At 36.4% G+C, this 505,514-nt stretch overlaps 88 protein-coding genes, 6 long non-coding RNA genes, 9 other non-coding genes and 6 pseudogenes across 169 annotated transcripts; 58 read left to right on the top strand and 51 right to left on the bottom strand.

The window, feature by feature from the left end:
• Nucleotides 1-1,947: 1,947 nt before the first annotated feature.
• On the bottom strand, nucleotides 1,948-6,572 carry DDB2 (damaged DNA binding 2). Its single transcript, XM_023656092.2, has 11 exons — nucleotides 6,268-6,572; nucleotides 6,058-6,148; nucleotides 5,428-5,555; nucleotides 4,626-4,748; nucleotides 4,397-4,485; nucleotides 4,141-4,261; nucleotides 3,820-3,911; nucleotides 3,590-3,719; nucleotides 3,073-3,321; nucleotides 2,740-2,936; nucleotides 1,948-2,516 (listed from the first exon to the last, which is right to left on the bottom strand). The coding sequence occupies exons 1-11, from the start codon at nucleotides 6,496-6,498 to the stop codon at nucleotides 2,279-2,281; spliced, it is 1,689 nt and encodes a 562-aa protein (XP_023511860.2). The 5' UTR covers nucleotides 6,499-6,572; the 3' UTR covers nucleotides 1,948-2,278.
• Nucleotides 6,573-8,839: 2,267 nt separating this feature from the next.
• CPT4 (Undecaprenyl pyrophosphate synthetase family protein) lies at nucleotides 8,840-10,746 on the top strand. The gene is made up of 3 exons (XM_023656407.2): nucleotides 8,840-9,355; nucleotides 9,987-10,054; nucleotides 10,133-10,746. Exons 1-3 carry the CDS (start codon nucleotides 8,975-8,977, stop codon nucleotides 10,578-10,580), a joined length of 897 nt encoding a protein of 298 aa, XP_023512175.2. The 5' UTR covers nucleotides 8,840-8,974; the 3' UTR covers nucleotides 10,581-10,746.
• Nucleotides 10,747-11,112: 366 nt separating this feature from the next.
• Nucleotides 11,113-14,732, top strand: LOC111777366 (RNA recognition motif (RRM)-containing protein). Its single transcript, XM_023656918.2, has 4 exons — nucleotides 11,113-11,482; nucleotides 12,880-12,989; nucleotides 13,076-13,263; nucleotides 13,715-14,732. The coding sequence occupies exons 1-4, from the start codon at nucleotides 11,310-11,312 to the stop codon at nucleotides 14,420-14,422; spliced, it is 1,179 nt and encodes a 392-aa protein (XP_023512686.2). The 5' UTR covers nucleotides 11,113-11,309; the 3' UTR covers nucleotides 14,423-14,732.
• Nucleotides 14,733-15,566: 834 nt separating this feature from the next.
• On the bottom strand, nucleotides 15,567-16,470 carry LOC111777367 (pleckstrin homology domain-containing protein 1). Its single transcript, XM_023656919.2, has one exon. It carries the CDS (start codon nucleotides 16,334-16,336, stop codon nucleotides 15,902-15,904), a length of 435 nt encoding a protein of 144 aa, XP_023512687.1. The 5' UTR covers nucleotides 16,337-16,470; the 3' UTR covers nucleotides 15,567-15,901.
• Nucleotides 16,471-17,286: 816 nt separating this feature from the next.
• LOC111776937 (DNA replication factor CDC6B) lies at nucleotides 17,287-21,509 on the bottom strand. The gene is made up of 16 exons (XM_087118373.1): nucleotides 21,123-21,509; nucleotides 20,750-20,852; nucleotides 20,429-20,649; nucleotides 20,223-20,297; nucleotides 20,038-20,147; nucleotides 19,863-19,969; nucleotides 19,708-19,767; nucleotides 19,507-19,580; nucleotides 19,351-19,401; nucleotides 18,846-18,895; nucleotides 18,402-18,513; nucleotides 18,188-18,277; nucleotides 17,914-17,976; nucleotides 17,729-17,824; nucleotides 17,544-17,633; nucleotides 17,287-17,459 (listed from the first exon to the last, which is right to left on the bottom strand). The coding sequence occupies exons 1-16, from the start codon at nucleotides 21,345-21,347 to the stop codon at nucleotides 17,421-17,423; spliced, it is 1,566 nt and encodes a 521-aa protein (XP_086974499.1). The 5' UTR covers nucleotides 21,348-21,509; the 3' UTR covers nucleotides 17,287-17,420.
• Nucleotides 21,510-24,151: 2,642 nt separating this feature from the next.
• LOC111776896 (uncharacterized) lies at nucleotides 24,152-26,811 on the top strand. Its single transcript, XM_023656299.2, has 3 exons — nucleotides 24,152-24,350; nucleotides 24,544-26,163; nucleotides 26,259-26,811. The coding sequence occupies exons 2-3, from the start codon at nucleotides 24,713-24,715 to the stop codon at nucleotides 26,482-26,484; spliced, it is 1,677 nt and encodes a 558-aa protein (XP_023512067.2). The 5' UTR covers nucleotides 24,152-24,350; nucleotides 24,544-24,712; the 3' UTR covers nucleotides 26,485-26,811.
• A 601-nt stretch (nucleotides 26,812-27,412) lies between these two features.
• On the bottom strand, nucleotides 27,413-28,817 carry LOC111776888 (uncharacterized). The gene has a single exon (XM_023656286.2). It carries the CDS (start codon nucleotides 28,599-28,601, stop codon nucleotides 27,510-27,512), a length of 1,092 nt encoding a protein of 363 aa, XP_023512054.2. The 5' UTR covers nucleotides 28,602-28,817; the 3' UTR covers nucleotides 27,413-27,509.
• A 2,453-nt stretch (nucleotides 28,818-31,270) lies between these two features.
• On the top strand, nucleotides 31,271-31,850 carry LOC147789110 (uncharacterized). The gene has a single exon (XM_087118763.1). It carries the CDS (start codon nucleotides 31,415-31,417, stop codon nucleotides 31,691-31,693), a length of 279 nt encoding a protein of 92 aa, XP_086974889.1. The 5' UTR covers nucleotides 31,271-31,414; the 3' UTR covers nucleotides 31,694-31,850.
• Nucleotides 31,851-34,719: 2,869 nt separating this feature from the next.
• LOC111777056 (josephin-like protein) lies at nucleotides 34,720-36,060 on the bottom strand. The gene is made up of 2 exons (XM_087118762.1): nucleotides 35,646-36,060; nucleotides 34,720-35,393 (listed from the first exon to the last, which is right to left on the bottom strand). Exons 1-2 carry the CDS (start codon nucleotides 35,730-35,732, stop codon nucleotides 34,923-34,925), a joined length of 558 nt encoding a protein of 185 aa, XP_086974888.1. The 5' UTR covers nucleotides 35,733-36,060; the 3' UTR covers nucleotides 34,720-34,922.
• A 337-nt stretch (nucleotides 36,061-36,397) lies between these two features.
• LOC111776909 (large ribosomal subunit protein uL4c) lies at nucleotides 36,398-38,729 on the top strand. Its single transcript, XM_023656319.2, has 2 exons — nucleotides 36,398-37,299; nucleotides 38,432-38,729. The coding sequence occupies exons 1-2, from the start codon at nucleotides 36,477-36,479 to the stop codon at nucleotides 38,467-38,469; spliced, it is 861 nt and encodes a 286-aa protein (XP_023512087.2). The 5' UTR covers nucleotides 36,398-36,476; the 3' UTR covers nucleotides 38,470-38,729.
• Nucleotides 38,730-41,238: 2,509 nt separating this feature from the next.
• LOC111777546 (Homeodomain-like transcriptional regulator) lies at nucleotides 41,239-43,555 on the bottom strand. Of its 2 annotated transcripts, XM_023657196.2 has the most exons (3): nucleotides 42,517-43,555; nucleotides 41,974-42,425; nucleotides 41,239-41,671 (listed from the first exon to the last, which is right to left on the bottom strand). In XM_023657196.2, exons 1-3 carry the CDS (start codon nucleotides 42,930-42,932, stop codon nucleotides 41,643-41,645), a joined length of 897 nt encoding a protein of 298 aa, XP_023512964.2. In that variant the 5' UTR covers nucleotides 42,933-43,555; the 3' UTR covers nucleotides 41,239-41,642. The 2 variants fall into 2 exon arrangements, with proteins under 2 accessions (XP_023512964.2, XP_023512963.2); XM_023657195.2 differs by having other exon boundaries at nucleotides 41,239-42,425.
• A 7,085-nt stretch (nucleotides 43,556-50,640) lies between these two features.
• On the top strand, nucleotides 50,641-53,309 carry LOC111777882 (protein NRT1/ PTR FAMILY 8.1). The gene is made up of 5 exons (XM_023657613.2): nucleotides 50,641-51,056; nucleotides 51,148-51,294; nucleotides 51,372-51,589; nucleotides 51,693-52,243; nucleotides 52,342-53,309. Exons 2-5 carry the CDS (start codon nucleotides 51,186-51,188, stop codon nucleotides 53,174-53,176), a joined length of 1,713 nt encoding a protein of 570 aa, XP_023513381.1. The 5' UTR covers nucleotides 50,641-51,056; nucleotides 51,148-51,185; the 3' UTR covers nucleotides 53,177-53,309.
• A 443-nt stretch (nucleotides 53,310-53,752) lies between these two features.
• On the bottom strand, nucleotides 53,753-55,712 carry LOC111777389 (protein OCTOPUS-like). Its single transcript, XM_023656955.2, has one exon. The coding sequence runs from the start codon at nucleotides 55,595-55,597 to the stop codon at nucleotides 53,894-53,896; it is 1,704 nt and encodes a 567-aa protein (XP_023512723.1). The 5' UTR covers nucleotides 55,598-55,712; the 3' UTR covers nucleotides 53,753-53,893.
• A 499-nt stretch (nucleotides 55,713-56,211) lies between these two features.
• On the top strand, nucleotides 56,212-57,421 carry LOC111777390 (uncharacterized). Its single transcript, XM_023656956.2, has 3 exons — nucleotides 56,212-56,566; nucleotides 56,877-57,017; nucleotides 57,126-57,421. The coding sequence occupies exons 1-3, from the start codon at nucleotides 56,351-56,353 to the stop codon at nucleotides 57,276-57,278; spliced, it is 510 nt and encodes a 169-aa protein (XP_023512724.1). The 5' UTR covers nucleotides 56,212-56,350; the 3' UTR covers nucleotides 57,279-57,421.
• Nucleotides 57,422-59,986: 2,565 nt separating this feature from the next.
• CRCK1 (calmodulin-binding receptor-like cytoplasmic kinase 1) lies at nucleotides 59,987-64,686 on the top strand. The gene is made up of 7 exons (XM_023657569.2): nucleotides 59,987-60,147; nucleotides 60,301-60,607; nucleotides 60,688-60,935; nucleotides 61,133-61,301; nucleotides 61,395-61,484; nucleotides 62,200-62,498; nucleotides 64,187-64,686. The coding sequence occupies exons 2-7, from the start codon at nucleotides 60,361-60,363 to the stop codon at nucleotides 64,514-64,516; spliced, it is 1,383 nt and encodes a 460-aa protein (XP_023513337.1). The 5' UTR covers nucleotides 59,987-60,147; nucleotides 60,301-60,360; the 3' UTR covers nucleotides 64,517-64,686.
• A 1,084-nt stretch (nucleotides 64,687-65,770) lies between these two features.
• On the top strand, nucleotides 65,771-74,450 carry PHS2 (alpha-glucan phosphorylase 2). The gene is made up of 16 exons (XM_023656828.2): nucleotides 65,771-66,115; nucleotides 66,270-66,504; nucleotides 67,134-67,313; nucleotides 67,834-68,010; nucleotides 68,097-68,182; nucleotides 68,366-68,555; nucleotides 68,630-68,722; nucleotides 69,820-70,004; nucleotides 70,090-70,207; nucleotides 70,307-70,435; nucleotides 70,621-70,839; nucleotides 70,918-71,121; nucleotides 71,579-71,737; nucleotides 72,273-72,536; nucleotides 73,320-73,510; nucleotides 74,124-74,450. Exons 2-16 carry the CDS (start codon nucleotides 66,295-66,297, stop codon nucleotides 74,248-74,250), a joined length of 2,532 nt encoding a protein of 843 aa, XP_023512596.1. The 5' UTR covers nucleotides 65,771-66,115; nucleotides 66,270-66,294; the 3' UTR covers nucleotides 74,251-74,450.
• A 7,481-nt stretch (nucleotides 74,451-81,931) lies between these two features.
• Nucleotides 81,932-85,685, top strand: GIL1 (glucose-6-phosphate isomerase, putative (DUF641)). Its single transcript, XM_023656673.2, has 4 exons — nucleotides 81,932-82,072; nucleotides 82,262-82,411; nucleotides 83,606-84,327; nucleotides 84,628-85,685. The coding sequence occupies exons 1-4, from the start codon at nucleotides 82,026-82,028 to the stop codon at nucleotides 85,392-85,394; spliced, it is 1,686 nt and encodes a 561-aa protein (XP_023512441.2). The 5' UTR covers nucleotides 81,932-82,025; the 3' UTR covers nucleotides 85,395-85,685.
• A 55-nt stretch (nucleotides 85,686-85,740) lies between these two features.
• Nucleotides 85,741-90,050, bottom strand: LOC111777196 (mitochondrial uncoupling protein 2). Of its 3 annotated transcripts, XM_023656675.1 has the most exons (9): nucleotides 89,458-90,048; nucleotides 89,143-89,361; nucleotides 88,973-89,051; nucleotides 88,677-88,810; nucleotides 87,800-87,898; nucleotides 87,600-87,704; nucleotides 86,860-86,934; nucleotides 86,504-86,590; nucleotides 85,741-86,073 (listed from the first exon to the last, which is right to left on the bottom strand). In XM_023656675.1, the coding sequence occupies exons 1-9, from the start codon at nucleotides 89,536-89,538 to the stop codon at nucleotides 86,050-86,052; spliced, it is 903 nt and encodes a 300-aa protein (XP_023512443.1). In that variant the 5' UTR covers nucleotides 89,539-90,048; the 3' UTR covers nucleotides 85,741-86,049. The 3 variants fall into 3 exon arrangements, with proteins under 3 accessions (XP_023512443.1, XP_086974711.1, XP_086974710.1); XM_087118585.1 differs by lacking the exons at nucleotides 85,741-86,073; nucleotides 86,504-86,590 and having other exon boundaries at nucleotides 86,889-87,028; nucleotides 89,458-90,049; XM_087118584.1 differs by lacking the exons at nucleotides 85,741-86,073; nucleotides 86,504-86,590; nucleotides 86,860-86,934 and adding an exon at nucleotides 87,035-87,380 and having other exon boundaries at nucleotides 89,458-90,050.
• Nucleotides 90,051-90,904: 854 nt separating this feature from the next.
• Nucleotides 90,905-92,673, top strand: LOC111776764 (DNA sliding clamp PCNA). The gene is made up of 4 exons (XM_023656114.2): nucleotides 90,905-91,299; nucleotides 91,840-91,992; nucleotides 92,086-92,183; nucleotides 92,288-92,673. Exons 1-4 carry the CDS (start codon nucleotides 90,981-90,983, stop codon nucleotides 92,510-92,512), a joined length of 795 nt encoding a protein of 264 aa, XP_023511882.1. The 5' UTR covers nucleotides 90,905-90,980; the 3' UTR covers nucleotides 92,513-92,673.
• Nucleotides 92,674-93,907: 1,234 nt separating this feature from the next.
• Nucleotides 93,908-95,900, top strand: LOC111777055 (uncharacterized; annotated as a pseudogene). The gene is made up of 3 exons (XR_015412099.1): nucleotides 93,908-94,237; nucleotides 94,465-94,507; nucleotides 95,515-95,900. The product of XR_015412099.1 is annotated as an uncharacterized LOC111777055 (transcript).
• An 898-nt stretch (nucleotides 95,901-96,798) lies between these two features.
• On the bottom strand, nucleotides 96,799-100,698 carry BSK5 (kinase with tetratricopeptide repeat domain-containing protein). 3 transcript variants are annotated; one of them, XM_023657499.2, is made up of 11 exons: nucleotides 100,544-100,698; nucleotides 100,206-100,383; nucleotides 99,903-100,108; nucleotides 99,626-99,761; nucleotides 99,072-99,205; nucleotides 98,872-98,977; nucleotides 98,545-98,630; nucleotides 98,130-98,318; nucleotides 97,854-98,015; nucleotides 97,393-97,506; nucleotides 96,799-97,218 (listed from the first exon to the last, which is right to left on the bottom strand). In XM_023657499.2, exons 2-11 carry the CDS (start codon nucleotides 100,285-100,287, stop codon nucleotides 96,976-96,978), a joined length of 1,458 nt encoding a protein of 485 aa, XP_023513267.1. In that variant the 5' UTR covers nucleotides 100,288-100,383; nucleotides 100,544-100,698; the 3' UTR covers nucleotides 96,799-96,975. The 3 variants fall into 3 exon arrangements, with proteins under 3 accessions (XP_023513267.1, XP_023513268.1, XP_086974592.1); XM_023657500.2 differs by having other exon boundaries at nucleotides 100,206-100,363; nucleotides 100,544-100,697; XM_087118466.1 differs by lacking the exon at nucleotides 100,544-100,698 and having other exon boundaries at nucleotides 99,903-100,127; nucleotides 100,206-100,460.
• A 3,535-nt stretch (nucleotides 100,699-104,233) lies between these two features.
• LOC111777495 (uncharacterized) lies at nucleotides 104,234-108,533 on the bottom strand. The gene is made up of 3 exons (XM_023657134.2): nucleotides 108,083-108,533; nucleotides 104,931-107,389; nucleotides 104,234-104,831 (listed from the first exon to the last, which is right to left on the bottom strand). Exons 2-3 carry the CDS (start codon nucleotides 107,298-107,300, stop codon nucleotides 104,535-104,537), a joined length of 2,667 nt encoding a protein of 888 aa, XP_023512902.1. The 5' UTR covers nucleotides 107,301-107,389; nucleotides 108,083-108,533; the 3' UTR covers nucleotides 104,234-104,534.
• Nucleotides 108,534-114,251: 5,718 nt separating this feature from the next.
• LOC111776936 (ras-related protein Rab11C) lies at nucleotides 114,252-116,879 on the top strand. The gene is made up of 3 exons (XM_023656355.2): nucleotides 114,252-114,428; nucleotides 114,557-114,753; nucleotides 116,136-116,879. The coding sequence occupies exons 2-3, from the start codon at nucleotides 114,589-114,591 to the stop codon at nucleotides 116,625-116,627; spliced, it is 657 nt and encodes a 218-aa protein (XP_023512123.1). The 5' UTR covers nucleotides 114,252-114,428; nucleotides 114,557-114,588; the 3' UTR covers nucleotides 116,628-116,879.
• A 701-nt stretch (nucleotides 116,880-117,580) lies between these two features.
• TRNAV-CAC (transfer RNA valine (anticodon CAC)) lies at nucleotides 117,581-117,654 on the bottom strand. The gene has a single exon. It is a non-coding gene; the product is annotated as a tRNA-Val (tRNA).
• A 4,103-nt stretch (nucleotides 117,655-121,757) lies between these two features.
• On the top strand, nucleotides 121,758-127,431 carry LOC111777368 (transcription initiation factor IIA large subunit). Of its 3 annotated transcripts, XM_023656920.2 has the most exons (12): nucleotides 121,758-122,149; nucleotides 122,381-122,551; nucleotides 122,632-122,814; nucleotides 123,092-123,140; nucleotides 123,219-123,277; nucleotides 123,456-123,581; nucleotides 125,180-125,365; nucleotides 126,150-126,213; nucleotides 126,639-126,805; nucleotides 126,965-127,048; nucleotides 127,134-127,183; nucleotides 127,301-127,431. In XM_023656920.2, exons 1-11 carry the CDS (start codon nucleotides 122,033-122,035, stop codon nucleotides 127,155-127,157), a joined length of 1,230 nt encoding a protein of 409 aa, XP_023512688.1. In that variant the 5' UTR covers nucleotides 121,758-122,032; the 3' UTR covers nucleotides 127,158-127,183; nucleotides 127,301-127,431. The 3 variants fall into 3 exon arrangements, with proteins under 3 accessions (XP_023512688.1, XP_086974430.1, XP_023512689.1); XM_087118304.1 differs by having other exon boundaries at nucleotides 127,134-127,431; XM_023656921.2 differs by having other exon boundaries at nucleotides 121,760-122,149; nucleotides 125,213-125,365; nucleotides 127,134-127,431.
• Nucleotides 127,432-129,014: 1,583 nt separating this feature from the next.
• LOC111777440 (uncharacterized) lies at nucleotides 129,015-129,829 on the bottom strand. Its single transcript, XM_023657048.2, has one exon. The coding sequence runs from the start codon at nucleotides 129,724-129,726 to the stop codon at nucleotides 129,307-129,309; it is 420 nt and encodes a 139-aa protein (XP_023512816.1). The 5' UTR covers nucleotides 129,727-129,829; the 3' UTR covers nucleotides 129,015-129,306.
• A 1,959-nt stretch (nucleotides 129,830-131,788) lies between these two features.
• On the top strand, nucleotides 131,789-135,956 carry LOC111777437 (ribulose bisphosphate carboxylase/oxygenase activase, chloroplastic). Of its 5 annotated transcripts, XM_023657038.2 has the most exons (14): nucleotides 131,796-132,186; nucleotides 132,310-132,617; nucleotides 132,695-132,800; nucleotides 132,893-132,978; nucleotides 133,500-133,972; nucleotides 134,060-134,341; nucleotides 134,429-134,482; nucleotides 134,592-134,678; nucleotides 134,768-134,821; nucleotides 134,912-134,965; nucleotides 135,057-135,110; nucleotides 135,198-135,251; nucleotides 135,333-135,479; nucleotides 135,719-135,956. In XM_023657038.2, the coding sequence occupies exons 1-13, from the start codon at nucleotides 132,142-132,144 to the stop codon at nucleotides 135,458-135,460; spliced, it is 1,785 nt and encodes a 594-aa protein (XP_023512806.1). In that variant the 5' UTR covers nucleotides 131,796-132,141; the 3' UTR covers nucleotides 135,461-135,479; nucleotides 135,719-135,956. The 5 variants fall into 5 exon arrangements, with proteins under 5 accessions (XP_023512812.1, XP_023512809.1, XP_023512808.1 ...); XM_023657044.2 differs by lacking the exon at nucleotides 135,719-135,956 and having other exon boundaries at nucleotides 131,789-132,186; nucleotides 134,915-134,965; nucleotides 135,060-135,110; nucleotides 135,333-135,614; XM_023657041.2 differs by lacking the exon at nucleotides 135,719-135,956 and having other exon boundaries at nucleotides 131,793-132,186; nucleotides 135,060-135,110; nucleotides 135,333-135,614.
• LOC111777436 (pentatricopeptide repeat-containing protein At1g11290, chloroplastic-like) lies at nucleotides 135,528-138,588 on the bottom strand. The gene has a single exon (XM_023657035.2). It carries the CDS (start codon nucleotides 138,493-138,495, stop codon nucleotides 136,624-136,626), a length of 1,872 nt encoding a protein of 623 aa, XP_023512803.1. The 5' UTR covers nucleotides 138,496-138,588; the 3' UTR covers nucleotides 135,528-136,623.
• Nucleotides 138,589-138,983: 395 nt separating this feature from the next.
• Nucleotides 138,984-141,177, top strand: LOC111776719 (Tetratricopeptide repeat (TPR)-like superfamily protein). The gene has a single exon (XM_023656043.2). It carries the CDS (start codon nucleotides 139,442-139,444, stop codon nucleotides 141,083-141,085), a length of 1,644 nt encoding a protein of 547 aa, XP_023511811.1. The 5' UTR covers nucleotides 138,984-139,441; the 3' UTR covers nucleotides 141,086-141,177.
• Nucleotides 141,178-141,314: 137 nt separating this feature from the next.
• LOC111776720 (transcription factor BOA) lies at nucleotides 141,315-142,491 on the bottom strand. 2 transcript variants are annotated; one of them, XM_023656045.2, is made up of 2 exons: nucleotides 142,241-142,491; nucleotides 141,315-142,139 (listed from the first exon to the last, which is right to left on the bottom strand). In XM_023656045.2, exons 1-2 carry the CDS (start codon nucleotides 142,241-142,243, stop codon nucleotides 141,408-141,410), a joined length of 735 nt encoding a protein of 244 aa, XP_023511813.2. In that variant the 5' UTR covers nucleotides 142,244-142,491; the 3' UTR covers nucleotides 141,315-141,407. The 2 variants fall into 2 exon arrangements, with proteins under 2 accessions (XP_023511813.2, XP_023511812.2); XM_023656044.2 differs by having other exon boundaries at nucleotides 141,315-142,491.
• Nucleotides 142,492-144,035: 1,544 nt separating this feature from the next.
• Nucleotides 144,036-150,004, bottom strand: LOC111776793 (pumilio homolog 2). Of its 2 annotated transcripts, XM_023656160.2 has the most exons (9): nucleotides 148,808-150,003; nucleotides 146,883-148,306; nucleotides 146,639-146,780; nucleotides 146,454-146,561; nucleotides 145,639-145,851; nucleotides 145,443-145,553; nucleotides 145,001-145,195; nucleotides 144,668-144,842; nucleotides 144,036-144,569 (listed from the first exon to the last, which is right to left on the bottom strand). In XM_023656160.2, exons 1-9 carry the CDS (start codon nucleotides 149,411-149,413, stop codon nucleotides 144,520-144,522), a joined length of 3,024 nt encoding a protein of 1,007 aa, XP_023511928.2. In that variant the 5' UTR covers nucleotides 149,414-150,003; the 3' UTR covers nucleotides 144,036-144,519. The 2 variants fall into 2 exon arrangements, with proteins under 2 accessions (XP_023511928.2, XP_086974633.1); XM_087118507.1 differs by lacking the exons at nucleotides 145,443-145,553; nucleotides 145,639-145,851 and having other exon boundaries at nucleotides 148,808-150,004.
• A 1,708-nt stretch (nucleotides 150,005-151,712) lies between these two features.
• On the top strand, nucleotides 151,713-153,305 carry LOC111777054 (E3 ubiquitin-protein ligase RDUF2 pseudogene; annotated as a pseudogene).
• A 2,134-nt stretch (nucleotides 153,306-155,439) lies between these two features.
• Nucleotides 155,440-156,183, bottom strand: LOC111776862 (uncharacterized). The gene has a single exon (XM_023656260.2). It carries the CDS (start codon nucleotides 156,034-156,036, stop codon nucleotides 155,680-155,682), a length of 357 nt encoding a protein of 118 aa, XP_023512028.2. The 5' UTR covers nucleotides 156,037-156,183; the 3' UTR covers nucleotides 155,440-155,679.
• Nucleotides 156,184-158,542: 2,359 nt separating this feature from the next.
• On the top strand, nucleotides 158,543-158,644 carry LOC111777916 (U6 spliceosomal RNA). Its single transcript, XR_015412641.1, has one exon. It is a non-coding gene; the product is annotated as a U6 spliceosomal RNA (small nuclear RNA).
• A 2,999-nt stretch (nucleotides 158,645-161,643) lies between these two features.
• On the top strand, nucleotides 161,644-166,463 carry LOC111776799 (ATP-dependent zinc metalloprotease FTSH 10, mitochondrial). The gene is made up of 8 exons (XM_023656171.2): nucleotides 161,644-162,047; nucleotides 162,128-162,371; nucleotides 162,550-162,621; nucleotides 162,986-163,119; nucleotides 163,439-163,918; nucleotides 164,031-164,798; nucleotides 165,140-165,367; nucleotides 165,838-166,463. The coding sequence occupies exons 1-8, from the start codon at nucleotides 161,997-161,999 to the stop codon at nucleotides 166,318-166,320; spliced, it is 2,460 nt and encodes an 819-aa protein (XP_023511939.2). The 5' UTR covers nucleotides 161,644-161,996; the 3' UTR covers nucleotides 166,321-166,463.
• Nucleotides 166,464-168,256: 1,793 nt separating this feature from the next.
• On the top strand, nucleotides 168,257-176,205 carry LOC111776852 (uncharacterized). 3 transcript variants are annotated; one of them, XM_087118614.1, is made up of 5 exons: nucleotides 168,257-168,435; nucleotides 168,648-168,748; nucleotides 169,239-169,320; nucleotides 169,419-169,504; nucleotides 175,569-176,205. In XM_087118614.1, exons 1-5 carry the CDS (start codon nucleotides 168,394-168,396, stop codon nucleotides 175,753-175,755), a joined length of 498 nt encoding a protein of 165 aa, XP_086974740.1. In that variant the 5' UTR covers nucleotides 168,257-168,393; the 3' UTR covers nucleotides 175,756-176,205. The 3 variants fall into 3 exon arrangements, with proteins under 3 accessions (XP_086974740.1, XP_023512011.2, XP_023512013.2); XM_023656243.2 differs by lacking the exon at nucleotides 175,569-176,205 and adding an exon at nucleotides 170,057-170,663 and having other exon boundaries at nucleotides 168,260-168,435; XM_023656245.2 differs by lacking the exon at nucleotides 175,569-176,205 and adding an exon at nucleotides 170,078-170,663 and having other exon boundaries at nucleotides 168,264-168,435.
• On the bottom strand, nucleotides 171,003-173,999 carry LOC111776801 (scarecrow-like protein 34). Its single transcript, XM_023656175.2, has one exon. It carries the CDS (start codon nucleotides 173,628-173,630, stop codon nucleotides 171,426-171,428), a length of 2,205 nt encoding a protein of 734 aa, XP_023511943.2. The 5' UTR covers nucleotides 173,631-173,999; the 3' UTR covers nucleotides 171,003-171,425.
• Nucleotides 176,206-177,099: 894 nt separating the features above from the next.
• LOC111776872 (uncharacterized) lies at nucleotides 177,100-181,115 on the bottom strand. The gene is made up of 4 exons (XR_002812309.2): nucleotides 180,960-181,115; nucleotides 180,526-180,849; nucleotides 180,193-180,264; nucleotides 177,100-179,575 (listed from the first exon to the last, which is right to left on the bottom strand). It is a non-coding gene; the product is annotated as an uncharacterized LOC111776872 (long non-coding RNA).
• A 201-nt stretch (nucleotides 181,116-181,316) lies between these two features.
• On the top strand, nucleotides 181,317-183,631 carry LOC111776861 (uncharacterized). 3 transcript variants are annotated; one of them, XR_002812304.2, is made up of 6 exons: nucleotides 181,317-181,746; nucleotides 182,107-182,210; nucleotides 182,369-182,498; nucleotides 182,651-182,726; nucleotides 183,084-183,152; nucleotides 183,529-183,631. XR_002812304.2 is itself a non-coding variant. In XM_023656259.2 (5 exons), the coding sequence occupies exons 1-4, from the start codon at nucleotides 181,630-181,632 to the stop codon at nucleotides 182,687-182,689; spliced, it is 390 nt and encodes a 129-aa protein (XP_023512027.1). In that variant the 5' UTR covers nucleotides 181,317-181,629; the 3' UTR covers nucleotides 182,690-182,726; nucleotides 183,084-183,319. The 3 variants fall into 3 exon arrangements, 2 of the variants coding, with proteins under 2 accessions (XP_023512027.1, XP_023512026.1); XM_023656259.2 differs by lacking the exon at nucleotides 183,529-183,631 and having other exon boundaries at nucleotides 183,084-183,319; XM_023656258.2 differs by lacking the exon at nucleotides 183,529-183,631 and having other exon boundaries at nucleotides 182,651-183,319.
• A 3,399-nt stretch (nucleotides 183,632-187,030) lies between these two features.
• LOC111776841 (expansin-A4) lies at nucleotides 187,031-188,286 on the top strand. Its single transcript, XM_023656229.2, has 3 exons — nucleotides 187,031-187,228; nucleotides 187,294-187,612; nucleotides 187,682-188,286. The coding sequence occupies exons 1-3, from the start codon at nucleotides 187,081-187,083 to the stop codon at nucleotides 187,989-187,991; spliced, it is 777 nt and encodes a 258-aa protein (XP_023511997.2). The 5' UTR covers nucleotides 187,031-187,080; the 3' UTR covers nucleotides 187,992-188,286.
• Nucleotides 188,287-188,737: 451 nt separating this feature from the next.
• TRNAK-UUU (transfer RNA lysine (anticodon UUU)) lies at nucleotides 188,738-188,810 on the bottom strand. The gene has a single exon. It is a non-coding gene; the product is annotated as a tRNA-Lys (tRNA).
• Nucleotides 188,811-189,404: 594 nt separating this feature from the next.
• On the top strand, nucleotides 189,405-189,876 carry LOC147789109 (flowering-promoting factor 1 pseudogene; annotated as a pseudogene).
• Nucleotides 189,877-193,835: 3,959 nt separating this feature from the next.
• LOC111776824 (Protein kinase superfamily protein) lies at nucleotides 193,836-196,426 on the top strand. 2 transcript variants are annotated; one of them, XM_023656206.2, is made up of 4 exons: nucleotides 193,836-194,614; nucleotides 194,880-195,140; nucleotides 195,224-195,346; nucleotides 195,597-196,426. In XM_023656206.2, the coding sequence occupies exons 1-4, from the start codon at nucleotides 194,228-194,230 to the stop codon at nucleotides 196,170-196,172; spliced, it is 1,347 nt and encodes a 448-aa protein (XP_023511974.2). In that variant the 5' UTR covers nucleotides 193,836-194,227; the 3' UTR covers nucleotides 196,173-196,426. The 2 variants fall into 2 exon arrangements, with proteins under 2 accessions (XP_023511974.2, XP_086974790.1); XM_087118664.1 differs by having other exon boundaries at nucleotides 194,472-194,614; nucleotides 194,873-195,140.
• A 4-nt stretch (nucleotides 196,427-196,430) lies between these two features.
• Nucleotides 196,431-199,424, bottom strand: LOC111776828 (putative serine/threonine-protein kinase PBL9). The gene is made up of 7 exons (XM_023656210.2): nucleotides 199,194-199,424; nucleotides 198,934-199,027; nucleotides 197,853-198,178; nucleotides 197,609-197,744; nucleotides 197,373-197,515; nucleotides 197,163-197,286; nucleotides 196,431-197,081 (listed from the first exon to the last, which is right to left on the bottom strand). The coding sequence occupies exons 2-7, from the start codon at nucleotides 198,983-198,985 to the stop codon at nucleotides 196,648-196,650; spliced, it is 1,215 nt and encodes a 404-aa protein (XP_023511978.2). The 5' UTR covers nucleotides 198,986-199,027; nucleotides 199,194-199,424; the 3' UTR covers nucleotides 196,431-196,647.
• A 439-nt stretch (nucleotides 199,425-199,863) lies between these two features.
• On the bottom strand, nucleotides 199,864-203,135 carry LOC111776812 (Tetratricopeptide repeat (TPR)-like superfamily protein). The gene is made up of 2 exons (XM_023656191.2): nucleotides 202,701-203,135; nucleotides 199,864-202,197 (listed from the first exon to the last, which is right to left on the bottom strand). The coding sequence occupies exons 1-2, from the start codon at nucleotides 203,028-203,030 to the stop codon at nucleotides 200,944-200,946; spliced, it is 1,584 nt and encodes a 527-aa protein (XP_023511959.1). The 5' UTR covers nucleotides 203,031-203,135; the 3' UTR covers nucleotides 199,864-200,943.
• A 314-nt stretch (nucleotides 203,136-203,449) lies between these two features.
• On the bottom strand, nucleotides 203,450-207,401 carry LOC111776827 (putative serine/threonine-protein kinase PBL9). 2 transcript variants are annotated; one of them, XM_023656208.2, is made up of 7 exons: nucleotides 206,728-207,401; nucleotides 206,516-206,609; nucleotides 205,699-206,054; nucleotides 205,408-205,543; nucleotides 205,184-205,326; nucleotides 204,318-204,441; nucleotides 203,450-204,102 (listed from the first exon to the last, which is right to left on the bottom strand). In XM_023656208.2, exons 2-7 carry the CDS (start codon nucleotides 206,565-206,567, stop codon nucleotides 203,666-203,668), a joined length of 1,248 nt encoding a protein of 415 aa, XP_023511976.1. In that variant the 5' UTR covers nucleotides 206,568-206,609; nucleotides 206,728-207,401; the 3' UTR covers nucleotides 203,450-203,665. The 2 variants fall into 2 exon arrangements, with proteins under 2 accessions (XP_023511976.1, XP_023511977.1); XM_023656209.2 differs by having other exon boundaries at nucleotides 205,699-206,033; nucleotides 206,728-207,399.
• A 647-nt stretch (nucleotides 207,402-208,048) lies between these two features.
• LOC111776843 (triosephosphate isomerase, cytosolic) lies at nucleotides 208,049-211,024 on the bottom strand. The gene is made up of 9 exons (XM_023656231.2): nucleotides 210,812-211,024; nucleotides 210,348-210,423; nucleotides 210,126-210,249; nucleotides 209,776-209,860; nucleotides 209,522-209,654; nucleotides 209,270-209,364; nucleotides 209,114-209,192; nucleotides 208,382-208,464; nucleotides 208,049-208,276 (listed from the first exon to the last, which is right to left on the bottom strand). The coding sequence occupies exons 1-9, from the start codon at nucleotides 210,848-210,850 to the stop codon at nucleotides 208,226-208,228; spliced, it is 765 nt and encodes a 254-aa protein (XP_023511999.1). The 5' UTR covers nucleotides 210,851-211,024; the 3' UTR covers nucleotides 208,049-208,225.
• A 413-nt stretch (nucleotides 211,025-211,437) lies between these two features.
• Nucleotides 211,438-214,447, top strand: CXIP4 (CAX interacting protein 4). 2 transcript variants are annotated; one of them, XM_023656221.2, is made up of 3 exons: nucleotides 211,438-211,597; nucleotides 212,853-213,891; nucleotides 214,125-214,447. In XM_023656221.2, the coding sequence occupies exon 2, from the start codon at nucleotides 212,907-212,909 to the stop codon at nucleotides 213,861-213,863; it is 957 nt and encodes a 318-aa protein (XP_023511989.2). In that variant the 5' UTR covers nucleotides 211,438-211,597; nucleotides 212,853-212,906; the 3' UTR covers nucleotides 213,864-213,891; nucleotides 214,125-214,447. The 2 variants fall into 2 exon arrangements, with proteins under 2 accessions (XP_023511989.2, XP_023511990.2); XM_023656222.2 differs by having other exon boundaries at nucleotides 211,442-211,597; nucleotides 212,886-213,891.
• A 146-nt stretch (nucleotides 214,448-214,593) lies between these two features.
• Nucleotides 214,594-219,626, bottom strand: LOC111776795 (uncharacterized). Of its 9 annotated transcripts, none has more exons than XM_087118586.1 (7): nucleotides 219,326-219,626; nucleotides 218,786-219,030; nucleotides 218,422-218,502; nucleotides 217,641-218,006; nucleotides 217,460-217,545; nucleotides 215,705-217,364; nucleotides 214,594-215,474 (listed from the first exon to the last, which is right to left on the bottom strand). In XM_087118586.1, the coding sequence occupies exons 4-7, from the start codon at nucleotides 217,792-217,794 to the stop codon at nucleotides 214,807-214,809; spliced, it is 2,568 nt and encodes an 855-aa protein (XP_086974712.1). In that variant the 5' UTR covers nucleotides 217,795-218,006; nucleotides 218,422-218,502; nucleotides 218,786-219,030; nucleotides 219,326-219,626; the 3' UTR covers nucleotides 214,594-214,806. The 9 variants fall into 9 exon arrangements, with proteins under 9 accessions (XP_086974712.1, XP_086974713.1, XP_086974714.1 ...); XM_087118587.1 differs by having other exon boundaries at nucleotides 218,786-218,890; XM_087118588.1 differs by lacking the exon at nucleotides 219,326-219,626 and having other exon boundaries at nucleotides 217,641-217,823; nucleotides 217,910-218,006; nucleotides 218,786-219,293.
• A 3,352-nt stretch (nucleotides 219,627-222,978) lies between these two features.
• PLL5 (pol-like 5) lies at nucleotides 222,979-226,119 on the top strand. The gene is made up of 4 exons (XM_023656177.2): nucleotides 222,979-224,709; nucleotides 225,197-225,310; nucleotides 225,472-225,736; nucleotides 225,823-226,119. The coding sequence occupies exons 1-4, from the start codon at nucleotides 223,165-223,167 to the stop codon at nucleotides 225,936-225,938; spliced, it is 2,040 nt and encodes a 679-aa protein (XP_023511945.2). The 5' UTR covers nucleotides 222,979-223,164; the 3' UTR covers nucleotides 225,939-226,119.
• Nucleotides 226,120-227,019: 900 nt separating this feature from the next.
• Nucleotides 227,020-229,726, bottom strand: LOC111776830 (actin-97). Its single transcript, XM_023656214.2, has 5 exons — nucleotides 229,601-229,726; nucleotides 228,852-228,924; nucleotides 228,340-228,733; nucleotides 227,413-228,026; nucleotides 227,020-227,319 (listed from the first exon to the last, which is right to left on the bottom strand). The coding sequence occupies exons 2-5, from the start codon at nucleotides 228,909-228,911 to the stop codon at nucleotides 227,254-227,256; spliced, it is 1,134 nt and encodes a 377-aa protein (XP_023511982.1). The 5' UTR covers nucleotides 228,912-228,924; nucleotides 229,601-229,726; the 3' UTR covers nucleotides 227,020-227,253.
• A 2,971-nt stretch (nucleotides 229,727-232,697) lies between these two features.
• LOC111776869 (uncharacterized) lies at nucleotides 232,698-234,955 on the top strand. The gene is made up of 3 exons (XM_087118695.1): nucleotides 232,698-233,010; nucleotides 233,167-233,316; nucleotides 234,339-234,955. Exons 1-3 carry the CDS (start codon nucleotides 232,999-233,001, stop codon nucleotides 234,789-234,791), a joined length of 615 nt encoding a protein of 204 aa, XP_086974821.1. The 5' UTR covers nucleotides 232,698-232,998; the 3' UTR covers nucleotides 234,792-234,955.
• Nucleotides 234,956-236,493: 1,538 nt separating this feature from the next.
• LOC111776823 (putative E3 ubiquitin-protein ligase XBAT31) lies at nucleotides 236,494-239,742 on the bottom strand. 2 transcript variants are annotated; one of them, XM_087118666.1, is made up of 9 exons: nucleotides 239,606-239,742; nucleotides 239,193-239,483; nucleotides 239,026-239,085; nucleotides 238,868-238,939; nucleotides 238,674-238,795; nucleotides 238,458-238,598; nucleotides 238,279-238,386; nucleotides 237,934-238,189; nucleotides 236,494-237,088 (listed from the first exon to the last, which is right to left on the bottom strand). In XM_087118666.1, the coding sequence occupies exons 2-9, from the start codon at nucleotides 239,370-239,372 to the stop codon at nucleotides 236,681-236,683; spliced, it is 1,347 nt and encodes a 448-aa protein (XP_086974792.1). In that variant the 5' UTR covers nucleotides 239,373-239,483; nucleotides 239,606-239,742; the 3' UTR covers nucleotides 236,494-236,680. The 2 variants fall into 2 exon arrangements, with proteins under 2 accessions (XP_086974792.1, XP_023511973.2); XM_023656205.2 differs by lacking the exon at nucleotides 239,606-239,742 and having other exon boundaries at nucleotides 239,193-239,559.
• Nucleotides 239,743-240,656: 914 nt separating this feature from the next.
• LOC147789108 (uncharacterized) lies at nucleotides 240,657-243,724 on the bottom strand. The gene is made up of 4 exons (XR_015412172.1): nucleotides 243,243-243,724; nucleotides 243,028-243,088; nucleotides 242,321-242,371; nucleotides 240,657-242,238 (listed from the first exon to the last, which is right to left on the bottom strand). It is a non-coding gene; the product is annotated as an uncharacterized LOC147789108 (long non-coding RNA).
• A 2,147-nt stretch (nucleotides 243,725-245,871) lies between these two features.
• Nucleotides 245,872-250,335, top strand: LOC111776804 (U-box domain-containing protein 13). The gene is made up of 5 exons (XM_023656181.2): nucleotides 245,872-246,390; nucleotides 247,130-247,246; nucleotides 247,599-248,054; nucleotides 248,615-249,749; nucleotides 250,096-250,335. The coding sequence occupies exons 1-4, from the start codon at nucleotides 246,118-246,120 to the stop codon at nucleotides 249,743-249,745; spliced, it is 1,977 nt and encodes a 658-aa protein (XP_023511949.2). The 5' UTR covers nucleotides 245,872-246,117; the 3' UTR covers nucleotides 249,746-249,749; nucleotides 250,096-250,335.
• Nucleotides 250,336-252,305: 1,970 nt separating this feature from the next.
• On the bottom strand, nucleotides 252,306-254,320 carry OBP2 (Dof-type zinc finger DNA-binding family protein). Its single transcript, XM_023656223.2, has 3 exons — nucleotides 254,008-254,320; nucleotides 253,425-253,803; nucleotides 252,306-253,001 (listed from the first exon to the last, which is right to left on the bottom strand). The coding sequence occupies exons 1-3, from the start codon at nucleotides 254,056-254,058 to the stop codon at nucleotides 252,472-252,474; spliced, it is 960 nt and encodes a 319-aa protein (XP_023511991.2). The 5' UTR covers nucleotides 254,059-254,320; the 3' UTR covers nucleotides 252,306-252,471.
• Nucleotides 254,321-257,737: 3,417 nt separating this feature from the next.
• Nucleotides 257,738-259,313, bottom strand: LOC111777053 (uncharacterized). The gene is made up of 2 exons (XM_087118782.1): nucleotides 258,093-259,313; nucleotides 257,738-257,987 (listed from the first exon to the last, which is right to left on the bottom strand). The coding sequence occupies exons 1-2, from the start codon at nucleotides 258,978-258,980 to the stop codon at nucleotides 257,976-257,978; spliced, it is 900 nt and encodes a 299-aa protein (XP_086974908.1). The 5' UTR covers nucleotides 258,981-259,313; the 3' UTR covers nucleotides 257,738-257,975.
• Nucleotides 259,314-259,832: 519 nt separating this feature from the next.
• On the top strand, nucleotides 259,833-262,084 carry LOC111776815 (uncharacterized). The gene has a single exon (XM_023656194.2). The coding sequence runs from the start codon at nucleotides 260,409-260,411 to the stop codon at nucleotides 261,918-261,920; it is 1,512 nt and encodes a 503-aa protein (XP_023511962.2). The 5' UTR covers nucleotides 259,833-260,408; the 3' UTR covers nucleotides 261,921-262,084.
• A 929-nt stretch (nucleotides 262,085-263,013) lies between these two features.
• DSI-1VOC (dessication-induced 1VOC superfamily protein) lies at nucleotides 263,014-263,729 on the bottom strand. Its single transcript, XM_023656257.2, has 3 exons — nucleotides 263,561-263,729; nucleotides 263,316-263,478; nucleotides 263,014-263,211 (listed from the first exon to the last, which is right to left on the bottom strand). Exons 1-3 carry the CDS (start codon nucleotides 263,683-263,685, stop codon nucleotides 263,074-263,076), a joined length of 426 nt encoding a protein of 141 aa, XP_023512025.1. The 5' UTR covers nucleotides 263,686-263,729; the 3' UTR covers nucleotides 263,014-263,073.
• Nucleotides 263,730-264,315: 586 nt separating this feature from the next.
• On the top strand, nucleotides 264,316-269,268 carry LOC111776818 (sec14 cytosolic factor). 2 transcript variants are annotated; one of them, XM_023656196.2, is made up of 7 exons: nucleotides 264,316-264,472; nucleotides 264,843-265,424; nucleotides 266,068-266,222; nucleotides 267,279-267,374; nucleotides 267,704-267,960; nucleotides 268,331-268,560; nucleotides 268,675-269,268. In XM_023656196.2, exons 2-7 carry the CDS (start codon nucleotides 265,071-265,073, stop codon nucleotides 269,053-269,055), a joined length of 1,473 nt encoding a protein of 490 aa, XP_023511964.2. In that variant the 5' UTR covers nucleotides 264,316-264,472; nucleotides 264,843-265,070; the 3' UTR covers nucleotides 269,056-269,268. The 2 variants fall into 2 exon arrangements, with proteins under 2 accessions (XP_023511964.2, XP_023511965.2); XM_023656197.2 differs by lacking the exons at nucleotides 264,316-264,472; nucleotides 264,843-265,424 and adding an exon at nucleotides 265,431-265,568.
• Nucleotides 269,269-270,371: 1,103 nt separating this feature from the next.
• Nucleotides 270,372-270,889, top strand: LOC111776866 (histone H4). Its single transcript, XM_023656263.2, has one exon. The coding sequence runs from the start codon at nucleotides 270,440-270,442 to the stop codon at nucleotides 270,749-270,751; it is 312 nt and encodes a 103-aa protein (XP_023512031.1). The 5' UTR covers nucleotides 270,372-270,439; the 3' UTR covers nucleotides 270,752-270,889.
• A 2,563-nt stretch (nucleotides 270,890-273,452) lies between these two features.
• LOC111776865 (histone H4) lies at nucleotides 273,453-274,104 on the top strand. The gene has a single exon (XM_023656262.2). It carries the CDS (start codon nucleotides 273,527-273,529, stop codon nucleotides 273,836-273,838), a length of 312 nt encoding a protein of 103 aa, XP_023512030.1. The 5' UTR covers nucleotides 273,453-273,526; the 3' UTR covers nucleotides 273,839-274,104.
• A 3,347-nt stretch (nucleotides 274,105-277,451) lies between these two features.
• On the top strand, nucleotides 277,452-278,004 carry LOC111776864 (histone H4). Its single transcript, XM_023656261.2, has one exon. The coding sequence runs from the start codon at nucleotides 277,520-277,522 to the stop codon at nucleotides 277,829-277,831; it is 312 nt and encodes a 103-aa protein (XP_023512029.1). The 5' UTR covers nucleotides 277,452-277,519; the 3' UTR covers nucleotides 277,832-278,004.
• A 2,540-nt stretch (nucleotides 278,005-280,544) lies between these two features.
• On the bottom strand, nucleotides 280,545-281,243 carry LOC111776868 (histone H2B). Its single transcript, XM_087118801.1, has one exon. It carries the CDS (start codon nucleotides 281,158-281,160, stop codon nucleotides 280,702-280,704), a length of 459 nt encoding a protein of 152 aa, XP_086974927.1. The 5' UTR covers nucleotides 281,161-281,243; the 3' UTR covers nucleotides 280,545-280,701.
• Nucleotides 281,244-281,646: 403 nt separating this feature from the next.
• LOC147789107 (uncharacterized) lies at nucleotides 281,647-284,097 on the bottom strand. The gene is made up of 2 exons (XM_087118802.1): nucleotides 283,739-284,097; nucleotides 281,647-282,539 (listed from the first exon to the last, which is right to left on the bottom strand). The coding sequence occupies exon 2, from the start codon at nucleotides 282,362-282,364 to the stop codon at nucleotides 281,999-282,001; it is 366 nt and encodes a 121-aa protein (XP_086974928.1). The 5' UTR covers nucleotides 282,365-282,539; nucleotides 283,739-284,097; the 3' UTR covers nucleotides 281,647-281,998.
• Nucleotides 284,098-284,249: 152 nt separating this feature from the next.
• Nucleotides 284,250-285,008, bottom strand: LOC147789106 (histone H2B-like). The gene has a single exon (XM_087118800.1). It carries the CDS (start codon nucleotides 284,915-284,917, stop codon nucleotides 284,456-284,458), a length of 462 nt encoding a protein of 153 aa, XP_086974926.1. The 5' UTR covers nucleotides 284,918-285,008; the 3' UTR covers nucleotides 284,250-284,455.
• Nucleotides 285,009-286,339: 1,331 nt separating this feature from the next.
• On the top strand, nucleotides 286,340-289,889 carry LOC111776794 (Pentatricopeptide repeat (PPR) superfamily protein). Its single transcript, XM_023656161.2, has one exon. It carries the CDS (start codon nucleotides 286,452-286,454, stop codon nucleotides 289,161-289,163), a length of 2,712 nt encoding a protein of 903 aa, XP_023511929.2. The 5' UTR covers nucleotides 286,340-286,451; the 3' UTR covers nucleotides 289,164-289,889.
• An 806-nt stretch (nucleotides 289,890-290,695) lies between these two features.
• LOC111776858 (histone H2A) lies at nucleotides 290,696-291,494 on the top strand. The gene is made up of 2 exons (XM_023656255.2): nucleotides 290,696-291,009; nucleotides 291,094-291,494. The coding sequence occupies exons 1-2, from the start codon at nucleotides 290,803-290,805 to the stop codon at nucleotides 291,334-291,336; spliced, it is 450 nt and encodes a 149-aa protein (XP_023512023.1). The 5' UTR covers nucleotides 290,696-290,802; the 3' UTR covers nucleotides 291,337-291,494.
• Nucleotides 291,495-291,974: 480 nt separating this feature from the next.
• LOC111776850 (ras-related protein RABE1c) lies at nucleotides 291,975-294,840 on the top strand. The gene is made up of 9 exons (XM_023656241.2): nucleotides 291,975-292,145; nucleotides 292,281-292,406; nucleotides 292,782-292,854; nucleotides 292,965-293,065; nucleotides 293,543-293,608; nucleotides 293,899-293,996; nucleotides 294,092-294,154; nucleotides 294,242-294,334; nucleotides 294,455-294,840. Exons 2-9 carry the CDS (start codon nucleotides 292,334-292,336, stop codon nucleotides 294,536-294,538), a joined length of 651 nt encoding a protein of 216 aa, XP_023512009.1. The 5' UTR covers nucleotides 291,975-292,145; nucleotides 292,281-292,333; the 3' UTR covers nucleotides 294,539-294,840.
• Nucleotides 294,841-295,278: 438 nt separating this feature from the next.
• Nucleotides 295,279-298,536, bottom strand: LOC111776821 (uncharacterized). The gene is made up of 6 exons (XM_023656203.2): nucleotides 298,355-298,536; nucleotides 297,990-298,148; nucleotides 296,276-297,346; nucleotides 296,128-296,193; nucleotides 295,838-296,036; nucleotides 295,279-295,737 (listed from the first exon to the last, which is right to left on the bottom strand). Exons 2-6 carry the CDS (start codon nucleotides 297,990-297,992, stop codon nucleotides 295,673-295,675), a joined length of 1,404 nt encoding a protein of 467 aa, XP_023511971.2. The 5' UTR covers nucleotides 297,993-298,148; nucleotides 298,355-298,536; the 3' UTR covers nucleotides 295,279-295,672.
• A 1,194-nt stretch (nucleotides 298,537-299,730) lies between these two features.
• On the bottom strand, nucleotides 299,731-300,509 carry LOC111776856 (zinc finger protein ZAT11). Its single transcript, XM_023656251.2, has one exon. The coding sequence runs from the start codon at nucleotides 300,326-300,328 to the stop codon at nucleotides 299,855-299,857; it is 474 nt and encodes a 157-aa protein (XP_023512019.2). The 5' UTR covers nucleotides 300,329-300,509; the 3' UTR covers nucleotides 299,731-299,854.
• A 2,884-nt stretch (nucleotides 300,510-303,393) lies between these two features.
• LOC111776839 (transcription factor MYB59) lies at nucleotides 303,394-305,362 on the top strand. The gene is made up of 3 exons (XM_023656227.2): nucleotides 303,394-304,222; nucleotides 304,346-304,475; nucleotides 304,636-305,362. Exons 1-3 carry the CDS (start codon nucleotides 304,072-304,074, stop codon nucleotides 305,177-305,179), a joined length of 825 nt encoding a protein of 274 aa, XP_023511995.2. The 5' UTR covers nucleotides 303,394-304,071; the 3' UTR covers nucleotides 305,180-305,362.
• Nucleotides 305,363-306,976: 1,614 nt separating this feature from the next.
• Nucleotides 306,977-307,893, top strand: LOC147789105 (uncharacterized). The gene is made up of 2 exons (XR_015412144.1): nucleotides 306,977-307,282; nucleotides 307,463-307,893. It is a non-coding gene; the product is annotated as an uncharacterized LOC147789105 (long non-coding RNA).
• Nucleotides 307,894-312,944: 5,051 nt separating this feature from the next.
• Nucleotides 312,945-315,576, top strand: LOC111776837 (uncharacterized). The gene is made up of 2 exons (XM_023656225.2): nucleotides 312,945-313,536; nucleotides 314,604-315,576. The coding sequence occupies exons 1-2, from the start codon at nucleotides 313,459-313,461 to the stop codon at nucleotides 315,465-315,467; spliced, it is 942 nt and encodes a 313-aa protein (XP_023511993.2). The 5' UTR covers nucleotides 312,945-313,458; the 3' UTR covers nucleotides 315,468-315,576.
• Nucleotides 315,577-315,789: 213 nt separating this feature from the next.
• Nucleotides 315,790-316,809, top strand: LOC111777051 (RING-H2 finger protein ATL16-like). The gene has a single exon (XM_023656493.2). The coding sequence runs from the start codon at nucleotides 315,849-315,851 to the stop codon at nucleotides 316,488-316,490; it is 642 nt and encodes a 213-aa protein (XP_023512261.2). The 5' UTR covers nucleotides 315,790-315,848; the 3' UTR covers nucleotides 316,491-316,809.
• A 176-nt stretch (nucleotides 316,810-316,985) lies between these two features.
• TRNAH-GUG (transfer RNA histidin (anticodon GUG)) lies at nucleotides 316,986-317,057 on the top strand. Its single transcript has one exon. It is a non-coding gene; the product is annotated as a tRNA-His (tRNA).
• A 97-nt stretch (nucleotides 317,058-317,154) lies between these two features.
• Nucleotides 317,155-317,226, top strand: TRNAH-GUG (transfer RNA histidin (anticodon GUG)). The gene has a single exon. It is a non-coding gene; the product is annotated as a tRNA-His (tRNA).
• A 102-nt stretch (nucleotides 317,227-317,328) lies between these two features.
• TRNAH-GUG (transfer RNA histidin (anticodon GUG)) lies at nucleotides 317,329-317,400 on the top strand. Its single transcript has one exon. It is a non-coding gene; the product is annotated as a tRNA-His (tRNA).
• A 3,920-nt stretch (nucleotides 317,401-321,320) lies between these two features.
• Nucleotides 321,321-322,494, bottom strand: LOC111776847 (uncharacterized). The gene is made up of 3 exons (XM_023656237.2): nucleotides 321,981-322,494; nucleotides 321,822-321,897; nucleotides 321,321-321,744 (listed from the first exon to the last, which is right to left on the bottom strand). Exons 1-3 carry the CDS (start codon nucleotides 322,434-322,436, stop codon nucleotides 321,554-321,556), a joined length of 723 nt encoding a protein of 240 aa, XP_023512005.2. The 5' UTR covers nucleotides 322,437-322,494; the 3' UTR covers nucleotides 321,321-321,553.
• Nucleotides 322,495-324,445: 1,951 nt separating this feature from the next.
• On the top strand, nucleotides 324,446-324,519 carry TRNAR-UCG (transfer RNA arginine (anticodon UCG)). Its single transcript has one exon. It is a non-coding gene; the product is annotated as a tRNA-Arg (tRNA).
• Nucleotides 324,520-325,312: 793 nt separating this feature from the next.
• LOC111776805 (exocyst complex component EXO70H1 pseudogene) lies at nucleotides 325,313-327,979 on the top strand (annotated as a pseudogene).
• A 2,800-nt stretch (nucleotides 327,980-330,779) lies between these two features.
• TRNAR-UCG (transfer RNA arginine (anticodon UCG)) lies at nucleotides 330,780-330,853 on the top strand. Its single transcript has one exon. It is a non-coding gene; the product is annotated as a tRNA-Arg (tRNA).
• Nucleotides 330,854-331,476: 623 nt separating this feature from the next.
• On the top strand, nucleotides 331,477-333,660 carry LOC111776806 (exocyst complex component EXO70H1 pseudogene; annotated as a pseudogene).
• Nucleotides 333,661-336,999: 3,339 nt separating this feature from the next.
• On the top strand, nucleotides 337,000-338,862 carry LOC111776813 (3-ketoacyl-CoA synthase 12). The gene has a single exon (XM_023656192.2). The coding sequence runs from the start codon at nucleotides 337,239-337,241 to the stop codon at nucleotides 338,622-338,624; it is 1,386 nt and encodes a 461-aa protein (XP_023511960.2). The 5' UTR covers nucleotides 337,000-337,238; the 3' UTR covers nucleotides 338,625-338,862.
• Nucleotides 338,863-340,345: 1,483 nt separating this feature from the next.
• LOC111776871 (uncharacterized) lies at nucleotides 340,346-345,966 on the top strand. 3 transcript variants are annotated; one of them, XR_015412064.1, is made up of 6 exons: nucleotides 340,346-340,657; nucleotides 341,343-341,429; nucleotides 342,655-342,785; nucleotides 343,039-343,182; nucleotides 343,592-343,729; nucleotides 345,444-345,966. It is a non-coding gene; the product is annotated as an uncharacterized LOC111776871 (long non-coding RNA). The 3 variants fall into 3 exon arrangements; XR_002812305.2 differs by lacking the exon at nucleotides 341,343-341,429; XR_002812308.2 differs by lacking the exons at nucleotides 340,346-340,657; nucleotides 341,343-341,429 and adding an exon at nucleotides 341,440-342,465.
• A 4,863-nt stretch (nucleotides 345,967-350,829) lies between these two features.
• LOC111776809 (ankyrin repeat-containing protein At5g02620) lies at nucleotides 350,830-353,611 on the top strand. 2 transcript variants are annotated; one of them, XM_023656188.2, is made up of 4 exons: nucleotides 350,830-351,169; nucleotides 351,413-351,747; nucleotides 351,854-352,263; nucleotides 352,684-353,611. In XM_023656188.2, the coding sequence occupies exons 2-4, from the start codon at nucleotides 351,456-351,458 to the stop codon at nucleotides 353,563-353,565; spliced, it is 1,584 nt and encodes a 527-aa protein (XP_023511956.2). In that variant the 5' UTR covers nucleotides 350,830-351,169; nucleotides 351,413-351,455; the 3' UTR covers nucleotides 353,566-353,611. The 2 variants fall into 2 exon arrangements, with proteins under 2 accessions (XP_023511956.2, XP_086974698.1); XM_087118572.1 differs by having other exon boundaries at nucleotides 350,830-351,747.
• A 645-nt stretch (nucleotides 353,612-354,256) lies between these two features.
• LOC111776803 (putative NOT transcription complex subunit VIP2) lies at nucleotides 354,257-360,575 on the bottom strand. 3 transcript variants are annotated; one of them, XM_023656180.2, is made up of 14 exons: nucleotides 360,416-360,575; nucleotides 359,348-359,548; nucleotides 358,721-358,829; nucleotides 358,469-358,650; nucleotides 357,616-357,997; nucleotides 356,807-357,016; nucleotides 356,611-356,706; nucleotides 356,176-356,261; nucleotides 355,906-356,091; nucleotides 355,214-355,636; nucleotides 355,070-355,122; nucleotides 354,931-354,972; nucleotides 354,659-354,803; nucleotides 354,257-354,557 (listed from the first exon to the last, which is right to left on the bottom strand). In XM_023656180.2, the coding sequence occupies exons 4-14, from the start codon at nucleotides 358,643-358,645 to the stop codon at nucleotides 354,498-354,500; spliced, it is 1,860 nt and encodes a 619-aa protein (XP_023511948.1). In that variant the 5' UTR covers nucleotides 358,646-358,650; nucleotides 358,721-358,829; nucleotides 359,348-359,548; nucleotides 360,416-360,575; the 3' UTR covers nucleotides 354,257-354,497. The 3 variants fall into 3 exon arrangements, with proteins under 3 accessions (XP_023511948.1, XP_023511946.1, XP_023511947.1); XM_023656178.2 differs by having other exon boundaries at nucleotides 359,405-359,548; XM_023656179.2 differs by having other exon boundaries at nucleotides 358,469-358,638; nucleotides 359,405-359,548.
• Nucleotides 358,721-358,801, top strand: LOC111777938 (small nucleolar RNA snoR35). The gene has a single exon (XR_002812461.1). It is a non-coding gene; the product is annotated as a small nucleolar RNA snoR35 (small nucleolar RNA).
• A 5,123-nt stretch (nucleotides 360,576-365,698) lies between the features above and the next one.
• Nucleotides 365,699-369,513, top strand: LOC111776796 (receptor-like protein kinase HERK 1). The gene is made up of 2 exons (XM_023656168.2): nucleotides 365,699-369,164; nucleotides 369,245-369,513. The coding sequence occupies exon 1, from the start codon at nucleotides 366,339-366,341 to the stop codon at nucleotides 368,847-368,849; it is 2,511 nt and encodes an 836-aa protein (XP_023511936.2). The 5' UTR covers nucleotides 365,699-366,338; the 3' UTR covers nucleotides 368,850-369,164; nucleotides 369,245-369,513.
• Nucleotides 369,514-370,634: 1,121 nt separating this feature from the next.
• On the top strand, nucleotides 370,635-378,537 carry LOC111776811 (protein GAMETOPHYTE DEFECTIVE 1). 7 transcript variants are annotated; one of them, XR_015412155.1, is made up of 8 exons: nucleotides 370,635-371,179; nucleotides 371,391-371,468; nucleotides 371,587-371,667; nucleotides 371,834-371,988; nucleotides 372,084-372,958; nucleotides 373,307-373,477; nucleotides 374,605-375,184; nucleotides 377,848-378,537. XR_015412155.1 is itself a non-coding variant. In XM_023656189.2 (6 exons), the coding sequence occupies exons 1-5, from the start codon at nucleotides 370,736-370,738 to the stop codon at nucleotides 372,931-372,933; spliced, it is 1,608 nt and encodes a 535-aa protein (XP_023511957.2). In that variant the 5' UTR covers nucleotides 370,635-370,735; the 3' UTR covers nucleotides 372,934-372,958; nucleotides 373,307-373,609. The 7 variants fall into 7 exon arrangements, 2 of the variants coding, with proteins under 2 accessions (XP_023511957.2, XP_086974758.1); XR_015412156.1 differs by having other exon boundaries at nucleotides 376,250-378,537; XR_015412157.1 differs by lacking the exon at nucleotides 377,848-378,537 and having other exon boundaries at nucleotides 374,605-374,756; nucleotides 375,024-375,241.
• Nucleotides 373,536-374,717, bottom strand: LOC147789104 (uncharacterized). The gene is made up of 2 exons (XR_015412159.1): nucleotides 373,904-374,717; nucleotides 373,536-373,856 (listed from the first exon to the last, which is right to left on the bottom strand). It is a non-coding gene; the product is annotated as an uncharacterized LOC147789104 (long non-coding RNA).
• LOC111776840 (uncharacterized) lies at nucleotides 375,960-378,192 on the bottom strand. Its single transcript, XM_023656228.2, has 3 exons — nucleotides 377,854-378,192; nucleotides 377,398-377,571; nucleotides 375,960-376,322 (listed from the first exon to the last, which is right to left on the bottom strand). The coding sequence occupies exons 1-3, from the start codon at nucleotides 378,190-378,192 to the stop codon at nucleotides 376,119-376,121; spliced, it is 717 nt and encodes a 238-aa protein (XP_023511996.2). The 3' UTR covers nucleotides 375,960-376,118.
• A 2,540-nt stretch (nucleotides 378,538-381,077) lies between the features above and the next one.
• LOC111776788 (uncharacterized) lies at nucleotides 381,078-386,627 on the bottom strand. Of its 2 annotated transcripts, XM_023656152.2 has the most exons (3): nucleotides 386,294-386,627; nucleotides 381,830-386,115; nucleotides 381,078-381,390 (listed from the first exon to the last, which is right to left on the bottom strand). In XM_023656152.2, exon 2 carries the CDS (start codon nucleotides 385,997-385,999, stop codon nucleotides 381,842-381,844), a length of 4,158 nt encoding a protein of 1,385 aa, XP_023511920.2. In that variant the 5' UTR covers nucleotides 386,000-386,115; nucleotides 386,294-386,627; the 3' UTR covers nucleotides 381,078-381,390; nucleotides 381,830-381,841. The 2 variants fall into 2 exon arrangements, with proteins under 2 accessions (XP_023511920.2, XP_086974801.1); XM_087118675.1 differs by lacking the exon at nucleotides 386,294-386,627 and having other exon boundaries at nucleotides 381,830-386,138.
• Nucleotides 386,628-391,221: 4,594 nt separating this feature from the next.
• On the top strand, nucleotides 391,222-396,800 carry LOC111776797 (putative respiratory burst oxidase homolog protein H). Its single transcript, XM_023656169.2, has 13 exons — nucleotides 391,222-391,769; nucleotides 391,878-392,043; nucleotides 392,116-392,278; nucleotides 392,372-393,172; nucleotides 393,901-393,996; nucleotides 394,085-394,200; nucleotides 394,302-394,404; nucleotides 394,557-394,645; nucleotides 395,316-395,481; nucleotides 395,556-395,669; nucleotides 395,761-395,892; nucleotides 395,990-396,068; nucleotides 396,564-396,800. The coding sequence occupies exons 1-13, from the start codon at nucleotides 391,421-391,423 to the stop codon at nucleotides 396,674-396,676; spliced, it is 2,487 nt and encodes an 828-aa protein (XP_023511937.2). The 5' UTR covers nucleotides 391,222-391,420; the 3' UTR covers nucleotides 396,677-396,800.
• Nucleotides 396,801-396,949: 149 nt separating this feature from the next.
• LOC111776867 (putative respiratory burst oxidase homolog protein H) lies at nucleotides 396,950-403,521 on the top strand. 4 transcript variants are annotated; one of them, XM_023656265.2, is made up of 13 exons: nucleotides 396,950-397,349; nucleotides 397,435-397,600; nucleotides 397,678-397,840; nucleotides 398,644-399,411; nucleotides 400,231-400,326; nucleotides 400,415-400,533; nucleotides 400,621-400,723; nucleotides 401,619-401,692; nucleotides 401,780-401,945; nucleotides 402,205-402,315; nucleotides 402,596-402,715; nucleotides 403,134-403,212; nucleotides 403,325-403,521. In XM_023656265.2, exons 1-13 carry the CDS (start codon nucleotides 397,136-397,138, stop codon nucleotides 403,426-403,428), a joined length of 2,283 nt encoding a protein of 760 aa, XP_023512033.2. In that variant the 5' UTR covers nucleotides 396,950-397,135; the 3' UTR covers nucleotides 403,429-403,521. The 4 variants fall into 4 exon arrangements, 3 of the variants coding, with proteins under 3 accessions (XP_023512033.2, XP_086974749.1, XP_086974750.1); XM_087118623.1 differs by having other exon boundaries at nucleotides 402,590-402,715; XM_087118624.1 differs by having other exon boundaries at nucleotides 402,590-402,715; nucleotides 403,115-403,212.
• A 1,559-nt stretch (nucleotides 403,522-405,080) lies between these two features.
• On the bottom strand, nucleotides 405,081-406,479 carry LOC111776857 (uncharacterized). The gene is made up of 2 exons (XM_023656254.2): nucleotides 405,924-406,479; nucleotides 405,081-405,410 (listed from the first exon to the last, which is right to left on the bottom strand). The coding sequence occupies exons 1-2, from the start codon at nucleotides 406,290-406,292 to the stop codon at nucleotides 405,222-405,224; spliced, it is 558 nt and encodes a 185-aa protein (XP_023512022.2). The 5' UTR covers nucleotides 406,293-406,479; the 3' UTR covers nucleotides 405,081-405,221.
• A 4,912-nt stretch (nucleotides 406,480-411,391) lies between these two features.
• On the bottom strand, nucleotides 411,392-413,793 carry LOC111776833 (uncharacterized). 4 transcript variants are annotated; one of them, XM_023656218.2, is made up of 4 exons: nucleotides 412,619-413,793; nucleotides 412,381-412,429; nucleotides 411,884-411,994; nucleotides 411,392-411,787 (listed from the first exon to the last, which is right to left on the bottom strand). In XM_023656218.2, the coding sequence occupies exon 1, from the start codon at nucleotides 413,733-413,735 to the stop codon at nucleotides 412,674-412,676; it is 1,062 nt and encodes a 353-aa protein (XP_023511986.1). In that variant the 5' UTR covers nucleotides 413,736-413,793; the 3' UTR covers nucleotides 411,392-411,787; nucleotides 411,884-411,994; nucleotides 412,381-412,429; nucleotides 412,619-412,673. The 4 variants fall into 4 exon arrangements, with proteins under 4 accessions (XP_023511986.1, XP_023511988.1, XP_023511987.1 ...); XM_023656220.2 differs by having other exon boundaries at nucleotides 411,392-411,994; XM_023656219.2 differs by lacking the exon at nucleotides 411,884-411,994.
• Nucleotides 411,400-412,335, top strand: LOC111776838 (chitinase 2 pseudogene; annotated as a pseudogene).
• Nucleotides 413,794-414,449: 656 nt separating the features above from the next.
• On the bottom strand, nucleotides 414,450-424,995 carry LOC111776792 (phototropin-1). The gene is made up of 23 exons (XM_023656159.2): nucleotides 424,857-424,995; nucleotides 423,600-424,310; nucleotides 423,244-423,426; nucleotides 421,367-421,458; nucleotides 420,961-421,264; nucleotides 419,756-419,969; nucleotides 419,600-419,670; nucleotides 419,418-419,524; nucleotides 419,283-419,332; nucleotides 419,051-419,155; nucleotides 418,167-418,226; nucleotides 417,997-418,086; nucleotides 417,789-417,865; nucleotides 417,589-417,673; nucleotides 417,422-417,502; nucleotides 417,089-417,192; nucleotides 416,966-417,015; nucleotides 416,378-416,484; nucleotides 416,166-416,288; nucleotides 415,955-416,006; nucleotides 415,750-415,862; nucleotides 414,911-415,051; nucleotides 414,450-414,805 (listed from the first exon to the last, which is right to left on the bottom strand). Exons 2-23 carry the CDS (start codon nucleotides 424,301-424,303, stop codon nucleotides 414,695-414,697), a joined length of 3,024 nt encoding a protein of 1,007 aa, XP_023511927.2. The 5' UTR covers nucleotides 424,304-424,310; nucleotides 424,857-424,995; the 3' UTR covers nucleotides 414,450-414,694.
• A 115-nt stretch (nucleotides 424,996-425,110) lies between these two features.
• On the bottom strand, nucleotides 425,111-429,080 carry LOC111776853 (uncharacterized). Of its 2 annotated transcripts, none has more exons than XM_023656247.2 (3): nucleotides 428,774-429,080; nucleotides 428,296-428,469; nucleotides 425,111-425,425 (listed from the first exon to the last, which is right to left on the bottom strand). In XM_023656247.2, exons 1-3 carry the CDS (start codon nucleotides 429,045-429,047, stop codon nucleotides 425,340-425,342), a joined length of 534 nt encoding a protein of 177 aa, XP_023512015.1. In that variant the 5' UTR covers nucleotides 429,048-429,080; the 3' UTR covers nucleotides 425,111-425,339. The 2 variants fall into 2 exon arrangements, with proteins under 2 accessions (XP_023512015.1, XP_023512016.1); XM_023656248.2 differs by lacking the exon at nucleotides 425,111-425,425 and adding an exon at nucleotides 425,777-426,079.
• A 491-nt stretch (nucleotides 429,081-429,571) lies between these two features.
• LOC111776832 (putative serine/threonine-protein kinase PBL5) lies at nucleotides 429,572-432,409 on the bottom strand. Its single transcript, XM_087118389.1, has 5 exons — nucleotides 432,260-432,409; nucleotides 431,617-431,861; nucleotides 431,301-431,490; nucleotides 430,285-430,676; nucleotides 429,572-429,928 (listed from the first exon to the last, which is right to left on the bottom strand). The coding sequence occupies exons 1-5, from the start codon at nucleotides 432,324-432,326 to the stop codon at nucleotides 429,719-429,721; spliced, it is 1,104 nt and encodes a 367-aa protein (XP_086974515.1). The 5' UTR covers nucleotides 432,327-432,409; the 3' UTR covers nucleotides 429,572-429,718.
• Nucleotides 432,410-434,477: 2,068 nt separating this feature from the next.
• On the top strand, nucleotides 434,478-441,683 carry LOC111776789 (uncharacterized). Of its 3 annotated transcripts, none has more exons than XM_023656153.2 (11): nucleotides 434,478-434,828; nucleotides 435,272-435,421; nucleotides 435,523-435,740; nucleotides 435,925-436,013; nucleotides 436,142-436,329; nucleotides 436,494-436,621; nucleotides 436,717-436,968; nucleotides 437,070-439,372; nucleotides 439,466-439,574; nucleotides 440,248-440,328; nucleotides 441,416-441,683. In XM_023656153.2, the coding sequence occupies exons 1-11, from the start codon at nucleotides 434,627-434,629 to the stop codon at nucleotides 441,497-441,499; spliced, it is 3,804 nt and encodes a 1,267-aa protein (XP_023511921.2). In that variant the 5' UTR covers nucleotides 434,478-434,626; the 3' UTR covers nucleotides 441,500-441,683. The 3 variants fall into 3 exon arrangements, with proteins under 3 accessions (XP_023511921.2, XP_086974654.1, XP_086974655.1); XM_087118528.1 differs by having other exon boundaries at nucleotides 436,142-436,350; XM_087118529.1 differs by lacking the exons at nucleotides 434,478-434,828; nucleotides 435,272-435,421 and having other exon boundaries at nucleotides 435,739-435,757; nucleotides 436,142-436,350.
• A 1,199-nt stretch (nucleotides 441,684-442,882) lies between these two features.
• LOC111776873 (uncharacterized) lies at nucleotides 442,883-444,767 on the bottom strand. Of its 2 annotated transcripts, none has more exons than XR_002812310.2 (4): nucleotides 444,581-444,767; nucleotides 444,291-444,488; nucleotides 444,086-444,161; nucleotides 442,883-443,244 (listed from the first exon to the last, which is right to left on the bottom strand). It is a non-coding gene; the product is annotated as an uncharacterized LOC111776873 (long non-coding RNA). The 2 variants fall into 2 exon arrangements; XR_002812311.2 differs by having other exon boundaries at nucleotides 444,086-444,158.
• Nucleotides 444,768-445,859: 1,092 nt separating this feature from the next.
• LOC111776845 (L-ascorbate peroxidase, cytosolic) lies at nucleotides 445,860-448,585 on the bottom strand. Of its 4 annotated transcripts, none has more exons than XM_023656232.2 (10): nucleotides 448,448-448,584; nucleotides 448,206-448,334; nucleotides 447,948-448,122; nucleotides 447,737-447,802; nucleotides 447,039-447,087; nucleotides 446,671-446,753; nucleotides 446,496-446,575; nucleotides 446,301-446,403; nucleotides 446,161-446,219; nucleotides 445,860-446,079 (listed from the first exon to the last, which is right to left on the bottom strand). In XM_023656232.2, the coding sequence occupies exons 2-10, from the start codon at nucleotides 448,322-448,324 to the stop codon at nucleotides 446,064-446,066; spliced, it is 750 nt and encodes a 249-aa protein (XP_023512000.1). In that variant the 5' UTR covers nucleotides 448,325-448,334; nucleotides 448,448-448,584; the 3' UTR covers nucleotides 445,860-446,063. The 4 variants fall into 4 exon arrangements, with proteins under 4 accessions (XP_023512000.1, XP_023512001.1, XP_086974657.1 ...); XM_023656233.2 differs by having other exon boundaries at nucleotides 448,206-448,341; nucleotides 448,448-448,509; XM_087118531.1 differs by lacking the exon at nucleotides 448,448-448,584 and having other exon boundaries at nucleotides 448,206-448,341.
• Nucleotides 448,586-455,305: 6,720 nt separating this feature from the next.
• Nucleotides 455,306-464,755, top strand: LOC111776791 (uncharacterized). Of its 5 annotated transcripts, none has more exons than XM_023656157.2 (14): nucleotides 455,306-455,469; nucleotides 456,423-456,521; nucleotides 456,898-457,025; nucleotides 457,585-457,738; nucleotides 457,845-457,954; nucleotides 458,270-458,353; nucleotides 458,447-458,495; nucleotides 458,601-458,692; nucleotides 460,076-460,205; nucleotides 460,393-460,472; nucleotides 460,555-462,215; nucleotides 462,601-462,714; nucleotides 462,801-463,547; nucleotides 463,815-464,755. In XM_023656157.2, exons 2-13 carry the CDS (start codon nucleotides 456,429-456,431, stop codon nucleotides 463,367-463,369), a joined length of 3,264 nt encoding a protein of 1,087 aa, XP_023511925.1. In that variant the 5' UTR covers nucleotides 455,306-455,469; nucleotides 456,423-456,428; the 3' UTR covers nucleotides 463,370-463,547; nucleotides 463,815-464,755. The 5 variants fall into 5 exon arrangements, with proteins under 5 accessions (XP_023511925.1, XP_023511924.1, XP_023511923.1 ...); XM_023656156.2 differs by having other exon boundaries at nucleotides 455,307-455,469; nucleotides 460,070-460,205; nucleotides 462,604-462,714; XM_023656155.2 differs by having other exon boundaries at nucleotides 455,307-455,469; nucleotides 460,070-460,205.
• A 4,143-nt stretch (nucleotides 464,756-468,898) lies between these two features.
• LOC111776819 (ethylene-responsive transcription factor RAP2-7) lies at nucleotides 468,899-473,156 on the bottom strand. Of its 5 annotated transcripts, XM_023656199.2 has the most exons (11): nucleotides 471,964-473,151; nucleotides 471,735-471,760; nucleotides 471,542-471,572; nucleotides 471,362-471,449; nucleotides 471,122-471,267; nucleotides 470,854-470,898; nucleotides 470,643-470,743; nucleotides 470,403-470,530; nucleotides 470,108-470,224; nucleotides 469,644-469,931; nucleotides 468,899-469,056 (listed from the first exon to the last, which is right to left on the bottom strand). In XM_023656199.2, the coding sequence occupies exons 1-10, from the start codon at nucleotides 472,485-472,487 to the stop codon at nucleotides 469,668-469,670; spliced, it is 1,470 nt and encodes a 489-aa protein (XP_023511967.2). In that variant the 5' UTR covers nucleotides 472,488-473,151; the 3' UTR covers nucleotides 468,899-469,056; nucleotides 469,644-469,667. The 5 variants fall into 5 exon arrangements, 4 of the variants coding, with proteins under 4 accessions (XP_023511967.2, XP_086974919.1, XP_023511966.2 ...); XM_087118793.1 differs by lacking the exon at nucleotides 470,854-470,898 and having other exon boundaries at nucleotides 471,964-473,150; XM_023656198.2 differs by lacking the exon at nucleotides 468,899-469,056 and having other exon boundaries at nucleotides 469,467-469,931; nucleotides 471,964-473,152.
• A 6,300-nt stretch (nucleotides 473,157-479,456) lies between these two features.
• On the bottom strand, nucleotides 479,457-485,949 carry RAD51B (DNA repair (Rad51) family protein). Of its 2 annotated transcripts, XM_087118795.1 has the most exons (16): nucleotides 485,681-485,948; nucleotides 485,289-485,402; nucleotides 485,070-485,222; nucleotides 484,815-484,918; nucleotides 484,270-484,333; nucleotides 484,132-484,187; nucleotides 483,906-483,986; nucleotides 483,421-483,480; nucleotides 483,225-483,316; nucleotides 483,038-483,157; nucleotides 482,651-482,794; nucleotides 482,189-482,321; nucleotides 481,369-482,051; nucleotides 481,157-481,279; nucleotides 479,831-479,905; nucleotides 479,457-479,607 (listed from the first exon to the last, which is right to left on the bottom strand). In XM_087118795.1, exons 1-12 carry the CDS (start codon nucleotides 485,762-485,764, stop codon nucleotides 482,278-482,280), a joined length of 1,116 nt encoding a protein of 371 aa, XP_086974921.1. In that variant the 5' UTR covers nucleotides 485,765-485,948; the 3' UTR covers nucleotides 479,457-479,607; nucleotides 479,831-479,905; nucleotides 481,157-481,279; nucleotides 481,369-482,051; nucleotides 482,189-482,277. The 2 variants fall into 2 exon arrangements, with proteins under 2 accessions (XP_086974921.1, XP_086974922.1); XM_087118796.1 differs by lacking the exon at nucleotides 482,651-482,794 and having other exon boundaries at nucleotides 485,681-485,949.
• Nucleotides 485,950-486,639: 690 nt separating this feature from the next.
• On the bottom strand, nucleotides 486,640-491,177 carry LOC111776820 (Transducin/WD40 repeat-like superfamily protein). Of its 2 annotated transcripts, none has more exons than XM_023656202.2 (5): nucleotides 491,017-491,177; nucleotides 490,565-490,816; nucleotides 489,467-489,610; nucleotides 488,691-489,383; nucleotides 486,640-487,201 (listed from the first exon to the last, which is right to left on the bottom strand). In XM_023656202.2, the coding sequence occupies exons 1-5, from the start codon at nucleotides 491,143-491,145 to the stop codon at nucleotides 486,953-486,955; spliced, it is 1,467 nt and encodes a 488-aa protein (XP_023511970.2). In that variant the 5' UTR covers nucleotides 491,146-491,177; the 3' UTR covers nucleotides 486,640-486,952. The 2 variants fall into 2 exon arrangements, 1 of the variants encoding a protein (XP_023511970.2); XR_015412206.1 differs by having other exon boundaries at nucleotides 487,062-487,201; nucleotides 487,295-489,383.
• A 974-nt stretch (nucleotides 491,178-492,151) lies between these two features.
• On the bottom strand, nucleotides 492,152-501,803 carry LOC111776798 (V-type proton ATPase subunit a1). The gene is made up of 18 exons (XM_023656170.2): nucleotides 501,442-501,803; nucleotides 500,688-500,732; nucleotides 500,237-500,359; nucleotides 498,840-498,947; nucleotides 498,537-498,650; nucleotides 498,294-498,467; nucleotides 497,727-497,864; nucleotides 497,284-497,391; nucleotides 496,988-497,095; nucleotides 496,691-496,839; nucleotides 495,521-495,674; nucleotides 494,549-494,709; nucleotides 494,222-494,428; nucleotides 493,919-494,102; nucleotides 493,749-493,832; nucleotides 493,389-493,582; nucleotides 493,205-493,264; nucleotides 492,152-492,906 (listed from the first exon to the last, which is right to left on the bottom strand). Exons 1-18 carry the CDS (start codon nucleotides 501,583-501,585, stop codon nucleotides 492,702-492,704), a joined length of 2,460 nt encoding a protein of 819 aa, XP_023511938.2. The 5' UTR covers nucleotides 501,586-501,803; the 3' UTR covers nucleotides 492,152-492,701.
• Between the last annotated feature and the right edge of the window lie 3,711 nt (nucleotides 501,804-505,514).

The following is a 505,514-nucleotide window of genomic DNA, read 5'->3' as shown; positions in this document are numbered from 1 at the left end:
GTGCATTTTTCCCGATGAGTACAAACGGGGGCGGGAAAAAGTGATAAAAATCCCTATAATAGCTCAAACATACCATTAGCTTTGGCCCGGTACGTATCGCAACCAGTCTCGTGGTTTTAAAACGCGTGTGCTAGAGAGAGGTTTTTGTTCCCTTCTCCAACGGATATGAGATCTCATAATCTACTTTCTTTGGAGTCCAACGTCCTCGTTGGCACACAGTCTAGTGTCAAGCTCTGATACCATTTGTAATAGCCCAAAAATTGTGTTTTTAGACCGTCAAAGCTATTAAGACGATTTGCTTTTAGAAAAAATCTCATTAAAATATAGGCGTATGGGTTAAAGTACTCGTAAATTATTTCCATACTACTATTTAATTTATATGGTAATTGAATATCTAAAATCACCATTAATTAAAAAATGGCAGTGTTGGACCATTTTTGGATTTATTTTGGAAGACTTTAAAATATCTTAATTAACCTTGAGTAATTTTGGTGAGTGATTTGGAGATAATTTACTTTTAAAATTACTATTATTTTAAATATTCTATTATTTCACTTTAATTCTCTAAAAAATTATGTGAAATTAAAAAAAAAATTCTTCTAATTTGCTTTTAAAATTATGGAATAAAAAATAATTATGACGATGAAATCCACCGACTAATTAGGCCAATCCCATAAATTTTTTGAAAAATATAATAAATAAGAATAATAATAATAACCCATAAGCCAATAATTTATTTATTTTTTCTAAGTAAAGATAATCTTTTTATGAACATGGGTTGCTACCATACCCAATAATATGTCATAAAAAAGAAAAGAAATAAGTAAATGATTTTTTAAATTTTCTTTATTTTGGAGGAATTTAATGAGAAGCATTGCATGTTAACGTATTTATAACTATCGATGATTTCTATGAACAAAATGATATATCTATTTAATTTACACGACAAAAAATCTAAGCGTGATTAAATCTGGTTAAAGGAGAGGTTTTATTCGAGGTTTGAAATATAAATTATAGTTTTCACGGTCATTTACGTTTCTGTCCTTAGTCCGCCTTCCCATGTATATATTTGGAAATAGTAGAAGAAGTATGAATTTCGAAATTTTCTAAGCGATTACGTATTCAGTTACGTAACAATAATTTCCCTGAAAAAGAAAAAATAAAAAAAAGGGAGAAAATCGAGGGGTATTATTGGAAAGTAACGATGTATGTAAGCTTCATTTAAGAGACGTACGTGGTCACATGCACGCAAGAACCCATCTGTCAAACAAGTAACCTCTGAAACAAACCTTCCATCTATGTATATATTATTAAAATTATTTCCTAAAATCGGTATTTATATATTCACATTCTTTTTTATTTTTGGTAAGCCATGTAATCAAAATTTGTAGGAATTTGTGTATATTTTGGTTATTTATAGTATTTTTTTTTTCCTTCGAAGGGTCGGGTTGTATGAATGGAGGTTCGAGGCAAAGAATACAGATGTGCAAATGCTCGAGTAACAGCTATCTAACAATGTAATGTTATGTTCGAGAGTGATAATTGTTGTGCTCAAAACGGTGTTAATAAAGAACCAATAAAGGCTTTCATTTGAAATATTGTGTCCCGGTTGTTACAAACATACTATTCATGATCGGTTTCGTGTATTGTCACCCTTTTCCAATATAAGGAAGATGCAAAATTACACACAAACTTATTTTTAATATCGCTTCTAGGATTTGAACTTCAAATTTACTTATATCAACTCAATAACTAATCATAGAATATTATTTTGGTACCCAAATCTAAAAAAGTCATACGAGTTGTCCCGTGAAATAAGTTGAGTTGACCCGAACACTTGCAAATATAGATAAAAGTAAAGACGGGAACTCAGAGACGATACGATCCCCAAATTACTCAAAATTAAAGGTTAATACTATTTTTTTAAAAAGAAAAAAAGAAGATAAATAGATGAACACACACAAAGTTTGGAAATTATATTACCAACACAAAAGAGGATGGCTTTAAGATACATACAAATATGAGAGTGCATGTATCAGCCTCCAAAATGCAGCCAAAAAGTGAGCACATCAAGCAGTAAATTACCAGCAATATGCATTGGTGATTCAAAATAAACCTAAACCTAAAATCTTCTATGAACTTAAGGGCTATGGTGGCTAATTTTGGGTTAATCTTACCAAAGGGCTATGGTGATTCAAACTAAAACTACAACATTCTATGAACTTAGGGGATAAATAAGGGGTTGTAGAACTCGAAATGGAGAGGGGGGTTAGTTAAATTAACGTTTCATTTTGCGATGAGTGCTACTCATTTTAGTTGCAGATTTCGTTGGCTTTAAGTTTTTACCTTTCGGGGTTGAGGTGAACTTATCGACATCGGAATCATCGTCATCACTTCCATCATTTTTCGACTTGTGCTTGCGTTTCTTCTCTGTTCCGGTGCAAATAACGATTTTCCTTTCGTCCTTCTGCTCTGTTGGTTCATGGTCATCCTTTGGCCTCCAAATGAAAAGGGATCTGAGAGAGCAAGCACAACGAAAATGCTAATAGCATCAATGGATAAACTTGTAGGGGAAGAGTAATCTCTCGGCAACAAGTGAGAATTGAATGATTGAAGTATAGAAGATTTCTTATAGACAGCTTAATCTATTAAAATTTGGAGAGTTCCAAAGCCAACTATCATAATAACATTATGGGAAAAGAGTGCATGTATATATATAGAAATGAATTAATGTCAAACCTTGAACTCCCAGACGCCAAAACGTCATCCCGTGGATGTAGCTTGTTCACTGGACTAATTGTGGTTATGTTCGGATCCATTACCTCAGCAACTAATTGCCCTGTGCTGACGTCGATAAAATCGATGGGATGCAAGGCAATTCCATTATAGTTTTCACTTATGTAGCGACCAACAACCGCAAGCGATTCAGACGGGTCCTGCATTGCATATCAAATTGAAATTTCCTAAGGGACAGCAAGGGGGAAGGATAGAGAGAGAGAGAGAGAGAGAGAGAGAGAGAGAGAGAGAGAACAAATATCAACATATAAATAAGTTGTTGCGAGATTGTATCACCTTTGGATCCCATTCTGCTCGAAAAGGAGTCAAATGTCTGTTAAAATCATGACTGTGCACAATTTCTCGACTTGGTGAATCCAAGTTGCCAAATATAGAGTCCCATACACGAATGCGGTTATCCTGAGACGTTGTAAGAATTTTGCAACCAGAAATGGGAGAAAAATAAGCTGAATTTACCACCCGTCTGTGTGCTAGATCATGCAAGGAAGAACCGGCTACTAATTGGCGAATGTCCCATATTCGAGCCTGTTATCCAGAAGCTTTTTGTGGTTAGTATGATGGATAGTAACATGCAATCAAATATTGGAAATCTTTGAGCCTGATATCCATAAATTTTTAATGGAAATATGAAAATGTAGCGTTTGTAAGCAAATGATAAAAAAAAAAAACTGCATCATTTGTTGCTTATCATTTATGTTCTTGTTAAAGGAACTTTATCCATCACACATGCACAATTACGGTGGAACAGAACAAAAGATTTAAACAAATAATACAAACGATCAAATTATCTTACAAAATGATCATTTCCACAACTCAAGAGAAGATCAGGTTGAAGAGGATTAGAGTGCAGTCCAACAACTTTGCTACCCTTCTTATGGATCAAAACAGCCTGCCCAGATTTGTTGTTTGACCTTGTATCCACCCTAAGTGCATCATGTCTCATAAGCAATTACGTTTTAAAAAGAAAAAGAAGAAAGATGCATCTTTGATCATTCAAACAGAAAAAGGAAAGAAATCACTTACAAGTATAGAAAACCAAAATTGTCAGCGACAAACACAGCGTGCTTCTCTGGGTTGATATCCATGCCATATAGCATCCTCCAATTATTAGGGCCCTATAGAAGACAACACTGAAGTTACAGTCCCCAGGAGTTTATATACAGATGTTTGGAATTCAAAATGATGTATTGTCACACTTGGGGGAGGGCTTGTAAAATATGAATACTGAATTCCACGAGGTATTTCTCTAGAAGACCTTTATTTCTAACCTTACGGAGGAAGAAGCGATCTAAAAGGAAAATTTGATCGAGGCAATATGGAAAGGAAAAAAAGGGTTATAAAGACCTGCCAACCATCAGGGTTGAGGTTCATTAATGAAGAAGAAATTCCAGTCTCCATATCTGTGCAACTAATGGTTCCATCAGAAGATGCTGCATATATCATACCGTCATTTGTAGGACTGAACCTGAAATAATTTGGGAATCATGTTTCCATTAAAAATTGAGTGCGGTTTACATGATATAACTTAACTCCAGTAAAGCAATTTCCAATGAGCAAGAAAATGAGATAAAAATCAGAAACTACGTGAGAAGATTATTACCTCATGTTATTTACGATACAAGAATGTATATTTCCATAGACTACCTTCTCATGCACTTTATCATAATCCCAAACTCCAACTTGTCCTTTCTGAGGTAATATATAAGACAAGGAAAATGGAAAGATAGGAAAAAAAAATGAGAATCAGGTTTCTACTTGGAGGTTATCGAAAAGGCTAACAAATGAACAAAAACTGGGATATTTGGTAAACCAGTATAGATCAAATTCACCTTGTCTCCAGATAAAAGAAGCCGGTTGTTTGTAGGGTGGAACTCCAGGCACGTTACACGTCTACTATGGTACCTTATAACTGCACAGTTCACTTGATCTGGGATCACATATGCTGGTTTGATCTACAAGATACAATAAACCAATCAAACTGACAGACAAATTAGCCCGTGATTTCGGAATACAGCTGTATAACAACCATACAAATATAGCATTCAACAGACAAGTAATAAGAAGGCTATCAAAGTCCTACACACCTGATCATCTAAAGGGGACTGGGGTTTTTTTTCCCCCTGATAATGTTAAGTCTTCATGCCAGCATAAGGGCACTTTCACTTGGCCATATAATAGTTGGACGCCTTACAAAATTGATGGGTCGAGAAATGAAAAGAAGTTTAAAAATTTGTGACTACAATCATTTTTCCATTACCATTACTACCAATCCAATAGGAAAAGGTTCTTTGGCATTCTAACCGATTACTCCGATTAATTGAAACATTGTTCCTTACAAATATATTCTATCTGCCACTGTTAACCAGCATATAGAAAAGCTAAATGTTTCATAAAAGTAAATACTAACAATAGGAACTTTGTAATTTATACAGCATAAAAATTAGGAGAATTCAATGTTTTTAATCTCATACTAAAAATGCATGACCTACAATAATCCAATTTGATGAGCAAAAAAGGAGAGAGGCACCTCGCAGCCAAGAGTTTGATAGCTTAGATAAAAAAACTATTCCCAGGAATCAAAAAATGAAAGAAGAAAATAAATATTACCAAGAAAAGTAGAAACGGACTTACAGGAGGAATATGTGGCTTAAACTGCCGCTCAAAGACATATAAAAGTGCATTACGAGTATTCTTATGGGATGCTGGAATGACACCAAACTCAGTAGCCACCCGATGCGGGCATGACATTGTTGTATGTCCTTCAATTAGTTGATAAATCACGAGTAATAGAAGACCCCAAGTCAGAATATTCTATAAAGATGGGATAAATAAAACATTAAGCATGAGAAAATGCAGAAGACCGTACAACATTATGTTAAACCCCATATAAGAAGGTAGTTCATCTTAGATGAGAACTAAATAAATTTCATAGTTCTCTTCCAAAAATTTCCCTCTCGATTGTCTACATAAAGCTCCTTGTCATCCTCATTAAAAATTCTAACGCCGAGCTTGGCCACAGTATAGCATCTAGCGCAAGTTAATGTTGCAATGGCTTGCAGACAATGTATAAAATTCTAGCAGTTCAAATGTATAATTGACGAATCCAATCCGCTAAAACTCTGTTTGAGGAACACACTTCTCGAAAATCATCCAAATTTCAAAAATCAACCGATTGTTGCATTCGGTTCAGAATCGGAAATCCCAGCAGGCGAAGTGAAACAAGAAACTAAACGTAAAAGAATCGGAAATTTAAGCGCTCACCAGGCATCTTGCAGAGAAAACATGGTTTCATAGGGCAATCAATGTACGTAGCCCCTTTGAACCCCGCTTCATGACCAGTCCTTTTACAAACCTAAAGAATCAACCATAATGTTATTATTTTTTAAAATCCCCCGCCAATAACACGAATGATCAAAACCTTCATCAGTGATCGACAAAAGCGAACAGAAAAACCTCGAATCGAACACTTACTTTGCACACTTTCTTGAGACTAATAGTAATGGGGGCTTTTCCCTTCTTGTCGGACTCCTCCTCAATCCTTTGGCCATCATTTTCGGAATCTTTACCATTCTCCCCTTCATCTTCGTCATCGTCGTGAAGAGGTTCTTCATCGTCGTCTTCTTCCGACGAACTCTGCTCGGAGTCGGTGTCCTTCTCGATTATCACTCTGGGAAATGAGAAACTTCTCGTCGTCGGAGCCATTTTCAGGGTTTTTCGACATCTAGTCTCGGGGTTGAGGCTATAAGCGCCATTGCGGTATTCAATGGTGGCGGGAGAATACGTGGCGCTCAACCGGCCTCTTGGCCTTCCCCTGCCCATGCGTGAATCTCTCCAAAATACGGCGTCGTTTCGAGATCTATTTTCTTTTAGAAAAAAAAAAAAAAAAAAGAAAAATCAACTTTTACCCTTAAACGAATTATTACTACAAGATAATAACTTTTTACCGTTTTTGTTTATTTTTTCTTTACACTAAAAAAGAAACATATTATTTTATATTATATCCCAAACTACCCTTAAAGTTTCTTTAATGGGGAATAGAAATTATTTAAAGAAACATTTGGGTGATGTAATGCAAATTTCTTACTATCCGAACACGTGTCATGTGCATATAACGACACGTGTCAGTGTAGTGACACGTGTATTTGTTTTTATTTTTTAAATAAATATCTCCCATATTTTCTATAAAAAAAAAAAGAAGAAAATTCCTTATTTTAATCCATAAAGAATTATATGATAATTTTACTTACCATATTTTATTAGATAAATAATTTTATTTAATTAATTTTGAGTGGTTTAAATATTGATTATTATTTATTTAATAAAATATTATGACTGATTCAAATTACTGAATGTAATTTTCTTATTTAATGAATGCAATTTCACACGTTGATAATTATTTGATTATGAGAGGTTAATAATTGAATCTAAATGAAACCAAATACCAGCCCAACCAATGGAAGGGCATCGCCGGTGAGTCATTTTCCAGTCCAGGGCAATAGGGTCAAATAAAGGTAATTTGTAGTTCCATTTTTTCAAACAAAAAATAAAAATTCGTTAATTTTAAAAAGTCACGTCGTATAATTTTTTTTTAATAAAATTTTATTTTTATTATTCGAATTTTATGTAAAAAACAATTTATAATTATTTTCAATAATATAACAAATACAAAAAAAAAAACACCCAGAAAGTTCTGTTTTTTCTTTCTTAATTTTAATTATTTTTTACCTAGAAAGTTCTATTCCTTAATAAAAACATTTGAGTTCAGTATCGAGTTCGCTATCAGCTTGTGAGTAGAGAGTAATTATTGGAAAATTCGTTGAATTTGATAAGATGAGTATGTTAACGACAATATTGTGGCTACTACAAATTCCTAAACGCTTTGCAGAGTTAATTAAAAGACTCGGTTGAGTCGTTCTCTTGACTACATGGACAAATGGCTAAAAGCTCGGGCATAGGCACGATTCAGTCTAGCCCCTCCTAAAAAATCAAGTCAACTATCGCAGACACTATCTATAAAAATTTGGATAGTCTGACTCAAAATCAACCAACACTATTAAGCAGCAATTCTACGTAGTATAGGTTGCATGTAGAATCATTCAAGCTTGACATGATCAATCTTATTTGTGGAGTTCTTTGAATCTCAATCAAGTGTTTTTGACTTGAGATATTTGATCAACAAGAATCATTCAAGTTAGACATGATTAATCTTGTTTGTGGAGTGATTTGAATCTCAAACAATGTTCTTGCCTTCAGATATTCGATCGCAGTCAATCTATAGAGATAGAGTTAACTGTTAAGATATTTTTCACACAGAGTACACGATCCTAATTTTTACTTGACTCAAGACAACTAAATTTGAACTCGGTATAGGTATATACGATATTTCATGAGTGCAAATGTCCAAATAAGCTCTAATCATCGACGTTAAACTCACACGACATACAAACCACAAGGTAAGTCGTCGAAAAAATACCAAAAAAAGATAAAAAAAAAACATCAAAATTATAAGATCAACATTTAAAGAGGAACTGAAAATGACAAATGTGGATATAAGAACCAGAAGCCTCTCATGGCAGATGTCCGCACCCCAACTCCACTTCTAATTATACAAACAAAAATAGAAAAATAAATAAATAAATAAATATATATATATATATATATATATATATATATATATATATATATATATATATATATTAAATTAAACAGTTAATTATTCAATTTATGACGCTGTAATAGGTTTCAACTTTTTATTTAATGAGTTATTGATTTATTCAATATATATTAAAATTTATAGACTTGCTTAATTTAAAATTTAAGAACATAAAATTTAATTTAATTTTCCATATGTTAATTATTAATAATTAAAAACAATTTAGAATAAATTATATAAATATTGACATTTTTGTATTATTATAAATAATAGACAATGATGTTGTTGAATAATTTTATTTTGATTTATTTTTCGATCATAAATAAGTGTTCTAATAAATAAAATCGAAAAATCAAAGCAAATTGGTGAGATTCTCACGGAACGACATCACAGTCTCCACTTGTGGTGTCGTTTCAATTGTCTCTATCCACAGACCTAATTGATTTAAGCGCCCATAGCCGATTCGAACCTGCGCAAGTTTTTGGAACTAACAATTCCTCTCTTCTTCTTCTTCTAATTCCGGCAATGTTTTCCGTCCGCTTCCCCCTCCCGATCGACAACCTTCTACCGCCGCCTAAATTCGTTTTCGGTTGCGCTTTTCCAAAGCCCTATGTCTCCGACCGCCGCCGCTTCTCCAATCTCCGACTGAGAGCGGCGGATGTGGCCGCGCCGACTGTCGAGGAAGCCGCGTTGCCTGCGGGCCTGCAGAAGGAGTTCCTGCCGAGACACGTGGCGGTGATTATGGACGGAAATGTGCGGTGGGCTAGGCGGATGAAGTTGCCGGACTCCAAAGGCCACGACGCCGGCGTACGGTCGTTACGGGAGATGGTTGACCTATGCTTGGAATTGGATATTCCTGTACTCACCGTTTTTGCTTTCTCTTATGATAACTGGCTTCGCTCTAAGGTCCGTTTTCCCTTTTAATTTATTAAATTATAAATTTAGTTAAATTTGTTTAGGATAATTTTTAAAATTACAAATTTTATTTTTGAGTTTTTGAATTTTTTAAAATACAAATTTAAAATTTTATAATTTTGTTATGCATAAAATTTAAATTTATATCTAATTTATCTATTAAATTTTATTTTTTTTTAATAAATTTAATAAATTTATTGACATAAAATTAAATTTTCTTGAATTTGGTTAAATTTTAAGCTTATTTTATGGATTTTAAAGCTCATATTTAATTTCTCTAAATTTTAAAAATAATCAAAATATTTATATTATATTATTAAATAAAAATATTTAATATATTTAATTTTTTTAATAATTTAGGAACATCATACACAAAATGAAAAATCTACGGTTATATTTAAACCTAAAATCAAAATTTTAAAAATCTAATATAGAACTTTTAATTTTATTTTTTTAATTCTAGAGGCATTTTATTTATTTTGTAAGGTAAAATATCAATTTATTTTCTCTAGTCCATTAAATAATTATTTTCTTAAAAAAAAAAAAACCAATATATAAAATTTAAAACATTTTTTTAATTATTATTATATAAATTAATTATGTATTTTTTGTTGGGTAACAGCGGGAGGTCGACTTTTTGATGTTTTTATTCGAAAGAGTTTTGAAATCTGAGATGGAAAAATCTTCGAGGTAATTCTATTAATATTTTAATTAAATTAATTAGTTAATTAACTAACTAATTAATTGCGTTAATTAAATCAAACACAGCAAGGGAATTAGGTTATCGGTGATTGGGGATTTATCGCTGCTTCCCAAATCCCTACAGAACCTAATAAACACGGCGGTGGAAGAAACGAAATCCAACACCAAACTCCAACTCATCGTGGCGGCGAGTTACAGCGGAAGATACGACGTCCTTCAGGCCTGCAGAAGCCTCGCCCGGAAGGTGAAGAACGACGAGATCCAAGTGGAAGACATCAACGACAGCCTGATCGAACAGGAACTGGAAACGAAATGCACGGCGGTTCCTCACCCCGATCTCCTCATCAGAACCAGCGGCGAACTCCGAATCAGCAACTTCCTGCTCTGGCAATCGGCGTACACCGAATTCTTCTTCACCGAGACGCTCTGGCCGGACTTCCGGAAACAGGATTTCGTGGAGGCTCTGGTTTCGTATCAGACCAGGCAGCGGCGCTACGGCGGAAGGCAGTCTTGATTGATTTCGTCTCCTCGATCAAATAAATACTCTTTTACTGTACACATCAATTGGTTAATAGAAATACATATATATATATATATAATGTTAACGACACCATAGGAAATGAAAGCAGAGATGTAATTTCTAATTTTTATACGTATTAATAATAATAATTTCGGTGTTATATTAAAGTTTTATTTTATATATATATATATATATATATTGGAGAAATTATTAATGTATTTTGGAAAACAATAAAATTATTTTAATAATTTAAAGTGTGAATTATTTGACATTTTTTTAATATTTGCAAATTTATTACACACAAAATTTAAAACTAAAAATTATCGTTTTGGTTATTTTTGGGTGATTTAAAAAATTATAATATTAGTAATTTATTAAATATATAGAAAAATATCTCTGAATTTTATATTTCGTTTTAAATATTTATAAAATTTTAAAAAGTTTAAAAATGCTCTTAATTATTTTTAATTATCTTTAAATTTTTAAAAAATATAATGATAATAATAATAATAATAAGAAGAAGAAGAAGAAAAAAAAAAGTAGAAAGTTCCTAACCGGCGGATACGGAGAATAGCCTGCGCGCGCTTCGCCCTAGTTCGACTTCGATCCCCTTTCGGGAAGAAAACCCTTGGCGCTCGTTTCTCTGCCCAAGGGAAACTGGAGAGGATCTTGATTTTGATTTTGATTTTGATTTTGATTTTGATTTTGGTTTGTAAGTGAGCTATGAATCCTCTAACCCTAGTCAAACGCATCCAGAAAATCAATTCTCAGGAGGCCTCGCTTGGGATTTCTGAGGAAGCTTCATGGCACGCTAAATACAAAGATTCCGCCTACGTTTTCGTTGGAGGCATTCCTTACGATCTCACTGAGGGTGATCTCCTCGCCGTTTTCGCCCAGTAAGTTCATAATTTTATCTGTTTTCTCCTCATTGTGTTCTTCTGTGGCTCTCTGTTCTGATTGGGTAGTTTACTAAGTGGAACATTGAGCTTCTATGCTGGATCTGCGTGTTCGACAATGAAATGATTTATTTTCTCCCTTAGGTGTGGTCTCGTAGTTCGAGTAGCTTCTGAAATGAAATTTCCGAGGTTTTGCATAACTGGAGGATTTTTGTTAGAGAGGGAGTTGATGTTTCAAGTTGTGTAGCTTATGTTTGACCAAATACACTAATTGAGCTCGTTCTTGCTAGTCCATTAGGTTTTGTTGTTCCTTGTATCTTCAGCTTGAGAAAAAGTTTCTCCCTCCCTCCCCTCCCATCTCTCTGAAGGATCAGACAAGTTTTTTTTAGCTACTTTGCAGAATTCATCTTCCTTGTGATCTCGAAGGGGTAACCATATGACAAGATGTTTGGAGATACGATTAGAAACGGCAAATCTCCACAATGGCATGGTATTGTCCTTTTTGAGCATAAGCTCTCATGGCTTTGCTTTTGGTTTTTCCAAAATGCCTTGTACCAATGGAGATAGGGTTCCGTACTTATTAAACCCATGATCTCTCTTTATTAGCCAATGTGGGACTACTTCGTTCAATAATTTTCAACAATCCTCCCCTTGGATAAAGTACAACATAGAGTCTCTTTTGAGGCCTGTAGAGCCCTTGAACAGTCTCCCCTTAATCGAGACTCAACACCTTTTTTTAGAGCCCTCGAACAAATTTCACCATTTGTTCGACACTTGAATCACTTTTGACTACACCTTCGAGGCTCACAACTTCTTTGTTTGACACTTGAGGATTCTATTGACATTGCTAAGTTAAGGGTATGACTCTTATACCATGTTAGAAATCACGAACATCCACAATGGTATGATATTGTCCACTTTGAGCATAAGCTCTCATGACTTTGCTTTTGGTTTTTCCAAAAGGTCGCACGCCAATGGAGATAGTGTTCCTTGCTTATAAACCTTTGATCTTCCTCTTAATTAGCCAACGTGGGACTACTTTCAATAATCCTCGATAGATACCTCTCGAGGTCCTAGGTCTTAAGTCTCAATTAGAAGCTTAGTTGCTCAAAACCATTCTCTTCTCCTGGAGCTAGCATTGGAGTGCGTAAAGCCTCTCGTAGATTAGTGGGGTAGGTTGCAAGCATAATACAAGAAGGGCTCTTTGGTATCTTGGTAGTTGGTATATATGTGTGCGTGTGTATAATTACATTCCATCCAATCAATAAAAGAAACATCTTCTTCTTCCTTGCCCTTTCAATGTTTAGCTGCCTGTAAATGCATTTTTAACGCAGCATATTAGCCGTGGATTAATTCTTTTTTTTTATCTGAATATTGAAATGTACTTGGACGAACAGGTATGGAGAGATTGTTGATGTTAATCTTGTCAGAGACAAGGGTACAGGAAAGTCGAAAGGCTTTGCCTTTGTTGCATATGAAGATCAGAGAAGTACAATCCTTGCTGTAGGTTGTCTTCAGCTCCTTGCTCTAGGTAGTTCATCGTTATATGGGAATGAATGCAGATTTCTAATTAATGGTGTTTGTCCCTTTCAGATAATTTGAATGGTGCACAGATTCTAGGCCGAATCATTAGGGTTGATCATGTGACTAAATATAAAAAGAAGGAAGAAGAAGATGAAGAAACCGAACAAAAGAAGAGGGAAGCTCGCGGTGTTTGTCGTGCATTTCAAAGGGGTGAATGTACCCGTGGAGCTGGGTGCAAATTCTCTCACGATGAGCAGGTACGTGTGAGACTTCCTATTGTGTAAACTTACTCTAGAAAGTGTAAAAGAGGAATTAATCCCTGACAGTTGGGTAGTGGGGAGGAGGGATGGTTCCATGTATAGAAATGGAATCAGTTTTGCAGGGGAAGTTTGAGATCCCACATCGGTTGGAGAGGAGAACGAAGAATTCCTTATAAGGGTGTGGAAACTTCTTTCTAGCAGACAAGTTTTAAAATTGTGAGGCTGACGACGATACGTAATAGACTAAAACGGACAATATCTACTAGCGGTAGGCTTGGGCTGTTATAGGAAGTCTGTTAGTTTCACGGGATTTTAGTTTACCTTTAATGTTACTAGCTGGCTATCCCTGAGTGAAAGAACTTCTGACATACTATTTTCTTTACCATGCTTGGCTTAGAGTTTTAGCTTCACTTTAGAAATTTAATGCATCAAGTTTTTTATTATTCAGAGAGCTGCGAACACGGGCTGGGGGGCGGCAGAAGATGCAAGTTCAAAATGGGGACATGACAAGTTCGATGATAAAAAAGATCGTGATCGAGAATTGCGTGCAAAAGGAAGGAAAAATAGTGATGACTTAGAAAGACATCCTAGGGAAACTAGTGGGAGGGCGAGGCAGGAAAGTAAACTGAAAGGCTGGGATGATGGTAAAGAATCAGAACTCAAGTCGAGAGAGAACCATGGTAGGAAAGACGAGAAGAGATTGAGCAGACACGATCCTGATAGCAATCGTGAACTGAAGTCGGGAGATGATCGTTATAGGAGGGAAGAGAAGAGATCTAGTAGGAACCATGATGATAGTGAGAAAGAAGAGAAGAGATTGAGAAGACATGGTGATGACGATGATAAGACGAAGTTAGAAGATGGTCACCATAAGAAGGAAGAAAGGAGATCGAGAAGGAACCAAGATGACGAACTCTCGCCGCATTCGAGAAGAGACTACAACAAGAGGGAAGAAGACAGGTCAAAAAGGCATGGTGACGAAGAGTATCAGCAAAAGCCGAGGGAAGACGATGATGATAGAAGGGAAAGAGATAAATCGACAAGACATCGCTCAGAATCACATAGGCGGGAAAATCCAGATGAGAAGAGGGATTCTCGATCCTCTCATGGTCGGGATCATTCTCATAGAGAAAGAAACGAAGATCGTCGTAGATAAGGAGGACCGCAACGGATCATTACAGTTAGTCCTGTCTTGTTCAACACACTTCGGTTTTCTTCCGACGGGCTGTTCGGTTTCCTTGTATCGAAATGGGAACTCTTTTTTGTTACCTCACTAGCTTGAAACTAAGCTTTATTTGTTCTATCGAAACGGCTATGATAACTCTTTGATCTGGTAATCACTTAGATCAGAGATTAAAGTTCTTTGGGATGTTGGAATCTTAGCCTTTTGTAAAGATTATGCGCACTATTTAGCGATAGGATCATAGATATCACTGGCTTTAGAATATATGGATAATTTCATTTCAGTTGTAAGAATATTCTTCCAAAGTAATTGATAGCCATTCAGGGTGCCAAATGCAATGTGGATGGCGTCGCATCCTTTTGGTATAATCCTGAGATCTATCTTTAGATTGAATGTTACTATCTATCTGCCATCAAACTGTAATTAAAATTCAGTTCAAATTGCTGAAGCATAATTCATTGATTATATAAATTAAAATGCATTGTCATTAATTGTTTCGTTAATGTCTATTTTCATTACTAAAAAGTATGAATATGAGTTTGATTTCTACAACAAATTCAAGTGAACAAAATGAAAATGATGTGAATATCGTCGCAGTTAATGGAACCTAAATTAAAATTGATAATGCTTTGTTCTTATCTTGCGAAAAGAAAAAGATAGATTAGGGCTTCGATACCTTGTATTTAGCCAGCAGTTGATTCATTTTGTCCATTTTTCACGATCAATTGAGCGAAAATCAAGGCCAAATCTGGTTTCTTGATTGGATCTTTCACATTCTATATTTACAATAATCGGTTTTCAGTGAAAAGCGATTCATCATCTTCATCACGGCTTGCCCCACGGAAGTCTTGACGTGTTGCTAGGATTTGTAGCTGCATAATTTATTACGTTAGGAAGTAATTCGTAAATCCTAGTGTCCTAAGGGTGAAAGTGTACTGTTGAGGATGCCAAATGATTTCTCGATTGATCCTGGAGGCTGGAACTCCATGTGAGCATGCCCTAACTGTAAGGAAGATCGAATCGGTTTACAGGTTGCTCGAGACTGATAGAGGTTGATTTGGAAGAAACAATTCAGAAAATAACAAATTGATAAATAAAAATCGTAAGGGAAAAAGAATGATCTGAGAAAAAACGTCATTAATCAGTATATGCTAAACCAGAATTTAAACACACTACGGTAATTGGAGATCAAATACACAAGAAAAAAAAAACGAGCAAGAAGGATGATCGTCTGCCTGATAGAAGTTTTGGAACCAAGGAGAAAACGAAGTAGAGGAGATTCAGTTCGATTCACATCATCACCATAATTTTAACAACATGAAAGAAGGAAACAGAGATCGATAGTACCAATTCGACAAAAGGTATTCATCTCGCAACCATCCGAGACTAAATCTCGCCTCGTTACTGTACATAGAGAAAGTGAAGGACGAAGAAAAGTCTTCAACATCGGAATCATCGCCTGTTATCGTAATCAACGACTTCAGATTCGGTAACCGATCGAGAATTCTGAACTATCGAGCGACCGATCGAATTGATCCACTCCTCCTTTTCGCGCTCCGACTCAGCGATGAAGTACATAGTGTCATGACCGGTGGTGGAGAGCTCGAAGGCGCAGGGCTTATGGAGGATATCCTCGGCGCCTTTGACGGTGAGGCAGGTGTTGACAGGGATGACGCCGCGTGGAATGGAGGCACGAGTAACGATAGAGTCCTTAAACCAGAAGAGTTTACCTTGTTTCAGAACGAACCATCGGCGACGCCAGGTTTTGAGATATTCGCCCTGCTTGTTGAGCCAGCCGGCGCGCTCGGGGCTGGTCCAGAATTCAACGCCTTTGTAATCATCCGGACTCGGATCTTGGCCAGTCGCCGCTCGCCACAGGCTCTCCATCCTACCGGAGATCGTCGGCCGCGACGGAATCGGAGGGAGAAGGGGAGAGAGACAGAGAAATGTTTGTATTGATTTTCTATGCCTCTAGGGCGGATGTGGTTGCGAATGGGATCTAGTAATGCGAGACTCTTGCTTCTATTTATGTAATATATATATATATTCCAATTTTTTACGTATTTATTACAGAAATTAGCTGTCAGTATTGACTTATTGACTACCCTAAACGGTGTCGTTTTAAGGCGAACTCACCCCTCTTAACAAAAACCAGGCTGTATTGCTTTGTTTTCTTCTTAATAATAAAACAAAGCTGTTGCGTTGTTTCAAGCGTGAAATTTCCTGATTTAAAAGAAAACAATTTACTCATTTTTCAATTAAAAAAATATTTTCTACTAATAATTAGTGGGACTATGGAACAATATATATTTATTTTAATTAAAAAAATGATTAATATTACCATTTTAATTTTAGGAAAAAAAATCATTTCTAAAAAGTTTAAGAATAATTGAAGAAATGTGATTAAGGGAGGAAGAAACAAGTATTATTGTTCGAGGATTGTTGGGAGTGAATCCGACTTGGCTAATTTAGATAATGATCATGAGTTTATAATCAAAGGACTCCATCGATGAAGTATTTTGGGGAAGCTCAAAGCAAAGCCATGCTCAAAGTGACCAATATCAGTCATAATTTCTAACAATTATATAGTTTTTTCTTCAATAATACACTTATAATGTATATATTTATAAATTAAAAAGAAGGAAACTTGTAATAACATCGAATTAAATCAACAAATTATTTAGTTTCTTTTAATGAAATACAAAAGGACTAGCTTTTCATGTGCTTCTCCAACTGGTTCCCCCAACCTTTTTCAGACCCTGATGTAGGGATGGCATCTATAATAAGAATGGATGAAAAGGCAAAATTCGTTGTCTCAGCTCATATGAATTTAAAGGAATACTTTGGTATTATGAATTTATAAACTCTTTTCTAATGTTTCATAATTCAGTTTATACCTTGAGTGGTGAGAAAAAGCCAGAAACTAAGGTGTTCATCAGCACCAACCAATCTATACTCGATTTCGAGACGCCTAATTTACTGTAAGGCAATTTCGAAAGAACCGTATTCCCTGATTCAAATACACAACCGTCTCGCTTAACCACTAAAGGAAGAGAATGATAAAAGGCAACAAAAAAACAAGTCTAGCATGTACCTGTAATGCGAACATGACATCAGCTTCGTCGACTTTCAGCAACACCCGCCTCGTCTTATCGTCTCGAGACTGGCCGAGTTTGAGGAGCCCCTACGAAGTTCAATCACAATGGGGTTTGAGAAATTGAGTTTATCCCATAGCAGATAAGAGTGTCAAGTTCAATGACAGTCGGTTTGGACCACTACCTGGTCGTTTAGCACTGTGAACATGTTTGAAAGTTCTAAGGTTCCCACTGGCGGAATTAGTGTTGATTTGCAGATGTCTACGTATGATTTGTTTACCTGGGATTAAATGTAACAGTAAGAAACAATGTTCAATCGTTGTTTTGTCTTTAGAAAAAGTTATCTCAAGAGGAACGGAGAGAACCCACCTCTCCTATGGTTGTATCCTTCTTTCCTCCACGAACGAGTTTCACAACAGAGCATAAAATAATCTGGATACAATGTTCATAAGCTTAGAAGGAAAATATTTCAAGAACATTCAAACAATCACGTTTCACCTAATCTTTGCTACTCGATTATGATGGAAAACATGTAGTTCAATCCCAAAAAGTCAATTATTGGGTATCAGAACATTCAAGCAATCATCTACAAATTTTTAATGTACTATTACTTGGCCATTTATTTAGAGATTCTGAATTATACCTGTTGATGCTGAGGAAGAGATTGTATGGTTTCCACTGCTGGTGATTTAAAAGTCTTGGATAAGGCAACAGCCATATGGTCCAACCTCACCTATAATGCAAACAGTTACCACCTTTTCTTTTACGAAAAATCTTTCAAGAGTTCAAGAAAGTATGGAATTTAGAATGGACAAATAAGATATGGAAGATTTATCGTGGCAATGACGAGTACTTACAATCTGAGACTCCCGACTTTTAACAATCTCAGGTGCTGAAGCATCACATGCTATATGGTCTTCCTCCTTAGAGGATGCTTTATGTTCCGCCTCTAACAATTCAATGGCGTTTCTGTTTAAAGAAGATTTTAATTACATATTAGTGCTACATGAATTAAAGTGAAAGTTCAAACAGATGGGAACACAATAGCAAAAAATGAAATTATTAGAGAATATGATTCGATCTTTGCAATTGTTGTACAATGATATATTGTTACCAACTCAACGAATACTGAAAATAAAATTAAAATGTGTCGATACATCAATGTATCCGTAAATCAGAAGTAAAAATAATTTAATTGTTAATTTAATTTTAATTAATCATGAATTCTCATCTTGATGTTTGTAGGCGATGGTATAACCAAGTTTTATGACAGTTACGTTGATGAATTTAAACACACTGACCTGCAAACACAAAGAGCTTTTCTCATATCTCCAGATACAGCTGCAACTTTCTGCAATGTATAAATCAATTGAAGGATCAAACTTGCATTCACATGCCATATAGATCAATAAGCAGCAAACTAATTATGAACTAGTTATGAAATAGACAGTTAATTTTCACAAAACGGAATCATAAATCAATGATAAATAGAAAATCTAACATTCACAATTGGGTTTTTAAATTTTAGTTACTAATTTAAGCGTAGACTGCAAATCAAATAAGATGATTAGTAGACCAGAATGATCTTTTAGAAAGAACATCATTATCAGGCGGGCCTTTGTTTATGCTAGATAGATTCAACCTAAGCATCATTCTTAAGAACAAAAATTTGAAGAAATTATAATGTTTCTAGTTGTGAGCATGTGGGGTTTAAAAGATACATAAATTATAAGTGAACTAAACTAAATGATCCTGTTTCCTAAGAAGCTAAAGAAGATTCTACTGCAAAAATATCATCAAACGTACTCTAGCACAAAGCTCCAAAGCTTGCGGCTGAAAGACAACGAAAGGAAGCACCTATACAGAATATTACATAGCATATGTCAAAAAAGTATAAAGAAATATTGATTGAACTCCTAAAAACAATAGAAAGTAGTGTTAAAATATGGAGAATGAACTTACAATTAACCGTTGATGAAGAATCTTGAGTATCTGTTCCTTGGAATAAGCCCTATAAGTTATGACCGGAGGTTTGCCTAGGAAGGCAATAGGCAAAATCAACGATTAGTATTATGTGAAATGCAGTTAACTACTGTATTTTTGTTAAATATGGATCAATACTATAGGACCATAAGCTAAACTGCACATCCCCTTGTAACTCACAATTCAATGCCTGAAGTCTTGGAAGAAAACGATCTGCTAAATCAATAGCATTTGCAATTCCTACAAAATACGTTGAATATCAATCTACTGTGTTAATTTATAATCCATGAAAGAAGAGAAATGAGAGATTATAAGTATCACTGTCATAGGGATACCTATCAAAATGCATCTTGAAAATGGGAAAGTTGTGAGCATGAATAGATTATGTAGCACTGCCTTATCCTTTGTAATTAAATAATCCAATTCATCAGCAATTATCAACCTGATTTAAGAAAAATGGCGTGAGAAAATGTTGAGATGAAATTCAAATTGCAACAAGTAAGTTTTTACATCATTTTCGTGCAAGATGACTCTGCCTTTTGAGAGTACGAGCTTTGAAGATGTTGCAAGGGTGTTAAAGAGCCATTCCTTTTCTTTTGCGGTTGGGCTTCCCCCATTATCTACCAAAAACAATCAGCGGATAAGCATATGAAACACTAAAAGGGACAAATATTTTAAGGTTTTTACATCCATACCTTAGTGAAAATGTCCGACGTCTTAGCTAACGAAGTGCAGTTTATGGACAAAATGTCTGGCAGCTGAAGACCTGACTGGTAGCATGAAGAATATTTGAATGTGTGATGAATTGAATCTTCAACAAGCAAACATATTAGCTTACAATTGAACAGAATACTGCATATATCTCATGAAGGGACTTCACCTAACAGGTAAGAAAGCCTACCTCTTTCACCCAATCAGCCAACTGCTCTTTCACTTTTTCCATGGACAAAGATTTGCCAGTTCCTGGACACCCGCAAACATACAAACTACCAGCTTTTTCTTTCTCCACACAAGCCTTGCAGAAATTTAAGATTCTGCTCTGTTCCTCCTCGCGGCACATGATTGTAGTTGGAGCTGTCGATACGTGCAATGCTTCCTTTGCTGTTTTTATATGTTGGGTATCTAACAAATTGGAAAACAATATATGAAAACCTGCTTGAAGATCAGGATAATGATAATTGCGTACTGCAACTTCGTGCTACCATCACAAGCTAATCCTCACCTTTAGGATTCCAATCTGGTTTGACACTGGGGTTCTTGAACAAGCATTTTATCGGCGACACATGTAATTTAGGAAAGCCATCAATAAACGTTTTCCCATCGCTCTGCATATGGTCAAAAGAAACCTGTATTATTGTATTTGCAAGATATCTCCAATTGGTGCAACATTTGATCACATACGAGGCTAAGAAATGATGCATTCATTGCAGAAGATCTTCAATTAATTTGTGATATCTAACTGGACTAAGAAACTTCAAAATCTTCCAATTAATTTACTCATCATCATATCCGATCAAAGAATTATCAGTAACCTGAAGAGAGTGACAAAATGCATACAAAAAATGGCTGTTCTGAATCGATAATGTCAAACTTACATGTGGAACGCTCTTTGGACTCGAATTGAGACACCGACGAGGCGATTTCCAATTCATCGGCTCAGAGACAGGGCTTTGTTGTCTCTGCGCATCACCGGATCTCAGTTTCCGCTTGGGAGGAGTTTTCTCCATAGCAGATGCATCAGTCACTCTCGCAACCATGACATCATCCAATTTCGCTCCATTCTCAATCTTACAGTGACTTCCTCGAGTAATGGCTGGCATTCTTTCAATCTTTGACAGATATGGATCGGTATTTTCAATCTTTGACAGATATGGATCGGTATGGAGATCGATCTAGGGTTTGTATGTTCTTCGATTGGGAAGATTCTCTGAGAGAAGAAAGTAGTTGTGTTTTTAGCGGGAAACTGATAGGTGTGCAGTGATTTTCCCGCTGGTAAAGAGTTTTAAACGGCTTTGTAGTAACTCATTGCCGGTTAGCCGATTTCGGACCTTGTGGTTCTTGGGCCCAACGTCCAAAAGACCCGGCCCATCAAAATGTTATTTCCTGGCCTCATTTATATCTATTTAAAATAGAATAAATATAAATAATAATTAAAGTTTGAATATTATGGGAACAAAAAAAAAAAAAAAAAAAAAAAAAAAAAAAACAAGCGCTTGGAATGCCCCACCCTCTCAGCGATGGCAACTCCAAATTGACGAAAATGACCCAACCCCTTAACTCAGATATTTTTGTTATATATTTCTTGGACCAAAATACCCCTTTATTCATTTATTTGTTTCTTTTTAATGTGTTTTTTTATTTTGTAAAAATAAAAATAAAAATAAAAAAGGGTCGTAATTCACGTCTCATGAGACTGGTGGCGATATGTAGTCGGCCAAAACGAACAATATCTACTAGCGGTTGACTTTGGTTGTCACGAATTGTATCAGAAAGGGTTCTGGGTGGTGTGGCAGCGAGGATGTTGGGTCCGGGGTGAATTGTGAGGTCAACATTCCGTATAAGGGTGTGGAAACCTGTTCTTGTGGTGGATTGGGAGATCCCCATATAAAGGTATATGATTCTCCTTAAAATCGTTAGGCTGACGGTGATATATAATGGGTAAAAACGGACAATATCTACTAGCAGTGGATTTGAGTTGTAACAAGTGGTAACAGAATCATGTTTCGGGCTGTATAGCAGTAGGGACATTGGATCTTCAAGGGGAGTAGACCGTGAGATCGTACATCAGTTGGGTTCTCTTCTACAACTGGAGACTTGAGCTGACAATATTGATACACGGGAGCACGTAAACGCTAATTATCTTAAATATTTTAAAATAATTATTGAAAAAAAAAAAAAAAAGTGGTTTATGTGGAGAAAATTAGGAGGGGGAGAAGGAAATGGAATGGATGAGGAGATAAGGAGATTGGCGTGGCATAGGCGTCGGAGAGTCCCTGTCGGATTAGAGGGCCATGTGGGTGTGTTCATAATTGCCTCTCTTTAAGCCCCCTTTCAGCTTCCCTCTTTCCCTTTGTCCGTTGCTCGCGATGCCTCCTCCCATCAATTATCCACCATTTCCTCTCTATCCCTTACCCTCTTCCTTTCTCTCTCCTGTCCCTCTCTTCCCTTTTCGTCCCCTCTCTCTCCCTCACTATCCACTAAGCTTTAGAGACGTTTACAAGTTGAGTTAGGTTCGGTTTTTTTTATTTTATACCCAATTCAATTATCGATTCCTTTTACTTTTGGAGTCATTTGTTCGACAGGACATGACTCTAATGCCATATTATACAGGACATGACTCTAGTACCATGTTAGATGATGTTAAGGATATTTAGTTACCATGACTCTGATTCCATGTTAGATGATGTTAATGATATTCAGTTACCATATATATATTTTATTATAAAGGAAACATCTAGATATTTGCCTTCGTAGCTTAGGTATCTTTTCATTTATTGTTATTTCCATATCTTCCTTGTAATTTATTTGATTATAAATAAGATAACTTTCACACCGTTTACGTGTGGTGGATTAAGTAAACATTATCAGATGAACACAACTCTCCGATATTGTCCAAGTATTCATTCATTATAAATCTATTATCATTCCCTAAATTAGTCTGAAACTTTCATTGTCCAACAATTAATGTCAGTAATAACAAGGTTGAGGGTATTTATAACAGAGACTACATAATTTATCTTAAAAAAATGGCAAGAATAGTCAATAAAGTGTTTTTTTTTTAATTTAAAAAAACAATAATAACAATTAAAAAAAAAAAAAAATTGTTTTTGGCGTTTATTTATTTATTTATTTATTTATTTATTATAAGATTTATAGCGATAATCTCGCCACCGCTATGCCATTCGCGATGGATACGGCGAGCCAGTGGTGCCCGTGAGGCTCTATGTTCTTAATTTTAGGTTAATGAAATAAAAATATCTTTCAAAATTACAAAATATCTTTTAATTTAAAAAATTAAATAATTTAGTTAATACACCAAATTTAAATAAATAATAGAATTTGAAGTAGAATAAAATTGTATTTTAATTAATTTTTAAATTGCGTAAAAAAAGATATTTCTTTGGATAAATTTATTATTATTAATTAAAAATGGACATAAAAAGTTTAAAAGTTTGACTCTAGAAACTTCGGACACTGGAGCAATAGTTGTAATTTGACACGAAAGTGACATGTTCGTATACGATGCAGTACACCTCATATTTACGATATTGCCACTTAGAAAATAAAATAACCAAGTGTCTCACCTTTTAAAAAAATTATTATTTAACGAGATAAAATAAAACCGACACGTGTGTGGAAAGTAAGCAAGAAAGTCGGTGGTGTCACGATTTTACAAGCCGCGATATTAATGTAGGGGTACACGTGGCACGTTCGGAGCGGCCACATCGGATCCAGATCATCCGTGAAAAATGCCGCTTTGGGCTGACAAATAGCGATGGCCACTGACCCGAACCGACCGTTTATAAGCAAGCTTCTATAATGGGTTCTTTCCCGAAGAACTGACCGGTTACCGATTCTGCCTGTCCTTCCCTCTCTCCACTGTAAAAGTCCCGCTGTTCAAGTCGTCTTGTAGCGTGAGATTTTTTTTCCCCCACATTTTCCAATTTAGAAAGCGCACTGGAGGAGTTCTTTCCTGTTGTTTTCTGCGTGTATATATAAAGAGATATCTTCATATATCTCTTCGTAACTCATAAAGGTTGAAGCTACGGCCCTGCTTCGTTTCGTGATTATCCGCCGGGAAAATTCGCTGCCGTTCGGTTTAGGTTCGTCGATTTCTGTTTTCTACGATTTCGCGTTATTTTCTCGAGTGTTTGATTCGATTTTTGAGATAAATGAGTAGTTATGCATGAGTTTTTTGGATTTTTTTCGAAGATTTGTTAGGATGGAGAAGCAGTATTTGTATGAGTTGAATTTGTTCTGATATTTTGTTTTCTTTCCATTTTTTCGTTGTTTTAGGTAAAGGTGAAGATTCTGTGGTTTTGTTAAAGTTTTAAACGGCCATTCGCTTGGATTGAGGGATTTCACGGAAGAATTTCTCTCTGTTTTGTGGATTTTTATATGCATCTGATGATTTGAATTCATCTTGCTGTTGAACCTTCGGCTGTTCTTCGTTTGGGAAATTGGAATGGGAGTGAAGGTAGCTATGACATGTTTACAATGGTCGAAGCCTATTGTTCATCATTCTTCTTGTTATTCTCCATCCCTAGCCTCCACTACTTCGTCGACGCGGCGAAACCGTAGCGATGGAGGAGCTCTGACGGGGCGGTGTGCTTATGCGCTTGGTCGACCAGGTCTATTAGGAATCCAGTTCGCGAAGGTTCAACGGTCGCGCTATTGCGACAATATTAAGCCAAGAGTTCGGACCATCACAAGAGCGTGTAGTTCCAATATGGTGGACGGTTTCTCAGACGAAGAGTTCTCCAAGCAGATTCAAGATTTGGCGCTTAGGTTTCAAATGTCTGCTGAGAACAGCATCCATACCAACGTCGACAGTTCGGGTTCCGATTCCAGTGTTGATCGTGAATTTAACACTGTCGAATGTTCTGTACAAAATCAGATCCAAAACACACCGCCTCAACTCGTTACAACAGAATCTCCATGGCCAGAAATCCACCAAGAACCTGAGGAATGGGCGCAAGAAAATGAAATAATAATTCCAGACGATATCGAGCGGAAAGCGAATTGCGTTGATCTTCCTTTATCTCTTCGAATGTTAAAGAGGAAAGTGCAATGGCGCCAAGGCATCAGCGACGCTAGAGAATCCGCTTATTGTTCAGTAAAGAAGGCATTCTCCTCCATGGTTTTCATGATTAGTGAGCTTCACAGTTATTCGTTGAAATTGAGAGAGATCCTCTTTTACGAAGATTTACAAGGCATTCTGAATCGAGTTGAAAAAGAGATGCACGCTTCATTTGTATGGCTATTTCAGCAAGTTTTCTCACACACTCCAACTCTAATGGTGTATGTGATGATTCTGTTAGCGAATTTTACAGTCCACTCAATGGGGAATCATTCCGCATTTGCGGCTTCCTCATCACCTACACCTTCCCTAACGCAGATGGTTGAGGAAGTTGTTCAAATCGAGAATCAAAAGCCAGAGAGATTCGATTCCTCTACAATCAAGACGTTCTCAGTGTCTGGGAAAACAGCTTCCGTTAGCGGCGGAAATGGAGGCGGCGGCGGAAAGGTCAGACCGATTGCAAGTGGCACAGACGGCGATGAATTCCATTCATCAGACAATTATCCCACCGTCATGCCGGACGGTACTTCCCAAATGTCCTCAATAGGATCTTCAGCAGAAGAAGAGTTGTCGATATCAGGGATCAGAGAAGAAGAGACTTCTCTGTGGAATTCAATTCTCAAAGAAGCTTCACAAATGAGAAATGAAGAAATCGACGAAAACGCCATAAGGAGATTCGTATCGCCGGTGATAGCGAACATCGAATCGGACACCTACACCGAGTATTTCAGAACAGAGCTTCTTTACCAAACGGGGCTATCCCAAGACCCAAACAATCCACTTCTCCTCGCCAATTACGCTCAATTTCTCTGCCTCGTGGCCCATGATTACGACAGGTGATAATTCTAAATTCCCTTTTTATCCGTCTGAGAAAATAAATCAAACAAAAACCCGATTCTCATCTCCGTATTGTGGGTTTGTTCATCAACAGAGCGGAGGATTACTTCAAGAAGGCAGTGGAAGTGAAGCCGGCTGATGCAGAGGCGTTCAATAAATACGCGACGTTCTTGTGGAGGGTTAGAAAGGACTTATGGGCGGCGGAACAGACATTTCTTGAAGCCATTTCTGCGGAGTCTGGGAACCCATTTTACGCTGCAAAATATGCCGATTTTCTCTGGAGCAGTGGCGCCGAAGAAACGTGTTTTGAAAATTCTTAACTCCAGAGAATGATAATATATCCCAAGTTTCGAAATCCTCGGAGATGGAAAACAAGTTGGGGTCTAATGGCGTGGCGGCGAGTGAATTGGGGTCTAATGGCGGCGCCGTGGTTGATCAGAGACGGGATTTTGTTTGGCTTCCAATGGGCTCTCTTGAAACTGTAAGCTTCCTCTATGTGTACATTTTCTTACCCTCTGTGGGCGCCGTTTCAGATGGCAAACTGTAATTATTCTTTTTTTACAAAATGTCAATTTCTGAATAGGAAAAAGAAGAAAAGAAAAAGGAAAATAATGAGATATGATAATATAAATTTACGTGCTTTTTTCCGGTCTTTCCCCAAAATTCCATTCCGAATGCCCACACCTTTCTTTACCGTTACTTTCCCCAAAATACAATTGGGCCTGTCGGCCCATATTGCCACCGAAATTGGGCTTTTTGCATTTACAACTTTCCATCCCGACTTTAGTGGCGTAAACTATGGGAATAAATGAAAATTCCCCACATTATCCACTCACTCTTATTATTATACGCCTTCTTCTTCACTAACATGCCCTTCGGCACGTGATAGGCCCATAATTGATCCCATTGGAGTTATATTTCATGCTTTTTCGTTCAGTCTCATGTTTTTCTTAGGGAAAAGTTTCTACACCCTCGTTTCTAACTGAACGTAGGATCTCATAATCTATCTCGAAGACACTCGTTTATCTCTCAAATCTATGTGGGATCTCACAATTTCGTTCAGTTATTATCACTAACTCTCGTTCCAATCTTAGTTGAGTTCAATTATCATCACGGGTATAACTAAATTCACTCAAAATATGTATTGAATATTATTTAACTAAAGAGAAGGCCAAGAGCTTGTACAAATCGTGCCTTGGTGTGGCTCTATCTCATGCCATGGGCTAAAGAAGGATTGAGTTTGACCCATAGTAAAACAGTACGGAATTATACCGACAAGTTCATTAAAACAACCAATATTAATAAAATAAAATAAAATAAAATAAAAACAGTACTCATCAATCGATCAGATTTCGTATACAATCGCGAAGCAGGGGAGCACAGCCCTCGGATTGAAAACCAACAGCTCTTCCTCATCCAACGTGGTCTGGGCCCCACTACCACTTCGCCCGACGACGGAGTGAAACCCTTCGCCGTCTTTTTCCGGCTCATCGGCGTCTGACCCGACCCGACCTGCAATGACCCGACAAACCAGAATCGCCCGCTTCACGTTCAGAAACTTGAACTCCTCTTCGATGTCCTCAGGGATCGCCACGTGTGCCCTCCAGCTACTCGATAACGTCGATATTCCGTCCAACTTGTGGGAGAATCCCGATTTGATTATCCCACAAATGCTACAAAATTGCTGCCCGCAGAGGCTGGAATTACCATTTTGCCCCAAATCGCATAAAAACGTCGCACAGTGAAACCTCAGCAACTCGTTTCCGTCGGCGATGCACCGCTCGTCCCGACGCTTCACCGCGCCGTTTCGGGCCGCCGCTTTCGCCTTCACCGACTCTCTGTACTCCTCGAATCTGGAAACGATCTTTGGGCTATTATGGATTTTCAAGATTCGAACGATTTTCGGACTTTTTTCTTTACTCGTCCATCCCGTTTCGAAAATGATTCGAACAATATTCTTCCCGGAATCGGAATCGGCGAGTTCCGACACAGCATGTTTCGCCGATTGGTGCTGTTCGAGCAATTGATGCTTGGGGAAAATCTCGCCGCAAGCAGTGCAAGGGAAAATGTCGTTGCTGATGTGGACAAATTGGTTAGTCTCCGCCGTGGTGATGTCTGAATCCTGCGGCGTTCCGGCTATCGGAGTCTCAACCGGGGGAGAAATCTCCTGTGATGTCCGGGCAGGAGTGGGGGGGCGAGCGGTTTCGATTGCCATTTTGCAGGTTTTTGAGGAGAAGATTCGTTTGAGAAATGAATAGGAACTTGTCAGAGCCTTGTGGGGCTTAAGACAGGAGGGCGTCGGAGTGGCTTTCTTGGGGGGCGGAGGACGGCGGCGGCGGCGGTGGTCGGCGGTAGTAAGAAGGAAGCAACCAACATGGACAATAAGCAGTAAAAGAGCAAGGAATTTGTTGCAGAGAGATCCGGCGGTTGGGGCCATGGGTGTTGGGAGAGTGGAAATGGCGGAGCTCCGGTCAGGGATGTTCTATGGCATCGCCATTGAAGAGGAAATGAAGAACATGAAAAGGAAAAGAGAAGAGAAAGTGAAGGAAAAGGGGAAAACTAATGTCGGAGTGTGGGGGCGACGGACGAATAAAGCGAATAAAGAGTAGTTGTAACGCCTCCTCATGCCTTTCTATACTTCATATTATTGCTTGCTTATATTCTCTTTTCTACCCCTTTCACCACGGGAAGATCCGGGGAGAACCAGCTAGATCTGAGTTCGAGTGGCTCATAACCACAACTCATCCGCTGATTCTTCAACATTAGTCGGTTCGGGTCCATTAGCAGTGACAATTGCTCCACAATGGATTCCTATAACCAAGCCAATGCCCGTGAGTTGTCGGCTCATTCTTCAACAGGTACATGGTCAAAGTCTTGGTCTCCTCCCACTGCTTGACCTAAAATATGGAACGACCCATTTAACCCTTCACTATTATAAAATTCACAAACCATCATAAAACCACAGAGTATTGTTTAGTTAAAGCGACCATGATTTAGGTTAATCAACAGTTAAAAATGTAACCGGCCAATTTCACTACTAGCAAGATATTGTCAATTTTGGCCCGTTATGTATCACTCCTCCCAATTTTACAATACTGTCTGGGGGAGGACATCGTTATAAAATGTTTTGTTATACCCTCCAATATGGACGTGGAATCTCAATAAAAATATGAGTTAATTAAACTGAATAATGTTTTAAAACTATAATAAATAATAAAATAAAAACAAAATAAAATGGACCGATTTAAGACCATGAGAATCAATTGAGAACTATACTCAAAGGGACTAAATGGTAATTTAACACGATAATAATAAATAATTAAAAAGAAAAATACTGGGCAATTTCTTTTTAAAATTAATGTCGTTAATTACAACGGTACGTGCCAACGCACGTGCTGGTGGCACATTCTGCGGCTATATCCACTGGAACACTGAATTCAATGACTCATATATTTTATCTATTTATTTATTTTTGTTGGCAATAAATAAATAAATTATTTATTTATTTATTTTCCGGAATTTGATGAAAATTACTCCATCAACTGACAGGCACAGCACGAGTGTTGTTCCGTCCTCTCCCTTACGGAGAATCCAAAGCCTTTTTGTTTTTTATTTTTTATTTTTTATGTAATTAAAAATTAAAAATTAATTAATTTATTAAAAAATATAAGTTTTTGAAATTATTTTTTTTTGTTATATATATTGAAATTGAGTTTAAAAATTTTAATTTAATGCTTGAGAATATATAAATAATTATTTTGTGTTAATATTTTACTTTTATTAAAAGAATATTATATTAAATTAACTCGAGACAAATATTAGTATTTTTTTAATTAATATTTTAAATTTCGAGCATGTTATTTGTAGTGATTCGAAATTATTGAATTTAAATTTTCGTCCAATTTCTCGGGTTGATATCGCGAGATATAGAGATGTGTACGGCTTTGTTTGATAAAGTAGATGTGGGCTCCGGCCCATAAATGAAATGAAAGTGGGCCATATGCTTTCGGATGTGGGCCTTCGAATCATCGACGCGGCACATTAAAATATTCCAAATAATAATTTAAAATCTTCTGTTTGGATTAAACTATGCCACCTAATATTAAATATTTGTGTCCTCTGATTTTGTAATATATATATATATATATATATATATATATATATATATATATATATATATATAAACTTTTAATTAATTTTTTTTAATAAATCAAAACCTAAATTTTAGTAACTAAATATTCAATTTTAAACTATTTTTTAATGGTATTTAAATTAAAATATCTGCCATAATATTAGTTGCCGACATAATTTTAGGTTGACCGACCAAACCCGACTCAACGTAATGTGTTTAAATATACCGGAGAATCCCTTAATCTTACGTATGAATGCACTCTAACCACAATTCTCCCAATGACCATATGCCATGTGGCGTTGCGTTCGATGTGTAGTATTGGTTTATTATGTTTTTATTTTTTATTTTTTTTGCCATAATCTTTTTGCTCTTCCCCTCCAACATAAGTGTTGCTTAAGATTGTGGGGCCAACAAGGTTGACCATGACCAGTTTATTGTGTTTGGCGCGTGTGATGCACGCGCAACGGCAACCTTTTGTTTCTTTATTTATTAATTTGGGCCGCAATAATTTGATGGGCCCATAGAAAATAATTATGGGCCTGAAAATGGGCTATAGATTGCGTTAGTGTCCATTACCCACAGCCCAATAAATTCCGGGCCGTTTTATTTTCTATTATTTTTGAATTTATAATGCAAATAATTACGTGGAAATTCGAGTAAATCTCAAAGGAAGTCAACCAAAATTGTAAAAGAAAATAAAAGGAAAAAATACATTATATTAATTTAAATATAAATTAAACATATATTTAATATTATTATCAAAATTAAAAAGTTAAGCATGACTTATTTAATGAAATAATATATATATATTGAAATTCCCTCTTTGTCGTAATACAATGCGAATTTAAATGGGCCGGCCCAGAGTTAATGACCCAATAGCCGCCTCGGCCCATTATAGAAAGCTAGAGATAATCGACGTGTCGCATCCGTAGCCAAGTGTGGTGCGGATTAATCGTAATCCGTAGCCAAGTGTGGTGAAGGATAAGGCGGCTGTGGTGAGCTTGCGCTTCTGAACATTCCATCGCCGCTTATTTTACCCAAATATTCCTTCACATTTCATTTCAAAATTTCCCCCTCCCTAGAAAACAAAAGGCAAAAAGAAAAATATATATATATATATGGCTTCTCTTCCGATCGCATTCTCTCCGGCTGCCGGACGCGTGTTCGCAGCCACGGCGGCGAAGGGCGCCGGCGAAAGCAAGAAGGAAAAGGGCCTTCTTGATTGGATCATCGGAAGCTTGGAGAGGGATCAGCTTCTCGAAACCGACCCTGTTCTTCAAAAGGTAGAGGGCAAGGACGGTAACAGCGGCACCGTCAGTGGCGGCCGGAAGAATTCCGTCCAAGTCCCGCCGAAAAAGAACGGCGGGTTCGGTGGTCTCTTTGCCAAGAAAGACTGAAGACGACGGCGGTAGCGGCGACGCCATTTCACTCGTATATAATTTCTTTGTATTGAAAACTTGTGCAATTTCAGGGCATATCTTGTTGCCACTCTCTCTGCTGCTTTGATTGGTTATTTTTCAATGCAATCGTTACATTATTAATTATTGTTGGAAATTGATGATTTATTTATATTATTATATTTCAATCAATCGACATGACAAAGATCTTGCTGCTAATATAATGTCGGGTTCCCTGAGAGAAGTGTGTGAATTATGATGCAATATGAACAAATCCAACAATAAAAGAACCAAAACTATGTCGGTGTGATGACGTGGATTGATTTACTAAAATGTTTATTGAATTATTGAGATTGATATGCTTCTGTTGACTAAATAATAATAACCATAATTGTATTAATTCATCCATCCAACTCTATTCAATAAGCATTTACTCTCAATACTGTTCTTTTCTTCTTTTAAAAAAAATAAATAAAGAAAATGGTAAAAATAAATGTACTTTATTCATCCATTATATTTATTACTCAAGTATTATTTCATGTACTTGAGTCTGTATCAACGTGGTTAGGAATCAGGGATCTCTATAATGGTATGATATTGAGAGCTTCCTCTATAATGGTATGATATTGTCAGCATAAGCTCTCGTGACTTTATTTTACCAATGGAGATGTATTCCTTTACATACTCCCCAACAATCCATCATCAGTAAACATTTTCTTTATAAATTTTGGGTAAGAATTATTATTATTATTATTATTATTAACTAATTTCGATTAAAAAGAAAGAAAAAAACTTCTTAAGGGATAATTTGCAAATAGGGTTTTGTGAAAGAATATAGAGATGAAAGGCTTAATTTTTAATCTCAAGAAGACCAAAGAAACAGCATTTCATCATGATCAGCAACGATGAAATCAGGCATTTAATTAAACCCACAAAGAGACGGTATATATACTAAGCATTTTGTGGAGAAAATCTTACCAAGAATTGGTGTGAGGAGCTAAGAGGAAGAAGAGTTGATGTACTTGATGCAGTCCTCCACAGCCTCTGTTCTATGTGAGTCGACGGCGGACACCGGCAGTGGCTTCGAGGTGGCGACAGGCATGGCCGGAACAGGTTGTTGCTCATGGTGGGGTCTTCTCTTCATGGCCATCAAATGCCAAGCTCGGGTCACTTTATTGGCCAGGTGCTTCAAAAAGCTCAGCGGAGAGAATTGCAGGCCTTTCAGCGACTTAAATCTCAACTTTCTAAACGACCCTGTGCTTCGCCTGGTTGCGTTGCTCGACATGTTCCTTTTCTCAATCCTCTGCTCCATTGTTGCCGTCGTCATAGAATTAGAAGGAAGGTCTGAAGAACACAGAGAAAAAAACAGAGAGATCAAGAAAAGGGACGTACACACTGCTGAAAAGTGCAGGCTGCCCACCAAAGCGTGTTCTTAAGCAAACCCAAGAAGGCTCTGTTGTGTCCTGTGTGCATTAAATCTCTATCAAGCAAGGAACAAAAGTGAGGGTCATTCAATATAATGCCTAACACTGATTTAATCATGAAATGTCAACCGTTAAATGTTTGATCCAACGACCAAAGATATAATGAACTTTATCTGGATGTCAAGATAAACAGAGAGAACAGAAAAGGTAGAAATCCACAGTTTTGACATCAAATAATAAACAAAACCATAAATATAGCAATAATCATGTCGTCCTCTCTACTGCAGTTTAGTGGACTAAATTGATGGCATTTTTAAACTATTGAATATAGCTATAGCAAGGTAGATTGACACAAATATATCACTTTAAATTCAGATTTTTCTTCTTCTTATTTTGTTTATTGGAGAAAAACAATTCTCTCCAACATTTACAAGTTTGGAACAGGAACAACAGTGGAAAGCGACTTGGAATCACAAAGGAAGCAAAGTCAATATTAAATAAGGGGATGACAGAGCAAAAGGGAATGATGAAAGGCTCTAAAGATTCTTGTTTCAGATAAAGGAAAAAGGGAATTTCTAAAGCTAAAATGGCCATTTAGGAAGAAAGGATTTTGAGCGGACAATTATAGGGAATACATCCACTAAGGGCGTAAAGCTGTTCTTATTTTAACAAACTTTTGGGAAGCGTTCTATGGTGGCGATGCATCATGCTTTCTTGTTAAAATATATACTAAAAGGTTTGATCAGACAAAAAGACTGCGTTTGTGTTCGTAGCAATGATGCTAATGGTTCATGTGTGATGATGAGATAATATAAAATTTTACTCGGAACTCACAATAATAGTTGAAGCTAACCTCTGTAACCAAGTGTCACGGCGATGCTTGTCTAAGGTGTGTTGCCCATGACCGCATGCTCGTTGCATGTCAAAATCTTGCCTTATATCACTTTATTGCTTTCCTAATCTTGCCTTGTGTGTTGCCCATGATGCCTGATACAACTGAAATGCCCCGAAATGTACTATAAGTGGATGCAACTAGTCATCAACTCCACCCACCTAAACCTTGTACGACCACTCGGCGAAATCACGTCTAGACCTGTCAGACTAGAATCGCCTCAAAATGTACTATAGGGGGATGCAACTAGTTGTCAAATTTTCCATACCCAAAAAGTTATATGCTATTTAAGCCATTTTATTGCCTTTTGTATGTAGTCATATAACGTTGCGCTCATTCTTTCTTTCAACCTTGCTTCCAAACTCCTTTTCGAAAATCTCTCTGCCCCCATTTTTTAAAACCCTTTTCTCAAAACGGGGCTAAAGGTTTGAGTATACGTTGCTCTGCATAGGCGACACGATCCCAAATTGGCTTGACCCACTCAATGTTGAAAGTGAGTGCTCCACAATCATAAAAGTCCGCTGCTAAGAAAAGTGCGACTGTGACCATTCCATGGCCGGTAAAATTGAGTCTTTTTTTAATCATAACAAACCATTCTGCTCTGTAAAATACCTTGGCGCCATTCCATCTGCAGTTTTACCAGCAGCTTAGCAAATTCAGGATCCAACTAAAGATAATCGTCTTCATTTGGCTTTTAGGTGCAAAACTCAAGACATGAACAGTTTCTCATTGCTTTTCACTTCAAATCATTTCCCCTCTTTATCAGCAATGTGAAATAATCAAAAACATTAACTCAAGCCAAGTAAATCTCAGTATGCCAAACAAGTTGCAGAAAAACAGCCAACACAATCCAGCTCTAATTTTTATTTTACATTTGATTCAAGCACAAACACGAGTATCCTATGGAGGAGATTTAGTTCCTGTCATTCATAACAAGCAAAATTTCCCCATTGTCATTGATCACATTATCCAAAAATTGTCTTACCTCGTCAGTATCCTTAAACGTATGAGGAGTATGCAGATCACTGTCCAAATTATACCATAATTCGTTGATCTTTCTCAGAGCAACCCAGTGCCTGCTTTTCCAAATGCCACCAAACCTTCTAACTGGGACGTTAAGCACAATTCCCATAAGTTTATGAGTAGCCTCAGGTCCATCCAAATCGATTGAAGAAGCTCCATTCCGATGGTCATGCCACACCACACTCTTCCCTTTCTCTTCCAGAGCTGAAATTAGGACATTTATATCATAGTTTCCAGTTACTGAGTTGTGATGAGGCTTAAAGACAAATGATAATGGCGTCCAAGGTTCTCTGTTTGGCTCGTCGAGCACCAGCTTTTCAGAAATTGCATTTAAGTGCGCTCGTGTAAATGCATCATTTTCCTGTTATAATATGATGTTAATAGAAGATATAATGGTATGAAGACACCGAAATACAAATGGAATGCAACAAATCGTCAGATAGTGAGACGACAATTCTTTCTTAATGATAAGGAACAGTATAATTCTGTTTATCAGCATCTTAATTACACTGCAAATAATAAATTTCAAGATTTAACGATTATCAATCTCAAGCAATCAGAAAACGGTTGAAAAATTTTCAGAGTCAAAGGTTTGAGATTGAAAATAAAATACCTGAAACAGGTTATTGAGTGCGTGCAAGAGGCAGAACTGTAGCTTTTGCCTCTCGTGATAAACTCGGCAATCCTCGCTCGCCATCATCTAAGTCTTTGATCTCAAACTCTCAGTCCGAAATCACGAAAAAACCTATTTCGGAAGCAGGAAGAACTACGAATCTCTGAATCTAGGTTCAGATTCAGAACTGTGGAATTCGTCGAGTAGACAACAAACACGGCAAACCTGAACTCGTTTCAAATACGATCACGGAATTGTATTTCACCGACGGAGAGAGCATGCGCCGCCACAAACTTCGGGCAGAAGGGCGGCGATGGATTTCGACTACGAAGAAATCGGCTGGTCTCGGAGTTTCCGAACTCGCTATTCGATTCGGCGGGATCTCTTCTGATTTCCCCCCAAATCCCCCAATTATTATATTTATTTAGCAAAATGAATAGTAAAAATATAAAGAAAAAGAAAATAAATTATTTCTTAAATTGTATCAATTTACTATAAATTTTTAAGTTCTTATGACGCAATTTTTATATTAATAAATAAATAAATAATAGAAGAAATTTATATATACAAAAATTAAAACATGATTTTTATTTATTGATTGAATTGCAACATTATAAGAAATCATTTTAAATATATTTAAAAAAGGTTAATGGAGAAAAAATTGAACCGATAATAAAATTTTAATTTAATTTAATTAATTAATTATTATTATTTTTTTTTTTTTTGGTGAAAAAGGAAAGAAGGTCATATTTTCGTCTTTGCCACTGATCTCAGTTACAGTGGATAACGGAAACTCAAAGAGCGCCTCAAAGCTCCTCCATTGCACCAACAATGGCGACCTTTCCGACGCCATTGTCGCTCTCTTTCTTTTCTTCGTCGATCTTCCTTTCCTCCACCAACGATAATTTGAAGCTATTCGGCAATTGGAAACCTAACTCCCGTATACCCCAAACCAAGCCCTTATCGATCTCCTCCCATCTCGCTACTCTTCCAGTCCTCTCTTTCGCCGGAGAAGAAGTCGGCAAGACCTACCTCGACCTCAAATCCGCTCCACCGGAAACCGCTCGCGCCGTCGTTCACCGAGCTATTATCACCGACCAACAGAACAAGCGCCGTGGGACCGCCTCGACTCTCACCAGAGCTGAGGTTAGTGGAGGCGGTAGGAAACCCTACCAGCAGAAGAAAACCGGCAAGGCCCGTCGCGGTTCGATGCGTACTCCTCTACGACCTGGCGGAGGTGTGATCTTCGGGCCGAAACCTAGAGATTGGTCCATTAAGATCAACAGAAAGGAGAAGAGATTGGCAATATCGACGGCGGTGGCTAGCGCGGCGGTAAATACGATAGTGGTGGAAGATTTCGGCGATAAGTTCGAGAAGCCGAAAACTAAAGAGTTCATTGCTGCGCTGAAGAGATGGGGAATCGATCCAAAGGAGAAATCACTGTTCTTAATGACGGAGGTTTCTGATAATGTGCGATTATCCAGCCGTAACGTCGGAACGTTGAAACTGTTGACGCCGAGAACGCTGAATTTGTTCGATATTTTGAATTCCGATAAGTTAGTCTTGACGCCGGCGGCGGTAGATTATCTGAATGAGAGATATGGAAACAATTACGAAGAAGGAATCGCAGACGAGGAAGAAGAAGACGAAGAAGGTTGATTTTCTTACCTTTCTCCATTTCAATTGTTCAATTATAGAAATCATGAACCTCCATTATCGTTCATACTTGAGTTCTGCCTAATTCAACATTCAAATCACATTAGAATTATGCTATGAATTCTGGTTCTGCATCTGTTAACATGGCAAATGCTGGCTTAGGCAATAGTCTGCTTGCTTCCAAATGGGTTCTGCATCATCATTTTGTTGAATCGATTTTCATTCAGATTTCTTGTATTCTCTGTTTTGTTTCATTTCTGTCAGAAATCTTAGAGGAGTAATCAAAATGGAAAGCTTATTCAGGATTGATATTGACTTTCTTCACTCTAAAACCTATGGTTTTCTTAACATTGCTCTTTCTTGCTGCTGCTTCCATTGTTTCACACAGAAACTAATGTTTAGAGTGAGCAATTGTAATTCTTCCATTAATTCCTTCTACTGTTTCACATCAAAATGGAGAAGCTCTTGATGAACTCTCCCTTGAAGTGTGGCTCGAGAGAAATAGTAGAATTTTTAGGGGATGTGTGTGAGGTGGTGAGGGCAACATATGCTCAAACCTCTCGCCCAAACCCAAGTCCACCACTAGCCGATATTGTCCTCTTTGTGTTTTCCCTTTCAAGCTTCCCCTCAAGGTTCCAAAGAAACGTTAAGGAGAGGCTTTCACACCATGTGGAATCTCACTCTTATAAGCAATGTTTCGTTCCCCTCCAACCGATGTGGGATCTCACAATCCACCCCCCTTGTCCAGCGTCTTTGCTGGCGCATCGCCCGATGTCTAGCTCTGATACCATTTGTAACAGCCAAACCCCACCGCTAGCAGATATTGTTCTCTTTGGGTTTTTTCCTTTCGGTCTTTCCCTCAAGGTTTTTAAACGCGTTGGTTAGGAAGAGCTTTCCATACCCTTTTAATGAATGTTTGTTCCCCTCTCCAACCATTGTGGGATCTCACATCGTGTCTTTCTTTTTTCGGATTGGAATCCGTTCTTGTATCTTGTTGTGAATTTCTTTTATGGGCTTGCTTTTTGTAGAAATCTCAGTTTCTTACTACAAAAACAGAACACACCTACTGAAGTTAATAGGGAGAGAGATTATAGTTCTTCCATTAACATCTTCTTCACTTTTGAATACAGGGCTGGAAGAGGTAGGTGAGGATTCGGACGCAGCATAATGAATCTGCCATGTGCAAATCATGAAAGGAGCTTACAGGGTATGTTAACTTTCAAGCTTGAACGTATTCTTTTTTTGTTCTTATACACACACAAAGGTATCTTCTTGTCCTTTTATCCTCCGGTATCCTAAAGTGTTATTAGCTGATGATCTCTTCAACAACAATCTTTTATTCTTTTGGAACTTGCATTCTGTTTAGGCTTCCCTCTACTTTCTTCCTAAGTTAGGAGCTTCCATTAGTATTCTGAGACTCCTATGGCACTTCCTTTGTCCATAACATATGAAAACGTTCCGAGAGAAAGAGAACGAGTTTGCAGAAGATGATACTTAAAATGCTTTGAGTTCCTTGAAAGTCTTCCTAGAAACGGCCCCTTGTTTGGGTGTTTTTAGTTCAATGAGTGAGGTTGAGGGATTCGAACTTTTGACATCTTTGGTCCATAGTGTAAGTCTAAATCGTTTGAGCTATGATCAGATTGACTAAAGTTGAAGACGGGGTCTTGCCTGTAAATTTAAGACATGTAGCTCAAAGATTGTCCGACCCTTTATAAACTAGAAAAAATGTGGCTTATAATAGAGTCCTGCTTAAATTTGTAGATGATAACCTATGTCTTATTAACGGAGATATGCTTGGTTTGACTATTTCTAGAAAGTTTTGTTTTTCTATAGTCGCATATTTTAAAATTCTCTTAAGATTGATAACAACCAATAATACACACAAATAATTATAATTATTCCGTGATCAAGTGAATTGATGATTTAAAATAGTTAAAATATAGTCGGGAATAATATAATATATCATCGTCGTTCATCATCATCAATAGCTTGAATTAGTCCCCTGCTATTTTTTTTAGTTATATTCTCTTTAACTACTTTTTCTATCTTGGGTTTTTATTTTCTAATTATTCTATGTAGAAGCTACTTTAATATTTAATCGTAAATCATTTAACTAAGATTTGATTCGATAAATCCTTTATCCATTCATTCGTCGAGTAGACAGGCTGGAACACCTAAGTCCATTGCTAGTACATATTGTCTGCTTTGGTCCGTAATGTATCGTTGGCAGCCTCGCGTTTTTAAAACGCATCTACTAGGAAAAAGGTTTCCACACTCTTGTAAGGAATGCTTCATTCCTCTTTCCAACCAATGTGAGATTTCACAATCCATCTCCCTGGGGTCTACCGTACTTGCTAGCACACCGCTCAATGTCTGGCTCTAATACCATTTATAACAACTCAAGCTCACTACTAGCAGATATTGTCTGTTTTGACCCATTACGTATCGTCATTAGCTTCACGGTTATAAAACGTGTCTACTAGGGAGAGATTTTCATGCCCTTATAAGAAATGTTTCGTTCTCCTTTCCAACCAATGTGGGATCATTGAAATAAGTGGGGACTATTCAAATAATTGAAGAACGATAACGAGCATCCCTTTTTTCTCTCCCGACCAAAAATTCTAAATAGATTTTTGTAATAGAAGGAATCAGAATATTGTAATGACCGAAAGCTTGAAGTAGTGATTATGTGTTTGTGGTAGCTACTAAGCTAAGGCTATGACCCCTTCAAAGGAATAAAGTTAAAGAGGCAATGTTCTTCTAAGCAAGCAAGTTGCATAAAGGGAAAAAAAAAAAGGTAAAAAAAAAAGGTTTAAAAAAATGGTGGTTAGTTTTTGTCACTTGCTCTTCAAAAGCTTCTTGCCTTGTAGTTCTTTACATAAGTGGTGGGGGATGAATATACCATTTTGCAACTCACATTGCCCCTTCCCATCATCATTCCCTACCGATCATATTCTTTTTAACCCTAACGTTTTTAGTTCAACAATTGCAGCTTTCGGGACCCATCGAGTTTTAGGTTGATAGTTGATGTTTTTATCTACGTGAGTTGTGTTTGTATTTGTGCGGTATGAAGATTTTTGTTCATAGCATTGTTAGTTTACTGTATCACCTGAATAGACTCTCGTTTGTATTTTGTGTATGTTTAGTAGGTTAAGTGTCGAGATTTGGATTTAGGGTTTTCGTGAAATGTTAATGAAAATTGATCGCAGTATTGTATAGAGTCACGGGAAGTTGGATAACTTTGTCTCCATGAATGGTTTTAAAACCTAACCTTAGCTTTGTCCTTATGGGTTTTTTTAACCTCTTAAACTTATTATAGCTTGTCCGTTTTTTGTTGGGACAAACACTAGCAATATCTCGTTGTGGATTGTTTTGGTAACTTCCGTCGCAAATGACTTAACTATGTATTTATGCTAACTCCCGTCATTGATGTTTACTCACCCTACAAGTGTAGCTCGAGTAACTTCATATCACTAAATGCACGAAAAATTTAGTGGCTAAAGATGAAAGTTTATTTTATATTATTATTAAAGGCATGGTATTTTGATCCGATAAAATTATTCTCTAGTTATAGATACAATCTAAATAAAATATCAACACGATTCTCTTCATACGAGTGTGTTGGGTCACTTGAGTTGTGTGGAACAAGGGAAGACGTATGATATGAAAAAGGATTTGTATCAAAATCTAAACTAATAAAAAGAATGATTAAAATAATGTAAAGGGTAATCAAATCTGAATCTTAAGTTGGGAAGGAGATTAGGAGTTATCTAATCACACTTAGAACGGATCTTCCCGTTCATAAGAGGATCTATATTCCAAAAAGATCTCGTTACAATAAAATAAATAGAGTTTGAAGCATACGATGCTCGTGTAGTGGATTCATAATCAGCTTTAGCCCTCATGAGCTCCTAGAGAGAGAAAGAGAAAGAGAGGATTCAATGGGATACCAAATTCATATCAAAGCTTGAAATTCACAAAAAGAATTGTTCAAAAAACTCAACAATTGACTTAGAAACTGACAGATGAGTATCAATAATGCTTCAGAGATGCATAGCAAGAACAACAGGCTTAATAGTAACTAGACAATGACTGATATAAGCATACAATGACTATTGTCTAAAACAAAGGCTCTTTGCTGAACTTTCCCCGGTTTTGGTGTTTCGTTCGGCTTAGCGCTGAAGAAGAAGATGGGTTTTTTATGCCGAACCGAGCCGTGTCGAAGTCCCGATAGTGAATGTCGAGTCGAAGTCCCGATAGTGAATGTCGAGTCGAATTATCAACAAGAATCTTCCTTGGACAGCATTTTTCATTGGAGTAAGCAAAGCACATTGCCCATCTCTAAATGCCTTGTCCTCCCAACACAGAATCTGCAAGTTGCAGAGAAGCTCCTTTTATGGACACCCAAAAGAAAACCAGAAGGAAAATGAATTCAATCCTGTCCTCTTCAAAGATATGGAGTTGTATTAAAGTATATGACAAGAAATTAAGATTACAAACTATATTATGAATGTGAAAGCTCAAAGAGAACAATGGCGTCGGCGTTGGTGTTGGCGTTGGCATTTCGAAAAGAAGAAAAAAGCTCGATTTAACTATCCATGGGGAAAGCAATGGCCAGCCTGCATCTGAAAGATCATGTTTTGGGGTCCAATGAAGGGTTCATTGACAGCACCTTTTTGTAGATTGTGATCGGGCAGACGAACCCCGACGTAGGAGTTGACACCGAAAGCGCCTGGAGACATGAAAACATTCCCATGGGAGTGGTTGAAAACCATGGCTGCTCCACCGGTGTTGTGTTGTTGTTGTTGGTGGTGGTGGTGGTTCCAATTGAAGGGATTCCGAGGCACGGTGGAGGATGGATTCGAGTGGCGTGAGAGCACGCCTGCATGGTCCGGTGATAGTGACTTCTTGTTTTCGGGTGATGGGCTTCTTGTGTCGTTGAGATTGACGGTGGTTATATCGTGGATGCTCGCTCTCCGTTTATCTTTTCCACCGGAGAGCTGCCTGATGAAGTACTTTTGAGCGTGACTAGCTACTTGAGTTGGCGTTCTAGTCACCACAAAATTTCTCGAGATGTTCCTCCAATCCCCTTTTCCATACTTCTTCAACCCCATCAAAAACAGCCTGCAAATTCGTTTACCAATTCCAAATTCAAACTACAAAAGACACCTCAAAATGATTTCAACAGAAACAATGAGTGAAGTTCAACACTTACTTGTGTTCTTCCTCCGTCCATGGAACTCCCTTCTTCCTCTCCTGATCGGCCGACCGCCCCGACGATCTTTTCCCGATGAGGCCATACGATTGCTTGAATCCATCATAGCTATGGCTGCTAACCCAATCCAATGTAAATTGAGAAGTATCATAACCAGGAATTGGGATCAAGCCAGCTTCAATACTACTAACATCAGCTTCCAATTCCTTATACTGCCGGATCACATCCCCAACCGTCTTTCCAGGTATCATCGCCGCAACCTTCTGCCATCGATCAGGCGTATCGGTGTCGAAGATAGCCAGGGCATTCTCGAACAATTTGTTCTCAGCAACAGTCCATCTCGAGCTCAATCCATCGCCAGAGCTCCAACTCATGGAGGAAACAGGAGGGGACAGAATTTCCATTTCCCACTTCATGAATCTCTCTCTCTCTCTCAATTTGAGGATACAATTCAAAGAGATTCAAACAAGTTCTTCATAACTTGGGGGAAGAGATTTAGAATTGTTAAATAGAGAAGAAACAAGAAGAACACAGAGAGAAAATGCAGCAAATAGGGCGAAACGATGGCGGATATTTCGCAATAGGAATTCGACAATAAGGGCGTTAAATCAACAAGCATTTGAACGGAATCAGAATACTTTTTTTTCTGTGAAAACGTACTCTGAGGAATCTACACTTTCCAAACCAATTGAAAAAAGTCACTGCCGCTTTCCAAATCAAACCAAATCAACAAAAACAATATATCAATCAGTATTGCTCCAACTTCAATCGATTAAACCTAACACTAACCAGCACTTCCAAAACTTCAGTCCAAACAGAATCCGATGAACAAATTTTCCGGGAAAATCACCGAGAAATCGGCTAAAATTTCTGGGAAAATGGAAGAAGGAACCGAAAAGAAAGCGGAAAAAAGGAGAATCGAAGTGGAAGAAGACTGACCGAACCGACCTCAAGGCTTCAGAAAGAATGGATTGGAATTGCTTTATTGTTCTTCCTGTTTTTGGTTGAAACAGAGCGAAGAACAAGAGACAGAGGAAAAGCAGAAGCAGTAGAGAGCGAGAGAGCTTCGAGGAATGAATCTAAGCGAAAGAAGAAAAAGGGAGAAACAACGAAACAGAGCAAGGAAGAAGAGAAGAAAGCTTGAAGGAAGGTGTTAAGATATGATTGGTGGATTTGGTTGCCACGTGGATTTTCCAACTTAATGAAAAAAAATAATTAATTTTATATTTATTTCTCTATTTTCTAAATTTATTAAATAAAATAATCAATGTGTGTGCTCTTAGCAAGGAAGGCCCACATGTTCTTTGTTACGACATGAGCCTCACAAATGTAAAAATTTTACTCCACTTTTAAATTTATAAATTAAAATTATTTAAATAATTTTAATTTATCTAAAAATTTATAACTAATTTGTATATGAATTATTAAATTACTAACAATACCCTTAAAATTTGTTATCGATTTTAAAAATTACAATATTATCCTTAACATTTCATGAACGTTTTAAAATTATATTTAAAGTACAAATTCTTTAGAATATCAACATAAAACGATGAGTTACTGATCTAACAGGAAAATATGGATTGTCACAGCGTTATAGGTCACTGTCGGCAAGGGCCAACTTGATCCTCTTCCCCAGGGATCCCAGATGAGGGAACCCAAAGAGAGCTGCCGACTCCAACTACCGTCCATGTACGATCCATACTAGATCTGACCAACTGCCCATCCTACTTCTTCTACGTTCCTGACGACTCATCTTTGTCTCAGTAGAGTCTTTTAGTGGCATGTTTCGGTCCTCTTCTCCATTACTTAGAAAAAGTAAGTCACCGGTTCAGGTACAAGATACTATCATTACCGCCTGGACAATTAGAACGTTTGTAAAATGTAAAGGGTAATATTGTAATTTTAAAAATAGTAAGATTTTTTTTTTTTTTTTCAAACAAAGGTAAAAGTTAGAGAATATTGTTTATAATTTAAGCTTTTATTTTCAATTTTACATTTATTCTAAAATAATAAATAAATATCTTTAAATAATTTTAAAATCATTTAAAAATATTATTTATTATTTATTGGCTTTTAGAAAATTAACCTTTTCCTCTCTTCGTAGAAGTGACAACAGATTCAAAACAACGGCTCTGATTGATATCATGCAAGTTGATAGAGTGGGGACCACTTGTGGGGTCCGAAATGGACCAGGCTTCTCATTGGGCAGTCTTTCACATAATTGTGACTACTTAAGGGTCACGATCTCGAGAATCATCTCATCAACGGCTCTCGATGATACACATGTCGTTGTCTCACTGGCCGAATGGGGAAGAACACAATGAAGTCGAAGACAAATGGTCCAGGTAGATAATGGTCACCACCAATGAGTGTGTCCCACGTATGCACATGAACTCCCAATTATGTCCTTGTTTGCATTGGATCAAATAAGCTCACATAATTGAAGCGTGGACCAGCCAATCCCCCTCCGTGTCGACCGTCCTCTTTACGGTGGTGGTCGGGCTCGAAATTGATCTATCCGCCAAATACTAATATGAGCATAATTTAGTAAATAAAGTTTTTGATATCTATTGAAGTGAGAGTTGTAATCACCCGCTTTAGATTACTCGAATTACGAGGTGATGTAGTAACAAGAATGTGAGATCCACGTCGAAACATGTTTTATAAAGGTGTTGAAACTTCTTCATAATAGATGCGTTTTAAAACTATGAGGTTGTCGATGATACAACTATCGATGGACTTTGGCTATTACAAATTGTATCAAAACCAGACAACGGGCAGTGTGTCAGTGAGTACGCAGTGCTCTCAAAAGGGTAGATTACGAGATCTTACATCGGTTGAAGAGGAGAATAAAACATTTGTTCTAAAAAAGTAGAAACTTATCTATACTGAACTCATTTTAAAATTGTGATAGTGACAGTAATACGGACAATTGTCTTTCTAATAATTTGTTTTATGCATGGTTGTTTTTTTTAACAGTGAAAATAACGTGGAAGGGAAGTGTGACGGCGCGTGGAGAGGACAAGGCCCATTCCGTGTCGTGTATGCAAGAGAGGGCCAAAGTGGTCCCCTTGTGATGTGAACCACGGTCGTTTTTCTCTCTCATTTCCCCACTTTATTGAAAAAGGGTAATTATTCTACCCTTTATTTTCAATTTTTATACAAATATATATTTATTTATTTATTTACATATATATATTGGAGGTTAAATTACAAAAAAAAAAAAAAAAAAAAAAAAAAAAGTAAAAATAAAATAAAATAAATATGGTATGGGTGGGTCGGCAAGTGGAGTCGCAATCTGACATTTAACATTCATCCCCGGCTCTGATACCAAGTTAGAATAACACGACTCCTCAAAATAGTACGATATTGTCCATTTTAATCCTAAGCTCTCATAGTTTTGCTTTGGGCTTTCCTAAGAGGCCTAATACCAATAGAGAGAGTATTCATTGATTATAAACGCACATCATTCTCTAAATTAGTCGATGTGGGACTTTCATCCAACAAATACAATCAAACAATACACACGACGATAGGTCGAAAATATATATAATTAAAATATTATTATCGTAATAAAAAAAACATATTATATGATAGAATTATTATTTTAATTGCATAGCTTCTCGTATAGTACATCACTTTCTATTGAATTTTTGTAATAATTTAAAGCTAGAACTAGATAAATAAATTATTATTATTATTATTATTATTATTATTACATTAAATAAACTATTATTTAATTATAGACTTAGGAATTGCTTTATGAGGGGGATGGGATTAATTAGTACAACATGAAAGTGCAGCCAAAATTATACATTAAAAGGCACTAATTTGGTAATTAATTTAATTAATTTTACATTAATTTACTTCTCTCGTACTTTGCAAATGATTGGTCCCCTCTTATTCGAATTTGTTTCACAATTTGGACTCAACGCTTCAACTTTAATGCGGTCTTTATTTATAATTATTAAATTAAAAATTTTCTGACTTTTATAATATTAATATATTTGTTATGTCGGTTGGGTTGAAACTATATGCACATTTTTAAATGCTTAATTAAATATTGTAGTATTTTATCTCTGCTTTTCTGTCCAAAAAATAATATTTTATTTAACGGTTTTTCAATAATATTTTTTATAAATTAAATTTGTATTTTTGTTTTCTATAATTAATTTTGAAAAATAAGTAAGCAAATAAGTCCATAAAGAGCTATGTTTTTTTTTATAAATATTTTATAAATATTTATCCTCTCATCATTTTTTTATTGTGAATAATTAAGCCTATATTATTCATTTATTAAATAAATAAATATATATATATATATATATATATATATATATATATATATATATATAATACTTAATATTGTCCATTTGAGCTCATTACATATCGTTGTCAGCCTCACGACTTAAAAACGTGTATGTTAAGGAAAGGGTCTAGCTTACTCCGACCAGTGTCTCGCATCGTCCGGTGACTGGTTCTAATACTATTTGTAACAGTCCAAACCCACCGCTAGTAGATATTATCCACTTTGATCAATTACATATTACCGTCAGTCTCATAGTTTTAAGAAAAATGTTTCCAAACCTTTATAAAGAATTATTCGTTTTCTCTCTCCAACTGGGGTGGCGTCAGCCTCCCAGTTTTTTAACGCGCCTTCTATGGAGAGGGTCTAGCCCTATTCTGATCAGTGTCTCGCAGTGTCCGGTGACTGATTCTGATACTATTTGTAACAGTCCAAGCCAATCGCTAGAAAATATTATTTGTTTTGGTCCATTACATATCATCGTCAATCTCACCGTTCTAAAATATGTAGGCTAGAAAAAAGTTTCTAAACTCTTATAAAGAATTATTCGTTTCTCTCTCCAACTGGGGTGGCGTCAACCTCACATTTTTTTAACGCGCCTTCTATGGAGAGGGTCTAGCTTTATTCCGACCAGTGTCTTGCAACGTCTGATGACTGACTCTGATACTATTTGTAACAGTCCAAGCCAACCGCTAGAAAATATTATTAGCTTTGGTCCATTACATATCACCATCAATTTCACAGTTTTAAAGCGTGTATGCTAGAAAAATGTTTTTAAACCCTTATAAAGAATTATTCGTTTCTCTCTCCAACTGGGGTGGCGTCAACCTCACAGTTTTTTAACGGGCCATTTATGGAGAGGGTCTAACCCTATTATGACCAGTGTGTCGCATCGTCCGGTGACTGACTTTAATATCATTTGTAACGGTTCCATTGCTAATAGATATTATCTGCTTTGCTTCTCAACTATTGAAGCCTAGTAATTTTAAAATGTTTAAATTAATTAACGTAAAATTTTAATATTTTAATGGATATAATTATTAATTTTCATAAATTTTAAGCGTAATAAATTGATTTTTTAAATGATTTTAAAAAATGGGTCGGATAATTGAGGGAAACGGGGCCCGAAACAGATGCGTTTGTGCTGTCGGCTGCAAGAAGTCATTGTATTGGTTGACTGGGAAACCCGACGGGAAGGGGTGCAAAAAGGCAACGCCTTTATCATTTATCACTTTCTTCTTTTTAATTGGAATTTCGAATCTCCCACCTAATTCATTTCCCCTTCCCTCTTGCCTACGTGTCCAAAATGCCACGTGTCCATATTATAAAAAAATTAAAAATTGTGTGACCGGGAGAATAATATATTACATAGTTTATATAGAGACCCATTTAAAATGGGATAAAAAATCTCGGTTTAAATAAAAAATGAGAACAATTTTTTTTCTTATTAGCTAAACAAGATTGAATAGGAATTTATTTCTCATTTATGTCCCGTACTCGCCCCTAGCCTATATATATATATATATATATATATATATATATATATATATATATATATATATAATTGAACCCACAATTTTTTTTGGTTTATTTAGCCTTTAAAATTAAAAAAAAAAAAAATTAAACTTTTATTTTTAATTTTATATTTGATAAATTTTCGATAAATTACAACTTTTTAAAAACAATATATTACATTAAAAGTTGGAATATTATATTTATAATTTAAATAAATAGCATTACAGTCACATCCTTAAACAACCCGAAAGTTGGAGGTAAATTTTGGATAATGTTATTTTTGTGAAAGGTAAAAAGTAAAAGTGAAATTAGGAGAAGATTAAAGTGAAAGTGAAAGTAAAAACGGGGTTTGGATTATCTTAATAAAATATAATGTAAAAGTTATTGGGTGAGTGGAATTGCTTTCAATGAAATTTCGAATTTTATGGGTTTGATTACCGAATTGGGTTCCCAACTGCTTTTAATGCTACAGTCAAAATAAAAATATTAAAATATTTTAAATAATAATAATAATAACTAATTGTATGAATTATTTATTTAATTTCATTTTTTTGTTGAAAATGTGGAAGGATAATTAAAATTAATAATAATAAAAAAAAAAGAAGCTTGAAATTGAAGCATATAATATTTGAATAAAATACAAAAAATTACAGGTAATATTTCATTGACAATAATCTGTTGGGAATCATCTTCATAAAATGGGGTTTGGTTTGTCTGTTCTTTTTCTATTGCATGCGCACACGCTCTAGGGAACATAAGCCATTTAAAAAATATAGATATATATATTTACTGATATACCCTTTTAATTAAATTTATTAATTATTTAAATATAATGAAGACAAAATAAATAATTTCAGGGGTTGGTGGCCGACCCTTCAGAATTTGAAAGCACTAAAATAAAATCAGTATTGGAAATGTGAGAATTAAACAATAAATTCAATTTTAAAATAATGTCAGCTCAATAATTCTATTTTCCTCAAATTTAATTAATTTAAATTAATTAAACCTAATCCATTAATTTAGTTGTCAAATCAATCATCCTATGACTTAGGATTATATTTTATTTATGTAAATATTTCTATTTAATGCAAGAAAATTATTATAAAATTTCCCTAAAAAGTAGCGATTTAAATAGTTGTTTTTATTTATAATATTAATAATTAATTGGATTTATTTTATTTTATTTTATTTTATTTTTTCCTTGGGGGTGGTTCCCATGTGTCTGTTGGGTGTATCAAAGGGGTAAATCGGGAGAAGAGGGCATTTCATTTAAAATATATATAATTTTATAAAGGCATTTTAATTTAATAAATTAAAAATGGGGTGTGGGCCCTTTCCATTTAAGGAAAGATTCCCCTCTCTGCCTTTCCTTTTTCCAAAAGTTGACAAAAGACAGGCTAATTGTGATTCACATTTCTAAGGCTTCCTGGAAAGCGTGTGATGAACTCCTCCCACGTGCGCGCGTGCTACTCTCTCACGGTTTCATAATTATATTATTTTAAATTCGGTTTAATCGATAAATAGGTTACGATAAAAAAATTATTAATATTTTTAAGAATATTTAAATCTCTCTATTAAATTAAAACGGAATTATGGTTTATGAATATACGTTCGTTGAAATATCGGTAAGTCTAATATAAATTTCACCCGTTGAGTCGGTTACGTCGTCTCGAGGCCCCGTCGCTACATGATATTATATCATGTGTGCGTAGAAATGCATTGTTTTTAGGTGACATTCAAATATGAATGTCAACTAAAAGTAATGGGCCGGAGTTGAGAAAGAAAGCCCATTAAAGAATCATGTTGGGCCTAGTGAGCTTTTTCTTGGGTCGTTAAAGCTGGATTGGGCTGGACCGGATAAAAGTCCAATAGGCGGATGACGTGGCATTACAGAATGTAAAATAATTAAAGAGATTTTGGAAATAAATGATTAATGTGTATATTTTTAATTAAAAAAAGTATGAGAAAATTCAAATTGAAAGTCCAAGGAAGACTACAATTATTATTTTTTTTTTTGGTGGAATATTCTATTTCTAGCTTTGGAAGAGTTGCTGAGCTGGCTTCCACTTTCTTCTTCAAACTAACTAATTATGTTCACATTAATGCCTAATTTTAATTACTTTTCAATTAAATCTTGATGTGACATATTTATTGGTTTAGGTTTCAATTATAATAATTTCGAAATTTTTAATTTTAAGTACACATCAAATTAAAATTAAAATTTATTAGACAGAAAATTAATAATTTAAAAAACTATTTTAAGTATGATTGCTTCCCGTCTTGTGTTAGTGTTAAGTGATGAACGCAGCGGGTTTGCAGGCCAAATCGTTCTGCAAATGGGAACACGAGGTCGCCATCTCAACAGCATCTTTGATTCCACGCTGATCCAGACGTCCAAACCAATCCAATCCGCACAAAGCTCTTCAAACACTCTGTTTCTTGGTTTTGATTATTCTATCGCCGTCAATTTTAGCGATGCAAGCAATGCCAAATTGCCGAGATCTAGGTCTTCTTGTTCATAATGCTTTTAATGGATTCCTCAATCACCTGTCCCACCACATTGCGTTTACATTAGACTTCTCTTTCGTCCTCATTTTCGTTTTGAATGCGTGGACTCTCAACAGTAAGATTCCTACTCGTTATCTTAAATGATTCCGTAGAAAGAAAGCTCCTCAAATTGATTCTCTGTTCCTTCTGGATGCGGTTCTCTCTTTAGGTAATGTTCGCCGCCTAATTTTCTCCTTCTTCTTCTTCTTCGTGTTTTTTTTTTGTTTTTTTTTTCTTCTGAAACTCTGTTGAAGTATCAGATTATTCGGCTGCGGAAGGAGTTTCTTGAAGGTTATCCATGGGGGAAGAAGATAGTATTTACACGCAAGATGGAACAGTGGACTACCGTGGAGATCCGGCTGTTAGAACCCGAACGGGAACCTGGAAGGCCTGTCCCTTTATTCTAGGTAATTTTTGTTTGTAGGGAAAGTGGATTGATGAGATTCAAACTGGAATGTTTAACTAATGGTTGATTCTTCAATAGGAAATGAATTTTGTGAGAGATTGGCTTACTATGGAATGAGCTCGAATCTGGTGCTGTACTTTAAGAATCATTTGAATCAGCATAGTGCTACAGCTTCAAAAAATGCTAATAATTGGAGTGGAACCTGTTACATTACTCCCTTGATTGGAGCCTTTTTAGCCGATGCCTACTTGGGTAGATATCGAACTATTGCTGCCTTCTCCATCGTCTACGTCATTGTGAGTTCAAACGGTTTGATTTTACACTTCGAAACACGATTTTGATGCTCATACTGTCATGTTTTTGACATGTTTGGATACTGGAATTGATTGGTTTATGCAGGGGATGACACTTTTGACATTGTCAGCTTCGGTGCCTGGCTTAAAGCCTACTTGTGTTGCTAAAGATGATTGTCATGCGACGGCTGCTCAAAGTGCAGTGTGTTTTGTGGCTTTGTACTTGATTGCGTTGGGAACTGGTGGGATAAAGCCTTGTGTTTCGTCTTATGGAGCAGATCAATTTGATGATGCTGATGAAACTGAGAAGAAGCACAAGAGCTCTTTCTTTAATTGGTTCTATCTTTCAATCAATGTTGGTGCTCTAATTGCAAGCTCTGTGCTAGTTTGGGTGCAAGAAAATGTGAGCTGGGGTTGGGGGTTTGGTATTCCAGCCATGGCTATGGCGATTGCTGTGGTGAGTTTCTTTTCGGGGACTCGGCTGTATCGAAACCAGAAACCTGGAGGAAGTCCTTTTACACGTATATGTCAGGTCGTGGTGGCGTCTTTTAGAAAATATGAAGTAAAAGTACCTGAAAACAAGGCTCTGTATGAGACTGCCGATAACGAGTCTGCTGTCGTAGGAAGCCGCAAACTCGACCACACAGATGATTTCAGGTTCGTTTATAATTGAAAACCAAAATGATGTAAGAATGTTCATTGTTAATACGCGATATGTATCGAGGAAGAAACGCTCATTCCTTCGTCTTTGTCAGGTTCTTTGACAAAGCAGCAGTGGAGCTTGAATCAGATGAGATGTTAAAAGGCACGGTAAATCCATGGAAGCTTTGCACTGTGACTCAAGTAGAGGAGCTTAAGGCCATCATAAGGTTGCTTCCGGTATGGGCAACAGGGATCGTATTCGCAGCTGTGTATAGTCAAATGGGCACTTTATTTGTATTACAAGGTGACAAAATGGATGCTCATATTGGCCCCAACTTTGAGATCCCTGCTGCATCTCTCTCCATCTTTGACACATTGAGTGTGATCTTTTGGGTCCCGGTTTACGATCGAATCATAGTTCCAATGGCTCGAAAATACACCGGTCACCCGAACGGCATAACTCAACTGCAGAGAATGGGCATTGGCCTGTTTATTTCAATTATAGCTATGCTATCTGCAGCTATCTTAGAACTTGTGAGACTTCGAGAAGTTAGAAGGCACAACTACTATGAACTTGACCATATGCCCATGTCCATCTTCTGGCAAGTTCCGCAGTATTTTCTTATTGGTTGTGCTGAAGTATTTACCTTCATTGGGCAGTTAGAATTCTTTTACGAGCAAGCTCCCGATGCCATGAGGAGTCTCGGCTCGGCTCTCTCGCTCACTACCGTCGCACTTGGAAACTACCTGAGCTCTCTACTTGTGACTATTGTCACCAAATTCAGCACTAAAGATGGGAGTCCTGGATGGATACCAGACAATTTGAACTACGGTCATATACACTATTTCTTTTTTCTCTTGGTGATCTTGAGTGTCAAAAACTTGATTGCCTATCTTTTCATAGCCAAGTGGTATAAGTATAAGAGGCCCCTTGGAACCCTTCGCTGATTAATGAAGAACAGTGCAAAACAGAACAGCCTCTACATTCTAAATTCTGTCAGTAAATTTAGTAGTTGTTTCTCGTTTGTAATGCAACTCATATTCAAACAAGAAATGATAAGAGTCCAAAGTTTCATTTTGAGATCCCATGTTAATAGAATAGGAGAGGAGAGGGGAATGAAACATTTCTTATGAGGGTGTGAAAACCTCTCCCTAATATATGCGTTTTAAAACCTTGAGTGGAAGTCTGGAAGGAAAAGCCCAAAGAGAATGCTAGCGGTGGGTTTGGGCTGTAACAAAATGGTATTAGAGCCAGGAAGGGTTTGGGCTGTAACAAAATGGTATTAGAGCCAGGAAGGTGTGCCAACCAGGACGCTGGGCCTCTAAGTGGTGGATTGTGAGATCCCACCTTAGTTGGATATGGGAATGTTAAGGTGGATATGGGAATGAAACATTCCTTATAAGAGTATGAAAACCTATCCATAGTAGACATGTCTTAAAACATAGTAGACGTGTTTTAGAACCTTGAGTAAATTAGCAGGGAGTTTAGGCGGTTACATTCGGGTCTAGCTAAACACTAAGCAATTAGCAACTGAAATTGATTTCACTTTTCCAGCTTTATCCAGCTCGTAATAAGAACATAAGTTTTATCTAAGGAACAAGAACAACTAGTCTATATAATGTTTATAATAGAAACTTTCCCGGAAGAAGAAGGGACGCACCTTTTTACATGACATGCTTGACACTGAAAGAAGAACTTCTTGGCCTGCTCTTTCCTGGTTTGCCTCTGCTGTAGCTCCTCAATGGTGTCAAATAGAACCTTAACAAGCCATTATCAAAGTTATTTGGCGAATACCTTACACTCCGATTCCTCCGCAACGTAAAATCGTCTCTCCACCTCGAACCGTTCAGTTTCAAATCATTCCCGCCATTGAATCCAGCTACTTTGCTCTGATCTTGACAGCTTACGCTGTAACTTCGAATGAGCTTCTGGCTAACGCAAGAGTTCGCTTCGCCATTAGCAACACGCCTCAGCTTTTCCCAAGACTCAGCAATAGGCCGATCACAACTTTCCTCATCATCAGACTTGCTTTCACCACTTCGCTTATGCATCATACCAAGAACACTTAATACTTTACGCCATCTATGCACTTTCTTGAACGTCTTTCGGTCAATTCCAGCTGCATCAAGAACAGAATCTTTGGAAGTAGCATCAGTGCCACTCAATTCGCCATCTCTGGTGGCTTTTGAGCGAGACTTGTTCAAATCTTTCTCTGTAAGTAGCACCTTTGCACCATAGAATAACTCTGTAGTTGCAGGAGATACCTTTGCGTTTGATATTAATTTCAAGTCATCGAAGTCCGCCGATGCCCCTTTTCTGTGTGAACTTGAACGATCAAAGCTCTTCCTCCGCCTCAGAGAAGACAATGAATCCATATAGTAATCTTTAGTCTGAGCCGATCCACCAGGGACTTTATCTCCTACATTCTTCGGAGAGCCTTCTGCTTCATCAGAAGGATCATCTTTCTCAAATTCAGTACCGGGGAATTTGGCCTCCTCCAAAACTGAAACCATCGGCGTTATCTTTGGATAAGTTTTTCCAACCAGATATCCATCCCAAGAAGCCCTTGCCTCATCGAACGAATACCGTGAATCATCCAACGATATTCTACCTGCATCGGCGGAGAATCTTGGATCTGTATCACAAGACATTCTTCCCAATCCATAGTCTCCAACCTCCGAACGAGTCTCTCCAATTTCAAGCACTCTCGACTTGATAGCCTCTGTTGTCACCGCATCTACATTGCAATTGTTACCGAGATTCTTTCGTTTTTGCTTTTTCCTCCATTTTCCGAGTTTCTTGCTGAAGACTGAAGCCGCTTCCCAGACACTCCCTGCAATTTCTCTTAAATCTCGACCTGCATTTTTCTTCCTCCGAAATTCGAGATCTATAAACTCTTTCACCGTCTTGAACTCAGCCTCCTCTCCAGCAAAATCATCGATCGTGCCAAGAGCCGGTCCAATTGTCCCTCCGGATGCCCTAAATTGTCTCTCATTTGCCACAGCCTCATGCAATTCAAAACCTAAATTCTCGGATTCGATCTCCACCTGCTGATTCCTACATCTCGGCTTATCTTCGCGACAGAAAAGGTCCGACAAGGAGTTTCCAGAGCGAACATCGCACGATTTCCGATGCTGCACCTGCAGTCGCCCGATGCTCGCATCACGCTTCGCTGCAGAGAAGGATTTGCTCCGACGGAGCTCCAATGATGAATGGTGTTTCTGAAGAGGCGATTCCTGTTGCGTGTCGAGATCAATCCCGGCGAGGCGCTCACGGAGGCAGGAGGCGCAGAATCCGGTCACTGGCTTGGTAGGATGACGGTGACATGAGGAAAGCCGATGCGATACAGTTTTGCCCTGCAGATTCATGGCTGAAGATGAACAAGGCACTCATGTCGCATAGTTACCGAGAGAGAGAACGAGAGAGAGAGAGAAGCAGAAAAAAGAGTAATTTTAGAAAATAGCCTCCAAATGTTTAGATTTTGCAGAAAAGACCCCTTTCAATAAACAATATTAAAGAAGACAATTTTACCCTTTCTTATTTAAAGTTGGTGGGTCAAATTTGCAAAGGCAAACTCTTCTTTCCTCTCAAATTTATACTTCAAACGTTAAGGTGAAATAAATACAAATAATGGGGTTAAAATTGTAATTATACATATAATTATAGACAAGACCAAGTAAATGTTTTGTAAATTATAAATAAAATGGAGGGTAGATTCGGTAAGTGTTTGATTGGAAGCGTCTTCTTGGGGTGTGGATGTGCAACCTAGAACCGTCTTGTTTCTTGGGTTTTGGTTTGGGGTGTGGATGTGCAACCTAGAACCGTCTTGTTTCTTGGGTTTTGGTTTGGGGTGAATAATGATTATGCCCAATTTGGAACTTGGCTATCCAGTCATCAGGTTGCTCGACAACTTGAGAACCAAAACAAATATTAATAAATAATAGCAATGTAAATCGATCAGACCCTTTTGCATCCGACGTCCAGACAAGAAATGCTTGAAAGGATCCACCGTCCATTTGAGTGGAGCACCGAACCGTACATACTCCTGCACCGCACTGGATCATTCAATAAAAATCTGGGTCTTTCGATAACCAGGATTGATCAATGAGGGTTCGAGAGAGATGATGAAGAAAATTGAAAGCGAAATCATGGAGAAGACGAAGCAGCTTCTGGAATTGAGTCAGGAGGAAGCGAACGCCGTCGAGAAACTCGACGTCCGGCCGAGGAAAGCCGGAGAATCATGCTTCTATACTTTCTTCGCTCTCAGAGGCATCCGAGTCGACCGCTCCGAACCAGGGCTCGTCGTTTGTACCCTAAAGGTCCCTCCGCGCCTCACAGTATGATTCTGAAACTCTCTGTTACTTTATTTTCTGTCTATTTCACTCTTTTTGCCCTAATTTTGGACCTAGTTCTGAATGAAGACGTAGCGAAAATCGATCGACGATCGGTTCTTCTGCGAGCGTATTAGTCGATGAAGAAAGAGCAGAGGCTAATTTTTCAAATTAAGCACTCAAATCACTCGAGCGCCGATTTTATCCTACTGATTGAATTTGCAACGTACTGTTGAATTGAGTACGCAATCGGAGGGGGAGTGCGGTCCTTTACCTTAATTGCCTAACGCCTCTGGTTTTCGATTTGTCATTTCAGGATCGAACGGGGAAACTGTCTTCAGGTGCGATCGCAAACCTAGTGGATGAAGTCGGTTGCGCCGTAATCTATGATGAAGCCCTACCGGAGCCGGTTTCTGTCGACATGTCGATTTCGTATATGTCGACTGCCGACGTCGATGTACGTATAACATTCTCCTTTACTCCCTAGATTCACTTCACAAGCTCTAAATCAAACAAAAAAAAGAAGAAAAATGAAATCTAAATTACGAAGTGTGAATATCTGCAGGATGAATTGGAAATAGTGTCGAGGCTCTTAGGGCAGAAAGGGCGTTATTCTGGAACCAGTGTGGTTATTAAGAACAAAGGGACGGGAGAAATTGTTGCAGAAGGAAGACACTCGTTGTTCAGCATACGACCGATTGTGAACTCTAAACTGTGAAAATGGTAAGTGCTGCCATTTTAATTATAGATCGAAAAAATATTTTCTGAATCTGCATCCTGATGTTGAGAGATTTGAACTTAGAACAGCACCTAAGTTGAAATGTAATATTTGTTGTATAAATTCTATTTTGGTTGCTCTCATTTGAAATTTCTTATATGTTAGTTTTTAAATTAGTCACCCTAACTCCATTATTAATGGACAAATTTGTTTAGAGAATTGATTTGTGGGATCTCACGTCCAACATGTCTTATATGGGTGTGGAAACTTCTCTCACATGTCTTATATGGGTGTGGAAACTTCTCTCTAGTGGACGAATAATACATTACTTATGTGGGTGTGGAAACCTCTCCTTGGTAGATGTATTTTAAAACTGTGAGATTGATAGTGATACACTTAACGGGCTAAAACAGACCATATCTACTTGTGATAAGCTTGGATTGTTACAAATGATATTAGAACCAAGGCACTAGGCGGTGTGCCAGCGTCTAGCTGGTCCCCACGAGAGTTGATTGTGAGATCCCACGTCGGTTGGAGAGAGGAGCAAAAGCGAACACATCGGTTGGTGTGAAAACTTTTCCCTGGTAGATGGCTAGGTGATACTTAATGAACTAAAGTTGACAATATAAAACATTCGTTATAAAAGTGTGTGGAAACCTTTCCTTAGTAAATGCGTTTTAAAATTGTGAGGCTGACGACGATACGTAATAAGCTAACGATGTGCTTGAGCTGTTACACGATTACTCTAATTCCGAAGGATATTGATCTACCTTTTGCTCAATCTAGAAAGATACTTCGAGCCCTCTATCCAAATTCTTTTCTGTCGGTGTTGACTATCGTAATTTATGAAATCTCTTTGCTTAATGGGATTCAAAAGATGTGAGCTTTCGAGAGCCCCATATCATGTCTCTATCGCTGCATGACTCTCTTTAGTTGCGAAAAACAACTCCGAACGTTTTTTCTTTCCTACTTCCGACTATGCATTCCTTTTCCCCTTGCTTCTAAGAGTTCAAACTTATTTTAATTAATTAAAGATATTATAACCAAAGGAAAAAATAAAATAAAATAATGTAAAGAAGAATTTTCCAAATTATATAATAATAGTAATACTTATTATTATTATAATAAAGCCAGAAAGTTTGGACACAATAAACTATCATATTTCTTTTTAGGTCATATCTATAATATTTTAATATTTAGTTGAAAATGTCAAATAAACTATTTCAAACAAATATCAGTAAATAATTATATTTTTATTATTATTTTTGAGATTGGTATAATTAAACTATTAGATAGATTAATAGATATAATAAGTAAACGTTTCATTAGTAATTTTAGCAGTCAAAATGAAGTAAAAACAAAAGTTACGGTAGAAATATAAATAAAATAGCACTCATTTATAAAGTACATATTGCATTTATAATTTAACATTATGTAAATACCATGTGATAATTTTTTTAATAATATTGGATAGAATAGAAAAGTCAAACATTCGGTAAGATTTTATTCCGATAGTTTGAAAATTAAGAAAGTAATATTTAAATATATCTCCAAGGAATAATGGTATTAGGCTAAAATATAAAAATATAATAAATAAAAAACTGTCATTTATTTTTTAAATATTTCATTACGTGGTAGTATAGGCTGGTTTTTTAATTCCCCATCTTAAATTAATTAATTAATATTTTGATTCTTAATTATTAATAATTTCAAGAATTATATTTATAATTTGAGGTTTTACAATTAAAATAAATAATTAAATAATTAATAAAAAATATAGTTGAGCTTTCAAATAATTTGGATAATTTTGCGTTTACCAGAAGTCTCGACTTGACAAGAGTAACAAGGACAAAAGATTTCTTAGGCCATCATATCATTCATCATAATACTTATCATATCCCTTTGTTCCTAAGAAAAAGAAAATTCTTCGAGAAGATTTTGAAACTTGCAACCAATTGGAATTTGACAAGTCTTCGTTGTGGATTTGTAATAATGCAAGCCCGCCGCTAATAGATACTGTTCGCGTTGGCCCGTTACGTATCACTGTCAGCCTCATGATTTTAAAACACGTCTACTAGGGAGAGGTTTCCTTGTAAAGAATGTTTCATTCCCTTCTCCAATCAATATGGGACCTCACATGATTTCTCGTAAAGCTTCGTTAAGTTTTGAGTTAAATTTGTCTTTTAATTTTACAAATAAACTTTCATTTTTTTTAAATATATCTTTCCACTTCCAATTTTATGTTTATTTTAAATTAAGTTCAATATTAATTAATTAATAAAAGGTTGAAAATTAAAAATAATTAAGAAAGAAATTTGAAAATTTCATATCTAATATATTTATGATATACTCAACATTTTCTTTTTAAATTAATGAATTATTAGACATAAAATTGAATTTTACATTGAATATGCATTAAACTATACATTTTATATTTAATAGATTCATAAATTTTTTAAAATGTTCGACTTAGCTATAAAATTATAAATTTAAAAATTAAGAAAATAGAAAGGCTAAAAGGGTAAAGAATAGTCCCTACATGTGTATATATATATATATATAACATATATTTTCTTAAAAGGGTCGCAAAATACTGATATTTTCAAATAGGTCCTTTCAGCCAAAGCCAAAACATAGCCGTTAATTTTTTACGATAACCCTCCAAAAGTGAAATTGTAATTTAATATAAATAAAAAAAACAGAGAGCTCACTTCATGAGAAAATCACGGAGGAAACTGCGAAAAAACAACCGGGAAGAGAGACCGCGCATTATTGCCATTGCGGCGGCCGGCGAAGCAAACCAGTCAGCGGAGGGACAAAGTCAAGCGCTGAAGCCGACATCTCGCCGCCGTAAGCATGGAATTTTTTGGTATGTTCAGTATTTTTAGAACTCTAAAAGCAAAATTTAACCCTAACATTACTCCTTCTGTGCTTGACCAAGAGGCCCAGTCTTTCATGACTTCAAATTAAATGCTTCCATCTAATCATCTCTCCATTAAATTCTCAACTGCTTAAATTTTAGGAAGCGGATAATGATGATCAGATTTCCAAATCGAGAATCGCCTGAATTTTGGTTCTACAAATGAAGAACAGAGACGACTCTGACCCTCACTTCCAGGATCAGAGATCGCAGAGTTCCAACTCCCGTGCCGAACGGCGTTCCGGTGCCCTAAGCAAGCCGAATCATGAATCTATACTTTCATACAAGTACGTAAAAGCGGCTGTTTCTAGATTTTTTAAATCCATTTTCATCGGTCGGAAGAAGAATTCTTCGGATCGATCTGTAATCAGCACCAGAGAAGCTAATAATTCTCGCAGAGAAGTCTCCTGTGAGTTTCCTTGATTTTTGGTTCGTTTTGTTTGTTCTTCGGCGAGTTAGATGATTGATTTTGCTTTCTTTGATTTTTAGCTTTTTCGACGGGAAGCTACGGGAGGAACTCGTCGGCTTTGAAGTCGTATGATTCGTATGGTTCATACGGTTCCTCGTCTAGCTATCCCAGCGAATTTTTCTCATCTCCGGAATTCTCGATTAAGGATCTTTATAAGGCGACGGACAATTTCTCTGCTGCTAATGTTGTTGGGACTGGATCGTTTGGAACGGTGTACAAAGGGAAGCTCAAAGACGGTTCTCTTGTTGCCGTAAAGCGAGCCAAAAGGGTACGAAGTTCAAGTTTAAACTTATTTTCTGTTGATTCCTCGAAGTTATGGAACAGGTTGAGTTCATCATGAGTTCGAACTTGAGATTAACAATGAAAAAAGTTGCTAAAGCTATGATTCGAGTGATCATATTAATATAAATTTGACCATTAAATGCTTAGGGTTTAGATTTTTGACAGATTTGATACTTTTGGCAGAATGCGAACGAGAGGTGTTTGCTGAAAGCGTTCTGGAATGAGATACAAGCTCTGTCAAGGATCGAACATTTGAATCTGGTACGTTTGTATGGCTATCTGGAGCAAGGAGATGAGAGGATCATTATTGTTGAATACGTTGGCAATGGAAATCTTCGGGAACATCTCGATGGTAAGCAATTTTGATGAATCATTCTGAATTGTGATATCTTCTTGATGTATGCATTTAACTCAGAAATCTAGTTTATTGATATCTTTTGTGCAGGCAAGCGAGGAGACGTCCTTGAGATTGGAGAGCGTCTGGACATTGCCATTGATGTAGCTCATGCTATCACCTACCTTCACATGTACAATGGTACGCACATGATTTTCCTAATATGCATTTCGTAGTGCTTCTGTGAGATCCCACATTGGTTAGAGAGGGGAACGAAACATTCCTTAGGGTGTGGGAACCTCTTCCTAGTATATGCGTTTTAAAAACCTTGAGAGGAAGTTCGAAAGAGAAGGCCAAAAGAGAACAATATGTACGAGTGGGGGGTTTGAGCTGTTATAAATGGTATTAGAGCCATACATTGAGAGGTGTGCCAACGAGGACATTGGTCTCCTAAAGGGGGTGAATTATGAGATCTCACATCGATTGGAGAGGGAAACGAAACATTTCTTATAAGAGTGTGGAAACCTCTCCCTAGAACGAAATTCTTATAGGGGTGTGAAAACCTCTATCTAGAACGAAACATTATTTATAAAGGTGTGGAAACCTCTCCCTAGCAGACGCGTTTTAAAAACCATGAGAGAAAGTCCGAAAGGAAAAGTCCTAGGAGGACAATATCCGTTAACGGTGGGCTTGGGTTGTTAAAGCTCCATATCAATGAATATGCTACATATAATTTAAGGAGTATTAGATAATGAACTATTGGTTCTAATAGTACGAACGAATAAAGTTTCTATTATTAGGCTAGAGGCTTAAGAATCCCAATCACTTCAAAATACAAACTAGCTCATGTTGTTCAGTTGCTGAGTCGAAGAAACAGTGAGAAATCTGAATCTGAATGTTTAAATGTAACTGACAGATGCGCCAATAATCCATCGAGACATAAAGGCTACAAACATCCTAATCACAGAGAAACTCCGGGCAAAAGTGGCAGATTTTGGGTTTGCACGCCTGGTTGCAGAAGATTCTAACGTTACACATATATCAACCCAAGTTAAAGGAACGGCTGGATACTTGGATCCTGAATACCTAAGGACTTATCAGCTCACTGAGAAGAGTGATGTATACTCCTTCGGGGTGTTGCTGGTAGAGCTCATAACAGGAAGACACCCAATTGAAACAAAGAGGGATGTCAAAGAAAGAGTAACTATAAGATGGGTAAGTCTTTTATTAACTGCACCATTACGTAATTCTGATCCTTTATACCTTGCAATTTTATATCAAATTCTCTTGCCTGCAATACCTTGGGTGCTTCTTTACATTTTCTAGATAGCGACTATCCTTGTTCAGTTTAGTTTCCCTGCATCTAAAAGTGAATATTCAAATGTCATTTTGAAGATTCTCTGCACGTCCTTTTAGTTCACTAGAGTTATGTTCTGGCTACAACTTGTGACACCACGATGAATAAAATTGCAAACTTGTAACAATCTAAGTCCACCGCTAAAAGTTATTGTCCGTTTTGGGCCGTTACGTATCACCGTCAACCTCAGTTTTTAAAATGCGTCTGATAGGGAGAGGTTTCCACACCTTTGTAAAAAATGTTTTGTTTCCCTCTCCGACCGATATGGGATCTCAAAATCCACTCCCCTTCGGTGTCCAGTGTCCTCGCTGACACTCGTTCCCCTCTCCAACCAATGTGGGATCTTACAATCCACCCCCTTCCGGGCCTAGTGTCCTCACTGACACACCGCCTAGTGTCTGGCTTCTATAGCATTTGTAACAGCTCAAGCCCATCTCTGGTAGATATTGTCCGCTTTGTCTCGTTATATAGCACCGTCAGACTCATGGTTTTTAAAACGCATCTGTTAGGAAGAAGTTTCCCCACCCTCATAAAGAATGCTTTGTTCCCCTCTCCGACCGACGTGGGATGTCACAAAACTTGGGTTGAATGGATTCTTTTTGGCCTCTTAAAATGTGAAAGTGCTCATCACATGACAATTTCATTAGGAGTTGCATACACGTTCTTCCCACTCTTAGTTTTGAATACGTGATGTTAATGAATGAAGCCAATGTATTTTCAAGTATGGTGTTTTATTTCACTCATCTTCTTCGTCACATGGTATGTTCCTGTTTAATGCAGACCATTATTAGGTACCAAATTACCAATGCATATTAGGAACTCTAGATATCATGCAAGTAAATCCCACGTGTTTAAGTTGTCTACTGTAGTGTGAGGTCTGGTCTTAAATTTCTCTCTAGAAACTAATGGGTAGAGTAGCTCAAAAAGAACTATAGCAGTTTCTGCCTTGCCTAGACATAACGGACGGGAAAAGGTCTCCGATCTGCCTTATTGTGATCGGAGCATAGTTATTTGTTTTCAGTCAAGTTGTCTATCCCGTCTCTTTATAGGTTGGAGAAGAGAATGAAACAATATTTATAAGGGTGTGGAAATCTCTCCCTAGCAGACGCGTTTCAAAATTGTGAGGCTGACAGCGATACGTAACGGGCCGAAGCGGACAATATCTGCTAGTGGTGGGTTTGGGCTGTTACAAATGGTATCAAAACCAGACACCGAGCAGTGTGCCAGCGAAGGCACTGAGTCCACAAGGGGGTGGATTGTGAGATTCCACATGGATTGGAGAGGGGAATAAATGATTGCTTATAAGGGTGTGGAAATCTCATCCTAGTAGACGCGTTTTAAAACTGTGAGGCTGACAACGATACATAATGGAGTGAAACGGACAATATCTGCTAGCGGTGAGTTTAGATTGTTATAGAAGTCATTGAAGAGATGTTTTGTTGGGAACTTGGGTGAGTAAAATCTGTTTGGACTATACAAATGAGTATTTTTAGAAATATAAGGTTGTGGTATGAGCCTAAAAACAAACAAATCCAATATGATGCAGGCTATGCAGAAGCTGAAAGATGGAGAAGCTGTGATCGCCATGGATCCCAGGCTGAGAAGGACTTCTGCATCTACCGTAACCATGGAGAAGATGCTCAAATTGGCTCGCCGATGCCTCGATCCCTTGAGACCGTCTCGACCGTCCATGAAAACTTGTTGTGAGGAGTTATGGGGAATTCGAAAGGAATATAGAGATAGATTATTATCTTCTTCTTGCTCGGAGTCGATTCGTTCAGCAGAATTTCCAGGTGGAAATGCAAAAAACAACCAATATGTTTCTTTTGATGATAAGGAGGATGAAGATTTGTACAGCAAATTCCATTCTGTATAAGTCACCAACTTATGGCCATTTCCAGATAAGAGTGAAGCTTTTCATGCCTCCTTTCCATAGCTTTGAAGTAACAAGTCCTGGAAGTCTCTCTGTTTTTATTGTATATTTTATATTTTCAAAAGATTCCCCAAACAGCATTTATTCAAAATACGTTGCTGCACTTTCCCTTACCGTTTGAATTTTCATATTCATTCTGTTTCCTATCCTATGGGAAACAAGTTTCAATAATAGTCCACCCGACCCGTATGAGGTTCTATAGTCTCGTTGGACACACCCCTCTCCAATCGACGTAAGATCACAGAATCTACCCTATGGGGTTCAGAGTTCTCGTTGGGTTCTCCTCCTCTCCAATCGATGAGGATCTCACAATTCGCCCCACTTAAGAGCTAGCGTCCTCATTGACACATCACCCGATGTCTGATTTTGATACTATTTGTAATAGCCCAAGCCTACCACTAACGTGTATTGTCTGCTTTAGTCTGTTGCGTATTGCCATTAATCTCATGATTTTAAAACGTGTGTGTTAGGAAGAGGTTTCCACGTTTATATAAGCAATGTTTCGTTTCTTCCTCCAATAAATTCTTTAACTTTCAATTTTTTGTCCAATAAATATTTGAGATTCATTTGCTGATCCTAAACTAAAAATTTACGGTACATAAAATTTATATATATAAATATATTGGGATGGTGTCAAGACATATGGACCCTGTCGATGGGGATTGAGATGATAGGATGAGATGCGATATTGCATTGAGAGACCTTGGGGTCGAACTGAATGACCTGGCTTAGTGTAGAGGTAAGTCGATTGTGTCGCAGACGATTGAATATGCACGCACAGACGGCGTGTGTGGTTGAGCAAGTTTGTATTCCGCAGGAACGATGTTCGATTGTAGAAGACAAACCTTGTCTAAGGTCCGAGACAAAACCACACAATCGAGGCGAAAAATATACATGGGGCTTAATTAGTCCGTGGTGGTGGAACAGTGATTAATTTTGTAATTGAAAAAAAGCAGCTGACTGGACTAGCACTGAAATATCCCCAACCCCGCGAAGTGACCGGTTTTCGTCTCTCTCCCCCTCAACCGTCGAAGTACTTTTCAGGATCTTCCCGTGAGGGCGGGCGCGCCTTTTTTCTAAACAGAAGAAATTATATATTACCAAAAAAGAAAAAAAATAATAATAATCTCCAAGTTCCCAAGTCCGCGATTCTTTCTCTTGGATCCATTCATTTCCATGTGATCGTCACGTATGGTTCAATCACCTCCATTACTACACTTTCCTCTCCTATTCATCTTCTTCCTCCACTCCTTTCTCTCTCTCTCTCTCTCTATGTGTGATTCTCTGATATTTTCTCGAGAAAACTCCAAATATGTCCTTCCATTCTCTTTGTCCTCATTACCTTTTTGAGTTTGTTTTTCTTTGAATCCTCACCGATTTCACTTTCATTGTAGTCCTGAAAATATCTTTCTCGCTTGCTTTGCTTATGCTTTTTTTTTATTGATTCTTCGGCTTCACTCGGTGCGAATATTATTGGATCTCATTCTTGTTCGAGTTTCTGTGGTTATCGGCTCGCTATTTTGGAGCTGAAGTGTTGAAGCAGTAAGTTTGTACTTCTGTTGTTTGCTGTTGATTTGCAAGTTCTAATTAGGGCTCGGTATTTTGATTCTCGGTTGTTCTTGGCTTGGTTCTGCGACTTGCTGTTTCTTTTCCTGTTAGATGTTTTCTCTTCAACATTGTTATTGTTTTGTTTCAGGTTGATTTCGTTGTAGACTCTGAGTATGGCGACTGTGAATGCTAATGGTGGTGCGGTTTCTACTGGTTCTGTGAAATTTCCCGCGGTTGCGCATCCTTTAGCCGAAGAGCCGGAAGAGATTGCGTCTAATATCAAATATCATGCAGCTTACAGTCCTCATTTCTCTCTCTTCAAGTTCGAGCCCGAGCAAGCGTATTATGCAACTGCTGAGAGTGTTCGCGATCGGCTTATACAAGTACGTTTTCTAAATCTTCAACTTCTTGTGTGCTGAAATTGTATTCTCGAATTGCTACTGACCTGTGTGTTGGTCGAATCCTCCTTTATGCTTTGACATGTTTTTTTGTCGACTCTCTGAAATACGATTTATGTTTGGTTCTTTATTGTGGTGTTGTGGTGTTGTGTAACTATCTTTCAAATGATTTTGAACATGAAACTACTAAAGAGCGTCTAACAGTCGAACCTTGCTTATTGAATGCTTTCTAATTGTCCCGATGCGCATCAAGGCTCAACATTTTGTTCTAGCGTTCGGTAGATATTTACCGTTTGATCTGGATTGTTTGCATTCACATTTTACGCTTGTTATCAAGGATTAAAAGCATTCTGCAACAATTAAGATTACAGATAGGAGATTAAACTAATCATCAGATTTCAATTGACAAGTGTTTCCTGTAAGAGGCTTATCTATAATGCATTAAGAGACAACAAAGTGTGTAGCTAATTTGAGTTGACTGGTCTACTATATTTGAATTGAGTATATTATGATGAGTGGTTGCATTTTTTCATTTAATCTAAATATGAATCTGCACTAACTTTGATTGATGGTGGCTGAACTGATGGTGCTACTTCTCATCCGTCACTCTGCAGCAATGGAATGAGACCTACTTGCATTATCACAAAGCTGATCCCAAACAAACGTACTACCTATCAATGGAGTATCTTCAGGGCCGAGCTTTGACCAATGCGATCGGAAACTTGAATACTCAGGATGCATATGCTGATGCTCTGAATAAATTAGGACATGATCTTGAGGAACTGGTTGAGCAGGTTATTTTCAATGTTCTGTTCATTTGAAACCTGTTTTCTGCAATATTTAAGAGGTCTTGTGTTTGCCCATTTGTTTTCTTCTACTGAATACTGTGCATGCTTTTCTTGAAAAGAAGCGATCATTAGTAGAAATTTAGTGGTGAAGGCTACGTATTTAATCCTTTCAACCATCAAATATGGCAACCAAAACCATATTTTTTTTACCAATAGCTCATTTATGACTCAAAAAATTCCATGCATGACTGTTGGTCCATATCCTGACTATAAATATATTTATATTCTCTGATATTTCAATGTTGACTTTAGCTTCTCTAGGAATCAATGACCACATGAATATATTGATAATTTGACACAGGTTGTACTTTTTATGCTTTCTCCACATCCTGCTGGCACATAGCTAATGTATGATTTTGTTGATCTATAATATCACATTTTAGATTTGAGTTTAGTCAAGTAGCCCTGTGTTTATAGTTTATCTTTTAACATGCACAATGTTGATATTGTAAATGACTTTTCATAGGAGAAAGATGCTGCCCTTGGAAATGGTGGACTTGGAAGGCTTGCTTCATGTTTTCTGGATTCTATGGCAACATTAAATTTGCCTGCATGGGGTTATGGTTTGAGGTACAGATATGGACTTTTCAAGCAGCTGATCACTAAGGATGGCCAGGAGGAAGTAGCTGAGGATTGGCTTGAGGTCAAGTTCCCATTTGAGAAAATCTTTAATCAATATATTTCTACTTCGGACATCTTTTAACACTTGTATTTGTGAAAATCATGCAGAAGTTTAGTCCTTGGGAAGTTGTCAGACATGATATAGTATTCCCTGTCAGATTCTTTGGTCATGTGGAGGTCAAGCCCAATGGATCGTAAGTTTTATGTGTCGGCTGAACTAATTGCCTCAACTAGTCCATTTTGAGAAGACATTGTAGTTATAAATGTTTAAGGGCCAGAATACATGTCAGAATTGATCATCTTACTTTAAAAATTAACTTCACTGCTTTGGGCATAACTCTTGGTTTAGTGAAAGTTGTGCATTGTGTACCTAACAGCCGAAGATGGACTGGAGGAGAGATTGTACAAGCTCTAGCCTATGATGTACCAATTCCAGGATACAAAACCAAGAACACTAATAGTCTTCGCTTGTGGGAAGCAAAAGCACGTGCGGATGATTTTGACCTTTTTCAATTCAATGATGGACAGTATGAATCTGCTGCACAGCTTCATTTTAGAGCTCAACAGGTATGTTACAAATTATCATACTTGAAAGGTTGTTCATGGATTTGGCACATTAACAGGTTTATTATCATTTGCAGATATGTGCCGTTCTATATCCTGGAGATGCTACAGAGAATGGAAAACTCTTGCGACTAAAACAACAGTTTTTTCTTTGCAGTGCGTCACTGCAGGTTGGGAGATTCTTCATTTTTTTTTTCTTTTCACGAAGGCAATTTTTTAGTCTTGTGTTGGCCTGGGATATCTTTCCTTCAACATTGAGGCATATTAAGAATCTCATGATGGTTCAAAAAATTATGTTCGTATATGCTTCTTTAAATAATTTTAGTATGAACAAAAGCATATTTCATTTGCTTTGTGCAAGTTACAACTGTGCTAGAAAAAAAGTATTTGGTAACTATATCATGCAACTATATATATATATATAGGGTGAAGATATAATTTCTAATACTTGTTTTTGAAACATAATGGAAGTATGAATATTCTTATAAATAAAACAGCCGGTTGTTTGTTTATTTTTTGAACAACTTCTCATTAATATAATGAAAAAGAACAAATGTTCAAGGGTTACAAACTCTTAAAGTGAGTGAAAATAAAATAAACAAAATACAAAATCAAGAACTTAGAAACAAATATGACCAGGCCAAGTAACCTATGAATTGTTCAAAATCCTTACCTAATGAGAATCAAAAGAACATGAAGCCAGAACTTCAACAAACAATTATTTGCTGCTGCAACCGTTTTTGATAGTAACACTTAGATATGCATCTCAAAATTAATGCCAAGTTAAATGTGCCTGTGATTGTAATTGGCTTAGTTAAAGTTTCTAACAATTATAAAATATACAATCAACCCCAAATGGATGGCTAGTGAGTTTCAATGGTGCGAATTTTAGCAAATGGTACTACTGCTGGTGATGAACCAGCCAGGGGCGAGGATATAGTGTTAGTTTATGTCATGAGAGGATCAAGTTGGTTGTATTAGTTGTATATGTAGTGATAGCAAACACGTGCATGATATAGTTCTAATCTAAATCCTATAATCTAACGAAGAAAGTTTTGATCTGGTTATACAATTATTAGGTTTGTTGGGCTGAGAGTTCCTGCAGACCTAGGTGCTTTTTGCTAGTAATCGTTAGATATTCAGAATGTCAATGTTTTCGTTGATTATGTGCACCTGTTCTCCGTAAAAAATGATTACGTGCATCTGTTTGCTGCCTGCTCTTTGGTATTTTTTCCTCATCTGACAAGGATATCCAAATCAATTACAGGACATAATTTCAAGATTTAAGGAGAGAAAGCAGGGGAAAGATTCATGGGAGTGGTCTGAGTTTCCTAGCAAAGTTGCAGTGCAACTAAATGATACTCATCCAACCCTTGCAATTCCTGAACTGATGCGATTACTAATGGATGATGAAGATCTTGGATGGGATGAAGCATGGGATATAACTACAAGGTGTAAGAAATGTATATATGAGATCTTTAGGTTATTATGTTTTGGAATTAGAAGCTAAATTGGACTATGTTGAAAACTGGATCAGGACTATTGCTTATACCAATCACACTGTCCTTCCTGAAGCACTTGAGAAATGGTCACAACATGTGATGTGGAAGCTTCTTCCTCGCCATATGGAAATTATTGAAGAAATTGACAAGAGGGTACAAGCCTCACTTTAGAATCAAAGTTGTTTTTCTTCTTTCAACACTTAATTTCGTTTACTTAGATTATTTCTTATAGAGCTTGGAAAAACCTTACAGTTTGTTGCAATGATCCATGCTGCTCAAAATAATCTTGAGCATAAGATAGACAGTTTGCGGATCTTGGATAATAATCCTCAGAAGCCAGTTGTTCGGATGGCTAATTTGTGTGTTTTATCTGCGCATTCGGTGAGAAATCTTACTTTGGGAAAGAATATTTTATGCATTTTCTTCTTCTATTCAAGCATTGTTGTATTCCGTAGAGTGAGGTTCTCATTAGCTTTTTAGAATTCACCTTTAAGATTTTAGTGCTGTAGTTAATCTTGTGAGGAGGATCTCATATTATTAATTCCTTTTGCCTATTGTTATTGTAGGTAAATGGTGTTGCGCAGTTGCACACTGATATCTTAAAGGCTGAGTTATTCGCAGATTATGTAACAATATGGCCAACAAAATTTCAAAATAAGACAAATGGCATTACTCCACGCCGATGGCTCCAGTTTTGCAACCCTGACCTCGGTAACATAATAACCAAATGGTTGAAAACAGAAGACTGGGTGACCAACCTTGACCTGCTTGCAGGTCTCCGAAAAGTACGTCTTGACTACTACTTATTTGGAATTCAAAATTTCTTTAGTCTAATTTCATTCTTGCTATGTTCCTTCCAAAAGATTGCGGACAATGCAGATCTTCAAGCGGAATGGGCATCTGCTAAAATGGCTAACAAGGTGCGGTTGGCAAAGTATATAGAGCAAGTGACTGGCGTTAGCATTGACCCAAATACTTTATTTGACATACAAGTTAAGCGCATACATGAATATAAAAGGCAACTGCTGAATATCTTGGGTGCAATTTATCGATACAAGAAGTTAAAGGTATAAAATACTCCTTAGTTACATTCCACTATATTGCCGAACAAATAAGTGATGTATGAGTTGGGGGTCGAAACATCGTGTATTTAATAGCATCTGTAATCATATCTGAGTTTTCATAATAGCCAAGAAATCCTTTTCTTCTAAAATTGCTCATTATATATATATATATATATATATATATATATATATATATATATATATATATATATATATATATATATATATATATATATATAGATAGGTTGCCTGCTTATTGTGCTGGTACCATTTCACCAGTAGTGGAATATGAATGTTTAATTAAGTAGTCTTTGATTTTTACTCTTTCAATATATACACCCAGTTTGAGCAAGTACTGTTTTTTGTTTCGGATTGTTTCTTTATTTTTTTAACACCCAATAAATAGTATTGTAGTCATTTTACTGGACTTTTTTTTTTTTTTTTTTTTTTTTTTTTGCAGGAATTGAGTCCTGAAGAACGGAAAAAAACCACTCCACGGACTATTATGATTGGAGGAAAAGCATTTGCTACATATACAAATGCCAAGCGGATAGTCAAGCTGGTAAATGATGTTGGTGCAGTTGTCAACACTGATCCTGAGATCAATAGCTACTTGAAGGTATATATTTTGAAGTGGGCTCTTAGTATTTTCATCTTCATGCATGATTTTGTTAGTTCGCTAGTGGCTTGAATGTTCAATTGGTGCTAAAATTGTTGCATTCATTTCTCTTAGATTTTATAACATGAGGGAATAAGTTAGAAAGCAAGAAAGGAGTTATTCTGAACTTTTCCTCTGGATTACCGTCGTGTCTCCTTTTTCTTATGTGCTTATTATGATGTTTTAGCTATTTCGCTCATCGAGTAGGCATTTTCTTTGTGGTTTTAGATTTATATGTTTTAAATATGTGGTTGCTCTTGCTGAGAATTATTATTAATTTCTATAAATTTATTCTCGTATGTAGAGATATTTCTTTAGAATTAAAATCTACAAATGTGTAGCGTTATCAGATGGTACACCTTTCAAACACACGAACAGAAGATGAAAAAAGAGAGTTCTTATAAAACCATATCTAAATGATTACCCACGTTGAGCCTTAATGGCTTCTTAAAGCATTTACTTCTGTTTAACTCTGCTGTCTCGGCAATATTTTCAGGTTGTATTTGTTCCAAATTACAATGTGTCTGTGGCAGAGAAGCTTATTCCAGGAAGTGAATTATCACAGCATATCAGCACTGCTGGCATGGAGGCTAGTGGCACTAGCAACATGAAGTTTGCCCTTAATGGCTGCCTCATAATAGGAACATTGGATGGGGCTAACGTTGAAATCAGAGAGGAAATTGGAGACGAGAACTTTTTCCTATTTGGTGCAACAGCAGATGATGTCCCTAGGCTCCGGAAAGAGAGAGAGCTTGGGCAGGTGTGTGCCTTCCTCTTTTATGTTCAGTATTTTTTTTTTTTTTCCTTGTGAAAATTGGTTCACGTAATATGTCATCTAACTATCAAAATCACGATTCAATTATTTCGTTCTTCACTTTGCTAGTATTATTCATATTAACTTTTCTTTTTCGTTCTTCAGTTTAAATGTTCAAGTAAACTAGATTTGTTTTAACAAAATTTTCAACATTGAAATAAAAGTCTAAGTAAATGCTCTAGTCTTGAAAAAAAAAGGATTTGATGAAGTCTACATGAATTTTTCTAAAACTTTAGTTTTTATGCTTCAATTAATTAATTATTTTTTATTTTCTTGATGCAAATATTCTTGCGCTTGATGAAAGATTTTTTTTAAAAGGAAAGACTTGGACACTCCAAATTATGAACTTGAAACTTGTATTACACTGATGCTCTACTCGTAATGGTCTTCATGCTTCCTATAAAGACTCTGTGCTTGATTGAGGACCTTAATGAAAGTGGACAGTGGGTTTGCTACCAAAGGACTTGGGAGGTGGACCTCAAATCCATTGTGTTTCCAAATTCAAATCACTGGTCCTTATTCTTACTTCTTACCCGCTCCTGACCTAGGAATGGAATCAAAATTTAATGAAAGTGCCTTCAAAGCATAACTTTGGATTGTATGACATGCTCCGTTGCTTACATCTTTCTGGAAAACTCCGAATTACAAAATTTTCAAATTCACAACAACGTTCTTTTGAAGAGTTTCTACCTTTTGTACTCGAATTAATTTTCCGTTTCTACTATGCAGTTTAAGCCAGACCCTCGATTTGAAGAGGCCAAACAGTTTATAAGGAGTGGTGCATTTGGAAACTATGACTATGGCCCTCTCTTGGATTCCCTTGAGGGGAACTCTGGCTATGGTCGTGGTGATTACTTTCTTGTTGGTCATGACTTCTCAACCTACATGGATGCACAGGCAAAAGTAGATGAAGCTTACAAGTAAGAAACTGATTCTTTTAGATTTTCTCCCCCCTTGGTTGGTTGTTTAGTTTAACTGATGCTGCTAAATTATCTCATCGATTTTGATTATTAATTGTTTGTCATTTAGATATTTTAGTTTAACGGATAAACCATTCATGTAAGCATAAGGGCAATGGTTGTTTCTCAATCATGGAAAATTTGTCTAAATGATTATGTTTTCTCTGAGCGTCCTACTGCTGGATTGGTTTGCTACTTCAGTGAGTCAAAGAGTTTGAGTGAACGCAGATAGGGAGAGATTTGTTCCTTGATAGCCAGTTAGGCACTATTTCTTTCTCCATAGCACAGATAATCAAGGTATTCTTATTATACAATATGATACACTCAGCCTCTACTACATTACTAGTGAAGCATCATGTCCTATATATTTAATTATAATTGACTAAGCCTCCATATTTTGAGTCTTCGTAAACTTCCAATTTTCGCAAGATTCCTCGAAATCATGCCTTCAACAATAACAGTCAAGTTTAATGGCTTTTGGGTTTGTTCTACTGCTGCTTGTTGGTTAAACATCAATCTTAGACCATCCAATCAGCAAAAACAAGATTTGCCTAACAACATATGCGTTCTGCAGGGACCGACAGTTGTGGCTGAAGATGTCGATATTGAGCACAGCTGGGAGTGGAAAATTCAGCAGTGACCGAACAATTGCACAGTATGCCAAAGAAATATGGAATATACAGGAGTGCCGTGTACCATAGTTTCAACAGCCTAGGTTCACCTTGTCTTAAATTAAAGGAAATAAGAATTCTGTACGACGCTAGGTATCTCAATTATCTCTCTGCTTTAATTCACTACTTGCTGGTACTAGTAACACTAGCGGAGTACAATATAAAACTTTTCATGTAATATCATATTGTGATGCAATTACCTGTTCAATTAATAAAATTTCCGTTTGTTAGTGAAGCTTTTTTAGATTAGAGGTTGGCTTGTAGATTCCGTGGTGTCTACTAAAAACGTCATGGAGAATATATTGTCGTTGTACCTCGTACCTCACCGTGAACAGTTGTACATACTCGACCTTCTAGTAGATCAAGGAGAGCATTAATCTACTTCTTTATACGTTCCAGATGATTTTGAATTCCATTTGATAAATTGCAATGCAAAACTCTTACTAGGCCCCTGATGACTTATGTAAGATTGCAAATCATTTTTTGAACGATGATCCACACTTAAACTTAACAAGGTTGCCGGTAGGCCTTAGTGTACTACCCTCAAGGATTCATCTTCGATTGGCTTGCTAAAAGAAGTATGGCCCATAAGTTGGTAAGAATTTTTTGCTTCTAAGACTACTCATTGCATATTGATATGATGTATTGTTGACTTATCGTACAATTGATCTCTGTCGCAGATGAAACTACTCAGACACGAGATGGTTTTTCATTTGACAAATCAATTGATTGATTGATCCGATGATTGGATGTGTTGAGCGATGGATCAGCTACCAAGCTTACCAAGCCGGTGAGAGAAATAATTTTGTTTAGTTTTACATTTTAATCATTACGTAATTATTTTTTATACACAAAGCATTAAAGAATATATATATCTGAATTGAAGATTGATTAAATTGATTGATGGAATCCATGGCTAATACCTGCATTATTAGTAAAAATCATGAGCTTAGATTCTCAACTTTTGGCAGCCGACTGGGTTTTTCAAATTTGGTGCCTCAACTCTCAGAGTTGAAATAAATGAGGTGTTTTTCAAATCTTGAAGTGGAAGGGTGGGCTGTCATGTCATGCCTGGCTAATGGTACTCATCATACTACAAATCGAGGTAAGATTGAACTTTTACTATCCAATAAAGTAATAGATATCTCATTAATTGACTTTTAATCTAAAATTTCTTGTGTTTTTAGAATCAGATTAGTTGTTTCCATCATGTTAATTGCTATAATTAAGGAACTCTTTAACTACAGTTGTTGATCTAAATTTTATCTGGCATGATTAAAGAAAAACTAATTGGGGAAAGTAGGGAATGACTTATTTAAATGAACAAAGTTCTTAAAGGAAAAAAAAAATTATGAACTGTTACTGTTCACAAGAAGTTTATGCTCTTCCAAGGGAAAGAGTGCAGGAGAAAACTAATTCTTCATGGTGCCATGTGTTGTGTGCCTCGCATGCTAATTTTATAATTATTGTGGATATATATAATTTCTTGTTTCTTATTTTCCAAAATTTTAAATTAAAAATATAAAACTTTTGTCGTTTATGTTTTGAGAAAAAAAAAAAAAAAACTAGAAACATGAGTTACCAAACACTTCTGCTTCTTACAAAATTAGAAACAATAAATAAGATACTAGAAATAGAAATAGAAACATTACCAAATGGGAGCACTATTTTATGGGAATGAAAATTTACGGAAAGTTAACTTTTTGTGCATTTGGCGTTCAACAAACGTTTAAATCAATCATAACACGTGAATTGTTTTATTTATTTTTATCTAAATACAGAAATTACTTGTTAAGGATTTATTTATTATTTATTTATTATTATTATTTTAATATTATTTTTTTTAACATGAATCATAAAACATTGTACACAGATTCTGTCACTGTCCAAGTTATGGCCGTGAATTATGACAATTGAGCTTGCTCATGGCTTCCCTTTCAATGACATGCTCCAATATAATTGGTCAACGGTCATTTCAGTGACGGGCAAAGGTACCTTTTCTTTTTTCTTTTCTCTGTGACTGGCAAAGGTGGATACATTATTTCATAAACTTTGCACGTATAATTTCACGTCTAATTTCTTGCCTTGGTGAGGGAAAAATAGCTAAATTTGGAGCCTAAAACAGAAGGATTAAAACATCGATGGTACACTTTTCTTACTAAATAAAATCTTAATGCCAAACCCTAAATTCTTGTAATAACTACGTTAAGGTAGAATAAAGACTGGTTATGGAGTTTAGAAAAGTCCCCTACGGAAAGAGCATCCCCAAATTGGAGGGCATGTGGCTAGACTTTAGCTTAAAGCACATTAAGGTGAAGGCCTAGCAATGTCGAAGTTAAAAACTAACCTAATATGAGCTTGACTACCAATGTAAAAACAATACCACTAGCAGAAAACTTGTTGCCCATTAAGTATGGATTGTCAAACACGACAAAAAAATATATGCACTTTCTCCCCAATAGAAAACAGGTCGCATCCCTTCTTAAAAGAGAGATTCAAATTATCTTGAGGTATTGCGGTCAAAACTCAAGCTTATTTCAAATATAAAAAAAATGAATGCTTACTGGCTTGCACTTTAGAGTATACGTGGTTGATTATCACATCGGTGCAAGGTTTTGTAGTAAGTATATTAGGCAGATGACTTGAATTCACTCCGAGCTCTAGTTTAATAACTCCTCTTATTTAAGGTATAACTATTCCCCTCATTTAGAATCTCATATCAACCAAATAGATAATTTTTTTTACTATCTCTAGATTTATTAAAGTATTTAAGTGTGACTTAAACCTAAACATGACAGAATATATCATTTCACCAACTTACCACATTCTAGATATAGCTACTCGCCCTTTCTAGGATCACATATATCTACAAGATATATAAATACCGAGTAAAAGAAGTGAAAGAAATAGGAGGAGAAGAAAGATTTGTTTATATCTCTAAATTTTATTTAAGTATTCCAACGTGACCTTAATCTCAATTTGGCAAACATATCATTTCACCAACTCTATAGTTGATCAAAATATATTATCGTGTCTTAAATCCACATCTCTGGATCTTCACCATCTAGTTCATTGCACCACAAATCTATGAATTTGAATGCTTTATTCGGTAGACCCTAATTTCCACATGCAGTTTGTTTCTTGTCATGGTGATGCATGGTCCATAGACGAGATGGAAATGGCAGCTGCCTGCCTCTTGTGAGATGACCAATAATTTAGCGACAAAATGAAAATGACACTTTTTAGTAGAGGTCCTGTCAACTCCAGGTTGTGAGGGTTGTCGCCAAGTTAGTTAGTAGGTACGTGTGTTGTCTTGTCTTGATTGGACATTGTCATTTAATTCAACTTCTTACCACTTAAAAGGTCTAATCCCTTCATCAGTATACTTAATTTTAGCCACAAGGTAGTTTGGGGTTCATAACACAGCTTTGGTCTAGTTATGAACGGTTAGTTAAATTGAAATTTCCTTATTTATTTTGCTTAACTTATAATTTTTTTTTTGAATTTTTAAGTTTATATCTAATAGATATTTTAATTTTAAAAAATATTTAATACATCTTTCTTTACCTTCGTGTTTATTGAATTAAACTTTAAAATGGTTCTAAAGATCATTAGTTTCAATTTCTTTCGGTTACCTGTACTTAATTATTTTTATGATTGCGATAATTTATAATTTAACCCCTTTAACTCTAAAGTTGTATTTATCTCTCCCTTTCTTAGCTTTTATTATTTATTTATACCTCTCCCTTTCTTAGCTTTTATTTATTTATTTATATTTATATTTATCTCTCCCTTTCTTAGCTTTTATTTATTTATTTATATTTATATTTATCTCTCCCTTTCTTAGCTTTTATTTATTTATTTATATTTATATTTATCTCTCCCTTTCTTAGCTTTTGTTTATTTATTTATATTTATATTTATCTCTCCCTTTCTTAGCTTTTATTTATTTATTTATATTTATATTTATCTCTCCCTTTCTTAGCTTTTGTTTATTTATTTATATTTATCTCTCCCTTCTTAGCTATGCATACATTGTAGGAAGAAAGGTTTTGAACCAAAGTCTAGGAAGTAGAGTAAATTCACTGAATTTATTATTATTATTATTATTTTACCCACAGGACAGACAAACCCCTGGCTTAATCATTCATTTGCCAACCCCAAACCCAAAATTCCATCATTAATGATTTATTGTTATATTTTTATACTAACAACCTTTATTTATATTTTTGTTTGTAATAATCGTTGGATGAAAGTCTCACCTCGACTAATTTAAAGAATGATCATGGATTTATAATCAAGGAATACTATCTTCATTGGTATGAGACCTTTTAGGGAAGCTCAATGCAAAGTCATGAGAGCTTATACTCAAAATGGACAATATCATACCTTTGTAGAGAGTCGTTCAACTAACATGGTATCAGAGCATCATTCTTAACATGGTATCAGAATATTGCCCTAAACTTAGCCATGTCAATAAAATCCTCAAATGTTGAACAAAAGACTCCAAAAGAAAAAGGAGCCGAGGCTCCTTGAAGACATAGTAAAAAATGACTAAAACTCCAAAAGAAAAAAGAGTCGAGCCTCGATTAAGGGGAGATGTACTTTGTTCGAGGGGAGGTGTTGGATGAAACTCCCACATCAGCTAATTTAGATCATGAGTTTATAATCAAAGAATACTATCTCTATTGGTACGATGTCTTTTGGGGAAACCTAAAACAAAGCCATGAGAACTTATGCTCAAAGTAGACAATATCATACAATTGTAGAGAGTCGTGTTCACAATAATATATAATATAGTTTTAAACTTCCTCGTCAAAACCATTTTTTTATGACTTTAAACAAAATTGTGTAAGATACAAAAATTATGAAATTGACACATAACATTAATGAGAGAAAACAATATAACAAAAAGGTATTAGAAATATTAAATAGTACTTTTGGTACTTCAATTAACTAAACTAATAAAAACGCATATTTAGGACTGCCAGACATCGTAGATAAACTAAGGGTGAGGTTTGAATTATAAGCGACATTCCAAAGTGCATTATGCCAAAAGATGGAAGCCAAAGTGATAGAAAAGCAATTGGGAAAATGGGAGTTTTATCTCCTTGTCTACGAGGCTAATGGCTACTTATATGGCTACAAAAAACATAAAACACATCAAGTTGGGATTTTTGATTCATAACATCAACCCTCCTTTCTTTCCCACCTTCAAAAGAATGGGCCATTGACTTCCCTCCAATCCAAACCAATCCAATTTTAAGAGGTTCATTCAAATGAGTGAGGCCATAACAACGTGTAGGGGCCTCTTCCAACGCTATGCTTTACAACTTCAACTTGACACGTGGCTTTCCATATTGCAACATTCAAGTGGTTCCTTTTTTGGATAATTCTTTTAAATATCTTTTGATATTATTATATTTTTCTAAATGCTATTTATTTTTATTTTTTTTTTCCTTTGCTACTTGTGGTTGAAATTTTATTAGAAAAAACTATACTTTTTTATATTTTCTTTAATCTTTGAAAAATGAGATGGATTGTTCTCAGGTCTCTCCACTTTTAATATTCGTCAATTATACTCTTAAAAGTTGCATTTGGTAATATTTTGATCCTTCGCTATTTTTTATATTAATTACAAACATGATAATAAAATAATAATTAATTCTATAATAATAAAAAAAAATTTAAATGACTATTTAAATGAGAATTCTTATTTGTAATTCAACCATACGTGTAATTTAAATAATTCAAAATATTTAACTTTTTAGTCGAGAATATATTTTTAAATAATATTCAATTTGGTTGTGGTATATTAATTCTAATTAACTTAATCATTTTAATTTATGGGTTTTTCAAATTTTTAATAGCCGAAGTTGAATTTTGTCAGCACATTGAACATAGCAACTCGAACAATTTTCTAATTGAAAAAAACCCATTCTATTTTTTTTTTTTTTTTTTTGAAATCGATTGATTTACGAGTTTAGTGTTTGAATTTTTAGATTAGGCTGGATAGATCCTTCCATTTAAAAAAGCAGTTATTAAGTTCTTAAGCGGTTAATTCTGTGTAAATAGGATCTTGAGTTTTAATAATTTTTTATAATATTCTTAAATTTTAATTTTTGTATCTAACAAATTCATAATTCATTATTCTATTCAATATTTCTCAAATTTATCTTCTAAATATAAAATTAAAAGTTGATATTTATTAGATAAGAGACGAAATGAGAGATAGAAAGAGGGCAAATGGAAGGGTATAAGAAGAATGGGCTAGGGCGTGACCTTGGCCCCTTACTGCATGTGCATCCACCATACGCCACATTCATCAAAGCCACAAATTAAATAAATTAATAATAATAAAAAAATCATTTTAAAAAATCATTTATATTATATTAAAAAAAAAACTCTTAATTTTACTACTTTGTTAATAATTAAAATAAGTAATTATAAGTAAAGTTGAATTTTGATTCAATTATTTATGTCCATTATGATTGTCTTACACTCAATTTTCTTCACTTATCTAACAAGAGCACGTGATATACCATCTCTCCATTCATATCCCTCTCTCCAATTGCACGTGTTATTATTATTATTTTTTTAAAAAAATTATTGATAAAATCTGTAACATATGATAATTAATATTCAGATAATTAATACTCGAACTCTTTATTAAAATTAATTAATAATAATAAATTACAAGATATTCTATACAAACTACTAATATCAATGAATGATATTTATAACAGAAGCTAACGATTTATTTATAAAATATTTAAATATTTATTTTTAACATACTTAAATATCTTTATTCATAAAAATATACGTTGAGCTAACGATGATTTTTTAATACTTCCCTCAACAGTAGTCCTCATTCATTGTACCATATTAAGCTATAGCTAAATCTCTCTAATTTCTATATTTTACTAAAATTTAAAAGAAATAATCACTTTTAAAAAAGCAATTGAGTATAATTTTGTAGGGACCAAATTGATGAGTTGGGTTTTGTCATTTTTCTTTTATATGCATTGATAAATTGAAGTATAGAAATTAATTGAGGCTCAAATTTCCCTTTAATCGAGACTCGACTCGTTCTATAGAGCTCACCATTGAATCACTTTCTACACTTTCGAGACTCACAACTTCCATGTTCAACACTTGAGAATTCTAGGCTCGACTTGTTCTCTAGAGCCTTCGAACAAAGTACACCATTTATTCGACCCTTGAGTCCACAACATTTTTTTGTTTAACGCATGACTAAGATACCATATTATGAACCACGACCCTACACAATGGTATGATATTGTTCACTTTGAGTAGCATGGTTTTGCTTTTAGTTCTCCGAAAAGGCTAATAGAAATAGTATTTCTTACTTATAAACTCGTGATCTTTCTTTTAATTAGTGAATGTGAGACTATTTCTCTTAATAATCTTCGACAATAAGAACATAATATTACTAATTAACACGTACTTGATATGCATACCCGTGTCTTCTAGTTTAACAAGTATAAGGTGAAATCGAACCATTTATCTTTGACGAGATAATAATTTGTGTCTTATCTGGTAATCTGTGTTCGAATCGACATAAATTATCGAGTAGATGACTAAGAACGATTTCTCCCTTTTCCTTGTCTTTTTAGCGAACTTGTTCACTCTATCTATATATCATCATCTTCTTCGCAAATCAATTTATAATTGCACTGGGCGCCACTTTCCGGTTCCTCTGTTCATCGCTCTTCTCGCTCTTTCTCTCTCTCAAATTTCATATCTACACTTTCTCTCTTCGGATTTCACAGACTGATCGAATCATGTTCCCGAATCTCCTGCTCTGTTCTCATCGTCTCGACAATTCCAGGTAAACTCTCTTCACTTTACGCTGAAATTGCATCTAAATCGTCGCTTCTTTCGATCGAAGAGTTAGGGCTGCGTTTCGATCGGTTCTGTATTTTGATTTCGTAAGTAGGAAAAGTGATTTGAATTAGAAGGAAAAAGAGAAGGCGATCGGAATAGAAGTTAATTGTAATGGCGATAATGTAAATTACAGGAAGAAGAAGAAGAAGAATGAAGCTGTGACGAAGAACAGCGAGTTTGAAGATGAACAGATGCAATCGACTTTTTCGGTTCCTTTTCAGCGAGATCCATTGGAGAAGCAATCCAGATTTTCTCTGCGTTCGTCTGATTACTCCTGCTCCAGGTCCTTTCCGTCTCTCTCACTTTGCTTTCATAATCCTCCCTTCACTTTTTTCCCTCCCAAATATCTCATTTGAATTCCATCTTTCTTCGTTATTTTCCATGTTCATTTGAATTTCAAACAATTTTAACCTCTCTAGTAAGTTATACTTAAATTCACAACGAGTAATATATATCTATATATATATTTCGAAAAAAAAGTGTTAAAGAAAAAATTTCTTAGAGCTCATGCAACATTGCTATATGAAAAAAAAAAAAAAAAAAAAAAAGAATGCTTCTTATACAAACTCTACAATAATTAGTTTAATCGATTGGTCACTCGTTACGTTGTTCGATTGAATTTATAGGCTCTGCGTCCACCGAAAGTAGGTTACCTTTGTCGGACAACGGGCTAAGTAGCTAAAGTAGCTAAAGTGATGATGAACTTTGTTAGTAAAATGGGTCCTATGATAAATAAAAATGGAAATCAATTTTTAGGGCTATTTTTTTTTTTTAATTTGTATCAATTAAAAACTTCAAATTAATAATTATATTAATTTATATTATAAAACTTAATAACTAATTCAATTTAAATTTAGTGATTTATAATTATATGCATAAAATAAAATGTAAAAATATTCTTCTTCCAAGGTTGAATTAAAATAGTTACAAAAATAAAAACATAATTTTTTAACAAAAGCCTTCTTAATTTAATCTTTAATATAAAAAATTAGATGTTTATTGAAATATAGATATAGTACCAAAATATATAACAAAAAATACATTTATTTTTGTAAATATTAGTTGAATTTTAATTTTTTTAAAGAGAATATATGATTTAATGAATAAATTTATGATTTATTTTTAAGATGGTTATTGAATTATTTAGGAATAATTTTTTTTATACTAAAAACAGATATATAATAATAAAAAGATATTTAAAAAGTTGAAAAGAATTAATGTAAGAATTAAGATTGAGAAAATTAAAAAAAAAATAAATAAATAATGAATTCTCTATTTATTTTGTTTCTTTTACTATTTTTATTTATTTATTTTTGGGATAATTTAGAATATATGGTGTGATTAAGAAAGGGGAGGTGAAAGTGGAACCCCCTTGTGGTCTATTTCTTGATTTGTCAGAAGTCTTCATTATCAGTCATCGCTTCTTCACTTCCTCTCTTCAGCTTCTCACTCTCATTTCTTCTTCCTTCTCTTCCAGAGCCTCCACCTTCAAGGAGAAGAAGAAGGGGGAAATGGCGAATAAGGTCTCCAATTTCTCCGATCTGATTCAACGAGTTACAGCCTCTTGTCTGCTTCATCCACTCGCCGCCGTCCGTCAGGATTCCGGGGAGATCGCTGGCAAGAATCGCCAAGGACATGAGGCGAGTTACGATTCCGATGAGCTCGAGGATGATGAGGAGGCGGGGGAAGTAGAGGACGAGTGGAGTAAGGAAGGGATTAGGGCACGGGAAGTGCCGAAGGGAGAGTTAGTCGGAGTGGAGAAACTAGTGGAGATGGAGATTCTGATGAACGAAGTCTTCGATGTCGTTTCGACTATGAAAAAGGCGTATGTGAACCTGCAAGATGCGCATTGTCCTTGGGACCCGGAGAGGATGAGAGTGGCCGATGTTGCAGTTGTGGCGGAGTTGCGGAGGCTAGGGGTTTTAAGAGAAAGGTTTCGCCGGAGTTTGATTGTTCATGGCTCTGGAGGCGGACGCGGGCGTAGGAGAAACGGCGTAGTCGGGATGCTGAAGGAGGTTGTTGCTCCGTACGAGGCGGCCATGGAGGAACTGAAGAAGGAGGTGAAGTCCAGAGATGTGGAGGTTGAGAATCTCAAGGAGAAGCTTAAGAACTCTATGGCACTTGCCAAGGGCAGCAGCTATGGCGGCAAGAAAGGAAGATCTCAGTCAAAGAGGAAGGTCAGCTGCAGTTTTGGTCAAGGTAATTCCTATTCCTGATGCCTAATTTCATAAACACTATGCAGCTCTCTGTTAAGATTCTTGATCTACAATAACTCGCATTGCATTATCATAATGATTTAATGGTGCATTAATGGAGCTAGGTTTAAGATTCTGAAGTGACTTACTTGATTTTGCTATACTGGTGGGATTATTCAATAGGAAGAACTTAGCAACGAAGCCTATTCATAGTTAGGGGAGCTCAAGAACTTTTTTTACCCTTTTTAGTTAATTGAATCTTTAGGGCCAAAGATCTCACAGCTGACGCCTTGATTTATGGCAGTGGCGGCATCCCCTGTCCCTGAGCTGTTCGAGGCCACAATGAGCCAAGTCAAGGAAGCCTCCAAAGCCTTCACGTCTCTCTTGCTCTCTCTTATGCGCTCTGCTCATTGGGACATTGCAGCTGCAGTCCGTTCTATAGAATCAGCTATCTCTGAGAGTGACAATACCTACCTTGATACTGTTGCCACCACTCACCATGCCAAGTTTGCTCTTGAATCTTACATTTCCCGCAAGATTTTCCATGGTTTCGATCACGAAACTTTCTACATGGATGGCAGCCTCTCCTCACTGCTAAACCCCGAGCAGTTTCGGCGGGATTGTTTCACCCAATATCGTGACATGAAAGCCATGGACCCTGCTGAACTTCTCGGAATCTTACCAACTTGCCATTTTGGCAAATTCTGCTCCAAGAAGTATCTTTCCATTGTTCACCCCAAAATGGAGGAGTCCTTGTTTGGAGACTCGGAGCAGCGTCGACAAATCTTGGCTGGTAACCACCCTAGGAGTCAATTCTATGCTGAGTTCTTGGGGCTGTCCAAGGCAGTCTGGCTGCTTCATCTGCTAGCATTCTCACTTGACCCATCTCCGAGCCAATTCGAGGCAAGTAGAGGAGCCGAATTCCACGCGCAGTACATGGAAAGTGTGGTGAAATTACCATGTGGACGGGCAACAGCTTCTTTGACTGTGGGATTTCCAGTTAGTCCTGGGTTTAAGTTGGGTAATGGTTCAGTCATCAAAGCCAGGGTTTTCTTAGTTTCCAGGAGTTAAGGTATTTTTGTGGCATTACTTACTGTCTTCGCTTGCCCAGAACTTACATGTTATGCATGCATCATAGTCTGGCTAAAACAAAAACAAGGATAATAATTGACATGGACGGTAAAAGAAAGCAATCATCATTGCCCCACCTTTTCCTTTGAGTTGCAAGTTTGAATCTCCCTTTCTTATCTGTAATGTAGTAATTAAAAGAATGACTTTGGTTGGTCATTCATGTTTATAGACTTGTATGGTTATGCTCTATTGTGACAATATATATGCAACAAGCTCTCTCTTCCCTGATAAGATCATGGAACATTTTTAGTGCCATTTAGACTATCGAAGGCCCTAAACCATCGACTTTTAAGATAGTAATGTATACTTTATTGCTTGAATCGACGGTCTAAAAACATTAAACACCCCACAGCTAACTAAAACCTGATTGGGTGTGTGAGAAAAGATGGTCCATTTGCTAAATGGATCCTATAGATGTCTTCCTAAAGGCATAGGGCAATTTAAGTATAAGGATACAGGAGTTTGGTTAAAACTCTCTTCTTCAATGATTACCAATGAAAATAATATTATACATAAAATTGAATCTGAGAAAAACGTGGGGGCCATCATAGAAGGAGAAAACAATCAATCCTTGGTCAGATTTGGGGCAAAAGATTCATAGGCTGAAAAGCTTCTTTGCCTGCCACAGATCAAACAAATGCATAAAAGGACTGACAGTGTTCTAGCTCAGATTGTCTGGCATGACTCATGAGTACCACATTGAGTATAGTAGTCAACAAAAGCAGAAGGAAAAGTTGCTTAGAAAATTAAGTAAACTAAAGAAGCTTTTAGTAGAATATGTGCCACAAGTTTTAAGGGATTTGTCTAAAGTTCGTGACCCATTAAGGCCATTACCCTACCTACCACCTCAAAAAAAGGGCTTTCTATAGCATATAGGAAGCTAAAAAGGCAAGGCAAGCATATTCTTATAATCTAAAAAATGGAAGTTCCTAACAAGGAATCATTTCATTGTGTGATGGTAAGCCCAGAATATGTTAATAAATTCTAGGAAAAGTTAGAGAAGCTTTTTGGTGAGTGGGCAGTAAGAACTAATGATTTGAACATCTTACTTGCTCAAGAGTCAGAAACATGACCGCATTCCAAGATCCAAGTCGACCAAAATTTGGAAGAAATCCTTTATAGAAGGCAAAAGGCCCCTGTAGAGAAGAGTTGCACCACAATGGCATATGCTTTTAGAAGCCATTTTGATTTGAAATGGAACAAAAGTTAATACTATGCAGTGCTGTTTACAAAGGAATTTTGATTCAAACACTTTTAGAAGCCATTTTGATTTGAAATGGAACACATGGAACAAAACTTTTAGAAGCATGGTTCCTCAGAATTTTAAGATTCACTGCTGTTTACAAGCCAGAAGTCGCTTGCTACTAGTTTTGAAAACTAGATATTATGGAAGAAATAGACATACCTCATTCTGTAAGGTTTTAACGAAGCAATCAATGGTATTTTTGTAGGTGGAATCTCCCATCATTCTTGATTTGACCTGAAAGTAACACCATTGCATCAAAGCCAACATGGAACAGACTACTTGAATTGCTATAAAGCTGTAGAACAAACTTTCATTAGGATCTATCTACCTGCATCAAGAAATTTTGGGGTGATTTTACAACTTGAATAGCACAAATAGGAAGGTGAAAAGACCAGTGGAAATAGTATAAGTTAGTGTGCTATATTCATCGGATCAATAATCATAGCAGTTGAAAGGTATCAATGCAGCAGAATCCGGGAAACAAGGAAAAGATTATGACTCATCATTTCCTTGGTTACTGCACAAGATGCTAGATATTATAGAAAGAAGCATAGCTTCAAAGCCTAAACAAACATTTGATCTTTAGGCTCTAGACTCTATAGCCATACACTTCCTTCATATCTCCTCAGTTTGCGTTTGTCTTATATTATCACAAAAGGTTCCAATTCCATCACTTCATCCTAACAATCGAAGGAAAAAGAAAAAAAACCACAGCAGTCGGTGCAGATTCGATGTGGCTCGATGAAAGGTCATTACTAGTGTAGCATTAGCATTAGATATGATTGCAATTCAAATTGACTAAATTCGATAGAAGACCATAAATAAGTTTATTAAACATTACACAGAGCACGATACTATAGGATTAACATCAGGTTTCAAAATGAAGAGAGAATGCCTACCACATCAACAGGGGAACCGATGCAAACCGCGAAGAAACCTGCACCTAGACCAGCTAGGAGGTGAGTAAAAATACTGTCCAGGAATCCTGGAATTTTTAGAATCATCTGCGTGAGTATAAAGTAATATATTACTAAGGTTCACACTCTAACCAAACTATAAGTTGCAGAAAACCATCACACAAGAGACAATATTCGCATACCTGCTTCACTTGGTCATAACTTGCTAGTTCTGCGGCATTAATAATAGCATTCCTTGCTATGTTTGGACCAATTCCCGTCCACAAGGCCATCAATCCTTCCTGCATTTAAAAATATTTCAGGAAAATTACTAATTATGGGATATTAGATAGAAAAAGATATGAAGCAAGTTGAATCTAAGAACCCTCGTAAACACTTTGGATATGCAAATCCATAGTTCACAAATGCTAAGATCTGCATAGTTCACAAATGCTAAGATCCCCAAATCAAGTTGATTTCATTCCAAATGATTGCAACTTTTGATAATTTGATCTAATAACCTTATTGAAGAACCTCAAAATGATAAGGAATCACCCTATGGGAAAGTAAGATTTAGATTACCTTCTTGATCGAATATCTCAAGGCAAGAACACTTGTTTAATGATCAAGTCAAACTTGAATGATTCTAAGCATGCAATATAAACTACATAAAATTACAAAAAAAAAAAAAAAAAAAGAAGACATAATGCTTGGCTAAAAGAAAGCACAAATACTCTTTTTACTACATTTTCAAAGTCTATTTTACATAGACAACATACATGGCTTTACGTAGCATCAAAATGAAACCCTTAACCTTCTATGAGGCATTTTAAGCATATTTTAGGATCATAGTTAGCTACTATGGAAGTAAATAAAAACTCCTAAAATACATTAACAAAACACTATAAGTCTAGATTATCATTCACTCAAAATTTGTAATGATCCAAGAATAAATTAAGCTTGAATCTTCTATAACGTGGCATGAATTGCAACTCGAGTTCATCTTGTGGTAATTTGAACAACATTTTTTCACATATTTCTTGAAGTTCATATAGCATGATTGAGATGTCTTGTACTAACCTGTCTTATGATAGTAAAATATGCATCTAGAGTGCCTGAGTAACGTCTAGGCACCCCAGCTGGCAACTTTCCTTCAGCTTGAAGACGAACCTTGACAAGATCAGTTGGATTTGCCACAGAAATTGCTACGGCACCTGCCAAAATAGGAATCACAATACTCTCAGCAGATTTGACAGGAGAAATAATTGAAGAAGAACAATGATAATAACAAGAACATTGCAAGAACTTCAATTTGGGATAAGGAGATTGATAATGCTATCACGATGAAAAAGGTTTAAGACCAAAGATCTACCCACCAGTAAACAAAGCAGCTAAGATCTTCTGATGTAGAGGTATATCTCCAACAAAATTGTTGCCTACTAAATATAGTTTAACCTGTCTAGTGCATAGTTCGTAGTTAGTGTGGCATATAAAAAGCAGAGTATAGTCGTTTACATCCATCACTTTGCAAAATCACTGCACTCACAGGATCATATAGCCCGATCCTTAGGCCGCCATAAATACACTGGCGATGTAATCCTGCAATAACTCCTTTCCAAAGAGCTGGTAAGCCTTCTTCCCTAGCAATTGTGGCGATAGTTCCCATTAATCCCCTATATCTAGATTGACCCATCCCATCTGCGGCAGCTGCTTTCTTCTGCAGCTGAAGCCGTACTTTCGCAACGTCCAAAGGAATGGTACATAGCTACACAATTCCAAACAAAAAACTGAACTACAATAACACTAACAACAAAACAATAATCTGCAGGCCAAGAATCCGATGAATGTAATCGAAAATTACCTCCGCAACGCAAGCGGCAAAAGCACTGCATAGAAATGTCTGAAAGAATGAGAAATCGGTCTGGGACTGAGGATCTGCCATTTCAGGACGGAAGAACAGAGCTAGAGAACGGGAATTGCAAACGGCAAGGGGAACGACGACGTGAATAATGCTCAAATGCGGTAGAGTAGTGAAATTAGGGTTGGAGATAAATAATTGAACTCGAAACGTAATAAAGAAGCAAAGGTACGTCGATGAAACCGGTTAAGATGGCCACCATTGACGGCCGATCAAATCCTAATCAGCTCTTTGCTCAGCGGTAGCTGTCGTATCAAGTATTCCCTGGGGGTATCAAATCCAGTAATACTCTACCCTCTGAAACTCAGATTGGTATTGCAATAGATGAAAATGACAAATCCACCGCCGGCGATAAGCTCGGGGATCGGAAGGCCCGCCACCAGCAGCTTCCTCCGACGGCGAAATGATCTTTGAACTACTTTTCGATCTGAACGAATCGCATCACATGGCCCTCGTACTTGAAAATTGCAACACAGTAGAAGGCGGTTCTTAATTTGTATGAGTACACACACGAACAGAAGAACGGACAACAATCAATTTATTAAATACTTTTTGGATTATCTGCAAATTAAACGCTTTATATTATTTTTTTTCTTTTTAAATAAATATAATAATTGTGGTGTATAAAACTGGAAAATAAATCAATAGCATTTCATCTCCACACAATTTGAATATCTTATTAAAAACTATATATATATTTCTTTTCACTACGATGAACCATGGGCCTAATGACAAGCCCACATGAAGATTATGGGCCGACAAAGAAGCCCACAGTGGAAATTGAGTGAAAGGAATAACCTCTCGGCCCATAATATGGGCCTTATATGGAACAATAGACGAAAGTGAATAATGGGCCTACAGAAAAGCCCATTTTGGATAGTCGGGGAAATGGGCCTTACTTGATAAGGAACAACCTCTTGGCCCGTAATATATGGGCCTTATATGGAACAATAGACGAAAATGAATAATGGGCCAACAGAAAAGCCCATTTTGGATAGTCGGGGAAATGGGCCTTACTTAATAAGAAACAACCTCTTGGCCCATAATATATGGGCCCTATATGGAACAATAGACGAAAATGAATAATGGGCCTACAGAAAAGCCCATTTTAGATAGTCGGGGAAATGGGCCTTACTTGATAGACTATCCATGGGCCTAAAACGAGAAGTAGATAGTGTTTTAGAGGCCCAACGGAAAGCCCACAATGAGGAAACATTATCGGCCCAGGTTTAATGGGCCAAACTTAAAGCCCATAGTTGAAATACGGTGAGAATCCCGCCTCTTTTAAAAAGAGTGGCGGGAACGATAAAATTACCCGATCCGCCAAATCGAAATCACCACATTCAAACTGCGTTCCCTAATAATTGCACTATAAAATCCCAAACTCGGCTTTCTTAACACACTTCTTGTTCTCCCGCCGTTTCTCAAACCCTAGCCAGCTCCTGTTTCTGCAATTTCTCTTAGAAATGTTGGAGCTTCGTCTTGTTCAGGGTTCGCTCCTCAAGAAGGTCTTGGAATCGATCAAGGACTTAGTGAATGATGCCAACTTTGACTGTTCGGCCACTGGATTCTCTCTTCAGGCCATGGACTCGAGCCATGTCGCCCTGGTGGCTCTTCTCCTTCGGGCGGAGGGCTTCGAACATTATCGCTGCGATAGGAACATGTCCATGGGAATGAACTTGAACAACATGTCGAAGATGCTCAAGTGTGCCGGCAATGATGATATTATTACAATCAAGGCCGATGACGGCAGTGATACTGTCACTTTCATGTTCGAAAGCCCCAGTATGATCATGTTCTTTCGTCTTTTTATTTTCTTATTTGAATCATTCTAGACTGTTGTGCCTCACCTGTGTAGTTATTTAGTCCTTGGTTTATCAGTCTACGTCTCCTCGTCTATTTGAAGCTTTTTTATGAGTTAATTTTAAGATATCGTAGTTGCATATCAAGCTTCTTTTCGACTCGCAAATCTAGCATGATCATCTGGTTAATCTTAAGTGGTTGATTAATAGGAAGAATATCTAAAATTGAACTTTATATCTGCGAATAGCATGATCTTCATACTTTGTCTAACGTTTTGTCGATCCTCGTAAAAGAATGTCTCTGATTTATTGAGTTCATGATCTTTATATTTGGTTTAACATTTTCTCGATCAGCTTAAACTTCGATCTGCTTCAAGTTGTCCTGTCTTTCTGTCAATTCCAATTTTACATGCTTTTTCTCTGGATCTGGTTACTGTTTTTCACTAAAATGCTCTGGTCTTTACTTAAGCAAGCCTCTGACAGTTTATTTTTTTACCTTTTGTCCGTCCTACGCATGGTTCAGCTCAAGATAAGATTTCCGATTTTGAGATGAAATTGATGGACATCGACAGTGAGCATCTTGGTATTCCAGATGCGGAGTACCATGCTATTGTTAGGATGCCTTCTGCTGAGTTCGCTAGAATATGCAAAGATCTCAGCAGCATTGGTGATACTGGTATATTTTGATATCTTTCGATGGTTCACTGATTATTTTATATGATAAATTCTTGTTTTCCAAGTATTTAATTACGTTCACCAATTTTTGCAGTTGTGATTTCTGTCACAAAGGAAGGTGTCAAGTTCTCAACAAGAGGTGATATTGGATCTGCCAATGTTGTTTGCAGGCAGAATACCACTGTAGACAAGGTCAGCATGTCTCTTAATGTCATAGGGTTCTAAATTTATTCACTGAATCTGTTTTTGAATTCCAAATATTGATTTCCCCCCGTTATTTGGACAATTCAATGCAGCCTGAAGAAGCAACAGTCATAGAGATGAACGAGCCAGTTTCCTTGACATTTGCTCTTAGGTATATGAACTCCTTCACTAAGGCGACACCTCTTTCTAACACAGTCACCATCAGCTTGTCTTCCGACCTACCCGTCGTCGTTGAGTACAAAATAGCAGAGATGGGATATGTTAGGTTTTACTTAGCTCCCAAAATAGAAGAAGATGAGGATGAGACCAAGCCTTAGGTCTAAATAGTAGAGTTACCATTTGTTTCTAAATCATTTTAGGATGTGTTTGAACTTTTTTTTTCTGTACTATAGCAGCTATGAGTTGTGATTTAGGAGTTTCTTATTGTCCAGTATCTACTTCTCTGTTTATCAGCTTCAAATTCTGATTTTTCCTCTTATCTTGTTATCATTTGATTTTAAGGTATGAGATATTTGAGAAATTACCCAACAGAAATAGAGTAGGATTGAAGGTAACTCATGAGGAAGCAATGAAAATATGAGCATCCAATGGCTTCCAAGTGTTACTGTTTTCTCATATAATTTATGAGTTGAGGTGTGAGGAGGTTGATGGTGATCCTTTTCATTGTTCTTCATCGATATGTTCATACTTTGCAACTGAAATCAAATGAAATTGACAGGAAAAAGGAAATCCAAGGAAGACCATTTTGAAGTTTGAGACTTTCCTTAACTTAATAGTTTGTTTATAAAAGCTTAGATTAGCATATAATTATTGAAATTAGCATCGTTGAACGACAATTGACACGTTGAGCTTAGGATGGGTAAGTAACAAATGGGTCGTTGGGTTGAATGAAGGGATCCAAATATACAAATAAAGTTCTAATTTTGCGCGATTGAACTTGTGCTCCTAGATATTATATTTCAATTTTTATGAATTTTATATTTGAAGATTTATCAATCTATTGGCATGACTAAATTTAATTTAGGGCGTGGCTCTGATACTATGTTAGACGAGCACGACTCTCTGCAATGGTATGTTAGACGAGCACGACTCTCTGCAATGGTATGATATTATCCACTTTGAGCATAAACTCTCGTGCCTTTGCTCTAGTTTGCTTTATACCAATGAAGTTAGTATTCTTCACTTATAAACTCATAATCATTCTCCAAATTAGCTGACCATCGTACCAATGAAGTTAGTATATTTTTTACTTATAAACCTATGATCATTCTCCAAATTAGTCGACGTGGGACTTCCATCATCCAACAATCCTATCTCTTTCGTGAAAATCTCTTTCAAACAGACACATTTTAAATAACTTCTAGCTTAGACGGTTACTCCGAGTGAAAGAGAATAAAGACTACCATTAAAGCAGCCCAAGCGAGGCGATCCCAATCAGTAGTGATTTCTGACGCAGTTCAAGCATTGGTGATCTGATCTTATGATCTTCTACAGCCTAGGTCTTCCCGTTCCTTCATCTGGCTTATCTTCTTCATAAGACTTGGAAATGCTCTTGACAAATACGGGTAGGAAGCGACCTGGAAAGGTTCATTATTAATTCACTCTATTGGGTTTAGTAAAATCTATGCTCTAGAATGGCAAATTTTTTAAAATATTTTTTAACAATTTGAAAAAAAAATAAAAAATTATATATATATAAATAGAAAGGGTAAACAAAAGAAATACACAAAAATTTCCCATTTTGAGTTGCCCAAAGCCGCGGGGAGCAGCGAAATAGCAAAGCTAGAGAGAGAGACTCCAATGTCTGTCGCCAACAGAAGTGCGATCAGTGGAGCCCTACATTTCTCCCGGTTATCTTCTACCTTTACCAGAAGCTTCACCACCTCTTCGCCGATGCTTCGACTAAAACCAAGCGGAGGAAGAAGAAGAAGAACCTGTTCGAAGTAGTTCAGTTTTTGCCCAATTGGGGAGTAGGATACCATGTCGCCAAGGCTCATTGGGATGAAATATCGTACCAGATCACCAAATTAAATCTGTACAAGGTATGTCTTCATCTTGTTTCTTTTCTTAGATCAATGTATGTGGCGCTTCATTTGAGATCATTCCCTCTCTAAGTAAACACAACGGTTTTGTTTACTTTAATCGTTTACGAAGATTTGTAGCATTTATAACTCCGGAGGCGTTTGAACTGGAAGTGTTAGATCTGTTTTCTTTCGATGCTCTCTGATTCAGGATCCAAGTTCTTTATACTTTCGATTGTTTTATACAGAGTGGCACGCATGGCAAGGCATGGGGCGTTGCTCATAAAGATGGTTAGTGATTCTTTATCGCCAAATTTGTTCCTCAATCGTTATTGGAATTTTATTTTGCTGGAATTTTGTTCTAATATTTATATAGAAGAATGAGCAACAATTGAATCTCTTGTATGTTCAAACCTAGGCCAAGTTCTATAATTTGGGACCATGACATCAAGAGCTAATGCCTCATAGTTGATTTAGATGATGAAAGTTGGAAAATTATTCAATATTCACTATTTACTAATCTTTGAATTTGGTGTATAGGATTTTGTTTCGTGACAATCTAAGTCCCGTTTGATAAGATTTCGTCTTTAGTTTTCTGATTTTGAAGTTCATGTTTGTGTCCTCTCAATTTTCATTTTATAGTTCTCATCTTTCTTAAGCAACCACTTTAAGTTCTTAGTCAAATTCTAAGAACAAAAAAGAAAAAGTAGTTTTTGGAAGCTACATTTTTAGTTTTCTAATCTCGGCTTAGTTTTTAAAATATCGGTAGAAAGTAGATAACAATAGGTGTAAGTAGTGTTTATAAACTTAGTTTTCAAAAATCGAATGGTTATCAAACGAGACCTAACTTTTAGTGTATTCTATTATAAATAGTCGGTAAGTTTTCAAGTTTTGAATTTTAAAGCACGAGACGTCCTGAAGGTTTGTGTGAGCCACATCGGTTGGAGAGGGGAACGAAACATTCCTTATGGGTGTGAAACCTCTCCCTAACATACGTGTCTTCAAACCATGAAGCTAACAGTGATGCGTAATGGGCCCAAACAGACAATATCTACTAGTGGTGGGCTTGTGTCGTTACAGCTTAAGTTGTAGTTAGGTTGAGAAAGTTAGCCCTTGAGATTCATCCCTTTTGAACTCTTTACCGAGGCGACTCCGGACTTGGTTGCCAACCGTTATTGTATTGCTTACAAATGATAGTTAAAATTTAAGTTTCTAGGACTTATCTTCCTGTTTGCTATTGTTGCTTGTTGCAAACTACTTCCATCAATGCCAGAGGTTGAAACGAATGTATTTTCCAGGCACGCCTATCGCAGAAGCTCCGAAGAAGATCAGTGGCGTTCACAAGCGCTGTTGGAAGTATATCGCTAGCTTACCGAGTTCAGGAGACAGCGACCCATCAGCTGAAGTTCAAACTTCATGACTGCAGATTACAGTCCTTAAATATAGTCAGGTTTCTTAACTTCATTATATGAGGGGCATTCTGTGCTTTACATGCAATCCAGGATGAAATGAAAGATCAATCGTCCCGAACTTTGTGTAACTTCGAACTCGTTTTTCAATTCTCAGATACTTGTGGATTTTATTGTTGAATAGAGGTTTAAGAATCAGTGTTTTTGTCCTGCTCCTGCTGTGAGATGAATACAATAATGTTTCCTTTTTTAAACATGGAAAGTGTTGAAGAGTTTATTTAGGAAGAATTAAAAAAAAAAAAAAATCAAAATTTTCAAGAATTATAACATTTTCTTTGTTGTATTTCTGTGTTCATTCAAATGTAACTTTGTAAGAAAAACTTAATTGGTTCAATGAAAAATACCAGTCGGTTCGGATTGATGTCTTTTTAATAAGTTTTTAATAAGTTTAAGAGGGTTGGGAAGTACGACCTGTGTTGGGTGAGCAACTAGCTTCCGTCTTAAGGCCATCTCCTAACTAAAATAAAGGGTTTGTGCTGCCTTCTTTAAAGACTTTCCAAAGAACTTTCTTGGTAGGAAAGTCTAGACTAGAGCCGACGACTCATGTAGAGATAAACCGCCAGAAGCACAGGTAAGAAAAAGTCCATCTACACTGCTAAACATTCTACAAAATTTGTATATACATTATATCAAATTCGAGGCATTGACTAATTAAATGTATACATGGTAAATTTGTATATACATTATATCAAATTCGAGCCATTGACTAATTAAACGTATACATGGTAAATTTGTATATACATTATATCAAATTCGAGCCATTGACTAATTAAACGTATACATGGTTGAACCCTAGAGTTAGTATAGTGTTTTTGTTTTCTTAAGTTAAACAATACGTGAGGGAGATTCTATTTTAGTCAAAGTTAACGTGAACTAGTTGAAATATGTTCAAGTTAGTGAGAAAAAGTTGCATTAGATACGGATGTACCATAATCATATGAACATCTGATAAGCTATGTATTAAATCATCCATTTAAAAGCTCTAGTTACCAATTTTCAGACAGTATTTAAGACCAAAATGGTGGCAAAAATCAGTTTTCTTTGTAGCCAATCTCAGACTTATATCATTAAATTCATGAAGCAAGGAAGGAATATAACAAGAGATTTGACATCTGGAGCAGAACAGAATCAACAGATAGCTTTGTTGGGCAATGAAAATATAAATTTGCACCAACATCATCTCTCTCACAAGTTCAATAATCATACCCTTTTGGTGTTGCAGAAACTTAAAACAGAAAAGAAATATTTAAGAATAATAATGTTAAATTAAAGAGAAATACCTATACAGATTCAAGTTCTTTCTTTTTTGAATTCCAGGGTTGTTCCATCTCTCAGAGTTTCTTGTGCATCATTTTCCATTCCAAGGATGAAAAGGGCGGCAGCTTGAAGATACATGGCAGTTGGCCAGTCTGGTGACACTGCTTGGGCTTGCATAGCATCTCCTAGAGCTTCCTGAGGCATGTCACTCATCAAGTAACACAAACTACGTCTAGCAAATACTGTTGGTGATACCATGGTTCCTCCATCTATGAACTGCACATTCAAAAAAAGATTGTTTCAACTAACAACGTCGATGCCAGAAGTCCGATTATCAAAACATGTTGGTTCGTCTCTTTTATGGTATTATAATCAATTTTCTCCGCTACAGAATGAAAGGTGCCAAGAAATTGGATCAGAGTATTTCATCTTTAAAAGTTAATCACATACTTGCGTGTAGCAATCGATGGCATTTACGAAGTCTTTAGCTCGAAATGCCGAGTCCCCACGCTTCTTAGAATTGAGTGTTTCCTGTATTTGGCTTGTCCACATTTGGAAAGAAAGCTGAAAGACAAAGCAAACTCTTTACTGATGAGCAATGAATTAGACCAACTTTTAAAAGGTACTTTCAGTTATATAAACAGAGGGGGAATTATGCCACTGAAAATTAGATGGGATTAGCACGTAATGAACTTAGTTAATAAGCAGTTAGTGCACCTAGTTTCACGACCCTTTAGAATGAATAAAGATACATGGACAAATAGCTAGCCGCATTTTACTGGCATGGACAAGAAAAATGATAAACAGGTTCAGCCTAATTTCACGTCCCTTAAAATGAACAAAGAACTCCTAATAAGAATCTCCATAGTCTCTGATATTAGAAAATTAAATTTAAAGATGAATTTTCCAACCTCATTTGCAACTCCCTCATCATCCTTGTATCCAGCCTTCTCCAAAAATTCATGTATTGCAGTAAGATCCGTTCTTGAGCAAGCCTCCCCAAAAGGTGATAATGAAATTTGCTTGGAGGAAGCATTCCCATGCGAAATTCCCATAAGAACGTAAGAAGGAACCTGACATAAACCAGTGGATAGAACTGTATGAATTTGGACGACTATGCTAACTAACCCGACTGTTATGGCTAGTTAATACCAGGATATTAAAACAAACGTATGGTCGTACTGTACCTCGGTTTCTTTCTGAAGAGCAGTGAGAGCAATTACAAGAGACTTGACATTTGGCCTCTCACGAAGTTCATACTGTAAACATCTTGAAGCCAACCTCACTAGTTCAGTCCCCTCATCATTAGAGAGATGACCTTCTAAACACGAGTCCATCAGCATCGGAAAATTTTTGGCACGTATCAGATCCAGTGCCTGAGAGAAGTGAACTTGATTAAAATTCAACATGACGTTTCCAAAATTCAGAATGCAAAAAATAATAAAGCCCAGTGCAATGTTCTTTAAAATGCTGATAATTAGTCAGAGCCACAACCAAGTTGCTGAAGCTAAATTTCTGGAGTAAATTTTTTGGTTGTATTTCAGGATAAAGTCAAATCAAACTTCCACAAGAGAGCAATTTCTGAAGGAGGAAACAGTTTACATGGCTAGGGGGAATATGTTTGCCACTGAGAAGATCAAGCAATAGAGTGCCAAAGCTGTAAACAACACTTTCTGGCGTTATCCTCCCTGTCAAATGGAAATTCTACAATTAGCATAGTGCATAACGAACAGATGTGGCCATGCTGGTTATATATATATACTCATGAAGCATTTTTTTAACAATGGCGTTGCTTGTCATTTCTAATTCTCTGTACTATATCTAGAGTCGTTACGTAATGTCACAGAAACCAATAACTTTTAGGAATTTTACCAACGAATCTCTCCAATGGCTTAAACGTGCCGTATCTAATCTTTAAATGTTCAATACCTGTCCTCATATATTCTGGAGGGGTGAAAGCCAGGTTGGTACTATAGCTCTTTCCATCTCTACTGTTCTTCATAAGGCCAAAACAGGATAGCCTGGGATTACCATCCTGCTGGGAAGAGCTAATTATTACAAGTACACGAAATATATCCAAAACGAGAAAAATATAGAACTATAGAAACATGGTGGATGCATCTATGTACCTGATCGAAGAGAACTCTATAAGCATTGAGGTCGTGGTACAATGCACGTCCCTTACTACTGCAGTACTCCAAAGCTTGTGCTAGATATAATGCCACTCGAAGCCTCATTGCCCACTGCATGGGCTGCGTTTCCCCTACAAGAAAATAAACCCTCTTAAGTATTCAAATTAAATGACTAGAAAGGCACGTAAACTTGAGACTAGTGGAGCTTAAAATGTGCTTCCCCCCATATCTGATAATGAAAAACCAAAACCGAATCGATTATCATATATACGAAGTGTTTGTAATCAAAATTTCATTTCATCACCTAGTGTCTAGAAAGAAAAAAAAAGAAGAAAAACAGGGCAATGTAGTTTCTATAAGGTCATTAAAATAGAAAATTAACTAAAAGCGTACTCTTACATGCTTGCTTTTCAACCACCCTCAAGGATGCTATTAATTATATATTCTACTTCGAGATATATAAAGTATAACAGACAAACCAAAAAGAAAAAGCGAAATCCATGTAAAGAAGTTTCAGCATCATAAATGTTAATTTAAGCTAGAAAATTTACAATGAAAAAGGTGCCTGGAAAGAGTTTCATTGGGCATGAACTCAGCCACTAGCAATCTCTCATTGCCCTCGCAGCAGCATCCAATCAAATTTGCCAATCGTTGATTCCTTAGCTGTCCCACAGCTCTAGCTTCATCCTGAAAAGCAAAAACACTACTAACAATCACCTTAAACGTTCTTGCTTGGACAAAAATATGCATACTCACACAGTTCATTAACATCGAGACAATGCATAACAAAAAATAAGCACAAAGCTCAAATCAGAGTAAATCACGGACTAGGAATTGGCGAGAATCGGGCCAAGCCGACTTGTTGAAGCGCTTCACAGCAATCACTCGGTCATCGTCAAGTTTTCCCCTATAAACAACATTGGGCGCTTTCTCTCCATGCTCGGAAACAATGTTCTCCGAAGAAAATCCCGAAGTAGCAGCTCTTAACTGATCAAAACTGTACTCGCAGAATCCAGGCAATGCGTCCTCATTATCTGCATTCACAACACAAATCTAATTCCAACAACTACAAATAAAATAAAATAAATTAAAAAAAACATCAACAAATCAAAACCACAGAGTAAAACTCACCGGCGCAGGACAAATCGTTGAGATTAGATTCGATCTGAGAAGGCCAAAAACAGAGTCCAAATCTGGAGCAACGAGCTCCCATTGCAATAAACCAAAAATCAGATAGAAAAAACAACCTGTTCGTGAATCTTCCACCTCCAAAATCACAACACAACTTCCTGTCGTAAACACACGCAAACTGAAGCAAAAATTAATGGAGAAAAGGCGAGCTGCAGCAAGTAAGGAAGAAGTTGAAGTAGAGTTTGTGTGTGTTGGTTAGGGAATCGAGAAAGTAGAGCGTAACAAGAAGAAGGAAAAGGATTGACGCTTTTGTTTCTCCGATCCAAAGCCTCTGTTACCTTCTTCACTTTCTTACAACCTCATCATTTCGCTTCCTCTCACTGCTTCTCTCTCCTCACAATCTTCTGCTTCAATTTCTCTCTCTTGTTCTTCAGTGTCTGCTACTGTAACTCGAAGCTGCGAGTTTAGTCGCGTAAGATACACCTCAAACCGCGAAATTATAATAATACGAAAATCGGGACAATTTTGATGTCAGCGCGTGGAGTAATGTTTTTTGTTTTTTGTTTTTTTTTTCTTTTTTTCTTTTTCTTTTTTTTTTCATTTAGTTGAACGTTAAATTATGAAAAATACTTAATTTTACCGCTCATTCCAAGGGTAATCTTAATTTTACCGCTCATTACCATTAATTTTCTTTAGTAAATATTTTAAAATTTTGGGTGAAAATTATGGTCACTTCATCTTATTCAACTTGCAATAAATAATCCATGACCTAACCTATAGTCTTATTTTGGGTTGAATTTGAGTCAACTCATTAAATTATTTTATTTTTAAAAATAGTTTTTTTTTTTTTTAATCTAAATTCTATTGAACTTTATGAGATTTATATTTCCTATTTAATCTAATTTTAAAAGTGTTACAAATGGAGGGTATTATTATGTTTATTTTTAAGAAGTTTTTATGTATATATATATATTCTTACACTTTTTATTAATTAAAGATGAGAATAAAAAGATGAGAATAAAAAATTTAAATATCCTTGTTATGTATCGACCGGACCAATCAATTCAAATATTGTCCAATCGAGCATGTCCGAACAAATTTTGACCATGAACCAAGCTTATATCGAGTATGGTTCAAGCTTAGGCCAGTCTTAGTCACTATTTGTGAGATCACACATCGGTTGGAGAGGAGAACGAAACATTACCTATAAAGATGTGAATCTCTTTCTAAGAGACGCATTTAAAAACCGTGAAGCTGAAGGTGATACATAATGGGTCAAAACGAACAATATCTACTAGCAGCGGACTTAGATTGTCACAAATAGTAACAGAGCCAGGCATTGGATGATGTGCCAACGAGGATGCAGGCACTCAAGGGGAGTGGATTGCAATCCTACATCGGTTGGAGAGGAAAACGAATCATTCCTTATAAGGGTGTGGTTGGGGAGGAGAACAAGCCTCCATTTATAAGGGGTGAAAACATTTCCCTAACAGACGTGTTTTAAAACTTTGAGGGGAAGCCCGAAAGGAAAATCCTAAAGATGACAATATCTGCTAGCGGTGGATCTGGGTCGTTACATATACCATCCATACCGTGTGAGATTATTTAATGAATGATACCACGATATTGGCAAACATGTCTCCCAAGTAGAAATAAGAATCAATTTCTTTGGAGAATCAAGGCAGATTCAGTTGTGGGCAAAGCCAACAGTAATCTAGAAAATAAGAACTGTTCCCTACAAAAGAAAGTAACATCTGGAATTAATCATTATCACAAACAAAAGACACATAAAATTTGACTGATTTATTGAAGGCTACTGCACTAGCAGCATTTGGCCTCTATGCCTATGCCTTTGCTATCATTGGCTGCAACAACAAGCACAAGGGAAAGGGGGGAAATGATGAAGCCCACATGGGGAAATGGGTAAAAAGAAGGCAAGGGAAGGCTCCAACTTTAGAAGGCAAACATTAAATAAAACCATAGCAGAAGAGAGAATGGAGATCATACTCTGCTTGCCCACTTACCAACATTATACACTCCAAAAAGGGGTTTGAATTTCGAGCTAAGATTAGCTTAGCTGAGCTGCTTCCTTGTTCTTCACCATCAATGTACCACGTTTTCTGTCAAAGCTGTAAAAATTAGTCAGCATAGGGAACACCCTATCAAGTACAACAATTTCACAAGTTAGAGATCAGATGAATACCTGTGTGCCTTTTCTTTTTCTCTTTGTTTCTTGCTCGTGATAAGAACGTATATGCAAGAATAGACATTTAGGAGAAGAGAGGGACACATAATTATATTCTATGGTTATTAGAGAGCATACAGATTAAAAACAGTTATTATGAGATAGTCAAGATGAGTAACTTTTCTGCTCATTGAATTTATATGATCCAAGGTTCTAAAACTTATGAACCTACAAATATATCACAAACTCTTAAACTAACAAACTAAATGCATGTTACCGTATGTAAATGAGTTTATATAACTCGGTTCCCCCACAATTCATATGAGATCCCACATCAGTTGGAGAGGAAAACGAAACATTCTTTATAAGGGTGTGGAAATCTCTCCCTAACAGACATATTTTAAAAACCTTGAAGGAAAGTCCAAAAGAGGACAATATCTGCTAGTGAGATTAGGTGATTACAAATGGCATTAAAGTCAGACATTAAGCAATGGAGGATGTTGAGGCCCGAAGGGGATGGACACTGGGCGGTGTGCCAGCGAGGACGCTGGGCCCTGAAGAGGGTGGATTGCGAGATCCCACATCGATTGAAGAGGAGAACGAAACATTTTTTATAAGGGTGTGGAAACCTCTCTCTAGCAAACGAATTTTAAAAATCTTGAGGGGAAACCCTAAAGAAAAAATCCAAAGAGAATAATATCGGCTAGCAATTCGACTATTACAATGAGAGGTAAACAAATTCAAACTTCAACTCTACAAAACACAAATATAGATATATTAGAATGGTAAGTCAAACTACGTCCTGATCCCTTAAGAGCATGACAGAAGAAAGATTTGGAACTGGTACTGGAAGAAACCCAAGAATAGTAATGTGATGTAACTGGTGGGTTGTGCAAATTTTCACCTTCAAACTTCAATGAAAAGGGAATGTGCCTAAAAAAGAAGCTAAAAGGCATGACGATCAGAGAGTAAAACTCAAGTGGGGCATTTCAGACAAGAAAGACCATTAAACAGAGTATCATCGTGGGCCTATGCTAGACCTAGCTGCCCACATGACACATGCAGCCTCCTTCATTCGCTATTTAAAATATAGGGAAAAAATTGAGGACTCCATACAAAGATTAGGGACGAAAAAGATGAATATCAAAAGTTCTGTAGTTCTCTATTTGACAACATAATACATCACACTCTCAGTCTCACCCACACATTTTCATCTAATTTTGTTTGAGATAAGGACGGAACGTGGTGTGTGGTAATGAACATGATGAGAGAACATTGGGGGATGATAGTAACATATTTTGAAAGGAAGCATGCCATAACTTGAAAAGGAAATGAGCATAAAATAATTGAGAACTTGTCATGCATAAGGCTAGCTAAATGGTAAGATCTTCTATCATCCAAAGAAACTTAGGTTCACAAGTTACCGAACCTTCGAGTCATTGTCATCGTCAAATTAACTCAACTGGCCTAAAGGACGTTCTGGAAAGGTTTGTCCAAGAACAAGTTTTGCAAGCCAAAAGCTTAAATTTTATCCTAGATGAAAATGTGTTGCAACAACACAATGGGAAAAATCATTGTTCTTCATAGTATTAGAACAATAATCTTGGTTTCTTCATGTTAACCAAAGAATCTAGATACTGTTCTCGATTAACGATAGGTTAGGGGTGAAAGAATCATTGTATGCCCCAAAAGATAGATTATTACAAGCCATACTTGACATTCTAGTATCTACTTCAAAAGAGACTATCAAAAACTAACAATAGGTGGTAAGGGTCGAGATATTGATGTAAGGTGGATTAAAAAAAAAAAAAAAAAAAGGGAGGAATTAAAGTATGCAATGAGGTAGCAAGAACTTTATACATTCCACTCATGGATATGCACACTTAGATGGATATTGATTGCTTCCCTTAAAGGTACATACTATATTTTTCCTCTATTGTCAACAAAAAGAAAAAATTAAAAGCTACGAAGACCTTAGGATCTATGTATAGATTGACCACTAATGAACAGAGATCTAAAAAGAAAAGGCTCTTCAGGTTCTGGATCTACTGTGAAGCCCGATCAACAATAGTAAAATGAGATTGCCGGGCCTGGAAATGTATACCTGATATCATTTACACGTCTAAGGAAGTTCAGATTTCCAGCTAGACCCTTCCAAAAGGAGAAAGTGGCGGACAAGTTATGTGTTCTGCAGGATCCTCTCTTTCAGCAAGATTAGGATTCCACAATCCATCATTGTGTATTAACTTTGATTCTTCAGAAGTCTTTGCTTCAAATAAGATACTTGTTTCTGAAAGTTCGCATGAGTTCTTACAGTCTATCATTGCCAGACAAATGGAGAACGCTTGCAGAAGCGACAAAGAAGAATCGAACTCAACTGAGTATATCGTATCTTTGAAAGTAGCCAGATTCAAGACGCAATGGTTTTCGGGTACTCCGTCCTGCAAGTGAGCAAAGGATCAAAAAGATCAAACTAAATACAATGCAATGACCATAATAACAAGCTTTCGAATTAGATTGGAGAAAACAAACATTCATACCTGAGGGAAAAGCTTAAACTGATCTGTTATTGGAGACGGTTGCGATGAACTTGATTTCTCGAGTGTTTGATTCTGATTGGTATAAACCCTGAGTTTACAACCTAAATCCCAGCCCCCACAGTCGCATGATCCACCAGAATTCCATCGCTCTATTAGCGATGAAGGTCCACCTTTACTCGGGAGGCTATGGATACCACTTGGGAGTAAAACTGTGGTAGTGATAAAGGGCTCACTGCCCTTGGAACGAGGATTACATTCTCTGGATTCACCCTTAGTCAAGTTGTTGTAAGCATTTATTTTAACTTCATCGGTAGCAGTGCCTTCCTTGATTTTTAGGGGAAATTTAACAATTATAGCAGCTAGCTCTTCATTTGGTAGGAAATCTGAGGTCTGCTGATCTGCCTGTCTCAAATCCACAGAAAACAGGACAAACTCTCTGGTAGAAGGCACATCTGGTCTGGTAAACCGGGGAATCGCTGAATCAGAAACGTTCATTTGTGCAATGACATTGGAGACATAATCACGACCTTTCCCCTTGCTACCTTGATTTATCCAACTTCCAGTCTTTCTTTTAACTTCCTGAACAATGAAGAAGGTAAAAATATGGCTAACTGTCCCTTTTCTAGAGCTCTTCACCGTCGCTGCAAGAATGTTGGAGACATTGTCAACCGCAAAAGTGAACAAAGGCAACCCATTTTTAAATGCAACTTGCAGAAGGGCATGAACTACAGAAGGTCCGTGCTTCTTGTCGAGAGATGAATCGCTGACACTGATTTTCCTGCATCTGCTCATGTCTAACTTATGTTTCCTTGATTGTATTGTTGATGATTCAGATTGTCGATTATATGTTTTATCAGGCGTGTGAGGCAAATCTTTCTCTACGGGTTCTACAGCATGATGATATACTGCAGCCTTTGGCTTTAGTAAAGGATCCAACAACCTTCTGAGAGGGCTGGAACTAGCTCTGCCTGTGTTGCTGGGTTTATCATTCCTCAACTCATTCAAACAAGCTGAAGGCATCGCATTCTCAGATACAGATTGGACAGATACGCGTGCTGAACCTTGATCACTGTCGCATGAATTCCCCACGGAACTTGAACTTTTACGTCTCCTACCCATGCCAATGTTTAATCGACTAAAGGGTGAAGAGCTTCTGGATTTGTTAACAGAAACTGTGCTTGCTTTCAGATCCAATCCAATAGACGCTAACTTGACCGTTGAATTTAAAGGTGCAACAACTGATGTTTTTGCTTCTGATATTCTAGCTTGAGATGGACTATGTCCTGCTCCAGCTGACCTGGAAACAGTGCGAGAATTACTGGATGCATTTATAGGACAATTGTGCTTCAGCAGAATCTGATCTCCATCAGCTTCACAAGGTGTATTGCTCGCGTTTGGGATATCAGAGTTGAGCTCTGCAGAAAAACTCACTATAGACCTCTTCATTGAGCTTATCTGACTTGCTTCTTTGGTCCTTTGACTTAATAAGAGTGTAGAATCTGAAAGCTCACAGACATATGTATCATTCTTTTTCACTAAGTTGCTGGGCAAAGGGACAATTGCTTCATGTTTTTCCAGCACAGCATGCCCATCTGCAGAATCTATTTGTGCACGAGACTTATCTACTCGATTAAGCTCCCCATATTGAGAAGATGCAACCTCGTAATTCAGCACACCTGGCAGAGTTTTACATTCTTGGAGAACTTCAGTCTTTGGACCTGTTTTCTCTGTCTGCTCAATCTTTACTTCCCGATTTGTTTTACATGAATGCTGGTTTCTTTTTATGGGCTTGCTTTGGACATTTAACGTGTCAAGATCTTGACATTTTTCATCACTTTCTCCGAAGGATTTAACAAATTGAGAATGAGGAGAAGCTAACAGGTGAGAATGGAGTGAAGGCCGATGTAATCTTTGACTAGGAGAGATGTGATCTTTGCCAAAATGGGGAGACGAGCTATCAGATGAATAGGATGAAGATCCATTACTTCTGACTGGTGGATTCCAGCTTCTTCTGGTTGATATTTGTTTGTGGCCATACTGCCATTTTTCTAGACGCCCCCAATCAAGAACCCCCACACTAAGAACTTTCTCCGGGAGGCGTTCACCACGTTCTAGATAGCAAGGTAAATTCGACATGTATCTCACAATTTCATCCTTCTTGGTTATCTTTCCTGAAATTTCATCCTTCTGATGATTTCTGAAAGTCTTATGAGGATTATCATGGACCTCACCATATGTAAAGCTATGCCTTTCGTTTCTAAACTTCTCGTGCAGCTTTAAACTTTCGTTAGTATGGCACAATGAAACTCGCCCAGAGGTACCCAAGGATCGTTGATCATCCAAATATCTGTCAGTTTCTAACCGTTCCATGAGACCATATAGGTTCAGTAAGGTCCAGTTGTATTTGCAATGCTCCTACTTGCTTTGGATATAGCTCATTACAAGGAAATATTCCAAGCCTTCAATATTAGATGAAAATAGATAATAAGAATACTGCATATGATCATTTTACAATACATAATTCCAAATAAAGTATTAAAAGTAGTTTCTGGAAAGGAATTCGCATAGATATATCAAGAGTGTTATAGAATAGCACAACAAACTAGCGCTCGTTTGTTATGTTTTATCTAAGAAGCCCATTTTCAAAAACCATGGTATAATCTGGACTAGAGTAAAACCTAAAGAAACTTCCTATCCTTCCAGAACGTAACAACGAAATTAGACGCAAGAGAACAGCTGACACTATATGGACAAAGACAGACCAGAAATCCGAAATGAAAGCGAACTATTCTGTGGTCCATTCAAACACATTTCGAGGCTTAAAGATAAGATGATAAGCTGACCAGTCTCGGTCGCTTACGGCGATGTTGCCATAACTAACAGAAGGAACAAAGGTCCCCGGCTACCAAAAAAGGCAGAGCAGATACTCAGTTTATCAATAGCTCTCCACATGAATGATTGAAGAAAAAACAGAAAATTACTGAAAATAACAAATTCGAAGCATATTCCCCTCTTTTATTTCCTCATCTCCCCGAAGCTCCAACTACTAAGAAGAATGTAAACATTTCAGAAATTACGAATTGAACTCCGAACCTCTCTCTAAACGCAATTGAATATAAACAAAAATCAAATGCAAAAGGAATAGGTCAAACCTTCAACTCGCAGCAGGAAAAATCTCTTCAAGATCGAACCAAACAACTCATACAAAACTACACACCAAACCAAATCTCACAACCTGAAAACGCCATTGAAGTAACCAAAACCAGGTCGTAGACGAAGAAAAGCGTGTCGGTGCTCGTTACTCCAGCCTTTCCACGCCTTGATAAACCAAAGCAGTAGCTCTCGGAGTGCGAAACTTCGGAGTTGGTGAAAGAATCTCCCGAGGATCCCAATGTCTCGATTTTGCTTTTCAGCTACAACTCGGAGGAAAATCAGAGAGAATATTCGCAAAAAAAGTTTCTGAACGCACAACACTCCAGAACCAGAAGATTCATTTCATCGAGAGAGAGCAGGTTTTGGCTTCGATTTCTAGACTGGCTACTGGCTAGAACTGGCTCGGTGGTGAGGTAATTATACACTGTGAGAGCGAAATGAAAGAGGAGCTTGCATCGTTTTCATCTGACGGCTCCAAAGAAAATGACGTCGTTTCGTAAGGCCTGCACAGCCTCGGGTTATGGTTCTGGGTCCCACTTTCTCCGTTTTTTCATTTACCCGCTTTCCCATAAATTCCCTCCTTTTTTTTATTTTTTTTTTTCCTTTTTTTAAAAAAATCCACAATCAATGGATACAAATAATATTCTGAATTTATTACCATTAATATTTAAATATTTAATTATCATTTTAAAGTCAATATTTTATGTTTTTAAAAAAAATTATAATTTTAAATCCATAATTATATCTCTAATTATTAGTATATTTTTTTCCTAAATTCAAAATTTAAAATCCTCGTATTTTAATTGTATTGTCGTAGTGTTTAAACATTTTTAATAATTAAAAAGGATTTTCATTAACATTTATTTAATTTTATGAATTAAAATAAGATATTTAAGGGAAAAAATTAATGTTGGATTCTTTTTATTTATATATATATATATATATATATAATTGGATTGGCAGAAAGGGAAACAATATAAAAATCTAACTTCAAGAAAACATGGAAGTTCCTTTTTCTTTTGCCTTTTTTAATTTTTTAATTTTTTTATTATTTTTTATTTTTTTGCAAAAAAAAAAAATTAATGATGGTGTAAAATCATTAATAAATGACGATCGGATTTTTTTAACTTTTACAACTGCTTTTAATTGGCGGGGCCCACCAGAAGTGAAAAGTTTTTAGCTAAATCGATTATCTTTTATCATGACACGTGGCATCTATCAGGAGGCTGACGCGGTTCCTCTTTGATCGATCCTATTGTAAGGAGTTTCACACCGTATAACTTCCACCTTCTGGAATATGCCTCTTCTACTTTCGAATTATTTCAAATATATATTAATTTCAAAAGAATTTAAATTTAAAATCTCGATTTTTTTTTTTGTTTGAATTATGATATTTTTGAAAACAGACTAAATGACAATAATAATAAAAACAGAAAATTAATTAAACAAATTTGAATTATATTTTGGAAAAAGAAAAAAATAATAATATCATTTTTTTTTTATTTTGTCCGTGTTTGAAAATTATTTTTATTTTTTCCAAATATATTAGGTTTTTAAATAAAAAATAAAATAATGTAATTTTAATTGGTAAATACAAGAATATGAGTATTTTTATCGATTTTTATATTTTATAGCGATATATAAATAAACTGAGACCACATTCGAGTAAGAGATGTCCTATATCAACAGGTGTACTTTCATTTTTAGTGGCTCGATCAAGCATGTTTTGTTTGAAACAATTCTATATTAAGTGACCTCCTTAGAATTTTCCTACGATGCACGTGAGTGTGAATAAAACATGTCGAAACGACGTGACCACGTCTAGGAGATGTAGGAGAATGTCGGGGCCATCAGGTGCCGAATCTGAACTCCGAATTTTGGGCATGGGTCGTTATACTCTTCCCATATTTATATTTTTTTTTTATTTTAAAATATTAATCGAGTTAATTTATAGAGAGTAATTAATATAGCCTTTAGAAGCATTAAATATTTGGAGTTTGTAGATTATAATAATGTTTTAAATAGTGGGAAAATTGAATATAAGCTATGGTATAGGTTGAGAAATTCAAGGCAACCCACTCGTTTATGTTGACCACTACTATATAATTATATGTATATTATGTCCAATTATTGCTAATGGTCCTTATAGCATTTAATAATCATGTCACACATTATTTTTTTTATATGGTTTTGGTCATATTATTATATTCTAGCATCAATAATTCTTATAATAAATAATAGTTTTGAACAAAAATAACTTATTTTGTAGAATTTAAATAAAGTGATAATAAATATGTTATAAAGTTTATAAATATGAACAATGTTATGTGTAACCATATGAATATTTGAATGTAAATAATAGGTATAGGTCGAGAAATTCAAGCAACCACTCTCCTTTGTTTGACCACGAGCATTAAGACCTAAATGTCTAGCTCTATTGAGGGGTTCCGTACAATTTTGAAAAAATGTAGAATTTATCTGTTTTATTTCAAAATATTACATCTTGCTTGTCACTGGTCGATTCTATAACGAGTTTCACTGAAATAAATGGTTGAATAGGGGTGTACACGGGCTGGATTGAGAAAAATTTCGGGATGGTTGAGCTGATGGCTCGAATGACCTGAATATGATTCACAATCCAGCGTAACCTAATCAAACTTACTTATCCACGGTACGTGTTATATTAATATTCAAACTTTCGTGAAACTCAGATATCGAACATTCACAATTACAATGCATCACTGCCAAATGCTAGCTTTTCATAACAACCTTAAAAATACGGTAGGCTGTGAGCCCTATGCATGAGCTAGTCGAGTTGATCAGGTGGATTCAACGAAAAGGGACTTTTGATAAAAAAGCATACTCCTGACCTAAATTCATCCAAACCCTAATTCTACAAAAGACTCCTAACGCCCAAAATTTAGGCTCTAGATTCTCAATACTCAACAACAGTCGAGCCCGTTGACATAAACATATATCAACGACAATTATCATGAACTCTTTTATTTTAAGTAAAAAAATCAAACCTTCTCGGTGTGAATTGGCTAAACGATCAAAAAAAAAAATCAAATTTTAACTGTGAGGTCCCACATCGGTTGGAGAGGAGAACGAAACATTAATTTATAACGGTGTGAAAATCTCTATCTAGTAGATGTGTTTTAAAATCTTGAGGGAAGCCCATAAGGGAGAGTTCAAAGAGGACAATATCCGCTAGCAGTGAGTTTTGACTGCTATAAATGGTATCAAAGCCAGACATTGGGCGGTGTACCAACAAGAACACTAGCCACGTTTTAAAACCGGTGTGCCATCAAGGACACTGGCCACGTTTTAAAACCTAAGCCAGACCCTAGACGGTGTGCCAGTAATAACATTAGCCACATTTTAAAACCTAAGCCAGACACTGGGCGGTGTGCCAGCAAGAACACTAACCACGTTTTTAAACCTAGGGAAAGCTCGACAATATCTACTTCTAGCTACTACGGTGAAAGTCAAAAGAGAACTATATCTATATTTTATTATGAAATTATATATATTTGAATTTGGATAATTTAACCAAAAAATAAATAAAAAATAATAAAAAGTGATCTCAAATAAAAAGAAAATAGGTGTGAGTTGGCATAAAGCTGAAACAGCATGATAACCTTCTAGATCCCATGCACCAAGCAATCCTATGTTTATGATTAAACCAAATGTCGAACCCACTGCTATAATTGCCATATCTTTTATTTTTCCAAATTTAATTATTCTTACATTATATCATATCATTTCCATAACATGCCTTTATTTTTTAATTTTTCTTTATTATATGTTATCATTATCAACGCTACAACGTTTTAATCACAATAATAAAGTTTCGATCCAGCTTATATATGGTTTATATTAAGAACACCATCAAATAAATACCATAGTATATGATAATTGACAACTTATTTAATTTAATTGTACTTTATTTTTCTTCATGATTTATAATTATATCTATAAATTTAAGTTTAAAATAGCAATTCAATTATTATTCTTTTAAAAGTCAATTTAATTATTATCGTTTTAAAAGTTTCAATTTAAGTATAATTATTATATTTTGTTTGTTTTCATATTCTTTTACAAAAAAAAAAAAAAAAAAAAAAAATTATTATTATTATTATTATTTTAGTTTCAAAATTTTGATTTAGTTTTGAAAATAAATTAAAAAAAAAAAAAAACATATGGGTGCAAATAATGTTTTTAAGTTACAAAAATAAAAAATAAAAATTAATAATTAAGTTAAATTACAATTTTAACCTTTAAAATTTTAAAATTTAAAAGTATACATATAAACACAAAATTAAAAATGACGTGTCATATTAAATATTTTTTAAAAAATTAAAAGAATATTAACCAAAATTTATAATGTATCACTTTATTATAAGCTCTTAAAGGATTCCGGTTGTCCTTAAAAACGGATACATTTCTTTTTCAAGTGATGGAATGATTTAACGAATTGTAGCATTTGGACACTATACTTTGGGATCCACGTGGCGGGATATCATTCGCCAATTGACCGGTCATTTTCTCTTGCTGCAAATCCTATACTTAGAGGTGTCTAGTGTCTACCTACCAAAAAAATTATTTTATTTTAAGTTTTATATTTTTCAATATAATTTTTATAAAAAAAATTATAAATTTACTTTATAACAAATCTATATATTTCATAACCAAATATATATTATTTTACGAAGATAATTTCTAATAATTCAAACTTTAATAATATAATATAATTATAATCTATCGGCTAGTTTTTAATTTAAATATTATAATTAAAGTCTCAAAATTAATTAAAAAATCATTTAAAATATATTTATATTAAGTGGGCGGAGAATTGAGCGGAGACGAGGATAAAGAATATAATCCCGTCCCCATTTATCTAATAAAAATGTGATAAAATAATGGAAATTATATTTTGTTTCTTTAAATATAAAAATAAAAAAACCCCCTTTTTTAATGAAAAGAAAAAAGGTTTTTTTTAGTACCCGACACGACAGCCCATCCCGCACTTCCTTGTTTAACGTTCTTCCTTTTTTTTTAATTGGAAAACATGTTTTTTTTTTTTTTTTTTTTATTAAAAAGTAAAAGTAAGTTATCTATAATTTTTTAAAATAATTTTAAATATTAAAACATTGGGTCTGCTTTTGTGAGTGGAAGCTAAAAACACATTGTTGGGCCGTATATTATTGGGCCGGCCCATTAAATCATTTACTCTCACAATCCTTAAAAACTTATAAATGAAAAATAAAAATTAGTCAAATTATAATTTTAATTAAATTCACTATGATTTCAGTTTATTTAAAAAATTAATCGAGGCCTAATTTGCACATTAAATATTTGTGATTAATTCTTAACATAAAAATCTAATAAAATTTAGCTAAAATATTAGTAAATAATTTAAAAATGTAGGGATTAAATTGAAAATTAGTGTGTGAATTTTTTTTTTTTTTTTTTTTTTTTTGTCTCTAATTTAATGGGATTATTGGTAACCAGACAGCGCGTGAATTGAATATAAAATTCAAAACGGCGTCGCTTCAACGTCGACGCCCACGGCCCACAGAGCCTCTGCCAGCCCAAATTCGCTGGCTGCCCTAAGCGCTAAATCTCAACTCCCCTCCACCCACGACAACACAAAGATTCCGCCAGCCCCGCAGCACGTCGTCGTTTCCAACCTATTTTTTAATCTCCAATAACAATATAAATAAGTGATAAAAATTAGTATTTAAATTGTTTTTTTACCACAAATAAATCATTTTTTTACCATAGAAAACGTGAAGTACAAAGAATTTTAATCTCTTCCCCGAAGTTAATTATTTTTTTACTACAAATAAATTATTTTTTTACATGTTATTTAATTTTTAATTCAAATAAACTAATAAATAAATTCAATTTCATAATTAATTATTGGTTAATTTTGTAAAACGTCCGTCTCGCGTAATTTGAATGACTTACTAAACATTTTTAAAACTTAAATATAATGAAAATTATATAATTAATTCATAATTTTTTAATTATAGGTCTAATAAATCCACTTAGATATTAAATATTTCAGCTTAAAATTTTTATTAAGTAATTTTAAAAAATACGAAAATAAAAAGAATTTCCGTATTTATTAAATTTATTTATTTATTTATTTTCTTCACCACCTTTTTGGCTCGCTCTCGCCACAGACCACAACTCCATCGATCTTCCCTGTTCTGCCTGAAATTTCTCTGCTTAATTCGCTCCTCTTTCTTCCTTCGATTCTTCCGTCGCAGTCTTCGTAGTCAAACTTCTTTCCTACGGACCAATCCACTGACGTTATCTCCATTTCTTCGCCATCAGGTTTGAGTTCTTCGTTCCCATTTTGGGGATTTCATTGCTTCTTCAAGTTTTCGTTTCAGCTACTGTAGATGATTGTGATTCTTTCCGTTTTGGATTATGAATTGCTGAATTTTTTACTTTTGGATTAGGTTTGTTCGATAAATTTGAGGCGGAGACGGCTATGGCTCATAAGGTGGACCACGAGTACGACTATCTGTTCAAGATTGTTCTGATCGGGGATTCTGGCGTCGGGAAGTCCAACATTCTTTCTAGATTTACTAGAAATGAGTTCTGCTTGGAGTCCAAATCCACCATTGGTGTTGAGTTCTCGACCAGGACTCTCCAGGTAGAAGCTCAATCGTTTGAACTCTCAGAGATTTTTCCTTTCATTTTGCGCGTTGTTTAGTTATCATTTTTTCAATTTACTGATTGATCGCATGAGTTTCCTTTTGTGCTCGACGAACTTCAAAAATTTAGGTTCGGATGATTTCTAACTGGTAGCTTCCGCCTTGGTTTTTACTTTCAATCGTTGAAGTACAGTGGATTCGTTGTATGTAGGGTTTGAGTAAAGCTTCGAAGTAGCTGTTTTATTGCTTGAGGCTACAAAACGTTTAGAATTGAATGAATAGGTGCTGGATTTATGGAAAATAAGTAATATGTTGCTCATCTAACAAGCAAACCATCAGGATTTTTAGCTGTGTCCAGGGAAGACTGTGAGACGATGGAGCCATGTGTGCTCAATTATTCTAAAATATGGTTGCGGGCAGTTGAAGCAGTAGGAAATTGGCAGAATTATTTTTCCCGAATTTATAGTATTCCACTAATTTTGCAAGTGTTCATGCTCTTAAAATTTAGAGTGTTTTCAATAATGGCAAGTATTATTAAAGGATTGTTCTCTTATGAAAAGTTAAAACCATGATTTCTTATGAAAAGTTGGTATGCTGTCAACATTCAACATTGACATATGCTTCTTTCTTTGAAATTGGATGTTCAAATTCTCATACCCCATGTTTATTATACTAAAAGATAGAGAAGTTAGGGTATGCCCATTCTATAATGGCCAAACCAATAGATATTCGCTGAGAGATAGCCATTTTTTCTTCTGAAAGGCTATGAGTTAATGGAGCAAAGATTCTGATATCTTTGAAGGAGCTGGAGGTGGGAGATAGAGGTCTCTGTAATAGCTAAAGTCCACCACTAGGAGATATTGTCCGGTTTGGACCGTTGCGTATCGCCATCAGCCTCATGGTTTTAAAATGTGTCTACTAGGGAAAGGTTTCCACACCCTTATAAGGAATGCTTCGTTCCCCTCCAAATCGATGCGGGATCTCAGTCTCATACGAAAGCTAAAGTCCACCACTAGTAGATATTGTCCGTTTTGGACCGTTACGTATCGCCGTCAGCCTCACAGTTCTAAAACGTGTCTACTAGGGAGAGGTTTCCACACCCTTATAAGGAATGCTTCGTTTCCCTCCAACCGATGCGGGAAACCAAAGTTATCCTGTATTCAAGCATTCTGAATCCAGTCCCACCTTTTCTTGTTTGTCCTAGACCCAAAATTCTGTTATAAGAAAGGAAGGCCAGTGAGATGGAGGGTTGCCCTCATTGAAGATATAACTGAATTGGGCAAATATTATTCAGCCTGATGCATTTTCCATTTCAGAGTTCCATACTCTTAGTAGTTGAAATGTTAGCCATCTGATTTGAGCCAATATTATTGACATACAGGTAGAAGGGAAGACAGTCAAGGCACAGATCTGGGACACAGCAGGTCAGGAGCGATACCGAGCGATTACGAGTGCTTATTATAGGGGAGCCGTTGGCGCTCTCCTAGTCTACGATCTGACAAAGAGACCGACGTTCGAGAATGTACAAAGATGGCTACGGGAGCTGAGAGATCATGCAGACTCCAACATCGTGATTGTGATGATTGGAAACAAATCTGACCTTAGTCATCTTAGATCTGTCTCAGAGGATGATGGGCAGAGCATGGCAGAGAAGGAAGGCCTTTCCTTCATCGAGACATCAGCCTTGGATGCCACTAATATCGACAAGGCATTCCAAACCATCTTGACAGAGATCTACCATATCATCAGCAAAAAGGCATTGGCAGCCAAGGAAGCCGCTGCTGCTAGTGTCGCCCGTCCCAGTCAAGGAACCACCATCGACGTTTCCGATACTACCGGGGACTCGAACAGAAAGGGTTGCTGTTCTTCTTGAGCAGATACAGAAAGACAGAACTGATAATTCGCATCAAAGGTTTCTCTTACCCCTTTTTCATAATTGATCTGTTAGTTATTTTCAACAGTTTCCAAATTTCTTCCTTAATTCCTTTACTAACCCATTCATATAACAATTCCCTTGAGGAATTTGATTCGTATTTGTTCTTCATCTGCAACTCTTGTTCAGAAATTCTTACGTTTGTTGGCTTAGCAATTAAACAGATATGAAACAGTTGGGATTACTGAGTTCTATGTGTTTGTGACTGGCTGCCTTATTATTTTGTACTAAACAGCATTGATTTTTTTTTTTTTTTTTTTTTTTTTTTAAGCAATTTAACAGATATAATCCTCCAAAATTTGTGGAGGAAATAAGTGAAAAACAAAAAGTAAAGTTATTAAGTTTATAAGTTTACGTTTACTACTCGGCTGCATATTTATAGTTTGGTCAATAGCTATACGAGCTATTATCCGGTAAAGGTATATATATATAGAGAGAGTTCTGAAAATGTATTTTCTATTCTATATTCTTTTATACACGCTCATCGATACAAATCCTTTAGCTAGAGTTCTTTTATGTTCATCTAGATCGAGTATTGTTGTGCGATCCTAACAATTTCGAGAGTTCTGTTTGTGTTCATCTAGATCGAGTATGTTGTTGTGCGATTTTAACAATTTCGAGAGTTCTGTTTGTGTTCATCTAGATCGAGTGTGTGTTGTTGTGCGATCGTGTTCATCTAGATCGAGTGTGTGTTGTTGTGCGATCTTAACAATTCTGTCATTTAATTTTTTAAGTCGGTATTTGAACTTTCAATTTGACTAATAATAAAGTCATTATCCTTTAATTATTTATCTAAAAGAATAGTAATTAGTAATTAACCGTATTATATTCGAATATAATTTTTTATTGGGATCCAAGAAAAACAGAGGAAGAAAATGAGAAAAAAAAAAGATTGTCTGAGCCCGGGTTCGAACCGGGGACCTCTAGTGTGTGAGACTAGCGTGATAACCAACTACACCACCCAGACGTTGTTGATTATGAGCCTCCTTTAAATTTATATAATAAAGAATTTGAAATCGAGAGCGTTTTCTTGTTCATTTCTCGTAATTTGCCATGGACGCTCACCACGCATCTCTAGGTCGACGAACGCTAAGAACTTTTTGCTTGTTCGCATTCTTGCGCACCATAATGCCTTCAGTGTGTTTGTGAAATTCGGCAAAAGAGAGCGGCCGAGAGATTGAGCAAAGCTTCTTCCGGACCAGATCTGAGCGCAGCCTCCAAATCAAATGGTTTGTTATTGTTGATTCGTATGGAATTAATGTTGCGATTATTGGTTGTGGATGCAATTTGGTTTCATTGGAACAGAAACTTCTGGCGTTAGAAAATCAGAGAGCGGAAGTCGATTCTCAGAGGTAGGATCATGTTTTTTTTCTTTCCCGCCACGCCGAACCTTCCGCTTGCTTGATGTTTAGGAGTTAGAAACTTCTTTTGTATTATTAACTTTCTCGGCCATGTTCTTGTATCTTGAAATTCTGATACTGATTCTTAGGTTTCGTCTTGAATAGTTTCTTATGGATTTTTACTTAGGCTCTTGTTTTGATAAAATTCATCTATAGTTGGGAAAATGCGGCATGAATGATTAATGGCCAATTGTTGCAATTGCTGACCGATTTCATACAATAGAGAATTTAGATAATAGACAGGATTCTTCAGAATTTGATATTTCAGTCTGATTTCAACATTACCTAAATGTTTTAGGAGACGAACACTGTACCATGTTTAAATCTCTCAAAGATGTAGCCATGGAGAAAAATGCAGCAGTTGTTGCCCAAGAATTTGCAGTCTAGATGTTCTTTAACTATTTTTCCCCTTTTCCTTCATTTTGCTCCTCCTTAGCATTACTGATGGTGTGATAAATTAGCACAGGAGGATCTGTTGCAGCCCAAGCACATCGCACATATTGTCCTCTTTTGGCTCTCTCAAGGATATGTTGCAACTCAAGCCCATCGCTACCAGATATGGTCCTCTTTCTGCTTTTCCTTTCGGGTTTCCCCTCAAGGTTTTTAAAATGCCTCTCCAATGGAGAGGTTTCCACACCCTTATAAGAAATACTTGGTTCCCTTCTCCGACTGACATATAAAGAATGTTTTGTTCCTCTCTCCAACCGATGTGGGATCTCACAGCTAAAGTACGTTCATATTTCTCTTTCTTTTTTCATTGAATTCAGTAGATCATTCTTTTAATGTTTCACACGGTTCTATTCCAAGGATTTATAGCCTTAAAAACTAATTGAATCTTTAAGATCAAGTAAATGAACAATAGATAGATTTGATAGGAGGCACAATCAAGTTTTCTATTGGATCATGGCTGGATCAAATTATCGTAGATTCAATATTCAATATTACTTTTCTTTTGAAGTATGCTTACTACATTCTCTAAGTTACAAAAATGGATCAGAAACTCACCCAGCTATAGTAACAATTGTGATGTCCCACATTGATTGGGGAGGAAAACAAACCACCATTTATAAGGGTGTGGAAACCTTTCCCTAGCAGACGCGTTTTAAAGCCTTGAGGGGAAGCCCGAAAGGGAAAGCCCAAAGAGGACCATATCTGCTAGCGGTGGACCTGGACCGTTACAAATGGTATCAGAGCCAGACACTGGACGACCCGAAGGGGGGTAGACACGAGGTGGTGTGCCAGTAAGGACGCTGGGTCCTAAAGGGGGGTGGATTTGGGGGCGGTCCCATATCGATTGGAGGAAGGAAAGAGGGGGGTGGATTGTGATGTTCCACATTGGATGGGGAGGAGAACAAACCACCATTTATAAGGGTGTGGAAACCTTCCCCTATCAGACGCGTTTTAAAGCCTTGAGGGGAAGCCCGAAAGGGAAAGCCCAAAGAAGACAATATCTGCTAGCGATGGATCTGGGCCGTTACAGTTACACTCGTTTCAAGCTCTCAATCATCAAAATATGAGGACAAATCACAAAAGTTATTCTCAGAGCTATTATTGTGTCCCTTAAGCTAGCTGGATTGCACCAATTGGAAAATTTCCCCTACAAACAACTTCAGAGTAAAGAAGGGAAAAGGAAAGGGATGTTTACATATTTATTGACACTTATTTCCAAAGCTTTCTACAGGTTGGATGAAGGAACTCATGAGGAAGACATAAGCAGGGAAGGAAGCTCAACAATGGAGTCCTCAAAGATCTGTTTCTGTATTCCTCGCCATAAGAACAGCCACAAAGTTGATGGAGGATCGGAGAAATCTTCCAAATCAAAGCCTTCTCGCCGCAAATCTGGTGCCAAAGAAGGTAAGCATTCCTCTAGTAGTGATAGTAGTGGAAATGGAAACACAGGTGATGCAAGTGCAGCAGGCAGCGCCGCCGCTGTGGCTGCCATTGCGGTCACGGCGGTGACCATGGATGCCGTTGATGATGATGGTGGCAGCACTCATGTCCACGGCGGTGAGGGAGGTGGCGGAGGCGGTGGAGATTAGGGAATTGGAGGAGGATCGGAGTGTTTATTTGTTATTGTTCTCTGTTCTTGGTGATATCCTTCTGCTGGTTCCTTCCTGAGTTTTTATCCTTTGTTTGAATTACAGTATATGAACATCTGGGTCTTAGTTGCTTCTGTTATATATACATATACATATATATATATATATATATATATATATATATATATATATATACATATATAGAAAACTTTGTAACATGTTGAAATTGTGGCTGTTTGTATCTGTCTTCTTCTTATACTCTGTTCTGAACTGTCTATTTAGCTCATTGGTTCATAAGGAACTCAAGTTGTGATTTTTGTTTGTGGATAATAAAAAATATGTGAGATTTTATGTCGGTGGAAGGGGTGAGTGAAATATTTCTTGTAAGGGTGTGGAAACGTCTCTCTAACAGACGCGTTTCAGAACTGTGAGGTTAACGATGATATGTAACGAATTAAGGTAGACAATATCTATTCGTGGTGGGCTTGGTTGTTATATGAAATTATGCTCTTAAATGAAATTTAATTCAATTTAAGAAATTTGATTTTAGTATCGAGAAAAATTGATAAATTGAGATAAGGTGGACAATATCATACTATTCACAATTGGTTCTTTATGATCACAGCCATTTGGAGAAGAGACATTGACCTGACCAATGTTGGTCAGTATCTGGTCTCTATTTCGCCTTCGGGTTTCTCAGATATCCATGACTGGGAATTGGATTCGAGCCGTACACAAATAGTCCCACGTCCCCACATCCTTAAAATAAAATAAAAAACACAAAAAAAAAAACCAAACGCAATAAAATTGAAGTGAACAAGAGAGATGTCAACATTGACTTTGTTGGTGGAGATTGAAGATATAAGAACAAGAGAGATGTCAACATTGACTTTGTTGGTGGAGATTGAAGATATAATTATCATTTTTGTTTATCCATTCCTATCCCGAGAAGTTTGAAATTCTAATTTTTTAGTCGATAATAGATATTTAATTGAAAAATTATAAAAAAATAAATTTCCATTTCTAAAAATCGGTCTACTTCCAAAAAGCTCATTTTATAAATTAAGGTCTTATAATTTAAATCACGCTTTCTCTTTTTACGGTTGATTCTAGAGATTTTTATGGCATCTTAGGGATGGAAAACCTTCTCCCATCTGTCTCTTCTCAAATTTCATTTTTCATATTGCTAATTTCTCATTTATTTTTGTGGAGACTAAAGGAGAGATTTTTCGGAGAGAATGCATGGGATCAAATTTCCCTTATGAATTTTTATTTCTATTTTTTAAGACTGTTATTTTGAATAAACTTTTTTTTTATATATATAATTCTCACTTTATAATATACTTTTTATTAAAATAATGTAAACAAAAATCTAATATAATATTTACAAACAAAAAATAAAGATCAAAATTTAACATTAATTTGAATATTTCCATCATATATGTGTTATATATATAATAATAATATTTATAAGAAGCCTAATTTACATATATATATATATATATTTTGCAGACATGGATCGAGCCAGCCAGACCGAAAAAAAACCGGGAAAAAATGGGGCTCAAGCATATTTCGCCACGTGGATTCGTGCATTATAATCGGATGCAAACCTATTTATATTCCACTCTTTATTCTCCTTTTCTTGTCCGCCTTTCTCCTCTTTCCCTTTCTCTCTTACCCTTCTTTCCCTCTCCGCGCTCTCTCTCTCTCTCTCTCTCTCTCTCTCTCTAGTCCCGTCGCCCCTCTTTATCGCCTCCTCTGCCCTTTTACTTCACACAACTCTACAAATCCTAGAAGCTTATACGGATTGTATGGATCTTCTTCTTCCTTGAGTTTTCTCGAAGACTCGATTCTGGGTTTCGCTAGTGGAGGGAATCGGAGGTAGACAGGGCGAAGCGGATCCGTTATGGCGATTTCGACCAGCTCTATCTACATCAATGTCATTGAAGATGTTGTCAACAAGCTTCGCGACGAGTTCACTGATAATGGTCCTGGAGAGGACGTTCTCAAGGAGCTTCAAGGAGTAATTATTGATCTCCAATCTTGAAAATCTTGTTATTCTTCCTTGCTTGATACTCTTAGCTTCGATTGTGAATGGATGTTTGTTTTCTATTTCTATCTATTTGAAGGAATCGATTGAATTTTTTCGGTGATTACTTTCTGAGTTTGATCCATTTCATTCTAGGGTTTTGAGGTTTTGAAGTTGATTTAAGCTGTGGTTGGGCTGATTGTTTTCTTTGTTGGAACTTTTTAGATGTGGGAGGCGAAAATGATGCAAGCGGGTGCCGTGAACGGTCCCATAGAGAGGTCTGCACCGTCGAAGCCCACACCCGGTGGTCCAATAACTCCGGTTCACGATCTCAATGTTCCGTATGAGGGGACTGAAGAGTACGAAACTCCTACAGCTGATTTACTCTTCCCGCCGGTGAGTACTTCTCTTATCCTCTCTATTAAATGATTTCCGAAGTTCATAATTAATAATCGAAGCGATTTTGGTAATTGTAGACGCCACTACAAACTCCAATTCAAACCCCTTTACCGGGAACTGCTGACAACGCGATGTATAATGTTCCTACTGGACCCAGCGACCACTCTGCATCTGGTACTGATGCTTCTCCAGCTGTTACCACTCCTGGAGGTAGCGCTAGTAATGTTGATGTCCGATCTGGAAGGCCAACCCAATTTATGGTAATTACTGCTTGATTTTGATGCTACAATTAATCCTTACACTTTCTCATTCCCTGCAGTTTACCCACTCCATACGGTCATGATTTACATATTTTTTTTCACCTTTATTTCTTTGATAAAAGGAAGGGTTTATATGTAGTCTTGGTGGCCGTTGACCTGATTTTAAGTTGAAGAATGGCATTTTTATGATTCTTACCATCGATATTTTAAAGTATGCTATTGATAGTTGAACATGCCGTGAATTGGGGTTTTGATAGACGTTACATTCTTCTTTCAGCAACCACCCTCTTGGATGGGTCAAAAAGCTCCTGTAGACGTTAATATTGGTGAGTCTAGTGTTGAAATAGTGAAAAAATTTGGCACCAATTATTATGTTGTAATTTTTATTGATTTCATTTTTGTAGCATATGTGGAGGGGCGTGATGAAGCAGACAGGGGAGTTCCTCACCCAGCCCTTACACAGGTAACTTCTTTCTTGATTCATGCTTCCATCAGAAAAAGATTGTTGCCTGATGTGAACCCCCAAAACTCCACTGTGAATTTCATCTGCTTCCGATTTTGAATTACTCTACTCCTTGCTGCCATGCTCTATTGGCTCGAAACTTCAGTATGATATTTTAACTTAGGGAAACAATTCTCAGGACTTTTTCATGATGAACTCTGGGAAGCGAAAGCGTGATGGTTTTGCTTCCCAGTACCAGACCAATGGGTTTATACCGCAGCAAGATGGAGCTGGAGATGCTGCCAACAGTGTATTTGAGATTGAGGTTTTGTTTTCTTACCTGTCAGTATTTTAGGAGATTCTTTTCAGCCTTGGACTTGTATGCCAATTTTCTTTCACATAATTTCAGTTCATAGTTCTATTATTATTATTTTTTCTCTTTCTTTTTCAAGTTAAGCAAGAGGTAAAGAGTAATTAAAAAATGCTTCACTACTGAAGCCCAAAGAGAGATGTTGAACCTAACAAGGGCCCGAACGCACTACGAGACCTCTCAAGCCCTTTAAAAATTATGGTATTCCTCTTCCCCAAAGCACCTACAAAATCACACACACCCTGGTTCGCTTCAAGAGCATTCTCTTCTGAGGAAAGAGAGGGTGGAGAAGGAACCTTGATCATCCCTTTTCAACCCTATGTCTAGCCAAGGATAAACAAAACTCCTCCAAGAAAAAATTCCAAGCGGTGCGAGCTAAATCACAACTCCAAAGAATACGATCAAGTTTCTCTATCGTCCTCTTGCAAAGAATGCAACACAACGACCCAAACAAAATGGGCACCTTCCTCAAAACCTGGTTCAAGGTGTTAGCTCTTTCATGGAGAACCTGCTAGACAAAAAACTTAACCTTATTGGGTATTTTCACCTTCTACAATGAAGCAAAACATAACCACAGGAGGGAGAGGGACCAACCAAACAAAGAAAAAAAGATATATGAGACAAACCTTCGAATGGAATAGGAGTCCAAATGTGAACATCCCTTCTCCTTAGAATACAACAAAACTAAGAAAGGCGATGATACCCGTCGTTTTCCTCTTGAATAGAGGATGATAGATCCCTAAAAGACAAAGGAGAGGTCAAATTTCCGTTCACAATCTTGGTGAGTGCAAGTTGCGGATTTAGTAACAGTAACAATAATATCAGTGTCTTCTATTTTTTTTCAAGTTTCCCTTGGGGTGATTCCTATTTTGTTTTTCCAGTGCCCTCAACAATTGCCAACAATTCTCTTAGTTACTTATTCTCCCCAACGTAGGGGTGCTCTGTGATAAACTTCTAGTCATCCCTTAACAAACCTTACTGCCTTATCTAGCCAACAGATTGACTACCTTTATTCACCAGGTTGCTTCTGCTGTGTGGATTGGAGGTTGCTATTAATCTATGAGATGAATCTGAAAAACTCAGTACTCTAGATTCGTAATATTCTTGACCATAAATTCTAACCTTTATATTCTCTTAAAACTCAATTTCTTTTTTGGGTGGTTAGAACTCTGAGAGCCTACAAGATAATCTAGGAAGGTAAGTCAAAGGATGGTTCAGCATTAGGATTGAGCTAGAAATGGTTATTTGATTCATATCTAATTTATGGGTAGAACAATTATTGTTGCCATTTGAATTGGCCCAGGGGTCAAGCGTCTCCTCCTAGGTGTCTGTTTTATAGGAAATTTTTGCAGACATTCATGAAAACTTAAAAAGAAAAAGAAAAAGAAAAAACTGAAGCTAGAATAGGAAAGCACAGGGACACATTTATTGTAACATATATTTTTAAGTTAATTTATTGTAACATATATTTTAAAGTTAATGTGTGTATATATTTCAACGAGTCTCATACTAAATATTGTTTTAGTTTATGATGCTTATGCTTGTATGATCAGTCTTTGAAGCTCCTTAACGGTAAGCTTTTACAGATAAGTGGATGCAAAGCTTCTGATGGGAGACCTGGCGTTATCACTTCTGCAAAGAGTGCAACATCGACACATATTGAAAGATCATTATTCAAGATTCCTCAACTTGATGGACCGATACCTGATCCTTACGATGATGTGCTTTCGACACCCAATGTTAGCTCTCTCTCTCTCTTCCCCTTAAAGTTATAGAATCGTCTATCATTAAAGCAATGAAATATTTATATGATATTAACAGCAATTTTATACATCTTAAGCTTCTTTTTACTTGTTTTGATTTTTGCAAGGTGCCTATTCTTCAAAAGGTTACTTGTCTGCCATTGTCTTTTGATTACCCTTTCTTCATCTTTTTGTATAAGTTAGGCATCTGTTCCACGTCTTCTTATAAGGATCTCCACAGTCATATATCTGTTGTTTGATACTACAAAGCCTGGTGGAGTTAATAAATGTTGAAATTTGAATAAATTTTAAGATTCTTATTTAAGTATTTAGCTAATAAACAGTAACAAATAATTCTGTTGCTTTTTCTTAAAGGTGCTAATAAATGTTCTCTCGAGTTGGTTATCAAGTAAAGAAACAAAATTATAGCACTCATAGATTAAATCCCAATCGATCTGTACTTTTCAGTACTTTGGAATTACCCACACTCTTCCATGTTTGATGACAGAGAGATGTTCCTGGATCTGCACATTTTCTATGGTTTTGCTGAGTTTTAGCTCAATGTTTATGGTCAAATAGAACACTTTATAGTGGCAACTAATTGCTTGATTCTTCTTCTGGTTTTTGTTGCGTTCATCCTTTGCGTTTGTTGGGTTTAATTTTTGTATTCTTCATATCATAATTAACGTAAATGATTTTCCTTCTGTTCTCCATACACTGAGTTTGATTTGTGTTTCATCTTTCCGTAAAACTTAAATAACATTTTTGACATCCCCTGCAGATATACAACTACCAGGGTGTCTTTAATGAAGACTACAACATAGCAAATACACCAGCACCTAATGGTAAATGTTGTTAAGGATGTCTTCATGGTTGTGACTATTTTATCATAAGGATTAAATCTTATTTTATTTTATTAACGTTAGAGAAAAATCCTGAAGGAAAGGTTTAAATTCAATTTTAGTTTTTAATTTTCATGTGTAAGTACTTTGGCTTGGTCTCTAAATTTTCATAAGTTTGTTTTGGCCATTCTCGTTCAATTTTTTGCATTGCCTTGAATATGTAATGTCTTATGGGCTTGCTGGGTATCTGTCATGTAATGTGTTACCAAAATTAAGCGATTGAACTTACGTGATTCAAGGATCAGATTCGAACATTCGAAAGGAAAAAAAAGAAAGAAGGTAGAACAAGGATGAAAGGTGAAAGGATTTAAAGCTGAAACAAAAAATCTCTTTAATTTTAATATGGGCCTGTTATGTTTACTTGACAGATCCACCAGCTGGCACTCCTGCTGTTGTCACCCAGGATGATGTTGGGGAGGAGGAGGAGGATGACGAGCCTTCATTGAACGAAGACGACGATGACGACGATTTGGATGATGTGGATCAGGGAGAGGAAGTGAGCACACAGCATTTAGTTTTAGCTCAGTTTGATAAGGTACTTTCTTTACTTCATGGTTGGTAGGCGCGGTTGCAGTATATGCTAGAGCCTTTCAGGATCCATCGTGCCATTATGCACGCGCACACACACACATAGTTCATATTTTTAGAATATAACGCACCTAATACTTGCCATATCATAATTTCAACGTCCTAGGTTACTCGTACCAAGAGTAGGTGGAAATGTACACTCAAGGATGGAATTATGCACATTAACAACAAGGACATTCTCTTCAACAAGGTGAAGTTTCCCCTCCAAAACTATAAGTTAGATAGATATGAACCGAATTCGGTTTTCATGGAAGCTTGGTTTGTTTGTTTGGCAGGCAACTGGGGAATTCGACTTCTGAATTTTAGTAGAGGCATCATCTTCAATGTGCGGTTATTTATAGCAGTTTTTTTTTTTTTTTTTTTTTTTGAAAGATTTCCAGGAAGTTCGTTCATTGGATGCTTAAAAAGTTGTGTTAAGTTAATATTTGTTTTGTGAACGCAGGAGGGAAAAGGATATGTTGATGATTCCTTATGTGTATTTTGATAAATGTTATTAGTAGCGTTTGTTTTGTATATAACGAATGAGAGCTCTATCGGCCTTCAATGCATGGCAACTTGAGGATTTTCCAGAAATTTTATCATTGCACTAATGGAATATATTTATCATTGCTCTTGGACCCCTTTTTTTTTTTTTTTTTATAAGAAACGTGTAACATATATTGTCTTCTTTGAATTTTTCTTTTTAGGCGGCTCTCAAAATGCGTTCGTTAGGAAGACGTTTCTACACCCTTATAAAGAATCCTTCGTTCTTCTCTCTAATTGATGCGAAATCTCACATTTTCACTTTATAATTCTTCACACTGTTTCTCCTCAACTAGAGGTTCGTTCTCCTACCCAATTGATGTTCGTTCTCCTACCCAATCGATGTTCGTTCTCCTACCCAATTGATGTGGGATCTCATATTTTCACTCTATAATCCTTCTCGTTCTCCTCCCCGGGTTCCTCCTCAACTGATGGAATCTCACATTTTCACCTAACACTGCATAGATTATTTGAATTATGTCTATTGTCATCAAGTGAAAAAATAGAATGGGCGTGGGGATAATAATTCCATATTGATTCGAACCAATCCATATGCTCCCATTTTTAATAAGATTCTAGCTAGAAGCATACAAGCACTATAATGTGCCTCTTCGTGTGTATCTGGAAGCATACAAGCACTATAATGTGCCTCTTCGTGTATATCTGGTAACCATGTATAGAATACGATTGATTAGCCGATATTTCAAAATTTATGTACCTGGTAACCATGTATAGAATACGATTGATTAGCCGATATTTCAAAATTTGTGTACGATTGATTAGCCGATATTTCAAAATTTGTGTACGATTGATTAGCCGATATTTCAAAATTTGTGTTGGCCTCTTCGTGTATCTGGTAACCATGTATAGAATACGATTGATTAGCCGATATTTCAAAATTTGTGTATGACAACCATATATAATACCCGATATTTCAAAATTTGTGTATGACAACCATATATAATACGATTGAATATTTCAAAATTTGTAACCATGTATAGAATACGATTGATTAGCCGATGTATAGAATACGATTGATTAGCCGATGTATAGAATACGATTGATTAGCCGATGTATAGAATACGATTGATTAGCCGATGTATAGAATACGATTGATTAGCCGATATTTCAAAATTTGTGTATGACAACCATATATAGAATACGATTGAATATTTCAAAATTTGTGTATCTGGTATTGTGTATCTGGTAACTATGGTTCTAATACGATTGATTAACCGATATGGTTCTAGGTTCTCACTGTTCCCAGTTAAAGGGTTCTAATCACACTTAGTTACTCAATTAGAGGGTTCTAAGGTAAGTAATGAAGCCGAAGAAGATTTGTAGTAGTGAGTTTGATGCTTAATGATTCACCTTATATGATTCATGGTTTTTTTTCTTTGAAGATTATCAATCTTTTTTTGCGGCCAATTGGAAAATGTAATAAAATCGAATGAACATGTTATTACAACCATCTTGTTTAGTATGATCTTCGTTATACTTACGAAGTCATTCCATTCAAGTCTTCAATCTTGTTTATCGTCAATTGGAGAAAGTAACAGAACTGAATGAACCAGATACAGAGATTGTTTGTGAGTGCCTTATTGTGTGATCTGATTTGAGAATCTTGAGCAGCATAACTTTCAATGGCGAAATCGGATTCATGATGGAGACTTGAAAGTAGAGAACAAATTACAAGAAATGACCGAGAGAAATGAATTGAACAGGAACGAAGTGGAAACGAAGCGGCTGTTAGATTAGGAGCAGGAAGTTTGAGAGATTTCCCGCGTTACAATTTATCAATAATACAACATGAAACCAGAAGCATTCGTGGAGATCTTAATCCAAGCGGCGACACACACACACACACACACATACTGTACATGGATTTACGTAGAGCATACGAGACTCGATCCAGCCATCATCTTCTCACGGCGTGTTACTGGTTATGATGCACTTCGATTGAAAGAAAGTAAACAGCGTGGAAGGATCGGCGTATGTCGCAGCCACCGCCGGATGTTGCCAGCCACCAGGAGATGCGAAAACTATACCTCTTTGATCGCCATTGCCGCCGCTGTCTGCACCATTTCCGTTCGTCAACATTCTATTTCCCTCAGTTTCAGAAAAAGGCTGTGGCGACGAAGGGAGCGGCGAAAGCAGAGGAAGAACCGTCTTCGAAGAAATCTCGGTACCAACAGAAGACATTGAGACGCTCGAAAGCTGATCGAGATAAAGACCGGCCGGCGCCTGCTTCTGCAACCTGGTCGGAGGTTTAGGTATTCTGCCTCCGCGTTCGTTGTCCATTGCTGCTCTGAGGAAATCAACGACGGCAGATTGATTTGCATTCATTGGAAGAGAAATATAGGGCACAAAGAAGATCGTTGGTTATGAAGGTGAATGGTCAGAAATCCTGAATCCAAATTCCATTTCATAATTGAGAACGGCGGGTAAAATGTAACGATCATTAGGTACGCTTTTAACCCTCTGTCTTTATTTAGCAATTCTTCTGCACGTTTTTAGGGTTTCAACGAATTACTTTTTCCATTCCTGAAGAACAGGATCATGAGTCTAAGCCCTTCAATGCTGGCCTTTGAACTGAAACATCCCTCTTTTTAATACTTTTTACCAAAAAAATAGCAAATTAAAGATAAGAACAGTATTGCATTTTCTTCTTTTTCTTTATTTTCTTGAATCAGTTACTTTCCTTTAAGGTAGGGGCACACCAAAACTTACTGCAAAATTAATTTGGCTTCCATATATGCAAATTTGTTCCAAGAAAAAATGTTTGCAACTAAGATGCATTTTTTGGGTACTTTTTTCTGCATATTCAGATATTTTAATGCAATTCTCTATTGACTACTTTATATCTATCTCACTAGTATAAAACAGTTGTTGTTAGCCAATATTATTCTTTTGAACTTTCTCTAGCTAATATAGTTTTCAGCCTAACAATGTTTTGTTCTCCTCCCCAATCGTTGTGGGATCTTGCAATCCCTCCCCCTACGGAGCCTAGCATCCTCGCTAGCACTCGTTGCCTTCTCCACACTCGCTAGCACTCGTTGCCTTCTCCACACTCGCTAGCACTCGTTGCCTTCTCCACACTTGCTAGCACTCGTTGCCTTCTCCACACTTGCTAGCACTCGTTGCCTTCTCCAATCGATGTGGGTCCCCTCAATCTACCCCCTTTGAGGTCTAACGTCCTTGCTGGCACATCGCCTGGTGTCTGGCTTTGATACCAAACAGCCAAGTCCACTGCTAGCATGTATTGTTCTCTGGGTGATTTTCCTTTTGGGCTTCAAGTTTTTAAAACGCGGAAGCAAGAGTCTTCTCACCCTTATACATAATGCTTCGTTCTTCTCACCCTTATACATAATGCTTCATTCTTCTCCTTGATTTATGTGGCATCTCACAACAAATTTTCCCGTACATGTCGCCCAAGGCCTCATAATTTCTGTGATCATTGTGGTATATTGGCTGCTGGCGTTGATGATCCAACAGCTGTGTACAGAATTATGGGCCAATGATCAGTCTGGCTCGTAGTTTCATTCCTCTCCTTACCCACTTTGTACAAGTGGATGGAGAATTATCATTCAGTGCCACAGCCATCTGTTCATATGAGACATCGTAGCTTTGGGATTTTCCAAGCAACTTTCCCTAAATTCATCCTCTCTTCTTTCTGATTTCCTCTTCTCCTTTATCTTTTCTTTTTCTGCTGAGGGGGTTAGCTGGGGTTCTTTCTTCTTACCCGTTTCTAGTTATCTCCATCATATCCTCCTGACTAATGAACTGTAATCTCCATGAAAAACAAGAACTAATTATGCAGTAATTGGACTACGTTTTTGCTGGTTTCCAACTTTCAATTACTTGGCTTTGAGCTAAATCTGTAACTGATGCAGGGGGTTTTAGTTTTATGGGATGAATCCGTAAAGAATTGACCAAAAAAACACAGTTCCCTACAAAGTCGTATAGAAATCCATCCCAAGAACACTAGTAAACTCTTAATCAAGAGAAAACACTCATAACTTCAACTTCAATGATGGGAAGTTTCAAAGATTTACAGCCTTACAAGAATAATGGATAGTAGGGTTAAATCCTAATTACTAATTGACAAAGTAATTAACTGAAGTTCACAATTTAGCTAAATTATTTAACTAAACAAAACTAAACTAACTCACATTTTCTTCCTAAATCAGTAACTATTTTCTTCCTACATGAGCAAGTATTTAAGTATCTCAAAGAGATAAAGAGATAAGGAGTGCTTGTATGTGGCACATCAAGTCCCCAGATTTTTGTTCATATTTTTGTTTTATCTGGCACAGGGCTTTTTAGATAACTCTGAATTATTCATGGGTTTTTGCTTAGTGGAACGAGCCATATTGTATGGAGAAAGTTTGTGGATTCAGTATTATGTAGAAGCGAAAATATAAGAGCTCTGCATTTTTGTTTTTTTATTTTCACATCCGCTTTTTACGTGGTGCAGATGGAAGCTCAAATCCCAACCTCAACGGTCGCTTTAGATTAAGCAGATTTGAGAATCATGTTTTGTTAGTAATTTTACTGAACAGGCGCCTTTGTTTGCCACGTGTGTGGTTGTGAATGCCTAAAGTCTCTCAAGAGTTCATTGGACACAGTTCAGAAGAGGCCGAACAAAGCCAATTTCAAAGAGCTCGAGATGATTCACTTGATTGTTCATCTATTTTGAGAGGAGGGTTCAAGGTTGCTGCTAGAGTTTCACTTCTTCACACCCTCCTAAGCCCTTAATCCATGGCTGCCACGGTTTCAACCATTGGAGCCGTTAATAGAACAACGGTACTGTTTCTTCCCGCCAAGTCTTTTGTGTTATTTGACGGAGAATACCAATTTATTTAACAATTTCTTCTTTTTTTCTCTCTGGGTTTCATCTTTCAATCTTGAATCTCATGTTATATGCAGTTAAACAACAGTAACTATGGAGGTTTAGTGCCAAACTCTGCGTTTTTGGGCAGCAGGTTGAAGGCCAGTTCCAGATCCACCACCTCAAAAATGGTGATTGGAAACTTCAAGGTTGTTGCTGAGTATAACGAGGAGAAGCAAACCGAGAAGGACAAATGGCGAGGCCTTGCTTTTGATACTTCTGATGACCAGCAAGACATTACCAGAGGGAAGGGATTGGCGGATCCTCTTTTCCAAGCTCCCATGGGGACAGGAACTCACAATGCTGTCTTGAGTTCATATGAATACGTTAGTGCTGGACTTCGACAGTAAGTGTTCAAATAGAATTTTGCAGTTTGTTTGAACATTCTTATGCGAGCTTACTTGAAGTATTACAATGTTTCAGATACAACTTCGACAATAATATGGATGGATTTTACATAGCTCCAGCTTTCATGGACAAACTCATGGTTCACATTGTCAAAAATTTCATGAACCTGCCAAACATTAAGGTTAAAAATACAGCTCGATGTTCGACACACGATATAGTTCGTCCATGTTTGTCTTTCAGTGCTAACTGCTAACCTTCTTGGATGCATTTTAGGTTCCTCTCATTCTGGGTATTTGGGGAGGTAAAGGACAAGGAAAATCTTTTCAGTGTGAACTTGTATTTGCCAAGATGGGAATCAAGTAAGTTCAAAACCCAGCTAGTTCTGAGGAAGTTGTTTGGAGGGCCAACTGAACAACTGAACTAAGTATATTGTTGAACAACTGAACTAAGTAAGTTCAAAACCCAATGTTCTCGCTGACACTCGTTCCCCTCTCCAATCGATGTGGAATCTCGTAGGTTTGGTAAAGATGATGACAAGAGGTTGGATTTGGTTAAGATGGTCTCGTGGATTTGGTAGTTTGTTCGAACGAAACACTTAAGGATCGAGTTTAATGCATACTACATTGGTCGAACTATTAGGGTATTTGAACTCGATGACAAGGGTCAGTTTCAGATGACTTTTGAGAGAGCCGTGGGAGTGCTCTACCGAAAAGAGTGATTATAGAAAGATTTGTTCTCACTAGAAAACACCTAAACTCACCCTGCAAATACTAAGATCATCCAGACTTAGTTCAGTTGGCCCTACAAATCTCTGAACATATTTCTTCTTCTCACTGATATATTGTTGGTCTTAATTTTGTTTAGTTATGATGAATTTCAGCCCTATTATGATGAGTGCTGGGGAATTAGAAAGTGGGAATGCAGGAGAGCCAGCAAAATTGATCAGGCAAAGATACAGAGAGGCGGCTGATATTATCAAGAAAGGGAAGATGAGTTGCCTATTTATCAACGATCTTGATGCTGGAGCTGGAAGGTTTGGTGGAGCCACCCAGTACACAGTGAATAACCAGATGGTAAATGCTACTCTTATGAACATTGCTGACAACCCAACCAATGTGCAGCTACCAGGCTTGTACAACAAAGAAGAAAATCCCAGAGTTCCCATCATAGTAACTGGTAATGACTTCTCAACTTTATATGCACCCCTCATTCGTGATGGTCGCATGGACAAATTCTATTGGGCTCCGACTCGTGAAGATCGTATCGGTATTTGCACTGGAATCTTTAGGACTGACGGTGTACCGACAGAGGACATTGTCAAACTCGTCGACACCTTCCCGGGGCAGTCGATTGGTAAGCCTCACTAACTTGGTTCAGCTGAAATCAAACATTTCTGAACGGAAGAAGAATATTGACTTGCATAAACCAATCATTCTGCAGACTTCTTTGGTGCTTTGAGAGCTCGAGTTTATGACAACGAAGTGAGAAAGTGGGCTGCCGGTGTTGGAGTTGAGAGCATTGGAAAGAATCTTGTAAACTCAAAGGAAGGCCCCCCAACTTTTAATCAACCAAAGATGACACTAGAAAAGCTACTAGAATATGGCAACATGCTCATCATGGAACAGGAGAATGTGAAGAGGGTTAAATTGGCTGACAAGTATTTGAAAGAAGCTGCTCTTGGAGATGCAAATGAGGACGTTGTTCAGTTTGAAACTTCTCAGGGTAAGCAACTTTTACATTAAAAATCGTTTCTCCATAATTTGTTTTTTGACATAATCTGTATTGATTGTTCTTTCTACAATTTTAAAGAAGCTGTTCTTGAAGATGCAACTGAAAATGTTGTTCAGTCAGAGACTTCTAATGGTAAGCAACTCTTGAATCCAAAGTCATGTCTGGATCCTTTGTTTCTTGAAATTGAATCTAAACTCATTGCTCTTTAATCTGCATATTTTTTGTTTTTTCAATGTTAAAGAAGCTGCTCTTGTGAATGCAAATGAAGATACTGTTGAGGTTCTTAAAGATACAAATGAGGATGTTGCTCAGTCAGGAACTTCTTATGGTTAGAAACTTCTACATTCAAAGTCATGTCTTGATCATTTGTTTTCTCAAATTCAATCTTACATTTAATTATTCTTCTTTCAATCTTAGAAGTTTCTCTTGGAGATGCAAACGAGGATGCTGTTCAGTCAAAAACTTCTTATGGTAAGCCACCATTTACATCCAAAGTTCGTCATGATCATCCGCATTATGAAATTTAATCTAAATTAACTTCGTTTTTTTTCGAATTCAAAGAAGTTGCTGTCGAAGATGCAACTGAGGAGGATGTTGTTCAGTCAGGAAACTCTGGTAAACAAAATTTACATTTAAAATCATATCTTGATTATTGTTCTATGAAAACTAATCTACATTAATCGTTATTTTTTTCCCAATTCACAAGAAGTGGCTCTTATAGATGCAAATGAGGATGTTCTTCAGTCGGGAACTTCTAATGGTAGGCAACTTTTACGTCCCAAATCATCTTGATCATTTGTTATCTAAATCCTAGCCTAAATTAATTATTCCTTCTTCATTTTAAAAGAAGCTGCTCCTGTAATTGCAAACGAGGATGTTGTTCAGACAGGAACTTCTTATGGTAGGGAAATTTTACAATTGAAGTCTGTCTTTATCATTTGTTTATTTATGTATAATCTTGATTTCTTTTTCAATTTTAAAGAATCAATGGGGGAAGAGGAACGCAACAAGTTAATATCACTTTTCCTGAAGGCTGTACAGATTCATCTGCTAAAGACTATGTCCCAACACTCAGATTCGGCAACAAAAGCTTCCAGCACCGACTCTTAGGAATTTTCTACATGTACTGGTATATATATACAAATGCGTTTTAATGAAGCAAATACTTTTGAGTTGCTTTTTCTCTAGTTATGTAAATCGTTACTGTTATAAAACTTCACTGAAACCGTTGTATCAATTGAATGATAGACAAAATTGGCAGTCATGAAGGTAATTCCAATCCATTTCTTAAGAAACTTCTACATAAGAATTTCTAGCATTTACATCTTTACTGAACGAAACAGTACCTCATTTAATCTTCCAATGCAGGCGATGATTTCAGCGGTAACTTCCTCTGCATTTCTTGTTTGAAACTTGGAAGATTCTTATTCCAACAAAACCATTCTGGAGGAAGGAATGTTTTTCTCTGTGAATTTTTAATATGCTTCAGCTCCAGACGTTCCCTTTTCAGTTTGGAGAAGCTGGAAGGGTGTTCTTTGAGGACCACATTACTGGTTCTTCTCCTTTCTCTTACAAGCAACTATATATATTGATTTGTTCACCAAAATGATGCACAGTCGTCTCCTGGTCAGTAATTTCTCTTTCTGTAGGCTTGGAAGTTCTGAAATTTTGGTTCAATTGTTTGAATTTCTACTAATTTTCTTGGTCTTCCAATGTCAAGTCCCCCTTCTCACTCAGCATGATTTCAGAGCCTTCTCCTGCAGACCATAGCCTTATTCTGTGATTTACCTGAACAAAAAATGTGGTAAGGAGAACCAGAGATGGATTTTTTGTATACTTTTCCTCCTTTAAGATCATGGACTCCATCGAAATAGAAAGAACACCTTATTCTCCTTCTGTGTCTTGACATTAATAACGGCAGCATGAGGCTCATAGACTAAGTGATGATTCTATAAGTGAAATCCCCCATGTAGTTGATCGATCACAAATAAGTGAGTTTTGAATGAATACAGAGCTAGGAATCGTGTATGTGTCGAATTCTTATCACCAGAAAGGGACTAACCCAAGTGCCAGCACTCTTTGACCTTACCGTAGGTAACACTCGCAGGCATCGGATGAACCTTGTCCCGGGATCTAAGAAATACACCTTAGGAGAATCTTAAAGTGATCGTTGGGGAAGTTTAGCCATCAACCCCATTGGAGAAGGGTTTAAACTGTGAACAATTTGCTTCCTAGGAACATAATTTATGCTGAAAATTCTCCTTTTATTGAAGTCACATCCAACTGAAACCAGGGTTTTTCTTGACTCCTCTATTGGACATTAGCCTCCTTATCCTAGCAGCATCATCCCAATAACCATCTCTCCCCAACACATTTGACAGCATGATGTAAGTAGCTGAGTCATGTGGATATAGTTCCAGAAGCTTTTTTGCAGTCCGAATGGCAATATCTTTATTCCCATGGACTAGGCAAGCACTCAGCAAAGCTTTGTAAATTGATATCCCTGGTTCTATAGGGATGTTTTCAATGAAAGCTTCAGCTTCGTGAAGATTTCCCGCTCGACCAAAAAGGTCGACTACTGTAGCGTAATGCTCCAGTTTTGGAGGTTCAACCAATCTATTTCTCATCAAGTTGAAATATTCAAGTCCCTTGTCCAGCAAACCCACATGACTACAAGCAGTGAGCACAGCAAGGAAGGAGGTATCATCTGGTTTGACTGATGTCCTCCTCATTTGCTCAAACAAGTTAATGACCTCTTCACCACAACCATGGTAAGCACATCCTGAAAGCAATGTATTCCATGATATTAAGTCATGCTCGTTCATCGTCGAGAACACTTTCTTTGAATCACTGATAGCACCACATCTAGCATACATAGATACAAGACCATTTTGGACGAATAAATTTAGGCCATATCCAGTTTTATACACTAGACCATGAATTTGCTTTCCTTCTTCTAGAGCTGAACCTATCCCTATGGCCCTAAAAATGCTTGTAAACGTGAAAAAGTCTACATCAATATTTTCCCGCCTCATTTGAATGAAACATTCCAAAGCTTCCTCACCTATGCCCAAGTTAGAAAAACCAGCTATAACAGCATTCCATGAAATCTGATCTGATATTTTAATGTTTGAGCAAACCTTCCTATAGTCTTCCAAGCTACTGCAACATTCTGAATATGCAGTAACAAGGGTAGCAGCTATATAGTTATTACTCTCGAACCCTTGCGCTATTACCCGGCAATGAATTTGCTTGCATTGATCAAAATGATGGGGACATGAAAATGAACTTAGCAAGCTATTATAAGTCATATAATTTGGTTTAAGATCCAGATGCAGCATTTCTCGCATCAAAACCATTGCCTCATGAGGTTGCTGATTCCAAGCATAACCAGTGATCATTGAAGTCCAAGTAAACACGTTTTTATCCGACATTATATCGAACACTCTCCTCGAGTCTTCGAGATTGCAACACTTGGAGTACATGTCAATTAACCCTGTACCCACAACAACATTAGACGAAAACCTTAGTTTCAAACTAACACCATGTAGTTGAGTTCCAAGCTTTCCAGCTTGTAACTGAGAGCAGCCCACAAGAACACCAGATAAACTGAAGGGGGTGGGTTCAATCCCCTGCTTTAGCATCTCTAAAAACCAAGTAATTGCCATTAAAGGACAGCCTGCTTGCAAATAACCAGTAACCAACGAATTCCAAGTGACTACATTTGGACACTGCATTTCATCGAACACCTTCTGGGCCTTCGACATGGACCAACATTTACCATACATATCGACAAGAGCACTAGAAATATAAGGGTTGAGAGAAAAACCAAGCTTGACAATGGCTGAGTGGACTTGAATTCCCAAGTCCAGAAGGCCGGATTTCGTGCAGGCGGATATGGTTTTACTGAGAATATGAGGGGTCGGAGGAGACCCATTTCGCAGTAATTGAACCAGGAATTGGATGTCGACATTGTCTGATAAATTCTGGTTTTGGCTAACGTTTTGAAGGCTGGATTGGATGGAATCATCTTCGTAATCCTCGTGATTACAAGAAATCAAAGCTCTGAAACTTACGTGGTTTGATTTCCAGGAGGCCTTGAGAAAACGAGCAGCGCTTCGTAGGGGGCGAGTGGAGCAGTACATGGCCGCATGTTTCTTTAATCGAACCTCCGGCGTTGAACAAATTCTGAATGAAATTGGTTGAAGGCGGTCCAAATATCGAAGAACTAATTCAGCTCAAGCCCACCACAAGGAAGGCTTCACAGGTGGACACGCCCACCTCGTGGATCGTCGATAATTCTGGCGGCAACTCGCTCCAAGCCCAATGATAACGGCGATTCATTTCACGTAGACCATTTAGATTTTAGTAGGAATTTTAAGTTTAGTTTTCATTTTAATCTTATACTTCCAAAAACCTTATATTTTTACTCTTTAAACTTTTTATCTAGTTTCTAAATTTCAATTTTCTTGTAGAATGAAGCTTTTTTTTTTTTTTTTTTTGGTTAATGATTTGTAGCTATTTTCAACTTTAAGTTAAAATCATCCTATTAAAAATGATTAAGCAAAAAAATATAATTCTTTATAAATTAGTAGATAATATACTCCTAGCTGACCCGTTTTAAAGCTCCCAAAAAAGGAAAATCCTACCCGTAGGCTTGAGCCAAGTTTCAAGAGGAGGTAAGAAAGAGAGAAAGAGAGAGCCCACTGATTGAAAGAGAAAATAGAAGTTGAATTAGTTCATTCTCAATTTAACACCACTGTGGGCAGGTGCAGATATGAATCGAGTATAAAATCACAGTTTATGGCCAAATATTGGGAATCTCAACCAAATTATATATGGCATTCCAATGGCATCAGAGAAGAGAATTGTTAAATGCTGCCTCCTCCAAAGACCATGAAAGGCTGCATTTTAAATTTCCATGTCGATGCTATAAAAGCCTAAATCCTTCTTCAGATACGACTCGCTCCCGCAAGCTCACAAAGCTCTGAGGTGCTGATAGCGGGTAGCTGAAGAACAGGCGTCAGGGTATTGAGCATTTTTGTTTTGTGCATAAAATTACTCATTTACCGTGCCTTCGTCGAATCTGGGATGCTCTCTCTTGCCGGCGGCGCTGCATTTCTCAAGGCTACGAACAGATTTCCGGCCATCCGCCGCGGGTTTTGTTCCTCATCCGATGAGTATATTAAGCTCATCGAGACGTATGGACGCGATCGAGAACTGAACTTCGGGAGGTTACTTCACGCTCGATTGATCATCAACGGACTAGCCCGTTTGACACATTTTGCTGCGAAGCTCATAGCCTTCTACGCTGCGTGTGGAAAAATCAGCGATGCACGGGAGGTGTTCGACAAAATTCCCCAAACAAATCCCCGCCGGTGGATTGTCTTGATTGGGGCCTATTCTCGTTATGGGTTTTACACAGAAGCTCTGAGTGTATTTTGTGAGCTGCAGAGACAAGGCTCCAGGCCTAGCGAGTACATCATTCCCAGTGTCTTGAAAGCATGTGGTCACCTCTCCGACATCCCCACAGGGAGAAAATTGCATGCGTTAATCCTTAAATACTCGCTTGAATCCGATGCTTATGTCTGCAGTGCGTTGATAGATATGTATGCAAAAAGTGGACAGGTCGAGAAGGCTCGGCGAGTGTTTGAATCAATGGCTGGGAAGGATTTGGTGGCATTGAACGCCATGGTTTCAGGCTATGCCCACCATGGATTGGCAGAGGAAGCTCTGAATCTGGTGGAGAAGATGCAAGTATTGGGTGTAAAACCCAACTTGGTGACTTGGAACACTTTGGTTACAGGCTTTTCTCAGATGGATGAAGAAGAGATGGTTCATGAGCTTTTCAAAGAGATGGAAGCCAATGGGATAGAACCAGATGTAGTGTCTTGGACATCTGTGATATCTGGGTTTGTACAGAATTTCAGAAATGAGGAGGCTTTTGGAACATTTAGAAGGATGTTGAATGCTGGGCTATGGCCAACTTCTGCTACAATCAGTAGCCTTTTGCCTGCTTGTGCGTCGGTGGGGAACGGGCGGCGTGGGAAGGAGATTCATGGGCATGCTCTGGTTCTTGGAGTTGAAAAGGATGTTTATGTGAGGACTGCCCTGGTTGATATGTATGCAAAATGTGGCTATTTTTATGAAGCAGGGATGCTATTTTGGAGGATGTCTGAAAGGAATTCAGCTACTTGGAACTCCATGATATTTGGGTATGCAAATCATGGATACTGCAATGAAGCAATAGCGCTTTTTCATCAGATGAAGGATAATGATGAGAAGAAACTTGATCATCTGACATTTACAGCAGTTCTCACTGCTTGCGCCCATGCTGGGATGGTTGATCTAGGGAAGAGTTTGTTCCAATTGATGCAAACTAAACATGGTATTGTTCCTAGAGTAGAGCATTATGCCTGTATGGTCGACGTATTCGGTCGGGCAGGGAAGCTGGCGGAGGCTTACGATATTATTAAGACGATGCCAGTTGAGCCGGATTTATATGTATGGGGAGCTTTATTAGGTGCATGTAGGAAGCATGGAGAAATTGAACTAGCAGAGGAAGCAGCCAAACATTTAGCGGAATTGGAACCTGGGAGTGTTGGGAACAGCTTGTTATTGTCTGATCTATATGCTAATGCAGGCAGTTGGGGACATGTTGTGAAGCTAAAGAGTTTGATGAAGAAGAGGAAGCTCAAGAGATTTCCTGGATGCAGTTGGATAGCTACAGCTTAGGAAACCCATTCGAAAGGACAAAGATTTTTCTAGCATTCCATAGCCAAGTTCTTCGAGTTCTTCATCTTTCTTGAGGGAAAAGAGATACTAAAAGGGAGAAAGAAAGTGAAACTAAGCTGAGTGTAGGTTGTAGTTCATCAGAGAGAACCCAATAAACAGAATCTAATTCATTCAAACTTTTCACAACAGACTCTAATTTAAGCATGCTCCATTGAAGATCGAAATGAGAGATTCTCAAACTTCGTTTATCATTTCAACTTTGGATTAGGAGCACATTGAAAGTAAGGCGCAATTAAAGCTTACTTGTCAGTTGTCATTTCAATCAATCATGCTGCCCTTTCGTGCTACACGAGTGGGTCGGTACAGTGCTCAGGTTAACCATCGGCATGCCGGTATGACTAAGACCGTGGCCGTGAGCTCCCATACTATAGAACATCATAGGCATCATCGGAGATGGCGCATAAGTCATCGGAAAAGTAGATGGAAAATAGCCGTTTCCTTGTGAATCGGCACTGGGAGCAGAATCATGTGAGTTCTGTGTCGCCTCGTCAGTCGTTGAGGATGGTTGTGTCCTCTTCAAGTAAAGTCGATACTTCTGAAGATGACTAGCAACGTTCTCGCGAGTCAATCCCTCGACATTCATCAATCGCATAATGGCTTTGGGAGCTGCTTCTTTGAGCCCTAGATGAGAAACCACGTCCACGAACCGTTTGTGCAATTGCGGAGTCCATGCAACCCTCGGCCGCTTCAAGGTTCGAGCCAATGCCGCATCCTCGACCAAGCTCTCCCCCCGAGGCGCAGAATTTGCTTCTTTAAAACAATCAATCCTCCTCAATTTCCGCGAATCGGATCCCAACTCATCTACATTTATCACCTCGTCCGATTCAATCATCGCGGCGTCTTCCCCCCGCGTCTGATCGTAATTAAGCTCGAAACCTCTGTATCCTTCCGATTGTCCGTCGCAAATATTCAATATCGTCCTCTTCGACGCCGACTTAACATCAGATATACTCCGATGAGGTTCCATCAAAATCCTGAACGCCGAAGCCAGTTCCTGCGATACCAGCGATTGAGAAAGAGGCGTTAATTTTTCTGTGTCGGGGAGGCCGTCCTCCCACTGAAAAACTCTTTCATCGCCATTTATACAACCATTACCATCACCAAATCGGCACTCCCTGTTCTTCTTCTCCATAACAAATTTACAGATGCAGATTCTCTTGTTCTTCGATTCCACCACAAACAGGATCAGAAATGTCAGTAATCAGCCAACCAAATCGAGAGGTTAACGTAGCTTACTCGAATCTTGAAGTCAGCAAGGACGGTGATAAGATCGATGGATAGATTTTTCGTATGGAAGAATGTGTTTGGAAGGCGGGAAAATCAGAGAAAATGTGAGCGGAAAGGGAACACTGTCTCATAGGGAAGAAGAAGGGTCGGAACTCGGAAGGAGGCAATTCGGCGAGATATTTTTGAGACGCTCAAATATCGCTCTCTTTTCATTATTTAATTCTACTCGCTAGAATTCAGTCGTAAATGTACTCGCTACGGATTCTAGACACGTGGACTTAGTCAATCTATGGCCCTCATGATTGAGCGGTTGAGATTAAAACGACAGCTGATCGCGTGATGGACTGACATCTGGAGCGTGCCTTACCTTGGTTGAAGAGCGCAGGTCGAGTCAATTTTGAAGGGTATTATGGTAATTTTGTGGACAAACAGTAATTTAATAAAAAAACATTCTTGCATTTTGTTTTTGTTTTTGTTTTTGTTTTCTCTCGTAAAAAATACTTTTGAATTTCAAAACTTTAAATTATTTTTAAATTGAAATACCGCTGAGAGCCTTGACGGCGACGAAAAGATCCGGTGGATCTGGACAGCGAGGATGCGGATGAGCCATGGCCACCACCATATCTTGCAAGCTTCCTAGTTTATCTACGCCGTTGCTTCATCCTCTACTCTCTCTCGCCGACGAACATTTCTCGCTCTGACTCCTCTCCGGCAGAATCGTCGAAGAGAATCTCAATTTGGAGGCTCCATCCCACATCTGAGGAAACTTTGGCCTCGGAATCCGCCGCACTGGTGGAGAAATCGAAGGAGATAGTGTCCGGCGTTTCCACTGTAATATCTGTTCTTCTGTTTGTCGCGTTCATCGGTTTATCGATTCTCACGATTGGGGTAAAATCAATGCTCAGATTTGAATCTCAAAGTTGAATTTCCACTGTCACTAATTTCGTTCGGATAGCAGTTGATCTCATCTGTTTAATTATCGGTTGATCGATTCTCACGATTGGGGTAAAATCAATGCTCGGATTCGAATCTCGAAGTTGAATTTCCACTATCACTAATTTCGTTCAGATAGCAGTTAATCTCATCTGTTTAATTAGGGTATTTCCAGTCTCAGGGAAAAGTTCGAGAAAAGTGGGAAAAGATTCGGCCAGAACATTGATGATTCGGCCAGAACATTGATGTTATGGGTCGATCTGGAAGCAAATTCAGTTGAATCTGCTTCAAATTGCTGAGTGAAGACGTGTCGTAAATTTGCTCTCATCAATTTCAGGTTATGTATCACTGTCAGCCCAGTAGATATTGTTCGCTTTGGCCCATTATGTATCACCGTCAACCTCACTCTTAAGAAGAGGTTTCTACACCCTCACTCGTAAGAAGAGGTTTCTACACCCATTATCCAACCAATGTGAGATCTCGCGAGGATGCTGACCCCAAAGGGGTAGATTTTGAGATCCCACGTCAATTGGGAAGGAGAACAAAACATTTCTTGTTTCTTATAAGGGTGTGAAAACCTCTCCCTAGCGAAACCGTAAAGCTGATAGCAATACATAACGAGTCAAAGCAGACAATAGCGGTTACGACTACCGGTTCTTTTATTTTCTATGGTCAAAATAAAAAAGAAACAAGTAGAGTTGAAGGGGAAAGAGTGATGAAAGAAGCATACTTGAGAAGAAAACTATGGCCTCAATATAATCTAACATAAACACAGCTCTTCTTCACATGGCAACATTTTTGTACAGTCACGCTAAAACATATAGATAAAAAAGTAAAAACTACCTCAACATTTTTAAAAGTCATTTACATGCCCTTAAAGGAAAAAGGAAAAAGGAAAAAACTAAGTATAGGCAGGCAGCCATTTTTTTTTTTAATCTCGTCCGCAGCAATCGGGTGCCATTCAACATCGGTACCACGAAATTGATCGATTTCTACGTATAAAGCAGCTTAAAACTACAAATGTACAGGCTTCCTTCCAAAGTACAAACAAACAACTTGCTTTATTTTCAATCAGCTCATACCTGTCTTCATAGAGAGGTTGAGGTTGAGGTTGAGCTACAGCTCTAGATGATAAAACGGAAAAGAGTGGAAAGAGACGATGAAGCTTCGCTCGATCTGGCGGTTGCTTCGGTTAGCTGTACACAATTTCTTTCCTATGTCACCAAAGAAGAGTGTGGAGAAGACTGAGCTGCAATTCTCCTTTCTGCAATTAATTCATACGGAGATGTTTCTGTCAACAATTTGAACATGTCCGAAACGAGTTGTTCGTTAAAGATGATGAGAACGAATGTAGGTATATACCTCCAGCGGCGACAAGTTTCTCTACGCGGGCAACAATGTGCTTCCCGTAAGTATATTTCTTCAGCGCATTGAGATGAACTTTGATTCGGGAGAGAATCAACTCGCGCTGTTGGTCGTCACAAGTCTCGAGTACTTTCTGGACGACATAGTTTGCAAATTGATCTTTCATCATTGCCTGCATAAGATTCAATAACAGATGAAAAGGATTCACATTCAGGAGAAGATGTATGACTGGTAAGAATTCACATTCAGTTTCGTACTCAATTGGACATGGTCGTTCGTGATCGGGCGATAGAGAGATTATCAGTGTACAAGAGACGAATGTTCACAAACCTGAAGGGGCTCATTTTCATCTGTAGTTCCAAGCATTTCGCTCACCAATAGCTGGCGTTCTGTTGGACCGCCAAAGGTTAGGCATTTCTCGACGACGTTAGAGGCAAACTTCTGCTGACTCATTTGAACGATTCTACCGGCCAACTCTTTGATAATTGCAGAACGCTCATGAGGTTTGCCATGCTCCAAGACATGCTGTTGAGGAGGAGAATCAAACAAAGAAAGTAATTAGCAAAGGGGAATATCGAGTATCTCCAAATACCGATAGGATGATACAAACTAAAACGTTCAGAATATCTTAAACTTCTTTCGCACCTCGAGCAAGCACTCCAAAAGATTAAAATCAAAGAGTTTAAATTACACATTATCCATCTCAATAAAGTAAATAGAGCATAAATTGAATTATCAATGCTTTGAAAGAGGTCGTCTAAGAAGCATGAACCTGAACAACATAATTTCCATACTGATCTTGTGCCAATATACTAACAGATCCTAGAATTTCCTCCATAACCCGACTCTGAGTATTTTCATCCTTGCAGTGCTCAAGAACTCTCTGTCACGGGGTAAACGTATCAGCAAGATAATTACAAGTCAAATCCGCTCGATGTAGTTAAGAAAATAAACTGTTTAAAAAGCACCTGTATCACACGACACCCGTAGGGGTGAGTTGAGAGCGTCACAACTTGATCAAAGAATGTCGAAACTATAAAATGGATTGCTGATTCTGGGACACATTCTATACACTTTTGTATAACATGATTTCCATTCTGATCGCGTACACAACGCATGACGTGTCCATCAAGCTCTCCGACCATTTTAATCTTTTGGTCCAGGTCTACTACTTCAATTGCCTGAACAATTGAGTTGGCATATATTTATGTGACAACCATCAGTAAATCATGCAATCTCATTACGAATGAGTATTACAAATATCAGAGTTAGTCACATTGTGAATAGCAACCGATAATGAACGAGCATAGTCGAACTTCATCATGGCTTGATTCAAATATTTTCTTTTCAGAGTGGATAATTTAGCTACTCTTTAGTGACCGTATCACCAAGCCGACATGTCTGTCTCTCACGGAAACACATATGTGTTGCACCACAAAGAATGTACAAGAGGAGGAAGAGGATTAGAGTCCAAACCCAACCTAAGACAAGGGAGACTACTACCAAAAGCCTCCACACCAGACTCAAAGTGTGTTTATCACTGCAAGTATTAACATTTACATAGATCGTTACGAAAACATAAACTTTCATTAGCTGATTTAACTGCAACCATACTAGAATGTTGCTCAATAAACTCTTCAAGTCTATAAGAACGCAGATTTGATGTTGAACTAAAGTAACTGAAAATGTTTTAAGCAGGATATTGGATTCAATAGTTGAAAGAAAATAAAACAGGCACCGTTTTCAGAAGATAATAAGGATTCGAGCTTAAGATAAGCAGTACCTTCTGGATCACTCGACAACCATACATCTGAAGGCTCAGTGTAAGTATGTGACCGAAAAGCTTATTGGCTAATTCTCTTCTCTGTACTGCAAGTCCATGCTCGAAGAACTGCGAACGTACTCTGGTGATTAGCATATAAAACCAAAGAAAATAACAACAATTATCATTCAAAAAGGACTAATTACCTTCTGAATCACATAATTACCAAAGACATCAGTCATCAGAGCAAGAGCTTGCGGCATAATTTCCTGATAAATCATATTTTTCTCATCAGCCGTAGCTGTTTCGAGTTTTTGTTGAATGAATCGGCTCCCATATTGATCCCCACTGCTCATAAAAAAGTAACGGAAGACGAGAAGAAACTACTTTAGGATGGATTGTGGTGATAAACCACATATAATCAGTTCAACAAGCAAGATATATACATACCTGAATTCAAACACATGACCGGAAATTTCAGAAAGTTCGAAACATTTCGTCTTATTACCCTTGAACTCCTCAAGAAGAGAGGACGAAAAGCTTTCGTTGATATTTCCAACGTCCAGATGCCAAGGACCCATAACACCACCTAGGCTCCTCATACCAGAAGGATAGCGCAAATGAAGATCATTGTGCCTGATAGGACTACCAGGTCCTACAGGCGAGTTAGAAAGGACAGGACTACCCATAGGACTTCCGGGATACGACATGTGAACTCCAAAAGCTGGATTACCATAATAACCATGATGATTTGAAATACCAGATTTACCACTGAATGGGACACTGTACTGTGATTTCTGAGGTGATAGAAGAGACCCCACGTAAGCCTTCTGCAATTCTAGCTGATTCATATATGAATTGCCCAGATAATTTCTATCAAGAGAAGGATCATTTAAAGCACCAAGTTGTGCTGCAGCATATTCAGATGTCCTCAAGTATTGAAGATAAACGGGATCAACAAAGGATGCCTGAAGAGCGTTACCAGTCATTTGACCTCCCAATTTACCAAGAATATGTGAATCAGAAGCCGAAGAAGTCAGGTTTGTTGCAGAAGCTAAACCTCCACCAAGAACTCGGGTCTCCAAACCAGAGGCTCCCAAAGCTGAAGCTGAGGCAACATTTTCAAACAATGTTGGTAAATTACCAGTCCCGAGTTGACCAGGCATCATAGATGCCATAGCTGGACTCATTGAGTACCCACTAAGGCCAAAGTTCTGATAAGTCAAATTTGTACCATCCACATGCTGATACTGTGCTCCATTGTTATGAGACGAAACATCCGAGAATGAAGATCTGGATTGACCCCCAGAATCGGTCTTCTTTGCAAATGACTGTTGCTTAATATGATTCTGACCTCCTTGCAGGCCATATGTGTAGCCTTGTTCGGTATTACAATCTTGTTTGATTTGAGATAACAAATGGCCTTCTTCATTTATGGTGTCATCCGGTGACAAGTTCATAGCAGATAAAGCTGATACAAGATCTGAAGACTCGTTGATTCCAGATGAGACACCATTAAATGAATTTGGGCTTGCAATGTTCCTTTTTTCAGCAGTTGCAACTCTTCCACCTCCAATAGGGGTAAGACAAGGACTAGGAGCCCTTGCAACAAGCTGCGGATCAGGTGTATTGCTTCGTGACAGTGAACCACCCACGGCTGCAGCATAAGTGTACGAAGAAGGGGTTCCAATACTTTGACCAGCAGAGGAGCTCTGACCATTAGCACTGGATCGCATTTCAGACATCATCAAGTCATGACGCAAATTGGCCAGTTCATCAGTAGCACCTATAGTCTCCACATTTTCTTCAAAAGCATTGCGGCTGGCTGGACGGGATGGCAGGCCAGTAACAGGAGTTGTGCGCCCCATGTCATCCTGCATAGACGTTAGATGTTAAACTACTTTGGAAACCTTCTTAAAGTTAAATTATTCCGTAAACGCCAAGCTCACACCACAGAAACAAGCAACAAGAGAAACTTGAGCTAAATGGGATAGAATAACAAGCAAGGGAGATATATAATGTTGGAAAGAACTCGATGCATATTAGAAAGCCAACATAGACAAAAAAAAATTATTGAAGTATATAACCACTTCAAGAACAGATTCAAAATGCGCAAAATAACCATGAGCAGCCGCAATATCAGTTACAACACTTCGAAAATTAAATTGAACTGATCAATCCGATTAAAATCAATCACTCAAAATCAAGTTAAGAGAACAAACCATTAACTAACACCCAAATATTATCAAGTTGTAAATTTTAAAATATAAACTCAAGACTTCTAGTGTACTATGTCAAGACTTCAATGATCAAACAGATTACAAGGCTGAAGCAGCAATGGAAATGATAGAATCTAGTAACAGGAAGCAATTTACCTGAAAGATTTCAGCTAGACTCTTCTGTTTCGTTCCAAGTCCTAACCCAGGCAAACCAATCAACCCATCACCACCCCACTCAGGGGCGCCACGCCCTTTGTCCAACTCGACATCGGATGCTTGTTTCCTAGCATTAAACCCAGGGGGCATAGCAAACAAGGATCTGCCCGCGGTATCCACCCCAACATTCGATCGCCTTGTATCTCCAATCCCTCCCAACCCCAAATTTGCCCCCTTCAATCTCTGCGAAGACTTCCAATCCTCCTTTGAAATCAATGGAGGCGGAAGCCGAGGATTAAGGTTCACATTCGAGTAATAATATGATAAGTAAGCTGGATCAGACCTAAGCTGCTCCTCTGATACAAAACCATTCACATTCTTAGAACCAGTTATCTCCGCAAAGGCATTAGCAGAACCAGCAATACCACCAAACAGACTACCCACCGCACTTAAAGAGCCTTCAACAGTCGGCGGAGCTGATCCACTTCTATATAAATTCAGCTCTCGTTCACGATCATCGGCCTCTTGCCGACGCTGTTCACGAAGCAATAACCCTATCTCCGTCTCTAATTCATCACCAAACGATCCTTCGTTACCACCAAACATCGGTCTAACCCTTCCGCCCCTATCTGATCACTGCCTCAGCGCAACAACAAAACGCTACGCCTCAATAAAAAGAGATAGAAAAAAAGAAAAAAAACTAATCCCGAAACAAAATTCCTACAACCAGAAACAACTATTTACAGCTTCAAAAAAACCATCCTAAACTGATCAAAACCAAAATTTCGATTCGTTCCACCAATTCCCTAACCCAAACCTTCACAACCTAACCATCAATTACAAACCCGAAAACAAGTGTAATAAGCATTAATTTTCACTACAACCTAAATTCTACCAAAATACGGAAAATTCCCCGACATAATCTTCATGTAATAACACCACCAGCGTAACAAATATATCAAATTACAAATGGTAAGAACAGTGATGAGAAATCCGACGAACAAAAGAGTGAACGAAAAAAAAAAAAAAAAAAAAAAGAAATAGATTCCCGCAGCTGAAATGAGATCAATACGAAGGATTGAGATATAGAGAACAAGGACGGGGACAGCTGAGATCAATCCGGCGGCGATTGCTACAAACGAGAACCCTTTTAGGGTTTTATTCCATTTGAAGCTGAGATTAAATACAGTGAAGGTAAAAATCTATATATATATATAGATATATATATATATATATATATCGTCTTTATATTTAAACTCAAATATCCGGAAGAAATTAAAAAAAAAAAAAAAAAATTAATCAGTGATTGACCAAGCGAAGCAATGATAAGTAACTAATAAAAATAATCACATTTAAAAAAATAATAATAAATAAAATAAAAATAATAAACGATGAAGATGAGTTCTTCCGTGCTTCAGACAAGGAATCTCCAGATGACACGTCAGTTCCATTGGATTCGACCGGTACCTTATATGTTCAGAAAAATCCTAATACACACTTCTAACTTCTTACTTGCTTTTCTGTTTCTGTCTTTTTTTTTTTTTCACTTTTACTGTTCCCTATCCTTTTTGTACCTTAATACATACACACACATATATATATATATATTACTTTTTTAACATTTGTAAATTTTTTTTAACTTAATATATTAAAATAAGTATTTTGAAAATATTATTTCATGTCTATTTTTTATAAATTAATATTTATATTTTTTATAATATTAGATTTCATATACTAAATAAAGAAACATTATTTTTCATAATAATACAGTAATTAAAAAAATCAGTAATATTTTTTTACTGTAATAGAACACATCATTTGAAAAAGAAAAAAAAAAGAAAATTTAATATGGAATTACCCGAGAAATTGGTGATCAATGGTATTTATTTACAGTGAAGTATTGGGCATCAAAATAAGGCCCATTAAGATCCAGCCCAATAAAGTTTCTTAGTCCAGTTTAGATTCAATGGGCTTAATTTCGATGGTAAAGGCCCATTTCATTCTGGGCGGTTTTCCCAGTTTTGGATTCTCATTTTACCAGGTCCACAGCCCATAAACGGCAGAGTCCACCGCCGTATACGGTGGTTAAAAGCACGGCGGCGGCGGCGGCGGCGATGGTCGTTGGTAACAAAGAGACAAAAATTAGTGGGCTACCTAAAAGAGAAAAAAACCAATTTCTTTTGATCTGTCACGCTAATCATTTTTCCCAACTAATCTTATTCTAAATTCCCGCATTTTAATTTAATAAATATAAAATCCTACATTATCCTAATTGAAATTATCATATTTATATTTATTTTTATTAATGCCATGTCATCACTTATGTCATCCTTAATTATGATTTTATATAATAATTAATTTAAACCAAGATTAGTACCACAAATTATAGTTTATTTTTTTAATTAGACCAATACCTTGGGCGAGAATTCACCACCCAATTTATTTTATTTTATTCTATTAAATTAAATAATCTCCAATTTCTTGTCGTCGTCCTCTTGGCATCTGCCATCGCTCTCAATACGACGTGTCGTTTTTATATTTAAAAAAATAAAAACTCGTTCAATTCAAAGTCGCCTCGTTACAGAACGTTCTTCTCTTACCAGACAGTTTGAAATTCAAACTCGGCGTCCTGACGTGGCAACGCCGGTCCGAACCAACCGGTATTAGTTTGTGGGTCCCACTCCGGTTCACGCGTTCTCGTTCTGATTAGTTTTATCTTTTTAAAACTTTATCCGTATTGGAGCGGGGATGGGCCCAAGTTCACAACTCAACGTTCACTGACACTGTCAATGAGTGAGCTAATAAAATGAAGACACGTGTCGTGCGAGTTCATTGACGCGAGGGCGCGTGGTCACGCTCGTGTGAAACCGCGTGTACTGAATTTCGGTGCGTCTTAAAGCTTCCTGTTTTCTTCGGCTTCTTCGTTTCCACAAAGCACGAGTTTCCTTTTTTCCTGTTTCTTTCGATTTCTTTGTTTCAGTTAGATCTGAGGCGATGGCTACCGGAACGGCGTCGTATTGGTGTTACCGCTGCAATCGGTTCGTTCGTGCTTGGGTTGAGGATACCATCACTTGCCCTCACTGTGACGGAGGGTTTGTTGAAACGATTGAAACCGCCTCTTCTCTCCCGGCGGCGGATCTCCACCGTCGGCTCTCACCGTCTGCGATTCACACCTTGGATCAAGATCAGTTTCCGACTTCTCGCTTGAGCTCTCGCCGTAGTCGTCGGAGACTTGGGGAACGGACGACCTTTAACCCTATTGTTGTTGTTCGTGGTTCTGCGGATGGCGGCGATGTGGTCGGCGGCGGGGATAGAAATAGCTTCGATATTTACTACGACGATGGTGCTGGGTCTGGTCTTCGTCCGGTGCCGGCGACCATGTCGGAATTTCTTATGGGGACTGGATTCGATCGTTTGCTGGAGCAGTTGGCTCAACTGGAGATCAACGGGTTAGGTAGATCTGAAAATCCGCCGGCGTCGAAAGCCGCTGTGGAATCAATGCCGACAATCGAGATTTTAGAAAGTCACGTTGGTTCCGATTCGCACTGCGCCGTGTGTAAAGAGGCGTTTGAAATCGGAACGGAAGCCCGGGAAATGCCCTGTAAACACATCTATCACTCCGATTGCATAATCCCTTGGCTTTCCATGAGAAATTCCTGCCCAGTCTGCCGGCACGAGCTGCCATCAGAGCGTGAATCTCCGGCCGGCGGGGTTTCAGATCGGGTTGTCGACGAAGAAACCGTAGGGTTAACGATCTGGAGGCTCCCAGGCGGTGGGTTCGCCGTCGGGCGATTCTCTGGCGGAAGATTGGCCGGAGAAAGAGACCCACCGGCCGTGTACACCGAAATGGACGGTGGATTCAATGCAAACGGAGCTCCAAGAAGGGTGTCGTGGGGTTCAAGAAGAAGCAGGGGAAGAGAGAGCCGTGGAATTGGACGAACATTTCGTAATATCTTTTCGTTTTTTGGGAGATTAAGATCATCAAATTCATCTTCTCCGGCGGTTTCAAATGAATCGGAGTCTGTCAGTAGAAGCCATAGCCATAGCCATAGCCATAGCCATTCGGGTTCTTCAGTGTTCAACAGATACTTGCGCCGGCAAAACAGAGCATGGGCGATGGAGAACCAGAGCGATAACGATCGATGGTGATATTCTTTTACATTCAACAAAATACAATTACTCTGCGTTGTATTCTTTTTGATCTGTTCATTACATTTATTGAACAATGCCTTCACAAATCAAGTTAGATCATGTGTGTATATATATATATATATATATAGCTTTGGGCTTGGCAAAACAATGAATGCCTTTCTTTTTGCCATTTATAAGCTTTCTTGATGCTCAGTTTCTGAAACAGATATCATCTTGAGTTGATCTGCTATGTCAATTTGAAGCCATTTTTAGGTGTAAACTTGCATGATCTTGGTTTTGGATTGTACCCAAAAACAACGGTGGGTTTACTTACTGTGATATCAATGAAGCCACTTCAGTTTCTGAACTCTACTGAATCTTCTTTTTGGATTCTACTGTGTTATGATCTGAATATTGTTTAGTTTAGACCTGTATTTTACTTGTATTCTACTTGAGAAAAAGAAAAAGATTGTACATAGGTCAAATCCACATTGGTTGGAAACCTCTTCGTAGTAGACCTGTTTTAAAACTATGAGGCTGACGGCGATACATAACGGGCCTAGTGGTGGGTTTCTTATAAGAGTGTGAAAACATCTTCCCAGTAGATCTGTTTTAAACCCACGAGGCTGACGGTGATACGTAACTAGCCTAATGATGGGCTTGCGCCGTTACAAATAGTATCAGAGCTAGACATTGGGTGGTGTGTCAGTGAGAACGTTGGCTCCCAAGGGAGTGGATTATGAGAACGTTGGCTCCCAAGGGAGTGGATTATGAAACTAACGGGGATATGTAACGGGTCTAACGGACAATATCAACTAGGGGTGGGAAGTAATGGAGGATTGGTTCTTGAAACTTGAACCAAATATTTTTCTCCTCCCCCACCCAGATTTGAACTGATAACACAAAGATTTTCAGTCCTCTGCTCTACCAACTGAGCTATACCGGCCGTTTCCGACAGAGACCGCTACAACAAGAATGTTTATGATAATTGTTGAGTAAATATTAAAGATGTTCGTGAGTTCCTTTGAAATTCTCCATTTTGTTTGGTTGAGACTCGGTGGTGATTCTCTCTCCACTTTCTTCCCTATTTATCTATTTAAATGTGGACCCTTAGACCCAATCGGTTCAGGGTAGGGTGAGCCTACATGTTAAATGGATCCGACCAGAGGTAGGGTGAGCTCGCACGTTAAATGGATTCGATCAGGAGCCGAGTGAGCCTGCATGTTAAATGTATACTTATAGTATATATTTTAAAATCACTCTCGTACGTACTGCGTAAAACTATTAGCCACATGGTGATGACATTCTCAGATAATTCCCGACAAGACAATTTGACGTAGTTCAAACTTGAAATTAGCACTCCTATTCATAGATTCGACTATTAGCATGATGTTCTGTGTTACGTATCGCTTAAGCAATCAATCCTAAACACATACGAGGATTAGAGTTAGCATATAAGAACAATTTTGAAACAAGCATCAAACATAAAACATTAAATCGAAACGATATTTTTTTATTTATATATAATTTAATCCTACTTTATTATTTTAACTGTGAATGATTATTAAGTATTATAGTAATCATTTTGAAATACATTTTTTTTATTCATCAGTGTCAGAAAATTATTGTTTAGATAATTTATAAATCATAAAAAATTGAAAAAAAAATATTTAAAAAGAAAAAGAATATAATGTTCTCTCTCATGGTAATGGGCAGAGTCTGGATCCAAAATGGCCCAAATTAAATGTTTATTTATTATATTATTATTATTATTATTATTTATTATTTGATAATTGAACTTCAAATATATATATATATATATATATATATGGACAATCTCTTCGAGTAGTCGATGCTAGCCGTTAGCACGCCACCGAACGATACATCGGTCATAAATAGCACGATGGTGGTTGTTTTACAGGGTAGGATCGAAGTAAATTTTTATTTTATGAGCGGAAATCCAATCTAATCATACATAGATTCAACTAGCTTTTACGGAAAAATTGTGCTTACAACAATCCCAAGAAAAACCGTCATTTAAAATTTAAAATTTTTAAAAAATAAAGATTTAATTTTTATGATTAATGTAGATGCATTCATGAATTTTTTTTTATATATAATATTTTATAGGTCAATAATTCTAGCCTTAATATTTTAATATTTTTATTAAAGTAGATATATTAAAATATTCATATAATAATAAAAATTAAAATTATTTAATAATTATGAAATTAGGAAATTATTTTGTTTTTGGTTTTTTTTTTTTTTTTTTGGAAAAAGGAGGGAAAAGTGAGTCCACAATTTCAAAGAGAATCTACACATTGCTTTCACGTCCCCCACTAATGTACATTTTTGGCACCTTCCCCAACACCATAGACACAATCTTCTTATCAAGCCAGATGCGAATTCAGACCGAGCAACGAGTAACACGATAAATCGAAGCTAATTTTCATTTTAAAAGTTAATAACTCGATCGATACTCGTAATCAAAATATGGGTCTTTTCAAAAAGTATAAATTTCTCTATCGTGTTATTACAGGGTATCAGGGAAAATTCGAAAATTGTAGCGGATCGACATTAACCCCCAAATCTAAATTATCTAATTACATTTTTGAATCTAACAAAATGGGGGAAGGAAAAAGAAATTCTGAAAATTTGAGACCAAAAAAAAAAAAAAAAAAAAAAAAAAAAAAAAAAAAAAACCTTAAGATCCACGAAGGCTAAAATGCTTAATGGAGTTTTCATGGATCGCCATGTTTATGCCAACAAACAAGCATAGCGACACATCGGCGCATGATGTAAAATCTAGCCTTTTGCTCTTTAGCCAAGCTGCTACATTTGTGGCCAATGGATGAAGAGGAGGCGTTTTTTTGGGAGGAGCTGCGGCGGAGATCGGAAGGGGATTTGCCAGAGGTGGCGGCAGTCGCGGCGGCGGCGGAGGAGGAGGAGGAAGGAGTGTGCTTTTGTGATAAGCTTCTTAGCAATGGTAGTTTCGAGGAAGTGCTTCTGGTGGAACCGCTTCTGGAGAAGAAAGACTTGGACGAAGAAGAAGAAGAACAACCCGATTCCTTCTTTGAAAGCTTCCAGTTTTCTTCCATGTCAGGCGGAAAATTATCTCCGGCGTGCTTTTGATCTCTGTAAATCAATTTCCGGCGAAAAAAAATGGAAATCTCCGATTAAAAATGAAGATCCAGAGACAGAGAGAGAGAAAAAAAATGGGAAGTGAGAGTGCGAAGTTGGTAGGGCTCAGCAGTTCGAAGTCATTCTAATATATTTATATTTTTTTTATTATATTATTATGAGATTCCAATATTAAATTAATTAATAATTATATAATATTTAAATTATTATAATTAATTAATTAATAAATAAAAAAGTCCATCATCCTGCTATTTTAGTCAATCTTATGGATTCTCGAGGCTTTATTATATGGATCCAAAGACGCTGTTTTCTAGAAATACTCTTCTGATTGCTTAGCTTGATTAAACTCATAATATAATTAATAATTAATAATTAAATACGATGCAGTAAAGATTCTTAGGCACATGAAGCTACAGAAATTTAATTAGGCGGTTACATAAAATAGTTAGAAATTAATGTAATGTATATTTTAATTAAAAACATTAGTATATAAATATTAATCATATATGAGCTTCATAATCCTCATTTAATTACATTGTCGTGTATTATCCCAGCTTATTAATCCTTGGTTCGTTACTTTAATTATATTCATAAACACACATAACTAATGATTAACATAAAGTTTTTTAATTTAATAATTATTTCAATTTTCAATATTTTTTTTATATTTATTCTACTGCTCTATCCAAATATTGTCCGCTTTGGTTCGTTACTTATCTTGTTAGTCTCACAATTTTAAAACGCGTCTTTTAGTGTTACTCAGGAAAACTGTCTTCTTTGGATTTTTTTTTTCCGAGCTTCCCATTTTGGGCTTCTTCGTTACACGTTTGTTACGGAGAGGTTTCTACCGCTTATGAGAAAATGTTTGTTTTTCTTCTCTAACTAATGTGGGAAAGTTCGGGAGGGAAAAGCCCAAATAGGACAGTATCTGGATGAGTACTACTTTCATTGTGCAACTCTGAACGACACGTCTTAAAACCGTGAGACTGACGATGATACGTAACAGACCAAAGCGGATGAACCGATGTCGCATATGAATGAACCATATCTATAAACTATTAGACATGAATGAACCTACGTCATGTCTGAACGAGAGGATGACTAGATCAAGAGGACATAGGAAATGTACTTATACCAATAAAATTCAAATTTTTTCGTAGGTCAATTATAAGCAGTACGAGAAGATATATGAGAATGTCGAGATCGTCAAGAATCAAAATTTTATTTAAATCTCGAGAGTGGAACATTACCTAACATATTTGATTGTGTCGTAAAATAAAAATAAAAATAAAAAAGATTTATTTAATTATACATTTAATTTATGCGTATTGCAGACGAACGCCTTAAATTAAAGTACGAAATACAAAAATAAAAATAGGAATTTCCAGAAGGCAATATGAATTAAAATCGTTGACTGGTCAACGACTTTATGGTCAGGTAGAAATGTTGGACCTTTGGCACACCATTAATAATAATAATAATAATAATAATGTCACACAGCATTTTCACACACACCATTAATAATTACTTTTCAAATAAATTCTTAATTAATTTTATTATAAATTAAAAAAAATTAATTTTATTTAGAATTAGGGGAAAAACAGGTATTGATTAATGATGTTTAGTTGATAATTAGGAATATTAATGATTAATTAAGGAGCAATTATAAGAAAAGGAACCGTACGAGGATCTGATTGGTCAAAGAAACATGGTTAATGGGGTCAAACCCAGGAGCACATGGCATGTTTTTAGGTTGGTGTACGAATTCACCATTCCCATAGGGCTTTTATTTAATTTAATTTAATTTAATTATTTTAATTTTGGTTTTTTTGGGGGTACCCTACAAATTTTGCAAGCCTTAAAATCATGTGAGGAGTTCAGAGTGTTTAGGGGTGTCCCACATGGTATCATGTGGAGGGCACGAGCGTATGGGTGAGTGACCCAATATGCCCAAAACCCCAACCCCTCACATATGTCTTGCAAATTTGGGTATTTAATGGCCATTAAATTCCCCTATCCTTTTACACCAATGTTTCTAAGATAAGGTCTCTTGCCAATAATTTTGATGTTCATGTGTCATCCATTCGAGCAAACATTCAAACTTGTCTTTATTTTCGGGTTCTTTATAGATGAAGAAATTATTAGGTTGTTATCGCTCGGTCAAATTATAAGAACTTTGAAATTTTTGTCTATCAAATTTTTTAAAATTTTAATTTGGTATCTAATGAGTCTCTAAACTTTAAAAATGTCTCATAAATTCTTCGAATATTTTTTTTAATGATGTATTCAAAATTTTAAAAATAATTAAAAAAAAACGATGGATTAGACACAAATTTTGAAATTTGGATGTTTTTTTGAACTATCATTTTCATAGTCTTTTATGCGACGCTACCGTCAACTATTATGGGTGTCGTGCCTTTGCCTGAATTATAAGAGTACTACAAGGCTCGAATATTTTAAGAAATACTGAGTAAGGGGATATCGGATAAAATTGGAACAATAGAAGATTAGCATGTTCACTGTGCAAGGATGACACAGACAAATCGAGAAATGGTATCAGAGCTAGGCACCGAGCGGAGTGTCAGCGATGATGTTGGGCCCCCAAGAGGGTGAATTGTGAGATCTCATGTCAATTGGAGAGGAAAACGAAACATTCCCTATAAGGGCATAGAAATTTCTCCCTAACAGACGTGTTTAACTTTAAAGGAAAGTCTAGAAGAAAAAGCCCAAAAGAGGACAATATTTGCTGGTGGGTGGGCTTAGGCTACACTCCCGATTGGGGCTAAAGAGTGCAAATACATGAAACATGAATGACACCTATCATTTAAAACCGTATTCTTTTAGGTTAGTCTAGGGTATCTTAAGACTTTTATGCAATAAGTTCATGGCATCGTTTTATGAAGTTGTTTTAAATGAATGTTTCCGTATAAAGAGGTCACGTCATGCATATAGTAGCAACTCTACTTTTACTCTATTTCAAGCTCGTGGATACAACCGAGTTACAAGAACATATAGAGCGAGGAGGAACTCATCTAACGAGTCGTGGACAAGGTGTCGACCTTTCATATCATGAACATGACATGAACGAAGTAAAAAAGACGAAAAACGAGCTCTTAAAATTACACAAAACCAAAATAAACGAGAACAAAAGGTACGAGATTAAAAGTAGAATTCAACCCTAATATATACATCAAAATGAATTATTTGAATAACCTATGCTCACTTGATTGACTTGTCTCACTCACAAATGCCTTTATTGCTTATCTGCAGCCTTTTCAATTGCAACCACACGATCAAATAAGGAGGTTGTGACCCTAACATTTAGACAAACACGGCTACGACCTTAAAGTGGCACCCATCTGACCATGTGAAGGTCGAGATAGATAATTACTACAATGCAACCGAGGAGGACGGTGCATTATTTAATACACCAACAAATAAAATAATGGATGCAACCGAACAGGTCTCTCCATGGTTATAGAGAAAACAGGGACCCACAAGAATTTCATTCGTTCCTTTTTTTAGGGTATCATCGGGAACAAATTCAATGGAGACGAGCTCAGAGAATTAAAGCACGTGACTATGAACCACGATATCGAGGGTTCGAACCCACTTCGCCCACTATGACTAAAATATTAAAATTGGACTTACCAACTAAACATTAAATTATTAAATTGAGCCTCAATCAATATTAACTAAGTTATGAATATTTTTTATAAATGTGAAATATATTTTAAAAATTGTATAATTATTTATGGTTGAACTATTAAATTTTATTTAATTATTATGTACATTACCGTTAGATAAATAATACAACGTATGGAGCCAATAGATGGAATTTCTTGTTGGTTAGTGATGCTGATATTATCGAAGAAAATTAAAATAATAATAATAATAATAATAATAATAATAATAAAGTGCTTTATGGTTAATCAAAATTGGTAATCATGATTAAGTGGGTACTAATCTTGTGGCTTATATTAAAAGATACGTCTGCTAAAGTCGCACCCTTTTCTAGTCTTTGTCTCCCATTGGAAATCCCTTTCCCATTCACATTTTGGCTTATTGCATTATCAATCTAATAAAATTTATTTATTGATACAGTTCGTTGATTTGATTAGACGAGATTGTTACATTTTTTTACCTAAATAATCGTGATTTCATATAGCCCGTTTTGACTAGCTACGTATCGTCGTCAACCTCGCGATTTTAAAACGCGTATATTAGGGAGAAGTTTCCACACCCTTATAAGGAATGATTCGTTCTCCTCTCCAACCGATGTGAGATCTCACAATCCACTCCCTCAGGAGTCAGTGTCCTTGCTGGCACACCGCCCGATGTCGAGCTCTGATACTATTTGTAACAGCCCAAAACCCACCGCTAACAGATATTATTTCGCTCTGTCTTATTATGTATTGTCATCAGTCTCACGGGTTTAAAATGCTTATACTAGAAAGAGGTTTCAACACCCTTATAAGAAATAAATTTTTCACGTATACAATTTTTATTTATTTTCAAATTTTGAACTCATTTTAATATATTTTAAAGACTGGTGGGATGATAAATAATTAAATAATTATGAAATTAAATAAAATTAAAATATTCTTATGTTTATATTATATTATATCGTAAGCAAAACAAAGTATTTGGTAAACTACTTGATTCTAATTTATAATAAATTTTTAATCAATGATTATATTTGGAATATTATTTTTCAATGCCACATTTTTTTTGTTTTGCCAAAATAAATAAATAAATATATATATTTACGTGGAATTAATGGGCCAGCTTTTTCCGTGGGCCGAGAGGACAAGCCCAACAAGAAGAAAACGAGTTAATGTGGGCCAACGAATGGCCGAAGCCCATCGAAACCAGGACCCCTTAAACATCCCACGTGGCACGTAGAATTTTTAGCGTTCGATATAAACTGAAATAGTGAAAGGATAACATTTGCATTTTTTTTTTTATAATGTTTTTTGAATAAATAAAATTTATTATTATTTTATAAATAAAAATTAATTTATTATTTCCTGAAACTTTAAATTTACATATAAAAATGTGTAGTAAAAACTAATTATTTGGCTATATTGGGTCCGTGTTGAATCTCGATGCAATTCTGCCTATCTCTCTCGTAGCGTTTATCCTCGAACAAGCTTGGTTTGTTGATATTGTACGTTGGATCAACCATTTACCGACCCTTAACTTCTTGATCACGTTAAAGATTTGTTCAAAGTTTTTAAGTCTCGTGCGCTTTAGATATATTAAACTTGTATGGTATTGTCTAAGATAAAATATATCGAAAAATTAAATAATTTTGAAATATTTTATCGCATTATTTAAATTTAGTTAATCAAGATTCTTAACTATTTTATTTTTATTATATTGGATTTTAAAATATTTTTAACTAACTACAATTAAATTAAATTTTATTTAGGTTTTTGAATTTATTTTATAATAAATATTATTAATTGATTTTTAATTTTTTATAAATCTATGAAATAAAAGAAATAAATAAATAAATAAATATATATATAACGACTTCGTGGGCTCGTGTCTTGATTAGCAAGCAAACTAAAAGGGGCGGAGCGACGACCCTGTTGGCTCGCTGCCCACCTGACGCTTCTTTGACATATAATCCATTTAAAGTCCAAACACTAATCTCCTAAACTATCTCGGCTCCGAACATCCCCCATTGGATTGGCGACCGGACCTTCAGCGCCCAGGTTCTTCCTCGATTCCTCAAAGTATCAGAACCATTCCAACAATTTCGACCTTCTAGTTTCCATTGTTTGATCTCCATTTCCCGCATTTGTTTGGAGAAAAAATGGGTTCAACTTGTTGATCTTCTCTGCCCAGTTTGATTAATTATCGACGTATTTATAGATTCCACTCGTTTTGTTCAAGCCTTCATTCGAATATGATGTTTTCCAGGCTCAGCCGCTCTGTGCCGCGCTCTTCTGGCGCCCGAGTAAGTGTTTATCTCCTTTTGTGTTTTTTTGTATGATGATTTTTTGGAGGGAAGTTGTGATTTCTTTTGTTTTATGGTAGAATTTGTTACACGGTGGAGGGCGGTCGGCGATTAAGAACATCGATGAACGGATTTTAGCTGCCCCGCGAATCAATTCCAGCTTGGGAGAGAGAGATGGGATGTTAGGGTTTTTGAGAGGCTATTTTGCGTTTGTTGGGTCTCGTACCAAATTCATTCCCAATGCAAGTTTGTCCGACTTGAATTTTATCATCGCGAATCCAAAACTCCGGCGTTTCTTCTCAAGCGAAGCCCCGAAGAAGAAGAGTAAGGAGTTTTAATCCGTCTTTCGATTAAGCTATATTGTTTTCGCGATCACTTTCACGGCTCAACAATTTTTGTTTACCTGTGTTTTTTTTAGAGTAAAAGATGCCTTATTGCACAGCATTTTCGATCCTGGCGTGAATTCTAGGTTTAATGTGATTCTTTTGCTACGTTTTGGCAGATTACCAGAACTTCTATCCCAAAGAGAAGAAAGAAATTCCTAAAGGAAATGAGCAAAAATCTGAGTCTAAAGGTAATTTTGTTCTTGCTTTTAGCTGTAATTAAGGCTAGTTTTTGCATCCATTTCTATTGATTTTAGACTGGGAACATGGGTTTAACGAGATCCAATTATTGCTGTCCAGAGTAGGAGGATTCAAAGTGGACCGCTTGGTGTATTTCTGATTATTAATTTGGAGATTACTTAATTTTGATATTCTGGTCGATTTTCTTGTTTGTTCATCTGCATTGGTATCTTTACGATGTTCTTGATCATTATCATGCGATATAAAACTCACCGATATAGACTACCATTGGGGCAGATCTGAATGTGTCACTTATCGCCTTTCGTGTTATAAATGTTTCGTTCAGACATTTTATTTTTTGCTTCTTCTTCTTAGGCGACTCAAGTACGGATGAGCAAGGGAGTTTTCAGGAATACTTCATAAAGCAGTTCCAGAATTTAGTCACCCCACTAATAGTTTTTGGCCTTCTGTTTTCCTCCTTTTCTTCTGGTCCTCGTGAACAACAACAGGTACTACTTATTGTGGACAATAGTTTCACAATAATCTCTTATCGATATAATTTTCGTACTGTTGTTTTCTCGGAAAGAAACGAAGCATGATCTAATCTTTCATATATCATTTTGTAAGGCTTTTGAATGATTACATGTTTTAAGGCTTGGAAATGTTATTTATTTCTCCTTTTGTTTCCATGTTCCCCTCATTCAATTATTCGAAAGTAATGTACTCGTTAATCCCTTTCCCTTCCTTCCCTTGGGATGTTTTTGCCCGTGTTTACCTTCAACAACTTGATTCGTCGTCCATTAAGTAATCGGTATTTTGTCTCTGCAGATAAGTTTCCAGGAGTTTAAAAACAAGTATCTGGAACCTGGTCTAGTAGACCATATCATTGTTTCTAATAAATCAGTTGCAAAAGTATTTGTGAGAAGTTCTCCTAGCGATCAAACAAGCGAAGTTGTCCATGATTCTTCAAGTGGTGCTGTCACTAAGGGAAATGGGGGCCAATATAAATGCTTTTTCAATATTGGAAGCATTGAGTCATTTGAGGAGAAGTTGGAGGAAGCTCAAGAGGCATTGAATATTGACCCTCATGATTTTGTTCCAGTTACATACGTCTCCGAAATGGTTTGGTATCAAGAATTGCTCAGATTTGCCCCAACACTCCTGATTTTGGGGTCCCTCTTTTATATGGGCCGCCGAATGCAAGGAGGAATAGGTGTTGGCGGTGGAGGTGGTGGTAAGGGCGGCCGAGGAATATTCAATATAGGAAAAGCTCATATCACTAAAGTGGATAAGAATTCTAAGAATAAGGTATAGACATTTGCGTTCTTCTCCAATATTTGTGGTATCCACATCGGTTCCCTCCTTGATATCCCTGTTGTGTTGATGCACACATTTTCCATTTTTTTCCTTTCCTTTTCAGATCTACTTCAACGATGTTGCTGGTTGTGATGAGGCAAAACAAGAAATCATGGAGTTCGTGCACTTCCTGAAGAACCCTAGAAAATATGAGGAGTTGGGTGCTAAAATTCCAAAGGGTGCACTTTTGGTTGGACCTCCTGGCACGGGAAAGACCTTACTGGCAAAAGCTACTGCTGGCGAATCAGGTGTGCCTTTCCTGTCTATATCTGGTTCTGATTTCTTGGAGATGTTTGTTGGTGTTGGACCATCAAGGGTTAGAAACTTGTTTCAAGAAGCCAGGCAGTGTGCTCCTAGTATAGTTTTTATCGATGAGATTGATGCAATTGGTCGAGCAAGAGGACGTGGTGGTTTCTCGGGTTCTAATGATGAACGTGAAAGTACTCTAAATCAATTGTTGGTTGAGATGGATGGCTTTGGAACCACTTCCGGTGTTGTTGTACTTGCTGGAACAAATAGACCTGATATCTTAGACAAAGCTTTGTTGAGACCTGGTCGATTTGATCGTCAAATAACAATTGACAAGCCCGATATTAATGGTCGTGAGCAAATTTTTCAGATCTACTTAAAAAAGATCAAACTCTTCCATGAGCCATCATATTACTCACAAAGGCTGGCAGCATTGACTCCTGGATTTGCTGGAGCAGACATTGCAAATGTCTGTAATGAAGCTGCCTTGATTGCTGCAAGGAGTGAAGGCACACAGGTCAAGATGGAAGATTTTGAAGCAGCTATTGATAGGGTAGTAGGTGGTTTGGAAAAGAAGAACAAGGTAAGTAATTGACATCACTCACTAGACAATTTTAGAAACTTCTTATCTGACATCCAAGTCAAACCTTGTTTACATTATAGAGAAAATATATCTGGTTTTCGAATAAGTACTCTTAACTAGCAGCTATCCGGGTCGTCCATCTGCTATTAAGTTGCTGTAGAGGAAGACCCATAGGAGTATTACTGTTAACTTGTTAAAATAGGAAATCCTGAAAGCTATCTTTTATTCACTGTCAAATTATGAGTCGATGATATTAAGCTCTAGTATGTTCCCGGATAATGGAGTCGAACGAGTTTGACCCATGTGAATTTTGTCCGCTAACGTTCCTGTTTACTGAGCAGGTGATTAGCAAGTTGGAGCGCAGAACTGTTGCCTATCATGAATCTGGTCATGCTGTTGCTGGCTGGTTCTTGGAGCATGCTGAACCTTTGTTGAAAGTAACCATTGTTCCTCGCGGTACAGCAGCTTTGGGGTTTGCACAGTACGTTCCAAATGAAAATCTTCTCATGACCAAGGAACAACTTTTCGATATGACATGCATGACCCTTGGTGGTCGTGCTGCCGAACAGGTAACTACATATAGCCTTATGGTTTAAGTTTTCTGACAACTTTACTCCCTGACACAATTCTAATGTAGTAACTTGTTTGAAAATGTGGCATATAAGTTTGTTTGAAAGTGTTCGGTTTCGTTTGAGTGACTGAGAGAGCTGGAAAGGGGTGTCGAATGGTGTTGAAAACTAACAATTTGGTTGGTTTTAGGATTGGTTTTACTGCTTAATTGTCATTTGGATATAAAAAGATGTACGAAGGGATAGATCAGTAAACCCAAACGTCACCTTACGAACCTCATTTGTCATCTACAAACAATAACTTATCGTGTGGGATTCTGTTGCCCGTTGTTAATGGATGCATGAATGTTGACTCGACCGCCTCAAGAAGTTTCGAAACTGGGTTCAAGATATAAATGGCAAACTTTGTGTATGTTTAAATTGTGGCTGCTTGGCTGTTTTGTTGACGAAGGATATGTTGTTTCATACAGGTATTAATAGGTAGAATCTCAACTGGGGCTCAAAATGACTTGGAGAAAGTCACAAAGATGACCTATGCTCAAGTAGCAGTGTACGGTTTTAGTGATAAAGTGGGGCTACTTTCTTTCCCTCCAAGAGACGATGGTTACGAAATGTCAAAACCCTACAGTAGCAAGACTGCTGCACTAATCGACAGCGAAGTGCGAGAATGGGTCGGGAAGGCATACAAGTTCACGGTCGAGCTGATAGAGGAACACAAAGAGCAAGTGGCTCAAATTGCAGAATTGTTACTTGAAAAGGAAGTTCTTCACCAAGAGGACTTGATTCGGGTCTTGGGTGAGCGGCCATTTAAACCGAGCGAGGTAACGAACTACGATAGATTCAAGCAAGGTTTCGTAGAGGCAGATGAGAAAAGTGTGGAAATCCCCTCAGTTCAAGCAGCTGAGGATGATGATGGTTCTACACCTTTAGAACCACAAGTTGTACCCTCATAGCTTTGGCCTGAGTAGTTTGTACATTAAGTTAATTTTTTTCCCTTTTGTTCTTCATTTTTACATATGGATAGATATAGCATTTTGTGATTTTTACTCGCAAAATATTTTAAAAGTTGATATTCTGTTGGATTGGTTGGTGCTTATTAGGGTAAATCATTTAACAATCTAATTATTTGAAAAATAATTAGACTGAAGTGGGTTTAAATCATTTAATTTTTTTATTTAATAAATTTATATAATATACAATATTTTGTATGATTAATGAATCCCGAGCTTAATCCTTTCAAACTAAGCACTTTCATGGTAAAGTTGCTATTGAATTTACTCGACGGTAGACAGGTCCCCGACCAATCATCCCGACACTCACCTATTTTGTTTGGGTCAAGTTCATTTCAATAGGACCTGAAGATTCCTATACTAATTTTTGCGTTGAAAAGGCGGTAAAAAAAATCAAATTATGTGTTAAAATATTATTACTTTACAAATTAAAAGATTAGTTGAAAAGGCATCAAAAAAATATTTTAAAGCTTCGAGGGGAAGCCCGAAAAGGAAAATCCAAAGAGGACAATATCTACTAGCGGTGGATCTGGGTCGTTACAAATGGTATCAGAGCCACACACCGGACGATGTGCCAGCTTTCTTGCTATTCCCCGAAGGGGGTAGATATGTGGGTCGTTACAAATGGTATCAGAGCCACACACCGGACGATGTGCCAGCTTTCTTGCTATTCCCCGAAGGGGGTAGATACGTGGGTCGTTACAAATGGTATCAGAGCCACACACCGGACGATGTGCCAGCTTTCTTGCTATTCCCCGAAGGGGGTAGATACGAGGCGGTGTGCCAGTAAAGACGCTGGCCCCAAAGGGAGATGGAAGGAGAACAAACCACCCTTTGCAAGGGTGTGGAAACCTTCTCCTATCTAACGTGTTTTAAAGGCTCGAGGGAAAGCACAAGGAAAGTACAAAGAGGACAATATCTGCTCGGAAAGTCCAAAAGGCTTGAGGGAAAGCACAAGGAAAGCACAAAGAGGACAATATCTGCTGGGAAAGTCCAAAGAGGACAATATCGGCTAGCGGTGAATCTGAGGGAAAGCACAAAAAAAGCCCAAAGAGGACAATATCTGTTGGGAAAGTCCAAAGAGGACAATATCGACTAGCGGTGAATCTGAGGGAAAGCACAAGGAAAGCCCGAAGAGGACAATATCTGCTAGAAAAGTCCAAAGAGAACAATATCGGCTAGCGGTGAATTTGAGGGAAAGCCCAAAGAGGACAATATCTGCTGAGAAAGTCCAAAGAGGACAATATCGGCTAGCGGTGAATGTGAGGGAAAGCACAAGGAAAGCCGAAAAAGGACAATATCTACTGGCTAGCGGTGAATTTGAGGGAAAGCCCAAAGAGGACAATATCTGCTGAGAAAGTCCAAAGAGGACAATATCGGCTAGCGGTGAATGTGAGGGAAAGCACAAGGAAAGCCGAAAAAGGACAATATCTACTGGCTAGCGGTGAATTTGAGGGAAAGCCCAAAGAGGACAATATCTGCTGAGAAAGTCCAAAGAGGACAATATCGGCTAGCGGTGAATGTGAGGGAAAGCACAAGGAAAGCCGAAAAAGGACAATATCTACTGGGAAAGTCCAAAGAGGACAATATCTGCCAGTGAATCTGGGAAGCTCAAAGACAAAGAGGACAATATCTGCTAGGATATAGTTGTTACGTTTATTTATTATTAGGACTAATTTAAAATCTTTTAAAGAATATATTTGATAAAGTTCTTATAATTTAACCGCTAAAATACAAATTTAAATCGTCTAATACCAATAATCGTAACGCAGCCCACAGGTGGCGACTAGAAAACAAGCTATGGCATATCTGTAATTTAGTGTTGTTTCGAGGGTGTATTGGGTAATTAACAAATTGAACGCTGATTCTCAGAAAAACCCTTCTTCCCCCGCCCTCAGGCGCAGATTACAAGAGTTTCAAGGTTGCGCGCGCTCGCGAACGCGAAAGTGGAGGAGACGTAGAAAATTGATTAGACATTGAAGTTTGTTGTTCGAGCTTTCCTTTGCTCTAATCGTTATGGCGAAGCGCGAGCTTTCCAATACATTAAGGAACTTGAAGGTAAACGAAGCTTCAGATTTTTTTTTTCTTTCAGATTTTCTGCCTTATCATGCTTCATTAGTGTTTCAACTTTCTGGTTGTTGGTTGATTGGCCTAGGGAACTGCCAAATTATGTTTGAGATTTCTTTATTTTGATTCTGTTCTTGCTTTGTGCTTATGAGGAACCGATTTAAATTGTTATGCGAGTTATTGATTTTTTGTTTTGCCATTAGTTCATGCAAAGGGCGGGTCAGAGAGAGGAGCAATCTAAGAAAGAGGAAGAAGTAAAGACTGATGAGAATTTCTTTCCTTCGAGTACTATAATTAGAAAGTGGTAGGCTGTTGGTCTTTTCAATGGTTTGTTTGTTACTTTTGATTTATGGTTGTTTCACTACCTTTTTTAGTTGTTCATGATCTTTTTTCTTTTTTCGTTTTTCATGAGTTCAATGCAACAAACTGTACACAAATCTACGCATAGTTCTTCGGGAGCAATTTATTTCCTGAAAACGGACGATACATTTGAAAATTGATGGATTATGTGTGTTTGACGTTCTCTGTTTATCTTTATGATTATTGTTAGAATTTTGCTCTCTGAATGTGATAGATTCAAATATACATGCCTGCGGTTACGTATAAATGTTATTCGTACCTGTCTTGCTACAGAAAGTCTAGAATAGAATGAGAACCCTTTGTATCTGCTTCTAGTGTGACATCTTTACGTATCAAGCCAATCTCTGCTTTTGGCCGTGATAGTCGCTTTATGTCAACTTAGCTCTTTGATATCTTTTTTTCAAGAAACTGATTTTTTTTCTTCCATGTTGTAGTGTGGTTTTAGTTGAAGGAGATCCTCATCCAGGCGCTTTTAAAGGTCGAATGTCATTTCAAAGCTTTAATCCTTCAATTGATGTGAGTATATATTTTCAGTGTCCTAAAGTTTATCTGTGGACTATAGCCCTTTGTGTTTTGCATGGCTTTCGTCTCACATCAAAGCTCTGCCATTATAGAGACTCAATGAAGAAGTAGCTAGCTTAGGCCAGCATGAAATTCCTGGCTCTTCATCTGGAAATCACAGTGGAAACCTTTCATCAAGGTTAGTGGTTATAATTTCACAATCTGTTTCGCTCTTTCTTTTGGAAAATTATTGCTTCCTATAGGATGTTTTATTAACTACTTTTCTTGGTAAGCATCATTTTCTCCTAAATGAAGCTAGCTTTCTGTGTCTCACTGTCTTTTAACAACATAGTTGTCGCTACAAATTTAGTTGTAATTAGCATCTGCATTTAGTTTTGTGTTAGGAGTAAAGTTTCTGAGAATCCCTTTTTCTATTTTTTTTTTTTAAAGAAAATGAATGGCCGTGCCAACAAGTAAAATATGAATAACATTAACAAAATTGTTGCCTTAAATTTTGTAATGGAGCATTTTTTTTATAAAGAAAAATCAAACTTTTATTGAGAAAAAAAATGTAATGGAGCTTTATGTTGTATATTTCTCTTTCCCCCCCCCCCCCCCCCCCCCCCCCCCCCCCCCTTGTGGGGGTGGGGGTGGGGGCTTGAAATAGAACATTCATTCCCACAGAAAGTCACTTGAAAGTAGTTATCATTCTTTTCTTTTTTTTTTTTTCCTTTTACCCTTTCATCTTCAGACAAAAAATTTTGTTCCCCAGAGATAATGGATCTTCACAAAATGAAGCCTCGTGCTCAAACATTGATGAAAAAAATTGTGAGGCTAATGAGGACCTTAAAAGGAAACAATCTGAAGTAGTTTCTGATGGACGGCATCCAACTAAGTTTCCAAGAAGTGGTCGGGAGAACCAGCAATCATCATTTAGTCATGGTAAAGGACCTTCCAAAAAACCAAAGGGTGAAAAGCTGGACTGGAATGTTCTTAGGCCCTCCAAGACTCCCAATAAGAGTGGATAACCTTGTGTAGGAGAGTCCTTAGATGGGTGGAGAATCCAGTTCCTATGCTCTTTGTATTGATTTCTTGCCATATTTTGTAGTTATATAGGACTGTTCAGAGTTCCGTGATCAATTTATTGGATGCGTCATTTAACGTCTCTTATCTAAAACAAATTAGATGTTACACATGTACCACCTCATTCCAGTTCCTTAATTCATACATTCCTGTACTCTGATCAAGAATGAAGCTCAATGCTTGGAATATTGTCTGTTTTTGTAAGAAACTAGATATCTGGAAGATTCTTTTGTATTGCAAATGGAAAATAGATTCTACAAACTTATTTTGTAGCATTCAAAAAGAGTGGAGCTTTCATGGTAATGGTAATTTTACAGAGGGAGCAGAATTCATTTCACTTCTTTTTTAGGTTCCTGTGCTTAAGGATTTGAGGGCGTTTTAGTTCTCTGTTTCATCTATGTTTGGTTTACGTACCGTTGGTCTACGATCTGTTGATTTGGACTGTCACTGTCATTAGATCCACCCAACCATCTAGGATATAATCAATGCTTTGATCCAAGTAAAACAAACAAAACTGGATAATCTTAATGTGTTCAGTGTGTTCAAATCTTAAATTTGAAACTTTAAAAGGGCATAAATAAAGAAAAAAGAGAAGTTAATCCTGAGATGGTCCATATCCATAAAACATAAATGAAAATTTTCAAATTCGAGATGGTCTGTTATCCATCTCTGATTCTTTTATGGGCAATAGAATTCGAATTTAACAGCCATATCAAGAGTTTTAAGGAATAGACTCAAACTACTGATCAGCTACCATCTTTATGTACAAAGAGAAACCGTTCTCCTGATCACATGTTTAATTCCCACAGTTCATGGTCATCATACTAGTACTAGTACCTACTAAGGTTACAAGGTAATGTTTTGCACAGATATAATAAGTGAAACAATCTGGCTTCATGGATGCACTACCTCAAACTTCCATGAGTAAAGAGAAATACACACAATAGGTTTGAATGCACCTATTATAGAATTGAATGCACCTCTCGGTACTGTTTCGGGTCCCATTTTCTTGTCCCAAATTATAGCAAGCTATATGTCTATGCAGGCACCCAACAACAAGAAGCATAGACTATCCGTCCTTTCCATCCTTGAAGCATCCAGCCCTCATCTTCATCTAGTACAAAATCTTTGTGGTAATGGGATGTTAACTTGGTCCTAAACTTGCACATGATCTCCTTGTCCAAAGGAAGCTGCTTGAAACCTGCCCTCATACACCGAACCTGCCACTGCTTATAGGGTTCAGGCCTCTCAACCCTCTGAACTCCCTCACATGCTACTACGTTCATAATTTGGCGACCGAGAAATTCTCTCTCTAGCATCATCCTCTCTTCACTGTCTCGAGGTAAATTAACGTCTAAAGCATCATACAATGCAGAGAAGTGGAAGAGTGCTTCCCTGAATCGTGTTATGAAGAAGGGTGCATTGTAGGATCCATTAACCACAGAGTGGACAAAGATGTTTGGATTCATCTTCCTTATTAAACGTAGAACAATATCCCTTGGACTACTTTCTTCGACAGTTTCATCAAGTAGGCTGTTAAACCTGTAGAAACAGTTCACAACTAGCACGTCATTGCTATCAAGCTTTAAGTCCTCGACTCGGATAGTTTCCCAGTTATTTGATGCTATGGCTTGATATTGAAAAGGAACTTTAAAGCGCTCACAGTATTTCGCCAAACGGCGACCTGACTCTTGAATCTTTTCTTCTGGACGAAATCCTGGTAGAGGATAATCAATACCAGTAATGCGTAGCTTGGGTGGACCATCAGGTAGTAGTGCAAGAAACTGAATTAACATTGGCCATAGGAAACCATAGCAAATGCCAAAATCAATAACATGCAGACTTTTAGCATTTTCGGCAACCTTCAAAATCATTTTGATCATGAAAAAGAGAGAGAGCTTCTTAAAAGGGCAGGATGAAAGGTGAGCTTGGTAAGCTTTCAACATATCAGCCGCTGAAATATTGCTTTGAGCTAGTGAATCATAGTAAATTCTACTTCCTGTGCCAGTGCCAACCATCCGAGCCTCAAGAGCATTAGAAAAGAAATGAGCCATCCTTTGGGAACCATCCCCAGTCGTTGTAGAATGCTGTCTAATCTGCTTAAGTAGTTCATACGCAATCCTACGGTCATCAGAAGACACAGCTTGTGCACATAATATCAGAAGATTCCTCAAATCCACAGAGTTATTTCTCTTATCCTGTTTCTTTTCCCGAGCTTTCCCAGCATTAGATCCACCATGAACTTGTCGATTATTCTGCAATTTCTCACATCCACCATTTGCAGAGGCCTCACTTCCACAATCATGGAGTAGAACCTTATCGAACATGTCAGTTAATTCTTCCTCATCCCCATAAATGGTTGCATGCTTGTTTTTTCTCCCTTCTTCTGAATCCAAATCTATAGCTTCAGGTCCACGATTCTTCCTTCTCTTTGATCCATTAGGCGAATTCTCTGTTGTATCCGTTACCTTAGAAGCTACTCCTGTGAATTTGCCACTGCCAAGATCGATATTCAGCTGATTACCCACTGGGAGAAACTTACTTGCCTCCTCCAACCCTTTTTGATATTGCAAGATGGATGTGCTATCACTAAAGATATTCTGAGCCAACAGCTCCGTGACAAGCTCATGACTATTAATAGTTAGGCTGCTTTGATACGAACTACTAGGAATAGATCTTGTTAGTATAGAAGACTTACTTTCTCCAGGATCAACAACCCATTGGGGGTCAGGCGAATTGCTGTTGGCAGCACTAACAGCAGTACTTGTACGATCACTGTCGCTTCCACGACAAACATCTTCAGAGCTCTCGCAATCTAGGGGAGGTTGGTTAGGCGAAGGGGGAGGGTAGTTCTTACCAAGAGCATCATAGAAAGATTTCTCGGTATTTTCAAGACCCAAAGGATCATAAAACATGCAAGGCTTCTCCTCCAAATTCTCTTCCATCAGCATTTGGCTGATGTACTTAAGAACACTTTCCCTGAAGTCTAACTCGTCCGAGGAAGAGTCGCCATCAGGGCTTTGCCCTGAAGCCACCCCACCCAAGTTCAAATCCACAGCCCCTGGAAACTTGTTGGGGTTTGGTTGGTAGGGGAAAAGGGAATTATCAACGAAAGGAACAAAATCTGGAGATGGGTCGTTGAATTCAAAATCATTTAGTCTAAACCCATCATCGTATGATTGGGTTAGAGAGGTCTGATAATCAGCCATGCGATCTGTGAAAGCGTTGAGGTTTGGATCCATAGTTATCTACGCCTCCAAACAGAAACAAGGTCAACCAAGAGAATCAAAAGATTTTAGGTTTATAAAGTCACCTGAGAAAAGCGAAGGGAAGGTACAGTGAAGAAGATTATGGGGTGGTGGCGGTGGTGGTGGTGGTGGATGGAGTGAGATTTTAGGTTTATAAAGTGAAAAATGTCGCCTCTCTGGTGCGTTTCCTGGAAACGGCTGCGCCGAGAGTTGAGAGTGATTGACAGACGAAGCGGTAAGGCATTGGTCAAGATCGCTTCGTTAAACATTATTGTCTTTGCCCATCCGGAGATACTTCGATTGGATTTTGGCGCTTTTCTTCTCTGTCAGTGTCGTAGCGTGGCACAATTCCGTGCGGCCAACTCCTAGTCTCCTTTATCTTATTGGTTGCATTTATAAAACTGTCAAAACATTTTATTTTTGCTTTCAAACTTTAAAATTTTAATTATTTTTGCTCTTGGATTTTCATAATTTTTATTTTGGTATTCAGCTTTTAAAATGGAACCAGTTGGGGCTTTGCTGTAGTATTCTTTTTTTCTTTTTTCTTTTCCATAAAAAAAACTTTGCCTATTCGGTTTTATTTAACCTATGTGATTTTAGTGTATGCATATGTTAACACGTTAGGTTATTAATTCAAAAACTAAAAGGGTTATTTTTTAAAAGTTTAGGGTTAAGTTCATTGTCATTTTGACTTTTTAGGGATCAAAATAGAATATCTTGTAAGCTTGGGGGCAAAAATGAGATTTACCTAAATGTATAATCTTGGTAAGTTTTGCCTTTTGTTTTCTTTTTTTAATTTCATATCCTATCCTTTAGTAGTAAATAAATGGGGAAAAGAGATAAAATCACTCTTGATGTGTAATATTAAGAGTGATTGTAAAAATCCCATATTGTTTGTGGGTTTTGAAATTTTTTCAAATTATAACAGCTAGAAAATGACATTGAAGTTTTTAAGAGATTAAGAAATGAAATGAATATGTCTATGGTTATATATTTGACCTTAATTTTTAATTAATGCTTGTAGCTCTTTGCTTTTGCCAACATTTTGCTGGTTTCGATTTTAAAACCCACGTGAATTTATTCTTTTCCCTTGAATTAGTAGATTAAGAATGGTCAACCTCTAGCTTTTAGTAAGTTGACTAAAGAGATTACGAAGGGTAGAAAATGACTAAAATAAAGAAACAGGTCCATTTCTCCTGCTTCATATTTTAACAACTCCCCATAGTTTTCTTTCAACCTGACTGACTTGCATTAGTATAATGAAAGTTGTCAAAATGCTACATTATAAACTCGACCCAATTCTTGCCCATGTACAACGTGCGTTTTGAAGATTTTATCTTAATACATGTGGTGACAGCAGAGAAATTTGGTAGAAATTTGGTAGAACTTATAGGAGAAGAGAATATTGTATTACTAGAAAGAGTTAAATTGATTTTCTACATTTTCTACCAATGCCAACCTAAGTATATATATATTGGTAATTTGAGACATTTCCCATAATCCAAAAACCATGCATATGAACTAATGAACCTACATGTCTATTCATGTACTTATACATGAATCTGCAAGTGACCCTTCAACACCATTCCTTAAACTGAATTCCGCCTAAATCAATTTAGGACTTCATCTTCTTGAACCTCTGCAGATCCCCATTTTGTTTTGGAATGACTTTAAAAAAGTTCACTATAGAAAATTATAATATGGATTGGATTGGATATGGAAAATATGGAAGAGACGTGTGGAGTTAGAACTCATTGTATGTATTGATTTAATAATCATATCTAGCAAATGCTAAGCGTAAAAGACAAATTAATGAAACCGGAAGATACCTAAATAATTGAATTGACAAGACAAAAAGGCAAAAAGAAGTGGGAGATCAACAAAAATTCAGCCTGAACTGAAATACATTGAATCCACCTACTTGTGATACAGGAAAAAGGGTCATTTTCTAAATTTAAAAGTCAGAAGTGTGCGAGAGTTGGAAGACCATTCCAAATTTTGTCGGCTGCTTTTGATTTTGACCTTTCTTAATTCTTGTGTTGTTCCTATGCGTGCTCCTCAAGAATTTTTCTTCTTCTATTTTTTAAATTACAAGTTTAATTTTTTTTTTTTAAAATAAGGATGTCCGTTTTTTCCACCCCATCCGATCAGTGGGGGATCTGCTCCTGATAGAAAGTCCACGTTTAGGTGGAAAAGAGGAATTTTTCTCTTGACTGAATTATATTAGATTATTTATTCTTTTTTGTAATATTTTTTGGGTTAATGACTTCTATTTTTTATATGTTGAAATTTTGAATGATTTGAAATAATAATAGTGGAACTTTTGTGCTATTTGTTTACATCCATTAGTTTGTAAGGGATTCAATGCAGACTTTGGAACCACATCAATCCATCCCGAAGTTGGTAGTTAAACTCTACTAGGTGACAATATTATAGGGGAGGTCCTGGATAAGGATAATTATCTTTGTGTGTGGAATATTATTTGATGTTCAAGAATTTTCTATACTTATAACGGAGAGTTTTAGGGTGCAAAGAATAAAATAAAGGTGGACAATCATCATTGTCCTCATCCCATAAACATCCATATTTATGAACTTTCATATTTATTTATTCGACTTTCCAATACTAAATTTGATGTCTAATAAATTTTTAAACTTTCAATTTGTATTTAATAAGTCCTTAAATTTTAAAATATCTAATAAATCTTGAACTATTAAGTCAGGATGTATTTAAGATTTTTAAATATTAGTTGATCCTTATATGCAACTCTAAAATTTCAATCTTGTATCTTGTGAATTATACAAAAAAAAAAAAAAAAAAAAAAAAAAAAAAAAAAAAAAATCAAATAAAATAAGAATCTATTGGACAGTTGAAACTTAAGAATTTACTAGACATGAAAAGTTATCTGAGTTTCTTGGGATGCAAAAAAAAAAGAAGAAAAAAAACTATGGTCGTTTTCCTAGTTGTGAATGAGAACGAGGAGTCTGTCTTTCCTTGGGTTGGAAATTATCCTGAATTTTTTGCTTTTTATGAATACTTTTCTAGGATTATGTTGAACAGGTACAATATTCTGTCATCTCATGCATTTTTAAGCTGGATTATTTTGACTTTCATATTTGTTTTTTAGTTTTTTAAAAGCTAAAAGTGGGTGGAAAGACTATTAGCCGAGGATAGATCTATTGGGGCTTCACAAAAACATATTCATCATATCAATAAAAATAATTGAAAAAAAAAAAGTGCCTAGTAGCTATTTATGTTCGTTTCCCTTAAAGCTGATAAAGACTTGTTTTCAGATCACAATCCCAAAACAAAAGCTTTCTAAAGAGTGATGTAGAAAATACTTTACAAAGAGAAGGAAAAACCAGATTTCCTAAAGTATGTACATGTATGCATGCATGCATACATACATACATACATACATATATATATACATATATATATATGTCATTATACTACATGCTATTTAGTCAATGAATAATACAGGTAATTGAAATTGAAAATTACTATTCATGATAATAATTAAAACTAATAATCTAAGAAGAAAAGGGAAGGGGGGTGGAACAGGAGGAAAGAGAGAAAAGGCAGTTTTTATTATTTTTAATTTAAAATATCAACGCAATATTTAAAATAATATTAAAATATTACTTATGACCCTTTCAACCTATTATTAAAAATAGGAGAACTAAAAGAATGCATTTTGAAACCCTAAGGACCAAAACACACCTATTGCTGAAAAACTCGTAGGCTAAGGATGTCTTTTCTATTGTCTTCTATATTTATTTGGTTTAAAAGTTAGATAAACCCTAAGTAATTATAAAATTCACTCATTTATTTAAGGTAAAAAATTAAAATTTTGGTTAACAAAAGGAAGGGCTAATTTTCATAAGGAACGGTTGCTATTATATTCCATTACCCAACCTTCCCATCGCTTCGCCCCTTACATTATGGAGATTAGAGGAAAGTGGTTTTCACACAAGCGACAAGCGCCGCGCCAGTCAGGAAAGTGCCAAACTGAATGCCTTTTTTTCAATTAAAACAATTGCCCCCAAAAGCCAAGAAATCAGAAGCTAAAACGTCTATATCATTAAAATAGTCTTTCAAAATTATAATTTCATATTTATTTTGTTGAGAATAAATAGTTTTTTGGTTTTTAAATTTTTTAATATAGTTTTTATTTATTCATGCCACATTTTAAATATATTTTGAGTTTAGTTTATAATTCTTAATTTTCAAGATGTTACTCTTCCTCTTCCTCTTGAGAGTTTTAAATTTGTTTTTGTTTGGTCCATAACTTTCCCTTTTGATCTTTGATGTTAATTTAATTCTTCTAAATTAATTAATAAAAAATTAACACGTCAATGAAAGCAAATAAATTATGCTCAAGATGCTAACCTAACCACAAATGGATGATAATCACAAATGATTTAACTGTGGCACAACGAATAAGCTAGCAAGATCAAATAAATGCAACATAGCCAAACTATTTGATAAGACTCATGGGCAAATTACAAATTTAAGAACACATTATGGCACGATCATTCGTTTTCCTTTTTTTCAACAACATTAATGTGATGTACCAGAGACTTTGTACGATAAAAATCAAAAGTTCCGGCACAAATTAATGCTCAAAAGACCAAATTGACGTCAAAATGGAAATGTAAAATAAGAAAAATAAAAGAATACCGAGGAATAGGTGAAGTTCTGTTGACAGACTCTTACTCGGTCAAATAATTTACAGGAAGAGGCAGCCTCTGAATGCACAGTAGAGACGACCCTAGTTTTGGGCTAGAATAAAACAAAGATAACGACTCTTTTTTTTTACCTAGTAAATATATATATATATATATATATATGGTACAGATTTGCTTTTTGAAAAAGACGTTGAGAGATTTACGGGGTGAAAAGGGGAAGACCTAAGGGCAAAAGAGAGAGGAAGATGCTCATATGGGTAACTTCCAAAAAGAATTGAATGCCTTTTGTCCAATCAGATTTTTTAACTTTAATTTTGTATCTAATAAATTTAAAATTTTAATTTGGTATCTTTGTTAACCTTTTAAATTTAAAATTTATCATTAAATTTAAATTTTTAATTTGGTATCTTTGTTAACCTTTTAAATTTAAAATTTATCATTATGATAAGTTAGTCAAATGTTAGGGTTCATAAACCCAAAAATTTGCAAAGACAAGCCCTAAACAACATCTAAAGCCACACGATGAAGAAAAATATCAGGGTGCATCGTGGGTTGCACTCATTTTTGTGCAGCTCACCTAATTGTCCAACCAAACTCATTTTCTTTTCTTTTCTTTTTATATCTTTGAGTTTAAGACGGGTCCAGCCCACGAAGCACTCTAGTATTGCTCCATAAAGAATTACACATGATGCAAAACAAGTTCTTTCCCAAAAGACTATGTGATATTTTTCCGGATGCTACAAAATAAAGGGAGAACTATGTATACCTAGGCTTATGCTCCCATCCTAATAAGGATAGTAAAACTTGACTTGCTATCATGAAAGACTCGGATACAACATGAGACAAATACTATAATTTTCTAACACCTACTGTAAATGAACGTCCGGGGATGTGGAGCATTCTAATGAGTATGGTGTTATTGAAGAGTTTTTAAGAACTTCATCCCATATTTCAAATCGGTCTACCATCAATAATCGGACAAAACTAAAGTTAACTTGCATCCGAATTCACAGCAAACAACAAATTTCATCCAACAGAAACTGAGTAATGATGATTAATCATAACGAGAAATGTAGATGGTAGCGGATGCAACAGATTATATAACAAAAGGATAGAAGACTTACCTGCTTACTGAGTAATCATCGAGTGAATTTCCTTATAATTTAGTCTTCGACTTTCGAGTCACATGAATAATAAATGATGATTCTCAGCCTGGTCAACTGACGCTCATTCGGGGTAGTGACTCACCTATGTTAAAAAGTTGAGACAAAATGGTTTAGCTCTGGGCATTCACCGCCAAACTATAAGACGGAATAACAAATTGCATCTTAATAACAAAGAAAATAGTTGAAAATTTTCATAAATAAAAGGAACTGAGAATTAAAATGATTGTGCTCATGGATAGTTCTTGGAGGATTCTTCATGTGCTGTAAATTTAAAAAAAAAAAAAAAAAAAAAATGTCCACGAGAATGAGTATGCTGTCACGTTTTCAGACGATTAAATCCTTACGAGAAACCAACAAAAAAAATGACGAAAAAGAATAGTCAAATGTTCTACAAAAAATGATAATCCACCATGATTAACCATTTCATAACAAATAGCCCAATGATGATGTTCTTGTGAATTTCACAAACCTCTGGATGATTTTTTAAATCGTCGTCCTTGGTTAAAAACTAAGAACAGGTAGAAAGTAAGCTATATAAGAGAATTTGTGCATCGTTTTCCAACAACTAACACGATACATTTGTTGCAAGAAAGTAAGCTATATAAGAGAATGAAACTGATAATTGAAATGATTATCTGTACATTCGAGAATGAAAACAAGTCAAATGTTGCATCTGAAGTTAACGGAGACGAGGTATACCATTCCTCTTACTTTCATCTTCTTCTCCTGCATCTTCTTTCCCTCCTTTCCTAATCCTTCATAACGAACAATCTGAAAGTTGAAGGGAATGGGGACGCATGAACGATATCTTCGAATAATGGTACCAATATCTTTATGTACGATGAAGAACATTACATACTCCACAACAAATTGAAGTTAATGCTGAAAGGAGTGTAGAAGGCTACTATAACCGATGATAGTTCGATGACAAGATACTTAAATGCATTCTCACACAATTAACAACGACACAGCCTACTGATAATTATGCCTCAATCAAGTCTTCGAATCCTAACAAAACAAAAGTAAAAATACCTCAATTAACGCTCGTAACGATCTCCGAAGAACGTTGTATACTTGTGGAAGTCCATTTCGAGTAAAGATCATCACATCTCCGTCATAGAAAAAAGACAGTGTTTAATACAATCCTGTCTATTTACTATAATCCTGTCTGTAATAGCCTCAATGCGTCGAACCTTTGTTCATCGGTGCACTAAACACGGCTTTTGGATTATCCTCTGCGACTCAGATTTTCAATCAACAATGCTAGTCTGAATGATAAGTTTCAATGATTTCCAAATTCGTAAAGGACTAGGACTACGGCTCGAAGCGGATTTCTTACAACTCGAATCGTCAGCTCTCGTCAACATAACCATACGAGGCTTTAGAATGCAAAAACTTACATCGAAATGAACAGAAACTGGCGCGCAATGCAAACATTCGATAGCAAAACTAAGCGCGAGAGTTACCGTCGAAGAATCAGTGAAGGAGACGGAGAATGAATTCACGATCCTACGGCATTACAGGAGGAAGGAGAAGGAGAAGGAGAATTTCACGATGCTTCGGCGGCACTGGAGGAAGAAGGCGCCATTCGATCAATGTATTTGGTTCGGCAAATTGGCATGAAAAGCCGAAGACTACATTTAAAAATTAAATAAATAAAATTATTAGGACAAATTTTGGGCTGGGCTCACCCAGTAAACCGTATTTTTTTAGGAATGGGCCAGCCTGCATTGATATTTGGGCTATTTTGGTACATCCTGATTAATGGGCCGGCCCAGATTCAAGTGGCTACGTGACGCTGACATTTAACTCCTGGTTGTGCATCTTCCACACGTGCTCCAAACCCGAAGCTGAAAAAACCAGACGGGAGACGACACTTTCATGGTTTGCAGTGATTTTGCCGCAAATGAATTCTGCAAATTGAAGTTTCTTCTTCGTTGATCCAATGGTGTCTGCCTATGTTCTTCCCTGAAAACCCTAGGAGTTACTGAATACAGTGTTTCTGTTCCGACTGGAGCATTTTCTCTTCTCGTTTTCAGGAATCTAGATCTAAGCTTACTGCAGATTCTTCGGTTTTTTCTGTTCTACTTTTATTATATTTCAATTTCCGACGAGTAATTGATTGGATTATCCGGTATGAAAGAATCGAAACCGATGAAGCTCAATCTTCATCAGCATCAAGATCACCAAAATGGTCACTTGGCTCCGTTCAAGCTCGCTAAATTGTTCGATCCAGAGGCTTCCTGGGACAAGGTACTTGAATTTTAGGTCTTGGATTCATGTGGAAATTGCTGTACATCTTTACTATTGCTGCTTATGTTCTCTGTTGTATTTAGGAGGAATTAGGATTTAAGCGTTCCATTGTAGTGTTGAATGTTGCAATTTAAGTAAAGTTTTTAATTAGTTGAATGTCACATTCATTCATTCTTGATTTAGAAAGTAAGGGAAAACTGTTACTGCGACTTTACATCTTCCAATTGGTGCTTCTATACGTGGAGTCCCACTATCACCTTCTATTTGGAGGCTTCAATTTGATGCCTGTATTGAGTTTTCTTGAAGAACTAGATTGTTTCCATACTGTTCTTAGTTTCTGTTCATCAAATCTGTCAATAGGACCAACTAGGAGATGTTTTGCACTGGATTCGACAAGCAGTGGCCGTTGTTCTTGGACTTCTGTGGGGATCCATACCTTTGGTTGGAGGCATTTGGTTTCTAATGTGAGTGTTGCGTATTCCAAACCTTCTGAATACTCAATTACTGTGAAATCATATATGCGTTGTTCTTTATGTAGCTTATGTTAGCCTTATGATATCAACTAGCATTGTATATGGATACTATGCAAGCTATCTTACAGATGCTTGTTTCCATTTTCCAGTTTCCTGGCGATATCAACCAGCATTGTATATGGATACTATGCGATGATTTTAAAAGTTGATGAAGAAGAATTTGGAGGTCATGGAGCTCTTCTCCAAGAGGGCCTTTTCGCTTCTATAACTCTCTTTCTGGTACTTTGGCATCTTTGTGCTTTACTTTACTCAATAATGCAATGCACCTTAACCGAACTCTTCTTCAGGAAGGGATTCTTTTGCTTTCATGTTCAAATTCAGCTAGTTCAGGCTATGATTTTGCTTACTTCTTTCTCTTCTTGTTTTTTCAGCTTGCTTGGATTCTCGTATACAGCTTGGCACACTTTTGATTGGCAACGAATGATTTTGCATCCATGAAATCACTTGGTGAAATTCGAACAATGAACTTAGTTATATTGTTGATACCCTGCTCATTTACAATTGCTTCTAATTGCTGGCACAATTTTTTTTGACATCATGATGTTGAACAAATTGATTTAGCAGAGCAGGAAAACTCTAGCATCTGATATATGGTGATAGATTTTCGATTTCCTTTTCGCTTTTGACGTTGTTCCGAGGCCATATAGAAATGGGCTATGGATTTAATGCTTGTTAAAATTAACACTCTTTATTGCCATCCATTAGTTACTAGAGAACATTATAAATCACTAAACTATAGGGAACAAGAAAGAAGCTTCATTTTCTTTACTTCCTCTCTTAGTATAGCTTTTCTCTGCTTTTTAGGAAAAGAGGGAAAGAAAGGCTGCTAACTGCCAGGAAGAGCATCGTGAATACTTCGTCGAGACTAGGGAGGTTGGAGATTCGAATCTTTAATAAGTTTTTATAACTAACTTTTGTTGGTTGCAATGTGTTTATAGAATAGAATCATTGTTGGGACTCTGTTGTATGTGCAATGTTATTGGTGATTGTTCCTTTTTGATGTCTACAGTAGGTAAAATCCTCTTGTATTCCATCTGTAATTAGTTTTCTTTATTGAAATCTTCTCCTATAGTTTTCTTGGTTGAATTCAAGTGAAAGGTTTAAGATATCTTAATCAAAATTGACTTCGTGGACAGTTTCCTCCTGATAATTTTTGTTCAAGTAGTATTTTTCGGAGAAGATTTTATGTCAATAGAAATGTTATCTCTTACTTATATCCACGTGTTTTTTTTTTCTTTTTACTTTTCAGTCAACGTGAAACTTTAGTCCCTCTTCCAACCATCCTTCTCTCAAACGAAAGACCCTCTTCAAATAGTCGTCTATTCATTCACTCTTATCTTGGCTAAATCCTCCTTCGAAGCATACTATATGTTTGATAGAGTTTAATCGTTGAACTCCATATGATTAAGTCTAGCATGTCTTTGATACCAAATGTTCGACACCATGAATTCTTTACATATTTTATAATGGTAGGATTTTATCTACCTTACACGTAAGCTTTCTTACATACTTTTACTTTTTGTTTCTTCTAGAAGTCTTCGTAATAATGGAGAGGTAGTCTCTTCTATACCTTCGATTTCTGTAATTACCCTTTAGACCCTAAATGTACAATTCAACATTTGTACGACTCTCAAATCGAGACATTCTTTCTACTCATGGTTTAGACATTAAATAAAAGCTTTGATTGCATCAAACATAAAAGGGGAAGCAAAAGGCATGGGAAACAAGGAAAGATGTGTCCATTATGAACAAATGGTCCTTCCCCTCATCTTTGCTTTGTTTCCTTTAGTTCCCACTAGGCTGACAAAGCTGCCTCTTTCCTTTGCCCTAAATTGGCACAAAAGCTCTATGAATGTCTCTTGGTCTCTCTTCAACCTCCCAACAACAATTCCAGCCACTCTCTAGTAGACCACTAGGCACCATCATATCATATACTTCCTTGCCCAAATTCATCATGCGGTCACCCAACGCCCTCTAATTTCTAGCCTCAAAATGAAAATACATTTTCTTTCGTCCTTACAAGGTGTTGAAATCTCTACCTAGTAGACACGTTTTAAAAATCATGAGACTAATGACGATATGTAATGGGTTAAAGCATACAATATCTACTAACGGTGGATTTTGGCAAATGGTATCAGAGTCAGACATCGAGCAATGTGCCAACGAGAACGTTGGTCCCCCAAAGGAGTGGATTGTGAGATATCACATCAATTAGAGAGAGGAACAAAACATAAGGTAGTTTAAAAAACCATGAGACTGATGACAATACACAACGGACTAAAACATACAAGCTAACAGTGAACTTGGGCCTGACAACTTATTTATTCTTTCGATATATACTCTCAGTTAATACTTGTCTCAACAAACTTGTATACCACCAAGCTCGTTTGAACACATAACCTATAAATTTGAAGTCGGGTTATTTGTTACGAGATGGAATAAATTTAGACATATATTCTATATCTTGAATTAAACTAATTATAAATTGGACCTATTTTATTTATTTCGATAAAAGAAAATCAAGCCATAATTGACGCCACACCCTTTTCAACTCAAAGTAATCGTCTTCAACCACCATGTGGGTACATGGCTGTTGTCCAGATGAGAAACATTAATAATTTACGTAACTATTTAATGAAATAGTAAAATCAATTAAAATTACTCATTAAAAAAAAAAATAATAATAATATTTAAAAAGTCAACAAAAATACGCGGAACTAGTTTTCCAAATTCAAACCCGATTCGTCCATTGAGGAATTGAATTGCAATCAAGCCCCCCCACTTATTATTATTTACGTACATAGTCGATTATAAATTTACTAAAAATAGACGGGTTAATTTACGTAACTTGTCCATTTCAAAGTGGATGGTTAATTATTAATTTTTTATTACTTTTTATTATTATTATTATTATTATTATTAGAAAAAATTAATAAAAATATTCATAGTTGATCTTAAAAAATAACTTTAATTTTTTAAAATTTTAATAATACCTTTAAACTTTAAAAAAAATTTAAAATATTCGGACCAGTTCGTATTTATTGAAAAAAATATCATTGAATTTTAAATAATATTTCAAAAATACACTTGAATTTTAATTTATTTTATTAATACCCATAAAACTCTTTCAAAAAAAATTTACGTTTTAAAAATATCATTTACATGTTTTATGATTTTAAAAAATATTAATAATTTTTTATTATTAATCGAAAATAGTCTATTCTCATTTTTTTTTAATTAAGTTATTATTAAAATATTTAAAAATTTATGGATGAAACCTTATTATTAATCTACTTTAAACTGTATTTTTTTTGTCTTTAGTGATGATGATTGTCCCACAACTATTTGTTTATTTTGGTTAATTTTATGGGTTTTTTATTTATAAAAGGTATAAAAATATATGATTAAAAATGTATAAAAGAAAATTATTAAAGGATTTTGACTTTATAAACCATTTTTTTTAATTTAGATCGAGATGTTATGATTAGAGATCACATGGTTGTTGTGTGAATAGCAACCTCTAACTAGTGGCGATCGTCATTGACCCGTTCCCATTTTGCTACATAAAATGATGATATTTCGAAAGTTATTAAATATGAATTTATATATTTATCTAATTACAAATTTTAATTTTTATAGAATTAAAGGGAGTTATTGGGTATGACAAAATTAAAAATTTATGGAATATTACAAAGCCGAAAAGAAAAAAAAAAATTATTATTTTTAAAAACAATTTATAATTTATTCTTTAAATTTTCCACGTCGCAAAACCAGTCTAATTCAAGCGCTGACGTGGCTGCTGACACATTCGCTTACATCAGCAGGTACGGAAAATCAACTGGATTTATCTTTTGTTTCCCGCCAGTGCGAACAACCGCCACGTGATAGCAACCGAGAACCCTCTTGGGAATTCTTCAACTGCGCTACCTCGTCGTGTATTTCACGCGCTTTGCTCCAAATCGTAAAAATTTGGAAAAGCGTTGACTTCCGGTCAAACTCAATAAACTAAGGAATTTTTTTAACTAACTAAAATCGATGATTTTAACCTAAAAAACTTACGTATATACATTTTTCAAATATTTTAATATTTTAATTAGGCTAGGTTTTTATCCGACAGCAGTGGCGCGTGGCTCGAGACGGCCCAATGCCCTAGCCTAGTCCAACCCAACCGGTCAAACTTCAAACCCACTGCCCACAAAAAATTAAAGGCAGCGTCGATTACGGTGCTCTGTGGGGCCCACTTTCAACCACGTCAGATTCTCAGTGGCTTCTAGTTGGTTGCCGCATTAACCAATACAGTTACAAAATCCGAATCTTGTGGGCCCCACCAATATGAAACCAATTTTTCCCCCTTTTACTTTTTGAATTTCTAAAATTGAAATCCAATCACAGCCGCTTATCACGCCTCAACTTCCGTTCGACGCAAAGCTAAATAGCATGCATACACACATAATAATAATAATTATTATTATTATTATTATTAATTATTATTATAATTATTTTACTTTATTCATATTAAATTAAAATATTTTTCCTTTCACCCTTTTCCGACCAAGAATATTTACTTTAAAAAATTTCCAAATATTTTCCTATTAATAAAAAAAAAATCCAATAATTTATTATTATTTAGATTAAATAATTTGGAAATTTTATAATTTAATCAATTATATTTATTAAAATTTTAATTTATCCCATTTTTTAATTTCACTGTAGAGCTCATTCCCTTGTGCATAAGTACTCCACCATCCCTAACCTCCGCTCATCATCTCCCATTTCTCTCTCGCTTTCAGCTTTTTCAGAAATGGCCATTAATATTCCTATCTGTATTGCTTCTTTTCTCTCATTTTTTTTACTGGTCGAGGCCAGAATCCCCGGAATTTACTCCGGCGGCCCATGGCAGAGCGCTCACGCCACCTTCTACGGTGGCTCCGATGCTTCCGGCACAATGGGTATGTTTTAATTTACTCGTATTTGAAGTTGTATTCCATTTGTGTGCTGAAGCCCAATTTTGCAGGCGGAGCTTGTGGGTATGGGAACTTGTACAGCCAAGGGTATGGAGTGAACACGGCGGCGCTGAGTACGGCTCTGTTCAATAAGGGTCAGAGCTGCGGCGCTTGCTTTGAAATTAAGTGTGCTAATGACCCACGGTGGTGCCATTCCGGCAGCCCGTCGATTTTGATTACCGCTACTAATTTCTGCCCGCCGAATTATGCGCTGCCCAACGACAATGGCGGCTGGTGCAACCCTCCTCGTACCCACTTCGACCTCGCCATGCCCATGTTCCTCAAAATCGCTGAGTACCGCGCCGGTATCGTCCCCGTCTCTTACCGCCGGTAAGTCTCGAGTATTTATAACCCTGAGTTTTACCTTTTTGCCCTCTGACGTTGATGTAATTTACGCAGAGTGCCATGCCGGAAGCACGGAGGAATCAGGTTCACAATCAACGGCTTTCGTTACTTCAATCTGGTTCTAATCACCAACGTGGCAGGTGCAGGGGATATCGTACGGGTTAGCGTTAAAGGTACAAGAACCGGGTGGATGAGCATGACACGAAACTGGGGGCAAAATTGGCAATCCAATGCCGTATTAGTGGGCCAAGCTCTGTCGTTTAGAGTAACCGGCAGCGACCGTCGAACCTCAACGTCATGGAACATCGTGCCCGCCCATTGGCAGTTCGGCCAAACTTTCACCGGGAAAAACTTCCGTGTTTAACCGCAGTGAAAAAAAAATGCTTTTTACTACATGGGTTATTTTCCTTCAAGTTTCCATTTATAACCTTTTGGGGAGCGTTTGTTTTGTCACAAGACTAATCTGATCTAAGCGTAATTAGGAGCAAAGATTGGGGGTATTATGGGAAGAATATTTTGACTGGGGTTCGGTAAAAAGGCTGAAGCGGCTGAATGAAGATTGTAGCCCGCAGTCTTCTATTACAGACAATTTGTGCGTGTTTTTTTTTTTTTTCTTTTTCCTTCTATAAATTAATATACATTTGAAATTAATTGTATTATTGCTTTAATTTTCAATATGCCTTTTTGTATGTGTATGTTTATTTTAAGTATTAATTTTAAAAAAATTAATATTGAATTATTTATTATTTATAGTTTTTTTTTTAAGTGGAAAATTATGAGATGGGCCAATAAAGGAAGAATTTGGTCATTTTGCAATTTCAGTAACCCAAGGTGCACATGGGTGGGGCTGGGGGAGCTTTTTGCACCACTTTCAAACTGGACATTGGATACCCACTAGTACCCACTTTCCATGCCCATCAAAATTAGAGGCTATGCCATATTTTCTTTTAAGTCCCTCAACTTTAATAGATTTCTAAAAAGTTGCCCAATTTTTTATTTTATGTGTAATTGGTCTAATATATAAATGGTAAGATACCAATTAGACCCCTGGACTGATGAAGCCCAACAATTTTGTGGGCTGGAAGTCATGGATCAAAATAAGACTACAAACGCCGTCTGTGGGAATCAAACCCACGACCACATGGTTAAAAGCCATGCGCTCTACCAGCTGAGCTAAGACGGCTTGATTTCAACACCAATTTCATATCACCAAAATTATATGTAATAAATAAATAATTATAAAAAAAATTATAATTTAAAGTATAAAATATAATTGGAATTTATTTCTACACTTATCTGAACATTTGTACAGGGGCCCATCCATGTGACTCAGCCACAATTAATAAACAGAGCATAAAATTCGAAATATTTGATAAAAAAGGCAAAAAAAAAACATTCAAATAGGGAAATACTTTGTCGTGACGTGGAATTAATGACGTGGAAATAATAAAACCCGATTTATTTATTTTCATAAAAATAGGAACTTTAATTTCAAAGCCAAGTACAGAAAGTGGGCCCGGATCGCCAACTAGATATAGTATGCTAAGTACTTACCGATTGTTCCTTTCCCATTTATTCTATGCAATAAATAAATTATTTTTATTTACTCCATTTAAAAGTGATTAAAAATATAGAAATTAAGTGTTTTTATTTTTTATTTTTTATTTTATTTATTTACATTTTTTAATTGGACTAGAAGTTAATCCTCTCGTCATTCGTACGGCCTTTCCCTTCCACGTGGGCCCCATTCCACTTTCTATAAATGTAACAGCTCTTAGCTACGGCTCACCATCTCTTCCAAACGATGTCCGGTGTTTGGGTGTTCGACAAAAATGGCGTGGCCCGTTTAATATCGAACCCAACCAGGGAGTCGTTCGAGTGCAAGGACCCGCCCTATCCAGGGACCGCGACGGCGCCAGGGGCTCGGCCTAGAGTCCTGGTCTATCTCCCAACCAACCAAGTCATACGCTCCTACGCCGAACTCGAGCAGCGACTGGGCGAACTCGGGTGGAGCCGGTACCGGAATTCAGCCGAACCGGAGCTCCTCCAATTCCACCGCTCCCATGACTCCGCCCACTTGATTTCACTCCCCAAAAGCTTCGCCAAATTCAAGCCCATGCATATGTACGACATTGTCGTTAAAAATCGCCATTTCTTCGAAGTTCGTGACCCCAAATCATCGCACCCTTCTTAAAAAAATATATATAATGTGACTGTTTCTTAATAATTATTATATGATACTTAGAATCCATCGTGAAAAACTGTCAATTAAATTGTGAGTCTAACTGTTGTTCGGTTTGAACGGGTACGAGTACGAGCCGAGTGAAAGCATTTACTAACCTATGTTTTGTAGCCTTTTTACTGTAAAAACTGCCCCAACTCTGCTGCCTAACCCTAAAACATACTAATTTCCATACATATTTCTAGAAGTAATATGAAAATAAAGAATAATAATAATAATAATAATATAGATTAAATTACAATTTTAGGTTTGTTAATTGCGCTTTGGTACTTGAACCCTAGTTTATCTACTTTAATTTTCTTACCGTTCTTTGGGTAAAAAAGTCAATTAACAATGCTATGTCTTAGGTCAGATATGTCATGCGGTTTGTGTGTTTATGAAAGTTGATGCATGGGGCTAAACTCCGCCCATCCAATAAATATTTATTTTAGCTACGTCCCGTTTCTTTACAGTCTCGGTTCGAGAGTTTAAAATATTCGTTTGTTTATTCTATAGACCAGGTAGGTTAAGTGTAGACGTTTTCGCATTCAACATGGTTGTGTACAGTAAATTGATTTTGAAGTAGAAGAATTTTGCTCGATTGAGATTAGTATACTCACACGTCTGTCGAAATCTTTGCAAAGCTCAATTTTGGTTATTATTGACACTGTCTCGTAATCGATTGAAGAACTACAACCATTGATCTATGTGTATGGTACGTGAAATACTATTGTTTCTAAAATGGTGTCTGAAAATGAATATATATACGTTAAGTTGGTATCGTTGAAGCTTGTTTGATCGCTGGCATGAGCATGGTATAATAAATATTAATATTTTATTACACCAAGATTTACAAGACTATTAGGATTGTCCAATCAATAGTTGACACGTGGCAGAATCACATGTGTTCAATGGGATCCTGCTCGTGAACCAGTCACATCAACTGTTTTTTATGGAATAAGAAAGCATATTTATGTCCTAAATTCTAATATTCTTTGTCTCTTACTAAAGTTCAAATTTTTGTAACATCAATTATTGATTTGGTTAATCAAACTAATTTGGATAACACACCATGCTAATACCAAATTTAATTATAATATTCTCCATAAATAAATAAATATATATATATATATATATATATCGAAGAAATTAGAGAAACAACTCATTAAGTATCACGTGCCTGGTAATTTTATTACGAGTTATAGTATTATTTTTTATAAAAAAATTAAATTATAAAAGGCTCGAGATATAAAGTTGAGTGTTATGAAATTTTGGAGGGACGAAAGTAGACTGAAAATCACATCATAATCTCTTATATGATTATAATAAGCGAAGTCTTGAAATAAATAAATCACTTAAAAAGGCCGACAATAAGGACATAAGCACGATCACACCATGTGGAGACGTAGACACAGTTATTTCTATTTTTATTTGAATTATGCATTTATAATAAGTAAATTAAAATTTTTAAAATTTTTATAATAAGAATAATTAGTGGAAATTGAATAAAATGAAGTGTAGTAGGGTATAAGGTATAAAAGATTAGAGGGTAGGGCTTAAGGGTAGGCGGTAATGTTTGGGTATTTATAGGGGAATGTCAGGCAGTTGTGTAGGGTACCCTATAAGGCCCATGCCCTCTGTCTTACACTATTGTTATACGTAATTCAACTTATGGAAGAAGGAATACTATAAATAGCCTCTTTCCCTTCCCCAAATTATGGCCCTCAATAATTGATTAAATTAATTTTAATTTAAATAGTTTAAATCGACTTAAAATTATGAAATTCTTGATATTGTCCATTTTGAGCATAAGCTCTCATAGCTCTGATACCATGTTAGACGGACACGACTCTCAACAATGGTATGATATTATCAACTTTGAGCATAAGCTCTCGTGGTTTTGCTTTGGGTTTCCCGAAAAGGCGTCACCCCCAATGTGGAGAGTATTATTTGATTATAAACCGATCATTCCCTAAATTAGCCGATATGGGACTTTCATGTGAATGTTTGATTAATCCACCACACCTAAATGGTGTAAAAGTCATCTTATTTATAATCAAATAAATTACAAGGATATGGAAATATTAATAAATGGAAATAACAATAAATGTAAAGATGCCTTATAATAAAATATCAAATATAATATATACGGGAAAGTATAATTTATTACTAAATATCCTTAACATTTCATCATCCAACACCTCTCATCGAACAAAGTACACCTCCCCTTAATTGAGGCTCGACTCCTTTGGAATCTTAGTCATTTTTTACTATGCCTTCAAGAGGTTGACTCATTTTTCTTCTGAAGTTTTTTGTTCGACATTTGAGAATTTACCATTGGCACGACTAAATTTAGGGCATGACTCAGATAGTATTATTTGATTATAAACCCATAATTATTCCCTGATGTGAGATTTTCATCCAACAAATTTATCTTGACCGTAAATATTTTAATATAAATATTAAAAAATTAATGCTAATTTTAAATTTTTTTAAAATATGATCCTCGCTCTAAAAGTATTTTTAAATAAATTAAAAAATATTAGTGAGGGTTTTTTTAAATTTAAGGAGTATATTTTAAAATATATTATTTAAATTACTTATTAATTTAGCCTAAAAGAAGAGAGAGAAAAGTGGCAGTAATTAATGCTTTGTAGAGCGGTTGAGTCAAGAGAGAGATAAAAAGTGACAGAAAAGGTGTAAGAAAGTACGAAGAAGAGAGACTGTGAGACGGGTAATTTTTTTTTTTAACTCAAAAAAATTAAAAATAAAATCCTAAAATACTTCGACTAGACATATCGAATGGGTGATTAAATGCGTCAGCGTCTGTCACGCTCCAAATTTAATTACTTTCCCACTCTTCCCAATTTACTTTTTTCATATATTTTTATTTTTTTTGTTATTTCAAAATTTTTAATTAATTTACTAAAATTACATCATTATTATTCTTAATTACGTCACAAAATAAATAAATAATTAATTTATTATATATTTTTTAATTATTAATATTGGTTTGGGCTTACTTGGAAGTAGAACTGGCCCACGTAAAAAGTTGAGTCCAAACGAGCATTCCTTATTGGGCCGAGTCTCGTGGCCCAATAAACATAGGGCCCATAAATTAATAAAGTAGTGGAATGGGACACAATTATTGGATTTATTTATAATGATTTTTGCTTGTAAGGAAGGGAAAGGTGTTTGAGCTCTCCATGTTATTTCATTATGGATGTGGTAATTAATGTTCTTCCAATCCAAATCCGAGTGTGACAAAATAATTTCATAATTTGTATTTTAAGCGAAAAAAAAAATAAACTAAAATATTGTATATACGTAATGATTCAATTGAGCTCACGTGATTCGCACGTCCTCAACAAATTTTTTAAAAAGAGACGACTTGCAAAACTAGAGAGTTCATTTATATCGCGTTTGATACACATGATCTGATACGTAAATTCGAGAACCGAGAAAAAGGCTGTAGCAAAAATTAGGGTAAGTGAATTTAAGTATATTTAAGTATTAATGTTCTATAAAATTTATTTTTTAAATTAACAAATTATATATATATAATTTTAATTAATAAATTTTCTTCCAAATTGTACAAAATTTTAAAAATTTAATAATATAAAATTGAAAGTTTTAGAAATTATTAAATAATTTTTTTTTTAAAGTTGAGTAAATACAAAATAAAAAATTTAGCAACTTTTAAAATTTATATAGCTTTTAAAAATCAAGGAGCAAACTCGTAATTTAGAAAAAGTTGGAGGACCTAAGTAAAATTAAATAAAAGTTGAAGACGAGACCTGTAATTTAATAGAAGATTAAAAAATAATAATAATAATTTTAAAAATAGAAATCTGGATCAAACTCGTAATTTAGAAAAAGTTGGAGGAGCTAAGTAAAATTAAATAAAAGTTGAAGGACCTGTAATTTAATAAAAGGTCAAAAAAAAAAAAAAAAAAAAATCCTTGTTGACGGTTACTTTGCTTTCCGTAGGTCGACGGCAGTCCAGAGAGGGAGGCTAAATTACAGTTTTAGCCCTAAAGAAAGTTGTAATTTCAAAGAAATACCCTCAACGAACGGCTGGGACCCTCCAGGGAAGTGAGCTACCTGACCTGAACCATTTTTGGCGTGCAGCGTCTGGGTGTGCAGCAAGGCCTCGTGATCCTCTGACCATATCTCGCTATAAACGACAATGGCCCGAATGGTTCTTTCTTTGCGCTGTTACCTAACGCTCTTCCATTTTCAAATTGTAAACGCTCAACCAAACCCACTTGATTTTTCATTTCTTCTTCTTCTTCTTCTTCTTCTTCGCCCCTCTCATTTGACTCAATCGTCTTCTTCCAACATTCTGATTCTGCAACGCCACAACTTGTTTTGAAGAAATGAAATGCTTCCATTTCACGAATGGTGAGAGAAAGGATGATGAAAATGGTGTCGTTTCTAGAGCCTCCAAGGTCTCCTGGGCTCGGTCGCTCAGTATGGCTTCAAGCACGTTTGATACCAGGCGCTCTGAGTTCGACGCTGACTATTCTAGGGATTTTTCCGACTCGATTGGGTTTTATGAGATTCTGACTCAACGGAGAGCGAACGAGTTGCGGGTTTTTTCGTTTTCTGAGTTGAAATCGGCCACGCGCGGGTTTAGCAGGGCGCTGTTGATTGGCGAGGGAGGTTTTGGCTGTGTGTTTAAAGGAGTTGTTGCGGCTTCCAATTCCAAGTCGGATTTGAAAATGGAGGTTGCTGTCAAACAGCTCAATCGCAATGGCTTCCAGGCATGGCTTTCTATTTCTTCTTCTTCTTCTCCTCGTGTTCATTAATGTTCTTGATAGATCGGAATCAATGGTTTTAGTGATGGCTGTGTTTGAATCTGTTGTTCTATTACTACTGTCTCACATGATGTTGAATGCGAACTTCGAAATGTATTGATCACTCTGGTGGTTCTGTTCTTATTTGATTAAATCCTCTGAAACCCTAGATTGTGAATGATCGGGAATGATTCAAATCTGATTGATTCTTCGAACAAATTGTAGTATTCAGGGGCACAAGGAATGGATCAATGAGGTGAACTTTTTGGGTGTGGTGAAGCATCCGAATCTTGTGAAATTGGTTGGATACTGTGCTGAAGATGATGAAAGGGGAATTCAAAGGCTTCTGGTTTATGAGCTTATGCGCAACAGGAGCTTGGAGGATCATCTTCTGGTTCGAGTATCTCCACCATTGTCATGGTTGGCTAGGGTTAAGATTGCTCAGGATGCAGCTCGTGGCCTTGCATATCTACATGAAGAAATGGATTTTCAGGTACAAATGATATCATATTCTTCCCAGAAACAATCTGATTGTGGGAACCATGAGTGATTTGGATCTGTTTTCATACAATGCAGCTAATTTTTCGCGATTTAAAAGCTTCGAATATCCTTCTAGACGATGAATTTAATGCTAAGCTTTCGGATTTTGGACTGGCCAGACAGGGTCCTCCGGAAGGAATCAGTCACGTGTTCACATCGGTACGTTGGAACCTATTTAGATTGAGTTTCTAAGTTCTTAAAAAATGTTTTTAAGCATTTAGAACGTCGAAATTCTTGAGAACAAAACATGTGTGAGATTCAGTATCGGCTGGGGAGGAAAACGAAACACTCTTTATAAGGGTGTGGAAACCTCTCCCTAATAGACGCATTTAAAAAAACCATGAGGAGAAGTCCAAGAGGAAAAATCCAAAGAAGACAATATCTGACGACGACTTACTTGTCTTTGAAGGTTGTAGGCACAATAGGCTATGCAGCTCCAGAGTATGTTCAAACTGGCAGGCTGACTGCAAAGAGCGACGTGTGGAGCTTCGGGGTTGTTCTCTATGAACTCATTACAGGTCGACGTGCTGTGGAGAGAAACCTACCGCGCAACGAGCAGAAGCTTTTGGAATGGATTAAACCATACGTCTCAGACCCTAAGAAATTCCACCTTATTATCGATCCACGGCTTGAAGGAGAATGCAACATCAAGTCAGCACAGAAACTTGCATCACTTGCTAACAAATGCCTGATGAAGCAGCCTAAGAATCGCCCGAAAATGAGCGAGGTCGTTGAGATTCTTGGTAACATCATCAGTGAATCATGTCAAGATCATGAAGCAGTTCCTCAACCCGTCAACGGCGAAACTGTCGAAACGAAGGAGGAAACGGCAGAGGTTGCTGAAGTTGAGGCTGCTACTACAAGGCATAGGCAGAGTCATCTAAAGAAGGTTTTTGATTTCAGAGATATGGTGAGCTTAAGAAACAGATCTTTTGGGAAGTTAGATTGGAGAAATTGGACACCTGGGTTGGTAAGAACTTGGTGACAAACCCTTTCACTTTTCTTCTTTGGAAATGAAAGCATAACATATGGAGGGCTTCCTCCTTTTTCTCTTTTTTTTTTTTTTTTTTTTTCGGTATACATGTAAAGCCTTTGCGAAGTTAGATCATCAAATTTTTAGTACATTTTTCCGTTACAAATTTAGTCACCAGACTTTAAAGTTATGCTTTTAGACTTCGTAGCCTTCCCGTTCGAAAGCTTTCAAGGCCTAATGTGCCACATATATGAACGTAAATGAATGACGGGATGGAACTTCAATTATCGATTTAGACTTGGTCGTACGTTCACAAGAAATCACACTAAAATAAACAAAGAATTCAAAAGAAACCTTTACTTGAACCGACCCAAGAATCGCCTCAGATGAATGACTATCAGAACTGTACAATTTCTATACATTGGAATGCATCCGCTAAGTTCTTCAGTTTTGTTGCAAACTATCTGAATGTAGTCACCTGATCATCTTATGTATGGAGAGCTGAAATGGAAGGCCGGGGATAAGCTTGAGCGCTCTTTGGATTATGGGCATCATCGGCGCTATGCCTCCGAGCACGACGGTTATTGGTTGGGTTCCTATTGCTAGTAGGGTATGTAGAATCTTGTAGTTGCTCTAATTCTTTTACAACATCATCCATGTTTGGTCTCAGTTTGGGTTGAATGGATAAGCATCTTAATGCAAGGGTACATGCCTTGTAGGCTCCATCCAATGAGTATTGACCCTCGAGACGACTGTCCATGATTCGAAAAATCTTACGCTTGTTTGCAAGGTAAGGTTTTGCCCATTCCACAAGATTGTGTTCTCTAGCTGGTCGATTCTTGTCGATTGCTCTCCTTCCCGATAATATTTCTAGTAGGACAACTCCAAAGCTATACATGTCACTCCAAGTAGTTAGATGACCTAGAGACAGTGAGCGATAAATTTGATTATCAAGCCGACAATGTGACAGCAGGAGTTTCTGATTCTGTAGAATATTAATACCTGTAGCCAGATACTCCGGGGCTGCATATCCATAGGTCCCCATCACCCTGGTCGAGACGTGGCTTTTATCGCCCGTTGGCCCGTCTTTGGCCAACCCGAAGTCAGAGAGCTTAGCATTGTATTTCTGAATGCAGAAGAAAACGAAGCTTCAAAACAAGAAAGAATTAACTACTTGACGAGCTCTTTAGCACATCTTTGCTTGTTACTTACAGAGTCAAGTAGGATATTTGAAGTCTTGAAGTCACGGAAGATCACTTTTCTTTCATCACAGTGGAGAAAGGCCAGCCCTTTTGCAGCACCAAGAGCAACCTTCAAACGCAGGCTCCAAGAAAGTGGTTGAAAATAGGATCCTCCTGGAACATTATGCAAATGTAATATCGAACATTAATGAAATGAAGTCGTTTTGGTTAAGTCGAATCGAAGGGTAGCTGATAAGAAAAACGAACTTCGAAACAAATGATTTTCCAAGCTCCCTCGAGGCATGAATTCGTAAACAAGCAAACGGTGTTCGTCCTCCAAGCAATAGCCGACCAACCTCACGAGGTGACAGTGAGAAAGTTGGCCTAGAAAATTTACTTCGGCCTAAACGAAGAAAGAAAAGAAGAGCATAAGCTGACCAACAGATAGTACACATTTAAGAACAAGAATGAGCCATCTCTGTGTGTGATATGGGGAGGCTGGCTAACTCACCAACCACTCTCTGTGACCTTGAAAACCATCTTGGTTAAGCCTTTTGACAGCAATAACCAGTCCGGTGCCAGGCTTGGCTGCTGCAAAAGAATGCTCATCAATCCAACCCTTGAAAACTAAACCAAACCCGCCTTCTCCTACCACGCTATCCGGACGAAAGTTCCTGGTGGCTGCTTTAAGCTCGGCGAAGCTGAAGCTCTTCAAATTGGAGTGCAAGATTTCGCCTTCAGTTCGTGGAGTTAGTGGCATAGAGGGCAAAGTGATCTTGCTACTATTTGTACTGCCAATATCGTTGCCATCAGTACTCACAGCATTAGAGTTCACCCCTGCACAAAGAAATAACGACCTCTAACAAACTTGCGGTTGTTTAATCGAATCAATCAAATCGAGACCCTCACAGGTGCACTTACTAAGCTCCATTGGAAATACTTTCAGTTTAAGCAAAGATCTTGATGTCTGTAAATTCAATAAAAGCAGGTATTCTTGCATATCATATGATCGTTTTCTCAATGTTTACAATACTTTGCTAAACATCCACCTTTTAACTTCAAACTAACTAATTGAACCAGAAAAAACTCAACATTTCATCTATTTTGCAGACGTAGAGTTAGCTTGGTAAGTGTGAAGACATCTCACTACATAAATGTGTAATAGCCCAAGCCCATCGCTAGCAGATATTGTCCGCTTTGGCCCGTTACGTATCGCCGTCAGCCTCACGGTTTTAAAACGCATTTGCTAGGAAGAGGTTTTCACACCCTTATAAGGAATGTTCGTTTCTTTCTCCAACCGATGTGGGATCTCACAATCCACCCCTTTGGGACAACATCCTCACCGGTACACTGCCCGGTGTTGATTCTGATACCATTTGTAACAGCTCAAGCCCACCGCACTTTGGCCTGTCACGTACGCCGTTAGTCTCACGGTTTTAAAATGCATCTGCTAGGGAGAGGTTCCCACATCCTTATAAGGAATACTTCGTTCCCCTCTCCAACCGATGTTAGATCTCACAACATGCCTCAACTAGACAACAAGAGATCCAAATAATTGTTTCATTACTTATGTAAAGAAAGTCTTGTAGTACCTGTATTACATGAGTTTTCAGCTTTGATTCTGGTACTTAAGCAGACACCCATTAGAAGAAGCCAACAGACTCCCCAATCTTCAAAGGATTAGCGCTGTACACAACCAAAAAGAGGAAGAAGATAATAACTAAACATGAAATCATAACTACAGAAGACCTCTTTTCCAATTCCAACTTCAAATCTCAAGCAAAACATGACGAAACAAGATAAAAGACGCCAAACCCAAATGCAGAAATGAACAAAAAATGAAGAAACTCACATATTCTCCTTGTATCAGCAACCAAAACGAAATATAGAAAGAGGGTCTGAAACGGAGTATTGTTCTTGGCGGAGGATTTGAGATGAAGAAATCTTGCATTAATGGCCGACTGATTGGAGATCAACATGTGCAAGGAAGCTGATATTGTTGAGCCGCTTGATTGGGAACCTCTCTGTTTGTTTCCTTCGGTGGAACCTTTTGACAACTTGACTATTCAAATATCTAATTTAATGAAAGCTTCTCGACCCCTTTCGCACCTAAATCTTGATTTATCCTCGTGACCCATCAAAATTTTGGGTCTCTTTCTCATTACACTTGTCCAAGTTGCCGCTCCAATGGTCCAGAAGCTCTAATCCATCCATTGCCGACTCCTCTTTCCTTCATTTTTTTAATTTCCAAAGTTCTCATAGCTCGTTGGATAACCCCCAAAGTTGGCTTTTTGGGCCGCTGATTGGTGTTGTGTTTATCGGCCACCAGTTTTGAATTAAGCCAATTTCCCGATCTTGTTTCCTCTTCAGGATCTGTCTTTGGATTTGGCATAAATCCGTATCAGGAATGCCATGTGAATTAAAAGTTTTGTTCTGTTCTAAAAAGGATTCTAAAAACAAAAAAGAAAAAACAAAAAAGAAAAAGAAAAAAACTTTAACACAGAAAAAAAGTGTTATTTAATTCCTAAACGTTTAAAAATATCTTAATTGTATATATCTAATAAATCAATGACTTATAAAATTCTTATCAAATAATTGGCTCTTTCCTGAACCAAGTAGAGGAAATAATGTCACGAGAAGGACGACAATGTCTGCTTATTCATCCTTTTACTCTTCTTCACACACTCATATATATCATACCCTTCCTATAAACGTGAAGACAACAAAAGAGCTGAATAAAAAAGTCTGTGCAATAGCAAATAATTCTGTACTTGTCTTCGTTGTTTTCTTTCTTGTGATTGTTGGTAAATGCTTCGCCTTGTACTTCATTTTGTGGTCTCGTGGCTTCCTGGGGCTTAAATATGATGATCCAATAATGGGGGGTTGGGATTCTTCATTTTGGATGTGATGATTTGAAAAAATGCAGAAGAAGACATAGGAGAATGTTAGAAACCACGAACCTCTATAATGGTATGATATTGTCCACTTTGAGCATAAACTCTCATGATTTTGCTTTTGGTTTCCCAAAAGGTCTCATACCAATTAAGATAGTGTTCCTTACTTGTAAACCCGTGATCTTACTCTTAATTAGTCAATGTGGGACTACTCTTAATAATCCTCGAACACATGAGAGGGTATGCTTTGTGTGCAGTGAAAAGGGGAGTCCTTGTTTCTTCTCAGGGTTTGTGAAATCCAGAAACCAAACACTCAAAATCATGGACAGGATTATAATGTCCAAAATTTCCCCCCATTCCATCAAAGTTGATGACAACTTACTTTTGAGATTTGACTTCTCTCTTGGACTTGAGAAGTCTGCATTGTGGGCGGCGTGGCTACTCGTGAGTTAACCAACCATGTCAGCCAAGTGGCCACGAGGTACCCACAGCTTATCTGCTAGGAAGAAGACTGCCGACGCCTGACAGGGTGAATCTAGCAATATATTATCCATGGGTGTCTGATACATCGGACTAATCTCAACATCCAACCATAATTGTCAAAGAAACTCATAGAATATCAAAAATTAAGTAGGTGGCCACCATGAGATCAACTTCTTGATCAAAGAAACACCGTTGAAATTGTATAAATGGTTCAAACTTTTTTTTTTAGCTTTGAAACTGCTCAGTAAGTTTGATCAAACTGTAGGTTTCAGAGTCAGGCCTAGCTCCTCCTATGATCATCCTCCTCAAAAGATTTGGATTATGAATCTTGGCCTTCACGTAAGCCCTTAACAAAGTGTTGTAAACGAATGTGTACCTTGTATACTTCGCTTCCTTGAGTTCCTCGAATAACTTTTCAGTATTTTCAACGTCTCCCCTCTCTGCCAAAATTTCAATCATTGAAAGAGTGGTTTCCAACCATGGAGTTGACATTCTAATTCTCCTGCTGCTGCTTCTTATATTTGATCCAAGATCTAGTGTTTTCATGCCTTCCTCCACCAAGCCAGCTTTCAAGCAGCCTAAAGCCAGGTTTCGAAAGGTTATGGCGTTTGGTTCGCACCCATTTGCTTCAATTTCCCTAAAGAATTCTGTTGCCTTTTTAATCAAACCGTGTTTGCAATACACAGATAAAATAGAATTGAGTTGATCTGTGGCCTTAATTCCTCTTTTGGTTTTCATCTCTAACCAGAGCTCTTCTGCTCGGCTTAGTAAACCAATTTTACCAAATGCTTCAATAGCTAGTATAAAACTTTTAGATGGGATGTGTGGCAATCCTTGTACGGTACCCCAAGTCCTCTCTAGCTCTTTCTCCTTCTTCAAATAGCCATACAAGATGATTAGGACATCATAGGTCGACCAATTACTCCCAGCTATAGATTTTTCGATAGCCTCGGTGTAGGCTTCAGCTACAGTATACAACTTTGCCACGGCGTGTGCAGTAGCTACTATGCAGTAAGACACCTCATTTGGTTCAACATTAGCTCGTTTCATATCACCAAATACCTTCATCAACCCTTCAATATTGTGTTCATTGGCTTCTATTTTCATAAGAATGTTATATGTAGAAACATGTAAAGGCACTTTATCAGCCTTCATCTGAGTAAGAATTTTTGGGATAAGTTTCCGACGACGGGGAGACGAGTGGAGTATAATGAGGCGGTTAAAAACTAAGTGTGATATGCGATGGGAAACTTCCCTCATTTTTCTCATGTAAGCCAGTGAAAGTCTAATAGCTCCCTTGTCTAAACATGCAATCACAAGATTGTTGAAGAGCAACTCTCCTTGAAATTCCACAGGGATGTTAGAAAAGAGCTTCTCACCTTGTGATATGCCATGGTGTTTGATTGTAAATTCCAGCAAATAGGAGTAGTCCAATTCATTTATCCGATATGGTTTCTCCCTGATCACCCACTCCATAACCTGCCAAGAACAGAAGACAAATCCAAATTAACAAAAGGAGCCCTGTTAACAGAAGATGAATCTTATATTATAAAGCAGGCCTGGAATACTACATCATAGTGACTCTACTATAAGTAAAATGAACTAAAAGCACACAGCATTACACTAAGAAATAGAGTAATCAAGAAAAAAACAATGTTCTCTTCTAGGCATTATGCAGTGATGAAATCTAATGGAAAGTTAAGAAAATACAATCTTCGGCTTAACATCCCCATAGTCTTTACTCATGTGCAACTTTCATGATCTGTGGAGAAGATATTGCATCCAAATCCATCATTTCTGAAACTTTCAGCTTCTTAATGATTTAAGCAAATACTTGAAACTGCTATTTTTCAAGTTCTTCTCTGGATTACATTCTTAAAAGATATCAGCCAACTCAACTGTGATGCAGATTAAAATTCACAACATCTAAGAATAACAGCAAACGAAAATGGAGCTTTAAAGAGGGAGATGGATATAGCAACCTCAAGCGCGTGTTTGTTCCTTTCGAGCTTCCTGAGGCGATTGATAGCATGAAAAATATCGCCACGATGAATAGGAAAGCCATCGCCCATCCAGCTCCTGAAGGCATACCCAACCGTTTCTCCCTTCGGTATTCTCTCAATTCTCAATGATAAGCACTTGGATCCCTCCAATTCCGACTCTAAAACTTTCCCCGATGAGTTATCGGAGATTTGAGTGCAAAGAAAGTTGAATCGAAAGGGGACTGTATTGACCGCCGAAGAAGTGCTAGAAACTGTTCGACGAAATGCTTGAATGAGCCTATACCCCGAGAGGAACGCCCCCAATCGCATACTTGACTGAAAAAAAAAAAAAAAAAAAAGTGGAAGCAAGAAGAAGAAACTGAGACGCGGGTAACAAATTTGCGCCGAAAAGCTCGAGGTTCAGTATAATGTGCCAATTGAGGTTTTATTTATATAAGCAAATATTTAAATATTTAGTAAAATTTATATTTATAAATCTTATCCCATTATAATAATTTATTACTAAAATAATAATATATCTTAAATTTTAATTTCATTTTTATTTATTAATGAGTAGTAAAAATCGAATATAATAATAATAAATTAATTTTCATTTATTAATGAGCAGTAAAAATGAAATATAATAATAATAAATTGTAAAATAGTAAGAAATAAAGAAAATAAAAAAAAATCAGAGTCTACTATTAGATATATAACAGATTCTATAACAGTCCAAACCAACGGCTAACGGGCAGATATTATCTGTTTTGATCTGTTAATCACTGTCGGCCTCAGTGTTTTAAAATACATTTAGAGAGATTTCTACCCCTTATAAAAAAATGCTACGTTTTCCTTCCAACTAATGTGGAATCTCACAAATTTCAAACGGACCGTTCCTTCTACGTAGCAAGAGAAATATACGCCAAGTTTCTAACATTAGTTGTAAAACCATCACCTGCATCTGCTTATGAGTAATCAGGGGAAATGGGTGGTGGCCAAGGACGGGCTCGTGCACTACGAAGAGTATTGGCATCGTCAGCGCTATGCCTACGAGCCATGCGGTTTCGGGTCGAAGTTCTGTTGCTGTTAATGGATGTGGCATCTTGTAGCTGTTCTAATTCTATTACAACCTCGTTCATGCTCGGTCTAGACTTGGGGTCAATGGACAGGCATTGCAGTGTCAAACTAGATAGCTTATAGGCTGCATCCAATGAATATTGGCCTTCGAGACGGTCGTCAATTATTCGAACACTCTTCCGTTCGTTTGCAAGGTAGGGTCTTGCCCATTCGATGAGATTGTGTTCTCTAAATGGTCGATTCTTGTCAATAGCTCTTCTTCCTGATAACATTTCGAGTAGAATGACCCCGAAACTATAAACATCACTTGATGTGGTTGCCTGACCTATAGCAAGTGAAAAGACAAAGTGGTCGACGTGAGACAGTGTAAACGTTGTTCTGTTACAACGAACTACGTTGACTCGACAAGTTTTTACAAAGTAGACTTAAGTTTCTCGGATTAGTAACGCAAAAAAACGATGTTATTTATCAGGAGAAAGAATGCAGAATCAAGGATACTTGACAGCAACGAGCACGCTTTCGGGTTGTGTTGAATATTACCTGTAGTAAGATATTCTGGAGCTGCATATGAGGTACTCAGTAATCCTGGTAGAGACATTGCTCGTACCGCCTGTTTCTCCGGTGTCTTTGAAAACCCGAGATCAGAGAGTTTGGCATTGTAGTCCTGAACATAAAAGAAATGACGTTCATGGCTTGACGCCGGATCTTTCTAACGAGTAAACTGTTAGAAATCACAACGCTCCATAATGGTATGATATTGTCCACTGAGCATAAGCTCTCGTGGCTTTACTTTTGGTTTCCCCAAACGGCCTCATACCAGTGGAGATGTATTCCTTACTTATAAACTCATGATCATCCTCTTAATTAGTAAAGGTGGGCCTCCCACCCTACAATCCTCAACCATCCTCCCCTCGAACAAAGTACACCATAGAGCCTCTCCTAAGGCCTATGGAGCCCTCGAACAGACTTTCCTTAATCGAGACTCGACCCCTTCTCAGGAGCCCTCGATCAAAGTACACCCTTTGTTCAACAAGTGAATCACTTTTGACTACACTTTCGAGGCTCACAACTTCTTTGTTCGACACTTGAGGATTCTATAAGCATGACTAAGTTAAGGGTACGACTCTGATACCATGTTAGAAATCACGACCCTCTACAATGGTACGACACTGTCCATTTTGAGCATAAGCTCTCATGGCTTTACTTTTGGTTTCCCGGAAAGACCTCATATCAATGGAGATGTATTCCTTACTTATAAACCTATGATCATCCCCTTAATTAGCCAATACAGGACTCCCTCCCAACAATCCTCTACGTAACTAGCGGAGTTAGATCCTAGATCCCAGTCCATGAAGCCATTTTTATCAAAGGTACACAATAAAGCTTTATTTGGACAAATGACTTACAGAATCAAGCAAAATGATTGAAGTCCTCAAGTCACGGAAGATCACTTTTCTTTCATCACTGTGGAGGAAGGCCAGCCCTTTGGCAGCACCCAGTGCAACCTTCAAGCGGAGAGCCCAAGAAAGAGGTTGAAAATATGAGCCCCCTGCAATTACAACTTCAGTATCAAACACTTAATATTTCATAATGTTCTTATGAGTTGCATCAAAGGATATAGAAAACTCACGAAGGAACAGATGATTATCCAAACTTCCTCGAGGCATAAGTTCCGACACGATGAGCTGTTGCTCGTCTTCCAAGCAATAGCCAATCAATTTCACAAGGTGAGAATGAACAAGTTGGCCAAGGAAGTTCACTTCAGCCTAATTGATAAAAGAAGCCATGACATGAGTGGATCTATGCAGCATAGAATCACAAACTTGTTTAACAAATAAGTCATGTTAGTGCACAGGTTCTAATCCTAGAAGATGGTTAAATATGAGACAACCCTGCAGCTAATCTCAAAGAGAGAACTCACAAACCAATCTCCGCGACCTCGAAAACTATTTCGGTGAAGCCTTTTGACTGCGATACCCAATCCGGTTCCAGGCTTGGTAGCAGTAAATGAATGCTCATCAATCCAGCCTTTGAAAACTGAACCAGAAGCAGGTACTCCCAGGACACTATCAGGACAGAAGTTCCTTGTTGCCTCTTTGAGCTCTGCCAAAGAGAAGCTCTTCAAATTGGAGGACTGCGAGATTTCACCCTCGCTCCGAGGAACTGGCAGCGCTGAAGCCAACGAGATCTTGCTACTTGCACTACCATTATCGTTTATGTTACTGCTATCATTATCATCTTTCGAATTTTTCACCCCTGCACAAACAAATGCATGCCCTGTAATGAAATAATAGCCATTCACTCGACTCCAAATCCTCATGAGTACACATGCTCGGTTGAGACTACTTTAGTTCAATTAATGTAACAGCCCAAGCACACCGCTAGCAGATATTGTCTTTTTTGGGTTTTCCCTTTCGTGCTTCATTAAAACGTGTCTACAAGGGAGAAGTTTCCACACCCTTATAAAGAGTGTTTCGTTCTCCTCCCCTACCGATATGAGATCTAACAATTACAAATACTAAAGCCTTGAATAAAAGAAAGAACTCGTGCACATTGTATGATCAATATCGACACAAGTTTATACGTTATACCAACAAACTGAACCATATAAAGGACAATATTCCCAACAAGTTCAGTAAATTAATAAGAAATCTAAAAGAACTTTGAAATGACAACCAGAAAGCCTAAAAGCTTCCACCACACTGTTTCATTAGCAAATAAAGTGAGCCTTGTAGTACCTGTATTATCATCGTTTTCTGATATAGATTTGGCACTAAAGCAGATACCCATCAGAATTAAGTCAAAGACACTCCCACCTTCAGAACTTTCATGCTGATACCACCAAAAAGGGGAAGAACAAGATAATAAGCATCAAATCAATATTCCATCAATGAAATCAAGCACATTCACAGCAAACCCATATGAACAAAGATGAACAATCTAAACTAACCACTTTTCATTGTATCAGCAACCAACGTAAGAAAAGGCAACTAGTTAGATCCTCGTTCCAAAGCACTGTTTCCTTAGGGCAATCTTCAGCAGAAGATTTAACTGATAAGAAATAAGCAAACCCCTAAAGTTCCTGCTAAAATTTCCCTGTTCATTTGGCTAAAATATAGAGATGGAGAAGGGTTGGACAGCCCCCAGCGGACAGGAAGGTAGGAAGTTTCGTGTTAATGGCGAGTATATTGGTCCCCTTTTTCTGTCATTTCACAAAGAGGATAGGGCCCCGAAAGGCTCCCGCTGCAGTCTGAGAGGCGTCCGATTTCATCGTCTTCAATGAATCACAATGGTGAAAAACAAGATTGCTGACGGCAAATCGGCACCGAATGATAAACATGAAAGCAAATTGGATGGGTAAGGGATTGGATAGGCGTTACTCTTTTGACTTTTCTATCATTGGATTGAACTCGAAGAAATACCTCGATCATGGGAGCTTGTTTTCAAGCCCATGGTCCACGCGGGAGTCCCAATCAAGCGCCCGAAAGCCTCCCATTTCAATGGAGCTGGAGCGGAGGAATCCAGAATTAAAGGGACCGCTCTTTCTCGGCGGCTCAAGAGCCCCCTCGCCGGCGAGCGAGCGAGCCGCCGCTCGACCGAGTAAGGTCAAATGGCGGTAGCAAATCTGTTGACTTAACTTGAAGACAAATTTAACAATAATTTTCCGTACAACTTTTTCGGGCTTCCATCATTTTTGTAAATAAATATTTTAATGATTTTAATTCGAATAAATGTCGGCTTATATTATTTTTATTATATACCTAAATTTGAACTTTATAGTAAAAAAAAAAAAATATATATATATATATTAGTAATTAGTATAAAAAATTAATTAGTGTACGGTTGTTTAAGGAAAGTGACCTCAGCAGACAGCTGTTTAAGGAAATGTCTAATCACAAATTAATAATAATGCTACGGTTAATTGCTGTGATTATTTTAATTAATTGTCATAATAATGAAGTATTTTCTTAAATATATTTTACTCATCTAAATTAAAAATTCAGTGGTAATCAAAATTAAATTAAAATATTAAAACCAAATTATATTATTGTTTCCAATTTGAAAATTGTTGCTAAAATAGTGTCACAAATTGTGAAATTGATGTGTGATTTGTGGTCACCCAAGCAATTCTACCAAAATAAAAATAAATTATGAATTTAATTTATTAAATTCGTAAAATTTTAAATTTTAGGTCCAATGGATTTATAATTATAATAGATACGAAATTCAAATTTATATTTATCTATCTCAGTCTAATCCTAAACGAAGTATTGACCTCAACCGTGCCGAATTTATGTTAAAAAGCATAAAAAAGAAGAGAATACAAAGTGATTATTATACAACAGCATTGGGTCTCAAACTTTATTGCTCAAGCAAACAACGATTCCCGCAACATACCCGGTTATCTAAAGGAAGATTGAACTATCTCATTCTCGTTCTCGAGCGATTCATGCAGATTTCTTCACTGTGGCAGAGTTGATGATGTCAACAAACTCGGGCTAGTTCAAGAAAAAAAATAAAGATGAGTCGGTAATTGAAGTCGAATTAAGTTCACTACACCAAACAAGTGAAAAAAAAATGATATGATATGAGAACAGTTCAACCTTAACCGAAGCTCCTCCAACCAAAAATCCATCCAAGTCAGGTTGTGCTGCCAGTTCTTTGCAGTTTGCACCATTTACAGAACCTAGAAGACAAATTAATAACGTAGACAGGTTAGCTCCACACCAAATTAAGATTTTTATTTGGTTGTTTTCTAAAATTTAGAACCCTCCCTCGGATTGCTTTTGGCTATATCATGCTTCGGAGGGTTCGAGCTCGATTGCAACGGCTTTCCTAATCAGTATGCTTGAATTTATAGTTTTGACCAACTCAACAAAGTAGAGAAAAATAATGCATAGTGTCACGATCGTACTTTCAAGGGTTTGAGCTCAATTGCAAAGGCTTTCCTAACCCGTATGCTTGAATTTACAGTTTTGACCAACTCAACAAAGTAGAGGAAAATAATGCATAGTGTCACGGTCGTACTTTCAAGGGGTTCGAGCTTGATTGCAAAGGCTTTCCTAAGCAGTAGGCTTGAATTTACAGTTTTGACCACCTCAACGAAGTATAGGTAAAGAATGCAGTGTCACGGTTGTACTTTCAAGGGTTTGAGCTCGATTGCAAAGGCTTTCCTAACAAGTATGCTTGAATTTACAGTTTTGACCACCTCAACAAAGTAAAGGAAAAGAATGCATAGTGTGATGAATCGTGCTTTCTTCATAGTGCTTTCTTCATAGTTAGGTTGTGACACATAGCATACATGCAGACGTTTTTTATAGGAGCAAAGTGGTTACCTCCATATATAATTCTAATCGACTCAGCAACTTCAGCACCAACATTGTTGTGAAACCATTTCCTCAATTCAGAATGGACCTTTGAAAGAGCCACAGTGAGTTGTTAATTGACCGAAATCGAAGAGACGTTTACGAATGTTTGAGAAGAAAGCTTACTTCCTGAGCCTGTGTAGGGGTTGCAACTTTCCCTGTTCCGATAGCCCAAACTGGCTCGTAAGCCAAGACGACATTGTCCCAATGAGAAATCTTATCTGCCACGTAACAGACACGGTCATCCATTTTGTACAAAAACAATGGAGTGTAATATTAAAAGCCTCACAGCACGCACACGAGCATACAATCGAGCTCTAAGTTCCTGAAAGTTGCAAGAATTTTCTTTCAATGTCAGAGCTGAGAAAGTAGAAGTACCTGCAATTGCTTTAGTTTGTGCTGCAACAACGTCCAATGTTGATCCTGATTCTCGCTGCTCAAGAGTCTCCCCAACACAAGCAATGACTTTAATGCCTTGAGAAAGTGCATATGCAACTTTATCTCCTACAAACTGAATACAAACGGATGAGGGAATAGACTTTGAATCAGTGATATTTGTTGATGGTGAAATTAATCTTTTTCCTCGGAAAGTTCGGGATAAGGTCACGAGTTTCCGTTCTAGCAGGGGTTACCTCGTTGGATTCGTTCAAAAGAAGCCTTCTTTCAGAATGCCCAATAATAACCCAAGGAATCCCCAAATTGACGAGCATCTCAGCACTGCAGGCAAAAGGATATCAAATTCAAATGAATTGCATGAAGCACACTTAATTCTTAAGAGTTCAGAGAAATATTTCTTCAAATAAAAAAGAAAAAGGCCCAGAAAATCAAGACAAAAGATTGCATTCGTCAGTTTCTGTTGAGACTAACTCAGAAAATTTTGGACAAAGAACAAAGTTATGACAAATGAATAAAGATATTATCAACTAGCCACGGCACGCACGTTCCTGTTCGATATACCGAACGCATAAGCTGAAAATCATACCTAATTTCTCCTGTAAAAGCACCACCCCTACGAACCCAACAGTTCTGTGCTGCAACTTGAATATCAGACCTCAGCAAACTCTTAACCAGCGAAAGAAACACAAAAGGTGGACTCACAACAACTTCTGCAAAGGAGAATAACATATACAGACCAAATCAATCACTGGAAGAGCTTCGTAGAACACTGATACAACTGAAAACTAAACAGGATTTCCATACGTACCCACAACATCTTCTGAAGGAATTTCAGCTTGATTCAACGTGCTCACAATTTTCTTCGTCTCCTCGTTTGTTCCATTCTGTAGAATTTTCATTCGATGAACAAGATAATTAGTTCAATCAAGCAAGTCCAGTGCTCCCAAACTCCAATTCCAAAGTTACACATACTCTTATCACTTAAACACATCGAAGACGATTGAAAATTACATATAGCACACTCCGATCGGGAAAATCACAGGATCTTCGAAGTCAGTACATCGAAAAATCAAGTGAGAAAAGTGTGTTTGGAAGTTCCTCACAGTTCGCAATCAAAACCCAAAAAATTCAAACCAAATAGCTAGAAATCAATATAAAAAACAGATTCAGCATCTAATAGATCGTACGATGAACGGCGGAACATCAAAAACATGGAGACAAAATAGAAAGAAAATAAACAAAAGAATTTTAAATAAGAACTAAGCAGCATACGCATTTCCAGTTGCCTCCGACGAAGAACTTCCTGGCCATTTCTCTTTCCCTTTTCCCTTTTCCTGAGAATCCTTGAATCAGAGAATTCGATAACAACGAAAAAAAGGAGCGCAGAATCAAAGAACTTGAGCGGAGATGGAGCGGTTCACGCTTCAAGGATGACAAAAAACTACGATTATTTTTTTATTTAAAAATCATAATATAATTTTTATGGAATACTTTAATTAAAAAAAAATGTGTAATGCTTTTATCCCATGCTCCAAATAACACGAAATTCTACATATATATATATATATATATATATATATATATATATATATATATATATATATATATATATATATATATATATATATATATATATATATATAATACACACACGCCTTACCGCAGCCCAGCCCATTAAGAAGCTTACCGCTGAGTTATTTGGAAAAAGAAAGGCCCAAATCTCGCTTTCAGGCCCAGCCCAATAGCCCAAATATCAACTTCCAAAATTCCCAGCCCATTTAGAAAACTTGACGTCAAAGGCCCAGCCCAATTACCCAATTCGGCCCATTTAGAAAACTTGCCGCCAAACGGAAAGTATTTATTTCCTTTTTTTTTTTAATCTATAAAAAGTGAATAAATCACAGAAGAGGTATTTTCTTTTATCCTCTTCGAAAGTACCGGCGCCAACTCACGAAACCCTTACTCGAAAGGCTCTTCGTCTCTATCTTTCTCCGACGTCCGATCTCGAATTGGAACTAGGGCATAATTTGGGAATTTTGTTCCGTCTGCAAGCTACAGGTATGTTCATCGAGTACAGCTATTTTTGTTTAATTTAAGGGAATTTTGTTTTTCCCCTCTTGTTTGCCTTTCTTTGGACGATTATTCTCAATAGAACGGAATAGAGAAACTCTAGGTTAATCGCTTTGGGGGGAGGAAAAATAAACGTAGAAGACTAATCTGAAAATTCTTTTTTTCTGGTTCAAGATTATGAAATCGTGAAATAGGCTGCTGTGGAATTAAGCAGCGATAAGTTATATTCTTGTTGTGGTAATTTAGGGGGAAATTTCTAGGGTTATTGACAGTATCTCTACTGTGACCCACGAGAACCTTCGCGGCAACATTTAATCTCCTTTTCGACGAGCTCTGACGTTGACCCACACTTCAATTGTCTTCAAATCGAGTTGGCCACTGTCCATTAAGTTTAGATCTGCAAGTTTGGACGGTTTTGATCACCGACCCGCGAAGATCAGAGTCCTTTTGGTGAGGTTCAATGAGTATTAACGGGAAACCTTTTGAACTGGATTAAAGTAAAGAATCTTAGGTCGATCGTTAACCTGTGGAAGCTTTATGCGTGTAGTTTTGGAGTAGTTAGGACTGATCCATTAAGGTTTATGGTCTATATTGTGTAGAATATCCTTCTTGAATGCTCTTAATTTAGGTTAAGGCTTTCAAACTGAGTTCTAGCATCATCCATTAAGGCTTCCCAAGTAAACGACCACCATGGGTTGATTTATAATATTTGTGTTACGTTGACTCGTTATTGAGCATAATAAGCATGTTCTGCTGATTTTTTGCTTGTGGTGGTTGGAGGTTGGGGCACGGCTCCTCTTGTAGTAGGGGCTGCTGAGTATTTGCATATACTCGCTCTCCCTGTCCCCCACCCGCACCCACCTGTTTTGGCAGGTGATTAAGGTCTCTATGGGCTTGGTGAGCCGTGATGAATGAGAGATCTATAGCTTGTTGGTTTCGTTTTTGTAGTTGGATTTAGATTTGTGCACTTGCAATCCTTAGATCATTTGTTTATTACTGTCTCAATGGCCAAGCTGGAGTTTAGTATTGGTGTTATTAGACTTCTTTTATAGTTTCAGTTGTTCATGGGGGTTAAATTTTTTTTTATTGGTTTCCTTTATTTGAATCTGGTTCTACTTCAGATAGGGTTTAGTTTTTGGTTTTTGGTTGGAAACTTTGTTTTGTTATTGTAGATTTTAGTTTGGTTTAAATAATGTTCTTGTTGTACTTGAGTTTTGTAATTCCTTTTTTGTCCTCCTTACAGGCCTTTTACGTCATAGTAATTTCTTTTTTCAAGTGTTGATCCCCAAGCTTCAAGATGCCAGCCACAGCTGGAAGAGTTCGCATGCCTGCGAACAATAGGGTACACAGTAGTGCTGCCCTACAGACGCATGGTATATGGCAAAGTGCAATTGGGTATGATCCATATGCACCAAACAAGGATGATAACAAGAGTTCTGCACAACAAAACACAGCTAGCTCTGAGCCAGAAGCAGAGAATGCATATGCTAGCTTTCAGGGTCTTCTTGCACTTGCTCGCATAACTGGTTCCAATGCCAATGAGGTTCGTGGTGCTTGCAAGAGGTGTGGACGTGTTGGACACCTTAGTTTCCAGTGCAGGAATTTTTTGAGTGTTAAGAATGATAAGGAGAAAGACCCAGAAGCTATCCAGGCTGATGTTATGTCAGAGCTGGATAAATTAAAAGGAAATATAGGTAAGGGAAATGGAAAAGGTGCAGTTGAGAGTGACGAGGAGAGTGAGGAGGAAGAGAGTGAAAGCTCTGACTCGGATGCTGATTCAGAGATTGAGAGGATTATTGCTGAAAGGGAAGGGAAAAGAACTAGTAAGAAAAGGTCACTGAAAAGAAAGGATGATTTGGTTGATGATGGATCAGGTTCTGATTCAAGAGAGAAAAAGAGGGGGAGGTCAAAAAGGAGGAGCAGAAGAAGAGAATCCAATGATTCAGATGACAGCAGAAGGAAGAGGAGAAAGGAGAAGCGCAGGAAAATAGACGATTCATCAGATGAGGGAGAAACAATCAAGCGACGTCATAGGAAGAGTAGAAAAGAGAAGAGAAGGAGGAGAAGCCATAGATATTCTGATGACTCGGATTCTGATACATCTGAGGAATCTCATCGAAGGCACAAACACAAGAGTCGGAAGGCTGCATCGCTAACTGATTCTGAAGATAGCAGCTCTGATGATACAAGGGGCCGAGCAAGGAAGCGCTCTGAGAAGAGAAGCAGGAAACATCGTTACGAGGAGGATGAGTAGTCCTATCTGGTCAAGTTATCAGGACCAAGTAACTTTCTTCAAACTTTTTCCCCGGCTAATCATGTTATATTTTTATGGAGAAAAAATAAGTAAACATGCAATGCAAACATGATGGATCCATTCTTTCCTTGATCTCTAATTAGATTATTAGATTTATACCGTAGTTTAGATTCGGACATTCGCGTAACTGTGTGATATAATACGATCACTTCTTCTGCTTTCCTAAAGCCATGGTTGAATGGATGTATTTTTTAATTGCAGGCCAAATGGTCTTCAGAATTGTTGGGAGATGAGATGGATATCGTGATCCTTTCTGGTAGCTATGGATTTACATAATAAACCCAGCCATGGTTGTCTCTGAAGTTTATTGTGGTATTGCATTCATGTAAACTGTATTTGTTGTGTGCCTTTTCATTCTGTATATTATGCTTATTTCCGAACCAGAGTGTGAAATGAATTATCGAAATATTGAATAGTCTGTTCGGGAGGCCGAAGGGAACGTATTTTCTTTCCAGACACGCATGACTCTATGTTAACATTTTCGAAGTTCTGAAATGGGATTTGGAATGAATTATTTTATGGTATTCAATGTCTCCTCATCTGATCTTACGATTAGCTATGTTTAGTTGACTTGATAATCCCAACTCATTGGTGTATTGCATAACACTATATAATTCAGTGAACTATGAACATGTTAAGTATAACAAGAATTTTGATTAGAGGTAGGGAAGAACCAAATGAGCCACAAAACTGCAGTGGTTGTTTGTATACATCCAAACAAGAAACTCCTAAGTACAGATAAACAGACGTATGTGTGTGATTGAAAATGCTAAGAATCTTATCTATTCCACCTACTTGGACCTGACAGAACAAGAACTTCTATGTACTGATTTGGAGATTGCCACTATACAGTATTATCAACAACATGATCTAACCAGGAATCCTAAAAACTTATTACTTCCTCTAAAAGCTCATCAAGAATCAAATCCTCCAACTCAAGCGCGTTGTACTCTATTTCAGTTTGGAGGTTCATCCAATCGTCACCTTTTCTTAAATCTCGCCCCACAACATCGTCTAATGACTGGTCTAGTTCTGGTCCCAAGCATAGGTACCAGGCAACTTTTTCTCGGACATCCTCGAGAAGATACTGCCCGAGTGGCATTGGTCGGATTTGGCTCCTCGAGGAGAAGTTTTTAAGGAAAGAAGTGAATGATTTTTCAAATACGTTGTGTGATGTCTCATAAACTAAATCATGCAAAAGCTGGTGATCAGAATCTTTGTCAACCTTCTCCCAATAGCATTCAAGTTTTTTGTAAAACTGGGCCTCCTCTCCCTCGAATATCGAAGAACTGAGCGGTCGGTCTATTGTATGACCACTTTCGATAAAGCTGGAGAGCTGTAGAATATACCTCATATAGTTGAAGTCAGCATTGTTGATTCTACCAAGTTCGGAATTCAGATAGAGATAGTTAGAAATCTTCTCAGCATCAATTATCTCATGATTGACAATGGTTTCAGATGCTGATAAAGCTTCTGCGCTCGCCTCCTTAGGTTGGTCATCAGAAGGTTCAAGCTCATTTGCAGCACCGCACCTACGATTTAATATGGAACCTGGCACAGTTTAACCAAAAACATGAGAGGATAAATCTTTGAAAGATATATAGCTAAAATATATTATCTAGCTAAATCCGTTTAATTCATCAGAGGAATATATCATGCTAAAGTTGTAGAAACAGAGCAAATACTGATGCATTAAGGCACGCTATATGTTTTAATGTAAGCTTCATAAAAGAGGATAGCACTATTGAGAAAAAAGACCATGAATAGCTTCCTATATTTACCTTCTGAGTCGGACAGCTTTGAAGTTTCATCATCTCGAAAACAAGTTTCACCGACTTGATCGACAGTCGGTGAAAGCTCACCGACTTGATCGACAGTGTCACTGACATCGACATCTTCAATTACACATTCACTACCCAATACTTGATGGTGTTCACCATCTGAAAAATCTAGGTGAGGTATTTTCTCCTCAAGCTTATCTGCCCAAGCAGCTCCCTCATCATTTTTTACCTCGTTTAAACTACCTGAATAATCAACAGGCATGTTATCATCACTTTTTTCTACCACACTCTGTGAATCACTATCCAATGGTTCAGATATCACTTCGTTTAATAGATGGGCTGGATTCTCATCTATTCGCATATTATTATCTGTACTCGAATGCACCACGCCTCTCTTTGGTTTTTCTGTGCGAGAAACAGCAGGAGAAGGGTCAGTAAATAATGTGCAAAAGAGATCTATATCAGGCAAAGAAAGATTCCTTCCATAGGATTTTCGACGCTTCTCTATATTCGGAATCGTTTCTTCACGTATCAGCCTTAAGCTTTGTGAGTCGAAGCACTTTGCCTCCCTTTCGGGCTGTTGAGAATATCTTTCCAGAGGAGCCTTTAATGAAGCAGTTCCTGTCTTGGTTTGAACTCCATCACTGAGATTATCATTCTCAGAATTGCCAGTCTCACTGTATCCTCTAATGCCTAAGCCATCATTGCTCGTGGCAGTTCCTAAACTTTCCTGCGCCTCTTCTCTGCTAAGGGGAAGTTCATGTCCAGAGGGATCCACGGTTTGGGTTGGTGTTCCTTTAGATGTTTTCTGGTTATTTCCCTTCTTCCTCTCCTTGAATGAATGCCTTATTTTCTGTTTAATAAAATTGAAACGCTTGACAACCAACTGATTCCACCCCCCATGCCTTAGTCCACGATTCGGGCCAAAGGAAGACGAGCTTGTTTGCGGTGTTATGTTAGAGCTTGAAGTACTATCAGAGTCACAAGGCATCACATCTTCATGAAAATTCTTAGGAGATTCAGATTCAACCAGCTTTGATGGTTGGGGAGAGCCAGACTTTCGTACTTTCGGAAAGGACTCGTTCTGCTTGTGTTGGAGTGAGCTAAGCTTTTTGTATCCTTTTCGTGCTAAACCAGGAGCAGGAAACGACCTTGATTTTGCTAGACTTGCAGAGGACTTCTTATTTTGCGGGGTTTGGAGAGTTTTCTTACTCTGTGCACCTTGTAACAATTCAGCAAATAGTTTTCGATTTGCCTTAAATATCTCTTGGATATGAACGTCTTCCTTAAATGAGTGACTCGAGATATTTCTGTCGATCTGTTTACTTTCTAAGGTTTTCCTTACTCCATTAGATTTCTCTGTAAAAGATGTCAACTGGGTATCAATCTTTCTCCGAGTAAAGTAGTTTTCAGAATCCATGGCATTCAGAGAATTACTCTTTATTCCTGGTGCACCTAATTCCATAGGACTTATATGTCGACAATAATACGACGAAGACTCTAAATGATGTATAGATTGCGTTCGACTCAAACTTCGTTTCGAATTCGAGTTTAATTTCCAGTATTTTTGGCTTTCTTCCTCTGATATCTCTTTACTTATCACTTCATTTACATACCCTTCTCCAGGTTTGCTGCCAATAGGACAACTCTCTGCAGTACACTGTTAGACATGATAAATCCAGAATTAACAAATCATACCTCACAATATCGTCCAGTTATATCAGATAATGCTAGCTAATGGTACCATGACCTTACCCATAAAGGCTTGTTTTCGTCGTTAATCTGTTCTGTCGCTTCAGCAACGTGGTGTCTGTTCATAGTTGATTTTGGACTTCCCTTACCTGCAGATGAGTTTTGATAAGAAATCAGATAACAAATCCACAAAAAACTTTGAAAATTTAGTAGCAAATCGTTTAAAGTTTGGCTTCAAACTTACTTTTTGAATGCCTTCTGTAAGGAAGCATCTTCTTAACATTATGCCAGGGATGGTAATCAATAGTATGGAATATGCTCCAGAAGCAGCCTGGAACGTTTCTGTTAAACTGTATATTGGAGTCCTGGCGCTTGATGTGCTTTTCCATTTTAAACATGATGAGAAGTCTTCCAAGCTCTCTACACACTAAGATTGAAAATAAGCTCAGCCTCTTTTGTTTGCTATCATCTTTTAAACTACCCCTTCAAAATCTACCCAAGATTTTATCTTACAAGAACTGAACAATCACAACTGAGCGAGCTACAAATTGAAGAACTGTGTGGAAGTTGAATTGAGAAAGAAAAGGGTCTATATTTCAACAGCGATGTTCTTCAAAAAAACAAGAACAAAAAAAACAGTCAGAATGTTAAAGAACAGACCCTTTCAACAAAACAGTAAAAGAAACATAAACAGAATTTTCAGTTCGCTTCAACGTTTAGAAACTCTCACAAGACAATAAATTGAGGCAGCTGACATGAGTTAAAGCCCCCTAGATATTTATTGCAGAATTTAAGAACAAAAGAGGAAAAGAAGAACAGTTTCAAAACCTTAAATAGCAATCATTCAATTTGAATCACTTCAAGAACGAGAAAAAGAACTACCACCCCCTTCTGGTATTTCGATTGAAATACCCATAAATGGTATTTATCGTAGAAATAATATTCTTGCTTATTTCGATGATCCTCAATACAGAATAAATAGTTCTGGAATTACTAAATATGGGACTATAGGGACGCATTCATACCAAGAAAGGAAAAAGGTGGGGTTTTCCTTCAGCAGCTAACGAAGTTTCACAGGCTATGGAAGGTTCAGAAGGCGGCGGCTCCTGGAGATTAGATAGAAAAATAAGAAACTTGCAGGTTTTTCCTTGCTCCAAAGTTATGTTTATGTAAAATAAACCAAAGGGTAGATGGATAGGAGGAGGAGAAAAGTAAAGGCGTTGAATATGGTGAAGAACTTGATTTGACTATGACCAAAAAAGAATGATTATTGCTTTATTCTTTAATATCACCAAAACATTTTGATGTGTGTTCATGAGTATCCATCAGAAATTTGATAAATATCAAAGAATCAAGATGCTCATATCATTTCAAGTAATGAATACTAACCGTGGATACCCACAGCACCCAAGATAGGTGAATCCTGGTCCACTTGGTCCCAGAACGAGTCTCCTTGCCTGGTCCAAACTCCATAACCTCGACCTCAGGGTAGGTCTTCATAAGATGAACACATGAGTTAGTTGACGGGTTCAAGACTTTACAGAGATTGATGGTTTGGTGGCGAAATTATTGAAACTCCAAAGACTGTTAGATTACGTGAAGATATGACCAATTCCACCTAAAATTAATGGTTCCTGTTCTCTCAAGCAGTTGAATAAAGAAATTAATTAGGGTTCATAGAACGGGGAGGTTAGATTCTTTCAAAATCGATCAAATAAACAGTACAAATATGATGTGATTGGAGATTTAAAATAATCCAACGATCAGCGGTTAGAACAAACTAGATAATACGCAACCACGTAACATACTAGGCTGATCCTTTTTCTTGAATTCATAACGAATGGAAAAGGTAGAAAATCGTCATGTTCTTCCTTTACACAGCCCCACTTTGATTATAGGTATAGGAAATTGACCTGCTAGAAGACTGACCTGTGAACTTCCAATTTCCGCGCCAAGTCGTCGAAACTGAAATGGGCTCCAAATCCAATCGCCTTTCGGTTCAACCAACTGAAATTTGTCTATATTTTGTCTACTTTTGGGGTTGGTTTTGGATTAGTTCGTCGTTTGTTTGGATATTCAAAGCCTAATCTGTAACCTTCGCCCTCCAAATTCTCCATCGGATTCTTGGTAACCAAACAACTGCGTGTTCTTCAATTCTTGTATAATGGGCTCTAACAAGAACCCTAGGGAGCTCCCGAATTAATCCATATATGCTCAATTCATTCAGGTTCGGACATAAACTTTAAATCTTATGTAATAAGCTCGAGGACTGAGTCATGGGCTTAGCTATCAAATGTTGGTCCGAGTAGGGGCAACAATGTCTTTCTTTCCGTAGGCTTCGGTTGAGCCGAACGTGGGCCTTCACTTTTTAGAATCGAACCAATGTAGCTCGGGTTAAGTAACGATAGTGAATTACAGAAGGTTACCACAAGGGACGTGTCCTTATATATTGTTTATTGTCCACAAAGCTCGACATCACCATCGACACCATTCTTTATCTAAGACATTTTAAAATTTTAAAAAATAATTCTAAATTTTTATTTGTATATTTTATTCTAAATTATCTAGAAGTTTATTCGATATTATTGTAAAAATAATAATAATAAATAATATTTTCTTCGTCCATGGACCATGGGCCTTATTTATGAGGATTGGGCCGGTAGAAAATGGATAATGGCCCAATCGGTTAAGAGGCTCAAAATTTGGGCCAACATGGGTTGAGTCTGAACAAGTTTAGGCCCATTTTCGGCCCAATGAAAAAAATGACGATTAAAATAGTAATTGATAATTAAATGATTACTATAAAAATGTAATGCCGATGAATTTTCCCTAATATTAAGAAATTAATTAAATTTTCAAAATTTTAGTTATTTTTGTAAAAATATTATACTAAAAAATCATAATAATAATAATAATAAAGCTTCCGACCCTTCAATATTTTGGTCGAATATATAATATAATTTAGATCAAGTATCTCATATTTAGTTACGGGGAGCGTTTTTACTTTTATAGGTGGCTAAGTGACTTCATAACCCGAGACAAAATCTAGATAACCCGTTGATCGTTAGGATCAACCATTGCACTATATTCACGTTGACAAAATATTATGCATTTTATTATTACATTAACTAGTAACACATACTCGAGTATTAGAACGAACATATCATAATCAAAACTATTTTATATACTATAAATACAATATGAGTTGAATTCAACCCAACTTTAAATAAATAAATAAAAACATAAACCCACCATTTCTCTTTCCCAAGTTTGGGTAGAATATTTGGTCATAAGATTTGACTAAAAATGATTCAAAATTTGGCAAGAGAAAGAAGCAAGTGAAATGACTATATTGCCCTTTAGTCACTAGTCAATTGGTCAAAACTTCTCGATTTGCCGTATATATATATATATATATATATATATATACACACACGTGTAACGCAGAGTCCGATTCACGATCGCTACTATTAACATTCATATCATTTTTTTAAAATGTTTTATATTTTAAAATAAATTACAAAACACAAAAACCCTAATTTAAATATATTTATAGAAAATTTTATAGGTAAGATTTAAACTTTTAAAATTGTTTAATAATTTTTTTCGTGCCTAAAAATTATTAAATTTATATTTAATATTTTTTTTTACTACTTAATATTTTTTAAAATTCGGACATACGATTTAAATTTATATTACAAATCAATTAATTAAAAAACATATATATCAAACCGTCACGAATTATTAAATACAAAATTAAAAATATTAAACTGGTAAAGTAAAGAAATTATATTAATTATTTAAAAGTAAAATTACATTAATCTCCCTTCACCTACACCTAAGTTTAAATAATTGTACAAGTCCACGTAAAACGCGAATTAAATGTATCGCACCAGTCAAAATTTGAAAATCCAAATCTAAACCACAATATTTGTCAAGAAAATTAATTATATTATAATACGTTGATTAATAGTTAAATAAAGATTAGTCAATCGACGAGGTTGAATCTCTCATTCTAGACTCCTCTTTATTTAATTAACAAATAATAAAATATATTATACATAATCATTATTGCGTTCGGAATCATTAATTATATATATATATATATATAATATAATATATTATGGTAATTAAATTCATTATTTTTAAATATTTTTCTATCTTCATTAAATAATACTAAATATAAAATTAGCTAATTAAATAATAATTATGGGTAAGATTAGGACGACAAACCCATTTGGTTTGACTAATTATTTTCTTAATTATTTACGAACGATTCATATTATAATAATAATTAAAATTTCATAATCATCGTTACGAATGTAAATATTTTTAATAAATTAAAATATAAATAAAATATTAAATTAAATTGAGTAAGTAAAGAAATAAATAAAGGGGAAGTTTGTGGGGATGGTGGTTTGGTTTCGTAAGCTTTCCCCACTTGCCATATTTTAAATAATTACGACTTTGATTTATTTTATTAATTATTATCATTAATATGGAAAGTGGACATTAAGCATTTCTTTTACTTCTCAAATTTGACTAATTATAATGAACTTCAATTTTAATGGTTTTATTTTCCACGTGGAGGGTTTCCATGAGTACACGTGTACGGTACCTACGTGGCAATATGAATTCACAATTACTTATCTTTATTTTTAAAAATACTTTTTTTACAATATTATAAATGGGTCCAATAAATTGACTAATTTGACGTGGAAAATATTTGCATGGAGAGGAATTTCTTCCTTTTTCTTTAATTTAAAATTATTATATAAAATAGCCATGAAAATATTAAAACCGTGGGCTTTTTGAATCTACCCATTTCACACCGTGTTATTATTAAACATGTTTTGATATATGTACCAATTTAATCCTATTTTCGTACTAATCAAGTTGACCCGACAAAAAAATGTCAACCTACAAATTAATTTTAGTTGTTTTGGATGATTTAGATTGGATCGTTAGTAAGAGTAGAATTTTTAAATAGTGAGACGTAAACTTCCAAAAATAATAATCCAATTTAAAAAATATATATATATATATAAAAAAGGAATTAATGGCAATTTATTTCTTTTATGGAAAATAGTGGGAAAAAAAAGTCAAATTTAGCTGCGGGAAGGAGGAATGACTAGAACAGAAAAGTCAATGAAACAATGGGAACTTGCCAGGTGTCGGTCAACTATTGTTTCATCAAACCGACACGTATGATCCAATGGTGATCCTAACGCGGATTCCCATGCAAACGTTTACTTTTGCCGTTTGACCTTTTTCCTTTATTTTTCTTAATTTCCGGTTCATTAAGTCGCCGATTTATAGGCGTGGAAAACATTTTCCAACGCCGATTCTGGAAACCGGGCCCACTTCGCACGTGAGTCAGCATAATACTTGTCCTCATCCTGTTGAATATGAACGTAAAAAAAATTTAAATATATATTTTTTATTTTTTATTAAACCCTAAATGAAATAAAGACGTCAATATTTGAGTCCGAGTAAAACTTCTAACCTTAGTCAACGCCCCATTCTTCGGAAAATAAGGAAATATAAACTTATTTTTTAATTTTTTAATGTTTTAATTTTGTCAGATTTGAAACCAAGACGGCTCGGTGCTTAAAAGTCAACGCCTTTGTCTCTCCTCCCTTTTCCGCGTCGTCTTCTTCTTCATCCTCCCTCTCTGTGGACACAATGAAATATCCAAATCATTAGCTATTTGGGTTACTGAAAAAAAGATTCAATTTTGTTCTTCAAGCTCCAAAGCAGGAATCCCGATGGGTAACGGGATTGGGAAGCTCGGCGGTTGCTTTGCCGGAATCGACGACGGTAAGCTGCGGCCGGATATTTCCGTTCTGATATCGAATCCACTAGATGAAGGATTAGGGCACTCGTTCTGCTATGTCCGGCCGGATCCCTCGAGGCTTTCGTCGTCAAAAGTTCATTCCGACGAAACCACCACTTTCCGATCAATTTCCGGCGCCGCTGTGAGTGCCAATACATCGACGCCTCTTTCTACGTCTCTTCTTGATCTGTATTCATACAGTAGCATTGATCGAGCGCCGGCTTTTGAAAGCTCGAATTCTTTCGCTTCAATCCCTTTGCAACCAATCCCTAGAAATATGATCAATTCGGGTCCAATTTCGGGTCCGATTTCGGGGCATTTGGAAAGAGGGTTTTTATCGGGTCCAATTGAGCGAGGGTTTATGTCGGGTCCATTGGATAAAGGGATTTTTTCGGGTCCGCTCGATAATTCTTCATCCACTGAATTTCAGAGGAGTTTTTCTCATGGTGGCGGGTTTAATTCCAGATCTAGATCCAGAAAAAGCCGGTTGATTCGGATTCTTAGAAGCGCAATTCCGAAATCGATTTATCGAGGGAAGAATTCCATTGTGGCTCCGATTAAAGCGGTGAAAGAACCCGATTGGATCGTCATGTCCGAGAAGCATAATGAGAATTTGACGGTGAGTAGTTTGAATTTCAGTAGCGAGGGGAGTTTGGAAGATGATGAATCAATGCAGAGCCAAAATCTGCAGTGGGCGCAAGGAAAAGCAGGGGAAGATCGAGTTCATGTCGTAGTTTCTGAAGAACATGGATGGGTTTTCGTTGGGATTTATGATGGATTTAACGGTCCTGATGCTCCTGATTACCTCTTATCGAATTTATACTCCTCTGTTCATAAAGAGCTCAAAGGTTTGTTATGGGACGAAAACCTCGATTTGGCTGGCGTCCCTGCTCCGGTCACTTCGCCGGTTAATCGGACGGGTGATGCTTGTTCTCGGTGTGTAGAACAAGAGAATCATCCTTCAAGAAGAAGAAAAGGTAAGAATTCAAGAGGCAAATTTAGAGGAGCGGCTGAGAAGTGGGAGGATAATCAGCGGCGGTGGAAATGCGAATGGGATTGGGAAAGATTAGAACTCGATCGGAGGTTAAAGGAGCAGTTGAATCGATCTGAATCGAACGGATCGAGATCGATTAATCATTCGGATGTTCTTAAAGCTCTGTCCCAGGCATTGAAGAACACAGAAGAGGCCTATTTGGATATTGCAGACAAGGTGCTCGATGAAAATCCTGAACTAGCTTTGATGGGCTCTTGTGTTCTTGTGATGCTTATGAAGGGAGATGATGTTTATGTGATGAATGTCGGCGACAGTCGAGCTGTTTTAGCGCAGAAGGCCGATCCCGATTATTGGCTCGGGATGATTCGACAGGATTTGGAGAGGATTAGTGAAGAGCCAGTTCATGACATTGATGCAGCATTCAAGCCTGCTAACCTTGCTGCTTTTCAGCTTTCCATGGATCATAGTACCAATGTTCATGAGGTGATTTGAGTGTTCTTTAGACAGTTCATGTGAGATCTCACGTCGGTTGGAGAGAAAACAAAGCATTCCTTATAAGGGTGTGAAAACCTCTTCCTAGGAGACGTGTTTTAGAATCGTGTGGCTGACGGGGATGCGTAATGGGCCAAAGCCAGACAATATCTGCTAGCGGTGAGATTTGGCTGTTACAAATGGTATCTGAGCCAAACACCGGGCGATGTGTTCGTTCGGCCCCTAAGGGGGTGGATTGTGAGATCCCACATTGGTTGGAGAGCCCCTAAGGGGGTGGATTGTGAGATCCCACATTGGTTGGAGAGCGGAACAAAACATTCCTTATAAGGGTGTGAAAACCTCTCTCCCGAGTAGACACGTGTTAAAACCGTGACGCTGATGGCGATATATAATGGGCCAAAGCGGATAATATCTGCCTTTTGTGATTTTTATGCATTGTTGTTGCTTGATTTAGTTCTTGTTGTGATTTGTAATTCAGGAAGTTCGACGAATAAAAAATGAACACCCTGATGATGCCGGTGCTGTGATGAACGACCGTGTGAAAGGCTCATTGAAGGTTACTCGGGCGTTCGGTGCTGGTTTCCTCAAACAGGTTAGTAATCTCTTTAGAATTCCATGACTTACTCTTGTATAGATGGTTCTTGATGAACCGAATCGTTTTCTTCACCCTGGATCGATACAAAACACGATTTATGCAACCTTCGATCCGAGACAGCGGTCGTTAACATAGATCATATTTGTTCTAACGTGCAGCCAAAATGGAACAATGCATTGTTGGAGATGTTCAGAATAGACTACGTAGGGAGATTGCCATACATCAGTTGTCAACCATGTCTCTACCACCACAGATTGGGACCAAAAGACAGGTTTTTGATACTATCATCTGATGGACTCTACCAGTACTTCACAAACGAAGAAGCAGTTTCCGAGGTCGAGCTTTTCATCACGTTACAACCCGAAGGCGACCCGGCTCAACATCTGATTGAATTACTGCTGTTTCGAGCTGCAAAGCGAGCTGGTAAGCATACGCTTTTCTCGTCTTTATGAAATATGAATGCTGATATTATTCAGAATGCTTAGCTTGGCTATGGTGATACATTACAGGTATGGATTTCCACGAGCTGCTCGAAATACCGCAGGGGGACCGGAGGAAGTACCACGACGATGTGTCGATCATTGTGATTTCGTTAGAAGGGAGGATCTGGAGATCCTGTGTATAAAAGGTCAGGTTTCTTTTAATGTTTATACAATGATTGAGGTTCTTGGAATTGCCTCAAGAACTTGAATCTGCAGTTTACTTGGAGGGGCCAAGGGGGGTGTAAAGTGTAAAAAAAACAAAAAAATGGGTCAAAAAAGGAAATTTTGTAATTTCTTAATAATTGATATTTCTTTCTTCTCGTCCCTGGTTGTTTCAAAATTTGCATTTATACCCTTCTTTTATTTTGTAAAAGAATATTAGTAGGGATTTATAATATTATTTATAAATTAATTTAATATTCCCAAAAAAATAAAAGAGAGTAAATTAGCTGACTTATTGAATGGTTGGAGTAATAAATGAGACAGTTAATTCGGTTGACTTATTAATTTTTACACTATTGAATTAAGATTTACATTTCAAATTTTTAAAAAATTGCATTTCAAATACTTAAATTTTATTTTTATTTTTAATAGGGGTTAGAGAATAAATAATTAGAAAAAATCCTTATAAATTTAAAATAAAAATATGTAACTATTCAATTAAAAAAAAAAACCTTCCAAATACTTAAATTTTATTTTTAAGAGTAATTGAAGATTAAATAATTAAAAAGATTATTACCAAATTAAAATAAATATGTGTATACAAAATAAATAAATAAATTTAAATCGATTAAGTTTAATCCATACCAATTCAATCCATAAAATTTTTATTTATTGAAATATAATTTAAGTTAAATTTTAGGAGGAAATGATTAATTTAAACCCTCTAATTGATTTTTCGGGGAACCCAAAAAATACGAAAAAAAGTTGTGATAATAACAAAAATACTCATGTTACTAAAAAAAAAGGTTTGTGATAATAACAAAGGTTGTAATAAGATACCTCTGCTAACGAAAAAAGGTTGTGAAAAGAAACGCTCAATTTTTTTCGTACTCGTGCTATGGTTAAACGATCCTCTTCGGATACCCAAAGATAGCTAAATGTCCTAAATGTCCTACAGTTCTTTGAATTGATTAGATTTTTAGGTAATCAAAATTTATGAATCCTAAGCAGCTATCTACCTTGGATTCACTCTTATTTATGATTCTTGTTGTAAGAATATGGTTGGGAAAAACAGTAAAAGAGTTGGATTTAATAAGGCGGTTGGATTTAATATCTCAACAACTCCAAATATAAAAGAATATTCAAGAAAAAACGAAAACTAACGCAAATTTCCACTATTAAATTTATAATTTTAGTGGACCAAAAAAAACACGAACACTCAAAAAAATTAGGAATACGCGAGGAACACAAACGAACTGCAATTGTTGTGCCCAAAAAATAGGTTGGCCGCCAAAATCAGAAGCATTTCCTGTGCACAATGGATGGACCAGACTCATCGTACTCTGCCTTTGCGATCCACATCTGCAACCAATTTTAGAATTATTCACATTGAACTGGTTTAATGATAGGATTAACAAAGGCAATTATGAACATCAACGCTACACACTCATATACCTGTTGAAACGTGCTAAGTGAGGCCAAAATGGAGCCACCAATCCAGACACTGTACTTTCTTTCAGGTGGTGCTACCACCTTTATTTTCATGCTGCTTGGAGCTAATGCAGCTATTTCCTTGCTCATTCTGTCAGCAATGCCAGGGAACATGGTTGATCCACCACTAAGAACAATATTCCCATACAGATCCTTCCTGATATCAACATCGCATTTCATGATGGAGTTATATGTTGTTTCATGGATGCCTGCAGCTTCCATTCCTATCATTGAAGGCTGGAAAAGAACTTCAGGGCATCGGAAACGTTCTGCACCAATTGTGATAACCTGCCCATCAGGGAGTTCATAGCTCTTCTCGACAGATGATGCATTTTTGGAAGTTTCAAGTTCTTGCTCATAGTCGAGGGCAATATATGCTAGTTTTTCCTTCATGTCCCTCACAATTTCTCGCTCAGCTGAGGTGGTGAAGGAATACCCACGTTCAGTCAAGATTTTCATAAGGCCATCAGTGAGGTCACGGCCAGCAAGGTCAAGACGGAGTATGGCATGGGGGAGAGCATACCCCTCGTAAATTGGGACCGTGTGACTGACACCGTCTCCAGAATCCATAACAATACCTATTGAAAATTTGAACCATAGATATAGCATTTATGTGAGCATGCAATAGGGCAAGGATGATACATGATTGAATTTCCTCACTAACAAAAGACGATAGAGCTATAATCATATTATCTGTTTAAAAGCTTATGAACTTGCTTTGTTGTTCAATTTATCTCCGCAGTGCAATTAAACAATCGTCATCTGAGAGTTATTAGCAATTTGATATTAATCTAAGTTGCGACTTATGGTTCTAATCATGAAAACAATATGGCAAAATTTTAAAACTGTTCTATAAATTCGCTAAACCAAATCAAAGATCGATCTGCTTACCAGTTGTGCGTCCACTAGCATAGAGGGAAAGAACAGCCTGAATGGCAACATACATGGCAGGAGTGTTGAAGGTCTCGAACATAATTTGGGTCATTTTTTCACGGTTTGCCTTTGGGTTAAGAGGTGCTTCAGTGAGTAGGACAGGGTGCTCTTCTGGAGCCACTCGGAGTTCATTGTAGAAGGTATGATGCCAAATTTTCTCCATGTCATCCCAATTACTCACTATACCATGCTCTATGGGATATTTCAAAGTTAATATACCACGTTTCGACTGAGCTTCATCCCCAACATACGCATCCTTTTGCCCCATTCCGACCATCACACCGGTATGCCTTGGTCGACCTACTATACTAGGAAACACGGCCCTTGGAGCATCATCTCCAGCAAAGCCAGCCTAGCATTGACCATATCAGAAAAAAAAACTCAAAAGATATTCATAACAATAGACATCATAAACATCAGAATAATAGAAGTTTTGCTGAATAGTTTTATTGGATATCTAACAAACACACCTTGACCATTCCTGTTCCATTGTCACAGACAAGTGGCTGAATATCCTCCCCTTCTGCCATCTTCGATCACTGGCTAAATATAAACATTCAGAACAAAGCCAGACTTGGAAAAAGAGAGAAAAATCAAGACAGTATAATCTAATTTGCCATTAGAATTGGCGATCTGCTGTGTTAAGCACAAAAGAAATAACATTTTAGGCACATCCACAATCAGTCTAGAAAGATCCCGATCTGCTAAATTCCCTAACAGACGGTCTTGAGGGCACACGATGCGTATCTCACAAGTTCAGTACGTGAGATCATTATGATCCAATGCCAGATCATGAATCGCAAATGCAAACAGAGAAATGATGAAACCGATTCACAATAATTTTTGGTCAAATCGAAAAAAATGCCATTATTAAATAAAATAAAATAATAAAAAAAAAAATCCGAAAGACGCTCCTAATTGCATCTCCAAATGCAAATGGAAGGAAAAAACACATGCAATCCATCGTAAAGACAAAGAAGATCATAATCAATATAGAAAGAACGAAAATATCTGCAGCTGCATGGATTTGAACAATGTAACAAATAGGAACAGAAGTTTCATTCAATGATGATTCGTACAACATGATCGGAAGAACAATCTAAAAATCTGCAACAACGACAACATCACAATGCCGCCTAGCGTTACGAAGAATCACATTACAGAAATGTTCTCGGAAAAAAAAAAAAGATCAGAATGCACAGAGGAAATCGCATAGCACCTGAAAGATGAACGAAAGCCCGCTAAGGAGAGAAAGAAGAAAGTGGCTGCGATATCAGCTGCCCGCCTTTGCGTTCAAAAATTGCAAATGCATATGGAGCTATGCAGGGTGGAAATTCGGATTTTAAACGAACTCGCAGTTGAAAATCGATCTGTACCGTTGGATGATCTTTAGCGAGATCAAAGCAGACTTAGACACGTGTCGAAATGTTATGGGTTCCCGTGGATACAGGCTGTTTTGTGGTGCTTTCGTCGTCAATAGCAAGGCGAGACGACTGGACCGACTCGCTCCATTCAACAGTTGGGCCGAAACTCACTCCATTCAACAGTTGGGCTTTCGGCCCAATTTTGCTACGTTCTTTCTTGGGCCCGGCTGATCAAAAGGAAGCCCATTTTGGACCATAATTTTATTTTCAATTCTCACCACCAGCAGATTGTCTTATTATCCACGTTTTCTCTTAATGTTTTTTAAAACACATATGCTAGAGAGAGGTTTCCACACCTTTATAAAGAATGCTTTGTTCCTTTCTCCAACTGATGTGGGATCTCACAATCTACCTCCCTTCGATGTCCAGTGTCCTCACTAACACTTGTTCCATTCCCCAACCAATGTGGGACCCCCAATCCACCCCCCTCGAAGCCCAGCGTCTTTGTTGACACACTGTCTATGTCCACCCCCTTGTAGGACTTAGCCTCCTGGTTGACACGTCGCCCAGTATCTGGCTCTTATACCATTGATAACGATTCAAATCCACCGCTAGTAAATATAGTTCTATTTTTTCGTGCATATTTTTTTAAAAAAATTAATTATTGATATGATTGTTCATAATTATTTCCCATTCCTAAAAGATATGTTTGGTGTCACATCCCTATCCAATAAATAATTCAACACCATAATTTTCTTATTTATTTATTTATTTTTCCGCTTGGGTTTTCAATTAATAAATTGGGTTTTTTTCGTTATTTATCTACAATATTAATAAATAGTTTAAAATATTGGATTTTATCTTTAAAACATTCAATTTTTTAAAAAAATTTTATTTGTATTTTTTTCATAAATTAATTTATTATTATTATTTTCGCACATGAAAATTATTATTATTATTATTATTATTTATCTGATTTAGATACAAATTAACTTTGAACGGCGAAATTTAAATTTTATTGAAAGTATAGGGATTAAAATGAAATGAAATTAAGAGTATACAGACTTCATATTGTTCGATTGTATCTGTTTAGATTTCTCAATTGAGAAGACCTCAACGAAAAATTGACTGACTTCTTATTGATTTGTTTCTACTTTTGCACAAGCGTTTAGTATCTTTGGTCAAATGTCGACTTTAAAAAGGCAGGAGGAAGATGAGTTGGTGAAACTTAGTCCTTTAGACCTTTTAATCTGACAACTTTAGCCGTTAGGTGCTCGCACTACTAGGTGCTACGAGCTCACTATCTCGTGCATCTAACCTACTCGTGCCAAGTTTTCAAGAGAGCTTAGCTTAGTTGACTCGTAATCCACGACCATTTAATAAAATATTATTTTCAAAGCCCTTCTACTTATCATTTGAGTGCTAATAAAGCAATCCTAATTTTATTTTATTTTATTTTAATTTATGTATAACCTTCGTCTTCGACTCTGTTTTCTGTCTAGTTCGAGGCAGGTTCTCTCGTTAAATGAATATCTCTACTATTATCAGACTTCTCTCTACATCCCGACCCTGTTTAACTAATGTGAAGAAAACCCTTTTCCGCTCTCTCTCTATTCTCTGTCTAGTTCGAAGCAGGTCTTTCCGCTCAATGACTATCTCTACTGTCAACCAACTTTTCTCTTGTTTTATGGGTCGTTGCCCATTTGTCGAAACCTATTTTTGAAGTTCGAAAAACATAAATTTGAGGTACGGTACAGTTTCTCTCCAATAATTCATCCGAGTAAACGAGTAAACGACTTGGTGGATGATTTCAACGCGGAACCTTCTTTCCCTTTTTCTCTATAAAAGTCCAATCACTAATCTATTACTATCATAAGATGCCCTAATAAATTTCAACGTAGATTCTTTTTCCCTTTTGGAAGCCAAGCGATTCAGTGACCCATAATGGAGCAATTCGAAGATCGTAAAGAAGACAAGTTCGAGATTTTACTCTCCACCTTGGAGCTCCGGCTGCCGTTGCCGAGTTTTTGTTTTCGACCCGAGGAGGAAGAAGACGACGACGAGGCTCGACCCGATGATTTGGTGAAGACTCCGAGATCTTTGGAACCTGCAGCGATTCTTGAGTGTCCTCCGCCGCCGAGAAAACCGAGGCAGCTCCTGTCGGTGAGGAAACGGAAGGCCGGTGGACGGTTGATTTTTATGCCTCATGATTATGTGTTCGGGGAAATGAAGTCGTCGGAGGTTCTGTTTCCTTCGAATCTTTTTGACGGTAAGATTGTTAAGAAGGTTAAACGATTAGTCGAATGACGTGAAACGACATGTCGTCGTTAGTTTATGTAATTTTAATATTTAATGCAAACTGCATGGGTTTCCTAATTTAATAATTCTTTTCCTTTTTTGTTTTCATTTATTTTCTATTTCTGGCATAAATTTCATACTTAATAATGGTAACCATTAAATTTAGTTATAATATTTTATATATTAATATTGATTTATTATAATTTTAAATTTAGCAGAAATTTAAATATTGAAATGAATGGAATCAACATGGGCTTCTACACTCGATCCATTGGGCCTTGGGCCCAATACATTAAGAAATTGGGCCTTTAGAATATTGTGAAGCCCACTTGCACGGCCCAAGTTAAAAGGAATAAATCAGAATTATAGAAAAAATTAATTATTTATTATACACAAAAATTAATTATTTATGCCAATTCTCAATAAAATCTTTATTCAATTTCTCTTTCCAATTCTACCCTTTCCCCCCTTCTAAATTCTACCCGATCATCAGGGTCAAAATCGACAAATGTAAGGGAGACAGGTTCTGAAATTTGGGCTTTGCTTTTTTCAATAATATTATGCCAAAAGAGACGATTCCTCTGTTAAATTTGTAGTAAAAAAAGTAAAAAAAAAAAAAAAAAGAAAAAGGGTTAAAAAGTAATAATAATTAACAATGGTAATAAATTACGCACTTTTTTTTACCGATTTGGAGGGATGGACCCCAAAAGACCGAACTCCATGAAATTGGAATGAAATGGTTTCGTCTTCTTCTTCGTCTTCCTCTGCTCTCTTCTGTTCATCGATTGATTTGTGTTCTTTGAAATGCATCATCCAGTGGAGAAGAGATTGACAGCTCCTCTGTCTGAAACGAAATTTGATTCTTGAGGAGGGCTTCGATCGGACAGTGGGGTTTCCAGGTTCTTCAAAAAATCAACTATCCCGGCATTTCATCGAGCACCTGGCGTGCACACACATGGCTCAACAGGTACTTCATTTGTTTCCTCTTTCACGTTCATTTGGATTTTCCTCTCCGAATGCTTTCTGATGTGGGGCTTCTCTCTCTGACTGTGTTTTCTCCTTTTTCCTTTATCTGATTGCTGTTTGGATTTTTGAATTCGCTTTCTCGTTGATTTGATTGAAGGGAGAGGGGTGGCCTCTTGGTCTACAGCCTTTGAATGTAAGAGTTGGCGTACCTGGAAATCGAGACTGTTTGGGATCAGTGTCGTTCAACACTTTGATGACGGCTTCTCCTGTTTCATTCACTGATTCTTCAACCGATTTGGACACTGAGGTCTGTAGTTTGATTGATTATCGTACTTATTTACTCTGTTTTTTAGTGGCATTGACAACCAAATGATGTCTGCTCTGAGTCCCTGCGTGTTATTATTGCTTTTCTTTAATATCCGTGAGTGTCTAGACTATTCTCATAGTACAATCGTCTAATCCTATCGATCATACATTTGGTTGCCAAGATAAGTGGTGAAGTATATAAAATTCTAGGTCGCTCATGTCCTTTTAAGTGGTTCTTATGGGCCATTACATGAATCCATGATGGTTCAGTTTCTGTAGTATGGTAGTGGCAGAGGTATCCCATTTTTTCATGAAATCTCTATGTCCACAACTGGAAAAGAATGAATTACTGAATGTATAGTTTCATGTTATTGCATTATAAGTTGGGCATGAGCTTTTAGCTTCACAAATAGGATCAAACCCACTGTTAATCGATGTTGGATCTCACAATCCATCCCCTTCGAGGTCAAGTGTCAGCGAAACCCACCGTTAATCGATGTTGGATCTCACAATCCATCCCCCTTCGAGGTCAAGTGTCCTCGCTGACACTAGTTCTCTTCTCCAATCGAAGTGGGCTCCCCCAATTCATCTCCCTTTGAGGCCCAACGTCCTTGCTGACACACCGTCTCCTGTTCTCACCCCCTTCGAGGCTTAGCCTTCTCACTGACACATCCCCGTTGTCTAGTTCTGATATCATTTGTAACAACCCAAGTCCACCGCTAGCAAATACTGTTCTCTTTGAGTTTTTTCGCAAGATTTTTAAAACGCGTCTGCTAGGGAGAGGTTTCCACACCCTCATAAAAAATGATTCATTCTCCACCCTAACCGATGTGTGGGATCTCACGAGATCAACAAAGACAGAATCCCATGTAATCTTATGGACTTGGCTCAGATTATGGCCATCCCATCATTAGATAAGTAATGCTTATGAAACATTGATACTCAAGATTCAATTTCAGTCCATATGTATAGCTAGCTGCAGCTCATGTTGAGTCATGACATTCAATGGTGTTAATGTTGCAGTCAACAGGATCTTTCTTCCATGACAACACCATCACACTTGGGAGTCTCATAGGAGTTTCAAACATTTTGGAGCTCTCAAGAAGATCAATCAGGGGAAGAAGAACAGAGAGCACAAATGGCAAGAGGAGCAATGCCAGATCTAGAACATGGCTTTTCTTTTTGTGTTCAAGGGAGAGTACCGACGTCGATAGCATCGACAACAGCCCGTCGTTAGGCCACTTCCTGGCAGAAGAACGACGAGCAGCCGTCGAAAATAGGAGAAACCAAGGTCTTGAATTAGAATTAGAATTAGCTGAGTCTGCTCCAGAACCAAACTCCCTATTCATCAACGGCTGTGTGGCGCCTCCTCAATGTAGCCTTGATTCAGATGCTGAAAGTGGGAGAAATGGAGGAACTGAGCCTGCAAATGACAGTAGAGTTGCACTGCTTTGTGCTTGCATTTGTGGACACTGATCATGTGATTTTTTTTTTTTTTTTTTTTTTTTTTTTTTTTTTTTTTAATTTATAACGGTTAAACTACAAATTTAGTCCAAGCTTCGTGATTTACTTCAAAAGAGAAGAGAAAAGATTCCCGACCCAGAGAATGGTATTGACTCAACCACAAATCTGTTGAATGAGGATAGCTTACTTACTCTCAGCCGTTTGTTAGAAGGAAATCCATTGACTTCGTTTATGCCCATAAAAGCAAGTGAGGAGCGGCCCATCTGGTGCGGGGCAGCTATCACGGCTGGAAGCCTCTGTGGTTGTTCGGTTGCATAATCCCCGTCCTCAAATATTGATATATTTTAAAATTTATGGATTTACTATAAGAAAAATTTAACATTGAAAGTTCAAATATCTATCAATTACTTTAAAGATTTATTAGATAATTTTGTAAAATTGAGAGATTCAAACGCCAAATTTATAATTTAACAAAAAATTATGGACTTATAGTATAATTTATCGTGGGATTAATATATAATTATATTAAATCTTGATAAATAAAATATCTATTATTATATTTTTTAAAGTTTAAATTTTACATTCCACACTCATACGTGTCGAATCGAAAATAAATAAGGTAAAATTTATAATTTGATCCATATTTTATAAATTTGTTTAATATGAATTTAAAATTTTGGAAAGATTAAGGGTGGCAGTGACAAATTTTCCCTTCTTAATCTTTTAACATTTATGAGAAATTATTATACATTATTTTAAATTGAGTTTTTTTTTTTTAAATTTTATTATCATTTTTTACAATAACTCTCTTCCCATTTATTTATTTATTTAATTCATAATGAAACAATATCTCACACGTATATATGGATAATTTTGGTATGTGTAAATTATAACTTAATTTATAATCTTATTTTTTATTTTTAAAATACAAATCCATGATATTCCATAGAATAATTTTAAAATCAAATATAAAAAAAATTAATAATAGTAACTAAAATATTTTTTTTAATTTAAAAGAATTTCACATCATAAATCTTAATTTTATTTATTTTATTCATTTTTTGTGTGTGTTTATATTTGAGACGTTTCTTGAAAACTAAATAATAATAATAATAATAATAATATATTTGAAACAACAGAAAAATTAAAATAATAATAATAATAGGAAGCTCCACCTAATGACCTAACTCATTTATACAAATATTATTTGGAGTGATGACTCATTTTCAATATGATTTCATATAATTATTAAGCTAATAATTTAATCACCGAAATTTGATTTGGCATTTTGAACTAAAAAAAAAAAAAAAAAAAAATTGGCATTTTATTTTAATTCATATTTATTTTATTAGTAAATGAAAAGTTTACGCAATTGACTGATAACGAAATCGCGGAATACATTATTAGAATCAGCCTTGTACGCGTCGTTCTTAACCCTTTCCTCCACGTAACTTCCACGTGTCAACATCTCCCCCTTCTCGTGTTCCTTACATGTCTGACGTCATAAAAAATTATTAATTATCCCAATCATTTATTATTTAATTGAAGACACCCTCACGTGACCCCCCTACACCCACGTGACCCCTACCTTGACTCCTTCAAGAATTTAGATATTTTTCGTTCTTTTTAATAATTTTTTTTTTTTTTTTTTACTTTGACTTTTTAATATAAATTTAGACAAAACCATATTACAACAAAACATGACCCACACAGATAAAAGGTCACCACCAACCCAACTCATTTCTTTGCTTAATATCTCTCTCATTTCCCAATTCTACAAGCAATTTTTTTTTTTGTTCGTTCTTTGTTTTATGTATTTGATAGGGTCCGACGTCAGACGTCAGAAGTCTAAGTAATTCAAATTTTTGATCTTTTGACAATGCGGGAAAAAGGATCTTGGTTTAACCAAGCTTATCAACGAATTGATCCTCTTCTGCAGCTATTCGTCCTGAGCTCCGACCACCGCTGATCTTCCCAAATGAGGTCATCGACGACAACCCTTTGAAGCTACTACTGCCACCTTCACTGAAGTTGTGGGACTTCCTTCCCTTTCTCTGCTTGGAGTTGTTAGTTTCATGGTCGTCAACTTCCTCCTTTGTTTTAGTTTTCTTGACAACTAAGTGGATAATGTTGCTTCGGCAAAACGGGCAAACCGGAGGCGTCAAGCACGCCGTGGCTGGGTTCGGTTTGCTATGGCAGCAAAGGGAAAGAGTGCATTGAGCACACATGACATGGCCACAGTTTTGGACTTCAATTGTGGAAGGTTGCTCAAAGCAAATGGAGCATAGCTCTGCATCTCCATCACTGATCTGCAAAGAAGTAAAGTTTCCCAATGCATAAAAAGATCTCAAAAGCAATTCAAAATCTCACCTAATCAATGGAATGACAGAATCACAGTAAAAAGGAGTGGGGACGTGAGATCCCACGTCGGTTGGAGAGAGGAACGAAACATTCCTTCTAAGGGTGTGAGAATCTTTCCCTAACAGATACGTTTTAAAACCTTGAGGGAAAACCCGAAAGACAACAATATCTACTAACGGTGGACTTAGACTATTACAGAGTGGGGACGTGAGATCCCACATCGGTTGGAGAGAGGAACAAAACATTCCTTCTAAGGGTGTGAAAATCTTTCCCTAACAGACGCGTTTTAAAATCTTGAGGAAAAACCCGAAAGGGAAAGCCCAAAAACAACAATATCTACTAACGGTGGACTTAGACTATTACAGAGGAGAAGCAATGCTAATAATAATTTTCCACAGCTCAGAAGTAAAGAGAGTTGATAATTGAAACTGCAGATATTGGGACCATTCATCACGTGTCTTCTAACAGCCTAAGATCAAAAAGCTCTCTAAGAAAACAAATGAGAAGACCAAATTACATCAGAGATGCTTTCAGATGTAAAGTGAAAGCCGCCAAATTTGGAAAGCAATGCCACTAATGGTGTGCAAGGACAAAACACCACCAAGTGACCTGATGAAGGGTTCCAAAAGCTTCGAAATCCTATCAGTCACCATAGCTTTGTTTCATTAATTCTTACTCGAAAATTTTGAATCTAAACGCAACTTCATAACGTCGAATAATGAACAGCTATCGTGTTTAAAACCTACTCGATAAGTTAAAGACATACTATAATGACAAACAAATTCTTGATTACCTCAGACAAACTGTCGTCCACTGCATCAGAATGTGATGGAGAGGAAAATTCATGAGAATTTGTCTTCAAGATGCTCTTCTCTCTCTCCCTGTTGGCCTCCATTAAAGCCTGTTCTAATAAAGCTTTTGCTTCTTGATTAAGCTCATTGATAAATTTCAAGGGTGATGGCCAAACAAGCGGCTCAGTGGATGAAGGATTCAGCAAGGCTGCACAGGTTCCATGTTTATGCTTCATAGCAATTACATAAGGAATTCTCCTGTATATAGAACGAGAGCGGGGCATTAATTAGGTGGGCGTTCATGCAGCTAAAGCAAGATTATGATATCAATAAGTGTTCTATGATACCCAGAGGAATCTCTTTGAAGACGATCTGCACCCCAAGCCAACAATTCCCTAATGCAATCCAAAGACCCCCCACGGGCTGCCAAATGAAGGGGTGTACTTCCTTGGCATCTGTTCATAGAAACTTGTTAAATCCAACTTTAAACGAAAGAAAGCTGAAAATACTTGATATAGAAAAGTACCCATATCCACCAGTTGAAGCACCAACAAGAGCTCCATTATCCAACAGAAAATGAATGCATTCAGGTCGTCTTTGACGAGCTGCTAAGTGCAAAGGGGTTGCTCCCTTACCATCTCTAATATTCACAAATCGTACAAATCCCCTAATTCATAATGAGTTAATCAAGGGTTTTAAGCAGAAAATTGAAGAGGTATTTGTTAAAAGGAGCAATAAGTACCAGGAAGCAGCTACAGGGCTTGATTGAGCTGCAGAAAGAATGGCTTCTAGGCAATCAAAATGGCCATAATAAGCAGCATAATGCAAGCAAGTTCGCCCGTTAAGGGAATCAAACTTCAAAATCTGAAACGATTTACGCATAAATTAGTATTTCAAATCAGGATTTGTAAACCTCAAAAGAAATGGAATCTATACATTTGCTCCAACTTCAAGGAGCTTCCTCAAACAGGAGATCTTCCCATGCATTGCTGCCAACATAAGCGGAGTCTGAAACAAATATTCACATTCAGGAATCAAAAACAATTTCAAAGTAACTGATCATTCAAATTCAAATTCAAAGAAGAATCCCCCACCTGTTTGTGACGATTCAACAAATCCGGATTAACAGATCGTTCCAAAAGCAAAGAGAGGATCTAAAAATGACAAAACATCATACTCAAAATCAAACGAAATAATCACCAAAATGAAACGAAATCAAACGAAATCCCGATCAAACAACGAGCAAAACACAAGAACAGACCTCGATCTGACCATTAGCAGCGGCAATATGAAGCGGAGATTGACGATCATAAAGAGTGGTATTAAGCAACAGAGATGGTTTGTTCTTCAAGAAAACTTCAACCATCGCCAAATCTCCACACTGCACAGCACTAAACAATCCATTCTCATGACTCGCACCGCAACTCAGCCCCTGGCCCATCTTCTTCCTCTGTTCAAATCGCTCAGTACAGAGCAGAAGCAACTCAACAGAGGCCACCGCCGTAGCCTCCGACCTCCATTAAAGCACCACTTTAATCAGAAATGGAGGCCACTGCCATGGGAGACGAAGAGGTCCATAAGGACCATTACTAAATACTATCGGGTCCCAAAAGGGGGTAATGGAGAAGCATGAAATTGGGGGGAGAGAGAAAGAGAGAGAGAAGCTGACCGTACCAGTAAGGGCAGTTGGAATGGTGACTGCGGGCAGAGATCAGATATTTTTCGGGCAGACAGATTCCTAATGTTGCGGAATTGGCCAACAAGTCATACACTAATATTGATTAATTAATTTCTTTAAAATTGATTTTCTTTTTTATTTTACTAATTTTTTAAAAATTAAATTATGTGATGCTTTGCACTTGTCTAAAAAATTAGGTTAATTTTATTAAATAATAATTTTAGTAAATCAAGGAGAGCAGGCATTTGAATTTAATTATTTTGCTATTTTATATTAATTTTTTTGTAATTTTTTAAGAAAATAATGGTAAATTGTTTATTTGTCTTTTCGAGAAAAAGGAAATGAATAATATATTTCTTCCACTTTAGTTCGAAGAAAACATCAATGCACATTACTATTTCTTTTTTAAAAAATAAAATTAAAAAATAATGAAATTTTGAATTTAAAACAGAATTAATTTCATTTAGTCCCTTAAGTCTCAATATTTTACAATTTTATCCCAAAATTTTCATTAATTTTCAATTTGTGATGTTTTCACTAATTAATTAATTTTGATTGTTATGAAAAATTAGTTAAACCTAATTTATTTATAATTAATTTAATTCTTTTAAATAATTAATATGGAAGTGAGTATCTTGAATCCTAGGAACTATTGGAAACAAAACCCAGAAATCAAGGGCAAAAAGGTAATATTTAGAAATATAAAGACGAGATAAAAACAAAATGTAAGCGAGATGAAAATTATTTTTTTAAAATAAGGTTACGAGAGTTGAAACAAAATATGTGTATACAAATTAATATGAATAAAGATTAAAAAGAAGAGAAATTGAATAGAGAATGGAGTTTGTATAGCACGACTCAACAACTTCATTCCATAAAAAGCAAGATGAAAAGCAAGATGATAAACGAGTTACAACTCAACGTTACATTATTTTTGTGATTTATTGTCAAATTTGATACTCTCTACTTTAATTTCTTTTTATAGCCTATAGTTTTAATTTATGAAACTTAACAACTTTGAAAATGAAATAATTGCGCATATAGCCCGAGAAAACTTCAAATAATTAGTAATCTTTGAAATATTTTCTATCCGAGATCGTAGAACAATCCTTACAAATGTGGTGTTCTTATGCTAAGATACACCAAACGAGATAAGAAGAAAGTAAATGACTAAAATAATCAAAATTTTAAAGTACCAAAATCTTCAAATACTTGAAATACTTAGAATAAAGGACCGAGCTATAGTTTTAATCTATTTACATTCGGTCCGAAATTATGCTCATAACCTAAGTTATATCATTAATTTCTTTAAAAAGAACAAAGTCTAGGGAGTATGAGCATAAGCCTAGAGCCTATAAAATTGGCTTTTTCTCTTAATTGAAGTCTTTAATGCTGGCATTCCCTACTTCCAGCATCCAAAACTCTTTTCATCCACCCCCTAAAATGGTAAGAGATTAAAGGGTTTAATAATAAGGTCTAAGTAAAGCAAACATTGATTAGGAGAGATAATAACATTTGATAATGAGGTCTAAGTAAAGCAAACACAATGTTTCTTTTTAACTTATTACTCTCTAAGAGTAACTAACTTTTTACTGTGTTACTAAGAATTACCATTTTGTTATCATAATTGTTGTCCCCTTTCAGATCTTTTTCTTTTCCTGGTCTTAATATTTGCATACTTAGCCTAATTATTCTCTTAATCTCATGCTCTAATCTCAAACGCAGTAAGCTCACTCCCTATCCTAGTTGCTCACTGCCACTTCCATTAACTATTTGTATAAATCCCCGGTATGTTACCGGACCAATCCACTTATATAACTATAATAGCTCAAGCTTATCGCTAGTAGATATTGTCTGCTTAGGCCTGTTACGTATCGCAGTCAGTCTAATAGTTTTAGAAAGGGTCTACTAGGGAGAAGTTTCCACATATTTATAAGAAATTCTTCGTTCCCTTCTCCAACGAATGTGAGATCTCACAATCCACTCCCTTGGGGCCAGCATCTTCGCTGGCACACCGCCCGGTGACTAGCTCTGATACCATATGTAATAGCTTAAGCCCACAGCTAGCAGATATTGTCCGCTTAGGCTCATTACGTATTGCCGTGAGCCTCACAGTTTTAAGACACGTCTACAAAGGAGAGGTTTCCACACCCTTATGAGAAATGCTTCATTCCCATCTCCAACCGACGTGGATCTCACAATAGCCTTCATTTTCTAAGTACAACAAAAAGCATAAGAGAATAAGCAAGTAAGAAGAGAGATGGACTTATATGGTTGCTTCAATGAACTTGATTCTCCTTGACAGTGAGATTGTAAGTTGCTCCTTTGTGTTCGAAACTCGGTCTATGCTAATCAAATTTCCTGAGGACACAAAGCTTGGAACTAAATAGAGTGGTTAGGGGTAATTAGAAACCAAAAAACACTAGCTGGTAGTGAGTGGTAGGAATTATGATCGAGCATGCTTTGTTTCCTATATGTTCTTTAAGAATATATAAGATATGAGGCACAGAAAATTACAGAAACCAGTATGAATTCGTTGTCCGAGAGTGGTCCGTTATAACACCACTCTCATCGTTTTGACGCCATAAACTCCTCCACATTCTGAACCTCATTTCACTGGACCTTTGGCCTGAGGACCGAGTTACACAACAATTATATAAAAATATTCATTCCTATAACTAAAGTCATAAAGCTCTGCAATGTAATCTTACCCTGCTCAGAATGAACAAAATTTGAAATTCTGAGTTCCTCTTCCAGTGAATCTGAAACGGAGGTTGACCCATGTGGTGAAATGAACAAAACATTGAAAGAAAAAGCTTTATGAAAGCAGATAAGTTTTATTAGTCAAACCGTGTGTGAGATCTCAGGTTGGTTGGAGAGGGAAACGAAACATTCTTTTTATGACGTGGAAACTCTCCCTAATTGACATGTTTTAAAATCTTTAGGGAAGCCCATAAGGGAAAGCTCAAAGAGGACCATATCTGTTAGCAATGGTTTGTGCTGTTACAAATGGTGGTATCAGAGCCAAACACCCGGCGGTGTGCCAGCAAGGACGGTGGGCCCACAAGGAGGATGAATTATGAGATCCCATAGTGAGAGGGGAACGAAACATTCTTTATAAGTGTGTGGAAATGACTCGGTTACACTGAGTTTGTTTGCAATCTACAAAGCATGTGTGGTAGTGTTCATGGATCTTTAAATTTAAAAGGTGTCAAATATACCTATGATCCTTCAACTTCGTATCTAATAGGTTCTGAAATTTTGTATGGATTCACTAACTTCTAATTTTGTATCTAATAGGTCTACAACATATTAAAATTTACGAACTACATCGAAAAAAAGATCAATTAGAATAGTATTGTGTCAAATAGTGTTTGTTCTACCCACTCCTTTAGGGCCATAGCAGTCAGGAACTTACCCATTCATCTGTTCTAATATTGAAGCAGATACAATATTATATGCCAGACGAAGAACACCACCTAAAAGCAGTAAAAGATCTATCACATTTCTAGGAAAACAATATCTTAATGAACTGCGTCACCTAAAAGTAACTGCCTCCAAATGAACTACAAATGACAGAAATACGCTTTGGAAAATTGCATCTGAAGGAGATGCAAAGGAACGGATTCTTACCAATCCTAAGCATGATAATACAAGTAGCAGTCAGCAACCAAGGCAAAGAATGCAGAGACAAACCTCTAACCTAGTTCCATCTCCATCAAGAAGTTCATACTTCGCCAAATCTGAAAATTCAGCTTAGGCTTTCTGTTTATAGAGGAAATCAATTTCTAAAACTAAACTTCGGAAAATTGCATCTGAAGAAGATGAACTAAAATAACCTCACAGTTAATGGCAACCATCAATCAAGCTCCAAAGAAGAACAGTATATAGAGAGATTGAGGAAGAGACCTGAAAATGGTAGTTGAATGAAGGCGGACAAATCGGAGAAGAAGTTAGGAACAAGAAACTGGATACATTGAGTTCGCAAAGCAAGTGTTAGAGAGACTGGAACGGCCGATCAGCTCCGGCAAGCTCGCCGGATTCTTCCGCTCATGTAATTGCACCATTTCTTTCCAACCAAAAATTCATCGCCACTCGACTGTGTAAGAGAAGACGCGGATGGGTCGCTTCTGCCTGAAGAAGCGAAAGAATGTTGGGCTTTACTTAGAATTTAGGCCCACTATGATCGGCCCATGAGCGAATTTAAATTAATAATTTAAAGAGTAATTAATTTTTAATTTTTTTTTAATTTTAAATATTATACATTTTTCTATTTAATTAATACATTTTTTTAATTTTAATATTTAAATTTTAATAAATTATTGATCTTTACCGCTAATAAATTTTTAATATTTTAACTTTGGTCAAATATATCTGCAACATGTTCAAAAAAAAATTTTAAATTAATTGTTCGGGTAGATATAAATTTATATGTATAATATAATTTCGAACTCGATATTACAATAAATTTTAAAAAAATATTAAATAGGTCGACCATATATTAGACACATATTTAAAAATTAATAGAATTAAATAAATATAAAAATAAACGCTATAAACTAAAATTGTATCTTAAACATAATAAATTATCCTATTAATTTCTTAAATAACCCTAATTTTAGTTTATTTGATTTGGAGAATTTTGACCGAACAATCACGGCCTTACACGTGGCATACAGGCCTTGTTTTCGCGTCCAGACACATGTTTGGCAACGACTTTAAATCGCCGCGGGCCCACCGTTGAATCGGTGGACTTTCCTGATTGGGTAACTTGATCAGACTGATCCTAGGCTTTCGCCTCCAACCAATCAAATTCCGCCACGTTTCCAACTATCAAAAGTTCCTGCGGTCCACGTGTATTTGTTTAATTCTTGCCAGGCTAGGCAGTTGATCTGACGGTAGAGAAATCTATATGCCACGTGTAGAGTTTGGATTTATTCAAAGCTCGGAGGGTCCTAGCCGTCCGATTATTTTATTTTATTTCTATCAATTTTTAAAATTAAGTCATGGCGTAGGTTTGATAGTCAAGGAATTGGGCCCCCGAGTTTCTTGGACCGGTCTGATTTGTTTGCAGGTGAAATTACATTTCTGACCAAATCAACTTGTCTTTTGTTATTCCACTGTTTTATTTCCGTCGGTTTGTTATATTTTTATATACCGAAAATTTTAGTGCTCTAACTAATTACAATTGGGCTTATTAAAATTTAATCGAATAAAATACTTTTTAATTTAATTAAATAAAATGAAATTTAACACCAATGATTAATATTTTAATTTAAAATTTAATGGATAAAAATTAATTATTTAAATTATTTAAACGATATATTTTGAAATTAAATAAATAGTAACGATCGACGATATCTTGTATTTAAATTAAATAAATATTTTTTTTAAGGACAATTTCAAAGTTCGTATGCATTTTTTTCAAAATAAATTTAAAATTTAAAAATATTGCTTTCGAATTTAAAATTATTATGTTGTTTTTTCATTATAATATTAATAAACAAGTTGTATTTTGTATTCAAAATTGTTTATAAAAGTCACGAATTGATCGGGGTTCTTTTTAATAAAAATATTTAAATCGCCGTAGAAATTAATTCGAACTAATAAATATTATATAAATTAAATCGACCTGTCACCGGAATCAACGGTGGGACAGAGAGGAAAATAAAACAAAATTAGCAGTTAAAATTGGAAGTCAATTAATTACGTTCAATTATTGTTGCCGTCGCTAATTACTTTGCTTTTCAGGACAGATAATAATTAGGTGTTGTGTTAAACGCATTGCAAAATGGCCCCCACAATTATTTTATTTGCCATTTGGACCCGACCCAGCCCACCTCACCCAAACCGACTTTTACTCATTCATTAGCCGCGCCGCCGGACTCCCATTATTCACGCCCACTCATCGGCGGCTGCTGTGTTGACTATTTCACCAGCCGCCGGATTTCAATTTCTTAAAAGGAACGAAAATTAAAATAAATAAATAAAACATTAATAAAGTTTAACCCATAAATTTATTCCATAATTTTTATTTTTATTTTTAAATATCTATTTATTTGTATTAATACATTTTAAGTTTTATGAATTAAAGAGTTATTCGTGAAAATAAATAAATAAATAAATAATAATTTTTAAATTTTAAATACGTAATTACACATCCAGTAGTTAAAGATATATTAAAGTTTATTATTATATTATTATTTTTAAGGTCATTTTTGCAGGAAGCGCGTAATTTAACTGAAAATATAAAAGCGAAAAAAAATCTTGCTCTCTCTCTCTCTTCCCGCATCTCTTCCTTTCTCTTTCTTGAGTCTTCGTCTTTCCTAATGGAAGCTGCTTTCTCTCCAACGGGGACGATTAGGATGAGATTTTTTCAACATCACGGCGAGGCTCGGCTGGCGAACACGCAAAGATTTTGGAGAATTTGATGCGTTTTCTTTCCTTTTTTTGTTTGTGTTTGTTGTAGACGGTTATTTTGTGAGATTTTTGTTTAGATTGAGAGATTATGGAGGAGGAGAACAATGGCGGCTTCTTTCGGAGTTTGATCGACTTGGTGAACGACGTAGCTTTGATCTCAGATTACAGGTACGCGGTCAGAAAGCAGTATTGTAATCTAGCTAGGCGACTGAAGCTGTTGATCCCAATGTTTGAGGAGATGAGGGATATGAAGCAGGCGCTGCCGGACAATACCGTGGGAGCTCTTGTTTCGTTGAAGAAAGCTATGGAATCTACCAAGGAGTTGCTTAGACTTGGGACCGAGGGGAGCAAGATTTATCTGGTGCGTTTACTTTATTGTTTGTGTGGTATTTGTTTAATTAGCGTGGCCTGTTCTGCTCTGCGATGCTTTGAATTGGCGGATTTCGTTCCGATTTGGTATTTTCTCTGTCTTTGCTTTGGTTATCTGTTTGGCAAAGCGGATTATCGGCTATTATGATTTTCTGAGCGTACTTACCTTCGTTAACATTTGTATTCGATACACAACATTTTGATTTGGCCGTAAACTGGGGTTCAACACTTCTGGAAATAATGTTTTGATGGCCGCCTTCCATTAGAAGAGAATCCTGGTTCAGCCACACGTGCTAATGCCTAAATTTAATTCGATCAGGCGGCATTTATGTTGCGATTGTTGCATTTTAGGAACGATGATTTCGGAAAATTGGAGTTCAAACGTTGGGCTAAATTAGCAGCCGAGTTTGAATCCTTTGTTTTGCAGTAAACCACGTATTAATTTACCAATAATGCCGGTTACGGTGTAATTTTCGATTTCTCTAGGGCTTACTCTATGTGATCTATACTTGAATCTTTCATTGTGCGAATATATGGTTTATGTTGCGCCTAAATTCTAAATTTATTCTTAATTAACCATCATGGTTTTTCAGAATATGGGGAAAACTGATGTGAGACGAATCTCAACAGTAGATCAAGATAGTTTCTCCTTTTATGCTCTATAAACGTATTATTATTATTATTTTGTTCTACTGCCCTTGTTCTAATCTGTTTCTCAATTTAAACTGCAGGCCTTGGAGAGAGAGCAACTTTTGAATCAATTTCAAGAGTTGTCAGCAAGACTAGAGCAAGCTTTGAATGAAATTTCACATGTAGATCTTGACATATCTGATGAAGTTAAGGAGCAGGTAGAGGATTTATCATCGCTCATTTTGTTCTTAATATCTTTGAAATGATATCCTAGAAATGAGGCTAAAAATTAAGAATATTATATTTCTTCACTCATGGGACTTGTTTTCTACCGCTTTTGATTGTTGGAAGATTATAACTTAGAATCTTTACCGATTGAACCGTGTGCCATGGAAGTAGAAGCTTAACAATTAGGTATGACCTTAGAGTTCTCATCAACTTATGTATTACTTTCCTAAGTTGTACCGGCAAAACTATCAAGGGAGCCGACAATTAAAAGTATCATGAGGTTTGAATGCCCAATAAAAGTTTTATATACCAGTGTATGTAAGTCTAACTTAATGCATCCAGGTTGAGCTTGTCCTCTCTCAATTCAAAAGAGCTAGAGGAAGGAATGATGCACAGGATGTCGAGCTGTATTCTAATCTCCACACTCTCTATAACAACAGCAAAGACTTGGCTACTGATCCTTCTATCTTGAAGGGACTGGCTGAAAAGTTGCAGTTGATGAACGTAGATGATCTTACTCAAGAATCTCTTGCCTTGCATGAAATGGTTTCGGCCAGTGATGGAGATCCAGGGGGGAGATTTGAGAAAATGTCAATACTATTGAAGAAAATAAAAGATTTTATGCTAACTGAAAACCCTGAAATTGGCGCTTCTTCTAAAGAACAAAGTCATCCTCGCACTGGTAGACAAGCGACTGCTGGTAAGAAAGATATATCGTCCCTTCACATACCTGAAGACTTTCGGTGCCCCATATCCCTGGATTTGATGAAAGATCCTGTTATTGTCTCCACCGGACAGGTATCTTCGTATTCTGTTGCCTGATTCTCACCTCTTTTAGAACATGATTGCTCCTAAACATTTTTTTAAAAAAAACCCTGTTCTTCCCCCTATGATCTTTATTGTCCAGATGAAATAGCTTTCTACCACATACTCCATTCCCAACTATGTGGGGTTTTTTCTTTTTCCATTTTAGTTCAACAACCTAGGGATGGGAGATCAAATCTTTAACCTTAGGGAAGGTAGTAGGTGCTTATCTACTAAATGAGACGTAGATGGACTCAATTACATAGTGTCTGCTAGGTGCTACTAGATGAAAATTATAACATCGAGAAAACAGACTTACATTTTTTTCACTGGTTGGACGTAAAGCTGCTATCTATTGGGATCCTCAATTTGGTTCCTGAATACGAACCTGCATAATCCTATCTAGACTTGCCTTACACATTGATATTCAATGTGAAACTCACAATTTAGTCTTCTATCTAATCGTTGCATTCATTACTTCGAATAAAACTTAACATGTTGGTCTTGCAGCAAATAATTCCTAATGCAGTCTCCTTTTTTTTTTTTTCTGGTAGACCTATGAACGTACTTTCATTGAGAAGTGGCTGGCAGACGGACACTCGACATGCCCAAAAACTCAACAAGTCCTCACTAGCAAAATTCTTACACCAAATTATGTTTTACGCAGTCTCATAGCTCAATGGTGCGAGGCCAATGGAATTGAACCACCACAACGTTCCAGCAGTTCTCAGCCCAGTGAATTTACAAATCCTGCTGAACGCTCTAAGTATGAAGCTCTACTCCACAAACTCACATCAGCTAACATTGAAGACAAGCGATCTGCTGCGGGTGAGATTCGCCTTCTAGCCAAACGCAATGCAAATAATCGTGTAGCTATTGCTGAAGCTGGTGCAATCCCTCTCCTTGTTGACCTCCTTTCAACAACCGACCCCCTCACTCAAGAACATGCCGTGACAGCATTGCTTAACCTTTCAATTTGTGACAATAATAAGAGAAGTATCATGTCCTGTAGGGCAGCGCCTGGCATAGTCCATGTGCTGAAGTGGGGGAGTATGGAAGCACGTGAAAATGCTGCAGCCACTCTTTTCAGCCTTTCTGTTGTAGATGAATATAAAGTAATGATTGGCGCATCAGGAGCCATTCCACCACTTATTGCACTGCTCAATGAAGGTACTCAAAGGGGGAAGAAGGACGCTGCAACCGCTCTTTTCAACTTATGTTTCTACCAAGGGAACAAAGTAAAGGCAGTCAGGGGTGGTGTTGTTTCCATATTGATGCAGCTGTTGACAGAATCTAGAATAGGGATGGTAGATGAGGCCCTGGCTATTCTAGCCATACTGGCCAGCAATTCCGAAGGTCGGGCTGCCATTGGCGCTGCCGAATCCGTCCCCACTTTAGTAGCTCTCATTGGAACAGGATCCCCTAGGAACAGAGAAAATGCAGCTGCAGTTTTGATGCATATTTGCACCGGAGACCGACGACATATCGTGGAAGCAAAGGAGCTCGGAGTGATTAGTTTGCTTATAGATTTGGCTGAAAATGGCACAGATAGAGGTAAGCGAAAAGCAACCCAATTGCTTGACCAAATAAACAGGTTTACTGAGCAGCAGAAAGAGGCTGAGGTTCAGACCCGGCTGTTGCTACCACCACCGCCACCTCCCACAATCGGAAACGTCGAAAGCTAACCAGGTTTTTTCTTCCCATTGTCTCTTCCATTGTTGCCTTTCTTTCTCTTTCTTTGTTTCATCATACACGTCCAAGGAAGGCAACTCTGTGTGTTCATGGAGGTGGAAGATCACCACCCAAACTTAATTTGTAAATTATAAATTCCTTCCTTTAATTTGTGTGAGAGGAACTTAACTTCCAAGGACAACTCATGAGAGCCCATATTACTAGAAAGTAGAACGATATTCGCCCTCAGATGGTTGTAAATTGATGATTCTAAATCGAATTATAAAACTGCAGTTTATTTGGGCAAATTAGCCTAATTTTTTTAATCACTTAGTTCCTAAGTATATTCTTCTTCTGCTTCTAGAAATGGCCTCGCCGGTGAAGGAAAAAGGGAGCCGCCGGCCCACCGCCGTGCCGACACGTCGTTCTGGGATTGGCTTGAAGACGATTGTTGAGTGGACAAGTCAATGTACGACGCATCCCATGGTTGACCAGAAAATCTGGATTCCACTTTTACCCCCTCCTTTCTCTTGGGATATTTTTATCGATATTAATTACGTAAATTATTTAAACACATAATAAAGCAATTGAGTTTATTAATTAAGTTGAGCCTAAAATTAAAGCAATTAGAGGGGGATTGGGTTACATTTTATCTTGAAATGTTGTATAGTTAATATAATAGTGTAATTAATTTAATTTTAAAAAAAGGAGGTAATTTTGGCTTTTTTTTAATATCATCTTTTGCCTTTTGCCTTTTTCTTTTTCCTTTTTAAATGGGTTTTTCTTTATTTCACCTTTTTAAAACATCTTCATTTAACTATTTGACTAGAAGATCAATATTCCATCACAATTCCAATTTGTTGTTTTTTAAAAGAGAAAATATAACGTAATTTTATTATCCAATTTGTTGTTTTTTAAAAGAGAAAATATAACGTAATTTTATTACACACGTCTTAAATAGTGTATGCCTTAGCTTTAGATATATTTCATAGATTGTATTCTTTTTCTTTTCTTTTTTTTTTTTTTTTTTTTTTTTTGACTACAAACATATGAACTTTCACCAATGACCATTAAATTAATTTTGAATTAGCAATTCTAAGAAAAAAAAATATATCTTTTAATAAAAACGTGTTATTTTAAATAACGTAGTAGGCTAGTAAATATATTAGATAATATTAATCCAACAAACAAATTTGGTCTAAAAATATATTAGATAATATTAATCCAACAAACAAATTTGGTCTAAAAAATCAATATTAATCCAACAGACAAATTTGGTCTAAAAAATCATTATCCATCACTAAAACGTTTAACAGCTCAGCTAGGAATAAGAAGAGAATAATCTTTTTCTTTTCCCTTTATTTTCGTTTTTTACTGGGACGGAAGTGTTGGGAATCACAGATCCTCCCCAATGATATTATATTATTCTTTTTAACACAAACTCTCGTGACTTTGCTTTTCATACCAACAAGATAATATTACTTACTTATAAACTCATGATCTTTCTCCTACTTACTCTAGCCAGAACCGACTGGAGAAATTAGTTAAGAAAAGTGGGAAAAGAAAAAGAAAAAGAAAGAGCGTAAGCGTAAGCGTGTGGGTCAGTGGAGAAAAGAGAGAGCATAAATTTCTGTGCCCATAATTTTTGCTTTCATTGCTTTCATTTCCTTCCTTTTCGCACACAGTAACCACTTTCCCTTTCCCTTTCCCTTTCCCTTTGCAGCTTTTGCTCTTCTTCCTTTCCTAAATCACTTTCAAATTCCCTCCCATTGCCCAATTCTATCCCCTCTTTGGCTCATAATAATAATAACAACACGTCCAAACATACACCTGTTGTAACTCTGAACATAAGCCCTCAAATGTATTCCTTACTTATAAATTCATGATCATTCTCTAAATTAGCCCCAACAACATGAATATCTCTCGATGACACACATTTTCTTCTAGAATTTACTCGATTCACATCCACTCGTAATTTCTTTTGTTTTCTTTCTCCTCTTTCTCCGACTCAAAACCCTACCCTTGATGAAAGTCACACATCGGCTAATTTAGGGAATGATCATGAGTTTATAACCAAGAATACTCTCTCCATTGGTATGAGGTCTTTTGGGGAAGTCCAAAGTAAAGCCACGAGAGCTTATGCTCAAAGTGGACAATATCATACCATTGTGGAGAGTCATGTTCGTCTAACAATAAACACTTACAACAATGATAACATAGTTCTACGATTCTACCAATGGGCCGTAAGACCTCGACGATCGACGTCAGTGGTGGGTTGTTGTCGACGTCATATTAACATTTTTTATGTTTCGTGAATTTTCTTACTATATAATGGAAATGTCGATTCTACCCATTATGTTAATATCAAATTTATAGACTTACGAAAATATCACTATAATCGTCGAAAAAACTTTCCATCATTCAAATTATTAGGCAATTTATTAGGTTAATCTTAAATTAATGATTACAATTCCAAAAATTTTAAAATTGAATTAAATTAATGCAAGCCAGATCATAAAACCCCATAAACATCTCATACTTTTTGCAGCAAAAAAAAAAAAAGAAAAAAAGAAAAACATGAAATAACATGTAACATTATATAAAAATATGTGACATTAAACAAATAATTCGATAGAAAAAAAAAACATTACAAGGCAAAAGACAGCACGATCTAAGATTATTTATGTTGATGTTTTTTTTTTTTTTTTTTTTTTTTTTTTTAAGGTTATATTAAAAATTCTTACAAAAGATGGCTGCTTGAAGAAGAGCTAAGCGCCGACAAATCCGTCCATGAATTTTGATGGTCACCTCCCCAAAACTCCCCGTTTTGATCTTGTCGTAACAAGTTCGATAATATTCCTTGTTCTTCATTTTTCATCGGAATCCTCGAAAAGGGTGTCACATTCTGAAGCTGTTGATGACAGTTATACTGTAAGCCACCAGATTGTGATAGGTGGTTACCGCCGAAGTTGTTGTTGTTGTTGTTGTTGTTGCCTTCTGTTTGGAAGTTTTGTGGGAATGCGGTGGCGGTGGCGGCTGGGGGTTCGAGTCCAGCGACGAAGAATGGCTGCTGTTGTTGAGATCGCTGCCATTGCTCCATTTCCCTGCCGGAATTCATGTGAATTCCGGCGAAGTTCACGGCTGAGCTGTTTGCAGCAGCTCCAAAACGGGAAAGGTGGTGGTGGAGAGATGGAAATGAAGGTGGGAAATGGCTCATTGTACTGCTGCTCTCAATGTTGCAGCTCCTTGACATTATTGGTCTCGAATTACCTTAAAAAACACAATGGGAAATTGTTTATTTATTTATAAAATTAAAAATTAAATACTTTTATAACCCTTTTTTTTTCTTTTTCAATTTTTGGGTTCGGGAGTGAAATCATGATCGACTCGAACATAGTTGAGATAATTTCAAAAAGAGCTAAATGTTCGATCTTTACCTTGATATTAGCTCGATCGAACAATTTACCTTAAATTATTAGTGTATTATTGACTATGATTAATCGTTTGATTCGTGTACTTTTGCTAATTTCGAAAATTTAAATAATAAAATTTGAGAATATTTTCATTAATCGAGAAAGAAAATTATAATTCTTCGGTTGAATTTTTTACTCGGAATAATCTATCAGCTTAAATTTTTAGATCGGGATCGAAATATTGTTAAATTATAAATAAATAAATAAAATTGAAGCTTACCCATTTCAGGTTGAGAGGCAGTGGGGGACTTAGGAGGGTTAGATTTCTTCTTCTTCTTGTTCTTACGAAACCCTCCACCGACGGGGACATTTCTAAGAGCGCCGCCGCGGGTCCAGTACCGGCGGCAGGCTTTACAGAAGTGGCGCGGCTGAGAAAGGCTGTAATTATTGAAATAGCAAAATTTAGTGTTTGTAGAATCACAACGAGGGCATTTCAGTGCCTCCGGCTGCGGTAACATCGCCAACCGCGCTCTATACGCCATAGAACCCGGCCGAATTCCGCCTCCTTGAGCTGCCGTAGACGGCGGAGGCGGCGGCGGCGGTGGTAAAAACGCCGGAAGTTGACGTGGGTCTTGATGATTATCATTTGTTGAAGGTGGCTGATTCAAAAAAAATCCCAAAAAAAAAAACCCATTAGGTTAATTTAAAAAACATTCAAAGGGTATATTCAAGAAGAGAATTAGAACCAAAAAAAAAGAAGAAAGGTGGCATCTTTTGATGTTCTTCCAATTGGGTAATTAATAAAGAGTTGAAGGGTATATTTGCAAATGAAATTGAAGAAAGAAGATGAATGAAAACGTTACCTGTTGCCAATTTGGAGGATCTAAGAAGATTGGAAGGGAAGAGTGAGCCATGAGGGGTATCAATTTGTGATGTTTAGTTGTTGGGTCTTTACATAAAGGGTTGAAGGATGGGTATTAGGGGCATAGAGATGATACTCATTTGAGAGAAAGGCAAAGGCAAAGGCAAAGGCAAAGGCAAGAAGAGAGAGGCTTTAAGCTCTCATTTCACCATGTTCTTTTGATATCTTTTTGTTTTGATTGTGCAAAAATTAGGGGTTTTTGAGAGGAGGGAGGAAGTTTCTTGGGAGTTGCCTCTTCTCAACTTTTGTTTTTGGGTTGTGTGCTTTAAGTGCTCAATAAAGAGAAGTGGATGTCCTCATGCAAAGGAAGAGAGAGAGAGAGAGAGAGAGAGAGAGAGAGAGAGAGAGAGAGAGAGAGAGAGAGAGAGAGAGAGAGAGAGAGAGAGAGAGAGAGAGAGAGAGAGAGAGAGAGAGAGAGAGAGAGAGAGAGAGAGAGAGAGAGAGAGAGAGAGAGAGAGAGAGAGAGAGAGAGAGAGAGAGAGAGAGAGAGAGAGAGAGAGAGAGAGAGAGAGAGAGAGAGAGAGAGAGAGAGAGAGGGAGAGAGATTAAGAGAGAGGGAGAGAGAGAGAGAGAGAGAGAGAGAGAGAGAGAGAGAGATTAAGAGAGAGAGGGAGAGGGAGAGGGAGAGGGAGAGAGAGAGATTAAGAGAGAGGGAGAGAGAGAGATTAAGAGAGAGAGGGAGGGAGAGAGAGAGTTAGAGAGAGAGAGAGTTAGAGAGAGAGAGATTGAGGGAGAGAGAGATAGAGAGAGAGAGAGAAGAGAGAGTAGAGAGAGGGAGAGAGGAGAGAGAGAGGGAGAGAGAGTTAGAGAGAGAGAGGGAGGAGAAATTAGAGAGAGGAGAGGGGGAGAGAGAGAGAGAGTTAGAGAGAGAGATTAAGAGAGAGATTAAGAGAGAGAGAGAGAGGGAGAGAGAGAGATTAAGAGAGAGAGAGAGAGATTTGATTAATTTTCTTCTAAAAAAGCAAAAAGATTAAATTTTTTTATATGCCCAATTAGTTCTCAATTAGGGTTTCATGGTGGGATCACTCCAAATCATGAAAGATTCACAATTAGATTGAAAAAAAAGATACCCAATTGGTGGATTTTCAAATAATTTAACTTAGCTTCAATTCAATCATTTGCCAAAAAAAAAAAAAAAAAAAATCGAGATCCCACTTTGAGGTCGGAGGTTTGACCCCCGAGATCTCACATCGATTAGAGAAAGGAATTAAACATTCGAGTATGGAAACCTCTCCCTAATAGACGCGTTTTAAAACTATGAACTTGAAAGATCTCACATCGATTGGAAAGAGAAACGAAGCATTCCGTATAAAGGGTATGGAAACCTCTCCCTAATATACGCGTTTTAAAACTATGAGACTGAAAGCGATACATAACAGGCTAAAACGGATAATATCTACTAGCGGTGAACTTAAACGGTTACAAATCCCTTATCACACTATGAAGAATGTAGGTCAAAAAAATTAATAACAAAGTCTAACTACAATGACGATGACAATCTTCACACACGAGTATAGGGTGAATCTTACAAACCTAAATCACGTTTAGATGAGAAATAAAATTATAATTTTTAGTTTCATAATTACTTTAATCAAGAGATTAAGTTATAAATTTATTTTTTTAATTAATATGGATAAGAGCATTACAAAAAGTTCCCTCTTAATCACTTTTTAACTAAGTTATTAAGTTTAAACAAAGGAAATAAAAGCATATTCCTTTAGAAATTACAAAAAACAACTTTTTTTTTAAACTAAATAAATATTATTTATTTAAGAAAAGAAAAATCATAAAACCACAAGTAAATGATGAAAAAAAATAAAATTATACAAAAATAAAATTAAATATATTTTTTTCTAGAAAAAAAAAAGGAAAAAAAAAGGTGGGGTTTGTTTGTCGTGTAGCTGTCTTTTAGACCCATTACAAAATGTCACTTTAAAATTGTGGCAGGCAGATGCTTTGGTTCCTTCCTCAATTAATTTCACTCATAAATAAAACACATACACACACAAAAAGTAAATAATAATTGCACCCAAATATTATCCATCTTTTTCTTTTTTATAAAAAACAATTAAAATTCCAGTTGCCTCTAATTCTTTATTTATTTTATTTTATTAATACATCTCATAATTCCTAATTTTTCGAGAAAGAAGGAAGAGAAAATCCTAGTTCGAGAGAACGTCGGTATGTGGCTGCCTCTACATAAGACCTCGGGATGACCCAATTGAGAGGGTCTCGAGCCGACAGTAAAGTATGTATGAACGGAAATAGTATAGAATTGTTACGTTATACGTCAAACTCAATCTGTATTTACACACGACACGACTCTATTAAGTGGACGATGAAAGAAAAGGACCATTTCTCTTCATCCTCCTCCACTATCACCACCACCACGAACACCATGGTTTCGACACGAGTGGCCCCGCTATGGCCTTCCCTTGCTTCCTCGATGGATAAAGGTACTTTAATTATATATATATATATGTAAAGAGAGAGAGTGGATGTCAGCATCTATATGTGTTAGTTTTGATTGATCACGTAATGCATGGGATGCATGGGATGATGCACCCAAAAGAAAAGGCTTCAAAAGAGCACTGCCAGTGCGGTCCTTCTTTTATGTTGTCTTTGACCCAGTCTCCACATACCATCCCCACTCGTTCTATGTATTGTTATCGTCGGTTTTGCACCGTTAGATATGTGAAGATAAAATTTACGTGCAGATTTTGAAATCAACATACATACGATGGTTATTTTCGATACAGTCACGTCGAATTGTTTTTCCACTGATAGAGACACTACTTATCACTTCATCCTTGCCGGTTTGGTCGACTTGTTCATGAATGTTTCGATTTAATTCCGCTTGTTCTTAAACCTTATTATGGTCAAGTACACGGCAAGTACCGCAATAAGGGAAACTAAGAACTTATGGTTTGATCGACTATTAGTTTATACTTTTTCGATACACGTTTTTAACCAGTGCAGCTCAAAATCATACTCGTATTAATATGATCGTGCACACACCCAAAGCACGAGTTTTACTTTTTGTATTAGTGCTATGGGAGCCTTTCTATAATCTAGATAGAGTTGTTGGCTATTGGGCCGTTCTTTTATGATCCATTTATTTCTGACTTGATCCGTTTTCTACTGGGCTCTGGCCCAATATCCGAGTTCATAGCTTTGGGTCGGTTCTTATGGTCCATTCATTTTGGACTTGATCCATTTTCTACCGGGCTTCGGCCCAATATCTGAGTCAATAGCTTTGGACCAAACATAACCTAATCCAACCAGCGTCCAGATTTCAAATCTCTATAATTTCCTTTTATTTATATTTATATTAAATTTTTAATAATGTGTTGGCTAGCTTCACATTAATAATTGAAGCTTGAAACAGAACCACCATGGTGAGTCCAATATAACGATGTTTTGCCTTCAATCTTCTAAATATCGGTCGAGTTGTGATGAGTGTTCGGGTTCAGAAAAATGAACCCAAATCAACCCAACCCAACCTTTATAGTTCAAGTTGGGTTGGTCCGGGTTGTCGGGTTGAATAGACACCTCTAATTCTAGGTCTCAGCTAACATCTAAAATGGATTTCAATGGTAGTGAACTTTTACAATCGATCAAAGGTAGTATCGTAAATTTGAAAAGAATAAAAATATTTTTAAGACAATAAGCAAAGTTCAAAAATATTTGTAATTATAGCCATATCAATAATAATTTTTATACAAAAAAAATAAAATTATGAAAATAATTAAAGAAAGTTACTTCTATGCTAAATACAAAATTTACATAAAATATTTTATCATCCACTATGTTCAAGTAACACTTATGGACGTATTTTTTTTCTTTTTAGAAAGTCGAGTATAGTAGATAAGACACCAATTATCGACACCAATTATCAATACCTGTGATTCAATCTCCGCCCTGAAAAAAAAAAAAAAAAAACTAAGCTTTAAGATAAGTTTAAGACCTATGTCATGAAACATTATCAAATCTATGCCCTGAAGGAGAAGAAGCTAGAGGAAGAACCTGTGAAGAACTTGAAGAACACTGTGACATGTGATGATATTGAGGCTTTTTCTCATTTGTACACCAAAACCGGTTGTTGTCGTTATCGTCGTCGTCGTCGTCTACAACTATCATTTTGGGATTGGAAATGGCTTTAGTTTCAGAATCCTGAGCTGACCCACCATTTTTAAAGGCCTTATGCAGAGCTTCTTCAGTTAATCTTCTGTACAGTTTCTCTTCTGCCTCCCTTAGGAACCTAAATTTTGAAGGAGATGAAGGTAAACCCATGTTCAAATCTAATTCTGCTGATGATTCAAAGAGAGTCACAGTGTTTATATTGAATTCAGGGTGTTTGAAAGAACTGAAAGGGTTTAATGGACATGGTGCTTTCAATGGAGGAGAAGGCAAAGGGGACACTAAATGAGACATATCACTTAAGCTTCTTGCTCTCGATCCCTTCCTACTTCTATCTTCAGACTCTAAATCTTCTTTGGTTTCCTCTTTAATGGAACAAAGAAAGCTCGGTTGCCCTAAAAGATTATACAGCCTCGCCGGATCTAACGCCCCCGCCGCCCCATCTCCTCCACCTGACTTCAACAACAACAAATCCTTGTTGCAGCCATTTTCAATCTCAGATTCTTGATTTCTCAGCCCTGAATTCAATTGATTTCCTCTGGAATCGTTGAATTGCAGAGGAGAAGAAAAAGAAGAAGAAGAAGAATTCCTTTTCCAATTCAAACAAATATGGCGAAAGAATTTCTTTACATATTTGGTGAATTTATCTTCATCTTCTAAAGTGAATCTTCTTTTCTTCCACCAAAGAAAATAGAAAAGCTCTGCAAAGAGAGCAAACAGAAGGAATCCAAAAACAAAGCTCAACACAATTCCCAATCCTTTGAATGAATCCATTTTCCCCAAAATTGGAAACAATCTCACATCTCCACCATTACGTATCAAAAAAAAAACCTCAAATCTCAAACTCCTCAAACTTTTTCTCGATCATTTAAACACTCAACAGATGAAATAGGACATCCACAATCTAAAGCCCCAAAAACAGGACCAGAAAATGTTAAAAACCCTAAATCCAGCACTGTAACTAGCAATAAAGCAGAAAAACAACGTAAAAAACCAGCAAGAACGGATAATTACAGCAAAACAATCACTTCATAATCTGTAATGGAACAACGAGTAAACTAATTCCAGCAAGCTCATCCATAGAGAATAACGCGTAAGGAAAAGGGAAGTTACCTTTAAAAAAGCCAAAAGAACGGTGGATCGGCAAGAATCAACAGATTCGAACGAAGAACCAAATTATACTTTAATATGAGAAACCATCCAACAGATGAACACGAACTAAAGCCACAGAGATTCAACTAAGAAACGGAAGGAAATTAAGAACTAAGAAGCAATTTTATATATGAATTGAGCGCGGTTCGTCTTTTGGGGGAATTTTGGAACAAAATGGATGCACCTCACACGTGTGGGTTTGGTCCAAGCGTGTGGATTTTAGTTCAATAAAGTTTTTTCTTTTTTAATTATTGTATATAAAATTTTAATTATAAATTATTTTTTAAAAGGGCAGAGTTGTTGGGCCAAATACTTAAATGGGCCAGAAAAGAAAGTAAAAGCCCATGGCCCATATTCTACTTACATGTACGGCCTTGAAAAGGGCAAAGATGGAAAAATGAAAATAAGCGCCGTCACCGCTAGTAAGCGCCGTCAGTATCTTTAACCTACTCCACAATAACTCCGTCGAAGCTAAGCGGTCTGATTAACGGACACCGTTATCGCTGTTCTCCTCTAACTCTGTCACTTCTCTCCTTCTCGGCTCCGGAGGGCTTTGGATTGGATTTGGGGGAGGATGAGCGCTGTCTTTGCGGTGTGTAGAAGGGGGCTGTAATTCTGAGAATTTGGATATCCATCTCCGAATTTGAATCGCTTTTGATATCTCTAATTTCTTGAACTCGATACTTATTGTAAGTTTTTGTGTTTCGTGTTCTTGTTCTATATTCATCGGAATTATTGATTCTATTTTGCCTCTGTTGTTGGGATTCTGCTGTCTGCAAGTTTATTGTTCATATCGGTCTAGGTTTTCGTTTTGTTTTCGTCTATATTCATCGGAAAATTTCAGAGGAGAAATTTTCAATTTCGATTGTTGATGTTGTGGTGAAATTTGGTGGTGAAAAGTGTTGATTGTAGTTGCGTTTGATTTATTCTGGGAATCTGGATTTGTATGGATGTGTTATGAGGTGATAGTTTAGAATTTGGAGGAGGCTGGGAGATAGTTTGTTCTTGCTGAAACTTGGGATTCTTTTGAGGGTTAAGCGCTGAGAGAACATGGGAGAAGATTTGCTAACAAGTTTATCCATGGAAAATCACCATCCATCTACGTTATTGTCGATGGATTCAAGCTCTATGTCTCATGAAGAACTCAAGCGAGAGTTTAAACGGCCAATTGTTCTTTCCCGACCACCGGACATTAATCTTCCTCTTTCAGCTGAGCGCAGCCCTCCTCCACAATCCTGGAAATCAGAGCCTTTTGATATGTTGGATGTTAGTCTAGGAACTCAGATGAATGAAACGGATGCTCTTCTTATCCTGCCCAAAACTGGACGCAAGTTTTCCAAGAGATTAGATAGTGTGTGGGGTGCTTGGTTTTTCTTTAGTTATTATTTCAAGCCTGTGTTGAACGAGAAATCGAAGAGCAAAATCGTGCACGACGGTAATGGAGTTTCTGGATTTGACAAGTCTGATCTAGAGCTTGATGTGTTCATGGTTCAACATGATATGGAGAATATGTATATGTGGGTTTTTAAGGAAAGGCCAGAGAATGCATTGGGTAAAATGCAGCTTAGGAGCTATATGAATGGGCATTCTCGTCAAGGCGAACGCCCTTTCCCTTACAGTGTTGATAGGGGGTTTGTTCGGTCTCATAGGATGCAACGAAAGCATTACAGGGGCCTGTCGAATCCTCAATGTGTGCATGGCATTAAGTTCGTTCCATTGCCGAATCTTAAAGGTCTCGACGACGAGCAGCAGAAAAGATGGATGGAACTTACAGGGAGGGATCTTAACTTCTCTGTCCCGCCAGAAGCAAGCGAGTTTTGTTCATGGAGGAACCTTCCCAGCACCGAATTTGAGCTGGAAAGACCCCTTCCTCCATTGAAGACCAACTCCCATGCTCCTCCTCCGAGAAAATTGTTAAATGGGACTAGTTTTAACCTGTCAACTCAACCAACGAGCCATGTAAATGGTGGAGGAATGGATCTGTCGCCAAAAGGAAACAAGCGGAAGAAGGATGCATTTCTACATGGTAATGATGAGGATTATTGTTTGCTCATTAACCAGCCTAATGAGAGAGTTCAAGATACAGAAATCCATCCTGTCGAGCCTCCGTGGTTAAACGATTTCAGTGGGGTAATGAGGAACGTATACGGTCCGGTTACAGCTGCGAAAACTATCTACGAGGACGAGCAAGGATATTTGATAATCGTTAGCTTGCCTTTAGCCGATCTAAAACGGGTTAAAGTGACTTGGTGGAACAACCTAACTCATGGGGTTGTAAAGATAACATCAGTGAGCAGTGGCTGCATGCCCTTTGTGAAAAGAAACGACAGAACATTCAAGCTCACCGATCCATCGCCCGAACACTGCCCTCCCGGAGAGTTCATAAGGGAAATTCCATTGCCAACCAGGATTCCAGACGATGCAAAGCTAGAAGCTTATGGAGATGAGTCGGGTACCGGTCTAGAGATAATGGTGCCTAAACATCGCGTCGGTCCAGAAGAACATGAAGTTCCTGTTTGCCTTCGCCCTCATCTCGGAGCAAACGAGCTCGTGTTATCTTAAAGGGTATTGTTGATTGTCATTTTCCAGTGGTGTAGCAAACAAAACAGATGATTTTTGTGAAATTTAAAGGGAAAATATGTTTTAATCCATTTTCCTTTGATTTAAATACCAAACATTATGATCTCCTTCAGAATAGAAAACAGTTCCTGCTGGCTGCTGATAAATGTTTGTGCTCTCTGCATCTTCAACTGATAACACTAAGCTTAACTGCAACATTGAATCTTTGTTTATACAATCAGATTCTAAATGCATTGATTTGGTTCAACTGCCACTTGATGATTATGATTTCCTCTCTTTGCAAACCAAGTCTTTCGAACCATACTATTAGCTTTGATCTTCTGGAAGCGCTATCGTTCTTGTTTGAAAGTTTCTTCCTTTTTTGAGCTCATAAGCTCGAGATCTCATATCGGTTAGAGAAGTAACGAAACATTTAAGTGTGTAGAAATATCTCTCTAATAGACGCATTTTAAAAATTGTGTGGTGATACGTAACAGGCCAAAGTGAACAATCTGTTAGCCGATAATTTGAATGGTTACAAATAGTATCAGAACCCGACACTAGGTGATATGCCATCGATATCGAGAGACGCTGGATCCCAAAGGGTAAGTTGCGAGATTTCACATCGATTTAAGAGACATGGACATTCCACATCGGTTGAAAAAGTGAAGTATTTCTAGGACGTAGAAACCTCTCCTTAACATATCTCACCTCGTTTCGTCCTATTATGCGCACGAATCATTTCTTTCTATTCCTCAAAATAACATAAATTTTTCAGTAAAAGCATAAAAAATATTCCCGTGGAAAGTTTGAATTTAGGGTTGCTTTTATGTGATTATATATTTAAAAAATTAAATAATTCATGAATTTTCTAATAAAGTAAACAATTAATACTTTAATTTCATTCCAAGTTAATATTAAATAAAAAAAGTGGAATAAAAATATAACATATTAAATTATAAATTCGATTATATTTTTTAATTGAATTAAAATATTTATTATATAATATTATAAAACAATAATTATACGTATTTTTTTAACATGAAAAAATCCATTAAACTAATTAATAATATTTAAAAAATGAAATAAACAGAGCTTGAAATAACAGATTTATTCATATTTGTTATTCGGTTGAAGAAGAAGAAGAGTGCGTAATTCAGTTCTGTTTTGGTTGATTCACATGGCTACCTATTCGCACCACCATTCCATCAATGTCCCGCACATATCCTACTCTCTGCTTCCACTCTTTCGCCTCCGGCTGGCTCACCGCCGCCGCACCATTCTCCACCGCCCTCTGATAACCACGACAAATCCAAACAGCTTTCTCTCAGATCGGTAAATTCCGGCATCGAATCAATCAATTGAGATACAGGAATCAAAATGTGGCTCCAATTTTACCTGATAGGCCGCATCCACATCGGGATAATCGATACAGATCTCGATAGGGTTTCGTTCGCGATTGGAGGATGGGATTTGGACTTCGCCGGTGAGATCCTCTGTTTCGTGTTGGTGCAGAGGTGTGAATGCGATGGTAGTTCCTCCGCTCTCGAGCTCTCCCCATCTGTATCGAAAACGAAGCGATCTGTCGTGATTTGTTATGAATTTTATCGATTGTTGCAGTGATGATTTAGGGTTTTGATTACCTGTTGGAATGATCGAGGCGGCGAACGGTGAAACCGAAGGCTTTGGAGTAGAAATCGACTGATTTCGCGACGTCCTTGACGTAGATAATCGTGTATGCGAAGGTTGGCTTGAGATTGGACGACATTGTTAATGGATTGAGAGAGCACTGAACTGTGGAGCATGGTGAAGACGATGAAGATGATTATGAACGCGAAGCTAATTTGTTTCAGGGGACGATGGGCACACGTGGACACCAACGTGGATCGGGAATGTGTACACGTGGAACTCTTGCATGTTGCTGATCGATCGAATGGTGCCACGTGGTATAGTATATTTAATATAGCTAAATTAATAAAAATCTAGTTGAGTTTACATTGTTTCAAAGTTTTAACTTAAAAAAAGAAAAAATACTTACATTTTTTTTCGTATATTTTTTATAAAAAAAAAACTATTGATTTTTTAAAATAGTTTAAAAAATAAATTTTAACTTGGTTTAAAAAATATCTCAAAATTTTAGTGATACTCAAATTTAAAATTAATATTAAAAAGATTATAAATATCATAATAAATATTTTTTAGAAGGTTAATGCTACTTTTAAAGTTTCAAATGTATTTATTAATCATATTATTGATTGTAAAAATATTTTTAAATTTTTTTAAAAATTTATCTTTAATTAAATTGTTTAAAATTTAACGATATTTTAAATATTATTATTATTTATTTTTTTGTCGAGCCAGTCTAACGAACCCAAAAAAGTAGGAAAATAAGGCGCCTAAAGGTCACGTGTACGCATTTCCAGCTTCCCGCGTGTTCCTCGTCCTCGGAGCTCACTCTCTCCTCTCTTTGATCGTCATTTCTCTCTCTGGCTTTCCAAATCTCCTCTCCGGAGAAATGCCGTCCTCCGCTCAGAAATCACGCCAACATTTCGCTGGTACTCGTTTTCCTTTTTCCTTAATTCGTTGTTTTTGTTTGAATTGTGAACATTGAATTATCTGGATGCTTACTTGACTTAACGAACAATGATGATCTTGTTGTCGATCAAATTCCGTCTTGCAAATGTTGACGTGAGAGTTTGTATCGTTCGTTGTGCGTATGTTTCCGGTTTGTTCGTGTGCGGAAATAGGTTTCTAGGGGAAGTTATGTAAACAATTGCCAGGGTCTTTGTAGTCCGTTTTTTTTGGGATCGTCATCGATTTAGTTTTTCTTTTTACATTTTTTGTCGTTCTGTCAGTGTAAATGCATTTGATCGTCTCTCTTTTCGAGTCAGATGTGCGTGTGGTAATTTGATTTCGATTTTGCAGGTTGACAAATTTTCGGCGATGTTCATTTCTGAAGTCTGTACTGTTATAGTCCTTTCACGGATTCTCTACGGATGATACATGGGGATTGTTTTTAATGGCGGTTCTTCCTTATTTGTGGAGGATCCCATAGTTTGTAGCAATTTCAGCAAAAAGGATAGCCGATCATTTTGCCTCTTCAAACAGTTCTCTTAAGTGAAGAACTGCTTGCAAATTAATAATAATTTTTCAATGGAAGACACGTTACCTAGTTCAGGATCAGGCATGATATCTGAAGTTGATGTTGGTGGTGGAAGTAGAAAATTTAGAAGGTGCTTTATTGGTGTTTCTCACTCAAAAGCATTTTCAAGGAATGCTATTCGGAGTGTAACTTCACTTAGACAGAGCAGAATTGCCAATGGTGCTGCTGGTCAGGTGACATTTTTCTTGCTCAAAATTATTGCGCTAGAGATGGTTCGAAGGTTCTCAAAGTCTAGGTGTCCTTTTGCTTGGCGAGGACTTCAAGCTCTTCAGGTTCTTTGCTACCCTCCATTTAAGTGGATTCAGAGATGGGCTCCTTTCAGCTGTTTAGTCAAAGGCATGCAGGTCTGTGCTGTTAACTTCTTGATTTATTATGACCATCATGTCGTAATTTTGATGCACAAGCCTAGCTACTACTTGTTGAAATGTTCACTGGTCTGTTATGTGAGAACAAAAGAAGTTAACTTGTGCCTTGAGGAAGCAGCCTCAGTAAGCAATAAGCATTCCTATATCTTCAAGTTCTCTGTTTATTCTGGTCCTCACATCATTTTTTGTGTTTACTTGTATGTGCAATGTGTGTATTAGGCATGTTCTCTTTTATGTCTTGATAATGGTCATAACCTGCTCCTTGGAAGTTAATGCTGTAGACCCTTTTCTCCATTGGACATGATAATGAGGAATGCTTACCACAATTGGTTTGTTTCAAATAATGGTTCAAACGTGGAACTGGATGCTATGCTAATTCATGAAATATGAACTAGAATCTAGTTTCTCCTTCCTAACACAAAACTTCACTTCCTTGCTTATATTACTCCTGCAAGCATGTGCATGATCTACATCCTCCAGTAGCTTTTGTTAAGATGGCAAGAAGTGCAGATGTAGTCACCTGAACTTTGGATTACGGATGAATGATTCCTGTTCTTACCGTCTTAAACTCTTAATATATACCATTTCTTCAACAGATTTTATATTATCTTTATTTTTCCAGGTGTTGTCAAAGCCATTACTTGTACTATCAATAGTGACATCGCTCTCTGATCGGACAGAGCCTATGGGTGGAGACTCAGATGACATCAGTGATTCCCCTTCATATTCTGAAATGTACTCAGAACTATCCTCAGTAAACTCGTCTACAAATGCAAGGTACTGTAATGAGATGGCACCAGGGTACTCAGAATTATTCATGCACTATTTTTTTTGCTCTTGATCTTTGATATCATTCTATAACCGTTTTTTTTTATTGAAATGCCTCATTATGTATGTAGGGTACTTAATAGTATGGTTTTACAGTATATTTTTATTAAATAATGTATATAATTTCTTTTTAAGGTTAAAATACCATTTTTGTCCCTGTACTCTGGTTCTCATTCATTGTCTCTATACTTTTAAATGTCTAAACTTAGTCATTGTATATTTGATCGATCTTAAAATTAGTCATTATTAGTTTGAGGTTGATTGTGATCAAACTTGATAAGATAATAAGAATATTTTTTTATTTAAGAAAAGACACCAAGTGAATATGCATCCATAATTTATAGTGGGAAAGCTTAGACTTTTTTTTTTTAAAAAATGGAATGTTAACAATGAACTGTTAGTAGGGACTAATTTTGAAATTTATTGGGAGTACAATGACTGAATTTGAATATTTGAAAGTACATGGGTTAGAATAGAAGAAGTCCTGAAGTACATGAACAAAATTGATATTTTAATCTTTATTTAAATATCAATATTAACATTATTTTATCATGTACTTGAATTCTATAAATCCATTTTGATTCTCCACCCCACCGCCCAATCGACAACACACATTTTTATTCCTTTTCAGGTATGTAATTCATAAAATTAGTTCAGTGTTCTTTTTATAACAAATCTTGTGTATGTTTAAGGTTTTGACGTCTAAGTATTAAAAAGATTGAATTGTAGCCTGTTTAAAGTTAACGTGATCCTTCCATTATTAAATCCAGCAATTTTTTATTTCTACGATTTTCTCAAGATTTTTATCAACATCTTGATTCTTGTTGTAAAATCATTTCCATTTCGACATTAATACTCTCCGAATGTAATCTTCTATTTCCCATTTTCCAACATTTCATGAATGCCCATCTCTATTCAAATGTTGATGATCTTTTGTTTAACTTTTGCGTGTTCTCGGTAATCTCTATACTCTATTAACTCTTAAATAGTACACATAATTTGCAGCGCCTGTGATGAGCCTCCACAAAGCATTGAATCTGAAACTTTGTCTGTTCGTCTCTCTAAAGAGCTGGAAAGTCAGGGTTTCAATTTGCCAGAAAGGTAATTTCTGGTTTGAATTGCTGGAGATTTTTGTAGCTGTTGTCGGCTGAAGAGGCTTAACTGAAATTTTAGCCTTAAATTTTATGACTACGAGACCTATGTTCATACTAACAACTACCAATGTTTTATCATATGAGGTACCATGTTTTATTTGACTTCAAACTTCCATCTACCACCAATTAGTTACTCTTAGTTTCGCTCTCTTAATGCGTGTCCACTTGGTTTAGCTCGACTGCGCGCGTGTAGATGGTGGTCGATATTAGTGGGATTGTGCATGAATTTGTGGGCTTCTCTTAATGCTCTTGTTATCACATTCTTATTTCGTACAGACTTAATGAAGAGGAGCTTCAAAGATTCTTTGCAGCTTCGAATGGCGACTTTACATCTTTGTTATCTTCAATTAAGAAGACAATCCGCTGGAGAGAAAATTACAAAATACTTTCATCTTTAGAGCTTGACATGTGGTCACACATGGTCTTTTGGCATGGATTTGATCTGAAGCACAGACCTTGTCTCATAGTACGCCTTGGGCTAGCTTGCGTGAACTTGTCATCTGAAGACAGACCCCGTTTTATCCAAGCCATCGGTATGTCTCTTAATTTTATCGACAAACTTTGGAGTTTTCTTCCATGCTAAAGATCTTGTTCCGATCGAAACTTCACTATTGCTAAATGTTGATAATATCGATCTCGTAGTTTCTAATGAGAATCTTGATTGTGATCATTTTCTTTTTCTTTTTAACAAAAACGGTTTAGCATTCGGTATCACCCTTGCATTTAGAATGTGATCTGCTTTACTTATTATGATCGCTATTTAGCATATTGACTGTATGATAGACTCTTTTAAGTGCTTTCATTATCTTTATCCCAAAGGAACATCGTTTCTTTTCTTTTCTTCTAGTTCTCCTTCCGACCATTCAGTTTCATTACGTAAAATTGAAATTCCTGTAATTGCAGTATCTCAGGTAGAGCATGGGATCGTTGAGCTAGTTGATTCAGAAAATCCAGAAAATCCCCAAATTACAGTTTTAGTGGATTGCGAAGGATTAACTCCTTTTAGAGTTCCCATGCAAATGATGAGATATTGTTCTTCCCTTCTGCAAGATCACTTCCCAAACCGTCTCGGATGTTTGTTCATCATTCGGCTTCCTCCGGTCGTTCGTCTCCTTGCCCAAACTTTTATTCAAGTAAGATTATTCCTCCAGCTTTCCTTGCTGAAAATTTGATTATAAATCGATTATAAGCTCTGTATCTACGGTAATCTTGTAGTTGTCCTTAACAAATGATGAATTTTCTTTTAGATTTTGACACCTGTTACGCGTAAAAAGTTAAAAATTGAGGGGGAGACTACATACAAAAAGGTTTTATCTGAGTACATACAAACACTACCTAGATATCTTGGTGGCAAATGCTCCTGCTCGAAATGTTCAAAAGTAGATATCCATGACATACAACGACTGGATACAATTGGGGCAGTAAACAGAGAGTTGATTACTGGAGGAATCCATGGGAATGATGCAGTTTTAGGGTCTCAGATGCATGAGTTTGATAATCACTTGCCTGGAAACTTTGATCAGATGGTAAGAACTAGCGTGATAAGCATACTTATGTTTTGGGCTTTCATTGCTGTTATTGTCAGTGTGTACGATCCCGAAAACCGAATCTTTTTCCCTTGGGTCTGACTCGAAGCCAGTGACGACTGTCGGGAGCTCGAATTTTATCTATAATGTCCCAAATCCTGCATTTTGCAGCAAGTAAAAGGAAGGATTATTCATATCATGTTTAGTAACGATATGTGGTATCAGTTATAGTTCATGAATTTTGTCCTTTGAATTTTATCCTCGTTTGTAGTAGAATGCAACTTTTGTCAATAGTTGGACGGTACTCGTATTGTAGACAGACGATGAAGATTTTCGTGTGGCGAGTTCGTCTTAAATCTCTTATGACAGTTGATTTTGGGGCAAAAGACCTTCGAAATCGAAACTGAGATTGTGATCTAAGAATTGGAGGCAAGGTCAAATAGAAGGCTTCCCTCATTACCAAAGGGCTTTACTCACTTTGGATGGATGAAAGCCCTCCATGGGTGCTAAGGAAACAATTTCTTAACCCATTTTGTGTATGTTTGTACTTTGTCGAATATATGTATGCGCGTATGAGGCTTCGTTTTATCAAAATTTACGAGTTTATAGACCTTGTTTGTTCAAATTAGCGAATGAGTTAATGAAATTGGATCGAGAGAATTGACATTCATAATCTAATTGGTTGATGTTAAAAATTTGAGAATGAAAGTCGGCCATAGTGATTCAGGAGTTCTGTATGGAAGGGCTTTCGCTTAATAAATTAAAGGTACGTCTCAATAATAAAGCCTTTTAATTCGTGAGCTCAATAGATTAAAGATCGTCTCAATAATAAAGTCTTTGAATTTGTTTGTCAAATATTGTTGAGTTTTATCCAAGTTCGGTTTTGTCTGAAACGAAGAAAAAGCGGTTCACCTATCACTACATCTGTGGCTAATTGATATAACTCAACACTCGTAAGTAGTCAATTAATTTATTTATTTTTGTAGAAATAAGTTTTTGATTAAATTATAAATTTGATTTATATGATTTAAAATTTAGAATTAATCCTTGGTTTGATAAATTTTAAAACTATTTATAAGGTTTGATTATTTATGAAATTATAAATTTTAAAACTATCGGTATCAAATTTGGAATTTAATTAATATTTTTCGAAATTGGTTATTTATATTATTATTAATTTGTTTATTTTCATTTCGTAATTTGGGTCTTCCCGCGGCCGGGTCAAGGAATTACACCACTGCCCGCCACAACAAAAATCACATATACACTTCCAAAGCACAATCCGTAAAGGTATCACGCGGATCGACATCCACAACCGTCGATTAATTTAAAATCCAACGGACGACGTGTTTCTCGGATGAACTTCAGGAAACCACGCGTGAGATTTGCACTCCCATAAATTCCCCACATCGTATCATTTCGGCATCTAATTCAAGCTGAACCCATCCATTTCTCTGCATTATTATCCCGATCTTCAGTCGAAAAAATGTCTGGACGTGGAAAGGGCGGCAAGGGCTTGGGAAAAGGAGGAGCAAAGCGTCACAGGAAGGTCTTGAGAGATAACATTCAGGGCATCACCAAGCCTGCTATTCGCCGTTTAGCTCGTAGAGGCGGTGTGAAGCGTATCAGTGGATTAATCTATGAAGAAACCAGAGGAGTTTTGAAGATTTTCCTCGAGAATGTGATTCGCGATGCTGTGACCTATACCGAGCACGCTAGGAGGAAGACGGTGACTGCTATGGATGTGGTTTATGCATTGAAGAGGCAGGGAAGGACTTTGTATGGGTTTGGAGGTTAGGTCATAGGTTAATTTTACGAATGGTTGTATATCTGAGATTTGGAAATCTAGTCATTGATGTTCTTTTAGTTTTACTCGGAAGTTGTTCATCGTTGTTCTTGCAATGAAATTTTAATTGATCGTGTACTTTACTCTTCAGTTTTTATTTACTCCCTATCTCGTCTACTCAAAACTATGTGAATTTTCTCCTTATTGATCGATAGAAGTTTAAACCGAATCTAGATTGATTGTCTCTTGAGTTCTGTTTGTTGAATTCATGTTTGAAACGAGTTTCAATTTATGATTCAACAGCTGCTATTCGACAATCATTATGATTTGAATCGATTAAATTAGCATTTGAAAGCAGTTGGATTGTTTCTTATGCACGATCTTAGAAATACGATGGTTGGATGATTCTGCCTATCTTTTAGAAGACTAGCTAGATGATTACATCACTAAATTTTTTAGTTTTTTTGGTTTTTGAAAGATCGTTAAGGATCTTCCATTGCCTTGAACAAGATAGAACAAGGAACGATTTGGGTTATAATTTCACGTGGAAATGGCAGATTTGTTGGTCATTTTGGAGTCTAGTTTTTCTTGTTCGACATTGTTGGACTAGAGCACTGTTGAAGTGTTCATAGTCTAGAAGCCCCTTTTTGTTTGCAATGGCTGCAGGCTTTGCAGGTTGTTTGCTATGGAGCATGGATTCAGATGTGGACTCCTTCGCCGGCGACAGAAGGTGGGCGAGGTTTGTGCTGTAAGCTTCTTCTCTGTCATCTTTTGAGACCAATCTTATCATTATTTTGCACCATGCGTATCTGGCCTATCTGATATCAAGAGCATGCTATTGGGGCATATTTGAAATGACTTTCTAAGTAGTTAACATTGATTTGATCACTTGACTAGAGAATGTCATTGCACGCTAGCCTCTTGTTTGAATAGGGTTCCAAACCTTTCCCGTTTTGGAACGAATCTAACATATACTTGTCGGGCTGAAGAAGCCTCGAGCATTAGAAGTAGTAGGATCAAGGTAGCATGGCATGTTTGAAATGACTTTTCTAAGTATTTAACATTGTTTTGAGCACTTGAATAGAAAATGTCATTGCTCACTAGCTTCATGTTTGAATAGGATTCCAAACCATTCTTGTTTTGGAACGAATCTAGCATATATTTGCAAGGTTAAAGAAGCCTCGGGTGTTAGAAGTAGTAGGTATTGAGGATTATTGGGAGTGAGTCCCACGGTGGTTAATTTAGTAGAAGATTATGAGTTTATAAGTGAGGAATACTATCTCCATTGGTATGAGGTCTATTGGGGAAGCCCAAGTCGTGTTCGTCTAACAGTAGGGTCAAGGTAGCATTCCATTGGCGTTGAGCTTTCTCAGCCAACTACATTATGATCTCTTAGAAAGAGCTGCTCAATGATCGAACCTGATAGTATAGATAGCTTATATAGCCTATGTCGAGATGGTATTAGACAGAGCAATCTGATCTGCCTGGTGGGGGTGGCTCCTTTATCGTGGGTAAACAGCTCGAGCCCTACACGGTTTTTAAGCACATGATTAGGTTAGAATATTCCCAACCGATCGAAATACTAAACTCATGTAATGGCTACTCATCTTTACTTGTATCAATGTCTATTGCTTGTTATATTCTCCCAACCTATTCTGTTGGGAAATTGGGATGCTGTTCGTGTGTATGGTGCACACTGATGTAGTAATGAAGATGGAACCCCTACAGTTGAAAGAATGCAAAACATGCACTCCCACACACAACTAGTTGGCTACTGTAAGAATCTGCAGGGGTATTCAATATCCAGCGATGCTGAATGTGCTGCAATTCGGTGTCGAGGCACGATGGTCATCTAGACACTGGTAGCTTTCAGCTTTGAGGCATTTGTGTCTTCCTATGATTGTGGATTGTTATAAGTCAGCTATACGGCGTTGAATTCGTTCTCGAGCCTTGTACACCACACGTCACACTATGGGAATTGACCATCCCCGAAGTTGTTACCTTAACGGTATGAAGAGGATGCATCAAGCAGGACTAGTGACGGGAGTGAAATTGTAACCAGGTAACCGTAGTGCTAAGTTGCTTTGTAGACCATTCTTTTCCGTTGTTGTTGAGTGATGCTATGCTTGAGTTTTTTTTTTGTTACGTTATATCATTGGGTTTTTTTTTGTTATACTATATCGTCGGGTTTTTTCTCTCGTTATTTATTATAAACAAAATAATACATGTAAATTTAAACCTAGGTTCGTGGATAAAACATCGACCATTACTATTACAAAAGTTCAATAATAATAATTTTCATTTATTATTAAATTATTTTATAAATTTAGTCTCAAATGAATTTTTTAAATTATACATGTATTTATTTAAATTAAAATTTATATTAACATAATATATCAATTAAATATAAAATTTAAAAATTTAAAAATATTTTGAAAATTTAAATACTTTTGAAGGTCGAGGGATTGATTGTTGCCAAATGGGCAACAAAATTTTGGATTCCCGCTGCCCGGCTCTGCCCGGCTCTGCCCGCCAAATAATCGAAAGAAACTCATTTTCAAATCACGATCCGTACATGTTTCACGCGGATCGTGGTGTTCAACCGTCGATATGGTAGAAAATCCAACGGACACAATGGGGTTCTCTTCCGAACTTCAAATCCGACTAGAATTAACACTTCCCGTATCGTATATCCCATAAATACCCCGAACCAGTAATTCTTAACATCAAACAAAAAAATTTCCTGTCAATCAATTCGTTGTTCATCTCCCCGAATCTCTCGAGAAAATGTCTGGGCGTGGAAAGGGCGGCAAAGGCTTAGGAAAGGGAGGAGCAAAGCGTCACAGGAAGGTTTTAAGAGATAACATTCAGGGCATTACCAAGCCTGCCATTCGCCGTTTAGCCCGTAGAGGCGGTGTCAAGCGTATCAGTGGTTTGATCTATGAGGAAACCAGAGGTGTTTTGAAGATTTTCCTCGAGAATGTGATTCGCGATGCTGTGACCTATACCGAGCACGCTAGGAGGAAGACGGTGACTGCTATGGATGTGGTTTATGCCTTGAAAAGGCAGGGAAGGACTTTGTATGGTTTCGGAGGTTAGGTCACGGTTTGGTCTAAAAAATGGCTGTATAGTTTTGTCTCTGTTCTGCTAGTTATCTTTGTTTCTGCAAGTTGTCTTCCATTGTTTAGCAGAATTGATACTGGTTCATTGTCAAATTATGCCTTTAAGTTGTTATTCGTTTGTCCGGCTGTTTTCCTATCTCCTTCTCTTTCGCTCCAACTCGAAAAATGATTCTGTAATCCGATCTTTAAACTCCACTTGCGATCATTTCAGCTTTCTTATATAGTTGACGGAATTTGAATTTCTTTATCGTGTACGATTCTCATGACTTAGTCGAATAGATATTGGATCTCAGACAAGATTCAATTAAGATACTGAATGGAAGAACTATGGTATAGCTAATTTACTATGACGAACAAGCAGATATTGTTGTAATGGAGATTATACTGTTGATTTTCAATCTCCTAAGAATTATATCAAAGAATTGCGATTTTGATAGTGAGAATCTGAAATGTTTAGGATGCAGAATTAAGTGAATGTGTAAATAATTGAATCCATGTCTGTCAATGCGGCAGTTTAAGGATCATCGTTGTCTTTAATTTTTTTGGTATTGACAAAACTATGATATTACAAATTCATATTTGTTCTGGAAAACTTAGCAACGAGGAACATTCATCTGGGTGCACTTGTGAGGTTCATTTATAGTTTTACTATATCTTTATCTTTATGGTATTTTAGTACGAACAGCATTAACTCTAGGAATCTGCATATAAACCTTAAAATTCTTATAGAAGAAGAATCTATTGCAAGTTCCTTTTTGATTGGCTAGTCTTATACAGTATGCAATTCTGAGGTAATTTTGCTGGTCTGTTGGTATCCCTTTTGTTGGGATTGATATATTTCTTTATTTTGGTACTCAACAGTGTTAAAACATTTGATTTCCTTAATGATCAGGTGGGCATGAGGTAATTTAATTACGAGTTTTGCAGGTTGACAATATTCATCAATCTTCACTTCTGAAATCTATAGAGCTCTGGTTACGATCCTTATGAAGTGCTTTAATACTTGGCATGTGTATTGAATCAATCTGTTGGATCGAGCAGCTAGCAGCAATTTTAGTTAAAATGATGTTAAGCAGCCATGGTCTCCTTCCAATGGTGCTGTAAATTGAAGAGCCTTGTGGGTTTTCATTTTTTCTCATTTTTTATCGAGGTCTTCAAGCTTTGCAGGTTTAGCCATCCTACATTGAAGTGGATTTAGTGGGAGACTTCTTTCAGGCAATGGAATGCGTGCATGCAGGTCTGTGATCTCAACTTCTTGATATTTTTACTACTGTTCATGATTTTGATCTCAACTCCTTGTTTGCTTGTATGCATTTCCTTACTAATCGTGGTTCCATTCGATGCTTGATCGAGATCCTTACATGTGCTTTTGGGATATCATATCATGTGTTGATTCTATTTTCCATTAGGCGTGGCAGATATGGGAAGGTTTTTAGTATTACCATATCTCCAAATATTTCAGATTTACCCATCTTAAGTTTGGTTATAATGGGAAGCGAATATTTATACAAGTCCCATGAAATATAAAATAGAACCTACTGCTTCTTAAGCTCAAATCTGCATTGGTTTACCAATGTTACTACTGCAAGTGCGTGTATGATCCACGTTCCCTCATCGGTCTTTTCCCGTTCATGCTTTTAGCTGTGCTTACTATTCTTATTACTCTTCCGATTGATGCAAGGTATTGAAATTAGATTATATGAAACTTGTATCCGTAGCCTACTTAGATCTCTACTATTGTAGGAATGCTATCAGCTAGGGAGTTTGTTCGGAAACTTTTGATATAAATAGAGTGGTTTAGACGACTGAGAGGGAGAGAATTGTTTGGTTGATTTGGGCTTTAGATACTTAAGAGTGGGAGAGTCCAAGTACCTCAAACTACTAAGTTTATATCTACCTGGTTGATATCGTTGCAGTTCGTCGTCTTTTTATATTTCAATATCGTTTCGATTCTATCATATTTGAATGAAGTTTGATGGTTTTATCCACGGGCTATTTGTATAATCTCTCTGTTTTCAAACATTGCAAAACTTACCTAAAGTTTAGGGTAAATCTTCAAAGTTCGAACAAAGAAGTTGTAAACTTCGAAGGTGTAGTCAAAAGTAACTCAAGTGTCGAACCAAAGGTGTATTTTGTTCAAGGGCTCTAGAGAAAGGAGTCGAGCCTCGATTAAGGGGAGGCTGTTCGAGGGCTCCATAGGTCTCAGGGGAGGCTCTATGGTATACTTTGTTCGAGGGGAAGATCGGTGAGAATTGGCTAATTAAGGGGTTGATCATGGGTTTATAAGTAAAGAATACATCTCCATTGGTATGAGGTTTTTTTTGGGAAAACTAAAAGCAAAGCTATGAGAGCTTATGCTCGAAGTGGAGAGTCGTGGTTTCTAACATGTTATACTCAGACGTATCAAAAATAGGACGTTCGGAAACAGATTTCTATATTGCAGCTAATTTATGTAATTTGTTTTTACAGGTTTAAAGAGGATGTACTTCAAAGGTTCTTGGCATATGAAACTGGTGAGTTTGTGTATCATTTGTTTTGAAGACAAATCCGTTTGATAGCAACGTGGGAAGTGTTTTAAATACTCAGCTTGATGGTTGAAAATTGAGGGGTAGGACGCATTTGGCATACTTCATTTACATTTGAAGAATGTTTATATTGTTACACAGATGTGGCTGGACAATATTTGTACTAAAATTCGTCAGCTACACGTCTTTCGTTCTTGTGAAACTACTTCCCGTGCACAACACTCAAATGCGTTAGATACAACATTGCACGAGAATAAGCCTTGATCTAACAAAGTGATTGGAGGATCTTTGGTATGCTAGTTCTTTCGAGCAAACTCTCAAACTAGGTTCAAACAAAAAAGATAATATTTATATTGTTATACGGGATTCATTTTTGTAAATATATTGTCAATTCTTTTGAGTTTTATTCTTGTGAAAGTACTCCCCGTGCGCAATATCTAATATGCTAGATACAACAATGCATGAAAATAAAACTTATTTGTTCAGGAGCTCGATGAAGACATGCCTTGGTCTATCAAAGTGATTGGAAGATCTTTGACATGCTAGTTTTTTCGAGCCGAACTTCCAAGTTATTATCTTCATCTTCATAAAGGGTATTATAGGAATTCTATCGTTTTGACGATTAGAAGAGATGATACAGATTCTCATCTATTCATAGAAATCTTCATGACGGGTCTTTATAGTGTTTTTGCCTTTTCTTGGTAGGGATGTTATCTGTCGTTTCTTTTTTTAATTATTTTCTTATTCAATTAAATATTAGAAATTGAAAAAAAAAATATTAACATTAACATTTACTTCGTCTATATATAGAAATTTAATTACGAAAAAATTACATTGGACAATAGCGGTCAGCTGCTGAAAATTAAAATTCGGCCTTCCCGCTGCCCGGACTCGGGAATTTTATCTTACCCGCCGAAGGAAAAAAAAAACGAGGGATTTCACGCGGATCGACCTTTTGAACCGTCGATCTTTCAAAAGATCCAACGGACAACATAATTCTTGGCTAAACTCCAAAATCAGGCTTCGAATTTCCTCATCCATAAATTGCCCGAACCCGCACGAATCGAACATCAAAATCAAATCTCTGGACGGTGACTCGCAGCGCTGTTCATTTCCCAAAATCATCGGCGACAATGTCTGGACGTGGTAAGGGAGGTAAGGGGTTGGGAAAGGGAGGAGCAAAGCGTCACAGGAAGGTTTTAAGAGATAACATTCAGGGAATTACAAAGCCCGCAATCCGTCGTTTGGCTCGTAGAGGTGGCGTGAAGCGTATCAGTGGATTGATCTATGAAGAAACCCGAGGTGTTTTGAAGATTTTCCTTGAGAATGTGATTCGTGATGCTGTTACCTACACTGAGCATGCAAGGAGGAAGACGGTGACTGCCATGGATGTGGTCTATGCCTTGAAAAGGCAGGGAAGGACTTTGTACGGTTTCGGAGGTTAGATTTAGGGTTTAATTCGATAATTTATTGTAGATCATTACTTTTGATCTGGTATTTCGTAGGCGAACTTGTTCTTATGAGTTTTCTGTAAGTTAATTCCTCATTAGTTGAGAAATGACGGAATGTTTACTTCCTTGAAGATTTGTGCTATAAGAATTTCGCTTTTTCTCCCTGATTCGTCAATGAACTATGTTTCCTGCTAACAGTGAACAATCTGACTTAATGAATTTGATGTCTGTACTATATCCAAAGAAAAATGAGTTTCGGTTTCTTTTATTTACTGTATAAACGAGTTTCGCTGCATTGGAAGGGTTTTGAGCCATTCAACTTTCAGCGCTGAAGTTTGAACTGATTAGAACATCAAATTTCATCCATGCACTTTGTATGTATCTATTCAAGTTTCAAATGTTTTCCACTGCATTGATGTATGCTTTGATTGAGCCCATGATCTGACGCTTTGTTTTCTCCTATTTTTCCTCGGAGTTCATGTTCTGATTCAGAATTTGGGACTATGAACTCATCAAAAGTTCATATGAAATGTAAGAATATACGTTATTATGCTCTGCTTGAATGGAATAATGAGTCATCTGAATCTGTTGTTTCCATTGTTCTATATGTTTTGCTTTGATAACCCAGGGGAGGAAACTAATCCGTGATAGTTGTAAGCCATGAATTTTATCTGACCTGCCAGCATTATTTGAGGTTGGGGCTGCTTAGATTCATGTTGCAGGTTAACATTTAATTCCGGCAATGGCAACTAATGCTTGAACTAGCAGGTTGACCAAGAAGGCTGTTCTGTAGCTGTCTTCTTTGCTAAATTCATAATACTTTCAGGTGAGAGTTCTTTTTGGGTTGCCCCTTACACCACTCCGCTGATGACTTTTCTGTTTGTGACAGGTTTGAAGATGATAATATGTTATACTTCTAACAGCTCAACTCCACCACTAGTCGATATTATCTTCTTTGGGCCTTCCCCTCAAGGTTTTAAAAAACGTTTTCTAAGGAGAGGTTTCCGCACCCTTATAAGGGAACCTCTCCCTAGTAGACATGTTTTAAAACTGAGGTTGATAGTGATACATAACGGGCCAAAGCGGATAATATTTGCTAACGATGGGCTTGAGTTGCTACAATACTAGACTTCACTCCATGCTGATTTTGTGATGGAGAATAGAATTTCAGGTCTTGTGACAGGTTTCAATTTCTCTACTGGATCAAGCCATTAGCTAACTGTGCTCTTTATCATCTGTTACTGCTTACCAGGTAACATTCAGATTTCGATATACTAATGGAGCTTTAGTGATTCCTTTGTTCTTCCTCTGTTTATTAGCCACCAATGTGATGAGGATGCCTGAGTTTTCCACTTTCCTATCTGTCTATATCTTGTTTTAACATTCAGATATTAGGCTGTAGTACTTTCACACTTGTTTTCCCCTCTAGCCTTGGGTACTTTCTACTTTAATTGTTGAAGACCTTATCAGTATAGCTTCCTCTATGTGTATGATGTGTTCATATGCTGCCTGTAAATTCCAATTCCAAGAATTGATCTCATCTTTCGCCTGCTTCCTCTCTGAGCATTATTTTGAGCTTCACTGATTCATTGGCACTACTTGCTTGCTTTAAGTCATCTGATTTTGTGCGTTGCGTATTTACCCTGAAACCAACACAAATGAGAGCAAAGAATGATGTGATAAACCCTTAATTACGATGAGAGTTTAGAGATTTTTTTAACTCAACCCAATTCAAATGAGGGGATTACTTAACTTAAATTGTATGTATTGGGTTGGTTCATCGATTTTTCGAATACTCCTAATGATTAGATTAATTCTACTTGGTGTTTTTCCCGACTCACGTCCTTCTGAAGTTTTTTTTTTGTCAATATTTCAATAAAAGTTCCAATAACTCGAGTTATGATGTTGATGCTTTGTTGTGTGCGTACTACTTTGCAACTTCGTAACTTAAAATACTCTATAAGACCACGGTCACATATGCAGCAAGGGGATCCATTGCGTGCCACATTCAACAACTCCACTCCGGCGTACTAGGGATGCTTCAAGACCCCTTGCTAATGCGATCATTCCAATCAGTTTTGTGTCACGGTCATGCTCATTCAAGGCGTGTTGCCCATGGCTGTATGTTCATGACAAGCCGAATCCTTTGTCTTTCCATGTTGTAGTGTTCTACTTTTGTATTTCTAGGAAGTATGATGTTTCGAAAAAATCATCCAAACATAAAATACCTAATGTATTATAGGGGATATGATTAGTTGAATGTATTATAGGGGATATGATTAGTTGTCAACTTCTCTCTACCTGATAGTTATATACAGTAAGCCTTGTTGCCTCTTACTTACATTTTCATATAACACTCATTTCAATTTCTCAAATCGCCTCTTACTTACATTTTCATATAACACTCATTTCAATTTCTCAAATCTCAATTCAATTTCTCAAATCTCAAATCTTGCTTTTAAAATCTCTCTGCCGCTGTTTTCTAAAACTTAAAACTTTCTTGTTGAACTTGGGCTACAGGCTCCTTGTTGTTCTTAATGATGTCATCAAAACTCCATCCAAAGAAGAGGCCATCTTCGAAGACGCAGGGAATTCGGGTTTCACAGTTCGCCAAAGAAGAGACCATTTAAATATTCTGTTGTAATATTCTCAAAAATTAATAACAGAATTTTAAAATTATTCAATTAATTGCAAAAGAAAAGCGAAATTGAACAAAAATTAATTCCATTACTTGAATATGAAACGAAGCATATACAAATCACAAGCATCTATTGGTGAAGGAAATCGACAAATCCAAAAGCAGAGCCTACAAACCCTAATTTTTTTTTTCCAGTTTTTCAACCTAAAATCACCTAATTTTAGATTTAAGAACTTGTGAACTTAGTCACGGCCTTGGTGCCTTCAGAAACAGCGTGCTTGGCTAACTCACCGGGAAGAACAAGCCTGACGGCCGTCTGGATCTCCCGCGAAGTTATGGTTGGCTTCTTGTTGTAGCGAGCCAACTTAGAAGACTCCTGAGCGAGTTTCTCGAAGATATCGTTGATGAAGCTGTTCATGATACCCATAGCCTTGCTGGAGATTCCGATGTCCGGATGAACTTGCTTCAGCACCTTGAAGATGTAGATCTTGTACGTCTCTATGCTCTTCTTCGACCTCTTCTTCTTTTTGTCTCCGGCAGCAGCGCCGCTTTCCTTCGGCAGCTTCTTCCCGGCCTTGAGCTTTTTCTCCGCCGGTCCTTTCTCCGCGACTGATTTCTTCTCCTCTACCGCCTTCTCGGCGGCCGGCTTCTTCTCGGCGGGCTTCTTCTCGGCCTTAGGTGCCATCGGAAATCGCTAAATTTAACAAAGAGAGGAGTAAACTCAAAGATCGAATTCGAATCAACTCACAGTAGAATACAGAATACCCTAATCAAGTGCGACTTATATATTTATACGTGCCTTCAATAAATTTTGATTCGCTCAGGAAGGAAGCCACAGATTGCTGAGCTGGCTTTATAAAATACGTTCGATCATGTTTTGGATGAGCAATAAATCAACGGTATTACAGGGATGACTTTAGAAAAAGTTCCCGCCTTGTCCAAACTATCTGCCACGTGGCAAATTATTATTCGTCCTACACATTAGTTGCGGATTGGTGAGTTGTAATCCAGTATTGTCCAGTTCTCAACCATTTTGACGTCATATCTCTATATATCATCAAAATTAAATATTTATTATTACTATTTAACCAAATCCAATAATATAATTAAGTTTTAAGATATATTTAATACAAAAATTAGACATCTAAAAATAGTATTAAAAATAAATAAATTAAAATAACATTTTAACTTTTTTATTCCTCATCAAATAGTTATTTTCTATACAAAATTTAAAATGTATTAATTTTTAATTAAGACGCTTAATTTTTATTTTACATTTTTCTAAACACAATTGACACAAAATAGAAAGAGGCCCATTCAAAGTTGGGCTTGGGCCCAGTATCATGCAGCAGTCCATTTTGAATGGGCCGTTTCAAGGCCCAATAAATTTTTCAGACCTCTTGCTCTGAGCAGCGGCACCAACCCCAATGTTTCATCGGCAAAATTCAAAACAGAGCCGAGGATCGATCGAATATCGTCCGCGACATGAATGAACACAAAGAGCCTTTGTTCTTGAAATTGCATCAACTTTGATCGAATCGAGAAGTCTGAGGATTCTCCCACAATCCAACGGATCTAACGAAGCATGCGGAAACGCCGACGCCGAGTGCCGCAAACACAGTAGGAACGAAGAAATCCAAATTGGACCGATTCACCATTTTCGCCGGCACGCACAGAACATCGCCGGGAAGGTCCAGCGGGATCCTGATGTAGCCGTCACGACCGCATGATTTGGAAAACGACGAAGAAAGCGACGTCGCATTGGTGAAAATAAACACTGGAACAAAGGAGGCCATGGCGGCTGTTAGCGTTAGTAGCGCCGTCCACTTGGCGGCGATGAGACAGAGAGGGGGATACAGAGAGAAGCGGTGGAGGATGGAGATGGCCATTGGAGAAGGAAGAAGAAAGTAAACGACAAGGCTTGTGATGCGGATGAATGTGGGTATGGCATCGAGGGGTTATTTTATTTGAAGATGGAGGGAAAATGGGTGCACGTTTAACAAACTGCCTAAGGAAGATTCTTCTCTGTTTCATTCATATCAGCTTGCCACGTTTTTTTAGTACCTAAAAAGAAAAAAAAAAAAAAAACTTTTTAAGCCAGGAAGATCATGAGTATATAAATAAGGGACAGTATTGACGTTGAACTATAAAAACTTATACTCAAAATGGACAATATCATAACGGAAATCCTAAGTATATAAATAAAGGACACTCTCGACAAGTTTGTACTCAAAATGGACAATATATGAGTACATAAATCTCATAAATAAAGGACACTATAGATATTAAGCTATGAAATCTTATGCTCAAAATGGACAATATCATAAAGGAAAGATCCCGAGTGTATAAATAAGGGACACTACCGACATTAATACCGATAAATATACAAATTCATTACCAAATATAAGTGTTATGATCCCAAAAAACAAAACCCACGGCTATTAATGTATCACTAGAGTAAAGGAAGATTCAATTATAAATAAGGGACACTACCGACACTAATACCGATAAATATACGAATTCATTACCAAATATAAGGGTTATGATCCCAAAAAACAAAACCCACAACTATTAATGTATCACTCGAGTAAAGGAAGATATATGATTGAAACGAAACGGCATTTGAATGAGAGTGATACTAAAGAGAGTACGGTTAAGGACTTACAAGAATTGAAAGCTACGACACGACCTATACATATAAGATCCAACAACTTCTCCTTTAATGACTCGATCATAAAAACTCTAAGATTAAAGCATGTTTAGCTAAATAGAACAATCTTATGCTAAGTGATCTCTTAAAAAAATTTCTAAAAAACACGTGAGTAGAGACAAAAAAGTGTTAAGAATCCGTGTTAGTTTGTAAAAATAGTCTAGATTCTAAAAAACACTTCAAGAAAAGTAGATAGTATGATCATGTTGCAAAAGATTTCAAACCTACCATTAATGTAAAAAAAAATGAAATAGATATCTATTCTTGAGGTTGGAGAAAGAGACAGAATGCACCGCGGTTACCACCCACAACATAAACTCAGTCTTTCACAGAAGACACCATCAAATTTGGAGTCTTCTGATTATATGATGCAGACAAGCTAACAAACAAAAATATCGATCTGATGAACGACAAGTTTAAGAAATGTAAATATTCCTTGAAAATTCAGCAATGGCAGCACTAAGATGATTCTAAGTAATAGAGTATTACTGAGGCAACAATCATGGATATTTACGATATCAAAATAATCAAAGAAGAAGCAAGAACATCTAACCCAACAAGTCTTCAAATGGCAGCCGGCAGTAGCAGCACCAGCACTTTCTTGTATTGTGTAGCCAAATTCATCTCCTGCTTGACAGATTACAGCAAAAAAAAACACAATTAAAACCAATGTCAAATCAAATTTCTACGCCATACTTTAGAAATCCCAAGTATTCAAGCAAAAACAAATCAAGATACCAAACAGCATAGCCACTGATGAGAGATCAGTTGAGAATAAGGCTACAAAAAGTCCAAGAATCTAAAACATGTATGCATAGATGAGACAGCTTAATTAATCACGATGGAAAGTGTGCAAAAGTTTATGATGCAGCTAACCAATCTCAATCCAGGAAGAACAAATCCAAGAGCCCCAAATTCAACGGGCGAACACTGATTTTTGACGGCAAGGAACAAATTCCCAATGATATGATTCAGACGAGTATCAGCAAGGTCAAAAGGTAAGAGATCAACAATTCCGCTCCGAAGATCAGCCAGATAATTTTCTTTTGACGAGAAGAGACAGATGCACAAAATCACTTCCATTACAAGCACATAAAAGTAGAATTTACAAATCATAAGCATCTATATAAGAAAACTTGTCAAATCCAAAAGCTATCAAATACAGGAACGCATCATAATAGGTAAAACAGAGCTCCTAACCCTAATTTCTTAATAATCTCTTTCACCTAAAGGCACCTATCGGCATCCATTGCTTCGCCTAATTCAGATTCTAAGAACTTGTGAACTTAGTTACTGCCTTAGTACCCTCAGACACGGCGTGCTTGGCCAACTCACCGGGAAGAACAAGCCTGACGGCTGTCTGGATCTCCCTTGAAGTTATGGTAGGTTTCTTGTTGTAGCGAGCCAACTTAGATGACTCCTGAGCGAGTTTCTCAAAGATATCGTTGATGAAACTGTTCATGATACCCATGGCCTTGCTGGAAATACCGATGTCTGGATGAACTTGCTTCAGCACCTTGAAGATGTAGATCTTGTACGTCTCTACGCTCTTCTTCGACCTCTTCTTCTTCTTATCTCCGGCAGCAGCGGCACCACCTTCCTTCGGAAGCTTCTTTCCAGCCTTGGGCTTTTTCTCCGCCGGAGCTTTCTCCGCGACAGATTTCTTCTCCTCGGCCGGCTTTTCAGCGGCTGGCTTCTTCTCGGCGGGTTTCTTATCTGCCTTTGGCGCCATCGGAATTTGCTGAGACAGACAACGGGCGGTGGAAATTGAGAATCGGATTCGGGATCGATGAACAACAAGATACTAATTGCTTTGAAGAACTAACTCGGGCTCATCAATTTATACGAGCTTTCGCTAAGTTTTGATTTGCTGCGGTCGAAGCCTCAGATTGCTGACCTGTCTTAATATAATACGTTCGATCTTAATTTGGATGATCGATAAATCAACGGTCTATAAGAGGCATGACTTCAGCACAAAGTTTCCTTCTTACCCAGACCGGCCGCCACGTGGTAGCTCTTTATTCGTTGTTCATATCGGTTGCGGATTGGTGAGGTGTAACCAAGAATTGTCCAATTTAACCCTTTTGCCACCAACTTTCTATATTCGTAATATAGAGTTTTTTTTTTATAAAATATTCATTTTTCAGTAAATTATAAAAAATACTCTCAATTTTATAATTTGTTTTAATAATATGTATAAAATTTTTAAATTATCAATTTTATCCTATAAAAAAAAAATAAAAATTTATGACCCAACATTAAAAAAAAATTAAAATACCCTTAAATAAAAAATATATATATATTATTAAAAAAACACGTGTATTATGATTCAAGATGATATTCGTGCTTGAAAGACATAACGAATATTAAACGATGAAAGAACATTCTTAGAACACACAATGGATACTTAAAAGGTCATTATTAGAAAACAAACACTGTTACGTTACAACGAGCGATGAGGACTTTAATATGCTAGAAACACGTTGTTACCAGTGTTCATATAGTGTCGATATGGGAGTATATGATTGCTGACCGAAATTATGTTTACACCCACCAGATCTAAAATGCCCTCAAATGTATTATGAGGGACGTGACTAGTCATCAATTCTTTATTCTTGTATTATACGTTATCAAAGTTAAAATTTGAATCTCACAAAGCTGCTTGTTTATTAGGTTAGAATAAGTGCCACAGAATCACTGTTCCACTGCCACAAGAGTAAATGCAATAAATGACAAAATGCCACGTGGTTATTTATTGTTAATTTTAAAATATACCATATTTATTTTATTATTATTTAATTATATATTATATATATATATATATATGTATATATATATATTTTGTAATTGTTTGGAAGATAATTTTAAAATATATAATGAAATTGAGTTTGAACTCTGTGTTTTAAAAATAAATAAGTATTTAATTTATTAAATAACATTTTATTTTTAATATTCGAATTGAATTAATTATTTATGTTACAAAATTTATAATTGGAACAATTAAAAATATTTCAAATTTTAAATTTAAAAATAAAATTTTGGTTCGAGGCCCAATTTTAGTTTTATACAAGCAATGGGAAGAGGCCGAAGAAATCACGTTGGGCTGCAATCGGAAGCTACAAATTACTTTGTTTATGGGCCTTCTGCGGATTCGTTCAACATTCTTCAGCTTCAAATCAACAAATCACTCCCATCCCGAATCGAAGCACCAGTTCTAGCACCAAGTTTCGAGCTGGTTCCGCTTTTCAGTCTCAAACATCCCCTTGATGAAGCTAATTCGATATCGCCGATCGTTGAGAACTCCGAATGTCGACGGAAGAAGATTCAGAAAGTTTTGTACATGGCGGAGGAACCTCGAAGAGAACAATGAAAACGATTCGCAGTTCGTTTACGAGATCGAGCAGATTGTTCGAGGAAAACAAAACTGGAGGATTGCCTTCAATAACGCATTAATTTCAGTTAATTTAAAGCCTCATCACGTAGAAAAGGTTTTGGTTCGAACACGCGACGACTCCAGGTTAGCCTTGAGATTCTTCAATTTCATGGGACTACATAGAAATTTCCATCACTCCACTGCGTCATTCTGTATTTTAATTCATTCGCTAGTTCAGAATAGTTTGTTTTGGCCTGCTTCTTCTCTGTTGCACACTGTTTTGCTCCGTGGACTAAATCCAGTTGAGATTTTTGATAATCTATTGGAGTCTTATAAGAGGTACAAATTTTCTTCGAGTTCAGGTTTTGATATGTTGATTCAATATTATGTTCAAAACAAGAGAGAAAGGGATGGTGTTTTGATTATAAATCTTATGAGGAATTACGATTTGTTCCCTGAAGTTAGAACTCTGAGTGCTTTGTTAAATGCTCTTGCTCGAATTAGGAAATTCTGCCAGGTATTGGAACTATTTGATGCCCTTGTGAATGCGGGCGTTAAGCCCGACAATTATATTTACACGGTGGTGGTCAAATGCTTGTGTGAATTGAAGGACTTTAACAAGGCCAATGATATCATTAATCAGGCCGAGCGAAATGGATGTGGTTTGAGCATTGTAACTTATAACGTGTTTATCCATGGGCTCTGCAAGAGCCAGCGAGTTTGGGAGGCTGTTGAGATCAAGAGATTGCTGGGTGAAAAGGGTTTGAAAGCAGATGTGGTTACTTATTGTACGTTAGTGTTGGGATTGTGCAGAATCCAGGAATTTGAGGTTGGCGTGGAGGTGATGGACGAAATGATTCAGCTCGGTTATGTTCCGAGCGAAGCTGCCGTTTCAGGAGTAGTAGAGGGGTTGAGGAGAATGGGGAGTATTGAAGTTGCCTTTGAGTTGCTAAACAAAGTTGGGAAACTTGGGGTAATGCCTAACCTATTTGTTTATAATTCGATGATCAATTCGCTGTGCAAAACTGGGAAATTGGACGAAGCCGAGCTGCTTTTTAGTGTAATGACTAAAAGGGGTTTGTTTCCAAATGATGTTACGTATACTATTTTGATCGATGGATTTGGAAGATCGGCCAAACTGGATGTTGCTTTCTATTACTTCAACAAAATGATCGAGTCTGGCTTAAGTGCAACCGTGTACTCGTACAATTCGCTGATAAGTGGTCAGTGCAAGTTTGGGAACATGAGAACGGCCGAGCTTCTCTTCAAGGAGATGGTCGACAAAGGATTGATACCAACAGTGGCAACTTATACTTCATTGATAAGTGGATATTGCAGAGAAGGGTTAGTGCCCAAAGCATTCAGGATATATCATGAAATGACTGGAAAGGGGATTGCTCCAAATGCTTTTACCTTTACTTCTCTTATTTCTGGTCTGTGTCATATTAATAAAATGGCCGAAGCGAGTAAATTATTCGATGAAATGGTTGAACTGAACATTCTTCCAAATGAGGTGACTTATAACGTTTTGATCGAGGGGCACTGTAGGGAAGGTAACACCACGAGAGCTTTCGAATTGCTGGATGAAATGATTAAGAAGGGCCTATCACCCGACACATACACGTATAGGCCCCTAATTGCTGGCCTTTGTTCTACTGGTAGAGTTTCTGAAGCGAAGGAGTTCATAAATGACCTTCACCACGAGCATCGAAGGCTGAATGAGTTGTGTTATACCGAACTTCTGCAGGGTTTCTGCAAGGAAGGAAGAGTTAAGGAAGCGCTCGTTGCTCGCCAAGAGATGGTAGGACGTGGAATGCGTATGGATCTAATAAGTTATGCTGTGCTTATCTATGGAGCTTTGAAGCAGAATGATAGAAGATTGTTTGATCTTCTAAGGGAAATGCATAGTCAAGGAATGAAACCAGATAAGGTAATATACACCACTTTGATTGATGGCTCCATCAAAGCAGGAGATCTTAGAAAGGCATTTGGATTTTGGGACATTATGATTGGTGAAGGATGCATTCCCAATACTGTGACATACACGGCATTGGTGAACGGGTTACTCAAGGCAGGATACGTCAACGAGGCCAAACTACTTTTCAAGCGTATGCTCGTCCACGAGGCCACTCCTAATCATATAACTTACGGTTGTTTTCTCGATCACCTCACAAAAGAAGGAAATATGGAGAATGCTCTGCAACTACACAATGCAATGCTCAAAGGGACTTTAGCGAATCCCGTCACTTATAATATACTCATCCGAGGTTATTGTCAGATAGGAAAGTTTCACGAGGCAGCCAAGCTTCTCGATGGAATGATTGGAAACGGTATCGTTCCAGATTGCATTACATATTCGACATTTATCTATGAATATTGTAAGAGGGGTAATGTGACTGCGGCTGTCGAGATGTGGGAGTGTATGTTACGGAGGGGCTTGAAGCCTGATACGGTAGCATTTAACTTTCTAATACATGCTTGCTGTCTCACTGGTGAACTGGACCAGGCTCTGCGGTTGCGCAATGACATGATGTCAAGGGGTTTGAAACCAACTCGGTCGACATATTATTCCCTGATTGGTGCAAGTTGCTCAACTAGGAGCTAGCTCGATGCTAGTTCAGTAGTAAGTCGACATATTTTTCCTCGATTGGTGCGAGTTGCTCAGCAAGGAGCTAGCTCGATGCTAGTTCAGTAGTAAGTCGACATATGATTCCCTGATTGGTGCAAGTTGCTCAGCGAGGAGCTAGCTCGATGCTAGTTCAGTAGTAAGTCAACATATTATTCCCCGATTGGTGCGAGTTGCTCAGCAAGGAGCTAGCTCGACGCTAGTTCAGTAGTAAGTCGCATATTATTCCCCGATTAGTGCAAGTTGCTCAGCAAGGAGCTAGCTTGGTGCTAGTTCAGTAGTAAGTCGACATATTATTCCCTGATTAGTGCAAGTTGCTCAGCAAGGAGCTAGCTTGGTGCTAGTTCAGTAGTAAGTCGACATATTATTCCTTGATTGGTGCGAGTTGCTCATCGATGAGCTAGCTCGATGCCAGTTCAGTAGTAGATGAATTGGCGACAATGCTCGAAGAAAACCGCATCGGGGAGTTCTACGTCTGCAGCTGCGTAGGAAGGAGACTTGACACTGTAAATTAATAGAAGCAGGAATGATTGTTGTGCATTAGGGGTAGATTTGGAGCAAAATAAAGCTTAGAAACTTTGGTTTCAGTAGCAACAACATCAGGTACCCAATGTTTAAGCTGTCTTGGGAATGCACATTGAATATTACAGTAATGTATAGACATTCATTACATCAAGGGAGCAATAACACTGAGTTCTTGAGTTCTTTATATTGTTTTGTGAGATCCCATATCGATTGGAGAGGAGAACGAAACATTCTTTATAAGGGTGTGGAAACCTCTCTAACAGACATGTTTTAAAAACCTTGAGGCGAAGCCCGAAAGGAAAAGCCTAAGGAGGACAATATCTGTTAGTAGTGGGGTTGGACCATTACAAACTTCCCTTATCAAGGCACGTGCTTCATCCATAGGAGTCACTGTCTATCTCCTGACGTTCTTGGTTCATAACACGAATCAATCTTCATAGTGAATTCTATGCTTTATAAGATCCCAATCCCGTTTACCTAACGAAAAAACATCTTTCTATTTCCTCCCCGGTTTCCATTTAAATGGAAATTTCCCACCCATTTTGGGGTGGGTCCACGTGTTAAATAACATTTATAAATTTAGAAAATTTATCTAAATAATAACATTATGGATAAAACACGTATTTAGGCAATCATTTACATGTTTTTTTTTTAATAAATATATTGTCAAAAAAAAAAAAATTCATAAATTCTATATTAATAATAGCAATAATAAAACATATTTAACAAATGGATTGCAAAACCAAACATGTTTTTGTTTGTTGTTTATTGTTTATTTTTCAACTTAGCGGGAAATTTGAAAATTTTCGATGAAAAACACAAAAGAATTAAAATCTCTATACTCGCTTCTCATTGGTCCATCCAAAAGCGCCACGGATCGCTAAAATAATTCATTCACAACCGTCGATCAAATATCAATCCAACAGATCACGTTCTTCCAACACATTCGCCGGTTCCCGCTGCGGTATAAAATCAGCGGCAACTCGCAAACCTGATCCGAACCAAACCCGCCTATTTGCTTAACCATCGACTGTAACTCTCCGGCGCGCAGCGGCTTCGTTTTCTTCACAGTAGGACCTTCAGGCAGCATTCAATGGAGGCCAGCGGCAAGGCAAAGAAGGGCGCAGGAGGAAGAAGAGGAGGCGAGAAGAAGAAATCGGTATCTCGTTCCGTTAAGGCCGGCTTGCAGTTCCCCGTCGGTCGTATCGCTCGTTATCTGAAGAAAGGAAGATACTCTCAGCGTGTCGGCACCGGCGCTCCGGTCTACTTAGCAGCAGTCATGGAGTATCTAGCCGCCGAGGTAATCAGATCGCGATTTTCCTCTTCCGTTTCATCTCTCATTAGAATCGCCATTTTAGCGATTATCTAACTACGCGATCTACAGGTTCTTGAGTTAGCCGGAAATGCGGCTAGAGACAACAAGAAGAACAGAATCATTCCAAGGCACGTTCTATTAGCTATTAGGAACGACGAAGAACTCGGAAAATTGCTCGCCGGCGTAACCATTGCCAGTGGCGGTGTTCTGCCAAACATCAACCCGGTGCTGTTGCCGAAGAAGACGGACAAGGCTTTGAAAGAGCCGAAATCTCCATCGAAGGCCGGTAAGTCGCCGAGCAAGGCGGCTTAATCATAATGAATCTGTAATTTATGACGGTGTTTTGGATTTTGTTTGTAATGGTAGAAGACGAAGATTAGGGATTAGGGCTTTGGAATGCATTACTGTAATCGATCATGGCTGTTTTACCGATTTTCCGGCGAGGAATCAAACCAGAGGCTCTACTCGTAGTTAATCGTTAATCACAAACTTATTAATGAATGATATTAATGAAATGGAATTAATTAAGTCAAAATTTAGTATTAATTTGGAGTTTAGCGAGTGAGTGTTTGTTAAAAAATGTTTTAAATAATTTATTAATTATTATTTATATAAATAACGTTTTATTCTTTTTTGTTATTCATAGGAAAATATATATTATTACAAGAATATTCAAATTAGAGTGGGACCCACCGTTGGGCAATTTGCTGACGTGGCCAACTAATTGACACCTCATTTCATTTCCGTTTCAATAATGCATTAGGGAATCTAAATAAAAAATAATAGTAAAATTGTAGTAATTTTAAATAATATATTAACTATTGCACGTGGCATAAAAGAGAGTGAAAATATGTTAACGACAGGTGTCAGCATATAATTGGTTAAACTATTTCATAGGGTTCCGGGTCTGGTCCCGCTAAAGAAAGGGAATAAGGTCCGAGATAAAGGTTTCTTTATAGGCGATGAGCCTCTGAACGATTTTTTTTTTCCTGTTTTTCGCTAATATCGCCAAGTTAACCAACGAATCACTGTCGATCTCTCTCTAAACTCGCACGCGCCACCTTACACGCCTCGCCGGTGACTTGGTTGCTGCTGTTCTCTCGGTTTCTGTCTTGGAATCGGTACGTTTCTCTAGCATTTTGGAGTTTTATGCCTTTCTGTATTTTGTTCGTTTATGGAGTTTGGTGTTTTTTTTTTTTTTTTTTTTTTTTTTTTTTTTTTTTTTTTCATTTCGGGTTGTTTTGATGATGTTTTAGGTTATTTCCAAGGGAGGTTTGTCTTTTTCTTGATCGATTTGATTGGAATTGTAATGGCTGCTCCACCTGCAAGAGCTCGGGCGGATTATGATTATCTCATAAAGCTTCTTTTAATCGGCGATAGCGGTGCGTAATTTTCTTTTCGGTTTCGAATTGAGCCTCATTTTCTAATATTTTCTTTGAGGTTGTCTCATTATGGTTTGTTGATTCGGAACGCGCGAAAACTTTCCTTTGGGAATGCTTGTTTTTCTTGGATCTGGGATCGCTCTCCCTGATCCCTCAGGTTTTTTTTGGATGATAATGTCATTACTCATTATGCTGAAAATTCATTTGGTGATTGAGGAAGCTTGTTGCTGATTTGATGCATTTTACACGATGTAAATTTGAACATCTTCATTTTATCGACTGCATTCTTTCTGTTGAATTGCTGATCCTGTTCGCATTGTAATGCCACTTAATGATGTTCTTTGTTTCTGTTCATTTGATTGCTTATTCGTGCAGGTGTTGGTAAGAGTTGCCTTCTCTTACGTTTTTCAGATGGATCCTTCACCACTAGTTTTATCACTACCATTGGGTGTGTATGATCTTCAATTTTCTAGATGAATGCAAATGCCCATGTCTAGTGGGATTAAGAAAGTAAAAAGTTTACATCTCGACTAACTAGGTCATTTTTTCCTCCTGCAGTATTGATTTCAAAATCAGAACCATTGAGCTCGATGGAAAGCGGATCAAGCTCCAAATTTGGGATACGGCTGGTCAAGAGCGCTTCCGTACAATCACCACAGGTATTCTTTTCCACCCTTCGTGATCATACACTTGTCTGTTGCTGAGAGGTGGAATCATGATAGATATATAACATTGTGTTTGAATGAAATTGATTTGTGGCTATTCTTTTCTACATCTCTGCCTAAATTGTAAATCTTTCATGGAATGGCTAATTGTTTTACCTTTAAGATTCGAGTTGAACTTGGAGCTGAGTGTCTTGGGATTGTTTGTTGTTGCTGGTCTCGTATTAAGCCTATGGATGGTGATGTTTGACAGCATAGGTTGCAGGTTTTCTTTGCTAATTGATTCTCTCTTTTTTTTTTGTTTGACAAGATGTTTGTGATATCCCTTATAAGTTGAAGAGGGGAACGAAACATTCCTTATAAGGACGTGGAAACCTCTCTCTAGCAGACGCGTTTTACAATGTTTTTATCATGTGCTAGATTGTATCATTAACATTAATCATCTTGACAAACGTTTTACAATGTTGTTTTCAGCTTACTACCGTGGAGCAATGGGCATTTTGCTGGTCTACGATGTAACAGATGAATCATCTTTCAACAGTAATCACCATGTTTACCATTTTTGCTTGCAGATTTTTCTTTTGGTGAATTACATTCAATCTTTGTACAAAATTTTATTGAATCCAATGTATCCTTCCATCATTTATTATGCTTTTTCCTATGTGGTGGAAGGTCAAGGACGTTTGATAGACTTATGAGCTGGTGTAGTACTCGCCCCTATCTCTAACAGGGCTTATGCACTCCACTCGCTATCGTATAAACGAGCGTTTTCTTCCATTTTTGTTATCATTTTGCCTACTCATTTCTTATTCTCCTCAAACCATTTTCAGATATTAGAAATTGGATTCGCAATATCGAACAACATGCTTCTGATAACGTCAACAAAATATTGGTTGGAAACAAGGCGGACATGGATGAAAGCAAAAGGGTATGTAATATTCTGCTATAAAAGCTGAAAAGAAAGGCATAAACTCTAAATGGTTATGCCACTCACCTCGTGCTTTTAATATCCTTCTCTGTCAGGCTGTGCCTAAATCCAAAGGACAAGCGCTTGCTGATGAGTATGGGATCAAATTCTTCGAAACTGTGAGTTGCTTGCTTGCTCTTCCTTTTGTCTATTTTTTCCACAAGAGTGTGTAAAATTGTAGGCTGATAGAGATATTTGCATTACAGAGTGCAAAGACAAATCTTAATGTGGAAGAAGTTTTCTTCTCAATAGCAAGGGATATAAAACAGCGTCTCTCTGATACTGATTCAAAAGCCGAGGTATTCTATTGTTCTGCTTATAGTTCACCCACATAATTAAGAACAACATAAGCTCTATTACCTTTTATTTTTCTGAATTCACGAACCAAAAAGTCGGGTTTTTGTTACGTTTGCTCGCAGTCGTCGACGATCAAGATTAATCAACAAGATCAGGGAGCCAATGCTGGTCAGGCTGCGCAAAAATCAAGCTGCTGTGGTTCTTAAGATGATGATCAAACCCTTTGAAGTAGTCATGATATTGAAGCCACACTTCATTGATGGTGGGGGCATCTTAGTTATTTTGTGATTCTTTTGAACTTCATTTAGTGTGTGTAATAGATACATAGGTAATTTCACGTTTTAGAATTTCATTTATGGTCATTGTCTATAATGATAAAAGAGATTTATTTGGTTTGTTTACCTTTCCTTTTTGGCTTTTGAGGAACAATGTTATCCCAATTATTTGTTTGAGATGGTTTGTATATAAGCAACTATTTTTACTTCAAAATGACTAATTATTTCCGTCATATTACTTTATTCTCTAAAGTGAATACTCGTTGTAGATTTCTTGCAAGCTTGGTGTGGCCTACATGGTTCGGATTGGGTTGGGTTGAGGGATTTTTTTTGGACCAACCCAAAATTTCCCAACCCTCTATTTTCATGTTGGGTTTGAATTGTATAACGGAGCGTAGAGAGAAGTCTGACGGAACGAAGCGTCAAGCGGAGAGAGAGTCAGCGACAACGTTTGACGAGAAACACAGAGACGAGGTCGAGTGGAGAAATGAAAATTGATAAGAGAGTCCAATAGGAAACTAACAAAGCGAGTGACGTTGACACCCGACGACATAGAAACGAGAGAGATAAGAACTGAGAAGCTGAACAACGCACAAATCGAAAATGAAGTCTGTATCTTACAATCGAGCAAAATCTATTCAACTTTCAACTAAAGAATGTGCCAAAAAGTAGAAACAAACAACAGGAACAAAAAGGCTTAAATTTCCATGTCTTAAAAAGTCAAACCCCCAATACATACACTTCTAAAGCTACACAATTTCACAGTTAACAGAAAGTATAGAAAGGTTTTTATTCTAAGAGATTTACAACGTGAATGCAGTTTCCATAATAAAATGGTCACAAACACTCCAAATACGGTGCAAAATCTAAATTCTAACCCCCATTGTTCACTGTACTTGACACTTGATTGCCTTGAATTTTAACCACCATCCCGACAATAATCATTTTCAGCTTCCATGAAATCGTACAGACCATGAATCAGTTAGCAACTAAAATTTGATTCTCTGCACAGAACCCACCTAATCTTGTCTTGCATTTACAGAACTTGCAATGAAGTCTAGCCTGCTAAAGGTTAAGTTCATCCTTACCATATATGCGCTGAAGCTCACGAGTAGCTGCTTGAAATGATTCTGAAAATATCAATGCAAAACATATTATTCAAGTGAAGAGCACAGTTGTAGGTGGTGTTGTGTGTGTGAGAGAGATAGATAAAGAAAATTTATTCTTTACCTTTCCAAATCCGAAAAGATTTCTGATTGATAGGTGCACCAAATATTGTTTGAATTGTATCAAACAACAAGCTCTCTGGGGTGCTTCTTAATTCTTGTACTATTTGGTAAATCGTCTTCCCATTCTCGAAGTATATATGATTATTTGGGTGTTTTGTTTTGCAGCCAGCGTGACGCTCAAACTCGTAGGCATTAAGCATCTTCCAAGGAAGCACAGAAAGTGTGTGTTAGGTCTGATCTGACTGAATGTATCTTGAACTGTGGCATGAGGGGAAAATTTTGATTACTTACCTTGGAAAAGTTGCAAGATTGGCATCCACAAAGATAGCCAGATCCCCTTATAATTCCACGAAGCTCCTAATAAAATCGGTGAAGCGTATGAGCAGCTACACGGTGAGCACAACTTAGAGTGTAAATGAAGTGAAGAAAAAAAAGTTACCTCTCTGGCTACAGAAACGTACTTAACAGGAACGCCATCGAGCATACCAGTTGATATCAAGCTTCTAACATTTGAAGGAAAGCTGTTTGGAGCTTCTTTCCTCATTTTGTATTCTGGTCTACTCTTCGGCATCGTATCAGGCTTTTGCTTAGCTATCTGTGTACTGCTTACACCTACATCAAAACTAGATGATTCCAATTCTGTGACACCATCAGCTTCAGTTGCTTGGAATGAAGGTTCATAGAATGTTGAGTCATGGCTACCCAGAGACCTGCCTAAGGAGATAATATCTTGCTCATCGGGAAATCCGTCAAATGAGATTATATTGGAATCCCGCTTACCATAATCATCACCAACGGAGACAGCATTGTCGTCCACCTTCCCATTATGACCTAGTAACCTAATGTGGCGATCCCCATCGTTGGAGGTTTGATTCATCAAATTGAAACTGTCATCCTCCTTAATATAGGCTGATCCCACAGACACAAGACCCGTTTCGATATCCTTATAGTAGCCTTCTATGGTAAGTTGACCACCATCTTCCCTATTAGAATTACTTCTTAGACATGGTTGCAGATCATGTATATTATCTTTAATCTGATTGACTTTAACTTTTCTAATTCCTCCGTAGCTAAGACATGTTTCAGGGTCCTCCAAACCATGAGAAACAGACAACCCAACAGATGCATCCTCTCCATATTGTTCTTCAACTTCAATACCTTTTCTCCTGAGATCCAAATTATCAGACATTACAGAAGATGCTTTTGTTAGATCGAAGTCAGCGGACCTTATTGATTCAGGTCCAAGTAGGCGACCGATAAGTTGATGTGAAACAGACTGATAATTAGCAGCATGATGATCCCAAGGAAGAACATTCACATTTGACAGCGCTCCGGTCATTTTACTATTCGAAGCTTGAATTGCTTGTTTCTTGTTGGGGAAAACCTGTGTCTCACAACCATCTATAAACCAGTGATGTGCCCGCTTAGCGTCTAGTAATGATGGGCTGTCAAAAGTTGAATTTGCATCATTTTCATGCCCAGGACCCTTAGTCATCCAAAAACCTTTGCTCTGGACAGAACATCACAAATAGTAAGAGCAAGTGGATTCTTTCTGTCATTTCCAAAATCATAGGTCCACCAAGATATGATTATTCAGCGAAGAAAACAGAAAAGAATTAATGCCAAGAAACTATTTACTGTCACATTTTTGAGTTTTATATCACTGTTCTCCATGATCTAATTCCTTTTTTCAAAAGGTCTTTTGAGGGTGGTACACAGAGTTCATGTTCCAGTAATTTGTATATAAGGAAAATTGCGCTAGTCTCGAGTCCTAGAAACATCAAGTTCATTTTACAATTGTAAAACTTATCATCAGAGCGATGAAACGAGGAAGCCAATCAAACATCCCGGACATCAAGATCGCTAAAGCCTACCTCAAAATTTGAAAGACAAAAGTAAAGCATTCAAGACCGCAATACTGACTTAAACCCTAAAGTATGGTCTTGGTTAGGAATATGTATAACACTAACTATATACAAATTAAAAGAGGGAAACTGTTTCCATTTAAAAATTCAATCAGATGATTCCATGAGATCTTGGTCAAACTCTTAGCGCCTAGCCATTACTCAAATCTAGTATTCTTCCAAGCTCAGACGCAAGCAGTTTTAAGCAAAAAACATAGAAATTCATACTTCCAGAACTTAAAAGCATACCATTCTGATTCTTCTTCTAGTCCGAAGTAGTGTTGTCTCATTCACTCAACACAGCATGTACCACGCGGAGAAGCATGAACCTCCATAGAAACTCAGTCTAAAAACAGAGGTTCCTCGTTAAACGAACAATCTCCAAATTTCTTCGAGCTCACCACTTCACTGCACCAATTAATGAGAAAAGAACTGTACTTATACGTCTAATAAACGCCGAAAATTTCAAGAAAAGAAGACATAATTTTCCTTTTACACAATAGCGAAACAACATCGATCGTGCAATTTTTCAAGCAGGAGAAAAACCTAGAAATGGACGCAGAAACACAAAATTGAACTTCTTTCTACCATTAACATGAACAGGGAAAACATACCGTCCGTTGATTACTAGGTTGCGGAACAGTAGAGTTCCGGCGAGGCTACCACTCCGGCGACGAATTTCGACGAAAATGATGGCTTCATGAGGGAGGGGACTGATAGGGTAATTGGGCAAACTCCAGTTCTAGAAAGCGGAAACTATGTTGAAGAAAATACTCTATTTCCTGACGATGTATAATTTTTTTAATTCTTTTCTTAATATACTTTTTTTAATTTAAATATCATTAAAAACCAAAAGATATATGACAATGACAAAAATAAATAAATAAATAAATATATATATATATATATTTTGTAATCAAAGATAAATAATTTCACATATTTAAAAATATATATTTTCATACATATCGAAAACTGGTACAATGTTGTCTGCTTTGAACATAAGCTCCGAGTTTTCTAAAAAAATTAATTAACTAAATTAATACAAATATTTGGAGACTGGGTACTTATTAAGAGTTTTTTTTATAAATTAATTAATTAAATTAATACAAATATTTGGAGACTGGTACGATGTTGTCTGCTTTGAACCCAAGCGAGTTTTAAAAAATTAATTAATTAAATTAATACAAATATTGTCCACTTTGAGCATAAGCTCTCATGGCTTTGCTTTGGGTTTCCCCAAAAGTCCTCATAACAATGTAGTTAGTATTCCTCACTTATAAACCCATGATCATTCCCTAAATTAGTCGATGTCGTATTAAAAAAAATTGATAATTAGTAACTATATAAATAATTTTGATAGCTTATGAATCCTACGAACTTCAAAATTTAGGTTTGAAATCGATGCGTTCTTATATTTAAAGAAATTGAAGGGATTGTATGCTCGTCTTCAAGACTTTGGTTCAATCCATTTTGGTTTTCAAGAACACGAAACTCTGTATTTCTACTCAATTTAAACACATTGATTCAGTCTAAATCTCAAGAACATGCGTTTCAAGGCCCAAGAACAACTATGGCAGAAGCTATTTCAGAAAGAGGTAGAGCGCCGCCGTAAAATCCGCCAGAAGTTGGAGGAGAAGAACCGCCTGCCGCCACAACCACCGCAACGCCGAGATTTCGTGATTGCTCCATCGGTTGAATCAGTAGATTATTATAGGCTAACTTCATTTCTTGAAATCGATTGCTCGTTTTTTTCGCCGTGGAATTGGAGCCCTAATTCGCCGCAAAATCACGACAATGCAAGAACAAAGCACCGCCACCGTATGATTTTTCAACCAGGTTCGTTCTTCAGCGTCGATCTGGTGTTTTATTTCCGGTAAATGATTTTTGTAGCGCGATCGTGGCGTTCCGCGATGAAAATTATTCCAATTTGCTTAATCGATTATCATATTTTGGAGTTATAATTTTCGCTTTTCTCATTTACTTCAATCAATTCTTTCAAACAGCCATCAATTTCTTCATATTTTTTGGAAGATTCTTGAAAGATGAAACAAATTTTTTGTATGTTTACAGTAACAATAAATAAATGAAATATTCTACACAAAAGAAAGAAAAAATTATGTCAAGCAACCAACCGGCGGAGCCATCAACTGCAACCGAACAAGATCATTCTCCAACGGCGTCAGATTCAAATCCACTCCAAAAATTCCTCCAACGCCGATGTCGTAATCGGATTCATCGGAGACATGCTGAGTCGTCGGTGGACAATCGGCGAGCGGAGAAGAGTTCCGGTGGCGGCGCATATGACCGCCGAGCGCTTGCCCTAGGGGAAACTCAAGTCCACAGACAGAGCACTCATGAGCCTTCGTCTTAATAGCATTATTATGAAGACCGTCACCGGACAGAAACGGTTTGAGCTTCCGATGAGAAGCTCTGTGGCCGCCAAGAGCTTGAAACGAGGAAAATTCACGATTACAAGTTTTGCAGACAAAAACTCGGCCGGAAAACGCCGCCGTGTTGGCGTGGTTTGAAATCAAGCAATCGGCGACTCCCATTACGTCGATTTGAGATTGAACTCTGAATCGCTTCATCAGATGGAAAGGAAACAAAATCAGATGAGTGAGCGGATATGGAAATTGGATCAAAATGTATCAATATATATATATATATATTATATGTAGGCAGATTCATGAAGGTGTGGATGCGGCGGAGAGGGATGAATGAAGCCGGAAAGTGCTGCGATGGAAAGTGCTGCGACGTTTCTGATTCTGATTCTGTTTACAGCAGATTTTGGACAACTTTGTGTCAAAGCGCGTGGCTACCAAATACATCCATTATAAACTATATATATATATATATATATTATTTATTAAATTATTTGAAACTACTTCGTAGTTAAGCTTGACACGTTTTTTGCAAGTGACTTTGGAAATTAATTTCAATATTCATAGAGTAAAAAGAAATTAATTCCAAAACTAAAATCTTTTTTTAGAAGTAATCATTGCGTTTTTTAATTTTGAAGTTTTTTTTTGTTTATTTAATCATTAGAATTTGAATTTTATGTATTAAGATTATCATTTTTCAATTTTGTGTTATAATTTTTAATTTTGTGTTCATAAATTTAGAGTTTTAGTGGTTATAAAATTTAATTTATATATAATAAATCAGTATAATCTTTTCTTTAAGACCGTTTTTAATATTTTTATTTTAATATTAGGAAAAAAATGTGAAGAAAATTAGGTTTCATGTCTATCAAGTCAACTAATTAACTGAATAAGAACACTCACAAGAATAGGTTCATGGTTCTAGTTCGTAGATCCACAAACACCAATTAATCGTCACAGTCAAGTGACACTCGAGTAAAAGAGGAGTACATGAATCAATTGAGACTAACTCCAAAATAAGAGTGATCATGAGAATAAAATAATTAAAAGTAACTTTAAAAAATGAAATTCACTACTAGTTACACTTCAATTTTCGGTGACTCAATCATAAGAATTAAAGGACGAAGGAAGGCGAGGACCAACCTCGATGTTATAGATCTACATCTTTGTTTTGTGTTTTTTTCGGACTAACCTCGGGATTTTAATTTTTTTAAAAAAAAATTAAAATTATCATTGGAAGCTACTCTGTTGGGGTAAGGGATTTGAAGGCTTCTGGCAGAGAAGAAACAAGAGGAGGAGGAGGAGGAGGAGGAGGAGGAGGAGGAGGAGGGGCGCCGGCGCCGGAGCGGAGGGTAAAGGTGGGGCGGGCCACGGGTTGGGAAGGGGATGGGAAATGGGCCGAGAGAATTATTGGGCTGGGCTGGCAATAAATTTTAAATAATTTTTTTTAAAACGAAGGTATTTACACTATATAATAAATATTTAAAACAAACCTTATTTTCCAAATATATATATATATTTGTCTATAAATTTTAAAACATATTCACATATCAAGAAATTAATTAATATTGTTATCAACCAATTTCATTAAAACTAACTTAATTTTTTAAAAATTATAAAATTAAATTTAAATGGTACTAAGGACATTCTGCTAAGAGGTTTGAGGTTCAAATTTTCAGTCTGACACATATCTTATACTTAAATTTTCTGTCAGACACATATCTTAAACTTAAAAGAAAGATAATGTAAATCAAATGTTGTTTGTTAGGAATGATGTGAAAATTTGTAATAAATTACGTTATCTTATGAATTTAATATATATGGTAGAAAGATTAGTAGATGTTACCCATACAATTTAAAAAAAAAAAACATACTATAGATTCACAAATGAAACAGAATCCTTAATATTTGAAATAGCATAATATATGGTCGAAGGAAGTGAAAAAGAGGGTTAAAAGTGGTGATTTCCACGTCACGAGTGATTTATCTTAAAAAAAAGAAGAGAAAAAGTGTTGGCACTAAAAACAGTATTGAAAGAAGGAAATGAAGGGGTGGGCAAAAAGGCAATAAAATATTTAAATGCAAAAGCAAGATGCTCCAAACTATTCCTCGGCTGCTCATACTCACATTATTTATTTATTTATTATTATTTATTTCTTAATTTGTCTGTATTTGAGTTTTGATAAACACACCCCCGGTGATACCAAATTCTTTTTTTTTTTTTTGCTTTGTTATATAATAATGATTTATGTTTATTATTGTTTTTTAAATAATTTATGGGTTTTTTTTTTATTTTATTTTAATTTATTGATGTGAAATTATGGAGATAAAATAATAAATATCTACTTGGTAGTGTAAGCCCAAAACGGTGGGATGGAGATGGAACTTAATACCCTTTTATTATTAATATTATTATTTGAAAAAATTCAATAACTTCATTAATGTTTTCTTAATTATTAACACACTCAAAAACCTATAAACAAAATATACCAGCAAAATAAATATATCAAATCAAAGAAAAAGGTTGAAGACACGTATGTAACCCATAGCTTAAGCTAGTTCAATACTCGATAACTCCAACATTCCCTTAAACAATAACCATGCTACCTACTTGTTGTTCCTAAGAGTAAAGACTATCCCTACAGACAAATACGAATTTGTTTCGGCATGTTTTGTCTTTATCCACGTGCTTTTATAACCACGTTACCTACTTGTTGTTCCTAAGAGTAAAGATTATCTCCACAGATTAATACGAATCTTTTCGGCATATTTTGTCTTTACCCACATGGTTTCGAGGAAAATATCCAGAAGGTCACCCAACATATGGTTGTTCTAAGTTAAACACGCTTAATTTTGGAGTTTTCTAATAATTGAGTCACTAGAAAAGAAAGGTAGACATTGTTGGTATGTGTAGTAATTTCAATTTTTTTTAACCTTCACAAGCAGGGATTTATCGTGCAAGTTTGTTCATCCAAACTACATAGATTTAAGCTTACAAAAGCTACATTTTTTACAACATGCTAACTTGCACGAATCATAAACCTACGTTTCAAGCACAAGTTATACAAATTCAAATACGCAATCGCACGAATTCAAAAGTTACCCATCAAAAACAAAAAATTGACCAACGAAAGGAATTACTTTTAAGCTCACTGAATGGATGTTTTTTTTTTTTTTTTTTTTTTTTACTTTACTTTACTTTACCAAAATAGAAGCGATAATGAAGAGCAGTGGAAGTGTCGTGTGAACAATGGCAAAGCAATAGAAAGTGGAAGTTTTATTCATGTCCAACGGTAGTCCTTATTCGTCCTGTCTTTGTTTCAAACAATTGGCTTACGCTGATATCATTGTGGAGCCATCTTCTTGGGCAGCTTATTCCAGCAATCACAGAACAAAACCATGGTGTTGTTGGTGGAATTTCGATGATGTCTTTTCTCAATACAAATGATTTGACAGCCATTTTCAGAAAGGGAAAGAGGAAAGGGATCCACGAAGAACAAGTTTCAAACTTTTTGCACATTGGAACTCTCTGGGGCATTTCGTCGAACACTTCCAATGCATATGCCAAGTGCCTCCCACAGGCTCCACCTTATTTCAAATTCCACTACATCTCAACGTGGGTTTTTTTAATCCATAGTGGGTTTTCTCGAAAACGATTTAAAAAACTAAGAGGTCATCGACCCTTGGGTTTGAAGGAGGCGTTTTTGAAAGCAACATCCACATATCAATCGCCTACTTTGATTATTTTGGGCGCTAATGGCATACACCATAGGCATAAGGTTGCTTATCACTAAATACCCCCACCCCACCACCATGGAGGCTCTATCCCAATTACATTACATTACATGTACGGTCAGGATGCAATCTCCTTGGTTATTTAATCTCAGAGTAAAGTTGAGTGGTTAAGATTTGGATGCTATAAATATTAGTAGAATACACCCAAAATCTCCATGAGTTGGTGGGAGAGAAGAAAAGAACAAAGAATGGTTGAGGGACAGGAAATCAGAAAGGGTCCATGGACAGAGCAAGAAGACATCCAACTGATATGCTTTGTGGGCTTGTTTGGCGATCGAAGATGGGATTTCATTGCTAAAGTTTCAGGTTTGAAGGTGGCGGGAGACAGTTGCTAGGTAGGCTAAACTGAAGATTTGCTATTTTTGTGAAAGGCTCTGTTTTAACTTCCCATTTGGATTTGGGATTTGGAATTTGGAATTTGTGTTGTAGGACTAAACAGAACAGGAAAAAGTTGCAGGCTGAGATGGGTTAATTACCTTCATCCTGGTCTCAAGAGAGGCAAGATGACTGCTCAAGAAGAACGACTCGTGCTTGAACTTCACAACAAATGGGGAAACAGGTCTATCCTAAACTAGATAGATTTTTATTGAAACCTCTCCCCAGACGCGTTTTAAAACCTTGAGGGAATCTCGAAAGAGAAACCCCAAAGAGGACAATATCTGCTAGCGGTTGGTTTGGGCTGTTACACATCATCTCTAACTTCCTTTGTTTCATCTCAGATGGTCCAAAATTGCTCGGAAATTGCCTGGCCGCACGGATAACGAAATCAAGAACTACTGGAGAACCCACATGAGGAAGAAGGCACAGGAGAAAAGAAGGGCTTTGTCTTCATCTTCCTCCTCCTCCTCCTCCTCCTCTTATTCATCCAACAACCCAGCTGTGGAATTTCCTGCAGACACTGGACCAGTGAAGTTTTTCGACTCAGGGGGGTCTGAAATCTCAGCTTCATCATCATCAACAAAGAAGAAGATGGCGGAGAATCAAGAACTGGGTGATCCAAATGGATTCTCCATGGATGATATATGGAAAGATATTGATCTATCGGATCATGAGAGCTTGACTATGAATCAAGATGTGTACAGTGAAGAAGACTGCAACAACTTTTCCTGCCCTGCCCTGACTTCTCCTACTCCTTGGGACTATTATTGTGGGGATTCTCTGTGGAGGATGGAGGAGGAGGAAGAGAGTAAGCTAATTTTCTCTGGGTATGATCATAACGGGAGGCCACGCCTTGCTCAGCCTAATCAGAATTTTTTCTATTGAATTTTGTGTATACGTAGTGGTTAATCAATATCCAAGAAGCGTGTCTCTTCTCTTGTTCAAGTTTTCTGATGATTTAGTTCACTAATGGATTGTAAGTAGTATCTTTAGCTGTGTTTTTCCGGAAAAGTTTGTTCGGACAACCAAAATATAATGAAAACTGATGGATGTAGAACCATTTCCACTTGTGGGCTGTGATAAGTTTTAGTTCTTTCGACGGCTGTTTGTTTCTATCTTCTAATGGAAAGCAATGGTGTTTATAATAACAGAGAAAGAGAGAGGTTAAGTTAAAAACAGAAGGCGGCTTTTGCTTTCCTGTGGCGGCTACTGCTGCTGATATATAAATTATATCTGATTAGCTGGAGAGTTACGTTAACACCAATAACAATTCAATTCCACCACACACACATAAACTCTAATATAAACCTTAAGTTGGTGTAACAACACAAGCCTACCGCTAGTAGATATTGTCCGTTTTGGCTTGTTACGTATTGTCAGCCTCACAATATCAAACGTGTCTGATAGAGAGAGGTTTCTATACGGTTTTTAAGTTCAAATTTCTATATCTCATCTCATTCCTTTAGTTAGGCAAAATATTAGGAAATGGAAAGATGGGATAGAAGTAAAAGGTAGCATAGTAGTGAATGATTTTCTAAGAGCATATTCAATAGATGCCTGCCAAAAACCATTCTATCCAACAATTTGTCGAAAGAGAAACAATAATAACAAATAGTATCTAACATCCTTCTCAAAGAAAGTATCTGAAAATAGTAATCGATGTTGTGGGTTAATTTTTAACATTTTGAAAAATAGTCCCTCTCAATATCAAACTTTGCTACTTCAGTAGGTGTAACAACCCAAGCCCACCATTAACATATATTGTCCTCTTTTGGCTTTTCTTTCTAAGATTTTCCTCAAGATTTTAAAACGCGTCTACTAGGGAGAGGTTTCCACACCCTTATAAAAAAATGTTTCATTCCCCTCTCCAAATGGTGTGGAATCTCACAATATGTTGCTAGCTCGAGATGAGTTGGCGCCCTAGCTCACCACTGACCAAACAGTGAAGCTCAACATCTTCGCCTTCCAATACCCACAAACAAGATTAGGCTAAAGAAGAATTTCAGAACAATTTGACACGACACTCAAAAAGACCTAGAATTCATCCACTTGAAAAGTGCTAGTGCGACACAAGAGCAAGAGAGAACACTTGTAACACTCAGCAGGGCATTGAGTTAATATGGTCGCATCAAAACATCAATATGCAAAGTCTTGTTGATAAAAAATAGAAAATTTGAAGTGACTGAAATAAAAAAGATACATAAAAAAGTCATCTACAAGAGTCCACGATTCTCAGCCACATTCCTTGTGGAGAGACAAAAGTGAGGATGGGAATAACTTTTAACCAAAACTAATCTTGTCCGCTTATTGAACGTCTAATAAACACGTATCAAGATTTGGAGATTTGCTTGTGGATTAGGATTGTCATCTCAGAATATTAAGATAATAATATTGAATGAATAAATAATTCACTTATGGGCTTCTGACAAACAAAAATTTGCACGTCTCTAATACTACTTTGGATACAACGAGTTATTTTTGCAGATTCTTTCCATACATTTTGTCGGGCCGCCTTGGAATAATTTCCTCTTAGTGGAGACACAGAGAATTAATTTCCTAAGCTGAAAATAAGATTCTATGTTTGGCAATTTATTGACTTTGAGGCCACAAGAGTGTCAAAAAAAAACAAAAGAAGACCCAAGTTCATTTCAATCCTACTTCCTACTGCCACTGTCCAAGAAGTGATTTTCCCCCAAATTGCCGTTTCCATAGGAAAAACCTGAGAGAAGCCATCTAACAGACTTGTGGGCAATTTTGCAGCCACCACATATACTAGTGGTGCTTACTCTTCGTGGGAGAGCTTGTTGTAAGTTTCTTACCCTCTGGTTCCTATGAAGGTTGAGGAATCTGATAGAAAATGTTGAAGAAAGTCGATTGGAACTCAAAATTGTAGGCTGCATTGGATAAGAGAAGTTCTTATGATTTCCTTTCTCTTAGAAGGTTTCCTGCAAATTGCTGCATTCTTGGAAATCAATCACGAGCTAGTCGGTAATTTAAATGAGCTTTGGTATTGCTCCCTTGCTTGATATCCAAATTTGCTGTTGTTGCTCTCTGGTTCATAATTCTTTCTTTTTGTTTTACGGATTCAACAGTTGCCTTTTGTTTTCATCACTTTCCTGTCTTGGAGCTTATCTTAGGTTAATTCTTTTCTTTTTCCTTTAAAATTAGGTCTCTCTGTGTGAGATCCCACATCGGTTGGAGAGAAGAACGAACCATTCCTTATAAGGGTGTGGAAAACTCTCTCTAGCAAACGTATTTTAAAACTTTGAAGGAAAGCCCAGAAGGGAAAGCTCAAAAAAGACAATATCTGCTAGCAGTGGGCTTGAGCCGTTAAGCCACTTTGTTTAGATTGCTAAACCGAAAAAATTAGAGGTTGATTTTAGAATTTGTTGTTTGTCAGAGACTATTAGCCATGTACCAAGTTCGTCCATAGCGGATGGGTCTAGTAGGGCTGGACTAGTAAGCAATAATCATGCAAGGATAATTGTAATCTGCTACAAATATCAGAGATTTTACCTTGCTTCTACTGAAATCTATATGCAGTAGATAAACCTTAACGCAAGAAGTCATTTAAGAAACCCTTTATGGTATTGGTTGCATTCTTCTATGATAAAGTTGATTTACCTATCAGAACTGAAATCTAAGTCTTCTGGATGCAACCTATCTATATCTGAAAGAAGAAAGGAAGAAAGAAAAAGTTTTATGGAAATAAACCTTTTCATCTACAAATTTAACATCAAAAGCCTACAACGGTTGTTTTGAAACAAACTTAAATGAAACTTTTTGAAGTTCGAAAATTTAATTAAAACCAAACTCATAATTTAAGGGTTTTTTTGATAACCTATAAAATATTGTTTCAAACAATATGTTACTTATCCAAAGAACTCCACCAACAAGAAAACAAAAGGTTTTAAAAAAAAAAAGTAAAATAATTTTTACTTTCCGACTCTCTGTCTTTTGAACTTAGAAGAACAAGGATTACTATAATATAGTTTCCTCGTTTTAAAGTACAATTAAAAGCCTGAATATCTATGAATACTACATATATTTAAAGTTCAGTATTCAAATGGGATAAAACTGAAAATAAGGTTAAAAATGAAAAGATCAAAATGTAATGACTAAAATAACAACGGTTGAAAGTATAGAAACCAAAATAAACGAAAACCGAAAATACATGGACCAAAGTTAACTTTGTATGAAACTAGGATGATAATCAAATCTAGATCAGATTTCTTGGGTTTAATATATTTTTCATCCTTGAGTTATAAGCCTATTCGAAATTTGGTCCTTGATGTTTTGTGTGATGTCCCACACATTTTTTTAATTGTTTTTAAAATTTTTGTTCTTATTACTAAATCTATCCTGAAAAAAGAAGAATCTACAAGGACAATGACATGTTTTGCTTGGTTGACAGGATTAGAAAAGGCAATTGAATATTTATTGGTCGTATTTGCATATTGATGAAAAAAATGACTCCAAATATCTAAACAATCATTTACATATTTTAAGCATAAGGATACGAAATATGTAGATTATTTTGAGTGTGGTCCCACATCGGTTGGAGAAGTGAACGAAACATTCCTTATAAGGGTGTAGAAACCTCTCCCTAGCAGACGCATTTTAAACTTTAAGTGGAAGCCTCAAAGGGAAAGTCCAAAGAGGACAATATCTACTATCGGTAGATTTTGGCTATTACAAATGGTATTAGAACCAAATACCAAGTGATGTGCCAGCAAGGACGTTGGGCCCAAGGGGGTGGATTGTGAGATCCCACATCGGTTGGATCATGCAGGTGTTCTGATACCATTTATAACAGCTCAAACTCATCGCTAGTAGATATTATCCTCTTTAAGCTTTCCTTTTTGAGCTTCCCCTCAAAATTTTAAAACGCGTCTCCAGTTTACACTTTGTATAAGAAATGTAAGCCAGCTACAACATAACATGTCATACTACAATCAATCATTCTTCTTAATAGAGATAAGACCAGTGACATTATTACACCAATAAGCTTGATGGAATAATTGAAGCTTTTAGAACTTTTTGAAGTATCAAATTGGATAGGAAATTGAAAGAAATGGAGGGGAAAGAACATTTCCCCTTTGGCAAATAACTAAGCATTCAAATATATGATTGCAATGGCCATGATTTTATTCCAGGGAAAAAAGAAAGTGTTTTTGACTTTCTGTGTCCACTAATCTATTGATTGCTTTTGCATCTGTCTATTCGGTTCGGTGGTCTCCTTCGCCTAGTTTTCTGTCTAAAAAATATCAAGTCTTTATTACCCCTTTCCCCTCCCCCCTTTTTCTTTTATATTTTCCCGAGCCACCCACCAAATCTAATCATTTCGTAAAAGCAGAAAGAAAGTAAGTATTGACTCCTTGAGTTTTAAATGTGTTAGTTTATATGCACATGTCTCATACACTACTCCAATCCAAGCACCCTAAACGCATTAGCAACAGACACCCTTATCCTACACCAAAATATTCATTGGGGACTTTTATCAAACACTTGGCGGGCATACCTTTGCCTCACCAAAATTCATACCATTTAACAGGCATCCTTTCCCTTTGCCATACAGCCTATTCAAATGCCAACAATACAGTAACAATGTCCAATCAAAATTGTAGGATGGGGAAAAACGAAAGGGTTTGATTACTTAGGTAACTGGAATTAAGAATCCTATGACATGAAATGAGTTATTAAACACATTGGGTTTTGCTTTTTGTGTATAATCATAGCAATCATAACTATGAACCAACATTTCTAAGTTTCAATCACTCCAATAACAATCTCTAACTCAAAAGTTTCACAATGGGATTCGAGAAATTTACCTGTCGAATTCTTCTTCCCTTGAGAAACCACTATCCGTCTCGACAAACTCAATTAACCCGAGCTCCGAAATGATGATTCCCAGTGAATTTTCCTGTCCAAATCTTTCGCTTTGAGGCTTTTACTGGATCATCGTTCGTCGGTTAAATTATGACCACCATTTGTCGCAATCATTTTCCTTCCATTTTTGGGGCATTCTCTCTAAAACATGAGGGGCCTTTTTCCCCCTTGATTATTCTATAAGTAATCATTAAATTTTAATTGTTCCTTAATACAAATAATTTCCATCCCTTTTTTTATTTACCTTATTTTAAAATATTTTATTATAATTATTGGAATTTAATCATTTTAATCATCTGGAATAAAATTATAGATTTAATTGTAATTAATCGTTGATGGTAGCATAATGAATTGTATTCAATTAATTTTATAAAAAAAAAATTAAAAGTATTATAATACATTTAAAATGTACAAATAAGCATAAATTATTTAAAAATAAAACTCGAAAACTAGACATTAATATCTAATAAATTGATTGGTAAAATTTTAAAATATACATAGTCAATTTTAATTCTTATTTTGAAATATTTTTTTTTAGGAATAAATATCTTTTTTTTGGCTTATAATATTTATAATATTTATCTATATTTAAATTTAAATTAAAAAAAATTGTAAATTAGTTTCAAAATCAGACAATCGAATCTCTTACATTAAATATATTAAATAAATAAGGAAATGGATACGACAATTTTTAGATTAAAATAATAATAGTAATAATATGGGTAATGTAACATATATATATATACATATATATATATATATATATATATAAAAGGCATCTCTAGGAGTACGGCGGATATTGAGTGATAATTAGAATAGGACATAGACTAATTCATGTTTATCGATACTAATTAAAATTAACAAAAATTAAAATTAAAATGAGGGGGCGAGGCACGTGCAAGCTAGAAATAGCCACGTGAGTAGCACGATTAATCGGCAGTTGCATGTGCCACATCACACGGTGAAGAAGGGAAAGGTTCTCCGAACCATGCAGAACGTCGGTCACTGTCCGGCGCTACTGACTAGGACATTTGGCCACGTGTCAATTTCCTAATGGCCCATCGTAGACACCTACCCAACTTCCCATGTGAATTTGCTCTTCAGGACCTCTGTCAATTAATTAATCCGTTTATAAATTATTATAGGTTGAAAAGTTATGATTTAGTTGAATGAGACATTTTTTAGATTAAATTTAATTAATTGAGATATAAATTTTTTTTTTTCAATTCAAATAATTTTGTTAAATAGTTAACTCAATACAAATTAATTCAAATATGTTATTAAAAAGTTGATATTTTAATATGAGTTTCAAAATTACATTTAAAAAATTTTAAACTAAAAAAAATAATTTTAGAATTAAACCAATTGTTTAAAAAATTATTTATTTAAATTCAATTCAACTATTTCTCAGTCTTACACGTGTCATGCATGCATGTATATATACTTCAACAATTTATGATATCCGGTGAACTTTTAGAACTTTTCAATAGGATTCGAAGCCATATTCAGTTCTTATGATATCCGATAAGCTTTTCGAGAAATTTTTCAACTTCTTTCCCAAAATTAGATGATGATAATAATAATAATAATAATAATAATAATAATAATAATAATAATAATAATAATAATAATAATAATAATAATAATAATAATAATAATAATAATAATAATAATTGTGACTATATTCCAAAGGGTGGTCGACAGGTAAAGTCGTTAGCTGTTAGGAAACTAGGGTGGTAAAAGCGAATTCGGTCTCCTCTTTGCTGGACAGCTGTGTCATGTAACGTAAAATTACAAAGACTCCCACTTTTTGGAAGGACACAAAAAAATGTCAAGATCTCTCTCTCTCTCTCTCTACAATATCACATTAACAAAATAAAATACTAATATCTATTTAGTCCCTCTAAATTTAAAACTATATAATTGGCCCTCCAACAATTTTTCTACTAATATATATATATATATATATATATATATATATAAATTAATTTAATTTATAACACATTTTTAACTTTAAGAACAAGTAATCAAAGTTCATCGACTAAACTTAAAATTTAACTTATTTCTTTTCGTGATAAAAGAAACAAAAGTATTAATATTTAAATTTCTATTGAGTAATAATTTTCAATACTAATACATATCAATTATTGTCGAGTTTGTTGGATGAAAGTCCCACGTCAGTTAATTTAAGGAATAATCATGAATTATAATCAAAGAATACTATTTCCATTGATATGAGGCATTTTGGGAAGCACAAAGCAAAGCCGCCAAAGTGGACAATATCATATCATTTGTGGAGAGTTGTGTTCATCTAACATGGTATTAAAGTTATGCTCTAAACTTAGTCATGTCAATAAAATCTTCAAATGTTGAACAAAAGTATTGTGAGCCTCGAAGGCTTAGTAAAAAATGATTAAGACTCTAAAAGAAAATGAGTCGAACCTCGTTTAAGGGGAGGTGTTGGATGAAAGTTCAACATCGACTAATTTAAGGAATGATCATGGAATTATAATCAAATAATACTATCTCCATTGGTATGAGGCCTTTTAGGGAAGCCTAAAGTAAAGTTATTAGAGCTTATGGTCAAAGTGGATAATATCATATCACAGTAGAAAGTCGTGTTCATCTAACACAGTGATTTCGGATGAGAAAAGAAGATGGGCTTTCATGGGCCCATTTCTATAACAAGAAAACCCCCTTTTACAAGTAAAAGTGTTACAGTAGAGAGAGAGAGAGAGAGAGAGAGCCGCCGGAGGGAAATAAAGTTTGAAAGGGAGGCAATTTGGGAGGATAATGGGCCACGGAGCCTAAGCGTAGAAAGGTAGGCATTTTGTATTTGTATTGTAGTGAGTGAGAGAGAGAGAGAGAGAGAGAGAGAGAGAGAGAGAGAGAGAGAGAGAGAGAGAGAGGATTCATATAAGGAAACTCTAACCCCGTCTTTACTGCCTGTTCTTGACCTGCATGTGAGAGAATGAGAAAGATAGGGAATTCCCTTTCTTTCTTTCTTTCCATTTGGAAGGGGTTTGTAATGGAATTCAATACGCCCTCCCTCTGAGGCGTACAATTTGGAATTTCCATTTCTTTCTATACATCACCCTCTCCTTCTTTTCTCTCTCTCTTTTTCTTTCTTGATGCGACTACAACCATTCTCTGCAACTTTGTGAAGGGGAAAAACAAAAACAAAAATAAACCCATTTCTCACACACTCTCTCTCTCTCTCTCTCTCTCTCTCTCTCTCTCTCTCTCTCTCTCTACCTTGAGCTTATATCATTCTCATGCTCCATTCTTCTCTCCATATTGAGCAAGCAGGAGAAACCATGGAGGACGTGGGCTGTTTATGGAGATTTCAGGAGGTGCGTTTCTCTCTCTCTCTCTCTCTTGTTCATCTTCCAAGACTTGCTTCACTTCATTTCTTCTTCTGGGTCTTCCCAATTTTGGGGGTTTTTGAATTAGGAAGGCTTATCCTTGCATAGATTGTTTGTTTGTTTGTTTGTTCTTCCCCTTTCTCTCACTCTGTTTTCTGCTTTTGTTAACTTCAAAATGATCTCTTATGTTCACTGAAGTTGGATTCTGTAATGATTTTCCTATATCACAAGGCACTTACAAGCTAGATCTTTTCGTTTTCTTTGTTCCTTGGTGGGGGAAGTGGACACAAATGCTATACTTGTCTTGTTCCTAGTAGCTGCAGCAGGGGTGGGGAGTAACAGTGTTTGTGCTGTTCATGACTTTTTTTTTTAATATTTGAGCATGTTTGGTTGCAAATGGAAAGGAATATGTCGGTATTGATGAGATAATTCTATATGTTATTCCAAGGCATTGATTTGTGAGAACCTAATTTTGCAGCACTATTTGACAATGGACGCCTTCTTCGCATTCTATAATCTCATCCTGATCCCCCAATAGTTTATCCTTATCTTTCTGTGAAAAGTAAACGTAGTAGTGTTGTGGGAGATCCCACGTCAGTTAGTGAGGAGAACGAAACATTTTTTTTCTAGTAGACGCGTTTTAAAAAGCTTGAGGGAAAACTTGAAAGGAAAAGCCCAAAACAGACCATATCTCCTAGTTATAGACTTGGGCTGTTACAGGTTCCCAATAGACGCAGTTTTTGAGAGAAAACCTACAAAGAAGAGCCCAAAGAAGACAGAATCAGCTAGTTGTAGGCTTGGGCTGTTACAAGTTCCTAGTAAACGTATTTTAAAACTTTGAGTGAAAACTTGAAAGGAAAAGCTCAAAGAAGACAATATCTACTAGCTATAGGCTTGGAATGTTATAAGTTGAGATAATTCTCTTAAGCTGGGAAGCCTAATATAAGTTGAGATAATACTCTCTATCGTCAATGAGAACCAATGATGATGAAGATTCTCTCTTTAGAACAATATTTTGTTCTGCTTATACTAACAAATCTAGTTTCAATTGGCAGAACGTGGAGGATTTGAAGCAGAAACTACTACAGACGACTATTGAACTTGAGTCACTAAAAATGGAAGCAAATGAAGAAAGTATAAAGAACAAAGAGAAAGTGAAGAGCTTACTTCTTCTCCTGCAGGCAGCATATGAAGAACGAGACGAAGCAAGAGATCAGCTGCAGAAACTGATGAACAAGTTTATGCCCACTGCTGCAACTGAATTACCTGCTCTGCTTCATTTCCACCCTGAAAGCCCTCTCAACATACCCGCCAAAGCAAATTCCAGCATCACAGAATCAAACAGTCTCTATGAGACTTATAATCACCACTCATATGGTTCTTCACCGGCCGATTCGTTCTTTGATGGAGTTTCATCGCCAGATTTCTCCACTCCAAACATGGCTGATTCAAGCAAAATAAGTTTTCTAGCTCAGCCCTTGGTCACAGAGTACAATGCTGCCCATCAGCCGCCTCTGGACACTCCCAAAACAGAAAAGGCTGATCTGTTCTCTACTGTGATGGATAATCTCGTCAAGGGAAGAACATTGCCTCAGAAAGGCAATCTCTTGCAAGCTGTTACAGAAGCAGGTCCTTTACTTCAGACACTTCTCGTCGCCGGGCCGCTTCCCCAATGGTGTAATCCGCCGCCATTGCAAGCCTTCAAGATTCCCCCTCTCCTTGTCAATGGCTGCATAAACCCCCATTCAAAACCCAGCAGCCCTTCCCCAAAGCCACTGCATTCCCTTCTACACCCTGAAATGTCTCGTGGGTCTTCTCAAATTTGTTCATCTTCTGGTTCTTGCTTCAACAGTGCCTGGCTGATGGCTCCAAATGGTAACGCTCAGATTCTAGCAGCCAAGAGACAGAAAATTCAATGAGAACACCATTGTACAAATCAAGATCTGGAGTTGGCAGTGTAAAAAATGACTTGGTAGTTTTAATCACGGGATTTGAAGCTTTATTTACATCAAAATTAACTTCATCATCGACCCTTTCATGCTAATCAATCTATTTCCACAGCAGAAAGAATTGCAAGAAACAGCCATATTTAAGTATTTTAACTAGCATTCAATGTGTTTGTTCGTTTTCTACTTGGATATCATCTAAATGCAATTTCAATCTGCTTTTTGACGGAGATATTCAGGTGCAAGATTCCCTATTCTTCTCAATTTATAGATCAACAGAATAATCATCGAATCCCTTCGATAATTTTTATCATCTCAAATGCTTTTCTCTAATCTACGATTCTATATTCTTACATGCCATCAAGTCCGCCACCGCCGCCGCCGCCATCTCCGGTACCTGATTACTCTAGCTGGAGTCCATGGTCAATCTCGATCATCGCCATCGTATGCATCGTCGTCCTACTGTTGAGCAACTACAGAATATTGAAACGATGGTGTCGTGTCTTTCAGGGATTGTTTTGCGGTCGATCTGTTGTCCAATTCGATGAAAACCCTAACGATCCTTCTCCGCAAGTGCATGTCCATGGATTGGAGGCCTCGACGATTCGTTTGCTACCTATATCACAGTTCAAAAAGAACGAAGAAGCCGAATCAACGGCAAGCATCAATACAGAATGCGCTGTTTGTTTGGGCGAATTCGAAGAAGGCGAATTGATTAAAAACTTACCTAATTGCAATCATTCGTTTCATAGTTCTTGCATCGACGCCTGGCTCCGTAACCATTCGAGTTGCCCTCTCTGCAGATTGCACGTCTCGAATCTCTCAATCGATTGTCCTACTCCTGATTCTTCTTCAGCAATGCTGGAGACGCTCGGTAGGGAAGACGTTGACGGAGAAAGAGTATCGTATTATCAAACACTTCGTGCTCAAATTCTTCAGAATCCAGAGTTGAGAAGAGATGCTTCGGTTCAAGGATCAGATCAACGAAACCGATGATCCAACGATTTGCAATCCGATTTGAAGCATTTGACAAAGGCAATTCAATCGACGGAAGGCAACATTTTCGATGTAGCATAGAGAACGACGATTTTCCCTTCGAAATCATGATCCCAACTCATCCAATGAAATTGTGTTTATGAGCAACTCCATCAGTGAAATTGTAGTTTGTTTCCCCAACATCAGATTTCATGTTCAGCAAGTGGAAGTTGATCAAATTCTATGATACAGAAAACGGAGGGAAGATAATTGCCCCTCTTAGATTAAAACCTTATATTTATTTGAAAATTTGGCTGGAAATTTAAATATTTCTTTAAGAGGTACGAAAATGATGAAAAGAAATTACCAGGAAATATGATTAATTTTCAAAAACCAAAACAAAATGATCATCCGCCGAAGAACTTCGATAGTGTTTATGATTTATTATTAGGTAACTTAAACATTTATTAATAATAAATTATAATTATTAGATAAAGTGCATAATTTCTAAGCAAAGTGGCTGTAGTTTAGTGGTAAGAATTCCACGTTGTGGCCGTGGAGACCTGGGCTCGAATCCCAGCAGCCACATAAGATATATATGTTTATCTATTTTTTTAATCCAAGTAATAGCTAATTTTAACATTTATTACGATTAAACAGAATTGATACATTTAATAGTAACCAAGTGGCTGTAGTTTAGTGGTGAGAATTCCACGTTGTGGCCGTGGAGACCTGGGCTCGAATCCCAGCAGCCACATAAGCTATATCTATCTACTCGTTTAATCCAAGTATTATGCTATTAGCTAATTTTAACATTTACTAACAGTAAAAAAAAATTAATGCATTTTTTAGTAACCAAGTGGCTGTAGTTTAGTGGTAAGAATTCCACGTTGTGGCCGTGGAGACCTGGGCTCGAATTCCAGCAGCCACATGATTTCAGTTTCCTCTTTTTGTTTTTTTTTTTTTAAATCCTCTTCTTAGAAAATTGTTCAACTACCCACGAAAAAAATAGAAAAATTAAGATTAAAAAAAAACAGAAGATGGAATAAAAATTTTGAAAGAACAGAACAAAAAAAAACCAGAGAACAATTTTTGGGTTTCATAGAGTAAACAGAACAAGCTTCAGCAATGAGCAGTATTTCGTGTCATTCTGTGCTCCTCATTTTCTCAATGTTTTAGCAAAAACTAAAACCATATTAGATGTGGAAATGGGATTGTAGATTCGATTTCTTCGCTAATTACTCCAATCCTCGGCGGAAGTAGCTCAAAGGGTAAGCATTATTGAAACTACATATGGAATTCTGTGTATTACATTTATATGTGCTTAGCCAAGATATTTCTGAAGGTTTATTCATGACTTTTCAGACTTCATTACACTTTTATGTTCAATTCTAGGGTTTTGGAAACATGGGTTAATATCAAATGTTGAAATGGCTGCAGTTTTCTGTACAGGACATGCCTTAATGATATCTGCGTCTAATTTCTTACTTGAAAACCTGCCCTAGTTTGTCTATGAAAACAACATTCAATCTTCTAACCCTTTTGAAGTGCCAGTAGATGTAGCAGGGGTAGGGCTTTTGTTCTTATTGCAAAGGGTTCCGGTCATAGTACATAGTCAAAGTAACCTAATCTTCTAGAGTAAGCCCTTTGACAATGGAAAGATCTCCGGATAAGGATTTCTAGAAAAGATCAATTGAGACTCCCTCTCTAGTCCCACGAAGATCTCTATGTGAGATCTTCTGGTCTACATGCATGAGAGTGGCTCAAACAAACAAGAGTTTGGTATGAAATCATGCCCGGTCTACCCGTGTACTACTAAGTCCGGGAATGGTGCCACCCCGCTATTCCGACGGTAGGCATAGATCTCATGAGACCCACCCACTGTTACTACGAAAAAAGCCCATTATGCCAATTGCTTTTCATTTGCTATTTCTTGTTGCCACAAAGGGGGAAAAGGGTGTTAGAAATCACGACTCGACTCTCCACAGTAGTATGATATTGTCCACTCATGGCTTTGCTTTGGGCTTCTCCCAAAAGGCCTCGTACCAATGGAGATCCCCCCCTTAAACAAAGTACACTATAAGCCTCCCCGCCTCCCCTGAGGCTTGCTCTCGAATAGTCTCCCCTTAATCGAGACTCAACTCCTTTCTCTGGAGCCCTCAAACAAAGTACACCCTTTGTTCAACACTTTAGTCACTTTTGACCATGTTAGAAATCACGACTCTCCACAATAGTATGATATTGTCCACTTTGAGCATAAACTCTCATGGCTTTGCTTTGGGCTTCCCCCAAAAGGCCTCGTACTAATGGAGATAGTATTCCTCACTTATAAAAACCCATGATCTTCCACTAAATTAACCAATGTGGGACTCACTCCCAATAATCCTCAATCCTCAACAAAGGGTATCCATTTCAGCTGGTGCGCCGAACCAAATGACCATATTTCTCAAAACAAACCAAAAATTATACACTGTTCATAGCTTCTTTAGTACCATCTATGATTTAGGCTATGAGCTCAATGGGTACCAAACCTATGGAAAGTTTCATAAGAAGAAGGGATGAGTAAGATTAAAGAAAAGGTCTTGTCGCATATGTGTGGAAGATTATGATAAAGTTTGAAGGTAAGATAGGGTTAGAGAATCAGAGAGAAGAAGATGACCCACCATTGCCAAAGTTGAAACAGACTTGGGAGCAAAAGCTCCACCCGGTTGTCCTTGTCTGGTTCACCGTGGCTCATTCACAATGATACACTTAAAGAAAAAGAGCACTCTCAAAATATGCTGTTCACATCAGACCCACCTCTGTTCTCAGGGTTATCTTCACTAGGGGTGAGAGTGAGTGTCGCTATTTTGGCTCGAACTTATGTTAATACGTTACGAGAGATGTTGAAGGGGGTTGATTCCTCCGTTGTATGCATACTATTAGGTTAAGTATGTTTCTCGTTGTGATCGCCTTCATATTTTTCGTTTGAATCCATTGGTTGGAGAGGGGAACAGAACATTTCTTACAAGGGTGTGAAAATCTCTCCCTAGTAGAAGTGTTCTGAAACCGTGAGGCTGATGGTGATACGTAACGGGCCAAAGTGGACAATATCTGCTAGTGGTGGGTTTGGACTGGTACAGATGGTATCAGAGCTAGACACCGGGAGGTGTGCTAGCGAGAACACTGGGCCCCTAAGGGGTGGATTGTGAGATTCCACGTTGGTTGGAGAATGAAACGAAACACTCCTTATAAGGGTGTGGAAACCTCTCCCTAACAGACACGTTTTAAAAACCTTGAAAGGAAGCCCGAAAGGGAAAGTCCGAAAGGGAAAACCCAAAGAGGATAATATTTGCTAGTGGTGGGCTTGAGTTGTTACCAATGGTATCAGAGCCAAACACCGGGCGATGTGTTAGCGAGGACACTAGGCCTCCTAAGGGGTGGATTGTTGGACACCCAAAGGGGGGTAGATTGTGAGATCTCACGTCGGTTGGAGAGGAGAATGGAGCATTCCTTATAAGGGTATGGAAACTATCAAAGCATCCTAACAAGGATGTTGGACACCCAAAGGGGGTAGATTGTGAGATCTCACGTCGGTTGGAGAGGAGAACGAAGCATTCCTTATAAGGGGTATGGAAACCTCTCCCTAGTAGACGCGTTTTAAAACCGTGAGGTTGACGGTGATACGTAACGGGCCAAAGTGGACAATATCTGCTAGCGGTTGGTTTAGGCTGTTACAGATGGTACCAGAGCTAGACACCGGGCAGTGGACTAGCAAGGACATTGGGCCCTCAAAGGGGTGAATTGTGAGATCTCACATCGGCTGGAGAGAGGAACAAAACATTCCTTATAAGGGTGTGGAAACCTCTCCGTGACGGTGATACGTAACGGGCCAGTGAACAATATCTACTAGCAGTGGGCTTGAGCCTGGTCCGAAAATTTACATAGGTTTGTAGTAAGCCCATGGTAAAAAGAACCATGGAGGTTTCCAAACAGAGGCATTGTCAATGAACAAGACAGGAAAAGAGGTGTATGTGAAAAGGCAACTTTTCTTCTTTGAGTGCCCACCCACCACTGCTACCGCATGCAATTAGTTTCTCCCTGTTGGAAAGTTTTAATGATGTTTTCTCCTCCATGTTCTTTCCCACTACAACCTCTGCAAACATAATCATGTCTACATTGTACCCGTCTTATCGAATAGTTTATCTACAACGAGCTACGTATAGTCATTAGAAGCAGATGTTTACATTGTAATAGTCTCACCGAACAATTTCTCTACGACGAGCTACATATAGTCATTAGAAGTAGATGTTTACATTATAGCAGTCTCATCGAATAGTTTCTCTACGACGATGAGCTACGTATAGCCGTTAGAAGTAGATGTTTACATTGTAGCGGTCTCATTGAATAGTTTCTCCACGATGAGCTACGTATAGTCGTTATAAGTAGATGTTTGTATTGTATCGGTCTCATCAAATAGTTTCTCAACTACGAGCTACGTATAGTCATTAGACATAGATGTTCACTTTGTAGCGGTCTCATTGTATAGTTTCTCTACGACAAACTACGTATAGCCATTAGAAGTAGATGTTTACATTGTAGCAGTCTCATCAAATAGTTTCTCAATAACGAGCTACGTATAGTCGTTAGAAATAAATGTTCACTTTGTAGCGGTCTCATTGTATGGTTTCTCTACGACGAGCTACGTATAGTTGTTAGAAGTAGATGTTCACTTTGTAGCGGTCTCATCGTATAGTTTCTCTACGATGAGCTACATATAGTCGTTAGAAGTAGACGTTTACATAGTAGCAGTCTCATCGAATAGTTTCTCTACGAAACGAGCTACGTATAGTCGTTAGAAGTAGCTACACATAACGTCAAATTTGGAAAGATTTAATCCCGAAAACAGCGAACACCGACATTGTTGATTATTCCCCAAACTAAACCACAGGGAAACACAGAATTACTCCTGCAACTTCATCACAAAAACAGCAAAATTTACACCCAAAACAGAAAAAGAAGAAAGAAAAACATCAATTCTGCAACTTTTCTGCATAATACAAGCAAAACCCAGATGGGATTTTTGCAGCAAATAGCTCCGTCGATCAAAATGTCGATGACGAACACGATTGCGGAGTTGAAGATGAAGAAGACGTCGAACACGAAGAAGAACTCGTCGATGTCCAGAACTGAGCATACTTAACCTTCGACACACTGGCTAAGACATCAAAAGGGCTCACTGCTCCAATTATGGTCACTTTTTTAGCTGTGAAATCGACACTATATGAGCTAACTCCTGCACAATCATCAACACTATATGAACATTTTAGCTTTGAAACACGAAGAACAGCTTTGTCGAATTCAATCCATTACCTTCCATCTTGGAGATGTGTTTTTTCACCTTTTTCTCGCAGCCTTTGCAGTTCAATGAGACCTTAAGAACCACAACCTTTTGAATCACGAAAGAAAATTTTAAAATCCCGACCAATTATAACGAAAAGAACAAGAACTTATTCTTAAAAAGAACAAAACCTGATCATGAACAGTCGAAGAAGCTGTTTTCAAAACAGGGGATTGAAGAACAGAGGAAGGGGATTTTTGGGCACGATATTCATGGACAGTCAACGATCGAGTCAACGAACTATGGCTTATCATGTTCCTCTCGTTCGGCGGTTTCGCCGGAAAATCCTCGCCGGAGACCGCCGGTAACCAGTCAATGAACGATGAATCACTCAAGAGATAACGAGCAGAGGACCCAGAAACAGAGCTCTTCAAATCATCCACATCTGCGCAGCTTTTTCTTCGTAAATCATAATGATCCTTCCGATTCACAGAAGAACAGCTCGTACTCTTTCTGTGATTCTCAAAAGGAAGCTGCCATTTCCTCCGGTCGCCGGAATTTGCATCTCCGTCGACCGGACGACGACCGAAACTTGAACGAACCGCCGTGGAAGCTCTGGATTTGCAGAAAAAGTCCAATTTTTTCATGTTGGGATTGAAATATGTGATGAAATGAGAGCAACCATTTTGGCTTTAAGCAAAGTGAGAAAGGGAGGAAGAAGAAGAAGAAGAAGAAGAAGCAGGGTGGGACCCACGAGAAAGAATTGGGGGTAATTACGTAATTTCAAGCCTTGTGATTAATTTTTGGGGTTTTTTTTTTTTTTTTTTTTTTAATTTTTTGGAAATTTTTAAATGAAATTATTTTTGTTGGTATGATATGATTACTTCCACTCTTAGGAACATGAACGACAGAGAGTTGTCTTTATTTATGGTCTTATTTTTGGCACATAATATGCATTTTTGTTAATAAATAATGGCAATGGTTAGTGGGTATTGTTTCACAAATCCCGAGTTCAAGTAACAGCTCAAGTCCATCGCTAGTATATATTATCTGTTTTGGCCCGTTACGTATCGTTGTCAATTTCATGGTTATAAAACGCATTTGCTAGAGAAAGATTTTCTCACCCTTGTAAGGAATGTTTCGTTCTTGTGATGTCCCACATTGGTTGGGGAGGAGAACAAATCACCATTTATAAGGGTGTGGAAACTTTCCCCTAGCAAACGCGTTTTAAAGCCTTGAGGGAAAACCCGAAAGGGAAAGCCCAAAGAGGACAATATCAGCTAGCGGTGGATGGATCTGGGTTCCCCTCAAGGGAAAGCCCAAATAGTACAATATCAGCTAGCGGTGGATGGATCTGGGTTCCCCTCAAGGGAAAGCCCAAATAGTACAATATCAGCTAGCAGTGGATTTGAGTGGATCTGGGTTCCCCTCAAGGAAAACCCAAATAGTACAATATCAGCTAGCAGTGGATTTGAGTTTCCCTCAAGGGAAAGCTCAAAGAGTAATATCAGCTAGCAGTGGATTTGAGTGGATCTGGGTTCCCCTCAAGGAAAACCCAAATAGTACAATATCAGGTAGCAGTGGATTTGAGTTTCCCTCAAGGGAAAGCTCAAAGAGTAAGAGTACAATATCTGCTAACAGTGGATTTGGGCCACAGTTCGCCGTTACAGTGTTTCTCTTTAACTATAGGATCTCACAATCTACCCCTCTTGTGGGCCAGCATTATCATGATGCTGAGTATCTATCTTTCGACGAGTATAATTGTGGCACATTGGTCGATTTCATTGTATATACTTTTTTTTAAAAATATTTAGTAGTTAATAAGATTGTAATCCTAATTAATACGTGTTATTAAGATATAAAATATGGACAAACCAAACAAGCCAGAAAATGAGGAAACTTTTTTGGACCAATTCGTTTAGAAGGACATGGAGAAACACCAACCCACTAATATTAATCTTCCTGACACGTGGCTATGTGTAATTACTAAATTGCCCTTCTCCAAATCGTTCTTTTTACGGGCTGAATCGGGTTGATTAGGTTGAGACATTTTTTCGACTTAACCTACAACTCTTATTAAATAATGAATCCAATCAATTCGGTTGTTCAGATTATTTATTCTAAATTTTATTTTTGATTAAAAAAAATTAAAAAATACCTATTTACTTACTTTAAAACATTTATTTGAAATTTGTAATTCAATTTCAATATATATTACAATAAATGAACCCAGACCGTACGGGTTTGATTAGGTTGATTGAGCTTTTCGAGTCATCACAGTTTTTAGACACGCTACTATTTTTCGAGTTTCATTTATGTATTCCTCCGTTCTCACGATAATTCAACTAAATACGTACTCTCATTATATTTTGTCGATAAATAACAAGTTTTATTTTTAAAAACTTTATATGAATTTATTTTAAATTATTATTGATAATGGAAGTAGAAAAAAATGAATATAAAATTAAATAAATATATAAAATATATGAAAAGTAAAGTGAGCTGATCCTGAAATCAAGGGGCGCCATGAAGCATGTCAAATTTTCCTTTACGTAAAGTCCATAATTACTTTCCGTCTTCAATATTTAATTTTAAAATATTATTTTAATTTTGTCTGTTACTTTTTATTAATTAAAAATTGCATTGCTAACAAAATGACCGCATAGCGCAGTGGATTAGCGCGTTTGACTTCGGATCAAAAGGTCGTGGGTTCGACTCCCACTGTGGTCGAGTTTTCCATTTTTATTAATTAATCCATCTTTTTATAGCCACGTTTTATTGGCAGGCCCATACTTTTGGAGCCCAGCCCAAGTCACCACCGATCTCAATGTATTTTAAATGGGCCAAAGTCGTAGCTTTTTGGAGACCGGCCCAATTTAAAAGGACTTCAGTGGGCCTCATTTGTCAAATTCTTATGGGCCTAGTTAATTGAGCCCAGCCCAAATCTCATTTTAATTATGAATTTGTGGCTCATTTATCTTGTTATATGTTTTTTTTTTTTTTTTTTTTTTTTTTTTTTTTTTTTTTTTATAATGTTATGTCGAATCCAACCTAATATTTAAAATGGGAGAATTGACGTTTTATTCTTAATAGGAGAATATATTTAACGGATCGAGCTATGATCAAATTGGGCGTTATCTTTTATCCTCGATAATTCATATTCATGAATCAACTTATCATCTCCTATTCAAATAAAATCACTTTTTTTTAACTCCACCACAAGTGTAATGGATACGTTTTCATTTCAATGGATTCTCCAACTCTAAGTTAAATTAGGTTAAATTAGAATTCAATCTCTTGTACATCAAGAAACATATCCCTTAATTTCGGTAATTGTCTATTACATAACACCAACTAAACATAAATTATCTCAACCACTCATATAAACATAGCTCAAAATATTGAGAGGTCCTGAACAAATAACTAAAAATGGAACTGAAATGATGTTTAAATTCATAAAAACATATGAAAAATTAAGAAAATGGTCGTTTTAGAACAAGTTGAAATTGTAAAGGCAATGGAAGTTTGGGTATCTACTTCTGTTTCAAAAAAAGGAAAAAAGAAAAGGGAAAAAGTGTGTGACAGTCTGCACGCAATCGAATTAGAAGGGTAAGACAGCGTTCGCACCCATCGACGTCGCACCAAAACAAACAAACAACAAAGACCTTGGGAAAATGCAGCCACAAAGAACAGAAACATTTTCTTTTTTCTTTTACACTATAAATATAATGAAAATAAATAGAAAAAGACAGAAAAACCCCTCATAATATATAAGTAATCCCCTCCAATTCTCAATTTCCTCATCGAATTCTACCCCAGAAAATCTCTCCAATTACCCACTTCTACAGATTCAATTGATTTCATTTCATTTCTGAATTATTATTACTATTATTATCATCGATTTTGTGTTGTTTGAATTCGTACTTACCCATCATGACGCGAAAGGGAATGAGGATTGTGTTATTCAGACCTCCACCTTTTTCTTCTGCACCGAGAACGCCGTCGCCTCACACGTCTAGCCCACCTTCATCGGATTCAATCGTGGAGGAGAATCTTGAGGTTGCAAAATCGTTTCTGGCGAGGTGGGGACCTGATTCCACCACTGCTGTTTCTCTGTTTCAAGGGGATGACCGTGATGAAGCTCGGCAGTTTATCGAAGTGGTTAAGAATTTGCATGCTGCTATGCACTGCCTTGCTTCTCAGGATTCATCTTCGGATAAGCTCGTGAGTGCTCATGATTTGATGAGTACTGCCATGGAGAGGCTTCAGAAGGAGTTTTCCCAGATTTTGTCGGTTAATCGTGAGTATTTGTATCCGGAATCGGTTTCTAGAGTCCAATCGCGGATGACGATATCGGCCAGATCTAGGGCTTCTGATTTTGAACTGGAGACAGAAGATGAGTTCGGAATTGCTAAAGAATCTATTTCTGAGGTTGAGCGAGTTTCTATGTCGGCCATGGCGGATTTGAAAGCAATTGCGGATTGTATGATATCCACCGGCTATGGAAAAGAATGTGTCAAGATTTATAAAACTGTGAGGAAATCGGTCATAGGCGAGAGTCTCTACAATCTAGGGATTGAGAAATTGAGTTTTTCGAAAGTTCAGAAGATGGATTGGGATGTTCTTGAGATCAAAATAAAAAGCTGGTTTAAAGGCGTGAAAACCGCATTGAAGTCTCTGTTCAAAGGAGAGAAAATCCTTTGCGATCATGTTTTCTCGGCTTCCCTTACCATCAGAGAATCGTGCTTCGCTCAAATTTCTAAAGCCGGTGCAACGACTCTGTTTGGATTCCCAGAATTAGTTGCCAAATACAAAAAATCTCCGGAGAAAATTTTCATTACACTAGACCTATACGAAGCCATAGCCGGCCTCTGTCCGGAGATAAATTGCATTTTCTCATCCACAGCATCATCCAACGTACAATCACAAGCCGTCAGTACACTAGTCAAACTCGGAGAAAACATTGGCACATTAATCACTGACTTCGAAACGTCTATTCAGAAAGAATCATCGAAGAAACCGGTTCCTAGAGGCGGAGTTCATCCGCTCACTAGCTACGTGATGAACTATATTTCGTTCCTCTCCGATTACAGGGGAATACTCAACGACATTTTAGCCGATTGGCCTATACCAACAAAATTACCAATGCCAGAATCATACTACGGAACGTCTAAGCAAGAAGATAGTCCGATTACCTTACGTTTCGCTTGGCTGATTCTTGTCCTCCTATGTAAACTCGACGGCAAAGGCGAGCATTACAACAACGTCGCTCTCTCCTACTTGTTCTTGGCCAACAATCTCCAATACATCGTCAACAAAGTTCGCACCTCAAATCTGCGATTCGTCCTCGGCAGCGACTGGATTGAGAAGCACGAATCGAAGATCAAACTGTACTCCTCCAAGTACAGGCGCATTGGATGGAGTGAAGTGATCTCGACGCTGCCGGCGGACGTAAAAGCGGAAATCTCACCGGAGGAAGCAAGAGAATCATTCAGAAATTTCGACAGAGCTTTTAAAGAAACTTGCAGAAAACAGACCTCCTGGATAGTGCCCGATCAGAAGCTCCGTGATGAAATAAGAATCTCGGTGGCAAAGGAACTTGGAGCTTTATACGGCGAGTTTTACGCGGAGAACCGGGTTCGTACTGGGCGGTTTTCTGAGTCGGATCCGGCAGTCCGATTATCCCCTGATGACTTGGGTAATTATTTATCGGATCTGTTTTACGGGTCTGGATCCGAAAGTGAAGGAACCGGGTCCTCGTCTCACTCCTCGCCGTTTTCTGCGGTTTTCTCGAAGGAGATTCGCCTAGATTTTTTTGTAAAATAATATATTATGTTATTATCGGATCTGTTTTACGGGTCTGGATCCGAAAGTGAAGCCACCGGGTCCTCGTCTCACTCCTCGCCGTTTTCTGCGGTTTTCTCGAAGGAGATTCGCCTAGATTTTTTTGTAAAATAATATATTATGTTATTATCGGATCTGTTTTACGGGTCTGGATCCGAAAGTGAAGCCACCGGGTCCTCGTCTCACTCCTCGCCGTTTTCTGCGGTTTTCTCGAAGGAGATTCGCCTAGATTTTTTTGTAAAATAATATATTATGTTATTATCGGATCTGTTTTACGGGTCTGGATCCGAAAGTGAAGGCACCGGGTCCTCGTCTCACTCCTCGTCTGCGGTTTTCTCGAAGGAGATTCGCCTAGATTTTCTTGTAAAATAATATATTATGTTATTATCGGATCTGTTTTACGGGTCTGGATCCGAAAGTGAAGGCACCGGGTCCTCGTCTCACTCCTCGCCGTTTTCTGCGGTTTTCTCGAAGGAGATTCGCCTAGATTTTTTTGTAAAATAATATATTATGTTATTATCGGATCTGTTTTACGGGTCTGGATCCGAAAGTGAAGGCACCGGGTCCTCGTCTCACTCCTCGTCTGCGGTTTTCTCGAAGGAGATTCGCCTAGATTTTCTTGTAAAATAATATATTATGTTATTATCGGATCTGTTTTACGGGTCTGGATCCGAAAGTGAAGGCACCGGGTCCTCGTCTCACTCCTCGCCGTTTTCTGCGGTTTTCTCGAAGGAGATTCGCCTATTTTTTTTTGTAAAATAATATATTATGTTAGAGGTGTACATGTAACCCGACAACCGGGACCAACTCAACCCAAATTATAGGGGTTGGGTTGGGTTGGTTTAGTTTTTGGGTTGGGTTAGGTTGAGTTCGGTTGGGCTATTTTTCTTAAGTTTCAGTTCGGTTTTCGATTCATAAGATAAAAAACTCGGGTTAAACCCGAAACCGAGTAAACTTATAAATAACATTGAGAGCTCAGTCGTATGTTAAAGTATGTCAGACGCAATCAAGGTTTTTTAAAATATTTCATTGCTCAGGTTCGTCAGTCGGCGAATTCATCTCTTTTATTGGGCTTCTTTTATATATTATATTATTTTATTTAGTTTTTTTATATATTATAAAATTCTATTTTAAATATAAAAAATTACTTCAAATATTTAAATTTAAATTTATATTATTTTATTTAATTTCTTTTATATATTATATTATTTTATTTAGTTTCTCTTATATATTATAAAATTCCTTCTTTTATATATTATAAAATTCTATTTTAAATATAAACAATTACTTCAAATATTTATATTTAAATTTATATTATTTTATTTAATTCCTTTTATATATTAATTTAGTTTCTTTTATATATTATAAAATTCTATTCTAAATATAAAAAATTACTTCAAATATTTCATATTATTTTACCCAAATAAATTAAGAAAAAAAAAATTAGCTCACTATTTCATTTTGATTTTAAAGTTTAAATAAATTAACAAATATCTATTTATTCATTTAAAAAATTACATCAAATATTTCAATATTATTTTTACTCATATTATTTATAGGGTAAATAAATTAATAAAAATTTACTTCAATATTTCATTATGTTTTTAAACATATTATTCAAATAAATTAACAAATATCTATTTATTCATTTTATACTATTTATTGAAATAAATTAACAAATATCTATTTATTTATTTTATACTATTTTTAAATACATGATTTATAATACGAATAAACAAACCACACACTCTATAGGTTTTATTTTAATTTAAAAATATATTTATGATGTGTTATTTAATATGATTTTGAAGATTTATATTTATTTAGTTTCTTTTATATATTATATTATTTTATTTATTTTATTTTATATATTATAAAATTCTATTCTAAATATAAAAAAATTACTTCAAATATTTCATATTATTTGTAAGTTAGAGTAAATAAATTTAAAATATTTCATATTATTTTTACCCACATTATTTGTAGTGTGAATAAATTAACAAAAAAAATTACGTTAATATTTTATTTTGTTTTTGTTTTTAAACATATTGTATAAATAAATTAACAAATATCTATTTATTTATTTTATATTATTTTTAAATACATAGTTTATAAAAGGAATAAACTAACCAATCATATTTATAAATAGTTTATAAAAGGAATAAACTAACCAATCATATTTATAAATAGTTTATAAAAGGAATAAACTAACCAATCATATTTATAAGTTTTATTTTAACTTAAGAATATATTTATGATGGGTTATTTAATATGATTTTGAAGATATTTTTATTTTATTTTTATAAATATGGTTTGTAATGTATTAACAAATATTTATTTATTCATTTTATATTATTTTTAAATACATTGTTTATAATAGGAATAAACGAACAAATCACCCCATAAGTTTTATTTTAATTTAAAAATATGATTTATGATAGATTATTTAATATAATTTTGAAGGTATTTTTATTATATATATATATATATAGTTTCTTTAAATTAATCATTTATATTATTTTTTAATTTTATAATCTATCCTTACATTTTCTTGTATAGTTTATTTAAACTATTCCTTTCTCTCATTTTTTTAATTTCATAATCTAGTATTGTATTTTACTTAGATTAAATAAACATTTTTTTTTATTTTATTGTTGCGATGAATTTATTTTTTTTAATAATTATAAATTGATATGTGTTTGTTTGTGAATTTTTAATATTTTTTATCACAAATTATATTAATATTTAATAGAATTTGTGTTTTTGGATTGGGTTGGAAAATTTGTTGGGTGGGATTGGGTTATCAATCCAACAATTTGGTCAAAAAAATCTTCCAACCCGACCAAACCCAAACCATGTACACCCCTAACATAAATAGAATGAATAATATATTTCTTCCCATTTATTCCTCAAATAATATTCTTTATGTCGTAAATTTATTTTATTAATAATTTAGAGGTAGATAAAACAAATAAATACAAATAATTCCCAACCTAATTTAAAATTGCACTAAATTAATAAAAATACATGTCAAATTTTCCTTGACGTAGGGTCATAAGTACTCTCTCTTCTATATTTAATCTTAAAATATCATTCCAATTTTGTTTTATCTTATTTTAATAAATATGTTTCATGGTAAACAAAATGACCGCATAGCGCAGTGGATTAGCGCGTTTGACTTCGGATCAAAAGGTCGTGGGTTCGACTCCCACTGTGGTCGATTGTTTTATTTTTATTATTCCATCTTTTAGCCACGTTTTATTGAAGGCCCATTCTTTATGAGCCCAGCCCAAATCACCTCCGATCTCAATGTGCTTTTAATGGGCCATATTTGACGCTTTTTTGGAGCCCACCCTAATTTAAAAGAATTTTAATGGGCCTTCATGTCATCTTCCCATTTGTAAGCCACTGAGTTACCGCCACGTGGCTTGTGTTAAGGTAGCCCTTTTTCAACTCGTTTTTTTTTACCATCAGTGAAAAATATAAAAAGAATATGATTACAACCATATTATTTTATCTTCGATAATTTCTTTTATGCATCAATTTATCATCTCATATTCAAATAAAATCAAATTTTTTTCAAACTCGAGCCGAGTTTATTAACATTTTCACCATTTTTTTACTCTGGGTGATTATCTATCACATAACATCAACTAAAAATGAAGAAGTTTGATGAATAAAAAACTAAAGTGGAACTGAAATGACGTTTAAATTCATAAAAGCATATGAAAAACTAGGAAAGTAAATCGTTTTGGAAAAAGTTGAAACTGTAAGGCAGTGTGGAAGCAGTGTGATACTCACCACGCAATCGAATACAAACAAACCAATTCCTTGGGAAAATGGCGTCAACAAAGAACAAGAAACAACTATATTCCCTTCCCATTTTTCGTCGTCAATAAGTACCCCTCAAACACACCATTTCCTCATCAAATTCTACCCCCAGAAAAATATCTTAAATCACCCACTACAAGAAATCTCTCAAATTACCCACTTCTACAGATTCAATTGATTTCATTTCATTTCTGAATTATTATTATTATTATTATTGTTATCGATTTTGTATTGTTTGAATTCCTACTTAACCATCATGACGCGAAAGGGAATGAGGAGTGTGTTCTTCAGACCTCCACCTTCTTCTTCTACACCGAGCACGCCGTCGCCTCACACGTCTAGCCCACCTTTATCGGATTTAATCGTGGAAGAGAATCTTGAAGTTGCAAAATCGTTTGTGGCGAGGTGGGGACCTCATTCCACCACTGCTGCTTCTCTGTTTCAAGGGGACGACCGTGATGAATCTCGACAGTTTATCGAAGTCGTTAAGAAGTTGTATGCTGTCATGCACTACCTTGCTTCTCGGGATTCATCTTCGGATAAGCTCGTGAGTGCTCATGATTTGATGAGTACTGCCATGGAGAGGCTTCAGAAGGAGTTTTTCCAGATTTTGTCGGTTAATCGTGAGTATTTGTATTCGGAATCGGTTTCTAGCGTCCAATCGCCGATGACGATATCGGTCAGATCGAGTGTTTCTGATTTTGAACTGGAGACAGAAGATGAGTTCGGAATTGCTAACGAATCTATTTCTGAGGTTGAGCGAGTTTCTATGTCGGCCATGGCGGATTTGAAAGCAATTGCGGATTGTATGATATCCACCGGCTATGGAAAAGAATGCGTCAAGGTTTATAAAACTGTGAGGAAATCGATAATTGACGAGAGTCTCTACAACCTAGGGATTCAGAAATTGAGTTTTTCGAAAGTTCAGAAGATGGATTGGGAAGTTCTAGAGAGCAAAATAAAAACCTGGTTGAAAGGCGTGAAAACCGCAGTGAAATCTCTGTTCGAACAAGAGAGAATCCTTTGCGATCACGTTTTCTCGGCTTCCCTTCCCATCAGAGAATCATGCTTCCCTCAAATTTCTAAAGACGGTGCAACGATTCTGTTTGGATTCCCAGAATTAGTTGCCAAATACAAAAAATCTCCGGAGAAAATTTTCATTACACTAGACCTATACGAAGCCATAGCCGACCTCTGGACGGAGATCAATTACATTTTCTCATCCACAGCATCATCCAATGTACAATCACAAGTCGTCAGTTCACAAATCAAACTCGGAGAAAACATTCGCACATTAATCACTGACTTCGAAATGTCTATTCAGAAAGAATCATCGAAAAAACCTGTTCCTAGAGGCGGAGTTCATCCACTCACTAGCTACGTGATGAACTATATTTTGTTCCTCTCCGATTATAGTAGAATACTCAACGACATTTTAGCCGATTGGCCTTTACCAGAAAAATTATCAATGCCAGAATCATACTACGGAACGCCTAAGGAAGAAGATAGTCCGATTACCTTACGTCTCGCTTGGGTTATTCTTGTCCTCCTATGCAAACTCGACGGCAAAGGCGAGCATTACAACGACGTCGCTCTCTCCTACTTGTTCTTGGCCAACAATCTCCAGTACATCGTCAACAAAGTTCGCACCTCAAATCTGAGATTCCTCCTCGGCGGCGACTGGATTGAGAGGCACGAATCGAGGATCAAACTGTACGCCTCCAAGTACAGGCGCATTGGATGGAATGGAGTGTTCTCGTCGCTGCCGGCGGACGTAAAGGCAGAAATCTCACCGGAGGAAGTAAGAGAATCATTCAGAAATTTCAACAGAGCTTTTGAAGAAACTTACAGAAAACAGACCTCCTGGATAGTGCCCGATCAGAAGCTCCGTGATGAAATAAAAACCTCGTTGGCAAAGGAACTTGGAGCTTTATACGGCGAGTTTTACGCGAGGAACCGGGTTCGTACTAGGCGGGTTTCTGAGTCGGATCCGGTAGTCCCACTATCCCCTGATGATTTGAGTAATTACTTTTCGGATCTGTTTTACGGGTCTTGATCCGGAAATGTAGGGAGCGGGTCCTCGTCTACTTCATCGTCCCATTCCTCGACGTTTTGTCGCCTAGATTTTTCTGTAAAAGAATATATTTATGTGCACAAAAACTATTTTTTTTTTTGTAATAATAAAAAATGAATAAAAATTGGTGATACTAATTTTATTCTCATTTATTCCTCAAATGATTTGCTTTTATGTAAATTTATTTTATTAATAATTTAAATGTAGATAAAACAAATAAATATGAATAATTCATAACCTAAACTAAAAAAATATATTAAAAAATTTAATTACTTCAAAAACATTTAAAATAATGTTTTTACCATTTAAAAATACTCACAAACTTTTAAGAGTAATAATAAAAAGTCAACGGTAAAATTTTTAAAATTTTTATTTTTTTTTATAAAGGTTAGGGGTATTATTACTTTTAAAATTTTATGAATATTTTTAAACACAGTATCAAAGATAAATAATTTCTTTTTGAATTTTTTTTTAAATTGATAGATATTAACCGAAACTTTTGAAAGTTTAAGACATTTTTTAAATAAATAACTAACGACAAAAATATATATATATATATATATATATATTTTAATTTTAAAAATATTATTAAAAATTTTGAGACAATAATTATTATTTTTTTATTATTAATTTAGCCTCAAATTGACTGAACATCTAGAAAGCCCATTGCTTTGCTGCATTGAATCTTTAGGTGGGCTTCACAATTCAAGCCCATTAGCTTATAGAAGCGGAAGGTCCAATAATTAGTTCAATTAATAATTAATTATTATAAATATAAAATTGAAAGTTGAATTACAAAAATATAAATCAAATAAACACAAATTTTAAAAGACTAAATATCTAATTTAACTTTAATTTAGTTTATAAACTTTTAATTTTATATTTAATAAATCAATACAACAATTCAATACATATGACATATACTATCAAACTTCGATCGTTTTATCATCAATTTGCTCATTAAATTCAAAGATCCGACGAACAATAAACTTAAAATTTTTGAAAAAACTCTCGAAAACTTTTTAAGTTACATGAACTAAATAGAGACGAAGACGGAGTAAATGCAAGGACAAGTGGTTGTAAGAAGGAGGTAGGCCCAAAAGAGCTAGCTGGCTATGGGAAGGTAAGTAGATAGAGACGGAGACATTTAGTAGGGGAAGGATGGAAGAAAGAAAGCGATTTTGAAGGAATTGCCTTTTCCTTTTCCTCTACCAAGCGGGTTGTATTAAATAATAATGAAAACGGAAAAATGTTGGGACCTCATGCATTAGGGATACCCTTGTTCCATCGGAGAGTACAGACACGTGCATCCATTAGGCAAACGAAGTATCATTATGTTTTACGTAATGTTGCCGTGATGGTTACTAATTCTAATGGGTGTCCGACCTCCTTTGGTAGTTTAGCGGGTTAAAACGTAGGTCAAATATTGATTTACTAACATCTTTTATTAATAAATAAAATTTTCATGTTTAAGTTTTCATTTGTTATAAAACATATTAACCGTTAATATATTTTAATTTATTTTATATATATATAAAGAAAAAGAATAGGAAATTAATTATCAAGAGAAAAAGAAAATAGACAACGGCAAAATTTAGTTAGCAAGTGGCGTGTGAAATTCACGTGCTTTTGTCTTTTTTTTCTCCTAAAAGTTGACCGAAAGTCAACCAATCACTAATTGCTTCAAAAATTCAATTTCTTTAATTACTTCTCCCACCAAATTTTTGATGTTTTTTTTTTTTAAAAATTTTTTATTTTATTTATTTATTTATTGTTAATTTTAATATTTATTATATTATTTTTAAGGTAAAAATGTCACATTTTGTGACTTTTATTTTTTATTTTTTACTTTTTATGGAAGGTCAACCCTAAAGCTACAATGTTTGCAACTAATAAATTGCTAAATATACGATCTAAAATGAGTGAAACGTTGACGTTCATTCATTATTGTATTGTCAACAATAATCGATTTAATCTCGAGCATAAGCATACTTGTTGCACATCAAAATCTCAAAACTATCACCGTCAATAAACATAAACACCTGTCCCACGTTCTCAACCATATTTACTACGAAAATCACTCCTATCACAACTTGATGCTAAAAAATCATGTTCGGGTTCAAGCGCAAGTCACGTAGTCTCAAACCCTAGTTATAAAATCTCTAAGTTAAGTCATGAGTGAATTCTGAAACCTAAATAACCGGACATTGTAAATAATGTGTGACACTATTAAACAAGACCAATCATTTATTTCGTACTGGCTATGTATTTGGCTGGGTGCATTTATGTCGTGGGATTGATAAATTGTTTGAATTCATGTTTATCCGACAACCCTAATTTTGGAATTGACCTGTCTGCTTAGGTGTAGTAAAATTCCACCTTTGACTAATTCGTTTACTTTTTTATTGGTTTATTGCATATGCATTTATGTTTATTATTATTATTATTATTATTAATAAAAATAATTAATTTTTAATTTTTATATGCTAAAAATTAATAAATGTATTTATTGCTAAACCACTCATAATTATCGAAGAAATAAGAGATTTTTTTATAGGAAGAACTAAATTATTATTTTATAAAAGTTTTAAAATATTAAATTTAAATTTTTGTCGTTGACTAAAGCCTCACAACTACTTCTCCTTTATTCTTATCCTTTGACATAGACTTTTTTTTTACATTTGAGTAAGTTTAAATTTGACTATTGAGTCAAGAAGTCCACCCTCTTAATTATTATTTTTACCCAAGGAACAATAATATTGACTGACATATAGTCAGCTTTAAGATACTTATTTTTCTTCTCCAACCATTGGGATCTCACAATCTATCTCGTTGGAGGCTAGCATCCTCTGGTGTTTGACTCTGATAACCAACGTGGGATCTCACAATCCATCCCGTTGGAGGCCAGCATCCTCGAGATACACTGTCTGGTGTCTGACTCTGATACTATTTGTAACAGCCCAACCACACACTGTCCGGTGTCCGACTCTGATAACCAACGTGGGATCTCACAATCCATCCCGTTGGAGGCCAGCATCCTCACTGACACACTGTCCGATATCTGACTCTGATACTATTTGTAACAGCCCAACCCCTACCGCTAGTAAATATTGTCCGCTTTAGTCCGTTACGTATCGTCGTCAACCTGACGATTTTAAAACGCATCTACAAGGGAAAGGTTTCCGCACTCTTATAAAGAATGATTTGTTCGCTTCTCCAACCAACGTGGGATCTCACACATACTCTCTTAAACAAAGCTCATCCCGAGCTTTAAACAATCACGACATAGTTCTCCCCTCTCTTGACCTTGTCACGCTATCAGATCTATAATAACTCGTAAATCAACTCGATTGAAGTGGTGGGTTAAAGTGTATACGAAAACGCGAATCAAATTATTATTTTTCACGTAAATACAAAAATTTATTCTATATATATTATAGGGTTCTAAAGCTGAAACTACTCATAACAAATCCAATAATTTGAGTGTTCTTCGTTTGACTCTTTCTCCATTTTTGTAGCCGAGCTTTTACTCGCCCACCTGCTCGCTTATGAGTAGCCATTGCTTGAAAACCTTTATCAGTTGGGAGTTAACCCTCTTCACATGTTCTTCCAAAAAGCTCTTTTTCCCCCACTTTGCACCTTCTTTCTATAAAAATCTCTCTGTTCTTGAACAAAAAACAGAGCCCTTTTCACCTCTGTCATGGAGCTTCTGAGTTTGTTCTATTTGGGTTCCTTTTTGTTCTTCGTGTTCATCATTTGGAAGCATTTTGATGAAAAACGACACCAACAATGCTACATATTGGAGTATCAATGCTACAAACCAACAGACGACAGAAAATTAAGCACAGAATTCAGCGGAGACATCATAAAAAGAACCAAAAACCTCGGCCTCAACGAGTACAAATTCCTCCTCAAAGCCGCCGTCAGCTCCGGCATCGGCGAAGAAACCTACGGCCCAAGAATCATGTTCGCCGGCCGTGAAGAATCTCCCACTCTCGACGATGGAATCTCAGAAATGGACGAGTTTTTCCACGACAGCATCCAGAAGCTCTTCGACAAATCAGGCTTCTCCCCGCCGGAAATCGACATCTTAGTCGTAAACGTCTCAATGTTAGCGTCGGTTCCGTCGCTCTCCGCTCGGATCATCAACCATTACAAGCTCCGCCCTGATATCAAGGTGTTCAACCTCACCGGAATGGGCTGCAGCGCTAGTTTAATATCAATCGACGTCGTTTCAAGAGTGTTCAAATCGTATAAAAACATGAACGCCCTCGTTATAACATCTGAATCATTAAGCCCCAATTGGTATTCCGGCAACGATAGATCCATGATCTTGTCGAATTGCTTATTCCGATCCGGCGGATGTGCGATTCTTCTCACAAACAACACGGCGTTGAAAAACAGAGCCATGTTCAAACTCAAGACCCTGGTTCGAACCCACCACGGCGCAAGAGACGAATCCTACAGCTGTTGTTACCAAACAGAGGACGACAAAGGCTACATGGGTTTTCACTTAGGTAAAAACCTCCCCAAGGCAGCAACACGAGCCTTCGTCGACAACCTACGGGAAATCGCCCCGAAAATTTTACCGACAAGGGAGCTACTCCAGTTTTTGATTGTTACCACGGTGAAAAAACTGAAGAGAAACGGAAAACAGGGGAGTGGGGTGAAAACCAGTGCGGTGAATTTCAAAACAGGGGTGGATCATTTCTGTATTCACACCGGCGGGAAAGCGGTGATCGACGGGATCGGAGTGAGTTTGGGGCTGGAGAAGTATGACCTGGAGCCGGCGAGGATGACACTGCACCGATTTGGGAATACATCGGCGAGTAGTTTGTGGTATGTTTTGGCGTATATGGAAGCGAAGAAGCGGCTGAAGAAAGGTGGGCGGGTTTTGATGATAAGCTTTGGAGCTGGGTTTAAGTGCAACAGCTGCTTGTGGGAGGTGGTACGAGATTTGGAAGACGCCAATGTCTGGGAGGATTGTATTCAACGGTATCCACCTGAATCTCTGTCGAACCCATTTCTGGAAAAATATGGTTGGATTCAACAGGAAGACATAGCCACTTTCAAACTCCCCGAGTGATTGTCGAATTAAAACACGAAATGGAATTGTCTTGCGTATTTACCGTTATTGCCATTGGTGCTGTTCATTTCTTTCATATGGAACAGGTTCTTACTAACTAGAACATGCCCAGATTGTTCATGTCTCATTTCATTGGAGTTTCTTAATATATTTGAATTCATTGTGTTCGTGTATGTTTGTACTTCTCATCTTGGCTTGGGATGTTTTAGAAGTTTCAATATTATCGTTCGTAGTCGTTTTTTGGAATTTTTTAAAATTTGACTAAAATTGAAACTTGAAATGGGTTTGGGCGTGTCCGGGTGGTGATGCTCGTGTTCCCAATTTTGTTTCTAGTCATTACCACCACGACAGTCGAGTAAATAATTTGTTTGTGTCGCCTGAGTAAAATGAAGTTGAAATTTCTTAAAATTTGACCAAAATTGAAACTTGAAATGGGTATGGGCGTGTCGGGGTGATAATTATGTGTTCCCATTTTTGTTTTTGGTCATCGCTACCACCACACCCGAGTAAATAATTTGTTTGTGTCGCCCGAGTAAAATGAAGTTAAAATTTCTTAAAATTTGACCAAAATTGAAGCTTGAAATGGGTTTGGGCGTGTCGGATGGTAATGTTCGTGTCCCCGTTTTTGTTTTTGCTCATCGTCCCACGATACCCGAATAAATAAATTATACATGAATGAAATGAGGTTTATCAGAATTCAAAAGTTAAATTTGTTTTATTTGGAGCAATTCTATGTTTTCCCTACTTAAAAGACTGTGTTGTTTGTGGGGATAGTCTTTACTCTAAAAAATAGTTTAAGATAGATAAGGTGGTTTTAAAAAACTGTATTAGTCTATGGTAATATTTTTCAACTCATGTCTCACTTTTCACCTCTTACCCTCTTGTTTTTTTTTTTTTTACCTATGAGCGTGTGAAATTTGAACACGACCACACCCTTTCAAGTCATGTTACCTTCGTTCTAGATTTCAAATTTTGTTTAAATTTTTAATAGATATATATTTTAAAGATAATTTTAAAACATTTATTAAAAGTGAAAAGGTAACTTCCAACTTTTTATTTATAAATACAAATATTTCAAATAAATATGAAAATTCAATATTTATTTATAATTTATGTTATCGAGACTATTCTTGAGTCTAGACGGACCCATTGGTTACCTAGCTTTAAGATAGGCGTGTAGAGGGACGACACGTGGCAAAAGTTTATTTTTAAAAATTTATTTTTGAAGGAGGTGGCAAAAGGAAATTAATGTGGGTATAAACTAGAAATAATGTGGTGTGGTCACGGCCGGTGACATTAAATTCAATCATGTAATTCTTGATATCCTATTTCGCGACCAAATCACAGCCATTTCCGATCTTTACAGTTGTCGTTAACAAATTCAAATCTACCACGTTAAAATGATAACGACAAAATATGAAATTTGAACCGTTTAAAAATAATTATGAAAATTACAAAAATATTAATTATTTATGTAAAATTTTGATAACATTCTGATCCAGAGGTTTGTTGGGAATAAGTCCCACATACGGGAAGATCATGGTATATAAGTGAGAAATACTGTCTCTATTGTTACAAGGCTACTAGGTTCAAAGTGGACAATAACATACTTGAATTAATTAATTATTTAATAATAATTTTAAATGTATATTTAATTTATTTGACAATATTTAATTGTATAGAATTATAACATTTTTAGACAAAACCTATTCTCTCCCGCCTTTTTCCCGCTGTTCCCTCCGGCCCTTCGCGAGCCTTGCCTGGCTCTCTTCTATTGAGGAAAAAGATGCAGAAGGCAGTGGATGTACCACTCTCCCCGTTCAAGATTCTGATCGCACGTCTCTCTGGTTTTCCTCCATCATAGTTCCTCTATTTTTCACTCTATCTCTCCGAATGTTGTTCTGATTCATGTGCGCATTCATAATCGAGTTTCTGTAAGTGCAATTCTCGATCGATAGGTTTCTGCAGCTTTCGCCGAGAGGTACGATAGAGTTCCGCATCCCGATTCTAGCTTGGAGGATTGCATTTCCGAGGTGAGACGTAGAATTTTCTTGTAATTGCTCGTTTTATTATAGATGTTCTTGTGCTTAGCCATAGAAGCTTGATTTTAATCTAATGCTGGGGAGTGGACTTATTTACAAGGCTGCTGAAATGGTTAAATCTATTCAATCTTGATTATGGTAGCATTTATGTTGTTTGTTCGAGTCCTTCACATATTCTGGAACGCTATATTCGCCATGTTGACTAGGAGTTGTTAGTCTTGTAGGCAAGTGAATCCGGTTCGAATCAACTGCTTAAGATAAACTCATCGTTATTCAATGGAAAGAACTTTAGAGAATGCTTGTTTATTTTAATTTAAGCTTATCGTCCTTATTTCGTTTGCGCTTTAACCAGCTTGTTTGATTTGTTTCTGAAAACTAGATAGATTACGTAATTCATAATTTTTGTATTATCTCTGCTTTGCAACATGTGAAGGTTTGATCTCGGAATCTACTATTTAATCGTAATTTAGAAACCAGAATCGTAAAAACTGAGCAAAAAAAGTTGTTCCAATGGCGTTGGACAGTAGTTTGTATCTGAAGTTTAGCATTATTCATTCGTTCACCTACATTTGATCTCCTCCTTTCAGATGTATTAGACCTTTTTTTTTTTTTTTTTTTTTTTTTTTTTTTTCAGTATAGAGTATCAACTAATATATTCTTTCTCGATGAATTTCAGTGTGGAGGATTCACATTACTTAGTGAAGGAGGTAGTTCAAATGAAGACTCTCATGTATGCTTCCCACTTTGGTTTAACAGATCATAGGTCTTTCTCCATCTCTGTTATATTTATATATTCGAAAAGGCTTATAGGATTTGATGAATATTAACATTTTGAAAATTGAAATTGGTTCGTACTTTTAGCATTTCATTCTGTACCATTGTCTTTCATGTTGATGTATGATGTCATTCAAGAGGTTTGATTTCCAATGAGTGAGTTATATCCATGTGTTTTTCAGAAAAGTATCCTTGAAGTTATTATAATGGAAGGAAGGGCGTGATGTCTCGTTAGAAATTACCATTGTTAATGTATTGGTAGTTTGAACTCATGACATGTTTTTCTCTATTAAAGCACTTCTTTCTTTGTTTCCTTGTTTGAGAACCTAAATTTATCTCCACATTCAAGAATATGATTCTTACAGATATCGCGGTAGCTTTCTAAAGTAGCTTCTTTCCTTGAGTGATTGCGGATCGCGTTAGTTTCAATAATTAGAAGTCCAATTTCATTATTAGTAAATTTATTTTCAATTATATCAATCATAAAATTTGCAAATTTATTTCTATTGGTGGCTAATAGAAAAGGGCACGATAATACTTAGAACATTGTGATTATTCGAGTCATTTTTGTCCACTAATGATTTTCTCTCATATTCCTTTACTTTTGTGGGAACTGTTGAGGTTTATTTTCAACATTATTGGGAGTGAGACACGTTAATTTAATGGAAGATTATGGGTTTATAAGTAAGATATACTATCTCCATTGGTATGAGGCCTTTTGGGAAGCACAAAGCAAAGTCATGAGAGCTTATGCTCAAAGTGGACAATATCATACCATTGTGGAGAGTCGTGTTCGTCTAACATGGTATCAGAGCCATGCCCTAAACTTAATCATGTCGAACAAAGAATTGTGGGCCTCGAAGGTGTAGTCAAAAGTGACTAAAGTGTCGAACAATGGGTATACTTTGTTCGAGGGCTCCAAAGAAAGGGGTCGAGCCTCGATTAAGGGGAGGCTTGTTCGAGAGCTCCATAAGCCTCATAGGGGAGGAGAACATTGCTCGATTAAGGGGATTGTTCGAGGAAAGGTTTGTTGAACATTGCTAAGTTCTTGCGAACTATTTATGCTGCTATATAAATTAGTTCAACTTATAACCTTGCTCATGCTAGAAACTAAATGAAAGAGAATCCATACCCTCTGGAAGTTAAGTCACAAACCCATTGAAATTGTATGGATTATTGACAAGTATTTTGCTTTCCAAATTGTTTTCCTGCAGACGACTCAATCTGTTGTCAACATTCCTCAAGTCCTCTGTGTAACGGTGCCATTGCGGAGACTTCAGATGGGAAAATTGTTTTGTTGCAAAGGATTAACAATGTTGATGAATTTCCGGGAGGCCATCTAGAGGTATGCCCTACGTAATTTCAGTGTTCCATTTTCATTTCTATTGTTTTAATGGGTAATCTTTTGGTTTGTTTATAGTTCTGACGTATGAATATGCCATTGTTTTCAAGCAAGCTTATCACTTTTTTGTTTACATTACTATACAAAATATCCAATTTGTCAAAGCAGTATATATCTATATTTTGTTGCCTCCCTTGAAAGTATTTGCAATGCCAGGGCATCCGTTTTCCAATAACGAAATCTCTAATATCTGCAGCCCCAATAGCTTGGAATGGCATACCATGATGATGTGAAAGGTTTTGCAGATTCCAATACCATTAACAGAAGGCTTTCGTGGAAGATGTTTGACAGAATTATCCGAGAAGTTGTTGAACATATTGGAGTACAAACAGAATCCCTTGTATGTTAATCCCTCTGTCTCTCTGGTGGTGTGCTTGGTTGCTTTTATCAACTACGTTATCCATGTACAATTTTTTCGGTCTTATATTTTGAAAATTATCTATTTTTATAAGAAAAGCTGGTTATAGGCGATTTCATTAATTTAACTTTTGGGATGGTAATAGCATAGTTACAATCCCCGTCAATTTCTGTAGTTTTCACTATCATTGTTCCAAATTTCAGTCTCTTTCTCAACTCATGTTACTGGTTCAATTTCAAGCTTAGATGATGTATTTTGTTTAGAAGGGTCCTAATTTTTACAATTGTCTTTGTAGAACTCAAGTGGGAGCTATCTGTTGTGATTCCGCAATTCAATTAATTTGTTTCGCAAGTATATTTGTTGTAATATGTTCTTCTTATAACTTATGCAGAACAGCCAAGTCTCGAAGATAATTAAATGTCAGACCAGCTGTTTTCTTCTTCATAAAGAATATTCTGGATTCTGTTAAATTCAGGAACTGTATACCAGTGCACAAGATGAGTCTGCTCAACTTTATACAGTTCCATTGGTTAGTATCAAACATGTGTGTGTGTGTGTGTGTCAGTGTATCCATGTCGAAACCAAAACGTCTGTGAATTATGATGATTGTGCTAGGGAAGTGAATTTAAGAAAAATATTGAATTCACAAGGAAAAATTACAAAACTACCGGGCATTTGAGAGGTCATGTGCTCTCCAAAATGAAGCTAGAGATCCTAATACCAATTACCATCCCCCTTTTCATGCCTACTATTTTCCTTTCATGTGTCCCAATCTCTTCATTTTATTACTGACAGAGTTTACGTAAGGAAAAGACTCCCATGCCCTTCTAAAGCTTCTGTTCTTGCCAATATGGATGACCCAAGGCCACCCAGAGTTTTGTTAGATGAACACGACTCTCCACAATGGTATGATATTGTCCACTTTGAGCATAAGCTCTCATGACTTTGTTTTGGGCTTCTCCAAAACGCCTCATACCAATAGAGAGAGTATTCTTTGATTATAAACCCAGAAACATTCCCTAAATTAGCCGATGTAAGACTTTCATCACCCAACAAGTTTCACATTGTTTTCGAGGTGGAAGTTTGGAAACAGCTTGGACTCCCCAAGAAGTTTCTTCTCATTATATTTCTTCCCACTGAATAAAGACGTCCATTCCCCTTTGGACGAACATTCAACATTTTTTTTGGTTATTGTTGAATCCAAAATTTGAATCAAGCCGAAGGGAAATGGTGTTGGGTTCTAGTTGATGCCCTTCGTGAGTTATACCTGTGAAACATGGAAAGCAGACTGGTTCCCTATTGTAGAGGGTAGGGCTATCTTTCCAACCGTTTCAATACTAGAACAGGACCACAATATCTTTTGGTGCCTGCTTTGCCGATCACCTAGTTGATACGCTCTTTTGTCTGTATGGTTATAATTTAAAGAAAGGCCAGGTTCCCTAGCGAAAAATACACTTCCCTTTGATGTTTGCCTAATGAAGTTTCATTAGTTGTTGAACTCAAGTTCATTGTACTCGTAAACACTTCATGGATGTTCTTTGGGAGAATAAAAGGTTTAATACTTCCTTATGGGCAGTGGCCTCTAAAGACTTTTGTAATTATCTTATTCTTTTGGAACGGAAACCTTTTTTTAAAGTTTGGGGCTCCTTTCCTCTGGATTGTTTCTTTTATATGCGCTTGTATATCCTTTCATTTTTTTAAGAATAAAAGTTTGGTTTCTTTTAAAAGAAAAAGGCTTCACATTAGGGCAATAATTGATCAATGGTCGATATAAGTTAAGACTGACAAATGATAAATTAAAGGTGAAGAGAGACGTGGTATGGAAGTTGAAACAGAGAAGCTTTGGTGGACATGAAAGGACGTCTTGTTAGGTTATGGATCTTGCTACTTATTTATAGCTTAGTCAATGGTTATATCCGGTAAAGCTATATATGGTAAATAGTTACATATAGTAGATGGTTAAATCTGGTAAAGCTATAGAACCATATATATATATACCCTTGGTGTAGCTCTGAAAATGTACTTTCTATTCTCTCTTATACATATTCATCAATATAAATCTTTTACCAGAGTTCTCCTTGCATTTTCTCTCCTACATCGAATATGTGCGTTGTTGTGCGATCCTAACACGTCTAGAGATTCAAACGTGAGTTGATGTCGTGGTTTCCTAGAACAAGTATGTATGATGTGCTGCAGGGTTTGATATTTCCAATAAACCTTTATCATCTCGTTTTTTGATGCAGACAGTAAAGCAAGTAGGATTAATCCAAGCAGGAAGGTATGCCTCGTATCTCAATTATCTTTCATGGCATTAAACGTGCTAGATTATTTGTTTATGTCTTGATCTTTTATTAAAAAAATGGGTGGAATATCACTAAGAATCTTCCTTTTCCGTCGTGTCATTTTTACTTTGACAAAAAAAGGTTCAGTAGGTCTATCTATTTATCAGCATCAACCAATAAAAACAGACCAAATATAAAAGGAGGAATTCCTACTTATTTATGGTAGTAACTATTTTGCGTCCATGATCTTTCTTTCTCATATTTTGTTAGCATAATTACATTTTCATATTAAAGTTCACCCATTTAGAACACGTTCCTCTATCAGTTTAATATTGTGGACATGTGTAAGTCAATACAGTAGTAGTCATAGCAATTGAGCTTATTTTTAGGGATTCTCAAAGTAGACTAGCATATAGATTAATCTTTTTTCTTCCCAAGAAAATGTAAGCATTTGACTATCCTTTGAGCCCATTATTTATCATCACTCATGTAAAGACTAGTTTCTGTTCTGTATTATTGGGATTGAGTCCCACAACGATTAATTTATTTAGTGGAAGATCATGAATTTATAAGTGAGGAATATTATCTCCATTGGTATGAGACCTTTTGAGGAAGCTCAAAGGAAAACCATGTTTATGCTTAAAATGGACAATATCATATCATACCATTGTATGGAGTTGTGATTCCTAACCGTTTCTATTGCTCGAAGACAATGATTTCATCCCTTCCCATGGTAATTAAACCATACAAATAAGTCATGCTGTAAATGTCAAAACTTGATTGATTAAAATTGGTAGGTGGTTGACTCTTGAAAGTGATAGATAAAAAAAGGATGGCAGCAGTTGTTTACTTTTGTTGCATTATTAAAGCAATCTACCACTGTTAAAATTGAACTGCCTCAAGTTTCGAAAGTGACCGTTTTGGTTTCTCACACTGAGGTTAAGACGATTGGATGAAAATAAAGCAACCTTTGTTGGCCAAGTCCACAGTCAACAACCCATTACTGGATTTTTAACATTTGTGGACTTTTCTTTCCCCCATCCTTTTATTTTATTTCTTAAATTAACATAATGTCTATTTGTTGATGAGCATGGAGGGCCCCACATGGGCAAGTCACTTCGTCTTCATGTGGAAGTATATTGGCCCAAATTCGAAGAACAACCGAGCTTGCCACACGTGAGGTTAGTTGCCTTTAAAAGATTCCTTTTACATTACGCGTGTAACGCACCAATTGAGGATCCCATTTGTTTTCATTTTTTTTCATTTTTATAGAACACAACTTGTGTCTTCTTAACTAATTAAACAAATTTCAAACATACTTTTTAAAATCATTCATCTATTTCTATTAAATATATAATGTTTTACGACTTTAATAGTACTTGATAGGCTAGCTCACTGATTTTGATCCCTAACATTTATACTTGATACTTGGGTTTTGATGATATTTTTTCCTAAATATTTTAAAATACTTTTTGATTTATAGTTTATTTTAGGTGACACGTTTATTTTATTTTTTTGAATATGTGATATATATTTTTTTAAATGGGATAAAAAATACTTAGACCAACATAAAATAAATGGGTCGGGTAAGAAAATACCAATATTTAATGTATATTAAAGGAGGCTTGATTTTTAAAGAAATTTAACTCAACTATTGCATTTTTGAGGGTGTGTTGTGTAAATTTGTCTAAATGATTGATTAGAAATGAGAAATTAATACAAATAAGAATTTCATTATTGTTGAAATATGCATATTTTCTTTCTTTATTGGGAATATTGAGTTTATTCATTTTAGATAATCATAATTTTTAATTAACTATTAGCTAATCTGCATACAAACAAATACAAAGCAGCTCATGTGGCTTCTTTATCTCCTTTCCTATCAGAATCGTAACAAATATAAACATAGCGTAAAATTTAAATCCTACCCAACCTATCCATGCATAACCGATAAATAAATAATTGGCATTAAATTTCAATAGCCACGATTCTCTTTTTTGAAGCTTAGTTACGAAGTACTCAGTACTTTCGGTCCCATTTGCTGGCAACCCCCCAGTTTGCATAGTATTATTTGTTTACTTGTGAGTGGCTAACCACAAACATCCATGGTTTCCTCTCCTACTTTATGATAGTCAGTAGCCTATCACCTGGAATTACTAATGTCAATATTATTTAATTCATTAATTTATGATTTTTCCCCTTTATAGGGAAATTTCCTTTATATTCAACAATCTTATGTACGTAGGATTAAGAATGCTTAATTTTTCAATTAATGTGTCACCTTGATATAACATGTATCCAATAATACTAATCATGGCTCAAACTTGTTAAATGCGACAAAAGTATGAGCTATATACCCATTAATATCATATGAAACACAGTGAAATTATAAATTGGTTAGGGTGTAGTCAACTGCAAAGGGGATATGTAGAATTGGTTGGAAATTGGAATTGTTGTTTTATGTTTTTCTTTCCGTAGATTGGATGAACCATATGTATTTGATTCTACGTAGGAAATAAATTACACTACAACTCAATTCAATTATATAAAATATTCACTTTTTTTTTTATTAAAATAAGATGAAATCATACGCAATTCTAGATTATATCAATTGAGTGAATGGAGTTTGAAAATAATCTTTTTAACCCTTATTTGATGTCATTCAAAAGTATAAATATTGAAAAACACATTTTTCATAATTTAAAATATCTAAATTATTGTGCATTGAAAAGAAAAAAAAAGTAGGTAAATATGAATAAATAGTAATATCGAATGAGAAATTTTTTTTTGAAACAATTTGGAAGTATCTTTTTTAAAAAAGAAATTTCAAAGTTTGTATATTAAATTAAATTAGAGTGTGTGTTCACTTTTTAATAGCACAAAGATAATTTGTTTGTTAGTGAAACCCAATCAGGGTCAACCGCGTGGCCCCACATGCTGGACCCATCCATTCCTTCTGGTTTCCAATTAGCAGCGCGGGCCCCACCCTCAATTCCAGTTTGCTCAAAAGTTAATTACCTATCGTTGACCTACGCGCCAGATTAACCCTCGCTCCTCTCACGCGCCAAATATGGTTCTTTCGTACCAAGATGGCCTTCCACTTTCTTTTTTTTTCAAAAAAAAAAAAAAAAAATTGTTGTCTATTTTTATTTTAATAAATATCGAAAATTTTATTTCTTTTAATTTTTTTTTACAAACATTTAAACCATCAAATAAATTTAACCGTGAAATATTTTAAATTTGTAAATATCGAATATTTATTACGAGAAAATGTGATTATTCGTTAAGATATTTTATTACATTAAAGAACTTTAATTTTTCATATACGCCGTGATTTGTTATTAGGCTACTATTTTTGACTTCATCAAAATACAGGAAGAAACCATTTTTTTTCAATAAAAACTAAAAGAACACGATTAGAATGCGTGTTCATATAAAATTATCAATGATTGAGAGTGACTTTAAACCAAAAAAATAAAAATAAATAAATAAAATACCTTGGAAACTATAAAATTTGTTACTCCAATTTCAATTTGAATCTCAAATTATATGGTTGTTCAGTTACATTTTTTTTTTTTACTATAACTAGATTTCATCTCACTAAAAAATAATTTATATTTTCTATTATTTTGATTGATAAAAATCAATAATATTATATATATATATACCATTTTATAATTTTTTTGAAACCAAACCTGTAACAGTAGCATTAACTAAAATATGGACAACAAATTTAAATATAACACATATTAAGATATCATTTATAAAATAAAATATTTAGAATATCAAATCTTTACTATTTTTTTTTTTTTTTATTGAACTAAAAAAAATCGTATCGGTTATTAATAAGGACCTATAAATATAATACAATCCAATTATTAAATTGGATGGTATTTAAAAAAGAAACATTTATTCATGAAGAGTCAAATAAATGAATTGACTAATGGGGTTGTTGATAACCTTGTTTGTCAACAAGCTGACGTGTAAATTCAATCATTATCCTCGTTTACTTCCTTTTTTCTTTTTAAGATTTAGATTAACGGATATAATGTAAAACGTATTAGTAAATATTTAAATTTTTATTAATTAAATACGAAATTAACGCGGAGTAAAATGATAACTTAATTAATTTTTTCTTTTATAAAATTTATAAATATTTTTTAGTATATTTTAAATAAGTTTTGAGAATAATCTAATAAAATACATATTTTTGTTGTTACTGCTAACTTTTTGTATTAATTAAGCAGAATTTTGTGCAATTATATATTTAAATTTGTGTTGCCATAAGTCAAAATTAGTATTAAAATAAATAAATAAAAAAAGAAAACTTTGGTTGCATTTATTATTATCATTATTATATATTTACAAAATTAGGTTAAAGAACGAATTAATTTTTTTCTGCCTACCAATAAATAAATAAATAAATAAATCAAAATTCAAAGTAGAATCGATACTTAATGATAATACTTTGACTTATAAGATAACGTTAAAATGATCCTATTTTAATCGAGTACAACCCTTTCTACGAGAGCATGACTTAACTTAATCATAATTAAAAGGATACGGAGTATAAAATTTTTAAGTAAAGACAAGCGTGACAGGATATTATATATCCTCCGTTCTAACTATAGTTCGAATTCATAAACGTGTTCATACAAACGCACTTATTAACATTAGTTTTCTTATTTCATTTTTTATCGATCTTAAACATATTAAGTCGTATAATAAATGTTCATATTAAATAATTTTTATAAATAATTTTTATATTTTTATTTTTTTAATATAATTTCTATTAAAAAATGTAAGCATCATGAAAAAAAGAAATTTCTTTCTAATCCGTCTTTCATTCTTAGTTTAAATAAGATTCCAGTGCTCTCCAAGTTAAATCAACATCTTAGTGTCACGATTATACTTGTCCAAAGAAGGTTGCTTATGGCCGCATGACAAATGTCCTAATCTTGCTTGTTCAGGTCGATTGACAAGGACGTCAACCAATTGAGTGAGGGAGCATGTCACGGTCATGCATGTCTAAGACGTGTTGTCAATGGCCACACGACCGATATCCCAGTGTTGCTCGTGCAGGACTTGTTGTCCATGGTTGCATGCATGTTCCAAACCCCTTTTACATGCTTTCATCCTAGATAGGTCTTTACCATTACACAGTGTATCTTTTTTTTTTTTTTTTTTTTTTTTGCATTTACTATTTTTTTCAACAACATATATATATATAATATGGAGCGTGGTTACACGCGCGTGCATGGGCGCGTAATTCTGTTAATTCTGTTTTTTTTTTTTTAATTTTAATTAGTTGTGTAAGACGCCATTAACGCGACCTCAAGTTTTTGCAACCTTCTTCTGATGTTTCGTTCCTCCATTTCAATTCCATCCTTTAATTTCTTCCACATTTAACATTTTCTATACTTCCAATTTTTTTAATCTTCATTATCACCTCTTTTTCAAACCCCTTTTCTGTTCTTAAAAGCTTCAAAAGTTTTCTTAAACAAATTGTTTCTGATTCGTTGCTTACATGTGCGTTGTCTTCCTCTTCCATAATCTATATCATCTTCCTCTTCTTCTTTCCGCCATTAATGGGGCGCTTAAGCTTTCCCCTTTTTCTCTGTATATAACCATTTCACTTCCTCGTCGGAGGTTTTAAGGTGGTTCCTCTGTTTATTCATCATTCTTAGGTAATGGGTTTGTCTTTCTTTTTGTCTTTTTTAGGGTTTTTTTTATGTTGGAAAAATGGAAAATGGAATTTGGTTTGATTTGATTTCGCTTTAATTGAAATGGGATTCAAAGGAATTAAAGAACAGAGGTTTCTGTAAAAAAAATGATGATCATGGACGAAAGATGAGATTTTCCGATCTGGGTTCTTCAGAAAATAGTCTAATTTGGTGATTGGATTTGGAATTGATGCCGGAATCTGTCAGAGCGTCGCCGCAAGCGGCGGAGCCAAGCTTACCGAGGAAGAAGATGACGAAGCAATTGACAGGAAAAAGGGATGATACACCATTGCATTCCGCCGCGAGAGGGGGAAATCTGACGGCGGCGATGGAGATTCTGTCGAACGCCGATGAGGTTAAATTGAAGGAATTATTGGCAAAGCAAAATCATTCCGGCGAAACGGCTTTATACGTGGCGGCGGAATATGGGTACGTGGATTTAGTGAGGGAAATGTTGAAATATTACGATCTGGCGGATGCTGAGATCAAAGCAAGAAATGGATTTGATGCTTTTCACATTGCAACAAAACAGGGCGATTTGGGTATGTTTATTTCATTTCAAATTTCAAATTTTTTTTTGTGTTTTTTAAGGAAAAACCATTGAAATTGGACTTAATCGAGGCAGTTCTTTGTTGGGTGTTTGTGCAGAGATATTGAGAGTTCTAATGGAGGCTCATCCGGAGTTGTCCATGACGGTCGACATATCGAACACGACGGCGTTGCACACGGCGGCGACGCAAGGCCACATTGAGATTGTGAACTTTCTGTTGGAAGCCGGTAGCGGATTGGCTACCATTGCTAGAAGCAATGGGAAAACTGCTCTGCATTCTGCAGCTAGAAATGGGCATTTGTTGGTGGTTAGAGCGCTCGTCGGGAAGGAGCCGATCGTGGCGACGAGGACGGATAAGAAGGGGCAGACTGCGCTGCAAATGGCGGCGAAAGGACAGAACCTTGAGGTTGTGGAGGAGCTGATCAAGGCGGATCCTCGGTCTGTAAATATGGTTGACAATAAAGGCAACACTGCTTTGCATATTGCTGCAAGGAAGGGCAGAGCTGAGGTATTTCAATTACTTTCCACTTTCGGTTTTGGGCTTTCGTTCGAGATTTTAAAATGCGTATTTCGGAGTTACACAGCAAAACCAGTACGAACAGTGTGCCAGCGAGGACGTTGGACCCCGAAAAAGGAGGTGGATTGTGAGATCCCACATCGGCTGGACCCTGAAACCTCTCCTTAGCAGACACGTAAAACCGTGAGGCTAATGACGTAATGGGCCAAAGTGAACAATATCTACTAGTGGTGAGGTTGGGCGATTACATTTCATAGCTCATCCCGCCCGAGAAAACTAAAGCACCTAACAAAAATTTTGTAGCAATGGTTGAAAGTTGATCTATTCTTCAAAAAAGCATTAGGATTTGATCATGTTCTTGCCTTGTATAAGATGATTTGAGAGCATTAATTTTGGTTATATTTTGTGCAGATTGTTAAACTTCTTCTCAAGCACAGCGGAACGAACACGAAGGCGGTAAACCGATCGGGGGAGACAGCTCTCGACACGGCGGAGAAAACAGGGAACTCAGAAATAGCTCTGATTCTAAAAGAGCATGGTGTGCAGACAGCAAAAGCAATCAAACCAGAAGTGAAAAACCCAGCCAGGGAATTGAAGCAAACAGTAAGCGACATAAAACACGAAGTTCATTACCAACTCGAACACACTCGACAAACCCGAAGACGGGTCCAAGGCATAGCGAAACGTCTAAACAAAATGCACGCCGAGGGCCTAAACAACGCCATCAATTCAACAACCGTGGTAGCTGTTCTTATAGCCACAGTGGCATTTGCAGCCATTTTTACTGTCCCTGGTCAGTATGTGGATGATCCAGATGACATACCACAAGGCTTCTCACTTGGGGAAGCCAATATAGCGCCCAAAGCTCCCTTTATAATCTTTTTCATATTTGATTCGATAGCCCTCTTCATATCACTAGCCGTTGTGGTAGTTCAAACTTCAGTTGTGGTTATAGAAAGCCAAGCCAAGAAGCAGATGATGGCCATTATAAACAAACTAATGTGGCTCGCTTGTGTGCTCGTTTCTGTCGCTTTCTTGGCGCTTTCGTTTGTCGTCGTCGGTGAGCGCGAGAAGTGGCTCGCCATCGGAGTAACGCTCATCGGAACCACCATAATGGCCACCACATTGGGCACCATGTGCTATTGGGTCATCAAACATAGAATTGAAGCATCAAATCTCAGGAGCATAAGGAAGTCTTCAATGGGGGGAAGCAGATCCAAATCCTTTTCCCTCTCAGTCATGTCTGATTCAGAGATTCTTAACAATGAGTTCAAGAAAATGTATGCAATTTGAAACTAATTTTCCCAGCGCCAATTTTTCTTTTTTTTTTTCTTTTTTTTTTTTCCAATAACCCTCCAGAGTTTTTGGCGTTTGAAGATTTTCTCGGTCGGGTTAACGTGGAAAAAATGTACACTTTTTTTTATGGAGATGAAGATTGTACAATCTTCAATTCTTCAATTGCTCACTCAAATTCCCTTAGACTTATATAAAAGACATGATTTGTACATGTATTATTTTTAACCCTTTTCTTCGTACATATTGAAAAAGGATACATTTGGATATGAAAATTTAAACCTCCAATTACAAGAGAATAAATACGTGTCGATAGTTACGCTCCATCGTATCGTATTGAACCTAACTTTATTTATCAATGGGTGACTATTTTGTTGGTCCTGACAAAGTAATTAACAATAAGATATGAACCCCATGAATGTTAATATGAATGCTAAAACTTATAAAACATTATATCAAACGACTGATACGTCTGTCATAAGTGGACATAATTGTTTTGTGGCTCATCTTAATTGCAGTGTTCTCAGAAATTTGATCAAATAAACAGTTTCAAAACAAGCTGGAAGAATGAATGGCTTACATTGATTGGCAGGTTGTTCAAACAGGCAACAGCAGGTTCCTAACTTTGGTTGGTTAATAGGAGAGATGTTGGTATCATATGACAGCAGGTTGTACCATAAAAACAAACAAGGAAGCAATAAACCCGTATGCCGAGGATTCAATTCAATGATACCATGTTCAACCTAAGATTGTGGATCTTGTAAAATGACAGGGAAGAAACCACTAAATCGGCTCACTAAAATTACAAGATTGGGCCTAAACGATCGATTGCAATTACCGAGTTACAAAAACATGAATTCTACAAACACAACTAAGGCTTACATGTGAAAATCCACGAATTACCTTTACATTTTCTATATATGTAAAAAGAATCAATGTTGCGGTAGTGCTGGTCTCTTTTCTACCATCTCGTAGTGAAGGACAAAATTATCCTGAAGCAAATGGACGTAACATGAGCAAAATGAGCAATGGGAACGGTGCAACAGAGAGTAGTATAAATAATTTCAATGAAAAGATATTGACAAGTCCAAACCTTGCGGACAGTTTCAAATGTTTGGGGGTCGAAACAGAGGTACGATCCTCGCTCGTGAGTGTTAGTCTTCACAAGTGGTTCCATGTTAGAGACACGAATGAACCAGAATCGTTGTTCTTTGTGATAAAACCAGCCTCTATTGTAACTATTACAAAAGATAAAAAAATAAATAAAAAGGGTTGGCACCAGCTCTTAGGAAAAAGTCTATCCACAAATTATTTTCAAGACTTTGGTGAAAATAACTGCACAGTAAGTTAATAATGAGAGCTTACAGTTCATTTGCAGCATACAACTGAGCTTCATCTTTTGGCATGCTGCAGACCAAGATAGAGTAAGGATTATGTAAATGAAAACAAAACTTGAAAAAGGAAAAAGAAAAAAAGAACGTAAGCTTATTTAGATATAGCACACCTGAAAAATATATAAAACAGTGTCTCCAGAGTAAATTTTGAGAAGTATCCTTGCTGCAATTACCAGAAAAAGGATCAGTTGAGACAACTGTAGGAAGTTTCGCATAGACTAGGAGGGGGATATATGAAAGGTGAAGAACCTCACATGTAGTGTAGGTGGTGGTTTAATAAGATAGCACTGCGGTACATTGAAATCTGGATCACCCTTAGCAGGCTCATCAGACCATGGGGAGCCAAAAGTCTTATGAAGATTCTCTGCTGAATTCAAATTTAAACCTAACGTGGTCAAATCAATTCCCAGTGCGAGGGATGCAAGATCCGGATCACTCAGCCTTATTACACTTAACAAACCAAGTAAACCAAATGGATCGGGAGAAGATTGAGCTGTCTGCATAGATTTAATGCCCTGATCCCTAAATGACTGATTAACACCAGACATACTTTGAAATCGGAATTGAGATTGACCGTGGTGCTGTTGATATTGCTGGATAAGTTGGTCATAACCCATTCCAGAAGCTGAATTAGGAGAGCTCATGGGTCTTAAACCAATACCAGGAGGCCCACTAGACTGAAAAAGAACAAAGAAACGTTGGTGTGAAAAACTTCATCGGAGAAGAGATTTAAGTCATATAGGCCAATAATTGATCTACAAAACATTTACACCCGTTCGATCCTTATAATACATTGGGAATGATCGACCTCAAAGGTAGAAAACTTCACTTCAGTTAATAAAAACATCAAAGTAGGGCAATAGGTTGATTCCTTGCAACTGCAAAGTAAAAACTAAGATGCAAGGAGTAAAAAGAATGCTTCCTTTACATTAAAAGAATTGCATACCTGCTGGTGGTAGGATGCAGTATGTGATGACGGGAATATATCTGATCCGTGCAAATGAAGGAGATCCTGATTATTTGCAGGTGAAAAGGAGACCGTGCTGTTACTAACTGCTGAAGAATGCTGTTGCTGCTGCTGGGGTCGATGTGTATATGTACTCCCTAAGCTAAATCCAGCAGACCTTCCAATCTGAAGATCAAAACAAAAACTTTAGAAATGATTACTAGCCCGAAACCTGATAGTCAGCAGAAGAGTGTAAAAAAGTGTTCCCACAGAGAACTGCTGTGACTGCATCATAGGCACAGAATTTTCATGTTGTTCTGTCTGATGCATATCCATGCCATAATCAGCATTCCCACCTGCACAAGATCTAGAACTATAATCAATAATAGAAAGTGTTTTATATCTGAAGTGCGCAAAAGGACAATGTAGGTTATGATGAGATGAATTGCTAATTCAGGCTGATGAGAGAAAAACAATTCAGAACTGACCATGAAGTAGCAGCTGAGCCTAATAATTGCAATAGTCTACTTGAATAATAAATTATGAAATTCTACTTAATCAGTTCAGCTATAACTCATGATCAACTAGAATATTTACAAGCAATAGTTCTCCAAAATTATTGTGTTATTCTTGAAAAAGATTAGAGGGAAAAGCCTAATGAGTTACATGAATGCATCCTGTGGGAAGCAAAAAAGGGATTTGCACCTTTAAATCTAGGTAACGCTGGAAAATCTTCATTCTGAATGCTGAACTCCTGGTTTTGTTGGACAATAGGACTAAGGCCTTGTTTTCTCAGCGAGCCTGAAATGTTTACATGACATTCCTAAAGGTCAAAATTGGTGCAGAGAAAAAATAATTATTAAAAATCAATTTTAGACATCAACAATGCCTAGTCACTAACTTAATTGCCCTTGAGGTCCTCCTGCAGAACTTGGACGACTAGTCAACTGAGGGAAATCGTTGATATCAAAAGGAGAATTGTCATTAGCATTCACATCATTCAACATCCCCAGAGAACTCAGACTATTCACACTCTGCATATGGTTTTGGGAAAGGGGACCTCCAGCACTAGGATAAGAATTGCCCAACATAGAAATGACCTGTTGAGATCCTGAAGCAAGAAATGTCATCTACCACAAAACAGCATAGAACACTTTTAACTACAAGGTAGCATACACTTATAAGAGCATTGTAATGAATGCATTTCCATTTATTTTCTGGTCAGTACAGCATCAGAAATAAGATATTTGTCGAACTTAAGTAAAAAAACACAACTTAATCATAATTAACAATTCATCGCCCGTAAAATTTGTAAGTGCATTTCTGCCAATTGGACTTCTTTTTTGTAACCATGGACTGAGCAGGGGTATTTCATTCCCCATGTTTGTAGCTACTTGGCAGTTCAATAAAATTCTCTAGTTTCTTATATAAAATTTTAAAAAAATATTAAAAATAACACAAAAATAAGAGCATGAATAAGATAGTACTAGAAAACAAAGTAAAATGAGTAAATAGCTTCCAGATACCGCACATCACTCTTTCAAACAAACCAAATTGATTTATATCTAAGCTAGTATCTAATACCTTGCATTGTAGAGCACAAGTAGTACAAAAGAGAGGTGACAACATTATTATGAATCGTTATACAAGCATTTTTTTTTCTTTATAGGAGAATCATTAGCATTCATTCAGAAATTCAAGGGATTGTACCTTGTGGAAGCACACCACTCATTAAACGGTTTTGTCCTTGCACAGATAAACTTCCAGATCCACTATTAGCACCAAGGTTTAGACGAGAAGCAAGACCAGGTAATGACAATCCCCCACCAGAAGTTATACTCCTTCCTATGTTGCCTCCACTTACCATATTTCCCATTGAAGTTGTGATCCGAGGACCTGAATTTCCCAAAATTGGAGATACACCCAACCCTGGAACAGTATTTCGATTACCAATACCAGCAGAACTAGACAGAATCCCAGGAATAGAACCACCAACTGCATTTGTGCTGCTACTAAATCCAGGATTTCCTACAACACTTATACCTCCTCTATTTGCAACTCCTAAATGCCCATGAGAGCCGCCATGAGACAACTACGGAGGAAAAGAAAACAGTAAAACTGGAGTGGAAGGACATAAACTTACAAGGGTTATGGAAATGAAAAAGATTATAATTTCACCTTCATTGCATCTGAATCTCTTAAAAGATGTCATTTCATGGTTATGTTCGGAAATTCCAATAACAAGTCCAATAATAAAATGTTATGATCCGATAACCTATTTGCAAAGTAATTCTCACTCATTCCTTCATCAACAAAGCTATGGAACATCCAAATTCTTCTATAATAATAATTACAATAATCTTTCAAAAATAATTGTAGACGAGTGCAATTTTATTTGATAGGCAGAGTGATCAAATATCTAAAATATGTCATTGTGCAACAGCTAAATTTTGGTGAGCACCATAAAGGTGACTATCAAAACTACAGGGAAAACTGATGCTAAGGATCTCAGTCAATAAGGTGGCATTGAATTCTGAATAAATAGCTTGACCTTGAAACATACCTGTGAGAGAGCAACAGGAAGGTTGTTTGATGCAGCATAACGCCCACTGGAAAGTGTTCCAGTAGGTTGCTGCACCCCACCAGATGGAACATTATTAATCGTTGAATTTCTCGAAGCTAGTGCACCTGACATGTTCTGAATATTGAAGCTTCCATGAATGTTATGCAACCCTTGCATAGTTCCTGGAAATTGAGACCTCTAAGTTTCATAAATTTGAATAAAAATATAGGAACTATAAGAACATGCACCCACCAGAGTGATGAAAAACAGGGGAGGCTGCGCCAGATTGACCAGAAAATGAGGTAGCAAAAGATCGCCCAGCACCATCTGGAACATTCGAAGCTGATCCATTAAGAGATGACTGCAAAGAACAAAACTTCGGCAATAAACAAACCCTGTTTTCTTGTACAATTTTAAATTTCACACAGACAATTTTGCAGTCTAAGTATAATGCATCAACATAAAAAGGGGAAGAACATATATCATTTATAACAGTACGTCATAATAAGTTAACAAATGTTGCTGATAGTTATAGACTTAAGATTAAATCAACCCAAGTCAACTAGAAATCCAATAAGAATGAGGAATTCAATTAAAATGGAATTTCAGCAATCAAAAGAATAACATTCTTATCTAACAGGAAAGTCTTGAACCAATTACAACTAAAATACTACATGAAATGTAAATTAAATTTAACAAAACAAAAAGAATTCCCCCCACCCACCACCACACACATGATACACCAAGGTTAAGAATTACTTTGCTTCTGAAATTACTATAATTTCTGTGAACTATTAGATGCAATGACTAGTGCACAGAATCAGATAAGCAATGAGAGTATCTGCAATAAACTTAAAGAGAAATCGTATGTAACTCAACTCCATACACGTCCCAATGCAATCATAGACATATAGAAACGTAGATAGCTGACAATACATTAAGTAAACCCGACATGGCATGCGGTGAGTGTAAAAAGAACTATGCAAATTTCATTCCTTCGTCAAAACAGCTGTTGTTCCAGCTTTGGGGAGCCAGAAGATAGAGAAGCTATTTGAAAGCCTTATTGCTAACGATAACAGCCTGAAAATAAAAGTACGATAAACAAAAGTAAGCCCAGAAGTAAGGTAAAAAAAAATAATAAACCCAACGTGGCTGCAGAGTCTGTAAAATAAGAAAAACAAGGAGTGCATATATGATTCAGAAATATAACCGTTCCCTTGTAGAACACAAGTAGAAGTCCAGGCAGCTTCTAAAACTAAGATGTCCAGTGAAAGAAGTGGAATCCATATGAAAAATATTAGATCCAAAGCTTCATAAGAAAACCTTAGGTTTAACCTGAATGAAGGCCTGTAAATCTACGAAAAGTAACGTGCAACTGACTCGAAGTCATAAGGTAACCTATCAGTAGCTCCACAGGAATTGCGGGCCTAAAAGCGGCCTACAACATGGATAATCTTGAGAATCTTCCATACAAGAAATATATGATAATGCCGTCTATATGCGGAAATGACCAACTGTTAAAAAGTGCATGTTCAGAAGCTCCAAAAGAGCTACAGGAAGTTCCAGATATAGATATAGATATAGTTATACGACTCAGTCAGTGGACGCTTCTCCCATGTCTATGCGAAAACAAAAAATTGAAAAAGAAATCAAACAAATAAATGCTGAAATGCTTCTGGACTGATTCTTCTAAAACCAAAAGCAGTTTCAACTACTTCGGACTAAAGAATCCATCCAAGTAGAACAAGAAACGACACGAACTTTGGAAGAATGTCCTGAAACCCTAGGATGGATCGGGATTGATAGATGAACAGAAGATATGTCCAACAGTGAAGACGACGAAGAAAAGATGTTGAAGTGGCGCGAGCGAGAGAAGATCGGAGATCAAACTCACTACAAATGGAAATGACTAAATCTCAATCATAGAAATCAGAGATGGAAAGTTACCTGAATAGCAGATCGGCGAGATGTCTGGTTGAGAAACAAAGATCTTGCGTGCCCTAAACAAGAAGATGAAGAAAAAGAGAATAACAGAGAAAGAAGAGGAACAAAATTGCCGGAGTGATGATATTTGAAGGGTAATAAAAGTCAGGTGCGACCCAGCAGAACAGTCTTCGCTCCTCCCTTTATTTTATTTTATTTTTTCCACTTTTTCATTCTTTTACAATTATCTCTAAATTACATATTTGTTTTAAAAATACTCCTAATTTTTTTATTAAAAAAATCAATAATTTTTCTAAATTTTTCAAATAAATCTCAAAAAATATTTTTCAGTTAGTTTTTAAATTTTTTAATAAAATAAAATGTATTTTTAAAATTTTTAAAGTTTAATAATATTTTAGAAATAAAGTATTAACGGTTTCCTCCAAAAAATAATAATAATAATAATAAATGTATTTTTTTAACTTTTAGAAAGTTTAAAAATATTATGAAATTTTCGTTTTTCTTTTTATAAAAATTATTTTTATCTAATCATTTTAAAATGGTTTATAAAGGAGGGGATGGAATGAAATAGATTAATTATATTTAATTTTTTAAATATGACATTTATAATTTTAATTATTTAATTAACTATTTATAATTTTATTATAATCGTTTACTTGAGAATGCTGTTAATTTAATCATTAAATAAACTCAAAAATTATTTACAAATTAATCGAATTAAATTAAAGAAAGTTTATATAATTTTATAATATACTTCATCATTTAGCTTAGTTTTTAAAATATAAGTTATACTAAATAGTTATAATTAAAATATATATGATTTGATTAAATTCATTTATTCTATGATAATTATAAGATATATTACAAAATAAACTAAAAATATATAAAATTTACTAATGAAAAATAAATTAAATTTTAATTAGTTAAAATTATTTTAAATATAATAATGGATCATGATTAATTATCTAAAATTAAATAATATAATAAAACTATTTAAAATACTTTATTATATAAAATTTCCATAACATTTACAACACCATTATTTGATTTATAGACATTATTTTTCAAACATCATAAACAAAATGTTTTTATCAATTTCTTTGGGTAACATATATTTTTTTCCAGACATTATAAATAAAGTTTTTTATTTATTTCCTATTGAACTCGTGATACGAGGACTTGCATTTTCTAAAATCAGGGATACACACCATCCTATAACAACGCTCCGACTACCAATATCACCAAAAGTAGGACTCTGCTAACCGCATTTGTGCAACTACTAGGTCCATCTGGACTTTGAAACATACTTGAAAAAGAACAACAAGAAAATTATATAGGAACATAAAAGGTCGATGTTTGTTTGGTTCTTTCTATATCGACTCGAATATTGAAGAAAAGTGGATTGTGTGTAACCAACTCCAAACCGTACATGAGACGAGTTTGTGCCTCATATAGCTCGGCCCGACGACAGGGGAGGTCAAGATGGTTCGGAGTTCAAGTGCATCGAGCTCAAACTCTTTCCCTCGATGGGACATGGATCTCGAATCCTCTTCTCCTATAAAGTGAAGGAACGAAGCCGAAGCTTGAGTATGATATAGCGAAGAGCTTAAGTTCGCGCGTGATTTACATATCATACTTTTACATACAATTTTATTGATATAAGACTTTTTAAAAAACTAAAAGCAAATGTAGTCCTTTGTAACGATCAAGACGGGTAAGCCCATCGAGCCACACAGTTGTCCATGTACCAGTAGAAGATTCAGCAGCTACAGCAGCCCTGCTTCCTCGGGTGGAACTCCCGGTTAAGGAGTTACTCAGAATGCTGCCAAGATATCAGTATCTTTGGTTTCATATTCACGAGTATAATAAGTCAATTTATACTCTTTAACACCAGCTTTGAATCCAACACTTGCTTCTCAGGTACAAAACGAGTCACTTCAAATAGGTTCATTACTCCGGCCCAGAATACGATTAATCTGACATGGGCTACATGAGCCCCCAGTAGTTTACCGGATAAATTGATAAGTCGGGTATTCCCGACCCACCAAGCGAAATTGGTGGTTTCTTGGTCACGACTAGCTAAAGCTAAAGTTCCATTAAAGAGCGTTTCCAGGAGTAGAACCTCTTTAGGAAATATAAGGTTTTCATGAGGTTGATCTTGAGCGAGAGTTTATGTTTTATTATACAATTGTTGTATAATATTATTGTTTTTATTAACTTATTTTTGTTTAAATAAGTATATTGAAAATTTCATATATATATATATATATATATATATATATATAATATATATATATATATATATAAGTAATTTATGTTATATTTTAAAATATATACTACTTTGTAGGTGGCTGGAGGAATTTAATTTCAATAACAATATATCCCTCTAATTTTATTTATTTATTATTATTTTAAATTCCATTGTAATTAATTAATCCATACATAAACCCTAAAAACGTAATATGGCCAGCTGGCTTTGACAAATTGTGTTTTAAAAAAAATTAATGGAAGTCTTTATTTCAACTACCAAAGGGATACAAGTGGCGAGCAGCCGCAAGCAATTGTGTAATAAATAATAGAGAAACGCGTCATAAATTGCCCCGTCAACCACGTTATCCATACACATTATTTCCTAATTTATATTTAAAAATTTTACGCAAAATTAATAAAATTACATCTCAAATTTACATTTACTTAAAAAAATATCCGTAAATTTTAAAAAAGGTTTTAATATTTTAAATTTTTAAATTTTTTTTTATATTTTACGCTGTCCGTTAATATTATATTTAAAAAATACATATGAAATTTTAAATGTAGTATTAATATTCTTTATTTTTATAAATAAAAGTTCATAATTAAATTTACTGTAATACATGGATGAAAGTCGTGTATCGACACCTCATAGATTATTTTTAAATTTTTTTAATTATTATAATAATATAGTCAATTTGTATTTCAACCAAAAATTTACTTCCTTCCTTTTTACTTGGGTTAAAAAATAGGCAAACAAAATCTTAAATTTTATCTCAAGTTATTACGTTTTCTTTCTACTTAAGTTGAGTGTTGTTATTATTACTGCCGTAAAGTAATTTTCAAATTATATTTATTTTCCCATTTATAATTATTATTTTTATTTCACATTTTTTCGTATAATTTAAATATTTATTAGATATCGTAAATATAGTCAATATTCAACTAAGATGTTAGAGGTTGAATTCTCTCTCCCATATTTTTTAACAATAAAAAATAAAAAATAAAAAATAAATTGTTATTATTCCTTTATTTTAAATGAATTATTGTACTTGTGTTTATAATAATAATTATTACTTATTACACTTCCGACAGCATATTTAACTGCCTTGTCACAAAATTCCTGCCGGTTAGCTAATATTTGTCGATAAAAACAACTTTTTAAAAATTATTGATGATTTATTGTGCTAGCTTGTCCTCACAACCAATTGAATAATTGATTAGCTTTACTATATATTTCAACGATATTATTGTTCGAGCCGTATTTGAAATCCAAATTTTCCATATGATGTCCTGACATTCCCTTATAATACAGTCACGTTACTTCCGATTTTAAGAACGAACACTATCTCAAAAAACCAACACAGATTATTTCAGCATGTACTCACAAGTTTGTTAAAAAAAATTTCAGGAGGTTACTGGACATAGAATTGCTCCAAACAAAATACGTTTTTAACTATAAAGTTCATACGATTAAGCCATAAAAATGAAGGTGCACCATATTGGTATAGATAGTAACTTTTACTTATTTTTAATTATTCTATATTTAGGATTGCTCGTGTTTGAATGTAGTATTGGTTCATTCATGTATTCCTTATTTACTCGGGTGTCGCAAATTACGTATTGCATATATGTTTTATTACTTTCGAGAATGTTTGATTAATCCACCACACCTAAAATGGTGCGAAAGTGATCTGATTTATAATAAAATAAATTACAATGATATGAAAAGAGTAATAAATTGAAAGATACTTACGGTAAGAAGACAAATATCTAGATATTTATCATATAATAAAATATCAAATATGATATATACGGTAAACTATAATTTATTACTAAATATCCTTAACACTTTCAATAAAATAAATGAATTTCAATATCATTAATTGACACAATATATATCCTTCACAAGTGTGAATAGATCTGAAAATATTATTACTCAATAAAACAATATAGAGTTAATAATGCTAATACCTACTAAATCTTGATAATAAAATAAAATATATTACTACTCGAATTATTGAAGAAAAATATTAAATGATTAATAATATTTAAGATATATTTCATAACTAATATATTATCCAAATACCAGCTGATTAAGAATATGTTGATTAATTCAAACTATCAATAAGTTCACTAAATTCTGACATTAATAATATTTTTATTCAATAAACTACTAAAAAAAACAGACCAACTACTAAAATAATATACCAATTATTGAACGGTGAGAAAATTTGCATTTGACTAACCGTGGCATATTTTGATTGGTCAACGCTTCGTTAACTTGTAATATAAGCTAACCCAATTGAGAGTAGAGTGAATTCGAAAAAGCTAGATTCTTCTTATTTGGCATTTTTTTTCTCCTTATGAAAAAAAAAAAAAAAAAAAAAACTTTCATATCTATAAAATAAGAAGAAAGCATTTATACATTCCTTAAATAAACATCCATCATTTATATTCTGTTTATAAAGTCGTTCAACCAGGCGTAAATTTTACTCTTCAAATAAAGATATTATACCAGAAAATGAAATTCGAAAATAAAAAAATAAAAAATACATTATATATTTTAATACAACGAATATAAGCTTAAATTACACATCCTGAAATTTATATATATTATTTTAAATTTTAGATTTTGTATTTAATATGTCCAAAAAATTAATATTTTTTAATAAATCATATAATTCCATAAGATAATAATAAAAAAAAAGAGACAATTACACGTGGCTAGAGCTTAAATTAACAAATTATTTATTAATTGAATTTTAAAATTCGTTGAATTATAATCAATTATTGCATTGTATATAAATAAAAGAAACTAAGTATTTTTAAATTAATTTTGTATTAATACTTGTGAGTGGACTCGGACTCGGACTCGGACTCGGAGCCAAAAAACCCGAAATCCATGTGCTAACTGACGACTGCCTCGTGATGGACGGCTCAAACTTCGTTCCACCTGTGCTCCAATTTTATTTATTTATTTATTTATTTATTTTTAATTTCATGGAATCGAATAAATGCGAATAATAAACTTTTTCACATTTCGTCAATGGGTTCTGTTCTTTTGTGGCGTTTTCTTGCTGGATTCAAACCAGTTTACCCAACTCTGAAACTTGCTCTTTCTGTTACTTTTGAATCCCGCCATTAAAGCTCAACTGTTCTTCCTCCTCGAAGTTTCTTCTCCGTTTAGCATCCATTTTCCCCTTGATTTTACCCTTTTACAAGTTCTATCCCGAGATGAACTTGATGATTTTGAGTTTTGCCAGAAGAATTCAGCTGTCAGTCCGCGTTCTAGCCCCCTTTTGACTGTGTGATCATTTGATCGTTCTTTTGTTTTTTTGTTGCCTTGCTCTGATTGCATGTAATCGAACTGTATCTGTGCGCTTTTAAAGCTGTCTTCAACTTCATCCCAGTTGGCGCTTTTTGAGATTTATTGTACTTTGCTTCCCTGTTTGCCTCAAATTTGCCTCCTGCTCGGGATATAAATCTGGTTCTATCACTGTTTGGATCTCTGATGATAAAGAAAGTGCTAATTTCTCGGTCGTTTTCATGGATTCTGATTGAACAAACATTCGACTGATTGTTTTTCATCATAAACCCTAGTTTTTCAAAAGTTGCTTCGAATCAGGTTTTGTTTGTGATTCTGTTTCTTGATTAGCTCTAGAAACTTCTACCGATGGATTGTAGAAGAAGATTTGGATTACTGTTCTGGATTTTGTTCATTTCGTTGCTGCCGTGCATTTCTTGTTTGTTTAATCCGGTAGATGATTATCTCATTGACTGTGGATCGCCGGCTAATGTATCTGTGGGTAATCGTGTTTTCATGGCCGATAATTTGGCCTCCAAGTTGCTTTCCACCCCGAAAGTCATTCTGGCTAATACGTCTTCAGTACCTGCCAGTTCTTCTAATGATTCGTCGCTGTTTGGAACGGCTAGAATCTTCACTGGATCATCAAAATTCAAGTTTCCAATTACGGCTGGAAGGCACTGGATCCGTCTCTATTTCTATCCATTTGTGTTTCCTGGCTTCAATATGAGTGCTGCAAATTTTAGTGTTTCGACCCAAAATTTTGTTCTGCTGCGAGATTTAGTTGCTGTGAAGAATCCTGTGGTCAAAGAGTTCTCTGTTAACGTAGCTTCAGATACTCTTGAAGTTATATTTACTCCTGTTAATGGCTCCTTTGCATATGTGAATGCCATTGAAGTTACTTCTGTTCCTGACATTCTCATTACTGATGAAGCCAGTTTGTTAGAACCGTCTGGTAAATTCGACGGGCTATCTGCTCTGGCATATGAGACAGTTGCTAGGGTTAATATGGGTGGGCCAAAGGTTTCTCCAGATAATGATCCTCTCGCACGGAGTTGGGTTCCTGATGAGAGCTTTCTAGTTAATAAGAATTCTGCTATAAGTTTCTCTAACATTGCAGCTGTTAAATACAGTGATGATGGGGCAGCTCCAGAGATTGCTCCAAATGTTGTCTACGGTACCCTAACCGAGATGAACTCAAAGGATGATCCAAGCAGTAATTTCAATGTGACATGGCGATTTAAAGTGGACCCGGAGTTTCAGTACCTTGTTCGGTTTCACTTTTGTGACATTGTGAGCAAAGCTCTACACCAACTTTATTTCAATGTTTACGTTGACTCGTGGTTGGTCGCTCGGGATTTAGATCTTAGTATTCCTCTTAACAATGCTCTGGCCACTCCATACTATATGGACGCTGTTACAGGATTGATCAAGAATGACATACTTCTTGTGAGCATTGGCCCAGCAAATTTAGCCAATGTGTATCCAAATGCTATTCTAAATGGTCTGGAAATCATGAAAATGAACAACTCAGTTGGCAGTCTTAGTGGGGAAGACTCTGTAATTAGTTTTCTGAACTCGACTTCTTCCAATAAGCACATTGGCGTGATTGTGGGCGTAACCGTTGGTGCATTTGTTGCAGCTATGTTGGTCGCTGTTCTGTTTATACTGAACAGACGAAGAAGAAAGGGAATGCATCAAGCTCCATCAAAAACATGGATTTCAATATCGACTGCTGGAGGAATGTCACACACTATGGGAAGTAAATACTCAAATGGCACTATCACAAGTGCTGCTTCCAACTATGGATATCGTATACCGTTCGCAACAGTTCAAGAGGCTACAAATAACTTCGATGAGAGCTGGGTTATTGGTATTGGAGGGTTTGGGAAAGTATACAAAGGAGTTTTAAATGATGGCACCAAAGTTGCTGTGAAGAGGGGTAACCCACGTTCCCAACAAGGACTGGCAGAGTTTCAAACTGAAATCGAGATGCTATCACAGTTCCGTCATCGTCATCTTGTATCGTTGATTGGGTACTGTGATGAGAAGAATGAGATGATACTGATTTATGAATATATGGAGCAGGGGACCCTGAAGAGCCATCTATATGGTTCTGATTTCCCTAGTTTGAGCTGGAAGGAGAGATTAGAGGTCTGCATTGGAGCCGCTAGAGGACTTCATTACCTCCACACTGGTTATGCTAAACCAGTTATTCATCGTGATGTCAAGTCTGCTAATATTTTACTCGATGAAACGCTCATGGCAAAGGTCGCTGACTTCGGGCTTTCGAAGACAGGGCCTGAAATTGACCAAACCCATGTTAGTACAGCCGTGAAAGGAAGTTTCGGGTACCTCGATCCCGAATATTTCAGGAGACAACAACTGACTGAGAAATCAGATGTTTATTCTTTTGGAGTTGTTCTGTTTGAAGTCCTTTGTGCAAGACCTGTCATAGATCCAACCCGTCCAAGAGAAATGGTAAACTTAGCTGAATGGGCAATGAAATGGCAGAAGAAAGGGCAGTTGGACCAAATCATTGATCCTACTCTAGTGGGAAAAATTAGACCAACTTCTCTTAGAAAGTTTGGAGAAACTGCTGAAAAATGCTTGGCTGACTATGGAGTCGACAGGCCATCTATGGGAGACGTATTATGGAACTTGGAGTATGCACTTCAGCTACAAGAAGCAGTCGTTGAAGTCGATCCTGAAGATAACAGTACAAATATGATCGGTGAGCTCTCTCCACAGATTAACAATTTCAACGACGTTGAGGCAGGTGTTTCGGCCACACGGTTTGACATTCCGGGTGTGGATGATCTCTCAGGAGTCTCCATGAGTAGGGTGTTCTCTCAGCTGGTGAAGTCTGAAGGTAGATGACCGATGTTTCTGCAGCGTTAGGCCATCGTGTTGATTCTTCATACTCGATTTAATCCATTCCCCATGGACCACTTTCAACCCCATAAAAAAATAATAGCCTTGAATTGGTCCGACGCAGCTGAATATGAGGCGTTCTGTATACACCAGGCGACGATGTAGGCAGGTCCTTTTAAACAATGTCAAACTACATGTAACATATTGGGTTCTTTTCTTGTACAGAAGGGGTTTTATGCAGGCGAGTCTTTGCAATATCCATCAAACATGTTACTTCTTTAACGAACAAGGTAGTTCGATTGCGATTTGCATCACTTCATCGTAAGTATTCGTTTTTTTTCACTGTTTCGTGTTTGTCTAGAATCATTGAGACATCTAGTCTTATAATGTTTCTTGGTTAGTTGAGCATCCTGGCAATGTCAATGACCATGGTGTGTCATTCTCTTCTGAATTTCCCTCTCCGTTTGGGAGTGGTGTCGAGGCGCTTTGTCGTGTATGTGTTTAGCTCTGAACCTCTTTTTGTTGGAGCATGTATTTGCTGCAATTTATAGGTAAATTCTTCATCTGGGCATTGCTTTCTTTGTGATACCTTGAATATTTCAACTCTGTAATGAACAGCCATGCATTCCTCTCTTCAACTGTCAATGTATCTTAATTGCTGTTATTGGTTGATCCAAGTCACTCGATTTCTTTCCAGTATTTATTTAGCATATGGTATAAACACATTATATGTTCTTAGGATAGTGAAATATTTATGAGGATGAAGGGATTACTCTATCCTTAAATAGTTATCCATTCGTGATTATTCTCGAGCATATTGCTTTTAACTAAGTCAACCCTTCTTCACTAGAGCACACCCTCTATTCGATACGCTCAACCATAGTTTGGTTCACCATATGACTATGCCATTGAGACACAGGATATAGCTAAGTCGTGGACATGATTTTGATACTTCTATTAGGGACTCTAGAACCATTGTAGTAATAGTCCAAGGTCTGAAGGGGTGGATTGTGAGATCCCGCATCGATTGGGGATGGGAACGAGCGTGAATAAGGATGTTGGGCCTCGAAGAGGGGTGGATTGTGAGATCCCACATCGATTGGGGATGGGAACAAGTGTCAACGAGGATGTTGGGCCTCGAAGAGGAGTGGATTGTGAGATCTCACATCGGTTGGAGAGGGAAACGAAACATTATTTTTAAGGGTGTGGAAACCTCTCCCTAGCGGTTTTAAAAACCTTAATCGCTAAAGGGAAAGCTCAAATAGGACAATAACGGCTAGCGGTGAGTTTGAGTTGTTATAACCATCAATATATACTTACCTGAATATCATGTGATGTAAGTTAACCGTTAACCATTTCCTTAATCAAATGAGCGGATGAGATCTTCAAAACCAAACCAAGTTTTGTTATAAAATTGGACCGTACTGAAAAATTGAATTTACTATTTTAACCCTTGTTTACATTTTAAAATTCGGTATTAATACTAATAATTAGTTCAATTTTCATTGTAGTAACCGGAGAACATTATGGAGAATGGTAATTACGATCTTCATATTTTGATTCATTAAATAATAATAATAAGCAAATTACTTTACAAAACTTTGTTTATCAGTGGGAATTTCGGGCCGGGCTTTTTCTTGCTAGCTGGATCTCTCCAGGCCCAATCTTATAGACATAGCGTCATCTTTTTGGGCTTAAAACTGAACGTGGGCCCTATGTGGGCCCAATTTGACAGTTCTGGGTAGCCCGGCACTGGAGTTTCGAGTTTCGTTCCCGCCGTTAAACCCCTCGTCTATCCCCTTTTTCACAGAGTTACAGAGCTCTACAAAGTTTCAGTCTCCTTTCTGCTTGAACACTGTGCTTCTTCAATTCAGAGCTCTTTCATCATCGCCATGGGTTTCTTCGACCTCAACATACCTTACGACGAGCATTCATCATCATCATCATCATCATCATCTTCGTCTTATTCTTCAAGTAGGAATCGCATCAGGATTGTGGCCAAACTCATGGAGCTCGGCTACTCTGGTATCGCCTACAACCGTACAATCAAAGGAGTGATGTCCGATCGAGACCGTTGTTCTATTCCCCTCCTCAACGTTTCATCTCTTCACAGTATCCTTCCATCCTTCTCCGCCTCCGTAGAGTTCCACCGGGATCTCCTCGGCGTCCAACGGTCCTCTCGTTTCCGGCAGTACACGCGTCTTACTATTTCTGTTAACAGTTTGCACGAGGTTATGGCTGTCAATTCTGACAACCTTATTCTGAAGACCTACGATTTGATTGCTGTGAAGCCTCTTAATCAGTATTCCTTCGAGCAGGCTTGCGAGAAATTGGAGGTATGTCGGATTTTCCTGTGTATATATTTTATTATGTAGCTACAAAATGTAGCATTTTTTGGAATATTCAATGATCTTGTTTGGCGTGGGGAGATATTAGTGATTGCATAAGTTAGTAATTCTAGTTGCAACCTCTTTACTAATTCGAACTTATCATTTTTGCATTGGTTTGCACAATATGGCCATATTAACTGTGTTTTTCATCACGTAGATAGATATAATTGCCATTGATTTTGCGGAGAAACTGCCTTTCAGCTTGAAGCAAGCTCCGATTAAATCTGCAATTCAGGTTTGTCAATCATTAATCTTTCGTTTTTTGATATACTTGTGGTCATAAATAAATGTATCATAATTTTAGTCTGTGGTGATTGAGTTTTACCTTCTGGCCATTTTCTTTTTTATCGCAGCGTGGAGTTTACTTTGAAATCATGTACTCTGATCTCCTTTCCGATGTTCATGATAGGAGGCAAACGATATCCGCTGCTAAGGTGAAATGAAAGTTTGTAGTGTCACGCATCGTAGATTGTTGTAGTGGACCAGTGGTCTACTAGAAATGTTATGTTCTGATATCTTGTTTTTGTTAATATATTGAATTTCTTTCTTATGTGAATGAACACGTCTTATCATCTGTGCTTTAGCCTGTTGAACTTTCAGATCTTGGTGGATTGGACTAAAGGAAAGAATCTCATATTATCCAGTGCTGCCCCCTCTGTAAATGAAATCAGAGGACCTTACGATGTCGCAAACTTGTCATCATTGCTAGGTGTCTCTATGGAATGCGCAAAAGCTGCTGTTTCAAAGAACAGTAGGTATGAGTGCTTTAAAAGAATAATTAAAAGAGATGTTGTAATTTGAAAAAGTACAAATTTATATTTACATATTTTTTATGTGTACTGCATTTCAGGAATCTTATAGCTAATGCTCTAAAGAGAAAGCAATTCTACAAGGAAACCATTCCAGGTGAAAGGATATCATCAGATGATAAATTAGATCTGAATGATCCTTTGTCAGCGGATTTGTTCAAATGGGATCCTATATCAGGTGGTGTAGGTGATTTTTTATTGGATGATATAGCAAAATCTTTTGCTGCCTCTAATAAAAAATTGAGAGGTGCGAAAGCCATTGACGACGTGCCACCACAAGGTTTTCTAGTCAAGAATGTAATATCAGGCTCCAAGGAAAAACTGTTGTTGAATGAGAAAGGCAAAAGCACTGTCGAAGAAATTGCGCAGCCAAAGACCTCAAAGCTGGAAGAACCTATTGAAATGGACATTGATAACGTGCAATTGAAAAACCCACTACCCAGTAGCGAGTTAAGTGCAGTATCAGCAAATGAGCTTCTGAATTCTCCTACATCTACCAGAGATGTATCAGCTGTAGTTTTCGGAAATGACAGAAAAGAAACTTCTAAAATGGAGGCTGTTGATTCTCATCAGTATGAATATGGTCTAAAAAGTTCTGATATATTGACTGGTTCAGAAAATATGTTGAGGGACAAAACTTCTACTAATTTGGTTTCAGAAAATCAAAAGAATGTGATAATGGACGGTACATTTACAACTGAAGAATGTTTACTCGATGCAAGACTTGGGAAGCCTGGGGATGTGGCAATGGCTGATTGTCAGGTTTCTCCTCTTGGTTTGAAAGATGATCATTTGATCTCGATTCGACAAAAAACATCTGAGGTGTTAATGGAAGAGCAGAAAAGTGGAGAAGCTGATCCAGAGATCACACAACCACCTTCCGATCAGTAGTGTATATCTGGTGTGTTGTCAACAGGTACCTAACTCCCATCGAGATATCAGACATGGAACTTGTTTGTTATCCTCCCCTTTCAGCCTTTGTTCTTCTGATTTGGATACTTGAGTATATTTTCTTCACTATATTATTCATATTAAAGTGTCAACATTAATATTCAACTAGGAGCCGCCAAACAATTGACATATATGCAACAAACAAGCTCACTTCTTCACTGTAACCCCACAAAATATTATCAGTTTGGGATATACCAACTGAAACCTCCATGGTGATTGAACTTGGTTTTGTTTTCCTATTTAATTCCGTGAACTATGAAAACTGAATCAACTGAAACCTTCAATTGCTTGATTTTATTTTTTTTGAAACTAGTAAACGCAGGGAAATGCCCGTCGAAACGGAGAAGACATCATCCAGTGTCAAAGCTTTCGCTTGGGGTTAATCAACCCTCTGGCCTTCAAGAAAGCCCGTGAAACGTATACAGAGAAGTAGTGATCAAAACGGAGGAGACATCACTCAATCAATCTGCTAGCCTTCAAGAAGGTCCGCAAAACTAAATGCTAGCAGTTATCTATTCTTCGGTTTTATTTATCTTGATTGATACCATTTATTCTTGTTTACAATACTTAGGCATGCATATCGCACCTATTAATCTCAATGATTTTTTTTTCTTGATATCGAGTATCAAAAAGTTCCCTTTTTTTTTTTTTCCTTTCAAAGAACTCATGAGGGTGTTAATTAGTCTATCACTTGGTTTTAGAATATTTGATGCTGGAGAAGTCGTAGGTCATTTACTATTTTAAAGGTTATAGATGTTTTATGAACTTGATTGTCTCTAGTTTTCTGGACCTCCATTTAAATTAGTTGTTAAGTGAGAGGGGTGTGTAGTGTAAACGATCATTAAAGGACCTTTTTAGAAAGGCTGCTGCATCTCAGGTTTCTAGTGGTTAGATCTAATTTTTTGGAAACTAATGTCTTATTCATTGAGTAAAGCTCCAGTTGGTATGGTCAAAGGCCATTCAACAGCAAGTAACCTACTCTTTATTCACTGAGCTTAGTTAATACGTAACTCTAAATATTCGCCATGATGAGGACTCAAGCTTATATCATTTATCACCAAAGAATTTCAACTTGCGTTCTCTAAACCAATTGGGGTTTTGTCCATTTCAGCATCAAAACTATATTGTAAATTCCATTCAAATTCACCCTCTTCCCATTTGGGTCTGTTAGTTCAAAGGAATGCCGTAGGGTTCAAGTCTACTTTAACTATTCCATTTAGGACAGGAGCACAACATGCCTTTCTTTTTATCTTTTTTCTTGGTATGATTTTTATTTTAGGAAAACCATTATAGTGTAGTTTTTTTTAGTAAAATTGGAACGAATAGTATAATTTTGAGGAGTGTTTACTTTAATAAATTTGAAAGTTACAGTTAAAAACATCATTAACATCATTTATTTCTTGATCTTGAAGGCACATAAAACCCATATTTTTTGGATGAAAAATCTACTCAAGTTGGCCAGTTATTTTTTTTTTCGTATGGAAAGATGTGAGATCCTATATCGATTGGGGAGAGGAACAAAACCTTCCTTATAAATGTGTAGAAATCTCTTTCTAGTAGACACGTTTTAAAACTATGAGGTTGATAGCGATACGTAATGGGTCAAAACAGGTAATATCTGATAGCGGTGAGTTTGGGTTGTTACGCATGGTATTAGAGCTAGACACCGGATGGTATGCTGATGAAGACGCTAAGGCCCCCAAGAAGGTGGATTGTAAAATCTCACATTGGTTAGAGAGGAGAGCGAAATATTCCTTATAAGGGTATGAAAATCTCTCTTTAGTAGACGCATTTTAAAATTGTGAGGCTGATGATGATACGTAACGAATCAAATATGATAATATCTACTAGTCGTAGACTTGGCCGGTTACAAGTGATTGATTTTACTTTTACTTTTATAGCTGTAGTCATAAGTTTTCTGCCATTTATGTTAGTATATGCATATCTCAATTACCATAATTTGGAAGTAGACTTGGTTAAAGGCATACATAGCTCCATTCTTGCAATTTTTAAAAATCCTTTTGTAGCAGAAGAGGCCATGGCTAAGCCAGAGAAGTTGGGGCTCATTATCAGTCTAATGAACCAACCAATTGACCCACCAGGGGATCCAAACTGTAGGAGGCTTGGAATTCCATGAATCTTCCCCGCTGCTTGTAAAGCCGCAAAGCACTTCATTGGTGGCAACACACATGTGAGTAACTATATGCCTATGAACAACTAATAAATCAGCCAATTTATGTTATTTTAATTTAGAACTACATGCATAGTTAGAAGGACAACCAGTACGAATTAAGAACCTTTTCTAAAAGTGGCTGGAAGTGCTTTAAGTATTTTTAGAGTACTTCTAATTACATAAAAAGCCTTTTCTTTTTAGGTTAAATTAATAAAAGTATTTAGTTAGTTTTGAATGAAACCGTTATTATTTTGTTTCAAAAATACCTTGGAACTATACCCCTTTTACCTTTATAAAGAAAACTATCTAGCGATATTTCATAGATTATCTACTAATGTTTTAATGTTATTATAGAAAGTTCATGAGTACTTTTGAAATGTAGGAATAACGGTAACGAATACTTTTTACACCATTTTAAAAGTTCTAAGGTATTTTTGAAAAGTATCAACGGTTTCTATTCAAAACTTTAGGGATACTTTTATTAATTTAGTTTTTTTTTTTTTTTTTTTACTTTAAATATTCTATTGCATGAATTGGTGGAAAGGAATGGTGTGGTGAGTAAGCTAGAGCTTAGATTCTGAAGACTGCGACTGTCACCAAACTAAGTTGCAATCGATTTTGTAGTGAGAGTGACTGAAATTCTCCACCTTTTTGACTTATCTTTAGCCCTTATCCCCCGAGCACTCAAACAGAGCTCGAATCAGTTCCAAAAATGGCTCAATCTTTACACACCAATCAATGTCAAATCCTTTTCACAAAAAGATGAAAAGGAGTTCCATTATTGATTCTTATTACAAAAAACAAACCTTTTTATTTACATCCCAAATACGAAACAAACAGAGAACCTCAAATTAGTAAATATAGAGCTCTCACGCAAGTGAATGGCAGGTCAGAATGGAAGAGGCCTATTGAAACTAGAATTACATTATTATTGTTGTTTTTGTGTGGGATTTCATGGAATTAGGTTTGCAGAAGAATATGCATCAATGAAATACTTCATCCAATTTTCACCACCATTATTTGCCTCTTCCTCTTCTTCTTCCTTTTGCTCATGACTCCACTGCATTGGACAATTCTTCGCAGCGTTGTTGTTGTACCTTGCGAATCGTCCTCTGATCCGTGGTCGACTATCGGCTAGCGATTTCCTACAAGCATACTTTAACCACACCCATATATTAGTGTGAATTACTTTAACAACACTCATGTAATCTATGGATGTAAAGAGAGAACTTTCGCCACCATTTAGATTAAGTGTGATGGTTTTAGCAAATATTTTCATGGTATCATAACCCCTTTAGTTTAGCAATCCTGATCATTTCTTCACCGGCTTCCAAATCCTCTTCTCATCTACTTCCTAACACTCTAATCCATTTGATCATCCTCAACCTTTATTCATCAAATTATCTTATTTGGAAAAACCAACTTCTCCTTCTCATTGAGAGTCGGGACATGTTGGATTACGTTGATGGAACTCTAGTTTCACCATCTTGCTTTGAACCAGCAACCTCCTCAACACTCATTTGGTGTGGAAAGTAACCCATCAACGACTTTTTTGTCTCTTGCTCTCCTCTCTCACCGAGGAAGTCATTGTTGTTGTGGTTGGTCTCTTCATTGCCCGTGATGTTTGGTTCACGTTAGAGACTATGTTTAGCCATAATTCGAAAGTACACTTGTTCCTTCGTGGACTCAAATCGATTTCTTAACCTTTTCTACTGCTCAAATGGCTATGATATCACGAGAATATTTGCTAAAACCATCACACCTAAACAATGGTAAAAGTTCTCAAATCGATTTCTCAACCTTTTCTACTGCTCAAATGGCTATGATACCACGAGAATATTTGCTAAACCATCACATCTAAACGATGGTAAAAGTTCTCTATTTATAATCATTGACCGAATAAAAGGAAGTGGAGAGAGCACTAAATGGATACAGGATATTAGCCTATGATCAAAGGTCAAATATGATTCATAGGATTTGATCATCTCATTTCTTGGACTACTTTTAGGATGATTTTAAATTATGGCTTTTCCATCGTTCCCTTCCAAATATTGAAACGACCTTTTAACCTAAAGTGAGAGAGATCGATATGACAAGCGAAAAAATCACGATAATGTGAAAGTAACAACAATATTAGCTTATAGTTGTTGGCACATAGAATCTAGGAAACAATATGTAGGCAGAATAATATTGTGTAGAATTAATCCATAATTTCAAGTAGAAGACTTTACCTTGATCTTCTTGTTGAAGTTCCTCTGGTTTCTTTTGCTCTTATATCTTTCAATCCTTTCCTTCTTCTCTTCTGGACTGTATCTGCAAGCTCTGCTTAGCCCTTCAATGGTGATGCTACTTTCGCATGAAACTGGACTCTCTGCTCTCTGCTTATTCCTTTGCCATCCCCATTCCTGAACTCATTATTCAAACCCCATTTAATAATATCATATATATATATATTTTTAATGATCCTTTGCATGGAGGGTACCTATGGTTATAGCAGCTTAGAACATGTTCGGAACGATAAAAATGTAACATTTTGAACGACTTAAATTGAAATTATTGGATGTGATCTTTGCATTTTTCACTATAATGATGCGAATATGATCCTACGCTTTAAACATAAGCTCTCAAAATGCTTAGTACGAAGGTAGTGTCCCTTATCATTAATCATTCATTTTTACAAGTCTCACCTTAAAATCTCCGGCTGGGAAGAGCGGCCGGCTGACAAGACTCTCGGCTGTGGGGGGCGGTGGTGATGACGACGATGAAGAAAAGGTGCGGTGGAGGAGACTACTGGTTGTTTGGAGAGAAGGGTTAAGGAGGCTAAAAGATTGGTCTAATAAAAATCTATTAGTTGGTCGACGAAATGTTAGGGGTTGCGGCGGAGAAGTCGGTGAACCGTCGCCACAACTGTCGGAAACTTCAGAGTTCCAAAGCTTGATAGAGGAATCGGGCAACCAGTCAAAATCAACGCCTGCGAGGTCGGCGGAGGAATGCGTTACGCCGGAAAGAAACGGGGAGAAGGCCATGGAGGACGGCGGCGCGTGAAGAATATGAAAGGATCCGATCAGTGGGCACGTGAGAAGAGGGAAGAGGAAGCTCGGGAAAGTTGGAGAATGCAAATGCAGCATTGAGGGACTACTTATCCATGCGAGTTCGGATGATGACGTGGAATATGACGTCACGTATTTTTTTGACCTTTTATTCATTTTGGAAAAAGCACTCAACTTTAAAATCGTTGACTCGTTTACTTTACAAAAAAATAATCAAATCTCTGTTGGTTATAGAAAATACTCCATTTTCTTCCAAATTATTTAAATAATATAGTCGACAATTTTATATTATTAAATTTATGAAAGAGAATTTTAAAAATATTTGAAATTTATATCAATGATTATTAGAAGCATATAATAAGTGACAGTCATGTACTACAATAAATAATTTTTATTTTGTTTTTGATATTTACATAGATTAATATAATTATATTATCTTAAATACTTATTTGTCCACTATTTTCGTTAGAAAAGTAGTCGAACTTATGACTTAAAAATATGTCTAACTATGTTCTAATTACTAACATGAATATAATTCAATTAGTTAAAACATAGAATATCAATCATCAATATGAGTAACAGTTCAATTAATTAAAATATAGAATATCAATCATCAAATTGAGTATAGTTCAATTAATTAAAATATAGAATATCCTTAAAAGTTTTAATTCCCACTGGTTGAATTTGGAAAAATAATACCGAATGAATTCATCGGGAACCTCACCCAATTATATATTAATTTTCAAACATGATTAAAACAATACTTGAAAGAAGACCAAATATAGTTTGAAATTAGGGAGAAAAATAGAGGACATTTATTTATTTATTTATTCCCCAAGGGAAGTAAGAAGGATGTAGCAAGTGGGTCCATCATATCTTCTACTTCTACAATTGTCACTTTCAAAAAAATTGGGCATTTGCTAAGGAAGTGGGCTCGCTAACGTTTCGTTCATCGGTTGGTCTAAAACTACTTACCCTTTGCCTCAAGAATCCACTCTGTTAACTCATTTCCATTTCAATGAACAGCAAAAATTGGGGGAAAAAATGGATACTTTTATGCTTGGAAAGATGAAAGATGGGTGGTGGGGTTGTGGTGGATGCATCAAAGCTCGAAGCTTTAGGCCAAAAATGGAGGACCCAATGGCTCTAAAAGGCTCTCTTTATGATTCAAAGCTGGAAAATAAGGTTGCAGAACAGTAAAGGGCACTTCCATCCATGGGGGCCTCAAAAGCTTCAGAAAAAATTTCTTCTCCTCCAACTAATATGTTCGAAAGGCAATCTTGGAGATGCCCATATTATCAGGATTATTAATGGGGGAAAAAAAGAGGTCATTTTGATATGATTTAACGAGGGGGGGGGGCATATTAGAGAGATGCCCATATTTATATATATGTGGGTATGATTTAATTTAAGTTGGACGTTGAGGAACCGTGTGGGTTTTCCACATCGAAGGGTCATTTCCTAAAAAGGACCAAAGTTCAGTTCAAAGGCGAAAGGGCAAGTTGAAGAATAACCCATAAAGATAAGGCGAAGGCATAATGTATTGAGAGTCTTTGTCATTTAAAGGAGGAGGAGAAGAAGAACTCAATGCTTTTCAAAGTTCAATCAAAGTTTTGAAGACTTTCAATAATAGTATACCATTATGAGTATATGTAGGTATGGATGGCATCAAAGAATATGGAGGACTTGGAGTTCATCACTATTTTGAATAACACTTTTCATTTATTTATTTTTTGTAATAACACTTTTCATTTATTTATTTTTAGAACAAAAGTTCAATCAAGTTGTTAATCTCTTTGAGTGGAAAGCTTATTCATACCAACTTGATTGCCAGAAGTCCAACAAATGATTGAATTTGATATCTATTTGATTTATTATCTCTAACATTTTAAAACGATCGTGATTAATGACTGATTCTATAGACTCTAATTTGCTTAGTTGATTTGAAGAAACATTTAGTTTGATGGCCTTTCTTTTTGTTGATTAGACTGTCTCCTTTCTTCTCCTCCTCCTCCGACAAATACCCCATCAACTATCGTTATTGTTCGTGAATGAGAGGTTCTTCATTCATGAAAGACCCTTGTTGAACAAAGGATCTCCTAGTAAAGGTGATTTTAGATCTATAACATAATTCCAAATTTCAAGGATTTTGGCATCATTCTACCTCTCCCTAATTGGGCTTCCCCCTCGATGACTCAAAAACTTCTTTTTCTTTCTAATCCAAACATCCAACTTTAGAAGAATAAGATATATTTTAACTAGTTAATATATGTTGGATTGCTCAGAAGAACTGAGCTACAAGAAAATGAGAGAAAGGAGAAATGGGAAAGAGAGAATTATATAAAACTTGCAGGCTGGGGCATCTTAAATATTATTTCAGATTTGCATGGAACTGGTGTGTCCCCCAACTAGGGAGTGGAAGCTAGGTTGAATTGCATAAAGGGGGTTCTAGGACCTGTTTGGTTGCAGGAAAACAAGATTTCTATCATCATATTTGATGCCTTGGATGTGCTTACTACAGAGCTCTATGAAGTCTAGAAGGAAAATAATGAATTTCTAATGGAACAAATATAAAACAGCAAGAGAACTCACCTACAAGAATCTTCCAATCTCATCAAAACAGAGAAGATAAAGTCGTGTACCTATAGGCTAACAGTAAGAGAAAATATAGTTTGAAATGACTTTTCAAGTGCTTAATAACACGTAAAAAATAATCCCAAACGGGCACTAATTGTGTTTTGATCATCCTTCCAAACGCCAGTCCATCATTATCATTTCATGTTTTACTTGATGTGGCTGACGATGAGAATCTACTGCTTCTCATCTTTCACTTTGCAGCTTAAATACAACCAACAAGCATGGGAGCAAAAGAATTTCTTTTCTACATCTAAATTAATAAATATGTAGAAGACCAACCAAATTTATGAAATTGGCCCGTTTTCTCATTTACACTTCGAAAAAAAAAAAAAAAAAAAAAAAAAAAAAAAAAAAAGTGAACTTGTAACTAATCTACATGTGAACAAAATATCTACCTGTGCTAAGGCCCTCAAGCTTTAGATGCATGTCTCTATTCTATCGTGCACAAGGGAAAATCAATATACACTTGTAAAAAGCAAAAATAATGCACCTTCAATTAGTCGCAAGCCTCACCACCGAAGGAGCACAAATTGAGCTCTGCAGAGGATAAACAAGTGGAAACTTTGTTAGTAGTTGGAACTTGAACCCATACAACGACAAATAATAAGCATATTCAATGCTTAATGCCACTCCATGCTCAACCCATGACAACTTAAGAACATATCTCTTTTGGCAATTCTGGATGTTCTTGCTCATTAAGGTCCAAAATGGGCAGATAATTCAAAAAGAAAATAGCAAAATAAAATTCTAAGTATATCACGTAACTGAATTTCAGCTAAATAGGTCTACTCATTTTACCGGATGAAAGGGATGGCACTGGAAAGTATGCATGGAAAAAGAGTGGCTCCACAGAGATTATTTGAATTATCTATAACTTCATAATGTAAACTTTGTTCTTTTTATTTTGATAATTCACAAAATTTACCTTAAATATCTTAAATTAGATAGTAAAGAGCCCTAATTCATAGAAGGATACCTGCAGTACTCATTATGATATGCTCGCACTTAGGAATCCAACCGGCCTTTCTCTCCCAAATGCTTCGTCGTCAAAATCTTCATTAGTGGAATTTTCTTGACATATCAATTTGGGCTCTTCCATAGGATTAGAAGGCTTCATAATCTGTGGACCTGGACACATCTCATCATGATCAGATTCATGATTGTTATGTATGTCATGCTCCAGATTTTGCCTCACATCACCATAAATTTGATCCATTCCTTTAACATCATCGATACACGGGGGTTCTGTGTTGAGATCAGAACAGATGTCATATCCACTTTGTTCTCCAGATGCATGGTAAGCTACTGTCACAAGTCCACGATCAGATGATTGCTCAATGACATCTTTTTTAGGTCTCTTCCATTTCTTAGTAGATGAAGTACCATCGTCTTCAAAATCTTCTTCTTCACGTTCTCTATGCAAATAAACCCACAGTTTTCTTTCACCATCGAATTGCACACAAGGATCACGTTCATAATGCAATCTGTCCAATGCACCACTTACAACTTGATTAACTTGTGCATCAGATACATCTTCCACAACATATTGTGAATCTCTTATCAACGTACACACATCTGCTCTGGTGCCAATACTTCCTGGTAATCGCGCAGCAGCATCTCTCACAAGACAGAGAATTGTGACATGTGGAGGGCGATCCTTCTTTAGCATGAAATGATCTCGTGCCTTCGAAGTAGGCTTGCCCCCACACCTTCTCAAGGGAGCAACAATTGATTTTTTACCATCAGCTGCTGTGTAAGAGAAAGCACGATCGGGAATTGAGTACCTAAGTATTTCTTCCTGACGAAAATAGTCTCTCACCTCTTCGGTACTGGAGCTAATAGTATTAAGACTCTTCTGAGCCCTCAAGTCCCTAAACCTTTCTTTCTCATCAACATTGAAATTAATTAATGAGGCAGGAGGTGCAGGAAGACTTCCTATTAGTTGAAGTGTTTCTTGGCCACTTTTAAGCCAATTGGCAAATGAGTCGACCAACTTAACAAGCATCTTATGGGGAAGACCCCAAGCTTCAGGTGACGTGGCCTCTTCAATGGCCTCATAATCTGTTGAACTTTGAGAAACTGGGCCAATCCAGGACCATGTTTTTGTTGATTTTTCATAAACTGCTAGCATTTTCCAGCCCTTTGCTCCTAAAGGGGCTGTTTTTGATGAAAATATCTTCAGAACCCCTCTCACCAAATCAAGGAGTGGTTCTTGCGTCTCAAGAATGCTAGGATCCCCAGGGTTGGATTTCACACGATCTACTATATCTTGAACTGTTAGTGAAGGAACATTTACTTCCTCAGCCTGTTCTAAGTTATTCACATCTGCCTTATTATCATGAGAAAGGTCTACCGTGATGTCGCCCTCATGCCTTTTCTTCTTCTCCTTTATGGGCTCTAACATATCTTCTGGAAGTGGAGTAATCATAGCCAGGCGAACGGCAGAGAGAAGATGCATGATCGAGAATGAAAACCCAGTGTGAACTGTAGGCGTAATCAATGGGAACGAAATTCTCTGAGGCTTGGTTTCCTGCTCCATATCCACTGTCTCCATTTCTATAGCAGGAGGTTCAGTTGTTCCCACATCAGAACTATAACTGTCAGGCTTCTGCCTCTTCTTTGTCTTTCTCTTCGATGAAGTGGAATCTTTTTGTTGCAGTGTGTCACTCTGCAATTCACCTTCATCCTTTCCGTCCATTTCTGTCGCCTCCCCTTTCACTTTCCTTTTCTTCTTAACTGAGTTACATCCTAGTAAGGGACCATCAGGTCTTTCACAGGAAATGCCCATAAATGATTCACTTTGCAGACCTGCCTGTGGAAATCTATCAACACCATAATCATCTTCAAACAATCTCATCTCACGGGTATCATCTTCCTCATCAACAGCATATTCGGGCAGATTTCTTGTCTGCATAGAAAGATCAAGGTTGCCCCTGCCTTTCTGCTTTCCCTCAGCAGTGAAGGCCTTAGACGAGGATTTACGTGACCTTTTGCTAGATTCTTTTTGCAACTGGCCATTATTGAACTTCTTGGAATTTTTCTTCCCGGTGTCGTCATCGTCATCATCATCGCTGAATGTATCCAAAACTGGGAGGTAGCTCTTTTCTGACACTTTGGAGGAAGGGTCTTGGAAAGAACCATAGTCTTGAATCTTCCCCTGCCTTGTTTTCATAGCGTTAATTCCACTAAAGGCATATCCATGTTGAGGAGATCTATTAACCATCTTTTTGGAGTATGACGATGGATCAAGACTACCAATGTGCTCCTTAATATCTTTTTTGATATACTTGACCTTTTTAGCATCGAGGCCAGAATTCAACAACGAAAACTGTGAAATTTCCGTTGCACTGGGGTAGGCCAACTTACTCCTCAATAAAGGATTGCTATCCTCATCATCTTCAAACTGCTCGGAAGAGTCCGATTCTGTTTCTTCGCCTCTAACAAACATTTTGTTTCCTTTGGAGGAAGCAGGGTCTAATCCCCCTTTCTGGACAAATCTCCCTTTACTTTTCTTTTTTGAAGGTTTAGCTCTTAATTCAGAGAGCAGGTGTTCCTCATTTAACTGAGGTGAGGGAGATCTATATGTTCCATAACTATGATCGGTAGGCTCCATACCAGTCTTCCATCTCTTGCCCCTAACGTTCCACTCAGCATTTTTATGCAGTGGATCCATCACAAAAGGCTTCCCTTGAGCCTTGTTATGTTGGAGTGAAATGGCAAGATCTTCAGAGTCAACTTTAGTACCTTTACGTGGGAGCTGAGAAATGCCACCCTTCGTAGGCTTAGTCTGATCTATTAACTGAGCATTTTCAGGCAACTTGATTTTTTTGGAGGGATTGTAGGATGTCCGCGTATTGACTGGCTTTTCAGCCACAACACCCCTCTTTGGAAACAAATTTACATTCTTGTTCTTTCCATATAAATCACCTTTTGATGACAAAGGAAGTCCAACGAAATTGTCAAAAATGTTACCACTCAAAGCCTCATATCTCTTATCAGCTTCAAGAGCCCCTTTCTCCATCCCACGACCAACTGGGGCCTTTCGATCCCGTGGCATACCCTTTCTGTAGGTTGTTTCCTCATTAGCATCGCCAATCCTTGTCTCATCCCTTATCCTAAGCATTGGGCCCGAGTCATATCCACTTACCTTTCTCAGTTGAGGAAGATCACCCACTGAACCATATGGCCTTGAGTTAATATCAAAATCAGGATAGGGTGAAGGAAGGCGGACCATGGGTTCCATTACGGAAGGAAACTTGGATCCAGCCAACTTAAATGTACCCTTGGAATTCGGTTTTCCATATTCTAGTGCTTCAAGATTAGACAACCGATCCCCTGAAGGAAAATCTAAATTAGAACTTGCATTATATGAAGAAAAGTTGCGCATTTTAGAAGCCATTTTCTTGTCCTTGAATCTTTTATGAAACCCTTCACCTGATATTCTATCTGACGAGTCAGTTTCTAAACCTTCGGTCCTCTCATCGATGAAACTTTTTTGACTTCTCATAAGATTTAAGACACGGAGCCTCTCTTCCATGCTGTATCCTCTACAGTTAAGCCAAGCATCTCTCATCTGACAAAGGTTGCTAACCATATTGTTCTGATGCTTCCTCAGAACATGATAATGTTGTCGTCTCTGGAAAAATTTCAGACCATGACGATAGAGGGCAACTCTGGGCTCACATAAGCCCCCCTTCAACATGTTAAATAACATCTTGATTGGACTTCCAAAATGGAAGTTGCAACCCGTAAAAAGCTCTTTTAGCGTGAGCATATAAGTCTCTTGGTCCATATCTGGGAGAAACTTAGAGAGGCTAAATCGCTCCTCCTCACTTAGGCATTCATTCCATACATCAACTGACAAAATATCTTCCAAACCCGGAAGATCATACAGCTCGAGAGGAATACTACAAGTCTGATCATCAACGTGACAAAATTCCACCCCAGTCTCTCCCCATTCCAGCGTATCATAATCATCAGACCCTGCCCCAGAATCTGCCTCGTCAAACTCATCGTCATCATCAGACTCCACAGCAGAGGTACGTCTTTGAAGCTCATCCTCATCACTGGATATGCTCTTCTTACTCCCGGGTGAAAACTCATAGTCAAACCTCGAAACCTTAAAATTGTTCTTCTCAATAGCCATGGAATATGAAACTCAAATCAATCCCGAGAGAACACAGTACATAAAACCGAATTAACTCCTCCGACTACCAAATTCCAAGAACTGCGAATGGAAACATAGCCAAGACGACCTAGACCCTACACGCCCCAAAAATACCAAAAACAACAACAACAATGGAAGAATTATCAACATTCACCCTAAACCAAAACGAAAATCCAACAATTAAAGCGCTCAATAGAAAGAAAAAAAAAACGAATTCACCAAAATCAAAGCACAAGCAACAAAACGGGGAGAAATAACCAACAGAACAAATACCTCATTCGTGATTAGATCAACTTGTAGATGATACCCAAGGAAGCATAGCGGAAATCGCAAGGCACCAAAACAGAGAAGCCGCGAAGGAAAACACAGAAGAGAAATCGCGAAAACATGGAAAAAGGAAAAAGGAAATGGAAACCCTAGCAAGAAGGCGGTTATATATATATAACTGTGGTTAAGGAGACGAAGAGCAGGTCGAAAAGGATTGAAGAAGACGAAGATGACGTGGACGGAGATGGAACGTCGGATTGGGAAGAAGAAGAAGATGAGTGGAAAAGACGAAAAGGGACAGAAGAAAGGGGAAAAGAGAAAGCAATTGGCTCAGACGAAGTTGGGAAGAAAGATAGACAGAAAAAAAAAAAAAAAAAAGAACATAGTCCTCAGCCAGAGACGAGACGACCCAGACCAGACCAGTGAGTCAACTCGGGCACGGGCGGGCACGGGCGGGCAGGCCACCTTCGGACTCTCCCCCATCTCTAAAATATATAATTAAAATTCAATTTTATTTCCAATAAATTAATTATCAATTTATTTTTAAAAAAAACAATATTTCACTAACCTCTTAAATATAAAATTAAAAATTAAAATTTACAAACCAAATAAATAGTTTAAAGATTAAAATTGTAATTTAACAAGATCTAAATTAAATTTTATTGAAAGTGAATAATCTAAATAATATTTAAAATTAAATGGAAATAATTTTCGTAATTTTTAAGGTGAGAGTTTGGGGCTGGTTCCGTCAACAAAACCAGAAGGCCGTCACCTAGTTGGAATGTAATGGGCTAAAAGCCCAGTGGGCCAATGGGCTCGTAAGTTCAATAATTGTTAGTGGGCTTTCAAAAGCCCAATTTTCCAACTGGGCTCCGTAAGGTTCAAAATGGCCCTAGAGCCGATTGGACCAAGACATTTGGTTTGTAAGCAATTTAAAAAAAGGGTAACAATTTAGTTTTTATATTTTAAAATTTTAATACTTTAATCCATACCATCAAAAACTTTAATCAGAATTAAATATAAATTTTATATGTAACCCCTTAATAGTTTAATAGTTTTTTAGTACGGTAGCTTATAAAATAAGGAATCACTACAAATGGAGTAAGATTCGGATTACTTTGTTGATCGAATATCTCATGGCAAGAACATTGTTTGAGATTCGAATCACTCTACAAGCAAGATCGATCATGTCTAGCTTGAATGATTCTTGTTGATCAAATATCTAACGCAAGAACACTTGTTTGAGATTCGAATCACTCCACAAGCAAAATTGATCATGTCGTGCTTGAATGATTCTACATGCAACTTAAACTACGTAGAATTGCAAATAAACTTAGTCATTAACTAAAGAGAGCACAAATGTTCATTTTACTATATTTTTCAAATCTCCTTACAAATACAACATATATGGCTTTATACAGCCTCAAAATGAAACTATTAAAGTCATTTCAATCATTTCAAAAGTGGTAACATTCATACTTAATGACCATAATTAACCTAAAGTAAATAAAAAGTTTTAAAATACATTAATGAAATACAATAACTCTAAATTACTCTAAATTATAATGCACCCTGAAACTTTATTATTCTTCAATATGGCATGAATTGAAATATCTTTTGATAATTTCAACAATATTTTCTTCACATATTCATTGAAGTATATTGTATGATTGATCTTTCTTTGTTCGTATTAGTGAGTACAAAATTCAAATTTTTTTCTTCACCTAATTGATTTTTGCTAATAAAATGAATTTCTAACTGCGTTCAAATTGTCACAAATTAATAATGTTTTCACGTGTTTTATAAGATAAAAGACGGATTAAAAAATGGAAAAAATAAATAAATAAATGACGAGACAAAAATAAGAGATAAAAAAAAAATCATTACAACCATAGAAAAAAACAAATAAATTATTAACATCAAATAATTTCCCACCGTGACCTCTTATTTCCATGAACCAAATGGGCCCAACTTTGAAAATCATGTTATTTTTATGTTTTTAGGTAAGAAGTCACTGTAGATTAAAATTAATTTAATTTAATTATGATTATTTTCACCTACCCAATTGACAATATAGCCAATTAAATCCACGATGGCTAAATATTTATTATATTTATAAATTGAATAAGGCTCAAAGTATTCACTCTAAATTTGGTACAAATATAAACAACACGTCTTTATATTCCCTAAATAAATAAACATAAAAATATTTATTTCAGATAAATCTAAAAAATTCAGAAATAGAACGTGCTCCACAGCTCACCCCTGACCGTGCCAAAGCAATTACTTCCTAATTTTATTTTAATTTATTTTAATAATTAAAGTTGGGTGGGTAATCACCAATTTATTTTAAAACAATTTTATGGGTTTATCATTCTCCCACTAAATAGAAAAAAAAAATAATAATAAATAAATAAAAGTATTGGATAAACACCAGAGCTTCAACGATCGAGGATAAGTTTGAATTATTATTTTCAATTAAATTGTTGCAAAAGCAAAAATAATAATAATTAATTTTCTCCCTGAGGTAGTATGTTCGAAACCTTATGGATGTAATTTTGAGAGAATATTTTAATTATTAATTATCGTAATTTATAGTAAATATTAAAATTTTAAGTTTATATGTTAATAATTATAGTAATTATTAAATTGTTTCCATAAAATTGATGTTAGTGTAAATATTTTTATTTTTTTTTCTAGTACGTTTCAGTTTAATTTATTAAATAGAATTTTTTGCAATATTACTCTCTTTACAATTTAAAAATTGGCCTATTAAAAATAAATAAAAAAAATTAAAAAAGCTTAATGTAGGCGGCTAAGTAAATTCGTCTGATAATATAATTAAAAAGAAAAATAGTTAGGTTAACTACTGAAGTTGAATAAAAATTTACATTAATTAATTTATGAACCTACGTTATTAAAAAATCATATAATTATTATTTAATAAAGTTATATTATACATATTTCAAGTTTATAATCTAAAATAAAATAAAAATTATCTTTATTTATTAACAAATTGATGTATAGTCTTTAAATGATTGATTAGGTATAAATTGGACTAGTAAAACCGTTCGTTAAATTACAATTTTATCCCTATAATGGAATAAAAAATAGAATTAACGGATATAGTTGTTTTTTATTATTTATAAAATTTGAAAATTAAGATTAAAGTTATATAAACTAAATTACAAGTTTATTTAAATTATATAAATTAAATTTATAATTTAATCATAGATCTTACAATAACAAAGAACATGTTCAGCAAACTTTATCAAAGATTGTCACATCAATACGCAAATATTATAAATATTAAACAAAGAGGTTTTGTCGTTGAATCATCACGAAGGCTTCAAATTTTAAATCGAAATATTTTTAAATTAAAGAAATTAAATGATTTTTTTTAATAAACGAAATATTTTGTGGTTTTATTTATTTAATTTTAGAAAATCTGTGTATGAGACCTATATATCCGCCTAAGTTGGTAGCGTTATTTTTAATTCGTAATTCATATTAGACGTGCGATCCAAAACCTCAATAAATAAATAAATAAAAAGAATTAAAAAAAAAATGGAATTCTCTTCTGCGTTGAATAATAAATATTTATTTTCATTTGAAAAATATAAAATATATATAAATATTTATATCCATACAAATATTTTTGTTTAAACTTTTATATTCAGATTAATTAAAAAAACGTCTATTAAGTAATTTTCTCTAACCTCTTTCATTTCAATTGTATACTGTTTATTTATTTATTAATAGATAAACGGTCTTAACTATATGAAATAATTAATTAAAACGTGTAATAATTATTTAAAAAAAAACCTACAAGTTTAATCTAATAAATAAATAAATAAATAAATATATATATATATATATATATATATATATATATATATATATATATATATATATATATATATATATAAAATAAATTAAGTATAAATTTTATAATTTATAATTTGTATATAATCTTACATAAATGGCGTTTATAAGGCAGGAGAGCTGATTTGACCGAGCAAATCATATGACTTGTCGTTTTTTATTTTTTTATTAGAAGTTGAATTTTTTTAGCTGTTCGATAACTTATATCATTACTTTATTAAACAAATATATTTTTTTAAGTTTAAAAATTAATTCACGAGAGTAGATGTTAAAATAATTGGTTAGATTAGATATTGACTTTATAGTTTTAATTATTACAGTCTTATATAAATTACTTTTTTTTTTAAATAGAAATATTGTTTATTAAAAAATCCTAAACTTATTAGATTGTATTTTAGCTATCAAACAAGAATATAAATAAATAAATACAAAATAATTAGGTAATAAATGAAAAAGTACGTATTAAAAAAACTATATTATAGTGTGAACGCTTTATAAGTCATGTTGTTTGGTTAATTATTATACTTTGTAACATTAGCGTAACAACTCTCGAACTTTAAAGTATATAATAGACTCTTATATTAAAATGTGAATACAAAGACGTTTCTTAATTCAACAAAATAAGGACGGAGTTTCCATATATGTTTCAGTGATGCCTGAATTTGCTCAAATGTAAACATAAGGACGTTTTTTTTATAATAGTCAAAATCCACCACTAGCAAGTATTGTCCGCTTTGGTGTCAGCTTCATGGTTTTAAAACGTGTATGCTAGGGTCGTTGACACACCGCTCTGTGTCTGAGTTTGATTCCATTTGTAACCGTCAAAGTTCCCCGCTACCATATATTATTGAGCTATTACATTTTTAGTTTAATACGTATGGCTCGAGATAGATACATTAGTGACGTGGAAGATCAATGACGTATTTTTTAGTGAATAATATAGGAATTTGGTTATTGGGCATTGGCACCATTTTGATGGTTTGATGATGTTTATTTTTAAAATATAATAAAAAAAATTAAAATTATTATTTATTTGGACTTATAATTCTCAAAATCTCGCACCGGGCAGTCGAGTCTTTGTTACTCTTAGTCAACCACCACTTTCAGGCTGGCCATCATCTTCCCCACCTTCCTTCGAACACTCTGTTCATACTTCAAATCACCAATACCACACAATAGAGCTTCAAATCCGAACTCTGCAACTCATTTCTCGATTGTTTTTCTTGGTGAGTTTGAAGTGAAAAGCTGATGGAGTTCTCAGATGAAAAGAAGGTGAAAGAAAATCCAGCAGAGTGTCTACTGGAGAGCATTGAAATCGATCACATGGTGGCCGACGAGAAAACCTCTGAACTAAGAGATTTAAACCAATCGGACTGGAAGCAGAGCAACTGCAATGGCGATATGAAGAAGACTGCCGTCGAGACTTCTCAGTCGTTCGTCGGAATGAGAAGACGACGGAAGGGGTTTAACATGTTGAGGTTTCTGGAAGGTTCCATAGCCGGAAAAGAAGAGGAAGCATGGAAAGCAATAGAGAAGCGTTTTCGTCAACTAGCGCCTGATGGAAAACTTTCTAGAGACAAATTTGGAGCCTGCATTGGTGAATTTCTCGTCCTCTCTGTGTGATTAATCTCGTTTTTCTTGTTTTTTTTTTTTTTTTTTTCTAGCTAAATGAATATTTGGATCATCGGTTGCTGTTCTTATTTAGGGATGAAAAAAGACACGACGGATTTTGCTGGGGAACTGTATGATGTATTGGCAAGGAGACGAGAGATAATGGCAGCGAAAGGGATTACGCTGCAGGAATTGAGAGCGTTTTGGGATGATTTGACAAAAGAAGACCTAGATTCTCGGCTTCGGATATTCTTTGATTTGTATAAAACTCTCTTATATGTTTTTCCTTCTGATCCTGAAATGTAGATTCTGAAGAACTCGAGTGTTTTCAGGTGTGACAAAAATGGCGACGGGAAGATCTCAAGGGAAGAGGTGAAGACGGTATTGGAATGGAGCGCTTCTGCAAACAAATTGAACAATCTTGAGAAAGAATCTGAAACGTTCGTATCTCTGATCATGGAGGAGCTTGATCCAGACCGCAATGGGTTTATTGAGGTACTTGTTGAAAAATAAACTAGGAAGAACAGGAAGATCAAATTCCTTTTCGCTTAAAACTCTAGCTAAAAGAACTGATATGGGTTTAAACAGATTGAGCATATGGAAATTCTAGTGAGAGGAATGTGGAGCTCTGAAGAAGAAAAACGATTGCAGAAACAATATTCTAAACTTCCGGCGTCCCCGATTCTAGGAATCTGCAATACTCCAGCATTTCTGAAGGAAACAGAAGAAGTTATTATGACGAACTGGAAAAGAATCTGGGTTTTGACACTGTGGGTAGCAATAAATTTGGGACTATTTGTTTGGAAATTCATGGAGTACAGAGAGAAGGGGGCGTTTAAAGTGATGGGTTATTGTGTTTGTGTTGCAAAGGGAGCAGCTGAGACTCTCAAATTCAATATGGCTCTCATTTTGTTTCTTGTTTGTAGAGGCACATTAACCAAACTTAGATCCACCTTTCTCAGCTCCATATTCCCTTTTGATGATAATATCAATTTCCACATGCTGGTTGCTGTAGCCATTTCGGTGGGCACTTTTCTTCATGTCACAATGCATTTGACATGTGATTTTCCCAGATTGACTTCATGCTCAAACAACAAGTTCATGGCAATTCTTGGGCCAAATTTTGACTTCAAGCAGCCAAGTTACCCTGACTTGGTTGCAAGTGTTCCTGGTGTTACTGGAATCCTCATGATCATTATAATGTCCTTTTGCTTCACATTGGCAACTCCTTTATTCAGAAAGCGTAAAGACAAGTTACCTCCGCTGCTTCAACATTTGGCAGGCTTCAATGCCTTCTGGTATGCACATCATTTGCTTGTTCTGTGCTATCTCCTGCTGATTCTTCATGGCTACTTCATATTCCTGGCTCGGGACTGGTACAAGAAAACGGTACGTCTATTGTCATCGTATTGCTATTAATCTAATGTTTATATCTTCATTCATATTACCAATTACCAATGTGTGATCTCACATTGGTTAGAAAGAGGAACGAAACATTCCTTATAAGAACGTGGAAACCTCTCTCTAGTAGACGCATTTTAAAATCGATACATAATGCGCCAAAGCGGACAATATCTGCTAGTGGTGGGCTTGGACTGTTACAAATAGTATCAGAGCTAGACACCGGGTGGTGTGCCAGTGAAGACGTTGGGACCCCAAGAGGGATGGATTATGAGATCCCACATTGGTTGGAGAGGGGAACGAAACATTCCTTGTAAGGGTGTGGAAACCTCTCCCTAGTAGACGCGTTTGAAAACTATGAGGCTGACGGTGATACGTAATGAGCCAAAACAGACAATATCTGCTAGCGGTGGGCTTAGGCTATTATAAATGACATCAGAGCCAAACACCAGGCGGTGTGCCAGTGAGGACGCTGGCTCCCAAAGAGGTGGATTGTGAGATCCCAAAGTAGGCTGATGGCGATACATAACGAGCCAAAGCAGACAATAGCTACTAATGGTGGGTGCTGGTACAAACAATGTCAAGTTCAGGAGAGATAATCAGTGAATGAGCAAAAATTTTGGATAACAGTTAAAAGGAGCAAAACAATAGTTCAAACTGAACAAACCAGTGAATTACAACAATGATCTCAATGTCTGTCATCTCTCCATTTGCAGACATGGATGTACATTGCAGTTCCAGTACTTATATATGTGATTGAGAGACTTGTTATAAAGTTCTACGAATTTTACCATCAAGTCAATGTGATAAAGGTACTAAGATCTGCAAGCCATTTATCTTTTCTTGGAGGTTTGGCCGTGCAAGCTAAACAAGTTCTTCTGGTTTTCTCGGATTTTTCAGGGAGTAGTTTATAATGGAAACGTTCTAGCTCTGTACTTGACGAAACCTCCAGGATTTGTGTACAAAAGTGGAACGTATCTGTTTATTAAGTGCCCGGATATATCAAATTTTGAATGGTAATAGCTCATATCGATCTATTTCTATTTAGAGGTCGATTATATTTTAGGGTATTTGGAAGTATGATCACTTGAATTGGGATGTTTTTCACTGAATACAGGCATCCATTCTCTATCACTTCTGCACCCGGCGATGACTACTTAAGTGTCCATATACGTGCATTAGGAGATTGGACAGAAGAGCTCAGAAACAAATTTAAAGAGGTAATAAACTTGTTTCAACTGTCAAGCTCTTGTGCCCTCTATTTATTTGTGTTTTCTGATAGTGTTAAATTGCATTCCAAACTGGTATAAAGTTCATCACATTTTACTGTTTTTCCCTCCATTTCTACATACTAAACACAGAGGAAATGCAGGTCTGTGAACCTGAAACTAAAAAGAGGAAGGGGGGAATTGCTAGACTGGAAACCAAAACGTTTTTGGATTACGTTCCTTCGGAATCAAGGTGAGCGAAAAATCGGGTCGTTCCGAGTTAGTTTGTGTAATAGGCCAAGCCTACTCTTAACCGATATTGTCCGCTTTGGTCCGTTACGTATCACTGTTGGCCTCACGATTTTAAAGCGTGTCTACTATGGAGAGGTTTCTATACCCTTATAAGGAATGTTTCGTCCCTTCTCAACTGATGTGAGATCTCACAATCCACCCCCTTTGGGGAGCCAGCGTCCTCGCTAGAACACCGCCTGATGGTTGTTGTATCAGAGCCAGTCATAGGACAGATCGAGGCACTAGTCGGAGTAGGGCTAGACCCTCTCCATAGTAGACGCATTTTAAAACCGTGAGGTTGACGGCAATACGTAACGGGCCAAAGTGGACAATATCTACTAGCGGTGGGCTTGAGCTGTTACAAATGATATCAGAGCCAGAACTGGGTGGTGTGCCAGCGAGGACGCTGGGCCGATTGTGAGATCTCACATCGGTTGGAGAGGGGAATGAAGCATTCCTTATAAGGGTGTGGAAACCTCTCCCTAGCAGACACGTTTTAAAACCGTGAGGCTGACGGTGATACGCAACGGGCCAAAGCGGACAATATCTATTAACGATGGGCTTGGGCTGTTACGGTTTGTGACGCATTTTCAATCCAGAAATGGTTAACTAGGTTGGTATTGCATTTGCAGTAAGAAATATCCCCAGATATTCATCAAAGGACCATATGGAGCCCCTGCACAGAGCTACGAGAAGTATGACATTCTCTTGCTCATAGGCCTTGGGATTGGGGCTACTCCAATGATCAGCATTTTGAAAGATTTACTAAACCACATCAAACAAAGTGACTCCCACACTGTAAGTAAAGCAAACCAAACCAAACTGTTGACATTTTTGTGAAAGTCTGGGAACTAATCCAAGCATAATTGCAGAACGATGCCCCAAAGGTCCCAAAAAGAGCATATTTCTATTGGGTGACAAAGGAACAGGCATCATTTGATTGGTTTAAAGGTGTCATGGATGACGTTGCCGAGTACGATCACGACGTACGTCGACTGTGTTTAAACAAGAAAATCACTTAATTCTATATCCATTCTACCTGCAAGTAATCAACTTTCTTCATTTGAATCATTGCAGAAAATAATAGAAATGCACAACCACTTAAGTTGTATGCACGAGGAAGGAGACGCCCGATCCGTGCTCATCACCATGCTTCAACAAATTCAGAAATCTAGAGGGGAAGAAGTGGACGTTGTCTCTGGTAGCCGGGTAATCATGAACACAATTTACACAACAAAATTTTCCATCCAAATTCTCTTTCAATCCTCATAGGCTTGTATGTTATTTTAACACAACTGTACCACAGATAAGGACTCATTTTGCGAGACCGAACTGGGAGAAAGTTTTCGAAGAGTTGGCATCTAGACACAAAGGCTCTCAAATAGGTGAGAAATCGAGCCTCTAATCTAAACAAAATGGGTTAAGCTAATTTAAGCTTTTGGATTGAGAGGTAATTTAATCGGTCCTTAGCATTCGAACTCTTTAAAGTTATTTAGCTTTTGGTGGATTGAGCTATGATTTGACGGGTTCTGTGGTCGAAATCCTTGAAATCATTTTCACTTAATGGGTCCGTATTCGAACTCTTTTAAAGTCATTTTGTTTTTAGGTGAATTGAGCTATGCGTTGATGGGTTCTGTGTGTTGGATGATGAAAGTCCCACGTCGGCTAATTTAGGGAATCATCATGAGTTTATAATCAAAGAATACCCTCTCCATTCGTGTGAGGCCTCTTGGGAAAAACTAAAGCAAACCCATGAGAGCTTATGCTCAAAGTGGATAATATCATACCATTGTGGAGAGTCGTGTTCGTCTAACACTATGGTGGAACTCTACTTTTGAGTTGGGTTAGGTGGTGATCTAACACGCTCTCGTCGGTTTCAGGTGTGTTTTACTGTGGACCATACACTCTCGTTAAGGAATTGCGGGGTCACTGCCAAAATTTCAGCGACAGCTCAAGATCAACAAGGTTTCGTTTCCACAAGGAGAATTTTTAGCAACCTTTCCCCACCAAACACTTCAAAAAGAAGTTGTAAAATTGAAGCCATCATATTAAGTGATTTTGAAATTTCTTGTCTTAATAATTATCCTTTTACTTATTATATTTTTTATTTTTATAAATTGAGCCCATAAGCATTGTTTAAATTCGAACTAAGCTTTGATTACTAAAAATTAAGGATCTATTAGAGAAGGAATGTAGCTTTGCTTGCTACCCATACAGCTAAAAGATCTGATGCCACAGCCAAATCAATATATTGTTCTGTTCTAAGCTTGTTCATGATGTAAAATTTTCCAGCCTTCTTCTCCCATAATTCTCGAACAGGAACCACGCAAGTAATTAATATTCCTAGAGAACAATCCAAGTTTGGTATAAAACTGGTTATGATTTAAGCTGACACTTGACTCTTCAGTTCATCACCATTCTCCAACACTCTGAAACTGAGAGCTGAGAAAGAATGGCGAAAGATAATCCAGCAGAACGCGGCGAGCCTTCTCCGCCGGTTGCTGGAAATAAAAAAGAGCATAAACACCTTCACTTGTTGAGCTTTCTGAATGGTTCATTCGCGAACTCATGGGAGGAAGTTGCGGAGAAATTTCGCGGGCAAGTGGAATTTGACGGGCAAGTGGAATACGTAAAACTTTCCAGGGACGAATTCGGAGCCTGCATTGGTGAAACTATCTCTATTTCTCTATGATTTAATCTCTATTTTGCTTACAAATATTGTGAAATTTGTGTTTGTTGATTCTGTTTCAGGCATGAATGAGGACTCCAAATACTTTGCACACGAACTGTTTGATGTATTGTCTAAGAGAAAAAAGGTGGAGCCCGAGAAAGGGATTACTCTGCAACAATTGAAGGTGTTTTGGGAAGAATTGGATAAGGATGATCTGGATACCAGGCTTGAGATCTTCTTCGATTTGTAAGCTTCTCTCCCAAACTTGAAGCATTAAATTGGTTCCTAATTCATCCGCTTATGGATTTGAAATTTGTTGTTAGGTGTGACAAGAATGATGATAATAAGATCTCAAAGAAAGAGGTGGAGACTGTACTAAAGTGGACTGCTTCTGCAAACAAGTTGACAAGTATTGAGAAACAAATTGAATCCTACGCATCTATGATCGTAAAAGAGCTTGATCCAGACGGCAATGGGTTTATTGAGGTACTAAAATAACCAAGTAAAACAAGAATGCCTTTAATTTTTTTTAAGACAAATTAGTCACATAGTTTTAACATGATTTCTAGCGTTAGAATGAACATTAATAAGTAGGTTAAATATGTTCACGCGGTGGAGTGGGACGGGAAAACCTTCCTCGTCCCTGTCCGCCGCCTATTTCAATCCTCAATCTCGTCCCTTCACCAAAAATAACATTTTGTCTCTCCATGTAACACTTGAGGTTGAACCCCGAAGGGGGTGGACACTAGGTGGTGTGCGAGTGAGGACGCTGGCCCCAAAGGGGTGGATTGAGGGGGTCTCACATCAATTGAAGAGGAGAACAAGTGACAGCGAGAACGCTGGCCCCCGAATGAAGGTGGATTGTGAGATTCCACATCAATTAGAGAGGGGAACAAAACATTTTTCATAAGGGTGTAGAAACCTCTCCCTCGCTTTTAAAAACCTTGAGGGGAAGCCCGAAAAAGAAATTCTAAAGGCAATATCTGCTAGTGGTGGACTTAAGCTATTACACCCTACCTATTTCAATCTCTATCCTTGTGAAATTCTCAATTTATTTTCGGGACCAAGTTGTTGGACGAAAAAACTATTCATTTCAATGAAACTTTTTAATGATAACTTCCATTTTTCATATAATTTTAATTAAAAAATAAAATATCATAATAAATCTTATTAAAAAATATATATATAATATATAGTTTTGCTTAATGTAAATTCAAATTTCAAGATTAAATATACAATAGGTATAAACTCACTTGAAATTCATCTGAAAGAATTGATGTCTTCAACAGATTGAACATTTGAACCTTGTAATCCGAGAACTGTGGAAACCTGAAGAAACCAAAATGTTGCAGCATCAGGATGTTTCAACCAGCAATTTTGTGAGAGAAACAATAGAAATAATCAACGATAACAGGAAAAGAATCTGGGTTTTAATACTGTGGTTAGCCATAAATTTGGGTCTGTTTCTTTGGAAATACATGGAATACAAGGAGAAGGAAACGTTTAAACTGATGGGTTATTGCATTGGTACTGCTAAGGGATCAGCCGAGACTCTGAAATTCAATATGGGTCTGATTCTGTTTCTTGCTTGCAGAGGCACATTAACCACACTTAGATCCACATTTCTCAGCTCCATATTCCCTTTTGATGATCATATTTCCTTTCACATGCTGGTTGGTGTAGCCATTTCATTGGCCACTTTTGTTCATATGATTATGCATTTGGGATGTGGGTTTCCAATATTGTCCACATGTCTAAGCGACAAACTCAAGGAAATTCTTGGCCCAAATTTTGAGTCCAAGCAGGCAGGTTACTGTGATTTGCTTTCAAGTGTTCCTGGTGTTACTGGAATCCTCATGGTCGTTATAATGGCCTACAGCTTCACTCTGGCAATTCCTTCACTTAGAAAGAGTGAGAAGAAGTTACAGGAATCCTTTCATCATTTGATAGGTTTCAATGCCTTCTGGTATGCACATCATTTGCTTTTTCTGGTCTATGTCTTGCTGATTCTTCATGGCTACTTCCAATCCCTAGCTTGGGATTGGTTGAATCGAACGGTATGTATATCGCCCCCCGCCCCGTTGTATTGGTCTTAATCTAAAGCTACTGTTTTTGTTCATATTGTTAATATCAAGTTTAGAATGGATGTGTTGGATCTGTTAGAATCATGAAATGGCTCGTTTAACTTTGTGTTTTGTGAGATTCCACATCGGTTGGGGAGGAGAATAAATCATTCTTTATATGGGTGTGGAAACCTCTCCCTAGTAAATGCGTTTTAAAACCTTGAGGGGAAGCCCGGAAGGGAAAGCTCAAAGAGGACAATATCTGCTAGCGGTGGGCTTGGGCCGTTACAAATGGTATTAGAGTCAGACACCGAACCATGTGCCAGCGAGGACGCTGGGCTCCCAAGGAGGGTGGATTGTGAGATCCCACGTTGGTTAGGGAGGAGAACAAAGCATTCTCTATAAGGGTGTGGAAACCTCTCCCTAGTAGACACGTTTTAAAATCTTGAGGGAAAGCCCGGAAGAGAAAGCCCAAAGAGGATAATATCTACTAGCGGTGGGCTTGAGCCGTTATAAATGGTATCAGAGCCAGGCACCGAACGGTGTGCCAGCGAAGATGTTGGGCCTTCAAGGGGGGTGGATTGTGAGATTTCACATCAGTTGGAGAGGAGAACGGATCCTTCCTTATAAAGGTATGGAAACCTCTCCCTAGCAGACCTGTTTTAAAATCCTGAGGAAAAGCCTGGAAGGGAAAGCCCAAAGCGGACAATATCGGCTAGTGGTGGGCTTGGGCCGTTACATGTTTAGTAGGTCTCTCAACGTTAAAATATATCTAAAAAGTCCCTAAACTTTATGATGTCTCTTCATATGCAGACATGGGTGTACGTTGCATTCCCATTAGTTCTATACGCAATGGAGAGACTTAATATAAGCTTCAACGAACAAAAACATGAAGTCAAAGTAAAAAAGGTACAGATGAAATATAAGAAATTCTCTCTTTAAGTTCATTGGAACCAAACAAGACTTACTTTTTTGGTGTTTTTCTTGGACTTTACAGGCAGTAGTGTATAGCAGAAATGCTCTGGTAGCACTATACTTGACAAAACCAGAAGGATTCAAGTATGAAAGTGGGATGTATCTGTTTGTCAAGTGCAAGGATATATCAAAATTGCAATGGTGATATCTCTCATATTTTAAGAACTACTTATCTATGAGAACAATGAGTTGACTAATTGGGATGTTTTTATCACTGGAAACATACAGGCATCCATTCTCTATCACTTCTGCACCAGGAGATGACTATTTAAGTCTCCATATACTTAATCAAGGAGATTGGACATCCGAGCTCATGAACAGATTTGGAAAGGTATACTCGACAATACTCCAAACTCGAATATAACATGTTAAAAGAATATAATGTCTTACCCAGTTGAGCTAGGTATAGATTGACAGGTTAACACTAGTACTTCTATAAGTTTCTTAGAGGCAATATGTATTCTTACGTTAATTCTCTCTAGCAATGTTTTGGAGATTGGATACATTTAGGATGGTTTGGTTGAGACCTCACATCGGTTGGAGAGTAACCTCTCCCTAATAGACGCGTTTTAAAACCTTGAGGCTGACGACGATATGTACCCGGCCAAAGTGGACAATATCTACTAGCGGTGGGCTTCGCCTGTTACAAATGATATCAGAGTCAGGCATCAGGCGATGTGCCAGCGAGGACGCTGGCCTCCCAAAGGGGTGGATTGTGAGATCCCACATCGGTTGGAGAGGGGAACGAATTATTGCTTATAAGGGTGTGGAACCTTCAGCATGTTCAACTGCAAGAACCTGAGATGAAGCACCCTGAGTAAGAAAAGAAAGATCGACCCCCTGCACCCAACCTAGTTTTGGGGCTCAAGTCACTTCAGAGTCTTTGCCTTTAGATAACAAAAAAAGGTATCCGCCCCTTAGGTCAATTTTCCATTTTTGATTATGAAATCATAGGGTGCCTTTGGTACAACTCTTATTTCACACAATCCAGGAACTTCCATAACGTTGGCGTCTCTAACAAACGTGTTTTAAAACTTTGAGGAGAAACCCGAAATGGAAAGTCTAAAAAGAACAATATCTACTAGCTGTGGACTTGGGCTATTACACTATGTCCGATCAGATTTGGAAAAAAAAAAAAAAAAAAAAAAAAAAAAAAAAAAAAAAAAAAAAAGCATTAAAGAGTCTTCTTGCAGAAGTGTCCACTAAAATCAGAGGAAATTATGCAGGCATGTAGCGCTGAAGATGAAATGAAAAGAGGTGGAATAGTTAGACAAGAAAGAACAAACGACTTGAGATCAAGGTGAGTGAAAACTATGTGTTGTTCTGAGGCAGAAATGCAAGCCACAAATGGTTGTTAATAAGACTGATTGGTGTTCTATATTTGCAGTGATAAATATCCTCATATTTTGATCAAGGGACCATATGGAGCCCCAGCACAAAATTACAAGAATTACGACATTCTCTTGCTCATAGGCCTTGGAATTGGAGCTACTCCAATGATCAGCATTTTGAAAGATCTATTAAACCACGTCAAAACAAATGCCCCACAAAATGTAAGTGTTCACGTCGTTTAAAATTGTTGGAAGACGAATCTCACATCAGCTAAATAAGAGATTGATCCTGGAATTGTAGGTAAGTAATACAACTCCATTAGTATGAAATATTTTGAAAAATCAAAAAATAAAGCCACGAGAGCTTAGGCTCAAAGTGGAGAATATCATACCATTGTAGAGAATCGTAGTTCCTTACACATATTTACTTTAAAATGTCATCCTTTAAAAAAAAATAAGTCATTCTAAACTCATCTTGCAGACCGAAAAGAACTCGTCGAAGAGAGCATATTTCTACTGGGTGACAAAGACACAAGAATCATTTGAATGGTTTAAAGGGATCATGAATGATGTGGCAGAATACGATAATGGAGTAAGTCGGTGACTAATAGTGTTTGGAATAACTTACATTTTTTCAAAATTAATAAAAAAAGGCTTTTTAAATCAAAAGTGTTTTTTTTTTTAATTAATTAAAGATTTTTATAAAAGATAAATTTAATCATAATCTAAGATCATTAAAAAAAAAATGATTTTGTTCGGTAAATATTTATTTTTTAAAAAAAACTTAAATTTCATATTCTATATATTTTAGTGAGGTGAAATGAAGCAATTTTAACTTACCCATATTTAAAATTAAACCATTTCAGAAAGAGAAAGTAATAGAAATGAACAACCATTTAAGTTGCATGCATAAGGAAGGAGACCCACGGTCCGTGTTCATTACCATTCTCCAAAATATACAGACCGAAAAGGATATCATTTCTGGAAGTCGGGTAATTTTCAACACCAAACGAACTTTATTTCATTTTAATTTCAATAAATCTTAAATAGTCATTTTTGTTAGGTGAACACGACTCTCCACAGTCATATAATATTATTGCATAAGCTTTTATAGCTATGTTTTGGGCTTTCCCAAAAACACCTTATTCTAATGGAGAGAGTATTCTTAGACTATACATATATGATCACTTCTGTGGGACTAGTAAATTTTTATTATAATAATTTTAATTATATGTGAATATAAGATTTATTAAAAAGTAGGTATAGTAATCAATAATAAAAATTAAAATAAATGCTATTAACATATTCTAATTTTTAAAATTAATTTGAAAACAAAATAACTTATTTTAAGATTTTTTTTTTTTAATTTTTTTAATTTTTTTTATAATAAGTTTCTTGGAGTTATCACAGATAAGGGCTCGCTATGGAAAACCGGACTGGAAAAAGGTTTTCACAGACTTGAAAACCAAGCACAAAGACTGTAACATAGGTGAAATTTTAATTAAAATGCTTAATCTAATGTTAACATATATAATTAACAAATAAATGAAACTAATCACATTTTAATTGTTTTTTTTTTTTTTAATTTTTTTATTTTGCAGGTGTATTTTACTGTGGAAATGCCCCTCAACGCCAATTCGCTAAACTCTGCAGGAATTACAGTGATGGTTCAACAAAATTTCACTTCCACCACGAAAACTTTTAACTTGTGGTAAAAAAATGTTGGCTAATAATAAAAAATGGAATTCGATTTCAATAAAAAAATAAATAAATAAACATCGATCCATTGACTCAAATATATTTGGTTATAGCAATTTCTTGATCTCGAGCCTTATATTATTATGATTACTATGATATAACATAAACGAGTATCGTATTTTTAATTGATCGGTGATTCAAATCATCAACTTTTTATTGGTTAAACTCGAACCGTCTTATTTATTATATATATATATATATATATATATATATATATATATATATATATATATATATATATATATATAAATGATGTAGATATGGTGAAGAGTGTCAAATCTGATGGGGCATTGTGGAAAATAGAATGGTTCCCATATTTGTTAAGGCATTGACTTAGGCCTGAAAGATTCTACACCATTCCAACCCCTTCTTCCTAGACAGCCCCTTAGCTGTTACTGTCTCTTCAATATTGTCTTCTATTCTGCACCCCACAGTGTTTTTCGAATTATAAAGCGTTTATCGAGGGCATGGAACCGCTAACATACCCCACATCATAACTTGAGCGTTATTAGAGTCATGTTCTTGATTTAGCCGTGTTTGTGTGCTTTAAAGACATAGTCATTGTGATTCGCTATGGACAACTAATTAGATAAGGATTGTGTTTTGGTGAACATGAGTCAGTCTAGTTGAAAACGATTGCTCGAGAGTAAACAAGGATGAAAGACTGTTCGAGAGGAAACATCAAATACACCTTTTTCATAGCTGACGGTTTCTCGTACATATTTGACAACACCTTCAATAGATCTGACGTTGTCTTTTCCTTGATGATATTGAACACCACGTTTCTAGACAACATCAATCAGATCAACCCTAAGGTCGGAATATTGGTAAAGGTTCTATGGATGACTTCAAGTATGTATAACAAGAGATAATACAGAGAATGAAGAAAGTGCATTTGAGAGCAATGTCTAATCAGGTATATATATGATTTCAGTTTATTAAATATAAAACGCTAAAATACTTTAAAATATAGTTAGGAATCACGACTCTTCACAATGGTATGATATTGTCCACTTTGAACATAAGCTCTCATGCCTTTGCTTTGGGCTTCCTCAAAATGTCTCATATTCCTCACTTATAAGCCCATGATCATTCCCTAAATTAGCCAAGGTGAGACTCACTCCCAATAATCCTCAACACTCCTCCTCTCGAACAAAGTACACTATAAAGCCTCTCTTGAGGCTTATGGAGCTCTCGAATAGCCTCCCCTTAACCGAGGCTCAACTCCTTTCTCTGGAGCCCTCGAACAAAGTACACCCTTTGTTCGACACGGCTCTGATACCATGTTAGGAATCACGACTCTCCACAATGGTATGATATTGTCCACTTTGAACATAAGCCCTCATAGCTTGCTTTGCTTTGCTTTGGGCTTCCCCCAAAAGCCCTCGTACCAATGGAGATAGTATTCCCCACTTATCAACACATGATCATTCCCTAATAAGACGGTATCATATTTTATTTATTTATAAAAAAAAAATATTATTATTATTATTATTATTTAATCAATTGCAAAAATTAAGTAAGATTTATTATTATTAAAAGGGACATTAAAAATACAACAAAAAATAAATAAATAAATAAATAAAGGGTGAGTCAGAATGTGAAACGGCAAATCAGATTTTCCTTCTCCAAATTTTTACAATATTTATGACATTCATTTTAAGCCCTCACCAACCCTACTCTCTACTTACCCTACGCCCCCCCTCCTATTTTTCTTTTAAATTAAATATTTATTTTTCACTAATTCCCCCATCCACCGTTCCCACTCCCGCCTTCCTCCTCCTTCACCCACCCCGCCCTCACCGGAAACAGCTCCAACGTCCTCAGCGTCCCATTACCACATGTCGTCTCTGCATCCTCCTCCCCCACCGCCATCCCATCATCGCCACCGCCCTCCACCTCCGTCCTCCGCCCCTCTCCACCCTCCCCCTGCATAAACAAAACCCGTAATTAAAAATGTTGGAGGATGAAAGTCCCACCTCCGCTAATTTAGTGAATGATTATGAATTTATAATCAAGTAATACTCTCTCCATTGGTATGAAAGACTTTTGGGGAAGCCCAAAGCAAAACCATGAGAGGTTATGCTCAAAATGGATAATATCATACCATTGTAGAGAGTAGTGTTCGTCTAACATGCTATCAGAGTCATGCCCTAAACTTAGTCGTGCCAATAGATTAGTAAATCCTCAAAAAGTAGTCGAGTCTCGATTAAGGGGAGACCTACTTTGTTCGAGGGGAGATGTTAGATGATGAAAATCTCACCTCGGCTAATTTAGGGGATCATAGGTTTATAATCAACCAATACTCTCTCCATTGTGGAGAGTTGTGTTCGTCTAACAAAAAAAAACATATCAAATTCCCCATCCCAAGTCCCACATTGGGTTAGTAACCGACAATATTATACCATTCTGAAAAGTCGTGATTCCTATAAAATTCCGTACCTGAAAATGAGTTGGAAGCGGGAGTAGAGGCGGCAGGAACCGCTGGTGGTGGTGGTGGTGAAGAAAACAGTGAAAGAAATGATGGTCATCAAAACGCTGTCGTTTAATGAAGAAATGATGTTGCTGAAGCTGCTTGTAAAGCTTCCTACGCAGCTTCTGGCGGTCTCTAGCCTTATGGTTCTGAAACCAATAGAACACATTCTTGCCTTCAATCTTTCCATACAAAGAAAGATGGGAAGTAATATGCTGAATCTGAGTGGCATTGGGAGTCTTAAGCCCATTTCTATAAATCTCCTCCAAAATCATCACTTGCTCGGGGGTCGGACACCACCGTGATGGGGTAGCCGCCGCCGCCGCCGCCGGAGACATCTTTGAGGTATTTTTGTTGGTGGGTTTGTGGTGGTGGGTGTAGTGTGGGTGAGTATAAATAGAAAGAATTGTGGATAGAGAAGATCCAATGGGTAAAGAGGGAGAGGGACAAGGAGGATGGATGATGATAAAAGTGAAAAAAAAGGGCTAAAAAGTCTTAGTTTTAGAAGAAAAAGAGAGGAAAGGCAGTGATGAAGGAGTGTCATGCTATGTTTCCCATGGAGAGGCATTCAGCTCTAGATTTCACCCATAACGTACACTGTCAGCCAAAATAAATAAATGTGTTTTTTTTCTTTCAAATAAATAAATTTATTGAGTAGACGATAACGTTATACAAAATATTTGGAATCGAAATGGACCATTACTACAACTGAAAGAGAAGGACTCGCTATGGTAAGTTTCGGCTAGCTTAGGTACTAAATCGTCTATGTGGACCACTAGGGCTTGCAAAAGCAGGTGGTATTACCAACTGGGCATGCAAGATGACGTTGCTGAGTATGTGAAGACATGGCTCGTGTGTTAACTGGACAAGGTTGAGCAGAACAGACCACGGGAAAGTGTCTCTATAGATTTTATTGCGAATGGGTCTTAATTGCGCGGACTCACAAACAAAATGAAAGATACACATTTCTTGTGTACGTTAAATTCGATGTGGGACTTTCATCAGACGAACACGACTCTCCACAATGGTATAATATCATCCACTTTGAGTATAAGCTCTTGTGGCTTTGCTTTCGGATTCCCAAAAAGTCTCGTAACAATGGAGAGAGTATTCTTTGTTTATAAACTCATGATCATTTCCTAAATTAGCCGACATGAGACTTTCATCATCCAACATTTATAAGAGCAGATTGAAATAGAAGTCGGTTCGACGAGATCTGTTGAATCTTCTTGAGAGGAAAGGGGTCGATCGAGAGAGATTTGGTAAGTTTGGATGTTCCACTTTCACGACGGGAAATTGACTCTACACCCTCATTTCGGTGCCGTACCCGACTCAAATGTCTTGAACTTATTACCTCCTAAACTTTTTTAAAGCCATTTTTAATAATTAAGAAATTGTAAAAGATAATTAAAAAAAAAAAAAAAGTGTGAAAATAGGAAAAAAAGAGGGAGTTAGAAGATGATTATGTCATCATCACCTCGTAATATGATTACCACTTTCTCAACGGAATGAACAAGACGGCCAGACACTTGGGACTTGGGCCTTCTCCTTCTTCTACTGTCAATCACTCCACCTGTACCGTACCTAATCCCCACTCAGCCAATCAATACACGCCAACTCGGATGCCTTGCCAAATCAACGCTAATATTCCACCTCATCAATTAATTAAATTCCTCAAAATAAATAAATAAATAAACTCAATTATTTTCCCCAGTGGAAAACGTCGCGTATTGGATAAAGCGGTGCATCGACGTTCATAAATGCGAGGAGGGCCAGGAGACAGCCAGCTCTGTCTCTCGAATAATCTCAGTCGTCCGTTTGTCGCCACGCCGCGACGATCGTCAACCAAGAAGGAGTAGGAGAAGGTTTAGCAAAACGACATCGCAGAGTACATTGTCTTCTTCCACCCCTTTTATTATTATTATTATTTATTATTTTTCCATCTTTAAAATTCCTATTCAACCTGCTCCTTCTGCCCACAATTTCAACGCATGCTTATTTATTTATTATTATTATATTAAAATTTTGTTATTTTTTAATATAAAGGACATTGGTCGGCCTGGCTCTCGAAAAACGACGAAGACAGCAATTCAAATCATTTGGGTAGAATGGTAACTTCGCCATCCTGAACTCTAGACAATGATCCTGGTCGAACTGGGTGGGCCCGGCCCACTCATATGATTCCGTGGGGCCCATAAAACCTACCCTCTCGTGTGTCTCGACAAAGTGGATTAAATGTTTTTTATATATATAAATAAAGTGGGGTTTTTAAAAATAAAGATTATGTGAAGAAGTGCAATACGACGTCGTGTGGTCTAATCAAAATGGAAGGGGGGGGGGGGGGGGGGGGGGGGGTCGTGTGTTTTGCATGGGATTGAATGGGTGATTGGACGGCTCCTTATGTCAACCAGGCTGTGGTCATCTCCTTCTGACCACTACTACCATTTCTCTCTTCCCCGTCATCATTTCGTAATTATAGTTTTTATTTTTTATTTTTTCCATCCCATTTTATTTATTTATTTATTTTTATATAAAAAGTTAAAATTATATTTAAAGCTTTTTTCTATTTAATTTTTTTTTTTTTTTAACAAGTTCCTCCATTTTCAAATTATTATTAATTGATTCAAAATAAATTTGAAATTTCTAAAAATATATTAAAATAAAAAATTATCTTTAATTATCTTCGTTCGGTTGTGACGTTTTGTGTAATTATATGTTCATTATATATTATTGTGTTAAATAATAATAATTATGCAATAAAGTGGAGGTGGGCATGCATGGAGTGATTGATTGGGCAGGACGGAAAACAAGTCGGTCAGCTAATCCAAACAGGGCCGTACAGCGGTCAGGCCAAACCCATTCTTACCGCTCCCTAACCCTTTAGCTCCTACCTCTGAAACCTTCCATGACAGCTGCTTTAGATCATTAAAGATAAATCATTTAGTATATCAACGTAACAATTAATCGTTTAATATTGAGCTTTCTTTCGATATTTTTAAAACACGTCTACTAATTAGAGATTTTCAATCGATATGGGATCTTTTAATCTATCATCTTCGAAGCCAGCGTCCTCGCTGACCCTTGTTTTCCTCTCCAATCGATATGAGATCTTACATCGATTGAAGAGTGAAACGAAACAGTTTTTATAAGAGTGTGAAAACTTCTACCTGACAACGAAAAACCCGAAAGGGAAAGTCTAAAAAAGACAATATATACTAACGATAATTTCATATGCTCGTGATCACTGTCGTCCCCCAACGACATCTAAGAAAGGTTTTTCTTAATGGTTCGTGCCTTAGATTTATACTCGGATTTGAAATGTGGGAGCGGAATTGGAATTGGAATTCTAAACATTAGATTCATATTTATAAAACTGGATTGAAGAAGAAGGAGAAGAAGATTGGTTGGGGAAGGATTTAAAAAGGGCAGAAAATGAGGGAGACAAAGGGGATTAATGATCAGTCACATCTAAGTACGTAAAAACAACAAAAGTAGTAAATATTCTGAATACAACTTTCCATCACCGTTCCACCAAATCTCTGTAATGGTCGCTCTGTTTTTCTCTTGTGTTTCTTATTATTGAAGTACCTAATAAATGCCCATCCAATTCCATTAATCACTTCCCCCTATCATCTATCTTTTTCAAAAATTCCCCTTTTTCCATTTTAATTTACTAATTTTCCTCACCTTATTATTCATCATCTTCATTAATGTTTCTCATCCAACGGACAGGGAGTTATTTATTTAATAAAAGTTTTTTATCAAACCCGAACAATTAAGTTGGGTTTAAACAAATGTCCCAACCCGATCGAACTTAACCCATGAACACCTCTGATCTAAGCTCAAAAGTTTAGAGATGAAAATTCTCCAAATTACAAATTTGATTATCTAATAAATTCAAATTAATTTTGGCGAGAATAAAATTAAGGTGGCGGATGACAGATACTTACAAGCTGGGCGTAAAAGGTTGGAAGCACTGAATGAGGATTTGTTCTTCACTATTGCAAATCACAGCCTCACTATCGTGGAAACCGACAAAATCCGACCCCCAAAAACGACGCCGTATTCTACATGCTCATCCGCCCTTTCTCCGCCGCACAACCAGCCACATTCGACAATTCCACCGTCGCCGGAATTTTAGAGTACCGACAATCCACGACTTCTGTTTTAAAGCCAACCCTTCCGCCTCTAAACGACACCGCATTTGCCGCGAACTTCACCGACAAATTCCGCAGCTGGGCCTTGGAACGAGGCTGTGTAATCGCCAGCCGAATCGGGCTTGTCAAGGGCCCAATGGGCCGATGATTGCGAGCCTCCATAAATAACGTTTCCTTTCATTTGCCCAGGACGGCTCTTTTGCAGGCCCACTATTTGGGCCGGCCCAATGGGGCTTACATGGCCGACTGACTTCCCAATGGCCCAGAACCGGGGACAGCGTTGAACAACACGAGGGTGAGAAATGGAAGGAGGGAACTGTAACAAGCACATGCAAATTGGTAGTAGATATTGTCCACTTTAACGTGTTACAAATCGTTGTCCGCTTCACGGCTTTAAAATACAGTTTCAAAACACATCGGTTAGGAAGAAGATTCCACACCATTATAAGAAATGATCCAATTTTTTTCTCCAACCAACGTGGAATCTCACAAATATCCTCAAAAGTTTAATGGGTCGCTATTCACTTTATTGCTAATAATCCATGTGGGCACATACATTTTGTAAAAAACACAAAATGTAAAATTGTCTCTTCTCTCTACTACGCATGACTCAATAGGTTAAAACACGTGCTCTCGACACGAAACCCGATCCTCTAATCCAAGATCCAAATCCTCTTACATCGCAACAAATAACCTCCCTAAACCTTTTAAAATGAATGGCTGTTATAGAGCATTTAACTAGCTAGCTGCCAATGAACAACAGCCAATAGACGTCAGTTTTGGCGGTGAATTCACTAATAACGTCAAATCATCTAATACAATAACTATTGATAGATGCCTACTATGACACATTGGCAGATAAATACCAAAATACATGAATTCCAAAGAACTACATATCATCATCCAACGGTCAAGAAATGTTCTCTAGGGTTATAGAACGATGGTTAAAACCTAGAAACCTTTGTTTTCTACAAAAATAATAACTATATCTCAAATAATTCATAATCGACAAATTCGTTGCCTAGTAGCCGTCCATTGCCGATGAGAGATCTCATGTTTCTCCATTTCCACATTTGAGTTTAAATGTAACAACTCAAGCTCACCGCAAGCAAATATTATTCTCTTTAGGCTTTCTTTTCCGGGCTTCCTCTCAAGGTTTTTAAAACGCGTTGCTAGGTAGAGGTTTCCACACTCTTATAATGAATGATGTTTTGGTGGGATCTCACATTAGATATATGGAATCAATATATGGAATCAAGGCTTTATAAATAGAAGAAGTGTCATCAAGCTTCAACCAATTATTATGGGTTCAGCTCAGATAATCTTCTTATTTTCATTTCTACAGTTGCTATTCCCCACACTTCCATCACTAGAGGCAACCCCCCTAGATAACACAAGACTATTCAGAGAATACATAGGAGCTGATGGCAATAATGTAAGATTTTCAGACGTACCTATTCATCCCGACGTCGAGTTCCACTTCATCCTCTCCTTCGCCATCGATTACACCGCTTCATCTTCTCCTTCTGCAACAAATGGCAAATTCAGAGTCTTTTGGGACGAACAAATCCTATCGCCTTCTTCTGTTTCTTCCATCAAGGCCCAGCATTCAAACGTCAAGTTCGCCCTCAGCCTCGGGGGCGATACAGCAGGCAAACAATTTGCATACTTCAAACCTAAATCCATTACATCTTGGGTTAAAAATGCTTTCGAGTCCATATCTCGTATAGTGAAGGAGTATGATATAGATGGGGCCGATATCGATTACGAACACTTCAAAGCACACCCCGATGTATTCACCGAGTGCATAGGGAAACTCCTGCTCCGTCTCAAACGTCAAAATGTCATTTCATTTGCATCCATTGCACCGTTCGACGACGACGCTGTCCAATCACATTACTTAGCTTTGTGGAGGAAGTATGGAGATCTAATAGACTATGTAAACTTCCAGTTCTATGCCTATGGAAAAGGGACCACAGTTTCTGAGTTTTTGAATCATTTTGAGACCCAAACCTCAAATTATCAAGGTGGTAAAGTTCTAGCAAGCTTTGCAACAGATGGAAGTGGAGGTTTGACACCAGAAAAAGGGTTCTTCAAGGCATGCAAAACCCTTCAAAGTAGGGGCAAACTTCATGGCATATTTGTTTGGTCAGCAGATGACTCAAAGAAGAACAAATTTCACAATGAAATACAAGCACAAAACCTTTTGGCCAATGCAGACTGATCAATCTCTTGATCAAATTGTATAAATAAGCATCAAATAATGTACCTTCTATATGTTCTTTGCAAAAAGTTGCCTTTCGCCCAGTTCTTCTTCCCTATAAACATCAGAGATCAACAGGCTACTCATTCAAACAAATAAATCATTGACCAGAAGGGGTCAGGGGAAGGGTTCTAATGTCAAAATTTCACAAGAATGAACACAAAATTAGCTTCCTAAGCGATTGATAATACTTTTGGTATAAAGAATCAAAATAGAAGGATGAAATAAAGCATCAAGCAATTACCATTGATAGCAATTAGTAAACTGAAGCAAGAACTGTGAGTTCATCCTTCCTTGTCTCATAAATTTCCTTTTCTTCTCTTCGTACGCTGTTGTTCCTCGGACCCATCATCACCCCCTTCTTCTAAACCTCGATTCTTCCTTTTTTTCTTCTCTTTCCTTTTCAATTCTTTGTCATCCGAAACTGGAATTTCCTCTTTCACCATAGCTCCTCCACTGTTGTTCTGAAAATCGTCATCTTCTTCTTCCCTGTTCTTCTTCTTCTTCTTCTTCCTTTTCTTCTTGGTCGACTCTGTTCCATCATCATTATCCTTGTTTGTGCTCTTTTCCTCCTCGGCGTCTCTTCTTCTCTGACCTTCACTCTTTACTTGATCCTTATCGTCACCCAAACTCTTCTTGTCCTCGTGCTTCTTTCTATCTTTCCCGCTTGCGATACTGTTCTCGACGAACTTCCCAGAAGCTTCAATTTCGCCATTATTATCGCTATTTCGCGATTTACTGTAACTTCGCCTGGCTCCAGCCTCATGTTCATCATCTTCAATCTTAGCGTGTCTATCCTCGCTCTTTTTCTTGTGCTTTTTTCCTTTTTTCTCAACTGCTACAACGCTCTTATCTTTATCACTTGATTCCACATCCATCTCTACTTTTCGGTTAGGTTTATCCTCAATTTCAGTCTTCAAGTCCTCGACCTTTCTCTTTCGATATTCACCCGATGCATCCTCAAAATCACCATTCCCACCGCTTTTCGTTTCTGTCTTCCCATCCTGCCCATCCTCAGATTGAACATTAAGACTCGGCTTACCGCTTCTTCCATCTTTTTCTCTCAGATACTCGAGGTTTTTCTTCTCGCCGTCTTCGATCCAATGTGGATTAACTCTGGGAGCCTCTGGATCGTTTGAAGCCTCGGATCCGTGATGCCGGTGCTTCCGATCAGACCGCGAAGATTTCAACTCCTTGTGGAGCTGCTTTAACTCGTTGAAAGAGGCGGAGGCGCGTCTCAGATAGGCGCAGATTGCTTTCGAAGCGCCATTGTCGACGGAGAGAAAGGAGGAGAGAGTGGACGCCGCTTTTGAGATAGAGATTGGCTTCGAAGAAACGATACTTCCGGTGACGGTCTTCATCGCCCCCTCCCTAGCGTTTTAGGGTTTAAGGGAAGAAGGAAATATAATGCGTTAGTGATTAACATTATATATTATATATTAGCGACTAATATCATTTTATAAATGTTCTTTATTGATGACACAAAAACTCATATATAAAAATTTCATAAAATAAAATAGTTTTTTTTCTTATTTCTTACTAGAGAAAAATAAAAATAAAAATAAAAATATATAATAAGTTTAATTACTTATTATATATATATATAATTTTTTTTTTTTTTATTAATTTTTTTTTATATGACAGGATCAAAATATCGATCCACCGTGATTTTGATGTCAAACACATGAATACATAGAAATATCTGTATGTATTTATTACGTTAATATAGAAAGAATCAAACGTTTAAAATAATAATTAGTATTTTATCTACAGAACTATATCTAAATTTATTTATCAATAAATTTTTATTTATCAGTAAATTTTTATCTTACTACCCGTGATCATCAGTCAGGTTTACATCTCATTCTTTCGATTTTAATCAATTCTATCTTATTTTATGTAATATAACCGAAAAATACTCTAAAATTTTTATGTGTAAGATATATTTTATTTAATTAGAAGTCTTTTTATTCATTATCAATTTGAGTATAGCTTAATAGCGGTTGACTCACTTGAAGTCAAAAGGTTGACTATGCTCCGAAAAAAATAAAAATATATCTATGAAAGTCAACAAATGACAATGAAAAATAACTCAGACCAACAAAATTATTAAAAAAAGGAGGCATAGGAGATTATTTCACCAACCACCATTACATTACAACATTCTTATTACATTGGGCAAAAAGATTAAATAAGCACTAAAAAATTTAAAGCTTTGAAGCCAAACAAAATTTCACAAGCTAAAGCGATCCAACGGTCCCCAATGCTGCAGAACTAGGAAGGTGATTTTGATCAGAACCAACAACGAAACTTATGATCATCAGAACACACTGAGGTCAAGAGCTTTTATGTCCAAATCTGGAGCTTTATTATTAGCATCTTTTTCGGGTTCGACGGTCAGGAAAAGAGACGCTTCGAGCTCGGGAGGATGCTGAAAAACAACCGGATATGTTATGAAATGAAGCTTCTCTATGAACATGATGATAAAAGATAAAATATGTTCAGCAGCACTTATGAGATTTTGTTTGTAGTTTACCATGCATCGAACGAGCGCCCAATTAACGCCTCGAAAGAAAGGATGTCGTTTGATTTCATTCGCTCCTTCTCGAGAACCCAATCGGTTTTTGGCGTCTCTATGCAGTAACCTACAGATTAACTGCTTCACACTGAGACTTGCCTGAAACATAAGAAAATAGAAGACTTAAATGTATTCCAATTAAAAGGAGAGGATTTCTGTCTAATAGCCCGAGCCCACCTCTGTTACGTATTGTTGTCAGCCTCATGGTTTTAAAATGCGTGTGTTAGAAACAGGTTTTCACACCCTTATAAGGGGAGCTTCGTTCCCCTCTCCAACTAATGTGGGACCTCACAATCCACTCCCTTAGAGACCCAACGTCCTTGCTGGCACACCGCTCAGTGTCAGGCTCTAATACCATTTGTAACAACCTAAACTCACTGCTAGCAAATATTGTCCGCTTTGGCCTGTTAGGTATTGCTATCAACCTCACAGTTTTAAAACGCGTCTGTTAGGGAGAGGTTTCCACACCCTTGTAAGGAGTACTTCGTTCCCCTCTCCAACCAATATAGGACCTCACAATCCACCCCTCTCAGGGGTCAATGTCCTCGTTGGCACACCGCTCGATGTCATACTTTGATACCATTTGTAACAGCCTAAACCTACCACTAGCATATATTGTCCGTTTTGACCCGTTACGTATCGTCGTCAGTCTCACAGTTTTAAAACGCGTCTGTTAGGGAGAGGTTTCCACACCCTTATAAGGGATGCTTCGTTCCCCTCTCCAACCAACGTGAGACCTCACATTCTATATTAGGAACAATTGAGCAGTAAAGGGTCAGATACTTCGAAGTCTTTACCGATATACTTCTCGGAAACTTAAGATCCTTATGAAGAATGTTGGCGAAAGTCTTTTGCCTTGTCTTCCCTCTAAAGGGTGTGTAGCCATAGAGCATCTCATATAGAAGGATACCTGAATTATAAGCCATAAGGGAACATAAGTAAAGGGAATTCAAATATAATCCTCAAATATTTTCAATAAGAAAAGAGCATAATGAAAATTACCCAAAGCCCACCAGTCCACTGCACTAGTATGGCCAGCCCCAGTAATAATTTCCTGCAAGAATTCAACACCGAAAACGATATAGAACTCGACGAGTTACACATTCATAACACGTAAAAACGAGAAAAAATCAGAGTTGAAGTTTCGTGAAATGAACAAATGTTATAGTATTTGTTGTTTTGGAGTTGAAGTTTGGCGTTTGCTAATACAAACCGGTGCTATGTACTCTTCGGTTCCGACGAAGGAGTTCGATGCTCGCATAGGTTCGGCCATAAAGACGGGAGCCTGTTGAGCTCTTGATTGTTTTTTCTTCTCATTTGTTGTTGGAAGCAAAAGCTGCAGAATTGCAGAATTCACATCAAGAGAAGTCCTATGACTTGTAAATGAAAACTTTACACTCTATTGATGTTGAACAATTGGGATACCTGAGGTTTACAAGACGTCAAACATGACAAGTCGAAATCCGTCAAGGCAACGTGTCCATTGCCTTGTAGTAGAACATTCTCGGGCTTCAGATCCCGGTAAATTATCCCTGAAACAACACGTAAAATTCAGAGCAAGAAACTTGAAGGGTCACTTTTCACTTTCTCTATCCCAAGCTGTAACAGCCCAAGCTCAAGCTCAAGCCTAAGCCCACTAGTTATAGATATTGTTCTCTTTGGGATTTCCCTTATGGGCTTTCCATCAAGGTTTTAAACCGCGTCTGCTAGGAAGAGGTTTTCACGCTCTTATAAAGAATGCTTCATTCCCTCTCCAACCGATGTGGGATCTCACAATCCACCCTCCTTCAAGGCCCAGCGTCCTCGCTGACACTCGTCCAGTGTCTGGCTCTGATGCTATTTGTAATAGCCCAAGCCCACAGCTAGCAGATATTATCCTCTTTGAGCTTTCCCTTCCGTATTCCCCTCAAGGTTTTAAAACGGGTGTGCTAGGGAGAGGTTTTCACACTTTTATAAAGAATGCTTTGTTCCCCTCTCCAACCGATGTGGGATCTCACACAAACCCGACCTTACCTTGACAATGAAGGTACTCCAATGCGACGATAACTTCAGCAGCATAAAACCTACATTCATTGGTCATTTTACATCAGTTAGACATAATGAGTGTTAGAATGCCATGATTTGGCTTAATGTTACCTCACAGCATCTTCCTTCAAGACCTTTGTGGGTTGTCTGTCCAAAAGCAGAAACAGTTCTCCACCAGGACAGTAATCAGTTATAAGACAAACATGTGTTTTTGTCTGCAAAATAGCTCAAACTTTAGAATTTTATTTACCAGACCATAAAAACGGACGAGAACGTAATAACGAACAAGCTACCATTGAAAAGACCAAAGGAACGGGGACAACAACTACCTATACTAAAGCACAGGCTAATACGAGCCAACCAGAAGAAGCAATGCTTAACCATTTCGGTAAGAAACGCCAATAAACATATATTAATTTTTTTGCATATATCGAACTTCCTAACCTGAAATGAAGCGTACAATGCAGGAAGAAAAGGATGATCCAACATGTCGAGTATTTCCCTCTCGGCGCAAGCTCGATGCACCTGAACGTATTAAGGCCTCGTTCGTTGAAAGCAAAGTGAAATGTAATAGAATTTCTAACATGAACCAATGAAAATGTATTCAAAACCTTGTTACGGTTGAGCATAACACCCTTATCCATTGCCTTCATTGCAAAAAATTGATCAGTTCCACACAGTTCTACCAAATGCACGCTGCAGCCAACAATGTAAACAATGATTGGTGCTTCCTTATTGATACCAGTCGGCTAAAACAACGGCGATCGATTCAGAACACGACCGATATAAACGGGATAGAAACAACACAAACCTGCCAGTATCGCCGGATCCCAACGGTTTAACTGGCTTGAAATGTTTCAGTTCGATCTGTTCTCCGCTGTCTAAAATCTGTAACAGAAGAGGACAACATCTGTTAACGATAGCGGAGATAGCGGAAATTGTGAGCCTCATAAACAGATTACTACCAGCAATTCATGTTTCTTTGTTCACTTTTATATACTTTTATGTAAAAACATTACCTTCTGGATAGCTTTCCAGGAAGGACTGTCCTTTCTGTGAGGTTTAGGTTGAACCATCTTAGAATGATTTGCCCATAAATCTTCTGGTGTCTATATGTTGAAGAAATTTCTTGTGAGAAACAGAAAGAAACTTCAAATTGTTGCAAGAAATGCATAAGTATTCATCGTACCAAATTGGCGTCGGGAAGTTCTCGAGCTGCCAAATCGACATTTTCTGCAGTTTCTTTTATCTGGCAGTGGAAATCGAGCAACGTCACAAAATGGTAACACTCTATTTAGTTCAATGAAATACATGTCATTACTTTATTGTGAGATCCCATATCGGTTAGAGAGAGGAACGAAACATTCTTTATAAGGGTATGAAAACCTCCCCCTAAAAATCTTGAGAGAAACCCCGAAAGGGAAAGCCTAAAGAGAACAATATCTGTTAGCGGTGGACTTGGTCTGTTACAAATGGTATTAGAGCTAGACACCGTGCGGTGTGCCAACGAGGATGCTGGGCCCCGAAGGGAGGTGGGATTGTGAGATCCCACATCGATTGGAGAGGGAAACGAAGTATTCTTTATAAGGAAACCTCTCCCTAGCAGATGCGTTTTAAAACCTTGAGGGGAAGCCCGGAAGGGAAAGCCCAAACAGGACAATATTTGGCGGTGGGCTTGGGCTGTTACAAATGATATCAGAGCCAGACACCAGGTGCCAGCGAGGACGTTGGGCCCCGAAGGGGGGTAGATTGTGAGATCCCACATCGATTTGAGAGAGGAACGAGTGTCAACGAACACACTGGATCCCGAAGAGGGGGGATTGTGAGATCCCACATTGACTGGAGAGGGGAACGAATGCTAGCGAGCACGGTGAGCCTCGAAGGGGGGTCGAATGTGGAAACCTCTCCCCAGTAGACATGTTTTAAAAACTTTGAGGGGAAGCCCAAAAGGGAAACCCCAAAATGACAATATCTACTAGCGGTGGCCTTGGTCTCTTACATTTCGTGTGCAATACTAAATTCCAAATGCAGAGAATCTTAAAGCGTGACAATGTTCATATAAAAACAACCAACCAATTTTTCGCCGTGCTTCGCAGTAGTTTCCGGTATGCAATTGCTTAGCGGTTCGACATGCTGACTACCATCGAGTTGAACTCCAATGAAATACTGAACTTCTCCCTGTTAGCAAAAGCAATCACTTATCTTTTTCGGCTCAAAACCACGGCCGTGTTACTCATAAAACAGCCTCTCGAAATCCGACCGATACGAGATACGTATTAAAAGTTAAAAAGTTGGAGAAGTGTACCTTCTGGTCACGCATAGGTTGTAGATGAAACAGGTTCCAAAACTTCTTACCTGAATTGAGATTCATTAAGCAAAAAAACAAGTCTTAAAGAACACTCAAACAAGCATCATAGTACTTAACCAAGAACAAGCATACCACTTTTTGTGTAGTTAATAAGCTGCACGGTAACTTCGGTTTGGTTGTCGATTGCATCTCTTATTTTCTTGACGGTCGCTCGATCGGTTTCGGGACCTTGCAGAAATCTACAACATATTCAGAATAAGAACAGATATTGTAATGTTCATTCAACTAAACTTACATAGGAAGTATGAACATGCCTGCAATTTCGTCCCAAGATTTCTTCTCTACTGTACTCGGTTAGCTCCAGGAAGCTATCAGAAGCAAAGATCTGAATATGGATAATAAACACTTAACTTCCTTAATTCTTACATTACATAAAACCGACACGGTAAGAGTTGAAGTAAGGATCTTACAATGGGATTGTCGGGCAATCTAGGATCGGTAATGACGAAGTTTTTCTCTATACGTTCGAGGGTGGTAGCTAAATCAATACCCTTCCTCATTTCCCTCTGCCTTACTTTGTCGTCGACACTATCTGGTCTATCGTCGTCATCAGTGTCGTTATCGTCGTCGGAACCATTTTCAACGTCGATGATATCAACATTTGATTGACTTTTCCTCATAATCCTTAATCATAGGAAGAGATCATATTAGAAACTTTTCAGTCTAGATTATTCAAACTCACAACATATAATTTATTAAAAAGAGTTCATTTGAATTTAGTTAATATAATCCATCTTTCTCGCTTTCGCTCTTTTTCCCAATCAATCGCGAGGGTTCCGGACATCAGAACGCAAGCGCCGGAATCGAACAGAACGTCCGAGGACGAAAGAAAATTCAGTCAGTAAAGTAGACGACTGACAGAAAGAGGAGAGGTTTAAGCACTTTCGATTCGGTAATAGGCAATAAGACAGTTTGCTCTTACGTACCGCTTGTGCGTTCTCTCTCTTGCCTGTGTGTACGTACTTTAAGCAGCCTTTGCGTAGATCACGGGTCAACTCTTTTTAAAGGAGCCTCCCGAAGCCATAGAATAACCCTCTACAGCATCGCAACTTCGTACATGCATAGGTGATAGTGAGATCCTGGGCCAAAGACCATACTTTCTTTTGCCACTACGCCTTCGGCATTGGCACTCAGTGGATGGAGCCCTACAGATTGTTTTTACTCGCTAGACCAACAGAACAAAGTTGATTCTGTTCATGCTTTAGACAATTCGGCTACCTGTCCTTGTGGGAATCTCAAATTGTCTCTCTAAACGAGATCGAATCTTTCCTAGCCTCTTCCTATTATCCCTTACTCGTTTTCGGGTTGGGTTCAGGGTTCAGGGTTCAGGGTTCAGACACCCTTCTCCTCTACTCGTTACCGGTTAGTTGTTCTTTTCGAATTTGGTTTTGCTTTGTTGGGGTCTTTATTATTTAGACGGTAACTTAAAAGAAGTGCTTGTCTAAACCCTTTGCATCTATTTCCAGCTTGATATGGACCCGGGCCTAAGATTGTCATACCACTTGTAAGCCATATTTAAATTTTTATTTTTTAAAAGAAAAATAGTAAATAAATATAAAAACATATATTATTTTAGGCGAAAAAAAAAAGAGGGAAAAAAAAAAAGAAACCGTACCCCATAAATGAACGACGGCTAGACTTCTTGGGTTTCTTGTCGGGAACCTCATTGATACGCTGCATCGACCTTCGACTTCCTCGTCCAGTTGAAGCTGCAGCGCTCTCTGACTTTCGCCTAACCATACCAGTTTCAAATCTGTCGCCGTCATTATCCCCGCCGCCGCCGCCGCCGGATTTTCTAAATAGCCGACGGTTCATAGATTCACTTAGAGCCCGAGGCCTAGACTCACTTAGAGACCGTGGCCTTTTCACCGCCTGCACAAGCTCCGTCACCGAGCTGGTGGCCATCTCCTTCTGACGTGCTGCAACAAAATTACCCAAATTTAATCACTTTTACAGCCAAATTCACATTTTTTATACATTCATGTAAAAGATCATAAAGAAGTTGAAAGGAAGGGCAATACCGTCATAACGAATCAAGGATTCTGGCAAGCCATTGGGACGGACCATCTTGTCTTTGAACCCCTCTGTGTGTTTGCTCACCTCCACTTGCATTCTGCCACATCAGTAAACCCATTAAAAAAATTAATTAAACTCATAGATTCGTGAACTTTCGATCTTGTATCTAATAGGTCACTAAGTGTCCCATACACTCATAAAATTGAACTTCATGTCCAAGAGAACCTAAAAGTTCAATAACAGCTCGTGAATTTTCAAAATATTAGATTCATTGTCTGAATCCATGTTGTATGATGGAAAGAAGTTGACCTTCTTACTTCTCTCATGTTACAATCCACTACCTACAGAACCCCCTTTCTCCTCTGTCCACAGAGACAAAATGGAGGACTAGTGCCAACAGTTCATCACGAAAGAAAGGTATAACAGCTCAAGCCCACCGCTAGTAGATATTTGTCCGCTTTGGCAAGTTACGTATCATCGTCAGTCTCACGGTTTTAAAACACGTCTACTAAGGAGAGGTTATCACACCCTTATAAAGAATGCTTTGTTACCCTTCCAACCGATGTGGGATCTCACAATCCACCCCTCTTGGGGCCTAGCATCCTCACTACCACACCACTTGGTGTCTGGCTCTGATACCATTTGTAATAGTCCAAGCCCACCGCTAGTAGATATTGTTTGCTTTGGCCATTACATATCGCTATCAGCCTCACGATTTTAAAATGCGTCTACTAGGGAGAGGTTTCCACACCCTTATAAGAAATGTTTCGTTCCCCTCTCCAATTGACGTGAGATCTCACAAAACGACTCACTAAGCCGAGATCACTCACTAATACTAATCGAATACTAAAAAGATCGAACGGTGAAGATTTAACGAAGATAGAAGAGGGAGAGGCCCACATTCTATCACAATCAAGCATTGAATCAATAGGCAAGAGAACAATACAAATTAAAAGAAAAGTTGGGAAGAAAATTATTAAAGGAGCTTGGGAGAATGCCCACTTCATGTTCATCATGTGATATGTTTTTGTAAGTTGTAGCACAAATCAAACTCATTCATAATAAAAGGTACTTGGATTTTGGGATGCCCCATATGCCAAAATCTTCCCTTCATAACACATACATCCTACACACACACATTGCTTCCTTATTTCATGGCTTTGGAATTGTTTTTTCCCCATAATTGACTTCATTTCTCCCTCCCAAAAGTACACTCTCTCGTGAGTTCATATCCATAGCCCTGCCCTACCTATCTATCACCGTGCCTATATCACTTTAAAAACGCAAGTCCACCGCCGATAGATATTGTCCGCTTTGACCCCTTACATATCGCCGTCAGCCTCACGGTTTTAAAGCGTGTCTGCTAGAGAGAGGTTTCCACACCCTTATAAGAAATATTTCGTTACCCTCTCCAAACAATGTGAGATCTCACAATAGGCAGTGTGCCAGCGAGGACGCTGGCACCCAAGGGGGGTGAATTGTGAGATCCCACATGGGTTGGAGAGGGGAACGAAGCATTTCTTATAAGGGTGTGGAAACCTCTCCCTAACAGACACGTTTTAAAACCGTGAGACTCACGACGATACGTAACGAACCAAAGCAGACAATATCTACTGGCAATGGACTTGAGTTGTTACATTAGTGAACTTTTATCCCTCTTATTGGACCTACCTTTGACTTAAGACTACGTGCTTACAGAAGTGTTTGTTAAATTACAAATATAACCCTGTTCGTGTATATTTGATTCCACAACTTTCAAAATTATAAACATAGTCGTGAACTTTTGAAAATTCATGAATCTACCCGACACAAACTCCAAAATTCAAGGACTAAACTTGTAATTTAATCGAATGGATATAAACAGGGAGATAGAAGGACTAACCCAATAAATTTGAGAACCTTGCCATCATCATCTTTGATGGGCGAAATAGTAAGAAGGTTCCAGAAAGGGGTCCCATCTTTCTTGTAATTCAACAACCTCCCACAGTAACTCGTCCCAGCTTGTAAACCTTCCCGGATCTTGGCCACATCTTCAGGGTCTGTGTCTGCACCCTGTAAAAATCGACTGCAAATCCAAAGATTTATAATTATTACTACAATTTAAAGAAATTTAGTATCAATTTCTTTCTTCAATTATGAAGAAAATTGCTTAATTCTTCTGCAATTTCATAATTATTACTTCAATTTAAAGAATAAATTCAGCAGAAATTTGCATATAAATGTGTTGAAAATGGATACCAGTTTCTTCCGATGACCTCCTTGGAGGTGTAGCCGGTCATCTTGAAGAATCCGGCGCTGGCGTACATAATCGGATAATCCGGTTTCGTAGCATCGGAAACCACGAATGTTTGTTGAAAAGTCGACAGAGCGTCTTTCAAATCCTCGGAGACTCTAGGAAACCCCCTTTCTCTTCCCCCTTCTTCCGACATGTCGCCCGAACTTCGCACCGAGTTATTGGAACCTCTTCTGGAATTCTCTTGTTTAATATTCGGTTCATCGCCGCCGGAAGTTCGAACTCCGACTCCCTGAGGCTTTCCCGTCTCCGTATCGGTTTTCAGTACCAGTCCCCACTCGGCAGCGCGTAAAGCTGCGGAGCCGACTTCGTCCGCCGATTGCGGCTTTTCTGACGGCGGTTTGTCGCTGAGAATCGCCGAGATGGTTTTCTGGACGACCGGCGATGAAGGTTGTGGTGGAGCGTTCGAGTCCTTGAAGGCCATCCATGACGTTATCTCGTCGCCGGTTTTACTCGCCGGTTTAGCGGCGAGTTTGGCCGAGTCCGCCTCCGCCCAACTTGGCCACGTTGGGTTCGCTCGAGAAATGGAGTTGATCGAATGGGGTGAGTACGCGGCCGAGGGATTGAAAACCTCTAGCGATCCTCGCGCGTCCCGAGGAAATGGCGCGAGAGGCGAGGAGTTTGATGCTGGTTTATCCAACGGTTCCATTAGGTCTCTGCATGAACATCACAATATCAAAATGTGGAATTATATATATAAATCATAATTTTCTTACAAACCTTATCCACTTTAATTCAAAAAAAATTAATTAATTACACGTAAAAATCATTTTATCATCTAAAAATAATCCAAAATTCCAATATCAGATATTTTCGTTCTTTGAGGTGCGAGTCTATCTGGACTAGTCATGAAACGGTAGGACATAGATAAGACGACGACATTTTGTTGATTGATGGACGACAAATTATGCAAGTTAAAAAGATATTACGATCATTTGGCAAAAAAAAACCCGTCTTGTGTAGTGACCAGCTCGAACACCTCAATCAATCTATTTCTAGCTCTCGTACTATGAAGGGTATTATTGTAAAATTTATATATTATTTCTAAAGAAACGGGATATGAAATGGTATTACAACGATCTAAAACGAAGAATTTAGTTCATCACGTCGTTTCAAAATCTAATATTTATTTATAATTCATAAATGAGGAAAATAAAAACAAATATTATTTTGTTTAATTATTTAATATGAGGAAGGCTTACCTCGGAGAAAGGTGGTTGAAAGAATTGGAAGAAGCGGAGAAGAGCGGCGGTGGGGAGAACGGGGAAAACGGGACTTTTTAAAAGCGCCTTTTGGAATCAAAAAAATGAAGGATTGAAAGAATGAGTGGAAAAGGTTAAGGCTCTCCCATTCCTCAAAGGACCCCCAAATATGCCACATGCTTCACAAATTTCCATGCACCGTAAATTGTAGCTCGGTTTCATATACTCATTAGTCTCGAACTCGAGTTTACGAGAAGTTTGTATTATAATACGAAGATTATAAGAGATCTGCACCTCTCGATATAAAACTATTCTCAATAAGTCATGACAATTACTGCATTGCCTTTGAAGCACCACAATCGTAGAGTTCGAATTACACAAATGAATACAAAAATTGTCGGGACAAAATTTACTTCACTGAATTTTTTTAAACAAAGCCCAACATCACCATGATATCGCCCCTTTAGAAACTTCTAGTGTCCATCAGTATTGAGTGTGCATTTCAACCTTGAGTAATAGTACGATTTTGTCTCGGCTCTTGACATTGCCTCTTTTAAGTTCCAATAACTCTACAAAGTATTAGTAGGAGCATTTTAGGAAGACCAAAAGAAAAAGTGAAATAATTTATGTTCAAAGTAGACAATGTGATATTCGTTGAGGATGCAAATAATAGACGTTGTCTCGATACGAGGCATTTTGGAGAAACCCAAAGCAAAATGAACAAATATCATGTCATTGCAAAAATTATTGTTTCCCATCAATATTACTGTAAAAGATTGTTGTTTCAATCATTGATATCAAATACAGATGGTGATAAATTATCTTATTTCTTGTAACTCTTAATATTTGTCTTGAATACCACAATTTGCTCGGAATATAGACCATAAATGAAAATAATATAATAATAATAATAATTATTATTATTTTTTATTTGGTGAGATATTATTTAAGGAAAAGATGGGAGGGAAATGGAGTTGCCAAAAGAAGACGAAAACACAGATGGGTGGCTCAGCCGACCGCTTCATCTCGCCACCATTGGCCCTTCGTATCACCATGTCTCGCTGCCGGCCGTCTCGGATTCTTTTTTTCACGACTCCTTCCATTGGACGGACACGGGACAATCCGACGAATTAAAATTACTTAGTTTAATCCAACGGTCTCCATTGACATTCCTTTATAACCTTGTAATGAGTGTATATTTTTCTGATGTACTTTTCATTTCGCTGGAGGTGATAGTTATTTGTGTTAAATTTTGCTAAATTTCCTAAAAATATTTAAGAAAAAAATAAAGTAAAAATCTATAAACACTCTTTAACTTCAATAAATATTAAAATTTACACAAAATTAAGCATCACTAATGTACAACATTGATGATTGAATTAATGTTTTAAACCCTAATATTTTCAGTGAAGAATTTTCAAATAAAAAATTATTGCAAGGTACAATTTAATTATCATTGTCTTCATTCTCATCTACTCTTTTAGAAACAAGTGTCTAAAGAATCAAATGAAAATCAGAATCCTTTATCTCAAAAGGTTAGAGAGAGAAGAACATCCATAAAAAAAATAACAAAAAAGTTGAACAAACACGTAGAATGCACAATCCATGTTGGAGAAAAGAAAAGAAAATTCTTTCATAATTCAAAATTCGTGGTCGCAATAATGAATGCAGAGAACTATATTATAAAAATTTGGCTCAATTATTCAATTATACATTTTACATTTTACGACATTTTAAATCGAATTACCGGCAGGTCATATTTTCTTCATAAAAAAATATGGAGGAAATCAATTATTAACCCTATACCAACCTTGGCCAGAGTTATCCTGTTTTTTAACAGTTAATCTTGTATATTAATATCATTATTCAATTTTATTAAAATGAAAGGGTAAATTTAGCAAAAAATAAATAATAAGTAAACTATTAAAAAAAAAACACACACACCTTTATTTGAAAAGTAAGTTCAAATTTAACTTCGTGAAGTCAAGAATTTCAAGTAAAAATTAATACATATTACGTCTAGGATAAGGAAAAATCTAAAAAATAAAAATTAGTGTAAATTTAGAAATTCAACAAAGTGACTCAATCAATTCAGATATTGTTGGAAAGTAAATAGACTTCAAGAATATTTTCTGAAAATAAAATATCAATTTTGATCTTATATTTTAAATTTTATTTTATTTTAGTTATTAGAATTAGTTTATTTAAAAAATAAAATAAAAAACATGTACAAATTTAGTTATCATATTTTAAATAATTTTTTTAGTTCAATTCTTTGAAATGAATTTTTATCCAAAATTGTCGAATAATAACAATAATTCTCATACAATAAAAATTTATAAAAATGAAGAAAAAAAAAAAAAAAAAAAAAAAAAAAACTACTAACCGTATAAACTAATTTAAACCATTATTAATAGTCTAAAAACTCCCCTCAATTTCCACAAGAAATCCAATTTCCGGGTCTTTAAATTGGGCAGCGGAAATACCTAAAATCCTAGTGGTCGCTAATCATGAGTGTGAGGTGTGACAGAGACGAATGAGGGAAGGAAGGAGGCTGGTGGGGCCCACAGACACGTGAAATTACCTTTTTAGTTCTTGTTTGTTATTTCATTTAAGCTTAATATCTGGGTCACGGCTCTGAGTGTGAGGACGGGATGGCCGAAATGGGAACTCACATCTCACATCAAACGACCTACTGCCTAAAGTATTGTCCCTTTCCTAATATTAATCAGTCCTACATATATATATATATATATATATATATATTTCTTTTTTATTCAATTTTGGGCCTTAATATGGTCCCCATTCAACTGGCAGTTGTTTTGTGTGAAGTTCTCCAGAAAGGCAGAAACAGTGAAAAGGAAGGCCGATGGAATCACGTGCCTCATGTGCAATCGCAAAATAGACTAGACTCTACCCTCTCCTACGGATCATAGGCATCAAGGTCATGATCATCTGTCCAATGATATTTGGTTTGGGCTGGACCGGCCCATAGGTTATAATAGGTCTTATAGCTCATAAATATTGATGTATTTAGGATGAGAATAAAATTAACCTATTAGTTTCAAAATATTTGTTCTCCATAACTCTCTCCATAACAATGCTAGATATTGTCCACTTGGACATAAACTCTCATGGTTTTATTTTGGGCTTTTCAGAAGTACTTACACCAATAGAGATAATATTCTTTTGTTATAAATTATGATCATTCTCTTAAATTGAGAGGCAGACTTTCATCAACAATATTTTCATTGAATTGGTTTTCTTTTCTTCTATGTATATATTGTATGAGTAAACCTGACGCCAATGCATCATATGAGGATAGTTTTGTCAGTTGTCACCCCCTCATCTCTATCAACAAAGTTCCTAGCTATTCCATTTTCAGTGAAATTACTATTGGATTTCTAAATGATAAAATTCATTTCTCAATTGATCTTACCTGGTGTCCGTAAATCTCGAGCGCCAACGCTGGTTAGATTCAGAGGACTCGAAGCAATGTGCATTCCGGCATCTCCTAAGATGGCAAGTTCGACATGATCAATGTACTTCGGCGCCTCCGGAAACTCACTTGCATAAACTGCTTTAATTCCTCCATCGTTGATCACCAAATTCACTGCATTCGCAAGGGAAAAAAACGATTTACAAATTACTGGACAGAGGAGGCAAGAAACTGCAAGATGAAATAAAGAAAAAGAGAATGGAAGAGAAGAGTAGAACTAGAATTAAATCTATAGTTCAACAAATTCTTGATAAAATTAAGACTAGAAAGTAAAAGAAACTCCCTAGGTTAGATCATTCTTTCCGAGAGATGTACCAAATCACATATGCAAGAAACAGAAACAAATTGCGAAGAGAGAATATTCGATCGAAAAAATTACCGTCAGAAACTGATTCTTGAAACTCTTGAAGAAATTTACCTGGATAAGATGACCACCAGAGAATGAAGAGGACGAGGAGCAGAATCAAAGGAATCAAATGAATCCACCTCTCCGAGAATTTGTATCGCGAATTGTGATCTCGCTTCCGACACGAAGGATCGGAAACTGGAAGAATGCTACCGCTGGAATCGTCCATTGATCTTGTTTCTGGAGAGCATCTTCCTTGTGGCTCTTGTGCCGGGCTGAAGATTATGCTACAATGATCGTCAGTTGTTGCTCGAAACGAACTCGAAGTCGAAGATCTCTGCTGCATTTATCAACGACGAAGATAGGGTTTGGGGTTCGAGAAGGTAGGAATTCGGGCTGTGCTTCTTCTATTTATATTCTGTTTGCGTTAGGCTTTGCGCCGATTTTCGGCGGGAAATTTCACTACTCGTGCCGTGCACGTGATAAGATTTAATTATTACTCCATTTGTTGTTCCATTATATAGTCTTTTTTTAATTTCTTACCTATAATTCAATTTTTTTATAAACAAAAAGTGTAATATTAATTTAAATTTATATTTGTTGTGGATTATTAGGAGTGAGTCACACATTGGTTAATTTAGTGGAAGATCATGAGTTTATAAGTGAAGAATACTATCTCCATTAGTATAATATTTTTTGGGGAAACTTAAACCAAAGAACTTATGCTCAAAATGGACAATATCGTTATGATTCCTAACAGTATCAACGAAAAATGATATAACTTTTTTTATTATTTAAAATGAATATATGGATATTTCCATACTTAGGTTAATGGTAAAAATAAAAAAAGAAAAATGGACAGAAAAAAAGTATAATTTAAAAAAATATAAAATTAAAAAGAAAATCATTATCAAACAGTATTTAATATTGTTGCATCTCTCAAACCCTATCCTACCCCAAAATCAATCCTTGAGTTACATAATTAAAATATATTAAAATTGTGTATTTGATCCCAAACTAACCCCTCTTTTGAGTAAATTTTTGAGAAGCAAGAAAATCTAAAGCCGAGACCACTTCTGAAATTACTGGCCTCTGAGTTGGTTGCTCCTGCACACACATGGCTGCAATGGCAAGAGCTTGATACAATCCTCTTACAGGAAATTGACCATCGAGCCTCGGGTCCGCCATTATCAAGAACCTCTTTCGATCTCGGAACAATGGTCTTGCCTACAAAACAAAAACAATCAACCTGAACCAACTCAGCTCAAATTTCAAACCATCGTGTCAATAAAACGTCTGGAATTAAAGCCACTAGTTATAAGAAAACGTGATTCGAACGGTCCGACAATGATCCATAATGGAAATTTGGATCGTCACATTGTTCGAGGTCATTGTCACACCATTTCAATTTAATGTAGCTGTTCATTATCTCAATTTTCATCGAGTTTTTACTTTAGTAGTTTCGAAATGTTGATAAAAGGTCAAAGGGTAATATCGTAATTTTTTAAAAAATACGAATTTTTGTTTTATAATTGGGGCTATTTTTTAATACGACCGACTCTTGTTTTAGTTAAGTATCTTACCCATGTCACCAAACTCAGCTCCTTCGGAGGTCTTGTATAGTCGATGACTTTCCTTCCTGTGATGAGCTCCAAGAGAACAACTCCAAAGCTATAGATATCGCATTTGAACGTCAATTGGCCTGTCATTGCATAATCGGGCGCACAATATCCATAGGTTCCCATGACTCTAGTAGAAACGTGGGTGTTATCTCCACTTGGACCCACTTTGGCTAACCCAAAATCCGAGAGCTTTGGCCAATACCCTTCACCCAGCAAAATGTTCGAGCATTTTAGATCTCTATATATAACTGCTGGCCTCATTTTGTTGTGCAAATACTCCAACCCTCTCGCTGCGCCCACGGCTATCTTCATTCTCGTATTCCAATCAAGCACGTTTTTGCCAGGTGGAAGATCTGTCACAAAAATTTAGCAGTTCATTAGACATTAAAGTTTATATTGTTAAACGAACACGACTCTCCACAATGGTATGATATTGTCCACTTGAGCATAAGCTTTCATGGCTTTGCTTTGGGCTTCCCCAAAAGGCCTCATTTCAATGGAGTGAGTATTCCTCACTTGTAAACCCATGACTTCCATCACCAACACCTCCCCTCGAACAAAGTGCGCCTCCCCTTAATCGAGGCTCGACTCATTTGGAGTCTTAATCATTTTTTACCGCCTTCGAGGAGGGGCTTGGCTCCTTTTCTTTAAGAGTTCTTTGTTCCATATTTGAGGATTTGAGGATTTACCAATCTATTGGCACGACTAAGTTTAGGGCATGGCTCTAATACCATGTTAAACGAACACGACTCTCCACAATAGTATGATATTGTCCACTTTGACCATAAGCTCTCATGCCTTTGCTTTGGGCTTCCCCAAAATGACTCATTTAGATGGAGTTAGTATTCCTCGCTTATAAACCCATGATCATTCCCTAAATTAGTTGTGGGACTTCCATCATCCAACAAATATTACATATAACAAATCAGTTAAAAGACGAGTAAATAAAGTCTTTTTAAAGTAAATGTATAACATACCGTGTAAATGTTTGTCCAATGAGCCTAATGGCATGAACTCATAAACCAACAGTCGTTCATCTCGTTCTGCACAGTATCCTAACAATTTTACAAGATTTGGGTGATCGGCCAAACTTAACGTCAATACTTCCACCACGAATTCTCTTACCCCTTGAAGCCCATTCCGGTCGAGTTGTTTTATAGCTACAACCTATATCAAAATTCGAGTTCAGAACTGTATTTACAATCGAGTTGTTCCATAATTATTTAATTTTATATATTATAATCAATTATATTTAAATTACGTAATTTAAATATGATTATAAAAAAATTTTACCTGGTCGATTCTTATCAAATGGCCCTTGTAAACTTTACCGAAGCCTCCTTCACCCAGAAAGCAATCAGACTTGAAATTTCTCGTTGCTTCTACAAGTTCGTGGAAGGTAAATTTTTCTATCTCTTCGTTCGTTTTTGCTTTACTGGAAACCTCTCTGGTTATATTTGACGCCAGCTGGTCATTTTCACGAGTCTGCTCTTTTACTTCTTCCCCTGTTTTTACTCTCAAATCCGCTTCTACTTTAACTATTACCGCGGTAAAAAATAAAAAAAAAAAAAAAAAAAAAAAAAAAAAAAACACGATTAAATTCTCTGTCGTTTAAGGAATTATGCTCAAATCTTTACATTAAAGATTAAAACCTTCATTGGTTCACAAGAAAAGCCAAAAATTTGTAAAAATTGAACGAATAATCAAATAAAAACGGTAAAAATCATGTGTTCTTCTTGATAAAGCATGCAAGGATTAAAAAAAAAATAATAAATAATTATTTCGAAAACTAAATCAATCATAAATTTGTCCCATTGAGTGATTTTCTGGGTCCATGTGGGGGGAAGAATATCAAAACGACAGCGTATCGATCATAACGAAAGAGATTTTGAAATCGAAATACATTAAATAATTTAAAAAATGGATTGAAAATTACCTGAAGAAATGGGTGAATTGCTGTCGAATTTTTTCCTCTGTTTTTTGCTGTGGCGAAAGCATCCCATTTTCCAGCCAAAAATGAAGCCAAGGGAACAGAGAGAGAGAATAGCTGTCGACCTGGGCGTCAAATCTGAGAAGTTTATTATAATTAATTTTTTTTTTTTTTTTTTCTAAAGAGAATAAATAATTATTGTGGAATTTATATAATTTTGATTGTTTTTTAGTGCAGAAACTTTCTCGGTACGGTTAACCCAATGCTTCCGTGACGCGTGAAAACGATAATATTGTATGGCAGCATACGTGGATGTTTGTTTCTCTGCCACGTCGGCATTAATTTTTTTTTAATTTTGGTTTCCAAATGTGATGGAAGTACACGTCAGGATTTGTTTGTAATATGAAAAATAATTTCTATGGGCTTACGTGGCGTGGGTTGTATAGCCCAACTATTTTGTGGCTGGTTGCGCTGGTTTGCGATGCGACAGATCCTTGTACTTTTCTGTTAGGAAACGCTTCTTGTTACGACGCGTTTGACGCCGAACACGCGGTCTTTCGCGCGTGTATCTCAGACGCTTGCGGATCACTAGAAAGCCCCCATAGAAACAGTTGGACAGACAAATTCGAGACCATTGGAGATTTTCATAGCCATTGGTTTAGTAAATCAATTTATCTCTCTTTTCTTAGAATAATAATTTTAATTAGATAATTTTATGCTTATTTTAAATAAAATAAAGTAAATAAATAAATAAATAAATCGCTAACAATTTTATAGTTAAATTATAGTATGATTATTTGTTTAAATCTTTTTTTAAAAAAATCGGTATAAATTTATAGTATCGAAAATGCCAGATTTATTGATTTTAATAAATATTAAATATTTATTTACCACGACATTAAAAGTTTAAGTTTATAACATATTAGATATGTTGAATATTCGCTATCTAATAAATATAAAATTAATTATTTTATATATATTAAACCTTCCTAAATTTTATAATAATGGTAGTTTTGTAATTTAACAGAAATGTTAATAAGAAAATCACCCTTATTATATTTATATTTGCTTTAATGCATTGGCATCAATTGGTTGCTACTTTGAGTAATCACAAAATTAATATTCTTTAACTACTCTTTTGTTTAAAGAAATATTCTTAATTAATCGAATTTTCAATTCTTTTAATAAAAAAATATATGGGTGATGTCATATATCAATTATATCAAAATAATATATAAGTAATATATCTTATAACAATATTTATAATAATTGAATGCAGGGAGGAAAACTAGTTATATTTAGTAGGAGTACATGATCCGGATTGGATTGGGTTGAGGGATTTTTTTTTTTTTACCCAACACAAAAATTCGGGTTGGTTGTATCCCTAACCCAACCCAACTCGGAACTTTTCACAACCCAACCCAACTCAGAACTTTTCACAACCCAACCCTCTATTTTTGGATCCAAAAGTTCGGGTTGGTTGGATTGGTATCCAACCAAAATTTTTCACAACCCAACCCAACCGAGTCAAATTTTTTTTAAAGTTTTATTAATCCACAATTTATAATTATTCAAATACAATCTTACATAAAATATATTAAAAGTTCACCAACAACGCATCTTTAATTATTTACAAAATTAAAAAAAAAAAAAAACAAGAAAATTTTAAAACATAGTTCAATGTTGTCATAAAACTAAAGACAACTAAATACAATATTTTTAAATATGAGGATAGATTCTTAATATAGTTTATATAATTTTAGCAAATCCATTAATATTAAAAGATTCTAGTTTATATAATTTTAGGTTCAGGTCGCTCCGGTCAACTCGAGAGTTTTGTCCCACGAACCCGCAACTAAATCGATTCTATTTGGGTTCAGAAAAATGAACCCAACCCTACCCGAAATACTAATCAAATCCAACCCAACCTTTATAGTTCGGGTTGGGTTAGTCCGGGTTGTCCAATTGTCGGGTTAACTGTACACCCCTAATATTTAGAGCCAGAATTAATTTATTTTTAATTTTTTAAATTTGAAAATTAAAATTGTGATAATTGATTTTTTGCGAAAAAAAAAATAATAAAACTGAATTTTTGCATAGGAAACCGACGAGACGTTGGCCAATGGGCCTGTTTAGCGCGGGCCACTGGCTGGACCGCGAGATTCAGATTCAAAATGTTCAAATGAAGGTCCACTAAGGATACGATCACGCGGTCTCTTTTCTAACAGATTAAGCACTTCCCGCTCGCACATCCTTTCAAATCAAAATCGAAGATCCAGACGCAGCCGTAAGAAACTTCCTTCCTCAATCTCGCTCACCGTCGTTTCTTCTTTCAACTTTCGTTCGGTCGTACTGATTCACGTCGCCGGCGTTATGGAGTCCAATATTTCTCTCATTGAAGTTGCCGGAGAAGACGATTCTCTACTGCAACAGATTCCAGAAGACGATCTTTTAGACCTCGAACGGGAGATGGACGGCGCTACAGCGAGAAACAGCGGCTTCTTCTTGTGTTCGCCTCTCTTAACTAACAGATCCATCGGCGCCATTTCTAGTTCTTCTACTGCTTCAGCAGCTGGTCAGTTTAATTATATACATTTCCTTTGTTTTGAACCATTTGCCTAAGGTGCTGCAAGTTTATCTGAGTTTCAGATTTCGTTTGTAGGCGTTGGTACTTCTTGTTAAATTTTAGTTACTAACTAGTATTTTTAGAAATTGGCTCCGAAGTTGATTGATTATGCATATTTAGATTGATGTTGAAAGCTGGAATCTGTCGGTGAAGTTTTGTTGCTGATTCTATCGAGATTCTTACTCTCTCTGATTAGATAAACCTGCATTTTAGGCGGTTGCTATCTCTCTTTCTTAGAATCTAGTTAATTAGGTTATCAGTATTTCATTCGTGTTAATTAAGATGTCTCGACTTTAAGTACGTTCTACTATTGTTCAGTAGCTTGCTCTTAACATTCTTGGATACGCGCAAGATCATGTTGATTAAACGACATGCTCCTTTTTTATGTGCAGATCATACTGATAAAGAAAATATTAATGCAAACGATATAGAAGGTCCCAATCTTAGTATTATGCCGCAACAAATGAAGAGGAAGAAGAAGGCTGGAGGATATAATTTGCGGAAAAGCTTAGCATGGAACAAAGCTTTCTTCACCGAAGAAGGTTTCTACATGTGGTTACTTAATGCATTGCTTATTTCTCATTTTTTTCTCTCCAAATCAAACGGTAATACATTGTTTGTATTTTACACACTCTTTCATCAGGAGTCTTGGATTCCATGGAGCTATCAATGATCACTGGTAGTACTAATACATTGGGAGCAATCGACGAAGAAATACCAGCGACGCCTGGTGGTGGCTCTTACAATGATTTATCGTTTCAAGATAAATTATTCAAGGATACGTCAACCAGTACTCCCATTGGTGACAGAAAGAACGGCCGTTGCTTGTTGCCAAAGCGTGGTTCATCAACTAAAGATAATGTATCCCAGCTTCTGCAGTCAGTATATTTCCAAGTTTAATTGGAAATTTTATCTTTGTGGTTCTACTACTATGGATATGTTTCCACATAGATTTGGACATAGAAAGATTAAAATATTATAACTATCTTTGTTTCTAGGTGGATTTATCTCAAACTTGTCTTTTTGTTTTTGAATGACATCTCAGGTCAAGTTGTTGAAGGAGCTATCAGCCAAAGATCTCAATCGGAGTGGATCAAAACGTGGAAGCTGTCCGCGACCTGTGGCCTCGTCGTCATATCCTTTAAGTATTTTCTTAACATTTGTTTGAATTTTGATAGTGTTATCAAGTTTTCTCCAGCTGGTCCATCCTAAACTCACTTTTACTTATGGATTAAGTTAGGTTTCCTTAACCATTTCTATACTGTCAAAAGGCCTACAACCACAAATGCAACAAAAACTATGAACAAAGAAGAGAGAACTTCCAGAATTCCAGTTCCAAAACGTGATTCTACTGTCATCCCTAGGGCTCCAAGGAATGCTGCTACTATACGTGCAAGTGACGCAAAGAGTAATCAGGTTGCTCAAAGAGGCAATCAGGTTGCTCAAAGAGGCAATCAGGTTGCTCAAAGAGGTAATCGTTGTAAAATCGCACAATGGTTCTGTTTTCCTTTAGCCATAACTTTAAGCTATCTTAAACGATACTATTACATTTAAAATTTACTCTATTTCGACGCTGTTAATTACTTTGTGATGTGTTGAATTTTTCGTGAACAGTTGTAAGTAATCCCAAAATGACTACGTCAAAGGGCTCGTCCATGAATGCAATAAGGGCTTTAAACAAGGATGTTAATGCAAGCAAATCTCTGAAGGCTAAAAACTCAATTCAACAACCGGGAAAATTGGTGAGAATTAAAACGTTTAGAAGTGGGGGGTCTTTGTCATCCATGTATTTAAGCTGGTATGCTCATACATCGTAGTGTTCATTTCTAATTTACAGGCCAATCCAGTATTAAAAGTGAATTCCTCTCGTTGCCAACACGAGTCTGTCGATCCAAATGAGGGGTTAAAGGCGAGGGAAAATTCCTTGATTTCAAAACCTCTTCCTTCAAATGATGATGGCACCAAGAAAGTTTCTGCTTCCATTACTCAAAATGCTCCCCCTGATGGTCGCAGCATGCTTAATCCGACCCAAATGCCAAAGCCATCTGGTTTACGAATGCCATCACCGTCCATGGGATTTTTCGGGCAGGTATAATCACCAGGCTTCATTAACATATTTTAGATAAATGCTCTTTTCTTCAAATTTTTGTTTTTCTTATTTTCTGTTCATTTGTGAACTTTGTATCCCAGAAAAAGGTTTCTTCATTCCAAAGCGTGCCCCCTGATGCTTCAGAATTGCACGACCTTTCCAAATCGAGCATTCCTAATGTGAGAATACGTGGTCCTTCAAACCCTATTTGTCAGTTGGCAACACTTGTACCTAGGAACGTTGTGAAAGCAAACCATGGTGAGGCTTCTGGAGAAACTAAGGTAGTTTCGTGCTTAAGTTCGGGTAGTTCAATAGAACCTGTTTCCCATTATAGAGCGAAGTCCGCCTTGAAAGTAGCCAACATTCATTTAGGGAAAGTGGATGTGATCGGCGCTTCTACAATGAACAAGGCTTTGAGCGCCCATGGACTGGTGAAGCCTGATGTTCTGTCGCTTTCTAATCCTGTGTTGGAACATCTTGGAGATGTATCTAGAATAGATCATGAGATTAAGGACCAATTAGCTGGTGACTCTACCAAATCATATCTTGATGAAACGAACGAAAGCTGCTCACAAGGTATGCAAAATGCTCTTGATGATCAGTTAAGGGGTGCAAAACATTGCAATGAACAATCTTCCGAGCAAGTTGAGGTTCCAAACTCTTCTAACTGCAAGATTGAACGAACTTCTTCTGATCACCAAAAAGTAGGAATTGGAACTTGCAATTCACTCAAGAGAAGTAGAACTTCAATAGAATTTGACCATGGTACATTTGAAGATGTTAGTAACGATTCTAACGGTTGGGAGAGCTGTTCATTTGATCAGGATGAAGATTTGGAAACTCGTAAAATGAGAATATTACGGACAAGAAAAGCAGAACCATCTGACGTCGACCACTTCATTTCAAATGAATGCGACAACGCTATGCAGACCGCTACTGAATTGTCTAATTCAGACTCAATGCTTATTGATGATGAAAATCCAACTGGTCCAATTTTGAATAATAAATCATTACAAGGAAACGGCTGTTCTCTAGCCTCCCAGAACGAGTTTTTGACAAAAGAAAGCAATGACATCTGTGAAAATAAAGTGGATAGTGATTACGATCTTTCTTCTATTCCACATTCAACAGCAGATGTTTGCAACAATTGTACAGATGAGATGGTAGACATTGTATCTGATATGCAGCAGAATCACACTTCCTTGGAAACAGAAGGGTATCAGAATGATCGTGGTGATGTAGAAATTGCCTGCAACGCTGACGTTGCTGAAACTCTACTAATAAGCCGAGACTTTCATTCAAGTGATACAGAAAATCAGCTGTATGAAGCCCACATACGCATTGAATCCGAACATGTACAAAATGAAGACAAACAAAATTCTCTTGTTCAATCATCAGTTAATGATTGTTGCATTGACCTGGTAGACGTTTCCCCAAAAAACAACCAAGGGAAGTGCTCTATTGATGACTTGTTGCATAGAAGCAATTCTGAAGAAATTATCACTGCTAGTGTCGTTGATAGTTCTGATGTATGCACGTCGGAAGGGCTTAGTAATTGTAATCAGATGGCATCACCCAAGGATAATAGCAGTATACATGAGGAGACACATGATACAAGGACGGGTGACAACATTTTAGAGTCACGGGAGCTCGAAGCATCATTAAGAAGTTCAAGTTGTTCAACTGCTAAATCATCCGAGGATAACAAAAGTGGTGAAGGTACATCTGAAACAATGAGTAAAATTACTTCCGAATCAAGAATGACATGCAATGATCAGTCATTTTGTTCGCCAACTAAAGATTTGGGTTCATCAATACCCAACGATGACACATTGTCTAGTGAAAATGTTCAACAGTATGCGGGAACTAAGGAATTGGACAATCACAAGTCTCCAGAGATGAATGAAATGTGCAGTACATACAATGACAATGCACAATCAGAAGCGACAACTTGCAACGATTCATCATTTTGTTCACCGACTAAAGATTTGGGTTCATCGGTACCCAATGATGACATATTGTCCAGGGAAAATGTTGAACAGTGTATGGAAACTAAAGAACTGGAGAACCACAATTCTCCAGAGATGAATGGAAACCTACTACATCAAAATGAAAATGAGTTCAACAGTGAAATGGATCACTTACTAAACACCGAAATGTGCAGCACATCCAACGACAATGCTCAATCGAAAGCAAAAACGACTTGCAACGATTCATCATTTTGTTCACCGACTAAAGATTTGGATTCATCAGTACCCCATGATGATATATTGTATATGGAAGCTAAAGAACTGGAGAACCACAGGTCTCCAGAGATGAATGAAAATGAGCTCAACAGTGAAATCGATCACCTCGTAGACACTGAAACGTCTGGTACAAACGACAATTCACAATCAATGGAGCTGTAAGTGCATTGGTTTGTGGATGAACTATTTTGCTTCCTTGCCTTTTCTCTCTTTTAAAGATGCTTGATTGAAACTCTCAATGTTATTGGCAGAAGAAAGTCTGAGGGTATTGGGAAGCAAAATGTTGGGAGAATTAAAACTTCAACAAATGCTGTTCCATTTTCTGAAGAATGGTTGGCTGCAATTGAAGCTGCTGGAGAGGTGAGATATTACCTTAAATTTCAAACACTCTTTTATTTAACCTCCTATCTACATTTTGTGTCTATTATGGAAGTCCAAACTGATGAGTAAAAACACCAGTGTTGGTGACATTGCCATATAGGTAAAACTTGAAAATAGATCCTTTGATGTCAAGGATTGTTAGGAACCATGAACCTTTATAGTGGTATGATATTGTCCACTTTGAACATAAGCTCTCGTGCTTTACTTTTGATTTTCCCAAAAGTTCTCGAGATATATTTCTTACTTATAGATAAATCTCTAATCAACTCTTTAATTAGCCGATGCGAGACTCCTCTCCCAACCATCTTCAATAAATTAGATGGGAAGTCGTTTGCTTTTCCTTAATTTTCTTGGTTTAAGTTCAAATTTGTACTATTTTCTTCTCCGATCAAATTATTGAACTTTCGTTTTTCACATTCTATTTTGAATAATTGAGTCCTCTAAGATTTGCCGAATTTATGTTTTTCATTTGAAGTTGTTCTAGCTGGTTATTGTGCACTCGCACTGGTTCAGTTCCTCTTCGCTTGGTATGTGTGTGTATTCTCGTTTCTGGATGTGCATTATATAGTTTTACTTCAGCTTTCTGGGGATTGATTTTAAGTCCGGTGGACAAAAACAAATAATTCCTTCCTGTGTTCGTATGATAATGCAGGAAATTCTGACCATGAAAACCGGAGCTGTACAAAATTCACCTCCCGATAAGTCCAAACCTGAACCAGGTCCATGGTCCCCGGTATGCTCTCTTTCTCAATTCTCCCCCCAAAGCTCTATGATTTGTGGTTCTGTGACCGTGCCCTTCACACACCGCTTTCCAAACGTGGGCGATATGCCTGTTTTCTATCTCATCTTAGGACAGTTAAAAGTTATTAAATTAGAACTTTTAAACACATTGAATTTTAAATTTTGAAGTGTCTAACAGGGTATTTTGAGCTTTTGATTCAAAAGTTGAACATAAAATTAAAATTTTAAAAATCTACTAAGCTCTTTTTATAAACTTTTTTTATAATTTATAATTTATAGTCCAAATAGACACAAATCTATGAGTTTAGTATACTATTTTCATATTAAGATCAAATAAAGTTATTAAGCTTTCTTGAATTTGTATTGTTTTTAGTGTACAAAAACGTATTTACTTGGTGTTCATTTTCCAAATTCTTCATGTATTGAAGGAATTATTTCGTTATTGTTTTCATAAAAACAATTTTTTCTTTGGAAAACTGTTTTCTCGAACAATTGCTGGATTACAGGTAAAAGTAAAAATTCCCAAGGGTAAATGAACCCTTTATCTCATAATTTCATAAGTTTACTTAAATCAAGTTTATTCATAGAAAACAATTAATGTGAAATGGTATAATACAATTTCCAAAGAAAAAAGGTAATTATTTAAATGTAGAAATATGTTAAGCTGACTTTTATTTCTTTTCTTGTTTAATCTTTTCTTTGTAAATGTTTTTATTTCTCTATGTTTTCTCGACTTTTGGATGAAGATTTAAAAAACTCAATAAATAAGTGCACTTCGATTTTTATTTCAAAATAATAATAAGGAAATAAATTAGATTTAAGTTCTATATTGGTTTTTAACCTTTGTATTTATTTTATTTGAGTCGTTATATCTTTATCATTAATCTAAAATTGAACATTAAATTTTAGTTAAAATATTTTAGTGTAGTGCCCGATTCGGTATGGGGGGAGATGACGAAATTAAAAGTAGAATTTTAATTTTAAAATAACTAAATTGGCCAGTTTAATTTGAGTAAAGTGGATGTAGAATATTATTTTATTGAGTTTTTGTCTAATTTTAATTTTCCGTGAATTGGCAGGTGAAACGTAAAAACAATCAGGAGATCGGACCGTTCGATTGTACAAAATGTACCAACGCGAGCCAGCTCCATGAGTCCAGTTAACCATACGCCTTCCTTACATTCTTTCCGCTAACGGTCTCTCTTTTCGTTCTTTTATCACAAAAATTCTATTGTCCCCCCGATGCCGAACTCCTAATGACACTAAACAAGAAAATTCATCAGACTCGATCAAACATTAGTTGCAACTTTAACTTTTTTTAGTTATAAATATAAGATAACTCCTTAATTAGTCAATGTATTCTTAATTATAAACCTATGATAACCTCTCAATTAGTCCACGCGAGACTACTCTCCCGACCATCCTCAACATCTATAATTAAAATATGGAACTAGCATATTATAAACCTATGATAACCTCTCAATTAGTCCTAAAATATGGAACTAGCATATTATAAACCTATGATAACCTCTCAATTAGTCCACGCGAGACTACTCTCCCAACCATCCTCAACATCTATAATTAAAATATGGAACTAGCATATTAGGCAAGTATAAGTTTTTTTTTTTTTTTTTTTTTTGTCCTATTCGGTTCTACATATAGTTCATTTAAAATTAATTGAATCCAGAAGAACATATTCCAATAATTCAATTAAATTAAGTTTCCATTCTCTATTAAAAAAATCATATGTTTAAATTAATTATCAAACCCTACCCTACCCTACGAATAAAAAAAAAAAAAGTTAATTATCATATGTTTCTAGAAATTCCTATTTTAAAGATATATGCATTTTAAAATGGTATAAACATGGTATGGCATTAATATGGGAAATGCAAGAGGAAGGCAAAATGGTATGCATTAATATGGGAAATGAATAAACATATAAAAATGGTATGCATTAATGTGGGAAAGGTAAGAGGAAGTGAAAAAAATTATATGTTCTATTAAATTTAAAATTCTTAACCAGTAGGTTTTAGATTTTGAAAATGGCTAATAAGTCTCTTGACTTTCCTTCTTTGATACATTCAAAAAATTTAAAAATGACATGTTTTATTATATTTAAAACTAAATTTTATATGTAAATGACAATTTAAACTTCAATTTTTTTTCAATTTTTTTATCTATTAGTTCCATGACTTTTAAAATTTAGGACTTAAATATAAAATATTTTTCAAAATTTTACAATTGATTCAACATAAAACTAAAGTTTTAGAGGCTATAACTAAATAATTACATACCAAAAAGTCCAACATATAACTAATACCCTAGATATAAATTTTTAACTAGCAAGAGAACGGAATGAAAAAGGAGAAAAAATAGTTTTGTTTTAAAATAAAAATAAATAGCTTTCATATACTTCTGTGTGCAGACAGCTTTTTTTCATAAATAGTAATGAATAAAGTTCCTAATAATTAGACGCTAGAGCCTAGTTCAAGGAATAAATATGACATATTTTAGCAAGATTCACTTGTCTCTTAAACATAATATAAATATCACATAAGATAAGAGCACTACTCAGTACTCACTCTTATGTATGCAAGTATTTCTTTAAATTCTATTAGAGAATTAAGAAATTTGTCACCATTTTATTTTTATAATTTAATAGTAGTTAGAAAATGTCTTTTTCTAATATTTATTGTTGTTTTCTTTTTGTCGGTCCCCAAATTATATTGGCAAGAGAATCCTAATTTGGAGGGTGCGAAAAATAAGGACAGTACTTGGCGGCAGGAATTTCGTTAATTTATATTCGAAAAGTAATATTAAAGAAGTAAGGGCGCTTACCTATTTCTCTCTCTTTTTTGGCGGATGTTCCGGTTGATGAATCATGGATGGCCCATCGGAATAATTCCTTTCATGAATCATGCAGCAGGGAAGAAGATTAGAAAAAAAGGCAGAATTTCACGACGATGTATTTATGTATAACATGAAAGTAAAAACGAGTTCGAGCAAAATTTTCCTGAAGTCCCTAAGTCGTGAGCAATTATGCATGGAAAATGCAGGCATGAATCATGATAGCAGAGTTCGAAAGTTATTGAACATAAAAACGTTTATCGGTGAAAAACGGGAAACTATCGGTGAATTTGTTCGAGAATTTGAAATTGTATGTATGAACTATTAAGCCTTGGCTTTGAGTGAGGTCCTTTGAATTGCTCTCAAGTTTCAGTCCTCATCAAACATCATAAGGTCGTAGATCGAACTCGGAAAATAATACAAGAAGTGCATCATTCCTTTGAATTGCTCTCAAGTTTCAGTCCTCGTCAAACATCATAATGATCGTAGATCGAAATCGGAAAATAATACAAGAAGTGCATCATTCCAGTATCTGACATTAACTTCTTTCAAAGGAAAGGGAAAGGAGAGTAGAAAATGATATGCAGAGGAAAATGCATTCGATAAAACTCCGAACATAATATGAAGGAACAGATCGTGCAAACAAATGATAACTGCTTGATACGGAGGAAGGAAAATTTCGCTCGACCAGAAAATTCACAAATGCATAGAACAATGAACGCACACAAGAGAGAAATTTCAGTTCAGATATGGATAAACAAAATGAGCAAGAACAAAGCAAAATTCACCGAGAGACGGAGTAGAAATTACTTTTTGCGCATACTGTTAAAATTGAAGGGGAAAACGGCGGTGAACAAAAGCAGGTACTAGTTTAGTTTAGTAAGAGATTTAGAACTCACATAGTTCACCATCAGAATGTTGCAGGCAACTTGATCTCATCGGGAGTTCGTCTGATCTCGAGACTACACCAGTCTTCTGATCAGAAACAACCAAAGAATCAAACCAAACAAAACGATCGACTATTGAGTTCAAGTTCGAATGCATTATAGACGGCCAGAAAAGCGCACAAGTGAAACGATTCAAACACAAAAGAAATTTACGCACCAGGAAGTATCACCGGCCTAGATCGGAAGGTGAAACTTGAGATTATTCGTCAGCCATTTCGATTGCACAATAAGGCATTTGAATCGCAAGATAATCAACGAATTGGCATCCAATAGTCTCGGATTCTACATCATCCATTTCGATCGTACCACTTCTCGATCTATTTCTCTGACTTCATTTTCTGCGATTTTCACGCACCTCAAAGAACAAGAATCAAAGACTGAAATCAATATGAAGAGAAGAAGAGAGACGGAAACTCGTAATGTCAAAGGAACTTGAAATTTTCTTACCAATCAAACAGGAGGATGTTGGCGCCTGCCTATCATACCAAAAGATGGAGATGAATTTTCTAGTTTTGAAGAAAAATCGCCAGAAAAAGCAAACTCCGAAGTCGGAAGTAGATGGAGATGAATTTTCTGGCTTGGAAGAAAAAATCGCCAGAAAAAGCAACCTCTGAAGTCCGAAGTTTACCGCCCTTTTGTAAAGCGGGCGCGAGAAGTTTCGAGTATATATATGCTCTTGATTCGGGTCCACAAAAGCGGATTTCAAATGTTTCAAGGGTTCGGATTTCAAATGAGGATTAATACGTTCACAGACCCAAAAAGGTTCGTTCACAATCCCATATAATGTCTTCTCAATTAAAAAATTATTATTATCCAATTACAATTTTTTTTTTTAACAATAAATAGAATGAAATAAATTAAATATTATTATCCACTCCCACAATTTTTAAAGTTAACAATTACATTGAATTTAAATTTTAGGCTAAATTATGCTATTTGTAAAATTTCAATTATGCCGTTGATCATATACCTTTTAACCAAAGTTTTCTTAATCCTTTATAATTAATACTTATTTCACTTTTCAAAATTCAAATTATATTTATAAAATAAAGTATTAATCGTTTCTATTTAAAATTAGGCGCACAAATATTTTAAACTTTTATTCGAGGTTTTAACCGCATTTTTTTAACTTTTTATTAAGTTTACGAGTATTTTTGAGATAATGCAAAATTAAAAGATATTTTTATTAATTTAGACTAAAATTTAAAATGCATCGTTAAATTAATAATGTAAAACATATTATTTCATTATATAGTCTCGTTTATTTTTATTAAATTAAAATATGTATATTATCATATATTATAAAAGAAAAAATATTATTTTCATCGAGAAAAATCTTGTTACAATTTTATTTAAATTGTGATTATTTTTAACACAAATTATATTTTCACGTGATCTCTAAATATTTTAGAGTTATGATTATTTTTAAATCAAAATAATTAAGTTAATATTCCTTAATTTTTCATCATTATTAAGATTATTTTCAAATTTTATAGTTTAATTAATTAACTAGAGACCAAAATAGAGCACTATAAACAATTAGGAATAAAAAAATATAAAATATTTAAAATTTAGGGACCAGATGAATATTGGACTCAGAGCTCATTTTCCATGAATTGTGATATTTAAAAAAATATATATATATATTTTGGTTAGATAAATACTTGATTAGTGATTTAATTAATCTTAGTTAGTTAGTTCATTTTAAATTAATTAGCATTTTGGATTTCATAGTGAAAAATATTATTTCTCTCGAGGATTGTAATGTGTATATAGCGTTCATTATAACACCGTCGAAGCGCGTGATGAGTGTAAAGCCACACACACACACAAACAAACATCCTTATAACCAAAACCAACGATTTCTAAGAAACTAAAACCAGTTTTATGAAGCATACGACGAGCGTCGGCGTTTGAACTTCTAAGCCATTTAAGCATCGGCAAATCTGCAACAACAATGTGATTCCCCAACTTTTTAACATCACAAAGGAGATTTCATTACTAAAATTTTCGTTAGAAGAACTCACCCCAACTCTGAGAGCTTCAGATGAGCTTCGGCATAATCAGCAAAGAACACATCTTCATCCTGCGAACAACGGGTTCAAATAAAAATCGCATTGATATCTTTCCATTATTTTACTGGCAAGAAGCTAGAACAAGTGTATACCGCAGCGTATTTCTCAACAAGGGGACGGAACACAGAATCGGTGAGAAGCGCCTTATCAGATGGCAGTTGAAGAAGCCCTTCCTTCTCTCCAGATAAAAGCTCCCTTCAAATGTTCAAGAACAGATTACCTAATAATATATTCAGAATCTTATCTATTTTCACCCAGAATGATTTGTATTACGGAGCAAGACTCACTTGAAGTAAGAGTTGTCGAAGACGAGATGATTGGTTGTCCATGGTCCTTCAAATCCAGATCGATCTTTGTGAGCTTTTCCCTTTAGAAATTAAGAAATAGTCAAAACCCAGATGGAAGATTTCAATAAAAGGACTGAGAATGATTGGAAGATGCAAGCGAAGAGATGAAACAAACCAGAGTGTGAGCACCAGACAAAGCTACGATATCCTTGTCACTGAGACCCATTGCGTAGAAAACCTCCCTTAAATGATCACATCCTAGAAAATAATGGAAGATTTAGATGCTAGTCCATGCGACAATGTTGTGTTATCAATACAAATAGACACAAACATAATAGTTTATTAATTAAATTTAGAATTACTACTCGTATAGATGATCAGGACACTAATTTAATCTGATTTTTTTACTTTTAAAACTACTTAAGTAAAATTTAAGAGTGTCTCGAAGTTTATAGAGTAACTAAATATTATTTATAATAAAATTTTGTTCACTACTGTCTAGATCTAGAGAAAATTGGTCTTAAATATTTCTAATGTATTCACCTTTTACGGCATCGGGAAGGCGGCCTTCAGGCGGAGGCTCAGGCTTGTCCTGATGTCGGAAAATGGCGAGGAAACAATTAGAATCCAATAATGGTGCTACAAGAATTAAGTTGTGGCCGAAAAAATCAAATTATACAAGCAAATCATAGATAACAAACAACTGTAGCCAAAGAGTTCAAAGACTGTACGCGAAGAAAATATTAGCAGTGATTCTCTCCTCAAAATCAGCAGGCTATGGATCAAATGAAAAAAATGTTACGTAGACTTTCTGCCCAGAATTTCCACCAAGAAATCAATGCAAAGTTGCCGTTCAAGCTAATCTGTTCATAGAATGATTAACTGAATCGTTGTGTCATGGGGAAAACATTTTATTATAAGTTTGTTCACTGAGAATGTAAACAGTGAATTTTTCGACGATCGTTCAGATTATGCAAAATCGATGGGAGATAAGTACGCAAGCAAACAATTAACGGACAAGTAGTATTAAAAATGGCATAGCGAATCATCACAAAAGAGCTTGAAACACTAAATACAACAGGAACACGATCATCCGCTGGCAATAAATTTTCATCCGTACGTCAAAGAGTAGCATACAGCAGGCATTAGCGAAATGGAAGAAAAGCAAATGTGGAAATAGAATTCGTTTAGAAAACTATGGAGATCGAAATAATTCGGACATGCTATAAGGCTTAACCTACCACTCTGCCAGCATGGAAGGGAATCTCGGGTCCGCCGGTAACTTCAACAGCAACAACCCCGGCGATCTATCGTACAACAAAATAAAAATTATTAAGAACACGCAAACAATAAACCATTCATTTTCTCTCGATTCAATACGTCGATTACAAATTTTCACAATCGTCATTTATGAAAAGTACGAAAATAACGATCGCAACGATAGTGCCGTACCTGGTAGAAGTCACCGTACGAAAGGATCGGCACCTGTTCCTTAATCGGCTCCAACAGCTGAACAGCGATGTCAAGGCCCTTGTTAGCGCCATGAGCGAGTTCCGCTGCGTGCTTCATCGTGCCAAAGGGACCTCCCGTCTTAGTCTTAACGTCAAACGTTCCGGCGGAGTGCCATCTGCAATCACAAGCCACAGTAAATCATCACCATTAATAATCAAAGATTCATAACCAATCATTATCACGGAAAGAGAAACCAACGCGAGACGAAGCATTAGTGGAGAGCAATGCTTTTCAGCAACAAGAGCTCTAATCTTCCTCCTCGCCTTCAGGACAGCCGCCTCGTATTGCTGGGTGATAGGCGGATAGTTCTTCGCCATAGCCGAAATCCTACAAACTAAAAAATCAATTCGCGCAGAAGTGAATAGAATCAATGATATGAGCAAAACAGATCCGAAAAACGAAAATAAAGAAAGAAAATCCAAGTCGACGTCAATGTAAACCTTGAAAGCGCGAAATGGAACGTAGAGGAAATTCTTTTACAAAAAATGGCACGAAACAGTCGCAAAATTAAGAGGCTGAAGGAGGGAGCTGTTATTTAAGAGCAACACTTAAAGAATTAGAAGCTTCTAGTAGCTTAATTTAGGCCGTTCGATTTCTTTTTCTATCCTACGGCACATGTTCACCTTTTAGAATTGAAGGGCTGTGATTGAATTTTACTGCCGCCTGTACGGTCATGGAATGTGTAGAGATAAAAAGAATAAAAACCGAAAATTAAGAAGGTAGATGTGAAATGACTAAATTACCCCTCCCTATTGCGAGTTAGGAGGGGAAGTATCTGGTGTCCTCGTGTATACCGTAGTAATTAACCTACGTAACTCGCGCATTAAGAACAGTGATTGCTCTTTCTTTATATAACACTCTAAAAACAGCAAGAAATTAGTTAGTTTTGATTTTCTTTTAAAAAAAAAAAAAAAGAATTTATTTATAAATAACAATTAATTAATTACCATTATAATATAACATTAACGAGCCAACTTGAGCCTTTTTCGTTAGAGATTCAATTTCTTACCTCTACGAATTAAAAATTAATAAATATATAAATAAATTATTTTCCAACTTCCACACAATTGTGCAAGCATGAAATAATTAAATTACTAATTTAAATCAACGTAATTATCCCTTGAATTTTCCTAAATTATTATTTAAAAATAAAATAAGAGGTGCTTTTCACATTAACTAACACGTATTATTTTGACTCTCTCCCTTTTATTTTATTTTTAAAATTTTTTTTATGGCTTTTAGCATGCATTTTGAAACACGGCTTGAGGTCAGTTAAGTCATTTGGCATTTATAAATTATTGTAGCTTTTGCGTGTGAATGTATTTGTTATGGAAGATTCGATAATGAAATGATAATATCACCGATCTAATTTGATAGGAACTTATGAATGAGGTGACAGCCAATCAAATTCTGCCAAGTTTCGTGGGAAGTTGCAAGGAAAATATATCCGTACGATAATAATGACACGCAGGTGATGCGGCCACCCTGCACGCTATGATTGCCTTGAAATATAGAACGCGTCCGTTTGTGTAGCTCTCTCGCGAGTTTGTATTTAATGCGCGTCGTGTCAATCTCTCTCTATTTATTTATTGCAATTTTATTTTTGGGAGTCTTAATCCGTCGAAGATTTTCGGCTTAGAATGGATGATAAATCCTTATATATGTATAATATTTCTCTTAACTAGCGTAACGTGATTACAAAGTACATTATAGAGCATCCCTTGAGGTTTTAGAGTCTTTAAATGGTCATCCCATAATCGAGACTCGACTTCTTTTCCTCCCAATAATCCTCAACTCGAACAAAATATACCATAAAACCTCTCCTAAAACCTATGGAGCTCTCGAACAACCCAATAATCCTCCCCTTGAACAAACTACATCATAGAGTATCCTTGAAGACTATGGAGCCCTCGAATGACCTCCTTCCTCATAGTCAATACTCGACTTTTTCTCCTACCAACAATCCTCAGCTCGAACAAAGTATACCATAGAGCATCTTTGAGGACTATGAAGCCCTCGAATGACCTCCCCATAATTAATGCTCAACTTTTTCTCCTCCCAACAATGCTCAACTCAAACAAAGTACACCTTAGAGCCTCCCCTGTTACCTATGGACCATTTGAACTGCCTCCCCTTAATCAAGGCTCGACTCCTTCTCTAGAGCCCTCAAACAAAATACACCATTTATTCGACACTGAGTCACTCTTCACTTGATATGGCAAACGACTCTCCACAATGGTATAATATTGTATACTTTGAACATAAGCTCTAGTAACTTTATTTTTGGTTTTCCAAAAAGTCTCGTATCAATTGAGATAAATAAATAAAAAGACTCCAAAAAGTCTCGTATCAATTGAGATAAATAAATAAAAAGACTAAATTTTACTGAATGGGAATAAATTATTTAAAGCTGTGTTTTAGCTTATGTCTCGGAACTATAGCATTTAATTATTTAATTTTAAATATTCATTTTTTAAGTCCGCGGAAAGCCGTTTCAAATCAAAAGCGACGGAGATCGGCGTCGAGCCGACCTTTGCCGGGCTCAGAGCGGTGCGTACCTCTCTGGGTCCGGTGGGCTTAATAAAACAACCAATACAGCTTGGTCCAATTTTCTATTTGGGCTCATTCTCGGGCCCATATATTCATAGTATTTTACGTAACTACCCTTCTCAACATAGCTCTTTTACGTAATTAGCCTCACTTAAAAGCAAGAATTGCCTCGTCAACTACCGTAATGGATACTAAAATGTATGGATATAATATATAATTAATTATTAAATCGGCATTTCTTTTAGTGCTTATTCATTGTTTCATGCCTCGTCAACTTCTATAATTGTACTACGTTCATATTTTGTTCATTTATTGTCTATACAGCGACCATTCATCTAACAAAAGATTCTATTTGTGTTTATAATTTTATATTCTAATTTAATGATTAAAAAAATAAGATAATAATAGTAAAATAAAAGCCCACACGCCTAACATTTTCTTTATAATTCACACGTGGTTGGCTATATCGAGCAGGACTATACAAATATAGTCGAGTCCTAATGCTTAACTTTGGTTATAGCTACCGTCGGTCGTGATGGTTATAACAATATATAATCATCTCCACCCGACGTGGGTTCCCACAATCCATCCCATTTGAGGACTCAGTGCTTAGCCTTCTCTCCAACCGACATGTAATCTCACAATCCATCTCCCTTTGAGGCCAACGCTTAGTATTTTCACTGACACATTGCCTTGTACTTGACTCTAAATCTATTTGTAACAGCTCAAGCCCACCATTAGCAGTTATCGTCATCTGTCAACTTTTCTTTAAAGGTTTCCCCTCAAGGGTTTAAAATATGTCGGCTAAGGAGATGCTTTTGCATCTTTATAATAAATATTTTGTTATCCTCTCAAATTGACGTGGGATGTCACACTTCTCGAACCACCAACACAAATGTAGCTTAAGTGTGTATACTAATAAGTCAGTTGTTTGAGTCTCTCCATCCATATTGTTGAATTAAAAATAATAATAATAAAACAATAGTCTATATTTTTCTTTAATTGAATTCTTTATATTAAATAGAATGAGCTGTTGAGATATATTAGTTATGGAATATATCTTAATATTCTTCTATTTATGATTTGATTTAGAGTATATTTTATTTTATTCTCAGTATTTATTTATTTTATATTTTCCTCATTTGTACTAGCTTGTATCCTATTTAAAGGATATCAATATCAATGATAATACACACCTTCCCAATTATATTTTCTATCTCATTCTTAACATGGTATCAGAGCACCGATTTTGATATTCCTAATATCAGAGCACCGATCGCGGTATTCCTAATACCCCTTGGACTCAGAGTCCAAGGGGAGTATTAAACCTAAAGCCAAACCCTAACCAATCAGTGAAGCCTTTACCGTCGTCAATCATCTAATATCGATAATACGTTATAAGCATCTTCAAATTTCTCACCAAGCTCAAAGGTGACATATTCAAGATGTTCGTATTTTCTTTCACAGCCTCTCAAGTGATCCAAAGCACCGATCTTGGTGTTATTATCCACTAAAGCATTTATGCATGGACAAAGAAGTGATCAGGGAGGATATTCACTTGTTCCAAATCAAATTAAATGGGACAAGTTACCAATCCTCGAGTCAATCATTGCGGCCTATTTCTGAGTCTTGCATCTTTCTTGAAAATTCAATAATTTCTTGAAAGTCTAAAAATGCAAACCAATCAAAGGCGGTCTATTTTTTTTTGGACGTGATTAACATACACTCTCCAACTTGAAGGGGAGTGTTGAGATATATTATTTATGGAATATATCTTAGATATTATATCTTAATATTCTTCCATTTATGATTTGATTTAGAGTATATTTTATTTTATTCTCAAGTATTTATTTATTTTATATTTTTCTCATTTGTACTTTGTACTAGCTTGTATCCTATTTAAAGGATATCAATATCAATGATAATACACACCTTCCCAAGTATATTTTCTATCTCATTCTTAACATGAAGAATGAGATAGAAAATATAATTGGGAAGGTGTGTATTATCATTGATATTGATATCCTTTAAATAAGATACAAAAAGTACAAATGAGGAAAATATAAAATAATTAAATACTGAGAATAAAATAAAATATACTCTAAATCAAATCATAAATGGAAGAATATTAAGATATAATATCTAAGATATATTCCATAAATAATATATCTCAACCGGAGCAAATATTAGAATTATGTTTATATTGATAAATAAATAAATTTGAAATTATAAAATATTATAGATATGGGAGACAAAGTGTCAAAAACGTATTGTTATCTCTCGTCATAATATCTAGAACTTCTTTTATCTTCTTATGGTAATTTGGTTTTAGCTAACCGAATGAATGACGAGTCTAACAAAAAAAAACAAACCCGACAGACCGTTAAAGTGAAGCACAAAACAAGTATATTGTTAGTATTTATATTTAATAATATATAAAAAAAATATCACTGACAAAAATGTTTTTCTTCCATCTGATTAGTTATATATACACACGCGTATTAAAACTCCTAGAAGTGAATGAATTTCCAATAACTTTTTGTTAATAATATAAAATCGAACTTCAAATAAAACACAGTGTGATTGGTTGAGACAGTAAGTCATTTGAATTTCCACACACACATATTTATTTATTTATATATTTTTTCGAATTGTTGTTTTAGGTGAATGATTGATATGAACGTTGATACACCATTGTGATATATTACGTAATTAACTTTTTTATTTATGAAATATAATTAAAAATTAAAGTATTATCTTAAAATATAAATAAAATCTATTTTTTGGAGTTGACTTTTGTTTTAAAATATATATATAAAAAAAAAAGTTGAAATAATTATAATTCCACCGAATTTTTCATCCTTAATTGACTTTTAATGATGAAAATGGTAGATAATTTGCTATAATTTTGTATATAGTAATTACTTACTGTCTTCTATTATCATCGTTTCCTATTTTCCGTCTACATAAACAATAAAAAGGAATAAAATCAACAGATTTAAATAATTAATAATATAAATATCAATCACGAAAAAGTGAATAAAATCACTTTTGTTTTCTCATTTTGGTGAATGTCTTAATTTGAAGTACCGAATTTAAAGTTTTCTAATTCAAAGGACTAATTAAATAAATTAATTTATAATGAAGGCTTATTTAAATAAATATATTTTTAATTATTTTTTTAAAACTCATTTTAAAAATAGATAAGAAAATTAAATATTTATAATAAACAACGTACATTCACGAGCACAATTCCTTTTAAAAATTTAAATACAATATTTATTATTATTTTTTTTGGTAATAAAATCAATATATATTAATTATTATTGAAGTATGTCCACCTTAGTCGGGGAGGAGAACAAATCACAGGGTGTGGAAACCTTTACAGATGCGTTTTAAAGCCTTGAGGGGAAACCCGAAAGGGAAAGTCTAAAGATGACAGTATCTGCTAGCGGTGGATTTTGGTCGTTACAAATGGAATCAGAGTCAGACACTGGACGATGTGCTAGCCTTCTCGCTTTTCCCCGAAGGGGTAGACACGAGGCGGTGTGCTAATAAGGACGCACCTTTCCAGATGCGTTTTAAAGCCTTGAGGGGAAACTCGAAAGGGAAAGTTCAAAGAGGACAGTATCTGCTAGCGGTGGGTTTGGGTCGTTACAAATGGTATCAGAGCCAGACACTGGACGATGTGCTAGCCTTCTCGCTTTTCCCCGAAGAGGTAGACACGAGGCGGTGTGCTAATAAGGATGCACCTTTCCAGATGCGTTTTAAAGCCTTGAGGGGAAACTCGAAAGGGAAAGTCTAAAGAGGACAGTATCTGCTAGCGGTGGATTTGGGTCGTTACAAAATGGTATCAGAGCCAGATACTGGACGATGTGCTAGCCTTCTCGCTTTTCCCCGAAGAGGTAGACACGAGGCGGTGTGCTAATAAGGATGCACCTTTCCAGATGCGTTTTAAAGCCTTGAGGGGAAACTCGAAAGGGAAAGTCTAAAGAGGACAGTATCTGCTAGCGGTGGATTTGGGTCGTTACAAAATGGTATCAGAGCCAGATACTGGACGATGTGCTAGCCTTCTCGCTTTTCCCCGAAGAGGTAGACACGAGGCGGTGTGCTAATAAGGATGCACCTTTCCAGATGCGTTTTAAAGTCTTGAGGGGAAACTCGAAAGGGAAAGTCTAAAGAGGACAGTATCTGCTAGCGGTGGATTTGGGTCGTTACAAAATGGTATCAGAGCCAGATACTGGACGATGTGCTAGCCTTCTCGCTTTTCCCCGAAGAGGTAGACACGAGGCGGTGTGCTAATAAGGATGCACCTTTCCAGATGCGTTTTAAAGCCTTGAGGGGAAACTCGAAAGGGAAAGTCTAAAGAGGACAGTATCTGCTAGCGGTGGATTTGGGTCGTTACAAAATGGTATCAGAGCCAGATACTGGACGATGTGCCCGCCTTCTCGCTGTTCCCCCAAAGGGGTAGACACGAGACGGTGTGCTAATAAGGACGCTGAGCCCAAAAGGGTGGATTGTGATGTCCTACGTTGGTTGGGGTGGATCTAAGTTGTTACAGTGATATTAATAAAATATTATTTAATATAATAAAAAGAATTGAAGAAACAATTTTATCCATTACAGGAAAAAGTAAACCATAGGGCCGATGCCGGTGGAGGAAGGGTGGAGCGGACCAATTTTGTAATTAGGGCAACATTGAAGGGTATTGTCCGAAAATTGATAATATTAATTTGACAGCGACGCAGAGTGAAGACAGCGGCCAAAAAGCCATCCAAAGCCAAGAGCTTCTCTCTCCTTAAAGGGTCCTCTTATTGTTCTCCTCTGTCTGTTCGCGTCTTCGTTATCGTGCGCTTCTCGGACAATCTCAACCTCACAGATTCATTACCTGCCTGTTGTCGATCTCTCAACTGTAATGACCGTCAGCTCTAATCTCAAGCCATTTTTCTGCAATCCGATCTTTATCTCTTGTGGAATCCTTATTTTTGTGTTTCAATCTTCAAGATCCCTAATTTTATTCGTCGTTTCATTCTGAATTTGCTGCAGCTATTTTTTGGTTTTCATATAAGTTACGGCAACTCGTGTTCTTTGATTCTCTTCAATATGCATATGCGCTTCGATTTTCGATTTGTTGCATGTTTATGAATTTAATTAGGTCTTCGATTCATCTGTTTTTGTTTTCTTCGCGATTACTTGGTCAGTCCTGGATAATTTCTGGTTATGTTTATAGTTTCGAAATATGTCGATCTAGAATTCTGGTATTTATAGTTTCTATGTACTCTTCGTTGGAAATGGTTTTTTTTTAGCTCCAGCACAGTTGATTAACATCGTCGAGTTTCATCCATATATTGTGCTCATTTCAGCCTATGGATGGGTTTGGGGGATTATTCTATGTGTATAAAAATGTTCTTCAGGTCTAGTGATGAAAATATTGGCATTAGACGTGGGGTGTGGTCACGAGTATTGTGTACAAGCATAATTGCATGTCTAATTAAATGAATTAGCGATTGGTGACTTGTTCTGATGGTTTAGGAGAAGATGATGTACAAAGGGAAGGGGGAGTTGGATGTCTGTGTTATGATTTTCTTCACTTGGTAATTATTGTAAACTGAACGTACTCTTACTAATAACAAAATGAGGAATTAAGAGTACCTTTTCTTAGATTTGGCGAAGATTGATTGCATTCTTTAGTTTCCTGGGAAAATAATCGTAAGTTGTGTACTTTGCACAATTAGATATTAGAATTAGTTAGATAGCTGTTTTCCTCCCACTTTGTATATGCACTGAAAAGGCTTTTGTTCCATTAGCTGGCAGCCTATCTGCTTTTGCCTTTTATAATTATATTTGCTTTGTTTTTGTTCTTAGATAACCATGAGTGACGGAGGAGAAAAAACTTGCCCACTCTGTGCGGAAGAGATGGATCCAACTGATCAGCAATTGAAGCCATGCAAATGCGGATATGAGGTTTGAAACATACCATAATTACAGATCAGCAAATGCATATAAGCAATCTGGTTTTTGTGGGCTTCACATTTTAGTTTTAATCTGACTTTTAACAGTGTTTCTTTATGTTTTAAAACTGCTATCAGCAAACCAACCTTTAGGGGAAGTGTGTGCATCTTTTCCGAATCCCTTTCATGGAAGACTTATGTTTCCTACTTGAGATGTTGAGATAGATCTTTCATTTCTTGAGAATTAGGAAACTCTGATATTATACTTTAATTTTCCTCTAGTTTTGCTTATGTTACTGGAGATTTCAGGAGTTAATTATGGATATATCTTGATCCTTTCAATGTAAGAGTAGAATTGAATCTTAAATTAATGGTTACCCCACTGGCAGATTTGTGTTTGGTGCTGGCATCATATTATGGACATGGCTGAGAAGGATGACACTGAGGGTCGATGTCCTGCATGTCGTACTGTATACGATAAGGAAAAAATTGTAGGCATGGCATCAAGCTGTGAAAGGTCAATTTTCCTTGAGTTTGTTTTTCTATCTGCTTTTATTAACTTGGGGCTTCTTACAAATCCCTCTGCTTTGGGAGATTCCTTACCTATTTTTTTCCCTCTTCTTTATTGTCCCTGATTATGGATGAACTTTTCCGTTTCCTATCAGAAAAAAGTAATAAATCAGCACTGCAGATTAGGTGTCTCAGAAGTGTTTGGCAAGTGTCTGATAGAGAGTTTTGTAATTGTTCGCTTGTTACTTGCACAAATTGGATATAATTTTCTTTTTCCTGTAACTGATATAAGTTTTTCTGGGTATAGTTTTATGTTTTACTTAATATTTGGTATTTCTTTGTAGCTTTTCTTGTTTCTTTCAAAGAACAAGTGTCAGAATGTTAAGTCCCATCAATAAGTGATGTGGTTGTCTAATACGTGTTAGACCGAACACAAAGATCCTTCATTACTTCGTCATTGCCAACTTAGTCATAATTCTTCCATTTGCAATGTTTAGACAGAGTTGTCCTGATAATTATTATTCTATACTGTTTCTTATCTGAAAATACAAAATTATTCCTTGCAGATTGGTTGCTGAAGTAAGTGTGGAAAAAAAGGTTAAGTCACAAAAAGCAAAAGCCAAATCATCTGAAGGACGAAAGCAGCTTAGCAGTGTACGCGTGATTCAAAGGAATCTAGTATATATTGTTGGGCTGCCTCTTAATCTGGCAGATGAAGATGTATATTCTGCTTCTCTGTTCCCCAAAACTATTGGTTCTTAAATAGATCTGCATACTTTTGGTTCTGATGCGAGTAATGGATGCCCTCTTATCATCCTTTGTGCAGCTTCTTCAGCGGAGAGAATACTTTGGTCAGTATGGGAAAGTTCTAAAAGTGTCTATGTCCCGTACAACAACTGGAGTCATTCAACAATTTACTAATAGTACCTGTAGTGTGTAAGTTCAAATGTTCTTGTTGCAATGACTCTTGCCTTTTTTCTTAAAAAAAACTGTTTTATTTATTTACATAGGTTATTTAACGTTCATATATTTCATTGCATGGTACATTACCTTTTTGGAACATTTTGTTTCTGTGCATATGGTTTCTACACGAAGGCTGATTAGTTTAGTTTGAATTGGGGCACCGACATAACTCTTATTCCGTGCTTTACTTAGATACGAGTATCACGTATGTATCCAGAAATATTTATTTATGTTCTATATTTTTGTTCAAATAAAAAAATATTTATTTTCTTGTATTTTTTGGGTTAGATATATTACATTCTCAAAAGAGGAGGAAGCTGTTCGATGTATCCAAAATGTACATCAGTTTGTCTTGGAGGGCAAGCCTTTAAGGTTAGTGTATATTTGAGTAGTAAGTTCTAGAGTACATTTTGAATATTCCTGGTCAAATTTGTAGTTTACTTTCTCTGGGTGCCTCAATTTTAGGGCATGCTTTGGAACGACAAAATATTGTCATGCTTGGTTGAGGAGTGTGGTATGAATTTTATAATTTCCTTCTCTTGTATTTATAGTTTTACCAATTGAAAATTTTATAACTTAAATTTGATTTGGATCATAATGTTATCAACTGATGTTTCAGCCTTGCACCAACCCTGACTGCTTGTATTTACACGAGGTTGGTTCTCAAGAAGATAGTTTCACAAAAGATGAAATCATTTCAGCATACACAAGGTGTGATAATCATTTTGTATTTAAAACTGCTGTTGTGCCTTTGTTGCTTGGTTTCTCAAAGGGTTTTTTAGATTGAGATTCATTGCATAATATTATTTATTTATCTTTTATATTTTAAAATAATTGCTAATTGATGTTTGACCCTATGAGATATCCTTGAGGCTTGTGGAAAGAGAAATGATGTTCGAGTACAATGTAGTGTGGAATGACATAACATCGGTTTGCTCTAACAATTTTCTACGTGTAGTTGACCATAATTCCATTGTAGATTATAAAAGCTCTACTTTGGTTTTGGAAACGAATGAAGTTTTTAGTCAAGCCTAATGAAATAGGCTATGGATGCAATGCATATCCCTATATCTACCACAGCTTATTTTTTGACTACGATGCAATAGATATTCTTATATCTGCCTATAATTATTTCCCATGATTGTCTCATTATGCGTAACAGACTTGAATAGGTGCCCAGATTATGTACTGTCCTTCTAGAATGAAGTTGGTTAGTGTGAACTTATATCCTCTATTTTCGTTCTTCTACATGCCCATACTTAAATTTACAATTTGAATTTTTTTTAGTAATTGTAATACTAATTCTAATTATATGGTCTTAATAGATTTAGTATGCTACTACAAAGAGTATTCCTTGTTGGAAAAATAGTATCCATTGGTCAATAAGATCATGTCGCAATCCTAAGTTATAATGATGAACTCTACTAGTCATAAGCTTTGAAGTTTCGAGTGAAACCATAATTCAGACAAACTGAACATATTTATTGGGTATATAGTATTGTAAGAATACATATACTAGTTGTGGATAAAATTGGATTATTTTGGTTCATGAAGTTTTGATTCTTGTGCCAAAACTGATTCTCTTTACTCTTAGGATGGTTTGAAGTATGTGAAGGCGTACTTTATATTAAGTATATGTGGTCTTGTATTTTTCTACGGTTGGTTTTGGGTTATATTGTTCCTGTCTAGTGTAAGGAAGAGAAGTTTAACAAATATTAAACCCTAAATGCAATTTAACCCACAGCTTCATTTGAGTTGTGAACAAAGGGAAGAAGGGATGATACACTTCAGTGTCAGCCTATGGACACACTAAGGGGAGATGCTTAATACTGAAGCCGCCAATGCTTGATTGGACAAGTGTTCAACCTTCTCAAATCCAAAATCTAAAGAACACTTGATTCTAATAAACCATACCTAAAAATGGGATAAAAATCATTGATTAGACAAGTAATACTATTACCAAGATTGTTTTTGTTTGTACAGCCATCACCGCTTTGATATGTTTGGATGACTTTCTTGCTATTTGCTTGCTTGGAGACTCTGTGTTTTTGGTTGGATGATTAATTAACTTACATAGTTGTATTAAAGGAGTAGAGTGCAACAAATTACTGGTGCCTCAAACAATACGCAGCGGCGTTCAGGGAGTGTGTTACCGCCACCAATGGATGATTACTGCAATAACAATTCTTCAAATGGGAAACCCATTGTTAAGAACCCTTCAAGTGTAAGACATCCTAAACTCCAATAGCTAAAGAAATAGTTGATGTTTCTTTCATATATAATATGCAGAAACAATTTGTTTGTCAGTTAGATATTAGTTTATGTTGAACCTTAAAAATACTTGTTTAAATACCTATCCATAAGAGCTGAAGCTTTTTATGCTGATATGCTTGACTAATTTTGTTACCCAGAATACTGTTAGCATCATTAGAGGTTCTCCTCCAAATGGAAGCTCAGATAAGTCAATTGCTCTCCCTGCAGCTGCCTCATGGTACATGGATATTTATGTTTGCACCCATTTTAAAGTTCTCAACTTTGTTTAAGAGGTCATAAAACACGTTTGTTTATGCCAGGGGAACTCGAGGCTCAAATTTTCAAGTGCCAGTATCAAGTTCACCAAGTACAAATGGGCCTCCGAAAAAGTCCGATGCTACTAATAGCATATTATCATTTCCCCTTGCAGATGCAAGCATTTCTTCGGCTCCTACAGTACATAGTGAAGCAGGAAAGGGACCTGCATTTAATGAGAGTCACACTTCTAATAATGCCAAAATTCATCAAGAATCCTTAAAATCTTTGAAACATCCTGTTAGCACGGATTATCAATCTTTGTCGACAGACAGACATGATTCACCTGAGGAGATGCCTACTTTTATATCTTTGAGTTGTTCAGTGGCTGGGGTTCCAGCCACAAAGGACAGTCAGAAAACAATGGCCATGGCACCGAGCATTTCTACTCCTAATCTCCATATTGAGGATTCTAGCAGTTGTCCTGAAGTAGGAACTACTTCTGATGGCCTAATACAAAATCTGAGCGCTGATATATCAACAGTTAGCACCGATAGAGATGATATAGATGAACAATCTGGTCTAAGACCAATTACTATAGTCTCTGATCATGATTTGATTAAAGCTTCCGGGGATCACCATAACTTACAAGAGCAGTCTAGAGTGGCACCTTTAGATTCGACAGATGCTTGGAAAGGCGATGATGTGGTTAGTTGCATGTCCTTTTCAAGAGAAGAACGTGATTGGAGATCGGACTTACAGAGAGAGGTAGTTAATGCAAGTGAGTTGGAAGAGGATGTGATATCTTTTAATAGTCAGAGGCTCAAGGATCCAGAGATTTTGAGCCCTTCAACTCGGTTGCCTGGCTGGGCATCTACATTTCATGCCCTGAATGGCTCTACCTCTCATTCATTGTGGCCGGATGCTGTCAATGGGGCAGCAACCAGTCTAGCTACTGATTTGTCTTTTGATAAGCCATTCAATGATATTTCATCTCTAAGCTCATCTAGCATCCCGCCTGTGTTTAGCAGTCAGCTTGTGAATGGAGTTAATACATCTGGGCAGACTTTGCATACTTTAAGACATATAGCGGCCAATGATCCTGCCAATTTAAATGCAGATTCACTTTTTGTTGATAAACAATTCAATGATAATTCACATTTCCGTGCATCTAACATATCAACTGCTATCAATGGCAACGTGGAGAATGGGATCAGCTCTTCTGCTGCTACCGATATGCCCCATGGAAATTCATTTTTACTTCACAACGAAGGAAGAGGAAGGCATGTGGGCAGGTTGTCTGGTGACATGCTGAATGCCAATGGCAGTGGTTTTGTAGATAATGGTGAAAACAGCATAATCTCAAATATATTGTCAATGGACTTCAACATGTGGGATAACACATTAACGTCCCAGAATTTGGCCAAGCTTTTGGGTGAAAGTGATAAACAATCTCCAAGTTCCAGGAAGGTGCAAAGCAATAATCAGTCCAGATTCTCTTTTGCAAGGCAGGAAGAGTCTAAAGGACAAGATTTTAGGATACAGCCTTCTCTTGATATGATTGAACAAATACAGAGGAACCATTCCTTCGGGCATGAATTCTTTAAAAATGATAATGTGCATTCAGACAAGTTTCATAGTAGTGGTGGCTTCTATTCTAACAATTATGATGGATCAGTAAATCCTTCAAGCAATCACTCCCTTAATTCCTCAAATAAGCTCTCAGGTGAGTGCTCATATTTATGATAAATTTTTTAAATATTCTTGATCTCTGTGTTTGAGATATCTATTATATTTAGTGGTGGTTTAATTTCCAATCAACTTTGTTTTTCTTTTACTTCGTGTATTGTTGCATGTTGTGGGTAGTGTTGGTATGGAAATATCCTCTTGGTGCTCTTTCTTGGGATTCAGAACACCATATCCCAATTTCTCTTGTTTTGAATTTTTTCTTCGAACCGATGCTTCTACAGTGAAATGAAGTCTTATCTTGCTTTCTTTTGATTCATTCATTTATCCATGGGGGTTGGACGTGTAATTTGAAGTTCTTTTCTGGAATCAGCTGTTTTACTTGTTTTGCTTAGAAACCTCCTCACAGACTCTCTTATTCACAGCAGTTACTAGAGCTCAAATCTCAGCTCCGCCTGGCTTCTCCGTTCCAAGCCGGGTGCCACCACCTGGTTTCTCTTCTCATGACAGAGTAGATCAAGTTTCTGACTCCCTCTCTGGTTAGTGTTTTCCTCTGCTTAGTAAAGTTATCTAAATAAATTTTGTACCTTTCTTCTCTGCTAATAATTTTTACCTTTTGATTCAGGAAACCGTCTGCTAGATTCTTCTTCTTTGTTGAGAAATTCATATCAAGCAAATCAAACTGGAAGTAATATTAGCACGGGCGATATTGAATTTATGGATCCTGCTATTTTGGCAGTTGGTAAAGGCAGACGTCAGATAGGTCTTAACAATACTGGTCTAGACGCTAGGACACCATTTTCTCCTTCATTAGGTACCTTTGATAATGAAGCAAGTCTTCAGTTACTGATGCAAAGATCTCTGAACTCCCAGCAGCAGAGATACTCTGATGTCGGAGATGGTTTCTCTCATCTCGGGGATTCATATGGCATTTCTTCAAGGCTTGTGGACCAATCACAGGTTAACAATCTCTCTAATTTTGGGCAGCTATCTCTCCAACATTCTAGAAATAGGCTTATGTCGCATGGCCACTGGGACGGTTGGAATGAGGCTCAAGGTGGAACCAATATTGGTGTGGCAGATATATTGAGGAATGATAGGCTTGGATACAACAAATATTATGCTGGTTATGAAGACTCGAAATTCCGCATGCCCAGCTCGAGCGATCTATATAACAGAACCTTTGGGATGTGACTCTTGGTGAATGAAATGATGTGAGTGCCTAGATTGGCGGCAGCGTTTGAGCAAAGGACTAGGATTTACCTTGTGAGGTCTGTGGACGTGTAGCCATGATGTCTTGAGAGATTCATAATCTGGCCTTGATGGTGCGGAAGATTTGTGCCCTGATGGTATCGGATTATGTTACCACAAGGTAAGAATATTGTCGGTATATTTTTTCATTTGATTGTTGTCCCCTTCTTTAACAATTTTTTTATTTTTTATTTTTTTTATAATAATTGTACAATGAATATTTGTATCTAATAAGTTTGTCTTTCATCAACCTCTGCCCTGTTTGAATAATCCCTCCCAAAATAAAAAGCAGATAGCGAGAGAGAAAAACCGATACGAGGGTCGAAAACCTGTTTTTTGATTACCTGCCTGCTGACATGTTCTACTTGCCCCATTTGTGTCTGTGTAGGTGTGATGTAAGCTCATGTGATTGTATTGCGGCAAGTTGAATATTGGCAGCGATTATTTGACAGGAAGTTGTAAAATGTCTGTCAATCTCTGGTAGGGCGACCCGTCCCTCCAGCTGTCGATTATTTTGTTCCTTGCCAACAGCGAAGAGTAAAAGATTCTACTTTTTTGGCTCTCAAAACCCCTTAAAGTTGAGATTGGGAGTTCCTGACTTCACAAGGTTATATGCGAAATCCATTTGAATGTACTTTGATTCTTTTGTTTTTTACAAGTGTTTTACTTAGTTACTTAGATTATAGATAGTTCAAAGATGGGGAGTTTCCTGCCTTTTGAGATAGATTGATGGAGTTCCTGTCGACACGAGGTGATAATCATATTCTTCCTTCGGGTTATTACTATTACAAATTCAAGGTCGAGATTTGGTTCATCAGGGTTAAGTAATTCTTGACACGTCATGACGTAGCTTAAGCTTCATGGTGACTTCACTGAGGAAGCACATATCAATTCTTGCCTCTTTTAAGAGTTGCCCATAAGTAACTAGAGCACTCAGAAGCATCAGAATTGCCAGTACAGTTTAACGAAAGCGGGATCTCGAGTGAATTTACTGGTTTCACAGTATGCCAGGCGATACTAATGAATTTGTATTGTCATAGGTTCTATCTTTCTTTCTGGGAGAAACTGAACAATTTTCCCGCTCGAGTCCGAATTTTGATTCGGAGGGAGGTTGGATTTTAGTTCATTTGATCAAATGAAGAATGGGGCTTTTTCGTGTCTGTTGGAAGAAGTGTTCTTTTGATCCATAGTGGATTTGAATAAGATTGGTGGATTAGGCATCAAATTGAAGGATGAAATGTAATCGATAGGAACTAACCACCGCTTGTCCTTTTAAGACAACAGAGATTTACAAATTTCATCATTAATTTTTTTAAAATTTTTACGTTATTTGGTTTATTTTTACCATTTTGGAATTAGTTCGTGCAAAGCCTTCATGAGATTTCAATGTTCATAATTTCCTTCATCTGTGTCATTTATATATATATTTTTAAAATTTTGGTAAAATTTTAGAAGAAGAAACCCAAATGTGAAAAGAAAAATAAAATCCAGAATTTGTTTACTTTTATTTATTTTGAAAATAAGATTAAAAAAATAGTAAGAAGAAACAAAAGGGTTTTATGAACCGATGGTGACAATAGCAAGTCCATAATATTGTCCGACGAACCACAGATACGATAGAATCACTAACAAAATTCCGCCTTTAAATTTGAAAGTGAAAAAGAAAGATGTAATCGTCAACAAATTTTAGCTATTCGTTGGATCTTTGAAGCTTTAAAACGACGTATAGATTACGACCGGCTATAAGAAGGCTATAAGAAGAAAAGCATCGTAGACTCTACTCGATCGATGAAAAAGAAAGAAGTGATCTTCAACAAATCTAAGCTGTTCGTTGGATCTTTGAAGCTTTTAAACGATGTATAGATTACGACCGGCTATAAGAAGCAAAGCATCGTAGACTCTATACGCAAACGTAACTTTTATAGGACAATCATTAACTTGGCCCACCATTGCCATTCCCCATTCGCAAATCCAACAAAGACACACCCAAATATCTGTGAACCAATAGCAATAGCAATATGGCCCCTCTTTTCTTCAATATTATAAAATTTAGCCTTTTTTTAATTGCAAATTTCACCCTCTTATCTTCATTTATTACAAAAAAGGCCCACATAGATTTCTTACAACCTTCTCCTGTCGATTAGGGTTGTCTTCCTCTTCTCCACAAATTATATATATTTAATATTGGAAGAAACCAAAACTTTAAAACAATTTTTTTAAAAAAATATATAAATAATTCTATTGGAGACCCCACTAAGTTCTAAAAACCTAACAAACCAAGTTCTAGTGGGCCCCCTGATGGGCCTAAAAGGGACAAAAAGGTTTAAAAAAATCCAAATGGGCTTGGGCCCACCATGTGCTCCGAAGGCCCTCCTATAGAATCTATAGTGGTATAGCTGCTGTGTCCATTTAATCATGGCCGTCAAAATCATAATGTGAGACAGATAAAGTGATTAAAAAACAAAAAGGAAAATAAATAAATAAATAAAATAAAATAAAAAGCCCTGAAACCTTAATGGTAGAAGAAAGATATCATTTAAATGATGGGTGCGTTCTTTTATTTTCTCAATTTGAATTAAATTTACGAGGAAAATGAGTAATCAAATTAAAGCAAACTTATACTAAATTATTTTACTGTGGACCCCACATTTTTCTGATTTTTTTTTTTTTTTTCAATTCGTCCTCCGAATTCTTTTTATTTGCAATACCACCTCCCAATTTTGTATAATTTCCTTTTTAGGTTGATTTTATTCAACTAACATTAGGTGAATGATTGGAAATTCTCTTGCCTCTAATTGTATAAATTATTATTCTTTTCATACCTCTTTTATAAAATTTTAATGTTAGAGAAGTTTCGCCTATTTTACGAGCTCTCAATTGAGTTATATAATATTTACTTTAGGTATAGAATTTTATAGGGCGACTTTAATTCATTTATTTATCCATATTTATTCAAAATCTTTATTGCTTTTAGTATTTGAATCTACTGTTCATTCAATCTCGTTTGTTTGATACTCTCCGATCAAAATTAAATTATGGTTCTTACAAAGCCGATGCCAAAGTAGGAAAAAATAATTTTTTTTATTAACTTTCTCTAAAGTTAAATTTGTTATATTTATGATCTTTGACCATCAACATCAATAGATTCAAGTGAATGATATAAATTAAAGGTTAGATTAAAGATTTAAAAGTGACGACATGTAACAGCTCAAGCCTACTGCTAGTAGATATTGTCCGCTTTGATTCGTTGTGTATTGCTGTCAGCCTCCCGATTTTAAAAGTCTACTGGGACAGATTTCCACACCCTTGTAAACCGTTGTAAGGAATGTTCAGTTTGTTGGATGATGAAAGTCCCACCTCTACTAATTTAGGGAATGCCTTCTCGAAGGCTAGAAGGCAGTAAAAAATGACTAATACTCCAAAGGAGTCGAGCCTCTATTAAGGGGAGGCGTGCAACAAAGAATACTCTCTCTATTGGTATGAGGCCTTTTGGGGAAGCACAAAGCAAAGTCATGAGAGCTTATGCTCAAAGTGGACAATATCATTCCATTGTGGAGGGTCGTGTTCGTCTAACACAGTTCTCCTCTCTAACCAATGTAAGATCTCACAACCCATCCCCTTGATGGCGCAACGTCATCTCCAACCAATGTGGGTACATCCTCGCTGACACATCAATGTGGGATCTTGTAATCTACTCCCTTGAGGGCCGAGCGTCTCATTAGCACACCACCCATTGTTTGACTTTGATACCATTTGTTGCCCAAGCCCACCGTTAGTAGATATTGTCCATTTCGACCCATTATGTATCACCACTAGTCTCACGGTTTTAAAATGTGTCTACTAAAGAAAGGTCTCCACACCCTTATAAAAAAATATTTTATTCTCCTTCTCAACCAACATGTGATCTCACACAACATATTGTACATTCAAAGTGAACATAACTAACTAAGTGATCTCACACAATTTTTTTTGTTTTTTTTGTTGTTGTTGAAGTCGAAGCTCAAATTCCCGTATCGAATTTATACTTAGAAAAAAAATATGGCAGCAATAATATATTTATTATAATATGAAGTTAAACCAACATTGATAATAGCATTTGGTTAAACAATGATGATGCTATATTGGTGAGCAAAGTAAATTAGGTGTGCCACCATAATACAAGTCAAGTTAAGCACGCAACTACTTATCGAGCTACTAATTAAGCGTCGGTCTACAATCAAACGAATGAGACTGCTCAACACGTAGACTAATTATCAAGAAAAGTTGAGTTAAACCCTCATTTTTTTTTCAAATTCAACAATTATGAAACGGGAAATCAAACTACTAATATTTAAAATTGTGATTAGTATCTTATTCATAAAACTCTGCTAGGATTGGTCGTTTAACAACGAGTCAAAAATCAACGTCATTGCTAATATATAAATATATAAATAGTGGAAATCTTATATAACACTTAAAATAAAAAACACCCTTAAAAAGTTGAATGATTTATGTTTTGTTTACAAGAAAATTTAAGGGGTCATAATTGAAAATTTTGAAAGTAGGAGGGTAGTTTTGAAAGAGAAGATAAAAGGGTGGGGATGTTTTTGATAAATTAGAAAAGAAAAGAGGTGGAATTGTAAATAGAAGTAAAAATGGAAGGGAAGAGAGTGAGATGATACTCAAGAAGATGGGAGAGAATGGAGCAAAACAGAGACATAGAGATGACTGATTTGACAGTACAATGAGATTAAGAAAAAGGGGAAACAGACATAAAAGCATTTTTTTTATTTATTATGTTTCAAAATTCCAATAATTTCCATTTAAATTAATATTAATAATATCATTTATTTTGCCTTTTACCTGTCACTCCCCCTGCTTACGTGGCTCCACTTTCTCCTTTAATTTCGTTCAACTCACGGGTTTTTATTCTCTAATTTCTCTATTTATTTACTTTAACTCTCTGTTCTTTTGTACTGTTTTTTTTTTTGTATTTTTTAATTTTAAAAATTTAATATTTATACTTTCCATCAATTTTAAAATAGATTTTATAATAAAAATTAGTTTTTATTAACCTATTTTTACTAATGGCAGAAGAAAAAACAAGAAATTAATAAGAAACTGATAAAAGATGTACATATCCACAGAGGTTGAATGGGAAGTTCAAGAATATTTTTTAAACAAAATATTAAATAATTTCGTCTAGATAAAGTACTTTCTATAAATTTAGGATTTTTAAAAGTTTACAATTATAATACATGAAAGAAATAATTACAATTTCTAAAACCAAAATTCAAAATCATATATATATATAAATTCAGTCCTTATCAATTGAAATGTCCAGTCATTAAGTTTATCCAGAAAAACTTAAATTATTGGTTTGTTCTGAAATTCTCTTCTCCACCTGTATTCATAAAAATTTAGTAATAGAAAAGAGGGAATATGAGAGTACAGTGTTATTTCTTGGTTTGGTCCAGTCATTAATAAGTTTCCTCATTTTCGGCCACATTTCACTGTTCCCATACACAGGCGGGCAGGCGGGCAGACGGGCGGGCGGGCGGGCAGGCGGGCGGGCAGACACAAAAGCATATTAGTGGAACTGCAGGTGTAACAAGGAACCATGAAAATCACAGTCCTAGTTCCGCTGACAGCTACACAAGAGAAGTGCATTAGAAAAGGGAAAAGGAGGTAAAAAGGTAACCAAATAAAAGGAAAAAAGGCAATAGGCAAAAAGGAAGGGTTGGTGGGCTCCTACTCCTCTCCTATGGCTATTGGGTATGGTATATGGGCAAGAATCTTTGTTCGGTTAGACGAACAGGACTCTCCACAATGGTACGATATTGTTCACTCTAACCATAAGCTCTTATGACTCTGCTTTTTGAGCTTTCCCAAAAGGCCTCATAACAATGGAGATAGTATTTCTTGATTAAACCCATGATTGTTCCCTGAATTAGTATGTTCAAGTTCTTATCTGACTCCCAACTATTTCACAATGCAAATATGTTCATAAAAGCAAGAATTGGCTACTAACCATAAAAACAGAAACTGAGACATGAAGCAATGAATGCAAGCGTACGTATATGATATATTAGCATCATGTTTTTGTTTTCAGGTACAGGAACATGAAGCAGCATAGCATTTTGTAATGAGCTATTTAGTGTCAGAAATCAAGCCAATCATTACTTAAAAAAGGCATACAAATGAAAAAGAAGATACTATTTTACTTTTGGTCACTCACTCTGTAATGTAGAAGAATAAGGATTTATGGTGGTGGCTGTTGTGAGTTCAACTGAGGGGAGTTGGGGGAAGCTTTGGCCGAAGTGAAATGGAGGTTATGGGCGGTCGAGCCCGGTTGGCGCGGTGGAAGGATGGCAGCCGGGATAGCTGAAAATGAGAATCCTGATGATGCTGCAGCAGAGAACAATGGGAGTTGAGTGGCATTAACCTGGTTATGAATTTGCCATGCCCAGTTGGGGACGACTCCTTGGGATGAACCTAATGCATGTCTCTTCTCAGTCACGCGTTCCTGTAAGCAAAGTTTAGATAATCACTCTTCAAATTTCAATAAAACCATGTAATTCAGCTCCTCTTTGCTCTGATATGTGATATAGTCAGATAATCTGAATGTTTGGATTGTCAAAAATTGATCGAACTTGGAAATTAGTCTAAGTTTTACAATAGAATCACATCAATGAACCTCACCTCACTGGGAAGTAAGCAAGGTTGTTGTAAACCATTCCATAAGGGAACATGCCCTGATGCCATTACCGGCCCTTTCAAAGATGGATCGCCAACTGCTGCATCAGCATTGCTCTCTATCTTCAACATGAACAATTCAAAATGTGATTTAGAGTAGGTTTATAACATTATATGAAGAGCGTGACTAATTTAGAGAATGATCACGAGTTTATAAGTAAAGAATACATCTAATAAAGCCCTTTGGGAAAGCCCAAAACAAAGTTGTTAGTGTACAATATAATCATAGTTTAATGGTTACCATCGTGCTCATGTCATTAGCATAACAAGGACCAGATTGGAACTGCAGGTGCCCCTCATTATCCTTTGGACGGTTGTCACTTGAGAGGGGCGAAATCCCTAAATTCAAATCAAGCATGATCCGACAACCTATATTTGAATTTGAAAACAATCAAATACCATTGAGGGATAACTTGCTAGTGTTTATAAAGATGATAGTGGCAACCACCAGATCACCCGTACATAAGTGTATGCAATGTACCTTCACTGCTGCCCTCAGAAACCCTTTCTCCGTACGTGCTAGGCTCAAAGTTGGTCACTGCCTCCCGCCCATTACATTGGATGGCAGCCTTATCATAAGCCCTAATTTCCAGAAAAAGAAAAGGGGAGACGTGTTGGTTGGATGCCTATTGAGGTTGAAAATTCAGGATAATAATATCAGTTCAGGTAGAGTGAAATTGGTGCTTTAAGACCTTGCAGCTTCTACCTCGCTGTCGAATAGCCCGAGATATATATACCTGCAGCAAGGATTGTAACCTCCGTGATGAAAACACCATCCCATTTCTTCTTGAAATAGGCACATCTTAGATTTCTATTTTCCCAAGTGGGGAAAGAACAAGTAATACCCATTGAGAAAAGACTTGAAACCAAGTCTCAGTTCGCTACATTACGAATTCACAGGCTTCTTAACTAAAGATCAAAACAAAGCATGCGTTTCAATTTCAGAAAATGATTGCTTACTTTTTCCCAAGGAGCTGCCCCATTCTAGCTTCCCATCGGCCACATTTGTGCAGTGTAACCCCTCTGTATTTTGAGCTCCCTCTTGAGAAACCAGTGCTTTGGCGACGAAGTATGTGAACAAACTCTTCCTTGCTTAAATTCTTCATCTGCTCGAGAATATTATTGAAGGATACAGGAAATTGTTAGACGATGAAACGGATTTGTTAAAGGAAAGAAAAAAGAGAAGGCGTTCTAGTTAACCTGTTTCAGATCTTCCTCATAATCACTAAGGATGAAATTAATGTCAGCGTCGACCCCTCTGAACTTGATAGCAGCTCGATCATATGCTCTAAATTTAGAAAACTTCATAAAGTCAAACACGAATTCTTTGCACAAACTAGGAATTAAGTGTGGGTTATCTCCTCAATGATAGAAAATTACCTCGCCGCTGAATGTGCTGTGTCAAATCCACCTACAGGAACCGAAGAATTATAACTTCGTCAGAATTTCGCCGCAACGGAATATGTTAATGAAAATTTCCTTAAATAACAAAATCTGAAGATGCCATAGAGAACAGATATTTCCATAAATAACATAAATCGAAGTCAGTTAAGTAATCGAGTCAAATTCATACCGAGATAGACTTGCTTCCCACAGTCCCTGCGAACAGTTGAAAAACAAGAAGTTAAGACAATAGATATACTAATAAAGCATACATCGGAGTGAATAAGAAATCTAATTCAACAGAAGGACGAGTTAATTGAGTGAATGAAGGACTACTGGAATTTGACAAAAGAGGCAAACGCAAACCATTACACGATTCAACAATTTTTTTAAAGAAGGCATCCAATTAATTCACTCACCAAATATGAGATTCCCACCGCCCAGTCCTCCGGTAGAATGTGACGCCTCTGTACTGCGAGCTCCGAGACCTCGGTCCCCTCCTGCTCTTCTTCGCCGGCTGAGGCTGAACCGGTTGAATCATTCTCCCCTCCCCTGCTGATCCGCTTCGATCAAACGCAAGGTTGATCCAGTTCTTCCTCGATGAATTTGACGAAGAAGAGGCAGAGTTATGCCCCTGAAGAATCCCGAAGTCAGGATTCACCGTTCCACCTATTGGAAAAAGCTCCTTCGTGACAACGTCGTTCGCGCTTCCAGACTTCAATATCCCGAAGTTGATCATGAAGAGCTCGCCACCGGCGCGTGTGGAGCACGAGTCGTCATCGCCGCCATTGCTGGAGGTATCCGCATTGACAATCGAAGAATTGGAAGTTCCTGATTCATCCATTTGATTCCCCGAGCCTTGAGGAAGCTTCTCAAAGAACAGGACAGAGTCCTCATTCGGCGTCGCATCAGGCGAGTCGACATTGAGATTAAGATCAAACATCTTCTCCTAATCTCTCCACAAAGCTTCCAATCCTGAATTCTATTCAGATTTTTCTACCACGCGCCTTGGTAGTCGATCCAATTCAACATTCAAGAATGATCGCCATGTTTGATCGAACAGTATGAATCAATCGTTATCAGAGACCACAAAAGACTAAAACAGCTAATCGTACTAACAATTTGAATGGATAAAGTTTTTTTAGATAAAAAAAAAAAAAAACAAAAAACACAATCAAGCGAAGAAAACTACAAAAAATATCTTCATAACAGGAAACTACGAACTTCTTCCCTTCGGATTCCAGTCGGAAACACCACCGTTCTCCAGCCGCCGGCGTAACAGAACAGTAAACAACAAGAAGCACACTCAAAGTGAGAATCAAGCGGAAAAATCTCGAGAGATCGTAGCATTATGCATTCCGACGGCGAAGATACCGGCACCGGAGAAGTGTAAAATTATTGGCAACTAAGTGATTCCACGGCGGAGAAAGATGAAAGAAGCGGATGGGACGTGTGAAGGAACATTTCAGACCCATTCTAAGAGAAAGGGAATAACAGCATATATATAAACATTTTTTTGCTTCTCTTTCGTCAAGGCAAGTCACCGGTTGATTCGGTTACCGGTGGATTCTTAATATCGCCAAGGTAATAATCCTCTATTTTGCAACGCACTTCTCCACGGTGTTTCATAGACGGGAACAGCCTTCTATATATATATACATATCCAACCAATCAACACGTAGCAGTCGTGTGTATGTGTACGACCGTTCGATCCTTAATACTCAACCTCATCTATTACCGTTCATTTTTATTTCGCGATTATTACAAAAACACACTTTTTATGACCCAAAAAAAAAATAATAATAATAATTATTATTATTATTATTATTATGACTTAAATTATATGAATTGAAAATAAAAAAATGTAAACAATATTAATGTCTTCATTAATTGAATACGTAAATTAAAAATAATAATAATTTACGTATTTTAATAATTTTTTGTAATAGTTAGACTTCAATAAATCAAAAAACATAAACACAAAAATTTTTTTTTTCTAATTTTTTAAATAGCGATAAACTCTAAAAATAATAATAATAATAATCACCTAATTTTAAAAATTGGCCGAAGACATTACTAAAATGTATAAACTATTATTAAATTAACTAATTTATTTATTTTTATATAGCCAACAAAAATTTATATGCAAGTAAAAAATATATTTATATTAGGTGAATAGAGACAGAGATGGAGAATATAATCCTATCTTCGGACTCATATATCTAAGGAGAAAAAATGTTCTCCACTTCCTCTCCCATTCCTCGTCTAACACAGAGAATTTTCTCAACTGAACAAGGTAACATCTCTATTTTTTAGATCACAGTTTTTACATTTTATAGGTAAATATTTGAGTTTATAGTCGAATATAAAATGTATTTAAAAAAAATAGTTAAAATTTTAAAAAAAAATATAGACCACAAATATAAAAACAAATAAAATTTTGAGTAATATTTTTATGCTTAATTTAAAAAATAATAATAATAAAAAATCAAATCAAATAAATTAAATTTTTAATGCGGTATATTATATGCCTATAGTACCATATTAATTAGTAGTTGGGTTCCCCATTAAGCACGAGCAAAAGGGCAACGGGCAGTGACAGACAGTTGGAACCATGAACTAGGAACGAACCCATCATGCCCTACCCCCTGCCCTTACTTTCCTAGGACCACAGCTAAATCACGTTTTTTCGGCTCAGAATTTCCCGTTGCCGTAATTCTTGACCAACCTAATTACCTCTCACCTTATTTCTTTTATTTATTTTTTAAATATTAAATTACATTACTTTCTTTTAATATTAAAATAGAGTTAAAAGAGCTAAAATAATTATTTTTTTAAAAGATCAGATACTAAAATATACTTTTTTTATAGTCCGCAAAAAAAAAAAAAAAAAAGAAATATTAGTTTAATGATTAAAATAATAATTTAAAAGAATGTATGGATTAAATTGAATAACTTTATATGCAAGTACCAATATAAATTTTAAAATTAAATAATAATGATATTTAAAATTGAAAAATTGATCTTCATGCTTTAAATATTTTATAGTAATAAAAAGGTTATTAATTTGGGAGGAGATTATAAATGTTAATATTTAATGGTAATTTTAGAGTGGCTTTTAATATCTTTTTTGGTACTCACATTCATAAAGGAAATGTGAAGTTTAATTAGCTGTGGGCCCCATCCTATTAATCTGCAGAAAAAAAAAAGAAAGAGAAAAAGAAAATGAATGAGATGAGACCGACACGTGGCGGTGAATGTACAGGGAAAAGGGGAAAAAAATAATAATAATAGAGGTGGATAAATTAAAGGCGACATAATTAGTAGTGTATCTTCCCCATTAGGTAATCCAGTTGCCTTAAAACCTTTTACTAAATCAATTATTCTAATTTTAGCAACCCCACACTACCTGAAGGTCCCGATTGCGACCGTTTAACATGCCCTAGCCGGTTGCAGGTAATCTTAATATCCCAATTCCAGCTATGCTCGACGGCCCAATCAAAATCAGCCACGTCAGAAGAGTTAGGATTTAAATAATTTTTTTGTTTTGATTTTCAATTATATAAATTAGGTTAAATTATGAATTTAGTATCTACTCAGCTAAAAAAAAAGATTTAATTTAGTATAAATAATTTGAGCTAAAAAAGATTTAATTTAGTATAAATAATTTGAGTTTATTTTAAATTTGGACCACAGAGCTTTAAAGGTTTAATTAATCTATGTAATTAGATCAAATCTCACATATTCCTATAAATTATTTTCATAAAAAAATAAAAATATTTAAGATTAGCTCGTTTTTTCATTTAATTTACATTTTATTATATTATAAAAATTCAAATTAAAATCAAATCATACATAAATTTGATAATATAACCCAAATATATATATATATATATATATATATATTAGAGAAAATAACGATCTTGTGTCACGATCATGCTTATCTAAGGCGTGTTGGCTGCATACTAGATATTACAGTCATGTTTGTCCAAGACATGTTGTCTATGGTTGCATGCCTGTTTCAAACTCCGTTTTACTTGTGCTTCATGTTAGATAGTCTTTTGCTATTCTTGGTATGTCAATACGAGAGTGTATGACTGGTCATCAAAATCATGTCTATACTTGTTAAGATTAAAATGTCCCAAAATGTACTATCAAGAGAAGTGACTAGTAAATTCTTACTACCGGGTTATATGCTATCAAAGTCATAGTTGTTGCTTATTCGTTTTTAGCATATAATATTGTTTTATTTAAAATTATTTTTAAACGTCTTCTTAAAAAATATTTATCTCAAACATGACTCGAAGTTCGAGCGTATGTAATATTGTTCGCGAAGTCCAAATCTCACACGACTTACTTGTTTGTTGGATTAGAACAAATGTCGTCCTGCATATTTTGAATTTTTTTAAATTTAAAAAAAAAAATCATGATTTGAAATAGAAAACAAAGGATATATTGGCAGAATAAAAATTTTAATCATTATAATATTAACTTTAATTTGAACTCAATTATAAAAAGATAAATGAATTTCTTTTTTGGTTTTCAATTATATAAATTAGGTTTTTTAGTACCACTAATTAAATGACGTTAAATTATCAATATATCTATAATTTAAGTTTAATTTAAATTTGGACCACAACTTTTTAAAAATTTCTAATTAATCTCTATAATTGTAATTAATCTTACAAATGGCTTTATTAATTATATTATAATTAACTGAGAAAAAAAATTAAATTTCACGGTAATAAATCAAATCGTTAATTGATATTTGTGGTCGGATTAATAAAATATATCACATAATATGGTGACGATGAAAATATTTTTTAAAAATAAAATTAATTAGGAAAAATTAGATTTGTTTTAGAATAATTATATAAATTATGTTAAATTATGAATGTAGTATCTATAATTTGAATTTAATTTAAATATGGACCATAGCTTTTAAAATATTTAATTAATCTCTATAATTGAGGCATAATCTCACCATTTGCCTCTAAATTAAATAAAAAATTTATGCCCCATTTTTTAATTTACTTTAAGATTGTATGGAAAAAGTAAATTACGATAATAATAACAATAATTAATAATATAAAAATCTATAATAATTACAACGTTTTTATAAATTTTAAATGAATTATTAAATTATTATTGGTCCTTTTAGAAGCCTGAGGGGTTTTCTATAAACTAATTTTTAGAAAAGTGTGGAAAAAAACAGTTAATTATTCTCATGCAATAGGAATTTTCTCTTTTTTTTTTTTTTTTTTTTTTTTCTGGAGATTTTTATTTTTTATTTATTTTATTATATATATATATATATATTGCAAGAGAAAAACGACAAGATCTTTGAACATGTGATTTGAAAATATTCAAACAAATATCGTCGAAAATAAAAAGAAAATTCTTCAAAAAAAAAAAAAAAATAAATAAATAAAATAGAATCCAATTGACTAAGTTGACTGCTCATTCTTTTAGCAGTTTTAGGGGCAATCTGAACTTAGTAGTACATCGTCCGTGTTAAACGTATAATAGATCATGTCTGTAAAGATAATTTACTGATTTACTTGTTTGTTAACCTGAATCAAGGAGAATCTATTTTTTTTCCGTTGTTAACAAATCTATGATCTTGTAGATCATGTTTGTACATAATAATCTACTGATTTACTGGTTTGTTACCATGAATCAAGGAAAATATATAATTTACTGTCTGTTACCAAATCTTTGATTTCTTTTGATACAATGTAATGCTCATTATACACATCTATAAATACATGAGATCGTGATCCATATAGGTCACATTGCCATAAAACGTAACCGATTTGTGTTCTTAAAGTTATTTTAGTTGAAAATAAAACAAAGAATATGAAACATGCACGACTTTTAATACTAGTTCTTTAATATATATATATATATATATATATAAAATTAAATAATAATTATTATTATTATGAACGTATATAAAGTTGAATTCTTATTTGGAGGTAGTTTCGACTTAGATATCGGAATAAGAGATGTCGACATTTCTATTATAAAGTAAGAAAAATCGAGAAAATATAAAAATAGCAACATAACGTCACAAATGTGAATATGATATAGATTATGACTAAATAAATTTGATATTATTATTATTTTAAAAATAAATGAATCCGATGAACCAACCACGTCAAAAGTAGTTAGCCAAAATCAAATAGACAGATTTAGAGTATACATAAAATAACGGTAGTAATAATAATAATAATAATTAAATAAACTAATAATAATTATAATAAATAAACCTAACTAAACATCAACAAATCATACATTAATTCAATCCGCAATAAAGTGATAATATGATAATATATGAAAGTTTAGATATTCAAATCTTATCTTTTTAAGTGTTAAATTATTTAATTAATAGAAAAAAAGTGCTTAATTACCAACTTAATCCACACCTATTTTAGCTCAAATTATACCGTTTAATTAAATGAGATAAATGTAATCCTACTCGCATTAGACTATCAATATAATTAGTATTATTATTATATCTATTAAATTTACAAGTAAATAAAAAATAAAAAAATTAAAGTTGATAGTTGTGTAAAAAATAAATAAATTCAACTCAAGTATGTTTCAATGGAGGTTTGGACGTTCATTCGTGTTTATTTATTATAAATTTTTGGCCTTATTTATATAAATAAATATAAAATATAAAATTTAATTATATTAATTTTTTTTAAAAAAATAGAAAATAGAAACATCGGTAATTTAAAATATTGGAATGTAAGGATATTTTGGGAAAGGCGAGTAGAATAGAATATGGGGTGGAATGAATTTTTTGGAATTATTTTAATGGGGAGCAAATTGTCGGCAAGGTTATTGGAAACTTGTCGACGTGGACGTGCTGTATCCATTCATACAAAGTAAATTTTATAATATTTTAAACGTTTCGTTTTGTGAAACGATCTGTTTTTTTTAATAATATTTTATTAAATAATAATATTTTATTATTTGTTCTCTCTCTCTCTCTAAAACTCAATTATTGGTAATAGGTATGATATGATCAATGGTTGTTCTTGTACACTACTCTTCATAATCTTCCTTTTACTCTGTGAAATTACGATGTTGACCTTTCACTTTTTTTTTTTTTTTTTTTCCCTTAATTATCTATTTTTGGGGGAAAGTCTGAATTATTGGTCTGTCAGGATTATCGTATACCAACTAAACGAGGAATCGTCGGATATATTTCTTGTACTTTTATTTATTTAATTATTTATAATAAATTAATAAATTTTATTCATATTTCTATCTTTTTTTTTTTATTTTTTTATATAACTATAAAAATAGTTATCAATTAAATATTATTAATTTATGAACATATTTTATGCTATAAAGTTAGTATAAATATTATTTTACAATATATTATAAATATTTAATAATCATATGGTCCTCTATTTTTTGGAATTTTTTAATTAGATATTTGTATAAAAGTATATTGTAGAGATAATCTTCACATGAATCACAACTGTATTTTAAATTCGTAAAAGTCCTTCGATTTAATTCCAATGGATAAAGTCAATAATTAACAACAAACAAACAACGCACTTCGTACGTGTAATGCATTAATTAATGAATTAAAAATAAGATGAACATAATATTTGAATATTGCACTTCTAACATCAATATTAATAGTAAGTAATGGAATTTATTTCTCAAATAAATAAATCAAACTCAAAATTCGTTATTAAATCCTAAAACAAAATTAAAGATATCTCAAAATTCACTAATTCAATTTTTTAAAACTCACAAATTTCCCATGATTTATTTTCACGGGATGAGATGTTCATAAGAATATTTTTGTTGACCAATTTTCATATAAAAACCGACCTACTAAATTCAATATTGGATCAAACTAGATGCAGAAATTTGAGAACTTAGGTTGGAGAGACGAACAAAATATTCTTTATAATGATATGGAAACATTTAAGGAAAGTCTGGAAGCAAAAGCCCAAAAAGAACAATATCTGCTAGCGGGGGTTTGTGTTGTTCTGATACCTCGCTGGGCCACTAAGGGGGTGGATTGTGAGATTCTACATTTGTTAGAGAGGGGAACGAAGCATTACTTATAAGGGCGTGAAAACCTCCCAGCAACATTTTAAAATCGGAAGGGAAAGCCAAGAAGAGAAAAACTCAAAGAAGATAATATTTGCTAACGGTCGGCAAGTTCAATGTATTAGTTAGACTAACCTATGCTTTCACTAATTTATTAGAAACAGCATAAAAGCCAGATATCCATTAAGCATTAAAAAATACCTCAACTGCTGGCGCGGCAAAATAAAAATACACAACCGGCAAGAGAGAGAGAGAGGATAATGAGTCCATAGGATCCTATAAAAATGGACAAAAGCCAGAAAAGAGCATGAAACCTTAAAAAAACAAGTTTTAAGAAAAGAAAATGTCAATGTTGGGACTGCCCACAATCTCAAAACCACCTTTTCTTTGTTAAATAAACCACTGGAGGAGGGATTTCAAGTGCTTTATGTGTGTACTTGGGGCTAAAACAAAACAAAACAAAACATAACAAAACAAAACCATTTGTTGTTAAAAAAAAAAAAGAACAAAAAAAAAAAAAAAAAAAAAAAAAAGAACCAGGAATTTCTTTAAGAGATTTTATTCTTGGGTGTTTTCTTCTGGCCCCCTAAGTGAATAGTGTTTTAAAAGCAATGAAACAGGTAAACAGCAGGTAGGGCTTTGATTAATATGTGTGTCATTCATTCTTCCATTTGAAGGTTTTGAGTTTATCTAAAAGGCTCGTGCTTTGATGGCATTGTCAGTTTGTCACACCAACCAACATGAATCCTATCATATAAAGCATATTTTGTTCTTCTTTTTTTTTTCTTTCAAGATTATGTCCAAAGCAAACTATGGTCAAGAGACAGTCAATAATAACTTAAAACTTTCCACAACCAACAGGATTTTATTTGCATTGTAAAGGACCAGTTTTGAAGCTGTTTCTAACTGGTTGGCTCCATCCAAAGTTCTATGTTTTAACAGCTTTGCTTTTCTTTGTTTGTTTGTTTGTTTCTGTTGCTTAGTATCCAAGTTCACCGCTTGTAGATATTGTCCTGTTTGAGATTTTTCTTTCGAACTTCTCCTTAAAGTTTTTAAAACGCGTCTACTAGGGGAGGGGAGGTTTCCACATCTATATAAAGAATGTTTCGTTCTCTTCCCCAAGCTTATGTGGGATCTGACAATCCACCCCCTTCGAGGTCCAGCGTCCTCACTGACACTTGTTCCCCTCTCCAATCGAGGTAAGATCTCACAATCTACCCACCTTCGGAGTCCAGCGTCCTCACTGGCACTCTTTCCTCTCTCTAATCAACATGGGATCTCACAGATTTCCTCTGTGTCTAAGGATTCGATAAGTTGCTGCATTCTTTAATCCTTCATTTTTCAAAGTTAAAGATAATTGGTGGATCTCGATTAGGTTCTCAGATATAATATACAAAGTGACTAGGAGTAGTTAAATCACCCACAATCAAATAAACTAATGAGAATGGGGAATCTACTAGAAAGAGCATAATTTATGAGCAAACATATCAGCAATTTTTTAAAATGAGAAGTGTTTGAGCAAACCACCTTCCTTAGTTGGCCAGTATTGAGATTGCCTTCTTTCAGCTAACCACTTGCAAAAATGCCCATAAACAGGTTCAGGAGAATTCGCTCCATCTTCCAGCAACCAATCTTCCTTGATAGAAAACCCTGAAATATAAAACATAAATCAACTTCAGGTTTCAATTTTTACTCCAGCAGATCAAGTCTCACGACAGGATGTAACGTCGAATACGAACCTTCGGGTTAACTCCTTTTTTGCCTTCCCGAGCTTGCTGTACTTGAAAGTTTGGAATGATGAAACACGCTTGAGATCATAAAATGCATTACTCCGTACCTGTTCAGAACATAACACAAATTCCATGGTTTTGATACCGTTGTTCCAAGAGATCCAGAATTTGGTGTTTTGCAATCTTTGAAACATTAGTCTACCACATTGATTTGATGCATTAACAGAACTTTTGATAGAGAATGCAAGATTCATCCTCTAAATGGATAGTCACCACCTTCAGGGGCCTAAGAATAACCACCGTGTTGGGACCTTCACCATCAAGATAATAATCAGAAGAAAGTGCAGCATTAAAAAATTTCGAGGCAACAATTCAGGGATATATTCCATAACCTATAGAGCTTCAATGGATATACGTAAATGCCACGACGTACCATTGTACCAATTAGGATCTCAATGAAGGACGTCCAAATTCAAGTTAACCTTGTTCTAACATTTAAATGTATCAAAATGACGATCTATCTGTACTTTCTAAACATTTTTATCACTAAGAAACTAAAGTCCTATCTGTACTTTCCACACTTTTTTATCACTAAAGAAATTAAGGTGTGCAATTCCTCCCAACAGGAGTCATCCGCAGCCTTGATCTTCCATGTTCTGCTGGTTAGTTCTAAGCTATCCTGTAAACGTAGCCTGAACGAAAAGAAAATGGTAGAATAAATCATGGATTCTCAAGAAATCAATGTCAAATGTTAAAATTGCATAAGAAACTACAATGAAAATAATAATTGGGAATTAATCAACTATTTCCTTAATAACCGACCACTCACAACAGGAAACCATCGAGTCAGCATAAGTCTCGTATACGTATGAGAAGACTGAGTTTTTAGCAATTGTATTCGCATGTCAGTGGCAATGGTCACTGCTGCTTTCCTAATTGATAGCTGATAATGTCACTGTGTCCTGCATTAATGTCGTAAAATCAAATGACTAAAAGATATAAAAGCAAAAAAGAAACTCTGTGTTAGACTGAATAGTGGAATAAAATACAACTAAAAGCATCAACTTCTCGTAGCATACTTGGTGGATAATTTTCAGACAATGAGGTTAGGAGGTAACTCAATTAACATCACCCAGGCAATGATACCGAATTTGTAAGATCAGGTTAGAACGTTTTGATAAATGTCATAAATGTTTTAAGTGTAATCGAGCTTCTAACTTAAGTCAACCAGACCGTTGACCGATAGAATAGGAAAATGAAGAGAAGGCGTGTTTATGTTGGTATTATTAACCTTGGCAGTGAATCTCGTTGATCTCTGCTCCACTCAGTTCTTTTCCATTGTCGCTCAGCAAGGAAATTCCGGATGAGGTTATGCTGAATGGGAAAGCTAGAGGTGGAGACATGGGAGACTTTGCAAGCTTTATAAACCTCTGACCTATAGGAGGAGGACGGAAATGATGAGTTATGAAACACTTGTTAGAAGAAACTCTAATTTTGACTGTCCCCTTTTCGTTTAAGAGTGAAACAAGTCGAGAAAATATCGGTAAGATGATGATCCATCAACTCTACCGGCACTACAAGTGTAACAGCCTGAGCCCACCGATGTGGGATCTCACAATAAGTGTAATTTTGTCCATTATGTCAGCTATAAGGCAACAATCAGTAAAAGGGTACCAACCAGATTTTGCTTCAAGCACCAAACGGATTGTCACAGAATGAGCCCAATGAACTCCCAAGGCAGCAACAAGATGAGAATCATATCCTGAAGAACATTCTTGAATTTCACTGCTGCTCAATCCTGCAACAGAGAAGCTATAGTAAGTAAACAAATTTTATAAATTTTCAGAATAGCAATATCACCCTACCTTGAAAAGAATAATGGGAGACCTCATTCCTGTTCCGGGATCTTACTTGGTTTGTCACGACAATTGGAATTCGTGCAAACTCAGCAATTGACCTGAGATGGTGGGAAATCAAATGACAACACTCAGAAGATAAATGGAACAGTTACCAAACACAACAAAACCCAACTGGAGTAAGTAAAGTGAAAGTAAATCTCACTTGATAAACGAAATATGCCAACCCAATGAATGCTGTTTGGGTGCCCCTTGCTCATATTCTCTGGAAAAAGAACCATTTTCTTGAAGCATCAGAAATGAACATCGTTTCGTTTCAAATAACATGAAGACTTCTCTTCAAAAATATATTATAGCACAACAGATGAAAGCTGAGATTTGAAAACTTTGGCCCATTTCAAATTTATTTTGTTTATAAAAAATTGAAGCTAGTTTACTCATTTTTCAAGAACATTTTCTAAAAAATAGTATTTCGCTAAAATTTTAAAAGAGTTACGCATAACTATAGGACTCTTGATTGAACTCTGCAAAACTGAATAAACAGAAAAATCTATTGAAGAAACCTACACTGGTGTAAAACTGAAGCTACGTAAAGACATATCAATGAGACCCCAACTGAAGCTACGCATAGAAGCCTCATTTGAACAGAAGGTAGAGTACATCATGAGATAAAAAAAAAAGGTGAGTTACCCAGTAATAAGGGCAGCCATGCTATCAATGATTACTAGCTTTATTTTTTGCTCAAGAAGTGAAACCTTGATTTTGTGCAAACTGGAAAGGAAACAGACAGCAGAAACTCGTCTTATCATGGCAGATATTGAAAATGTCGTCACAAATGAGTTGAGCATTTTTTTTTTTCCTCATCTATCAATGACATGGCTAGGCCAAATAACATGTCTTTGACTTTGATCCAAACCTCTCAGTGAATTCAGAAAGTGATGCTGGCTGCAAAACAAGGATCCTACCAGCCATCTGGAATGTAAATTGAGCACGATCCATCTTATGTACTATAAATTAAAATTTTAAAAGAAGAGAATATTTATTATTTTAATACCTCTTTTGCCATGTCTTTCTTCTGAAATACATCAGGAAAGCTTCTCATGCCAATTTCAATCATCCTGGAGAGAAAAACAGGGAGAAAAAGCACAAGAGTAATGTACCCATGTAACATCCCAAGTCTACTATTAGCAAATATTGTCTGCCTTGGTCCGTTACGTATCGCCGTCAGTCTCACGATTTTAATACGCATCTGCTAGGGAGAGGTTTCCACACCCTTATAAGGAATACTTCGTTCTCCTCTCCAACCGACATGGGATCTCACAATCCACCCCCCTTGGGGTTCCAGCGTCGTTGCTGGCACACTGTCCAGTGTCTGGCTTTGATACCATTTGTAACAACCCAAGTCCACCGCTAGGAGATATTGTCCGTCTTGGCCCATTAAGTATCGCCGTCAGCCTCATGGCTTTAATACGTGTCTACTAGGGAGAAGTTTCCACACCTTTATCATGAATGTTTCATTCTCCTCTCCAACCGACATGGGATTTCACAATCCATTACACAAATATAGAAATAACCAGTAGCATGGGGTACTTAAAATACCTTCTGGAACTAAACTTAGATTCCACATCAATATATATGACACGGCCAGCTAAACCTCCGTAGCTCGGTGGCAGAGCAGCTAAGAAGGAGAGTTTCAAGCAAAACTGAAATTCATCAAGTAGCGAGTCGAAATTAGTAAAAAATACTTCCCCTTCAACGCAATCATAGATTCTCAATTGATACACCAATCAGTAAAAAATTTCAGATATAAAATTTAGATTATTATCAAACCGGAAAAGTAGGAAAGAATCACACTTGCGTCTTGCCAATTCCAGCAGGACCAACAAGTTCTGTCAAAACACCAAATGGTATCCCACCAAATAAGGCCTCATCTAAACCTTTTAAACATGTGGAAAGATGGCCAGCTAAATGCTCGTTTTGAAGTCTTTGCTCCATCAAAGAAAGCACCTGCAGGCGCCACAAGAACATCACTTCTAAAATCAACCAATTAAACAGAATCAACTGAATGCTTACGGTCTGATAAGGAGGAGAAGCAATTTCACTAATGTGTGCAACTGCAGATGCAACTTCCGACAATCCCACGTCCAATAACTCCATCAACTCAAACTCAGTTAAGGATAAAGCTTCCTGAAACAAATTAAATATACTGATACTGCAGAAAAAACATTTTCTATAGGCTCAAATAGGCTACAGATCATTCAATACGTGACATTATGAACTGACTCTAAATTAAGAACCATTGCAGTGGTTCAATTTCCATACAAAGGACTTCCAATGAGTGGTCATCTGAACTACATGATGTAAAGGCTCCACTTCGGTTCCTACGGCGTATTAAACACGAACTGGAAGAACAAATCGACAAATTAATGGTGAGGAATCACGAAATTCCAAAGTTCCATCATTACCTTGGCTGTGTTAATATTTCGCGCTGCGAAAATGTTAGCTATCGATCTGGGTAATCCCATCTGATTAATTAATTTGTTCGCCATTCTATCGCCTTGAATCTTTACGTCAAATCATGCTATCTGGCTCCGTTCTTTGCTTTCCCGCCCAAGGCGAAACCCTAGAATGGTTGATCCGACGCCTGGTAAGCAGTTGAAATGGCGCCAAAACGGAAGGAAACACAGTGGATGAGCACCATGATTTGTCGTTGAGATGAAATTTTGATTATAAGAAACAGTGATTCATTTCGCATACTTCTTTTAAACCATTTTTCAAGAATTTATTTATTTTTATTCTTTATTAAAAATAAAAATAAATGGATAATTTGTTTCATCCTTAATTCAAATCGTATTGACAGTGATATATAATAGACAGTATCAGCTAGCAGTAGACTTGAGCTATTAATACAAATGATATCCGAGCCAGATATAGAACGCTGTGTTAGTGATGACACTGACCCCAAGGAAGACAAAAACACTGGCCCCCAAGGGGTGAAATATGAGATCCTACGTCGAAGAGAACAAAGTATTTCTTATAAGTGTGTTAGTGAGGACGCTGACCCCCAAGAGGGACAAGGACACTAGCCCCCAAGGGGGGTGAATTATGAGGTCCTACATCGAAGAGAAAGAAGTATTCCTTATAAGGGTGTAGAAAAACGAAGTATTCCTTATAAGGGGTAGAAATCGTTCCCGAACAAACGCGTTTTAAAACAGTAAAGCTAAACAGTAAGACTGACGGCGATACGCGACCGGCCAAAGCGGACAAATTTACTAACGATGTACTTGAGATGTTACATAGACGTTGGTTCAAAATCTCGTGTGAATTGTTCATTTTCATTACACCCGTTTTAAATGCAATTTCAAATACAACATTAGTGGTGTATAAACATCCAGCTTCAAGCATATCATTGACATATACATAATTCATCGAACACTCGTTCAAAATTCATATAAAGTATAACATTAGTGTTTCAAGAGTAGATCAATACTCGTCCAAACTACATTTCAGCCTCGCACGTTTTGATGCGAGGTTTATTTCTTCGATCACTACACAACTCTTCTAGACTCTTTGACATGTCATGTTGTTAACTCCAGTAAAAAAAAAGGAGAGAAAGAAACAGAAGAATCACAACTTATTGAGTAAACCACTGTATCTAATGAGCTGTGATGCAAAATTTGCAATGAAAAGCTGATAAAAGGAAGGCAGCAGTTGGTTCATCATAATGTGGAGGAATGCTAGCTGATGTTACAGTCAGATGAATATTCTGTTGAATCTTCTTCAAAAGAAACATTACCATCAAGGAACTCCAGATTCTGAGCTTCCCATTCATTGTCTTCATCGCTGCCGATATCGCCTGCGCTGTATCTTCGTTCGGTAAATGCAGATGCTTGCCTTCTTTGCAGGCGCAGGACATGCATGATAACGTCGGGAGTAAGGGTCACCCTCGAGTGGTCTTCCCTTCCTTGCCTATTGGACTCCATTATCTGGTCAACCATGCATGTGTAGTAATGAGAAAAAGAAGTTCTTAGTTCTTAAGGAATAAGTAATTTAGAGGGTGTTAAGAAGAATATTCATACAAGATTAAATATTCTGCCGCACATCCGGGTTTAAGCTTTTGGGTTTAGCAATGGTTTATGTAACAACTCAAGTATACCGTACACTGCGATATTGTCCTTTTTGGGTTTTCCTTTCAAAGTTTTAAAATGCGTCTACTAGGAAGAGATTTTCACACCCTTTTAAGGAATGTTTCATTTCCCTCTCCAACTGATGTGAGATCTCACAATCCACCCCCCTTGGGAGTCCAATGTCCTTGCTGACACACCACTCAGTGCCTAGCTCTGACACCATTTGTAACCGTCCAAGTCCACTTCTAGCAGATATTGTCCTCATTGAACTTTCCCTTCTGCGCTTCCCTTCAAGGTTTTAAAACAGGTCTACTAGGGAGAGGCCTTCATACCCTTTTAAGGAATGCTTTGTTCCCCTCTCCAACCAATGTAGGATCTCACAATCCACCCCCCTTGGGGACCTAGTGTCCTCGCTAGCACACTGCTCGGTGCCTGGCTCTGATACCATTTGTAACAGCCTAAGTCCACCACTAGCAGACATTGTCCTCATTGGGCTTCCCCTCAAGGTTTTAAAACGCGTCTACTAGGGAGAGGTTTTCACACCCTTTTAAGGAATACTTCGTTCCCCTCTCCAACCGATGTGGGATCTCACAATCCACCCCCCTTGGGGACCCAACGTCCTCACTGGCACACTGCTCGATACCTGGCTCTGATACCATTTGGTAACAGCCTAAGTCCACCACTAGCAGACATTGTCCTCATTGGGCTTCCCCTCAAGGTTTTAAAACGCGTCTACTAGGGAGAGGTTTCCACACCCTTTTAAAGAATACTTCGTTCCCATCTCCAACCAATGTGGGATCTCACAATCCACCACCCTTGGGGGCCCAGTGTCCTCGCTGGCACACCACTCGATACCTGGACACAATTTGTAACAACCCAAGTCCACCGCTAGCAGATATTGTCCACATTGGGCTTTCCTAGACTTCTCCTCAAGGTTTTAAAACACGTCTACTAAGAAGAGGTTTCCACACCCTTTTAAAGAATGCTCCGTTCCCCTCTCCAACCGATGTTGGATTTCACAATCCAACCCCTTGGAGACCCAGTGTCCTTGCTGGCAAACCACTCGGTGCCTAGCTCTAATACCATTTATAACAGTCCAAATCCACTGCTAGTAAATATTGTTCTATCGGACTTTCCCTCACGGTTTTAAAACGCGTCTACTAGGAAGAGATTTCCACACCCTTTTAAGGAATGTTTCATTCCCCTCTCCAACCGATATGGAATCTTACCGTTTAACATAAACTCGGTTTAAGCTTATGGATTTAACAATGGTTTAACATATACTCAAAGTAACGGAGAGAACGAAACGAAATGAACCATAGAGACTATGAGAGAGGTGAGATATTACTTGTTCAATGTCATCAGGCAATGGAGGAACATCACAAGCCATAGGAGTCCAAATCTTCACATTTTTTTCAATGCCACACGTAGCAAGAATAGGCAAATGTGGATGGGGCTCGATATGATTCACAACATTCCGATCACCCACCATTAACTTCACAAGCACAGCTCCCTTCTTCTTCCAAATATATATATGACCACAATCAGAGCCACTCACAACATATTCAGAATTTGGGCCAAAGAAATTCACACCTTTAACTGTTGCTGAATTTCTATGTCCTGAGTAAACCTGTGGCCGTTTAAGTTTCCGCAACAAATTCTCAGATGACACAGTCAATGGTGAAGGGCCTAACCCCATATTCTTATGAAACAAATAAATAAGCTCATCACTGTAAGTTACTAGCAGCTCACTTGAATTTGAGAAAGCCAAACCCGTGATATGGAAATTGTTAGTTTGGATCAAATGGTGCGGGCAGAAAGTATCAAGAACTCTATTCGACGTCGAAAATGCACCACCGCCGCAGTTTCTCAAATCGTATAAGCGTGCGTATTCATCTGAACCACCCAACGCAAAGTAATTTGGATTTCTTGGGTCATTTACAATGGCATTCAGTCCAACAACTTTAGGAGGCTGCTTGCTCCTTTCAGCAAAGGAGGTGCAATAGAAAAGTTTTATTGCAGAAGAATTGCGTAAATCGAACTGAAAATTGGAATATAAAGGCAGCCCACATCATAAATGGAATCAAAAACTTCATTAGAGAATCATTTAGCAGACTTACTTACATGCTGCACAAGACCATCTTCACCACAGCTATAAAGTATGTGTGGGCTTCCAGGCTCCACAGCAAGCTCATGAACAGAGCCTTGGTGCTCCCCCAACATTTTTGCAACAACTCTGCCATCATCCAACACTTGCCCAAGTCTTACCTGCAAGAAAAGAAAAACACAATGTAGTTGCATATCGATGAGGACTGTGTTAGAAATCATAACTCTCTACAACGGTATGATATTCTCCACTTTAAGTATAAGCTCTCATGGCTTTGCTTTGGGCTTCCCCAAAAGGCTGTATTACAATGGAGATGTATTCCTTACTTATAAACCCATGATCCTTCCTTAAATTAGCCAAGTGGAACTCCCTCCCGACAATCCCCAACAGACTGATCAGCATCAACCAAAGGGAATGGAAGGCGCTCAAGACAATAAAGCCAAAGCCAGACAGAAAAATGAGCTAAAATGAACAAAAGCTTCAGTATTAGAAGCCCTTTTCTTGGAAAAAGTTATTCAATTAATCGTCACATTGTATTGACTTCCCCACTAAATCCTTAGATAAACCATTAAACCACAATGTTTGTGTTTCTTTTACACGCTAAGCTTCGTTCCCCTCTACAACTAATATGAGATCTCACAATCTACCCCTTCAAAGCGGTGTCTAGCTCTAATACCATTTGTAACAGTCCAAGTCCACCGGACAATGTCCGTTTTAGCTCGTTACATATCACCGTCAACCTCACAGTTTTAAAAAACGTTTGCTAAGGAGAGGTTTCCACACCCTTACAAGGAATGTTTCGTTCTCCACTCCAACTAGTGTGGGATCTCTCAATCCACTCCCCTTGGGAGCCCACCATTGTATAACTCTGAAAGATGCGTTTTAAAATCTATGAGGCTAATGGTGAGCCAAAGTGAACAATATCTGCTAGTGGTGACCTTGGACTATTACATACATCTATCGGTATAAAACCTCCCACCACATTATTCCAGCCCCTTGCAAAATTTCTCTCTTCTTTTTCAAAAAAAATGTAAAACCAATGAACACAGCTACACAAGCAACAACGAATGAGTTATGAATGGCAGGATATATCACTTCATATTATGCAAAATCACCTTTCCATCTGCAGCCGAAGTAACTATTTTCTGATCATTAGTGAATGGCATAATTTTGGTCTGGAATATGTTGTCGAGGTGACCAGAAGGATACGAAAACCTCTCGGAATTTCTTGCCCAATCCCATAGTATAACTTTACAGTCATCGGAACCGGACACGAGAAGATCGCCAGTCGAGTTAAACTCTACAGCGTTTACACAGCCATCGTGACCATTTAACTTCTTCTCAAGATTCAGTTGCTTGACAATAATCTGCATCAAGTTCAGTAAATAAGATATGTTGTTGCACTAATCGGCGAAGCAAAATGAAGAAGAAAACTGAAGAACAAAGTGACCTAATTACTCGGAATTCAAAATTTAGCTACAACTGAATGAATTGATTCCACTTTCAAGGTATTGAAAACAAAACGGGAAAATCGGATCAGAATTTTGAACATAGAAATCTCAAGAACCTCGGAAGCACTGAATCTGCGAGAGAAGTTTCTTGATCGAGCAGTACCGATTTCTCTACTGCAAATTTCCGCTAACTCACAGTCCATTCCTGCGTAACAAGAATTCATCCGAGATAATTTTTCCCACATGGATTTCAGTTTTTTTTTCCGAACAAAATGAATTTCTGATAAAGGAGGCAATGCAACAACTTTATTGACAAAAAAAAATGTTCATAGTCGACGCTCCGACGCCGCCACGTGTCACTTTTGAGTTTTTTTTTTTTTTTTTTTTTTTTTTTTTCCTCGACGGATGCGTTTGAAAATAAGTTAGTATTATTCATAACCATTTTTTATTGAAAATTAACCTTAAAGATGAGATAAATCTCAAAATAAAATGATATGTGCGATATACATTCTTTTTAAATTGAGGTATTAAAGTTTTACGATTAAATTACTAATGTGAGTTTTCTACTTTTACTTGCTCCCCCGCCGTGATCCAATGAGAATGGACAAGAGGCTCGTGGGATTGACGTGAAGGGGTAGGGATGGCTATATTTCCGGGAGCGAATATGAAGCGCATGGATACAAGTTATGCCTTGGAATGAAAGACAATTCCAAATTAGCTTTGTCTACGAACAAGGAAGCTATAAGTAATGCAACTATGAATCTCATGGAGAGTTCGATCCTGACTCAGAATGAACGCTGGCGGCATGCTTAACACATGCAAGTCAGACGAAAAATGGTGTTTCCAGTGGGTGAGTAATGCGTAAGAACCTGCCCTTGGGAGGGGAACAATAGTTGGAAACGGCTGCTAAGACCCTGTCCGCTGAGGAGCAAAAGGAGGAATCCGAGGAGGGGCTTGCGTCTAATTAGCTTGCCTCATCAAGGCAATGATCGATAGCTGGTAAACTTTCGATGTTTAGTTCAATACGTTTTGAAATTAAATCACTCAAATTTAAAAGATTAATGTCTGAATATATGTGTAGTAAATTCATTCATTTTTAAAAAAAATAATAATAAAAGTTGTTGGATCTCATAAAAACTTATAAAAGCTAAACCTTCTCCTAAGATTTCCACTGTGACATTGAAATGTGCTGGAAGAAGAAGAACAAATATACAAGTACAGATAGATGGCACACATTATTGGGGAAGGAACTTCAAATGAATATCTTACAAATATATTTGTGGAAAGCTCTGAGAGCAATTAGCAATTACATTCTGAATATAGAAATAAAGGCACAAGTACCTGAAGAAAGAAGATTCACACAAGCTTCTGGGAGTTCATTTGTATGTAAATTCCTACTCGAACCCGAATACACGAAGAAGAACTACAAGATGGATGGATGGATGTATGATAGAAAGATATCCCCAGGCTCCTCTTTACATCAACTGAACTAATCCTCAACTTATAATATAAGATTATGAAAGGAAAGGAAAGAGAAAAAGAAAAATCTATATCTTGCCATGGTTGTTGTAAGCTGAATCCTTTTCACGTGAACAGATCCACAAAGAATGAGCCAGGATTTTGTATTTCTAAGTCAAAATCGGGGGATTGCAACTGTCAGATCAAAGTATCACTAATACTCTGCCAAACAAAATGGGGTTTTTTTTTTTTTTTTTCTTCTCTTTCTATAAATGTTAGTTCTTTAGGTCCCTTGCTTCTATTTCGTGCCCTTTCGAAGAGCTGCGGTGAGTCGGTGAGTCGCTTAATCTTCGTCCTCGTCGATGGAGGCGAAGGAGAAAGGTTTGAACTTGTAGCCATCACCATGGTAGAACTTATTTTGAAACTCAACCCAATGGAGACGTAAGGCATGAAGGAAGGCACTAAGGGTCTCCATCATGAGAAGTATGAAAGCAGTGGCAAACGAAAAAACAGCTAATCCAATCAGCCGAATGACAAAGCTGTCATACCTATTGCCAGAACAATATCAGTATGAGTACATGGCTGATGTAACGTAAATACGATCATTTCGTTTCGTCTCGAGCAGGTATAGTAAACTCACAATTTAGGAGAAACTATTTCATATTTTGGTTTAGCTATGACCCTCCCTAGAGAATTCTAACTAACCAGTATGTATATAAGAGGCGATAAATATATGACACGTATTTTACGAGATTAAAGATCCTTTGTATTTCCTTCATTAAGCATGTTGGAAGAGGTGAAGTATTAAGAATGGTAATGGCAAAGAGAAGGAAATCTTAAACTTACCCCCAAGCTAGGAGGAGTACTTTCTCGTAGAAAACTGTTGACAGTTCTGAGTGCGCCAAGCTGTATAAAGCAACAAATATAGGCTCAGCTAGATTTAATATATATGTACGTTTTAATTATTCCTATGTGCAGTTATGAGACAGACGGAGGTTGCCAAGAAATAGCGACAATGCCACCGGAGTACCTTAAAGCCCAAAGTCGGAGATACGACGCTGTATTTGAAACTGCACCCAAGACGAATTCTATGGAGTGAATCATTTGGTGAACAAAGATCTCACTAAAATTGAAATCCTCTTGGTGTTGCCTTGCCGAATCAGGTTCCACTTCAAGATCCATCTCAGAGGTTCCAAGCATCCCATAAGTACGACCTTGAAATCTCTGGAATATATCATTCGGTAAAGGTATAGAAATATTAAATCGTCCAAAAAAAATGTTTGAAGTTGCATAACTAGCGACAAGATCTAACTCGGAAGGAAAGAAATACCAGCTTGACTAATCAAAAAACATTTTAAAACAGTTCAAAAAGGTGTGTGATCTAGCATACCTCTGTGTGAATCTTTTTCAAAATAAAGGGTTTAGGGAAAAGCATCCAAGGCACTGCAACTATAGCCAACATCAACAAGATAATCTGCAATGTTGAGTAATTCATACATCAGGACAGAACATTAAGTTTACATGGCTAGCAACAATAGAGACCAGAGTTAGAGATCATACTTGAAGTGGTCTTTGGCCCCAAAACAATTCGTTCTCACCAAGATCATCAAATGGGCTTAAAAACATGTAAATCATCACATGATAGAGGTCTGCTTGAGATCCAGTGCACCACTTGATGACAATGAGAAGAGATAGATATCCGAAAAGGCTGTTAAGAAAAATCACTTGTGGTACAAACTGGTACCTGATAATATAACATGGAGAGATTTTTGTTTTTAGTCTGCTTCCCGTCATTAATGTGCGACAGAAATTCATCTTGAAGGAAGGAGAGAAACGTGATAAACTGAAGGAGAAAGTAGGGACCTGATATCGAGTGAGCTTCCAGTAAAGCGTGCATTAAAGTAACTCAATATGATCCCTAAGTTCATTTGGGCAATACCCAACAAGATAGATAACTTCATTTTAAGAGAGTTCAGAAAAGGAAGTTCTGAACGACTTCCGCGCCAACTTGGGTCAACACCAAATGGATAGGCATCGCGGTATTTAACTAACCCAACAGTGTGTACATCACTGTCAATGACCACAAAATTAAAATCATCAGATTATAAAACAAGTAACAACCATTAGTAAAATAAACTGATCCTAGATAGTTTATTTAAGATTAAAATTATAAAGGGAACAAAGAATCACCTGCATGTGATATCTCTACACTTGTAGGCAGACGCGCCGAATATATGATACGGAACAGAGAAGAACTCATTGTAGATCAACCCACAATAAATTGAAAAAAGTGACATCAAAAGAAGAACATAGCGTCCACCAAATAGCATCTCCATAAAGCTTCCTAATTTCTGTTAACAATTAGATATGTATATTAGGTAATGTGATCACACATAGGATACCTAATTACGAAATAGGTAGTCCAGAGACTCCAGAGATGATTAGTTATTTATTCAGAACCAGGTAGATTACTTAAGCAATCTAATAAAGTTCCAGATGACCAAGTACCAATTTCAATTAAACAGTTCTAAGACAATTATTAAGTACTCATCAAATTCAAATCATTGCCATCCCAAAAGGGTAGTTGCTCTAAATATTCCTCTGAAAGATGAGTGTCCACCAAGGGTGAGAATATCCGTTTAAGGGTTATGGGTAGGATATGATAGTAAAGATCTTTTTGACCTGTTTCGTCAACAGGTTTATAAGATTGGAATCAGAAGCAATGCATTTGGTCAAAGATCCATTTATCCTTCTCTTCATGGCTCGACTTCTTCATTTTTCTCCCTTTTCTATCTCTAATCTAATTGAAGTTTCAAATGATTGACTGAAAGATGGTTGAAGATTTTTCTCTAGATGCAGCTCCTTAACTGATGTGTAAGACGCATCATCTCAGTTGATGATAAAAGTGGGGTAAGGTTTACATGATCATCCACTTTAAGAACTCCCCGGGTGAGTGTTAGTTATAGCATCAGCTTCACAAGTGCTTTTTCGAATTAAAGAATGTGACAATCTGCAGGATATGTCATTGATTCTACAGATTTCTTTCATCTAGACGGCAATAACTAATAACGAGACTTCTCTTCAATTGTTAAAAAAAAATTGATTTTTAAAAAAATACGAAGGAGATATAAAATATTCTTTCAGAAGAAAAAGATTGTATACCTGATTATTGAGCTTACTTTCACGAGCTATAAGAAATAAAGCTCCAAGCAACAAACATATTCCATGACCCCAATCCCCAAACATCACTGCGAATAGGAACGGAAATGTAATAACAGTGTAAACTGCAGGATTTGCTTCTTGATATCTAGCAACACTGCAATTTCAAATTAGAGTGTTATACTCAAACTATAATTAATAGAACCATAAGTATAATAAATATGACAAAAAAAGTATCTCCTGGACCATGCACAAACGGTAATTCCAATTCGTATATATCAGCATTGAGAACTAAAAACATATAATTTATCCAAAACAATATGTTCCAACAATTTTAGTGGTTACAAGCCATATAGAGGGTGCAAAGACCATAAAGGAGGATGATACGACAGCCTAATACTTGCATCGATACAACACTGGCACATCATCGCACTTGCTGTCATGGACAAACTGCCCAAAGAAGACCATTCCATAATACTCCTGACCTCTTCAACTCCTCTATCTAGATGTCATCCTAAATAGTAAGGTAATTTGGATTTCAAGCTATGGTCTAAAACCCGTATCAGTTTGGTTCCAGTTCACAATTTTTTGTGATTTTCCCCAAAATTTCCGAAGATGTAGATATTTTCGTTGCCATTTTCATAGCTTGACCCCAATGCCTGTCAATACTTATACATTTGCTCCTTAATCATGATTTAAATCACATAAATGAATTAATTAATGTTAGGTCCATGTGGAGAAAAAGAGAAGTGAACTTCTCTTATTCATTCCGTTTTGCTTGCACGATGTGAAAAAGAAACTTACTAGTTATGATAATTTCTAAGCAGACTAACTTAGGCCCTATTTGACAACCATTTTTTTTTTTTTTCCTTTTGTTTTTGAATATTAAACTTAAAATACTACTTCCACTAATATATGTCTTTGTTTTTTATCTACGGCTTAAGAACATTTTTAAAATCTATGTCAAATATAAAAGAAAAATACAAGATTTAAAAAGAAAAGTAGTTCCAGAAAACTTGTTTTCACTTTTTACATTTAGATTCTAATTCAAATTTGCTTTTAAGAAAGGTGAAAAATATGTCAAAAAATGGTGAGAAACAAGTATAATTTTTAAAAATAAAATAACCATCAAATATAACTTTAAATATTTCAAATCTCGACAAGAAAACTCACCCATAGGCATCAACAATTTCTTGAAAAGCACTTGTTAAACGGTTTGTTCTAAAATATGTAGGAGGGGATTCAACCGTATCCATCACATGAAATATTATCCCCACTTGTGAACTGCTATCAAATGTTGCTCGTTGCAGAGCTTCCTGAATCTGCGAAATTATCAAGGAACAAAAAATCCTATAATGTTAACTACAGAAATGTTACACGAAATTGAACGACAGAAAATATGTCCAAATGCAAAGCTATGTTAACCAATATAACAAAATAATGTTATAATGTACTAGTATAACAAGCTACCTGAGATTTTGCAAAGATTGGGCACCAGCCTTCTCCAACGAGACATTTTTTAGTGACATCAAAATTCAACATATTCAATGTGTCATATACAGCCTTTTCCCTTCTTACCTGAGAAAAAGTAGGAGGCACAATATCACAATGATGAACAATTTACAATTCTGCACATCTGATGTCAAAAAATTAACTTAATTTTCCTTAAGAAGGATTAGAAGCTTGTCAATGACTCAATGTACACACTTCCAAAATTGAAAAAAAAAGTCAGATCAAGAGAGAAAAGTCATTCTACTAAATGTTACCATATTCATCCATTTAATCAAGTGAAATCCTATTGATGCAAGAGCCTCATTTCGGTGACGGATCCCAGCATCTAAAGTGGCTTCAAGTTCAGTGAGGCGTGATGAAACCTGCAGCCAAAAGCATACACATTGAGGGGTCAACGATACTTTTGTGATGAAAATCAAATGTGTAGAGAGATGCAGAATTGAGTTATATAAATTATGTATTTTAAATATTTCTAGCCGATACTATTGATAGGAGGCCAGGATTTAATTATTTCCAAGTAGAGATTAAGAGTTTGTCACTGATGCATTTCCTGTTCAAATAAGGGGGCTGCAGAATGAAATCCTTTCGAATTTTATTAGAACAAGAAACATATCTTTTTTTCCTCCAAAGTAAGAAAGACAAAATATAGATCAACTATGCAATTATTTTTCAACAACCTTTCGAAAAAGCAACTCACTTCTCTAGTTATCTGCCTTTGTTTGGTTATATCTTCAGGAACAGGATAGCAATTTGCTCCAAAAGCCTCACAGATCTTCAAAACTTTATTTCTGGCCTGCTCCCCAGAGAAAAACACTACAAATACTGTTTTCTCAACCTGCAAGGATAAGCACATAGCATAGGTATTCATATCAATGATTGACTGCAAACATTTATTTCAAAAAGTAATTGATAAAAAAAAGAGCTGGGAATTAGAAAATTTTATTTTCAAATATTTCAATTTCTCCATATTAAGACTAGAAAAACAAATTTCAAAAGGGTTTCCCTTTGGTATGAACCTAGTTTTCTTTGCAATTTCCGTCCTTAGTTCCTTCAGAAAATTCTAAAAATAGAGGAATCTTGGAATAAATAATACAAGAGGCACCTGGTTACTAAACAAAGCTTAAGAAAACCAAAAGTTCAACAAAACACATTATTTCATGACAACTAACCACAAGCAGATTGGAATATGCATATAAAAAGGGGTCGCACAATAGGCCTTAATCCTAAAACCATAAATAAACAAAGTCATGAGTATGGAGAAGACCATTTCCATAGATATGGGATCCATGATCTGTACATCTGCTGGTGCCTGGTTGAAAAGCATATTTCCCCTTGTTGCACGAAACAGCATCCTTTCAAATCTGAGAACTTTGGATTTACAAATAATTCCACAAATAAATCTCAAACCAGGTTGGCTGGATGGTCCAGGTCTCATTTCCTACAAAATAATGCAGGCATCAGATAGCCTTGCATAGGAGCTACAACGATCAAGTTATGAAAAATCTACCTGTTCAAGTAATGATCCATCCTCGGTATAGTTATCATTCAAGAAAACATTTTCATTCAACTCCCTTTCTTCTGAAACTGAATGGCTATTACTGGACACCAGAAAGACGCTTGCCTAAAATTGCCAGACAAAAAATATTTAAAAAGTTAACCAAAAAAAGTGAGAAAGATCGATAGCAGATCTTTACTAATTTAAGTTCTAGGGATAAAAATATTATACGATTGCCATGCAGTAGAACATTACCAAAACAATATTCATAATTCATAAAAGTTAAGAGGAGGATCAAGAGGCCAAGCAATTTACCTTTTGCAATACCATCTTGAATTCTAATAGTTCATTATATGACTGTTGAAGTTTCTCGCTGTTTGAGTTCATTTCCATCAGCTCATGCTCATGATCAGCTAGTCGTATCTGACAATAAAGAAACACAAAATGCAATTAAATGCCGAAAGAAAGCAGTTCTGACATACTATAGAGACTGTTTTGTCCTGCCTTCAGGCAATATTTGCAATTTGGCATTGTTGTTTGCCGTTGCACCAAAATCATTACTCTCATGTTTATCACATTGAAAGTCATCTGAATATGTATGAAATGAAATTGAGATTCTAGCTTGTTGTGCAACAATCGTTTGAGTCTCATACATCAAATTCTCGAATACCATATAAATTGGAATCTCGTCCTCACTCCCACCCACATTCCACTAAAGACAGTGGCTATTGAACAACTCTCCTTCTGCACATTCATTTATTTCCATAAGTTGCCGTTTCCTTTACCTCTTTTCTTTTCTTTTCTTTTCTTTCTTTCTTTCTTTCTTTTTTTTTTTTTTTTTTTTTTTTCTTTTTATCACCAATGGAACCAACAAAATAAATCAAATTAGATTGATAAACATAGATTGAATTTATATTGATAAATGAAATTAGTTGGATTAAATGTCTCATTCCGATAACTCTCTGAGTTAATAGATGTATTTATAATAACAAATATTATAAAACAAATGAATAAACGGAATCTAATTGTTAAACTGTCATAAGACTTGTATATACATAAACCGTTAAAGAAGTACATAATTTTTTTTTCTATTCCATGTATAGCTAACTAAGTTTTACAATTCAGTAGATACTTGTTAGAAGACTACGTAACTAATTTTATTTCCTTCATAATGCAAGAAAGATGATTGACAAAACATCTTTGAAACCTAATTACAAGTTAGTTAATGTAATTATGGTGCTCCTCATTAAAAAAAGTGTATCTACAGGGTGAAATTAAGTTGTTATATATAAAATTCTAGATATAGTAAAGGTTAAGCAATACAGTTTATTTCCATTTATTTGTGTAAGACTATCTACTCTGAAATAAGCTATTCTACGGGTTTCGCAAACAATGTAATATTGGCAACAAAACAAATTTGGAGCCTCTTTATTAAATACAAACAAACCTTTCATTTACAGAAAATGAAAAAATAAAGAGGGGATGGATTTACCAAATCAGGAGGCAAAGGAAAGATCATTTTTAATCAACAAAGCTTATAAAAGGAGAACAATTATCATAGAATTTTAAGTCCTCTAACAATACTTTCTTGCTAAACCAGCACTGCAGTCGTGACATTCTCAAGCAATAGATGCCTATGGGCAGTATACATAACCCCCACCTAATCAAGCATTTGAATGAAGAGGCAGAAAATGGGAATACTTGAAATCTACCTCTAAATTCTCTAGCTCAATATGTTCTTGAAGAATTGGGCGTGTAGATGCCAGTACACCAGCTTTACTGATTTGATCTTTGAAAAATCGTAACTTCCTTGACATCTCTGCACATCGCTTTACCTGTGAAAATCTCTCAAACAATAAAACAACTAATATTTATGAACATTTGAGATGCAATCATCATTAGACACATTGAGCATGAAAAACAAATTTCAAAATCAATAAGTTATAGTATCTCAAGTAACACCTAGATTAATTTCAAAAACAAAGTTCATCATATCCACAGAGAATCCATTAAATCTGGAAATAAATCTTGTACAGAAGACAGTACTCAGTAAAGTATGGAAGTGCATGTCGCAGAAAACTATCAAATCTGCCGACAATTAGTTATGAATGATAGAAAGCATTCACGTCACATACGTTGCTCTTCACAAAGTACAGTAGTTACCTGGTTAACAAAGGTTCTCTGGAAAGGACTTTTGTCCACGTTTAACTGCCAAGGAGGAAAAGAGAAAAGTGGTATGAAAATTTTATCCGACCAACAGCTAAAAGAATGAAGTATAATCCCCAGTATATTTATGACAATTAAGAGACAAGCAAATCGAGCTACTTCAAAAACATTTTATTAAACAGCAATTGTCTAGAACTATAATTTGACAAGCATAATTTAGCCCCCCGGACGCTTGATCTATAAGATCCTCAAATAGTCAAATGCATAGAACCTCCCCATTACGAATTCTATACGCTGTTCAGTCAACGCATAAATACAACCGGTGTATTGTGGTGCAGTTCAGAGATAGCGGAACCTATACATAAATTGCATTGAACATGCTCTCACACATGTACTGGATTTGGACCAACTCTTGAGCAACACTATAAACCCATCAACTAACATTAGAGTTTCATAAACATCTAAATCTCTAGTAACCGCCAAACAATCCAAATTCATAGTGTTCAATTCGTTTGAAGGAAAGGCGGAGAAGACAAGTAAGAACTGAGAAGTCAACAGAAAACCGGCAATTCTTCCACGAAAACGCTGATAAAACATAGTAGAGACGCCTTAATCTCAACATCCACAGCATATTTTCAACGATTGCAGTGAAGAGAGCAAGAAAACACAGCATCAATCCTCTACATAAAAAAAAAAAAAAAGACATAATCTACAGATTAGCACAGTAAGTTATAACGAATTGGAAACATACATCTCTAAATTGAAGGATGCCAAGCTCGCCAAGGTACGAAATGGCTCGATGAGCGGACTCAACGGGGATAATAAGCTGAACAAAAGTCATCTTCTCGGAACGCATCAGATCCATGGACGGTATATTGTCTAAGAAGTCGTCCATGATTGTTTGTTACCGGAAACGAAACAGAAACCGGCGCCGGAGGATCGAGATCTGTCGTATCTCAGATCTGAAGCTCGGTTCCACAGTCCCTTGGTCCGCGTGGGGTAGGAGAGTGAGATTTCTGGCGCGTCAATTCATCAGTTTTCTCCTCGCAACTGCCATTACTAGAGATGAAAAAGGGGGCGAAGAATTCTTTTTTTTTTTTTTTTTTTTTTTTTGGTATAAAAATGAAATCAACGCTTTTATCGAACGTCAAATCAAGTTGCAAACGAATGTGGTCGCAACCCCGAGAAGTACTTCCATTTCTAATACCACATGGGCTGTAAATTTTATTCATCCGTACAAAGTCGCTCTAATTATTTCATACTTTAATTATTAAACCCTAAATGTGTCTAATATTTTTATTCCCTTTTAATTATTTATATATTTTAAAATTTATTAATTTATTATATATATAAAATTAAATTTCCTATTCAATCAAATTTTAAAATTATATAGGTGAATTAAAAAAAATTAAAATTTTAAATTTATGTTTTTATTTATGTTTTTATTTAATTCGAATGAAATATCATACCGTAATAAATATTTTATTTTTTATGGTGTCGTGTTTAATTAAAAAATAATTTTGAAATTATAATAAATATCTTATTCTCGTGGAAAACTGCTTTTAAAAAAACTTTGAGGGCAAAGTCCGAAGAGAATAATATCTAATAGTGGTGGGTTTGAGTTATAACAAATGGTATCAAAGTCGAACATTGGTTGGCGTGCTAGCGAGGACGGGAAAGTTCAAAGAGAATAACATCTACTAGTGGTAGGTTTGAGTCATTACAAATGGTGTCAAAGCCCAACACTGGTCGGAAGCTAGCGAGGACGAAAATGTCCAAAAAGAATAATATCTACTAACAGTGAGTTTGGGTCATTACGTGTCAAAACCCAACACTAGTCGGTGTGCTAGCGATGACGGAAAAGTCCAAAAAGAATAATATCTACTAACGGTGGGTTTAGGTCATTACAAATGGTGTCAAAGTCCAACACTGGTCGGTGTGTTAGCGAGGACATTAACCTCTAAGGGAGGTTGAGTTGGATTGTAAGATCCCGTTGATTGGAGAGGAGAAGGAAATATTTCTTATAAGGGTGTGGAAATCAATACTCCTTATTAGTTCAATTAATTAGAGTATGGTATCGATGATGAAAAGGTTGAATTATGTTTGAAAATTTCGAACTAAAAATCAATTTAATTTAATTATTAATTTTTATTATATAATTTTGAATCTTATTTAATAAAAATAAGAGAAACAACCGAACATTAATTGCTTAATTAAGTTAGGTTAATTAACGTAGTTAGTAGCTAAGCAAAAATATTAATCTCCATAATTAATTACACGTTTAATTGACGTGGCGGGTTAAAATAGAAATTGATTGAATTTTTTTCCGTGTCAGCCAGCACTCGACTTTTGTTATTGGAGAATGCCACGTCACTAAAAACCCCTTTTTAATTATATTGCTTCATATTATATTGCTTTGGTAGCTTTGGAAAGCAGTGTATTTTGATCGGCGCACCGACAGAATTTATTGTCATACATTTTGATTTGATTTGGTTATTTGAATTAGATTTAGTCATATCGGAATTTAAGAATGTTCGGTGTGTCACATTGTATTTCTTGACATATTAGTGAGAGTCTATATAGTGTGATAGTGAGGTATTCACTTATAACGCTTAGTTTCATTAGTGATTGGTTGCTACCCGTGGATGTAGGGGAACTTCTTCTCTCCGAACCATGTAAATATCTTGGTGTCTCTTTGTGTAATTTCGTTCATTGGTGTTGTAAGTACATTTGTTCCGCTTTCAGCGTACAACATTTATATCTTGGTTGTTCATCTTTGTAGCTTTGTCCGAAATACAATAAATACATCGAAAACTTTTGAGTTTCATCGATGTTTAATGATGTCATCCAAGTTTCAAAACGTTATTGACATTCAATCCTCGTTGTACACATTTATAAAGAACGACTCGTGAGTCAACTTCGTAATCAGGTCATCTCATGTTATTGTCATTTATTGCTCATTCTACAAGCTTATAAAGAATCGACTCACGAGTCAACTCCGTAATCTATTTGAATACTATCGAGACATAAACCTTTATGTTTTCATGTAAAGTCCTCTGTATATTATGCCGAAAACTGACTAATATAGCAACGAGCACAATGTTGATACGCTTGTATCTTCCAACATTACCACTGTGACACAGCTCGAGTCCAAACATGGTTGGAGAGGTTAACGAATTAAAAATTGAGTTGTTTTTTCGTTATTTAGAGAAAATTTACGTATTTTTTTGAAAATGATGCATTGAAAAGTTTAAAATAAAATAATAATTGAGGATCTAAGCTTAAAATTTAAATTAATACAATTTAAAATTCATATCTATAAATTAGAGTGACTCAAAGTTTGACCAAATTGATCCAACCCACCAAAACCGAAGGTGGCCTGGGTTTGTCGTATAGGCCCACCGACAAGGCATGAAGACTGAAGCCGACCGATTAAATCAAATAAATCCATTAATTATATATTTAGCATTCGAGTATTAAAAAATTTAAATAAAATTGAAGAACTAATTGTTAGCGAGAAAATTGTGGAGTGTTTCTAAAAATTCCTGACCGTTGATTCATTACTTGATACGATTTCCATCTAGTTCAAAAGGTAGCAGCTATATTTTTATTCTTCTAATTACTATTAATTCTTTTATATATATATATATATATATATATTACGACCAATTAAGTTGCTAATATTTCAATCCAACCCTACGTGGGTAAAATACCTATAATTCATTGTTTTATTATTCGAATATTGTTAGATAGGAAGATTTAATAATCTTAAGATATTAACGATTTTTCCTCAGGGATGGAAAGTCATATTTCTACTGTCTAGCACAAGCCATTCATTCTTCTATCTCTATCTACAATTGGTTTTTGGAAAATAATCTGTCCTGAAATCAAAAGGCTCGACGATTTCCTGCAACCCCTCAACAAGAAACTAGTAATCTTTCCTATCAATGACTACAATGAACTGTCCCGATATCTTGGCTTCCATATCATAGCAACAAAGGGATGATTACATAGCACAGTAGGCGACTTGACAAAGTTGTGGCTAAATTTATAAAGTGGCTCGAATTCGACCGAGCTTCCATGATCGTGGTGTATATGTTAAAGTCATAGCAAGAGCCATATGCAACTGGTATCGGAAGAGGAATGACATTGACAGAGATAGATGGCTTGTGGTTTACAGCAGTGGTGGAGGCTAACACGAAGTTTAATGGCTTGTGAAGGAATACCAATCGGCTCTTATAAATTTAGAAAGGTTTTAGCATGACCGGTTTGATTTTTAAAAAAATATATTTGTATTTGTTCGCAATAACTTAGTTTAACTAAGAACAATATTATATTATCCATTTTCGCCGGTTACATATAGCCGTCAGCCTCATGATTTTAGAACACGTCCAGTTAGAGAGAGGTTTCCGCAACTTCATAAGATATGTTTTGTTCCCTTCTCCAACCGACGTGAAATCTCACAATTCATCCTTCTTGGAGTCCAGCATCCTCAATAGCAACCACCCAATGACTAACAATGATACAAAGTTAGGAACCGACAATATCTACTAACAATAGACTTAAACTCTTATAGAAGTAAAATAATTTCCCTCTTGGAGTCCAACGTCCTCAACAACACACCACCCAATAACTGACTCTGATGCAATATTTAGAACAAACAATACTAAGCAGTTATTGCTAAAGTTTTACCCTTTCAAATAGATTTCCTTGTACAAAAAACAGATTAAATCAAATATTTTAAAAATACAGAAATGAAATTGAAACTATTGAGACTAATTTAGAAAGTTTTATAAATTAAGTCAAATCTCTTTGAAAATATGG

The sequence above is a fragment of the Cucurbita pepo genome, chromosome 16 (assembly GCF_057944985.1).
Source record: "Cucurbita pepo subsp. pepo isolate OVF chromosome 16, ASM5794498v1, whole genome shotgun sequence".
Taxonomy (NCBI): domain Eukaryota; kingdom Viridiplantae; phylum Streptophyta; class Magnoliopsida; order Cucurbitales; family Cucurbitaceae; genus Cucurbita; species Cucurbita pepo.
The sequence above is the reverse complement of the archived record's forward strand: the minus strand, read 5'-3'. Positions and strand labels throughout refer to the sequence as shown.

Bases quoted from the DNA above. Each gene is read 5' to 3' on its own strand.
- LOC111776827 (XM_023656208.2), bottom strand. From the start codon at position 206,567: ATGGGTATCTGCTTTAGTGCCAAATCTATATCAGAAAACGATGATAAT. The intron at 205,327-205,407 runs GTGAGTTTTCTA...TTGTAATTGCAG, and splicing joins GGATAATCATCTGTTCCTTC to GGGGCTCATATTTTCAACCT. The intron at 204,103-204,317 runs GTAATATTCAAC...CACTTGCTATAG, and splicing joins TCCAGAATATCTTACTACAG to GTCAGGCAACCACATCAAGT.
- LOC111776804 (XM_023656181.2), top strand. From the start codon at position 246,118: ATGGAGGAGGAGAACAATGGCGGCTTCTTTCGGAGTTTGATCGACTTG. The intron at 247,247-247,598 runs GTAGAGGATTTA...TAATGCATCCAG, and splicing joins CTGATGAAGTTAAGGAGCAG to GTTGAGCTTGTCCTCTCTCA. The intron at 248,055-248,614 runs GTATCTTCGTAT...TTTTTCTGGTAG, and splicing joins TTATTGTCTCCACCGGACAG to ACCTATGAACGTACTTTCAT.
- LOC111776867 (XM_087118623.1), top strand. From the start codon at position 397,136: ATGGCGAAAGATAATCCAGCAGAACGCGGCGAGCCTTCTCCGCCGGTT. The intron at 400,724-401,618 runs GTATACTCGACA...GAAATTATGCAG, and splicing joins TCATGAACAGATTTGGAAAG to GCATGTAGCGCTGAAGATGA. The intron at 402,316-402,589 runs GTAAGTCGGTGA...AAACCATTTCAG, and splicing joins TGGCAGAATACGATAATGGA to AAAGAGAAAGTAATAGAAAT.
- LOC111776845 (XM_023656232.2), bottom strand. From the start codon at position 448,324: ATGGCGAAGAACTATCCGCCTATCACCCAGCAATACGAGGCGGCTGTC. The intron at 447,088-447,736 runs GTAGGTTAAGCC...TTCCGACATCAG, and splicing joins CCTTCCATGCTGGCAGAGTG to GACAAGCCTGAGCCTCCGCC. The intron at 446,404-446,495 runs GTGAGTCTTGCT...GAACATTTGAAG, and splicing joins TTCGACAACTCTTACTTCAA to GGAGCTTTTATCTGGAGAGA.
- LOC111776797 (XM_023656169.2), top strand. From the start codon at position 391,421: ATGGAGTTCTCAGATGAAAAGAAGGTGAAAGAAAATCCAGCAGAGTGT. The intron at 393,997-394,084 runs GTACTAAGATCT...CGGATTTTTCAG, and splicing joins ATCAAGTCAATGTGATAAAG to GGAGTAGTTTATAATGGAAA. The intron at 395,670-395,760 runs GTACGTCGACTG...GAATCATTGCAG, and splicing joins TTGCCGAGTACGATCACGAC to AAAATAATAGAAATGCACAA.
- LOC111776909 (XM_023656319.2), top strand. From the start codon at position 36,477: ATGGCGACCTTTCCGACGCCATTGTCGCTCTCTTTCTTTTCTTCGTCG. The intron at 37,300-38,431 runs GTTGATTTTCTT...TTTTGAATACAG, and splicing joins GGAAGAAGAAGACGAAGAAG to GGCTGGAAGAGGTAGGTGAG.
- LOC111776811 (XM_023656189.2), top strand. From the start codon at position 370,736: ATGGGTTTCTTCGACCTCAACATACCTTACGACGAGCATTCATCATCA. The intron at 371,180-371,390 runs GTATGTCGGATT...TTCATCACGTAG, and splicing joins AGGCTTGCGAGAAATTGGAG to ATAGATATAATTGCCATTGA. The intron at 371,668-371,833 runs GTGAAATGAAAG...TTGAACTTTCAG, and splicing joins AAACGATATCCGCTGCTAAG to ATCTTGGTGGATTGGACTAA.
- LOC111777367 (XM_023656919.2), bottom strand. From the start codon at position 16,336: ATGGAGAGCCTGTGGCGAGCGGCGACTGGCCAAGATCCGAGTCCGGAT.
- LOC111777436 (XM_023657035.2), bottom strand. From the start codon at position 138,495: ATGTACTGCTCCACTCGCCCCCTACGAAGCGCTGCTCGTTTTCTCAAG.
- LOC111776830 (XM_023656214.2), bottom strand. From the start codon at position 228,911: ATGGCAGAAGGGGAGGATATTCAGCCACTTGTCTGTGACAATGGAACA. The intron at 228,734-228,851 runs GTGTGTTTGTTA...GGTCAATGCTAG, and splicing joins ATGGAACAGGAATGGTCAAG to GCTGGCTTTGCTGGAGATGA. The intron at 227,320-227,412 runs GTATATGAGTGT...AATTGGTTGCAG, and splicing joins CACTTAGCACGTTTCAACAG to ATGTGGATCGCAAAGGCAGA.
- LOC111776937 (XM_087118373.1), bottom strand. From the start codon at position 21,347: ATGCCAGCCATTACTCGAGGAAGTCACTGTAAGATTGAGAATGGAGCG. The intron at 19,581-19,707 runs GTGAGTTACAAG...TTGCCTTCCTAG, and splicing joins AAGACTTCAGGCATTGAATT to GCAAACCTCCGGTCATAACT. The intron at 17,634-17,728 runs GTAGTGGTCCAA...TGAACTTCGTAG, and splicing joins TCACAGTGCTAAACGACCAG to GGGCTCCTCAAACTCGGCCA.
- LOC111776865 (XM_023656262.2), top strand. From the start codon at position 273,527: ATGTCTGGGCGTGGAAAGGGCGGCAAAGGCTTAGGAAAGGGAGGAGCA.
- LOC111776837 (XM_023656225.2), top strand. From the start codon at position 313,459: ATGCTCCATTCTTCTCTCCATATTGAGCAAGCAGGAGAAACCATGGAG. The intron at 313,537-314,603 runs GTGCGTTTCTCT...TTCAATTGGCAG, and splicing joins GTTTATGGAGATTTCAGGAG to AACGTGGAGGATTTGAAGCA.
- CRCK1 (XM_023657569.2), top strand. From the start codon at position 60,361: ATGAAGAACAGAGACGACTCTGACCCTCACTTCCAGGATCAGAGATCG. The intron at 60,936-61,132 runs GTACGAAGTTCA...TACTTTTGGCAG, and splicing joins CCGTAAAGCGAGCCAAAAGG to AATGCGAACGAGAGGTGTTT. The intron at 61,302-61,394 runs GTAAGCAATTTT...TCTTTTGTGCAG, and splicing joins TCTTCGGGAACATCTCGATG to GCAAGCGAGGAGACGTCCTT.
- LOC111776824 (XM_023656206.2), top strand. From the start codon at position 194,228: ATGAAATGCTTCCATTTCACGAATGGTGAGAGAAAGGATGATGAAAAT. The intron at 195,141-195,223 runs GTACAAATGATA...CATACAATGCAG, and splicing joins ATGAAGAAATGGATTTTCAG to CTAATTTTTCGCGATTTAAA. The intron at 195,347-195,596 runs GTACGTTGGAAC...TTGTCTTTGAAG, and splicing joins TCAGTCACGTGTTCACATCG to GTTGTAGGCACAATAGGCTA.
- LOC111776843 (XM_023656231.2), bottom strand. From the start codon at position 210,850: ATGGCCAGGAAGTTCTTCGTCGGAGGCAACTGGAAATGC. The intron at 209,655-209,775 runs GTAACCCCTGCT...GTTTGTATTCAG, and splicing joins TTTTGAACGAATCCAACGAG to TTTGTAGGAGATAAAGTTGC. The intron at 209,193-209,269 runs GTAAGCTTTCTT...GCTCTTTCAAAG, and splicing joins CCCCTACACAGGCTCAGGAA to GTCCATTCTGAATTGAGGAA.
- LOC111776764 (XM_023656114.2), top strand. From the start codon at position 90,981: ATGTTGGAGCTTCGTCTTGTTCAGGGTTCGCTCCTCAAGAAGGTCTTG. The intron at 91,300-91,839 runs GTATGATCATGT...CGCATGGTTCAG, and splicing joins TTTCATGTTCGAAAGCCCCA to CTCAAGATAAGATTTCCGAT. The intron at 92,184-92,287 runs GTCAGCATGTCT...AATTCAATGCAG, and splicing joins AGAATACCACTGTAGACAAG to CCTGAAGAAGCAACAGTCAT.
- LOC111777546 (XM_023657195.2), bottom strand. From the start codon at position 42,932: ATGAAGTGGGAAATGGAAATTCTGTCCCCTCCTGTTTCCTCCATGAGT. The intron at 42,426-42,516 runs GTAAGTGTTGAA...ACGAATTTGCAG, and splicing joins TGGACGGAGGAAGAACACAA to GCTGTTTTTGATGGGGTTGA.
- LOC111776812 (XM_023656191.2), bottom strand. From the start codon at position 203,030: ATGCGATTGGGGGCGTTCCTCTCGGGGTATAGGCTCATTCAAGCATTT. The intron at 202,198-202,700 runs GTTGCTATATCC...TGTTCTTGGCAG, and splicing joins GGAACAAACACGCGCTTGAG to GTTATGGAGTGGGTGATCAG.
- LOC111776815 (XM_023656194.2), top strand. From the start codon at position 260,409: ATGGGAGAAGATTTGCTAACAAGTTTATCCATGGAAAATCACCATCCA.
- LOC111776813 (XM_023656192.2), top strand. From the start codon at position 337,239: ATGGAGCTTCTGAGTTTGTTCTATTTGGGTTCCTTTTTGTTCTTCGTG.
- LOC111776853 (XM_023656247.2), bottom strand. From the start codon at position 429,047: ATGCAGCAGAGATCTTCGACTTCGAGTTCGTTTCGAGCAACAACTGAC. The intron at 428,470-428,773 runs GTAAATTTCTTC...TTGCGAATGCAG, and splicing joins CTGGTGGTCATCTTATCCAG to TGAATTTGGTGATCAACGAT. The intron at 425,426-428,295 runs GTAAGATCAATT...AATACTTTGTAG, and splicing joins TCGAGATTTACGGACACCAG to AGTTATTGGAACTTAAAAGA.
- LOC111777196 (XM_023656675.1), bottom strand. From the start codon at position 89,538: ATGGCAGATCCTCAGTCCCAGACCGATTTCTCATTCTTTCAGACATTT. The intron at 86,935-87,599 runs GTAGGCATTCTC...TGTTACTTTCAG, and splicing joins TCGGTTCCCCTGTTGATGTG to GTCAAATCAAGAATGATGGG. The intron at 86,074-86,503 runs GTAAGATGTTCA...GATCTGTGGCAG, and splicing joins TGTTTCTGACTCTTGAGCAA to GCAAAGAAGCTTTTCAGCCT.
- LOC111776856 (XM_023656251.2), bottom strand. From the start codon at position 300,328: ATGAAGCGATTCAGAGTTCAATCTCAAATCGACGTAATGGGAGTCGCC.
- LOC111776789 (XM_087118528.1), top strand. From the start codon at position 434,627: ATGGAGTCCAATATTTCTCTCATTGAAGTTGCCGGAGAAGACGATTCT. The intron at 434,829-435,271 runs GTCAGTTTAATT...TTTTATGTGCAG, and splicing joins TTCTACTGCTTCAGCAGCTG to ATCATACTGATAAAGAAAAT. The intron at 435,422-435,522 runs GTTTCTACATGT...CTCTTTCATCAG, and splicing joins AGCTTTCTTCACCGAAGAAG to GAGTCTTGGATTCCATGGAG.
- GIL1 (XM_023656673.2), top strand. From the start codon at position 82,026: ATGTTCCCGAATCTCCTGCTCTGTTCTCATCGTCTCGACAATTCCAG. The intron at 82,073-82,261 runs GTAAACTCTCTT...TGTAAATTACAG, and splicing joins CATCGTCTCGACAATTCCAG to GAAGAAGAAGAAGAAGAATG. The intron at 82,412-83,605 runs GTCCTTTCCGTC...CTTCTCTTCCAG, and splicing joins TCTGATTACTCCTGCTCCAG to AGCCTCCACCTTCAAGGAGA.
- OBP2 (XM_023656223.2), bottom strand. From the start codon at position 254,058: ATGGCTCACTCTTCCCTTCCAATCTTCTTAGATCCTCCAAATTGGCAA. The intron at 253,804-254,007 runs GTAACGTTTTCA...TTTTTGAATCAG, and splicing joins ATCCTCCAAATTGGCAACAG to CCACCTTCAACAAATGATAA. The intron at 253,002-253,424 runs GTAAGCTTCAAT...GTGTTTTTTAAG, and splicing joins TGCCTCTCAACCTGAAATGG to GTAATTCGAGACCAATAATG.
- LOC111776866 (XM_023656263.2), top strand. From the start codon at position 270,440: ATGTCTGGACGTGGAAAGGGCGGCAAGGGCTTGGGAAAAGGAGGAGCA.
- LOC111776888 (XM_023656286.2), bottom strand. From the start codon at position 28,601: ATGGCCCCAACCGCCGGATCTCTCTGCAACAAATTCCTTGCTCTTTTA.
- LOC111776841 (XM_023656229.2), top strand. From the start codon at position 187,081: ATGGCCATTAATATTCCTATCTGTATTGCTTCTTTTCTCTCATTTTTT. The intron at 187,229-187,293 runs GTATGTTTTAAT...CCAATTTTGCAG, and splicing joins CGATGCTTCCGGCACAATGG to GCGGAGCTTGTGGGTATGGG. The intron at 187,613-187,681 runs GTAAGTCTCGAG...TAATTTACGCAG, and splicing joins GTCCCCGTCTCTTACCGCCG to AGTGCCATGCCGGAAGCACG.
- LOC111776839 (XM_023656227.2), top strand. From the start codon at position 304,072: ATGAGTTGGTGGGAGAGAAGAAAAGAACAAAGAATGGTTGAGGGACAG. The intron at 304,223-304,345 runs GTTTGAAGGTGG...TTTGTGTTGTAG, and splicing joins TTTCATTGCTAAAGTTTCAG to GACTAAACAGAACAGGAAAA. The intron at 304,476-304,635 runs GTCTATCCTAAA...GTTTCATCTCAG, and splicing joins CACAACAAATGGGGAAACAG to ATGGTCCAAAATTGCTCGGA.
- LOC111776828 (XM_023656210.2), bottom strand. From the start codon at position 198,985: ATGGGTGTCTGCTTAAGTACCAGAATCAAAGCTGAAAACTCATGTAAT. The intron at 198,179-198,933 runs GTACTACAAGAC...TTCTTTGTGCAG, and splicing joins TGAAAACTCATGTAATACAG to GGGTGAACTCTAATGCTGTG. The intron at 197,082-197,162 runs GTATTAATATTC...CACTGTCTCTAG, and splicing joins CCCGGAGTATCTGGCTACAG to GTCATCTAACTACTTGGAGT.
- LOC111776796 (XM_023656168.2), top strand. From the start codon at position 366,339: ATGGATTGTAGAAGAAGATTTGGATTACTGTTCTGGATTTTGTTCATT.
- LOC147789106 (XM_087118800.1), bottom strand. From the start codon at position 284,917: ATGGCGCCAAAGGCAGATAAGAAACCCGCCGAGAAGAAGCCAGCCGCT.
- LOC111776858 (XM_023656255.2), top strand. From the start codon at position 290,803: ATGGAGGCCAGCGGCAAGGCAAAGAAGGGCGCAGGAGGAAGAAGAGGA. The intron at 291,010-291,093 runs GTAATCAGATCG...CGCGATCTACAG, and splicing joins TGGAGTATCTAGCCGCCGAG to GTTCTTGAGTTAGCCGGAAA.
- LOC111776801 (XM_023656175.2), bottom strand. From the start codon at position 173,630: ATGGATCCAAACCTCAACGCTTTCACAGATCGCATGGCTGATTATCAG.
- LOC111777056 (XM_087118762.1), bottom strand. From the start codon at position 35,732: ATGATGGCGAGCGAGGATTGCCGAGTTTATCACGAGAGGCAAAAGCTA. The intron at 35,394-35,645 runs GTATTTTATTTT...ATATTATAACAG, and splicing joins CACTCAATAACCTGTTTCAG to GAAAATGATGCATTTACACG.
- LOC111776794 (XM_023656161.2), top strand. From the start codon at position 286,452: ATGAAGCTAATTCGATATCGCCGATCGTTGAGAACTCCGAATGTCGAC.
- LOC111776896 (XM_023656299.2), top strand. From the start codon at position 24,713: ATGGGAGTGAAGGTAGCTATGACATGTTTACAATGGTCGAAGCCTATT. The intron at 26,164-26,258 runs GTGATAATTCTA...GTTCATCAACAG, and splicing joins GTGGCCCATGATTACGACAG to AGCGGAGGATTACTTCAAGA.
- LOC111777368 (XM_023656920.2), top strand. From the start codon at position 122,033: ATGGCGATTTCGACCAGCTCTATCTACATCAATGTCATTGAAGATGTT. The intron at 122,552-122,631 runs GTGAGTACTTCT...TGGTAATTGTAG, and splicing joins CTGATTTACTCTTCCCGCCG to ACGCCACTACAAACTCCAAT. The intron at 123,141-123,218 runs GTGAGTCTAGTG...TCATTTTTGTAG, and splicing joins TCCTGTAGACGTTAATATTG to CATATGTGGAGGGGCGTGAT.
- LOC111776820 (XM_023656202.2), bottom strand. From the start codon at position 491,145: ATGTGGGAAAAATTATCTCGGATGAATTCTTGTTACGCAGGAATGGAC. The intron at 489,384-489,466 runs GTAAGTAAGTCT...TCCAATTTTCAG, and splicing joins AAGATGGTCTTGTGCAGCAT to TTCGATTTACGCAATTCTTC. The intron at 487,202-488,690 runs GTAATATCTCAC...ATGGTTGACCAG, and splicing joins TGCCTGATGACATTGAACAA to ATAATGGAGTCCAATAGGCA.
- DDB2 (XM_023656092.2), bottom strand. From the start codon at position 6,498: ATGGCTCCGACGACGAGAAGTTTCTCATTTCCCAGAGTGATAATCGAG. The intron at 3,720-3,819 runs GTAAGTGATTTC...TGATGCACTTAG, and splicing joins AATTTTGGTTTTCTATACTT to GGTGGATACAAGGTCAAACA. The intron at 2,517-2,739 runs GTTTGACATTAA...TTGCTCTCTCAG, and splicing joins TTGGCGTCTGGGAGTTCAAG to ATCCCTTTTCATTTGGAGGC.
- LOC111776798 (XM_023656170.2), bottom strand. From the start codon at position 501,585: ATGGACGACTTCTTAGACAATATACCGTCCATGGATCTGATGCGTTCC. The intron at 498,468-498,536 runs GTAGATTTTTCA...ATTATTTTGTAG, and splicing joins ATGGATCATTACTTGAACAG to GAAATGAGACCTGGACCATC. The intron at 493,265-493,388 runs GTACTCCGGTGG...TGCTTTATACAG, and splicing joins CTCCGACTTTGGGCTTTAAG to CTTGGCGCACTCAGAACTGT.
- LOC111776823 (XM_087118666.1), bottom strand. From the start codon at position 239,372: ATGGGCCAGGGGCTGAGTTGCGGTGCGAGTCATGAGAATGGATTGTTT. The intron at 238,599-238,673 runs GTACTTATTGCT...ATTATGAATTAG, and splicing joins AGCCCTGTAGCTGCTTCCTG to GGGATTTGTACGATTTGTGA. The intron at 238,387-238,457 runs GTACTTTTCTAT...TTCTATGAACAG, and splicing joins GCTTCAACTGGTGGATATGG to ATGCCAAGGAAGTACACCCC.
- LOC111776936 (XM_023656355.2), top strand. From the start codon at position 114,589: ATGGCTCATAAGGTGGACCACGAGTACGACTATCTGTTCAAGATTGTT. The intron at 114,754-116,135 runs GTAGAAGCTCAA...ATTGACATACAG, and splicing joins TCTCGACCAGGACTCTCCAG to GTAGAAGGGAAGACAGTCAA.
- LOC111776868 (XM_087118801.1), bottom strand. From the start codon at position 281,160: ATGGCACCTAAGGCCGAGAAGAAGCCCGCCGAGAAGAAGCCGGCCGCC.
- LOC111776864 (XM_023656261.2), top strand. From the start codon at position 277,520: ATGTCTGGACGTGGTAAGGGAGGTAAGGGGTTGGGAAAGGGAGGAGCA.
- LOC111777390 (XM_023656956.2), top strand. From the start codon at position 56,351: ATGATGAAGAAAATTGAAAGCGAAATCATGGAGAAGACGAAGCAGCTT. The intron at 56,567-56,876 runs GTATGATTCTGA...TTGTCATTTCAG, and splicing joins AGGTCCCTCCGCGCCTCACA to GATCGAACGGGGAAACTGTC. The intron at 57,018-57,125 runs GTACGTATAACA...GAATATCTGCAG, and splicing joins TGTCGACTGCCGACGTCGAT to GATGAATTGGAAATAGTGTC.
- LOC111776720 (XM_023656044.2), bottom strand. From the start codon at position 142,277: ATGGAGAAGAAGAACAGGGAGTGCCGATTTGGTGATGGTAATGGTTGT.
- LOC111776818 (XM_023656196.2), top strand. From the start codon at position 265,071: ATGGAAGACACGTTACCTAGTTCAGGATCAGGCATGATATCTGAAGTT. The intron at 266,223-267,278 runs GTACTGTAATGA...CATAATTTGCAG, and splicing joins AACTCGTCTACAAATGCAAG to CGCCTGTGATGAGCCTCCAC. The intron at 267,375-267,703 runs GTAATTTCTGGT...TATTTCGTACAG, and splicing joins GGTTTCAATTTGCCAGAAAG to ACTTAATGAAGAGGAGCTTC.
- RAD51B (XM_087118795.1), bottom strand. From the start codon at position 485,764: ATGGCGAACAAATTAATTAATCAGATGGGATTACCCAGATCGATAGCT. The intron at 485,403-485,680 runs GTAATGATGGAA...AATTTGTTTCAG, and splicing joins GAAATATTAACACAGCCAAG to GAAGCTTTATCCTTAACTGA. The intron at 483,481-483,905 runs GTAACTCACCTT...TTCTTTTTCCAG, and splicing joins ATGGCTGCCCTTATTACTGG to AGAATATGAGCAAGGGGCAC.
- LOC111776833 (XM_023656220.2), bottom strand. From the start codon at position 413,735: ATGAAGACCGTCACCGGAAGTATCGTTTCTTCGAAGCCAATCTCTATC.
- BSK5 (XM_023657499.2), bottom strand. From the start codon at position 100,287: ATGGGAGCTCGTTGCTCCAGATTTGGACTCTGTTTTTGGCCTTCTCAG. The intron at 100,109-100,205 runs GTGAGTTTTACT...TTGTGAATGCAG, and splicing joins CAACGATTTGTCCTGCGCCG to ATAATGAGGACGCATTGCCT. The intron at 97,507-97,853 runs GTTGGAAAATTC...TTTGTCTTTCAG, and splicing joins ATGAGGGAGTTGCAAATGAG to CTTTCTTTCCAAATGTGGAC.
- LOC111776869 (XM_087118695.1), top strand. The intron at 233,317-234,338 runs GTCTGTAGTTTG...TTAATGTTGCAG, and splicing joins CAACCGATTTGGACACTGAG to TCAACAGGATCTTTCTTCCA.
- LOC147789110 (XM_087118763.1), top strand. From the start codon at position 31,415: ATGGCTTCTCTTCCGATCGCATTCTCTCCGGCTGCCGGACGCGTGTTC.
- LOC111776803 (XM_023656178.2), bottom strand. The intron at 358,651-358,720 runs GTGGGTGCATGT...CTCAATTTCCAG, and splicing joins CCCTGTTTTTCATCACTCTG to GAACTATGCAAGGGTTGCAT. The intron at 354,558-354,658 runs GTTTGGACTTGT...CATTTGCTTCAG, and splicing joins CATTTGAAACTGTCCGCAAG to GATAATTTTGTCCTTCACTA.
- LOC111776792 (XM_023656159.2), bottom strand. From the start codon at position 424,303: ATGGAACCGTTGGATAAACCAGCATCAAACTCCTCGCCTCTCGCGCCA. The intron at 421,265-421,366 runs GTATTGCCCTTC...ATTTTGTTGCAG, and splicing joins ATCCTTGATTCGTTATGACG to CACGTCAGAAGGAGATGGCC. The intron at 419,525-419,599 runs GCATGTTCATAC...AATATGTTGTAG, and splicing joins ATCTTGGGACGAAATTGCAG to ATTTCTGCAAGGTCCCGAAA.
- DSI-1VOC (XM_023656257.2), bottom strand. From the start codon at position 263,685: ATGTCGTCCAATCTCAAGCCAACCTTCGCATACACGATTATCTACGTC. The intron at 263,479-263,560 runs GTAATCAAAACC...TTTTCGATACAG, and splicing joins CGCCTCGATCATTCCAACAG to ATGGGGAGAGCTCGAGAGCG. The intron at 263,212-263,315 runs GTAAAATTGGAG...CGTGGTTATCAG, and splicing joins ATGTGGATGCGGCCTATCAG to AGGGCGGTGGAGAATGGTGC.
- CXIP4 (XM_023656221.2), top strand. From the start codon at position 212,907: ATGCCAGCCACAGCTGGAAGAGTTCGCATGCCTGCGAACAATAGGGTA.
- LOC111776793 (XM_023656160.2), bottom strand. From the start codon at position 149,413: ATGTTTGGTGGTAACGAAGGATCGTTTGGTGATGAATTAGAGACGGAG. The intron at 148,307-148,807 runs GTAAATTGCTTC...ACGTCTATGCAG, and splicing joins GTCTAGCTGAAATCTTTCAG to GATGACATGGGGCGCACAAC. The intron at 145,852-146,453 runs GTACTGCTTATC...TCAATTGTTCAG, and splicing joins GTTGTCGAGTGATCCAGAAG to GCAATTGAAGTAGTAGACCT.
- LOC111776862 (XM_023656260.2), bottom strand. From the start codon at position 156,036: ATGGAAGAAAACTGGAAGCTTTCAAAGAAGGAATCGGGTTGTTCTTCT.
- LOC111776850 (XM_023656241.2), top strand. From the start codon at position 292,334: ATGGCTGCTCCACCTGCAAGAGCTCGGGCGGATTATGATTATCTCATA. The intron at 293,609-293,898 runs GTAATCACCATG...AACCATTTTCAG, and splicing joins AGATGAATCATCTTTCAACA to ATATTAGAAATTGGATTCGC. The intron at 293,997-294,091 runs GTATGTAATATT...CTTCTCTGTCAG, and splicing joins ACATGGATGAAAGCAAAAGG to GCTGTGCCTAAATCCAAAGG.
- LOC111776832 (XM_087118389.1), bottom strand. From the start codon at position 432,326: ATGGGATGCTTTCGCCACAGCAAAAAACAGAGGAAAAAATTCGACAGC. The intron at 431,491-431,616 runs GTAAAATTTTTT...ATTTTGATATAG, and splicing joins ATTTGATAAGAATCGACCAG to GTTGTAGCTATAAAACAACT. The intron at 430,677-431,300 runs GTATGTTATACA...TTTTTGTGACAG, and splicing joins ATTGGACAAACATTTACACG to ATCTTCCACCTGGCAAAAAC.
- LOC111776788 (XM_023656152.2), bottom strand. From the start codon at position 385,999: ATGGCTATTGAGAAGAACAATTTTAAGGTTTCGAGGTTTGACTATGAG.
- LOC111776791 (XM_023656155.2), top strand. From the start codon at position 456,429: ATGAGTGACGGAGGAGAAAAAACTTGCCCACTCTGTGCGGAAGAGATG. The intron at 457,955-458,269 runs GTAAGTTCAAAT...TTTTTGGGTTAG, and splicing joins ACTAATAGTACCTGTAGTGT to ATATATTACATTCTCAAAAG. The intron at 458,693-460,069 runs GTGTGATAATCA...GTTGTATTAAAG, and splicing joins ATCATTTCAGCATACACAAG to GAGTAGAGTGCAACAAATTA.
- LOC111776861 (XM_023656259.2), top strand. From the start codon at position 181,630: ATGAAAGAATCGAAACCGATGAAGCTCAATCTTCATCAGCATCAAGAT. The intron at 182,211-182,368 runs GTGAGTGTTGCG...TCCATTTTCCAG, and splicing joins GGAGGCATTTGGTTTCTAAT to TTTCCTGGCGATATCAACCA. The intron at 182,499-182,650 runs GTACTTTGGCAT...TTGTTTTTTCAG, and splicing joins CTTCTATAACTCTCTTTCTG to CTTGCTTGGATTCTCGTATA.
- LOC111776840 (XM_023656228.2), bottom strand. From the start codon at position 378,192: ATGGCCTTCTCCCCGTTTCTTTCCGGCGTAACGCATTCCTCCGCCGAC. The intron at 377,572-377,853 runs GTGAGACTTGTA...TAATGAGTTCAG, and splicing joins TCCCAGCCGGAGATTTTAAG to GAATGGGGATGGCAAAGGAA. The intron at 376,323-377,397 runs GTAAAGTCTTCT...GTGTGGTTAAAG, and splicing joins ACTTCAACAAGAAGATCAAG to TATGCTTGTAGGAAATCGCT.
- LOC111776847 (XM_023656237.2), bottom strand. From the start codon at position 322,436: ATGAAAAAATTGGACTTTTTCTGCAAATCCAGAGCTTCCACGGCGGTT. The intron at 321,898-321,980 runs GTTTTGTTCTTT...GTGATTCAAAAG, and splicing joins CTTCGACTGTTCATGATCAG to GTTGTGGTTCTTAAGGTCTC. The intron at 321,745-321,821 runs GTAATGGATTGA...ATGATTGTGCAG, and splicing joins ACACATCTCCAAGATGGAAG to GAGTTAGCTCATATAGTGTC.
- LOC111777437 (XM_023657038.2), top strand. From the start codon at position 132,142: ATGGCTGCCACGGTTTCAACCATTGGAGCCGTTAATAGAACAACG. The intron at 133,973-134,059 runs GTAAGCCTCACT...ATCATTCTGCAG, and splicing joins CTTCCCGGGGCAGTCGATTG to ACTTCTTTGGTGCTTTGAGA. The intron at 135,252-135,332 runs GTAGGGAAATTT...TCAATTTTAAAG, and splicing joins TCAGACAGGAACTTCTTATG to AATCAATGGGGGAAGAGGAA.
- PHS2 (XM_023656828.2), top strand. From the start codon at position 66,295: ATGGCGACTGTGAATGCTAATGGTGGTGCGGTTTCTACTGGTTCTGTG. The intron at 66,505-67,133 runs GTACGTTTTCTA...GTCACTCTGCAG, and splicing joins TTCGCGATCGGCTTATACAA to CAATGGAATGAGACCTACTT. The intron at 70,208-70,306 runs GTACAAGCCTCA...AAAACCTTACAG, and splicing joins TTGAAGAAATTGACAAGAGG to TTTGTTGCAATGATCCATGC.
- LOC111776821 (XM_023656203.2), bottom strand. The intron at 296,194-296,275 runs GTAACTTTTTTT...CGATTTTATTAG, and splicing joins ACGTTTCTGTAGCCAGAGAG to GAGCTTCGTGGAATTATAAG. The intron at 295,738-295,837 runs GTAAAGAATAAA...TGATATTTTCAG, and splicing joins ATCTTTTCGGATTTGGAAAG to AATCATTTCAAGCAGCTACT.
- LOC111777440 (XM_023657048.2), bottom strand. From the start codon at position 129,726: ATGAATGCAAATCAATCTGCCGTCGTTGATTTCCTCAGAGCAGCAATG.
- LOC111777495 (XM_023657134.2), bottom strand. From the start codon at position 107,300: ATGGAACGGTTAGAAACTGACAGATATTTGGATGATCAACGATCCTTG. The intron at 104,832-104,930 runs GTATGAATGTTT...GCTCACTTGCAG, and splicing joins AGTTTAAGCTTTTCCCTCAG to GACGGAGTACCCGAAAACCA.
- LOC111776795 (XM_087118586.1), bottom strand. From the start codon at position 217,794: ATGTTTAAAATGGAAAAGCACATCAAGCGCCAGGACTCCAATATACAG. The intron at 217,546-217,640 runs GTAAGTTTGAAG...ACTCATCTGCAG, and splicing joins TTACAGAAGGCATTCAAAAA to GTAAGGGAAGTCCAAAATCA. The intron at 217,365-217,459 runs GTAAGGTCATGG...CATGTCTAACAG, and splicing joins ACGAAAACAAGCCTTTATGG to TGTACTGCAGAGAGTTGTCC.
- LOC111776852 (XM_023656243.2), top strand. From the start codon at position 168,394: ATGGCGAAGCGCGAGCTTTCCAATACATTAAGGAACTTGAAG. The intron at 168,749-169,238 runs GTAGGCTGTTGG...TCCATGTTGTAG, and splicing joins AGTACTATAATTAGAAAGTG to TGTGGTTTTAGTTGAAGGAG. The intron at 169,505-170,056 runs GTTAGTGGTTAT...TTTCATCTTCAG, and splicing joins AGTGGAAACCTTTCATCAAG to ACAAAAAATTTTGTTCCCCA.
- LOC111777366 (XM_023656918.2), top strand. From the start codon at position 11,310: ATGAATCCTCTAACCCTAGTCAAACGCATCCAGAAAATCAATTCTCAG. The intron at 11,483-12,879 runs GTAAGTTCATAA...TTGGACGAACAG, and splicing joins CTCCTCGCCGTTTTCGCCCA to GTATGGAGAGATTGTTGATG. The intron at 12,990-13,075 runs GTTGTCTTCAGC...TGTCCCTTTCAG, and splicing joins AAGTACAATCCTTGCTGTAG to ATAATTTGAATGGTGCACAG.
- CPT4 (XM_023656407.2), top strand. From the start codon at position 8,975: ATGTTTTCCGTCCGCTTCCCCCTCCCGATCGACAACCTTCTACCGCCG. The intron at 9,356-9,986 runs GTCCGTTTTCCC...GTTGGGTAACAG, and splicing joins ATAACTGGCTTCGCTCTAAG to CGGGAGGTCGACTTTTTGAT. The intron at 10,055-10,132 runs GTAATTCTATTA...AATCAAACACAG, and splicing joins GAGATGGAAAAATCTTCGAG to CAAGGGAATTAGGTTATCGG.
- LOC111776799 (XM_023656171.2), top strand. From the start codon at position 161,997: ATGATGTTTTCCAGGCTCAGCCGCTCTGTGCCGCGCTCTTCTGGCGCC. The intron at 162,048-162,127 runs GTAAGTGTTTAT...GTTTTATGGTAG, and splicing joins CGCGCTCTTCTGGCGCCCGA to AATTTGTTACACGGTGGAGG. The intron at 164,799-165,139 runs GTAAGTAATTGA...TTTACTGAGCAG, and splicing joins GTTTGGAAAAGAAGAACAAG to GTGATTAGCAAGTTGGAGCG.
- LOC111776719 (XM_023656043.2), top strand. From the start codon at position 139,442: ATGCTCTCTCTTGCCGGCGGCGCTGCATTTCTCAAGGCTACGAACAGA.
- LOC147789107 (XM_087118802.1), bottom strand. From the start codon at position 282,364: ATGGCCATCTCCATCCTCCACCGCTTCTCTCTGTATCCCCCTCTCTGT.
- LOC111777882 (XM_023657613.2), top strand. From the start codon at position 51,186: ATGGGGGAAGAAGATAGTATTTACACGCAAGATGGAACAGTGGACTAC. The intron at 51,590-51,692 runs GTGAGTTCAAAC...TGGTTTATGCAG, and splicing joins TCTCCATCGTCTACGTCATT to GGGATGACACTTTTGACATT. The intron at 52,244-52,341 runs GTTCGTTTATAA...CGTCTTTGTCAG, and splicing joins GACCACACAGATGATTTCAG to GTTCTTTGACAAAGCAGCAG.
- LOC111777053 (XM_087118782.1), bottom strand. From the start codon at position 258,980: ATGGATTCATTCAAAGGATTGGGAATTGTGTTGAGCTTTGTTTTTGGA.
- LOC111776809 (XM_087118572.1), top strand. From the start codon at position 351,396: ATGCCGGAATCTGTCAGAGCGTCGCCGCAAGCGGCGGAGCCAAGCTTA. The intron at 351,748-351,853 runs GTATGTTTATTT...GTGTTTGTGCAG, and splicing joins AACAAAACAGGGCGATTTGG to AGATATTGAGAGTTCTAATG. The intron at 352,264-352,683 runs GTATTTCAATTA...TATTTTGTGCAG, and splicing joins CAAGGAAGGGCAGAGCTGAG to ATTGTTAAACTTCTTCTCAA.
- LOC111776819 (XM_023656198.2), bottom strand. From the start codon at position 472,487: ATGTTTGATCTTAATCTCAATGTCGACTCGCCTGATGCGACGCCGAAT. The intron at 471,268-471,361 runs GTTAACTAGAAC...ATTCTCGAGCAG, and splicing joins ATGAGGAAGATCTGAAACAG to ATGAAGAATTTAAGCAAGGA. The intron at 470,225-470,402 runs GTAACCATTAAA...TTCATGTTGAAG, and splicing joins CTAATGACATGAGCACGATG to ATAGAGAGCAATGCTGATGC.
- LOC111777389 (XM_023656955.2), bottom strand. From the start codon at position 55,597: ATGAATCTGCAGGGCAAAACTGTATCGCATCGGCTTTCCTCATGTCAC.
- LOC111777051 (XM_023656493.2), top strand. From the start codon at position 315,849: ATGCCATCAAGTCCGCCACCGCCGCCGCCGCCATCTCCGGTACCTGAT.
- LOC111776857 (XM_023656254.2), bottom strand. From the start codon at position 406,292: ATGTCTCCGGCGGCGGCGGCGGCGGCTACCCCATCACGGTGGTGTCCG. The intron at 405,411-405,923 runs GTACGGAATTTT...TTGTTTATGCAG, and splicing joins CGCTTCCAACTCATTTTCAG to GGGGAGGGTGGAGAGGGGCG.
- PLL5 (XM_023656177.2), top strand. From the start codon at position 223,165: ATGGGTAACGGGATTGGGAAGCTCGGCGGTTGCTTTGCCGGAATCGAC. The intron at 224,710-225,196 runs GTGATTTGAGTG...TTTGTAATTCAG, and splicing joins ATAGTACCAATGTTCATGAG to GAAGTTCGACGAATAAAAAA. The intron at 225,311-225,471 runs GTTAGTAATCTC...TCTAACGTGCAG, and splicing joins GTGCTGGTTTCCTCAAACAG to CCAAAATGGAACAATGCATT.